The 576,716-nt window shown below is 34.1% G+C and overlaps 1 protein-coding gene and 3 non-coding genes across 4 annotated transcripts; 3 read left to right on the forward strand and 1 right to left on the reverse strand.

Annotated features, from left to right (window-relative positions):
* The first annotated feature begins 91,354 nt into the window (after positions 1 to 91,354).
* LOC126021568 (U1 spliceosomal RNA) lies at positions 91,355 to 91,517 on the forward strand. The gene has a single exon (XR_007500073.1). It is a non-coding gene; the product is annotated as a U1 spliceosomal RNA (small nuclear RNA).
* A 67,964-nt stretch (positions 91,518 to 159,481) lies between these two features.
* MMP16 (matrix metallopeptidase 16) lies at positions 159,482 to 443,162 on the forward strand. Its single transcript, XM_049782436.1, has 10 exons — positions 159,482 to 159,675; positions 290,381 to 290,529; positions 300,247 to 300,369; positions 309,111 to 309,415; positions 364,938 to 365,099; positions 367,288 to 367,499; positions 409,655 to 409,793; positions 424,257 to 424,407; positions 433,556 to 433,671; positions 440,643 to 443,162. The coding sequence occupies exons 1-10, from the start codon at positions 159,541 to 159,543 to the stop codon at positions 440,975 to 440,977; spliced, it is 1,827 nt and encodes a 608-aa protein (XP_049638393.1). The 5' UTR covers positions 159,482 to 159,540; the 3' UTR covers positions 440,978 to 443,162.
* On the reverse strand, positions 287,660 to 287,793 carry LOC126021053 (small nucleolar RNA SNORA42/SNORA80 family). Its single transcript, XR_007499669.1, has one exon. It is a non-coding gene; the product is annotated as a small nucleolar RNA SNORA42/SNORA80 family (small nucleolar RNA).
* Positions 437,712 to 437,818, forward strand: LOC126021581 (U6 spliceosomal RNA). The gene has a single exon (XR_007500085.1). It is a non-coding gene; the product is annotated as a U6 spliceosomal RNA (small nuclear RNA).
* Positions 443,163 to 576,716: the final 133,554 nt, after the last annotated feature.

The following is a 576,716-nucleotide window of genomic DNA, read 5'->3' on the forward strand; positions in this document are numbered from 1 at the left end:
GGGATCACTCCAATTGGAGTTTATGAAATTAGAGAGGTGCCAAATTTCGAACTTCAATAAGCTGTACACAAGGCCCTATTCATTAGTGTCAGCACAAGATAACCTATCTTTTGGGGGGAGAGGGGCATACCAGGCAGTATTCATGGCTATGTGCTCAGAGTGCTCATTCTATGCTCAGATTTGTTCCTAGCAGTGCTGTTGGACCAAGGGAGTAAAATTATCTTGGTTGTGGGCAAGGCAAACATCCTATCCATTGTAATATTGTTTTAGCCCCAGGATGACCTATCTTTATAGTATCAATATCCACTCTGACTGTGTATTTTCTGTAAATTTCTGTATGGTCACTTAGAATATCAAAACTAATAATAGTGACTTGAATAAACCTGAATCCCCAGTATTTGAACCAGTATTGAAATTTTTGTTGAATCTCTTTCAAGTTCAAAATTATTCTCTCTTTCATAAGAATTTTAGGTAAATCAGAGATCTATGTTTTGAGGGATGTTATGATTTTATAGAAAATAATTAATAAAACAAGTTAATAGCATTTTAGCTATAATCTAGTAAAATGAAGTTATGACAAATATCCATTTTTCAGTCACACTTTTCCCATTCCTACTTAATATATAGTTTTGCACTTCTGCGCTCTTCTTCGTGATTAGAACCATTAACCTGCATTTATTCCAAATTTAACTGATAGAATTTAATGTTTTTGCTGACTTTTCTTTATTAACTTGGATCATTTAATTTGGACACTTCTTGAATTTTTAAAAATTATAACTGCACCTACTGCAGATTTTCTATTTAGCCCAAATTCACTCTACTACTCCCTTGATTCCTACCGACTGAAGCTTTAGTGGACTCGCTTCATTTCTAGACTTGGTAGAAATATCACTGGAACTAGTACATGGGAATGAAACTACTGATATGAGTAGTGACAGGACCAAATGATGCATCCCGGAAATGACTAATTAGTTCCCTGTGGAATAAGATGTAATCAGTGCAATATGGAATACATGTGAAAAGAGATGGTCATGAAAATACAATTTTTCCCTTTTGATCTTTGAAACATCAATCAACGAGATCCAGTAAACAGTCACCTTCCTGTGGAGTCAGCTGTCTCTGTAGCACTCTGTAAAGAGAGTTGCTGGGCTTGTATGGGTTTTGTATTTTTTCCTAGGTTCTCTTTTATTTTATTTTTATGTAAAATTCTTTCAAATAAGTTTCAAATAAATAAAAATTCTGAGTTTTTTCTTAAGATTTTCTTTCTAGAAATCTGTAATAGTATCTAAAATATTTAAGAATATTACTCATTATATCTTATTAATATAGAAGTGGAACTATCCATTTGAATTCATGGTGTGTGTGTGTGTGTGTGTGTAGAAAAAAGTGAAAACCAAGATAAGTGACAAGATATCCTGTTCTCACTTTTTCTTGGAAAATGTGAAAAAAATAATCCTAAATTTTCTAAACCCTATTGCTTGCCCCCAGAGTATTATTTGAAAAAAACAACTCTTCTTTAAAAATGAAAAAAACAACTCTTCTTTAAAAACTCTTCTTTTAAAAGTGCTCTAACTTCTAAAGTGTGAGTCTCCTATGATGTAAGTTAGCAAAAGCCTTGCTTGTTCTCTCTTTCTCTGTCCCCTTTTTCTCTCTCTGTCTTTTTATCCTCACTCACCAGTTATATATCTTTATATTTTTTCAGAGGTAAAACAACTTTTATTCTGAGTACTCCCTATAGATATATATGTGAGATGTACATGTATATTTTCTTCATGGGACATATTTCATTCATATCACCCACTCTAGATTTCAGCATCTGCAATAATTTTTTGTAGGAATCTTACATTTGCACATGCATATTTAACATACAAGTAGTTTTAAACTCTAAAGGGGTAATTAAATATAGGCATAAGAATTATAAGATTTTTAGAGGATTTCAAAACTGCTCTTGATGCAATTGCACAAAAGCCTTATTGGCATCTGCATTTCATGAATAATAATTCCAACTCAATCAGCATTTATTGAGCATACACTATGTCAGATCTTTTACTAGGGAATACAAGTCACAGGGAAACAGAGATAAGATCTATACAAAATACAACTCAATATACGTTAATGGCACAATTTAAATTGATTTGCATGCTCTAAAAGATGAAAAAAGTGCTATGGGAGTACAGGGGTGCTAAGTGATTAGTATTAGCTAAAAAGATCAAGGAAATCTTTGTAGAACAGATGGCAATTGAGATGAAACAAACTATTTAAACAGTAGTAGAAGATCAAAAATACAGAGAAAGAGCACAAGCAAAGATGGAGAGGTGTGATATGCTTGGATTATCAGAAATATTCTGAGAACTGAGGGGGCTACATTTCACTTATAAAACAACTAATATAGTAGTCAAAACATTTTGGAGGCAGAATGCACTATTATAAAATTATGCAGCACTGCTCCAATGTTGCAGATTATTTTGTATGCTTAACACACGCTCTGTACATTTTGCACTTGTAAACATTGTATATTATCCAACATAAATTCGAGGGTGTCTTGATTCAGATCTAGAGATGTGTGAATGAAGTCCAGAGTCTAATTTTTGCTTCAAGCATATAAAATTTCCAGGCAAAAAAAAAAAAACCCTACATTCCAACTGTATAAATAATTCTAAGATCCAAAAATATCAAATGAAAGCAGCCAGAATGTCACAGAAATTTTAGAAAAACGTTGATCACATCTGTGTGAACAAAGTGGTGCCTAATTACTTCGTAACTTGAAGACCTTTTTGAAAAATGAAGAGCCCAAGAAATCAACCAGCTTCCATGAAAGCTGAAGAGTGAATTTATTAAGGAGGTCCTGGATTGTTCCTCCCCACTTCCAGAGCCTTTCTACTTCTTGTTATCTCTTTTTTTCACATCACCATTTCTTCAAGTAGCATTCAGCATCTATTTAGACTTAGAGTCTGTGTGTCTGTTTTATTCTGAAAGTCAGGAGAGATTTTTTTTAATTAAACCAGAACATGTGCAGCTATGCTTGTAAATGTGTCACATTAGCTTGGATTCAAGCATAAGTCAGAAAACCTGTAGTCAACCTCCTACTTACATCTGTGAATAAGCACAGTAGCAACTGCAGGGTAGATCAGGCTAAACAGATGGATGGTCCTGTCAGGAACAGATTGCAATAGAGCGAGGATGTAGGATGTAATGCCACCCCCTCTGAACTGAAAAACATATTCAGCTTCAGGAAAGACGTTCTTTTTAATGTAGATATTCTTTCGATGTTATTCCCGTTTTACTGTTTCTAAGGAAAAGTTAAATCCTTTTGTCCTCCATAAATTTGAAGCTTTGTTCATTTTGTTTTAATTTTCCTTTATTTATGCTGAATTCCTATCCTATTTTATTCACTTAACCAAATAGCGATCATTTTTCATGCTGTACTCTTGCATCAACTTACTCATTTGATTAATGATAGTTGTAAGAACATATACTTCACATAAAAATTACATGAGGTATAGGAAAAAAAAAGGGGGGGATTTAAAGACTTTTTACACATCCAGATCTAATTAGATCTCTGTCACTCCAATAGTTACTTGAACACTGCCAGGACTGAATCCTGAGCATAGAGGCAAAAGTAAATTCTGAGCACAATCAGATGTGGCCAAACCCTGCTCCACCCACAAACAAATTAAGTGAATGTAGCTTTTTTTAAACATATATAAATACTATAAAATCTGCTTTTACTTAAAATAAGTTTAGTTGGAGCTAAGCTTGTTTAACAATAAATGTGTGAGACAACATATAAGGTCGTGGGTTTGAGCTTCATTGAGCACTACAAAATTAAATTACTATTTGTTTTAAATATCTTAAATTGTATTTACAAAAGGGGTGGAGGGAGGGGCAACCTTGGTGGTGAGAATGGCCCTAATCAATTGTTACTATGTACCTCAAATATTACTGTGAAAGATTTGTTATTCATTTTTGGTCATAACTAAAAAAAATTTTTTTAAAAAAAAGAAGTAATCTTCACCTTAAAAATAATAAAATGCCAAAAGTAAGGGCATTAAATAAATTGAGCTTGGAGTCCTACAATTAACTAATCTTAAATAATCTTTGCACAATATATAGAGGAATACTTTGTTTCTCTATTCATAGAGATTAAGCATTACCTTGCTTAAAATAAGGAACATTGATAATGCCAACCCTAAAAGATAGATCATATTAATCCAAATCTTAATTTCAGGGTTTAAGGTGCTTGCCTTGTACACAGCCAACTCTGGTTTAATCTTCGGTGCTACATGGTTTTTGTTTGGTTATTTGTTTTGTTTTGTTTTGTTTTTAACCTGCAAGCAAACTGGGATTTTTATTTTATTTAATTCTACATTTTTGTTCATAATACATTTGGGTTTTTAATCATAAAATATATATATTTATGAATGTGTTCACTAATATTATATATGAATGAGCATAAGCACAAAATTTCAAAAGAATCATAGCTGTCTTGATTTGTGCACGAGACAAATGTTAAATGATTCATAAAATTTTGCAGGGAACCTAGATGTGACTCAGTAGTAAATATGTTGGTCTTGAAGCATAGTGTGTCTAATTTGAACCCAGATACTGTCCACATTCACAAAGCCTGAACCAGGCAATTCTGTTCTTTAGGATCACAATTATGACAAAAGGGTGTGTATTCTCTAGATGAACACAATCAGGTGATAGTCCCAAAGACAGCTAACTTTTGGGACTGCAACAAATATATAGAACTGCCAGAGAAGATGTGTATGAAGACCACATCTAAGAGAGTACATTCACATTAAGCAACACAATCAAATGTGTGAAAACAAAAATCATGCATGTGTTTGAGTCCTATCCAATGATATAATTAAGGTAACAGAAGGAAGCAAACAACTAAATATAATGTATATTACTGACATAAAGCCTCTATGCAGGTTTAATAATATTTCCTTTTCACTTGAGAAAAAGTAAATTTAATTAAATAGTGTGAGCATTCTATAACACCATTTTAATTTCTTTATTTATTAAATGAGCCAATATGAAAGAAAAGCAATGCTGTGACAAAATTCTGATCACTTTATTTACTCTTTGGTTAATAAGTTATCCACCTACCAAGATAACCAATTTTGTTAAATAAAATGATGTTTTGTCCATATAGTTAGCATCTCAGTTGTTCTGAGAGAGATTCATGTTTATAGTATTTGGTTTCTTAGCACACAACTTAATTAATAACAATGCTGATCAATTTCTGGGCAATTCTAAATTTTCACAGAAACATCTAATATATGTATATTGAATTTCTCAGTACTTTTTAAAGTTTATGTTAAAGATAGTGGAAACTTACTGTTTAAAAGAACCTTATTCTATATCTTATTAATACTTAATAATTTGAGAAATGAAAGGTTCTTTGGGAATTGCTATATATTAAAAAATCTTAATATATAGTGAATGATCATGTAAATCCATCCTTACATATGCCATTTTTATTGAATTTTGAATATTTGTATTATTGGCGGAAGGCTGTGATTTGGGAAGATATGCTGCCAGTGTTCAAACTGGAGTCAGCCCCATACAGGTTAAGTACCTCAACACAACTTTGTACTATGTCCTCAGATTTTGAACATTTAACAGTAGTGTTCAGAGAAATGGAGAATATGTATATTTATATATTCTACAGTTATTATGAGGGCAATATGAACTAATTATCTTGATTTAAGGTTTTATTTAAAATAAGTATCTTCAAAGAAAGTAATTTCAAGTTTTACACTCTTACTATTAGTTGATAAATACATTGAAATTAGTACATTTTAATTTCCAATTTTTAATATTTACAACTGCTTCTCAGGGTAGGAAACAATCCTTAAAATCAGTTGAAATAGTTGTTTATTGCTACAGCCAGTGGGAGAAAGGAAATGAATGAGTTTGTAATGAATTATTTGCACTCATTCAATTAACAAGCATTTATGAAGCAACATTCTATTAAAGGTTTTCTAATTAATTACATTAGGACTGGAATACAAATTTTCTATAACTCAATTGTATATTCATAAGGAACTCCCAGTAATCTTGATGGATGCCAAACCTATTCTATAGCCTATTTCTATAACCTGATGACACAGGTAACAAAACAACTTGCAAGACTTGTCCAAACTGTTTTATTTTAAATAATATCTTTATTTAAACACCATGATTACAAATATGATTGTAGTTGAATTTCAGTCATACAAAGAACAAACTTTGGAGTCCCTTAAGCAGCCTGGATTGAGTTCACAGGTCATTTATTCAATACAATTTCGCCTCCTCACTGGTTTGGTGCACTGGTTATGCAGAAAGACATTAATAATAGTAAAACACATGAAAAAATTCCCAGATATAATAAATGCATGGGGTTGGTACACTCACATAGAAGTCACTTTTAAAGTATAATATAAATTCTTAATAATGTCTTATTCTATTTGCTGACCTGAATATCTGAACTAATGTTGCTGCCATTTTATATTTGTAATCATGGTGCTTAAATAAAGATATTATTTGAGAAAAAAATTAAAAAATGAACTAAAAAAGCTTAGTTAGAAGGATGATTTCCCGGGGCCGGAGAGATAGCATGGAGGTAGGGCGTTTGCCTTTCATGCAGGAGGTCATCGGTTCGAATCCCGGCGCCCCATATGGTCCCCTGTGCCTGCCAGGAGCAATTTCTGAGCCTGGAGCCAGGAATAACCCCTGAGCACTGCCGGGTGTGACCCAAAAACCACAAAAAAAAAAAAAAAAAAAAAAAAAAAAAAAAGAAGGATGATTTCCCATATGTCTTTCTAGTGCAAGATGTAAGTCTAAATTTCAAAAATGAAGACATTGCTAAGCAAGTGAAGATGCAGCCTTGCTTTCTCTTAGTGTTAGAATAAATTGTGATTAAAGAATGAAGAATTGAGGTACTTTCAAGAAAAAAAATCTGATGAATTAATGTATTTTAATTCTAACTTTAACATAAAAACTTCTACTACTATTGAGAAGCAAGTCTTAAGAGAAAAAAAAATGGAGTGTGTCTATGAAATTTTTGTCTCAACAGAAACAACTGATAAAATAACAACACAAAATATTCTCTGAAGAGACTGAGAAAGTACATAACTCTAATATCCTTAAACCAAAGAAACTGATTCAATATCTTAAAACATTGATTGGGGCTAGTGCCTTTGCACAATGGGTAGTTTTCTGCCTTGCACCTAGCCATCTTGGATTAGATCCCCAGCATCCCCCTCCCCCGTATTCCTCCAATCCCAATCAGAAGGATTTCTGACCACTAAGCCAGAACTGAATCCTGAGCACTGTCGGATTTGATCCAAATCATGAACAAAAATTAAAAGCATGTGTCTTGCTTGCTTTTCAAGCCCATACTCTTGCTGAACATGTATCTTGCTTGTTTATATCATTTTTTACTTAATTATTTCCACTCTGAAGAAGCCCGTAGTTCTTTCAAATATGTACTTCTCCCTTTTTCCCTCTGTCTTTCAATAAAAAGTAAAAATAATAATTATTTTTAAAAATATTTAATAAAAAATAAAATAATTGTCTCTTAATCTCAGAAAAAATCTAAAAAATTCAAGAAGGAAATTATCTAAGAAAGATAGTAATTATTTTATTGGATAATGAGAACTTACAAAATTTTTAGAATTTTACAACCAATATAAAGAAAAGATGAGGCATAAGGAAAGAGAAGATTTAAAGAAAAGATGTCAGAATTCGACAATTAAGAGAATAGAAGAATGTCAGAAAAAAATTAGCTAAAATACTTATCAACTTTTATAACCAAGAAAAGACGGTTACAGTGAAGTTATGACTTTAAGTAATACAATTTATTCTTGCACCTTCATAAATGTATGATTTTACTGGAATATATTTTGAAATTGGTTGGACCATAATCACGTTTGATTTTTATTTTCTGAGAGAACTGAGGTGCCTATATATGTTAACTTATACCTATATCATTAAATGGAAATAAGTTTTTATCAGACAGTAAATAAATGTAGTTCATTTGTGCTCTAATATCCAAATAATTACAGAACCTCATCTGTACTTTAATAGGTTGTTTCCTCCGTTTTCTCCTTGAAGGTACTGACAGAACTTAACAAGAAAAAAAATCTAACTCCATCAAAAAATGGGGAGAAGAAATGAACAAACACTTCCTCAAAGAAGAAATACAAATGACTGAAAAACATGAAAGAATGCTCCACATCACTAATCATCAAAGAGATGCAAATCAAAACAACTATGAGGCACCATTTTACACCACAGAGACTGGCACACATCACAAAGAACAAGAACAATAAATGCTAGTGGGGATATGGGAAGAAAGGAACTCTTATTCACTGCTGGTGGGAATGCCATTTTGTCCAGCCTTTATGGCAAACATTATGGAGATTCCTCATAAAACTGGAAATTGAGCTTCCATATGATCCAGCTATACCACTCCTAAGGATATACCCTAGCAACACACAAACACAATACAAAAATGCCTTCCTCACACCAATATTCATTGCAGCTTTATTTACACTAGCCAGACTCTGGAAACAACCCAGATGCCTGAACAACAGATGAATGGCTAAAGAAACTATGGTACATATACACATGGAAAATTATGCAGATGTCAGGAGAGATGAAGTCATGAAATTTTCTATACATGGATGTACATGGAATTTATTATGCTGAGTAAAATAAGAGGGAGAAAGACACAGAATAGTCTCACTCATCTATGGGTTCTAAAAAAAATAAAAGACATTATTGAAATAATTCCCAAAGTTGATGGAGGACCAGAAGGACCTGCTCACAGTATGAAGCTCACCACAAAGAGTAGTGAATGCATTTAGAGAAATAACTGCACTGAGGACTATCATAAAAATGTCAATGTGTGAGGGATGTAGAAAGCCTGTCTGAAATATAAGTGAGTGGAAGAGAGAAGGGAGCATTGGTGATGAGAATGTTGTACTGGTGAAGGAGATGTTCTTTTTATAACTGAAACCCAACTACAATCATGTTTGTAAACATGGCGCCCAAATAAAGATATTAAAATATTAAAAAAGAGAAATACTCTGGAAATAAATGAGATCATGAGAATACTTCATATAAAAAAACAACAAAATAAAACAACAACAAAGAAAACCTTGACCCACCAGCCCCCTTTTATTTTCTTTTTAATTTATATTTATAGCTTCTAGATAGGGGCTCCCACCCACTTGCTTTCTTTTGTTGTTGTTTTATTTTCTATTATTGTTCTGTTCTTTTTCACTTTTTGTTTTTCAACAGAACCACAGATATGAAACACCTTGTTTCGCATCATATCTCTATGTCTTCCTACAAACCGAGAGAAAAAAAAGTGGATGGTACCAGGGGCAAAGCAGTCTCATGAGCATTGAGTGGAAAAAACTGACCAGACCTAAGTACACAACCCAAGGTTAACTACAATAGAATCAAGAGATCCAAACTACAACAAGCTATCCACAAAATGGACCTGTTTCACTAGCAGTCCAGAGGGCAAAGTATGGACATATGGAATTCATGCTGGGAATGGAGTAGAGGAAGGTCAACACTGGTGGTAGAAATGGCCCTAATTCACTCTCACTATGTACCTTAAATATAACTGTGAAAGTACTGCAATTCAAAAAAAATGAATAAATAAAGCAAATTTTAAAAATTACAAAGAATTCTCCCAAATAAAACATTAAATACCAAAAACAGTACTTGGTTAATAGTATTTAAGTTACTTCAAAAACTTCTTATTAAACTAACTTTAAAAATAAAAGTAAAATTTATAGATTTTATGAATGTTGAACATTTATAAAATGATAGCACTGTATTCAGAATGTAATCAGCATTGTACTATATATAAAAAGTACTATATAAAAGTATATGTAATAAGAAATGAGTATAATCAACATTCCACTAGACCTTTAATTTTCCATGCTATTTTCACTAATGATACACAATTAATGCAAATATCACTGTTCCGCTAAATTCCTTCTCTAATTTTGGAATATTACATTTTAATATTTATTATTTTATTATTTTTCTTTCCTAAATAAAAAGGTATAATAAATAAAGAAAACAGGTGACATCAGGAATACTTAGCATATAATATATTTTCTTTATGATAACAGTTGAAATGAATATATTGTTGTTCTTAGTAGGGAAATATTAAATTTTAGTTTAAAATATACTGATATAGGCATTGCCAATAATACTTGAACTTTAATCAGCCATTTAATGAATTTAACTATCTTTTATAAGAGTAAACTGTAACAAATCTAAAAGGTAAAATGAACAAGGTTATAGTAAATAATTATATAAAGAGATGATGTAATATTAAAAATAAAACGAATACTTCTTATTATTGTAAAGCTCTGGCAGTTAAGTAGAAAATATAAGCTAGGGAGCCTTGAGAATATTTTATATTTTCCAGAAAATCAGCAATCGCATGACAAAATAGAAGTCTTATTTTACATTTGAATCTTTTTTTTTTACTTTTAGATATTAGTCCAAAAAAATTTATAAGCTGACCTTTAAGACTACCTAATAAAATTATGAACATTTTCACAATATACTACTTCTTTATATTAGCATTATGTGGGTAAAATAGCTTTCACAGAATAGTGGAAATACCTGACTTCACCTCTAGCTATTTTCATAGCATTCTGAAAAAATAACAAGTTAGAGGTCTTTTCAGTAACCGTATTTCAAATTTATGTGCATAAAAATTAAGCAACCTTGCTTCTCAAAAATTCAAAAAATATAAAATATCCCTATAACACTTCTACTAGAAAATTTTATTTTAGACTTTTCTCTCAATTTTTTTTATCTTTGGCATTTCTCAAACTATATTAAAACTAAATAAATCAAAATGAAACTGAGCTGACTTAAATGCCACATATATTTAGGATTATAAAGAAAAAATTAGTAAAGCAAACTACATTTGAGTAGAAACAGAAATCAAATCCATATTCTCATGCTCTAAATTAGTGAAGCACGCAGAAGTGAACAGATTAGTTTATAAATGGTTAATGAAATTTGAATTGGAAATTTGAATTAGAAAGAATGTCACACCTATTAGGTTCTAAAGATCCTCCTAAAACTCAGAAACATAACATAAAACTAACATTTTTTTCAAGTTTCCAGATCAATAATATGATTTTATATTATTCTGATAGACAATGATCTCTTTGAGGTTCCTGATGTTTTCAAAGTTCTCACAGAAATGCAAGAACTTAATATAGTCTAACTAATTCAATGGTAAAATAACACTCATTTGACACTAGAGAAGGTATGGCTCTTGTCTTGCACATAGTTGATCCATATTCATTAGCTGGCACCCCATATGATCTCATGAGAACCAACAGGAAAGATTTCTGAATTCAGAGCCAAGATTGACCCTGAGCATCACCAAGTGTGTCCCCAAAACAAACAAAACAAAAAAACTACTAATTTTCTGATATATATTTTTAATTTTTATAGAGTATAGCTATTATTTAATGAGTTCTAGTAAACTGACAAACTAATCATAGTAAAATGTGAAATTTGGAAAGAAAATTTATATCCTCAGGATAAAATATCAACGTCTTGAATAAACAGTGTGCCAGATGGAGCTTTTGCTGTTGGAAAACCAAAAATCTAGTGTTATATTTTAATCAGAATAAGTGGATCTTATTATAAACAATAAAGTAGAGCAAAGATAAAAAAATTAAAAATTAGTTTACTTAGGCTGTAAAAAAGCCAAACTTTATAAAAGATGTCTTATAAATCTTTGTTGTTTTCTTTTTTTGTTAACCAGAGTTAATTTATAAGAATCTATTTCAATAGTCCAGTTTCACACAATCTTAAATGCATGTTACCTACCAGGGTTATGTTCATATTCTGTCAGTGAAATCTATTGGACACTTACTTTTTTCAACTTTTCCTCCCACTCTAGTACCCAAATTCTGTAAAAATGTATTTTCATTGGGCTTTTCCCCTGGTTTTTATGCTTCCTATTCAAAACTGAGCATCTCCAAGTATTTATGGTTGTCTTTCTAAAGAAATTATTTGAATTATTTCTGAATTATTGAATTATTTCTCCTAGCATGACATGACCCCTTTAAATTTTACTCTTATTGTCACAGATGACCAAATTTTATTTTCTCTTAACATTAAATAGATTTAAATTGTGCATGTATATATGTACACTTAAACATAAATGCACAGACATCTTCTGTATCTACTCTGCCATCACTGGACACTAAGGTTTTCCCCTATTTTAACTGTTACATATAGTACCGCAATAAATACAAGAATATATATGGACATACCAATATATATTTGGTATATTTGGGAGTACAATTGCTAAATCATATACTATTTTTTGTTTTGTTTTATTTTTAGTTTGGGGCCACATCCAGCAGCACTCAGGGGTTACTCCTGGTGCTACACACAAGGCCATATAGGATGCCAAAAATCAAACTTGGTCAGTCAAGTGAAAGGCAACCACTCACCTGCCATACCTACTACCACTAGGGCCTTAAATTCCTAGTTAGTACATTAAAAAAAAATCTATACATTGTTTTCCATAAAACAAGAGTAGGATCCATACCCATTATCAGTATATGAAGGTTTTTCTTTTTTTTTTCAGCACCTTCATCAGCACTTCCTTCTTGCACTTTTGATACAGAAGGGAGCTATTTCAATGCCGTTTTTATTTTCATTTCTGTTACAACGTTTTTGAATGTATCTGTATGTATTATTTTGTGAAGTCTAGTCCTCTTTTTTCCCCATTATATGAAGGATTTGTTTGCTTTGTAGTAGATGAGATTTACGAATTTTATTGATATTTTTATATTATCCATTTATGAGGTGAGCATTGAATATCTCTTTCATTCAATAGATACCTTTTCATTTTAATTTAAGATAATTCCAATTGTTTATATTTATTTTTTGTTTTTGTTAGGGTTGTTTTCCTGTTTTATTTGAATCTTCAAAGTCATCACTGATGACAACATAATGGAAGGATTTTTTTCATTTTACACTATATAATTTATAGTTTACTATCTATTATTACAAGTTAACTGTTCAGATGTCTGAGAATGTGAAACAGTTTTAATCTTTTTCATTGGCTGCCCAATTCCAAAGCACAATTTGTAAAATAGTATTTCTTTTCTATATTTTATAGATATTTTTTGTCTTTAGTTAGATGTCCATTTATATAATGATTTATTTTTTTGGGGGGGTCACACCCGGCGGTGCTCAGGGGTTACTCCTGGCTGTCTGCTCAGAAATAGCTCCTGGCAGGCACGGGGGACCCTATGGGAGACCGGGATTCGAACCAACCACCTTTGGTCCTGGATAAGCTGCTTGCAAGGCAAACGCCGCTGTGCTATCTCTCCGGGCCCATGATTTATTTTTGAGCTCGCACTTCTTTTCTTTTTAATCTTGTACCATTTTTATTCCTACAATTCACTGTTTAAATCGTTAAGAGCTTTTCATGTAGCATAAGTTTGAGGAGCATTGTGTTTCGATTATTTTATGAGAATTAATTTAACTATCATCATTTGTGATTTCATAAACATTTGTTGCATTTCCATGTAAATCTCACTGAATTTGTGATCGACTGTAGTGAATGAGGTCCTTATTTTAGGTAAATTGGTGACTCAACAGTATTAATTCCTCCAGTCCATGACCTGTAACCTTTCCACTTCTTAGTCTTTTTATTTCTTGTAGAAGTATCATTGTTCTTTTTTATCTGTTTTATTTTATTTTGTTTTGAAGCTGTATTCAGATGGTTGTGTTCAGAACTTTCTGCTGGCTCTATGCTCAGAAATCTCTTCTATTGGGTTTGGGGGACCATATGGTATGTTGGGGATGGAACCTAGGTCATTCAGGTACAAAATAAGTACGCAATCTGCTGTCGTTTTGCTCTGGCCCCCAGAGTCATAGTTCTTAATGCCTAAGTTTCTGAAACTCATATTTTTATTTCCTATGTTCTGAATCATTTTTAAGGTGACTGTATATGGGATTTCTGGATTTCTTTCTTTTCTAGTTCATAGTTTACCGAGAGAAAAATTTAAATAGTATATTGACTGGTATTGGTATATTCCTATTTTAACATAGCTTCCAATAGTTTTAGCTGAGTGCTTTAGGCTTATACAATGTCACTATGCTAATGATAATTGCATATAGTGACAGTTCTGCTTTTTCCAACTTAAAATCCTTTTATTTACAGTCTATTTATTTATTTATTTATTTATTTTTGTTTCTGGGTCACACAAAGTTGTGCTCAAAGGTTACTCCAGACTCTGTGTTAAAAATAACTCTGGACAGGCATGGAGGACCATATGGGATAGAACCCAGGTTGGTCTCTTGTAAGTCAAATATCCTACCCTGTGTGCTAGCTCTCTGGCCCCTTATCTGGCTAATTTTAATAGGCTTTGTAATACTTAGTTAAAAGCTGTTATGATATTAAACATGATTTTTGTACTCAATTATAAGTATATATTGATATTGCCAAATGCTTTCTTTGACTATCTTTATAAAATTGATGATTTTTATATTTTGTCCTGTGAGTGCATATGTATATTGATTTGAAAATATTATGACATTATACCTGGCATAAGTTGTACTTAGTTATGATGTATGAACACATGTATATTTAAATTTGGTTCACTAAGATTTTGTTGAGAATATCCATACAGTTTTATTACATATGTTTGCCATAATTTTTTTAAAAGTATGGGACATCTGTGTGGTTTTGATATTAATGATAATTTGACCTCTAAATTGTATTTGGAAAAATTCACCTGCTCATTATTTGGGAGGTCTATAATAAAGATAATAAGTAGTCAATTTTAAAAGTTTTGTGAAAGTTGATGTTAAACTATCTGGCCCTAGAATTTTTGTTATTTTGGAAAATATTTGTCTATTATTACTTTAGTTTTGCTGCTAGTAATTGGCTTTTTACATATTTGTTTATCCAGACTTACCTTTAGAATGTTGCATACAACATTTTTTTAATTTACAGTCTACTTGTATCACTGGAAAATAGTTATCAATGGCATTTCTCTTAATATCCATAATTTTACTGTGTTTCTAGTTTCTTTTCTATAGTTTGTCTTAATATTTTGCCCTTGTGATCTAAAAAGGTATTTGTTATAATTTCACTCTATATGAATTTATTTATGCTTCTCCTGACTCCAGTCAATTTCATAGCACTTGTGAAGAAAGTAAATTTTTCTTGATTGTAGACTGTCCTATAAATGTTTTGATATTGAACATACTAACATTCATTGTGTAAGATTATTGTTTTCTTGACAATTTTGTCAGATAATATTGGTGAGAATGGTAAAGTTTTTGTTGCATTGTGTTGCTCGTGATATATCTTATTAGAACTGTCAATAATTATTTTATACATTTTGTATTTATTTTGTTTCATGCATATATTATTTTGTGACCTTAAGATAGTGATCTTGGGCCGGGCGGTGGCGCTAAAGGTAAGGTGCCTGCCTTGCCTGCGCTAGTCTTGGACGGACCGCGGTTCGATCCCCCGGTGTCCCATATGGTCCCCCAAGCCAGGAACAACTTCTGAGCACATAGCCAGGAGTAACCCCTGAGCATACCGGGTGTGGCCCAAAAACAAAACAAAAAAAAAAGATAGTGATCTTAATTGTCATGTAATATTCATACTTGAAGTTAATTTCATCTTGCATAAAACTTAATAAAAGTCATTATTTGTAGTATTGTTTATTTAACTATAAATTTGAGAGTTATCTTCTCATTGGAATTTAGACCAGTACACAGGAGACTAGAGAACAGTGTATATTTTCTTTTTTTTTTCTTTTTTCTTTTTTTGTTTTTGGGTCACACTCGGCAGTGCTCAGGGGTTACTCCTGGCTCTGTGCTCAGAAACTGCTCCTGGCAGGCTTGCGGGACCATATGGGATGCCAGGATTTGAACCACCATCCTTCTGCATCAAGGCAAATGCCCTACCTCCATGCTATCCTCGGACCCCGTATTTTGTTTTCTAATACATCCCACTACTCTGGTATCTTGATTGGTGAGATCAGGCCATGGATGTTTAGAGAAATTACTACTATAAAGTATTGACATTTTGCTACATGAATTTGTATTTATGTATTGTATTGTAATCTGGTCTTTTATTCCCTTTAGACTTGAAAAATAACTTTGTCTAAAACTTAGGTTCATCCCACATTTTTTATTCTTACTTTCCAATTAAGCACTTGAAATATGGCATGACAATCCCACTGATACATAGTGATTCCATTGAACAAATTAATGAAACTTTGATAGTGCTTATTTTATATTGACTCTTGGCATTCTCTTGACATGTATTAGCATTTTCTTTATATACCTGTCTGTGTGACTACATTCAAAGTTTCTCAAGAAAAATTCACATGACCCAAGTGGTTTGTAGAGTAGTTGAGGAGAAGCACAATATTTCCTGGAGCTCAGGTATTGATACAGTAAATTACTACAATAGATCTAGGATGAGTGCTCCCAATAAATTCTGCCTTATCTTTTGAAACTCAAACACTAGAATTCTATGGGCTAATATAGCAAGTTAGCTAGAGGGGGAGGAAGATTCTCAGAGCTTTAAGAATCATCCTTCTGGGGCCGGGCGGTGGCGCTAAAGGTAAGGTGCCTGCCTTGCCAGCGCTAGCCTTGGACGGACCGCAGTTCGATCCCCCGGTGTCCCATATGGTCCCCCAAGCCAGGAGCAACTTCTGAGCGCATAGCCAGGAGTAACCCCTGAGCGTTACCGGGTGTGGCCCAAAAACCAAAAAAAAAAAAAAAAGAATCATCCTTCTATTATTAGAGAGGAAGGGTTATTTCCCTATGATCCTGAAGTTTCATATCATTTTAATTAATATGACTTATCAATGCCAGTACCACAAGTATAACGGAAAATTTAGAGCAAGTGTCTAAATTGAAAAGAGCATTGAAACTTTCTCAGCAATATTTACCTTTGGTGGGATACCAAACCAGGGGAGAAATTCTAATTTCCTTATAGAAATATCTCCATTTCTCCTCAAGGTCCACCCAAAATTGGGTCTTGTCTCATGACCCTTCTATATAATCTTCCAAATTATAGATTCATTCTATTGACTTAGTTGAGTTGTTAAACCACACTGTAACCATGGAATGAATCCTACTTGATGGTTGTGTATTAATATCTTGATAAATTGTTGGATTCTATTTGAAAGTACTTTGTTGAGGATCTTTGCATCTGTGCTCAAGAATATAGGCCTATAATTCTTTTTTTTGTGTGTGTGTGTGAGTGTGTGTGTGTGTGTGTGTGTGTGTGTGTAGTGTTTTTACTGCTTTTGGTGTAGGGGTGATGTTAGTTTCTTCAAAATTATTTAGCAATGTTTCTGTTTTATCAATTTCCTGGAAGAGCTTGAAGAGATTTCAGTAGATCCTTTTTAAAGGTTTGAAAATATTCACTGGTGAATCTACCTGGGCCTGATTTTTGGATGCCTTTTTATTGCCTATTCAATTTCCTCAACAGTGATAGGTCTATTCAGGTATTCCAGATTATGTTGGCTAAAACACAGAGGGCTGTAGAAGCCCCAAAATTTATCCATTTCATACAGGTTCTCTTGTTTTGTGGCACAAATATTTTAAAGTAAACTCTCATTACCCTTTGAATGTTTATATTAACTGTAGTGACAACCATATTTTATTTCTGATTCTGCTTATTCAATTTCTCTCTCCATTTATTTGTGATTCTTGCTAATACTTCATCATTCTTGTTTATTTTTTCAAATAACCAACTCTTCTATTCATTGATCTTTTGGATTATTTTTGGTTGTATATTTTAATTATTTCTGCTATAAGTTTTATTATTTCCTTCTGCCTGCCTACTTGTGGATCATTTTGTTGCTTTTTGTCCAATTCTGTAAGCTGGATCATTAAGTTATTTATATTGGTCTTTTTATTCTTTTCTGATGAAAGCTGATAAAGCTACAAATTTTCCTCTTAATATCACTTTGCTTTGCCCCACAAATTATGATAATTCATGTTTTTATTCTCATTTGTTTCCAGCAATTGTTTTATTTCCCCTTTGATTTTTGACTCTGAGTCCTTGGTTCTTTATATATGAACTGTTTAATTTCCAAGTTATAAAGTCAGGTCTCCATTTCTACTTGTAATTTACCTCTATTTTCAGTACATTGTGGTCTATTAGGATAGCAGAAAAAATTCTATCCTTCTGATTTTATGGCACAGCATTTGGTTTATCATGAAGAATGTCCCACTGGGAAAAAATGAGTATCTAGTTTCTGGGGGAGAAGAACTCTGTCTATCTATCTATCTATCTATCTATCTATCTATCTATCTATCTATCTATCTATCATCTATCTATAATAAACCACCTTTACTAGTTCTTCATTCATAGCCAATATAATTTTGCCTGATGGACCTATCAAGGGATTGAAAGGCAATGTTGAAATCTCCCACTATTACTGTGTTGTTATTGATGTCTTCAAATTTTAATCATTAGGCTGCCCCATCATTGCGTGCATATATGTTTAGAAGTGTGATTTCTTCTTGGTGATTAGTAAAATATGCCCATCTCTGCCTTATATCATCTATTTAATTCTGAAATCTGTGTGATCTAATATTAATATGGTCACCCCAGCCTTTTTTGCCTGAATGATCTCCAAAGTTTGACTTTGAGTTTAAACTCATTCATCTGTGGCATATAAAAATAACAAGAATTGGTATGATAACAATATCTAGAGACAATTGAATTAAGAGTTTGAAGATCTAGCCCAACTCATCACAGATGGTCAGTGAAGTTGGAGTACAGAAGGGTCTCCTAGGACAATAGTAGTTGGATCTGATTAATCTGGATAAAACTTCTGTGTTGAAAGGGGAGATAGTGACATGCAAGGCACACCTCCTTTGATAATAGTACAGAGCACAGTGTCAAAAGGGAAAGGGGGGATGCGAGAGAGAAGTAAATTGTCAGCCTTAGAGAAAGGTGAGTTGGGGTGGTGGTGGATGTGAGGAAAATTGGGGACATCACTGGTGGAAAGGGTGCACTGGTGAAGAATGGTATACATATATGACTGAAACCCAGCAGTAAACATTTTAATCACACTGCTTAAATAAGCAATTAGTTAATAATAATAAAAAAGTATAGATGCACTTCACATGTTTTCTAGAAATGCAATGAAGCCAGGTTATTACACATTTCCAAAACTCTGAAATTTTGCCAAACTCTTAACCCTAAAATTATGATTCTGCATATAGGTTTTTGATTGTGGGGGTTGTACCCTGGGTGTATGAATTTACTCCAATTGTACAACATGTTATGTTATATTATTTGTTTTATTTATATTTTGATTATTTTTTGGAAATGCAAAGTAACTAAACTTCCAATTCAAGTTCTATAAATTACAAGTTTCAACCTGATAAATTTCTACCTGTTGGGTTTCTTGTTATAATTCTCTTATATCTCTACTATCTCACCATAGATATCATCCACACTGTCACTTGATTTTGTAACTTTCTAAAACATCATAGTTGTACATTGCTAGAACTGTTGTAGCAAATTATCTCTAAACAGATCACTCACAAAAATTTAGGATATGAGTACATGGCATATTGATAGAGCATTTAGCTCACATACATGAAATCATGTTTTTGATCCCCTACAGAAAATAAATACAGAGGAAGGAAAAATTTGTGATTACAATGTATTGATTATGATGTCCTTTCACAAGTGCTAGAGAAGTTTTATTTCTGAACTTTTCAAGATTTACCTAGAGTTCTGTTTCCTTGTTTGGTTGCTGTGAAATTTTTATTTCTGCCTTTCTAGCAATCTGACTTAATAGACTTATTCTCAATTTCTGTATCAAGATGTGTACTAACTTTTGGGGTAAATTGGGTGAATATTTGTTGAAAATCCTCATTTTAAGTACCTATGAAATAAACATTTTTTTAAATATATTACTATTCATAAATTCCAAAAAAATTGGACTCATTTTATTTTAGTTTCTGCTGCTACTGGGCAATCCATTATCATGTACAATGTCAATTCAGAGAGAAAGCAATTGTTTTATTCACTCTCCCTGGAATACTTCACTCAATAATTTAAATAGATGAGTCTATCCATCTATGAGACTTTTGACTGTTTTTGCCATTTGAGCATGGTTTGTTATATGAAGTCATTCAGTTTCCCTAGAAGTAGTTTATATGTGACAAATCCCCTCAGCTGTTGTTTGTCTCAGAAAGTTAAAGGTTTTTGGCTAGAAGTTGTTTTCATTCAGTACTCTTAATATTTTATTCCATTTATTTCATATTGAGTTTATGTAAGAAATATGAGGTGATTTAAAGTTTTTCTCAGAGATCTTCATTCTTTCTTTAATACAGTTTTAGCATAAAAAAGATAAACAAAAATCACATCATAAAAAGACAAGAGTTCTTAGTGAGTAATTGAGAGAACTTGCATTGATAGACATGTATATGACCCAACAAACCCTAAAAAATTATACAAATACAGAATATGTGTAAATGAATAATATGAGTGTCAATAGTGTTATGAAAATAAATTTATATCAGGTACCTTTTCAGATCACAAAGTTATGAAGGCAAAATTTAAAGCTAAAAAAGAACAGAAAAGTTCTGACATTTGAAAACTGAAAAAATTCTGTTGAATTATTTGCTAAAAGATAAAATTAAAGATAAAATTAAAATTTAATTGAAATGAATAAAAGTAAAAAAAGGTCAGCATGTTGTTCTATCTAGCTTATAGTTTCTGGTCTGATATCAAGATCTTTAATCCATTTGGATTTGACCTTTGTGCATGGTGTTAGACGGAGATCTGAGTTCGCTTTCTTACATGTGGCTAACCAGTCGCCCCAACACCACTTGTTAAAGTATGCCCTTTTATCAAAGATTACTTGAATAATTGTCTGGGAAACATTCTCTGAATACTCAAGTCTATTCCATTGATCTGAGGGTCAGTATTTATTCCAATACCATGCTGTTTTAACGACTATTGCTTTGTAATACAATTTAAAGTTGGGGAAGGTAATGCCTCCCATATTCTTTTTCCTAAAGATTTCTCTAGCTGTTCGTGGGTGCTTATTGTCCAAATGAATTTCAGGAGTATTTAATCCACTTCTTTGAAGAATGTCATGGGTATTCTTCAAGTGATTGCATTATATCTGTATAAAACTTTGGGGAGAGACTGGAGAGATAGCATGGAGGTAAGGCATTTGCCTTGCATGCAGAAGGACTGTGGTTCGAATCCCAACATTCCATATGGTTCCCTGTGCCTGCCAGGGGCGATTTCTGAGCTTGGAGCCAGGAGTAACCCCTGAGTGCTGCCAGGCATGACCCCCCAAAAAAACAAAACAAAAAACAAAAAAGCCTTTGGGGAATATTGAGATTTTAATGAGCTAGTTTTCCCAATCCATGAACAGGGTATGTGTCTTAATTTCCTTATTTCTTATTTTATTTCTTATGTAGTATTTTGTAGATTTTCTTTGTATCGGTCCTACACCTCATTAGATAAGTTGACTCCAAGGTATGACATTTAGTCTAATGGTATCTTGAAGGAGGAAACATCACTCACTGACAAGTGAAAATGGACATAAAAAGATGGACTATAGTAAGCTGAGAATCTTATGCACCTCAAATAAAATAGGGACTAGGATACAAAGGCCACTCACAGAATGGGAGAAACTATCCACCCAAAACCCATCAGAAAAGGGGCTAATATCTAAGATATACAAGGTACTGACAGACCTTAACAAGATAAGACGATCTAATCTCATCAAAAAGAAGAAATAAACAGACATTTCCTCAATGAATAAATCCAAATAGCCAAAAGGCACATGAAAAAATGCTCCACATCACTAATCATTAGGGAGATGCAATTCAAAATAACAATGAGGTAACATCTCATGCAATAGAGACTGGCGCACATCAGGAAGAACAAGAAAAATCAGTGCTGGCGGGGATATGGAGAGAAATTCACTGCTGATGGGAAAGCCATCTAGTCCAACTTTTATGAAAAACCAAAGGGAGATTCCTCAAAAAACTGAAAACTAAGCTCTCATATGATCCAGCTATAATATAACTCCTAGGGATATAACATAGAAACACGTTTTTTAAAAATATTATTTTTATTTAAGTACCATGGTCACAAACATGTTTATAGTTGGATTTCAGTAATAAAAAAAATACTTCTTCACCAGAGTAACATTTTCACCACCAATGTCCTCAATTTCCCTCCACCCCCAAACCCTACCTGTATTTGAAGCAGGCATTCTACAATTGTCATAATAGTTGTTAGTGTAGTTATGTAGTTATTTCTCATGACTTCATCTCTCCTGATGGCTCCGTAAGATTCCATTGTGAATATGTACCGCAGGTTTTTTTTAGCCATTCATCTGTTGAAGGGCATCTGGGTTGTTTCCATATTCTGGCTATTGTAAATAGCACTGCAATGAATATAAGTGTGAGGAAGGCAGTTTTGTATTGTGATTTAGTGTCCCTAGGGTATCTACCCAGGAGTGGTATAGCTGGATCATATGAGAGCTCAATTTCCAGTTTTTTGAGGAATCACCATATTGTTTTTCATAAAGGCAGGGCCTGACCTCAGGCTATGGTACATTTGATGGATGCCAGGTGAGTGTAAATTAGGCAGATTCTCAGCATCTCAGGGTTTGTAGTAGTTTAGCAGACCTATATTATAATTTTCTCTAAAAATGGAACCACCTCGCTCTCAGCTACTGGTGTTGCTATTTTCACTGCTGCTGGAAGTGGCATATCAGTGGCAGCTGAGATAGTAGTCCTGTATCTAGAAATTATCTGGCTAGACTTATAAGCTGCTACATATACATCTGAGACTCAGATTCCTATAAGGCTAGAATCATCCTGTAACACACCACTGAGCTTGTTACTCCTGCAATGAGGACACCAGTCCCTAAATTATAATTCCTTCTGGCATAAGTGGTTATAATTTTGATCTTAATACATTTTAATGAATATCTTTATTTAAGCACCATGATTACTTAATAATGAGATAATGAGAATGGGTTCTTTGACACTTGGGCCTTCGAAAGGAATGAGATGGAGCATTGGTGGTGGAAATGTTGCACTGGTGAAGGGAGGTGTTCTTTCTTATTACTAAAACCCAACTACAAACATGTCTGTAATCATGGAGCTTAAATAAAGATATCATTTAAAATTTTTAAAAAAACTTTAACCTTTTAATTCATAATTAAAATTAACAAGCAGTGAGAAGTGATGGAAAGAAATAAGGAATAGATGAACTAGAATTGCTATGAAGAAATGGCGGAAGATGTTGGGAACTTCGGTGGTGGTCCAAGTGCTATAATTATGTCTACAGATAGCATGAAAGTTTGCAGTGTATAACTGATCTACACAATTGAGTTAGTGTTGGAGAGAGTCTTAAAGGGAGCTCCATTGCATCGGTTGAACACATAGCAAAAAGTTTGGAAGCAGCAATGTTGGCAGATTATAGTGAGAAAGGAATCCTAGATCAAGGTTAGTGCAAATGGCAGGTATTTCAGCCTCAATGACAAGCAATATGGAAATTTTTTTTATATTTTATTTTTTTATTTTTTTGGGCCACACTCGGTGATGCTCAGGGTTACTCCTGACTATGCACTCAGAAATTGTTCCTGGCTTGGGAAACTATATGGATTGTTGTGGATAGAACCAGTCTGTCTTAGGCTAGCATGGATAATGCACCACCACTTCAGCCCCATGGAAACTTATTTTTAAATGGGACCAGAATTATCATATTTTTTTTGGTTTTTGGGCCACACCTGGCGGTGCTCAGGGGTTACTCCTGGCTGTCTGCTCAGATATAGCTCCTGGCAGGCACGGGGGACCATATGGGACACCGGGATTCGAACCAACCACCTTTGGTCGTGGATTGGCTGCTGGCAAGGCAAACACCGCTGTGCTATCTCTCCGGGCCCCAGAACTACCATATTAACCAAAAATATCACTTCTTTTTTTTTTGCAATATAACTTCTTGGCATTTATATCCATAGCACAAAATATATTAATTTGAAGGATATATGCACACATCTGCCCATAGCCACATTCGACACCAGTTTAAAATATGGAAACAGTTCAAATCTCCAAATACAAATAAATGAATCAAGAATGTGATATATATACATATCTTGCAACATATCTGTTACATATGTATTCAATAGATGCTGTGCCAATGTAACAAAGAACAAAATAATAAACATGAATTATATTGATAGAACAAAGGGCATGTTGAATGAAATCAGTCAGAGAGAAAGGGATAAATACTGAACTATCTGTCTTATATGTGGAACTTAAAGCTACACATCAAGGTAAAATCAGTGGATACAAGGCAACACATTTCAATTGATTTGAGAGGGGAGTTGAAAGAAAGGGTAATTTTGGTTTCTTGGAGAAAGGAAGATGTATACACTAGAGATGTATCAGAAATATGTGAATGAGAAAACATCATTAGCAGTATTATAAATCACAAGTTTTAAATGAGTAAAATTTTGTTAAGCTGTTGGGGGAAATTTTTGTAAAGCTTTTAATATTGAGTAGGGAAATAAAAAGAGTTGTATGGAAATAACAGAGGGAGGAAGCAGGGGCCTTTGGAATATTGATGGGGTATAGGTAAAGTTTATGTGTCTGTATACACACACACACAAATATATATATACATACATATATAGACATTTATATAGATATAAACCACAGAGTCAAAAGCACTGAAAAATACAAGTGACCCAAACTACAATAACCAAAATGAAAAATGTGCCTCTCAAATAGGCAATATAGGAGGTGGCAGGAAACCACAGTGGTAGTGGGATTGGTAATGGAACTTTGTATGCCCTGATACTCTATTATGTACAATTTTGTATATCATAGTGACTTAAAAATAAATCAATAAAGTGAAACACATTGGACAAAACATTTACAATATTACAACAGTTTTTTTTTTTTTTTGGTTTTTTGGGCCACACCCGTTTAACGCTCAGGGGTTACTCCTGGCTATGTGCTCAGAAATCGCCCCTGGCTTGGGGGGACCATATGGGACGCCAGGGGATCGAACCGTGGTCCTTCCTTGGCTAGCGCTTGCAAGGCAGACACCTTACCTCCAGCGCCACCTACCCGGCCCCAATTACAACAGTTTTTTTAAATAAAATATAAATGTAACATATAAAAAGTAAATATATGATTAACCATATGCAAAACACCTAAATGAAGGATATGGAACACATCTAATTCATATATGATGCCACAGGTAAGATAAATTGATAATCACATGCATATCAAGTAATGCTGAACCTATATTCCTATACAAAAATGAGTAAACATATATAGTCTTCTAATAAACTTTTACTGCCGTGTATGAATAAAATTATTTGTATTCATAACTGCAAATTGCAAACAATTCAAATGCATGTCTATCAGATTAAGTTCACAAAGCAATGCAAAATAGCTAATACTATAACAACAAGCAGACTTTATTCTGAAGTAAAGAATCTAGACATAAAGAATATTGAATTAAAAGAAGACTAATGGGTATTGTTTAGAGTAGGGGTCACCAAACTATGACCCATGAACACAGGCAGCCAGATGAGGACATTTATCAGACTAACTAGTTGTTTTTGCCACTGCTTCCTGTCCTGTCCGCCCCTGGACTCGTCCTAGGCCCAACATGCAAGTGTGTAGAATGAACATCACACTCTCAGACACCCCTCCTTTTCTCTGTCTCTCCATTCCATTCAGTCTTGGACAGAAATATTCAAACTATGGCCCACCAAAATCAGGCCCACAGTTCCTATTGAAATAGTGGTAAATTTGTTGATTTAACTTTATTTGGTCTTCATTTTAAATCTTGCATTTGTTCCTTTTTATCTTTCAAAATAATATGGGCAGTGTGCATAGGAATTTGTTTATAGTTTTATTTTAAACTATAGACTGGCCCTCCAATGAGCTGAAGGTCAGTGAACTGGCATCCTGATTAAAAAGTTTGAGGACCCAGGGTTGACTTTGTTCATGTGACAAGGTGTTTCTTAAAGGGTTTAAAAGTAAGGACCAGTGCGGTGGTGCGGGCAGCAGAGTGTTTGCCTTGCATGTGACTAACCTCGGAAGGACCGCTGTTCAATTCCCCGGGGTCTCATATGGTCCCCAAGACAGGAGGAACTCTAAGAGTATAGTCAGGAGTAATCCCTGAGCATCACCAAGTGTAGTCCAAAAACAAACAAACAAAAAAGGTGGTGGGGGGGGGGGTAAAATTAGGGGGCAGCTTGTATATTCCTCAGAAAAAAATATTCCTCATATGACCATGTAATTCCACTTATTGATATCTACTCCCATAATACAAAACATTAACTTGAAAACATATGAGCATACTTTTGTTTGTTGCAGAGATTAGTGCCAATGAGGAAGTGAAGGATTAAGTCATTTAATTTTAAAAATATAAAGAACTGTGAGTTGCACAAATTCCACAAGATAGATACATGCTGAAAGGTAAAATTTGGTAATTGATACCTCATATTTTATATATTGCACAGTGTCATCATTTGCAAAAATAGATAAATAAATAAGATTACCACAAATATAAAATATTCCTAACAAAGCTCAATTTATTTCTCTATGATTAAGGTTTTTTTCTTCCTATATTTTAGCAGATTGTACATGTTTTATCAATTTCTTTAACAAGGTAATCTCTCATCTACCTTTTTATGCTTCATGTTATTATTGAATAGTCCTCAATATTATTTCTCTGAGACAGAGGTATTTCAAACAGGTACTTTGCAAAGCTTAAAATAATGTTTTATATTTGTTTTTATCACTACTCTTTTCAGTGGACTAGTTAGTAGACCTAGTTTTGTAATGTGTTGAATTGATATGAATCCCAATGCTTTTATTCCTGCTGAATCTTTTGTTTTGTTTTGTTTTGGGTCACACCCAGCAGCGCTCTGGGGTTACTCCTGGCTACACGCTCAGAAATCGTTCCTGGCAGGCTCGGGGGACCATATGGGATGCTGGAATTTGAACCACCATCCTTCTACATGCAAGGCAAACGCCTTACTTCCATGCTATCTCTCCAGCCCTGCTGCATCTTCTTAGTAAGAAAAAATGCTATATTCATGAAATTGTGCACTAGCAAAATATTTAGTAAGTGGTGAGTACTCTATATTATGGTTACTTTGATCATTGATCTGTTTGATTTATGAAATATTTATAATATGTAAGTTAAAATTTCAAGAAAAGAATCTGTCTGAATAATATTTATTTTACTCAGGAAGAATTTCTCAAAAGTTTCTAAAACCATCAGCAATAATCAACAAGCAATAATGGCAATAATGTTGGTGTTAATAATAATGTGTAAGTAAAACAACGTAACAAATTATTCAATTATTATGATTTTATATGCTAAAGTGCATTAATAAATCGATCGAATTAAAGTGTTATGTTGGGTGTGATGACATACAGATGAAGTCCTTGGCTTTAATCCTAAGGGTGGAGCTCTCAGTGGCATTCTTTAAAGAGAGCCCGTGGGCAAAGAGACTATGGTGGCTAAGGGTGCTTGCATTTGGCTGACCCAAATTCTAGTTCTGGTTTCCCTGAGCAACACCAGGAGTAAGATCACAGAACAAGTGCATGTGGCCCAGAAAAGAGAGAGAGAGAGAGAGAGAGAGAGAGAGAGAGAGAGAGAGAGAGAGAGAGAGAGAGACAGAGAGAGAGACAGAGAGAGAGAGACAGAGAGAGAAAGACAGAGAGAGATATCACCCTTTAAAAAGTATGTATTCTCAGAGAAAGAGAGCTGCTTAAGTAGAGGGCTTTCCTACAATGTAATGTAACCATTATGAAAACTTTATCTGAGACTTATCAGTTATAGGAATGTGAGAAATAAATGTTTTTTAAGTCACTTAGTTTGTGTTATTTTTCTCTCTAAGCAACATTTGTTGAGTAGATATTTTTATTATGTTTATTCTTCTGACATTAAAACTCAGGCCAAGATTTCAAGTAAATTCTATAAAGACATTTTCCTAGCAGACATTGAAACTACTACTTCTAGAGTCTAGAGCAGAAGTTAATATTAACTATATTTTAAATAAAATAGCAAGCAACTATCCAGAAAAGTAAACTATGATTGCTCTGCACAGTTTAACAATGTAAGTAAAACTTTATAGAACTATTTATCTACAAAGTATAAAGATATATGATAATCATTATGATGAAGCTATGTGAGGTCTTTTGAGTTAAAATGTTAAATATTATAATATTAACAAATATTTATTTTTACTCTCAAACAGATGTCATAATGATTAATAAACTTTGGTGACCATACCCATAATTTAGTAGAAATTCTTTCAAGTAACAAAAAAGATACAAACATGAACAAGAAAAATGATTATTTGTGGACTGAAATGGAGAACACCTGAGACAACATGCCATAAATAAAACCAGTTTGCAAGAAATTTAAATATTTGTCTAAGCAATCATCTGACTAGTGTTTTCCATTAAATATGACCATGGATATGACTCAGAAGCTACTGATAAGGATGGTGACAAATAAAGATTCATCAATGGCAGGAACTGACCAAGGCAGCTTTAAGGTTAGGACTGTGTCAGCAGTTTGCATAACGCATTAATCACAACAGTTATGTCAGGAAAGGACAAAAGATTTAGATTCCTGTGTCAAACTAAGAAAAATTACCAAGTGCTTTAATGTGCAAGGTGAAATATTTTGCAGGTTCAAGTTTAAGCTAGGTATTTATATAAATTATAAACTGTAGGAATCCTATAATGTGAGCAAACAGTAAAAGTTTAACAAATGTCTCTCAATTATTCCAAAGTTTTTGACTGATTCCTGTGGGTACCTTTTACTAATGAATGTAATACTAGAAAATCTATCATTCATGAAATAATTCTCCAAATATTTTATTTGATACTGTTAAATTTTTTTAAAATATACTTTGTTTTTGTAAGGTTAAGATATAGAAGTTTCAAAGCTTAAATCACAAAGAAACAGTAATTAAACTAGTTGTTTTGTTTGTCTTGTTATAGTCAGTGCAGTTATACATTTAATAGTATATTTAGCCACTCCTAATTTTCTGGAGAGGTGGCACAAGTCATAGAGCATTTGCCTTGCACGTGCTAACCTAGAATGGATTGCAGTTTGATCTCCCGGCATCCCATAGGGTCCCCCAAGCCAGGAGCGATTTCTGAGCGCATAGCCAGGAGTAACCCCTGAGCATCACCAGTTGTGGCCCAAAATAAAACAAAACAAAACAAAAAAGAACAAATTATTCTCTGGAATATTGATTTTTATGTGAGTCATATGTGTTTGTATATTAATAGATTCAGGTAGAGTAAGTAGAAATTCCTAATTTTAAAATTTCTCTGATTTCCTCACCAAATTATGATGCACTTAATTAGAATTCACCAGAAAGCTAACCTTAATTGAGTTTCCCTCTACTAGTTGAGTTTAGTGCCTCTTATTTGGCTAGTTTAATACATCCTTTTTGACTAGCTTACTCTGGTTAGGTTCCAACTATAGAGCAAAGGAGTCTAAAATTGTGTTTTGGGATATGCTGCTTATTTATATAAAATATTTTCACAACATGTGGAGAAGGAAACACACTCACAATGCTTGAATAACAACAGTCCTGAAACTATTGCAATGAAAGTTTTCTAGAACAGTAAGATAATAGAGCAGAGTTGAGTAATTTTATTCTATAAAATTTTAGTCAGGACCTAGTGTAAAGTAGGCACTATGCCAAACCCCAGTCATTAATTATACACAGATATAAAGAATGAACAGAGAAAAATCTACATTATGAACATGCCTCTCCTAGACTCATCCCTCTGGCTATATCAAGGACCCAAGTGATTCCTTCACTATTTTTCAAAGAAATTTAATATCTTTTTCTTCCTTTCACATGAATCAAACTTTTCTTTAATACATAGTATTTCTAAGCTAGGAAACCAAGATAATTAAGTGAGTTAATCAAATAATTGAGTACATCAAATTCCATGTCATTTCTGAAATATCACTGTCTGAGAGGTCGGTGATATATGATATCAAAAAGCAATTCAAAATTGATACAATTCAAAGCAGAGCAAGGTGGGAATCTAAAATATAAAGAAGTATTCTTTTGTTCAAAAACATGGTGACATTAAGGTGTACAATATTAAAATGATTCATAAATGAGAAGTATTTTAAACATTAAAATCATCAGTAATTAAGTATAATAAGTTAACTCAATAAATAGATGAAGAGAAGTTAGTGATATAGCTTGAGAATATGTTCAGTGGCAAAGCACTTGCATTCTTCAGATGTGATCAAAAAATAAAAAGTAATAAATAAATAAATAAATAATATAATGATGCAGACCTATAATTAGTCAATATGCTTTCCCAAAAAGGTAATGATAATATATGCTCATTGTGATAATGTAAAAATGTAAATACAGTTGTTCAATATTTTTACACTTTAATGATGAGGATGCTAATAAATTAATGTAAAATATATTTTCTAAATTAGATTTAAATTACTTTAATATAACTTTGAAAATATATTAATATATTGTTCTTAGCCCTTTTTTTTCTTTGGTTTTGGTTTACACCAGGCAGCGGTTCATGGGTACTCAGAAATCGCTCCCGGCAGGTTCAGGGGACTATATGGGGTGCCAGAATTAGCACCGCCGTCCTTCTGTATGCAAGGCAAACAAACGCCTTACCTTTATGCTATCTCTCTGGCCCCCTGTTCTTAGTCCTTTAAAGAGATAAATGCAGTTACCTTAAAATTTAAGCTATTTACAAAACATTACAAGCCTTATGAACTGAGTTTTAAATATATAATATATGCTGCTAATTATATTAGAAGTTTGTAGATTTTCAAAAATCAAGATGACTTGCAGGCAGCTTACAAATATATAAATTTGCAATGCTGAGCATTACCAGAAGTAATTTCAAGAACACCCCAAATGCCAACAACTGTGGTAGCATTTAAAATAAAAGTATTACATGCCCAGTTTAATGCTGTGGTTACTGTTGTTCAACATTCCATTTAGATTGTACTTGTTGATCTCTATTGGCATAATGGCATATTCAACTCCCCTAATACTATTATCATCCTATGAATGCACCCTTTCAGCATGTTAATTGTTGCTTTATATATTTTATGCTCCTTTGTTGCATATGTTAATCAATAATCTTGAAGAATTTATACCTTAACCTTTTTGTAATACATATCTCTATCTCTCCTACAGTTTATAACTTGAATTTTATTTTATTTAAATGTCAGTCCAAACCTAGATCGAATCTGTGTAATTATTATGACCATTTCTTTTCTTTCCAGTGACAAGCAGAAGTGTTGATTTTATATCCTCTCTCTTCCTCTCAGTTTCTGTCTTTTGACTAGTGACATCAACAATCAACATTCATTGAAAATGACCTAAGATGGACCTTAGTTCAATCCCCCAGCAATCCCATATTGTCCCCCAAACCAGGAGACATTTCTGGGCACAGAGCCAGAAGTAACCCCTGAGTGTCACTGGTTGTGACCCCAAAAAAACGAAAAATAAATAAAAAATAGCATTCACTAAAATAATTTATTGTCAAAATTTTTTTTATAAATTATCTCTTATACTTAATATGTCCATTATTCACATTGATGTTTTTCTTTCAAACTTGACATAGTGTTTAATATACTGAGGTCTTCCCATCTAGTATATCATCATCTTTTCCCTCATTACCCTATTTGTATTAAAAAATCCTCTATAAATGGTTAAAATATTTTGCCTATTTGAAATCATTGGCATAGAAAGATAAGATAGAAATATGGATAAATAGATAGATAGATAAAAGATAGAAAAATCAGTGAGATATATAGCTGTATTATTGATAATTTGTTACCAGTACTCTAAATACAGAAATGTTATTGTATATGGTATGAGAAATCCTTATAAGCTTTATATAAATTTATTTTATTTATTCCCAAGTACTCTTATTGACTAGCTCATCATTTCTTATTATGATATGAAATGATGATTTCAGATAAAGCTTTTGTATATCTTACTTCAGCTTTTAGACTCTCATTTTCAATAATATATGATAGTGCCAGGACTGCAATATCCTGAACTTCAATGTTTCATCTTTTCTTTTATATTAATTTTTATACTTGAAGAATCATGTTTACTATTTGATTACTTTCTATTATTGAATGACTTTCTATAATAATTTTCTAATTTTTCTCTAAATGACATAAAAATCACCTGCTGATTAAATTGCAATTTTATTTTTATTCCAATTGCATTTAAATTAACTAGATAAAAGGGGATTTATTCTAATTAATTTTCTGAGAAATCAAAATATAGAAGTATGTTGTTTTAATTTATTCAACAGTTCAAATTTAAATCTTTGTAGACTCTAAGCATGTTTCTTTTTTTGTTTGTTTGTTTGTTTCGTTTGCCTTTTGACTACAAAAAGTGATGCTTGGCCTTACTCCCAGCTCTGCTGCATTCAGGAATCACTCCTGGTTTACACAAGTGCCTCTCTATACATTGTACCATGTGCTATCCACTATACTATAGCTCTGACGTTAAGATTTATTAATAAAATGCTATGTGCAGTATTATTCATCACATTTTATGACTTGTTTAGATACTATTGTGGGAAAATATTAAGTTCTTATGGTGCCCACTTTTGAATACTTCTAGTAGTTTTAGTGATTCTCCACATAATTTTTTAACCTAGTGGAATTGACTTCCCCCATGTGCATACCACATTAGAATATATTTTTTCAGAAAACTAATCACCAAGCATAATTCTGCCACCAACTTTCTGGTTTTTTTCAACCTCTTATTTTAATATGTAAAAGTCCACCTGGAAGGTCAGACCTGCACTCACCTGGGATTGGCCGGTCTAAATTGACCTCACCCAAGAGGTGGATCTCTTTATACTTTTTATTTTATTTTTCAATCAATCACCATGTACAATATAAATATACTCATGATATTTTCAAATTGAGTAATATACCTATTTTTCAATAAAAATGCATATAGTAGTATCAGGAAAAAAAGTTATATCCTCAACAAAACTTATTTTATTTGTTTTGTTGTTTCTTTGGTCACACCAAACACTCTAACCCCTTGTCCATAAATTAAACTGGAAAAAATAAAAGAGAACAAAATCATAGATCATAGCAACATCATACATGAGACTATACAGAGCTGAATAATCAGAAAGGATAGTTAATGGTTAGGACTTGTTTTAGGGCCAGCATCAATTGCTCATGCAGTATAGTCTTTAACAGCATATTCATATCTGGGAAGTTCAGACTATAATAACAATTTCAATGCAGTTATTCTGAAGCAAAAGCAAGTTAGGTATTGCCTTTTGGGGGGAATTGGGTCACACCCAGTGATGTCAGTGTTTACTTCTGGCTATGTGCTTAGGAATTGCTCCTGACTTGGAGGACCATATGGGATACTGGGGGATCAAACTGTGGTCTGTCCTAGATTAGTGCATGTAAGGCAAATTTCCTACTGCTTGCACCACCGCTCCAGCTCTACCAATGGTCTTCAAACTAAGGCCCGCGGGCCACATATTGTATTTATTCCCCTTTTGTTTCTTCACTCCTAAATAAGACATATGCAGTGTGCATAGAAATTTGTTCATAATTTTTGTTTTTACTATAATCTGGCCCTCCAACAGTCTGAAGGACAGTGAACTGGGTCCCTGTTTAAAAAGTTTGAGGACCCCAAGAACTATTATTGGCATAACTCCCAAAAAACATTTGCTCAGTCTCAGGGTTTCTCGAGATATTAAATAAAAATACAATAGCCAGTCATAATATTAGAAAATATTTTAAAAAGTTAAATCAATATATTATTGAATTCTGAAAATATTAAGTAAGTTGGTTATCTGATAATAGAAGGTGTAAAACATAAATTTCATTTTTAGTTCTGAGACTATCACAAACTAGCAAGGCAAGCAAGGATTAGTCATCTAAATTCTCTTCCTACCTGGCAACCTTATCTATGGAATGAATGAGATGAAGTGCTTTAAAGGTTGAAAACTGGCAATTTACAGACAAACTCAGCCTGCAGTTACTTTTTATTTAAGCAATGCATTTTCAAAATAGAAATCAAAAAATTTCCCCCCAATTTTTTCCAGTTAAAAAAAGAGCAATTTCTGGCTTATTTTTAAAGATCAAATGGTATTAACCAGTCCATTCTGTATTTTGCTCTGGAAAACATTGTCTAACACCAATGCTCCCCAAGTATGCCTGGTTCATTTTATTAATATGTGTATAACTATGTGTGACAAGTTTTGAGTGAATCGTGTTCCATGTCCTGAATGGACCTATATTCTAAAAATTTAAGATCCTGGATTATAATTGAGAGTCATAAACAACTTTTTAAAAATCTTTGATTTTATGCATGTTTTTATAATGTGGTTTATAATACAACTTAACAGGGTTTAGGTTTCACATCACACTCTTTTCACAATACCATTTCCCACCCCAAGGTGACCCCCTACTCTGTCACCTCAGTAAACTCAGTTATCTAGATCAGTTTTCTGGTTCTGTTCTTTTTGGACATTGTTATTCCCTTACTATCTTTCTTTATTGGCATCCTTTCCATAGGAACAGAGATAACATACCGCTAAATGCATCCATTATTTTTTCAGAAGAAAAACATATTTCTAAATAGATACTTTTAAATTTCATACAAAATTAGCTCTTAGTAGTTTGCAATATCCCAAGATCTCTGGACTAATAAATGGAAATATTCTAGATTTTCAAAACAAATTAAAACAATGAGACAGATATTCAAAATAAAATATAGCACAGAAACTAAAAGTGATTCCAAACTATATATTTATTGTCTTGATATTATAGAATATTTTCTGGTGGTACAAATACAATTTAACAACATGTAAAATCTTTTTAGAGAAGCCTAAACTATAATCTTTTCCATTGTTTTATAGATGATTCAAGGACTTAAGAAACATATATATGCTGATATATTTTGTGTATTGTAAAGGATAGTGGAACTAATGGCTTGAATGTTGCTATTACATATAGAATTAAGAAACAAAATAGGAGCCAGAGCAATAGCAAAGCAGATGGGGCATTAGCCTTGGACGCTACCAACCTTGCACTGACCTGGATTTGATTCTCTGCATCCTATATAGTCCTCTGAGCCTAACAGAAGCTATTTCTGAGTGCATAGCAAGAAGTAATCCCAGAGCACTGCTAGGTATGGTCAAAACAAACAATCAAAAGAGAAGGCAAATAAATAAAACAACTATATATTTTATAATTAATGTGAGGTATATTTTGGGTGAAGTAGGCCACAATCAGCATGCTCAGGGCTTACTCATGGCTTACTTATTCTCAGGGATCACTCCTGGCAGGACATGGGATAAGCATATAAGGTGTCAGAGACTAAATCCAGTTGAGCCTTGTGCAAGGCAAGAACATGGAGGCATTGGTGGTGGGAATGTTGCACAAGTGACAAATGATTTTTTTTTTGATGACTGAAACCCAACTACAATCATGTTATCATGTTTGTAATTATGGTGCTTAAATAAAGATATTTAAAAAGGAAAAAAAAAAACATCATTTTCAGTATTATCCTGCATTTTCCTGGGAGGACACTTTCAAAAACTGATGAAGATTAATATGATCTCGGATAAGCTACCCATATTGCGTAGATTCTAATTTTCTACTAAGAACACTTAATTCTATAAAGCTTTTTGTAATACTTAATTCTATAATATTTTTGCTCTTCTTTTTTTCACTTTAGACTATATGTATACTCAGGTCTTTATATTCATTAAAATAATTCTTTTTCAACATTTCAAAGTTTATACAACACATACCCACTGTTAGTTATATAGTTAATAACAAAATATTTCAGGTATGAATTCTTTGTTTTTTTTAATAAAAATGTTCTGTGACTCTCAATATTCTAAGATGATCTGAAAATACATATTTTACTTTTTAAATTTTTGTACTTGGGCCAGACCTGGTATTTCTCAGAGATTACTTCTGGCTCTAAATTCAGGAATTAATACTAACAGATTTTGGATTGAACCAGGGTTGGCTAAATACAAGACAAATACCCAATCTGCTATTCAATTGCTCTGGCCTCTAAAATTACTTCTTAAACTTTTCAGTAATGTCAGAAGTTTTATCCAGAAGGAAGTATGATAAATTGTTTTATAACATTCAAATTTTATTTTATTGCTCATTATTGAATATTTCCTGGAATTTGTTACTGCATATGAGGTCTAGGAAAGATTTTCCATCTTGTCTTTGCATGTTATTTTTCTTACAGCAAACTATATAATGAGATAAGATAGGATTGACTTGACTTGCAAAAGCAAACTAATTAATGGCTAATTTGGAAATGTTCACAAAGCATTAAATACCTGCTAATTATCAAGATGAAAAGGGCCTAATAGTCTCAAATTATCATCCTTGATTTATCCTATACAACTCCCTTAATCATAGGCTTTCAAAAGCTTTTCTTTGCTAGTACCAAAAGCTAGAACACAGAATTATAGAGTAAGTCTAACAAGATAAAGAATGTTTTCTTCCATTCTAAGCAGATTCTATAAAAATAAAGTAATAAATATGTGTTATCCTAGTTATAACTTGAAATGAAATATTATTAGTCAGGCATTCAACTTAAAAATAATTTTCTTCTCACTCTTGAGTAGTTTTTTCAAAGTCAGATATCTCAGGTCAGATCATTATTTCATTCAAAAAATGATGACATTTGAATGAATTCATAAAAAATATTCAATAATATAAAATGGATTTAAAAGGAAATTATGTAAAAAGCGTCTCAAAGAATCAGGAGTTATATTAAAGATACAGCCATATTTTCTCTTTTACAAAGTGTTCTCAAAGAAACGAATGTTTTTAAATTGCTTTATTTAAGCACGAAAATATAAAACTGTTGTACACCAGCCTTCACCAGTGCACCCTTCTCACCACAAATGTTTCCCTTCTATCACCCCACCTGTCTCTAGAGCAGCACTTTGCCACCACCACCCCTTTGTGGTCTCAGATCTGCACTATTGTCAGTGGACGGATGCCTTGCATGACTCTTTCTCCCCTTTCAGCACTGAGTTCTTGTCCAGAGCAATCAGTGTTTTATCAGTGACTTATCATTGTCCTAGTAGACCATTCTCTACTGTCACTGCACTCAGCACTCTTTGTGGTGAGTTTCCTACACTGGGCTTGGCCTCCTGACTCTTAGTTCTATTGTCTCTGGATATTGTTACCTTACTGTCTTTTTATGGCGGCGGGGTGGATCACACCAACAGCACTCAGGGGTTTCTCCTGGCTCTACCATTCTCTACTCTCACTGCACTCAGCACTCTTTGTGGTGAGTTTCCTACACTGGGCTTGGCCTCCTGACTCTTAGTTCTATTGTCTCTGGATATTGTTACCTTACTGTCTTTTTATGGCGGCGGGGTGGATCACACCAACAGCACTCAGGGGTTTCTCCTGGCTCTACCTTCAGTAATCACTCCAAGAGGACACTGGGGACCACATGGGATGCCAGGGATCAAGCCTGGATTAACCTCATTGAAGGTCAATGCCCTACTCACTGTGCTATCACTCCTACTCACATGTCTTTTATATTTCTCATATTTTACAAATAAGTGATATTATTCTATGTCAAAGAAACTAACTTTTAAGATAAAGACTGTAGAAAAATGCCTGCCTCAGAAGCAGGTGGGGGGAGAGTATGTAGGAAGGAAGAGGGCATTAGGGACTGTGAAAGGAAACGATTGACAATTGTGACTGGAATGCGTACGCATCAGATGTACACTGTATGACTGTCACTGTAATACTATCATGAACAACTTTACCTGAAAAATAATTGTAGCATAAATAACCTTGTAACCACAGTGCTTAAATAAATGAACAATATTAAAGTTAAGACACACAACATAAAAAATTAAAAAATAACTTCCACAATTAAAATTATTAGGAAGCATATGCTTAAATGTAAACTTCATAAAGCATGGAAATTTACTTTATATAACATATTTTATTATATCTTTGACATTTATATTTTAATTGAGTCAATAGCATATGTATGCTACATACATAATTTTCAGAATTACAATAGGTGGGTAAAATATAATATAAAATAAAATATAAAATATACCAATAACCATATCATATTACAAATATCTGTTTGTATTTCTAAGGAATTCTTTCATTTAATATAAAGCCTATTTTCATTGCTTACATTTTTGGGGGGGTTTTCGGGCCACACCATTTGATGTTCAGGGGTTACTCCTGGCTAAGTGCTCAGAAATTGCCCCTGTCTTGGGGGTACCATATGGGATGCCGGGTGATCGAACCGTGATCCTTCCTTGGCTAGCGCTTGCAAGGCAGACACCTTACCTCTAGCGCCACCTCGCCGGCCCCCATTACTCACATTTTTAATTTTCCAGTCATTTGGTATTTTTCTCCATTCTCAACCCTTAATAACATTATGATTTGAAGAGAACAGTATTAATTAAATGAGATATTAATTAATAAATTCATGAAATATTTGTTCATCTATGTGAAATGTTTGTTACATTTGATATATTTTTATTACATTACTTAGCTCTTTTTTTTATTTAGTATAATTACCCTAAAATCAGGAAAATCAAAAAAGTCTTAATTTAGTATACAATAATTCATTTTCCAAAAGTCAGATTTGTACTTTGTAGTTGAGAACAAAAAATATTCTCATAAACACAGGGTCTATTTTAAAAAATTGAAAAAGATTGAGAAAATAAGAGAAGACAGGCAGATTAAAAATAATAAAATTGAGCGAGAAATTAATGAACTGGAAATCCAAAAACGAAAGACAAAAACAATGGAAGAGTTGATTTTTAAATAAACATCTATTTAAAAACTGTAGTAACTATGGTATTTAAATTTTTTAAATTTCTTAAAAATAAAAATAAACAACTATAAACTATTATCACGACTCACAAAGAAATAGAGAACCCAAATAATTCAATCAGAAATTAAATGTGTGATAAATAACACAGAAATTCAAAAGATAATCAGAGATTAATTTGAGAATGTTTATGCCATAAAACAAGAAAACCTAGAAGAAATGGATGAATCAAGTACTCCTATTTCTCTCAAGGCTGAATCATGTTGATCAGCAGTACCTGAACAGACTTGGAGGAAATTAAAATGGTAATCAAAAGCCTTCCCCAAAACTAAAGCATGACTAGATAGATTACTCGTGAATTTTTTCAGGGATTCAAAGAAGACCTACTGCCATTCTTTTTCAAGCTCATCCAGGAAATTGAAAAAACAGTAACACTCTGAAACAGTTTATAGGAAGCTAACATCTGTTGGATACCAAAATTAGACACATAATAATTAGACAGACACATCACCAAAATTAGAATTACAGATTGGTATTCTTGATTAATGCATGTGCAAAGATCCTCATACAAATACTAGCAAATAGAATTCAACAATTCATCACAAGGATTATATACCATAACCAAATAGGATTCATCCCTGGTATACAAGGTCTCTTTAACATATGCAAGTCAATCAACATAATATACTATATTAATGGTATGAAAACAAAAACCATATGATCATGTCAATAGATGTGACAAGATCCATAACACATTCATGATAATAATTGTCAACATGGTATAATTAAAAGAACTTTCCTCATTATAGTAAAATCCAATTACCACGAGAACACAGTAAGCATTATATTCAATTAAGAGAAGCTAAAAACCTTTCCACTAAAATCTGGTACAAAACAAGGCTTCCTACTGTCACCACTTCTATTCAATAGTACTGTAAGTACTTGACAAAGCAATTAGAAAATAAAAAATTATCAAGTGCACCCAGGTAGAAAGAAAGAATTCAAGCTCTCAATATTTGTGGATGACATGACACTATACTTAAAAACCATAAAAATTCCATGAAAAGACTTAAAGAAACAGAAAATAACTACAGTAAAGTGACAAAATTACAAAATAAATTACAAAATTAACATGCAACTGTCCAAGTTTTCCTATATAAAATAATGAAGGAAAAGAAAGAAGTATTTTTTAAAAAATCCCATTCACAATTTTGCTTCATAAAATTAAGCACATCATTTAAATAATAATAATAATAATAATAATAATAATATCTTTATTTAAGTACCATGATTACAAACATGTTTGTAGTTGGATTTCAGTCATTAAAAAATGCACCATCCCCTTTCACCAGTCTACATTCCCACCAACAATGCTCTTCCCTTTTCCCTCCTCCACACTTCCCTTTGCCTGTATTCAAGACGTATTCTACTTCTCCGATTCACTACCATTGCCATGATAGTTGTTAGTGTAGTTATTTCTCTAACTGCACTCACAAATCTTTATGGTAAGCTTCATAAGCTTACCAAAATCAAGCATCTCATAATCTAAGTAACTTAAGAGATAAAAGACCTATACAAAGAAAATTACAAATATATTTCAAGAAATAATAGAGGACACAAGGAAATAGAAACACATCCCATTTTAATAGATGGTAGAATTAATATCATTAAAATGACAATTCTTTCCAAGGCATTGTACAGATTTAATGCAGTTCCTATAGAGATATCCATGACATTTTCAAAGAAATTGATCCAACACTCCTGAAATTCATATGAAATAGTAAATGTCCATGAATAGCTAAAGCAATTCTAGGGAACAAAAGACGACGGGGCATCATCTTTCCCACCTTCTGTATTGCAAACAGTAGTAATTAAAAAAGCACCAGTATGTTATTAAAATAAAGATAGTTTCTCAAAAGAATAGACATATATAACCTGAGACAAATTCCTAGGTATATGATAAGTTAATTTTTTTATAAAGGATCAAAATTTGAAGGGGAGCAGGAAAGACTCTTCAATAGTTTTGTTGGGAAACCTGGTCAATAATGACTTGCAAGACACTGAGCTCTGACCTTTTCCTTAATGTCTTTATTTTGTTTTGAGCTTTATTCTGACTATGTGAATAAAGCTCAAAACAAAATAAAGACATTAATATTGGACTTGAAACCATAAAGTATATAGAAGATACATAAGGGGCCGGTGAGGTGGCGCTAGAGGTAAGGTGTCTGCCTTGCAAGCGCTAGCCAAGAAAGGACTGCGGTTCGATCCCCTGGCGTCCCATATGGTCTGCCCAAGCCAGGGGCAATTTCTGAGCGCTTAGCCAGGAGTAACCCCTGAGCATCAAACGAGTTGACCCCCCACCCAAAAAAAAAGATAAATAAGCAAAGGTCTCCAGGACATTGAAGCTAAAATCTTCTTCAAGATTGAAACATCACTGACCAAGCAAGGGGTAGCAATGATAAACAATTAGGAAGGCTACTAAAAGTCAAAAACAAACAAACAAACAAAAACAGTGATTATGATTCAAATATCACCCGCAGAATGGAAAAAACTATTTACCTAATACCTATCTGATATGAGATTCATATCTATATGGCATTGTAGAGCTTAAATAGAAAAAAACGTATTTAATACAATCACAATACAGATATGAATAGACATTTACACAAAGAATAAATTCGGAGGTCCAGACGGCAAACAAAAATGTTTCACATCATTAATTTCACATCATTAACATCACATCATTAGCTGGGAATATGCAATTCAAAATTACAATGCAATATCACTTTATACCATAGACACATACCACAAACACATACATTAAAAAGAACAAAGACTAGTGCTGGTAGTAATGGAGGAGAAAGGGAGTCATTCATTGCTTGTGTTAATGTAAACTAATCTAACCTTTTAAAAAACCAATATGGATATTTTTCAAAAAAGTAGAAATTTAATTTTCAGAGGAAAGAAATTAAAACAGAGGGGATTATCAAAAGAGGATAGGAAGAAATATAGGGCAGAAGTCAAGGACATAATTATAACAGTGGTGTAGTAAAATAGTATATCAATATAATCTTTGAAAGCATGAGATTCTGGGGCCTGAGAGATAACATGGAGGTAGAGCATTTGCCTTATGTGTAGAAGGAAGGTGGTTCGAATCCCGGCATCCCATATGGTTCCCCGAACCTGCCAGGAATGATTTCTTAGTGTGTAGCCAGGAGTAACTCCTGAGCACAGTCGAATGTGACCCCAAAACAAAAACAAAAGGCAATAAAAGAAAGCAAAAGATTCAATCTGCAACAACCAACTTAAATATGTGGTTGTCAAGGAGTCAATCTGAGGTGTAGAACAGTAGAAATCTAAATTTAAGAAATCTGTCAATGATGTTAAACGTGTTTCACAAGATAAAATACAACAGTCATTGTAAATACAATAATAAATTTAATTTCAATATTATTAATACAAAAGTATTCAAGTGGAGGTCAGTAAGATTTATTCAATGTTCAGGTAAATATATATAAATATGTTAGAAAACTCAAAAAAATATTTGAGGAATTAGTACGATTATTGAGGAATAAATCTATTAAGAATATATAAAGAAATAATGGACTATATGACAAAAAAGAGTGAAATAAACCAATGTCAAGTTATTTACATTAAGTTCATTCTGATTAGTGGTTAAAAGTGTTTGCATATGATTGGTCTATCTTCATATAGACAACAGGTAAATAAGAGTTAAAAATGTAATATATAAACATTATTCTATTATATATATTAAGACAATTACTTATTAGATAAATATGTTAATTATAAGTGGGGTATCATTAAATAAGCCCAACACTTGATGACTGTAATTAAGGGAAAATATTTATTGTAAAATCATTAAGTAAGTGGTAGGATGTATAAATAACTTGCTATTTCAAACACTGAAGAAATATTTCTTCTATAAGATACAACCAAGATTTCACATTAGCTTATTTGTAATTTTTCACAAATACAAAAATTTCATGTTATCTTTTATGTAACATAATCCAGAAAATCTTGAAAAAATTTTAGTCAGTTTTTTATTTTGCTTCTCTATATTAGCAATCTTCTACAGAAGTCAAATACAAAATAAATTCCAATTTGATGAACAAATAGTTTCTTAATCTGCTTGGCCCAGGGAAAAAAGTCATTTTGAGTTGTAATTTCTCTTGAGAAAATTGGAATTCCATTGAGAGAATATGTGCAATGACCTTTTGGCAATAAGCTGCCACATCCTGTCCAAAACTCACATTTCTGTGAAATGTAAAAAGTTTTCTCACAACAAACAGTTCCAAAGCTGAAGGATATATTAAAGTCTGTATGGCTGACAGTAAATGATATTAAAATGCAGTGTGTTTATTCAAGGATAATATATATATATATCCATTACTATAATTTTTTGCAAAATATTTATCAGGATTGATATATATTAAAAGATATATATTAAAACTATATTAATTGAAGAAAATATTTCTTAAAATTATTGTATCTAATAAGTGGCTATATATTATTACTTTTCTCAAGATTCTCTAAATGTATTGTTCTATGTTGAATAAATCATTACACATATTAATTTCATAAGTGCCAATGTATATGAAATCATTTGTTTTATAATATAAAATGGTAACTACAATAGAAGAATTTTAATGAAGATTTGAATATCTATTAACAATGTGTTCATTTTGTTTGCCTTTCTTTAAATTTCCCTTAAATAATTAGCATAATTAATTAATTGTTTAAATAATAACATTAAATAAATAATTGTTTGACTTTCTATAAATTTCCATTAAATAATTAGCATGGCAAACAAAACTGAATTGTCTCAGTAAAGGTATAATATACCATTGAGTTTGGTAAATGTTTTGTTCTATATTTGTGAAAATCTGTACTATAAATATATTCAGTTCCTATAGAAATATGTTTGATAGGGGCCGGGCGGTGGCGCTAGAGGTAAGGTGCCTTCCTTGCCTGCGCTAGCCTTGGACGGACAGCGGTTCGATCCCCCGGTGTCCCATATGGTCCCCCAAGCCAGGAGCAACTTCTGAGCACATAGCCAGGAGTAACCCCTGAGCGTTACCGGGTGTGGCCCAAAAACCAAAAAAAAAAAAAAAGAAAAAAAAGAAATATGTTTGATAAAATCAGGAAATAAACTAATAACATGTTCATTTGGTAATCAAAGTTTACTAAAAAACATATACTTTTATTTTTTTTGTTGTAATGTTGATAACCATAATAAATAACACAAGAAAGGAGGTTTAATAATATTGAAATCCCAACATAAAAGCAGGCAATAAGAAACTTACACATCTAAAGAGGAAAGGTTCAGGCAGCATATGCTTGAGCATCATGTACTCAGATCTTACATGTGGATGTATGTACCCAAGCACATGTTGCCTGCTTTTATGTTGGGATGTGTATTGAGATATGTATTTCAGCCCACACAGTCTCTTCTTGAGCACTCCTCTCTCTTGCTCTCTCTTTCTCTCACTTTTACTCTCTCTTCTTCCTCAAATTTCTGAAAAAAAAAAACTATTTTTACTTTTAAAAAGCACAGTAATTTGAAGCAAGTAGAAGGAGAAGGATATGCACATGATATCAATCACTATTTAGTAAATGGGAATTGATAGTGACTTGGGTGAAGGTGCTCTTTGGAAGCTAAATATCTGATCTAAAAATATTACCTGTTAGATTCTAAAGTAGGTGATGTGATAAATTTTTTTGGTTTTATAATTCATTTTTGCAGATTTACTATTTTTAATATTATTTTTATCTAATCACCTTGATTATAAATATGATTGTAGTTGGGTTTCAGTCATAAAATGAAAACCCCACTTCACCAGTGCAGCATTCCACCACCAATGCCCCCCCCCCGTCTCCCTCCTCCCTCACCACGTGCCTGTCTTTAAGACAGGCATTCTACTTCTCTCACTCATTAAGATTATCATGATAGTTGTCAGTGTAGTTATTTCTCTAACTGCACTCACTTCTCTTGGTGGCAAGCTTCATATCATGGGCCAGTTCATCTAACCCTCATCTTTATTGTTTCTGGGCATTATTAAAATTAAGTCTTTTATTTTTCTTAGAACCCATAGATGAGTGAAACTATTCTGCGTCTATCTCTCTCCCTCTGACTCATTTCACTCAGCATAATAGTTTCCATGTCCATCCATGTATAGGAAAATTTTGCAACTTCATTTTTCCTGGTGGCTGTCTAATATTCCATTGTGTATATGTATCACAGTTTCTTTACCCATTCGTCTTTACCCATTCGTCTATTGAAGGGTTGTTTCCAAAGTGTGTCTATTGTAAATAGCACTGAAATTAATATAAGTGTGAGGAAGGCATTTTCGTGTTCCTAGGGTGTATCCCTAGGAGTGGTATAGCTGGATCATATGGAGCTCAATTTCCAGTTTTCTGAGGAATCTCCATATTATTTCCATAAAGACTGGAACTTATACATCTTATATATTAGTTTCTTATCTCGTGGGTATTGGGTGATTAGTTTCTCTCATTCTGTGGGTGGTCTTTATACCCTAGTAACTATTTCCTTTGAGGTGCAGAAGCTTCTCAGTGTAATAATATCTTCCCATCTCTTTATCTCTGCTTCCACTTGTTTGGAAAGTGCTGTTTCCTCCTTGAAGATGCCTTTAGTCTCAATGTCATAGATTGCTTTACCTACATATTTTTTCTATATACCTTATGGTTTTGGGTCTGATATCAAAATCGTGAATCAAACTTTGACCTTTGTGCATCGTGTTAGAATAGGTCTGAGTTCGCTTTTTGCAATTGACTGACCAGTTGTGCCATCGCCACTTGATGTGATAAAATTTTTGCAAGTGTAAACTATTATTTTCACTTTGCTAATGGTATTAAGGTTTGATGAGTCTATGAAACAGCCTAATTTCACATTATTAATGAGCAAGTAGAGCTATCGATTCAGAAGGCATTGTTAATTCTTAAATAAGTACTTAAATAATATTTTTAAATTTTACTGTTTAGATTGAGTATATCTATATTATTCTATTGTAAATAATGTGAAAACAGAAATATCACCCTATGTTTAGTTCTCAGTATTGAATACATGTATTTTTTGTGTCTAATTCCATTGGGAATTTGAAGTACATAAATTTTGTTTAGAGTAAAGGATAAAAATGATATGGAGAAGACACTGTATTGGAAAGGAAAATCCTCTGGGCATGAAGCAAATTTATGACAGTAGAAGGAAAGCATATAAAGAAGCAAGAGAGAGCAGGAAGAATTTTAGATTGCAAAACAAACCTGCAAATATTTTTAGCAGTTTGACTAGGAGAGCTTCAGGCAAGAATTTCCTGGTATAAAAGTTCTGTATCAGGTATGAGTAATCAAGTAATTAGAATTTGATATTTTTCTTTTTTTAAAAAAATAACTTTTTTATTGAGGCCAATGTGAATTACAAGTCTTTCACAGTTATATTTAAGGTACAGTGTCAGTGAATTAGGGTCATTTGCACTACTAGTGTTGACCTCTCTCTGCCCCTGTCCCCAGGATGCATCCCATACATCCACCCTTAACCCACTGGACTGCTAGTGTAACAGGTCCCTTTTGTGTATAGCTTGTTGTAGTTTGGGTCTCTTGATTCTATTGAAATTGACTTTGGGATTGGTATTTAGGTCTGATCATTTTTTAATTTTCCCCTTAATACTCATGCAACTGCTTTGCCCCAGTACCATCCACTTTTTTCCCTCAGTTTGTAGGAAGACATAGAAATATGAGGCAGAACAATATGATTCATATTCTAAGATTCTTTTAAAAGAAAAGGAAAACAAAAGAAAGCAAGAGATCCCCTGTCTAGAAGCTATAAATTTAAATTTTCAAAAAAGAAAGTAAAAAGAAAAATGGGGCTGGTGTGGCAAGGTTTTTTGTTTGTTTTTGTTGTTTGTTGCATAGTCACAGTAAATATTGGCAAAATTAGAAAGAAACTTCCCTTGTCCTAAGAGATACAGGGTGTCTCCACCCTTGAAGCATACTCTCATGAAACCAACTACAGGTCTCCGATATGTTCATTGTAGAATCCCAAGGTTTTCTGTATGGTGCCAGGAAATGTTCTCCTCAGTTGTGGTTGTCAAAGAATTGGACACTTCATGTATTTTTACTTTCAGGTACTCCTAATTGTTAAAGTGCACTGTAAAAGAGATATGAAGCCCAGTGATGATGGGATATTCCATTTGCTATGTCCATAAAATCAATGACAATTACTCATGTTTTTCCAATTTTATTCTCACATAATACTCAGTCCTTGGATCAGTGGCTGATTCAACTGTGAACTGTAATTCAGTGTTAATACTGATAAGAGTATAGGATTAGCAATTTCTTATTTCAAAGTAAACCTACTTTGTTTTTGCCCTGGAAGTAAAACAGTGTGCTCATAGATTTAGCTTTAAAGCCTTCAGAGTACCCCAGAAACAAAAATGTTGGAAATAAAGTTTTATTACCTTATTTCATTAATGAAAAACATTGAGTTATATCATATTATAGTTTTTAATAAACAGTTTAGCACAAAAAATAAATGTTGAAGTTAGATGGAATGAAAGTTAGAAAAATGAATTAAAAATTAGTATGATATGTAAAAACTAATAATCTTGGAAATATCATCTACTCAATGTGATCATGCGCAAGTATTTTTGAAAGTACATATTTTCTTTTTTTTTTTTTTTTTTTTGGTTTTTGGGCCACACCCTGTGACGCTCAGGGGTTACTCCTGGCTATGCGCTCAGAAGTTGCTCCTGGCTTCTTGGGGGACCATATGGGACGCCGGGGGATCGAACCGCGGTCCGTCCTAGGCTAGCGCAGGCAAGGCAGGCACCTTACCTCCAGCGCCACCGCCCGGCCCCAAAAGTACATATTTTCTAAAACAAAAGTTTTAGTTGGAATTTTAGAACTTTGGTTTGTCTGAGAAACACAAAGAGAATCATTTTGTAATATTTGTGAAATATCTTATTATTCTAAACCAATTGTCTTCTACCTTATTGAAAATTCCTCCAGTTGAACATACTTTTAACTGATGTATATAACTCTGCACTCAATTATAAATTTTCTGAATCACCTTATTAAAAAGAAATAAAAGTGAAAAATAAAGAATTTGACATTCATTGAGGCATTTTAAGAAAGGTACAAAATCAACCCCAAAGATGATGCAATAATTGTTACACACTGCCAGCTACATCCATTTCATGGATTGAGTGTATGGTAAATTTTTTCCTAAAAAGATCTGAACAGTTTCCTTTCATGAATACCATAGCTGGTATAGATCAATCTGCTAAATTAGTATATTAATGAAAATTAGGGAAATGATAATGAGAAGTTAAGAAATGAAATTTAAGGAAAATATGAGTCGACATTTGTTTCAGAGTTGAAGAACTAGAGTTGTTAACAAATAAATGTATATTAAAGTGGTCTCACTTTAGATAAACATATAGCAAATATATGGAATTAAAATATATCGAATCAAATTTAAAACTAAAACAAAAATACCTAGACACACACACACACTATATATATATATATGTCTTATATTTTTTGCAGCTCAGCGCTTCTATAAATTTATATGTTTTATATATTTTAAAGGGCTAGAGAGATGGGTGCTTGTCTTGCATGTTCTTTGTTCTAACCCCCACATGCCATGTGGTCTCTGAGACTGCCTGAGAAGCATCTAGAGTTCAGAGCCAGGAATCAGACTAAATACAGTTAGGTGTGGTCTAAACTCTCTACACACATAAAATTAATTAAGTCATTAGATGCTTCCTGATCCTTCATATTGACATATTAGAATACTATTGTCTTTGCAAATAGAAAATTTAACAAAAGTAAAATGGCTTTTAGTTCACCTTTTGCTTCAAACAAAAATGTATAAAAAGTTAATGAATGTATCTTGCATGCACCTGTCTCTTTCTGATTCGACACCCAAAAGATCTTGTGAGCATAATAGGATGCAGCCCTGAAGGCCCCCAAAGCACATTCTTATAGAGTGCTAGGAATCTATGAACAAATACCACCAAGGGGGTGCTAATGAACCCAACTCTTCAGTTTCTGAACAGCACCACACACTTATGTACTCACACTGAATTAATAACCCTGGGGTCAAGATTCTCCAAAAGGAAATCCCTACATCTCCTGAGTATCACTCTGAAAGCCCTAAAAAATGACTCATTTAATATGTAATAGAAGTCTTGTTTTTAAATCTCTCTAGATTCACAGTAAATAGCTCTTGGGAACTCCCAACAATGATCGCAAAAAATGCTGAAGTCATTCCCACTTTATAAAACAAAAAACACAAAACAATGTTTATTTCTCTTTGTGTTATTCTAGAAAGTTTTATTAATAAATTTATATAAAGGAAGAAAGTAATTAAATGGCAGTTAGTTATAGTCAAGCCATGATTGCTAATATGTCATTTTATAATACCATAAAAACCATGCAAATGAAATAAAAATACAGAAATAATGTATATTAAGATGTGGCAATATACAGTATTGTGTTTATTAATATATATATATTTTGTCTATTAATATAAGATTTCACAAGTTGGGGAAATTATTTTATTACTAGAAGTAATCTGTAAAAAATTATAATACTCTAAGCATAACTGTAAAAGATCAGTTTTATATATAAGTAAAATCATGTCATTATTATTTGACAAATATTATTGTTAATATATCTGATGTATTTCCAGAGTATTCACTCTGTTAATGTTTGATGCTTAAGAATTAGTCTTAATAAACTAAAATAACTAAAGTTATAATAAATTAATAATAATAAAATATATAATAAAATGATATTATGATACATTATTAATAATATTATAATATATATAAAATACTTCATTAACAGAGAAATAATATATCAGATTGGATGCTTGCCTTGCATGATTGACCCTGTGTTTATCTTCAACATCCCATATGGTACCCTAGACCAGCCAAAAGTGATCCCTGAAAAGAGTCAGGAGAAAACCCTAATCACAACCAGGTGTGGCCCCCCAAATTGGAAACAATTAATAAATAATACATGGGCCGGAGAGATAGCACAATGGTAAGGCCGGAGAGATAACATGGAGGAAGGGCATTTGCCTTGCATACAAACGGACGGTGGTTCGAATTCTGGTATTCCATATGGTTCCCCCCCCCAAGCCTGCCTGGGGTGATTTCTGAGCCTAGAGCCAGGAGTAGCCCCTGAGCGCTGCAGGGTGTGACCCAAAAAAACAAAAATAAATAAATATATAAATAAATAATACCTAATCATAGTTTCAAAAAATAGATTAACATGCAATAACAAAAAGTCCAATGAAATTATGTGCATTAGTGTACTATATGATCAAGTCAATGTCAACTTGGGAGGCTAAATAAATTTTAAGGGACTGGAAAGATAGTACAGTGGGTACGACACTTGATTACATGTGATTAACAATGGATTTGTGTCCTGGCATCCCTTATGGTTGATTCCTTGTCCCTTCCAGGAGTGATCACTGGGTGCAAAAACAATAATTATTCCTGGGGCAGGAGAGGTGGTGCTAGAGGTAAGGCGTTTGCCTTTCAAGCACTAGCCTAGGAAGGACCACAGTTTGATCCCTCGGTGTACCATATGGTCCCCCCATCCGTGAGTGATTTCTGAGTGCATAGTCAGGAATAACCCCTGAGTGTCTTCAAGTGTACCCCCCCAAAAAAAATGATTCCTTATCACTCAAAGGTGTTGCCCAAGAACAAGAAAAATTTGATTTTGATTTGGGAATATAAGCTTTCTTGATACAATAATTTTCATCACTGATATAAGTACATACATGAGGTTATTTATTTCCACACAACTCGTGTACCTTTTTATATGTCCGGGAATCCATTCATTTTCCTAAGAGGCTTGTTAGCATCACAATTTAAAGACAGCTTTCACTTAGACGAATTATTCTAGAGATCAAACATAATTTCAGAAAATATATTGATGAATGGTTGGTGTCCCTATACCATTAGTAGAATGTTCTCGTGGGTCCAAATATGCAGTTCAAAACATATGCTTAGCATGACACTTGGAGACTCTAGAAATAAGAGTCATACAATAATTGAATATTAAATTTGTTAGGGTTTTAGGGCTCACTCCCAAAGATAGCTGGAGTCACATGATCCAGTGGTAGGACTGAACGTTGAGGAACTTTTCAAATCCTGTCAGTGCAGAGATCTCACCAAGATTACTTGGTTTTTCTGTCAGTCCTCCATGGTTCTAATCAGCAGTTGATGAGAGCAGGAAAGAGAACAAAGGCTCTTGTGGCATCTGGGATAGAATTTGTTTTCATTAGCATGCACCCAACTCCAATAAATATCACCAAACTAAAAGCAACTCTATGCTTCTAGTTGTCATGAAGAAATTTACTTACCTGTTGGAAACTAGGCTGATAGGTTAAAATGAATGGTACGGGGTAAAAGTACATACTTCAAATGCAACTGATGCTAGTTTAATCATTAGTACCACCCAGATAATATTCCAACCACCAATAGATGCAACCTTTGATACCAAAGAGAATTTTCTGAATGACTGGAAATTGTCTTGCACTGTATGCTCTGAATAGCAGCATATCCTTGGATATTCACATAGAATCTGTCTCTATTGGGCAAGAATTGCTAGTAAGCACAGTTTGGTAAGTGTTCTTCCATAAGAAAACAATAAATTTTGTTTCTTTTTTTCTCCACATTGATCCAGCCAGAAAGTTTCTCATCAATTATTATGTATTCTTTATAGTAAAAATAAAATGCAAATAAGTTACGGATAAATTAGAGTCTATGTCAAGTTAACTTTATAAGAAATACAAAAATGAGCATATTTAAATATCAATATATATTGATATATATGAATGAAAATGTTTAGTCCTATTGATGTTGAATTATTACTTTAGGTTTAGTCCTATTAAGACAAGGATTTTCTTTAAGAAATAATCTAAAGAGGAATTCTTATTCAATGATGTGTTATATAGAGTAGCATAACGCGGTATTTTCTGCTGCTGGAAGAACTGAAAATCTGGCAAACAAATACAACAGTGACACTAGAAGCATCAAACAGCAGAATATGTAGTTCATGATCCTTTAGATAAAAAATGAATTTATTTATTTATTTATTATAAACAAATGTGATTGCTGAAGAAAGCTTCTAAGCCCTGAAACAGGCTAAGAGTTCTAGTCTTCATTACAGATGAATTTTTTAAATTTGTGGACAAGAAAAATATTCAGGATCGAAGAGAGAACTATATAAGGACTATAGAGAATACACAGGCAAGAGAAAAATATTTTTTAACTAAAAATTGTATGATCAGTTTAACAATGCAATATCAAGCAATAAAGTCTATCATACTTAAAAACAAAAAGTGAACAGCACATAGTAATTAAGCATATGTAGAAAATATTTTTAATTTAACTTTCTAATATTTCTTCTTTCTTAAATCTAGTTTTTTTAATGTTCAAAATCTCAATAACAGCAATCGAAGGGCATTTTCTCATGCTGGTAAATGACATCAACATGGACATTTCATCCTCTAATCTGGATTGCCCAATATTAACAGAAGTAGTCCATGAGTTTCCTGGATCTGACTTAGAAAACCCAGCCTCCCAAATGGTAATTTGAGAGAAGCAGAACCATACACTTATTTGAAAAACTGTGCCAATTAGTTTTGTACTTGATTATACATATTTCTAGGAAGAAAGAAATGTAACGGTTTTGAGAGCTAAGGAAATTTATTCCCAGCTTAAAGTGATCAGATTAAATATCCATCATGAAGCCCATTAACAATATTTCGCTTCTTAGATAAAATAAAACTGGTGCTGATTGTTCTTCTTTTACCCTAAGGTTATATGACCTATAGCTCTGGACTACAATTTTCAGTGGTTGAAGTCCAAACACAATCCTTTATTTCTCTAATATAATCACACTACCTCTATTTATGTTAGGCCAATTAAGTTGCATAACAATTTATGAATTGTAGAAAACTAAACTTGCCAGTTAATTTGATTCAATGACAAATCATTTTAAACTATCACCAAAACTCAAATACAGTAAAAGTATAAATTATAGGTGTCTAAGAGATAATACAGTGTTTATCGCATTTGCTTTGCATGAAGCCAACCAGATTTGATCTCTGGCATCCCATAGGGTCCCACAAGCACCCAAAGAATAATTCCTGACTGCAGAATCAGGACTCATCCTTGACTATTTTTGAGTTTAGCCTGAAACATAAACAAAAAAGGATCAATTGCAGTAGCCAGCAAATAGTACCGTAGATAGGTTATTTACAGTATACAAAGCCTACCTGGGTTTAATTCCTTGCACCTCAGACGCTCCTGAGCCTTACAAGGATGATCTCTGAGCACACAGCCGGAAGGAAGCCCTGAGCACTACCAGTGTCATTCAACCCTACTCACCCTCCAAAAAAGGATAAAATTCTTTTAGTGAGGGGCTGGAGCAGTGGTACAAGCAGTAGGTCATCTGCCTTGCACGCACTAAGCTACGATGGACCATGGTTAGACCCATCAGCATCCCATATGGTCCCCCATTTCTGAGAACATAGCCAGGAGTGATTTCTGAGAACATAGCCAGGAGTAACACCTGTGTATCACTGGATGCGGCAAAAAAAAAAAAAAAAAAAAAAATTTTCGTATTGAATACAATACTCTTAATTTATCTACTCAGTTTGGTCATATTAAGTATGTTTTCACTTAAATAAAATGATAATATCTCTCCTTTAAAAATGACTATAAAATTTGAAAGATACATTATATAGTAAAAAAAATTATAAATACAAAACTGCATAATATCTTGAAGTAAATCATAATGTACATCCCGAAATTTTGAAATGATTGTTTCTTTTTATTGTATGTCTGAAATACAACTAAGAAGGCCTTTGTAAATCACAATAAATGGTTTTGATAAAAAAAATTAATAAAGACAATTTTCTATTATATTAAATAAAATAAGTTTTTACATAGAAAATAATACATCAAAAATTAATATATATATATATATATATATGTCTGTATATTGGAGATATATTGCAAACAAATAACAGAGCTTGAAGCATGTGTGAAAATGAAAAATAGTCAAGCTGATAGAAAAATCTCTAAAATCTCTTAGCTACAGCAACTGTAAATATTTCATCATTATTCAAAGAATTGTTTTGGAATTTCAATTCTAAATTATACATTTATCATTAGTATTTAAAAAATTAGCAGAATGATGAGACTGCATTAAGTTGATAAAGAAAAATAATCATTGCATACAGGCTGTGCACAGTTTGTACTTTGGAAAATGTATAACAATTAAATGCTTGACTGTTCAACTGCTTCCAAAAATCAATGTGAAAGGGAGTCAAAGGAGAGCATAGCAATTCCTGGGCATGGATGGACAATTATAAGCTAAAGAAAATGTTTAAATGTCCTGGTCTCCTTGGAGAGTTCTCTGCTTCAGAATTCACTCTACCTTTAAGAGAAAATCATTTTCTTTCAAGGAGAACACTTTCAAAGACTTTCAAAACTGTAAATTGGCATCAGAAGAAACCAGTTTTATTCTATGACTATATATGCTAAACTACAAGAAGGTAAAAATAGAAGTAAAAGGTAAAGAATAAGACAATACAAAAAAATGGTATAAAAGACAAAAAACAGATTTGTAAAGAAATAATTACTCATGCTTTTGGAATGTAAATTACTCTGTAAAATGTATTTTTTAATCTTTTGCTTTTTGCTATCCCACAAATAAATAATTTGTTTTGTGAATAAACCAGTCTAGAGCTTGTCATATTAATTATGAGTAATTTAAATCAACTATTGTATAAAAACCTCATGTGGTCTAGTTAGAACAATCTTTTCCCAAATAAGCTATTAATCAATTAATCTACAAATTCCCAGACATAAATTTTCTTTTTACCATTCTACTGTTAACTGTACTCATTTTAGCGATTCTCAAAATGTTTGCCAAAATTTGGAGTAAGTAGGGAGAAGGGGTGAACAAAATTTTCCCCAAAGAATATATATAAATGACCAAATTGTTGTTCTAAATCATTTATTATCAGGTAAATACATATAAAACAACAGTAAGACAATATCTCACAGCAGTGTGATTGGCACCTATCATAAAGAAAAACAATAATATTGATGATCAGTGGAAAATGAGAACTCTCATTCTCTCCAAGTGGCAATAACATTGGTCCAAGTATTTTGGAGAAAAAAGTATGGACTTGCCTCAAATAACTAAGAGTTGAACTTCCAGTTGATACAACAATCCAACATCTTGGCCTATACCCTAAAACCAAAAAAAATCTATTTCAAAAAAAAAACATTTGCATTCCCATATTCATTAAAGCACTATTCACAATAACCAAAATCTGGAAACCCAAGATTCAAAGAACAGATGAACAGATAAAGGAACTGTGATGTGTGTGTGTATATATATACATATATGTATATATGTATATATACACACACAATGCTATACTATTCAGCTTCAAGAAGAGACAAAATTATGCATTTTATGATATGCATTTTGATAAAATGAATATGGAGATTATCATGCTGCATTAAGTTAGTAAGAAAAAAGGGAAAGATACAGATGATATCAATCAGATGGTGGGAATAAAGAAACATAGTAAGGATATAACAAAAGTCCAAAGGTGATAGAAATTGAGAACTGGTCTTCAGTGAGAAATTTAGTAGAGTAGGAGGTAGAGGAAAGATAAGAGTTGGAGGGACACATGGTGGAGGAAATTGGACACCCCGGGGGAAAGTGTGATGGTGAAATGTTTTATGCATGAAATCCTGTCATTGATAATAATGTAAAGCCAGGTACCTAAAACAAAAATTAATTCAAATAAATTTTAATTAAAAATTAAGTTGGTGTAAGATTAGATTAGAAAATCAACTTAGTCAATACTAACAATTTTTTACATATAAAACAGCACTGTTCAAAATTAATTAGAAAATAACATCATGGGGCCAGAGTGGTGGCACAAGCAGTAAGGCATAGGTCTAGTACTCCATGGTTTGATCTCCCAGCATCCCTTATGGCCTTCCAAGCTAGGAGCGATTTCTGAGAGCATAGCCAGGAATAATACCTGAGCGTCATCAAGTGTGGCCCAAAATCCAAAAAAAAAAGTAAGAAAAAGAAAATAACATTATAATTTGTTAATGACCAATATTATACCTTAAGATTTTCTGTACTTTTAATGATTATAAAATTATCAGTTATATATAGTTTTATATAGTTATTTGATCACTGTATTTTAATGTTATATGCTATCTGTTAATTTTCAATGATGAAAGATAATTTGTCCTTGAGGCCATCTCAGTAAACATTATTCTACATGCATGCTATTTCACTTACATAATGAATCCAAGTTAAGTTACATGATACAATTATATCCAGCATGCTGGGGAGGAAATTATTGTTTATATCTCAAATTTTACTGTGTTTCTCTGATTTTTTATTACTTATTGAGACAAAAGTGAAAAAAAGAATTTTGTTCTATTATCTCATGACAATTAATATTACTTTTAGCAATCATTACAAACAGCTCTTCTCTTGAAGCATTTTGCTATGAGTTGTGCTTTTTTATTGTTCTTTTTGTATATTTTTTGGATGTAACATTCCTATCTTTAAGATCTCTATTCTTCTCCATAACCTACAGTGGATTATTTCAGTCTCTCTTGACACATTTCAGAGTCTGTGTATCATGTCGATTAGTCAGCAGAAAGTTTACTGAGCACATATTCACTGTACAAATTTCTTGGTTTTTAGGCACAATTCTAGAAATAAATAAAACAAAATAGCATAGCATGTAAAAGAACATTCTTATTAGACACTGCTACTTTTTTTCTAAAGCTGTATTGTACTTTACTCACAAGAAAGACAGTTTCCTCTCCTTAAACCTGACATAGGTATGAGCCGTTTCTTTTTAATATATTTTATATCATAAAATTTTATTTGTCCTATAAATCAATTCCTCAAGAATTTGAAAAGGATCTCAGTGATGAGTGTCTCATAATGATATAGGATGGTTTTATTATTTTTTTCTCAATTTATTGCTTTATGTCCTGAAAGTTCATAGTGTAGAGTAACAAACAACAACTATCTATAACAGAGGTCAAAAACGTCACTGTGAATGGTGGTAGAGATCTATATTAAGATATACCAGTAAAATATGAAAACCCCTCTTCAAATAGGAGTATTATATTCAATAGTCTAATGATTTAAAGACATTGTCAAACATTTTATTAAAAAGCACTGCCTTTTAAGTTTTTTACTATTACTGTATAAAAATCATACCATGTGTACAAAATCATTACTCTACAGCACATACAGTGAACTAATGAGGCAGGATTACTTACAAATGTATACGGACATATGTTGATAGATTCACATCTATCATGTAGTGCAAAATAAAAGAACCATTACAAAAGTTTCTTAATGTTAACTCAGATCATTAGAATGCTTGTGAGTTCCCTTTAACTATAAAATACATGAAGATCATTTCTTTTATTCTTGAAAAACAGTTTCATGTTATAGTTTTCCAAAAAACAATCTAGCAAGAACAAAGGGGGAAAAAATCACAATTCATGCATGGCAAAATGCTTTAAGAGAAGAGCTTATTTTCTCAGAGCTTGTAGGAGTAATCATAGCAAATCTCCTGCCAATAAGTATAGCCTGGAGGTTAGTTAAGAAGTTGATTAATAGAACTGAGACAGCTGACATCCCACTCTGAGCTGAGTACAGTTCATTAAAGCTGACAGTATTCCAGGATCCCAAGAGCAGTGATTTATTTTTCCTATGTATATAATAATATGTAAGGCATAAAAACCTCAGAGTTAACTGCATTTTTACAAATCACACATGGGTTTGCTTGCTTAGAATTACTGAAGAAATTTTCAGTCTGGTTAGCTTGGATAGCTTAAACAATAGGAATGCCGAATACAAAACAAACAAAAAGCGGGGGCCAGAGTGGTGGCACAGTGGTAGGGCGTTTGCCTTGCACGTGGCTGACCCAGGATGGACCGTGTTTCGATTCCCCAGCGTCCCATATGGTCTCTGATCCAGGAGTAATTTTTGAGCACCGAGCCAGGAGTAAACCCTGAGCATCAAGGAGTATGCCCCCCCCCCAAAGAAAAATAACCAGGAATGTATTATTTCACCGAATCCACCAAGTTGAAGTACAAGATCATGCATCCTCACTTTCTAAACTCAGTGAAAAGATTTCCTACAGGCCTTCCTCTTAACTTTACATAGAGTCTTAGTTTCAAACATACATCCAATATTCACCTAATATTCTTATATTTATATATGTTTATTTTCCCTTAATCAAAGTACACCATCAAAATTGGAGCCAGGGAGGTGATACAGTGAATACAGTGCTTTTCTTGCAGTGTTCACAGTTCAATCTCTGGCACTCAGTAGAGACCCCTGAGCCCTAAGGAGAGTGATCTTTGAGCCTAGACTCATTTTGAGCCTAGAGGACTATCAGTATAGTGCAGAAACACAAAAACCAAAAACTAAAAATTAGGGCTATTCATTCCCAGATGACCTTAGTTTTCCTACCAGTTTCTACAATCACCATAGTTCCAAACATAGTTATATTTTGGGAGCAGGAATGACTTTTTGGGAAGCAATAATTAACAATCATACATATATACCTCCCTCCATGAAAAAATATATTGAAGAAATTGAGTAGTTTCTCTAACACATATGGTTATTCACAAAATAATGTATTAAGGTCAATGCAGTGGGAATTAAAGTGAAGGTGCCTTGTTTGGCTCTAAAAAAGGAACATTTTAAAGGTAAACAATACTGATGTATTATAAAAGAGAATTACAACCAACTTAGTCTCAGATTTTCATGTTCTACTGTGTACTTTTATGTATTGAGCCTGTTTTTAAAATGTACGTTATTCATTTATGCTGTAGTACTTGTGTTTAGGGAAGGTTAATAGGAACAGAAAGTTCCCCCAAAATAGTTTAAAAGTATAGGAACATGAAAGTTCCAGGATAGTGCTTGGTAAAAAAGCATTAAGAAAATTTTAAATTACAGGTGCATGGTATATTTTGCAGAAATGTTATGTTTTTGAAAAGGGCTGGTATGTTAATTTTCACTATATTGCATTGTTGCTTTGGAAATATTGCCCGCCTTTGTCTAAAGGCGGGGTCAGGAATACAAAAGCTTCATTTTTATTTCAGAGAAGGGGGAGATGTGACTCCACCTGGATTTAGGTGTATCTACCTGAGACCCGCCCGTTTCTGGGAGGGGTCTTGGGAACTGGATATTACGTGTAACCTTCCCTGCAAGACCCCTCCCATTCCGGGGAGTGGTCTTGGAAGGCTATATAAGGCCTTTGACCCATGGATTAGGCCTTTTGGTCTTTTGCCAGGATGGAGGTTGGAGATAACATGGATGAAAGAAGTAAGATGCAGGGCTAGCTAAGAATGGCATGGTTAACAGCCACATCTGTTGGCCAGGGCAATAAAGATGTTATCTCTCTGGAAGCCTGCCTATGAGTGAGTTCAATACCCTATGTGACCACCTGAAGATAATGACCTGCCAGTTAATGGGGGATGGAGCCACATGGCCTGGGATGGCAGAGAAAGGTCCCTCCATCCATCCATCTCCATCCAGCACCATCATTAATTATTTAACTCTACAATGTCTTATCAAGAAAAAATTTTACCTTAAAATGTGCTGTTACTGTGAATTGATGGAATATTTGTCTACTAGAATAGTTCATTGATTTTTGTTTTGGACAGTCAATCAAATTTGACTGAAAGTTAATTATTTTAGAATAAAAATTATATAATTGACTATAATCTAATCGTTTCTAACTAAACATTGACAAAAATTTCTATGAAATAATATTCCTTAAAAATCATGTTATCTGGGGCCGGAGAGATAGCATGGAGTTAAGGCATTGGCCTTTCATGCTAAAGGTCATTGATTCAAATCCCGGCATCCCATATGGTCCCCCATGCCTGCCAGGAGCGATTTCTGAGCAAGGAGCCAGGAGTAACCCCTGAGCACTGCTGGTGTGACCCAAAAACTAAAAAAAAAATGTTATCTAGGGACTGGAGTGGTGGTACAGTAGCAGGGCATTTGTCTTGCATGCGCTAACATAGGATGGACTGTGGTCCAAACTCCCTGTGTCTCAATTGGCCCCCCAAGTCAGGAGTGATTTCTAAGCACATAGCCAGGAGTAACACGTAAGTGTCACAAGGTGTGTTCCAAACCCCCCCCAAATAATAATTTTTCTAACTAATATAGCTTGTCTTTAAACTGTACAGTTGTGAAGTATGATTCATACTCAGCACATCAAGGGTAAAATAGTTACTTATTTTTACTGTTTTGTTTTAATTATATATCCCTTCTGTATTTTAATTTTTAGTTTTAAAAGGCTTAAATATGAAGTTATCAATTCTATAGATTAAAAGGACTTAACATTTAAAAACAAACATGATCAGATTTTGAGTAAATTTAAATGCATATAACTTACTCCATTTAAACACAACAAATAATTTTGAATTGTTAAAATTATAAACTATGCTATAGCCAGCAATTTGGAAAGTGATATGAAGAACAATGAATAGTCTCCTTGAAGAATCTATATGGTAGTTAGGCAAATTGAAAGAAAATTTAAGTGCAATAAAATCTAATGACATGATGTATCACTATATAATTAATTTTATACTATAATAATTATTGTATTAGCAATTGTAATATAATACTTAACAATGATTAATTGCTTGGTATATGCCAAAAGTGAAATTAATGTAGTATATAAACATGTTGAGTTTCAACGAAGCATACCTAAAATTTATATAAAAATGCAAAATTACTTTAAATAATAAATAATGGTTTTGATTAAGGTTATTAAAATTTAATAATATGCTTTTATGCATTCAGATACAAAGAAGCTGATGCAAAGATAAGTTATATAAATTGATTTTCGCACAATTATTAAGCATTTGAGATATGGTTCATATCAGGCCAGTTCGCATCTCATTTTCATCGTTGTTTGGGGGCTACAATGGTGGTTCTCAGGTGTTATGCCTGCCTGGCTCTGCATACAGGAATTACTCCTGGTTGACTTGGGGGTGGGATGTGTGCGAGGAATATAAAGGATGCTAGATATTGAACGTGGACCAGTCATGCACAAGGCAAGCACCATACATGCATTACCATTACTCTGGATTCTCAAACCTTATTTTCTTCAATTTTTTTGTTTATACTGCTAATCTCCCCTTAAAATCTTTAAGACTCTTAAAATTCTTGGTACCTTGGCAAATGAAAGTGGAGCAAAAAAAAGCCTCTTCAACAATTGATGTTGGGTAACTGGTCATACATATACAAAAAAGTGAACTCAGCTCACTCTCTTAAACACTATGTATGAAAGTTAATTTAAAATCAATTTAATAACTTGATATCATACTTGAAATGATAAGGAACATAAAGGAAAATGTAGACAGAACACTTTATGGCATTGAGGTCAAAGGCCAACCAAGAGGAAACAAAGAAAAGTAAATAAGACTACATTGAATTGAGAAGCTTCTGCCCTTCAAAGCAAACAATGATTAGGATGAAAAGAAAAAAAGAAGCTATTTACCAATACCCATCAGATAAGGGGTTAATATCTAAGATGTACAAGACACTGGGAGAATTTAGCAGGTAAAAAACATTTAACCCTATCAAAACATGGGAAGAAGACATGAACAGATATTTCCTCAGCTGGGGAGATTGGTGGTGGGAATGCTGCACGGGTGAAGGGATTGTTATTTTTATGACTGAAACTCTACCAGAATCAGAATGTTTTAATCATGGTGCTTAAATAAAAATATTATTAAACTCTAACAAAAAAAAGAAAAGGAAAATAAGCTGCTTAGTTCCTTACCCAAATGTAAAGAAGATCTAGAAAATAAAATTTGCTTACATAATTAAAAAAAAATACTGATGGGGGCCGGTGAGGTAGCGATAGAGGTAAGGTGTCTGCCTTACAAGCACTAGCCAAGGAAGTACCCCAGTTCGATCCCCGGCATCCCATATGGTCCCCCCAAACCAGGGGCAATTTCTGAGCACTTAGCCAGAAGTAACCCCTGAGCATCAAACAGGTGTGCCCCCCCCAAAAAAATACTGATGACCAAAGGCACATTAAAAATGCTTCAAATCATTAACCATAAGGAAGTTATAAATCAATATAATATGATATTATCACACTATAGAGACTAGCACATATCACACACACAGAACTATCAGTACATGTTGAGAAAAGCATGTTTATTCACTGCTGGTGGGAATGCCAATTGATCCAGCCTTTTTGGTAAACAATATGAATACTCCTCAAAAGAGTAGAAATTGAACTTCCATCTGATCCAGCAATTCCATTCCTAAGAATATACATTAAGAACCAAATAACTCAATGTGGAAATGTCTTCTACATTTTTATATTCATCACAGCCCTAATCCTAGCAGTCAGATCTAGAAACAACCCAAAAGCCCAGTAACAGATGAGTGAATAAATAAAAAAAAACTATGGTACATCTACACAATGGAATACAATGCACTTATTAGTGAAAATGAAATCATGCAATTTGCTTATATATGATGAATATATTTGGAGAGTATTGTGCTGATGAAATGTCAGAGGAAAAGAATAGACATAGAATAATCTCTATATGAGATATAAGAATAATCTCTATATGAGATATAAGAAAAATATAAGATATTAAGGTAGTAGGGTTTAGGGCCAGAATGTCTAGTTCTTGGTAAAAAGCTTGCCACAAAGAGCAGGGAGTTCATATTGCATAGAGTAGGCTCCACTATGACAATGATTGTTGGAGTTGACCACTCTGAAGGGTGATGTACATTGTATGACTGAAATCCAATCATGAACAATTTGGTAACCGCATTGTTTTAATAAAATATATAAAATGAAAATAATATTCTCACTGAGGAAAGGCAAAATGTCTTTTTTCCAGCTCCTAACATCACTTCATAAATGAGTAATAAACAGAAACGAAGAATATGTATTTGTACATATATTCATAAAATAGACATTTACACTCAATAAATATAAACAACCAAAAATAGTGCTATTATGATCAGTTCTAAGTGCTCCTTGTGGAAAATCAGTTACTCCTTTAGTTTGTATACTAAACTATATATAAACTGTATATACTAAACTATGCATTGTATACATAGCTATATATCATATACTAAATATGTATACTAGACATATATACTATGTGTTGCACACTATACATATTATTCTAATCTATATAATATAACCATATAGTTATAGTTACAATATTACTTAATACAGTTTTACTACACCCAAATTATCACAACACTTGGGATTCAAAGCATGGATGAGATAGACACAAATGTAAATAGGTATTTGGGCAGAAGTTTTACTAACAATGTTTAAATGGTTGCCTTTGACTAATGATAATGAACAGAAGCTTTCATGAGGGTCCTTGTATATTCATCTATACCATAATTTTAACCTATCTTCAGCCTTTACTATAAACGTTCCAATTCTTCAATTATTTTGTCCTTCCTTTGCTTTCACTTTGCCCACTGGTATCTCATGTCTAAGACAAAAATTTCCTCCATATTAATACATTTAAAAAAAGAAAGAAAAAATAGAAAACGCAGAAGAAAAAGGAAACTTTATAGCTCTTAAAATGCAATGCAAGACAAGGCAAAACCAAACCAAAACAACACAAACTAAAAAGTCCTAGTTAAATAATTTAAAAGAATATATAGTGCTGAACTGCTTCTTGTAAATGACTTGAGAATTCTACTATTTTTTCTTCATTAACCTATCTTGAGACTATCTCTTTTATTTTCTCATTTATTACTATTATATTAAATATAACTGAGTCAGAGAGTACTGCAGGGAGGGTGCCTGCCATGCATGCAGCCAACCAGGGTTGGTGTAATGGCAGCTCAATATCTCAAACCTCCTTTGACCCCCTCAAAATTTCCCCCACTTGCCAACACTCCAAGATTATAAAATATATACCTGATTTAGCTTGTACTTAAATAGGCCTTTTTCCCTCCAGGGTGATCAGGGGTTAGTTCTCCCCTCATGAAATGAGAATCAAAATCCCTTTGCATTATATAAGGATGGAAATGGGTTGGGTTGAAAGCCATGCAATGCTAAGGATCAATACTAGACCTCCTGTTTGAAGAACATGTTTGCCAGTCCTTTGAGGTACCACCCTGTCCACTAATATCCTTGTCTTAAGCCCAAATCATTACTTGATGAATTACACACAATGATTAAAAAATGTATTAATATTTATCATTGAGGGGCTTGAAAAACATGCCCATATAAAAAATCTTTTTTTTTCACGTTACCCACAAATCAAATCTCTCCAAGAATCTTTTCCTGATGTGTCCTGTTAAAATTGTTGCCAACACTTACCTTATTATTCCAACTCAGATTGAAGTTTATCTGTAATTACTTCATTCTCTCATCAATCTATATTCTCCAAGGCTCTCAAGTCAACACATCTAAAATCTATCAAAGTACTTCCATACAGCTACTGCTTAAACAGCCTTAGTATAAAATCATTATCTCTTTTAGATTACTGAACTCATTCCCTTAATTAATCTTCTTCCACCTTCATTCTCCAGTTTACCTAACAGATATGCATTTTACACATGAGGAAATCAGACTGTTGCTCCCTGGCTTTGAAGCCTCTGAAATCTTCCCTACTGGACAGAGAAAGTCCTCAGTCAGGAGTAGCATACTTTTTATGTTAAGAGAAAAACAGTAAATAGCATTGACCTAATGACTTGTGTCACTATATAATGCAGAAGAAAACATAGGCACACACATGGATCTTCTAGAAAGAAAATTATGACACAAATTTAAACATTATATAAATCCTTATTTCAAAACTATTATTTTTTTGTACCATAATTGGTAACAATATTTGCTGTGCATGACAGAAATCCCATGGTTTTCTGCCTCTAAGCTCAGGGATACCTCCTTCTGAGGCTCTGGGGACCATATAATAATGGAAATGGATATTCATATGATAAAATGATAGAGATAGAACCTGGGGGGGGAGCAGAGCAGTGGCCCAAGCGGTAGGGCATTTGTCTTGCATGTGCTGACCTAGAATGAACCACTGTTCGATTCCCCGGCATTCCATATGGTCCCCCAAGCCTGGAGCGATTTCTGAGAGCATTTCAGGAGAACCCCCTGAGCATCACTGGGTGTGGCCCCAAAACAAACAAAGAAACAAACAAAAAAGAGATAGAACTTAGATTGACTGCATTCAAGGCAAGTGCACTCAGTTTTCTCTGTCTCTAGCTACCATAAGATTATTTTAAATTTAAGAATTTAGTCTTGAATCTTCGTGACAAAACTCAATCTTAGTAAGAAATGTATGGCTTTTAAACAATGACTGACTTTTTCCTCTCCAAAATCAACTCTGCACAGTAGAAACCACTCCTAGAAGGGGATAGGACAGAAGATAAGACCCAGGTACAATGAGGATCTAGTTCAGGGACACTTTCCTTGCATACACCTTAAAAAAGTTTGATTTCGAGCATCCCATATGATTTTCAGAGCCCACCAGCAGTGATTCCTAAGTGAGAGCCAGGAGTAATCCCTGAGCACTGCCAGATATGGTCCCCCAAACAAAATATTAGATCATCTATCTTCAAGGAATAATCCCCAAGCATTTCTTTCAGACAACTCCATATTAAAGCAGTTAAATTTTAGATCAATGAAATTGAATGAGTGTTCCTCTCCAACACTATTTAAAATGTAATGATTCTTGTTCCAGGTATACCAAAACCAAAATTACTGACACTAGATATTCCCTGTTCAGCTCCCAGATGGCAGAGGTTCAGTTGTAGCAGAGGATAATTTTTCAAAGGTTCAATTCCTAACACAGAAATTTCACTTCCAAAGCAGTATACTAATGTAGTTATTCATTACTTTCACATGGCTACGAATGTGAAAAGTCAAAAATAAGACTTCAGTGGCCAGAGAAATGTTGCAGTGGTAGGGCATTTGCCTTGTATGAGACTGACTCAGGATGGACTTCGGTTAGATGCCCAGTATCCCATATGGTCTCCCAAGAGTTTTCTGAGTGCCTAGTGAGGATTAACCCTTGAGCATCACTGGGTATGGTCCAAAATCCAAAAACAATTAGGACTTTAACTCATGAATACTTATTTCCCATGCCACAATTTACAAAGTTTATTTTTTACCCAAAGTTTTATATTTAGGGAGGACAATCCTTTCAATCAAAACCACTGTGCATTTCTATCACAATTATAGTTGGAACTGATCACTCTAGATAAGAAATTAGTGCTAAAAGGAAATAAAGTGATGTGTATGGTAATCCTTAGTTAATAATAGTTCAAACCACAGTGTCAAAATAAAAATAGAGAGGGACAAAGTTAAAATGCCTGCCCCAGAGGCAAAGGTGGGTGTATGGGGTGGTGTTGGTTAGAAAAATGGAGACATGGGTGGTAGGAAATGTGTACTTGTGTATTTTGTATGATTAAAACTCAATTGCGAACAATTTTGTAACCATGGTGCTTAAATAAAGTAATGAGTTAAAAAAAGATAAACTATCAGAAACTTATGTACATTCTAATAACCATATTTTTGCATGGCATGATACTTAAGTATTTAAATATTCAATAAATAATGTTAAATAAATAATATTAATTATTTAAATATTCAAATTTTTATTCTCCTTCTATGGAAAAGCTCAAGACTAACTTAATTTAGGAGGATTTTTTAGATAAATAACCTGTATCCAAGAGATACAGACTCACAGATACTGTAGGTGTTTTCAACTATAAACTTAGCTCTACTGGCTTATTTACATTTGCATTATTTCTTAGAAAAAGAAGATGATTGTCAACTTTTTGTAGCCACCCATCTTACATTGACTGCCTTTCATTTGCTAATATTAAAAGGATCTTTTTATTGCTTGATATTATTAGCCTAGCTTTTCTTCCTATAATTTTTTCTGATGTGGTATTAGACTTGTTAATTTCCTAAAACATATTGGGAAGCATCCATTATTCCTCGTTTTTAATACAATAGTTTGTGTATAGTTGGCATTATATCATCCCTAAGTGTTTTATGGAATACATCTGTGAAACCATCTGGAAATGGGCATGTCTTTGTTTGAAGATTGACTTTAACAAATTCAATTACTTGGGTAGTCATAGAATTATTTAGTTATTTTATTATGTGTATGTCCAAATATCTTAAGGCATGTGTCCATCTCATTCACTTATTGGATTTATTGCCATGATGGCTTAGCATTATGTATTGTGATTTTGTTCGGTTGGTTTTTGTTTGGGATCAGACAGCTGTGCTCAAGTATCACTCGTGGCAGTGCTCAAGGACCCATATGGAGGAGTTGGGAATGAATTCATGACAGCCATATGAAAATTCCCTACTACAAGTACCAGCAATAAGTTATTTTATTTTGATGTCTATAAGATTTATGATGATAAGTGAGCACATGCATAATGTCTAATTCTCTCTGTTTTTTCTTTCTGCTGGTCCTTTCTCCTCAATTTGGAACACCCTACTAAAAAACACAATATTTATGGTTTTGATTGGGCTTTGTTTCAAGAACATAATTACTTCTAGCATGAAACATCATCTCACACTCTAGAATCATACGTGCTTGTCCCCAGATCCTCTGTTCTGCCATCATTCTTCACTCTATTAGATTTTAATTCATGAAGTCATTAGTTTTATCTACTTTTCATTAAACTTTTGAATAATAGATAGATAGATAGCCTGAATCTCATTTGTGAGCTTTGTTTTTGATTCTGGCATTGTATAACCCCCTGAATGTCTAGGATTAGCCCCACTGAATCCTAAACACTGCTTGGCTTGAGCCAAATACACATCACCAAACATTCATACTGAAGCATTAGGCTTTCACTAATTGGCCAAATATCATCAGGAATGGCCACAGGGCTGCCAAATGCTGTGAACTCTGGGGATGCTCACTCAAATTTATATAAATATGTAATGCTCCCAAGGGGCTTTTATTTATTTGAGTTGTATTTATTGACACTGCATCGTGTAATGACTTAAGGTATTGTTAAGACACACATAAAAATGCAATAGCTACACATTTAGCCATCTGAGTAATTATATTTTCGGAGATGCATTGTGCTCCCTAAAAAAAGTTCAAGTATAAAAGACATTTATCATCCTAGTACTTTATGAAAATGGTTTTGAGATTATAGATGCACCAAATAGTTCTCAGAAATAAATAAGCAATCCCAGATGATATAGTAAGAACTACAAGTGTAATTCACAAGGGCTCTTCTAAAATAACTTTATATAGGAACCAGATTTTATTTTGTCCAAATGGAGAGCTTCGTCTGTAGTAGGCATATGCTAATTTAAATTAGTAACTATGAAAATGTTTGAGGCTCTTGGAAGCTGAATCCCCAAATAACTATATACTAATTAACTGGGACTATATATTCATCACTTATTCATATAATCGTGTATTTCTTACTATATATGTATGCTTGTAATTTAATGAGTATACAACAGAATCTCATTTTCTCTTAATGAAAAGCGCTCTGTCATTAATAGTGCTAAGTTTAATAGTTTGTGTAATGATTTGTATCAATGAGGGTACCTAATAGTTATTTTAAAACTATATATTAATTTTTCATGAAATAGCATAAATCTGTGTCCCAGGAGATAGCACATGAGTAAGACTCTTGGCTTGTATATGGCCAATCGGATTTGATCTCTGACACCACATATGGTCCCAGGCATAGTCAGGAGTGAATCATGTGCCTAGGTGGTGTGACCCAAAGTCTAAAAATAATGCATAAATTCTGTATTTTTAAATGCATTTTAATATAAAATGTGCAATATAATACTTTTTTATAGAACCTAGTTCCTGTTTATTTTAATGGTATTGCTATAAGAAAACAGCTGAAGGACATTTGCCTTGCACACAGCTGATCCATGATGACCTCGGTTCGATCCCCTGCATCCCATATGGTCCCCCAAGCCAGGAGCAATTTCTGAGCACATATCCAGGAGTAACCCTTGAGCATCACCGTGTGTGGCCCACAATCCAAAAAATAGGAATGGTTAAAATGCCAACTTTCATGGTTTTAATGAATAAAACCACTGCACTTTTAGCACCACAAAATTAACCACTATTTATCACCCCAATTCTACCTCTTCTCTCCTCTAACCCACTGCTTTATAATTGCAATATTTCAGTCAAAAGACCAAAAACTTTTATTCATTAGAAATTGTACTTTACTGCTGAGCAGCCGCCGGCTCCAGCTGGGTCTCTCTTGCTCCGGGAAGGGCCGCGCGAACTGCAGCCAGTCTGGCTGGGTTTTACTTGCCCCAGGAAAGGTAGGGAAGCCCCGCCCACACACGCTGAGCACGCAAACAGCCACTGGCTCCAGCTGGGTCTCTCTTGCTCCGGGAAGGGCCGCGCGAACTGCAGCCAGTCCGGCTGGGTTTCACTTGCCCCAGGAAAGGTAGGGAAGCCCCGCCCACACACGCCGACTGCGCGAACACCCTCCACGCCCCATCCCCCGTCGGGTTAGGCCACAGAAAGAGCACAGGAGGAGCCAAACCGCAGCAAACCCACCCAACAGTACCCCTAGATCCACCCTCAGGGAGGGGACCCATTCCCACACCACAGGGGATCAAAACAGGCTGAAATTGGAAGGAACAGTACTCCAAAGCACACCATTAAACACAAAGAAATATGGGTAAATCAAAGAGAACCCTAAGTTCTGAAGATACGGAGACAAACCCTAACAAGTTTCCAAGCCCGCCAAAACACACAGATTCATGGGAAGTTGACCTAAAAGCAGCAATGAGGAAGGAAATGCAAGAATCAATAAAAGCAATGAGAGAAACGTTAGCTACCGAGCATAAGATATCTATCGAGGAACAAATTAGCCAAATTAAAGAAGAAATGTTAAAGAGTATGAGAGAGTCCATACAAAAAGAAGTGAAGGAATTAACAGACAAAATAACAAGCCTTACTAGCAGAAACACAGAGTTGGAGAAACACATTGAAGAACTCGAAGGAAAACTGCAAACAAAAAATGACCAAGAAACCAACAAAGAAATAAAAGGCAAAGCACTGGAAGGAAAAGTCCAGTACCTAATGAACAAGGACAAAAGAAACAATCTAAGAATCGTGGGTATACCAGAAGGGGAGGAAATAGGGAAAGGGGAAGAACAAGTAGTCAGAGAGATAATAGCAGAGAACTTTCCCACCCTCTGGAATGAAATTTCAGGGCAAATCCAGGAAATCAAGAGGGTCCCTAATAAAATAGACCCCAATCAACCAACACCAAGACATATAGTAATCCAAATGGCTAAAAACAAAGAGAAAGAGGAACTTCTTAAGGCAATAAGAGAGAAAAAATACCTCAAGTACAAAGGTAGGGACATAAGAATCAAACCAGATCTGCCAGTCGAAATAATTCAAGCTAGAAGACAGTGGAATGACATATTTAAACGACTGAATGAAAGAAACTTCCAACCTAGAGTCCAATATCCAGCAAAACTATTATTCATATGGGAGAACAGACTAAAAACATTTTCAAACAAGACCGAACTAGAGCTATTTGTGCAAACAAAACCGATCCTAAACGACCTACTCAGAGATGAATTACACAATCCAAACCCCCGATTGTAACAAAAGCCACCCTACACAACACAACTGCACAACAGTCCTCTCTCTCAATAATCTCCCTAAATGTTAATGGCCTAAACTCTCCAATTAAAAGACGCATAGTAGAGAACTGGATTAGGAAAAATAAACCGGACTTCTGCTGTCTGCAAGAAACACACCTACAGCTACAGGATAAGCATAGGCTTAGAATAAAAGGATGGAAAGTAATTATTCAGGCCAATGGAAAACAAAAAAGAGCAGGGACAGCCAATCTTATATCAGACCAAATTGCATTCAACCTCAAGAAAGTGATCAGAGACAAAGAGGGTCACTACTTACTGATCAGGGGAACATTGGATCAAGAAACACTAACCCTGGTCAATATCTATGCACCTAATCTAGAGTCAGCAAAATATGTGAGGCAACTGCTCGTAAACCTGGAGAAACACATGAAGGGAAATGTGATAATAGTAGGGGACCTCAATACTCCACTTTCACCACTGGACAGATCCACCAAACAGAAAAATAGCAAAGAAATAAGAGCTCTAAATGAAAAATTAGAAGATGTGGGGCTAATAGACTTATATAGAGCCCTCTATCCCCAAAAAGCAGAATACACATTCTTCTCAAGCCCACATGGAACCTTCTCCAGAATAGACCATGTCCTAGGATACAAAGCCAACCTATATAAGATCACAAAGGTAAGGATCATTAGAAGTACCCTTTCAGATCACTATGCAACAGAGATCAAAATTGACATCAAGAAGAAGCAATGGAGAAAAACTAATACCTGGAGATTAAACAACATGCTGCTCAACAACAGCTGGATCAAAGAACAACTCAAGGAAGAAATAAAAAGATTCCTTGAGACAAATGATAATGAAGAGACAACATGTCAAAATTTGTGGGACACAGCAAAAGCAGTAATTAGGGGGAAACTCATAGCAATACAGGCCTATATCAAGAAACAGGAAAATAACAAAACCAACAGTTTAAAAGATCACCTCAAAGAATTGGAACAACAGCAACAGAGAAATCCAACCACAACCAGAAGGCAAGAAATAATAAAAACCAGAGCAGAAATAAACAACATAGAAACCAAGAAAACAATACAAAAAATCAATGAGACCAGGAGTTGGTTTTTTGAAAAAATAAACAAGATAGACAAACCCCTAGCAAAACTCACCAAAAAAAAGAGGGAAAACACCCAAATCAATAGGATCACAAATGAAAGGGGAGATATTACAACAGAACCCCAAGAAATACAACATATCATAAGATCATATTATGAACAACTATACTCAGCTAGGATAGAGAACCCAGGAGAAATCGACAGATTCTTGGAGAAAAACCCTCTTCCGAGACTGGACAAGGAAGACCTAGAAAGCCTAAACAGACCAATCACCTCAGAGGAAATTGAAGATGTAATTAAAAACTCCCTAAGAACAAAAGCCCAGGACCAGATGGATTTACAGGTGAATTCTACCAAACATTCCGAGAAGACTTACTGCCACTTTTCCATAGGCTCTTCCAAACCATAGAAAAAACAGGAATCCTTCCTAACTCCTTCTATGAGGCAAATATCACACTCATTCCCAAAGAAGGCAAAGACACCACCAAGAAATAAAAACTACAGACCAATCTCACTAATGAACATAGATGCAAAGATACTCAACAAAATCTTAGCAAACCGAATCCAGCACTTCATCAAAAAGATCATACATCATGACCAAGTGGGTTTTATACCAGGAATGCAAGGTTGGTTCAAGATACGCAAATCAATCAACATTATACATCACATCAACAATAAGAAAAACAAAAACCACATGATCATATCAATCAATGCAGAGAAGTCGTTTGACAAAATCCAACACCCTTTCATGTTAAAGACACTCAGCAAAATAGGGTTAGAAGGAACCTTCCTCAAGATAGTTACAGCTATCTATGAAAAGCCTACAGCCAACATTATACTTAATGGCGAGAAACTAGAAGCATTCCCACTAAGGTCAGGAACTAGGCAAGGCTGTCCACTCTCTCCACTCTTATTCAATATAACCTTAGAAGTCCTAGCAAGAGCAATCCGACAAGAGAAGGGAATCAAAGGAATCCAAATTGGGAAAGAGGAACACAAACTATCTCTATTTGCAGGTGATATGATGATATACATCGAAAATCCTAAAGAGTCCACAGTAAAACTCCTAGAAACAATTAACCACTACAGCAAAGTGGCTGGATGCAAAGTCAATACACAAAAGACAGTAGCATTTCTATATACAAACAACGAAGTTGAGGAGAGAGAGATTAAAAATACAATACCATTTAAAATAGTATCAAAAAATATCAGGTACCTAGGAATCAACCTTACTAGGGAAGTGAAAGACCTATACCAGGGAAACTTCAAAACGCTTCAGAAAGAAATTGAAGACGACCTAAAGAAATGGAAGAACATCCCATGCTCATGGATAGGTAGAATTAACATAGTCAAAATGACTATCCTACCCAAACTACTATATATATTTAATGCAATCCCTATCCAAATCCAGACACCATTCTTTAATGAAATAGAACAATCAATCACAAAATTTATTTGGAACCACAAAAGACCCAGGATAGCCAAACACATACTGAAAAACAAAAAGCTGGGAGGCATCTTCTTACCTAACTTGAAACTATACTATAGAGCCATAGTAATCAAAACAGCATGGTACTGGAACAGAGACAGGACATCAGACCAGTGGGTCAGAACAGAATTCCCAGACATAAACCCCAAGATATACAGCCAACTAATATTTGATAAAAGAGGCAAGAACCTGAAATGGAACAAAGGAAGTCTATTCAACAAATGGTGTTGGTACAATTGGAAAACCACATGTATGAAAATGAAGATTGACCCATACCTCACCCCTTATACAAAAGTCAACTCAAAATGGATCAAATACCTTGAAATCAGACCCGAATCTATAAAGTTTATCGAAAATAAAATAGGCAGAACACTCGAAGACCTATATATCAAAAAGGTCTTTGAGAAGGGAGCACCAATGGCAAGAACGTTAACAGCAAATATAAACAAATGGGACTACATCAAACTAAAAAGCTTCTGCATGGCGAAAGAAACCCTACTTAATGCAAGAAGACAGTTAACAGAATGGGAAAAAATCTTTTCACTCAACATATCAGATAAAGGGCTGATATCTAGAACATACAAAGCACTCAGAAAGCTGAGCCCCCCAAAACCAAATAAAGCCATAAAAAAATGGGAAGATGAAATGAATAGACATTTCTCTGAGGAAGACAGAAGGATGGCCAACAAACACATGAAAACATGCTCATCTTCACTCATCATCAGGGAGATCCAAATCAAGACAACAATGAGATACCACCTTACACCAGTGAGGATGGCTCACATAAAAAATAATGGAAACAACCTTTGTTGGCGGGGATGCGGTATGAAAGGAACTCTCATCCACTGCTGGTGGAAATGCCCCCTAGTCCAACATCTATGGAGAAAAGTCTGGAGAGTGCTCAAAGAACTCAGAATTGAGCTGCCATTTGACCCAGCAATTGCCCTCCTAGGCATATACCCCCAAGTTGGAAGGATATTCATCCCAAAATACGTATGCACCCCACTATTTATCGCAGCAATCAGTATAATAGCCAAATCTTGGAACCAACCTCGATGTCCAACAACAGATGAATGGATCATTAAGATGTGGTACATATACACAATGGAATATTACATGGCAGTCAGAAATGATACAATCAGACTTTGCAGCAACGTGGATGGACCTAAATCATGTTATGTTAAACGAAGTAAGTCAGAAGACAAAAGATAAACACAGAATGGTAGCACTATTCTGAAGCACCTAGAACATATATTTTATACACAACTAATACCTAACAATCAAATAACAGGGTTTAACAGGGTAGAAACTCTGAGCACTGTAATAGTCAACATATACTTGGGAGCAGTGTCCAAAATACATGAAAAAGGAACAACGCAAACTCTTGACTACACAGTATACCACAAAGAAAACAGCAACAACAGAGACAGCAGCATAGAGAGAACAGGTATGTAATCAGACTTCTACAACAAAGGCCCACAATAATCCCTTAGAGATCGTATACAAGAACACAAGTATAGAACACCACGGGAAATCACTGACTGCAATGGAAACATACCTTAACACTATGTTTTAATGCCTTTATCTTACTATATTTTAAATAACCTCTCAGCTTTTCTGTCCACAGGCACCCTTGGATACAAAGGGCGGACAAACTAAGGTGGCAACTCAGTATACTACACGAGATACCATACCTTGCTTGCACTACGAGATAGCCGCGAGAAAAATCTTTAACATACACTTTATCTCTAGGTTATACCTTCTTTTAGGAATTGAAGCACGTGACCAGCCAGATCACCGAGGCAGTAACTACGACTTATGGACTTAAACTACAGACTCTATTCATCGAACACAATCAACCAATCCAGCATTCCCTTGCTATTTTCTCTTCTCTTCTCACTACTTTCTTCTTTTTTTTTTCTTTTTTTTTCTCTTTTTTCTTTTCTTTTTTTTTCTTTCTTCATTTCTCTCTTTTCTATTCTTCTCTTCACTTTTTTCCCCATTCTCTTCTCCCTTTCTTTATAAGGTATTTTTTCTTTTCTCTCCCTTCATACCCCTCCCATATACCTTCCCCTTTCTCCCCTCCGGAAATCTAACTATCCCTTCACCCCTCAATCCCATCCAGATCTCCCACCATATTAAAACTCTTCACCCTCAGTCCTTAATCTATTAGGCATCAAGATCGACCTCCTACCCAACGAACCAGTACCCAGCACCCAGGCGAGGGGACACCCAGTCAAACCCACACCTAGTCTCCTGCAAGAAAAGACAGCCAACTCCCCTGCGGACTCATGCTGCGCGGCCCTCCCTACCAACTCCCCCTAACGTGGACTGTTTCTTGAAACCGGGCCTAGGTCCAAAAGTATCCCCAATACAAGAATTCTTCCAAGACCTCCCTACCACAAATTTTTACCAAACTGAAGAAGGCCAGGGGGTGGGATAGAAAGATGCCTGGGAACCCACACACCACAAGAAAAACCCAAAAGGCAATGGGAAATACTGTACTTCCAACATAGGCATAAGACCTGTAATACACCACATCTTTACCGGCTTTCCCCCAAATGTAAGGTAGTTTTTTGCACCACTTTGGTCCTTTAAAAGCTTCGCTAACTCATTTTATTTCTTTTTCTTTTCTTTATTTATTTTTTTTAATTTATTTTTTCAAATGCCTGTCCTACATATACATTTGTGAGCATATACATTGTCATTCCCTTTCTTTTTTTATTTATTTTATTTTTATTTTATTTTATTTCATTTTTTATTTTTTTTTATTTTTTATCGTTTTTGGGGATGTGACCTGTTTCTGTTATCCCCTCTGTCCACCCCCAAATACACCGACAATATAATGTAGCACCATTTCTCCCTGCAAAGGCACACTAAATAAAGGGGAAATCTTACATATAGAAAAGAGCTCTTATCTAATAGAGATAGGAACTCACAGTTGTTAATAATACAGGGATATCTCCTACCTGGAAAATATGTCATGTGGAATTAACTTAGACCTCAGGTGATTAGATACCATTCATCCAGCCTTGAACCCTGGATCCCAGACATAGAAACGGCACAGCTCTTCACACAGCTGCAGGAAACAAATCCCATCCAGGACAGCCTTAATACTGCGGGGTCAACAACAAGGGCCAGCTCTAACATGATATCCTGACAACGAGGAAAATGTGAACAACTTGACCTTAGAGCTGATTAGCCTACCTTACCAGCTAACGACAAGACAAAACCAGAAGACTTGGCACCCTTTGGTAGGTCCAAAAGCCAAGATCGCGATTTACAGATGACTGGCTGATAGAACCCGGCCAGACTGTACACATCTTGGGACCAATAAAAAAGCCCTAGTTTAGGGTTTGAACTATGACCTGCACAATAAGCATGATCCCCAGTCCCAAAGGTCCTGCAGAGACAATTGTAACGGAATGGAGCTTCTGGAAGCACAAAGAAAGACGCTAACCTAGGTGCCATCCTAGGCTCAGTGCAAAGCCCAAGACCACCAACCACAGAAGATGGATTAAAATGACACTGAGCCTCTAGAATCACGAAGACTGACTTCATCATAAATCCCATCTCAGGATCTGTGCAGATACTGAGACCTCTAAACACAGAGCTCTGATTGTATCACCCTGGACAGAGCAGAAGTCTACCAACCACAAAAACGCCACCGGGAGAGTAAATGATCCTGAGCAAAATCTAGAGTTGATCCCCATGACAGTATACTCCAAGGATATTTTTTAGTATTTTTTTAGGCCAAGTGAATTTCTTTTCAAATGACCCCAATATTTACTGTGCCAGGGCAGGAGGGAAAAAACAAAAATACAAAAAGCACAAAACCTTGGTTATTTATATATATATATATATATATATATATATATATATATATATATATTTACCTTCATTTATTATTATTACTATTTTCATTTACCTATCTATTTTGGTCGATTTCTCTCTTTGGGTGTGATTATTGAAATTGTTGTCCCCAGTTATACTTATTTTTTCTCTTCCTCTCTTTTCTTTCATTATGTGCTATGCCATGTTTCTTATTTCAAGACCATGGTGTGTTTTTTTGTTTGTGTGCTTGTTTTTGTTGTGTTTTTGTTTGTGTTGTTTTGTTTTTTTGCTTGTTTTTTGTGGTGCTTATCGATAAAGCTGGAGTCCTCAATGGATATTTAACACTTCTTTTGGTACTGGTGGAGTGTTTCACCTTCTCTTTCTTTTCACCTCCCAAATCGATGATGAGAGCCACTAGAAGGATTCTGCCCATTTTCGGGGTATTAGACTCTTACCCCAATTTATTACTTTTTCTTTTTCAGGCAAAACCACATAACTTGAAATAGCTGGTCTTGCCTCCAGTTAGAGGGGGAAATAAGGGAGGCCTCAAGACCAAACAGGTGCAAGACTACTAAGTAATAGGTTAGATACAGAGGGGACCACATATTCTAGCCACCCGGGGGGTGAGGGAAGAAGAAATGGGAGGGAAGACAAAAATGGACGGGTAGGGAGAACAATTTGGTGATGGATGGGAATCCTTCCTGATTTTATGTGAATATGTACCTAAAATATTATTGTCACCAATATGTAAGCCACTATGATCAAAATAAAATTATATTATAATAAAAAAAAAGAAATTGTACTTTACATTTATTTTCTCTATAAATCATAGATGAGTATGATCATCTGGTATTTGTTCTTCTCTCTCTGAGTTAGTTCCATTGATATAATGCTTTTCAGCTCCTTCCAACTTGCAGCAAGCTGGAAGATTTCATCTATACAACTACACACTATTCTTTTCTGTATATATACTACTTTTGTGTTTGTTTTCATTTTGCTTTTTTTGTGGTCCACACTTTTGGGAAATCATTTCTTTTACTGTAACTCTAAATGTCTGGAAAGACTCCAGGAGAAAAATAGCTTAGGTCTCAGAATATAAAGGAACAACAAAAAAGAAAAAATATTATTCCATATAAAGTGTTATGGGTGGGGTTTGAGGGAGGTCACACTCAGTGGTGTGCATGGCTGAGTCTTGGCTCTGTGCTTAAGAATCTCTTCTGGCAGGCTCAAAGGATATATGGCACACACAGGACATGGAATAGAACACACACATGCCCATGTGCAAGTAAAGTGTCCTTCCCACTATATTATCACACTGGCTTCTTAACCTAAGCAGTTTTTGTCTAGTTTTTATAATAACCTTGAATAGTAAGAGAGATTATTTTATCTCCACACTCATGGTGCACAGGAATTATTCCTCTGTGGTCAGGGACCTTCCTGGTAAAGTTCTTATGAAGACACATGCAGTACCAAAACAGAAACCTGGTTCAGTTACTTGTAAGGCAAGCACTTAACCCATATACAATGTCACTTGAAAGCAAGCACTAAAGTCCTGTACTTTTTCTATACTCATCCTATTAATCCATTTATGTGTTTTTACATTTGGTAGTGTTCCTTATATTCTTGCTATTACATTTGGCACTGGAATTATAATAAATGTGCATCCATATTCTTAAATTAATGTTTTTGTATTCTTAGATTAGATATTAGAAACTGGGATTGTAGGGTACTAAAAAACATTATTTCTAGGTTTTTTTATTTAGTCAGAAGAAAATTAGTATAGTACTTTTCTTTTAATATTGCAAATACTCTAACTCAAATTATAAAATATTGCTGTCTTGGTTTAATGTTTACAGTAGTCAGATCTTGGAATCTAATATCTTTTCTTCAGTGAAAGGAACTGCATACAGTCTTGATATAAATTTCTAAAATCCTAGGATTGAATATCTAGCATATGTAAAATAAAGCTTGAGTATCCAAAGAAATAAGAAAGTAAGGGTTTCTGAAATATTCAGTCACAGAAACACACACGCCATAAATAACACACAACACTAGTAGAGAATATCAGAGGGAAACATTAAAAACACTCAATTTTGTCAAAATTTGAACAATTTATTACAAATAATGTGTTGAATATTACTCATGATTTGATTATTATAAACAAAAATATAACTATGTGGATGAATAAATAAGTAGATGGAGGGGAATAGATAAATTGTTCATATGGAATTTTAAAAACAGTTACCAATAATTCACTCAAAATTTTTGAAACAGTTTTTCTCCACAGGAAAACTTTCACATAGTGATTAAATTTCAAAAACTATGTATCTCAAAATACAATAACTTTGGATTTGAGGTACTTAAAATTTACCCGAACAACAAAAATAAGAAAATAAATTTAAAATTAAACAAAACAGAAAGTCTAAGTAAAGCATAAGCTTGAATTTATATTAATACATCAGTATTCATGTGCTGTTTATGACAAATATACCATGCTTTTATAAGTTGCTTACATCCAAAAATTAGAGAGATAGCACAGTGGTAGAGTTGTTTGCCTGGCATGCAGCTGACCCGGGAGGGACCCGGTTTGATTCCCAGCACCTCACATGGTCCCCCAGCCTGTCAGGGGTGATTTCTAGTGCAGAAGCCAGGAATAACGCCTGAGCATCACTGGGTGTGGCCCCAAAACTAACCAATCAATAATTAATAAATAAAGTTGAAAAAATAAAAGAAATTGGAATTTGTTAAGCTTTTCACAACTATCCTAAAAGATTTCATCAAATTAACATTTTATGGACGTCCTTTATTATTGACTAATTAGAAGCATTTTTCTCTATAAAATTAAATTCTAGGCAAAATAACTTCAGCTCATTGAGGCATTAAAAATACTATTCAATGTAAAGAAAAGGTTTATTTTGTTGAAGAATTCTATGTGGAGCACTTTTACTAAGTTCACCTCGTATATAGTAATACTTTTCTCTTTAATTTAATTTTTAATTTCTATCCTTTTGAAACCTTTCTGTGGCATTAACTTACTTTAAATGATCAAAGTAATATTTGCAGTTTACTGAACAATGGGTGGAGTAAGTCTCTATTCATCCTTTTCAAAAGCAAGAAGTGAACAGTATTGGCTGAGGTCCAGTTCTTGTTTTTCATTCCCACTTGACTCGAGTTTTTTAATGAGTTTCCAGGTTTAAACATTTTTTTTTCATTTCTAAATAAATTTTGTGTTTCCTTCATTCTTAAGTTACAAAGAATACAAATATTAACTCTTCCTATACTCGAAAACAGGGTTTTATGTGGAGGAGCAAAGCTTTTTAATTAGGAACATTTTATCAGTGAACTCTGAAAAACTGCCAAAATCTGTCTAGAAAAGTTTCCACTGAAGGTCCTCTGATTAATATAATAACTGAAGTAAAAAATCATTGTTTTTATTGTAACACTGACCTATACCCTGGGGTTCCTCCTGCTCCATGTTCAGTAAGGGATCAATCCTAGTGGTGCAAAGGATAGAAGTACTAAGGCTTAAATATGAGCTAGGTGAATGCAAGGCAAGCATCCTACCCACTACTGTCTCTCTTGCCCACAAGAATAATTTTCTTCTCCCAAAACTATGAGAGTAAAAATGTGGTCGCTTAAACATTTAGAATGGTCATGTACATTGGTATTGGCTAGTGTCAATAAATGCCTTAAAATAGCATTTCTTCTGGGCATTTATGCATTATATATAATAACTAGTCTTAGTGTTAGACTTTTCAAAAATATGAAAACACTTAAAATGCCATGAGAGAATATTTATGTTTTTGGGGGGGTTTCGGGGAGTTATTATTTGACAAAAATCCTCAAATAAAGATTCTCAATCATTATAATAAATGCAGGGAAATGTTAGTTAACCAAAAGAGTAAAAAAAGAAAAGCAGGCTTATTCAAACTGAAAAAAATGCATTAATGTTTACTCATTATTTTAATTCAGTCAATTATTGTCCTATCATGTATATTATTCCAGCCACAGTGCTTGTGCTGATTATTTCAAACCCTCAAAGACTAGTTTTTATTTTGATTTATTATGTAATTTGTATCAAGATCATGAGCATTTGATATCTAGTGACAGAGTAAGTAGGTATATGCTTGCCTCAGGAATTAAATAATAATCTAATGTATATGTAAATTGAGTTAAATATAACTGCAAATATATATTAGCACTATACATTAAAGAACTATTCATTATTATTTGGAAGAATAACTAAGAAAAAACTTTAAACAAAGTCCTCAGATATTTCAATACAAAATGTTTGTGTATAGGAAATAATGCATCTAAAAGAAAGTGAATGTGAGGCAATGGAATAAAAAAGAGTTTATTTCAAAGAGAAAGTGATCAACTGTGTCTAATGTAGCTGAGAACTAAGAAAGAAAGAGTTCCCTAAAGTCCACAGGAGGATTTGTAGTGACACTGATGAGAATTCAATTGATTATATAATGGGGTAGAATCTACTATAAGCTAATGAGTGAAAGAAATAATAAAATAAAATATTTAATTATCTGGAGTCAGATATTTTTCCCTCAAGAATTTAGCTAAGAAAGGTAAGAAAGGATTGAAGGTCATGTTTGTTGCTCAGTGTTGTAGCATATGCTTTGCATGAGGGAATCTCATGTTCTAAAAATGATTTTCATGATCATTTGAGCATGAGAGTGACCCTGGCAGTGAGCTGGCAATACCCCAGGATGGGAGCAGCTTCTGAGCATGCATATTGTGTGTAATTCAAGTACCACATTAAAAAAAATTTAAGCTCAATTCTATTTTTAAATGAGACAGTCTTGATTATGTTTAATGATATCTAAAATGTAGGAGATGCGTTAATCAACGGGTTTCTGAAAATGTGGCAAAAATATCTAGAGTATAAGTGATCTTAGAGAATTTTTGTAGAATCCTGTACAAGATAAGGAAATGTTTCTTCTCATGGATATATTTTGAAATATGATTGTGAATGCCCGAGGAGATATCTTTGTAAAGTTTTCTTTTTCTTTTAAGTAAAAGCATAGTCCTAGGCTGAATCAACCAGGAGACAAAGACAATCAAAAGTAGAAGAAAGATTGAAATAATAGGGGCCGGAGCGATAGCACAGAAGTAGGGCATTTGCCTTGCACAGTTTCTTGGGATGGACCTGGGTTTGATCCCTGAAGTCTCATATGGTCACCTAAGCCAGAATCATTTCTGAGCTCATAGCCAGGAGTAACCCTGAGCATCACCAAGTATGCCCCCCCCCTGGAAAAAATTTAAAAAATAGGAGCTTTTTATGCTTGAAATTTCTAGCAAGAAAAATTATAAGGTCAATTGAAGTAATCAGGAAAATTTTGTCATAGTCTTTAGGATTACATTATTTCTCTTGTAACTTTATCTGTCTACTTTCAGACAATAAAAAATAAAATAGTACCAAATAGAAGTAGACTTCTGGCAAATAAATATTATAGAAGGTAAAGGAGATACATGAGACTAAACAACATCAAAGAATCACAAAGTTATCAATAATCTGTTTATTTCCTAGGTTATCAATAATTTGTTTTCTGAGTTTGTACCACCACTATCTTCATGCTAAGTATTGAATATATAGAGAAATATTTTACAGGATTTCTGTTTTTAGCTAAATTCAAATGTTCATACTCAAATTTAATAGAAAAATACTAAATCATTTACTTTATAATATTGAAAAGACATTTGTATCAAGTGCAGTAACAACACAAAAGATTGTCTTAACCAACGTCATGTGAAATTTTTTATAGAAATAAACTCTAGGGGCAGAAAGATAGCATGGAGGCAGGGCATTTGCCTTGCAGGCAGAATGACCGTGGTTCGAATCCCGACATCCCATATGGTCTCCCGAGCCTGCCAGGAGCGATTTCTGAGCATAGAGCCAGGAGTAGCCCCTGAAAGCTGCCGGTATAACCAAAACAAAACAAAAAACAAACAAATAAAAAAAGAAATAACTCTAGTGGACTAAACAAGCATTTTTGTCCTCTTTCCAAATTTCAAGGCAATCAATACTACTTTTTTGTTTGTTTGTTTGTTTGGATTACTCCTGGTTTTGCTCTCAGGAATCACTCCTAAACGGCTCAGGGGACCATATTGGATGCCAGGGATGAAACCTGGGTCTGTTGCATGCAAGGCAAGTGCCCTACCCACTGTGCTATTGCTCTGAGGGCCCTCAATACTACAATTTTAAATAAATGCCATATTTAGATTTGAGTACCACACATACGGTGCCCACAAAAATAGGAACTAAGAAATTGAGGCCGGCAGGCAGTTAGAAAGGGACCCCCTTGGCAATAAATTATTGGAAATATTAAAATATTAAATATAAATTAAATATTAAATATAAAATATTAAAACTAGCTATTGTAAAACTAGGTAGTAGTAGCCAAGGCCTAGTAAGATCTGTAACTGGAGTCAGAACAGATCTAAAGAAGATTGAATTCCCTCCAGGAGAATGAAGGACAGGAAAGGAATGTCAAGAAACAAAACTCTCTAGCCCCAAGAATCACCTTAACAATAGGACCATTAACTTAAATAGAAAGCCCCAAGTGGGAGATTTTGGAAGAAATCCTATATAAACCACTTTGAAACAAAGGAGAGTCATACTTGTGCTCTGTGGGCCTGTGCATATGTCACCCACATCTCTGCTCTTGAGATAGGTACTTGCTGACTTTCTGAGTATTGTAGCAGGGCTCTCTCCACCTTTGGAGAAAGAAGCCCATACTTTGTTGAACTTGTTACTTTCACTTTTTTTGTCCTCTCTCTCCTCTCTTTCTCTATACCTTCCAATAAAACCTTATTACTTCATTCTTTTCTCCAGAAATTCTTTTCTGTAAAGGAAGAAGATATACCAGAAAGACTTAGGCAAGATCTAGAACTGACTTCACTTACCATGCAAAGAATCAAGGTCCTAGATCTTGCCAACCACTTCCCTGGAGGTTAGAATTAGAGAAAGAGGAAACAGCAGATTCTCTATGGCTAGGGCTAGGACTATGGTTTCTGTCTTTTCCACTTTATGTAAGTCATCTAGGAACAATCACCCTCATCAAAATGTTTGATTTTTATTAAGTTAGATTAGTATAATTTTAAATAATTGATATGAGTATTAATACAGTTTAATAACTTTCAATATTTTGTTAAAAATTAAATTTTATATAGGTAGGATCTAATTTTCAATTTCTTCTTGTCATGAATTATGTATTTCAACTAATATACTTTTATCTAAAATTTCCATTCTATTTTTTCATACCTGAAATCTCTATTTGAAATGCCTTTCCTTTATAACAAATTTATAATATAATATTATAATACAAACCATATATAAATTAAATAGAATTTATATTTATAAGTATATAATTTGTAATTAATTATAGTTAATAAAAGTAATATGATATAATACAACATTATAATATTGTAATATTGTAATATGATATTATATTATGTTAGATTGTAATATATTTTAATATAAGTGTAATGATATATAAATATTGGACCTGGGTTCTGAACAAGGAGGGACGCCATTTTGTAAGAACCACATGGTGTAAACCACAGGGTAGGCCTTCACAAGCCTATTTCCATTTAACACCACCCCATGCTACACGGCCATACCAGGTAGCCTGGTAGGAAAGGACAAGGGCGCAGTAAGAAGGTACCCCTAGACAATAGCCAATCATTTTAAAGATCATCAAAAAGCTTGGAACATCTCTATATTCCTTTCCTATATACCTATTTTTGCACCATAAAACACACTTTCCCCCCCCCAAAAGTGCATCTCTTTCCCCCCCCAAAAGTGCCACCTGATGCTTAAACCTAAGTGCAGGTGAAGCGAGCAGCTAAAAATGATGTGCGTCTTACCGTCAGGTGCATCTTATAGATCTAAAAATAAGGCAATACTCAAGACTGTGGCAGGGTTCATTTTCTTCCGGAGATGACCCTGGCTGGCCAGTTTGAGGTCCTTTTGGCAGATAGATTAAAGTATTAAACTTTATTCCAGTTGTGTGGTCTCATTCTTCCAGTCTGGAGTCTAATATAATTCATAAATATATAAAATTATAATAACATATTTATATACAAATATTTATATAAGAATATAATATATTAATCTATCAATATATATTTACATAATATATACTCTGTTAAAATAGTAAATATCTATAAAATACATATTTATATAATATATAAAATGTATTAGATATAGTTAATATATTTAAAATATATTCAATATATTTTATATTTTTAAAATAAATAAAATATATTTATATATTATTTATTTTAATATGTTTTATATATATTCTATATCTTTGTATGTAAAATATATATTATATATAAATATATTAAATCTATATTGTGTAGTATAGTACTATATTTTATATGTATTTATATTACATATTATGTAGTATAATAATATATATTTACTTATATGATAAATATGTACATATTTATATAATTATATAGAATTTCTTGATATATATTTTACTTTGTACTTATATATTTGTAATTCTCATGTAATCCTTCTATCCATTGTGTGTGCTAGTTTTGACAAAATTTTATTCTTCAAACGTCTTGTATTTTTATAACATTGTTTTCAAGGGTATCCAGATAATCTTCTAGAAATATGCAATAGCATAATAAAGGTTGGTCCAAGTAAGTCAAATTCAAGAAAAAGGTAATCAGTGTACATGATCCTTGTTCATATATCTTTGGTCCTAGAAGTAGCTTCTTAATCTGCCAAAATTGTATGCATTCAAGGTGCTTCCTAACAACCACGTGGAATGCCTTAATAAAAGAGAAAAACCTCAGTTCCCTCTTGCCAGCTGCTGAGAACAGCTTTATCTGAGCTGTCTCCATTCCACATTTTAAACATTTCTGCAAATTCCTGAGCCCTTTTGGAAGATGGGGAGTTAGCAGTTTCCCAAGTACATGGATTCCGCCCAGAACTTGGGTTCAGGGAAAGTAGGAGATAATGGGCAATACCTAGGCAAAGGGCCAAATCAAGAGGCTAAAAGGCCCTAACCTAGCCAGATCACTCCATACAAGTCTTGAATTTTCTGTAATATTCTTGTCACTTGACAAGTAACAATACCAACACCCAGTATTAACAGCAAACAAACAAACATAAAACATGCCATATTTAATTTAGTCCTATATTAAGTTTCTTCAGGGCTGGGGAGTTTATTTCTCTTCTACTTTGCAATACGTTTTCTGTTTTTCTAACTCTGATTCTGAGAATCTACATTACTCATTATCTTTATCTTGAAATTATTAGAGACCCTGGGAACCACCAACAGACACAAACTTTTCTGCATCACCTTACATTAAGTGTAAACAATATTAATTTGCCATACCTGGTTGGTTTGGGTAAGAAGTGGGAAAAGAAAAGTCATCTGGAAGCCAGCAAATAGTCAAAGAAGTAGGGTGTGATTCTGGTTCCAACACCAGATATGGCATTTTGGTATCACCCAAAAGCCCTTGAGCACTACAGGGTGTGGCCTAACAACACACACAAAAAATTTAAAGTTCTATTTCTTTTTCATGTGCAGGGTACAGGGTCTCTGCATATCTTAATGTTGTGCCTGAGGATATCCAAGAAAGTGTTTTAAGCTGCTTCACGCTACCAATGCAATAACTGGGGAGAATTTGACTGAAATTCAAATTCATATGTACCCTTGAAGGAATTTTCCTTACTAGAAGTCACTTTTTACAAATATGTTTAAAGACCTACCATCTTAGGATTCTGCTGGAATGTTTTATCTTGCTTTTTGACTATTTTAAGGCAGAATAAAGTCAAGGTGCCAGATGAGACATATATTTAATATTTTTAAGTATTATTTTTTAATTTTAGTACTGTGAATGTTGTCTGCGGGGTTTCTTCAATAAAACATTCAACCAAAGTGTCTGCTGCCCTAAACCATTTTCCAAAGTCTTTCTCTTTCCCTCGATATCTCAGCCTCAGGCTAACTGATGAAGACAAGGTTTTAGATTCTGTTGTCTTTGGGTTTTTGATATTTTTATATGTCTCTTTATATCCCATTATAAGTCTGTTCCTCTCCTGACTAACGTCAAGCAGTAGCAAATTTCATGATTTCATCTTTTTTTATAAATGAGTATTATTCATGCCAAAGTGTTTCTATACACAAAGAAGTTATATATATACAATTGAAGCTGATGCTTCTGACTTGACTTTAGATATTGGAAACTTTTAAAAAGTTTTTATGTTTAAGTTTCTACATACTATTCAAACAGTATTAATTTCTAAGCAATACAACTTAATTAAATAAAAAGATATTTCAAAGTATAAATTGGTCAACTGAAATTTCTAGAAAATTACTAAATATTAAAACCTTTAAAAATTGTATGTGTTATTTTACTAATATTATTATTTATAACAATTTCATAACATTTATCTGTCAATAAAATTTGTATATATTTTGATGAGAACATTTTTCAGAGATTGTATGTTCTTAAATTTGGAAAAGAATTGTCATGCTTTAAAAAAACATTTTACGGGGCCTGTGAGGTGGCGCTAAAGGTAAGGTGTCTGCCTTGCAAGCGCTAGCCAAGGAAGGCCCGCAGTTGGATCCCCCGGTGTCCCATATTGTCCCCCCAAGCTAGGGGCAATTTCTGAGTGCTTAGCTGGGAGTAACCCCTGAGCATCAAATGGGTGTGGCCCGAAAAACCAAAAAAAAAAACCAAACATTTTTACATAAATATGTTTTGTAGTATTTTTTGCTTTGTTTTGTTTTGTTTTGTGGTATTTTTAAAGCTATCATCAAAGAGAAAATTCAGAAATGTGATAGCCAATTAGTCAATCACTACATAATCCAATGATCTATTTGGTAATTATATTGGTATAAAATAAAAAGAAGAATTATGAAGGTTTTAACACCAATTGACAATTCTTGTTTGAATTAATGCAAGATAAAATGGCATTGAGAAGAAAAAAATATATTTTAATACCTTGCTCTTTAGTTTTTATTCCTACAAAGTTTTACTATAAATTTATCATTTTTCCTAGAGTGTTTTGTTGTATTTTGACTATTATTTTAAGCCTTATTTCCAATTCCAATCAAAATGATAGGATTTGAATTTTTACAGAATAAAAATTTGGCAATCATAGTGGTATATTAAAAATTGGAAGAAAGGAAAGCAAGAAGATTAAATGTTTAAATTGATTAAATAGAAGTTAATAAAAATGATTAAATTGCTATCCACTTCTAAAATTGTCACACAGTTAATTTACAAAGAGCAATTCTTGATGATTATATTAATCACTGTCATATCCAAACATAGACTATTAACTGATATCATTAAAAATGAGTAATTAAAATGCAACCTCTTTATAGAGTTGAAATAAAACCTAAAATATTTGAGTCTTGTTACATAAAAGATGGTTAAGAATACAAGAAATATGTTCAGGTTAAATAGGTCCATGTTACATATATATATATAATTTTTCCATATTTTCTGACTAAAATAGGTCATCCATATCTGTCTTAATTTCTTCATATGTAAGATGAAATCAATACTACATAAATCATAAAATTTGAAGCTGGAGCAATAGCACATGGTAGGGTGTGTGCCTTGCACGCGGATGACCTGCCTCTCAGAGCCTGCCAGGAGACATGTCTGAGTGTAAAGTCAAAGTAATCCCTAAGCACAGCCTGGTGTGACCCAAAAATCAAAAAAATAAAATAAAATAAATTAAATAGATTATGAAACTTAAGGTAACAATACCCATTACATTAAATGCAAGTATACAAATATTTTTTTTCATTCTCAAAGAATTACTGAAATAAAAGTATTGTCTATTCCCAATTTCTTCAACTTGTTTTTCAGGAGTGTTTTATGTTTCCAATATGCCCATTTTTCAATTGGAAGCACAGCATATAATTTAATATATCATCTCATCAAAATAGCCTGCTTGCAGTTGCTGTGTACTTTTGGCACCATTTCACAGAGCTCTCCACTATAAATGTCACCTATGATAGATACTATTGGCTATCTGGCCACTGGCATCTCTGGCCCATGGAGTAGGTCAGCAGGCAATTTTGCGGAGTGTTTGAGCAATCTACAGGAAGAACTTACTCAGCAGCTCTACCAATTGCTTTTACTTAAAATTTAATTTGTATGATGAGTGCTTAGAGCAAGTTTTTACTCTTGCCACCACATCAATAGCTTCCAAGAAGAAACTTCAGAGGCATAAACAAATGGGAGATGAAGAAGCAAAAATGTAATAGGAAACAGTTTGAATGTGAAAGGCTAATTTTTCCTTTAACTTCTGTGAGAAAGGAAGCCTATGTATAAGTGAGACTGTTTATTGTGTTGTATATATGTCATAGATAACTTTAAATATGATTTTTGTTTTTTTGAATACATTCCTCATTAAAAGTGACAGAAAATTTTAGATGATACAGAAAGCACAAGGAGTACAGAACAGTCTAGTTTAGAGACTAATTCAACTACTAAGTCTATAAATCAGAAGGCTCCTAGTATAGTCTTCACAAAGTTTATGTGTGATTTTTAAATATATATATATATTGAAAGATGTGACTGAGCAGTGTAAAATCACTAGAGGCACAGAATGCTTTGCTAGGAAGATAAAAAAATAATAATTGATTGAAAAATGAAACAAGTTGAAGACAATGAAGTGTCTACTCTGAGGTTTAAGCCATATTTTTAAAACATGCGGCTCACAAACATCAATTCTGGGTTTTACAGTCAAGCCTGCCCCAAAGCAATTTTTTTTTTTTAGTTTCATTTGCTAGGGCAGGATTTTTCTGTATTTTAATGGGCTACAAATAATACCTCTACTAAAAGAAATTGCTGTTATAATTGGCCCATTTTTCATGTTTCTTCTCTGTAAGTGGATAGCTCTGTTTATAATTCAAATAGTGGTATTCAAACTAGATAGAATAGAAAAATTAAATTACAAAGTCTTAATTCTCTAATTCACTTTTTAAATTCAAAATTGGATATTGCTCCTTCGTGTTCAAGTTTTGAATTGCTCCTTCATGTTCAGGTTTTGGAATATAAAATAGAGAACAGTTTTACATAAAACCAGAACATGAATGATATGCATGTAGATGATATAGATATAGAATGATATAGACATAAATATAGATATAGAAATAGAATGATATAGATATGGAATGAACACATTCTACATCTATTCTAATATTTAAAAAAGAGAGTGGCATTTTAATAAATATATATTTTAACAAATATATATTTATTTGGATTATGACTTAATTACATTTATATATCATGTATTTTATGTATCAATATATTATATAATATAACTTTATTGTGTATAATATTAATAAATTATTTAAATTAATATGAATTAGTTATTGACCATAAAATTTAGTTCTATCTAAAATATAGGAAGAGAAATATAGATAGAAATGGGTTTGATTTGTTTTGTTTGGGGGTGGGGGTCACACTCAGCATTACTCAGGGATTACTCCTGGTTCTACGATGAAAAATTACTTCTGGCAGTATATGGATAACAATATGGAATGATAGGAATTGAACCTGTATTTCCCTTTGTAAAGAAAAGTCTCTAACTGCTGGACTATAGCTTTAATACCCCTATTTTTACGCTTTTTTTTTTTTTTAATTTTTGGACCACATCTAGTGGTGTTCAGTGGTTACTCCTGGCTCTATGCTAAGAAGTTACACCTCGCAAGCTCAAGGAATTATATGGGATGCCAGGGATAAACCTGGGCTGGCTGTGTGGAAAGCAAACTCCCTACCCACTGTGCTATCTCTCTGTTGTTTTTAAATTATATTGTGAGTCTAGAGTTATTCCATTTTCCTTAATAAAGAGTATTGTGTTGTGACTCTATTTAATATTCAGAAAAATTGTTTATTTCTAAATTAAATTGTAATCTTAATCTACATATTTTTATATAATCATATTAGGATTGATTTTGATTGCTGATGCTATAAAATAATATACAAAATACCATTCTTTGAATATTGATTTTAATCAATAAAATAAATCATGCCACTCAGAACATGCACTTTTAGTCATATTTATAATTTTATTAATATCTATCACTGATCCTCTACATAAGCCTCACAATGTACATTTAGATTAATGTTGATTCTATTTGCATTAAAAGGTATTATCAATGTTTTCGCCTTTTTATTTTTAATGTTATGCCTAATAATAATACTTACCTGGCAGGGGAGATACCATGATCACAAAGGTGGTTTTCCCAGAGTGAGGCTTATCCATTGCACTCCGGATGTGCTGACCCCTGCAATTTCCTCAAATGTGGAAACTCGACTGCATAATTTGTGGTAGTGGGGGACTGCGTTCGCGCTCTCCCCTGAAAAAAAAAATTTTGCCTAATAGGATTCCTGTGAACCATTAGAACCATTTCATAATTTGAAACATAATTACCACATTAATTTTATATTATAATTTCATATTACTACATTAACTTTGGTTTAATAGTTGAAGCTGAAAGTATAGAGAGTCTAAAAGATAAGCCACAAATACCCACTGATTTAATGTTACTAAAAACGGTTGATACAAATACTCTAGTAGTTTCTGGCTATGGCCAATATCTATTTGATCTGATATAATAGTATGTTACTTAATATGCTAGAGACTTGGACACATTTTCCTCCCTAAATATCATTGATCATAATACAGAATAATGTTAAAATTGTCTGTATAGGATAATTAAATTCAATGGCTATCGACAAGAATCCAATGTTAACACATTTCAAAGTTAATAGAGATAAAGTATCCTTTTTGAATTGATCCATTAACTATTCTCCAATTAAACATGGATGGTTAAACAGAAGGCAAAGAGCAAGTGATGATCATGGTAAAATTTAGCTTTGTTAACGAGGCCCTGGATTCGAATGTAGTTGACCAGGATTCAAACCCTGGTTCTACATATGAGTTATGTGGATTTGCAAAGAATGATTTATCAGTGGATAGCCTGGAGTAGACCTTGACCATAGCCAGGTGTGACTTCTGAACAGAAGTAAACAAGTATGTAAAGAAACACACAAAACATATTCTTCTGCCCTAAGGTTCCAAAGCAAAGAAAAAAGCAAAAGGAAATAATCAAAAATATAAAGCAACAGCAACAAAAACTGATTTCTTAAATGAATAAGAATTTTCCAAACAAGTTAAAAACATGATTCGCAATTAACAATAAGCTCATAATGTCTTCCTTTTTTATGGTCACTATGTGAATTGTCCAAAACATTTTACCAAAGAACATCTTTCCAAAGAATTGGGGAAAAAAAACCTCAAAGATGAGAACAAAAAAATAAATAAAAAATTTTCCTCATCCTAACACACACTTTTTATCCTGAAGAGTGGTATAAAATGTAAAAATTTGAAAAATATTTTGATGATTCCCCTTGGTTAAAAACATTGCTGGTTATGCAAAATCAAGCTCAACTCAACACATATGTTTTTGTAAAACCAATTTTTCACATGCAATGTGTGAGAGATAATGCCATAAAATAGGAGAGACTTTTTTATGATCTCCCACCAGTAATTTTATTGCTTTTATTACCAAATTGAAGCATTGAATGCAGATTCCATTAATACAAACTAAATAGAAACATGACATGGCACAATGCACTTATTTGGCCAACTTCTTCCTTTCATATTATGCATTACAAATTATACTCCCAAAATTTAACCTCTTAAAATAATGACCTTCTTTCTTCAGTTTCTCTGAGTCCCCAAAATGCTACCTCTAATAATGATATGGTCTAAGGACCTCTCACAGTCATAGAAGAAGATGGAATTATAGTAATTTCAAGGCCTAAATGGAAAAAAATAAATAGTTCTAACCTAACTGTGGGGGCTGCTAGCAGGTTTCGATTTCTCATGATTATTGGAGCTTTGGTCTCAGTTCCTCACTGTTTGCTGAAGACACTTGCATTATGACAATCTTCCAAGAGCTCAAAGTATAACACTGAACAGAGGAAAAAAAAGAGAAGTCACATAAGAACTAACCCCTCAAAGTAAATCCCATTCATTTTCTGTTTTCTCTTCATTAGCAGAAAGTCACTAACCCAGACACACATATACAAATCAGAGGGAAAGATCATGGAGAAAAGACTCATGTCTCTAGCATTTAACTATCTGAAATACTTTTTTACTTTATTGTCATTTAGTAACTTCACATCTTTTAATCATAAAAGATGATATGCTTTATCATGGGTTAGCAAAGCATTTGCTCAACTTGAATTGCGTTATTCAATAGTTATATTGACGTAATTATATCCCTGGAAGGTTTGATTATACACAGATGGCTTGACCCTGATCTACAATCTTTTGGTAGACTGGGGGTTCAGTGGGCCTGAGAATATATTTTTTTCTTACCCCATATGCATTTTCATTCATTTGCTGAATTGAAGGGGTACAAATGACATGTAATTGGTGTTACTATTATTTCTAAAAACTACCCTGATTGTATGCATTTTATTTATTTTATTTATTTATGCATTATAATTGAAGAGGATATTTTAAATTAATACATTGATTAATTTGTGTGGTTTTTGGTAACATAGCTTATAGATTCTAAGTGGCATACACTAATCCATTATTTGCATAAATCAAGATATTTGATTTTTCAAGACATAATTGTATTTTTTGAGACTGCAAGTAGTTCTTTCTACTGTATCATATATATTACAGGAGATTGATACATTCAAATATTCTTTTAATATGCTTCTCTTGAGAATCATGTGAAGGTTGAAGGCAATCATTTTATTAATAGATCTGTGAGAATAAAATGATTAATTTAAGGATTGCCAATAACTCAATAATGATTCTTAAAAAGACTATGTTGGGGGACATTCAAATAACAAAAAAAATCAGACACAGCAATTGTTTATTTTTCATTATAAGACACAAACTCACAGCTGTGATCACTTCAGGAAAAGAAGGAGCTATAAATTTTAAGGACTTTTTAATTTTCTTACCCTGTTTTGCATACAAGATGCTTAGAACCATTGTTCACTTGGATTACTTTAAAACAGACTCTAGACTTTAATTTCAGACTATGGGTAACATTTGGATGAATATCTTCTACTTCATTCTGTGTAATAAGTATTCTCCATGTATGCCTTCTTAGAGTGATCTTTAGCAATTAAATAAGTACAATGCGATTTGCTTCTGAATTTATATCGGCTCACTTTTGCTGTTTGTTTTGTGGTTTTGTTTCTGGGGTGTGTGTGTGTGTGTGTGTGTGTGTGTGTGTGTGTGAGAGAGAGAGAGAGAGAGAGAGAGAGAGAGAGAGAGAGAGAAAGAGAGAGAGAGTGAAAGAGAGAGAGAGTGAAAGAGAGAGAGAGAGAGAGAGAGAGAGAGAGAGAGAGAGAGAGAGAGAGAGAGAGAGAGACTCAATGATGTTCCAGGGTTTCTTTTGGGTACCAAATGGGATGCCGCAGATCAAACTCTAGCAGTCCAAGTACAAAGCAAGATTGCTACTAGATGTACTATTGCTCTTACCTTTTCCTTTTGTTTTCTTTATTTTGAAACTGCTACATCTGGGAGTTCTCAGGGACTGTTTTTTTCTTTTCTTTTTGTTTTTTTGTTTTGTTTTGTTTTGCTTTGCTTTAGGGCCACAGCCGGTGACATTCAGGAGTTACTCCTGGCTATGCACTCAGAAATCGCTCATGCCTTGGGGGACCATATGGGATGCAGGAGATTGAACCTTGATCCGTCCTAGGTTAGCAGCCTACCGCTTGCACCACCGCTCAGCCCTTGCTTACGTATTTTTAATGTTTTTATTAATTATTTTTATTATGACTTTCAATCTACTACATTTATGCACAGAAGGAATTTTTTTTTATCACACTTAATTTTTTAATTCTGGGCCCTTAAAGGCCCAAAGTAAGGCTGTATATGCCTTATAACGGGCTTATTTATTTATTTATTTATTTATTTAGGTTTTTGGGTCACACCCAGTGGTGCTCAGGGTTTACTCCTCCTGGCTTTCTGCTAAGAATAGCTCCTGGCAGGCACGGGGACCATATGGGACGCCAAGATTCAAACCAACCACTTTAGGTCCTGTATCGGCTGTTTGCAAGGCAAACACCGCTATGCTATCTCTCCGGCCCCTTATAATGGTCTTCTTTAGTGGGGTACATTGCTTACTGGCCAATAGAATTTGGGAGCTGTGAGGTTACTTTCTAAGATGGGAAAACCATTCGAAAATAACTTCCATCTCACCCTCTAATGCAGTCACCTTTAAGTTTCAGAATTGCAGCATAGAAACTAGGGCTGCTAAGAAGTGGAGTCAGTGCACATTCAAGAATCACACCAGACACTAAAATGTTTCTTGGCATCTCCAGGACTATGTTCAGTATCTGTGAAAGAGAATAAAAATAATAGTTCCTCTTATCTTAGCTTTCCTAGTTGTAGAAGTCTATAACTGACAGACTGCCATGAGTCTATAATCAAAAATAGAATCTTTTCTTTCTTTGAAGACAGTTGAGCAGGATAGTGGGGAGAGATGAAACATTCCTTTATACTATATTAACCAAGTATAGTAATAACAGAGCTAATTGCAATCTGTCTGGTATTAAATGACTTATTTTTCAGATGGTTATTCTACTTGAACCTTATATAAGAATGTATCCTACCTTATGTAACAAAGTACAGTGTATGAATGATTTGTGAAACATATTTGTTGATTAATTTTCATAAATATGAATATAACAATCAAATTTGAACTCGTTCCTGTTCTGACAAGGAAATAAAATTCATTTCAAAATAATCAAGCATTTAAAAAATGCATTATACATGAATATAAATACGTATTTGTCATGCAACAAATTGCAAAACTACTGGTGCATTTGTCAGTTGTATTTATTGGAGATCTTTTCAACATGGTGCCAGGGTCATTTTATATAAAGCATAAAACGGGGGGGTAAGTATGCAAATTGAAATATTTGCCATGGGTACAAAAAATGCTTAAGGGATAAAGCTTAAGAAGAGAGAGAGAGAGAGAGAGAGAGAGAGAGAGAGAGAGAGAGAGAGAGAGAGAGAGAGAGAGAAGAAAATCAAATTTGCCTGACTCTTCAGACAAATCCCAGAAAATCTATAAGGATTATGATCTTCAGAGATACAGTCTCTTGTTCACCATCAGACACTGAAGATGATTCCTTATAGTTAGTACTTATTGCAAGGGCCCAAGGCTGCCAGGGCCTCATACCCAAACAAAGTGCCAAATCGCCCACTCAGGAAAGAGAGAAGAGAGTGAAAAATCAAGTACACTTTTTATTCCTCCTGGAGTCTGAGACCTTCTGCTGCTGCCTGGAGGTCTCCGAGAGAGGGAGAGAAAGATAGATGAAAATTCACAGGTTGGAGGTGTCCCGATGAGGCCGTGGTACAAAATAAGAAGAAAATTAAACAGGTACAAAGTAGGTAGTATTTCTCTCATGATTTGTCTCAGACCCCTGCATAAACCAGCACTTATGGCAGAACCAAAAATGCTCGAGGATACCCCGACACTTTCCCAATTAAAGTGATTTTTCCCAATTCAAAAGTTTTTAATTTTATATTCAATCTAATTACAAGGTTATTTTCTTTATTTTTCTGTTTTTGTTTTTTGTGGGGGTCACACCCAGTGACGATCCTTGCTATGCTCTCAGAAATCATTCCTGGCTTGGGGGACCATATGGGACACCAGGGAATCAAACCATGATCAGTCCTAGGTTAGTGCATGCAAGGCAGAAGGCCTACCGCTGCGCCACTACTCAGACCCAAAAAATTACTTTCTAAGAAGGGGAGGAATGAGCAACACCCAGCAGTGCTCAGGGCTTACTCTTGACTCTTTGTTCAGAACTGGGTCATTTCTAGCAATTCTGGGGGGACCCCATGCAGTACTGAGGATGAAAACATGGTCCACTGCATGCAAAGCATGCATGAGGTTACATGGTTATGTAGCCAGCAGCACATTTGTTTATGGGAACAAAAAAATCATTATGTGAATAAATTAAAAGGTTTCTAATACTTGTATCTCCTTTTCTAAGCCTCTAGAAATACAAGCATTTTTGGCCTGTGTATTATAGTAAAATTATGAACAAAAATAAGAACAATGCAACAAGAGAATAATTCTATTTCTCAGGCCAAAGTTCTAATTTTAAGAAGATTAGAATTCTCAACTACCATATGTACAAGTCCAAGGGGCAAAGCAGGGAGGTTTGGGATGCATGCTGGGAACAGGAGTGGAGGGAGGACAACACTGGCGGTGGGAATGTCCCTAATTCACTGTCACTATGTACCTTAAATAGAACTGTGAAAGGCTTGGAATTCACATTGGTCACAATAAAAATTATTTAAAAGAAAAGAAAGTTAAGATTCTATTTCACTAATTGCCAGGTGAAGGTTTTTCCTTAGTCTTTTCATGGTATAAACCTGGGCTTATTTGAGCCTTCTGTTTTCAATGTTGTCTTCATTTGGGGATGTAAAGACAGGACAGGGATTAAGATTATGCCTTGCCTGAAGTTGACTCATATTCAATCTTCAATATATTGACATTGCATATAGTTCTCTGAGCATTTGAAAAAATTTGACCTCAGAACACGGACTTAGCAGTAAGCCCCGATGTATGGCCCAAATATTTTCAAAGGTTAATTAAAATTTGAATCCTTGAAAAATAGTCAATCAGATGTCTAGATATCAAAGCACTGGACTATAGAGAGGTTGCTTGGCAAACAGCCAGCACAAGTTTGATTTCAGCACAGCATAGAGTCCTGCCCATCCTGTCAGGAGTGAGTCCTGAACACATAGCCAGGAGGAATCCCAGTTTACAGCAAGGTATGGCCCCAAAATACAATCCAAATCTAAAACCAAAAAGAAGAGGAAAGTTTCAGATATAGAGGAATGGAAGTAAGTCTAAGGAGCTGCACTAAGAATTCTCTACTGGCTCAGGATAGAGTTTAAAAATTCTGGATTGCATAACCGACAAACACAGAGTTCAAGGCTCACTCCTCAGTCTCACTTGATTTCTTAATCATCACCAGGTACAACCCCGGTGGACCCCAACACCATTAGGGAGGAACCAAAATATACTTTTCTCTGTATTGTCTTTGTGGTAAAACAATGAAAACAATGGGTCATAATTCACTTGTAATAGAATCCGTGATGAGCAACACAGGAACAGATTAATAGGTTAATAGGATTCAATTTTCTGAGAAGCAAACTAAACATTGCAAGACCATAAAAATTATGGTGACACTTTCTCCACAAAGAGACTTTTACTACAGTTTCATTTATATACCTATTAGAGTACAATTTAATTGTGCTTAAGAACTCACAGTTTTTGCATTATTGCTAATGCTAATTATTTCTCACTAAAAGTTTTAGCATTTGGAAAAGATGGTTGTATTAATTTTATCCATAAGTGAACTTTTAGTCATTAGACTTTAATAATATTCCTGCTACAAGTCTCTTCTTTCCTTCTACATTTGTCTTCACTTTGCTATTAAATAAGAGTTCATATATATATATATATATATATATATTTAGAAATTCAAAAAGGCACAGTCTTTGGACTTTTTTTATTTCTTTCTACAAACTCTGAATACAGTTTTGGGATTTTTAAACTGTACTATTTTGCAAACATTTTTACCTCAATCTCTATACTAACATCTAACTCCATCTTGCATATACTTTTTATGTTCAAGTAAGTTGATAGTAATTTATTTGTTTCAGACTCAAAATTCCCATACTCCTGGAATATAACTCAAAGGGATAAATCTCTAGCTTACTACCCAGCACACGATACCCCATAACACACCTGAAATACCATAGAGCTAAAAAACTGCTTTGATAGTAGCCACGTCTGGAAGTTAAGGATGATTCTTAAGTGATATTGATTGTGATGCCAGGGATCAAATTCAGAGAATACCATTGTTCAAATGCTCCCAAGACACATTCATAAAAAAACACCCCCTTTCACCAGTGCAACATTTCCACCACCATTGGCCCCGCTCAACATCCTCCCCCACACCCGACCTGTAACTACAAACATGTTTAAAATCATGGAGTTTAAATAGATATATTATTTAAAAATAACTACATCAAATGAAAAAATTTAAACAATGAAAAAGAAATCTTTGTAAATTCGTTTTATAGTTATATATTTTTCATGTTTTATTCTGATATACAAAATATTGTTTCTGCTATTATAACTTACATTAACTACCATTGTTTTAGCAAAAAATTAATAATGTATGTGTAATAGTTTAAACAAAATGGTCCCAAGATACAGAATTCAAATAAATCTCTTGGTAATTATAGTAGACCAATGGGAAGTGATATAGTATTTATAAAAAGATCTTCAGCAAAAAATAAGAAATGTGATATCTTGTTATGACTTTACCCTAAATTTGAAAAATGTATATATAATTTTTACAGTTTCAAATATTTTAGTTATTTTTTGAATTTGTATAGGTATAAAATGAATCTTTTCTGCCTATTATCAGGTTGATATCTTATATAAATTAAGGTAAAAGAAAACAAGCCATCTTAAGCCAAGGGAATTAGTATCTTATGTTACTAGTAAAAACTAGCAAAATTTTGTTTTCTTCATCCACTACATAAACTTTTATTAAAATTAAAGTATCTAATGTTTCGGCTACTTTAGACATTTTTAAGTTATCCTCAATGTTATTGTGTTTCTTCTTTTTTTTTATATTTCAAGGTAAGATGACATGGTTAAAATACTGTCTAACCTCCACCACCACCAAAATATGTATGACTCTCCACCACTGCCCCAATGTCTTTTAGAGTCCTTACCTTTTACCTCCCTTTCTCTTTCCTTTCCCTTGATAATCAAAGTTTCTGAAACTCTAAATCTAAGGACTTGTCTTTTTTATTATATTATATTCATGAATTAGTGATATCATTATCTGTCATTCTTTGACTTGTTTTCTAGCTTTGTCAAGTTGTAGCAAAAAGCAAAATATTTTTATAGTTGGGTAGCATTTAATCATATACAATTGAGTAGTATTCTACTATATATGTTACTCTTTCTTTCTTTATGGGGGGGCACTTTGGGGGCCACGCCCAGATGTGTTCAGGACTTACTCCTGGCTCTGGAGTCAGGGATCATTGTTACAGGGTTCAAGAGACTATAGGAATGCTAGAGATTGAACCCCAATAAGCTACATGCAAAACAAGCACCCTACTGGCTGTACTACTGCTTTGACATCTAAAATGTCTATTTTTATACAACAACTTATTTTTTATTAATATGTCAGTGTACAAAGATTTTTTCCCCATACATTAGCAGCTGTAAATGGCTCTACAATAGACATGGATTGTGTGCCTTTTCTAGTTAATGTTTTTGTATTCCTGGGCTAGATGCCAAACACTAGAATCACTGTGTCATACTTAAAATCTGTTTTTAATTTTTTTGAGAAGTCTTTAATACCATTTTCTATAGCAGCTAAACCAGATTCCCATGTAGATATGTGTTTTCCTTTGACATAACTCTACTATTCTCAATGGTGTTGAGATAAAATTCACTATTATTTTATTTGCATATCCCCAGTAAAATATACACTTTCATATACCTTGTCCATCTAATTAGGAAAGATCTGTTAATTTCATTTCCCCATTTTTATGATTTTCTTAGCAAGCATGATAGTGCTTTATATGTCTTCGATGGTAAGCCTTTTATGATCTCTAATGTGTAAGTACTTTCTTTGAGTGTCTTTCTGAAAGTATCTTTTTTTGGCACTAGTTTCTCTATACAAAAAATGTAGATATAGTTCTACTTGATTATTTTTACTTTTGCAAATAGAATTTAAATATTAAAGTAACCTTTGAGATTGATATCATGGAGAATCTCACCTAACTTGCTGTTCCCTCTTATGTCTTTGTTGTTTGAGAAAGTTTGTGGATTGCCTCACCTGTAATCATTTTCTGGTAGACATTAATACCCTTTCATCAATTTCCAGGGTCACTATTGAGAGTCAAAACCAGAGAGTTTGGGCTGAGTATGGACAACATGGACATTAGCTATTTGGAGACTGCAGAATTTAGTAACTGTGGAGACAATTAGAGTGAAGTTAAAATTTCTTTAATCCTGGGTTTTAGATTAGAAATAATCTAGATGGGGCCAAAGAGGTGGTGCTAGAGGTAAGGCGTTGCCTTGCAAGTGCTAGCCTAGGATGGACCTCGGTTTGATCTCCCAGCATCCCATATGGTCCCCCCAAGCCAGGGGAGATTTCTGAGCACATAGCCAGGAGTAACCCCTGAGTGTCAACGGGTGTGGCCCAAAAAACAAACAAACAAAAAAGGAATACCCTAGATGCCAGAACCCATATATTTGATAGTTCTGAAGAGCCTTCCCTTATTACTTGGATTTAGATGCTAGTTTCTTTTAATTTTATTTAGGGATGCTGGTTTTCAGTCCTGGAGGTGAGAGGGAGTGGTTGATGACAAGCTGGTCAGATATGGAGTCCACTAATCTGGTTCTGCTTCCACAAAGGAATAGGTTTGTTTTGATGTGGTTCCTGGGGAACCTGGTGGACAGAACTATATTAAACCAGCTACTTTGGTTGTGTTTCCATGAACCCAACGAACTCAGCTAGGTTAGGCTTGCAAGTTTGACAGTATGCCAACAGTCAGTGAGCTAGATGGTGCTAATTTACCACATATGATTGTGAGCTTCCAAATCATTGAGCTGCTTGGAACTAAAGAGCTTTACATAGAGTTATCACATTCTATATGTGATATGGACAGGGTGAGATGACAGTTTTGACTGAGCACACATGCACATCAAAACTCCAGTTACAGTCATTTGGCTGTTGATCTGATGCATCTTTGTATTGCTGGAAGAGCCCTCTTTTGCTGGCACTGTCACCTTAATCTGCACTAACTCTCACCAGGGCTCTTCTTCCATATTGTATTTTGAATCAGTTCTCTGGTTCCTCCATCTCTCAGAGTTCCATTGGCAGCTATTCTTTGCAGCTTCTCTAAGTCTCCCTGTTTTGCTTCTCCACAATTTCTTCTTCCACCAAACTCTTCTTTGTGATTTAAAAAATATATGAATTCTTGATTAGATTCAGTGAAGTTCCCTGTAGAAATTAAAATTCTTTCTCCTTCCTAGTTGCTTATTGGAGTGTTCTCGCTTTGTCTCTCTGTCTCTGTCTCTGTGTCTCTGTCTCTATGTCTCTTTGTCTCTGTCTGTCTCTGTCTCTCTCTATATATCTGTCTCTCTCTGTAACTTCTAGGCTCCCCTCTCTTAATTTCTCTTCTCTCTCCACTCTGATTGCCTCCACATTTAGTAATTTCTGCAGTCTAAATAATCTTGTCATTCACGTCTTCCAATTTTCTGCTATTTCATAGTCTTGTACAATCAGTTTTTCAAATATAAATTTCAATGTGTACTTTAACTTTAAATTTTTTCTCATCTGTGACTTTTTAACATATTTAGATTGTACATTAGAATATTATACACTAGATGCATACCATTTCCTTTAAAATGCACTTTCTATTTTTGCTAAACTTTTCCTTTTTCAATCAACCAATTATTTCCCTCTACATGTTTATTGCAATTCTTTTTTGTGAAACTTACTCCATATTTTTGTTCACATAGGATCCTGCCTCCTTTTTTCTATTTTTTTCAATACTAAATTATTGGGATGGTGGAGGTTATTTTCTAAGAAGTATTCAGAGGACCCTGACAAACAGTTCCTTCTCTGGTGCTCTGCTAATTCGTGCTCAATAGGGTAAGGAAGATGATCCAATGGTGCTGGGAAATGATCCATTTTTCAGGGCAACCTTCTTATGAGTATATTTTCAATATAACCATAAACTCTTCCTTAAATGTGGCAGATTCCATTACACTGTTAAGTCGTGATCAGAGATTAAAACTTAAAAAAACAAAGGAATCAAACAAAGGAACTTTAAGGTATTGAACAATAGGAAATATGGCTTATATTATCTGAGATATTTTTCTGAAACAATGAACATAGCACATTTGGGTCTTGGCTATTATTACTGGATCACTACTAAAGATAATGCAGATGGTTTCTCCTCAGGAGTGGGAAGTTAGAGCATTGTTTTTTCTATGGTGTTTATTGTAGGCTTATCTTTAAAACAAAAACAAAATTATAAGGGAAAAACGTTTATTCTACAATAAATAAGGTATCTTTAAAAATAAAATATTAATGCATATTTATTTTACTTATATATCTTAAAGATAAAAATATATACTTATTCAAAAAATTTTAATTTAATGAGATTTAAACAAGTATCTAATCAGTGAGTGATATGATAATAACAAAAACTGAGTCCTAGAGAAATATAAAAAAATAAAACATCAATGCGCTAGGGGCCAGAGTAATAGTGTAGCAGTAGACCCTTTGCCTTGCACCTAGGAGGAACCATGGTTCGATCTCCAGGGTCCCAATAGTCCCCCAAGGCAGGAGTAATTTCTAAGTGCATAGCCTGGAGTGAAACCCTGAGAGTCAATGGGTGGGGCCAAACAAAAACAAACAAACAAATAACAACATTTTTTATTTTAAAAAATAAGAAAAAACACATAAAGGCTTATTAAAGACTATTTTCTGAAGGAAAAAGACCAATGGAGTCAATGAGAATAAAATATTAAGCTCTTGCGGTTTTTATATTTTATCCTCTGTGTCCTTCTGGTACTTATACACAAAAAATAACTTTTTTCTGTTAGACTTCTATTTCTTTATACTTAAAGGCCATTGGATTTCATCAGTTTCTCAAGGCTGAATGATTGGATCATGCATAAATCTTTTTAAAAAATATGTGCAGCATTCTGAAGGTCTTAAATTTAACCAAATTACAGAGCTATTTACTCTCCTCTATAGAAAACATGCTTTATTTACGTTAACAATCAATTTACATTACCAATCAATTGTAGTCTTTCTATTTCTAAATTTGAAAAAAAAAAAAGCACAAGAATTATCTATGGAATACAGTGTTGCATAAATGAAACAAGATCATCTCTAAAATGAGTCTAAAATGACTCACTGAAATGAGTATTCAATAATGTAGTTTTGTAAAATGTGAAAAAGAAAGTCTCCTCCATTTTAAAGAGTTTATAGTAACTTCCAATAATTTCATCTTTGGTAAATATAAAATTTTGTTTTGAGACCACACCTAGCTGTGCTTTAGACTGACTCTAAGGGGCCGGAGAGATAGCATGGAGGTAAGGCATTTACCTTTCCTGCAGAAGGTCATCGGTTGGAATCCCGGCGTCCCATATGGTCCCCTGAGCCTGCCAGGAGCAATTTCTGAGCATGGAGTCAGGAAAAACCCCTGAGCACTGCCGGGTGTGACCCAAAAAAACACAAAAAACAAACGAACAAACAAACAAAAAAAAAGACTGACTCCAAGCACTTCTCAAAAAGAGCACAGGCAAGTCTCTAGTTCTAAATTATACACCTGAGGAATAATTTTATTAAATATAACATTTATATTTAATGTTATTAAATATAACATTTTACTCTCATTGTTAATATTTCATTTATGATTTCTTTTTTTGTTTTTTTTGGGGGGGAGTTTCTTTTTTTTGGGGATTTGGGCCACACCAGTGATGCTCAGGGGTTACTCCTGGCTATGTCTCAGAAATTGATCCTGGATTGGAGAGCCATATGGGATGCTGAGAATCCTTCCTAGGTCAGCCACATGCAAGGCAAACACCCTACTGCTGCACCACCACTCTGGTCCCATATAATTTCTAACATTATTACCCACTTTACTACTCAGCAAAATGCGATATTGTAGTCACTGCATATTTATGGAGGAGAGGTATGGGTGTCTATTTGCTTTATTGACCTATGACTAGTACTTTCGTATGTTTGCAACTATTTTTTTTTGTTTTTTGTTTTTTGGGGTCACACCCAGTGGTGCAGTTTATCAGTGTGCAAAGCAATTGTACCACTCACTGTACTATCACTCTGGCCTTTGCATCTCTTTTGAGAGCATTTAGAACATAGTAATGATTTCACAGCTTTCTAAAATCACACAATTAACTTATCTCTGCCATGCACTTTCTCAATTTTAAAAAATATATTATGTTTAAAGACTATAGAATAACTATGCATGAATAAATATCCTCTCTAGTTTCATGAGATCCAGTGCTCTTTCTAACTTAAGGAAGATCTCATCAAAGAAAATGTCTGTCAATGATGATTATCATCCAGTTTTAATATGGAAAGAATATATAGCCCAGTATATCTAGGTTATCTGAACAAGAACATTTGAGAAAATTCTTAAACGTCTGATCTAAAGGAGTAATACCTAGGGCCAGAGCGATAGTACAGTGGTAGGGCATTTGTCTTGCACTCAGCTGACACAGGACAGACATGGGTTAGATCCCAGGCATTCCATATGGTCCATCAAGCTAGGAGAAATTTCTGTAAGAATAGCCAAGAGTAACACTAGAGTATCACTGGGTGTGGCCCACATAAAAAATTAATATTTATTTGTATTAAAATCCTAAATGATTAAGATAATATTTATAAATCATCAAATGAAATCAGTGCCTGAAATATCAGGATAATTTTTATCTATCATTATTACTATTATGACGAAGACAAAAGAATACTTTTGTGCTTATTATCTATTGTGCCATAGTCACACTTTTTTTTTCTTTTTTTTTTGGTTTTTGGGCCACACTTGGTGATGCTCAGGGATTACTCTTGGCACTGCGCTCAGAAATCACTCCTGGTTTGGGGGACTAGATGGGATGCCAAGAGATTAAACCATGGTCCATCCTAGGTCAGCTGTATGCAAGGCAATGCCCTACCGCTGTGCCACTGCTCTGGCCCCATTAAGTCATACTTTTTAATTCTTTTGAAACACCCAAGGATGCTCATGGACCACTCCTGACTTACTTAGAAAGCACATGGCAATGCTTAAGTAGGGGACCCCCAGGTTTGGTATTCAGGGTACCCTGTAATCCTTCTGATCAAACCTGGGCTGCAGGATGAAAAATATTCATATTACTTCTTCTTTCTATCTCTATAGACCAAACATTCCCATTTTAAATGTACATTTTAATTTAAACCTTAATTTTATACAAGTAATATTTTGTCAGAAAAAAAGGTAAAAGAAAATATGGTATATGAAAAATCTGAGGTATAAAGAAACAAGCAATTTTGACCACAACACATCATTCAAAGAAAAAAGGAAACTTATTTTCTTCAAATATAAGGCTAAGAAATAGGCCATTAAAACTTTTTGTACATAACTGAGTAAATTATCTTTAAGTGAATCATTTTTGATAGCGAGAGATATTTTATTAACTGATGACTTAGGCCTAGAATATTAAATCTGTTGTTAAAGACCAATAAATAAGCATTACTCTAACCCATAGGTCAGAGGGGAAATCTAATATTAATATTTCAATACTTTTAGGGGAGAGGCTAAGTCAAGGATCGGTCATAGAAGGCAACAAATAGCATCTATTTGGCTTTGTTTTCACAGTGAATTGTTTTCTTCTAATCAATGAAACTTAATATTTTCAGATAAAATGTTAACATTTCATAATCAAAACCATTTTTAAAAGTAATTTCTAAATCTACTGACAAATAATGTGGCAAAAAAAAGACTTTATGTCTCAGAATCATATTAAGGTACAGTTGTTTGAATACATGTATATTCCAAAACATAATAATGGAAGGCCACAGTGATTCTTTTTACACAGATCATAAATTAACACAAAACATTTTTCAGTAAAAAAAAATAAAGGTATCTAAAAAGCCTATGAAATATGCATCTAGTAGTATCTTTTGAAATACTATGTTAGAACTAGCAGCACATAGTAAATGAAAGTATCCATAATTATACAGAAAGTAAATGCATACAGATCATATAATCAACATTAGGCTGCATTATATATTATAGTTCTACTAGTTTCTTAGATAGTTTTCCTTTATTGCTTCATAGGAATAATGATATATCAATTGTTCTTAAGTGCATTTTAGTTTTTAAATAAATGTAGCTAGAAATGCAAAGTTATTTTTCATGATAAATACTTTGGCTTTTTCTTTTTGGATTCTGATTTTTGGTGCTTTATTGAAGAATAAAGAATTGGACCGATATTCATGCATACTAAATGGCCACTTTCAGCTCTTTGTTAAGAAAGGAACTTTATGCTTGTGAGTTGTTCCTTGTAGTGCCCTAGGAACGTATGATGCCACCAAGGCCTCTGCCTGGGAAGCATCTTATCAGCACTTTAAATTATACTTCTGACCCTAAATCTTGAATATTGATATAACTTGAGAAAAACTAAACTCAGTTTATTCATTGTTTTTTGGCTTTTGGTTTTTGGACCATGCCTGTGATGCTTAGGGGTTATTCCTGGCTATGCACTCAGAAATTGCTCCTGGCTTGGGGGACCATATGGGATGCTGGGGGACTGAACCTTGGTCTGTCCTAGGTTAGCGCCTGCAAGGCAAATGTCCTACCACTTACACCACCACTCTGGCCCAAAGTTTATTCTTAACTAAGACACCTGATAAAGATACCATTTTCTTTGTGACTTAAAATCTACAGCAGATAGTTTTTTTTAAAAAAAGTACCTATTAAAACTCTTGAGATTATAGCCCCACTTTCAAATTGATTCTCTTCATGATCAAGAGAATTTAAATATTTAAATAGGAAAAATGTATATTTGTTAAGTTGTTTTAAATATACATATATTAATTTAATACTACCAGTTGTTAAAGGTCATAAGAAGTGGTAAACGGTCTGCGATATGTAAGAGCAAAGAATAAATGAGATTAGCCTTTTAAGATCCTTAAGTCTATTATGCAACTTTTAAAATAGCAATAAGCATATTTTTCAAGCAATATGAATCTTACAAGGACTTTTTAGTTCATGTATTATTTTGAGATAGTTTCAAAATATGTTATTAAAGAAGAGAAAATGATATATTAATGTATCTTTATGTATTAAGATATTGTTTTCCCTATCTACAAATAAACTATATAGGCTTCATTGTCCTAGTGTTTTATGATAACATGTAATTATTAATGTAAGTTTCTGCAATATACTGAGATATAAGAATCATACACAATCTTATTATATTGCCTTTCTTTTATTTTTCTTCAACATATCTCCAAGGGCTTAAGGACATCAGAAAAAGATGTAGTTATCTTCCAGCATATAGAGAATAAAATTCCTTCTAATATTACTATTTTATTTTATACAGAGCTGTTAGAACTATGAAGATAAAAGACAACATACTCCACTGAAATCATAACCATGCAATCAAAGCTTCACTTTCTACCTGAGATGGGCAAAAATAATCCCAAGGTTGGTTTCCCTAGAAACAAATAACAGTGATAGCCAGTTAGATAGCATAACTAAGCATGCTCCTTTTTGCTAGTCTAAGCAAATAAAAGACTTTTAAATGCCTTTATAGCCACTGGGGGAAGATCAAAACATTTCACATTATTTGCCTACTTATTTTAAACAGAAAGTCCAATATACTGAAATCCCTTAGCCTAGAATGAGTAGTCATCCTTGAACTATCTGGAGAGTAGGTAGATAAATATTTAGTCTCTTAAAAGCTGTAAGATGTGATGTTGTGCTCTCCTCAAATTTAACAAATTAGTGCCTCAACACTATCCGTGTGCCCAGGGTGGGCGCAAGCAGTCAGTCATGAAGTAGAGGCTGATAGTGGTACTTCCAGAAACACAGCAAGGGGTTGATTAAAGTGAGCATTTTACCATCTGTAGTTATGTTATGCTTGGGATACTTCATATATCTGCAAAGGCAGCAGTAAATATGCCAACAGGGGCAACAGGTTTTTTCTTTTTTTTTTTTTTTTGAAGCATAAAATAAAGTGAAGTCAATCAAGCTAAAGCTATGGCTTAAATTCCATGAGTAAAAGGTTCATGGAAAAGAGCTGACTTTGGCAATCTAGGTGAATAGACTATCAAGGGCAGAAATATTATACTAGAAAGATAATTCTTACTTGGAGAATTTATAATTAAAAAATTTAACTTCTAATATTTGTCCAATTAAATCAGTTATAGACATTTTGGCTGACAGTCAATTTTTACATTAGGGAGCAGTATTTTTTAAAAGGGTTTGGCTAGAAATGTTGGCTCCAGTGTTTGATTTTATTTAAATGAGAAGCAAAATAAAAAAGGGAAAAATGGAGGACAGATTTTTGGGAAAAAAAATCAGACATTTTGCTAAGAAATGTTGCAACTCATTACATGATCTATTGATCCTTAAATGATCTATTGATTCTATAAAAAAATTTCAGGAACCCAATTATTATTATTTGTTTATAATATATTTGTTTAATAATAAATATGCATTAGTGACATAGTTTGCAAATACAGTTCATGCTGCAGCCCTGTGGAACATTACTGATTTTCTGGAGTTTACAGAATTTAGGACAGGGGTCCCTAAACTACTGCCTATGGGCTACATGTGGCCTGAAGAGGACACTTATCTGGACTGCTGGGTGTTTTTGTCACTACTGCCTGTCCTGCTTAGCACTGGACTTGTCCTGGGCCCACAGTCACATGTATGGAATGTCAGCCATACTCTCTGATTCCCCTCCTTCTTTTTGTCTCTCGGTCTTGGGAGGGGTTCTCAAACGACAACCTGCCAAAAAAATGCCCATAGTTCCCATTGAAATACTAGTATGTCTATATGTTTAGTATGTCTATTGATTTAACGTCACTTGTTCTTCATTTCAAATATTGTATTTGTTCCCATTTTATTTTTTTACTACAAAATTAGGTATGTGCAGTGTGTATAGGAATTTGTTCATAGTTTTTTTTTTTTTTTAAACTATATTCTGGCCCTATGATGGTATGAGGGAAAGTGAACTGGTCTCTGGTTTAAAATTTTTGAGGATTCCTTTTTTAAGCTATATCTATATAAATATCTCTATATGTGCAGTAAGAGATGTTGAATTTATTTAATGGAAAGATCTTATCTCGAAGAGGTATAAAACCATCTTACCATGTATAGTTCTTTTTCTTTGTAGTTATTAAGACATATCTCTTTCTATGTCCTAATCAAATCTTACTTTACGTCTGTATGTTTGCATAAGAGAGTATACTTGTTTCAAAAAATTGATTTTTGTAATTTTATTTGGTTTTAGGCCCACACCTGGTAGTGCTTGGGGAAACCTTTCAGATCTGTGCTCAAGGGACCCAGCAATGACAGAGATCAAACTGTGACCTCCTTGAATGCAAAACATGCACTTCAGTCTATAGCATTCTCTCTCCTTGTGCTTCAAATATCTACCTATGAAAAAAATAATAATAAGCATCTGCTAAGCTTTTTTTCTCTTTTACAGAAGAAAATGGGAATTTTTTTTATGACAAAGGTGAATCATTCCATATATATATGGAATTGCTATATGACTTTTCTTTGGCTAAATTCTTTTTCTCTATATTTTTAAATCTTGTCTTGTGTCTTCTTTTATCTTCTTTTCTATGATCTACTCTCCACTTTTCTCTCCCTCCCTCTCTCCTAGATGAGTTCCATATGCCAGAACTCACTGTTTCACAACATTTCACACCATAGAACACATATTAAGTTCCACAAGGGAAAATGGTGAGACTGTTAAAATCCTGAAGCTAGTGTCTCCCCCTTTCTCAAACCATCTGGAGCACGACAGGAAAGCTGTGGGTCACAACTTATGTAGGAGGTTTTACACAATAAGATGTAATGTCTTTCATTTTATAATGAAACAAATGAGCAAATAATCAAAACCCTCCTTTTTCTCCATCTGTTCCTTCTACTCCTTTCAGTTCTCCATCATGTCTAAAGTTTCTTACAATCATTTTATGCTTTTGCTTTTTCCCAACCTCTTCCTTAACACTCCTTTACTCTTCAAAATTCTCCAATCAACTTGCCTTCCATGAAACTGCCATTGTTAAAATCAACAAAACCTAATTTATTCTTCTCTGCCTTTTATTGGAAAGCTTTCTTCTTTGAACTTTGTTCTATCTTCACTCTTATGATCTCATTTTCATAACTCTTTCAGCATTCCTGGTGACTGCATAAGCCTTTTTTGGTCATATTTCTATATATTTTTCTTTGCTGCTTTCTCTACCTCTATCCACCTGAGAACTATAGTAGCCTTTTTTTGCCTCTTCTCTTATTCTTTCTCCAGAATTTATCATATCTAGTCATACGGTTTTCATTACATTATATGCATTAATAAAATATAGTTAAATCCCCAGTCTCCTCTTTCTTCTCATTTGAATTTGAATGCTTTGCTGACATCTTAATCTTAATGAGTTCCAGATTAGAATCTTAATTCCTTTGTTTCCCTAGTTTTACCCATCTAGGGAAACTTCTACGAAACAATGAATTTTGTTGTATAATTTAGTCATTTAGATTCTCTTTCTCATCACTCCCACAAGTGCACCCATGAATGTCAGTAATTCAGTATTTCACACATAAATGTAGGAAGTAAATTCTTATTTTATTTTCTCTTATCACTTTATTTTCTTTTTCTCTTATCATCTTACTTCAGAATCTCATTATCTCAGGTAAATCACTGATATATGCTCCTGAGATGTATCCTTACCTCCCGCTTTTTACCTCCAATCCTTATCCTCAGAAAAATAAAATGATAAATTTAAAGTACAGATTATATTATTCAATGCACCTAAATAAAATAGTTGAATTAAGTGGCCTATATTGTGACATGAGTTTTAACACCCCAAATAATTTGGCCTCTAGATGTATGCCTCAACATGCCTTGTTCTACTACCCACTCACTTACAGATAGATGCCGTGGCTTTCTTTCAATTTCTAATTTCTGTTATATAAAGTTCATTTCAACTTGTCATTCTTCCACATTTTTCGCTCAATTGTTTCTTTCTTATTTTAGAGGCTGAATTGAATCATGTTCTGCTTCATATTTTTATTCCTGACATTAAATCTTGAGTTGCTTATACTCCTGTCATTCCCTCACAAACCATACAATCATTTCATTTATTTATTATTACTTTAATTATACTAAAATAATTTGTTTATCACTCATAACTTTCCTTAAAAAGTAAAATATGAAAGGATAGGGATAACTTTTGCTCTTTATATAGAAAGATGGCTAAGTTAAATCATACATTTTGTGATCAATATTTGTTGAGTGTGTTTTCATTTCAATAATGTTAAGGCAAATATATCATTTTATATCTTCTCCCTCAATACCCCATTAAAATATATAAAAATAACTAAAAGAAAACCTATGAATACTCTAGTTCTGGAGATATTTTCAATAACTATCTTAAAACATAAACAAAATACATCACTATCAAAGATAGGCTAGGGTGATAAATTTACAATTTACCTTTACAAATTATAATAATTTAAATTAATTTACTATTTAAATTAATTATAAAATAATTACAATTTAATATGACTGCCTTCTGGAACAGATTAATCATAAGCAGAAAGTTAATCAAAGGAATCAAAAGCACTAATTTTAAACCTTCTATAGAACTATTGATTTACCAATCCCTTTACACTAGTTATGATGCATTTATAGAAAGACATTCAATCAGTAACATAAGCCTAATTAAAATATTGGTTTGATTTTATATAACAATTGCAAAATTCGTTTACAAAGTTAGAGCTGATATTATAAATCGTATTATTTTTGTCTTTTGGGGGGGTTACAACAAAAGTGATTGATCAAATCACAGAAAACTATGCAAGGAAAATGTATTATTTACTGTAATATCTTGCCATTTCAATTAATTTCATCATATCAGATTACACTTTCAGTTGTGGGGCATTTAGGTGCTTTCCAAAAAAGAATATAAACTTTGTCTAAAATCCTTAAAGCTACATTCCATGAATTACTTTTTACAAATACACAGAGATGATCTTACTTTCTAAAAAATATTAATTATGGTACATGACTCAAAAAGAAAAAGAAGTCAGGGAAAGTAAAGAATGTTGTAAATGTTTAAGTAGAGATATGTTAATCAGTGATTCAAGTTAAACGCCTTTTGCATTAGAGTTAAAAAAACAGATTTAGAATTTTTAGAGATTAAGAGTTCTACAAATATACAAATTTATTAAAAAGCAACAAGAAAATGAAAGTAAATTATGTAAATTGTTTAAAATATAGAACAACCATTAAAGTTATGAAATGATGGAAGGACTTGTAAGTACAGTACGATATTTTGAGGAAATAAAAGACATTTAATGATGAATATAATTTATTCTCTACTTGAACAGTTAACAAAAAAATAAAAATAAATTAGTGAAGTTAAGACAGTTTTCTTAAAGAATTCAGAGTTCTAAATATAATGAAAAAGCAACTAATATTTAGTTCTATATTAGTAAAATTTCAGAATTATACATTGAAAAAGAATATACCATCATAAAATTAGAATGTGAATCTAATTAATATATTAGCTAAATTAAATTTAAAATGTAAATAAAATTCTAAGTAATAAAATATATTAAAATTTAAGTTCTACATTAAATAAAAAATGTTATCAAATATGAAGACAAAATAGCTCATTTCAGACCTAAAGAATTATTTCCCAATAATATATAAAGAATTAACTATAAAAAGCATGCCTGAATGCTGCCGGAGCAGTGGCTCAAGTGGTAAGGTGTCTGCCTTGCCCGAGCTAGCCTAGGACGGACCTCAGTACAATACCCCAGCATCCTATATAGTCCCCCAAGACAGGAGCGATTTCTAAGTGCATAACCAGGAATACCCCTGAGCGTCACTGGATGTGGCCCAAAAACCGGAAGGAAGGAAGGAAGGAAGGAAGGAAGGAAGGAAGGAAGGAAGGAAGGAAGGAAGGAAGGGAGGGAGGGAGGGAGGGAGGGAGGGAGGGAGGGAGGGAGGGAGGGAGGGAGGGAGGATGATACGAAGGGAAGGAGGGAGGGAGCGAGGGAGGGAGGGAGGAAGGAAGGATGGGAGAGAGGGAAGGAGGGAGGGAGGAGGGAGGGAAAGAAAGAGAAAGAAAGCAAGAAAGTAAGGAATGAAAGAAAGAAGGAAAGAAAGAAAGAAAGAAAGAAAGAAAGAAAGAAAGAAAGAAAGAAAGAAAGAAAGAAAGAAAGAGAAAGAAAGAAAGAAGAAAGAAAGAAAGAAAGAAAGAAAGAAAGAAAGAAAGAAAGAAAGAAAGAGAAAGAAAGAAAGAAAGAAAGAAAGAAAGAAAGAAAGAAAGAAAGAAGAAGAAAGAAAGAAAGAAAGAAAGAAAGAAAGAAAGAAAGAAAGAAAGAAAGAAAGAAAGAAAGAAAGAAAGAAAGAAAGAAAGAAAGAAAGAAAGAAAGAAGAAAGAAAGAAAAGAAAGAAAGAAAGAAAGAAAGAAAGAAAGAAAGAAAGAAAGAAAGAAAGAAAGAAAGAAAGAAAGAAAGAAAGAAAGAAAGAAAGAAAGAAAGAAAGAAAGAAAGAAAGTAAGAGGAAAGAAAGTAAGAAAGAAAGAAAGAAAGAAAGAAAGAAAGAAAGAAAAAAAGAAAAAAGAAAGAAAGAGGAAAGAAAGAAAGAATAAAGAAAGAAAGAAAGAAAGAAAGAAAGAAAGAAAGAAAGAAAGAAAGAAAGAAAGAAAGAAAGAAAGAAAGAAAGAAAGAAAGAAAGAAAGAAAGAAAGAAAGAAAGAAAGAAAGAAAGAAAGAAAGAAAAGAAGAAAGAAAGAAAAGAAGAAAGAAAGAAGAAAAGAAAAAAGAAGGAAAGAAAATATAAATAGCCACTACATTTATAAAATGATGGAAGGGCATGTAATTACAATATTTTGAGGAAATAGAAGATATTTCATGATTAATATAGTCTATTCTATACTTGAACAGTTAACAGAAAATAAAAATAATAAAGCTAGGGGCCAGTGAGGTGGCACTAGAGGTAAGGTGTCTGCCTTGCAAGCACTAGCCAAGGAAAGACCATGGTTCGAACCCCGGCATCCCATATGGTCCCCCCAAGCCAGGGGCAATTTCTCAGCACTTAGCCAGGAGTATCCGCTGAGCATCAAACGGTGTGGCCTCAAAAACGTAACAAAAAAAATAAATAAATAAATAAAGTTAAGACAGAATTGAGCCTATCTGGACAGAAAGATGAAGTGATGAGAGAGGGTCAATGGAAGAGGCACTTGAAAAACTGGTGGAGGAAGCAGTCATTCTGTGGTATGCAATGATGTTTGCATAAATCTATCATTAAAAGTATTGTAAAAATGATGGAGGACTAAGCAATCTTATTTTAAAATATACATAGAAACAAATAGACAGTTTTTCAATTTAGACATACTAATAATGACCAACAGACATATGAAAATAGTAAAAAAAAAAGGTGGCGATCATGATTTATTAATAGAATAATGCAAATAAAATAATAAAAGGTACAAAAATGCAAAAAGCAATTAGAAAGATTATGAAAATATAGAATAATGGTGCAAATGAGAAATAAAGTTTAATCATAACAGAATTTTATAACTTTTATGTATTGATGTAGATTGAATTATTACACTAAATGCTACTGTCTAGTAATAACATAATAATTATGTTCCCACATAAATAAGTGCGGTTAACTTTTGATATTAGTCCACAAAATTATAATTTTAATTGAATACATTCATCAATTCAAAATAACTTATTAAATTGGATTATTTTCTTGATTTTAATCTTTAAACTTGTCATTATGTTGGAAATTAATCAGTCTTTTGAAGGACAGGTGAAAATTTCTCAAATTAATAGCATAATGGATTGTGAAATTAAAAATTGTCTTTAAACTTGCATCGAGGCCCAAAAATGACACTGCCAGATCTGTTGGGTGAGCTCAGAAGGCAAAATTGCCTTGGAATGGATTCTTCACTTTTTATTTTGACTTTGACAGAGAAAAGGTTTTAAATAATCTTGATTGTTTTTAATTCAAAAAACATCAATTGTTGTTGAAATGACCTTACTACGGTGTGTCAAATCTAATTAAACAATCCATTTAGATATGTTTTTATATTTATAATCAATAGTCATTGAAGCAATTACTTTCATTTACTAAATGTTCTTATCTTGTTCTGAGCTCAAAAAAAAAATCCCAGTTAAATTTTATCACTAAAAGTCAATTGTGAAATATGGAAGGTCATATTATTCAGCTTTCGTTTCTATCACAAATATACTTGATCAGAATTAGGTTCCAAAAAGCAAATAAGCATATTTACAATATAAGTCATAGAGATCAAATGTTTGCAAAAAGGTGCCATCATAAATTTTATAATGACTATTTACACTACATTTTGACAAGTGTTGTAACTGTGTTAAGGTAGAGAAGGGCCACATAGATACTACAGCGAGCAGCTAGGGCATTTGTCTTGCATATGTCTTTCTCAGGTTAGATCTTAACATCGCATGTCATTCCTCAAGTTTACTAGGAGTGATTCCTGAATGCAGAGCCAGGGTTAAAGCCTGAACACCAGTGGGTGTGGCCCACAAAACCAAAAAAGGCTGTCATGCTGCAAATATTTTGATATATATTATTTCAGAAAATTGTATCATATTCATTGAATAAGAACAACTCTTATATTCAAGTTTTATATCAAAATGGCCTATAACTTGTTCTGTCTCAGAAGCATGACATTTGAAGTATGTTGAGGACTTTTTTCCTTTTTCTGGTTCTGATGTAATGGGTATGAACTAGTAACTAATAAAATGCCACATCTGTATATGTGTCATTCACAACACTAGAAAACTATAACTTTTCACTGTAATATGTTTAAAATACTCTCCAAATAGTAATTCTCCATAGTAATTCCTATGGCCTTCTGAGCTTTCTTTTGAAATACCCAGAAAAAAAATCACAGAATAAATGAGCATTCTAAAAATAAAAAAAGTTTAGAAGTTATTAGCACACTAAGATGCTATTGGGGACATTTTATCCCTAATATAACAAAAATGAATGGAATTAAATAGAAAAACCTAATCTGCTTCTCATGAATATTCGGTATCAGAAATAAAGTAAAACTACTGGCCTGAAGACATAAAGACTCCAATTGTCACAAAGTGTGTTTTTAGGGGGAAAATTAGTTTTGCTAAACAATGAAGACATAGTAAGTATCTGAAAAGTATAAATGTATTTTATACCACTCGCATGTAATCAAAGTATTAATTAAGGTGAAATAATGCAGAACATTATCAATTACCCTCTGGATTTTTTCTAAATTATTTATTGAACAAACGTCTATTAAGCATTTATCATATGAATTGGTATTATGCATCAGAAAAAGATGTTGATTCTTTGAACAGCTTATAGCTTGGTGTTGTATTAATTAATAATTAATTTATAATATCATGAGCTATGGGAGTCATAGACTTTGAGTTTCCCTGAAGGAAACATCTAAAACTTATTGAAGTGTATGTAATACTAGACACATTATATTCTTTAGAAAGAAAAATCCGCCTCTCTTAATCTCCATCTCTGTTATGTCTCTGTCTTTTGTATTTCTGTGTGTGAGTGTGCGTATGTGTATCTATCTATCTGTCTGTCTGTCTGTCTATCTATCTACCTATCTATCTATTCCTCTCTTATTCTTTTCAGAATGACAGAGAGACCCACAAAGTTCTGAAGCAATTATAATGCCTAAAAGAAAACACTCAATTGGACAATTATGAAGATATGTCAGATGAAAACAAACATATCCAGATTTTATCTTTATGTATGTATTAATTGTTTTACTTCTGAGACTAAAATATTTGAAATATTTATTTCAAGAAGACAGGAAAGAGATTATGCTCAATGTAGAGGGTTTGTGGGAGATATTCTCATAAGGGAAAGATTGCTACTGTAAGTTCTTCAAAGTGTCAAGAGTTAGATAAAAAGAGATTTATAGGATGGAGTAAATTAGTTTAGAAATAATCAGTGATAAAATGAGTGTGGTGCCAGTGCATGGACACACACCTATTTATTTCTTGATTCTTGTAACTCCTCTAGAAAGATGTCATGGAGAGTGGTAAATATGTGAAATATTTAAGAATATAAAGTTAGGGACTGGAGCAGTGGCGCAGCAGTAGGGCATTTGCCTGGCATGCACTGACCTAGGACAGACAGCGGTTTTATCCCCCAGTGTTCCAGATGGTCTCCCAAGTCAGGAGTGATATCTAAGCACATATCTAGGAATAACCCCTGAGGGTCACAGGGTGTGTCCCAAAAAACAAGCAAACAATAAAAGAATATAAAGGTAGCATGTATTGAGCAGGAGTGAAGTGAAATATGGATGGAAGTTTCAGTTCAGACTAGTAGAACTAAATTTAAATATGTGCTTTGCTAAATTATGGGAAATGAATGAGTTGTTAATACATTCCTTATGCACAACTTCTATCCCAAGCTATACTATTTTTTATTCCATATGATTTTTATTGTGATAGATATGAACTACAAGTCTTTCACAGTTATATTTGAGGTACATAGTGACAGTGAATTAGGGCCATTCCCACCACCAGTGTTGTTCTTTGTCTACCCTTGTTACCAGCATGAATCCCATACCTCCCCCTTTTTGCCCCCTGGACTGCTGGTGTAGCAGGTACCCTTTGTATATAATCAAGATATACTAATTTTATCTAATTAATTTAGGTACTTATGTACTGTCACCGATTTATGTGCATTTTGCCAATAATTTTTATTGAAAAGGAGGAGGGGTTAACAAACAGGATTCCAGTTGCAAACCTTATTTATTGTTCCTGGTTATATTTTGAGTTTTGAAGTATCCAAATGAATATTGAATCTCTTTTACATTCATTAGATTTGGGAGACAGAACATTTCTTGGAAGGAAAGTCAAGTAATTAAATATTTCTTTAAATGAAGCTGTTGTGCTTCAATGAAGGGACAAAAGGTAAACATACTATTTTCTGTAATTTCTGCCAGAGTGTCAATGGATAAATTTTCTTACCTTTTCTTTAACTGAAAAGATTGGGATATTTTTTACAGGCATTTTGGGAATTTTAATGAGAAATCATAAAATATATATATACATACATATAAATATTAGGAGGGCTGCTTACCAACTCTTTTCTTAATCCAAAATCATAAACTAAAAAATAATTTTTGGCTTGAATCAACAAGAAAGTAATCTATTTAGGTATTCAGCAAGTATATGGTATTGTTCAAAATAAGATATAATTACAGATTAGACTAAATAATTTATTTTTCCATAATATCAGATGAATAAAGTTTTCACTAATATAATTCAATATCTAATAAAATTACAGCACATATATTATAAAACTCATTATCTAAAATTTTACAAAGAAATAATTGATAATATTAACATTTCGTTACAGTTTACCAAAATGCTAGATTTCTTCCTGACTATAGATCCCTTTTTTGCTTATACCTTGTTTTTTCCCTATTCCTAGATAAATTACTTTTGAACTATTAAAAATAATTATTCTTTAGTCCTTGAAGTATATTTTATTCCAGTCCCTAGTTCATTTTACAAAGTAGAAATATTTTTCTCAAGAACCAATAAACCATATCTTTGAAAAGTAATCATCCAGAGGAAAATGGCCTTATCTCCTAGTGTCTGTCAGAGGATAGTCTCCTAATTTCTTTAAATATCCATCAGCAAGGACAGATGGCCTAATCACATTGAAACAAACTCTTCCACAGAATCCTTTTGTGATTTTCCACTAGCTTTTTTAATGCTGAAAATCTCCCTACCTTTTATTTCAAGAAAATTGAAATCAATCTTTCTCCTATTGTAATATTCTTGAATAGTCTTCCTTGCTTTTTCTTTATTGGGGGGGGGGGTTTGGGTTACACCCAGCAGTTCTCAGGGGTTACTCCTGGCTCTACGCTCAGAAATTGCTCCTGGCAGGCTCAGGGGACCATATGGGATGCCGGGATTCGAACCACCGACCTTCTGCATACAAGACAAATGCCTTACCTCCATGATATTTCTCCGGCCACCCTTGCTTGTTTTTGTTTGTTGCAATTGTCTTTGACAAAAGTGGTGGTTTTATATTAGTCTTTGTATAGAAATTTTGAATACTCTTTAGATAAACATTTATTATTCTTACTTTGAAATTGAGAAATTACTGAAACTGTACAGTTAATGTTCCAAAATTATATGGAGTTTAAGAAACCATCTTTTTTAAGACTTAGACAATGATTTTTCTGAAAGGTCCATGACATAAAATTCATTTACTATGGTATCATTTAAATGAGTTTGGTTTGTGTATATACGTTTTCTGTTACTTCTCTGTTTTCTCATCTCTCATCTCCTTTCCTCTTTTTCTCTTATTTTCTCTCCACTACTTTTCTTCCCTCTCCTCCTTTCATAGGCAAGGTGGGGGATGAATAGAAAGCTACAAAACAGGAGAAAATATCAATAAAAAAAAGTTCCTGAACCCTCCAACTCAGCATTATAGGCCCTTGTTGAAGACATGAGAAATGATGAGTCTGCATGTACTTCTCAGTGTGGACATCATTATCCTGTTAGCCTTATCATGCCAATCACCAAGCTACATCTAAGAAACATTTCTTTTTTTTTTTTTTGTTTTTGTTTTTTTTTTTGGTTTTTGGGCCACACCCAGTGACGCTCAGGGGTTACTCCTGGCTATGCACTCAGAAGTCGCTCCTGGCTTGGGGGACCATATGGGACACCGGGGGATCGAACCGCGGTCCATCCTAGGCTAGCGCAGGCAAGGCAGGCACCTTACCTCTAGCGCCACCGCCCGGCCCCTAAGAAACATTTCTTAAGCAAGGCAAGAGCCCTGTGGATTTATTCCAGAGTTTGCTTAATCTAGAAGATTGTATGAAATATCTACATACAAAACTCAAACTGAGTAGGAAGTTATGGTTTATTATATTTAGTTTACATTGATGGCTCCAGTGTCTAGGTCTCTCTTTTTAGTCTAATATAACTTCCTGGTCCTTTTTATTGTCTCCATTGAGATTATACATTTTTGGTCCTGTCTCTTTCTTCCACTTGCATCCAATGTCTGGTCATCTCCTGTCTAGAATCAGTGTGTGGCCTCTGAGAATTAATTCTATGTTAAAACTGTGTATTCTGTGTTCCTGTGCTGAGGTGTACTGCTCTATATTCTATTACTTGGCTGTCTTTTCAAGGACAGAATATAGTATTTTTTCATCTTCTTGACTTTTTTTAGTTCTTCATAAATGACCAAGTGCTCATGATTGAGAATTTTTGCTGTCCTGTCATCTGTACAAGGACAAAACATAAGTTCACTGACTAGAGTTTCCCTCTCTTTGCTCACTATTTTCCATGTTCTCTCATTATTTCCCTAGTCATCTAATTTTCCAGTAAACACATGAGAAATAAAATGGAAGATTTCACAATAGAAATCAACAAAATTTATACCATCATTATAATAATTTCTGGTCCTGTTAGACTCACTACTAATTCATTCTTAACTTAGTTCAAATAATCCTCTGTTTAAAATTTCTTCCTTGTTCTTATATTAGCCAAGGTAATGCCAATTCATATGTTGGAGGTCATTTCTATAATGGTCAAAGGTATGGGATACCCCTTACAAAGGCTTTTAACTCAAAAAATAGATAGTAACAGTAATTACTTGACTAAATATTATTCTATGCAGATCCAGTCCCAGAAATTCTCTTCTGTGTATTCAGTGGGGGCATACAAATGTATACTTTGAATAAATATTTGCTATATGAAGGAGAATAAATGCATTGGGGAATAATCACAATGGAATAAAACAAGAATCTGAGAAAATTTTAATTGTAAAGTATCTGTTCTCAAATCCTAGGGTATAGGGTCTGTGATAGCAAGGCCTGTAAGACATCTTTGTTTTGCGTTGCATGCTGATGATCTTGGTTAAAGTCTCTAGCACTATATATGGTCCTCCAAGCTCTGCCAGGAATGATGCATGAAACAAAAACAAAACAAGCCCTGATCACTGCTGGATATAGCCTAAGACAAAACAAAACAAACAAAAACTGAATCAAAAAGCTTAGATATTAGGAGCATTGGTGAGAATATATTATTTTTATAAATAAGACTAAAAACTCTTTCTATGCTCAGGAATCACACCTGTCTGACTTGAAGACCATGTAGAATGCTGGGAATTGAAACCAAGTTGGACCCATGTAACTCAAGTGTCTTATCCTCTGTAATATTTCTCTAGGCTCCTGTGTTATTATTTTAAAAAATACATACCTATAATTATATTTTCATCAAAATAAAACTAAAAGAAAGAACTCAGAAGAATATTTGACTTTTCTTAGATAAATATGCAAAATTTAGTGTTTGATTACATTAAGTTTATTTGGTAAAGGGCATTCCAATTGGAGATTGAATTAGGTTTTAGGTCCTACACGCTTTCCTCTCTTACAACCACACATAATGTGTTTTTCTTCTTCTAAACCCTTCTTTGTCTAACTTCCACTAAGAATCATTTCCTATTTGCCATTGTTGGGAGTTTAAGTAGGATGTATTGACTCACTGAGCCACATTTTTATATATCAAGATACCAGAAACAGATATAATTTACTATAATAAAATATATATACTTCTCAGAGATTATTTAAATCAACATTGCTAAAGAGATAGATACTTTTAATTAGCACAAGTGACATAAATTAAATTAGGTAATTTCTAAAGATTTGTTATTGGAGATAATTTGTCGAAGCTTATACATCCTCATTATATTGCAATTACAACTTTCCACCAGAATTTTCTAGCTTTGCTTATTTTAATTTTTTAATAAAAACATATTCTAATATTCATTTATTCTGTGATGTGTGATATTTTTTCTTCATAGAACTTATTGAACTCAGATGTAACATGATATGATATAAGTATATCCATAACTATTAAAATTGATGTCAGAAAAGTACAAGTTTATGCATGCTCATTCCCATTCTTTGCAAAGCTTACCTATAGTCCCAAAATGTTAACTTCTATTATAGAATTAATTACAAAGCAGTATTTAAGTTACTTATCATTTTCTACATTTCAGCAAAGTTATATCTGGTTTTTATTCTAGGTACAGTATCTGCAACCCAATTATTAATATATGATCATATGATTTTATTAATAACTATAAGGACACCTTATTGATAGTAACTTTAAAGCATACATTTACTATTTAACTATTGTTCATGAGTTACTTTTATGTTTTGATACATGAATGGGAATAATTGAGCATTGCATTTGAGAAATATTTATCTAATAAATTAGATAAATATTTATTTAGATAAAATTTATTTAGATAAATAATTACTTAATTAGATAAATATTTATCTAATAATAATCTAATTGATCCGAACCCTTTCATGAAAATGTGCAGTGTTGGTTGTACTATTTTATGAAAGCTTACTTGGTGCATATTTTCACATGTATATATGCCTCTGGTGGGTGAAATGACCCACTAAGAATATTGCAATATGTGCATTAGATGGATGAGCATTTTTTACTCAGGAAGTCTAAATTTTATCTGCTTACCAAATACCAGCCAGATATAATCCTTAGCCTCCAATAACATACTTACTGTTAGTCAAAATATGCAAATAATTATCATATTTTCAACTTTACATTATGATGATAGCAATACAATCAAAGAGCATTGGCAATAGAAGAATGAGCTTAAACTATAATCAGAAGTCTTATAGAAGTTCCTGCAAATTTTGTTTATTGGTTGCAGAATATAACTTGACAGAATAACAGGATTTAAAGAGAGCACAGAATATTGTAGGAAATTGACTTAGAACTAAAAATATTGATTTCTACTACTGTCTTGAAAAGCGGAACTATTACAGCAAACCGTTCTGCTATAGCTATAAACTAAATAAATGTCAAAAAGAGCTTACAGACAATGCACAGAGGTTACTCTATTTATACGGTCTAACTGACACGCATAATTTAAGCATTTCCACATTTTTTATTTGAGATCAATGTTCTTATATAACTTTATGTGTAATAAAATTGAAGCTCTGTTAGAAGAGTCTGCATTTTTACCAAATATGATCTAAACATGTAACATTTATCCTTGGACTTAATCACCACAATATTCTGAGGTAGGCACTTCTGCATCACTTGTATGGATTAGAGATTAAATCTGAGAGAGAAAATAACTTGATTAATGTCTCAGAATATAGGAATGCTAAAATTATATTCAGATAATTTATCTTTGAAGTTACTTTCTAACCATGTAATCGGTTTACTTTACAAGATGATGATGGTATTAGATTTTACATTAATTTTATCCCCAATACTACAGATCCCAACATTGTTTCATTTTAACTTTAATTATATCTTTATAATAAAATTAATTTTCATTTTTGTAAATATAAAACCTGACTCACTTATTATCCTACAAATTAAATGTGGTAATCTGGTGCTTAATTTATAGTAAGTTAGTTGTATGCTTAATATTGGATAAGCAAAATTCATGTGATAAGATATTACAAGAAATTTACTATTTTTTATTTAAACAACTTTATTACATGCATGACTGTGTTTGGGTTTCAGTCATGTAAAGAACATCACCCATCACCAGTGCAACATTCCCATCACCAATGTCCCAAATCTCCCTCCTCCCCAGCCAACTCCCGCCTGTACTCTAGACAGGCTTTCTATTTCCCTCGTACATTCTCATTATTAGGATAGTGCAAAACGTAGTTATTTCTCTAACTAAGCCCATCCTTTTGTGGTGAGCTTCATGAGGTGAGCTGTAACTTCCAGCTATTTTCTCATTTTGTCTGAAAGTTATTATTGCAAGAATGTCTTTCAATTTTCTTAAAACCCATAGATGAGTGAGACCATTTTGCGTCTTTCTCTCTCTCTGACTTATTTCACTCTGCGAAATAGATTCCATGTACATCCATGTATAGGAAAATTTCATGACTTCATCCCTACTAACAGCTGCATAATATTCCATTGAGTATATGTACCACAGTTTCTTTAGCCATTCATCTGTTGAAGGGTATTTTGGCTGTTTCCAGAGTTCTACTATGGTAAAATGAATATAGGTGTAAGGAAGAGATTTTTGTATTGTATTTTTGTGTTTCTAGGGTATATTCTTAAGAGTGGTATAGCTGGATCGTATGGAAGCTCGATTTCCAGTTTTTGGAGGAATCTCCATATTGCTTTCCATAAAGGTTGAACTAGACGGCATTCCCACCAGCAGTGCATAAGAGATCCTTTCTCTACACATCCTCGCCAACACTGCTTGTTCTCATTCTTTGTGATGTGTGCCAATCTCTGGGGTGTGAGGTGGTACCTCATCATTGTTTTGATTTGCATCTCCCTGATGATTAGTGATGTGGAACATTTTTTTTATGTGTCTTTTGGCCATTTGTATTTCTTCTTTTTCAAAGTGTCTGTCCATTTCTTCTCTCCATTTTTTGATGAGATTAGATATTTTATTCTTGTAAATTTCAGTCAGTGCCTTATATATTTTGGAGATTAGCCCCTTATCAGATGGGTATTGGGTGAATAGTTTCTCCCACTCAGTGGGGGGCTCTTGTATCCTGGGCACTATTTCTTTTCAGGTGCAGAAGCTTCTCAGCTTAATATATTCCCATCTGTTAATCTCTGCTTTCACTTGCTTGGGGAGTGCAGTTTCCTCCTTGAAGATGCCTGTAGTCTCAATGTCCTGGAGTGTTTTAGCTACGTGTTGTTCTATATATCTTATGGTTTTCAGTCTGATATCGAGGTCTTTCATCCATTTGGATTTTTACCTTTGTACATGATGTTAGCTGGGGGTCTAAGTTCAATTATTTGCAAGTGGCTAGCCAGTTGTGCCAACACAACTTGTTGAAGGGGCTTTCTTTGCTCATTTAGGATTTCTTGCTCCTTTATCAAATATTAGGTAATTGTATGTCTGGGAAACATTCTCTGAGTATTCAAGCTTATTCCACTGATCTGAGGGCCTGTCCTTATTCCAATACCATGCTGTTTTGATAACTATTGCTTTGTAGCAAAGTTCAAAATTGGGAAAAGTAATTACTCCCATATTCTTTTTCCCAATGATTGCTTTAGCTATTCTAGGGTGTTTATTGTTCCAAACGAATTTCAAAAGTGCCTGATCCACTTCTTTGAAAAATGTCATGTGTATCTTGAGAGGGATCGCATTAAATCTGTACAATGCTTTGGAGAGTATTGCCATTTTAATGATGTTAATCCTACCAACCCATGAGCAGGGTATATGCTTCCATTTCCACATGTCCTCTCTTATTTCTTGGAACAGAGTTTTACAGTTTTCTTTGTATAGATCCTTCACATTTTTAGTCAAGTTGATTCCAAGATATTTGAGTTTGTGTGGCACTATTGTGAATGGGGTTGTTTTCTTAATGTCCATTTCTTCCTTATTACTATTGGTGTATAGAAAGGCCATTGATTTTTGTGTGTTAATTTTGTAGCCTGCCACCTTGCTATATGAGTCTATTGTTTGTAGAAACTTTTTCATAGATACTTTAGGGTTTTCTAGGTAGAGTATCATGTCATCTGCAAATAGCGAGAGCTTGACTTCTTCCTTCCCTATCTGGATTCCTTGATATCTTTTTTTTGCCTAATTGCTATAGCAAGTACTTCCAGTGCTATATTGAATAGGAGTGGTGAGAGAGGACAGCCTTGTCTTGTGCCAGAATTTAGAGGAAAGGCTTTCATTTTTTCTCCATTGAGGACAATATTTGCTTCTGCCTTGTGGTAGATGGCCTTAACTATCTTGAGAAAGGTTCCTTCCATTCCCACCTTGCTGAGAGTTTTGATCAAGAATGGGTGTTGGACCATATCAATTGCTTTCTCTGCGTCTATTGATATGATTATGTGATTTCTATTTTTCTTGTTGTTGATGTTGTGTATTATACTGATAGATTTATGGATTTTAAACCAGCCTTGCATTTCTGGGATGAAACCTACTTGATCGTAGTGGATGATCTTCTTAATGAGGCATTGAATCCTATTTGCCAGGATTTTGTTGAGGATCTTTGCATCTGCATTCATCAGCGATATTGGTCTATAATTTTCTTTTTCGTAGCATCTCTGTCTGGTTTAGGTATCAAGGTGATGTTGGCTTCATATCGTGGAAGATTATAAGATTCCAAGAATTTATCCATTTCTTCCAGGTTCTCATTTTTAGTGGCATAGAGTTTCTCAAAGTAGTTTCTGATTACCCTTTGAATCTGTGTCATATCAGTAGTGATCTCTCCTTTTTCATTCCTAATACGAGTTATAAAGTTTCTCTCTCTCTCTCTTTCTTTGTTAGTTTTGCCAGTGGTCTATCAATCTTGTTTATATTTTCAAAGAACCAATTTCAGCTTTCGTTGATCTTTTGGATTGTTTTTCGGGTTTCCACTTCATTGATTTCTGCTCTCAGCTTTCTTATTTCCTTCTGTCTCCCTATTTTTGGGTCCTTTTGTTGAGTACTTTTTAATTTTATGAGCTGCGTCATTAAGCTATTCAGGTATGCCCCTTCTTCCTTCCTGATGTGTGCCTGTAAAGCTATAAATTTTCCTCTCAGTACTGCTTTTGCTGTGTCCCATAGGTTTTGATAGTTTGTGTCTCCATGGTCATTTCTTTTTGAAGGTTTTGATTTCCATTTTGATTTCATCTCGGACTCACTGGTTATTCAGTATGAGGCTGTTTAACTTCCAGGTATTAAAGTTTTTCTTCTTTGTCCTTTGTAGTTCACATATAATTTCAGGGCCTTGTGGTCAGCGAAGGTAACCTGCAAAATTTCTATCCACTTGATATTATGGAGGTATGTTTTATGTGCCAGCATTTAGTCTATCCTGGAGAATGTCCCATGTATATTAGAGAAGAATGTGTATCCAGGCTTCTGGGGGTGAAGTGTCCTGTATATATCTACTAGGCCTCTTTCTTCCATTTCTCTTTACAGTTCTAGTATATTCTTGTTGGTTTTCAGTCCGGTTGAACTGTCAAGTGTTGACAACGCTGTGTTGAGGTCTCCAACAATTATTGTGTTGTTATTGATATTATTTTTCAGATTTGTCAACAATTTTATTAAATATTTTGCTGCCCCCTCATTTGGTGCATATATGTTTAGGAGAGTGATTTCTTCCTGCTGTACATTTCCCTTGATTAATACAAAATGTCCATCTTGTCCCTTACAACTTTCCTAAGTATAAAGTTTGCATCATCTGATATTCTATGGCCACTACAGCTTTTTTATGGGTGTTGTTTGCTTGGATGATTTTCCTACAGCCTTTTATTTTGAGTCTACGTTTGTTCTGATTATTCAGGTGTGTTTCTTGTAGGCAGTAGAAGGTTGGATTGAGTTTTTTTGATCCATTTAGTCACTCTGTGTCTCTTAACTGGTGTATTTAGTCCATTGACATTGAGAGATAGAATTGTCCTGGGAATTAGTGCCATCTTTATATCGAAGTTTGGTGTGTCTGTTGGTCAGTCTTGTCTTAAATTAGGCCGTTCAGTTTTTCTTTTAACAATGGTTTTGAGTCTGTAAAGTTTCTGAGCTGTTGTTTGTCTGTGAAACCATGTATTGTTCCTTCAAACCTTAAAGTGAGTTTTGCTGGGTGCAGTATTCTAGGCGAAGCATTTATTTCATTGAGTTTTGTCACTATGTCCCACCACTGCCTTCTGGCCTTGAGTGCTTCTGGTGACAGGTCTGCAGTAAATCTCAAGAATGTTCCCTTGAATGTAATTTCTCTTTTCAATCTTGCTGCTTTCAGAATTCTGTCTCTATCTGTGGGATTCATCATTGTGACTAGGATGTGTCTTGGGGTGTTTTTTCTGGGGTCTCTTTTAGTTGGTACTCTTCGGGCATGCAGGATTTGATTGCATGTATTCATTAGCTCTGGTAGTTTATCTTTAATGATGTTCTTGACTGTTGATTCTTCCTGGAAATTTTCTTCCTGGGTCTCTGGGACTCCAATGATTCTTAAGTTGTTTCTGTTGAGCTTATCATAGACTTCTATTTTCATCTGTTCCCATTCTTTGAGTAAGTTTTCCATTGTTTGATAATTTGCTTTAAGGCTTTTTTCCAATTTCTTCTGCTGTATGGAATTGTTATTCATCTCATCTTCCAGTGCACTAATTCTATTCTCAGCTGCTGTTAACCTGTGGGAAAGCTCAACCATGTTTTTCTTCAATTCATCTACTGAGTTTTTCAGACCTGTTATTTGACCTGAAATTTCAGTTTGGAGTTTTCTGATTTCTATCTTCATATTCTCTTTATTCTTATGAGTGTTCTCTTCTATACTTTCTTTGAGTTCTTTGAACATCTTTCATGTTGTGACTCTAAACTCCTTATCTGAGAGACTGACTAATTGGTTGGTCATGTTCAAGTCATCAGAGTTGCCATCATCATTCTCTATGTCTGGCGCTGGCCTGCATTGTTTCCCCCATTGTCACACTTGTATTGTGGGTTTTTCTACATGTTGTGGTTGTATTCATTGGCTAAATGATGTGCACAGCTGCGAAGTGAAGCGGAGCAGCCGTGCTTCTCTTTCTCCACCCTTTCTGGGCATGTAAACTCACCTCCAGGGAAGGCTCCAGGGAAGGCGAGTCATCGCAAATGAGCCACACACAGGATGAAATCAGGCTGGAAATGGAGCACAGCACAGAGGACAGGCAGATAGGGGTGCTGGCACCTGAGTTCCAGCAGAGTTTAGTGGCTTCCCCTTTCTGGGCATGTAAGCTCACCTCCAGGGGAGGCTCCAGGGAAGACGAGCCGTCTGCAGATGAGCCACACACAGGATGAAATCAGGCCAAAAATGCAGCACAGCACAGAATACAGGCAGATAGGGGTGCTGGCATCTGAGTTCCCAGAAATCCTTTAGAACTTTAATCCTAGTCTGAAATGGGTAATCCCCTCAGATGGTTGAGGCTTCCCATCCTCTTACTGACAAAGGTGAAAGAGCTTGAAGCCTCCAAAACCTTCACTGTGGTCACCCAGAAAATTGACATTCACCTCTGAAGCAGGCAGGATCACCGGCAAGATTGCTGATGAAATCCAGTCTCAGGCAGCTGAAAATAGCATGACCCAGGATGGCTTCTGCACCCTTCTGATTCCTGGCAGAAACCAGCAGGAATCAGTGTGTGTATGTCCCGACCCACCTCTGAAGCAGGCAGGAACGCAGATGAAATCCAGTCTCAGGCAGCTCTCAAGAAATTTACTATTTAGAATCCATAATTTTGCCTATATTTGGTCTTTCTTTTTACTAATTCAATCAGTTATTATATTTTCAAAATAACATGGATAATTTATTTAGCTATAATATTTTCTTAAATCCATGTATTTCATTATATCATTTGGGTAACATGGCTTATATTTTCCTTTTGTATACTTTTTTATTCTTTTTTTGATAAACCATAGGTATATAGAACAGCACCTAGGTAAACACTCCATGACATTGAGACTAAAGGCATCTTCAAGGAGGAAACAGCACACTCCAAAACAGTGCAATCAGTTAAACAGATGAGTTTATATTAAGCTGAGAAGCTTCTGCATCTCAAAGGAAAGAGTGCCTAGAGAGAAAAGACACCCACAGAATAGGAGAAACTATTCACCCAATACCCATCAGATAAGGGGTTAATATTGAATATATACAAGGTACTGATAGAACTGAACAAGGAAAAAATATCTAACCCTGTCATAAAATAGGGAGAAGATGGGCCAGATTGGTGGCGCGAGATGGCCATGATTAGATTCCTCAGTGTCCCATATGGTCCCCCAAGCCAGGAGCCGTTTCTGAGTGCCTTGCTGGGTGTAACCCCTGAGCATCACCAGATGTGGAGATGGGGCATTGGCAGTGAGAATGTTGCACTGGTGAAGGGAGGTGTTCTGTTTCTGACTGAAACCCAATCAGAATCATACTGTAATCATGGTGCTCAAATAAAGATTTTACATATTAAAAATTATTTGAGCAGAATACTTTAAGAAAAAGTAAATACATTCCATAAATATAATATATAAAGAAAAAGTACACACACACATATATATATTTTTTAATTTATTTAAACACCTTAATTACATACATGATTGTGTTTGGGTTTCAGTCATGTAAAGAACACCACCCATCACCAGTGCAACATTCCCATCACCAATGTCCCAAGTCTCCCTTCTCCCCACCCGACCCCCGCCTGTACTCTAGACAGGCTCTCCATTTTCCTCATACATTCTCGTTATTAGGACAGTTCAAAATGTAGTTATTTCCCTAACTAAACTCATCACTCTTTGTGGTGAGCTTCCTGAGGTGAGCTGGAACTTCCAGCTCTTTTCTCTTTTGTGTCTGAAAATTATTATCACAAGGGTGTCTTTCATTTTTCTTAAAACCCATAGATGAGTGAGACCATTCTGCGTTTTTCTCTCTCTCTCTGACTTATTTCACTCAGCATAATAGATTCTGTGTACATATACATATACATATATATACATATATATATTCTGTGTACATATATATACATACATATATGTATATATACATATATATTCCGTGTACATATATACATATATATGTATATATGCATATATATTCCGTGTACATATATACATACATACATGTATATATACATATATGTACATATATATACATATATATATTCCGTGTACATATATATATATAAAGAAAAATGTACATAGTCAATGGAGACTAAATAAAAACTGCAACAGCATCATGAAGAAACCGATGAAACTATTTTTAGGGGCCAGAGAGATAGCACAATAGTAGGGTATTTGCCTTGCATAGGGCCAACCTAGGAGGGACCCAATTCAATTCCCAGCATCTCCCATGGTCCCCAGCCTGCCAGGGTCAATTTATGAGTGAAGAGCTAGGAATAAGTCCTGAGCTCCCTCTGGGTGTGGCCCAAAAACAAATTAATCAATTAATAAATTAAGTTTAAAAAATAACTAATGTTAAATAAAAAGAAACTATATTTACTTATAGAGTCTTTGCACATTATCTGCCTCAGAATATATCTTCTTAATAAACCATAGCACAAAACATGAAATGTATGTTGAGATCTTCAGCCCTCTGCTCTGCATGTTGAAAGGTAGGTAACAATGTTTTAAATATGTGTTAGCCCTCCCCCAACTTCCTGTCTATTTTACCTGGATAGTGACACCCTCCCACAGTTGGGAGGGTTCTGGGGTTGGTAGTTAAGAGTGGCCTGGGGAGAGAGAAAAGAAAGATGCAGCAAGGAGAGGTGAGAGACAGCATAGACATGGATGCAGAGGCAGCAAGATGGATGGAGGGCAGTTGAAGGAGACTGCTTAAAAAGTTTAGCTTAGAAGCCATATAAGATATGCACATGGCAGTTAGGGCCTTGTAATAAAGGTGGATTTCTCCTGAAACTTCATATGACTGCTGTGAATCATTTCTTTGCTGTCACCCTGATGCCTACAGACCCGTCAGGCCATAAGAGCTGTAGGCGACAGGCTCGTCCAAGAAGGGCCACACCATCCACCCACACACCACTAGGACTTTACAATAATAATTAATGCAACAAATATACATTGAGTTTTACCTTAAATATTTTTAAACATTCATTAAAATATATACATATATTTAAAATAAGTTGATATGCTAAATGTGGAATTCTTTCATTTTAAAATAAATATTTAATGCTATTTTTACTTTTATGAGCTCACTTTCAAATAATAACTAAACAGCCATTTGACATTTCAAAACAAAGACAGCAAAACCAAATACAAGAAATACAAGAAAAAAAGAATTCCATATCCCTTGCAATTTAAATGACAAAAGCTCTGCTGAAATAATTCAACTACATAAAGTGTCATTTTCTGAAATTATGGTACTGAAATGATTGCATTTATTTTCCCTAAAAAACATCCTAAATATAATCTGAAAGTGAAGGTTCCAATTCAAAACTTATTTATTAGCAAGTATAATCACGAACCCCTTAGCTCTACTACCATAAATTTCCCAATGTCAAATGGGAGGTGGGGAACAAATAATGACATCCTCATAAAATTATTAAGTATAAAATACTGTCATGTAAATAATTGCTACTCAGAACACAGGACAATTAACCTCATGGCCAGGTAATAAGGGAGGTGTAATTTTTAAAAGGTATATGAGAGGGGCACTGGGGCGATATAGAAAATTTGCCTTGAACCTTGAATGCATTGGACCCAGGATGGACCTAGATTTGATCCCTGGTGTCCCATATGGTTCCCCAAGCCAGGAGTTATTTCTGAGCACATAGCCAGGAGTAACCGCTGAGTATTATAGGTGTGGCCAAAAATAAAACAGCAACAATAAAAAAAAGGTAGATGAGGAGAAGACTTAGAAACTGAGAATTGCAATTGCATGAAAGTTTGAGATAATAGAACAGTAGAGTGCTTGCCTCGCATGCAGCTGACCTGGGTTAGATGCCAGGAACCCACAGCAATCCCCAAGCAACATCCAACATGACCCCTGAGTGCAAAGTCAAGAATGAACTCTGAGCACTAATGAGTATGGCCAAAACATCCCCACTCAAAATATACAGATCCTTCAGTTAAGGACCCTGACATAGAGGGTATAAAAGTAAGGACATCTAGAGAGTGATGTTAAAAAAGCTCATGCCTAAGGGCTGAGACTGAAATGGACCAGAGATAGGAAGGGCTGCTGATTACTGCCCACAAGTCTGGATTATGATGCTGGAAAAACACTGGCAGTCTGCAATCTTTGAATGAAAAGATATCATCTTGGCTTCTCTGATCAGAGTTGGGGCTGGAGAGACAGAACAGGAGTTACGACATTTGGTTTTCATTGATTGAACTTCTTTTTGATCCCAAGTACAGCTGGGAAAGAACTCTGAGCACAGAGTTAGAGTATCTAAGTCCCTCTCTCAACACCAAAATTAAATAAATGTAGGAGAAAATAAAATGACAAACGAGAAAATAAAATGATACATGGCTTAAAAAATACACCAAACCATTTACTAATGTCTCCTAGCTATCATGTAACAGGTGAACAGAATTTGTTAAATGAAATAAATGTCCCAGTAATAACTGTGAAGAGTCTGTGAAATCATATATTTTTACAATAAACTTAAACAGTTTCATGAATCTTATAAATCTCTCTTGGTTTCAAGAGTAATGCATCTCTCTGGGGATTTGCAAGAGTGATTTGAAAAATAGCTAGTTAATACTCATATGGGGGAATCTACCAAAGAAAAAGATAAAGAAAAGATAAAGGAGTGACACAAACATACCATGAATTTAAGATGTCTATAAATCAGAGATAGCAGCATGTGACTATTACACATCTCTGAAATTATATATCTTCTATATGTGTGTCCCTGAGGATAATGAAACTTCTCTGTTAATGATGATTAAAATAAAACCAATATTTCACATCATTATAATTCATTTAACAAACTGTCATTCAGTTACTATTTTTCAAGGGACTGTAAAAAGATAAGAGAAAGAATGTCCTTGATATGTAGAGGAAGGTAGTGCCACCTTCAGACTTAGTCCTGGGAGGACAATTTCAAATTTAGTGGCTGTGTCTTTTGTGAAAATTGAAACGCAAGAACTCTCCCCTCATCGTTCCTAGCTGGTTTGGTCTTAGGAGAATATAAGAAAAGATAAAATGATGTAGTTTGTTGAAACCTGAATGGAACTGGAAGGTATCATGTTAAGTGAAGTGAGTCAGAAAGAAAATAAGCAAATGAAGGCACACAGATGTATGTTTATATAAGAAATCAATCAAAGGATTATTGGCCATCAATGAAATAACCCCGATGACACTGCCAAGAAAATGTGAACTGAGATTTAAAATAAAGGAAAAGGGTCTGGTGACAGTAGTTAAGGTCCTGACATGCTACTTGGAGGTGGTGAAGGAACACTGGAAACTAAACAATACTATATGGAGATTACTTTGTGTTTCTTGGTTTTGTTGGTTGGTCTTTGGTTTTTGGGCTGCACCAGGTATCACTCAGTTTAAAATAATAAATTTATATGCCCCCCATAAGCATGAAATCACCTCGCCCACCCTGTGACCTCCTGTGACTTCACTGGTGAAGTGGGGTGTTCTGTTTATGACTGAAACCCAACTACAATCATGCTTGTAATCATAGTGCTTAAATAAAGATTTTATATTTAAAAAAAAAAAAGACTAAATCTAGTATACAGAACTTGATATTTAGGACTTGGAATATAATTTTTTTGTTGGTTTTTGGGCCACACCCAGTGGTGCTCAGGGGTTACTCCTGGCTATCTGCTCAGAAATAGCCCCTGGCAGACACAGGGGACCAAATGGGACTCCTGGATTTGAACCAATGACCTTCTGCTTGAAAGGCAAATGCCTTACCTCCATGCTATCTCTCCAGCCCCGGGATCTAATTTTTATAATGTACATTTTATTCACTTCTGAGTACTACTCTAGTATTCATACACTATAGTATGAACAGTTCATACTACAAATAATTTAGTTCATAGATAACTAAGGTGTGATCTTGTTTAAAAGTATAATTCCTTCTTTTTGGTTTTCATTCGTTTCCTCTTTTATCTTTCTTCTTTCCATGCTGTTGTGTACTGGACCAAATTTCCCATTTCCAACTTCATCAAAGTATATTGGTTTCTGTATTGTTTCTGTGTTGTATCACAGCTAATGTGCCAAATGCTTTAAAATTGTGGTCTGCTCTCTGTAATTTTTATTAGATTTTGTAGAAACTGTGACCTGTATTTATGTTATCTAGTTTCTATTTCTATACCTTAAATATGCAACATACACAAAAAATGCAGTGCCTGTAGTTAGAAAGTATTTCACAAGTATTGTACCTGCTATTTAAAACATTCCACTTATCCCTTAAAAAAAACTGAAATTTAAGGAAGTTTTATTTGCTTTTTCTTACAGTGATATGGCTATAGGTGGCAAGTGAGGAGTTAATTTTTAACAATGTACAGAATTTCTGTCAAATCTGTTTTATAAGTACAATGGGACTTAATAACGCCATTTTGATAAGAAAAAATATCTAAAGACTTTTGCTTAGTTGTTTTTGTATTGGGGTCACTCCTAGCAGTCCTCAGAGCTTACTCTTGCTCTGTGCTTGGAATTACTTTCTACACTGTTTGAGTGACTCTATGGGATGCCCAGGATCAAATTCAGGTTGGCCTCTTGCAAGGCATGATACTTTACTGCTTTATTATTGCTGTAATCTTAGCATTTATTTCTTGAATTTAGAGGGATTCTCCTCAATTTAGAAATACCATTGGTAGACTATAATTGTTTTTAATATGAAGTACAATGACAATTTCATAGCTGTCTTCCAAAGGATTTATTGTTTTGCACATCAGAGAAAATGTTTCACAGCATCTATTTAATATTTTATGAAATATAAAATGTATTTATATTTACATATGTATAATAAATTAATGCTAATATGTGCAATGAAAAGTTTATATTTTCCCTATAAAAGGCAAGGAATGTGAGGGAGGAAAGATTTTAAGCAGATAATGTGATTTCCTTTGGATTTTGATCCCCAGCCCTCAATAAGGTTCCTGAAAACCAAGCATGATCCCCCAAATGCAGAGCCAGTAGTAAGCCTTGATTTTGTTTGTTGGTGTGGCCACAAAACAAAAGAAGAAAAATTCAATACCAATAATCTCATGGTATGGGAACTAATGTTAATTTCCAAAAAAAGTTTAAAAATGATAAGCATTAAAACTTTTGTCAAATAATGCATTCTGGTTGTATAGATCCAAAATACCATTGATTTTTATTGCCAAAAGATATCTTCATTAATTAGGGATTTTCTGCTGACACGTATGAGCATTTAAAATATCATTTACATGAAGACTGGCAAAATAAATCCCATTCAATCTTGTCATAATTTATTTGATTTCTCACTATGACCATCACTTTAAAGGAACCTGGATGCCTTATCTTGTGGAACCAGGCGGTCTATGTGACTCTACTCCACAGAGCCATATTGCTTATATCTATCCCTTCCTTAAAGTTCCTCACTTTGCATGAATATATGATTTTTTTTCTCTTATAAACAAGAAGACCTGCATTCTACGTTTAATGTGTTTAGTTCAAAAATAGCTGAGATAGACATAGAGGAAGAACAGGATCAGCAGAGATGGTGGGAGTAAAGGCCTACGCACTATTAACAAGAAGTAAGATGCATTTAATTCTGGATTCCAGAGGTCCTGGACTTGATCACAAGGGTTTCTATTTTTTTCCCATGAGAATTTCTTTAAAGTTAGGGATTTAGTTTCTCATTATCCAGTGATCTTAACAGTGACACTTAACATTGACAATAATTGATTGTGGGCACCAAGAGACCAGATTCTCACTGATACTTCATATGGTTTCTCTTCATATGGCTTTTTCTTCTCAAAGGATTTTTTCCCCCAGAGAATCAAAGAATTAGAAATACAATCTGATAACACTCAGGATCAATTTAAAGAAACTAAAAAGACCCTCAGACATGTTATTGTCAATCTTTAAATTGATTAAATCTTATTTATATTTTATGTTTATGTACTAATATTTATAATTATTTATTAATGTTTAATGATGAAGGTACTGAGCTATAAAAATAATGCATTATTGCCGAAGAGATAGCATGGAGGTAAAGCATTTGCCTTTCATTTATAAGGTCAGTAGTTCGAATCCCGGCATCCCATATGGTCCCCTGTGCCTGCCAAGGGCGATTTCTGAGCATAGAGCCAGGAGTAACTCCTGAGCGCTGCCAGGTGTGACCCAAACTCCCCCCAAAAAGCATTATTTTTATTTTAGTTAGCAAAAATTGTACTTAAAATTAGTTATATAATATGCAAATTATTATATATTTTGTCACTTTTAAAAGTGTATGTAGTTATGGCTCTATAACCATAATCAATTTTTAAATATTCCTACTACCTCAATAATTACTCTGATGTCCCTTTTCTTACCCCAGTTTGGCACTTAGATATTTCAGTTTATGCATAACTCCCATACATATACATACATAATATCTGTATTATACATGCAACATATACATAACATTTGTACATATACATATATAATATTTTCATCTAACATATTTCATTAATTAAACACTTTTTTTCTTTTATTTGGTTTTTGGGCCACACCTGGTGATGTCTGTCCTGGTGAGGTCAGCCGTGGGCAAGGCAAAGACTACTGCCGCACCACCACTCTGGCTCCAATCGAACACTTTTTAGATACATTAGCACAATTTGAAATTTTTATCTACTGTGCTATAGCTTTACCAACTTCTTAGTATTTTTTTTCTATTTTTCATTCATTATAAATAGCATTTTATGAACATTTTTATGTTAGTTCTTTTGTAGGTATGTGCATTTATTTTTCTTATGCCACAAACCTATAATATAAGCTGTATAATAAATGACTAATTGTCTTTATTGGAAATTGAAAAATACATTTTAAATTTCCTACATATTTTTTTTCAGAAGCGTTTCAGGTTTTTTTTTATTATTTGAATATCACCTCATTTATTTGATGAAGTTAAATTGGTAAATTATTCATGGTATTGTATCTAACATTTCATAACTTTTAGATATACATTACTGAAAATAAAGAAGACATGTGCTACATTAAATTTCCTCTTTTTAAGATGAGTGCTGTGTGCCCTTCTCTCTGAAATAAAGTATCTAGATTTCTTAAGATTTTCCATCTTTCTATCCATTTCACTTATGAAATTCTCCTTCTAAAGCTAGGTAGATGTTGATCTCTTCTCACTGGTGTTTGTAGGAAAGTAAGCCTTCTTCTGTTTTTGCATTTTATGCTCGTAAGGGAATTTTATTTGCATTTAGTTATAAAATTAAGTATAAATCAAAAGATGAAAAGTAATGGTATGCTTGGCTAGTATAGGATGGAGTGATTACATAAAGTTAAGACAAATATTCAAATACAGCCCTTATATTAAAGTTGTTTATATTAATTATATACAAATATAGTGAATCACATAATGATTTTGTCAATACCTACTAAATGAGATAATTTGCCATTCTCTAAGGTAATTTCCCTCTGCTTAAATCCAGTTTGAATAGAAATTTCAAGTTATGATTAATTATTCTTTAGAATTAAATTTCTAAGATAACAACTTCAAAAGTCCCATTTAGAGTATTTTGATTTATTTAGTACATGGATAGCATCTATGCTTGCATCTATCCACTTTATACCGTATTAAAACTATCAACATTAAGGAATATTTAAGGCTATTCTGTATTCTCTGATTCAGAAAAAAATGTTCTACTATTTTCAAATCAATCACATACAAAATAATTTCAGATAAAAATGTTCATTTAGTAACACTAGCTATTACAGTTGGTTGCTCTGTGGTTGCTCAACACACTGAGTAATATTTTTCTCGATTCATTACCAACTATAAATATAGGAGAATTAGACAATTTCTTCAAACTCAGTTTCCAGTAATCACAAGCAATCATCCCCTATTCTCTCCTCATTAGCAGATAACGAAGTTAAGAAAGAATTCATTACCCCAAACTATAGACTTCCTTTATATTATTTCAGCATGTATGGTGCTCATCCTTCCTATTACAAAAATTCTTGTCTCTGTCATCACCCCTCCTTCACTGCAAAAACATTTAATACATAATTGTGATGAAACTGAAGTTTTCACTTAATTTCTATGTGAGTAAGTGTGTCAACCATAATATTTTTAAATTCTCGGAGGGACTTGGAGATGCCTCAAAAGATTGGAACATGTGTCTTGGATGTGTAAAGTTCCATTGTAATCAACAGTATGGCATGACACTCTGATCACTACCAGCTGTAGCTCCCAGGCACCATTGTGGAGACTCCCCGCAAAGAAACACTAATAAAAAGAAATTTATTTTATGACAATACAATAGACAGAGTATCCTGTTTTTCATCTAATTAAATTTCATAGAAAAATAAAGAGGGCCAAATGACCTTTAAAAATATAGACGTTTTCTGGGGCCAGAGCCATAGTACAGTGTTTAGGGTATTTGCCTTGATGTCGCTGATCTGGGTTCCATCCCTGGCATTCTATTTGGCCCCTCCAAGCCCTCCAGGAGTGATTCCTGAGCACAAAACCAGGAAGTAACCCTTGCCTAAGCACTGCTGGGTGCGGACCAAAAGACACACGTACGTAGAGAGAGGAGGTGTTCAGCAGACTGATCTTAGTGTTTGAAGACTTGAATTGTCTTTAATAGAAAGAATGTCTCCACTAGTCTTGTTGGAATTTTTTTTATATTGAATAGAAGCCTACTTAATGCTTCCAAGTGAGACACTATATCTTCAGAGTCTGATCACAAAGAAAAGATCTTTTTAATTAACATTATTCATTTTAATGCCATGACTACAGTTGTTCATAATTGATTTTTAGTCTTACAGTAAACACCACCCTTCACTCATGAATGTTTCCAACCATCAAATATCTCCAGTTTTTCTCTCCCCTCCTCTCCTGCCTTGGGAAGGCATTTTGCTCTTTTCTCCCTCTCTCCCTCTCTTTTTTCCTTTTCACACACTGCAGTTTGCACTATTATTAATTAAGGGACAACATGTATATCACTTTACCTCCATTTAACACCCAGTTTTTGTCCCAAGTAATCAGTTTGAATGATCTTTGTTAGAGTGGTCCATTCGCTACCATAACTAAACTGATCCACATTTTGTAGAAGCTTCCTACTATGGACTGGTCATCCAAACCCTACTCACTATTGTCTCTGGATACTATTACTATACTATGTTTTATTTTTTTAATATCTCAGGAATGAGTGAAATTATACTATGTCTATCACTCTCCCTCTGACTTATTTCACTCAGCATAATATTCTCTATATACATCCATGTATAAGCAACTTTCATGACTTCATTTTTTCTAATAGCTGCATAGTATTTCATTGTGTACCAATTTATTAAAACGTTCATCTGTTCTTGGGAACTTAGGTTATTTCCAGATACTCTCTAATGTAACTAGTGATGGCTGAACATAACAGTTCAGATGGATATTTTTATATTTTGTTTTAGTGTTCCAAGTGTATATTCATAGGAGTGATATTGCTGATTCATATATGAGCTCAATTTTCAGTTTTTGGAGAAATATCCATATTGTTTTCCAAAAAGGATGGCAAGTCAGCATTCCCACTTGTAATAACATGTGGGCCTTTCTCCCAGAATCTGCACTAGCAATGGTTGGTTTTGCTCTTTGTGATATGTGCCAGTCAGCCAGTACAGTGTCTGATAATAGCCTTAATTTGTACCTCCTTGATGAGTCATTTATTTAGCACTCTATTTAGCACTCAACCTGTGGGGTTTTTGGGTTTTTTTTTTTTTTTTTTTTTTTTTTTTTAGGTTTTTGGGCCACACCCTGTGAGGCTCAGGGGTTACTCCTGGCTATACGCTCAGAAGTTGCTCCTGGCTTCTTGGGGGACCATATGGTACGCCGGGGGATCGAACCGCGGTCCGTCCTAGGTTAGCGCAGGCAAGGCAGGCACCTTACCTCCAGCGCCACCACCCGGCCCCGGGTTTTTGGGTTTTTTGGTACTAAGATTTTATATGTGCAGAGTGGGCTTTACATAAGTCACTTAAACTCTATTTTTGCTTAATTTTTACTGCTATTATGCTCATAATTTAGGCTAATTATGTATTTATAAGGTCACAATCAATAATGCTCAAGGGTTCCTCCTGGCTCTGCACTCGATTCACTCATAATAGTGCTTGAGGACCATAAGAAATGCCAGGCATCAAACCCATGTCATTAACATGTGAAGCAAGTTTCCTACCCAAGTATTATTGCTCTGGTTACTAATTATGCTTTTCAACTTTTCCCCTTTTATTCTTCAAGTATCTTTTGTTTACTTGCTTGCCAGCATTCCTCTTATTCTCATTTTTATGCACTGTGTGTGTGCCCACATAAAGTGTTATTTTTACCTGATTGGAAGCTCAATAATGTAGACCATTAAGTATAGTCCTCTTCTTTTCCTTATGTCATGTCTGCTTGCTTTCAGTTACTAGATCTTTAGATAGATAGCCTTTATAAAACCAAATATGTGCATCATTTTCTTCTTTTCCCATTTTATTTTCCCCTTCTTTTCATTGACTTTCTTTTTTCTTCCAATTATCTTCCTTAAGCATCTTTACTCAGACTGACCACCTGCGTACAATTTTGGGTATTATTATTTCTTTAGACTTTATTAATCTATAATGTTTGACTTTCAGGTATCTGAGATATAATGTTGCAAAGGACTTGTTTATGTATATATTTACATAAATATGTAATCTTAACTTATATAACTATTTAAGATATATATGGTTCAGAAATGTCTTTGACTGTACATATTCTAGAATTCTAGAAAGAATTGCCATAAAATACATTTATAAAATTTGAACTTAAATTAATAGAAAATTATTCTATCTACAAAAATTTTATGAAATGTATTTACATAAAAATAATTTGCTATTATCTGATTGAAAACTCAATAAAAAAACTTGCAATATATTATTTGCCAAATTTGACCATCTAAAGCTAAGACTTTTTTTGGACATGATAATTCAATTTGAGGGCACAATATAATATATTAAGATTGGTTACTTAGAGGTAGGTGATAATGAAATAATTTCAAGAAGTAAAGCAGTAGAAAATGTGTGAATTAATGTATCTCACATCGAGTTCATTAAGTCATTGTCAGAAGGTTTGCTAAGCGATTTATTGTCAGTTGCCTTTCTATTATTTGCTTTGTTTTCGAACTTTAGCTCATTTTGAGTTGGTATGCAGTGGACTCCTCACTTTGAATTTGAATTTGTTTGCAGTGGAATCCTCTGTGCTTGCTTAATCTATACTGTAATCAATCCATGCCTATATTGTATATAGCCCCTCATATTAGCCTTTATCATTCAGAACTCCTTCTATACTCTCACACCTCGTTCCTGATCAATTATCACTCCCTATTTAACCCTCTTTACCTTCATTTCTTAAATAATTAGGAATCGAGACTGACCCCTGCCCCAATAAGTTGCCACCCTGCTCCCAAAGTGAAAGTACAGCCTCTAAGCCCCACATCTCTAGTCTTAGAAAGAAAGTGCAACACCACTCCTGCTGACTCATTCTATGCGGCCCATTTTTTTTCACCCACCCTCTTCAATATGGACTGGTGCATGCTACTGGTATCAGCTCCAAAATTACCCCCAGCTCAAGGACACTACCTGATCCCTTACTGCTGCAAACTATGTGTCAGACTCTATAAGACCATGGTGTGGAATGAAAATGTACCCTATATCTCATCCCTTTCCCAAGACTATCACAAAAGACTTAGTAGAGATATTTATATTTTCTATGTATGTTTAATTCCTTAACAGTTATACCTCTTAGTGTGTCTATTTACAAATGTAAAGGTATCCTCCTCCATCCCTTTTATTTAAATGTTTATTTATTTATTTTTACTTGTTCTGATTCTGCTTAGTATGAAAATCTAGAAGAAAAGTCTTGTTTTGAATAAAAACTCAGGTCAAAACCAGTGCACAGAGATGATTGTATTGCCTGCCATTTTTTACCTCCTTATGCACCAACAATATAATATGTCATTGTTCTTTTTTTATAGGCTCACCAAAATGGGGAAATCTTATGCATAGAAACAAACTATTATCTCCTTGGGATAACAACCCATACATTTTATAATACAGGGGCACCTTCCACCTTGAACATTTGTCATGGGGACTCAACTTGGACCTCATAGACCTGACATAGACCATCCAACCTCAAACTCTGAATCCCAACCTTTAAACTAAAATAGTTCCCTAAAACAGCACCAGGAATCAAAATCCCCACAGGTTAATCCCATGTAGTTGATTCTATGCTTCAAGGGTGGAGAAACCCTGTATCTCTTAGTACAAGGGAATTTCCTTTCTAATACTGTGCCTTTGCAAACAAACAAACAAAAACCTTGCCACATTAGTTCCCCCTTCCATGTTTATGTTTTGTTTTATTCCTTTTCTTTTTCTTTTTTTTCATTATTTCTTTGTTCTTTTAAGTTTATATTTATAGCTTCTAGACAGGGGCTCTTGACCACATTTATTTTGTTGTTTTCAACAGAGTCATAGATCATGAATCATCTTGTTCTGCCTCATAAATTGAGAAAAAATAAAAAAGTGTATGGTACCAGGGGCAAGCAGTCTCACAAAATTATAGTGGAAATAAAAAAAGATCAGAGCTAAATACCCAACCCAAAGTCAATGACAAGCAAGAGATCCAAACTACAAGTTATACACCAAAGGGAGCTGTTACACTAGCATTTCAGGGGACTAAGGCTCAAGGTATGAGATGCATGCTGGTAACTAAGGCAAAAGGAGGTCAACACTGGTGGTGGGAATGTCCCTAATTCACTGTCACTATGTACCTTAAATATAACTGTGAAAGACTTGTAATTCACATTGGTCTCAATAAAAATTTTAAAAAGAAATTGATGGCTAGAGTAGTAGCACAGTAGTGGGGCATTTGCCTTGCATGTGTCTGATTCAAGACAGATGCAGGTTTGATCCCTGGCATCTCATATGGTCCCCCGAGTGAGGAGCAATTTCTGAGTGCAGAGCCAAGAGTAACTCCAAGCACTGCCCGGTGTGTCCCCCAAAAATCTATAAAAACAATTGAACTTAAGTTAAATAAAAATCCTTTATTTACAAAAATTTCATGAAATGCATTTATATAAAATAATTTGCTATTATCTGATAGAAAACTTAATAAAAAACTTGCAATGTTTTATTTGCTGAATTTGACCATCTAAAGCTGAGAAATCTTTTTATGGACATGATATTTCAATTTGGGAGCACAAAATAATATTAAGATTGCTTACTTAGTGGTAATGATTTTAAGAAGCAAAGCAATAAAAATGTGTGAATTAAAGTATCTTGAATTAAGTTCATTACATCATTGTCAGAAGGTTTGATAAGCAATTTATTGTCAATAGCCTTTCTAGTATTTGTTTGGTTTCCGAACTTAGCTCAATTTGAATTTAAGTTGATGTCTAAATGGGTGTGTTCAAACTGGGATGATAATCTTGAAAAACATTAGAGAATCTTGCTACTTGGTCCAAGCTCTATGACTGATATTGTAGCATTTGGGGGCATTTTGAGCTGCTGCAGCTTTTTGAATAATGTGAAGGTGGGATGGGGTTACAGACTGCCTGCAAACACTCTCAAAATGTCCCATTAATATTAGTCCAAATAGCTGCAGACCCAGAATTCTGGGCGGTTGGTGTTTCTGCAAAATTTGGTTGAGTGGTGAAGTTGAGCCATGGAGAAGTTGTAGTTGTGGAAGATACGAGCAACTATCATGACTTTGGCTGACCAGGGATATGGTATGCCCTCACCCAAAATTGCCATTTTCAGTTGTGTGGACACTGCATCTATGGTTTTTCATGGCTTGGTATACATATCTTTCAATAATAAAATGAGTCTATGAAGCTGACCAAATACAGACATAGCAACTTGATCATTCAATTTTTAATAAAATATCTTTAAGTCATTTTAAAATCTTGAAAGCTAAAACGATATTAGTCATCTTCTAGAATATTTTAACCTTTACATGTAGACAATTAGAAATTACTATTTTTAATTTGAAAAATTATTAAACTGTACATATTATTTGGACATTATAAATTATGCAGTTCACTTTATAAGTAAAAATTATATATATATATATATATTACTTTTAGAGCATCTGTAATTCATTTTATTGGAATCAAAATAGTAAAATAACATCCTCATATTATCTAAACATATTGCCTTATTATGAAACGTTTAAATTTTTTATTTATTTCTTTAATAAATTGAACATAAATAATAAGTACAAGAAGTTTGCAATGAGAAACTGCACATACTCTTCTTTCCATAAAACTTGTTCTTATGGTACTATACTAGCATACATATCAAAAGATTATTTTTATAGAAAGGTTGTTTTAGTCATATGACTCATAAAGAAAGCGATTATCATGTGTTACTGAAACTGTTTATAAAAGATTAAGGCAAGTCAGGCTTTTCTTCCATAGACATATACTCTGTGATGACCCCTAGTGGTAAAATCAAACAAAGGAGCCACATACTGCTCACATAAATACAAACATCCATACAGTAAAAAGATATCTCGTGTTTCTATTCTATTGTATCATCTCTTCTGTGGTTATGAGCTTAATTTAGGGTTATCTGAAAATATTTTCACTATTTTAGTACAGAGATAAAATTTGATAAAGTAAAATTTTAAATTATATACCGTGTCCAATATATTACATTCTTTTTTTATTTTTGATGAAAAACAAGGCAGCTTCTTATTAGTACAATTTTATACAAAATTAGACAAATTTAGACAAAAGTTTTGAAAACTTTAGTATGATTAGTGATACCTGCTTCAAATTGCCCTTTCACACACACAAAAAAAGTTCAGAGTTTATCAATGTAACTTAAATTAGGTAACTTAAATTCAACCAGCTATTTTTGACAATCCCAGAAAAAAAGAATTAGTCTTCATACTTATAACTATCTTGTTGTTGTTGTTTTCTAGTTTTTGGGCCACACCCGGTGACTCTCAGGGGTTATTCCTGCCTATGCGTTCAGAAGTCACTCCTGGCTGGTCCGTCCTAGGCTAGCGCTCGCAAGGCAGACACCTTACCTCTAGCGCCACCACGCTGGCCCCGACTTATAACTATCTTAATACGAATTCATATATATATGAAGAAAGGTATTAATGTTAGTTTTTAAGAAAATATATTTTAGGGCCCGGAGAGATAGCACAGCGGCTTTTGCCTTACAAGCAGCCAATCCTGGACCAAAGGTGGTTGGTTCGAATCCCGGTGTCCCACATGGTCCCCTGTGCCTGCCAGGAGCTATTTCTGAGCAGACAGTCAGGAGTAACCCCTGAGCACCGCCGGGTGTGGCCAAAAACCAATATATATATTATGAGAAGCAAAATATAAATTCCCATAATCTAATTAAGATTAAAGCACTGCTATATGATTATATATGTATATATATATATATGTGTATCACAGCTCAGAAAATTTTGTATTGAACATAAAAAGAGTAAAACTTTATCTCTTAGGCCAATTGAATTCCTTTTCGAATGACCCCAATGTTTACTGTGCAAGGGCAGGAGGGGAAAAAAAAAAGCAAAAAGCACAAAACATTGTTTATTTTTTATATATTATTTTTTATCTTCATTTATTATTATTATTATTATTATTTTTATTTACGTATCTATTTTTGGTCGATTTCTTTGTTTTGGTGTGGTATTGAAGCTGTTGCCCCATTTATACTTATTTTCTCTTCTTTTCTTTCTGTAGGTGCTATGCCATGTTTCTTATCTCAAGACACTGGCGTTTTTTTGTTTGTTTGTTTGTTTGTTTGTTTTTTGTGGTGCTTATCATTATTGTCAGAGTCCTTACTGGATATTTGACACTTCTTTTTGTACTGGTGGAGTGTTTCACCTTTTTCTCCTTTGTCTCTCAAACCGATGATGAGAACCTCTAGAAGAATTCCGCTTATTTTCGGCATATTAGACTTTTACCCCAGTTTATTACTTTTTTCTTCTTCAAACAAAACCACGTAACTTGAACTAGCTAGTTCTGCCTTCCATTTAGAGGAGGAAATAAGGGAGGCACCAGGACCAAACAGATGCAAGACTAAGTAATAGGCTAGGTACAGAGGGGACCACATATTCTGGCAGCCCTGGGGGTGAGGGAAGAGCATATGGGAGGTAGGACAAAAACGGAGGTGTAGGGGAGACAAATTGGTGATGGGAATCCCCCCTGATTTTATGTAAATATGTACCTAAAATATTATTGTCAACAATATGTAAGCCACTATGATCAAAATAAAAATTATATTAAAAAAAGAGTAAAACTGAGGAGGGAGATATAGGGGCTAAGACACTTGCCTTAACATAATTGAAGTTAACTGAATCCCTGACACAGCATATAATTCTCTGAGTACCACTATGCGTAAACCCTGATCAATAATAATAACCCAGAATCACCAAAACAAACAAAAACAGTGAAGTGAAACTTAAGGCACTCTAAAAGTACATATTCTATTCTCATAGATAATATTTAACATTAAATTTGAGTTTGAAGTTTTAGTAAAAGTTCATATCTCTTTAAATAATACATAAAATTTTGGGTATACATAGAAAGAATTCAATTTTTGGAAGGAAAATAAAATGATTGACCTCTAAGAGTTTATCAGAAAATTTTAAATTTGACATTTTATGAGAACTCTAGTTATGAATTGCTTTACTGAAATCAATATATAGCTTTATAACAAACTTCAATAATTTTTAGGCACTGTCTAGTTTCACAAATCATATTAGCTTAAAAATTTAAAGGGTTTACTTTAATGACTCTCCTGACTCTTCAATATATTTCTAATGATTCAAAATTTATTTTGCTTTGAGACACCATATTATTTCAGTATACACATGTTATAGAAAAGCTGATCAAATTCCGAAAACCATATGGTCTTGGAAGCTTCAGTGCTATTTATGTTTTTTATACTCAAGTGCTCATCTCTGGATGTAATCTAAAAGTAATGGTATGACTGTATAGTAGGAATATTGAAAAGCATGGGATAAGGCATTTACTTCTTTGCACTCACTCTGCACAGTGATCCTATAAAATAATTATTTGTAATTTTATTCTCCAAGTACTATGAAACTTGGTTTCAATGAAGTTTACTTAAAAAAATTTAAACTAACCATTATGTTATTAAAATTATTAAGCTAGGGGCTGGAGCAATGGCACAAGGCGTAAGGCATCTGCCTTGCACCCACTAGCATAGGACAGAATGAAGTTCGATCCTCCAGCATCCCGTATGTTTTCCCCCAATCCAGGAGCCATTTCTGAGCACATAGCCAGGAGTATCCCCTGAGCGTCACTGGGTGTGGCCCCTAAAAACAAAAACAAACAAAAATATTAAGCTAACTTCTTCCAATTTATCCCTAAGCAAATAAACATCATGGGCTGGAGCAGTGGGGCCTTGCATGTTATTGACCTGGGGTTTAAAAGAGCACCCTGAGACGCCAGGTGTGATGCCTGAATGCAGAGCCAGGAGTAAACTTTGAGTACTAGTTGGTGTGATCAAAAGCAAATTTAAAAAATAATTATGAATTTTTAAAAGTGAGCTGGAGGATAGAACAATGGGTAGTAGAGTGCTTGCCTTGTACAGGCTAAATCGGAGTTCAAAGATCCTTATCTCTGTGGTACATCCAGCTAGCTAAAAGTGATTTCTTAGTGCAGATTCAAGAGTAAACCCTGAGCACAGCGGGGTGTGACCAAAAAATTACAAAAAAATTAAAAAAATGAAAAAAAATTTGATCAGCATTGCAATATGTTTATGTTCTTTGTTCCAGAATTTAAATTATTGTTAGGTCAATTTTATCTGTGAGATACCTTTAAAACTATGAGTCTAAGTCAAAGCATTAAATATCTTTGCTAGTCCTTTGGCTAATACATTAAGGTTTTATAAGAAAATATGAGGACATCTGATGTTAAGGAAATTTTAGACTAAATAGATTAAATATTTTTCTAAATTATGCTAAAATTTGTGCCTTGATAAGTATATTTTAATTTTATGGAGAAGAGTTATATTTTATTTAAATAGTTTTGATTGCAGTGTTAGTGATATTACATACATGCTTATATTTTGATTATGTCAACAAAGACTTTCTAATTTTTACTTTGTTTGAAAAAAATGTTTTTGGGCCACATCCTGTGGTGTTCAGGTCTTACTCCTGTCTTAGTGCTCAAGGATTACTCCTGCTGATCCAAGGAACATACAATGTTTGGGGGGTTAGACCTGGATTTGTTCATGTACAAAGCAAGCACCTTACACATTGTATGATCTCCTTTGCTTCTGTTACTATTTTTTAAAGAAATTCTTATAGAACTCAAGTTTGTCATTAAATCTACAACAGATAAGTGATATTTTTCACCTAACATAAACCGATAATTATTCCAATGTAAATTGAATCAGATATCATAATGATGTTAATGAAACAATTACAAACATCAATATAGAAATGATCTCTTGGGAAGATTCTATGAATCTGTATGAATAGTAAATCCTTTGAGACTCTCAAACCATTAGAAGGTGCTACCAACAAAGGACGATACAGTTATTCAGATAGTGAAAGAGGTAGACATTTTAACTCAATATCACATTATTTATTAATAATAAAAAGCAGTTTCAGAATTATTCTGTTATACTGGTATTTAAGGAATGAAAGAAAAATGAGGATAAATCCATTATTGTTTAAATATAAATGAAAACACTCATTATACTAGACCTAAGATTATCTAACATTTCCCCCTCATTTTTTTATTAGGTTTTTGCTAATCAAATGTATACTGATATGGGTACATTCACTTTAATTTTTATTATTATATATAGAAAACTTACTTTTATGCCTTATTTATTTTTGAATTACTGATGAAAATTTTCTCATAAAAATTTTCTCCAGGGGTAAGAGCAATAGATCAGTGATAAGGCTTTTGCCTTGCATATGGCTGGCCCAGGACATCCCCCGTGTTCCATACGGTACCCCAAGCCAGTGATTTCTGAGTAGATAGCAAGAATAACATCTGAGCATCACCAATTGTGGCCCAAAAACCAAAAAAAAATGGGTTCTCTAAAATACATTTAGAATTTAATCCAAGACACTAATTCAATGCAAATGTTCACTTTTATATCATACCTCTTAACTGTAATCTTCTCAGTATTATGGATATCAATATAATTTACATATTATTTTACACTTTCTACTTTTTCTCAAGAACCAATAAAAGTTCATTAACTTTGTTACAATCATCCATATTTTCTTTTCCTTAATCAATAATTTCTTTTAGCACCAGTCTGAAGTTTTATTTTATTTCTTAACTTTATTATTATAATTGTTAAACATCCATTGCCAACCAAAGTCTAATTGAATATTTGTATCTGATTGTTATGTTCATACTGTGAAATAGCCACTAAGTGAAAAAAACCCTTGTTTAATATTTTTATTTTTTCAGAAAGTTGCCATGTATAATCTTTCATTTGATATTCACAATTACTTATAGATTTCATTTTAAGGCTAACAAAACTAATTTTTAACTAAAGCTATACAATTTATTAAAAGCTTCTTAGGGCTTGTGTTATGATTCAGTGATAGAACATCTCACTTGTTTTATTCAGAACCTGGGTTTAATTCCTGACACCATTAGAAATAAAAAAGGAAAAATATTGAAGTTTTAAGTCCTTCTTAAAATATTGTTTCTCTGGGTTGGCCAAAGTAGGCTGCATGTAGTATTAGTACTCTTCCTACTGTATTATCACTCCTGCCCCTAAATGTTTTTGCATTCTATGAGAAATAAGCAGAAAAATATGTTTTATTTAATAGATCACCACATACAAATCAAGATATGTTATATATATGTGATATCAAATTTAAATACCATCATTATTGAATGAGCTGTGTAAAGAAAAGTAAAGTTTTTTTTTGTTTGTTTATTTTTTGTTTTGGGACCACGCTCATTAACACTGAGGTTACTCCTAGCTATGCCTGTAGAAATCACTCCTGGCTTGGGGACCAGATGGGACTATGGGGAATCTAATCGCAGTCCATCCTAGGTCAGCCATGTGCAAGGCAAAGGCCCTACTGCTGTGCCACTTCTCTGGCCCCTAAAGCTATTTTTTTAAACTGTTGGTTATTCATAGTATTTTTTTGCATATTCAGTACACATAGTGGAAAAATACTCATATTCTAGAAAATGATATGTCATCCCAATAATAAAGATATTATTAATAGAAGATTCCTCTTTCAAGAAAATAAGTAAGAAATAGAAAGACAAATATTGATGGTTCACTAAAATACACTACAGAAAAAAATTCACAACGAAAGAATATGTTCTTCTTGCTAAAACTGAACAAGGGCTTGAACTGATAAGTGTTTTGCCTTGGGGGTTCTGACCAGAGTTTGACCCTTGGCATCACTAATGATCCCCTGAACACAAGGAGGAGTAACCCCTGACTTTTATGTTACTGGTAATAGTGGTAATAAAGAGTGGATATATTCAAATCCACCTCACATGGATCTAAATAAAATAGGATAAAGAGTTCTAATGTATGGTGATGGATAAAACCTGGGCTTTTATTACTGAAGTTAATATCACGAACAACTTAAAATTATATAAAGTTTTAATGCTATGGTATAATGCAAACTATTTATCTTAGGTACAGTTAAAAATGAAGATTGAGAGCTGTATTTTCTAATAAAAGCTTCAAAACATTGAGGCTGGAGATATATTGAAAGAAATTGGCGATATGATTTAAATGCAGAAGAATTGGATTAATATAAATGCTCTAAGATATCCTTAATACTACCAGAGCACCCCCCCACACACACACACAAACCTAGGAGTAGTCTCTGGGTACTTTAAATATGGCCCCCAAATCAAAAGTAAATATAATAATATAAAATTTTCTTAAAAACATATAATCAGCTCTAAATTTAAATATGTGTTACTTAGCATTGTCAATAAGTCAATGGCTTTGTTTAACCAAGATTTGCTTTAATCTCATTTTCTGAATATTTTAATGTTTTACTTCAAATTTTACACTAAAATTTTGTGTCTACAAGGAAAGTAAAACACATAACTTACTTTTGGTTTGGAGGATTAACATAATTAAAAAGGCAGTATTTCCCAAAACATTCTAAAAAATTCAATGCAATGCCTAAAAAGATGATAATTTTATTTAAAAAATAAATATATCAAACACTTCTTGAATTCATAAGGAAGAAAAATTTCAGGAATAATTAAAGCAATTCTTCATAGGAATAAGATGGGAGTCATCACCTTTCCCAAATTAAACTATACTACAAAGCAGTAATAATAAAAATAGCATCATATTGGAATAAAGACAACCCTCTGATCAATGGAATAGACTTGAATAATTTGAGATTTACCCTCAGGTAAATTAATCTTTGAAAAATTTAAGAAATATGACTTGGGGGCCGGAGAGATAGCATGGAGGTAAGGCATTTGCCTTCCATGCAGAAGGAGGGTGGTTCTAATCCCGGTATCCCGTATGGTCCCCTGAGCCTGCCAGGAGCAATTTCTGAGCATAGAGTCAGAAGTAGCCCCTGAGCACTGCCAGGTGTGACCCAAAAACCAAAACCCCCCCCAAAAAAAAGAAATATTAATTAGAGAATGGAAGGCATCTTCAATAACTGGTGCTACTAAAATTATTTAGCTACATGCAAAAAATAAAATGAACTCAAACCTCTCTTTAATGCCATGCACAAAATTCTAATGAAGAATGGTTCAAAGACCTTGATATCAGATCTAAGCTGTAAGGTATAGAGATTAAAAAGTAAGCAGAACATTCTATGGCAGTGTACCTAGAGGAGTCCTCAAGGATGAAATACCACTGGTTAAGTAAGTTGAAGTAAAAATATATAAATGGGACTACATTTAACCAAGAAGCGTCTGCACCTCAAAGAAAATGTTGCTTGAATACAAAGACTACCCACAGATTAGAAAAACTAGTCACCTAATAACCATCTGATAAGGAATTAATATCTAATACAGTATATATAAAGCACTGCTAGAGCTTAGCAAGGACAAAACCTAAACACAGAAACAATAGCACAGAAGGTAAGGTATTTGTCTTGCACACAGTGGTTCCAGTTTAATCCCCATCATTCCATATGGTCTAATGATCCTACCAGGAGTAATTTCTGAGTGCATAGTAAGGAGTAAACCCTGATAGCTGCTGGATAAGGCCCTGAAACCAAAATTAAATAAATATATAAAATAAATAAATAATAATCTAACCCCATCCAAAAATGTGAAGTAATGAACGGATATTTCCTCAAAGAAGAAATACAGATGGCCAAAAGGCACATGAAAATATGCTCCACATAGTTAATCATTAGGGAGATGCAAATTAAAACAACAAAGAGATATCATCTCACACTACAGAGACTGGCACACATCACAAAGAACAAGAACAACCAGTGCTTGCACAGATGTGGCGAGAAAGGGACTTTCATTTACAGCTGGTGAGAATTTCAATTAGTTCAGCCTTTTTGGAAAACAATAAGTTTATTTCTCAAAAAAAGAGAACTTGAATTTCCATATAACCCAACAATATGATTACTAGGAAAATATCCTCTGAGTCCCAAAACACAATGTTAAAAATCCCTATGCATTTCTATATTCATTGCAGCACTATTCACAACAGCCAGAATCAGTAAACAACCCAAATGCCCAAGAACAGATGAGTGACAAGAACTGGGTGCTGAAATTATATAAAGTGATAGGTATTATACCTCTTCTCTAACAATCTTGCAAACCATGGTGTCTAAAAAAAAAAACAAAAGGAGAGAAGGAAGAGGAGGAAGGGAGGAGGAGAAGAAGAAGTAGGAGGAGGAGGAGGAGGAGGAGGATGAGAAGAACGGAGGAGAAGAAATATAAAAAATTAACCATGAAGAATAGTCTTATTGTCTCATAGAGAAGAGCGGAGTCATATTCTTTAGTTTTATATGTATCTTTTATACATAAGTATATATGTAAAATAAATGTATAAAATATACTTATTTTATATGTATGCTTGTAAGTGCTACAGAATACCAGAAACAATTGGAAGAACATCATGACCAGTGCTGGATAAATGTAAAGTAATGAACATAATGAAGAACACAGAAGACTCTGCACTTTATTTTTTGTTTGTCTGGGGCTACACCCAATGATACTCTGGGTTACTCCTGGCTCTCAGCTAGAATCACAGCTGGTGGTGCTCTAGGAAATATGTGGGATGAGAGGAATCAAATCCAAGTCCTCAAAATGACAGGCAAGCATCCTATATATTCTACCATCTCTTCATTCCCTCTACATTTAAAGATACAATTTTCCTTCCTTTTCTCACCTCATGGCTTCTTCATTCTTTGCAGTTATCCTTGACATTTAGTGTAGGTATATGATAATGAGGAAATGAAGAGGTACTGGATTCCTACACACTATTTCTACTCCTACCCATATACCATTTCTACATTTTGATCTGCTAGTCATTATTCTTAAACTAAGACTAAGTTAAGGGGGAAAAAAATCCAACAACTACACATTCAATACTTCATTTACATTTTAGAGCCTACCAAAACTGCAGTACTATTAGCTGAATTCATTTGATGATTTTCATGTTTTTAGTCTAATTTTTGATTTCTTGGTTTTTACAACGTTGAATAAATGTTTAGAAGAGGAGTGATGAGAATCAATGTAGAGAATCAAATATCTGAGAAACTGATTAGTTATGTAGTGAAAACAGAGCATACATCAGAAAAAATCAGGAAAAATCAGATTATCTTATCAGCAGCTATTAATTTATAGCTATTAACTTCTCAATTTTATTCTACATTTGAATTAAGAGAGGTCATTATGGCAGCCTGAAACTCAACATTTCAGAAAATCTTTCACACTTTTAGGGAGCACACTTAAAACAAGTCCATAGAATGTATGATTATCCTATATACACATGGCCCTCTGAATAACAAATATATGATAGAACTCCAATTACTCAGGACAAATTCCATACATTCTGAATTTAAAAAGCACCCAACTTCACCTGATACAAGTAAGTAGAGAACATATAAATTGATATGATAAAGGAATGAACATACCATATAAGTTATATTAAGGACTCTGGCTTATTACAAAATCTGTTTTCATGAGAGTTGTTGCATATGATTTATCTATAATTTTGTTTTAGGCAGTATAATTATTCATGAATGTCAGTGTGTTCAACATCAACTTTTAAGAGCCATTCACCTCTCAAGGTTACATATATCAATGATCTTTTTGGGTCTCCTCTCAGTCATGTAATTTTTTAAAGAATGGCCATGAACTTTCACTAGTGTCTGTCATTACTTCCTAACTCTTTTATCTCTTCTAGATTCTCAGTTCTTCAATCTCATTTAATTTTTAAACGGATCATGCGTTTATTTTAAAAATTGAGGAGATAATATATCTGAAATAAAATACACAATGAGATTAAGAAAACTTTTTATTAATACTTACTTAAGAGGATGTTATTCTATAATGGTGGTTATCATAGATAGGGAAAAAAACCTATCTAGATTACTCCCAATGAGGAATACTCCCAATTAGAATACTTACAACCACTACTAGGTGTGTATAACAGATGAAAGATGGAAAAAAAAACTATACAATAGTAAAGTGGGAAAGGCAATTGTTTTGTATGTGGCACAACATAAGAGACCCCAAACTGCTAAATTACTCTGGACACAGAGGTAGGAATAAAACCTGAGCACTTGCAGGTGAGTGGCATGCCAAAACAAACAAACAAAAAGGAAAAGAAAATGATATTATTGTAATGGTCCATGTGTTAAATTATAGCATCATAGATATGTTGATGATAATAGATATTATACACATAACAAACACGGAATGTAAAATAAATATAAAAATATTTAAATTAAAAATTTAAATTTTCTACATAGTTTTTTCTTTTATATATGTTATCTATCCTATAGGATATCAAACTACTAAAAGCAGAAACTGATTTACTTTTTGGTGGGAGACTCAGGGGGACAAGTAGTGCTTCTCAGGGGTTTCCTTTTATTCCTGTGTTCAACCTTCAGTCCTGGCAGTGTTCAAGGGACTATTTGTGCTGGGGATAGAATCAGGATCTTTGTACACTATGCAAGCACCTTAATTCCTGTAGTATTTCTCTGGCCCTAGAAACAGATTTCTTTGTGAAAAGTCACTGCTGTGTAGTGGGGATTGCATTGAACTTGAGTAGGGAAAATCAGAACTAGATTGTTATCAAAAAGATTTGCTGGAAATTGTCTTATCTCTGAAATGAAAATCCAACCTTAAGGTATGTTGTGAAGAAACATTATGCAGTTGTTAATATAATATGCACTATTTGGTACTTTTTGTTTGTTTTGGAGGTATTTTGGCCTTATTTCTGTTTCTGTGCTCAGGGATGACTCTTTGCAACAGTGCTCAAGGGACGATATATGGTGCCTGGGATTGAACCTTTGTCAGGGGCATATAAGGGAAGTGCTTTATAGATTGTCTTTTACCCTGGCTTGCAACTTTTTAAATATCTTAAAATTCTTTTGCAGAGGAGACATACTGTGCAATGGTCTATTAGAAACATGTAAGAGTCGAAGTCTCAGAATTATTTCATTGGCCCAAAGTTTCTTCAGTTTTTAAAGAAATGGCTGCAAAGTTCCTTTAATAGAAGCTATGTATGAGTGTTTGCATGTGTGATTTTCCTTAGAATATACATTACTACATCAAATGAGATTTTTCAGCAGATTTTTTTCTAGACGTTTTCATCTGCTTATCAAACATGACCTCTTACAGTTTTATTGCTTGTGTTCCTACAACACTCTGGAGAATTCCTCATTTGTTCACTCTTCTCATGGAGAAGGTCCTACCTAGAGCAGTTTAATTTACACTAGCTGCTTTTCTTTGCCTCAAGCTCCTTTCCCCTCTGCTGGTTGCCAAGGGGAAGCACAGTGACTGCTATGGCCCTCAAGCAGATGCCAGCTTTCCTACCATCCCAGATCCCTTTCAGCTAAACCATCCCGGGTCCCCATTAATGGCCCCACTGGATCCAGAAGCCTTTTCTGACAGTCTCATGGGTGTAGGCAATACTGGCCATCAGATTCTAGTTCTGGCCTGCAGCTCTCCCCAGCTTGATCCTCCTGTCCTCCCTAGCAGACTCACTCTCCACCCAGGGACTTCTCCTCCCTTAACACCCCTCCAAACCCTGCCAATTTTGCGGGCTTTTCCTAGTTCCTTTACAGTATCCCAACCTACTATTTGCTCAATACCCAGCAGAATGTCTCTGAGTCCGTCCCCCCCCCCCCCCCCAGTGTGGACCTGATCCCTGATGGAATCTCTTTGCAAAGTGAATATTTCCTTCCTGCTTCTGGGTACAACTAACCTTCCTACAGCCCCAGAAAGGGAAGAAACAAAGCCCCCAAACAAACCTTCACAATCACCATCACCCATGCACAATGACCTACAAACTCACCAAACCTGGAAAGTGGGGTGGGGTGGTGGAAGAGAGAATGCAGATAGGCTAAAGATCACAGACTCTTCTAGAAGGTTCTAAAAAAGTTTGGGACACGGGGGACTTGCCATCTTCCAGCTTTCCAAAGTTGGGCAGCAGGGCCACTGGCCAGAACCCCAGAGAACCCCACTGTTACTAGGGGAACCCATCCATCCTTCTATCCTCAGAGCCCAGGTAGCAGCTTGGGGCCATGCGAGCAAGCAAGGATGCAGTGAGCCATGGAGAGAGAGAGTCTTGCTAGGGTCATTGCCAGAAGCTCCAGGTCGGAGAGCTGCAGCCTAAAGCCTTGCCTGGTTTCCTGCAAGGGTTGCTCAGATGTGTGTGTGTGTGTGTGTGTGTGTGTGTGTGTGTGTGTGTGTGTGTGTGTGTGTGTGTGTGTGTGTGTTAGAGATAAAACCAAGGGGCCCATCTTTTCTTGCCTGGTTTCTTGCAAAGGTTGCTCAGATCTGTAGTGTGTGTGTGTGTGTGTGTGTGTGTGTGTGTGTGTGTGCGTTACATGCCAAAATCAGTCTCCCCATCTTCTCCAGCAGCATCTCCCTTGGAAATCTCTTAGTGTGGCTGCATGCTCAAAAAAAAAACCCACTCTGCACCCCGCACCCCAAAACCATCTCTCTAGCCAGACTCTTAACAAGAGGCGATGCCTCACATGGCTCTGTGCCTTTTAAGCCCAAGTCTCCTTTAAGAAGCCCCGCGCATGCGCACACACACACACGCACCCCCAACCCCCCCCCCGACCACCGGCCCACGAAGCCAGCGTGCAGCTGGAGGCATGTGCATCTATGTCCGCCTGTGCCTGTGCGCGCATGCGCGGGGCTGGGGGGACGCGTGCGCTGCTGTGCGCGTGCGCGGGTGCCGGGCCGGACTCCCCCCCGAGTGGGCGTGGTTATGCAGATTACGGATGAACGTGCAGGAGGGAGGGAGGGAGGGAGGGAGGGAGGGAGGGCAGCAGCGGGGTGGGCGGCGGCGGCGGCGGCGGCGGCGGCGAAGGAAGCAAAGGACACAGGGGCTGGAGGCGGCGGCGGCGGCGGCGGCGGCGGCGGCGGCGGCTCCGGCGGCGGCTCGTACTGCGCGCTGGGAGCCGGCAGCAGGGAAAGAGGACTTCACCCGGGCCCGCCGCTGCTGCTGCTGCTGCTGCTGCTGCGCCCGGGGTTGCATCCATTGCAATCCTTCCCCGGGCTGCGCTGGATTGAGCTTGCAAAGCTTGGATTTGATTGCTTATTCATTTTTCACATTTTATCTTATTTTATTTTTTTCTGGAAGAAGAAAAAAAAATAAATATATATATATATAAAAGCCAGGGAAGGAAGGAACAGGGAGAAGAAGAAGAAGAAGAAGACCCAGGAGGGAGCTCTAGCTCTTTCCATCCTCCTCTTTGCAGCCACAGTTCACTATGCTCTTACTCGCCTTCATCAACACTGGAAGACGGTTGGATTTCGTGCCTCACCCGTGGGTCTTTTTCTTGCAAACCCTCATCTGGATTTTATGTGCTACCGTCTGCGGCACGGAGCAATATTTCAATGTGGAGGTAAGAGTGGGATTCAGAGTGACTTTCTGCCTTCTTCCTCCCTCCACCCTCCTCTGGGCTGTTCCCTGAAACATTAGATAGCTTTATTTATTTATTTCAATTATTTATTTATTTTTTGCTCCTGGAGCAGCAGCAGCAGCAACCTGGATTTCAGCACATTGTTCCCCTTAAAAGCCTCAGAGATCTTATGGTCTAGGTTGCATGGGTCTTAGGTGATGGATGGATGGATGGATGGATGGATGGATGGATGGAGGATGCTCTGGGAGGCTGAGAATCCGTTATCCCTTACAGCACACACAAAAAGAAGCCCTGGGCTGCGCGCTCAATTCTAGCTGGTTCATGCATTTATTTATTTATTTATTTTTTCCACCCACAGAAGGGGTGAAGTCTTCCCTAGAGCAAATGTGGGGTGCAATCCTTTCAGCTGGATTTGGGATGGATCAACTACTTGGGGGTGGGGGACAAAGCAGAATCTATGGCTTGGCCATCTCTGATGTCTTAGTATTTTATTGTTCTTCAAGTCTTTCTTTCTATGTTTGGTACTTAACAAAAGAAGTTCCAAATCCCAGCCTCCATAGGAGAGCGTGGGGGATGCTTCATGGGTTGGAGAATATTACAATCAAACACTTGACTAGAGAGTCTCTTGGTCCTGTCCACAGAACTTCAGACACCCTCACTAGATCTGGCTGCACAGAAGACTTGCAGTGCATGGATTTGGAGCTGTCTTCTTCCCTCCCCCCCAAAAAAAATTGAAATTAAACGTGGCCCCATGTAATAGGACTAGGGTGGTTTTTACATTTGATTTTACACATTCATGACACATGAGATGAGAGGGGGGGGGCTGTAGGCTGTCATGTACTGGACTTTGGTAGTTTGGGGAACAGATGGCACAATGCAAAAGGGAACTTAAGGATAAGTACTTGTCAGACTGTCAAAGTACTCTTCCTGTTCTCAACTCCTCACCAAAGCCAGACTGTGCAATAAATCAATGATTGTATGTACACCTTAATTCTACCACCACTTTATCATGGACAAGGGAGAAATGCAAAGACCCTTCACAATCTGATTTAGTGAAATATGCACCTTTGGATGAGTTAATCAGTCTTCTGACATCTCCAAAGAATTATGATGAAGACTGAAGGATGATATGGTTGTTTTGTTAATTTTTTATATACCGTTAATCCTTTAAAGCTCATGGTCATTTTGTTGGGAGTGCATGTTTACACAATAGCAAGACCTGTTGCACAGTATTGAATATGTTTCATATAACTGATTTATGTACAAAGTCTGCATAATAAATGCCATATGTGAGGGCATATTCTGAATATAACTCTGTTTATATAAACTGTTCTCAGGACTCCATGCAATGGAGTGATGGTGGGTGGAGAAACAGAAATATTTTGGAAAAAAAGAATAAAAGAAGTAGTATCAGAAGATTTAAAGAATTTTACATCTGCTCAAGCATGATTATATTAACTCACACACCCACCTACCCACCCACCCACTTTGAAAATCCAAAGGGCTTAACCATTCGCCAAACACAACATGACTTTTTCTGATAGAAATAGAGAGGGTAGGGCTTAAAAGTCAACTTCTCTTGATTTCAAAGGTTGAACTTTGGGAATTAGTTAGGAGAAAGATTTTGTTCTAGCTAACATTTAAATCAAGATAACATTTCATATCAAGAGAAAGACAAATGTAGTTCACAGACTGAAGCAATCCAAGGAGCAAGTTGTTACTTCTGTTATAAATGGAAGGGCCTATTGCTTCAGATTGGTGTGGTGGTTGTGGTGATGAGATGGGGTGTGGGGAGATGGTTAAAGTAAGTACTTGGTTTTTCTCTTCGTTCTGATGAAGAGAGTGAAAGACTAAATTGATAGCTAACTCCTTTGGAAACAGAAGAGATTTGCTTTCAGAAATTCTTAGTGGTAGCAGTGTTGTTTAGACTTCCTTTTGGAGACAAAATAAATATTTTGTTTGGCTTCATAGTTTGAAAGCATCAGTCCCTTCTGCTTATTTGCAAGAAGTTACCATTTTCAGAAAACTATTTTTGAATTTTCATTGTCAGTTCATTATAATACATGTAAAATAGTTCATGGGAAGAAAATTTTTGGTCATTTTAGAGTATGCAAGTTACTCCATCTGTACATATTGCACAACACAAAGGTTGAAACAGGGAAGAGGCATTTGATTCAAAGGTGAATTTTGAATGATTTTTTTTTGAATAGATTGTATTCCATGGTTTGTATTATTATCAAGGACTTTTTTTTTTCAAAGCTCTTAGCAGTTTCTTTAGCTGGGTGAAAGGGCTGCTTTATGTGTATGATCACCCCGAATATAGTGTAATAACATGGAAGGAAAGTATGTTTTTTAAAATGAATGAACCTAGTTGGATTTTTTTTTTATCAGAAGTACCTTGTCAAGAACAGTTCATTGCATCTTCTCCAGAAAAGGCACTTAGGTTGTATTCCTCATTATTGGTTTCAAGTCATACACTGGAAATGCTGTGCTTATCGATTCTCCAAGACAGTCTTGCACAGTAATGCTATCAATCATGCATGATGCTTATATGATCAGAAATTTTTTCTAGCAGGTATACCAAGTTATTATAGTTGGAGGAAAGCTTCTTCGAGGTGCTTCTTAGGCAGACGGCTGAGATTACAATGATTTATCCACAATTGCAGGGCCCCCTCTAATTATTCATCCCTTAATTTAAGGTTTAAAAATCCAACCCCCCACTTCCCACCCCAGAATGGTTGAGTGCTTAGAAGTATTCCTGTTAACTCTTTCTTGTCTGATTCTATTTTAGACTGAAAAATATCAAGAAAATGCCTGATTATTTTTCTTTTTTTTCTGGTTTTTTTTTTTTTTTTTTTTTTTTTGTATAAGTACTTGACATCTTCAGACATCAGAACAAGTGATGTACTGATTGAAACCTGTTATAGAGGAAAAAAATCTATATTTTGTTTGAGTGGATTTTGCTTTTCAGGCCACACCCAGTAGAGTTTATCTAGACTTACACTGGCTCTCTGCTCAGGGATCAATCTTTGTGGGGCTCAGGGGACCATATTTGGTACCCGGAAAATAGAACCTAGGTCAGCTGCAGTTGCATGCAAGGAAAATGCTTTACCTGCTGCACTATTTTTTTTTTTTTTGGCTGATGTTTGTTTTGTTTATAGAAGCAAAAAGAGCAGTACTTGGTACTCAGAAAGGGTCAGCCAGCAGCAGAAGCAGTACTGTGGAAACAGCATCCTATATTTTTCTTATAGAACAGGAGAATACTTTTCTGCTAAATTTTCATTGTGCATTTCATTTCTTTAAAGATTCATATTTTATATATTTATTTTTTATTTATTTGGCCACATCCAACAGTGCTGAGGAACTACCTTGTCTTTGTGCTCAGAAATTACTACTGGCAAGCTTGGTGCTCAAGGGGGATTCTGGGATCAAACCCGGGTCCACTTTGTGCAAGGAAACCACTATACCCTCTATGCTATAGTTCTGGCCTAATTTGTACGTACCTCTGTGTAGGAAATGGACCTTTGCATATGTATTCATTAGCATAATGGAAAGAAGGTATATATATTGCTGATATGAACTAAAATTCAAAGATTGATGCCATTGGATCATAGTCTGAAGCCGTGGTTTTGATTGGTCAGGAAAAGATACATTAGTAAAAGAAGCAGGTTGGAATAGCTATACTTGTGAATGTATTTCATCTTTAGTTATTTTAGTGGAGATTTTTATTATCTCGGATGATCGGTTTCTGCCCCTTCCTTTATATTTGGCTTTAGTTTTTCACATTTGGTTGTGAAATTTGAGATACCTTCTATACTTCATTCTAGTGAGAACTTTTGTCATCAGCTTTGATAGCTTGTCATATGTAAATATATTCTTTCAAACAACTCTCTAATGGGAATTCTTTCATGGCAAAAATATGTAGTATTCTGAGTAATACTTAAAAAGCAAGAGAAAATTATCATTTTATTTTGTGAAAAAAAAATCGTGGTTAAGCAGCAATTCACTTTTGCTATTTGAATTAAAGGAAGAAGAGTCTCTAGACATAAGTGGCTATTTTATGATAAATACTTTGAAACATGAGTATAACCATTTTCATTAGTCATTTGACATTTATTCCCCTTTGTTAGAACTCACCAGAATCAATCTATGGGACAAGTTTGCTTGGAGTAGCATTTCTATTTTGTTTATAAATTTGGCAATAACTGGTTGAAATGCACTTAAGAAATAAAAGACAATATTTCATAGATTTTAAAACTGCATCCTTGGGCCATTTATAATTTTTATATCATTTTTTCTGGGAACATACTTCACTTCATTTGGTCATGGACAGAGTGTGACATCATGATCTCATCAGCCTCCTGAGTAAGGAGATGTCTTCTGACTTCATCCCAGAAATCTCTCCAGGTTAGCAGTCAGCAGTATGACTACATTACTGATTAATAAAGGTTTTTATTTACTGCAATATTCGAAGCTTTGTAAGCTGACCCAAATGTCCTAAGTTCAACAATGGCCAAGAAACCAAAGTGCTGAATAGAGTTCAGCCTCTTGAAACCCTTTTATGCTATGCCTTATGCTTTTCTCTATTCCTTTTATTTGGTCAGGTTGCCTAAGTCTATGGTAATTTATGAAATTCTTAGAGCTAAGGTTTGCACATGAGATGGATGGTCTCTTGCTATCCCCATATGAAGTTCAAAGAGAATAAACTATCTCAGAAACCCTACTCAATGTTGACAGGTGTGGTTTCTTTCAGCTTCTTTTCAAGGAAGAAGGCTTGATTTTGGCTTTTATATCTCTGCAGTTGGGTTTTAATTGATATATATATACATTTTCCAATATTATTGTGCATCTTCAGGTTATTCGTCTAAAAATTTCAATGGTCTTGATCAGTGAAATAATTTATTTCTTTGTAGCTGGGTTAATCAATAGTTTGATTAGCTAATGTTAGATTTTAAATGTAATTATATAACATATTATATGATATGTTATTCGTTGACCTAATGTACAGCAAATATCCCATTTATTATCATCTATAGTGACACAGCTAATCAAAATCTAATGCTTAAGAATAATCAATAGATGCCAAGTTGGAATTATTATGGAACTGAAAACAAAGTGATTGAACATGTAAATCCATCAGTTAAGTTTATTAATTGTCAAAAGAGAAATACATATTTCTTTATATACCTTAGATTTTCTGACTCTTCAACATGTCTATTATAAGTAGAAAAATCATGTTATATTTACTTTTTATGATAATGTATTTTAAATGTCTGTGAAAGTAATGATATCCTTAATTGCCTTTTTTGCTGAGTAGTGTGTATATGTATGTATGTATGTATATATATATATATATATATGAAATGTGAGTAGTATAATGTACTCAGTTTCCAGAATATGTTCAAGCAAGGCAAAACTCCTCTCTACCCACTGTACTGTCAAGCTAGTCCCTAATCCTAGCCTAATTATAGTACCTGTCTCATAGTTGTATTGATTATTAAATTAATGTACATATGGATATTATATTAAATGTGCACTCTTCATGTGGTAAATCCATTACTTTATAATTGTACAACTGTTTATTGGCATCAGTGCCTCTAATTACATGTAACTTTATCCAGTTAAGAAATACCACCTAGTCTACAAAGATCTTGTTGGATACCATTTTTATTTAAAATAAGATGGTGTTATATTGAAAATCAACCATGCAAACATCTTTGCATATTCTTCTAGTGGGTTTTCTTAGACAGTTTAGTTCAGGAATGTGATTTTCACATTTTGTCTTGTCTTCTGTTACTATAATAGAATGTCAAGTTCAGATCACACCTTTTTTTTTACAAGACTAAATTTGCTGAAATCTGTTCATCTTTTTGAATATCATAGATAAGAAATAGGACTTTTTGATTGAAGGAGCCTGTTTATTTTAATTGGCTGAAGTCCCAGGCCCCAGTGCTTAATTTCTGTTGTAGGAGGAAGATATAGTTTTGTAATTTAACTTAGCTCTATGGTATATCTAAAATCTAAATTCAAAATATAAGTCATTTTTCAATTCATAGGGACGGATTAAAGATGGATGGAGAATTGTCCAATGTTTTTTTTAATGAAAAAAAAATTAAAGATACAACTATGTCCTTGACTATAGAAGATTGGGAATACAACCCCCCCCACTCAACCAAGCAACCCCTTTTCTCCCCCCCCCCCCCGCCAACCTTTGCCTCTCCATCCTTTTTCCTCTCTCCAGGAGCCTCTGATCTTCTCTTCCCTTTCCCTCTCCCTATGCCCACTCCTAAAATAAAAGGAAAAAAAAAAAAGATTGGGAATAGATATGTATAATGGAATAGTGAAGTAATATGTTCTAAGTTTGATTCTGGCACTAATACTGTTTTTAATGCCTCCATTTGCAAAACTAAGAGTTGAGCTAAACTATCCCAAAGATTATTTCCAAATTTTAAATTCGATTATATTTATATTTTAGTGCCTATTAATATAGCAAAATGGGGTGGAGATAGATACTTGCTAGCACATTTCTAAGGTAGAAGAATGTTCAGTCTAAAATGCATATCATGAGAAAATACCTAATGTACAGCAAATATCCCATTTGTTATCATCTATAGTGACACAGTGTTCCATTTTGGAAATTATCCTAATCTTCTGCTGAGTAGTAAAAACACTGGCAGCGAGTTGTATGTAATTTTAAAATCAATTTTTGGCCAGGATAACAGTTTAAAATTTTAATGTCAAAACATGGTTTAATGTTATTTTGAAGTATATATAGCAAATACAAGTGCCACTTTAATAATAAAAAAGGCAAGTTGGAATAAATTCAAAAAGGGATTTTGGAAGAAGGGTCTCAAAATTCAAATCTGTCACCCATCTATAAATATTAATGTATCTTGTGGTAAAATAAAGTACTTATATTGTATGTTCTTTTTTCCCCCTCACTGTATAAAACAGTTTTGGCACCTAACTTGTTAAAGATTAATTTTGTTCTGTGTATGCAACCTATTGAATTTTGAATATGGAAAAATCACATTTGCTTTATGAAATGTATAGCTTATTTGAATTCAAAAGCACTGCATCTTAGAAGGATACAATATTAAATAATACTATGCTAACACATTATTTTGCTTGCTTCTTTTTTACTTGGGAAAAATTAATTACATATTTTGAGGTATTCATTTTTTGAGGTATCCTTTATAATTGTGCTTCGTGTCATTTAACACTCCAAATGGATGTACTTTGTCTTAGTGTTTCACCAATGACTTGTTGGCATTATACACTGTTGGGTTTAGATGAGTGATTCTCTTGATGAGTCACATGGGGAAGTTAGTTTAGAGTGTAAGAAAAATCTCAGTATTGCCCTTAGATCTATAATTTATTGTGGTTTGTGGTGTCGTATATAAAAGGATGCTAGAGGGAGCTATTGAGCTGTTTAAACATACCAATGGCGTGGAAGAACTTGGTTTAAAATCAGACTCTAGTCTTAAATTAACCGGAAGTCTTAAATTAAATCATAGACAGTAATAGAGAGCTCAATGGCATCTATGGACACATGAGTCACAATGTAATATGTAGGTTCTATTTACCAAGAGCCACTTGGTACAAGTGATTACATATTTGATGAACTAAAAAAAAATTTTTTTTGGAAGAGAGGAACTATCCTGGATAGTTCAGGATATTACGATATTATGGCAAGTGCTTTTATAGTTTGTATATTCCTTGCTTTTAATGTGAGAAATAGATCAGGCACAGACATTATAGTGACTGTAAATGCTTTTGGTATTTTCATTTTAGCTGAAATACCAAATAAAATTATTGCGGTCTTACTGATTAAATTAAGATAAAAGCGATTATGTGTGACAAAAAATCAAATGAAAAACTGGTGAGGCTCGTGGTTGGAGTGATAGTACATTGTGGCTTGAGCACTTGCCTTCACATGGCCAAGCCAGGTTCTATGCCCAGCATCCATATGGTCCCCAAACGATGCCAAGAATAGTTCCTGAGTGCTGAGCCAGGAGTAAGTCCTGAACACTGATTCCTATGGCCCCTCAAACCAAACAAGCCAAAAACTGGTGAAGTTAAGATTATTTTAGTTTTACTATTCACTATTAGGCATTATAGGATAAATGTTTTTTCAATGAAATAGTTATTTAACATACAGCTTTGCTTTGCCTATTCCTTAAAAAAAAAAAACACACAAATGAGTCATACACAAAAAGTGTGAAATAGCGTTTGCATTTAACTAGGAACCCACATGTTTTCATTCGAGCAGATTAAGTGACCGGCCCATGAAAGGATGGATAAAAAGGCAGGCCAACATTTAAGGCACTTGGACAAGTCAGCATTTAATTAAGATGTCATTGCCTTCTCGCCAGCATTACTCAGATTTTCAGTTAAGCGAAATATGAATCAATGGCAGTTAACCATGACTCCACTAGACAGATGTGCACAGAAGAGATAGAGACTCCTTAGAATGCTATGTTCAAATGACCACGTACATTTAAATGAGTTACACATTGGAAAGGAACTTTGCTGGTTTTGTTTTAGTCACGCTTGAGATCAGGGGGAATAAACTGTCCCTTTTATAGGGATGCAAGATACTTGTATGAACTTTATTTCATGCCCCCAAATTGCATGCACCTGCAGTGATGTCAGTGGAATGTGGGCAAGTGCCTTCTGCAGTCAGACTCTGATGTCAGTGGAGGCATTTTTTCCCCCCATGGTAACTTGCACAGTTGAATTCATACCATGTGTTAATAGCTCCTCATTAATAGGCATTAAATGATTTGAATTTGGTTTTAGATTTTTTTATGTCTGTGCATTCATCCTCTCTTTAAACACTTGCTTGGCAACTCTTTCTTATGGTTCTGTTTGTTTATTCTGTTTTTTTTTTTCCTCCCTCTCACATCTGGTTGTGATCAGAGCTTACTCCTGGCTGTGTGCTCAGTGATCAGTCTGGTGGCTTTGGGAGACCATCTGGGATTCTGGGATCAAACCCAGGTCACTGGTGTTCAAGGCAAGCACCTTACCTGCTCTACTACCCTTCTGGCCTCTTCTAATTTAAGTTTTGAGGTTTCTCATTTTCAGTGCAATAGCAGGCCTGAAAATTGGCTAAGTTTCATAAGCCACATTTCTATCCTCTTATATTTTAAGTGCAATCTAATTGATTGTGATGGATTGTGACAATATCCAGAATCAAATATAGGCTTAGTTATTTGTAAGCTTTGGAGAACAGCTTTGTGAAAACTCACACCCAGTTTCATATCAAGCCCTTCAGAGGTCTTGTATTTTAACATCGTTATCTCTTATTATCTTATTTCTTGGCTCTGGAACACGATTTGACTGAATATTGTCCCACAGATGACTCAAGCAAATTATTTATGCAGCTTTTACATAATTTAAATAATACAGCTGATTGTGATCTTCACTTCATTTTTATAGTATTAGTTATCGCATGACAACATCAGAATAAAGCTGAGCAATCTCTGAACTATGTATAATGTGCTTTTCAGTCCCTCAATTCCCACCAAGGAATAGGAGTATAGAAACAACTATGTGCTGATATTCTATTCCAATTAAGTAAATTCCAAATACCAGTAAAATGAGAATCCCTGGAGTCTTTTACTGAACATCTAATGTTAATAATTGCCAAATTCTTGTGCTGAAATAAAATATTATGCATATGAAAATACTCAGGTAACCTTTATATAAAATAAAGTACAAGACTGTGCTGATGATTAGATAAGTAATTCATAGATGAGTTTTCAATAGAGTTTTACTTTTGAGTAGACATATGATTTTATAGCATTTGAGAATTGGTTAAGGTATGACTTATATCCTATATAATATTCACTTGTTCTTAATATTTCATTACTCTACTTGTTGTCAGGTTCAAGGTTATCATTAAATATGATTTTTGAAGGGTGTATACATATTTGGTTTTAAGATGGAAAATTATTAGCATAGAAAATTAAGAGGAAAAATTATATTAGAGTTTGTGTTTCTAGTATGCTACTGAGAAATCTTCTGCCCAGATATCAGTGTGACTGTCTCTGGATATTAAATTGTTTGCACATATTACAGTTTCTAGAGTATATTTTCATATATAAGAAGAAAATGGAAAGAAGCAATGAGAAATCTGATCAATATTATTTCTAGTTCAGAGAGATTGTGCAGTGAGTAGGGTGTGTGCCTTTCACAGAGACAACCTGGATATCCAACTAAATTTGATCCCTGGCACCACATTTACTTCTCAAGTCCTGCCATGAGGATCAGGAGTAATGCCTGAGCACAGTTGTGAGTAGCACCTAGCTCCCACCTCACTTTATTATTTCGAATATATTTACATGGGCTATGATGGTTGTCTTACAGAAATAAATTCTAAGGATGCATCAGCTGTTTCAAAATTCTATTTCATAATAGGCATGAAGTCTGGCCATTGTTCTTATTTTGAAGGCCATGGGAAGTTCAATTTGGTATTGACTAAGATGAAAATTATCTTCAATCCTTATCATTATTATTGTATGTAGATTTCAGTACTCATTTAGTTCAATCATTAGCATTTCAAGGGAAGATTATTTCTCATACACATGACAAAGGTGAGAATGGAGCTGATTTTATTCAATCTCTCAGTGATGATGTCCATTTATCTATCTCTAGAACTTTCTCTAGAAGCTATTTATTACAATAGCTCTGTAAAGGGGCTGTGGAATATATGATTGAAAAATACTTATATTCCTAAAATTCAGCCCAGATAATTAGAGTGAGGCAGTATATGGCATGTGTGAAAGAGATATAATAATTGCCTACTCTAGGGCTAGTATAATATGGAGGTGAGATAACGGGCCAGGATGAGTTTGAACAATATATTTTTGATTTAACCCCCTCCTGAAATAAAATTCAAAAATGAACATATCATAATGAAATAGTGGTTCATAAATCATCATTCAATATAAGACAATGAAGAATAATCATAACTTGGAGATGAACAAAGTGAAAACTATTGTTCATTCAGTAGACCACCTTGGGAGACCTTTTTTTTTTTAAAAAAAAATCAACCAGTTCCATAGAGAAGTTAAAAGTTAAAGTTTTGATGGAGTCCCTGGGAGCAGGGTATCTTGGGCCCCCACTGTGGATAAGGTTGTTCATCAGACAACTGGAGTGGAGGAATCTGCATTGAGGAAAAATTCCAGAGATCTGAAAATTTCCCATTTAGTAATCAACTGAAAACTTTCTGTGCAATAACTAATGGGGACTAGGAAAAGACACATCTCCCTAACTTAGCTGGGTAATGCTTAGTGTTCATACACCAAGAGGTTAAAAGGACCTTTTCCATTAACAGTATTGGAAAACATCATGTAGAAGACGTGGAGAAAGTGTCAGAAGTGTCTTATCTCAGTAGCAGGAAATAATTGTTCCTGAACTGAAAACTGCTTTTCTAATTAAAAAGACAAAAGACCTGAAAGAATATTACCTCACTTACCTTACATGAAAACTTGGAATCAATTGTAGGAAAAAAAAAATTGGCACATTTTAAAATTCACAATATATGGCATCAGTTTACAAAAAAAAAAAAAAAAAAAAAAAAAGCATTTAGAGGGGGCCAGAGTGACAGCATACCATGTAGGTCTTTTGCTTTGCACACCACTAATCTGGGTTCAAACCCCAGCATCCCATATGGTCCCTGGAGCCTGCCATGAATCATGCTGAATCATGAATCATGCCAGGAACTCCTGAGCACTGCAAGATGTGGCCCCCAAACAAAAACAAAAGCATGTGGATAAATAGTAGAAAAATAATGAATCAACTTACTCTGTTGTAAATGATACAGTAAAATAAACTACATTATAATTGCATTTTTATATATAAAAAAACGAGACTGGAAGATGATGAGAAAAAAAATCATTGAATTTTTAGAGAATGGAAATACAATATGTACTAAGATTCATAACACTATTTATTTGCTGAATATATATAGACAGCATCGAAATATCTCCTGACACCATTGAGACTGGTACTTACCTTGAAGAATGAAAATAGCCAGGCTCAAAAAACACTCAGAACGATCTTGGAACTCCTGTGTTCATAGTAGCACTATTTACAATAGCCAAAATCTGGGAACAACTTAAGTGTCCAAGAACCAGCTGACTGAATTAAGAAACTAAGGTGTGTGTGTGTGTGTGTGTATAATATATGTATATATATATTATACACACACACATACATATATATACAATTGAATCTAGTCAGCTGTTAGAAAACATTAAATCATGCAGTTTACCACTATGGGGATGGAACTGAAGCTTTCTTTGGGCATTAGATTGAGTGAAGTCAGTCAGAAAAGAACAACAGATCAAGAGTGATTTCTTTGTAGATATGTGCTGCAGTGAAAACTCATAGTAAGTGAGAATCAAATGGTTAAAAGGAACATAGTTTAAGAATTAGTGTACAGGACAGCTAACCAAAGCAGTGAAATGAGTGAGGGGTGTGGGGAAGAAACAGTGAGGCAGAACTGATGGGGCAAATGGGTAATGGAAGGACCCTGAGGTAGTTGTGGATGGAAATAGGCAATATTGTGATGGGTCTGGTGTTGGAATGCTGTACACACAAAACTATTATTGATAGTCTTCTTAAATTGTAAGTCACTGTGTCTAAAAGAAAAGAACATGTGTTTCCCCAGCAAAACTAAATAAACCTTACGTGTATATTAGACACTGATATATGAAAGATAAAAAAGTTCACTATTATGATTATTCCTAAAATTTTTATTAAGTGACTTTAATTGCTGAGACTTTGACCAGGAACACTAGAAAGCTGAAAATAATCCTTTTTTGTTTTGTTTTTGGGCCACACCCAGTGATGCTCAGGGGTTATTCCTGGCTCTATGCTCAGAAATTGCTCCTGGCAGGCTCTGGGGACCATATGAAACGCTGGGGATCAAACCCAGGTTTGTCCTGGGTCAGCCGCTTGCAAGGCAAATGCCCTTTTGCTGCGCTATTGCTCTGGCCCCAATCATCCATTTTATTGTGCCTTTTAATTTAAATAATGTGTCTAAAAATATCTTGATCCAGTGTATATTTACTGGGGTATAAATTTTAAGGGACTACAATGAATTTTCTTCTATTTTTGCCTCAACATATGGTTAAATTTAGTATATTAAAATACATTAGCTAGTGCGGAAATAATTTGTTAAAAAAGCTTTTTGTATAATAGATTCATATCTGTCTCATAGTAAGTTTTAACTTTCTCATGAGACAGAATTATGTCTTGGTCACTGCTATAGTACATGAACCTAACTTGTCATGCGATCAGGAGATAGTTCAGTAGAACTAATGAGAAGATTGAGTTTTATATATTCCCATTCAGGGATGTTAGTTTTTAGTTGAACTGATATTTTCTAAGGCATTTCAATTTTCTCATAACTGATTTCATCTCTACTATGTGAAAATATGGTATTAATGTTATAATTTAGTCTGTAAATGTATTTTAGATATTTGACTTCTAATAGCCACAGCTCATATTTACTTTAGCGATTAATGGAAAACTGGTGAGTTGATTGGATGTCTATAGTTTTTTTTAAGTTATCTTTTATGCCACTTAAATATTTCTATTATAACTAGTTTTTCATCCTTGTTAGCTCATAGGCTGTTTATTTCATAATGGTTGGGTTTGATATAACAATAGATTGTAAAATTGGCCAGCTTTTAAAAAGCCAATTTTTAATTTATCAAGATTCTGTGATTTAGAATATTGCTAGAATTGGTGTCCCATGCACATGATCTCAATATCTTACCACACACCAGTACACTCACTTCCCTACCAAACAGTCCATATTACTTATGATCTTTTTTTTTTTTTTTTTACCTGTGGTCAGTTTTTTTTTTAAAGATGTGTATCAGGACACTTAAGAGCAATATAAACAGAAAATAACTTTGTCCTGGTTTAGTGACTTCAGTTCTTGTCAGCACAACCAATAAACAATAAGTCTACCCTAGACATTTTTAGAAGGAGCAAAACCATTTTCCTTTTATTTTTGTGGTCACCTTAATCCTTTTAACTCTTCTTTTATTTATTTTTATTTATTTATTTTGGGCTACACACTGAGGAGTTACTCCTGGCTATGTGCTCAGAAATTGCTCTGGCTCAGGGGACCATATATGGGTCACTGAGGATCGAACTGCGGTCTTTCCTAGGCTAGCGTGGGCAAGGCAGATGCCTTACTGCTTGTGCCACAGCTCTGACCCCTAACTCTTCTTTTAGCAACCTGAATGAGAGAAATAGCTGGTAGAGTGTCAACGTTTTCATCCAATAGCATAGCATGCATTACCTTAATAGTCAATATATAATCACATAATAACTTGAATTTCTTTTAAAACACATGAAACTAAAATTAGGATGTTTTGTGTTAGAACACAATGTCTTGAAGATTTATGAGGAATTCACTCAAGAGATAATAAATTTTATGGATTCTTCTCTGGTTTAATACCTAAATCTTGTTGATTAACACCATATAAGCAAGAAAAACAACAGAAAGGGTTTCATCAATCTTTCCTTGATGCATCTTACTCCCTGTCTGCTTTGTAGCTTCTTTGGAGGAAAGTATACTAAGCCCTCTGGGTATAAAACAGTTCATTTTGCACTTTTACATTTAACTAGGAAAATGAGTGTTGCCATCTAGTCCAGCCTTTATGGAAAATAATATGGAGTTTCTTCAAAAAACTTGAAATTGAACTACCATATGATCCAGCTATACCTTTCCTAGGGAAATACCATAGGAACACAAAAATACAATTCAGATATCCCTTCCTCACACCTGTATTCACTGCAGCACTATTTACAATAGTTAGACTCTAGAAATAACCAGGATGCCCTTAAAGAGATGAAAGGCTAAAGAAACTGTGGTACATATACTCAGGAGAATATTATGCAGTCATCAGGAGAGATGAATTTATGAAATTTTCCTACACTTGGATGTACATGGAATCTATTATGCTGAGTTAAGTATGTCAGAAGGAGAGAGATACAGAATAGTCTCACTCATCTATGAGTTTTAAGAAAAATTAAAGGCATTATTGTAATAATGCCCAGAGACAATAGAGATGAAGGCTGGGAGGACCAGCCTACAATATGAAGCTCACCATAAAGAGTTATGTGTGCAATTAGGGAAATCGCTACACTAACAACTATCATGATAATCTTAATGAGTGGGAGAAGTAGAATGCCTGTCTTGAATATAGGCAGGGGTTGGGAAGAAGGGAGTTGGAGACATTAGTGGTGGGAATGTTGCATTGCTGAAGGGGGTATTCTGTTTAATGACTGAAACCCAACTACAGTCATGCTTAAATATGGTGCTTAAAGATTTTCTAAAAAAAAAAAAAAAATGAGTGTCCTGTCGGTCTATATTCAGAGTTGCAATACTTAACTAAATTTCTTGGTTGACAATCATCTTCTCCTAAAGTGTAGGTCTTATTCTTCTTTTTTTTTTTCTATTCAATTTTATGCATGCTTTTATAGTCCTCTGTACCTTGAGTAACTTTCAGTGTTTTTATAGACACTGGTGCTCAAGTAAGACAATTTGTATGGTACCCAGTCAACCTGGTTTCAATCTCTTGCATAACATTTAGCCCTTTGAACCCAATCAGGAGTAATATCTGAGCAGTGCTTCAAGTATACCGCTTGAGAGCAACAAGTGTGGCACCTAAACAAATTAACATTTATTCTCTTTATATATAGAAAATATATATGTGTATCTGCCTAGGCTATTAATATACATACAAATCCTTTCATCTTCCTTCCCTCTCATAGTATATATAATGTTTTTTTTTAAAATATACTTTGAGAAATTTTGTACCGGTATAAATAGAAAAATTTCATATTTTATGTCAATACAACTTAGTTTATTTCTTTATATTATTATTGCTGAGAAAAATGGGTTACTATATATTATGGCTGTTTTTATTTAAGAAAATAATTTAGAATGATTACTAAGCATAGATCAATATATCTACCAAATAAATATTTTGGAATTGAACTTGCTACATTTATCAATAAAAGTCTTTATAGTTGGTTGTTTCTGACAGATTGCTAATTTAGTATCAATTCAGTGTTTATGGACAGTTTTGAACATGCTTAATTCCATAAATACACACTATTACTTAAATGTTTTCCTACTCTAATTAGTAAGACACTAAATTAATATTTTACTTTAACTTTATTTTAATATATTTGCTTCCTTTCCCTACCATTAATTATCAATAATTTGTTAAGTTTATCAATTTATCTTCTTTTATTGAATTTTAAAAATCATTTTATGAAAAATTTTTATTATATGTAATGAAATAGAATTATTGATAAAATTTGGGTTTGGGATTTGTTAACACTTGATAGCATTGTTTTGTGTCATGAGTTCAGTTGTTTATTAAAATCTTTAGACTTTAGCCAGGCCAGAGAGATAATACAATGGTTAAAGTTTTGGGCTTACATAGTCCAACCTGGGTTTGATCTCCAGCATCCAATATGGTCCCCTGAGCACTGCCTGAGTTCAGAGCCCTGAGTAACCCCTGAGCAATACCAGGTGTGCCCCCCCCAAAAAAAAAACCCAAAACATTCCAAAGAAATTACTTTTTAGAAACCCCTTTTGACTCCCCCCCTTTTTTTCTATTTAAATATTTGAGCTATGTAAAGATTTTTTTTGGTATAACACTAAAATTAGAAATCTATTCCTATTCCGTAAGTTGGTTCAATACTATATCTTTTCCTGGTTATAATTTAGGGTTTTGTAAAGAGCTACAAATATAAAAAGCAGTGATCTGAGATTAATGTGACTTGATTTGATTGTTCAAGACACCACACCTTTGATTCAAATCACCTGGCCAGGGTGTCTTTGTTGTAGATGCCTCTTGTGATCTTAGGACCAGAGGCAAATAGGAAAGTGTTCCCTTGGTGATGGAAAATAAAAGTTATAAAAGCAGTAGTCACATGTAATGTCTCTGAAGTCTTAGTAGCATGAGGAACAAGAAGATTCTTCTGTTTGTATTCTTTTGCCCAAAGCACAGTAGTGACAGGGAAAGGTGCTAAGTCAAGGAAGCTCGATGTAAATATTCTTTTTGAGAATTGTAGATGGATACAGGAAGAAGTGAAGATTTCACACTAGTAATCAAGTAGATGACATTCTTAATGATTTACTTATACTGCTTTTATCTTAGACTTGCTACATCAATTTCAGCAGGTTCATGAAAACAGTTTTGTCTGTTAATTCATCAAAATTTCCTGGGGGACATTCTAGGTAAATTTTTCTTATGTTTACCTATTTTGCAGCTCTCTCTGGATTTGACTTAGTTTCTTTCCTATTGATGCTCTTTAATAGCTCTTACGTATATTTATTAGGGAACCTTAAAAACTATTGTTTTTATATATTAATTTTCAAATTGATAAATCATATCTTTTATTATAAAGAGTTAGAAAAGTTTATTGGAAAGTAGGGTAAGGTAAAATACTAAATCATGTCTTTTAAGGGAAATGTAGATCTATTTGTTGAGTCAATTACTGACCTAAATATGAATGCAATAATTAAAATCTTCAACACTTTATTTAGGTTCATTTTTATAGAAACTTTTTAAATGCTTTTATTTTATTTGATTATTTATTTATATTAATTAACTTATTTATTTATTTGGTTCTGGTTTTTGATCTACACCTGGTGGCATTCAGGGATTACTCCTTGCTCTGCACTCAGAAATTGCTCCTGGCAGGCTTGGAGGTGATCATATGGGATGTTGGGAATCGAACCGGGGTCCTTACTGGGTTGGTTGCATGCAAGGCAAACACCCTGCCGCTGTGTTGTAGCTCAAGCCCCTTAAATTGCTTTTAAACAGAGATTGTCGGGACATAGCATAAACTGTGTGGCAAGAAATTGACATGTGATAATTTATCAATATTTTCTTGAAATGTTTTTTCTTCTAATATTTTCTTGTAATTTCCTTCCAGTTTAATTTTATCACTGTGAAATTACAAAGTTATTCCTGATTGAGTTAGAGGCATACAGCATTTCAACGCTGATCCCTTTACCAGTGTCCACTTCACCCCACCAATCTCCCCCACCCCAATTTGCCTCCCACTTATCAATCTGCTTGTTTGAAAGCCTTTTATATATAAATATAAATATATATAATTTATAAATTTTGCACTTTTTTGGGGGGGGGCCACACCTGGTGACGCTCAGGGGTTACTCCTGGCTATGCGCTCAGTAGTCGATCCTGGCTTGGGGGACCATATGGGACGCCAGGGGATGGAACCGCGGTCCGTCCTAGGCTAGCGCAGGCAAGGCAGGCACCTTACCTCTAGTGCCACCGCCCGGCCCCAAATTTTACACTTTTTTACAGAACTGTTGCTAATAGAGTTTCCTAGAAAACATTTCACCACCTTTCAGTCCCACCTCCTCCTTGCTGAGCCATAGACATGGCTCCCTCCCTGTTCTATCCTCCAGTCCTCCTATGTAGCTTATTTCCTACCAAGTACCTATTCTCATGTTCTTTCTTTCCATGGTCTTTAGGTATTCATCATTCTACCATTATGTTTCTTTATAGCCTGCAATCAGGCTACATTGCTATCTCTCCCTTTGGCTAATTTGGGATGACATTTTCCTTTTGGTGGTGGACCCACACTATTTTTGAAAACAAAGCATGAACCTGTTCATGCATTTCATGTTACATTAGTCAAGGTTTTTATTCCAAAAAACATGGCTTCATGCAGCACAGAAACCAATTACCAAACAGTCAGCAGTTTAGGATAGTGGTTTTCAGGGTTTTTATAGGAAGGACCAACATCTACCTAGTTTTAGACTGTAGATTGATATGTCAATTAATCACTGTAACGTGTTAGTGATTTGCAGCCCTTTATAAAAATTTTATAACATAGGATAGTATGAATCCTTTTATAATCTTTCCCATTCTTTCTGTACTTCCTGTCTTTTTATTTTCTCTTTTTCTTTAGAAGAAACTTGTTTATGCCTAATAACTGTTGGGCCATATTTTAATGTAGAAATTTTGAATTTTATAATTTTGGAAGTTAAATACAGTTTAATTTACCTACAGTTTCCTCTTCTGGAAGATCTTTAAATGTTTCTGTACGCATGCTGGTGCCATAAGATACTGACCTTTCTTTCCCAGAGATACCACTGGCATGTGGTTTACATTGCAGCCACCTATTCCATGTGAATGTTTTTGGCATTGCCTAACATGGCTGACATTTACATTTATTTTACTCAGGAAGAAACGTAAGCTTAAGCATATACATATGCATTCTTGTTTGGATTCTAGTTTATATCTAGTATCTAAGGCATGCAAAAGTAGATATTAAGATAGACAAGGCATGAAACTAATGAAGACATAAGGCAATATGTTTACAGATTCTGATGTTTATAATATAACCTATAATTTATAGACTTCTTTATAGACTCTTTTATAGGTTAGAAAAAGCTCCTCTGTGAATAGAAGGCTTTTATCTGTTTTCTGAGACACAAGTTAAATATAATTAACTAAGTTTTTTTCAGATATTATCATTAAAAGATATATTGTGAACAGTGTAATAATGTTATGAAGTACCTTAGTTTGACACATTTGGTGACCTAGTGGCAGCCGGTGTGACACTGAGAGATTGACAAACGTTATATTAAAATTAATGAAAAACGTTGGTGTTTTGATGACTTTATAAATGTTATATTGATAGAAGTGGAAAACTAAAAGTGTAAAGTTAGAATTATGTATTCAATTTATGAACAGAGAAGGTCAGTCATAAAGAATGAACTAATCTGTTTGCTATATAGCCATTTGAAATTGGGAACAGATGTATATGTAGTAACAGGGCTTTTTGACCGAATAAGTATAACTTTATTTGTCTGCCCATTGTACCTTTACTCTAATTGGAGTATTTTTCTTTACCATTTCCTCCTTCATATGTGATCTAAATAGAATAATCTTTAAAAGAAAAAAAGTTAAACAGTCCTAACCAAGTTACCAGCATACTTAAAATGGTAGAAATTGACTTCGATAGATTAACCTATGAGTTTTTGTAAGAAATGTGACCAGTTTGTTTCTAATTAACTTACTTGCATATTAACTTTCAACGTAAGCATTTTCCATCTGTATATTGTACAATACAAATTTGGTCTTTGAAATAAGATATATCTTTGAAGGAGTAGAAGTAGTAATATTATATATAGGCAACCAGAGAGTTATCTCTGAGCTAATGTGAAGAGTATGGATTTTTTAATGCCTCATCTCTTGCTGTCATGTGTGTGTGTGTGTGTGTGTGTGTGGTATGTTTGCATATGTGTGTATGTGTGTGTATGCACCGGGAGTTGTATTTCTCTTACTTCGATGTGCAAATGAGTCACCTAGTGAAAGTTGGCTAACGTGATGATTTTCTAGCTCCTTCTCCAAATTTTTTTCAAGAGATCTGTGGTAGGGCTTGGATTCTACAAGTTGAATTTGCCTCCCTTCTCCCTATGTGAGTTTAACACTGCCCTATCGTTGATCAAGCTGTGGACGCACAATTATAGAATTTCCTCCAGGATTGTGATCGAGCAGTTGCACGTGTTTCTCATTTCTTTCTCTAAATTGAATTCAGGTTTATTGGCCTGTAATTGTCTGGTTCATCTATTGTTCCATGCATAAATTTGGCAATTACAAGCAGTACATTTTTACCTCCCAGTCTGTACTTTGATGCTTAGGCTAAATTTGCATCTTCTACACTGTTCTTACCATAGGTGTGTGTTTGGGGGCTGGAGGGGAGCTTAAGAAAATAGAAATATTTTAAGGCTACTATGCGTTTTAACTGAATGTTCTCTAAATGTTCCTGTCACCTTATTTTCATCATGGTGATCTTTAAGTGAATTTCTTACTTTGTCTCTTAGCTTCTAGTCACTTTGTGTAATCATAGACATTATTTTAGGAACCTTTAATAATTATTGTTTTTGCTCATCATATCTTTTCTCTACCACTGTAGTCCGGTTCTTTGCTTTGTTCACAATTAAATTCACTTATGTGTCTTAAGAGAAGATCAGTATTGAAATGCCTTTTCTAAAGTTGCCATTTTAGAGATGACTTTTTTTCCTTTGCAAAAGCTAGCATGTACTAAGTAATTTGCAAAAACATTATACACTGTGAACTTATTCCAAATGTAATACATTCTATAGGACTAATGTCAACTGGGTTAACCAATGTCTTGCAACTAATAACATGAAATCTTAGTGATCAGTTTCAGACAGTCTTAACTAGAATATACTTGGGACACTATGACATAGTACTTAGAATAGTAAGTCAGGGTGAAGTCCATTCCTGTCTCTCAAAAGCTCTTGAGATGAAACCATCACCGAGTCTTTGAAAATGTTCTTTTAGTCCTTTCTTCTTTTACACTGATCAGTCCATTAATTTTTAGAAAATCACAGGGAACTTGGGCAGGGGCCAGATTCAAAGAGGTCACCTCATGGTTAATCAAAATAACTTATGCATATTTCTTCTCTCTGTTATACTTGAGGGAGTTGTTCTCATGTTTCATACTTAAATTGGTTAATTCAGAGAAGTTGTCCAATTTGAGAGAAATAATTCTTCAATTTACAATGGATTGGTATTATGGCTTTCTTAAGGCACTCTATTCTGTCTGGCCCATTACTAGCAGCTGGTGGTGGTGACTGTGACCATATACATTATATTGCCTATACCATAATTCAAAGGTTTTATACTCTTGGGGGTCACTTTTGGAATTTTTAGAAGCACACAGATGATCAAACACAATGTGGATAACTTTGTAAGAGTCAGTTATTTGAACAAAATTATATCTAAAATAGAATTATGAAAGAATAAAATAATGAAATTCCATGGTTCAATAATATAATAGTATATTTACAGAAAACATGCTGCATTTTTTAAAATTCAGAATAATTTATTTTCCTAATCATAAAAATAACTGATTTTGAATTTTATTTTTTGTTCCTAATCATAAAAAATAATTTTGAATTTTATTTATTTATCTTTTTGAATTTTACTTTAATGATCATACTAACAATATAGGAATACGTGTGGTTGAAAGAAACACAAATTGTGATTCACTTTATTTCATGAGGATTATTGAGCATCAGGTAATTTTCTTGTTTAATATTTTGTTCTAGCATGATGTTGGGCGATTTTTAAGGGTACATGATTTTTAAGTTTTTGATACTAAAATATCTGAAAATATATATTGAACTGTGAATATGTTCTTGAGTATTTTACGCAAATTAGTGTTGACTTTCTAGGATAAGGTCCCATGTACAAAATGTATACATTTATATATTTATATTTACATGAATAAATATATATTAACATGATATATTTATAATATTAAAATATAAATATATTACATTATATATTATTTATATGTATAAATATATAATATAGCTATTTTCATAAATGTCTTAATGAAGCTAATGAACATATCTAAGGGTTTATTTTCTTTTGACCTTTTATTTTTATTTTGGTTTTCTATTTTGTTAGAAAAAAGAAGTATCCTCTAGAGCTCCAGGTATTATCTTCACATACAAATATGTCCTATAAAAATCAATTTTTATTGACATCTGTTTCACTTACAATTTCTAAAAAACTTGCTATATAATTTCCTTAGTTACTTTTTTTTTTTAACAAACTTGTGTTTGTTTATGAAAACAGATTTAGAATTGGAGAGTATTTCTGATATTTTAGAAGCGACCTTGTTTATTAGATTTGAGTGGCCATAAAAAAGGAGCATTTGAAAACATTCTTTGATAGATTTGTCTCCTCTGGAAATTGAGATTATCACAAAAAATATACATAAGTTAAATTATTCCTTTAAAGCAAAGGATGCAGTACCCATTGCTTTATTTGAAAATCTAAGTAAAGGAACGTATTGAGATCTTATTAGTCTCTAGTAACAGTTTATTTTTCTGTAGAATGGCAGTTCCATTTTTGTCTTCTTCAGTTTCTCATACTGGAGTTTGTAGTGATCAAGAGTGAGTTTTATTTGACATTTGGGTTTTTGCTCAGCTGTTAATTTTCTCCCTGAAATATTTGGAAGTCCTCTGTAGATTCCAGGCATATACAATCAAATATTTGGCTATTTAAAGAAAATTAGAAGTTGATGTGAATCATACATTCCACATAAATGAGAATAACTTTAAGCCCAGGAGAAAAAGTGGAGCAAGTACACCCTTATTAGTTAGTTTATAGGTCTGTTAATTAAAAAGAGGTTTGATCTTCCTTTTATATTGTTTTTGTTTTTGCCCTTGTGTGGGGCCACATCCTGCAAAGCTCAGGGGTTATTCCTGGCTCTGTGCTCAGAAATCACTCTTGGGGTCTGGAGAGAGAGCACAGTAGGAAATTCTGCCTTGCATGTGGCTGACCCAGGAGGGACCCGGTTCGATTTCCAACATCTCATATGGTTCCCCAAGCCTGCCAGGGAGTGCAGAGCCAGGAGTAATCCCTGAACACCGCTGGGTGTGGCCCCAAACCAATCAGTCAATCAATCAATAAACAAAGTTTAAAAAATAAATCACTTCTGGGAGGCTTGGAAGATCATAGAGGATATGAGGGATCGAACCCCAGTAAACTGCGTGCAAGGCAAAGACCCTACCCACTGTGATAGAGATTTGAGTCAGATTCTATCTTTTATGCTGTGTTCTGAGGATACACTACATTAAGTAGAAATAAGGGAATACATTAATTTTCAGAAAATAGGTAAGTAGAATTATATAACTGTTTTACTCTTATCATTCATTGCTAACTATTAAAATGGTAGGTGAAAAAGATAAATATAAACTGACAGTGCTCACTTACACCCTAGCACATAGCTGTGTATTCACACAGTTTAATCAGTGATGAAGTTTCATTGTTTTTATGAAATTCAGTCAAGATATTAGGAACTGTGACCCAAGTCAGGCGAACGTCAATAAACTTTGTGTTAATGTCTGCACATGGCCACTGTAGATATTACTGTAAGATTTGATGGAATGTTGGGATTTATAAAACTTCTTATATCTAAAAAATTAAAAACAAATATTTTCCAATATGGTGGTTAAATCCTGTATCATGCAGGCTTGAATATCAGTAGGACTGATGGTTGATATAGTTTTGAAATGTTTTGTCATGTTCCTCAATTTTCTGTACATTTTTACATTTCTTTGTTATCAAATTAGGACAAGCGATCAGTTCTTTAGAAATGTCTAATTGAGAAATTCCTAGAACATTCTAGTTGCTTATCTACTATTTGCTACTTGGGATTGGAATAACCAATAGTGGCTTATATAAAGACTAGGAGTTTGAGGAATGTGTAGGTAGTACAGAAGTTAGTGCACATGGCAATTTGCCTTTGATCCAGTTTAGTTCCTAGAACTACATCACCCCTAGAGTATCACCCTATATCCTTGAGCTCCACCATGGTGGCCCCAAGCACCATAGAACTGCATCATTGAGCCTTCATATTGTTCTTTCAGTCCTGTTATTCTAGTCTAGCCAGGAGCCACTTGGGTGCCCCACAAAAGACAGGAAATTGGGAAAGTAATTAACTAACTTGTATTAAAATTTATTGCTTTTATTAGGGGAGGGGGAGTGTTCAGGATTTAACACAGCAGTGCTCAGGATTTAGTCCTAATTGAGATTAGGGATCATTCTTGGTGGCATTGGAGAATTTAGGGGTGCCAAGATGGCCACCTGCAGAGCAAGCGCTCTACCTGCTATTATTGTTCTATATTAAAATCTTACTGATTGGGAGCCGGAGAGATAGCATGGAGGTAAGGCATTTGCCTTTCATGCAGAAGGTCAGCGGTTCGAATCCCAGCATCCCATATGGTCCCCTGAGCCTACCAGGAGCAATTTCTGAGCATAGAGCCAGGAGGAACCCCTGAGCACTGCTGGGTGTGACCCAAAAACCAAACAAAAGTAAAATAAAACAAAATCTTACTGACACTTCTATAATTCAGTCTTAGAAGGATTGCTTAAACAAATCTGAATTTTACTTTCTCTGAATTTTGCTTTATTTTTAAATAAGCTAACCATTTCATACCTACTGCATAGTTGTAGCTCACTCAAAGTTTTGAGAACGAGATGAGATTAAAAATAATGCAAAATATATATAAATATATTTTAGTATACCTTTGAGATACATATATATATATACATATATACACATATATATTTCAGCTCAAATGTTTTGAATGATGCTTGCACTTTTTTTTTCTTTTTGTGGGCCATGTCTGGCAGTCCTTAGGTGTTACACCGGACTCTGCTCAAGAGCTACTCCTAGTAGTATCTGGGACCACACAATGAGAGGAATTTAATCGACCTTCTGATTATAAACTGTGTACATGGGCAATAGTTAAATTTTTATTTGATGTATTGTTATGGGGGATAGGACTACATGTAGTAGTTATCTGTGCTCATTCCTGGTTCAGTGCTCAGGATTTACCGTGGTAGTGTTCTTGGGACCATCAACTTTATGGCAAGTAAGACTTGTACTTGGGGTTAAAACAAGGGTCAGCTGCATGCAAGGCACATAAATCCCCTTACTTACATAATATCTCTGTATCCCAATCTCACTTTAAAAATTAGTCAAAATACTTCCATTTTATTTTCATTGGCATTTACATAATGACATTATTTTCAAAAACAGAACTAGATTTTGTTACTGTCCTCTGTTTAATTGGTAATGACTGTGGTTTGAGAGGGGCAGTTTCATTTGGAGTTGTATTTAGCTTTCACAAATCATCAATGTTTAGAGATAGCTTTAGAAAATAATAGGAGATTTGGCAAGGAATAATATCTTAGATTTCCTTTAACTAAATAAAATGTAAGGGAGATAGTAAAGAAACAGAAACTAAATTTAGTAAGATACTAAAACTAGTTCTCTAAAACCAGAAATTTTTATTCAGTTATTGCTTTTATTCTCTTTATCTCTTTTATTTTTTAAAACTTTATTTATTGATTGATTGATTGATTGTCTTTTGAGTCACATCCAGTGGCACTCAGGGGTTACTCCTGGCTCTGCACTCAGAAATTGCCCCTGGCAGACTGGGGGACCTTATGGGATGTTTGGAATCTTATCTGGCTTTCTCCCAGCTCTGCAACATGCAATGCAAATGCCCTAAGGCTGTGCTATCTTTCCTGCCCCATCTTTTATTTATTTTAAATGTTATCTTTTCAGATTTTTTTTTTGTTTGTTTGTTTAGTGCTAATCCAGTGGTGCTCAAGAATCACAGCTGATGGACTTGAGGGGCTGGACATAGAGAGTCAAACTTGGTTTGGCCTCATGCAGAATACCTTACCCACTGTACTGTTTAAAATAGTTACATTTTGGAATTTATTTTATCTGTTTCAATGAGTTTATGGTCTGTTAGAAGGCTTACATTGTCAGAATTATGAGTTTTTATTTATTTGTAAGATCTTATATTATGAATTTTTATAGTTGAGTATCCATTACCTTGTGCCTATGGAATTCCAGAAAGATTTAAATCGGACATTATACTATTATGAACTCTCTGAAGTCCTTTGTTGCCTTTATTTACATTAATTTTCCAGAAGCTTCTCAGATTCTCAAAACCCACAATACTAGAAGTTAAAATGTCGCTTCTGACATTATTTGATGATCTTAATAATATACCAGAAGACTAAAATAAAAAACAGGTTTATAATTTTGTACTCTAATTTACAAATAAAATTCTAAAGTTTTTTATTTTCTTTATCAATGTGTCTGTGCACATTTTAATTATGGTGTTTATTGGATGATATTTTGGGTCTTGATACACTTTTGTGAATGCCATTAATAAGAGAACTGTTCAGTTATCCGCATGATGAATACAGCCTATTTGAGTATTACCAGAAAAAATGATGTTTTGTGACACAGATTGACTGTTGTCATTAAAATATTTCTCCTACTGTGTTTGAACTAGGATAGCAGTTGCCTGAAATGCTTGTATTCACAGAATAAATTCCTAAGTGTCAGAGTTCTCTGAATTTTTGTTTGTTTGTTTGTTTTTGGGTCACACCCAGAAGCGTTCAGGGGGTACTTTTGGCTCTAAACTCAGAAATCGCTCCTGGCAGGCTCAGGGGACCATATAGGATGCCGGGATTTGAACCACCGTCCTTCTGCATGCAAGGCAAACGCCCTCCCTCCATGCTATCTCTCTGGCCTCCCAGAGTTCTGTGAATTCTGAAGTGAACTGCAGTTGCTTGTATGTGGAACAGATTAGCAGATTTTCTTCTACAGATTATCAGGGTGTGTTATAATCCCCAATTAATTAAGAGTTCAGTTACTGATACAATCAACTACTATAAAAAATGAGTACCGTTAAACTCAAAAACGGTTCAAAGGATTTGCTAACTTCTAACTTATAAATACAATTTCTTATTAAGTGTTAATATTTCAACACAGCAGGTAATTCAGTTTGAATAATTCTTAATAACTATTGATTTTGGTTTTGAAGGAACTGTTTTCAGAAGGCAGCCTTTATTTCGCAATGGGATTAGAATGAGCTTCGTATTGCAATTCTAAATGGAAAATAATACCTCTTTAAATTGCTGTATGGAACTGAAAAGAAATAACTTAGCATTTCTAAATCCTACTGTCTATGTATGAGACAGAATAAAAAAGGGCATTCAATACAGCTATTAGGAGGAATAAAAATATTATCAAAACTCCTGTATACACCAAGTTTCACAGAAAAAGAAACTTACAGACATGAATAACTTTTAGCTATCATCTTGACTGTTTTATTTGTCTTTTTCTTTTATTCTTGTTTGTTTGAATTTGGGCCCTTTAGCAATGCCAATGCGAAAGGGCATAGAGCTTATTTCTATCATGGTGACTGCATGCCACTTCAAGATGTGTTTAGAGAATGGTTAATACTAGGTTAGTATCTGGCTCTTGAGTATAAAAGCATAAATTCTAGTATTTTTTTTACCTATCTTACTGATCTCTCTTTTCTCTCTCTCCCTCTCTCCCTCTGTCTCTCTCTTCTCTCTCTCGCTTTCTCTCTCTCTCTCTCTCTCTCTCTCTCTCTCTCTCTCTCTCACACACACACACACACACACTTTCCATCCTTCCCTCCCCTTTTTATCTCCAATTTTCTCTAGTTCTTAACTTGTAATTAAAAAAAAATCACCTCATGGTGATTATTTTTCAAAATTCTACATCTTTTCTTGTCTTGGGGTTCTTAATTCTTGTCTTCAGTTTTTTTAAAATTTGTTGGCTCTCATATATATATATATTTTTTTTTTTTACCATAATAAGGAGATATTTACTTTGCTTCTATACTAATGGAAGAAGTTAGTTCTCAGGGTCAAAGAGATAGCACAGTTGTAGTTGATTGTCTTGCATGCAGCTGACCTGGGACAGACCTGGGGTTGATTCCAGCATCCCTTGAGCCTGCCAGGAGCAATTTCTGAGAATAGAGCCTTGAGTGCCATCAGGTTTGACCCAAAACAAACAAACAAACAAACAAACAAACAAACAAACAAAAAAAGTTACTTCTCTGCCTCCTTATTCTTTATGTTTTCTGGCAAGTATACAAATTAATCAAGACCCTTAGATACAGGTTTGAAATCCAGACCAAGACATTAGAATCTTCCAACTTTACTTTTGTCATTATAGTTCCTTGTAGTTTCAAGTAACATTTTCAGACTTTGGCATAGCATACTTCTTGGGAATAAGAAAATTTTGAATTTAATCCCATTCTTAGTAAAATATTTTAAGTTCCCGTTTTTATTAAAAAATAATCGTCTTTTAAAATTAATTCAAATGTGAAACTTAGCCAATTTTTACTAATTATAATGAAATAATTCATTAAATTTTGAATGTGAAAAGGACGTTTTTCTATGGTACTTCTGCAATAATTGTACGTGATTTGAAAAGACATCAGCTTAGTTTAGAATTGCTGCTCTGTGCATTTTTCCTCCTCTCTATTCCCAGCAAGATTGTAGATAAATAAGGTGCCTAGTTAAAGTAAGAACCAGTCATGCTTCATTCATTTGGGGTTTAGTTTCCATTTGAAATCTGAATGTTTCCCTCCTTTCCTGCTTTCTGCTTGAGAGTAATGTTGATTTCTAATGTCTCTTGGGAAAATTGTTTCCAAAATGAGTTGGAATTTATTGAGTCATTGGTAGAAAGCTAAATTTAATATGTAGATGAGGACCATTAATTATTTAAAGTGGAAATATTGGGGCTGGAGCTGTGGCACAGTGGTAGGGCATTTGCCTTGCATGTGGCTGACCTAGGATAGACCTTGGTTCGGTCCCTGGTGTCCCATATGGTCCCCCAAGCCAGGAGCGATTTCTGAGCCCATAGCTGGGAGTAACCCCTGAGCATCACAGGATGCTCATTTTGGGATGCGACCCCCCCCAAAAAATAACAACAAAAAAGTGGAAATATTTTGAGATAGGAAATAACTCTAGACATTGGTAGACTGAAGGAAAAATAGACTTTGTACCAGATCTCTTTTATCCTGATTGTCTGGAAGAGGAGATCTCAATTCATATAGATGGTAGATATTCTTAGAATAGCTGGTTCTTTGATGGAAACTGATAGAACTCTATTGTACCACACAAACTGCAGGTCCATAATGGTTCTCTCACACATACATCATAAGATGACAAACCAGTTTACAATAGATTTTATTCCACTGTATCCTTGATCCTAATTATTCATAGGTTTCATTGTTGTGAATTTTTTACTTTCTTGGAATTAGTTTTGATTTTACTTACTGTTCAACTGACCCTATGAAACACAGATGTTTCTTTTGAGTTTCAGTTTTTTTATCTGTAATATAAAACTAACATTAGCACAATTGTAATTATAACTCGGAAAAACACCAAATCAATTGTAAGTTTGGGCAATGCCAAGCAAGCAATACCTATTTATAAAACGGTTTGTTGTAAGAATGTGGTTTTTTTCCCCAAGCAATATTTTAGGTTACTGCACATATTTTAACATTCCTGTGTCCATTACTTTGTTCAGGAATAAATTTTATATTTCAGGTATGCCAATATGTCAAGAGACTATTATGGTGAGTAAAAAAGAAGTTTCAAGCCAAGAATTTGATATAGAATATACATATAAGTTGAAAAAAGATGCATTTAAGAGGGAGAAGAATTTGGAGAGAAAAATTAAAGTAATAATATGGTAGATTCAATGAAGATATGCTTGTTTTGATGAAAATAAATAGTATACTTTAATTTACTTGTGTCTAACATATCAAAATAAATGATATTTATTCTGTTTCCAAAGAATAGACAGCTGGTATAGTGTAATTACAGGAGGGTGGAAGTGCTCCCTTTAGACAGAAAAATATACACAAGGGGTTGGAGGAAGGGTATTACTAATAAAGAACAGAATGGCTCATCCCCAGAGTAAAAAATGAGCCCTAAATGGCATTACTAAGTTCTTTTTCTTTCTTTCTTTTTTTAATATGGCATCCTCGAAATTGCCCTTGCCATATTGGATTTTGTTGCTAGCCTGTTGTCAAAGCTTGAGACACTTGATGGGCCCTTCATATTCTTCTGATCTTCAGATTCTCTTGCAGTTCCCCTTTTCTCTGGGTGGCTCCTCAGTTGTGACCTCTCCTTTCTTCTTCTTTCTTCTTCTTCTTTCTTCTTCTTCTTCTTCTTCTTCTTCTTCTTCTTCTTCTTCTTCTTCTTCTTCTTCTTCTTCTTCTTCTTCTTCTTCTTCTTCTTCTTCTTCTTCTTCTTCTTCTTCTTCTTCTTCTTCTTCTTCTTCTTCTTCTTCTTCTTCTTCTTCTTCTTCTTCTTCTTCTTCTTCTTCTTCTTCTTCTTCTTCTTCTAATTTTTATTGAGACCCATGTGAATTACAGGTCTTTCTCCTTTGCTTCTTAAAGGGAATATGCATGTGTTCCTCATGCCATTGAGTACTTTGGTAAGGAAATGTTTTCTTACTTTTATTATTTTTTTAAAACGTCATCCCCTGTCAATTTTCAGGCAATATAAATATAAAGAACAATTCTTTAGGCTCGGAGAAATAGAGCAAGTGGTAGTTCACATGCTACAAGTCCACAGTTGGACGCATTCCAAGGACTCCCTGACACCACTGTTTGTGACATCGGTGCCCATATGTACCAATAGTTCATGGCTTGAGTATCCACAGCAAATAAACATCAGACTTCCTGTAGTTACCCATCCTCCATACTTTCAGTGCTGCTTTGTGTGGCTAGCCGTCATCCTTCCTGAAATAACTTATTAGTGAAAAATACATGTAAATACATAAGAAATAACAATAACCAATGCAAGGCTGGAGGTTCAACAGGACAGTTGTAGGGTTTGCTAAAGGGGGCACACCATTAGAGACCTTCAAGCATCAATGACTGACCTTGAGGCAATAGCATTTACATTGCAAGCTCATTATAATAGGAATATATTAAAAGAGGCCCCAAGAAAGTGAGGAATGTTTCTATCAGAAGAAGTTTTTGTTATTGTTGTTGTTAAAGGCAAAAAAATTAACAAAAAAAGTACAAAGGGAGCTTTAGAAATAAGAGGAAGTTTGAAACAATTGAGTGAAGAAATATAGTTATCATTTAATTGAATTTAATTCTTTTAGCAAGTGCAGTACAGAAATACTGTAGACAGGGAAAATGTGTACATAGTGAGTCTAAGCCCTGAATTGCATTCTGTCTTTAGCCAATGTCTGTAGTGGAATAAAGTTGAATACAGGGGAGTCAGTTTACAGAGGTTTCTGGAATTAGCCCTAAATCTTACAAGTATACCTGGAGACACCAGGCCAATATACCCCCAATAACTCCAGTGAAAAAGGGCCAAGCTTCCATCTAACTGGAAAACCCTACCAGAAATTTTATTATTTAAATTTGCATTTCCTGCAACCTAGAATGTTTCCTGTCTCTGAGATAATGATCTCCAATTCAAAATAAGCGTTTTCTTGCTAATCCAGGATGTTGGAAATTAGAATATGTCCTTCAGAGACAAATGGTTTGACTTTAATGTAAATCTTTTTCTTCTATTAAGAATATCAGCTAGTTCTGACTCTATAAATTTGAGGTGCCTAAGCAGATAATCATAACAAACTTTCTCTGATAATTTCCTGGCAACCCTAAACTAAAATACTGAAAAATTAAGTTTTCTTTCTTCCATACAGCAGTCATATTTTAGCTAAATCATATTTTAGCTAAGTCTCTAATTCTCTGCTTAGAAGTACTAACCATTTTTCCAGGAGACCACAGTTCTGGCTTTATAGAGATAGCTGGTTGTGTTGAAGGAGTATTGACCTAAGGATTTTGTACCATTCATTACTTTTAATGCCTTCCATAACCATGAATATGTAATTTAGCTTCTCCCAAAGTTAATAGTTACTGTAAACAGGAGGAATAAATATAGTCTTCTTTAAACCTTTCTAACTGCACAGTTCCTTACTATTTTTCATATATTTATTATACATTGCATTGAAAGTAAAAGATAAGTATTGACAGAAATTATGCATGAGCTATTTATCATTGAGCATATGTCTGTGATTCATAAATAACATCACTTGTAAAACTGTGTTAAAAATTGAGGGTTAATAGTACTGGGTGGCCTTTAAAAATTCCATTTCAAGCAGCTTTCACTAAAACAGTTGAAAATATCATGAAGTTATGTTCTAACCAAATATTGTATTTCAGATATAATATTTTGCAAAACTTTATAAAGAACAGCATTAACAATCGTAACTGAGAGCTTGAAAATTTATCCAATGATCAATTAAGATACAAAGTCGAAGTACAATTTTATGCTTTGAAAGAATATTAAAAATCTATTTAATAGTGTTGAGGGGAATAGAGGAGGGAAGAGACACAGTAGTAGATACTAGGGATTGCTCCTGACTCTGTTCAGGAATTACTTCTGGCTATTTTTAGGGGACCATATATGGGGTATCAAATTGGAGTGCCCACCATACAACATAATTGCAAGTGCCTTAACTCCTGTACTATCTCATAGGCTATCTGCTTAATAGTGTTAACATTAAAGGGGGGGGAGATGATTTCATCTCTGTATTTTCTATATGAATATAAAGGAATGAAAAAGCAAAGGACAAGTCAGTGGACAAGTGATAAAAGAATAGGTTTCCTGGACTGGAGAGATAGCATGGAGGTAGGGTATTTGCCTTGCATGCAGAAGGCCATGGTTTGAATCCTGGCATCCCATATGGTCCCCTGTGCCTGCCAGGAGGGATTTCTGAGCTTAGAGCCAGGAGTAACACCTAAGCCCTGCCGGGTGTGACCCCCCAAAACAAAAACAAAACAAAAGAATAGGCCTAAAGAGAAGGGGGTACATGAGAAATAATTACAAAAAGAAAAGGATGTATACAATGATTTTTGCATGTAGGATTTTGATCATATTAATACATCTATAATATATAATATATATATATAACATAAATGCATATATAATCTATATATTATAAAATCTATACTGTAGTTCTCACAGTTAAATGAAACAGTGAAAATATACTGATCAAGGTGAAGATTTCTATTCATTAAATGGTCTACCTCATTGCATTCATAAAACATTGCCAGCTGTGTCATATATTCTCCAGGAAACTATGCAGAAGAAAATTTTAGTAAGGAATATTAATAAAAACTTCTAAATCAAATTTCATTTTGGGACTACCACATCACTTAAAGCACCATATTAAAATATTCAGTAATTCATATTTCAAGATCTTGAATAAACTTGAATAAACTTGAATTAAACTTACTGAAAGAATTATATATGGAACAAGAGGGGAAAACATAAGGGCTATTTAGTATTAAGAAACGTGTTAGGTATACATTGCATTAATAAATTGTAGAGAAAGACTAATCCTTTCAAAGAATCTATTTTGTTTAGTACTCCTGGCCTCATGGATTTGTTCAGCTTTTGATAGATTAAATTCCATAAGCTAATTTTTCAAAAGTTTCAAATACTTAATAGAAATCATTGATATTTACTACCTCCTTAACAATCTCTTTTATTGTATTAAGAATGATAATATTTAATGAAAAATTAATTCAGGATAAAATAACATAAGAAATCATAGTGCTATTGGTATTGTTTTAAAATACAGCAATATATATACACAAATATATATATATATATTGGTATATTTATACAAATATATATATTTGGGGGTCCACACCAGTTACTCCTGGCTCTGTGCTCAGAAATCACTCCTGGCAGACTCAGGGGACCATATAGGCTGCTGGGGATTGAATATGGGTCTGCTGCATGCAGGGCAATTACCCTGTCCTCTGTACTATCATGCTGGTCCCCCAAAATTTGATTTATTTCTAAGAAAGAGGAAAGAATATAAATAGTGGAAAGAATTAATTTGGTTATCATGACCATTACCAGTTCTCTATTTTGTGTGAAAATGTTTTTATCCATTCTTTTTGTATAAATGCGAGATTGACTGGACAGTGGACTGTAGGCTGAGAACTTCTTTTATTCAGTAATTTGAATGTTATTCCATTCTTTTCTTGCCTAGACCATTTCATATGAAAATCGACTGCGATTCTGATGTTCTTCCCCTTATATTTAATTTTTCCTTCTTCTTTATTTCTTTAAGAAATCCATTTGTTCCTGGTTTTTGCCATTTTGGTTACTAGATGTCTTGGTCTGTTTGAATCTATTTTGTTTAGTACTCCTGGCCTCATGGATTTGTTCAGCTGCCTCTTTTGAGAGAGGAGAAATTATCTACTATTATCTTTCTCTTTACTTGTATCCCCCTTCCCCTTTTCTCTAACCTTCGGATGTTTCTGTGTTTCTTTAAATCGGAGATTTCTATTGTCTTTATGCAAGGAGAACCTTGGATTTCTTCATTTTTTTTGTCTATTTTTTTCTCTTTGTTGTTTTACTCTGTTTTTGCTTATTTAGTTTTTTGGGTTTTTGTTTGTTTGTTTTTGGGCCACACCCGGTGATGCTCAGGGGATACTCCTGATTCTGCACTCTGGAATTGCCCTATTGCTGTGCTATCACTCCGGCCCCATTGCTTATTTAGTTTTGAGCCATGTACAGCTGTGCTCAGAGATCACTCCTAGCTCTGTGCTCAGGGATCACTCCTAGTAAGGTTCAGTGCTGGGGAATTGTACAGTACTGGGGAATTGAACGGGGGATAGTGGCATCACAGACAGGCACCTTATCCCTGTGCTATTTTCGACCATTCCCTAATACCTTCCCATTAATAACATAGATAGATGATGTTTTCAGTCTCCCATTTTCTTTTTAATTTGACTATAAGAGCAGGGATAGAGTTGTCTTTATTCAACAGAGATACTAATTCCTTTGACAGATTAAGACAGAAAAAGAAATTTAGCCTCTGTGGTTTGTTTTAGAAATACTTGTCTATTAGACAATTGAACTATAGCCAGTTAAGTTTAATTTAATAATTAAACTATCACAACTGCCTTGAAGAAATGGAAAAAAAGAATAGAAGCCTTGCTTTTTCTGAGTTTAAGTTTATGAGTTGAAGGCTGGCTGCTTTGAGTAAGAAAATAGCATTTGGAATTCTTGTTAGTTAACTGCTTCCTCCTTTCCCAGCACCCTGGGCAGGTTCTAATATATATGTAGTTCTCAACAGAAGAAAAAATTACATTAAAGGGATTAAAGTGTCTATCTTTGATGGATATATGACAGTTTTTCACCTCCTTGCTGCACAAGAGAAAGCATATTTTGAACTAGGGAGAACAGTATCTCTGAACAGAAAACCATTGTAGATATGAATTCAGAAGGCAAATTCAGAGCCAAAATCTTGGTTTCAGTGGAGTTGGTGACCCTGGGCTTCCCATTTGCTGTTAGTCTGGTGTCTTTATATATATAATCCAGGACCAGAAAGCTGTACACACCGCCAAAAAAGAAAGGTTTTGTTGTTAATTTTTTCCTCTTTGTGGAGAAATAGATAACTTCTCCACTTTAACCTTCTCATGGCCATTTTTTATCCCACAAATTCATGGACCATAAAAACAAAAAAGCATGCGAACAAACACAGGCCTATTGTAACAGTAACTCCAGGGTATTTTTTTGTTGTTGTTGTTGTTGAACTTTGTGTCCTGTTAAAAGATATTTCAGGGCAAACCATATGTGTACACATTGTGCCACTTAAAACAGATGTTGTTTGGCTTTTTGTTGGCTTCGACCATTTTTGTGTAACCACAGGCAGATTCTCCAGGATTATTCCTGGTGGGAGATGATGTTTAGGAGTGAGAGATGGCAGAGGACTGGGGAAGATAGATGGTCTTGTCACATCTGGATTCGGATGAGCACAGTTTCCATGACCTGTGTGCAGTTTCTCTCTCTCTCTCTCTCTCTCTCTCTCTCTCTCTCTCTCTCTCTCTCTCTCTCTCTCTCTCTCTCTCTCTCTCTCTCTCTCTCTCTCATCTCTCTGTCTCTCTGTTTCTCCTCTCTGTTTCTCTGTCCCTGTCTCTGTCTGTCTCTTTCTTTGTCTGTCTGTCTGTCTCCCTTTCTATCTTCTTCCACCAGTTCAGGCAAGACCTATGCTTGGAGGCCTTACAGCTCCCTAAGGTCTCCTTATGTTTTACTAAGGATTCTATTGCTTATTAGCGTCCCTTTAATAGATGGTATTATTTAATAGTAAGCAAGCATGGAAAATATTTTCTTTCCTCTTCTTCATCAACAAACGTGTGACTCAGAGCTCTTTTTTGTGAGGATGAGTGAGGGTGATTTGTATTGTTATACCCATATGTGCTCAGTGTTTTGTCCTGGGACTACGTAGGGATTTTTATTCCTGGTAATGGTGCTGGGGATGGAGCTGAGGTTGATTGAGTGCTAGGCAAACAAACAGCTTTTGCTGCTCTTTTGTTCTCTGTCTAGTGACTTTTTTTTTCCCTCTTTTAATTTATATTTTGGTTTCACTAGGCACATAGCAGGATCATTTCCTTGCTCCATATTCTGGGGTCATCTCCTAGCAGTTCTGGAGGGCTTTAGTCCATCCAGCTTATCTATCTTTGAGGTCTGCTCTAGTTTCTTCTATGGTGTAATAGAGATGAATTCTCTTTCAAACAGTAATTTGGACCCAGATAAATCCAGCTGGCATTTAGAACATTTTAAAAATCTTTGTTATTACACTCATCACTGCTATTTTATTTCCCTGTCCTTTATGGGAACATTACAGGTACTAATTCAACCTCATGAGACTTTCATAAAATGTTATTTCAAGTCCCATACCTCTCAGAACTATTTCAGATGGCTGCTATCTTTCTTTTTATTTTTTTGGTTGTTGGTTTTTGGGCCACACCTGGTGATGCTCTGGGGTTACTCCTGGCTATGCACTCAGAAATCTCTCCTGGCTTGAGGGACCATATGTGATGTTGGGGGATCCAACCGCAGTCCATCCTAGGTCAGCCGCATGCAAGGCAAATGCCCAACCTCCGTGGGGTTACTCCAGTCCCTCTTGAGCAGACTGGATCCTTAATGTTGGCCAAGTTCTGGCCCTTATAAATATAATGTAAACTACCTAGTATATTTCTTAATATGGTTTACACCTGACAGTGCTTAGGAGCTATTTTCAGCGTGGTCTTTAGAGATTGCTCTTGCTAATAGTAGTGCTCAGGGGTTCATGAGATGCCAGATACTGAACCAAGACCTTCCCAATGGAAAGCTTGCCATTGTAGCCCTGTCAGCTGTCTAGTTAGCCCCTGCATAGTTAATTGAGACACCTTAATAGCTGCATTAAATATGTAGAAATAGAATAACTTAATTGTAGTGCCTAATGGAAGATGTCCAAAATATTGCCTTTTCACACAGGATCAATAAACACTATTGATTTTGTTTATATTTTCTGTACTTGGCTTAGTTTTGATTTTTAAAATGTGAACCTCTCCATATTTCTGGTTTTGTTTTTGTTTTTTGGTCACACCCAGAGGTGCTCAGGGATTATACCTGGTTCTGCACTCATCCGTCGCTCCTGGCAGGCAGAGGGACCATATGGGATGCCAGGATTCGAACCACTATCTATTTGAATCAGCTGCATGCAAATGCCCTACTGCTGTGCTACTCTCCAGCCCCCATCCTCATCATTTTTTTTTTTTTTTTGGTTTTTGGGCCACACCCGACATTGCTCAGGGGTTACTCCTGGCTATCTGCTCAGAAATAGCTCCTGGCAGGCACGGGGGACCATATGGGACACCAGGATTCGAACCAACCACCTTTGGTCCTGGATCAGCTGCTTGCAAGGCAAACACCACTGTGCTATCTATCCTCACCATTTTTCTAATGTTCTGTGGCTACATGTATTTAAAGTTTCCTCTTAATGGGCACTACAGCCGTATGCCAATCACGAACCCGTTTTTTTTTTAAAAAAGTGTACTCAGCTATATTATCTTAGTCTATCTACCAGTTTGGATTATAGTGTCCCATCCAATATTCTGACATTCATATAAGATTAAATTTTTCACTTTTCCAAATTGCTTCCTACAAGAACTTTCTCAGGCCAAGACAAACTTTTGATTTTATAAAACATTTGTCTTGCATTCTCCCATTTAAGTTAGAAACAATGAGATTTCAAGATTATGTTTTAAGGGGCTGGAGTTGTAGAACTGTTTTAGGGCGTTTGCCTTGCATACAGCTGACCCAGGATGAACGGGGGTTCAATCCCCTGCATCACATATATAGTCACCCGAACCAGGAGTGACTTCTGAGCTCAGAGCAAGGAGTAATCCTTGAGTGCCCCAAAAAACAAACCAAAATATATGTTATAAGGTCTCTCTTCATGTTCCTACCCCCTTTTATAAGACTTGTGTCATACCTAGTGGTGCTAAGGATGGGCTTGAGAGCTTTTTGATCTGATGGGTGCATGTGAGGTTGGAAGCAACATGAAAAATTATGAAATTTCAACCTATAATGTCTTCAAGACTTAAAAATAATGTTTCCATTTCTCCTTTAAGAACAGACCCATCTGATGGCATTCTCTCTCTCTCTCTCTCTCTCTCTCTCTCTCTCTCTCTCTCTCTATCTCTCTCTCTTTCTCTTTCTCTTTCTCTTTCTCTTTCTCCTGGCTTACTGGAGCCTTCATTATTTCTTTAGCAAATTTCTTGGCCTATTATCTGCAATTATTAATACCACTTTATAGTACTTTTAGCAGTGTCTTGCCCCAACATGATGAATCTAATTTCATCATTTCATGGTAGAAATTAGTATCTGCCTGATAACTAATCAGTTACTTGTATTTTGACCACCTTCTGTGTTCTTGGGGGCTTTGTGTAAGATTAGCATGGTGACCATCCAATGCTTCACTGTTACAGTTATTCTGTTTTACAGCTCAGATAGGCACATTTCTATGAATTTCAGGAGCCTCAGAAACAGGAAATTAAGTCTGAATCAGGCATAGCAGTCCCAATAACCTTTCATCTTTACACCACTTTTCATCCTGTGATCAGTTATCATTGTTTACTTCATTACTGAGATGTCTGGCACTCTCTGAGTTTACAGAGCTGTCAATCTATGGAAATGAGATTTTGTAAAATGACCAACTAGAGGTCTTAATTATATAGCCCATCTCCTCAATTCCTCATAACAGTGTTGCAGTATATCCAAATAAGAGCCAAATAAACACCACATCATTTATTTACTAATCATTGCCCAATGGCATTTCCCAACCAGTAGATGTGTTCTCAGAATCAATTACAAATCAGTATTTGTACCCATGTTATGGGATTTTGTTTGCCTCTGTGTTGGGGTAAGAATGATTAGAAAGGTCTAGGCTTTCTGAGATGAAGAGATACCACAAAATGTAGGGTGTTTGCTTTATTTTTTGCACAGCTGACTTCCTTTTGGATCCCTGGTAATAAAATTGGTTTTCCTAGCAACACCAGGAGTGATCCCTGAGTGCCAGGCCAGGAGTAAGTCCTGCTGTTGGGTGTGTTACAAAATGCATAGCACACCAACAAAAATATATATTCAGCTTTAATTTTGATTGGTTATTGTTTAAGTGGAATAAATGTAGGTCTTTAAGATTTAAGAGTCAAATCTATAAAATTTAAGACATAAACCATGAATCATTGACCCTTCATTTTTTTCCTCAAATATTTTTGTCTTTTAATCTGATTTTTGTGTATATATTCACACCAAACACACTTGTGCATCTCTCATATGTGTAACTGGCATTGGACCTTATTCATTAAGATGCTTAAAGTCTTTGAGATTCAGTGCAAATAGTACTACTTGGAAAGATTTTACAAATACTTCAACATCAACATCACTGGCTGCCCTTGAATGAAAAAAAAGATAGGTCTGTCTTATTATGTTTATCAAAAACCAAAATCAAGCTGTCACTCTGAAGATGTAGTGGAGCCAATGGTGATGATTTTTTTTTTTTTTTTTTTTTTTTGGTTTTTGGGCCACACCCGGTGACGCTCAGGGGTTACTCCTGGCTATGCGCTCAGAAGTCGCTCCTGGCTTGGGGGACCATATGGGACGCCGGGGGATCGAACCGCGGTCCGTCTCCTAGGCTAGCGCAGGTAAGGCAGGCACCTTACCTCGAGCGCCACCGCCCAGCCCCAATGGTGATGATTTTTAAGCTACTTTTTTAGTAGAAATAATGTGTTAAAGTTACAATAAGTATCTAGACAGTCCATGCTTGATCTTTGACCAAATATTACTTCCAGGTCAGATCCCTCTGAAAAGTAGACAGCTTCATAAAATATTACCTCTTAGTAAATGAAATTGAGTAAATAATAAGGAAATTTCTTGTGATTTACTAAGGTACTTATATTTTGTATGTTTAATCATATAGCTATTTTCAAAATAATTGGTATATCTGCTTAGATTTTAGATATGGTAGATCTTCTCAATTTTTATTGTGGCAGATTGGGAGTTAAAAATTTGATTAGAATCAACCCGGAGTTAGATGAAATTTTATCCTTAAAAGCCCACCTGGGTCATGATTTAGTTCTGGATGCTTTGGGACCTTGACTGAATATCTGGAATAAAATATTCATAATTGAAGATAATTGAAGGCGTTTGAAGAAAATTACTTCTAGTTACACTAACATTGAAGTGTATATGGAAGACACTTTCCAGAAGAGAGATTAGAGGTCTGCTTATCTGCCCAGAAGACATAGGGGGAATAATAACTTATATGTAGCATGGTAGTTTTGCAGGAAACTTGTACATTTTATAGGTGACAAACATTTAAGAAACATTTATCATGTGTGTAGATAATGTTGATAAAACATCAAAAGAGGACATGCTTTTTTTGCATGGCAATGAAAAAAAGGAAGGTAAGTGACTAATGGTTTCATCCAGCCTGGGGCCTGATTCCTTATCCATCTTAAGTGTTCTTAAGACTCTCTCTTGCTCTAATCAAAAATAATAAACTATAATAAGATATCTTTTCTTTGGACAAGACACTTTCTCCTCCACCTGCTTCTGACCAGCATGTTCAAGAACTCTTACTAAATACAGAGAGTCTCTCTGAGTTTTGGGGGTAAAAGCAAAGTGTTGAAGTCACAAAAATAGTTAGCTAGATTTTAAAATACTTAGGTGGTACATGTTGTATTTATTTATTTTCGTCTTTGAGCAGATTATTGTATTTTGGTGATACGGTCATTAGCATTACTCAGAAATCTTTGGGGTCAGTCCTACTGATGATATACTGAGTATTAGTGTACTTCATATTAAACGCTAAAGTATAATTAAGGTTTTTTAGCTTAACTAGTATAACAGAAGCATTTTACTATTAAAATTTTAACAATGGAAAATTAGGTGACAATAGAGATGATTATTTGGAATGTTATTAATGGCTATCCATAACTATCCATAGGTACCTGCACCTAGATATTTAATATTTCTTTTTTAATTATGAAAACTGAAAGAATCACATTTAACCCAAAAAAATTTTAATTAATTTAACCAATATAGAGTGATAGATGAATGTTACAGGGGTTGTCACATTTATAATTTGAAGATTGGAAATATTAACTTCTCTTAAGTATCAGAGAGCTAACAATACCTCATTAGTATTGGGTCAAAACTAAAAAGCAGAATGACCTTTTTACGTTCATGTTTGAAGCTAAAATTGATTAAGCAAGCAATGTTCTGCACCTGAGAGATATCTGCATACAGGAAGTTCATTTTTGAGTTTAACATCACATGATCCCCTGAATACCACCAGGAACCATGTCTGAGCACAGAACTGGGAATAATAACTCCTAAGCACTATTGGATGTGATCCTCAAAAAATAAATAAATAAATAAATAAAAGATGAAGGGAGCTACTAATATTTTAAATCTTCTATATTGAAGGAAATTAAAATATTTTTTGGAATCATGGTAGCTAGCTTATATTCAAAGCTATTTAGAGTATTTCTTTGAAAATTTTGAGAGATTGCACTGAACATTTGTATAAAGACACAACAGTCATTTGAATGCATGAAGTAAAGAATTGCTTTCATTTATTATTTAAGCTTTTGTATCAACATTAGGATCATCCCCAGGGACAAGAGTAATGCTTGACACCAAAAATGCAGTAGTTCATTATAAACATGCACACACACAGGCTAACCAACATTTACACACACTATTTTAAGAACACGAGGCATTACATAACCTATTGGAATATAAGCTATACTCTTGGTTTGTATCAAGAGTGTGTGCCTTACTATTACTATATTGCAAGATAATTTCCATGGTTTCTGTCTCCCACTGTTATACAATATTTAAAATTTATTCGCTTAGAATTAATTGTTAAATCACTTAATTTGAAATATAAGAGACCTAAAATTTACTAGTATTACAGGTATTTTTGTGTACTGGATATCAAGAACACCATTTGAAAGTGACAGTTTGGAAATGGAACTATCTAAGACATCTTTACATTTTTTATTTATTAAGTGACTAATGCAAATATTGTTGATTTTTCCCAAGGGCTACCATTAACTCTGAAGAATCATAGTTTAGAAAAAGAACTATGGGGGCCAGTGAGGTGGTGCTAAAGGTAAGGTGTCTGCTTTGCAAGCGCTAGCCAAGGAAGGACCACGGTTCAATCCCCTGGCGTCCCATATGGTCCCCCCAAGCCAGGGGCAATTTCTGTGTGCTTAGCCAGGAGTATCCCCTGAGCATCCAATGGGTGTGGCCCGAAAAAACAAAAAAAAAAAAAGAAAGAAAAAGAACTATGAGGATAGATTCCTAACTTGCCTAAGACGAAAATAAACATGCTACATATTTTTTAAATGTTAGTAACTCCATTATTTATGAGGTGGATAAATGTTGCTCTTAGAAATAATTATTGTAATGATGTATACTAATATTAGAGCTTTGTGAAACAGTTTATTAGTGCCAAATATATTTTGATTGTAAATAACGTACATGGCGAGGACTAATTGAAATATTAAAAGAAATATGAAAAGTTCTGTATGTTGGAACTACTGTTGAAAAAAAGTTTCTAAGAGCCAGAGGAAGTCTATCTCAGTTTTAAAAGACATTAAGGAAGAATTTTCAACAACTTATTAACCTTATTCTGTAATTATATATTTATTGAATTTTATTTTTATTTAAAATTCATTTTATGTAGTTTTTCATTACTTAAAATTATTAGTTATATCCCTTTTGATTCTTATCTAGATTTACACAAAATAGAGAAGTTAACCTATAAAGTTGACTCTTGTACTCTTAAATTATTATATTTCTGTATCTATGTGATATCTAAATTTTGTACAATAGCACATCTCAGTTACTTTATATTTATGATATTTTAATTCTTGTAATTCTCTTTCTAGAAAACACAATCGGGTATAGCATATAATTGAGAAAATGAATAAATAGCATTTTAGGTTTTTATAACTAAGACACTGGCCTATTACATATATGACAAGAGAGAAAGACCCTGGCAATGATGAGAAGAACAGAAATAAAGAATGGGGCTACATACAATTTCAAAGTTATTTTTACATGGTTAAAGATCTTTGATTAAAATAAAAAGATACTTTACCAGGATAAATTATTTACACACAGCACATTGGATATGGATAGTATCCAAAGCTTATAAGAGCACTCAGAAATCTCAGGAGCACAAAGTCAATAGCCCAATCAAAATTGGGAAGAAGAGAGTAATAAATTGTTTCATGATACATAGATATGGGTGAATGGATAATAAGCACATAAAAATGATAGTATCTTCATTTTTAGCAAAAAAAAATCACTCTTTCTTTCCCCTTTACTTCTTTTTCTTTTTTTTTTTCTCCTCTTTACTCCCTTTTTTCCAATGACAGGGGTTGAATCCAAGCTCCCCTCATATGGAAGATTTAAAATCAGCCACCAAGCCACATTTTTTTGTTACTGGTCATGACTTTTCTATCTTTAAGGTTTTTTGGGCAATGTTTTCTCCCTTTACATTTCTTTCTTAGCAGCAAGCTTTACTAATGAATTCTATGTTATTACTGAGTTCTTATATAACAAGGTACAGCAACATATTAATGGGCTTTCTTTACTATTAAATTATTTAAGGAGTGAATTGGATTTGAAGATGCCCTTTAATATTTTCTAATATTTGTATGCCCTCATCAATACTTTCATAAGAATTTTTAAATTTTTATATCAGAAATAAAATCCTATAAGAAAAGTATTTTTTAAAAAGAAGATAGAGAATAAATGAAAAAAAAGAAAAGTATTATTTAAATCTGTAAAATATGAGAAGATAAAATTCATTCCAATAATGAAAGTAATTAATAAACTCATTGCCATGTAGCTACTAATTTTATTTAATTTAGTCAGTTAATTGGTAGCTAAAATGTAGAGATGCTGGGGCCGGAGAGATACCATGGAGGTAAGGCATTTGCCTTTCATGCAGAAGGTCATCAGTTCGAATCCTGGCACCCATATGGTCCCCCAAGCCTGCCAGGAGTGATTTCTGAGCATAGAGCCAGGAGTAACCCCTGAGTGCTGCTGGGTGTGACCCCCCAAAAAAAACACAAAAAAAATGTAGAGATGCTATTATGTGTCATAATTTTATGTATTTATATCTCGCAGTATGCCATTAGCTCAGTAAAATGGCATATATATCAAATAGGTTAATTCAGTAAATTCATAACCTCTCTTTTCAAAATAAGTTTTTGTGTTATTTAGATATTCAAATTTCACACACTTTATGTTTTGTAAAGATATAATAGCACTAGATTTGTACTGTAATTATATTTTCTTTTTTTCTTTTTTTGGGGGGGTGGTGTCACACCCAGCATTGCTCAGGGGTTATTCCTATGTCTATGCTAAGAAATCGCCCCTGGCAGGCACGGGGGATCATATGGGATTGCCGGGATTTGATCCACTGTCCTTCTGCATAAAAGGCAAACGCCTTATCTCCATGTTATCACTCCGGCCCCCTAGAATTATATTTTCTCTGGAGTTTTGGTTCTTTCACTCTCTTGGGCAAAATGGGTATCTGATTGTCAAAGGTTCCACTTAGTATCCCTGACATGTTCAGTTTTGGTCTTTATTCTTCCCTTTACTGAATAATTTGTGTTTTAATTGTAGATCAAGAGAAAACCACACCTGACAGTGCTAAGGTTTAGCCTGACTCGGCACTCAGGGATCACAGCTGGAGGGGCTTGGGGACCCTATGTAATTCTGTTGATTGAACCTATATTGGATGTGTGCAAGGCAAACACCCAACCCACTGTATTACTTTTTTTCCAGCCCCTTTACTGCTAGAATTTCACTAGAATCTTACTAGAATTTCGCTGATTTGTGATTTTGAAAAATTGTTTCCTATTAACCATTTCAATATTGGTTTCACAATTATATGTCTTTTGGCTTTCCTATTTCTATTTTCCAATTCTGACAACACAAAGAACCACTCTTGTTTAATAAGTACATGTACTTCCAATTCTTCCATTTACTAATATACATACACACATATAGTAGTGCATGTTAAATTATATATTATTCATAATGACAATTTTTCTTGGGCTGTAAGCTGGGCTTTTTTTGGTTTTACCTTTTTATCTTAGGGTTTCTGATCTCAATGTCTCTTGTTTTATCTTTCATTGCTTCTAGTGGTTTTCTTGATACAGAATTAGAAACAAAGTAAAATTCAAATCATTCTACTCTAGCATATCAGATTCAAATAGAAAGCTGTTTATTATCTTTGGTGTTTTTTCTTAATCAGATTTAGAGCAATTTGGCCTTGAAAGGTTTTAGAAGATGACAGTACTGATAATGCTTCTATTAGTGTGACCTGATGTTAATGATAGTGAAGAAAGTATCACCAATGTGATAGGAATCTCTGTACCACACACACACACACACACACACACACACACACACACACACAGAATTATAGTGTTGATTTTTAGAGACTCTGGAGAACAAATACGAAGTTATAGATAAGCACATGAACAGATGTTTAACTGGATAGTAATATATCTCATGCATTTTATTAAACCCATTATGTTCATTCTTTTAATTCAGTCTTCATAAAAGCTCTATGCAGTTGGTATTATTTTGATATCATCATTGAAAAATGGAAATTTTATAAACTTTCTGGGTTGAAGAAATAATATTACTATCCAGTATTCCATAGATCCAAGGCCCATTTATATAACAGACATGAATAAACAGATAAAATGTTTATTAATCCCTTTTCTAGTATATAATGAGTTTCATTGTTTCATGTCTACATCTCTTACTTCCTTACATTTAAACTGTCTCTTCTTTAAAAAAAAATTTGGTGTGGGGCCAGAGCAATAGGGCATTTGCCTTGCATGCAACTGATCCAGGACAGACCTCAGTTCGATCCCCAGCATCCTATATGGTCCCCCAAGCCAGGAACGATTTCTGAGTACATACCCAGAAGTAATCCTCAAGCATCACTGGGTGTGGCCCCATCCCCAATTTCTTTTTTGGTCTGGAAACTACCATTCTGAGACTTTTTCTGTTTTCACTTGCATCTAAGAATAATACTAAATATTTAAATTTAATCTAGAATGCTGATTGTCAGTTTTTCCTAAAACCTTAAACCATGAATGACATTACCTGAAGTACTACTTTTTTTATCTCATATATAACTATTTCTTATAAAGATTCTTTTATGGGCTTTTCACCAAAACACTTATTTTAATCAATCATACATAAAGATATCTATCTCCATTTTCTAACATGGTCTCTTTTGCATCCTTTTTATAATTCATAAATTATCAATTATTATACCTGGCTAGGAAGTATTGGAATTCTCACTCCATTTATGGAATATCATGATTTTCCTCATTTATTAGATATTAAGCTCTCTTGGGATATAGATATATTAAGTTGACAAAAAATTAACTTTTGTCAGTATCCATCTATACATACTAGTGACCTTTCTGCTTGGGGTATATTGAGGTAAACAATGTAGATGTGTTCACTTAGTCACCTTGAAAATAGTTTCAAGACTTTCAGGAACATATTTGGATTTTAGTTTAAGTAAGTTGACTTTAGCACTTGTAGTAGGATGACGGGAAATTATGTTAAAAATCAGGTTTGATGAAGGTTGAAAGAGAAAAGAGAAAACAAGCTTTAAAGGCTTAGAATAAGGAACTTGAGCTTATCTAGACACTTAAGAAAATGTTTAAAAGAAAATGACACTCACTGAAATTAATAACCTTTACCTTTGGATATGTATTTTGTCCCTAGGAGTATTTAGTAGGTCAAGAATTTATAGTTCACAAACTACTTACTCTCGTTGTCTCTAATTTACAGCAAGGAACTTATCCTTTCTCTATGCCCTTGTCTAAAAATTGTACATAATTGCTTGTTGTAAATATTTAATGTTTTATATATATACATTTTGTTTGTAAATCATGTTCTTTCAAATCAGTTTTCTCTTTCTGCTTCTAAGAATATGTAAAATGCTTTGAAATTAGAAGGGAAAATACAATGAATACATAGGTCCCATTTTTTTTTTATTTGGTCAAAAGTGGCATAGTAAATGTGATCTGATAACATTTGGAAGAATACCAGAGGTGAATTATATCATTAGGTGCCTCAAATTCATTAAGATATATTGATTGCAGGGGTTGGGTTGGATGTAGTTTAATTTAATACTTAAGATTTATGGCATTTTGATAGTGATGTATACATTTATTCAAGAGTTTTTTATTGGATTTTTCTTTGAGTCACTTTGCAGTGTGGAGGAATAAGAATATTCTTTGTTTTGAGTGACTAAATATCAAGGAAATACCATTCCATAGAGTTAGAGCTTACACTTATCAATTTAAACTTGTAATGATGATGTTAAAAGTTGTTATAGCATTTATATAAAATAAAGGACATCAGATGAGAATAGGACATTTTATACCTGAGGGTATTGATAGTTATTCAAGTATCTGAAACAAATAAACATCTTAAAAGAATTTTTGTCAAATAAACTGTACCCTGTCTATTTTTCTAATTCTGCATAAGAGCTGTCATATTGCAAATAATTTATTAGAAAAGTAGTAAATGTTTTAAGAGCTACAGTTCTGTAATGACCACTGTGGCTGTGATTCAGGAATGGCTTAATATACTAGAGGTCTCTGTGGTTTATGATTTTATTGCTTGAGTACAGCCTCTTTGAAGGGAGTGATTGACCCAGTGATTATATATGAAACTGTATTTAAGATGTTTTATATGATCATCGATAAGGTGATCTTGTTGGTACATTCTACCCAACCATTTTCTATCAGTCTTATTCTGAGTATATTTATTCACATCCCAAGTTTAAGTTCTGGTTTCCTTCCAGAGGTGGGTGTAAAGTTCTAGTGGATAATGTTGTAGTTCTTCCTTCTTGCTCTATCATCTATTCTTCCATATAGAAAATTTGTTCTTTCATTCATTACTATTATTAAAATTAGTCACAGTTGGAGAACAGTGGTTTTTATGACAAACTATTGCTTGGTTTATTTACCATGGATAAAAATTTCTTTAGAGCCTGAAGGGGAAAAAAATTAAAACAACATTCTGTAGACATATTGCAGAGTTGTACCAAATAGTGGTTAAGTCACTCTCTTCTGACAAGTGCTTGAGCAAGTTTATACTTTATTATAATACACAACTAACTTTTCTTTGGGAAAATAAGTTGAGAATGATTCAAATGGCTAAAACAATGAAATGCAATAACAAAATTCCTTTTGACTTTACGGGTGTACCCTGCTCTTCCTGCCATATGTTCTGTCAATGCTAGAAAGACTTTTGCCTTATGAACAAGTGTGGTAGTTTATGGTCGCCTGTTGTACACAGCTGTGTATTCCAGCTTTTTCACTGAAGCTTTTCACTTGGGCACTCTGAATAGATTTCAAAGCCACATGAGAATTCAGTTAGCTGTTACGATCTCCTATAGGGTATGCAGCTAAAATTCTGGCAAACATTTAATTTTTTCCAGGGTTGGATATATCTCCATGGGAACAAAGAGAATAGAATAATAGTAGTATGGGAAATCATGCAAAATAGTGGAAGAGTATAGGATTGAGAAAAACTAGAGAAATATCTATAAATATGAGATTGTATGCCAATATGATCAAATTAAAAATTAAAAAAACCCTTTCCTTGCCCCAGGATATGACATATAATTAAAATATTTTTGTTCAAGAAAAAAATATGAGATTGTATGAAAGCAGTCCATTACTTTGGGCTTTACTATGTATATAAGAAAGGAAATCTAAATATTTACTTGAACACCAATGCTTACCATATTTTCCAGCATATAAGACAACTTTTGAAATGAAAAAAAGTCAACCAAAAATTGGGGGTCGTCTTATATGCTGAGTATATCCTTAAAAATGTTTCAATATGCCGCTAAATGAAAATTGTCTGGATATTGCCATTAAACAAATTTTCAACTCGATTCTGCACCGATTACTGCAAGGCTGCTTAGACCACCTCCCTAATTCAGCCAATCCAAGCAGGCTTTAGACGCATGCAAATGAGACAATATTCTGCACCAATCAATGCTAGGACCGCCTCTCGAACTCAGCCAATTCAAGCAGGCTTTTGATGCATGCAAATTAGACAATGTTCTGGACCCAAATCTACACTGTCAAAAGCCTTCTCAGATGGTCCATAGTCAGAGAAGAAGTCTATTACAGTATAACCTTTGAACCTTTGCTTTTTGTGATTGGCTCACTGTGGTACATGGAGGTTGGGTAGTCTTATACAGCGAATATGGGCCGAAACCTATGTTTTAACTGTAAAATTAGGGGGTCGTCTTATACACTTGAATATATGGTATATATCTAGGTCATTATTTTTAGTTGACTTTTGGGGATTCCAAAAGAAAAAGGGAAGTTAATATGTTGTGATTTGAGATGCAACACTTCACTCTACTTTTATTCAATCAGAGAAATCTGTTTCATATCACATATTCAATTTTTAAAAAGAAATTTTATCAAGTTTATCTTTGAGGGAAAAAATAAATTGAGAGGACCGGAGAGATAGCATGGGGGTAAGGCATTTGCCTTTCATACAGAAGGATGGTGGTTCGAATCCTGGCATCTCATATGATCCCCCGTGCCTGCCAGGGGTGATTTTCTGAGCATGGAGCCAGGAGTAACCCCTGAGCGCTACTGGGTGTGACCCAAAAACCAAAAAATATAAAAAATAAAAAAATACATTGAGAAGTGATGGTGCATTCTAGAATTTAATGACAAATACTTGGCAATTATTTCTTGAGTTGTTGACATGACTTGTACTTGGATTATATGCAGGTGTATCTCCAAAAAAGGTGGTGTCAATGGTTGTATTAATTGTTGGCTAAGAAATGGAGTCTTTTTCTACATTAAATTGTTTGCTTTTAAATTGCTTTATCCTCAATGATGTGTCACTGAAAATGAATGTGATGTGAATTTTAAATTAGTTATACCTTTTTTTAAAGTTTATATTTGAACACTTATTTATAAACTATGGGTACTTATGCAGTTTTTTCATTACAAATTTATCATGAGCAAAACATCTCCTGGAGTTATCTTTGAGAGTTTAGAAAGAATATTTTACCATATGTGATAATGGAGCTCAAACCTTAATTTTAACATATTAAAATTCACAACTTCCCCTGGTGTTACTTTTATTCTTTTGCATTCATTGAGTACTTCCTGTATTATATTGAGTAGGAGTGGGGAGAGGGGTCAGCTTTGCCTTGTGCCAGGTCTTAGGAAGAGGCTTTCAATTTTGCAATGAGCTTCTGATAAATAGCCTTGACTATATTGAGTAAAGTTCCATCCAGTCCCATCTTGTTGAGAATTTTTATCACGAATGGATATTGAACATTATCCATTGCTTTCTATTGTGTGTATTGATGATCATATGTTTTCTAAATTTCTTTTGTGATGCTGTGTATTACCTTGATTGACTTGACTTGATTGAACTATCCTTGCGTCTCTGCAATGAATCCTACTTGGTCATGGTATGTGACTTTCTTGATGAGGCATTGGATCCTATACACTAGGATTTTAAGGACTTTTGTATCCATGCTATCAAGGATATTGGCCTGTAGTTCTCTTTTTTGATGGAATCTCTGGTTTTGGTGTTAGGGCCATGTTAGCTTCATAAAAACTATTTGGGAGTGTTTCTGTTTCCTCAATTTCCTGGAAAAGGCAGAAAAGTATAGGCAGTGGATCTTCTTGGAAGGTTTAAAAGATTTCTTATTTAATCCATTAGGGCCTGGGCTTTTGTTTTAGGGAAGACTTTTGATTACCTTTTTTGTTTGTTTGTTTCTGGTTTTTGGGTCTTGCCCAGTGGTGCTCAGGGGTTACTTCTGGTTCTGAGCTCTGAAATCGCTCCTGGAAGGCTCAGGAGACCATATTGGATGCTGGGAATCAAACACAGGTCCCTCTTGGGTCATCCTCATGCAAGGCCTACATTGTGTATGCAAGGCAAATGCCCTACATTGTGCTATCTTCTAGCCCCACAATACTGATGGGTCTGTTGAGATATAATAGATAATCGTGGTTCAAACTTGGGAGGGTATCAGAATCTTAGAATCTATCCAGGTTCTTATGTTTAGTGGCATAGTGTTTCTCAAAATAGTCTTTGAGTCTATTTGTTCGTTGTGCCAATGGAATAGACTTGAATATTCAAATAATAACCCTCAGACTTAGAATCAATTAATTTTTGATAAAGGGGCAAGAAATGCAAAAATGGAGCAAGGAAAGCCTCTTCAACAAGTGGTGCTGGGATAAGTGGTCAGCCACTTATGCATAAAAACAAACTCAGATCTCTAACACTATGCACAATGGTCAAAATAGATTAAAGGCCTTGATATCAGACCTGAAACTATAAGGTATATAGAAGAAAGCTTTGGCAAAACACTCATGATATTGAAACTAAAGGCATCTTCAAGGAGGAAACACCACTTTCCAAAAAAGTGGAAGGAGAGATAAAACCTGAAAAGCTTCTGCAATTCAAAGGAAACAGTGTTTAAGGTAAAAAGGTCACCCACTGAATGGGAAAAACTATTCACCCAACATCTATCAGATAAGGAGCTAATATCTTAAGTTATGCAAGGTACTGATAGAACTTAAGAAGAAAAAAAAACTAACTCCATCAAAATCTATAGACCAGGGATGGCGAACATGCTGCTCTTGAGCCGCATGCGGCTCCCTTTGCCTCTTCTCATTATTTTGTCTACTGTGGCTCTTTGCCAAGTTTGAATTTTCTTCTGCTGCTTCTGAGGAGGGACCTCTGAGGAGAGATCTCTGAGTGCAGAGTCCCATCTCGATCCCTGGGAAACAACTACATGGGCCAGCGAGCTGGGGGACCCGTGTGTCACATGTTGTGTCTGGCCATGAGTTCTTAGTGTGGAGGATGCAGCACACCCTCACCATCGCTGTAGGATTTTTACCCTTACTCAAAATGGCAAAATTCAATATATGTTTAATATATTATTGTTAAAATTATATGCTTTTGTGTGAGTGTTTGTCTGTTTTGGCAGGTCACTGCGTGGTGTGGCTCTCTGACTCTCACAGTTTAAAGTTTGGCTCTTTTTGTCTAACTTGTTCGCCACCCCTGCTATAGATATTTCTTCAAAGAAGAAATATAGATGACCAAAATGCACATGAAGAAAGGCTGTACATCATAATCAAAAGGATGCTGTAAATCAAAGCAACAAAGAGATATCTCACACCATAGAGACTGGCACACATAACAAAGAACAAGAACAACCACTGCTGGCGTAATGTGGGAAGAAAGGAACCCTCATTCACTGCTGGTGGGAATACTATCTTATCTAGTCTTTTTGAAAAGCAATATGGATATTCCTTAGAAAACTGAACATAGAGCTCCCAATATTATCCAGCAATACCACTCCTAGGGATATAACTTAGGACCACAAAAACACAATACAATAATGCCGTTTGCATTCCTATGTTCATAGCAGCACTATGATAGCTATATAATAATAGCCCTAATCTGCAAACAACCCAGACACACAAAAACAGATGAATGGTACATCTATACAATAGGATAATATGCAGCTGTTAGAAGAAATAAAGTGAAATTTACTTATATATGGATGATTTAGAGACTATTATGTTGAATGAATAAAAGTCAGAGGGAGAGAGATAATCACAGAATAGTCTTACTTATATGGAGGATTTAAGAAAAATAAAAGACATTATAATAATAATACCCAGAGGCAATATAGATGAGAACTGGAAGGACCAGCCTATGTTAATAAACTTACCACAAAGATTGTAAGTTCAGTTAGAGAAATAACTACACTAACAACTACTATGACAATGATGGAGAGAGAAATACAATGCTTTTGTTGAAGACAGATGGGGTGAGGGAGGTGTAAATATGGGGCCATTGGTGGTGGGAAAGTTGCACTCGTGAATGGTGGTGTGCATTTTATAGCTGATATCCAATTATAAACATATTTGTAACCATTGTGTTTAAATAAAGAAATTATTAAAAATTGTAACAATAAAAATGACATGCTTTGTAAAGTATTTTTGACTCTATAAAAATTAAAATGATTTTCCTAGGACCATAAAGAATGACATTGGTGTTTGAAAACTAACATACCTGGACCCTATAGTTGGTCTCATGACAGTATGCTTCAAAGGTAGAGTCACCTTGTATCTCTTAGACCAAGGAAATTTTCTTTCTAATTTTCCAGTGTTTACTGTGCTTATGCAAAAAAACAAAAATACAACAAAACAAAACAAAAAAGCAGAAAATCTAACTTGTCACATATGCACCCTTTCTTTTTAAATTTTAGATATATATATTTTATATGTATATATGTTATATGTATATATATATGTTCATATATAGCTTCTATATATTGGCCCTTGCCTTTTTTTACAGAACCATAGAACATGAATCATTTTGTTCTGCCTCACATTTATATATCTTTCTACAAACTGAGAAAAGAAAAGAAAAAAATGATTGGACCCAGGGGAAAAGGGTCTCAGGAGCATAGAAGGGAAATAAAAAATGGTCAGTCCTACATACCCAACCCTTGTCAACGATAGTAGGTAGAATCAAGAGACCCAAACTATAACAAACTATACACAGAATGGATTAGAGTCTAGTGGGAAAGGATGGAGGTATCTGATGCATTCTGGGACCGTGGAAGGAAGTCAACACTGGTGGTGGAAATGACCCTAATTCATTGTCACTATACAACTGAAATACAATTGTGAAAGACTTGTAACTTATATTGGTCTCAATAAAAATTAAAAAAAGAAAGGAAAATAAAAGAAATTTATATGCTCTTTCTATCATTCCTAGGCACAAGCAAAAGAAAGTTCATACTATGAATATATAAGGATCAGGTAGAGAATGTAATGTAACTAAGAAATATATCTGTATTTTACCACAAGTGCTTTATAAGACAGTATTCATCACTAAAACAGCTTTTTTTTTTGTATGCATATTCATTTTCAGTTTTCTTTCACTCAGGGGACTATTTTAGATTGGCTATTAGATTTTCGACTAATGTGACCAATTTCTGCTAGGAAACATATAGAGCAAACGGTTTCCAAAAGTCATGAAATAGCTTTTTGAAGGTAATTGCCACTGATTCAGCATGATTGAAATCCACATGATAAAATTGGTTAGGAAAAGATCGCAGTGTGTTCTTTTTTTATGCTCTAAGGCTTCCCATTAGGAAACTGAACATTTGCTCACCTTACTTGGATGCAAGTCTTCTTATGTTTCCTTAAGTATCTAAGAGGATCTCTTAGAGAGCACTGAATGGAGCTATACTGTCATGAGCAAATTTCCACAATGTTATGAAAAGCCCATTGGACCATGGTAGGGAGGAATTGGGAAAATGGGGTGCCAATGGATGGAAATATACCGTGAAAATGGCCCTGACTATGGGGGCAAGAGACTAGTTTTTGTGACCATATGACAATTTCATTATACTTTCTGAACTACACAAGATATCTTTATAGGAGGAATATTCCTTACTTGCTCATGATGCTGTGATTTTAATTTATTATTTTAATTTTTTAATTTGCTTTAGGGCCACATGTGGCTGTGTTCAGGGCTTATTTATGGCTCTGTGCTGAGGAATCATTCTTGTTGGTGCTTAGGGGACAAGATGACATGCCAGACATCTAACTTTTGTTCGTTATGTGCAAGGCAAACACCTCTTATATGCTATATTGTCTCTGTGGCCTGACTTTAGATTTCATATTGAATATTAACCTGAATCAAAGGTTTCTTCCCAGTTGAAGGCTGAAAATTAAATTAAATCATCTTCAGTAATTACTAGATAATATTAGTTTGGATATAAACACAATCACAGATGACAGAGTCTGGTTGTTAATATAAATTTTTATAGTTCCCAATCGGAGAATAGAAGAGTTATTTTGGAAATATATATACATTTACCCCTTTGGTACAGTATTGTGGACAATACCAGCATTGTGATTATGCTAAAGGTATTAAAATTTTTGTAGTTGTCATAAATGTGAATATTTGACCAGAATACCATTGGTACTCCATTGAGAAATGCAAATAGAGTTCTCTACAGATTATGGACAGTTCTAAAATATAATGGATTATAGTCCTGAACACTGAATATGTTAGTCACAGCTTCAGAGTTTCTGATTCCTCAGTTACTAATTTCCATTTTGTTCTCTATTTAATAGCACTATTGGAGTTATATTCTGATTTATTCTGATATATTCTGAGATTATTCTGATATGGAAATCACTACAAACATTTCTTAATTTACATAAGTTTATATAAAGTATAGTGCAATTGTTAGCTTTGTATCCTGGTTACTTTCTTCCAAAGCATACATTTCCCTGCAAGTATATATTCCTCAAAAATTATATTTTCAAATATAATCCCCATTAAAACAAAAATATCACAAAATAAAACCAACAGCAATTAATCAAAGATGAGGTAATAGTTTTTTATCATTGAATTTTCATTGTCTTTTTTTTTAATTATATTTCACTATTTCATGTATCTTTGAGTGTAGCTCGTATCTTAAGTGGAAAATCTACAGTAGAGCCGAATAAAAAGACTATTTGGAGACCATGTCCTAGTAGGTTATAAAATAAGCCTATTGCTGCTGTGTATCCATTTGACCTTTTCATGGGTGATTTTATCTGAGAAATTGAAAATAGTATTTTTTTACACTGAGTTTGAAAATTGATAAGACTAACTCTCAGGTTCATTGGTTATCTTCAAATGGTACTCTATTACCAATAAACTGGATGGATATTGCTTACTTATAATATGTTAGATTATATAAATAAGGAATATTTGACATTTAGTATAGCAGAACTATAATTCATTGGAGTATACATAGTTGGGGTGGCTTAGTGACAAATCAATATAAATAATTTGTTACCAACTCATTAAAAGATATGATTTTTCTAGTCTTGGTTTCTGAAACAGTAGCATGATTTTACTCATGTTTTTATAATGTTATTTATGTTTGCAAACTAATGTCTTGATTTGTAGCACTCTTTTTTAAATGTACCATATTTTTGCATTAATACCATCTTACTTTTAAAGCTTAATCATTCCTTAAGATTTGGAAACCACAACTGTGCATTGAGTCTGTTCTGTAATAGGACAATTTATTAGCAGCTTCAAAAGCCCAGAAATGTTTGAGCATAAAGCCATGTACTGAACCAAATAATTTAACTGTTCTGACAATTGAGATCTTCACCTATATGTGATGTACAAACAATCATTCTTTTTAAGGTTTACACTGTTTCTTTTACTTTTTTAAACTTTATTTATTGATTGGTTGTTGGGCCACTCCCAGTGTTGTTCAGGGGTCATTTCTGGCTCTGCACTCAGAAATCACCCCTGACAGGTTGGGTGATCTTGACAGATGCCGAAATCAAACCCAGTCTCTCCCAGGTCAGCCGCATGCAAGGCAGATGCCCTACCACTATGTTATCTCTCCGGACAATACTTTAAGTTTCTGAAATTAAAGAGTACAAAATATTTACACATCTTCAGACAAAGGTATTGTTTATGTAAATAGTGACTGTTTTCCTATGTATGAATTTCTAAGTGAATATAATTGATATATACATATATATGCATATATTAATTTTGTAGGGAAAATTTGCATGAGTTTCAGACATAAGGATTATACATTTTATAGAGAATTTATTAGCACTGTCTTTTAATTCAGGGCTGTTGTGAATTAAATTGTGTCCTTAAAAAAATGATAAGTTAAATTTCTAATTTCCAGTACCACAGAATATAACTTTTATGAGAACAAGATTCTTTACAGGAAGTAGTTATATAAAGATGAAGATGAAGAGAGAGGGCCCCAATCCAATATGTCTAATATCCTTAGGGATATACACAGACAAACACATAGTGGAAAGAAGTTAGAATAGGAGAAAACTGTTTTTAACAAGCTAAGAAACAGTCATGACATATACTCATCTTTAAACATTCTGATGTTGAACTCTTAGTTTCCAAAACTGTGATATTTTGTTGTCTTAATAGAGATCATCAATATGTTGGAGAATAAGAATAGAGCTAGAGGTCTTATGAGATAAAAAAAATACAGCTTGTTTTTAAACTATTTGCTATAAAAATGGAAAATTTGAATATATCTGTTAGAATAGTGGATAATGCACAAAACTTGTTTGAAATTTTTAATAATTTTTATGGAAATTTTGGGCAGTGGAAATGATGTATACCACACTCTTTGATTAAAAATATTTTTACTAAAATTAATTATGATAATAGATTTTAAAAATGAGAAAAGTAAAAAGTAAACAGTCAGCAACCAATATAATCTAATACAGTTAAAATAAAAACTAAGGAATCTAACATGAAGAGTTTGCCAAGTCTCTCCTCTTTCTTGATAGTACCTTAAGCTTGCATACTTTCTGTTAATGGGTGCAGAAAAAGTAAAACACACGTGGGAAATATAACCTTTGATTTTTCCTGAAGTTAAGAAATATGCTTTAGGGGCCGGGTAGGTGGCGCTGGAGGTAAGGTGTCTGCCTTGCAAGCGCCAGCCAAGGAAGGACCGCGGTTCGATCCCCCGGCGTCCCATATGGTCCCCCCAAGCCAGGGGCGATTTCTGAGCACATAGCCAGGAATAACCCCTGAGCATCAAACGGGTGTGGCCCAAAAACCAAAAAAAAAAAACAAAAAACAAGAAATATGCTTTAGTTTTATGAAGTGTAATATGGTAGACAGGCCCTATTACCATGACGACCACTTAGAAACCCTTGAAGTTGAAATAAAATCCAAAGAATTTTCTAAAAAGGAAGTATTTTAAAAAATAGTTTTCTTTGGTTTAGAATGAAGGGTAAAGTAAATATGAAGGCATTTTGAGGAAGAGAACCGGGTTTAGGCTGAAATAATTTTTTTCTTTTCTAGGAAGATCTTAGGCAGGAATTAGTATGCTTTTCCACCGACTCACTGGAAACTTATTTAATATGCTATTCATAGGTTTTAAAATTGAAGATTATTTTAGCTTTTGATTTAGAAGGTAGGCTAGAAATAAATTTTATTAAACCAGCAGTGGTATTAGAACATGGAGCCTGAACAAATCAGTAGAGAAGGCAAAGAAGTAGTGAAGGAAGTTTCGGCTAGAGAACCTTCACCAAAGTGTGTGTTTCTCATATTTAGACACTTTCTATTGTTCTCTTCCATGTGTTGAATTTTTCCTCATCATCAGCCTGTCTTTGCAGGAAAACATGTTTATTTCAGATATATGAATACTACCTTAATTGACCCTAAAGTTTTCTTTCATTTAACTATTAATGTGCTAAATAAAAGAGACATGGGTTCTTCCAACACAAATGGAGGGCCACTTTGGAAGCTTTCAGGGTCATTTTCATAGTTTCTTAACAGGCTACACACAAAGCTGTGGGGAAGGTCATTGCCTGAATTTCCTGTGACATCAACTGGAACTGCTTCCTCTCCTAGGATCCAAAAAAAAATTGGGCCATTTCTTGGGGATAAGATAAGGACACATCAAACTCAATCCCGTATGACAGCAAGAGGAAATTAAGCTTTCAAGCTTTCAATTATGAACTGAACTGAGTATCTATATTAGTGTGCGGCTGGGAGAAAAATAGGTATGAAGACCTGCAGTGTCTGCAAGCTGTGAAAGGCTTTTGAACTAAAAAGCGCCATTTTGAACTGAACTGAGTTGAGTGTAGCCAGATAAAAGTACAGTTGCTCTACTTCAGTCTGAGATTGCACTTTTGTTCTAGTTAAGGAGATCCTCCATAACACATAAAAAGCACCTCTACCATACTAAGGTCACAGTGAGAAAGCAATCGAGAACTCTATCATATTTAGTGAATGAAGATTCTACTTCTGAAGACTCAACTAACATCCTCTACCTATATAGACTCTCAGGTTAGGATTTTATAGTGGACATTTTTTTTTTAATTTTTATTTTGACCAAAGTGGATTACAAATCTTTCACAGTCATATTTTAGGTACATAATGATATTGAATCAGGGGCATTCCCACCACCAATGTTGTCGTCCCTCCACCTCTGTTCCCAGCATGCATTCCATATTGCCCCTCCTTTGCCCCCTGGGCTGCTAGTATAAGTGGTCCCTTCTGTGTCTAGCTTGTTGTAAATTAGGTATCGATTCTGTTGTAGTTGGTTTTGGATTTGGTGTTTAAGTCTGATCATTTTTTATTTCTACTCAATGTTCATATGCTGTTTGGTCTTGGATCCCTCCATTATTTCCCCGTCAATTTGTGAGGCAGAACAAAATGTGTTCAAAGAACTCAAAGAAAGCATGGAACAGAGAGTCAAGATGTAACAAGATGTCTTAAGAGTAAAAATAAGAAAACTTCAAAAGAAATATTAGGACTGAAAAGTTTGTAGGCAAAAAGAAATCTTACTTGAAAACCTCACTAACAGAGTAATAGCTGTGGAGGACAGAGTTAGTGAGCTGGAACATGGGCCACATTATATGCCCATTCCACAGAAGACGTTGGAAAAAATGCTTTGAAATAAATGTACAGAAGATGGAAAAAATCCTCAAAATAAGTGAACAAACAATAATTGTTGATTCAAAAGGAACAATGCAAACATTGCAGTGCCAGAGGACCCGGATGATAACTCTTATGAAGAATCATCAAAGATATCTTTGCTGAGAAGTTCTCAAAATTGAAAAATGCTTGCACTCACATGCTGGATATATGAAGAGTGCTAGCTAAAAGAGATCGCAATAAAACCATTCCAAGCACATCTTTGTCATAATGATGAAAACCATAGATAGAGATAAAATACCAAAAGCAACAAGATCTAAAATTGGAATAAGAAAGAAGACACAGATTAACAGATTTTGTGAGACACAGCAAAAATGGTACTAAAACAAGATTTTTTTTTACAAGCATTCATCAGGAAGGAAGAAAAAGAGCCTACAAAGCTAAATAGTAAAATGACTATTAAATGAGCTGAAAACAGTAAAGAGGAAGAAAATAATAAAACTTGGAGCAGAAATTAATGAACTGGACACACAAAAAAAATACAGAAAACCAGTGAAAGCAAGAGTTGGTTCTTTGGAAAAACAAACAAGTTTGATAATCCATTATCAAGACTCACAAAGAAAAAATAATAAACCGCATTAGATATGAAAAGAGGGATGTCACAAGAGATACTACCGAAATTCAGAGGGTAATTAGATATAACTTTCAGAATCTTAATACCACAAACAAGAGAACCTGAAAAAATAGATAAATTTCTTAGACTCCTCTAACCTCTTAAGGTTGAAGCAAGATAAAATGTAATTTCTGATCAGACCCATCTCTGTGTAGGTTATAGTCTAGGGAATAAATTATAAACAAACATCATAATCTAGACAATAAATGATAAAATTAGAATAAGCTTTACCTGTTAGAGATATGTTTAAATGGTAGATTTTTTTAGATGGTTTAATCTTACCAGTTTCAATATTTACTTGGTGTGTAATGTTGTACAGCAGCTACAAAAGTAATTCAAGTTTTTATTTAACATTCTATTTCTCTGCAGTTTTGTTTTCTCAGAAGCTGTGATATTGCACACATATAATTCTGCAAGACAAAATCCTGATTGTTAGAGAAACTTTTTTCCCTGTTCTTTTCTTTGTATGGGTTTCTGGAGAGTATTGCCCATGAATATTTACATGCTTTATGCTTGGCTGTTTTCTTGAGCCATTCTAGGCTCTTATGTTTGTTGAATGAAAGTAAGGTCTTTGAACTTCAGGATAGTAAATTATTCTATGAATAGATTTACTGGATCAAGTAAAATAAAGTGCAGTTTGACCTTCCTAAATATTCTAAGAATATTTGTAAAAGGGAACAGAATTTTACTTGCTGTAAAATTTAATCAAATTATATTATTGGATCTTCAGTAAAAGAACTCGAGAAAATTTATCCTATAGAAAATGGAATTTCTTGTTAATGCATTTGGCCTACTTGTAATGAATCTGAACCTTAATTTGCAAATTTGTATGTTTATATTCATGATTGCTTATGGAGGAAAGAAAAAGTAACACAGAGGTCAGAGTGACTGAAATGTGTAGGGTGTTAGTTTGCACACAGTTGCCTAGGATTTAATCCCTGGCAACCTATGTGGTCCCCAAGCACTTGTAGGGGTGACCCCTTAACACAGAGCCAGAGTAAGACATGACCATCACCACCTATAGTCCCAGAATTTTAAAAAAGTAACATACTGTGTACTTGTATTTACTTACTATAAGATGACTTTAGAAGATCAGCCAGCAAGTGTAGCATCCCTGAAATGTCTGAATGTTAGATTTTCTTTGGGTAATTTATAAGCCAGTTATCCCAAGATAGGAATGGATGTTGAGGTTCTTTTGATCGAAAATAGATGATGTGTATGAGAGAGGAAGAGAGGTGAAAAAGAGGGGATGGGAGAAAGGGAGGAGGAGGAGAGAGAAAGAAGGGGTGATATGAGCATAGTGGAAATGGAAAAGGTGTCCCTGGGAGTTTTTGATTATAATGTATTTTCAAACTATTTACCATTATCTAAATTTTAACCCACCTGTTACTGTTTTGCTAAAGCACAGTGCTGGGTTTTTTTGTTTTTCAATTTGGTATATGTGGTTATCTTCATAAGTAGCCTAGAAATACTAATCCTTTCAAAATCTGTCCTGTTATGATTAGCATTTATTTTCTTACAAATAGAAGAACTTTCTGATTGGTTAATTAAGAATATTTTCATAAAAAGTAATTTAAAAACCATGAGGAAGTGTTCTATCTATTAATCACTGTTAATTTTAGGAACTGTCAGGCAAATTTTTGAATATATTTTAAATTAATCTCATTAATCAACCGAGGAGCACATCTATGGTTTTGGTTCTAAAATTTTAGTTTAACTAGGAAAACATGTTATTCTTAAATATATTATAAATATTTGATATATTTGGAAAAAATTTTGTGAGCCATTTGTTTGAAAATAGAACCAAGAAAGAAGTCAGATGGAAGAAACTGTCATGTTTCTGTAACCTAGAATATCTATAATTATTCAGTGAATGGAAAGCATCTTTTGAGGGGGGCTTTTAGCCACTGCAGAATCAATTGATCCATCAGACTCTAGTGACGAGTATGCAAAATTCTTGGCATAACCTTATGGACACAGGATGTTTTGAGACTGCTGCTCACCAACTGTGAACTTTTGTGCTTCTTTGTTATTTAGGAACAACAGGAAGCAGCAGATTAGGTGCACAGGAAAATCTGAATTTATTTAGAAATATAGCATGGTGTTAAATCATTTGATGTCCTATTCTCATCTCACTTCTTTCATTCATGAAACAGCAATTTTTGAAGGGAATTCTGTCCTACTATCTCGGTCACTTTGAAGGTATCTTAACATCAGAAAGGTAGATTTTTTATATAATATGGCAATCAGATTTGCCAGACTACATAAAAGAGCTGTTTATGTATCTGATTCAAATAATACTCATAGTGGAACTAAAATAGTGAAGGTTAAATAACTCTATGCCCAAAGATTAGTTGCTTTATCATGAAGATATTTTCTATGGCTGAAATGAAAATTTATCGATTTTCTACTCTCGCAAATATTATTGCTATGGTATTTCAACAATCTAACATTGAAAGAAATAAAAATATATCTTCAGAAATCTTCCAGTTTTATACCATTATCTTAAAAATGTTATTTTGCTCTGAATTCTGTTTTTTTTTTCACATTCTTGTCAGCAATAAAGTAAATAAACATGCATCAAACCACAGTGCGTTTATGTGTTTGTGTTGTGGTGTGTGTGTGTTTGTGTGTACACTAGATTTCTGGACCTATATTGATATTTGGTTTTAGTTACTATTTTAAAATAGTTTGAAAGTTCAACAAATGCTGATTTAAGGCCTAGTTATTGACAAGACTCCATCATGTCCTGGGGTTAAAATTGATGGTTAAGTCATTCATCTTCAGGTAAAAACTGAAGGCCTAGTGATTGTTTTTTCCAAAGAGGAAAGCTTTCAAATTCCTGGGGTGAGTCACCTATATTTTGTTCAGTTCAATTTCTGAACGTGTTTAAATCAAGCTTCTGAACTTGCTCCTAGGCCACCTGTGTACTTTTTTGGTATTATTCAGTTTGCACTTGTAAAATTCCATTATAGTAATATATCTGCTAATTCAGTTTAACTGGCCCACTCCTCTTATCTAATTGGGCTCTTTCTCTCTCATCCCCCAGATGTTCTGCTTATTCTGGCTTATTTTTACCAAGAGTTCTGTCTTAGTTTTAAATTGCATCTCTCATTCACATTTTTTCTTTTATTTATTTATTTATTTATTTATTTATTTATTTATCTATTTATTTATTTTTTGTCTGTTTGGTTGTTTAATCAGTGTGTTTTTTTGGATTACAAGTCTTTCACAGTTGTATTTCAGGTACATAGTGACAGTGAATTAGGGCCATGCATCACATACCTCCACCCTTAGCTCCCTGGACTGCTAGTGTTAACAGTTCCCTTTGTGAAGAGCTTGTTTGAGTTGGGGCTGCTCAATTCTATTGATATAGACTTTGGGTTTTCCATCCACCTGATGCCCCTTATTCTACTCATTGGCACTTGTCATTTGCTTCATTGAGTGTATGGCTTAGAGTCTAGTTCTATACCAAGGACTCTTTTTCTAAAATGCTTCAGTCCTTGGTAGGGGATGGAGGTCAGTTCATATTTCCACTTCAAATATTGCCCAGCTCTGGTTTTTCTTTGTTTTGAGGCCTTGACTCTGAAGTATCAGATTCATCACTGGACCTCCAGACCAATAATCTAAGATTTAACTGTTTAACTTAGAATTTTTTGAATTACAATATGGAGATTCCACAAAAACAAAAACTGGAAATTGAGCTCCCAGATGATCCAGCTATATCACTCCTAGGGATATACCTTAGGAACACAAAAACACAATACAAAAATGCCTTCTGCACACCTATATTTATTGAAGCACTATTTACAATAGCTAGAATTTGGAAATAACCAAGATGTCCTTCAATAAATGAATGGCTAAAGAAAATGTGGTACATATACACTATGGAATATTATGCAGCCATCAGGAGAGAAAAGTCATGACATTTTATAACTGAAACCCAACTGCAAACATGTTTGTAATCATGGTGCTTAATAAAGATTAAAAATAAAAATTAAAAAATATGTTTTTGTTTTCACTGCTTCCTGGTTAGCAGGGATTCATTGCTGAGTCTGACTCCTACAACATTGCTTGAGACAAACAGCTATTGAAGCTGGTGGATATATTTTTAAGTAAAATATTCCTATTTAAAAGTTATTTAAGGAAAAAGAAGGAAGATGTAGACATGTTCAAATGAGAACACGGCATTTTCAAAGAAGAGAAAAAACAACAGGACAGATTTTTTTGATAAATAAGATACTGAGCATTCCCTAGAAGATATGTTTGAAACAAGCCATCTGGTCTAGAGTCGCGTGGTGTCCTATTTCTAAGAGACTACTCTTTGTAAGGAATGAAGCTATATTTTGTCCAGTTATTGTTATACTCTGATGCTTTATCTTAAAAAATGATTTATGTAAATGGGTTTGACATGTTGTTTAAAACCTTAAAATAATACCATTAAACTGAGGAAGAATTTCCATAACTCTGAAAAATCGGATTCATAAAATCTAGTTCTTTCCTGAAACAAAGACATAAATGAGCTATGGAGGATGATAATAACTTGCTATGTCTGATGCATTATTTTTCCAATATGTTTTCCAGGTTTAAGCAAATACTTAAACTGTCTCTATACTATAGCACTTTATAAAAAGTACTGAGAGGCGCTGGAGCAATAGCAGAGCTGGTAGGGCATTTGTCTTTCACGTGGCTGACTTGGGTTTGATACACCTAGAATCTCAAATAGTCACTAGAGCCTGCAGGCATGATTTTGAGAGCAAAACCATGAGTAATTCCCGAGCACCACCAAATGCTCTCTGGTGACCCCCCCAAAAGGTACTGAGGGGCCAGAGAGATATAGCATGTAGGGATTTTGCCTGGCATGCAATTGGCCAAGGTTTGATCCTGGTACCTCAAATGATTCCCTGATCCTACCAAAAGTTATCCCCTTGGGGCCTAAGTAAGGCATCTACCTCGCAAACACTAGCGTACGACATACCCCCCCAGCATCCCATATGGTTCTCCAGGCCAGGAGCAATTTCTGAGCACATAGCCAGGAATAACCCCTGAGTGTCACCAGATGTGGCCCAAGAACAAGCAAACAAACAGAAGTTATCCCTTAACACAGAGCCTGCAGAGAACTCTGAGCAGTGCAGGGTATGGCCCCCAAATACACAAATAAGCAAATAAAATTCAAGTTAAAAGTGTTGAAATAGTTGCTAAGAATATATCCCAAATGTGTATTTCACATGTGTTATGCTTGGTTCTTATACTGTTTTTCCTTACTTAGTTCTTCAAATACCACTTGTAAGTAACTTCTGAACCAGGTATTGAGTCTAACCACTGAATCACTGTTGGATAATGGCCAAGAAACAGTTTATTGAAAAATTTATTTTTCTTATAATCTAATACATCTAGAATTTATAAATCAATCTTGAGGGTTTTTTTTTTTTTGTTGATTTTTTTGTTTCTGGTTTTTGGTTTTTGGGCCATACCCAGTGATACTAAAGGTTTACTCCTGGCTCTGCACTCAGAAATCACTTCTAGCTTGGGAGACCATATGGGAATTTGGGGGATTGAACTGCAGTCTGTCCAAGTCTAGCATGCGCAAGGCAGATGCCTTACCACTGTGCCACCACTCTGGCCCCTATCTTGTGTTCTTATTTTATTAGTAATACCAAATTGGCAACATGGAAGTTGAAGCGCTATTTCTCTCAGTTAACAGCATGTGTATATTGTACTTAGTAATTTTTTTTTTTTTTTTTTTGGTTTTTGGGCCACACCCGGTAACGCTCAGGGGTTACTCCTGGCTATGTGCTCAGAAGTTTGCTCCTGGCTTGGGGGACCATATGGGACACCAGGGGATCGAACCGCGGTCCGTCCAAGGTTAGCGCAGGCAAGGCAGGCACCTTACCTTTAGCGCCACCGCCCGGCCCCAGTACTTAGTAATTTTTTTACATGGGTTCTATTTGAAAGAACTCAATGAATGCACTTAAGCTGTTGAAATCTATATCCAACATGAAATGCTTAAGACAAATTACAATATAAACAGATTAGCAGATTTATGTAATTGCTTACCACATATGTGAAAAATTCAGCTAACATTAATGAAGTATGCATTTCAAAGACAGATTAACTTTACTTTGCTTGTAATTGAATAAATGAATGTAAATATGAAGAACTAATGTGGTTTAATCAGAAACTATAGGTTGCATTCCTGGGTATTTTTACAAGTATTTGTGTATATTCTAGCCCTCATTAGTGTCTTTAGGGTTACTTACTTGTTTCCTACTTTTAAAATTAGCTAGATACTGAATTATTCTCTTTTCTATTAATGTCTGGCTATAATTCTTAAACTAGCATTTCCAATATTTCTTCTTTTTGACTTGAAGTCATTGACAATTTATTAGAAAGCATCATTATAATAAGTTATTCAGGGGAACCTTTCTAAGTGCATTATTTCATCAGAATGGCTCATACTGTCTCCAGAGACTTTTAAACTACTGAATAGGAAACCTACTGCACTTCCAATGCTGTCCTCACTCTATCATTCATGGATACATACTGCACAATATCTAGTCATCTGAGCTGGATTATTTCTGGACTCCAAAACAGGATTTTGGACTATTGAGTATTATAATTTTAATAGAAACATCCTTCATTAAATGTTTGCTTTCTAGTCAGCGCGAGCTAATTTTCTCTAATCTTAATATAAAGAACCATTGGTAATGATTCAAAAGCACCCAGAAGAGGAATGGATTTATATTTTTTAAGGGAGGAATAAGTTGACTCTATTCAAGTAAACTTCACTCAACCTCTTTAACCTTCTTCTAGATCATGTTGTATATTTCTTTCTAAAAACTATTTTGGCCAGAACTCACTAGGTCATTATCTCTAGAAGCCCTTGCCATTGTCATTTATGTCTAATCAATCTAAATATCGAATACAGTAAATATAATAATCTATATAACTCTATGACTATAATCATGGTCCACTCTTTGCCAAGTAATATCTGATTACCCTGTCTGTCATTAACAAGAATCGTATTAGGTTACATTAACAGAAAATTCCCTCCTCTTCGGCCCTCTCAATAATTTTCTACCGAAATTCACATCCCTCCCCAATTCTTGGCACTTTTCTATAGATACTTGTTTAGGGTCTCTGCCTCCACAATTGCAATAGAATTGAGTGAAATTTGATTTCCTTGTACTTGTATAACTCTGGGTTTTGTGTGACATTACTGAAGTATAAATATAGGTTCTGAATACTAAGCTCAAAAAAGGAACAATACGTTCTGGTTCATCGCCTCCTTAATGTACCTTGAGTTTCCCTCTCTTTCCCACCTTGCCATTATTAGTTGTTCTCAAAATAACTTGCCATCCACCTAGATTGTTGCCTATGCATGTCCAAGACTGCTCTCAAATTTCCATCCCAGTAGTTCCTGAGATTCCGTGATGCTCAACTCTTGTCCATGGACTGTTTGCTATGGTGGTGGACATGAATAGCACGTTCACAATAGCAGGGTCATTTTGTAGGTTACAATATTATCAGAGCATTATGTTGGTGCTACCCCTTACTATATGGTTGCTGGGTTAGTGTTTGTCTTTTAGAATTAGTTATACATATTTGGGTTTGGGTTAAGAAACAAGTTGATTATTTTTTTAAATGATTATTTTTGAAATCTTGAGATGTCCCTCTTTAAGTTGGGAAAAAGAACTTAATACTACATAAGTATTTGTATTTCAGAGGTAAAATAAAATGTTAAGTGACATGAAAACATTTATATATTTAACGTTGGTATCTATTATGGGGAAAATCGCTCTTCACTTTGTGATTCTGCAGAAGAAATAATCAGTTTAGCTGCAAAGTTCATATCTATTTTATATTAATATTGATATTTGTTGATATTACTATTAATTGCTAATTAATAAGCTTGTTTTCTAATGCATATTATTATAATTATTATATCCAGCATTTGATGATAAAATATAAACATTTTCCTTACGATTTAACTGTTTGAACTATTAAGATTGATTCAGATGCAAATTTGCATTTGAAAATATTCAACCATAGCAGATAAAATTGAAGTAAGAATAGTGGGTTAAAAATACTGCCTAGAAAAATCACAAGCAGGAAACAGGAGATGAGCTGTTCTAATAAGATCAGGAACACCAGGTGCACAGACATTATATAGATAAGCTCAGACAACCTTGAGCATCAACTAGAAGGAGCGATAAGAATGACCTTTGGGTAAATGAAAAAATAGATTAGGAAAAATAAAACCGTCATCTGTAGAAAAGTCTAAGATTGGATTCCACATGTTTACAAAAGGACTATCCAAGCCTTATTGGTAAGAATATTAGATGCTTACTCAGCTATCCATTAGTGTATCTGAATATATGAGACCTTTCTTATGAATACAGAACATAGTCTAAATACTAACCATTTTATCCTTAACCATCTTTTGACAAATAGACATGGAATTTAACTTAAATGGTTGTATTAATCTTTATTTAAAATTAACAACAGTCAAGAGTCTCCTTGGAGGACATCATTGTTTTTGTACAAAAAAATTTTGTATTGATTTAAATTTAGCTTTCTCACATGACCTGGACAGATCACTGGATCCCCAGAAAACCTCTCATCTATGTGTGCATTATTTCTCTTGTTTAATTTTGGTTTAGAGAATATTGAAATTGATAGAGAAGCAATGACAGTAACCCAGAAGTTCCATATTCTCCCAAACAATTTATTATTAACATCTTAGCATCAATATGGAATATCTGGCAAAATTGATGGCCTAAGATTGATGCAGCTATTAACTAAGTCCAAAGCCTTCTTCCGATTTGCTTTTTTTTTTTCATATCCTTTTTTTCCCAGAGTTTATCGAGAGCACCACATTCTATTCAAATATATATTGCTGTAATGATATTTTCTTCTAATATCCTTCCTCTTAGTGATATTGATGGTTTTGGGAACATTGATAAGATGATTTTGTAGAGCATGTATCAGTTGATATTTATCCGATATGTTTCTCTTTAAATTAGCATTTTGAGTTTTAAGAGAAGTCCAATTCCCATGAGGAAAAATACCATGTGCATTACATTATATTGAGTATTGTCAATGAAATTTATAGCCATTAATATTACCCATATTATTTGGCACTGGTCATATTTTTCAGGACAGTACACCGTAGAGTACTTCATTTATCTTTTTCCTATACTATTATCACTTTTATTGAACTTTTAGTCATATAAAAGAAAAAGTAGAACAAGATAATCTGAAGTATTGCTACAATTAATAAAAACCACTTCCCTATCTTATGATCTAACCTAACTTCTTTCTATAGTTTGATATTATTACATTCAGGTAATTTAAGTATATTGCCTCTAATTTTAATAGTGTTACACTGCCCTGTATTATTTTCTATAATAAGTGGTGAGTGGTAAATCATTATTAGTCACATATGATCCTAATTAGTCCCTAGTTTTCAGTGTCCTTTCATTGTTGCTTTTTAAAAATAAATTAAGAAACAATGAGTAAATAGTTTACTTTTGAGCCTTTCCAAGAAGTTCTCAGGCTACTTCCATCTCAGTTATCCTAACCATATTCTTTTTTTTTTATAAAATATTTTGTTCAATATAAACAACAAGTAAAATAATATTTATCCCATTTCTGTTTGTTGTAAACTAGCTTCTCCACTGTCTAATTATCTACCTTAAGACTTGTTGAGATTCAGAGCATCTACAGGCATCCAACTCTGGAGGCAAAACTAACAGTTGCTCAAGTAAAAGCCAAGGTTGCTAAAAAAAATGAGATTGTGTTGTTAAAGTGATTGTGAACTTAGAGAATGTAAGCCACACAGGACAGACAATATATATAAGACTTTTTTTGTTGTTGTTGTTGTTTTGTTTTATGGCCAAACCCAATGATGCTCAGAGATTACTCCTGGCTCTACTCTTAGGAATAACTCCTGAGAGTATTCAAGAGACCATGGGATGCCAGGATTGAACTCAGGTTGCCTATGTGCAAAGCAAGCACCCTTCCTACTGTTCCATTACTCTGGACCTGGTTTCTGTTTTAAATATTTATTTATTAAAAATTTTATTTTAGGGGCCAGAGCGGTGCCGCTAGAGGTAAGGTGTCTGCCTTGTAAGATCTAGCCTAGAATGGACCATGGTTTGATCCCAGGCGACCCATATGTTTTCTCCAAGCCAGGAGTGATTTCTGAGTGCAATATCCCTGAGCTGCAATGGGTGTGGCCAAAAATTTATTTTATTGAAACCATTGTGATCTACGAAGTCCTTTATAGTTGAATTTCAGATGTACAGTAAATCATGGCCATTCCCTCCACCAGTGTCAGCCTCCTTCCACCAGTGATCCCAGAATATATCCTATACCACCAGCCTTTGCTCCCTAACCTGCCAGTATAACAGGCCTGAAGTATTCTTTGGACCATGTGGTCATGGGGATCCATTCTGGTCCTCCTGTATACAAAACACTGTTCCACTCTTCTGTATCTATGTCTGGACCTTAATTTGGACATAGGATATTAAAAGTTGGATTTTGAGTAAGTTGCTAATCTTGATCGTTTGATCTCTGCCACTTTATTTGTTATCTCATGCACCACCAGAAGTGATCTCTGAGTATAGAGCCACAACTCCTAAGTACAGATGGATGTCACCCCCCAAATTGCTGGAACCTATGAAAAGTTAATGAAATAGAAAACCATGTAAAGATAGTGTCAGAATATGGGGCCTGGAAGGTGGCGCTAGAGGTAAGGTGTCTGCCTTACAAGTGCTAGCCAAGGAACGGACCGCGGTTCGATCCCCTGGCATCCCATATGGTCCCCCCAAGCCAGGGGCGATTTCTGAGCACATAGCCAGGAGTAACCCCTGAGTGTCAAACGGGTGTGGCCCAAAAACCAAAAAAAAAAAAAAAGATAGTGTCAGAATACAAAATATTAGAGGGGAAAGCAGGATATTTTTTTCTATATCTTCTAAAAGAGAATAATTTTAAGATGTTTTTGGAAGCCCAATACTTTATGAGAAAACATAAGAAAAACCTGGTTTGGTAGCAAGATTTGAAGATAGGTTCTCAATGCCCTTATATGTTATTATTTAATTATTTGTATCTTAATATATATAGATTCTTCTATGGTAAAATAAGTTAATATTGCATTAGCACTTTGTCAAAATAAGTATAAATAGCATTAAACAACCGTATAAAGTCATATGGTCTCTTGTGGCACTCTAGAATATATCAAAGGAGGCACAAGTTAAAATCCCATAAATTGTGGCCACCAGAAGAAGCAAAACAGGGTGGAAAGCTATAATCTGGAAATGTTGAAAAAATTGGTATAAAAATATAACAAAAAATTTAATTCTACAGTTCTCTGAAGTCAGTGTAGTATATGTAAATCAGGCAGAACTTGGGAGGATGTCAAGACTTAGTAAGTGGTAGAGATCGAGTTTTTCATTTTAGAATTTTTGACTCTAGGGCAATACACTCTAATTGAAAGTTTAACATTTTCTGGGCCTTTGAAAATCAGGACAAAGCTTAAGACATATAGAGCAACTGAAAACTTACAGTAGTATTTCAGTAATTAAAGAGATGGTTAGGAAGGTTGATGGAAAATTTTTTAATTCGTATGAATTATTCCTAAGTAAGTATTGATTCCTAACTTGTATATTCACAAGAGATTAAAGTATCGCATGAGGAAAAAAAAAAAACTTTTTTTTTTCAGAGGAATAAAGTAGAATCAAGAAACTCAGAGTAGAATATACTCAAAACCTTATTTTCCATTATATGTCCTAAGTGTATTTAAGGACCAGCAGTGTTCTGAGTATTCTGTGCAAATTCCTGTCCAACTGAATAAAGTTCTGTGCCTTACAATTTCTTTTACAACTTTTACTTTTTTGATAATGTTGATAATGGTATCTCTGTTTCAACTGTCTCTGAGTTTTATACTTTTATTCCCTTGATATAGCAGCTTTGGTCATTGGATTTCAGGTCATTTTGTGTGAAGATTAATCCAAATTTTGCGATTTATTCAACCATTATCAATCATTTAGACCACATTGCCATCAGTATCTAATACCGTATGCACAACCTACAATTAACACAGGAAGAATTATGTTCTGCTCTGAGGATTACATTTTATGATATTTTGAGAACTGAATGAGATCATTAATATGAAAAGCACAGAAAAATGAGTTTCCATAGTCATTATATTTTTAATTGCACAATTGACTATTGAATGCTGATCGTGCTTTAGAATCAGCTGTCTGAAAATAGCTGACATCTGTTTTAGAAAGGTGAAAAAGAATAAATAAAGAAAATAGAATTAAAACTGAGGAAAGCATTATCATCTTTAGTAGATGCCTTATCATAATTTTCATTTTCATGGTAGCTCAAATGCTCTGAAATAATGTACAATTTTTGTCTTAAATATACTATTCAATGGAAATAAATTTAATTTATAATATAAAAATTATTCCATGTGCCGGCGTGGTAGCGCTAGAGGTAAGGTGCCTGCCTTGCCTGTGCTAACCTAGGATGGACCTAGGTTCGATCCCCGGTGTCCCCTATGGTCCCCAAGCCAGGCGCGATTTCTGAGCTCATAGCCAGGAGTAACCCCTGAGCGTCACTGGGTATGGCCCAAAAACCAAAAAAAAAAAAAAAAAATTATTCTATGTAATCACTTGTCATATAGTCATATATAGTTTATATTTTAAAAAATTGAGTTAACATTCACTGATAATTGTACAAAATTTATAACAAACATTATCAGAAAAAGCGATGTTTTATTTCATTATTCATTTAATGGAACAGAAAATATTTCCAAAAATGTATGACAGTATTGGTAGTATTATAGGCAAACTTGAAGGAATGGCAACAAAAGAAGTTAAATCCTATTATTGGAAGTTGAATGGAACTACTAGCCATTTATAACTATTTAGGTGATATGAAAAGTTTGGATTTTGGTCTTCCATTAATTTACATGGAAATACTTGTACTAAAAAAGAATGATAATTATTACTTTTAAAATATTCTTTGGGATGAGAGTTTTATGTTAGCATCTAAGTGGGATTTATGGCTTTGGTATTTGTAATAGAGTTATGATTGACTTAGAAATTCAGTACCATTAATAGTAATGTAGAAGATGAAACAAGATAATTGGAGACAAATTTGGGGTTTTTATCTTAGCTCAATATTTTCTGTGGATCTGATATATTCCATTTATATTGTTACTTATCTGCCCCACACTTGATTTGTATATTATAGACCTTAATTTTAAGGATCAAATACACAATGTTTATAAAACACAGCAATTATTGGAAGTTCGATTGAACGTGGACCTTGGCTATTTGATAATCTGTATATCATTTTTATTTTTAAAATAAGTTTAAAAATATTTTCTCTTCCTTTTAAAAAATAAATAGTAAAATTGTAGTTTTCTCAAGCAAGACATATATAATCTACTTTTGGATATTGTTCTTATAATTAATAATTATATTGCTTAACTGTTAAGGCAAGGTATACTGAAGAAAATTTTAAGTTCATTTACTTTTTATTGTGCATTTGGAATATATGAAGAATATACTTACACATTACCCAAAATACTGTGAAAAATATTAATTATTAAAATATGTAAGTACTTTTTTTTTTTGACTCATCCAATAACACTCAAGGGTTACTCCTGGCTCTGCTCTCAGAAATTGCTCCTGGCTCTGGGTATCATATGGAGCACTGGGGATCGATTCCAGGTCCCTTCTGGGTCAGCCAAATGCATAGAAAATTGCCCTACTGCTGTGCTATTGATCCAGCCCCAACTTCTTGTTTTTTTATTAAAATGTTATTCAGTTTCAATTTATTTTGGCCACACCCAGAAGTGTTCAGAGTTTACCCATATTTCTGTGTTCAGAAATTTCTGTTGGTTTGGGGGAAAATAAGGAATGCCAGGGATCAAACTCAAATCTGTCCTGGGTCAGCCATATGCAGGGCAAATACCCTACCACTGTGCTACCATTCTGGCCCCTCAGTTTCAATTTTAACTATATCATATTATAATTTCAGCCTTACTCATTCTTCATACTTGAAAGAAGCTTGTGCATTGTTACAAATCTTAGCAAATAAGAGAGAAAATAAGTAAAGCCCCTACTATATTCAAAAGATTGCAAGTATGCAATTGAAGAACATCTTATTAATTTTAATGATTGAGAAATAGTTTTGGGAATTGTAATTGTCCATTAGGATGATGAGCATTGTAGACTAGGAATAGCATGTGGGGAGGCAGGCACTATTCATCATACGAAGAGCTGAGGCTATCAGAGGGTCATCAAGGTTGAGAAATACAGAATTATAGACACTGAGGGCTGCGTTAGTAAATTTCAGGAACCTCTTAATGATACTGTCATGCATATTTAATATGAATTTTGAGAGAAGAAAACTTTGCATTATTTACCAACTGCCCTTCTGCATATTTTATATGAAGTCAGTTAATGTTGATGATTTTCTCATTACAAAAGAATCAGATTAATAGTGGAACTTCTTTAGGATATCAAGAAAAATCAAGTTGCTCATATTTGATTAAGTGACTTGAAAATGAAATTAATAGTTGGACCACATTTCTACTTTATAAATTAAATTAATTATATGAAAAAATTAGGATGTTTTTAGCAGATTGATATTAATACTTCAATATATAGTATACTCATAGTATGAATCTGGTACATTCATTTATCTTCTATATGGTGAAGTTGTATCAGGTATTTAAAATTTATGCTTCTACCTGGTCAATCAGGAAAATAAATTTTGTACAATGTTTTCTGTCTGTCTGTTAGAGTTTTATATAAAGTTTTGCAGGGTTGATGGTTAAGGCTTTTGCAAGTATAGTTCTGAAGCTAAATTATGGCAATGCACTAGGGATTTAGAAGACAGAATTAGAAACTTTGAACATTGAAAAAAATGCTAGTTTAAAGTTAATAATTCAAGACTTAAAATTAATTTAGCAATCTATATGGATAGAGCATTTTTGATGATAGAGAAATAGAAACACCTAGTAGAAAGCTAAAATGATCATCAAATTTAAAAACATCCTGCTTATTTAACTTTGTTTATATAGCAAAATAAAATAAAATGTAGGGCTATTTTTTTGGATTTATTTTAACTGTTTACTACTTTGTAAAAAGCAGATCAAATCTTGAAATTTGTATCTGAGTTGACTTTCTCCCTTTGGATTATGAGGTTGGAAAATCTGGTCTGAGAAACTTTTCATCTGTGACAGCACTTTATTTCTTTTTTTCATAGATTTTTTTTCTACCCTCAGACCCCTGACTCAGAACTGTAAGGTTGTACAAACACAAACACATGTTCTTTTGGTGGTTTTCTTTGGTGACATTGTCTTGAGGAAGTATTGACTATAGAAATTATTTGGCTAAAGTAGAGAAAATGTTTTTTCCAGATAAATTCCCATTTGGTTTGGGGAAGAGCTTTTCATTCAGTCAGTGAAATAGAGACTTCTCTTTCTAAATCAGTCCAAGCAAATATCCTTCTTGAAGTAAGGATTATGAAAAGGGAAGAAAAGCTCAAGACTATGAAATGATAGGACATTTCTTTTAAGATTAGGAGATATATTTCTTCCTTGGTCAGAGATTTGTTTGTCGACATTGTATTTGAAGGGCCTTATTTAATTTTTCTTTACATATTACTCATTTTCAGTTCACACAGTAAGCAGATCTCTGTATAAAGTTAGAAATAACAATTCACTTTACCAGTGACAGGAGTGATAGCACAGCCGTAGGGCATTGCCTTGTATGTGACCTACCTTGGATGGACAGGGGTTCAATCTCTGGGTTCCCATATGGTTTCCTGAGCCTGCCAGGAGCAATTTCTGAGTGCAGAGTCAGGAGTAACCCTCAGAGCCACAAGATGTGTCCCCAAAAGCCCCCCACCCCCCAAAAAAAAAACAGAAATAATTCACTTTACCAGAATGCCCTTTGTGAGCAGGATTATTTTTATTCATTTTTATCTATTAGCTTTTTCCATGCATTGACCTCTTCTCCATAACTTATGAGTCTTATGTCTATAGGATATTTCAGATGACATCTTGAAACTAAACTCACCAGTGTATCTTCTGTGTGATATAATTTAATTATATAATTTGGCTTTCATTATTGTCTCTAATATAAAATGTTGCACACCCTTCAATAAGCAACTCAATATACATTTTGGTAGACAATTTAGAACTATGTTAGTGATAGAATTTTGTTTTACATGGTATCATATATTGTTTTCTCCCAAATACCAAGATGAATCAGTAGTTCAATTTGATAAACATCCTCTTTTAAGTTTTTGGATGATGGTAGTATTTCTATAAACTGTTGTGTGTGGGAAATCGACTCAAAAGTATCTTCACAACTCCAAAACCAAATTTTTTCCAACTACTCCTACCTACAGAACATCACTGTTTACCTGTTAGGCAAATTTTACTCTGCATATGCGATGAAATTTGCATGCAGGAGATATTTTTTGCTCAGAAATCCTGGAAGCACTGGAAGTTACGTGGGCTTAATTCAAGAGGTTCTGGAATATAAATTTGTCAAGTATGGAAGGAAATGAACAGCTGTGTAATCCTTATAAATTGGTGAAGATCATATATATTTTTGACAGTTTGCTTTGGTTACTGTGGCCTGAGAGAGAAAGGGAGGAGTAAAGAGTGGTTGTGTTTATTTTCTTATAGCAGGAATGGAATAATGTGCCTCAAGCATTTATTCAAGACATGATTTCAAATGCAGAACTGTGTTCCTTGCCCAGGACTTCAGATTTTGATACCTCTTACCTTCAAAGAAAGTTTGATTCTTCATCTGAACTATTCTATTTAGTCATTCATTGGTTTTGTTATGTTAACAAATGTGTCATGTTTATCCAATGTTTGGGTTTTACTTTTTATCTTTAATTTAGTTAGAAATTTATGCTCAGCTCTTCTAAATGTGTTGTATTTTATATGCTATATATATAGGCATTTAAGTATGTTTAAGTTTGGTTCTGCTTGGATCTTAGTTCTCCATATGATGTAGGTAATTCATTCATTTTCTTATATAGAGATTATCCTGGAATATTCAGAATTTATTAGAAGTGAAAATCTTGAACAGTAGTACAGGGGATAATCCAGATCTAATTCTTAGCATATCATATGGTCCTCTGAGAAGTTCCTTGGCCTATTACTGAATGCAGAACCTGGAGTAAATCCTGAGCATTGTTGGGTGTGGCCCAAACATGTAAACATATAAAACATATAAACAGAAATTATATAAGCAACCATAAAACATCTATTCAAGCATATGAACAAAAAAGGGAAGTAGCCCCAAATTCTGCCTAAATAATTTCTAATCTTTAAAAATTAGTGAGTGTATTTGGAAGAGCAATGCTACCCCAGAGAGGTAAATCTCACAATTTGATATATCTGAAAAATAAATTCATTACTGACTTTTCTCCTCATTGCCTCTATTCAGGTTTTTTAGAGTTGCCTTGGTAAAACCAATGTGTACAGTTACAGAGGTCTGATCATTCTGTTAAGAAATACAAGTGAAGAAATAAGCTCAGGGACAATTGGGAACCCCAATTTTGTATGGCACATTGGCACATGACTTTGCACTATTCTGAATGCACATGATACTGTTGTGAGTCTAATGAAGAGCAATGAAGAATAACTAATAAATTAACAATTATTCTAAGAGCCTTTGTTTGGACTGATAGTTCTGGAGTTGTAGCATCTTATCTATGTCATTCTACTTCTGGAATATTTTCTTGAAAGAAATCACCAAGCTGAGTTCTTTGTTAATAATGTCCCTGTGAACAGGCAGAAAATACATGTGAATATCTACATTATGGCAGATTTCCCTGATTCTTGCCAATTCTTTATACCCTCTGGGCATCTATACTTTTGTTTTTGAAAATGAATACAATTATACAAGTCATATTTTACAAAGAGCTATAAAATGCTTCAAAGGTTAGAATTGCTTTATAATAGAAAGTATTCTTGTGGAACATTTATAATTGAAGTTTTCCATTGCAATTTTTTGAGAAACTTTTTAAAATTATTTAATGATTTTCCAACTCTGTGAAATGCCTTTTTATGTTTATAGTTTCAACATTTTGTAAAGTCTTAAGACAATTATAATGATATTATTGATGTGAGCCATTATGCCCTTGCATATTTTTATAACTTTAACTTCAGTTCTTAGTTGTTGGTTGTTATTATTTCATATGCATTAAGATAATTATTTTCTCTGGCTCTGTGTTCATTTTATAGAATTTTTATAAACCAATAAAATAAGGAGATATTTATCATATTTAGAGTCACATAAAACATCAAATACAGGGCTCAGAGTGGTAAGGGGTTTGCCTTGCTGGTGCTAGCCTAGGACAGACCGCAGTTCAATCCCCCACTGTACCATATGGTCCCCCAAGCTAGGAGCGATTTATGAGCACATAGCCAAGAGTAACCCCTGAGTGTCACCGGGTGTGTCCAAAAATACAAATAAAAAAACATCAAATACACTTAGTAAAAATTAATCATTGAACCAACATTCAATAAACTTTTTAAACTAATTTTATTAATATATTAATTACTTACCAATTTTTAATTATTGGGAATAATATTGGATATTTCAGAATTATAGCTAGGTAAATTGACTTTGCTGAGACAGATAGTTAATTCAATTAAATAGAATCACATTTCATTGTATGCTGTTTTTATTTATTTATTTTTTAAATAATTTTTATTTTGATCACAGTGGATTTCAAATCTTTCACAGTAATATTTTAGGTACATAGTGACATTGAATCGGGGCATTCCCACCACCAAAGTTGTCCTCTTTTATCCCTAGTAGATAAGAGCTTGTTTCTCTATGTAAAATTCCCCTCTTTTTTAGTGTGCCCGTGCAAAGAGAAATAGTGCTATAGTATACTGCTGGTGCAATTTAGGGGTGAGAGTGTCAGGCTCCATCATCTCTGTGCCCTGGTTTTGACTTGAGCTTTAATCCCAGGCAACACTTTAATTGTAGGTTTTTGTACCAAGCAGAACCAAAACAGGTGAAGTTAAGGAGAAGAAAACAAAAACAAGACTATATATATTTTTATATAATATTTATATATATTTATATATACAGAAAGGAAAAAATACAAATGAGTTCATAAAAGTAATTAAGGGAACAAAGTGATGCAGGAGACCATCTTCCTTACATTTGGGGTTAAACAGGTTAAGAGGTATGTTATAAAGGTCTTAAACTTATAAAGGAAATATAGGCTTCCCCATTATCTGTGAGATATTCTTTTGTGGGGGGTGGAATCCAGGGCACATTTTCATCACAACCCCTGGTCTTGTTGAGTTTCTGAAATGATTTGTGGCAGAAAGGGCTCGGATAGAGTTCTTGCATTGGGTGTGCTTCTGGGACTGAATCTGGTACGAAGCAACAGTCCACATTTGGGGTGGTTGAGAAGGAGGGCCACAGTGTATGCTGTTTTTATTAACAGCAACCCTTAGTTTCCTTTTCTTTTTTAAATAAGTGTGTATTTTATTTTTTTAACTAAATAATTTTTATGTTGACCAAAGTAAATTACAAATCTTTCCCAGTAGTACATAATGACATTGAATCAAGGGCCTTAGTTTCCTTCTTTAACTCAGATGCTGTCATTGTTTTTTGACGGATTTATATTGTATGTCCCTAAACATAACCTATTCTGGTTCCAGCAAATTTTTTATAAGTACTATGTTACAGCTGAGGTGAAAGTGCAGTATCTGAAAAAATGGTCTTTTATATCACATGACACTGAACACTGTCAAAATGACCTTAAGTATTGACAGTGAAGCAGTATAGCATGAAGGACAGAACAATGAATAGATAAACTGGTACCTAAAATCACTGAAACATATTCCTGGAATCCCAAGCATGGCTGTCAATAGTCTAATTAAAAAATAGTGAATATTAATATACGTAAAGTCCAATAAGTCCAGATCTTATGTGCTACAGTCCAACTTACAGATGTGGCAAACAAAACATTAAGAGATGTTCCTTTGGCACTGAGGAGTTTTTGCCCAGATTTTATTCAGTACTTACAGAACATAATTTGCTAGATGTTGGGACTGGCTGCCATGGAGAATACAGATTATGATAATTGAGTAATAAAATAGATTTTCAAAATCTTTCTGGCATCGAATTTTCTTAATATATATTACAGTCATAAAATTAAAGGACTATAATAACTGAGTCATTAATACCTAACACTGAGCATCACTTCTTTAATTCAAATTCTGAGTGTGTTTTTCTTCAGTTATTTGACTTTTGACATTCTTTAGTTCTCTGTGTTTTGGTTTGCTCATAATAAAAGGTTGAGCACAGGACTATGATTAGGATTAGTAAATTTAAAAAAATACAGTGTTTCCCAAGGGTGTATGGGACATAAAACTCTCAGAAACTGGGTTTTTTGTTTGTTTTGTTTGGGGCTCAAACCTGGCAGTGCTCAGAGTTTGCTCATGGCTCTTCACTCAAGTGTCATTTCTGGTGGAGCTTGAGAGACTAAGTGGCATGCAGGGGATCAAACCTGGGCTGGCTGCATGCAAGGTAAACTCCCTACTGCTGTACTATTATTTGCTCCAGCTCTCTTGAGTGTTTGTTTTATAATAATAATTACTGTTGTGATAACTCTGATGTACATTAAAGGGAAAATGGTATACACTGTGGCAATTTGATAAGTTTTTACTATTTTCTCTAAAAGACTCTTAATTTTCAGACCCCCAGGCCTAGGGTTTGTTTGCATGGCCATTATAATTAAGCCCATAAATGCTTTCTAGGCACACTGGCAAGCCTGTCGATGATTTTTTTAATATTTACAAAATGATAATAATATGTTACATAATTATTTTCCTGTTTATAGATGTTTTGTTTTCTTTCTGACCTTTTTTAAAGAGATGGTTCAGGTATATAGTACAGAGAATAAGGTGAGACTACTTTAAAATTTGGCTTGAGACTGGTAAAATACAGTACTGACAAAACATTTATGATTAAAGTGGTAACCCTATTAATCCATAAGCAAAGAAAACAACAATTTAATTCAAAGATTATTTGGATACACCAAATGAATTTAGGGGTACACCTGGTTTAGTGCTTCAGGGACTGAAATTGCTAAGACTTAAAGTAAAGCCTCCATGTGTTATCTGGCCCCTAAGTTCCTTGATTCCAAATTTTCTCTAGGGAAGATAAAAAATTTTTTTTATTATTTTTACCTTTAATAAAATTAAATACTTTTAATAATTACTTCTCTAAACCAGTAAATTGCAACTCTCTTTTGCTTTTATACTTCTCACTTGGTTAAAATTTGGCTCAAATTATTGTCTGCAAGAGTAAATTCTCAATACATGAGTTTTATATTATCTTCGATAGACAAGTCAAGGATTATTACCTAGAAAGCAATTTAATTTTCATCTCTTTTGAATTGTTGAATTGTTGCCTAAATAACACAATGGTGTCATGAATTATATTAAAATGCAGAAAAATGATAGCTGCTTACTAAACAATTCAGAGCTCAGAAAAGTCTTGGGCTTTCATCCAAATATTAGTTTAAAATACATACATCAGCAGAAAGCAAGTATTTAAAGGGACTCTACAATAAATCTGTGTATTCTAGTCCCAAATTCAGCTTTTTGAGTTTCTCCTATCTTATTCTACCCTCTCCAACTCTTGCATTTCTTGAAAGAAATTATGCTGACTAGAAATAAAATTGAAGGACAACTCTGATAGATATTAAATATCCTTTATTCAATAAGATTTAGTTCATAGTTACTTTTCATTTGTTTTGTTTTGTTTTGCTTTGTTTTGTTTTGTGGTTACACCCAGCTGTGTCCAAGGCTTACTCCAGTCTTTATGCTCAGGTATCACTCTTGAAAGGTTTGTGGAATACCTATGGTGCCAGGCTTATGGCCAAACCCCTCTTGGCAGCATGCAAGACAAGTGCCCTGCTTGCAGTATTGTCATCTGGCTCAGGTCTTCCATAATTTCAGATAGAGCCTTGGGCAATGAAATAAGTACCAGGTGTAGTTTTTGATTTTGGCTTATGCTAAACACTTTCGTCTCTCTGTCTATTCTGTGCCTCCTGCAGTTGGCCATATGATTTAAATATATCAATTTTATCTTTTCCAAAGTCTTATGAAATAGGATTATTTCTTATACAATTTATTCCAAAGTTAAATATTAACAAAAATAAATAACATTGGGTAAAACTTTACTTTTTCCATTCTGAATTATTTATGACTACAATGATCATTTTAGACTGTCATTTTTGAAGTCTGATGTAAGGATTGGGAGGGGGATTCTAGCTTATTGAAGAATTGATGATTTACATTCTTGAAAATTTAGGGTACAGGAATATATGATTAAAAGTAAGTCTAACATTAAAAGTAAGTTCTGATTTCATAGATTGTTTCCTTTCATCTATTTTAAAGGTATTTAATTTTATAATTAATAATAATAATAATAATTAGCCAGTATAAGGCTATCAAAATAACAGTTGGTAATATATTTTAACAAATGACTATTATTATCTATTCTTTTTACTTATAAAATGAAAATCAATTTTTTCTCTGATAAAAGTAAATGAGAATAAACTTGGTTCCTTAACTCAAGACAAAAAAAAAAGCTGAAGACAACAAACTTTTCAGTTTTTGTATATAAATTATGATCATTTAAGATTTGTATGGCTGTGACACATATTGTTCATGTTTGGCTTCTCATATGTTACTACCTCAAGGTAATATTTAAGTTGTATAATCAATTAAAGCCATCAGTTTTATTGTGAGTATAGCATCCAATTTGAAGGTTGAACTTGCCTCATGCAAATTTTGTGTACAACTCAATAACAGAGCACTGCGTGATACTATTATCTTTATAGTATATGAGTGCATATATTTTTATCTTTTGGGTTGTGATATTCTTTATTCTCATAGCCATACAAGACAGGTATACTTAATGTTTATTGCAGGTAAGTAATCTTATCTTTATTTGGCTTAAAGTATATATGTATATATATACATATGTGTGTGTGTGTGTGTGTGTGTGTATTTGGTTTGCGGTCACAGCTGGTGACACTCAGAGGTTACTCCTGGACATGCACTCAGAAATCGCTCCTGGCTTGGGGGACTATATGGAACGTGGGGGGATTGAACCATGGTTCGTCCTAGGTTAGCGCATGCAAGACAAACACCCTACCGCTTCCTCCACCACTCTGGCCCCATATCTGTGCATTTTTAAATTCCATTTTCCACTGAATTATCTATCCCTGTCTTTTTTTTTTTAAAGCAAAGTGTCTTTAGAGATACGTGTTTTTAAATATTTTTTAAAAACTATTGAGTTGCATGTGTTCTTTGTTGTTTGAATATTGACTGCTTATTAGATGTATTGTTTGAAAATATGATTGTCACTTTCACACGTGTATACTTTATTTTCTCATGGTTATCTGTACTATCCATAAACATTTCAAATTGAAGTATTCCGTTTGTTCCAGTTTTCTCACATTGTCATATTAAAACAGATCACCACCAGGATTAATGTCATACCGTTTATTTTTGTTTTATTTTTCGTGAGTTGTCGAGTGTTATTGATCAAATCTTCATTTTGAAGTTTTATTTTTTTGAGTTTTAGTGACAATGCCATCATGTTTTGCTATAATGTTTCTATTTTTATAACTTTTAATATTGTTTTAGTATAGTTTTTTTTTATTAGAGTTTTAAAAAGGAATGTAGTGCCTCAAATTGGTTCTTCTTCCTTTTTTAATTGCCTTATTTGAGGTTCATGGTGACTCCATACAGATTTTATGGTTATTTAATTTTAGTGAAAATATTTCTATTCTGCTTATTTTTATTATGTCACAGTAATGTAGAGTATTTTGAATGGGAAAATTTTAATGCTTACATATTCCATCATTCTATCCTCTTTTAGAGTTTCTGCTTCCTTCTACCACCATCTTTGGTTTCACTTCTAAAACTGCCATTCTGCTCATCAGGTTAAACTCATTTTGAGGACAAGATCTCAGGTTCTGTTGCTATTACTCCTTGTTCTTCCCTTGCTTTGCGCCTTTATTTTATTTTTTTTTTTTGGGGGCCACATTCATGCCATTTTTATGATAGTTGTTAGTGTAATTATTTCTCTAACTGCACTCACAAATCTTTGTGGTAAGCTTCATACAAGGGGCCAGTCTTTCCAGCCCTAATCTCTATTGTTTCTGGGTATTATTAACATACTATCTTTTATTTTTCTCAAATTCCACAGATGCATGAGAGTATTCTGTGTCTATCTCTTTCTCTGACTTATTTCACTCAACCTAATAATTTTCATGTTCACCTATGTATGGGAAAATATAGTAAAATATCATGACTTCATTTTTCTTGACAGCTTCATAGTATTTCATTGTGCATATTTACCACACTTTCTTTAGCCACTCATCCGTTGTCAGACATCTGGGTTGTTTCCAGATTCTACCTGTTGTAAATAGTACTGCAGTCCTCTTACTAGTAAGATATATATGACTTTGGGTAATATCATCAAAATTACTGTTTCTTTTTTTATACAGGCATTGTTGAACTAAAAGTAGTAAATCAATACAACTCTAAGATTCTCTTATTTATTTTTTGAGTGGGCATGCTCACTAACCTTTGTCCAAGATTTATTCCTGGTTCTAAGTTCAGGGATAGCTGCTAAAATTCTTACTGGTATTTTATAAAAACACTAACTAAAATTCTCAGTAAAATATGAATCCCAAGATTTAGGGAAAAAACTGACTGCCAAATAGTAGCCTGTTTATAGTCTCATGAAGAATTAATTAACCTGTAGAAGACTTGAGTAGTACTTGAGAGAACATTTTCATCTAATAAAAACATGGATATTTATAGCCTGGACTGACTTGTCTTCATCACAGAACTGTGAAGAATTATATCAATGTATAAGTCTATATTTATTACTATTAATATAACCCTGCCTTAATCACTATTAAGTGTGAAAATTTTGAAGAGATAGCTGAAGGGTAAGTGTTAGAGCAGTGAAGTAAGCAATGGCCTAGATCTGAGCAATGAGTCATAGCAAGTAAGAGACATTGTGAATAATAACAGGTCCTGAAATCAACTTCATGTTCATTTAGATGGATCTTTTTTCCATCCTGATTCCTGCCATCAGTAGCTAATAGTGTCAGTCAACAGTTAAGGGATGCTTGTTCCCTGGCAGGCACACAGTATATCTGAGGAAATTTCATCAATTATTACAAAAAGTCAGTGGGACAACTTTTGAAGTTTTTATTATGAACAAGAGATGGTGAGTATACAGTCCATTTCAGCTGGTTTCTTTCCAGAATATGGGCTCCCAATTTATGTGCCTCATGGCCTATTCATTGTGTTACTCTGTTTCTTCTCCTTACACATTCTTTTATACTTTGCATTTTCTATTTTTATCTTTATGTATAAATTGCACTTTGTAGTTTATTTTTCCAATAAAATATCAAAAGTTTATAAAGTTTCCTTAATGACAGATCATTTCTGCTAGACATGTTATTGTACTTTATTTTGTAGGGGTAGATGTTGAAGATACATATTGTAGTGCTCACTGTTACCTAAGAAATCTAATTATTTGACTGATGATAGCTCTTTCGATGTCATTTTAAAAAGTAAGTAGGCTCAAATCCGTGACAATATGTGAGGATGATAGATAATCCTTCAAGTGGTTGATCAACAAGTTGATAAGGCTATGAAGTATCTATACAAAAAGAAAGAAAACTACTCAAATAGAAAAATTTTATAACACTAAGGAAATTGGAACAGGTAGACCTTTGGACTGTAGGCTAGATATCTAATCCATGGTTTATTCTTTATATACCTACAAAATTAAGTAATGTGTTAGATTACTGTCTGAAAGACATTTAAACATTGAGTGTCTGAAAGACATTTAAACACTGAATAAGTAAATGAAATATAGAGCTGTATATAGCTTTGGGTTTTGAAAGGCCACTGAGTACCTTTCTTCCATTAGTCTTTGACCTTTCATTTCTGCCCTTCTTTTCAGAAAGTCTGTTTTACTGAGTCACCATAGTTAAAAGGATCTGACTCCCACTGTGTAAGTAAAGGTTTGAACCTAGCCCCGAATTTGCTATATTTGTCCTAATTTCTCTTCAAGGAAATGGAAGATCCTTTGGAGTTGAAGAAGGGTCAAGGCAGAAAAGTTAGCTAGCTGATTAAGTCAGAAAGTATTCATTAATTTTAAAATAATTGCTAAGCTTACCCTGGGAACCTTGAGCCATTAAAGCAGAGAAAACTTGGATCCATGGCTTGAAGGCCAAAGCTATTCCAGGAAGAGGTGAATAAGGAAAGTAATTGTATTCACTTGATTTCGAGTATATCACACTTTGGCCAAAAATATTCTAACTTTCCTTGAACTCTCAAGAAAGCATGAGTTAAGATAAAGCACATTTTAGATAAACTTACTTAGCGTCAATTTGAACTTATATTTGAGATGAAATTAGGGCTACACAATGACAGTCTCATACGAATGAAAATATTTAACTTAGTAATTGGTGTTTCTAAGTTATTTATCAGGTTTTCGATAATATGAGCAAAGTTATGTTATTTTATTAAGATAGGTGATTTTTAGATTCATCTCTAAAATATGAGCATAAATATCTCAGCACTTAATATATCATCTTTAGAGATAATTAAAGTGTATAATCAAACACTAAAAGTAATCATTAACAGATCTCTAAAAATCCTTAATTTCAAGATTAAAGCTATTCAAGCTCCTATACTTAGCTCCTTGAAGTTTTACATAATAGTTTTTTATTTTGCATGCTTAACATAAGTAAATCAACACTGTGGAAATATTTATTTAATGCCTTATTTAATGACCTTTTATTAAAGTAATTATACATTATTTAGAAACAATGTTTTAATTACCTGCATATTAAATATTTGTACAAATGAAAGGGAAAAAAAAAGACTGTGTGAGAAGTTCCAATATTAAGCACAAGTTGCGTGCCTGTATTTCTTTTGTGAGTAAGTCTGTTTCTCCAGCATTGATTTAGCACTTATTTTTATTTTCCTTTGTGTAGCAGCTGCTGGCAGCTTTGCTTATTGGAAAAAGAGTTAAGTCTCAGTCCATGACACTATTGAGCTCACGTGCAGTAGTGAAAAGTGCTTGTCTGTCAATATTAAATGTGCTCTGAGAATTAAAATGTCTTTCTGTGAAGTTAGAGAACTAAGATTGTGTCTTGCAGGAGGAAGCACTTGAAGTAGCTATTAAGAAACTGATTTTTGTTATGGAAAATGCAGGAAGAGAAGGGAACTGCAGCTAATTTAATGGTGATAAGGAGAGACTGGGATGATATGGATAGTATGGAAAGAAGGGCAAAACATCTACTTTGGCTGTCATATGGATCGCAGTTGGAAGGGAGTTTGATAGAAAAATAGAAAACAATGAAGATTGTGTCATAAGTGGGCGGAGTGATAGCTGATACAGTGAGTAAGAGACTTGCCTTGCATGCAGCCAGCCCACATTCAATCCCTGGCATCCTTTAAGGTCCCCCAAAACTGCCAGCAATGATTTCAGAGATAGGAGTAACTCCTGAAAATCACCAGGTGTCCCCAAAACAAACAAACAAACAACAGAGTGAGTCATAAAATCAAAAAGGGCTTGGTTTTCTGACATAGAAAGGTTTTCAGACAGAAAATATTAAAGGCCTTTTTTGCGAGGGGATTAAAGAGTGTCATTAGAATAATATCCCACACTTGTTGAACATTTGTTACAATTTGGGAATTTGGTTAAGAATTTTAATATTTTGTGTAATCCCCATGGGATATTTAAAGTATTATCTGTATTTAATAAAAGATACATAATGTTTTACTTAGAAACAAGGAGTAGTTTATTCTGTGAAGTTTATATAAGTGGAAGAATCTAAATTTAATCTAGGTGTAATTCCTTACCTCAGAGTTTATCTTTCACTTCTATGATCTGTTCTATATGTAAGGAAGATAATTCTAAAAACACTCTCTAGCTTTGGTTATTTACATAAGAAACTAGGGATCATGAATGAAGTAATGAGGCATGAAAACAAAGTTCCTATTCTTAGGAATGCATTGGGAACAGTCCTTAGCTTCTGTGTAAAGATGAATGGAGGAAAATTAGCCCAAATGTTCTTGCTTTCAGCAGGATAATCATCTTTTTCAGGTAAAGAACATTTAGTTTATTTAGGTGATGCCCTTATTTTTCATGATACAGCATATTTCACTTGTAGTGTGCTACTGGCTTATTTTGATAACTGCTTTTGTATACATGAATGTTTATTTTTCCAGGTAAGTTCTAAATTCACCAAAAACAAGGAGTTCCTTTCATTATTGAACGTATTCAACTCTCCCTTAACTGGATGGCAAATTAGACCATTGCTCGAAAGAAATTATTGACTTAGCTTAGAAATTAATTTGCTCTTCCATCGAGTGTGCCAGGTTCTTTTTGTTGTGCAAGATATGTGCTGCAAACTAGCTTTGTCTGTTGCCAGTGAAATTCTGGTTGTACATAGTAATATATTTATTAGGTGTGCAGGGAACTTATCTACTTTTCCTTTAGTCTTAAAGGTACATTTTTTAAGATTTTTTTTTGATAAAGATCACGTAAAATGTTCTGACATAAAACAAAGGCAGTTCACAATATGCTAGCTGTTTAATATGTACAAATGTAGTTCTAGGAATTTGGAAATTATTTGACTAGTTTTACATAATCAAAATAATTTTTCAGTCTGAATCATCGGAAGGTTTTTTTATTTCAGTTTTCCATCTGTTTAATGTCAAAGTAGTATATGCTTAAGTTGTATATTTAGTTACTATAATTTATGAATTTAAACAATGTGGCTTATGGTCAAAATGACTAAATAAGTGATGCATAGTGTTTTTTTTTATAATTTTTTTCACACAAACTCACTTTGAAATCTGAGATGAAAGCTCTTTCAAAAGTTTAAATTGGCATTAATATCCATCAAGTTCTTCCCTTGTCCATATGTGAACTTTGATCCTCATAGATTAAAGGCTTGTGAAGTAAATACATGATAATCTCTTGGTTTCCTCCCATTCCACTTGCTCTGTTTATGGGTTGATATTTCTCCAGCAAAATGAACAAGAATTTTAAGAGATTTTTGCCTTGGAATATATCACTAGTTCTGATTCATGGTTGAGGTTTTAGAGTTTTATCTATGGTTTACCCAAGAATATGAATCAGAATATATATATATATATAAAATCCAATGTTATAATTTGAAATTCATATATATCAAATTAAAAATTTTTGAGTTACAAATATTTTAAAATATTTAGATGTTCATAGTCTAATAGAGAATTTTCTTTCAACCTGAGCATATTTTGCCAAGAGATATAATGAGTATAATTATTTGGGTATAGCTGAATATTTTACTTAAGAGAGAGAGAGAAATAGCCAAAAAGTATTATCACAACTGTTAGTGTGGCTTTAATATATTTGGAAATCTGTAATATTTATAAGCTTGCCACTCTGGTGATATACCTGGAAACATTTATTTGAGAATTTATATTTGTTATTTTGCTACTTCAATTTTTAGTCATTTTGTCATGTGTGTTCTATAGCATCTTTGTTAATAATAAACTTCTTGCCTAGGAATATTAGGTAAATAAATAGAAGCTGTATCACTGTAAATTCTGCTTTTAGTTGATTCTGGAGAAGTTATAAAGCATAAGTCTACATACATGCATTTCATCCTGGAAATCTCCTAATGATGAGATATGTCATGTTTTTATATATCATGGATTTAATAATGAGTGTTTTGATTTGAATAGGTATTATTTCTGTTGTTTGTTGGAGAACTTATATCAGTCTTTATAATCTTATGAATCTTGTTTTTTGTTTGTTTTTTGATCACATAATGCAGCACTCTGGACTCTGCTCATGGCTCAGCCTAGCTGAAATTGGACAACCATAAGTGGAGTTGCGATTGGTTGTAGGTTGGCCATGTGCTGCTGCTCTATCTATACTCTCTATCTATACGTTCTTTTCTCAAATACATCATGGTACCAAGATTGCTCAAAAAATAACTTTTAATTAGTATCAAAATGATAAAACAAATAGCATACAGATGTATATATTTACATAATTTATTTAATCACTGCTCTTAATATGAAAGATTTTTCTCCATTTTATTACTAGGATAGTGAAGCCATAAAGAAGTTCTATGCCCTAATATATAGCTCTAGTTGGGAACTATTTATGGAACCTTTGGAATAATTTCATTTCCGAATATAAACTTTGATAATCTATGCAACTCCATATGAATTCCGAAGTAATTATGGATAATGGATATGCAGGTGGCTAATTACTGACTAAGAAGACTGTGTAGTTTGTATATCCAGTATTTATAAGATTTCAAGGGGAATTTATAATTCATGCTCACAAATCTTGGAAGAAATTAATGTTCTAAAGATTTATGTAAAGCCTGCTCAAGTTGCCCTTTGAAATACTACCATTTCACTACAGTTAGTTGATTTTTAGTTTCTTAAATAGGTTATTTTGATTTTTTTACGATAATGAGACTGTAGAGCAGTTGTTCTTTACTTGTAGTCCCTAGAAAACAATCAACTACTCTTGACTCCTTGCTAGAGATGAAAATTACTGCTTCACACCTTAGCCTCTCAAAGCCGAAACTTACTTATGATCAATCATTATTTTAAAAATCCTTCTCTGTGACATGATTCTGTAGTTCTAAAGGCACTGACTTTTGAGAACCTTTGTCTTAAGAATATACCAAAGGCAAATATGTCTTAACAGATGTGTTTTGTGAAGGATAGTTTTCATGCAAAGCAGACAATTTGATGAATAAATTACCTTTATGAAGGATTCTTGCTTTTCTCTACTGAGAGATGATGCTTTTGCCTGGACACTTTTATATAAAAATGGAATTATATGCCTACTGCCGCAAAAGAGGAAGAAAGAAGACAGCATGTGTTAGATTTGTAGCAGATTTGAAAGGATGAGTCTAAGATACAAAACAATTATTATAATAACTCTAATAAAACAATGAACAAAAGATGCTGACGTATCCGACAATATTCAGCATCTTTCTTCATAAAATAATACAGTCAGGGGCTGAAGAGATAGCAAGCACAGCGGTAGGGCATTTGCCTTGCACGTAGCTGACCCAGAACGGACATGGATTTATTCCCAGGTATTTTATATGGTGCCGCAAGCCAGGAGCAATTTCTGGGCACAGAACCAGGGGTAAACCAGAGCTTCACCTGCTGTGGTCCAAAAACCAACACACACACACACACACACACACACACACACACACACACACACACACAATCTATTGATATTATAATGCGCCTAACTCAGCATTTTAGAATTCATATATGAAAATCCCACTGCAAGCAGCATACGAATGTCAAAAACAATGAAATGATGTTTGCTTTAAGATCTGAAATAAGACAAGAATGTGCTCTCTATTTTCAACATGGTTTTGGATAAATGCTTTTAAGTATCGTCAACATTTGTTTGGTCTAGCCATACAATTTAAAAAGAGGAAGAATCAAAAAAACCCAATTTGGAAAGAAGTAGAAGTACTTCTTTGTGTAGAGGTGTAATAAACACATACATGTCATTGATGGGCTGGATAGATAATGTATGGCCTAGCGTTCAGAGTTTTATCTCCAGAACTTTTATATCATTCCCCGAGCCTTCCAGGAATGATCCTTCCTTGAGTGTAGAGTGAGTAATAAAACATGAGAATTTCTGGGTGTGGCTTCTCCACTGAGAAGTCATAAATATTTCATCCAAAGGACTAAAAATAAGTTATGAATTCTGTCAAGTAAAAGGATACCTATATGATTTTTTCCTTCATAGTTTTGTGGTGCTGGTAATCAAATTCAGTTTCGTACATGCAAAGCCTAGTTCTAGCACTAGTATAAACCCTTAACCCTCCTATGTTAAAATATAGCCCTTTTTTACCCTTTAAAATCATTCTGAATTGGATGCAGATTTCCATAAGATACTATTATCTTTGAACATCACTGAAATTCTATCTACACAATTTCCTCAAGTTCATTCTCCCATTCAACCCCCCTCCCCAAAATGCCATTGTTTTGACACTTGTCCTGAGTGTCTCTATTACTTTTAACTGTTTTATACAGATGTATCAAACTATTGTTATCATCTAGAATTTGTTTTCTATGAAAAAAGAAAAAGGTGCTATTAGTATGTAAAGCTAAGTTTATAAACTTGTTAACTTTTCCTTTTATCTAGTTTTAAAATCTCTTGTATAGAACCCATTTTTATCTCTTCTAAAAATCTTTGAAGTTCATGTATAATTTCTTTGAAATTACTTGATTAATATTTTATGTATGTATTTTATGGTGTGCAAAATGCTGATTTAATAAATATACATATTGATAAATTATTATCACAGTCCTGCCACTTTTTGTCTTTATCACTTCACATGTTAATTTTTTGGTGTACATGTGTAGGTGTAATTACAAGATATAATTTTTCAGCAAGTTTCTAATGTACCATAAAGCATTCCTGTTTTTAGTTACCATTTGCATTAGACAATCAAAATTCAGTCTTCTTATTGAAAGCACATAGCCTTTGGTCAGTTATCTTTTTAACATATTTCTCCTTTGGTTTTTTGGTTACACCACCTGTGCTCAGAGATGCCTCTTGATGGGGTTCAGGAAGCATATGTGGTGCCATGGATTAAAACCAGGTTGGCTACATGTTAGGTTAAGTTCCTTACTCATTATTCCATTTCTCCATCCAATGATTCTGATATTTTTGACTATATTTAGTTATTTGGATCGAAATAATGCTGCCTAAAAATTTTTGTGTAAACATATCTTTCTAGTTTTCTTATTTTCTTATTATAATTTCCAAAAGTGCATCAAAGGGTCTGATCACAAATGAAAGCTTTGAAACATCTTGCCAAAATTATTCCTAGAATGGTTTGCTAATTTATTCCATTAGCAGAGTATAAGAATGCTTGATTCAGTGCTCCCTTTTTTAGCACTGAACATTATAATGTTTTAATCATTGCTAAGTTTATAGAGAAAACAGTATTTTGTTTTAATTTGCATTTCTTTGATGAGTCTTTGTTGATTCTTACCATGTTCATTAGTCATTTGTATACCAAGAATTTTTAGTACATAGTCACTGCTACTTTCTACATTATGCTTATAATGCTTTTTGGGGTTGGTCCTAAAGACTTTTTTTTTACTTTTCTTGTTAAAAATATGACAAGATTGAAGTACCCTTATATATTACAGAGCTTGTTCTTAAAATTAAGTTAAACAGTAATGATATTTCGATATGAAAGATCTTTTTCATGCAGTGATTATATGCCAGAGAATAAAGAACACAAAAAGTTTGGAAAGTACAAACAGAGAGCTTGAAAATAAATACTCCATACTGAGGCGAGTTGGCCTCTAGTAAAACTGTATTTATGACGTGGGTGATTTTATTTTGTAGTGTGCAAGTAAATACAATCAAATCCCCAACTAATCTGGATATATCTTTGCAAGGTTGTAGCTAATATGCATGATCATTTTGGGACTTATTTTCCATTCGCCTTTTCATTTTCTTTTTACTTACATTTGTAGTTTTCTCTACTTTTTAGGAATTGGAGTTCAAAATTTGACATTGTAACAACTGATCTGATTAATGTAGTGAATAGCTATCACATTTTTATGTATAGAAATTTCTCTCTCTAATGAAGCATTAACTAAGCATCCACCATTACTTAACCTACATATTATTAATCACTTTCAAATGTCAGTAAATACAATATAAATTCCAATTACATTGAATAAAAAATAGACTGGTTGAATTTTAACAATGAAAATTAATGAGCAAAATTTTGTTTATTTTTATAGTTTCATGGGAATGTTTTGCATGAATTGTGAAGTTTTAGTTTGAACTAATCAGTGTAAGTTTTTTTTGTCAGTAAATTTTTTTAATTTTAGTTTATTGAAACCATTGTGATCTATAGTCCTTCATAATTAGAATTTGAGATATACAGTGATAGGGCCATTTCAATACCAGTGTTAACCTCCCTGCATCAGCCATCCCAGAGTGCTTTCTACCACCAGCCTTTGGCCCTGGCAAGCCAATATAAGAGGCCCCTTTGAGTTTAGTTAGATTGTTTAATTTTAGGTCCCTTGATTCTATTATCATTAACTTTGTCTTGGATATTTAGTTTTCTCCTTTTTTCCCCATCCTTTTATTTCTCTTCTTAATTTTATAGAAAAATACAAAAATTTATATCTCAAGGTTTTATGAAAAATATAAGGGCCCTATTTAAAAGATAAAAAAGAAAAAAATGTGAAAAAAGAAAACAAAACAAAAACTAGGGGAATTGCAGTATTTTTTGTATAGGCACACTAAAAGGTGGGTAAAATATGAAAAAAAGGCCAAAAAAGGGAAGCCCTGCCTGACTATGAAGACCAACTGCAGGCTCGGGGCATACTAAGTTGACTAACCCCATAGTCTTTTTGCATGGTGGTTGTTGCAGTTAGGTGTCTGTCATTAGACATCTTGGATTTTGCACAGTTCCTTTAATGAATTCAGGGTGACATGGAACATTTTCTGTTTTCATCTAAGTGTTAATTGGTGATGCAGGGAAACCTGCCCTGAAAACAAGTTGTTGATGTTTCCAAGTCACCTGGGTGTCATATGAACCCACTCTGGAGCAAGTTGGTGCCAGGGCAGCATTAGAGTCATCCCCAGTAGAAGTTTGGTTCATGGTGCTGAAACAGAAAACGGTGCCAGTTCCAAAGATGGATCTAAGGTTCAGGGGTAATGGCTGATGTCCTATCGACTGAAGTTTAACTCAAGTCATTATGACAAATATTCATGGTGAAAGGCACCACTTCCATATAAAATGTATCCATTTCTATCCATATTAGATAACATTTTATATGTAAGTTTTCCCCATTTTAATGTGCCTGTGCCAAAAGTAAAACCATATATATATATATATATATTTAAGGAGAATATTTAGATTTAATTATGGAATTTATCAGGGATAGTAGAGTATGTTCTGATAGAGATAGGAAATTGGTTTCAGAGGCTGATTGATTGATATTGCTGCTGGATGATGGAATCAGGTCATTATAATGACAAAAATGTGTTTCAATGCTTTTTGTTTGTTTTGGGGCCATAATTAGTGATCGTCAGGGGTTCCTCCTGGCTCTGCACTCAGAAATCACTCCTGGCTTGGGGAACCATGTGAGACATCGGGGTTCAAACCCAGGACATCCTGGGCAGCCAAGTGCAAAGCAAATATCCTACTGCTGTTTTTTATAGCTCTATCCCCTGTGTCAGTGCTTTATACGAAGCTTTTCAAATCTGTAATAGCTTAATATCACTAATAATGTTGTTACCTTAAAGCTTTTGCCTATTGAGTGATAGAGATATTAATGTATGCTAGTGATAGTAAACTATGGTAATAAATATGTGTTTGAATATCTATGCCTATCCATAGATAAGTATATACCAGTGTACATGTATTTACTCACTTTAAATATTGAGTTGAATGATACCTCTCATGTAATTTTTCTTGTTTATTGCCTTACAGATATTAATTTCTGTAAGCAACTATAGTAACTTAAACCCTGCTCAAAAACATGTATAAAATGATCCTAGAATTTATTTTGCTACAGTGCAAAAAGAGAATGCCAAAAGGCTCAAATAATATCAAGGTAAATTATAATCTTATATAGATTATATATATATAAATTATAATCTTAATAGATTTAAACTCATTAAAATACTAATTCAAGATTCAGTACAGATTTATATACATTAGTAAATCATTTGAAGTTTCTCTCTAGGAATCTGAGAATTCTCTTGTTTTAATGCATCATATATTATTGTGGTAAGCCTGACAGATATGATCAGGGGATTAATAATAGTCAACTCCATGACCAATGGGACAAATTGAAAATATACTTACATCACTACTATCTGCAGGTTTTATATAATTATCTCATTATGTACCAATATAAAGTAAATTACTGAACAGACTTCCCCTGCTGGTTGTCAATATCCCAAAATATGAAAACTATGAAGCTTTAGGAGAAATGAGATGCCATATTCTAGATTGAGGGCACTGGTAAAACTGATAGAATTGCATATTTTTATGAAATTGCTTTGTTGTAAAAGGTAATAATGGGTAACTTCAAAAATTTAAATGGAATCTCATATGTTAAAATTATAATAATGTATTTCTGTAAATTTTCTAACAATAATACATAACCATGTAAAAAATGTCAGTTATAATAAATATATAGTGTTCTATTTAATGAAGTCCTTTTCTACTGGTTAAAAATATTAAAAGTTGTGTAGTATGCCTATAATTTTTCTACTTTTGTTTTTGACCATACCTGATTGTCCTTAGGGGCTGTTACTGTCTCAATTTTTAGAAATTTCTCTTGTGCTTTAAGGACCCTAATTGTAATGCATGGAATTGATTGCATTGCCTAGAAAGTAGCTTAGCTCCCATTCTATCTTTCTGGTTCCTATAACTATGATTATGAAAAGTATTTTTATATTTAATCCCTGTGAGGTATAGTTAGAAAGTTGTCATGTTTGCATTTCAGTAATAAAAATGCCAAAACCCATCTCTTCTCCCAGTGTACCTTTCCTTTGAAATATGTCATGTTTATCCCTATAGGAAGTACATTAATTCTATTTAATGCTTGGTGAATATTGCCATTTTAGTGATAATAAACCTACCAGTCCATGAGCAGGATGTGTTTTAATTTCTTTATTGTCCTCTTTTTTTCTTGATTTATTGTAATTTTATTTGTATAGCTCTTTAATCTCTAAATTGATTTTAAGGTACTTGATACATGATTGTCAATGAGATTTTACTTTAATAATTCTTTCTCTTTTCATTATCTATATACAGAAGGCAACATATTTTTATATCATTTTTAGTGTGCAAGTTTACTATATAACTTTATTGTTTATAGAAGTTTTTGAGGTATTTTAAGATTTTATAAAATAATATATCATCCAAAATAAAGGTGAAAACTTGACTTCCTCTTTTCCCAGTTTCCTTTCCTCTGGCATTGATATATTTATATATAAATGTATATATATTTTAACCTAATTGGTATGGCAAGGACTTCAAGTATTGTATTGAATCGGAGTGGTGAGAGTAGGTGATGCTTTCGTGTGCCAGATTTTAGAGGAAAGGCTTTAGCTCTTCCCCCTGCGTATAATATTTCCTGTGGATTTGTGACAGATAACTTTGACTGTATAGAGTTCCTTCAATACCCATCTTATTGAGACTTTTTATCATAAATGGATGCTGGACATTCTCAACTGCTTTCTCTGAGCCTATTGCTATAATCATGATTTTTTTCTTTTATTGTTATGCTGTGTTATTTTGGTTGACTTGGAACTATTTTGATAGGATTGGGATGAATCCTAATTGGTCATGTTATACTATTTTTCATTAACTGTTGAATTTTATGTGCTAGTATTTTGTTGAGGATCTTTGCATCTGTGTTCTTCAAGGATATCACATGTCCCTTATTGTTTGCTCTCTAAGATGCACCTGACTATAAGATGTACTTAGTTTTTAGATGATAAAAACAAACAAAAATATTTTAAAGAAAATGATGCAATGGTAAAACACTGTCAGGAGATGGTGGCTGTGTATCACCAGCCTGCACAACTGAAATATATTTACAGTACTCTAGTCCACAGATGGTTAAACACATTTACCTAACCTATTTTTTTTACATCAGAAAATAAAAATCATTTTTTAAAATATGTTTTAGTTAATATAAAAGAAGTCACAGCAGAGATGAAAAATTCTTACACAAATGTTCTATAGGTGTCAGTGAAAGTACATTAACCTGATTGCTCATACTATGTGGCATGCCTGTGCAATAAAAGGGGGGGCGTCACACTGCAGATGTCAAGAGATTAGTATATATATGCTCTCCCCTACACTCAGGCTTTAGCTCCAGGTGGCATTCACTCCATAAGACACACAGACATGTTTCCCTATCTTTTTTGGGGGATGGAACTTATGGTACAGAAATTCAGCAATTTTAATGCTTTTGTGGGGTCTTTGTCTACTTTTGGAATCAGGGTTTTTAGCTTCATAAAAATTGTTTGGTAGTGTTTCTGTTTAAATTTCTTTGAAGAGTCTGAACTGTATTTGTAGTAGGTCCTCCTTAAATATTTAAAAACATACATTAGGGAATCAATTTGGGCTCAGACTTTTATTTTGGGAAAGCTTCTAGTTTGGGAAGTGCATAGAAAACTTTTAAGATCTGTAGTTGGTTGAATAGATGAAATAAATTACCTTAAAAGTAATCTATAGGGGACCCGAGAGATAGCATGGAGTAAGGTATTTGCCTTTCATGCAGAAGGTTGGTGGTTTGAATCCTGGCATCCGATATGGTCCCCTGAGCCTGCCGGAAGCGATTTCTGAGCATAGAGCCAGGAATCACACCTGAGCACTGCCGGGTGTGAACCAAAAACCAAAAAAAAAATATATATATATATATATAATGATAATAATAATAATCTACAACAAGCTAGACACAGAAGGGACCACTTATACTAGCAGCCGGGGGGCAAAGGAAGGGCGATATGGGATGCATGTTGGGAACAGGGGTGGAGGGAGGACAACTCTGGTGGTAGGAATGCCCCTGATTCAATGTTACTATGTACCTGAAATACTACTATGAAAGATTTGTAATCCACTTTGGTCAAAATTAAAAGTATAAATCTAAAAAAAATTGTTAGTCTGGGCCTTGTTTTGCCTGTACTGGATTATAGAAAAGCAGTGATGATTGATGGGGGGAAACCTAGCATTGCAGGAGTTATTCCTAGCTCTTAACTCATAAATTACTCCTGTCACTCTCCGGGAAAATATGGCTGCCAGGATTTGAAACCAGGTTGCTTGCTTGCAAGGCAAATGCCCTACCCACTGTGTATCGTTCAGACCCTGATGGATTTACTTTTCTTTTTATTTCCTTCCTTCCTTCCTTCCTTCCTTCCTTCCTTCCTTCCTTCCTTCCTTCCTTCCTTCCTTCCTTCCTTCCTTCCTTCCTTCCTTCCTTCCTTCCTTCCTTCCTTCCTTCCTTCTTTCCTTCCTTCCTTCCTTCCTTTATTATTTGTGTTTGTTTCTTTGATTGATTGATTTTGGGGCCACACCCAGTGATGCTCAGGGGCTCAGAAATCGCTCCTGGCTTGGGGACCTTATAGGACACCAGGGGATCGAACCAGAGTCCATTCTACTATGTTAGCTCGTGTTAGGCAAACAACCTCCACTTGCACCTCCACTCTGGCCCTGTGGATTTACTTTTAATGTGAAATGACAATGGAGCGATTTCCATGTAGAAGTTTGTTAGACTTTTTTTACACACATTTCTGAAGTTACAAAGATGGGGCTCAGCTGGAGTTACACATTGAGGAGTCATCAGAAATTCAGATTTTGTTTGAATACAATATCGTTATTGTTACCGCCATTTCAGTCATTACTCATAATATTTAAACGCTATGCCATGACAAAAACAAAGGAGTTCAATAAATTGTTTCCTTAGGAGAGGATATATTATCTATAGACCATTTCAAGTCATTTTCAAATCATTAGATCTCTCCCTCTCATCTTTCCTCCTCCCTTCTTTCTTTTTTCTTTTTTCTTTCTTTCACTACCTTAACCCTGCAGGTCTCAAATGCTACATCTGGTTCATTCCTACCTAAGCTTTGGGGGAAGAGGCTCTTCCAAATATTGATGCCTCTAGGCCTCCTTTATGCAAACAATGTAATGCAGCCCATACTTTTTTTTTTCAGTCCAGAATACTTTTAAAAGTGGGGATAAAGCAAAGATGGAGCATCAGTAAGAGGGGACTAAACAATTTGATTTTTTTCCAAGTTGATGCATATTGTTGAAATACATATTTCACCAAGGACATATTGTTAATGTCCAGTAAAAATGCCTGCTTGATAAAATATATAACAAAAGATACTTAACTCTCTAAATGTTCTAGTTTCACTTCTAAAACAAGATTAGGAAAATGTTGAACAATTCCAAAAGATCAATTATGTGATTATCATAATTGATAGTTTTTTTTTATTTTCCTTTTTTAGGTTTTTAAAAACTCAGATAACTTTGATATGTGCAATTTAGAATTTGTTACATACATGTGGGAAATATGGAAGGGCATGTTCTGAGAGAGAAATAGAAAATATGTTACGATGAAAAGCTAAAATTTATGCATGTAAGAAAGGGATATGATGCTTTTATTACACACTGTTGACCTTTACACACTGTTGTTGTGTTTGATCCTCATCATCCCATATGCATCTCCAGAAGCTGAATAGAGTGATTTCTAAGCACTAAACCAGGAGTGACCCCTGAACATATGTGACCCCTGGGTGTTTGTGACCTCAAAAAAAAGGAAATTTGGGGCAAGCATATTAAAATATATTACCCTCTCAAGGGCCAGAGCAAAAGTACATAGTGAAAGAAATGTGCCTTGCATGTTGATGACCAGGATATGATCCCCATCGCCCCATATGGTTTACCAAGTTCTGCCAGTAGTGATTTTTAAGAACAGAGCCAAAAAAGTAAGATCTGAGTACAATTGGTCATGACCACAAAACAGAAATTCATTTTATTCATAAAAATGGTAATTCCGGATTTGAAATTGAGAAAAACTCAAGCAGTTAAAATAATATATTTTGAGCATAAAGTGAATATAACACAAAGGTCATACAGTAAAAGAATGAGATCCCAACAGGATCTTGAATTCATAATTCTACATGGTGGCAAGAAAACATTTTTGTTTGTATTGCTTTGTGGTTTTATCTTGGTATAAATATCAGATTTTTTTTGACTTTTGCTTTTTGGGTCACACCCGTTGGTGCTCAGGGTTTAATCCTGGCTCTGCACTCAGAAATCACTCCTGGCAGACTTGGGGGACCATATGGAATGCCGAGATCCGAACCACCTGCTGTTGTGGATCAACCACATGCAAGGCAAACTCCCTACCACCACACTATCTCTCCAGCGCCAATATTAGATATTTTAGAAAAAAAATTCTGTTACCTGATGGCCAGAAATAATACAGCATTTAGGATGTTTCCTTGTCCTGCAATCAAGCAGGATTCTATGTCTCGCACCCCATATGGTCACATGATCCATCCCAAGCGTTATCCTTGAGGACAGACCCCAGGAATAAATCCTGCCTATATCAGATGCACTCTTTCCCCAATCAAAATAAAAACAAACCCCAAAATTTTGCTACCTGACATTTTTGAAATCTATTTCTCATATATTGATGAGCTATTTTCTTCTGTCTTGCACCATGCTCTTCTGTTGAACACAGACACACACACAGAGACACACACACACACACAGACACACACACACACACACACACACACACACTTGCTTTCTTACCCTGCATCCAATGGTACTCAGGAGTTAATTGTGGCTCTACACTTAGGAGTTGATACTTAGTTCTCTGGGGCCATATGGGATGCTGGACCAACTGCATTCAAGGCAAGCACCCTACTCAAAGTGCTATCACTCCTGCTCCCTACTCAACATTTTTTTTAAATGCAGTCCTGATCCTAGCCTAAGAGATAGCAATTTCATTATTTCATTTCAGAGATATAAGATCAGAAATAACAAAGGCCATGCATTAGAGGTGTCTAATCCTGGCTTGATTGTTCCAGCTCAAAAGATTTGCCCATACCTATTACAGGTCATTCATTGCTCATATCTACCATACCTAACATATAAATACCCATTGAGCTGCTTTTACTTGAAATGCTATGAGTGACTAGAGAGGGAAATCAAAACACATAAAACTGTCAATGCAGAGTGGCATTTGGGCTTGCAAGAAACATCAGTACCGGGTGGGTTGGGGAGGAGGGAGATTTGGGACATTGATGATGGGAATTTTGCACTGGTGAAAAGGGGTGTTCTTTACATGACTGAAACCCAACTGCAATTATATTTGTAGTTAGGGTGTTTAAATAAAGATATTAATAAAAACAAAAAAGAAACAGCATTATATAGTCTAGGGGTAATTTAACATAGGTAAAGTTTGATAAATGTATACTTTACTATAAATACAATAGTATGGATAAATTTAAGGGATATATGTGGTTTTTAATGACAGTTACGGTTTTATCTGTATATAAATATATGAAAATGTATGTATATGTATAGAATTTTGATAGAGGGAGAGCAAGGGAGCAAATACTAGAGATAGAGGGAAAGAGAGAGAGAGAAGAGATACAGGCCTGAAAAAGGCAAGGAAGGAACGGGTGGGAGCGAAGAAGGCATCAGGAACATTGATAATGACACTTGACATTAGTGGCAGGAAATGCATACTGGTGAAGATTGTTTTATATTGTGTGACAAACTTAATCGTGAACAACTTTATGTATGATAAAACTATTATGAACAACTTTGCAAAAACAGTGCTTAAATTAAAAAAAAATTAAAAATTGTTGTTTTGGGCCAGAGAGATAACACATCAGTAGGGCGTCTGCCTTAGAAGCAGAAGGACTGTGGTTCAAATCCCAGCATCCCATATGATCCCCCGAGCCCTCCAGGAGTGATTTCTGAGCGTGGAGCCAGGAGTGACCCCTGAGCGCTGCCGGGTGTGACCTAAAAATCAAAAAAAAAAAAATTGTTCTTTTATTTCTCATTTTGAGGACCACACCTAATGGTTCTCATGGCTCATTGCTGGCTATATATTATTGGATCACTGCTCATGGTCTCAAGAAACATATAAATATATATACATATATATGTATATATTTATGTATGTATGTATATATATTTTATATATAATATATATAATAGTGGTGCTATGGATCGAATCATTCGAGATGATCACTTTGCTCTCTGTGCTCTCTCTCTCTCTGGTCCCCAAGGATAAAACATTTTAAAGCAATTCAGGAAATAAATAATAGAAATCATGCTGCCTTGATCCAGTAGGCATAAAAAGGGAAATGGCATTTTAGGGTAATTATTCTTTTAGTACTTAGAAAGGTAGATAAAAATGGAAAAGTAAAGAAAGAAAGCTCATTGGGGAACTAGGGAAATTAATTAGTAAAATGTAATATTCCAATACAGGAGAGGCTAGCCTAAAGACCTTGAGGAAGAAAACGTAAGAAAGGAGGCTTTTATTAATTATGTGGATTTGAGTGTGTTTAACTACATTTTAAACTACATTCAAGTTATAATATCATCATTACAAAATCTCTTGTGAGGATTGGCTGCCCTTTGATGCCCTATCTTATCTGTATAAGAATTTATGATTGTTTTGCTGATGATTTAACTAAGAACTTCTTGCTGGAAAATATATTTATTGCTTTCCTTCCATTAACTCATATAATATGCACCTAGCAATGATAGGATAGAACTTTTAGTAAACCTCAAAAAATAAAAAAGAACACCAATATCATACTTTCTTTACTGTTTAAAAATTGTAATCGTGTGATTAATATATAGCTTGTTTTATAATCTTTGAACCACTATGGAACAAAGAGATGGCTCAGAAGTTAAGGTACTTTCTTTACATAAAATTTATATAACATATATATATAACATATACATATAACTGACAGATGCTCAATTTCTGATTCCATCTATGGTATCTAAAACACCTTCAGGATTGATTTCTAGTCACAGAGCCAGGAGTAGTCTCTGATAACTACTGTGTTTGGCCCCCCAAAAAAGAATAGAAACCACTTTGTACTTTACCACTTCACACTCTTTCAAATTCATTATAATATTTATGTTATAATTTATAAATGTAATAATATGCATATTCACATTAGTGATAATATGAATAACTTTAACCTTTTGTTTTATACTGGTTATAATATATAATTGTGTTTGTGGGGCTGGAATGGTGGCACTAGAGATAAGAAATCTATCTGCCTTGCAAGAATTAGCCTAGGATGAATCGCAATTTGTTACCCCTGTGTCCCATATGGTCCCCCCAAGCCAGGAGCGATTTCTGAGTACATAGCCAGGAGTAGCCCCTGAGCATCAATGGGTGTGGCCCCCCAAAATTGTCATGTTTTTAAAAAATTATATCAGTGTTTTCAAAAATACATATGATTTAAAAATATTTTTAGCCAAGTGTTTACAAATAGAAGGGAGATTTATTAGAAAATCAGGCATCAAAAGATGAACCAAATATTATGTGAACATACAAAAATATTATGCAATATTAAAATGAAAAACATTTATTCTGGAGCCAGAGAGTGTAGTGCATATGGCATTTGCCTCACATGGAACCATATTGCTTAATATAGTCACCTATATGACCTATATAGTCACCTATATCACCTCATGCCCAGCATGAAGTTATATCTGAGCCCAGATTCAGGTGTAATCCCTTAACACAGTTGAATGTGCCTTTCCAGAAAAGAAAAATAATATACATTATCTACTGTAATGCAGAGAAGCATCAAAAAATATTCTAAATGAAACAAACCAATCACAGTGTAGCTATGAAGTGAATTTGTTTTATGTGAATACACAGTCCATTGAAATTCATAGACAGAAGTATAATAGTGACTGCTAAAAATTGGGAGAAAAAGAACAGAGTAAGTCTATAACTTGTGAACTTCAGTTTTGAATAACTGTTTTTGGAGAGTGGTAATTGAAGGCACAAAAAGCCAAATATAATATTTATCAATGGACTCAACACTTGATTTGAAATGGTAAATGTCAGATTAGTGTATTTTCCACAATGAAAAATAGCTTTTTATACTAAATCCTGTGAGAAGACACAGAAATATAAAAGTTCAGGGCTCAGTTGAAAGATTTTATGTTTACTGATGGAAAGAAAATAAGATGTTTAGATAAAAGAAAAGATAAACGAATTTTCATTTAAAGAAATGTTTGTAATAGGACATAATAAATTGGATGTTTTTCGAACAACAGGAGAATAAACGATGTGTAAAATTATTTTCAGCTAAAAGTGGTTAAATAGTAGAGCGTGGACATCAGGGTGAGGTCATGTTTAGTAGTTAAGATTGATGTGTTAAAAGAAAGACGCTATCCTAGGTGCCACCCTAGGATCAGTGCAAAGACCAAGATCATCAACCACAGAAGATGGATTAAAATGACACGGAGGTAACAGAACCTCTAGAACCACAAAGACTGACTTCATCATAAGTCCCACCTCAGGATCTGTGCAGATACTGAGACCTCTAAACACAGAACAGAAGTCTTCCACACACCAAAAAAAAAAAAAAAAAAAAAAAAAAACACCACCGGGAGAGTAAAGGTTCCTGAGCAAAGTCTAGTGTTGATCCCATGACAGTATGCTCCAAGGACGGAGAAACCCCATATCTCTTAGGCCAAGTGAATTCCTTTTCGAATGACCCCAATATTTACTGTGCCAGGGCAGGAGGGAAAAAATAAAAATATAAAAAGCACAAAACCTTGGTTATTATCTATATATTTTTTTACCTCCATTTATTATTGTTATTATTATTTTTATTCACCTATCTATTTTGGTCGATTTCTCTGTTTGGGAGTGATTATTGAAATTGTCCCCAATCATACTTATATTTTCTCTTCCTTTCTTTTCTTTCGTTATGTGCTATGCCATGTTTCTCATTTCAAGACCATGGCGTGTTTGTTTTTGTTTGTTTTTTGTTTGTTCTGCTTTTTGTTGTTTGTTTGTTTGCCTGTTTTTTTTTTTGTTTTTTTTTTTGTGGTGCTTATCGATATAGCTCAAGCCCTCACTGGATATTTGACACTTCTTTTGGTACTGGTGGAGTGTTTCACCTTCTTTTTCTCCATCTCTCAAATCGATGATGAGAGCCTCTAGAAGGATTCCGCCCAGTTTCGGGGTATTAGACCCTTACCCCAGTTTATTACTTTTCTCTTTTTCAAACAAAACCACGCAACTTGAACTAGCTAGTCCTGCCTCCAGTTAGAGGGGGAACTAAGGGAGGCATCAAGACCAAACAGGTGCAAGACTACTAAGTTGTGGGTTAGATACAGAGGGGACCACATATTCTAGCCGACCTGGGGTGAGGGAAGAGGAAATGGGAGGTAGGACAGAAACGGAGGTGTAGGGAGGACAATTTGGTGATGGGAATCCCCCCTGATTTTATGTAAATATGTACCTAAAATATTATTGTCAACACTATGTAAACCACTATGATCAAAATAAAAATTAAAAAAAAAAGATTGATGTGTTAGTAACACATATAATGTTAAAGAATTGATTTTAGAAGATATAACTGAAAAGTGGAAATATAGCAAAGTGACAACTTCAGTGTTACAACAAGAAAATGTTTGAAAGAATTAATGAAGTGAGGAGGATAGAGCTATATTTCTGAACTTTTTTTAAGCTGTGACATGGAAGTAGACATAATTGAAATATTTTTGTCCAAAAAAATGCTAACTTATTTTGAAAAAATTATGCTATATAGTAAGTTTTTTTTGGTAATAGGCAGAGAAGCTCTCAGAAGTAGGAGTGACTGTTATACCCACAGCATATACGATCATTGACTGGTAACCTTTCACAATGGTTAATGTCATATTTTGTTGGCATAAAAAGTGAACATTCTCAGTTCTCAATTATTGTATATATATTTTCTGACAGTTTGAGTTTTCACTTGGGAGTGTGAATAGGTCTCTTCTGATTTCCCAGTACATGGAAGAGACATCTGTCTCCTTGCTGAACTGGAAACCTTAAATCAACTCTCTCAGCTTAGAATGCATTAGTTAATGCAGATTTGAATTCCTGATTATTCTCATTATAGAGGTGTTCCTGGGAAAACCAATTAATCTTTCTCAGATTTTTACCTTCCCATTTAAAGATAGATAATATTTGATTTACTGGTATGTCATTACAATTAAAATTAGTGTCTATTTACTGGCTCATAACACCTTAGAACCTCTGCAGTTACTGCTGTTATTGAAGCCTGTTGAGGGTGTGACTGAAATTACAGTGTGATCAAGGAATGATTCTGTAGTGCTCGAAGTAGCAAAGACTCATTGTGATAAAAAAATCATGAATGCCTTAGACATCATTCTCTGGCATTTATTTCACTGGATTTCAGTCGCTTCAATACTGCATGACAGGAAGTAAAAGCTTGGGAATTGTCACAGTCAGAATATAATATATAGATATTGATAAACTGTCTGCCTGTCCCTAAGGGAGAGTAAGCATGTCACATTGAAGATAATTTACAGCACTAGCTTCTTTTTAAGACTACTTTCTATCCAGGCAGTGATTGCTCAACCTTTCAGTGCATACCACTGTCTATTGCTTTCACATTCCTTTTTGATGTAAATGGTATTCATGGACAGATGTGCTCAATATTATGTATGCTATAAAATACACTAGAAATATGATGAGTAAATGATGAAATACATTTAAAAATTTTGTTTCAATTGCTATATTTGTCTATGATGTCATTATTAATCATTACTTGAGATGATCTGTGAGTTATTGGACAGAAATGACTGAACACTTTGAAATACTGAAGTTCATGATCTATTTATTTCATATCTTTATCTGAAAAATTACCATGTCCATATTAAAGATACCCAACAGGATACATGAATGCGAGTGAAAAATATTATTCAGATCATGAACTTCATTTTATAGTTATGTATCCATCAGTTATACCAAGATTTTGGTAAAATCGGTATGGCAAATTTACGTCTTGTGTGATGTGTCACCTATTCATAAAACAATCAAATTCATAAAACATTAAACATTTATTTTCATATTATTAAAGAATCGCCTTAAGTCTATTGTAAATTTCTTTTAGGCAGGTTATTTTGCAGATGGAAAATTCTGTTGATGGAATTTAAAGGACGGGAATTCTGAGAATTTTATCAGGTGATGCAATAGCATCTTTTTTTAGTACAATATCATGTGACAATGTGTTTCAAAAAACATCTTGAAAATACTTCTTGCAGGGCATATTTTTCTTCCAAAGCAGTTTCTTTCTCCTGATTTTATAAAATGTCACTTTTATCTTGACCTGACAGATTATTTTTTTTATTTTGTACTCCTGAAATAGTTATTCAGTAGAAAGCAATTTCAACTGCTTTTATTTATTTATTTATTTATTTATTTTTTAATAGAGAAAGACAACCTTTGGCCTTTTTGTAACTGGTATGCATGGCCTATGTGTAACAAATATTTTTTAGTACTTTGTCAAAAAGTATATGGTGGCTATCTGTATGGACCAAAATATTTTCATGTTCATTCTTTGTCTATCATGAATATTATGAACTTCCTACTTATAAAATGATCTAGTCCATAAAGCCATTTCTCCATCACAGAAAGTACTGTTTTATCATGTTTTAGAATCAAAAAAAACTATTGAAGGTGATACAACAAACTCCCTTAATGGGGAATCCTACCTCCCCCCAATATTCCATGTGCAACATAAGTGACAAATATGATATCTATTCAGGTTATAACATTGAGATTAACATGTAAATTAAATAAAATTAAAATATATTTCTTATTATTTTAGACGTATGTGTTCATGAATGTGTGCTGTGTACATTAATATTCTCTGAAATCTTCATCCATGTATAGGAAAATTTCATGACTTCATCTCTCCTGACAGCTGCATAATATTCCATTGTGTATATGTACCACAGTTTCTTTAGCCATTCGTCTGTTGAAGGGCATCTTGGTTGTTTCCAGAGTCTTGCTATGGTAAATAGAGCTGCAATGAATATAGGTGTAAGGAAGGGATTTTTGTATTGTATTTTTGTGTTCCTAGGGTATATTCCTATCTCTATGTGTCAGTTAGACAACATCAATCATTTTTTTCTTTTTTTTATTTAAAAATCTTGATTACCAATATGATTCTGATTAGGTTTCAGTCATATAAAGAACACCCCCCTTCACCAGTGCAACATTTCCGCCACCAATGTCCCAAATCTCCCTCCATCCCACCCCACCCCCACCTGTACTCTAGACAGGCTTTCCAGTTCCCTCATGCATTCACATGATTATGGTAGTTCTCAGTATAGTTATTTCTATAACTACACTCACCACTCTTTGTGGTGAGCTTCATGAAATGAGCTACAAGTTCCAGCCCTTCTCTCATGGTCTCTAAGGATTGTTGCAAAAATGACTTTTATTTTTCTTAAAACCTATAGATGAGTGAGACTATTCTGCATCTCTCTCTCTCCCTCTGACTTATTTTACTCAGCATGATAGATTCCATGTACATCCATGTATAGGAACATTTCATGACTTCATCTCTCCTGACGGCTGTATAATATTCCATTGTGTATATGTACCACAGTTTCTTTAGCCATTCGTCTGTTGAAGGGCATCTTGGTTGTTTCCAGAGCCTGGCTGTTGTGAATAGTGCTGCAATAAATATAGGTGTGAGGAAGGGGTTTTGTATTGTATTCTTGTGTTCTAGGGTAAATCCCTAGGAGTGGACTAGCTGGGTCAAATGGGAGTTATATTTCCAGTTTTGGGAGGAATTTCCATATCGCTTTCCATAGAGATTGGACTAGACAGCATTCCCACCAGCAGTGAATAAGAGTTCCTTTCTCTCCACATTCCCACCAGCACTGATTATTCTCATTCTTTGTGATGTGTGCCAGTCTCTGTGGTGTGAGATGGTATCTCATCGTTGTTTTGATTTGCATCTCCCTGATGATCAGTGATGAGGAGCATTTTTTCATGTGCCTTTTGGCCATTTGTATTTCTTTTTTATCAAAGTGTATATTTCTTCTTTCCATTTTTTGATGGGATTAGTTGTTTGTTTGTTTTTTTTGTAAAGTTCTGTGAGTTCCCTGTATATTTTGGATATTAGCCCCTTATCTGATGGGTGTTGGGTGAATAGTTTCTCCCATTCAGTGGGTGGCCCTTGTATCCTGGGCACTATTTTTTTAGGGTGCAGAAGCTTCTCAGCTTAATGTATTCCCATCTGTTATCTCTGCTTCCACTTGTTTGTATAGTGCAGTTTCCTCCTTGAAGATGCCTTTAGTCTCAATGACATGGAGTGTTTTACCTACGTGTTGTTCTATATACCTTATGGTATCAGGTGTGATATCAAGGTCTTTAATCCATTTGGATTTTACCTTCGTACATGATGTTAACTGGGAGTCTATGTTTGCTTTTTTGCAAGTGGCTAACCAGTTTTGCCAGCACCACTTGTTGAAGAGGTTTTCCCTGCTCCACTTAGGATTTCTTGCTCCTTTATCAAAGATTAGGCGATTGTATGTGTGGGGAACATTGTCTGAGAACTCAAGCCTATTCCACTGATCTGAGGGTCTGTCTTAATTCCAATATCATGCTTTTTTGATAACTATTGCTTTGTAGTACAGTTTAAAGTTGGGAAAAGTTATTCCTCCCATTTTCCTTTTCCCGAGGAGTGCTTTAGCTATTCGTGGGTGTTTATTGTTCCAGATGAACTTCATAAGTGTTTGATCCACTTCTTTGAAGAATGTCATGGGTATCTTTAGAGGGATCACATTAAATCTGTACAATGCTTTGGGGAGTATTTTAATGATGTTAATCCTTCCAATTTATGAGCAGGGTATGTGTTTCCCTTTCCGTGTGTCCTCTCTTATTTCTTGGAGTAGGGCTTTATAGTGTTCTTTGTATAGGTCCTTCATGTCTTTGGTCAAGTTGACTCAAAGATATTTGAGTTTGTGTGGCACTATTGTGAATGGGATTGCCTTCTTGACATCCATCTCTTCCCTATCATTATTAGTGTACAAAAAGGCCATATATTGTTGTGTGTTAATTTTGTAGCCTACCACCATGCTATATGAGTTTATTGTTTCTAGAAGCTTTTTGGTAGAGTCTTTAGGGTTTTCTAAGTAGAGTATCATGTCATTGCAAACGAGAGCTTAACTTCTTCCTTTCCTATCTGGATTCCCTTGATATATTTTTCTTGCCTGATTGCTATAGCAAGCACTTCCAGTACTATGTTGAAGAGGAGTGATGAGAGTGGACAGCCTTGACTTGTGCCAGAATTTGGAGGAAAGGCTTTTAGTTTTTCTTCATTGAGGATAATATTTGCCATTGGCTTGTGGTAGATGGCTTTAACCAGATTGAGAAAGGTTCCTTTCATTCCCATCTTGCTGAGAGTTTTGATGAAGAATGAGTGTTGGACCTTATCAAATGCTTTCTCTGTGTCTATTGATATAATCATGTGATTTTTATTTTTATTTTTGTTGATGTTGTGTATGATGTTGATAGATTTACGGATGTTAAGCCATCCTTGCATTCCTGGAATGAAACCTACTTGGTCGTAGTGGATAATCTTCTTAATGAGACATTGAATCCTATTTGCCAGGATTTTGTTGACGATCTTTGCATCTGCATTCATCAGGGATATTGGTCTGTAATTTTCTTTTTTGGCAGCATCTCTGTCTGGCTTTGATATCAAGGCAATGTTGGCTTTATAAAAGCTGTTTGGGAGTGTTCCCATTTTTTCAATTTCATGGAAGAGCCTGGTTAGGATTGGTAGTAGCTCCTCTTGAAAGGTTTGAAAGAATTCATTAGTAAATCCATCTGAGCCTGGTCTTTTCTTTTTTGAGCAGATGTTTGATTGCAGTTTTTATTTCCTCAATAGTGATGGGGGTGCTTAGATATGCTACATCCTCCTTACTTAAGTGTGGAGGGTTATAAGTGTACAAGAATTTATACTTTTCTTCTAGGTTCTCATGTTTAGTAGCATAAAGTTTCTCAAAGTAGTCTCTGATTACCCTTTAGATCTCTGCAATATCTGTTTTGATTCCTCCTTTTTATTTCTAGTACAGGTTATCAGGTTTCTCCCTCTCTCTTTTATTTATTTATTTTTTTGGCCACACCCATTTGATGATCGGGGTTACTCCTGGCTAAGTGCTCAGAGATTGGCCCTGGCTTGGGGGGGCCAGATGGGACGCCGGGGGGATAGTACCGTGGTCCTTCCTTGACTAGAGCTTGCAAGACAGACTCCTTACCTCTAGCGCCACCTCGCTGGCCCCTCTTTATCTCTTACTTTGTGAGTTTTGCCATGGTCTATCAATCTTGGTTTTTTTTGTTTTTTTTTTTCGAAGAACCAACTTCTGCTTTCGTTGATCTTTCGGATTGCTTTTTGGGTTTCAACTTCGTTGATTTCTGCTCTCAGCTTTGTTTTTTCCTTCAGTCTCCCTATTTTTGGTTACTTTTGTTGAGCACTTTCTAATTCTATGAGCTGCGTCATTAAGCTATTCAGTTATGCCCCTTCTTCCTTCCTGATGTGTGCTTGTAAAGCTATAAATTTTCCTCTCAGGACCGCTTTTGCTGTGTCCCATAGATTTTGACAGTTTGTGTCTTCATTATCATTTGTTTCCAGAAAAGTTTTGATTTCATCTTGGACCCACTGGTTGTTCAGTACCATGCTGTTTAATTTCCAATTGTTAAAGTTTTTCTTTGGTGTGTCTTTGTAGTTCACATCTAATTTCAGAGCCTTGTGGTCAGCAAAGGTAGCCTGCAAGATTTCTATCCTCTTGATTTTATGAAGGTATGTTTTATGTGTCAGCATGTAGTCTATCCTGGAGAATGACCCATATACATTGGAGAAGAATGTGTATCCAGGTTTTTTGGGGTGGAGTATCCTATATATATCTACTACTCCTCTTTCTTCCATTACTTTTTTCATGTGTTTGTTGGGTTTCAGTATGGTTAACCTATCAAGTGTTGACAGGGCTGTGTTGAGGTCTCCCACAATTATTCTGTTATTATTGATGTCTTCTTTCAGATTTGTCGGTAATTCTATTAGATAATATGCTGATCTCTCATTGGGTACATATGTGTTTAATAGTCTGATATCTTCCTGTTTCACATATCCCTTGATTAACACATAGTGTCCATATTTGTCCCATACAAATTTTCTGAGTATAAAGTTGGTTTCATCAGATATTAATATGGCCACCCCAGCTTTTTTTTTTTAAATTATGAAAGTTTTTAATGAAAAATATTTTAAAATTAGCTTTTAAACAAAAACAAATTAAAATTAAGCATAATATAGAACAATATTGGTGGATTCTTAAACAAGATATAAAACCTCAAATTCAAGAAATTTAGCATCATAAAAAAGCAATCATAATGAAATAAAGATACTAAGATAGACAACCTTCTGGGAGAAAATACTTCAAGTTAATATGACAGAGAATTAGTATTTATAATTTATGTTAAACTTCCATAAATGCTAACAAATGTACAATAGAGAAAATAGGTCAAGCATATGAATAATGCCATTCAATGAAATTTCATGATGATCAAAAAGAGGACTTACAAGTGACACAAAATCTTAAAGTATTTGATGGTATTTAATAAAAAAAGATGGCATTCACTGTATGACACTAGAAGAAAAAAGAAAGAGCAGAGAGACCATCATAATTGTAAGAAAGAAGAACTTTTTCTTGGAATCAGGACAACTTTCTCATAATATTACCCCCATTTTACCTAACTACATTCTGGGAAGAATCCAATTTGAGATTTCATTTTTATTCAGGTAACAGGAGTTGATATTCTTTTATGATGTTTATGGAGTGCTTCAATTAATGTTTTAGTGAACCAAAATAGTTTTATTTAGAGAAATATGAGGGGAGATAAAGGGGTGGGGTGGGAGACAAATATTCAGAGAGAATATAGGCTTCTGTAGAGAGAAATAAGGTGCGAGTCCATATATCCAGTTGAGATGCATGTGCATCTCCATGATAAAAATTTTATCTATTTTATTAATTAAATTTTTGTTTTGGTTTTAGCCATACTTGGTGGTGCTCTCATGATTTACTTCTGGCTCTGTGCTCAGGGATCAATCCTGGCTCAGGAGACTAAATAGGGGTGCTGGGGATTGAACCCAGGTTGGCCACATACAAGGCAAATCCCTTATCAACTATACAGTCTATCTAGCCTAGATCTTATTGATTTTAAGGTCTTATAATAATATTTTATTTATTTATTCAAATTATATAAATATTTAACCATTTGGAAAAAGTTTAGTGTGTAGCATCTTCTATTAAGGTATGGAGAAGTCTGTAAGCAGTAAAGTTAGTTTTATAAACCACTTTTTTTTTTTTTAAAGCCAAGAGATACCTCTTCTTTATTTCACAGTACTAACAGGTCAATAGGAGCACAGCAATTTTGAGATGAAATCGGAGTAGAAGTTTACCAACATAAATGATGAAAACAACAGAAGAGAAAGTTTAGTTCCAAATAGCAACAAACAGTTTAGTAAATTCTCAAACAAGGACATTAATTAAACCATTTTGATATAATACAAGCAATATAAAACGACTTTGTTATGTGACTGCTAAGGGACCTGCTTGAAAGGTAAAGGGTACATTCTGCTACATTGGTAGCAGAAAGGTAACACTAGGATTAGGACTGAGATGGGATTGGATGCCTGAAACAACTGTATTATGAACAATTCTATACATCACTGTATAATGTATAAACATTACTGTGCTGTAATTATAAAAAATAGATGCAGATACATACATACAACACATGTTAAATCTACTCTCTCTCTCTCTCTCTCTCTTGGTTTTTTTTTTAATATAAATTTTTATTTTGATCATAGTGGCTTACATATTGTTGACAATAATATTTTAGGTACATATTTACATAAAATCAGGGGGGATTCCCATCTCCAAATTGTCATCCCTACGCCTCCGTTTCTATCCTACCTCCCTTTTCCTTTTCCCTCACCCCAGGGCGGCTAGAATATGTGGTCCCCTCTGTATCTAACCCACTACTTAGTAGTCTTGCACCTGTTTGGTCTTGATGCCTCCCTTATTTCCCCCTCTAACTGGAGTCAGGACTTGGCCACCCCAGCTTTTTTAATGGTGTTGTTTGATTGGATGATTTTCCTCCAACCTTTGATTTTGAGTCTATGTTTGTTCTGACTATTCAGATGTGTTTCTTGTAGGCAGCAGAAGGTTGGATTCATCTTTTGGACCCATTTTGCCACTCTGTGACTTTTAGTTGAATTTAGTCCATTGACATTGAGGGAGATGGTTGTCATAGATTTAATGTTATCTTTATAGATAAGTTTGCTGTGTTTGTTGGTGTCTCTTGTCTTAAAGTAGACCATTCAGTTTTTCCTTTAAAGCTGATTTTTCATCTGTGAAGTTTCTGAGCTGTTGTTTATTCATGAAACTATGTATCGTTCCTTCAAACTTGAACGTGAGTCAGGCTGGGTGCAGTATTCTTGGTGAGGCACCTATTTCATTCAGTCTTGTGACAGTATCCCACCATTGTCTTCTAGCCTTGAGAGTTTCTTGTGATATTACTGCTGTAAGTCTTAGGGATGCTCCTTTGGATGTAATTTCCCTTTTTGATCTTGCTGCTTTCAGTATTCTATCTGTATCTGTGGGATTTGTCATCATAACGAGGATGTGTCTTGGGGTGTTTTTCTTTGGGTCTCTTTTAGCTGGTACTCTTTGGGCATGCAGGATTTGATTGCATGTAGTCTTTAACTCTGGGAGTATGTCTTTGATGATGTCTTTGACAGTTGATTCTTCCTGGAGATCTCCTACCTGAGCCTCTGGGACTCCAATGATTCTTACATTGTTTCTGTTGAGTTTATCAAAGACTTCTATTTTCATCTGTTCACATTCCTTGATTACTTTTTCCATTGCCTGATCATTTGTCTTAAGGTTTTTTTTTCCAATTTCCTTTGCTGTGTTGAATTTTTCTGCATCTCATCTTTCAGCATGCCGATTCTGTCCTCAACTGCTGTTACCCTGCTGCCAAGGCCATCCACTGAGGTTTTCAGTTGAGCTACTGTGTTTTTCAGATCTGTTATTTCAGTTTGGAGTTTTCTGATTTCTGTCTTTGTGTTCTGTTCAGATCGATCTATGCTTTCTTTGAGTTCTACAAACATCTTCCATATTTCTATTTTAAGTTTCTTATTCGAGAGGTTAATCAGAAGGTTGGAATTTTTTTAGGTCATCCACTCTATTGTCTTCATTCTCTGTGCATGGTGTTTGCCTGTGAGATTTCCCCATTGTCACGCTTGTAGTGTGTTTTTCCTGCATGTCGTTGGGGTTCATTGGTTAGAAAGAGTGCTCCGCTTCACTTCGTGGTCGTGCTCATCTGGAGCCGCTGGGAGAGCTATTTTTCTGGGCTCTTTTCAGCCCACTCCCAAGAGGTTCAGGAGACAGGACAGTGGAAAAACACGCACGGGCAACACTTACAGTTTCTCACAGTCGGGAACCACTGGGCGGGCGTAGATTGACAATTTCAATCTTATTTTCAAGAGCTGGGATTACATTTTTCATCACTGAAATTAAAATTTTCCCTTAGAAAATAAAGATGGGTGAGTCAATCATATATAATCACCTAAGAATAAGTAGTTCTCTGTACTTCTGCGACTCTGCAGCAAGGATAGAATTGAATATGTTATCTGATTAGAGTTGTGAATTAATATCTATATTTATATTTTAATCATGTTAATGATTAATGTCATTAATTTGGAATTAACTATTTTTTAGAATTATTTATTTGAGAAATATACTGACAGAATCATATACTCCCTACTCTCTTCCTTTCATTTGAGTTATGTGTTTTCTGATTTTTTATTTCTTTCTTTAGTGTTTATACGTGTGAGCAATCTGTAGATTTATCTTTAAAATAAAAGATATTCTTAGGAAAAACTAATCAAGATAAATAAACCACAATTATATTTTAATAGTATGTTTATAATATTTGAGACTTAATATTCCAATTTAATTAATGTGATAATATTAATATCATAATATTAATATTGTTATATTTGTAACATAATATGTAAGTTTTCAGCATAGTCATTGATTAAAGAGGGAATGTCAGTCAGTTTGATCTACTAGTTTTGCTGCCTGTCCACATGTTTGTTCTTTAATCAGCGCAACTAATTTTAGGCTTTTGCTTCCATAGTTCCCAAGTACAAAGTACAAATTCTTTCTTATGCATAATAGGAAAGAAATTTTTTATGCTTTATACTTTTAATTTCTATAAAACTTAGAACATTTTGCAGAGGTGAAAATATTTTCATAATCATTAAAATATTACTAAGGACTCAGATTTTGCCATATCCTTATCCAAACAACCACTACAATATACAATAGAGTTATATTTGGTCCTTTCTCTTTCATTTCCACTTAAGAAGGCATTTAAATAGACAGTAAGATTCAAAAGGAATTGAATTCTATATATGCAATTTCATACACGAATTCATTCATGGTGGGGATGACTTGGTGATTTAGAGAACATTTAGATTTTTGAATGAACAGAAGGTCTAATTTCTGCATCATTAACTTATCCTATGAATTTTAAATTTGACCAATTGAATGACTACTCCCAAATCAGTTTAATTTTTTTGGATAATAAATGGTTGCAATTCATGTTTATATCCACTTTTCAGACTGAAAGTTTTAAGTGCTAAATCCTAGTATTCATTATGACCAGTGAACAGATGTGATTTTGAAGGTTTTGCTAAATTTTCTGATGATACTGCAAAATAGAAGGTGATCACATTTTATTTAATATTAGAATTTAACTAAAGTATTAAAATGGCTATAAAATAACAGAGATAAAACATTAAAATGTATTATTTCAGGTTTTATATGTCACTTATTCAATTACTATTATATATTATTTCTGTTCTTAAAAGTTACATACAAGATTGAAATTGTAACTATTATGGATTTAAATACATATATTTTCTAGGTAATATGTTCATTTAAACAAAATAAATTTTATTTTTGAGCTCATGTCTTCATACAAAAAGGAACATAATTGTTAAGTTGTGTTAAAATTCAATTTTATTAACATTTTGAAAAGGTAAATTACTATCGTTACTAAAGCGGTACTAAACATCATATTTACTCCTTTGTCTATTGACTTCCATATTGAATAACATAGTTTGCCTTTTATGATTAATAAGTCTAGGCAACTTGAATATTGCAACTCCACACATTAACTAGAAATTAGATAACTAAATCAGTAACAAATAGAATATATGGATTTGTAAAGTGAAATTTCTTGTTAATATTCCAAAGCTGTCTTTCTCTTCCTTCACTCTAGAAATTTTTAAATGTCTCCTTTTGCCTTAATGTCTTAGTATAACTTCTGTTAGTGAATTTTAATATAGTATTGCAGTAATTATGCATCTGAATAAATAACTGACAGTATCTTAATTCTAACACTAAAAGATTCATCTGCATTAACAATGAGAAGGAAATTTATATCTCTAGATTTTAATACTGAACAAAAATACAAAATGAGAATATAAAGATACTCTACTCACATTTGCTGTCATGGAAACCACTAAGGTCTTTCTGTAATTTCCTTTGATATCGTTGCTTTTGTTAAGAATCTTTCACTTTTTTGCATGTAGTTGACCAGTTTTCCCAACACTTCTTGTTATAGAACTTTCCTTGCTCTGTTCTACATCATATTTATTTTTTCTTTATCAAATGTTCATTCATTATATACCTGATGGTCAGTGTTTATTCCATAGATCTGAGGACCTGATCAATACCATGTTGTTTTAATGATTACTGTTTTATAATATAATTTGAAATCTGGGAAAGTGATGCCTTCCATCTTCTCTTCCCCAAGGATTGTTTTAATTATTTATGGAGGGTTATTTTTCCATATGAAGTTAAGAAGTGTTTTTGAAATTTGTCATATGTATGCTTATAAGACTTGCATTAAAAAAGTACAATACTTTGGGAAAAAGTGTCATTGTAATGTTTGTCAATTTTCCCAACCATTAACAGCGTTTGTGTTTCCATTTTCATGTGTTCTTTTTTATTTTTGAAAGAAGTGTTTTGTAGTTTTGTTTCTATATGTCTTTCATTTATTTAGTTAAGTTGATTCCAAGATACTTGATTTTCTGAGGCAAAGCTGCGAGTGGGATTTTTAAAAATTATTAGTAAACCATTGTAATTTATAAAGCTCTCCATAATTATATTTTAAACATATAATGTTTCAGGACCAATCCACTAAATATGTCAACTTCCTCCCACCAATATTCCCAGAATCCATCACATACAACCATCACCACCACCCCCTCTACCTGCCATCATAGCAACCACATTTTTTAGTGTAGTTGTTAAAGTTTGGATCTAAAGATTTCATTATTGTTAATTCTGGCTTGAATATTTAATTCTGTCCTTTCTTAACACCTCCAATTTGCCTGAGACCCCTGATCCCTGTCTCCCACCAATTTTATGTGACTTTATCTACTCCTACTCAATTTCTTTCATTCTCCTCACTATATTCTGGGGCCTAGAGTTTTCTCAACTTCCCCTTTTATGCCATCGCATTTTTATGTAGTTAATCTAAATACCATATATAAGTGTATTACTTATAATACCTGTTATATTATTTTGTGTTTATCCTTCTTCTTGCTTCATTTAACATAATATCTACCAGTTTCATCTATATTGCAGCAGTTTACATGATGCCATCATTCCTTGTTGCTATGTAGTATTATATATATGCATCACATTTTCATGATCCACTTGTCTATTGTTGGGCATGTAGGTTAATTCCAACTCTTAGCTCTGCAGTGAATGGTGGTATATATACATCCTTTTAGATAAGTGTTTTGTTGCTGTTGTTCTGGGGATTTCTGGGTTACAAGACAATTCAATTATGACTTTATTGAGAACACTCCATACTATTTTCAGTAGGGGATGGACCAGTCAGCAATCCCACCAGCAGTCAATGAGAGTTCCTTTTTTTTCCTCATGGGAGTTTTTGAAAGTAACACTTTCTTCTCTTTTAGTATTTATATGTAGGAACATCATGGACTTTTTGTGAATATTAATTTTGTATTCTTACATTTTACAATAGAGCTCTGTGTTTATAGAAGAGTTTTTGCAGTTTCAAAGAAAAATTGATTAAAGAACTTTATATCAGACCTGAATTCATAAGGTAGATAGAATGAAACATAGGCAGAACTCCTCATGACATTGGAACATTTTCACAGATGAAACACCACGGACCAAACTAGTGGAAGCAAAGATACACAAGTTGCACTACATTAAATTAAGAAGCTTCTGAACCTCAGTAAATAGTGACTAGGATACAGAGTGGCCATGAATGGCAGAAATTATTCACCCAGCATATAGATCATATAGGCTTAATATCTAAAATATATAAGACACTGGTAGAGCTTAACAAGAAATAAACAAAACAAGATTCTAGAAACAATAGACTTGTATAGCAAAGTGTCAGACTATAATGCCCTGCCAAATCAGTGGGATTATTATAAACAAATAATGCTAGAAGAAATAAACATTATTAAAACAATTCCACTCACGATAGTGCCACAGAATCTCAAATACCTTGGAATCAACTTAACTAAAGAGGTGAAAAAACTATACAAAGAAAACTACAAAACACTACTTCAAGAAATAAAAAGAGAGCTCAAGGAAATTGAGACACATACCCTGTTCATGGATTGGGAGGAAAAAGTCATTAAAATGGCAATATTCCTCAAAGCATTCTACAAATTTTGTGCAATTCCTCTAAGGACACCAATGACCTTCTTCAAAGAAGTTGGTCAAACACTCCTGAAATTCATATGGAACAATAACTACCCATGAATAGCAAATGGAACCCTTAGGGAAAAGAAGATGGGTGGCATCACCTCTGCTACTTTAAATTGTATTCAAAGCAAAATTCATTGAAACTGCATGGTGCTAGAACAAAGCAGACACTCAGAACATTGAAAGAGACTTGAGTATTTAGAAATGTTCCTCAGATATACAAAAAATTAATCTTTGATAAGGTGATAAGAAACAAAAACAATGATTAAGGAAAGCCTCTTTAATAAGTTGTATTGACACAGCTGGTCAGCCAGATGCAGAAAAAGCAAACTTTGACCTCCATTTAACCCAGGCACAAAGATCAAATCCAAATGGATTAGAAAATGTTAATATTAGGCCTATAACCCTAAGGTATATAGTAGACTATGTAGGTAACACTCCATGACCTTAAGACTAAAGGCTTCTTCAAGGAGGAAACACCACTGTCTAAACAAGTGGAAGCAGAGATAAACAAATGGGACTACAGTAAGCCAAGAAGCTTCTGTGCCTAAAAGAAAACAAAAACTAGCATACAAAGGCCACCCATGGAATGGGAAAAATTATTCACCCAATACCCATCAGATAAGGGGCTGATATCTAAGATATACAATGTACTGACTGACAGAACTTAAAGAAAAACAACCTAACCCCACCTAAAATGAGGAGAAGGAATGAACGTATTTCCTAAAAGAAGAAATACAGATGGCCAAAAGCCACATAAAAAAAATGGTACACATGGGCTCGGAGAGATAGGACAGCGGTATTTGCCTTGCAAGCAGCCGATCCAGGACCAAAGGTGGTTGGTTTGAATCCTGGTGTCCCATATGGTCTCCCGTGCCTGCCAGGAGCTATTTCTGAGCAGACAGCCAGGAGTAACCCCTGAGCACTGCCAGGTGTGGCCCAACCCCCCCCCCCAAATAAAAGGTACACATTACTAATCAACAGGGAGATGTTAATCATAACATATATGATGTATCATCTCAGATCATAGAAAGTAGCAGACAACACAAAAACAGGATCAATCAGTGTTGGCTTTGATGGATGTAGAAAGGATCTCTCATTCACTAATGGTTGAAATGCCATATATTACTGTCTCTCAGAAAACTGGAAATTGGCCTCCTAGATGATCCAGCAATACCTCTACTACTAGGGATATAACCTATTAACACAAAAACACAATACAAAAATGCCCTCTGCATGCCTATGTTCATTGTAGCATTATTTATAATAGCCAGACTAGGAAACTACCAGATGCTCGACAACATATGAATGGTTTAATAAACCATTAATGGGGCCGGAGCTATAGGGAAGTGGTAGGCACTTACCTTGCACGAGGGTGATCCAGGGCAACCTCGATTCAATCCCCGGCATCCCATATGGTCCCCCACGCCAGGAATGATTTCTGAGTGCATAGCCTGGAGTAACCCCTGAGCATTGCTGGGTGTGGCCCCAAAACAAACAAAAAAAGTACACAATGGAATACTTTGCAGTTGTCAGGAAAAATCAAATTATGAAATTTTTCTATCCATGGATGGACATAGAAACTATTATGCTGAGTGAAATGAATCAGAGGAAGAGAGATAGACATAGAATAGTCTCACTCATCTGTGGGATTTAAGGGGGAAATAAAACAGATGAGTACTAATACCCAGAGACAATAGAAAGGATGTCTAGAGGAATCCCACAAGCCATGAAGTTTGCCACAAAGAGTTTTGAGTACAGTCAGAGAAATAACTACAGCAGTAACTATCATGACATTTTTGTGAGTGAAAGAAGTAGAATGCGTGTCTCAAAGGCAGGCAGGGGTTGGAGTAGGAGGGAGGTGGGGGGCATTGGTGGCTGGGAGATTGCACGGGTAAGGGGGTGTACTTTAGTGATTGAAACCCAACTACAAACATGTATAAACATGGTGCTTAAATAAAGATATTTTTAAAATACAAATAACAGAGGTAAAGAAAAAGAAAAATAAAACATCAAACCCCATTAAAAATTGGAAGAGGAGATGAAAACTCCTCAGAGATATACAGATGGCGAAACAGTACATGGAAAAATCCTCTATCATTAGTTATCAGTGACATCCAAATAAAAAAACAAGGAGATATCTCACTCCAAAAAACTGGTGTACATTCAAAATAAGTAGAACATCAAGTGTTGGTGCATATGTGGAGAGGTAAGGACTCTCATTCACAGTTGTTCGGAATGTCCACTGGACCAACCTTTTTGGAAAAAAATATAAATATTCCTTAAAAATTGACCATGGATTGGGCATCCATATGACCCAGCAATACAACACCTAAGTATATAGTCAGTGCCTCTCAATACAATGTAGAAATGCTCTCTATGCTCTTTTGTTCACTGCATCACCATTCACAAAAAACAGTATCTGGAAACAACCAAGTGCCCAAAACCAGATAGTAAATAAAGAACCATTCTACAGCTACATAGTGGGATACTTCATGACTGTAAAAAATGAATTCATATTATTCACTTATATATGAATGCATATGGAGGGTAATACAAAGAGAAATGAATCAGAGAAGAGGAATATACTTAAAATGGTCACATTCACTTGTGGACATAAAATAGACATATAGTATGGTATTAATAGCCAAAAACAATATATATGAAGGCTAAAAGGACATATCCATGGTCAAACCCTGGCCACAAATGGTGGAGGAGTACAGTTTGTACAGAGAAGGGACCATTATGGCAGTGACTGTTGGAAATGATCACGTTGGATAAGATAAGTGCTGAAAGGAAAGAGTGATATGCATGATACTTCTTCAGTACAAGTATTGCAAAAGAAAGAAAGAAAGAAAGAAAGAAAGAAAGAAAAGAAAGAAGGAAAGAAAAAAGAAAGAAAGAAAGAAGAAAAAAGAAAGAAAGAAAGAAAAAAGAAGAAAGAAAGAAAGAAAGAAAGAGGGAGGGAGGGAGGGAGGGAGGAAAAGAAAAGAAAGAAAAGAAAGAAAGAAAGAAGAAAGAAAAGAAAGAAAAGAAAAGAAGAAAGAGAAGGAAGAAAGAAAGAGAGAAAGAAAGAGAATAAAAAAGAAAAGAAGAAGAGAAAGAAGGAAAGAAGGAAGAAAGGAAGAAAGAAGAAAGAAAGAAAAGAAGAAAGAAAAGAAAGAGAAAGAAAGAAGAAAGAGAAGAGGAAGAAAGAAAGAAAGGGAGGGAAAGAAAGAAAGAGAAAGAAGAAAAAAAGAAAGAAAAGAAAGAGAAGAAAAGAAAGAAAGAAAGAAAGAAAGAAAGAAAGAAAAGAAAGAAGAAAGAAAGAAAGAAAGAAAGAAAGAAAGAAGAAGAAAGAAAGAAAGAAGAGAAAGAAAAAAGAAAGAAAGAGAGAAAGAAAGAGAAAGGGAGGGAAGGAGAAAGGGAGGAAGGAAGAGAAGAGAAAGAAAGAAGAAAGAAAGAAAGAAAAAGAAAAAAAAAGAAAGAAAGAAAGAAAGAAAGAAAGAAAGAAAGAAAGAAAGAAAGAAAGAAAGAAAGAAAGAAAGAAAGAAAGAGAGAGAAAGAGTATAAAAATGTCCACCACATAGTCAGGTACCAGAAGGAAGGAAGGAAGGAAGGAAGGAAGGAAGGAAGGAAGGAAGGAAGGAAGGAAGGGAGGGAGGGAAGGATAGAGAGAGAAGAAAGAAAGAAAAAAAGAAAGAAAGAAAAAAGAAAGAAAGGAAGGAAGGAAGAAAGAAAGAAAGAAAGAAGAGAAAGAAAGAAAAGAAACAAAAATAGAAAGAAAGAAAGAAAAGAAAGAAAGAAGAAAGAAAGAAAGAAAGAAAGAAAGAAAGAAAGAGGGAGGGAGGGAGGGAGGAAGGAAGGAAGGGAGAGAGAGAGAGAGAGAAAGAAAGAAAGAAAGAAAGAGAAAGAAAGAAAGAAAGAAAGAAAGAAAGAAAGAAAGAAAGAAAGAAAGAAAGAAAGAAAGAAAGAAAGAAAGAAGAAAGAAAGAAAGAAAAAGAAAGAGAAAGAGAAAGAAAGACAGAAAGAAAGAAAGAAAGAAAGAGAAAGAAAGAAAGAAAGAAAGAAAGAAAGAAAGAAAGAAAAGAGAAAGAAAGAAAGAAAGAAAGAAATAAAGAAATAAAGAAAGAAAGAAATAAAGAAAGAAAGACAGAAATAAAGAAAGACAGAAAGAAAGAAAGAAAGAAAGAGTATAAAAATGTCCACCACATAGTCCGGTACCAGAAAGGGAATGTGGCAAGGAAGGAAGAAGAATTAAGGATATTTTTGGCAGGAAATGTGCACTGGAAAAGGGTGGTGTACACTTCATGACTGAAAATCATGTCAACTCTGTAAAACAACGGAGTATTATGATGAAGGGTTTTCAACTTGTTCATTACTTCTAGAACCACAAAACCATCTAAATGCACACAAACACACACACACATACACACAGAATCTTTCATTATAAATCTGGAGGGGTAGTTTAATGTCAAAGGCTTGCACTTGATTTACACATGACAGACCTAGGTTCAATCCCAACATTCTATATAGTTCCCTAATACTGTTCAGAATGATTTTAAAAAAAATATTCAATATAACACTCTAATACTGAGTGTCTAGTTGCATATGTTAATATTGGTCTTATAATACAGGAAAATTGCAACATAGAGTATTAGTGACTAAGATATCCTGTTGTCATGAATAAAGTGAAATTTTACCTGCTTGCTGCAGTCTATTTACACTCCAGGTAGGAAGAACAATAAATGGCTATAAGTAACTTAATATTTATGTTAAACTTGTATTACTATTCGTCAGTGAACGATACCTCTAATTGTTCGTGTAACTATCACTAAGTATTAGTACCCGTTTTTTCTACATTATAGCAAGATTTTGTAATGTGTTAGCAATTGTAAATAAGATTTAAATTTTTGCTCATTGCGATTCAGTAGTTTGTTGTTCAAGTGCTAATGACATAGGCTAAATGAAAATGCATTCTCATCAGTGATAAAACATGTCTGTTTTATTTTATCAGTTAAGTGTACATTGTATTCTAATGAGGAACACAAAACAAAAGGCAATATTTAAACCAATATTCCAAAATTTTAATATTTTTCCTTTTGCTTTTTTGGGCTTGGACTAATTTTGTATAATAATTTATGTGAGAATCATGTGATTCTCATATAAGAATTACATGTATATTATTTACAAACAATAAGTAACCCTTAATCAGTAGTGGTTATGTGGATAAATTTATAGACTTTCAGTGTAATAGCAACTCTAAAATTTTGACATCATTTCCTGTTAATATACACTTCTGGAAACTATTTCTTAAGGATTTACTTATGAAATCTTAAGACATTAAAAAAGCATGACATAAATGAAATCAATAAGCACATGGATAGAAGAAGCAATATTTTAAATGGATGTCTAAAGGGATAAATTGCTAAAATCAGTGCAAACAAACATGACTGTTCTATTTTAAGGTGTATAGAATGCCTATCATTGTAGTTTCTACTTTTATCAAATATGTGTTTGATATAGTTGAAGAAATAAGTCATTTCTATAACAATATTTTCTCAAATGCCCTTCTTCTGAATCATACAGAATGATAAAGTTCTACAAATCTCTAACATTTTGTGTACAACAAAATATTGTTATACGCCATTAGAATTAAGACACTTATACCAGAATCAACTTTACATATATGATGCTTCTCATCAATTGTTTGATCATGAACTTATTTGTCCCACATTTTCATCCATTGGAAACTGCATATTTCTCGTGTCATATAGGTTTTAGCAATACTAATTCTCCAAGATTAACACTGACTTTACAGTTCAGATGAGATAGATTCACATCATGAAGTTGACCAACTTAGTTTTTTCCAAAGGACATTAATGTTTCATAATTTAGGATAAGTTGACTTATATATTTTTCTCTAACATAACAAAAATATTAGGCTTTCACAAATTTCTGGTCTTAACAGAAGTAGTATTACATATAAACAACTAAGAAAACACTACTTTGGTGATAATTATTATTTACTTAATTTTATCTGCAATTTTTATATTGAGTCATGCATAACTGATAAAATATTAGGTATCAGTCTAGTATTTAAGGACAATAAAAATATGATTCTTCATTTTTATTGACCATGACTAAATTTTATAGCAATGCTTGCTACAAGGAAAGTTATTAAAGGGTTGCTATCATACTCTTACATCTTCAATTTACTCATGCTTGATTTTATGTTTTTTTTGTGAAAAAATATATTGTAAGTTCCAAGATATGACTGATTACTTTCTTTTTTTCTTATCACTGTGTGATCTGCTTTTGTGCACACAACCCACTAGTTAGAGCCAGGCAGTGGTTCAGGGCCACAGCTAGCTATGGCATGGGACACTCTGAGAGGCCCAAGGGGATGGACCTGCCATAAATCTAAACCAATGCAGTGATTACTAACTTTCTGAACTCTTGAAGATAGCAAAGAGATTTATTGATTTATTTATTATTCTTTTTGTTTTATTTTTTGGTTTTTGGGCCACACCCGGTGACGCTCAGGGGTTACTCCTGGCTATGCGCTCAGTAGTTGTTCCTGTCTTGGGGGACCATATGGGACACCGGGGTATCGAACCACGGTGCATCCAAGGCTAGCACAGGCAAGGCAGGCAACTTACTCTAGCGCCACCGCCCGGCCCCACAGAAAGATTTTTGAGTAGCAAGTATAATAGTGAAATTATGAACAGTTAACTCAGGGTAGCATTTAATCTTAATGATTATTTTGTCATTTCAGGAAGATATTTTATGCACTTCAGTTGGTGGATTCCACAGATTTTCTTATATTTTAGGTTATTTTGTTTTTTGTTTTTGTTTGTTTGTTTGGGGGCCACACCCGGTGATGCTCAGGGGTTACTCCTGCCTATGTACTCAGAAATCACTCCTGGCTTGGGGGACCATCTGGGACCACGATCCATCCTAGGCTTGTGCAGACAAAGCAGACACCTTACCTCTTTTGCCACTGCTCTGGCCCCACATTTTCTAATATTTTAATCTATGAAGAATTAGCATTTCACTATTTAGAAGGCCAAATTTCCATGATAAGTCATTTATTACAAAATATGTCTTGAGAAAATTTATTTTTGTTATACTAAGTCATATTTTAAAATGTTAGGGCTTATAACAAATATGTACTTTTTGAAAGCATAATGTCTTCCGAGGGTCTTTAAATTTATGTATTTTATAGTCTTTCTATCTATATGTAAATCACAGGGGTTATATTAATAGTTTTCTCCTTTTTTTGTCCTCCTAAATATGATTGCTCAGAATTTAGCTCCCATGAGTAACCTAGCAACAACATAGCTTTTGAGCAGATAAGAAATGAATGTGAAGTATTGTAAAAAATAATCTGTCCATTTAAGGATATTATTAGCGCTATACTGTTTAAAAAAATGAAATCTTCTAATTTGGTAAATGTTTATGATGGTATATTGCCAGCAGTTCCTTTCAGAAAAATGTATGTTTCAGACTTCACCACAGTTGATAAGGTAACTGAATATATATGTATGTGGTCTTGCCTGCCAGTGTGTTCATTACAAGTTTAGAAGAAAAATATGTCTTGATATGTTTTCACTACATGGTAGATGAAGTTTTGAATTTCATCAAAAAACATTCCTGACAATAATGGTATGCTAATATCCTTAGTTGTCTTTGGGATAACATTTTATTTTTTTATCAAAGTGCTATATTATATAACTATATAGTACTGCACTTCATGGGGGTGATTAAATTCTTAGAAATACCACAGATATTTTCACCTTGAATTGCACTTTTAAGACTTTGGTATGTTTAATATCAGTTTTTGTGGGTGAAATTTAGTTTCTGTCTTTTTTGTTTGTATTCACTGAGAAAACATATTCTCTATGTTTTAGTTGTAAGGTCATAATGCATATCGATAAGGTGGTGGAAAAGTCCTGCAACCTCATTGGAATAATGTTTAATGAGTAGACCCAGTGAGTAAGAGACATGCATTCTTTTGAATATCTACCATTAACCATCACTGCATATGTTATTTTCTGTGGAAGAGGAAGAATACTTGCCCCTCTTAATTTGGCAGGTAATTCACTGCATTTCAAGAAATTTTTACAGCCTCCTGAAAGATGGAAGCTAGGGGTAAAAGATAGGAAATGAATATTTATTATGTATTTAAAATAAATTCATAGAATTATAAAACTTAAAACCATCTGCTCTCTGGCAGAATTTTTTTCCCCAAAATATCCCAAATTTAAGGCTGCTTTTTAACATCTAAATTTAAATGACTTAGAATTGTTGCTATAATCGCAAATAGGATGTGAGCTTAATTCCAACCACTTTAAATATCGTTTCATTTTCCTGGGAAAGAGAAGAATGGAAATTATAAGACCCTAAAGAGAAGTCAGACATACTTAATATGATAGTCTGTGTTTGTTGATATGTGAAGAATATGGTTCAATGCCTGATTCAGGTCAAAGTGAATTATCTTATATAAATGTGTATTCATTACAAGAGACAAGTTTTCTACCCAGAAGAATATGTAGTTATCATTGAATGGATTGGTTGGGTAAAATTTATAACCCAAAATATTTCCCCGAGTTACAGAATCTATCAAGACTTTTTTAGATATGGTATTTTCATATAACTTATTCTGTTATCAATATCTGAAAAGGACTTCATTATTTTAAAAACTGTTTCATTGCTATATAATTGGTTCCTAGATGGCAGATGATTTTTACGATTTCTACCCACTGCTTACTACAGTACCTCATACTGTAGTATAATTTTGCAGTGAAAGATCGATCTTCTATATTATTTTTGTATTTTTTATTATTGTAAGATACAAAACAATATAATAATTTTATTTAAACAACCTACATGCTTAAAATATCTCAGGTAAGTAATATATTTCTTAATACAGATAATGAAGTTTAAAATATTATCAATGTAAATTAGCTATTGAAAAATTATTATCTATGATCTGAAATACCTGTATTTGGAATTGCAGGTTTGGTTACAGAAATACGGCTACCTTCCACCAACTGACCCTAGAATGTCTGTGCTGCGCTCTGCAGAAACGATGCAGTCTGCCCTAGCTGCCATGCAGCAGTTTTATGGAATTAACATGACAGGAAAAGTTGACCGAAATACAATTGAGTAAGTTATGGCAATCTCTCTCTCTTTCTCTTTCTCTTCCTCTCTCTAAATATATATGTATATATATATATTTAATAAAATAAGTCCAAACTATTTTAAAGGTACTCTGGCAAACACAGATGTAGCAATTTTGTTTGCATTCTTATTTGAATATTATCTTAAAGTTGATGTACAGTTGAAATCACTACAAGTATATGGCAAACAGTAACCTTGCAGAGCTGGCCAGAATGTAATGCCTATATTTTTTCCCTGTAGTATACAGTATCAATAACTTGAAATTGACCAACACAGAAATTATCGACACCAATTTAAATGACAACACAAATTAGAATTTATTTTTGACAGGGATGAGAATTGGTGTGGGAAAATTAGATACTAGCTCAAAGTATTAGCATTTCATTGCTGATAATTGTCTAAAAGTACAATATCAAGAAGGGATTTTTATGATAAAGTTTCTACTGTTAATTTTTAATAATAAAGAATTCACTTTTACTTTTTAATAGCTTTATTTAAGCACCATTATTACGAACATGTTTGTTGTTAGGTTTTAGTTTATGAAAAGGAACAGTCCCCTTCACTAGTGTACATTCCCACCACCCTTTCCCTCTCTCTCTTTCCTTCCCCATTCATTGATTGAATTTTACTTTTTAATGGTATTTATTCTTGATTGATATATCAAATATTTATATATTCATCAGTAACTATATATTGGGTCCTTGATCTTTGTGTTTTATTATAATTGTTAATTATTATTATTTTATATTTACTACACTTAATAATGCTCAAAGGCAATTCAGAGTGTGATATTTGGTGGTCACCTCCAAGAATTTGGGGAGGAATATATTGTGCTAGGTATCAAACTCAGATCTCTGTCATACAGAGCATATGGTCCAGTGCTTTGAGCTTTTTCCTGATTCTGGATACTTAATCTTTGAAAGAAGTAAATACAGATGTATATACATTGTTTTTTGTGAAAAGGAACTTTGAACTAACCATATAACAAGTTACCGTAATGGATAATTTTATTTTAATAGTATTTCAAGATAGAAAAAGTGATTAATTTTTAACATTGAAGAAAAAATTGATTGGATTTTTATACAAAATAGTATTACGTCATTATTCAGTTTGTCATCATGATTTAACCTACACAATAGAGATATTTTTTCTTCTACCTTTTTTTTTGGGGGGGTGGTCATACCGGCAGTGCTTGGAGATTACTCCTGGCTCTATGCTCAGAAATTGCTCCTGGCGGGCCCGGAGAGATAGCTCAGCGGTGTTTGCCTTGCAAGCAGCCAATCCAGGACCAAAGGTGTTGGTTCGAATCCCGGTATCCCATATGGTTCCCCGTGCCTGCCAGGAGCTATTTCTGAGCAGACAGCCAGGAGTAACTCCTGAACACCGCTGGGTGTGGCCCAAAAACCAAAAAAAAAAAAAAAAAGAAAGAAAAGAAAGAAAAGAAATTGCTCCTGGCAGGCTCAGGGGACCATATGCAATGCTGGGATTTAAACCACTGTCCTTCTGCATGCAAGGCAAACACCCTACCTCCATGCTATCTAACCAGCCCCCTTTCTACCTTTCTTATATAAAGAAACAATGCCAAAGCTTAAGTGCAAAGAAGATAAAGAACACATATCTTCTGATATTGATAATAGTGATATTTGATATTATTTATATTATTGATATTACTTGGGGAAATATTACTCTATATTGTGTTGCTACCTCAAAAAACAACACATTTAGTTTTGCTTTATAGCAAATACTATAATAATACTTGAATTATCTGGTTTCTGGGATATGTTATTGTTTTTATAAATTAAGCTAATAAAATATAATTGTATACATATTATACAACAGGTGATATATAATTTAGATTTCTGCCTTAAATACATTGTTAGTAATATTGATTTTGTTTCTCTAGACAGTAACGTATGTAGTATATACTGAGAGATTAAATATCAGAACAGTTTGTTAAATAAATAAGATATTTGTTCTAGAGCTTATACATGTTATGTGCATATCAAATAGATGCATATCTGGGAAATTGAACCAAATACTAATGTAATATTATTAAAACTAGAATTTTATCCTTAAACTAGAAGATACTTTCCACCACTGCCTTATCACTTATGCTCTCTATAATGTATTATTAAACTTTATTTTTTTGTTTTTTGGGCCATACCTGCAGGTTCCCAGGGGTTACTCTGCACTCAGAAATCACTCCTGGCATGTCTAGGGGACCATAGGGATGCCAGGAATAAAACCCAGGCCAACTGCATACAAGGCAAATGCCTTACTTGCTGTGCTACCACTCTGGCTCCCCAAACTTATGTTTAAGTCATAATGCATAAATTGTCTGAATAAATGTATTTATTATTATTATTACAAATGTACACTTTCACAAGGCTTGTTTTTTTATAGCTATGTAGAATTCTTTTTAAACCATGCTCGTTATATCAACATTTTATAAAGTACTATGGACAACTTTTTTGTTCCTGAATATGGTACTAGTTATTTCAGGATTAAAATTTGTGAAAATGGGGCCGGAGAGATAGCATGGAGGTAAGGTGTTTGCCTTCCATGCAGGAGGTCATCGGTTCAAATCCCGGCACCCCATATGGTCCCCTGTGCCTGCCAGGAGCAATTTCTGAGCCTAGAGCCAGGAATAACCCCTGAGCACTGCCGGGTGTGACCCAAAAAAAAAATTTTGTGAAAATATGGCATTGTTTTGTAAAGAAATAAATTGAGTATAATAACTGCATATTATATTTTCTGATACTTAAATTTAAGGTATTGAAACTAAAAAAAAATGTAGTCTATAGAACTTGGCATTTGTGCTCTTGCTGATTTTGAAAGCTCCTGGTGGTTATATGGATGGATAATTTTTATTCCCTAAAATATCTGGAAAAATTATTTTTCAAGAAATAATAAAAAAAGAAATATGTGTAGGAATTATCCGAATCTTTTATGTGGAATTTTGTCGTTTTCTGGCAAGGTGATGGAAAATGCAGCAGTATAGAGGACATGGATTTTTTTTTCTAATAAGCATTGGCTCAGATTTCAGATTATGAAAAATAATTATTGTGTACGAGTTAAAATAGCATTTCTGTGAATTATAGCGCTAGAGAAAAAAATCTACTGCATGTAGACTTTCATTTAAAACCATTGGCTTTGAGGAAAGGGAAACTTTCTTGTTTAGGTTGAATAATTTGAGAATTATGATTGTATCTTTTGCTCTCAGGTAACTTCATATATATAAAACCCTACTATGAATAACTTTGTAAGTCACAATATTTTAAATAAAAAAGGCAAATAACAAACAAAATTAGAAATTTTCCTCTCAAATATACATAGTAGTTATTTTTAACTGTACTGGTTGAAGAATTTGTTTTTGTTATTGTTAAGCGTGGTGATTTTCAGTCCACACCTAGAGTTAATAAATTCCAGCAGTGCTCAAGTACCATATGTAGTATGAGAGTCAAAACCAGCATGCAAGGCAAACAATCTGAACCCCTGTGCTATCTCCAGTTTCTAGTGAATCACGCTTTCTTTGTCTAGGTTATTTGATTTTCTCTCCAGCTAGAAACATTATGGTTTCATTTATTTCCTGTATTATTTTTTTCCATTGATGAGCCCTCAGTTTTGAGATATAGTAGTTCAAGTTTCTCATCGGTAGTCCTACTTTTGTAATAATAATCCCCAGAATTGTGCTACGAAATGTCTTTGCTTTTGTAATCTCAAGTGTTGCATAATAATAATTCAAGCTGAAATTGCACACATTTCATGCAACCAAGTTATGTCATACATTTATATATAGGAGTTACTGCATATAATATGGACTACAGTTATAGACATCAATTGGAATAATGGAAAATTATTGAAAGAATGGGAAAATATTGGAATGAAGCAAAATTTCTATTCAGACAGTATACTCTTTCATATAATTTAGGCTCTGCTGAAATTTTTTATTTTAATTCAGGTATTATATATCCTCATTTGGTAAATTGTTGATGCATCCAGTCACTAGTTTGGGGTAATTAAAGGGAATAATGGAACTTATGGCTAACTTTATATTGTTTTAATAGAATCAATCATTTGCCAGTCAACAAATTTTGGTATTAAGTTTAATATTGTATTGCTTTTTACATTAATTTCATTCATATTGGTAGATAGTGATTTTATCACCGCACAAACTTAACTCATTATTATGTTTTAGATATTCTTTTGCAAAATTTATAGGTTGCTTGATTAATTTGAACAATTTCCTTAAATTTCATAATATATAAGTTTGGTTCTTTGCTTTTGCAAAACATTCACTCATCTCCTTGAAGTATCTCCTTGAATGACAGTTGATAGGTTGATGAGGTCGATTTTAAGTGGTTTTCACTTTTTTTGCTTTTTGCCAACTATTTGTATAAGCATTCATACAGATACATATGTGATGTACTTACCTTCCACTTTAAAAACTCAAGTCATACTCAGACATTATTTTTATGAATATTAGTGCAAGAGGTTGGTAAATTGTATGCCTAGTATGTGCCCAATCTGGATTAAAGCTTCAGCATTACATTTTGGCAGGAGCACTGCTGTGTTTAGCCTTGGTCATTCTCAGCACAAATTTTTTTCCTTTAGATATTCTTTCAGTTATTAAGTGAAACCAGATTTCAATGTGACTATAAAAAGTATAATCAGCTGTCATCATAACTAGTTATCTGTCCATTAGTCAAAGGCACTAGGACATTATAGCATCAGTCATGTGCTTTTAACAACTATAGTCGTACTGTCAACTTGGACTTTAGATTTTCATGCTGAAATAGAAAGGTGAAAGTTTAAGTAGGAGTTTATCCTAATAGCATTTACTTGAACACAGGTCAGAGAGACCAATTATTTACATTCTCTATGCATAAATAAATATATGAGGTTTTTAAGTACATTATCTTTAAACTGACAATCCTGTGAAGAGCATGTATGTCTTTATACAGATCACTAATGAATTAATAGAGCTGATCTTAAAATTTTTCTCTTTAAGTGAATGTAAGTAAAACTTTAAGGCATTTCTAATTTCAATATGCCATGACATCAAAATAATGTTATCAATGTTGGTTATTATTAATGTATATGAGGGTTGAAATAAATTGTTGTTATTATCTTTATGCATTTAAATGTTTTTAAATTTTTGTCAATAATTGAGATTTACAAAGTTATTTGTAGTTAAAGTTTTGACATACAATGTTTTAGCTTCAGTTCCATCACATGTGTCAACCTTTCTTCATGAATATTCTGAGAGTCCCTCATACCATCACCCAGGCTTCTGTCTGCCATGATAAAATCATAACACCTTTATAATTTGGTTGTTCTCATGATTTTATTGATGTTGACTTTATTGCTTAGATCATTAATGCTGTCAATGCTCTTGAGTCTCCTTGATCCCTGTTGTCATTTTTTCACATCTGCCTTTCTCCTTCATTCATTTTCTCTTCTTCTCCTCACTATGGTCTGGGATCAAGTGTGATCTAAACAATTTGCATTTAAAATACTATATTCCTTCACACAGTTATTCTAGATACCACATATAATTGACATCATTTTGTATTAACCTTCTTTTGGCTTATTTCCTTTAACATAATATCTTCCATTTCATCCATGTTGCAGTGATAATAATAGTTATTAATAGACCTTTCTTTTTATGTATATCTTGACTTAAACACCTTGATTACTAACATGATTGTAGTTGGATTTCAGTCATGTAAAGAACAGCCCCCCTTCACTGGTGCAACATTCCTACCACCAGTGTCCCAAGTCTACCTCCTCCCCACGCAACCCCCACCTGTACTCTAGACAGGTTTTCCACTTCCCTCATCTCTTACCCATTGTTGTATCATAGTTTGTTTTGTAATGCCAACTTAAAAATTTTTTAAATGAGTCATTATAGAAGAACTCATGCATTCGAACTGTATTTTTAGACAGCAAAAGAAGATATCTTGAAGAATAAATTATTAACAAAGAATACACTAGCTGCAAAATATATACCTTACACATGTACCTGTTTCAAATGTAGTTTGTGTATTGTGACCTAATCGTTACACTTGTTGAGGCCGTTTACATTTTAATTAAATATATGATATTTTGCACATTTTTGTACAGATAATTTTAGCCTATATCAAAATAATTTATGCATTCCAATAGTATTTTGGTACAAAATAACTTTAGGTTGATATACTGTCAACTATAAAGAAATCCTACTGTCAGATATCAGCATAATAGCATGAACCCAATGAAAATTTACATGTAGTATCCACATTTCATTTATTTCTAAATCGTACCAAATATTAAGCATTCCTTAAATTCAGTAAAACTTTAAGAATTGTATGATAAGGAACATCACAGCTCAGCAACTAAATATTTCCACCACACGTGTTACCTGGGTATGTGGTACTGAATCCTTGTATCCTGCTACTCCCATGTTGTGGTTGGTACTTTCAGACTTTAATGTGTACTAGGGTTCTTTTACTTTTCCAGAAGCCTGTGCTCTCTCTTAAGTGTATGCCTTTCTCTCTCTCTTTCATTCTCTCTCTCTCCCTCTCCATCCTCTGAATTTCTAAATAGATTCTAATTTAATTCAAAAGCAAATATTCCGGAGAATATTTTCAATGTTTGGAGTCAGAGAAAAAGCCTAAACTCTGGTTTTATCTTAGTAAGATACTATACGCCTTGAAGAAAAGGTCTACTAAATCCAATAATGCATGGCTTTTAATAAAATTCATTTTAATAGATTCCATTTTTTCAATTACGGTCTTTATCTTTTAATTTAATGCATTATAGAGGTAATTTTAAAAATATATCCTCACTTAAGACATTTTATCTTGATAATAGCTAATTATATGTTATTAAATTTTATCCGAGTCTCCAATTATAATTACTTTTATTCCCAGGATGCTTACTCAAATGTTTCCTTAGCAAATTGTAAGTCTAGCCACATTCTACACATGGCATGTTTATTTTTAATAGTAAAATATTTTAAGCCAAGTCCCCAGCACTTTTTTGAGGTAACGAAAATTAAGTACCTGCATTATAAATATTCTAATTTTTGTTGATAATATAATCATGAACTGCTCATGTTCTTCAATTAAAATTTTGATGTATCCCTATTTTTTATTCATTGAATATATTTATGTATCAGCAGTTATGCAAATATTAGGCTATGCAGAGTCCATGCATTTGTGTGAACAAAAATCTAGGAAAATATTTTAAACTAAGAGACTTAGATATGCTCAGAGAGAGTAAAATATGTAATGACTCATTTTTTAATATCTGCAGAGTCCAATTCCATAAGATTGGGCATTCTTTGATTTTAAATTTGATTTATTTTTTGATTTATTGATTGGTAATTGGGCCACACCCATTGGTGTTCAAAAGTTATTCTTGGCTTTGCATTCAGAAATAGCCCCTGGCAGGCTGGAAGCCCATATGTGTAATCAAACCAGTTCCCTCCTGTGTCCACCAAATGCAAGGCAAACACCCTACTGTTGTGCTATCTCTCTGGCTCCAAGATTGAACATTCTATATAAAATACATTCCATTTGATTTAGGGAGTTTAGTATGATAAAAGAGTCATTTTCTGAAGTAAATATTATATTATAAACTTGGATATAATTTGTAAACTGATAGGTGCAGTGCTTATATTATGAAAAGAATAAGTTTTGGGAAGTGTTCATTTTCTTAAAAATGTAAGAATATGTAATTGTCCTATGAAACTATTTTTCTAAAAGTATGTTATCTGATATATTAATGTTACAATAATCTTTGTATTAATTTTATAAGATACTTTAATACAGCATTTCTGCATCTCATTATTAAATATTTAAATAGAATAAAGCTGGGGCTAGAGCACTAGCACAGTTCGTAAGATGATTCCTTGCATATAGTACATCCAGGTTCAATCCCTGGCACCATTTATAATCACCGAAGCCTGACAAGATGACCCTGATGACAGAGCCAGAAGTAAACCCTGAGCACCAACTGTGTGTGACCCAGGAAAAAAAAAGTCATATAAAATCATAAAATACTTGGTGAAATGGTGCAAAAAGTGATCATTTACTCATTTCTTTTTTTCTACAGTCACTTTTTAAATCAAAAGGGATAATGAAGAATAAAATCACTTGGAGTCATTAAAAACGGACATGCAAATTAATAAAAATATATCAGTCAGTGAGCATGTAATAGTGAGAAAATAATACTATTTAGAAAGCATGAGAATGATCAGATGAAATTCTTAAACTTTCAGAAAACATTATGCATGTAAGCATTAAATCTCAGAGGCTGAGCACTGGAGAGATGATATCGTGGGTAAGGTACTTGCCTAGCTAGTATATGACTGAGTATGATCCTGGTTCTGTCCCCTACACATACGGTCCTCAAGAACACCCTAGAGTTGACACCTGAGGGTTGATCCAAGAGTAAACTCTGAGTATAGCTGGGGGTTTTGGTGTGACCCAAAAACAAACAAGTCAGAGACAGGGAAGATAGCACAAAAGACTGAAGAAGTACATTTATAGCATGTGTAAAGCTCAGTGTGAGAACCCCCAGGCACCTCAACTCTGCCAGGCCCTTCATGTCACCTATGCAACTCCCAGCACCACTGAAAACCAGCAGTACTGCATTTTTGGGTTCAAGCACTGAACTATTAGGCTTGTAGAGCCCGATTGAGTATCATCTAAGGTGAATCCTGAGTCCCTTGAGAACATATTGAGAGTCAAAATTGGTATTTTCTGTTCCTACTCTAAATAGGTTAAACTTTATTTTTGTACCTACAAATGAAAGAATCCAAAAATATATATATTTATTTCAGTTTTGAATGTGGCCATAGACAAGATTCAAAGTGTATAATTTTCACTTAGAAATAGAGGTAATGATGAAATAGAAAAATGTGAATTGATTGGGAATATGCAAATGCTATTTCAACAAGTTGTTGACTTTATTTCAACACTCAAAGAGAAGAGCCTATATCTTAATATCTCTTGTAATTTTCGGTGATAGCAATTTCTTAGACAAAGTTGAATAGTAAATGTGGAAACGTATTTGTAAGTGGCTTATTCTTATGAATAGGATTAATAATAATAACTAACTGCATAATTGGGAGTAGGTAGATCACACCTGTCTGCTGTGGGGGATTCATATAATAGAGAATATTAATGGTAGTTGGGCTTGAAACAAGTTTGGCCACATTCCTGTGCCATTCCTCTGTCACCAATAATTACAATCTTCAGAGCATTTCCTAAACAACTCAAAATGACTAAGAAAAAAAATTCCCTAAAGGATATTAGTTTTAAATTAATGATTGTGTATCATACGGGGGGGGGCATCTACCTGAATTCAAAATGCAATATTCTCTGTGTTTATTTTTCTTTTTGTTAGAAGCATTTGGTTTATTTGTTCTTTTCTGTGGAGTAGTAAGTAAGTGTGAAATTTAAAGAGAGATGAGAGTTTATTTACTTTGCTGATAAGGGCTTTGGTACTTATAGTAATGTTAATGTTTATGCTATCTATAAATATATGCTATCTATCAATACAAAACTTTTCAAATTCCACAAGCACCAGAGGGCCCAGGACCTTCTGCCACTATTAACATTGTTATAAATTAATTTTTGAGTTCACTTTATTAAGTAATGATTAGAGTATTTTACAAATAACTGGAAAACACTGATGTGTTTGTTTTTTCAGCTGGATGAAGAAACCTCGATGTGGTGTACCTGACCAGACAAGAGGTAGCTCCAGATTTAATATTCGTCGAAAGCGATATGCATTGACGGGACAAAAGTGGCAGCACAAACATATCACTTACAGGTATTAGAACAAACGACAAATTATTCTTTGCTTCATTTACTTCTGTTTACTTTTCTTTTCGTCATCTTATAACTATTGACTATAAGTTAACATATTATCTTATGTTTTTATGTTGTTATTGTAACAGTATGTTAGCTTATAAAATTAAAAATTTTGCTTGAAAAACACTCATTTGTTCTCTCAGGAGTGAGAAATGTTTTCCTTCTACGTTATATTTTTTTGTTTCTAACTAGTGGGGATTTATTCATTTATTGAAAATGTATTTTTTGTTTGTTTCTGACTTACTACTCCACCTAGCAGACACAGATTAAATGGAGTTTCAAGGATCAAACCTGCTTTAGTTATATAAAAGGAAAACGGCCTTGACAATATGCCATTTCTCATGCTCCCTACTCTACAATTTTAATTGGGTGCCAACTGGAATAAAATTCAAACAGAGTCAATGAGAACACATCAGTTAAACTTGAAAACTTTCCCAATAGAATGTTCAGTCATTTAGATAAGTTATTCATACATAAATGCTGGGGCCAGAGAAATATAACTTCTGGTTTTAACATTTCCCTTTTACACTGCTGTCCTGGACTCAATACCTGATATCCCAACCCTGTCAAAATTAAATTCTGATCTCAGAGCCAGAACTAACCCCGAGCATCCCAAAATATCCATCACCATGCAAAAATTATATAAATAAAATGTCTAATATCAAAGTGAAGGAACACAGGAAATAATAAAACAGGATCATACAAAGCATTATGTGAAACAGGGCAGGTGTCCAAAAAATATGTTTAAGTAAAGAATCATGCAACAGGTAAAGCTTGAAACTAAAGACTAAAGAAGCAAGGATACATTATGTTGTGTAATATGTCCAGAATTATATCTCAGTTGAGTATACACACATAAAAATAAATTTTAAATTATTATGAGATGTATGAATAAATAGTCCATATGTAAAAATAAATTAGAAGCTTGAAATGCTAATTTGTTTTCACATATCAGTAAATGCCATAAAAACTTCATTCATTTCGGCCTTTTTTCAGTGTTATCTACTATTATTAGGCTTTTGCTTTTAGACAGCTCTTTTCCAAGTTAATCTCTTATGTTTGGAAAAAATAGAAATCTAGACAGAATATTTAGTCCAAATCCACAAAGTTGATATTCACAATCATATAAGTTAATTCACATGATTTTTTTATTCATAAACTTTCATTTTCAAAATTACTTAAGAAAATACATGGACAATAATAACTCAATATGTAATAGCGTTAGGTTTTTTAGTAACTAAAATATTGATATCTTATGTGGAATATGTATAACCTTAGGGCTTAATGGTAATAAATAGGGAATTTTGAGTCCAGAGTGGTGACGCAAGAGGAAAGGCGTCTGCCTTGCCCGCCCTAGCCTAGGACTGACCATGGTTTGAACTTTGGCATCCCATACGGTCCCCCAAGCCATGAAAGATTTTTGAGCGCATAGCCAGGAGTAACCGCTGAGCATCACCAGGTATGGTCCTAAAACCAAAAATAAATAAACAAGAATTTTTGAGATAGTGTAAGTAGAGTCCTTTAAGTATTCTTAGTTAGGAGTACATGTAAGTACATGTGACTATTCTTATCTCACTTTAATTTTCATGTATAAATTTGTTTTATTTTGCATCTTGGATAAATGGGTATTATTCATTTAATAAAATATTTTTGAAAAACATGAATTGGGAGCACTGGAACAGGCAGATAAGTTAGGCAAGCTCCCTGCTTTCAAGGAAAAAGATGTCTACTATGAATGTAGTTTGTCACTCACAGTATGTAGTAGTGTTTCACTCACAGGCATGTAAGTGATTATTTGCAAAACCGTGCATTATTGGCTCCATCAAAACATATGCGTCAATGGTCCCCAAATCTTTCTAGAGTGTCTAATGTATATTTCACCCTTAAAAAATATTTTGAAGGAATATATTTGTTGTGAAACTATAATTTTTTAAGACAAATAATCGCAGCTGTTTTGGACCCTGGGGGTGTTTCCAATTCTTGGCTGCTGAGTGGTTATAGATATACTTATGCTTTAGGTGAATGTTTATGTGTTCTTAGAGGAGATTCTCATAAATAAAATATTTTTTATTAAAGAGATATTTTTAAGTTCATTTCACAGACCAGCATATGCTCTTTTCTGTACTAATTCCACTAACTCCAATAGTGATGCTCACTGTTGTTCAATAATATATAACTATAAAATATCTATAATAATATATAACACTATAACACTGTTCAAGATTATATCATACTTAGTAGTGATTTTCTTAGTCAATGTAACCTTTTTCTATCCTTAATTTCAGATGAAAGCCTGTGACTACTGAGAACACATAAAAGTGAATAATTTTGCTCTACTTTTATATACAAGTAATTTATGAGTTGACTTAAGAGTAATCAATCCATTGCCTAAATATTTCTCATTTGATTTAAATTTAAGTTCACTAATCATGATTGATAATACTGACTTCAAAGACACTGTGTATCCATAGTATATATAATGATCTATAATATATACAACTTTTAAATAGTTGCTTAACTTTCTGATTAATATATAATATTATGTAATTAGTATATTTAAGCATTAATTATTAATTAATTAATATATTTAAATAAAACCCAAAATAATAGATACATAAAATGTGCCCTGTTTGGAAAGTTAGAAACTTGGGAAGTTCCCACTTAATTTACTTAAAATTTCCTAAAGAATCTATATTAATATCCATGTTAGGTCCACTTCTCATATTAAAAAAGAAACGATCCTCAACAATAGCAGTATAATATTAATGAAAGTTGTCTATTTACTTATCTGTTGATTGAAACAGTATATTTGGATATGAATCTATTAATAATATTTATAATTATTCAGTTTTATTTTAGCAGTTTTTACATTAAATTGCTATAAATCCTGCTTGTTATTAATTTTCCATAAATTATTAATAAACAAAATAGCTAACTTTTAAAATATAGCTAAGTTTTGTCTATGGAAATTACTATATATATTTGATTTTTCTATAAGAAATTTACATACATTTTTGTGTTTATGTGGTAAACTCAGGACTTCTCATGTACTAACTCTTAGATTGGCACCAAAGTATCATTTGTGATCTCAGCGCTGTACATTGAATCCAGTCGATCATTTTAAGGCAATTAACCTACCAACTTATTGTCTCCATATCAAATATATGGCTTTTATATCTTAACGAGATGTCAAAATATTCAGTTATTTTTATTAAAGCTAAAACAGTATTATAACTAAAATATTTTATAAGTTGATGAGAAAGAAAAATTATTCTCATGAAGAGTTGTTAATATATTAATAGTTATAGTTATGCTAATGCTGGTTGTTCATTTGTACTTAATTTGATCTTCTAGCTTTTTTTGCGGGGGGCACACCTGGCGGTGCTCAGGGGTTACTCCTGGCTGTCTGCTCAGAAATAGCTCCTGGCAGGCACGGGGGACCATATGGGACACCAGGATTCGAACCAACCACCTTTGGTCCAGGATCAGCTGTTTGCCAGGCAAATGCCGCTGTGCTATCTCTCTGGGCCCTGATCTTCTAGCTTTGATATTTCTTAAAGAAATCACAAATATTGTGAGTAAGGAGAGTTTAGAAACCAGTGCATAGCTATGAAAAACTTAGTGTTCCTTTTTTTAGATTCAAATATTACTAAATCATTAAGTACTCTTCATTATGTTTCATTTTCTCAGAAATGAGGCCTGAAGAAATAGTATATTGAATAGGCCTCTTGCCTACAATAACCCAGGTAAAATCTCTAAGACTGCATATGATACCCAAGAACCCAACCAGAATTGAGCAGCATCCAGGAGTAAACTTATGCACTTATAGGTTTGTTGGACAATAAACAAAAATTAAAAAATAGCAATGGTATATACATATGTGTACATTTATTTATCTATTTGGTAGCAATATTATTTTTTTCTTCTACATAAGATTACCTTTAAATTTACTTGAAAGCAAATTTATTTCTCTACTACACATTGAATATATATGGACATTCAAAATAGAAAACTGGTGTTATTGCATTCTTCACATCTTCTTGATGCCACTCTGGTACATGTCTTGATCTTCCCTTGCTTGAGCTTCTGAAATGTTTTATTGTTGTCAGTCTTGCCATCCCATTCATTAATTCTTAGAAAGATTGATGTTTTTAATTTAATTTTATTTGTTATTGATTTATTTTGGTTTGGGGTCCACACCCAGCAGCAGTCAGGAGTTACTCCTGGCTGTGCGCTCAGAAATCACTCCTGGATCAGGGGACCATATGGATGCCAGGGATCGAACCCACGTCCATTCTGGGTTGGCCGTGTACAAGGCAATCTCCCTATGCCTGTGCTCCCAGTCTGGTCCAAAAGATAGATGTTTTCATTAGAATTACAGTGGGACCTCTCTTTTTAATACTGTCTAGTGAGTTTCCTTAGCAGCATATAACCTTACCAGATCTCTCCCATATTATTTTACACGAGAGATTGAATTCATTTTGAAATAGTTCAGTGAGAAATCTTATTCTTAGAGCTTGAAAAGTTTCTTAATGAATTTCCACTTTCTTCTGGCTGGAAACAGTACTAGGTGTTTTGACTCCCTTTGCCATTGAAACCTTATTCTTTCCTTACCTCAATTTCCTCACTTTATATTGATATAAATGATTATATTGTTGTTCTCTTTTATTTATATTACTACCAAACTATCAAATTCTATTAGAACACTTAAGTTATCTATATATTTATAGCATATACAATAGTAATATTAGTGAAATATAGCCTCTAAAATGCTGTTTAAAAAAATCTGCCTGCAGCTGATGGTCTTCTCAGATCTAATAGAATTGAAATAAAATAAAAGAAGACTACTAGAACATTAATTTGGATAAAATCTAGTGACTATTGGAGCCGGAGCAGTGGTGCAGTGGTAGGGTGTTTGCCTTGCACAGTCTGACCTTGGATGGACCATGGTTCCATACCTTGGTGTCCCATATGGTCCCACTGTGACCGATATGGTCCCCAAACCAGGAGCACATAGCAGGAGTAACCCCTGAGCAACACCGAGTGTGGCCCCAAAGACCAAAAAAAAAAAATCTAGTGACAACTTTAATATGCTAATAATTTCAACCATCTAACAGGAATTTCAGACAACTAAGTTATAGAAATATATGTGATGCCAGAATGGATATATTAATTGTTTCTCAGAGGACAACTCAGAGCATAACACTGAATGGGATATAAAATCAAAGCAAATATGCACAGAAACTGAAAAATAATAATTGTACTGTATAGCTTATAGCAGATGGTATATAAAACATTTTACTTTATTTGCTCATGAAACATAGAATTAAGGCTTTGAATATGGCATACCTGGGTTTGATCCCTAGGATACCATATGGTCCTCTAGGAATGCCCATGAGTAAGCCCTGAATGTGGATGGATCCAGGAGTAACCTTGAGCATAAAAGCAAAAAGAAAATTTTCTTCCATGCAATTCTTTTTCTCTTACAGCCAGTGTCCAAATCATTCATATGATTTGGTAAGTGTATCCTCAAAATATAGCTAGTATATAGTCATTTATCTTCACTATTCTGGCCCAAATTCTATCATGTGCCTACATTTTTATGATTTCCCATGGTCTGCTTTCTTCAACTCCTGCTACATTTCAATATATTTTCCACGTAACGGGTCATTTATTTAAAGTGTAAGCCAAATATTATATCTCTGCTCATGCATTCCAGTTCTTGCATTGTGTCTTAGAGCAAAAGCCAAAGGCCTTGCAGAGACTTAAAAAATGTTCCTTAATGCTTTTCTGTTTTCCTCATCTCATATGGGATGTTGCCTTCTTTCTCTCTTCCCTAAATATAACTGCTGACTTGCCATTCTTGAGACTGGTGAACCATATCTCTGCTCCAGCCATTTCTCATTCGTACATCAACCTTACCTGTCTTTCCCCTTATGTTTTATATATACATACATAGATATATATACATATAAAATACTCACTAAAATATATCAACCCTACCTGTTCTCCATTTCCATTTCTTTTTCCAGTTATTTTATTTATTTATAATAAGTACTAAAACAAAGTAAAATAATTGCATATTATAACAGTGATTTCCTTCCTTCCTTCCTTCTTTCCTTTCTTTATTCTTTCTTTGCGTTATTTTAATAATAATTTCTGTATTTAAGCACCGTCATTACAAAAATATTCATAGTTGGGTTTTAGTCACCAAATGTACCCCAGTCTTCACCACTGTAACTTTTTCCCACAACCAGTGTTCCTCATTTTCCTCCTTCCCTACCCCCTGGCTGTCTACTGGACATGTATTCTGTTTCTCTCTCTCACTCTCACTGTCATGATAGTTGTTAGTGCTGTCATTTCTCTAACTGTGCTCATCACTCTTTGTGGTAAGCTATATATCAGGGCTGCTCCTTCTGGCCCTCATCTCTATTGTCTTTGGATATTCTTACCATATTGTATTTAGTTTTTCTTATATCCCCAGGAAGACTAAGACAATGTGTGTCTATCTCTCCCTCTGATTCTGACTCATATCAGTCAGCCTGATAGTCTCCATTTCCATTCATAATAGTGCTTTCATCTGCCTCTCTGGACTTGTGCCAATGCAGTGTTGCATGAAATACAACTGTTCTAGAATATTTTTAAAATACAATGATAAATTATTTTATATCTGAGTTTTAAAAAGTTTAAGACCCTCTTGTCATATAAGAACACTGTAAAATTGTCACTGAATTTTCTCCTAATGCTTCTAAATCTCAATTTATTTGTAAAATAGTTTTCATTCTCTTTTATAGTGACACACTTTCAGAAATGCCACAATTTTACCTATTACCCCATCATTTTTTGTTTTAAATACCCATTATTTTATTGGATTGAAGTAAATATTTAATCCAAATATACTTCTTTTATGTATTGAAATAGTTTTTATTGATTTATGATCTAAGGTTTAGTTTTTGTTTTGGGGGGGTTGTTTTTTTGTTTTGTTTTGTTTTGTTTTGGGGCCATACTCAATGACTTTCAGAGGTTACTCCTGGCTATACACTCAAAAATTGCTCCTGGCTTGGGGGACCATATGTGACGCTGGAGATAGAACCCAGGTCCATCCTAGGTCAGCCGTGTGCAAGGCAAAATGCCCTACCACTGAGGTATCACTCTTGCCCCAATTTATGATCTAAGTTTATTAGTTAAATGTTTTGACACTTGTCACTCCTATGAAATACATCTATTAACTCTTCATTTCTTTTTGTTTGTTTTGAGCCATATTATGTATTTATGTAGTTTTTAGGAAATATTTATTGATTCATGGCCTCAGATTATTAAAGGTATTTGACACTCACTTATTACTCCCACAGAAATTATTCATTTATTATCTACATTTTTTGAGTGCATTTTGAGCTATATCCAGAAGTACTCAAAAATTATTCCTGGATGTGATCACTCCTGGTGAGGCTCAAGGGTCCATATATCAGGGAGCAAATCCAGGTCATGCTCTTGCAATACAAGCAACTTACCCTCTGTTCTACTGTCATAACCCTTTGCATTACTTTACTAAGAGAGTATGAACTTACTACATCTACAGTATAAAGCACATAATTTTTTATCATTTCTTTTTGGCCACAGAATATAGTAAGAAGAAGGAAGGAGATTGAGTGGAGAAGGAGAAACACAAATATGAAATGTTGGGTGCCTAAGGCCAAGTGGTGTCAAGTATATTGGTAGTGCTAACAATGGACATAACTTAAAAAAATGGACATAACTAAATATCCAAGCCAGAACCAACAAAAATAAAATAATGAGATACAAACTTTAACCATCAAAACTTAAATGGGGCCTGTTATTCTGGCAGGCTGGGGGCAAGGGTGGTGGCATGGAATGGATTCTGGGAACATTGGTGGAAGGAGTTCGATGCTGGTAATAGGATTATCCCTGAAGCATCATCTGGCTCAAACTTAATATGAAAAAAAATTGTAAATCACAATTGCTTAAAATATTTTAAAAGATAAAATAAAATGTGCAAAGTAGATCAAAATAAAGTATCAGAGTAATGCTAAATAGAGAAAAGTACAGTTTTTATCTATTTCTCTTTATTAGTAAGACAGGAAATTATGTCCAAATTAATAGAAATGTATCATGTGTTAAAAAGAAACATTTGCTTACATTATTTTTATTAAAAGAAGTAAAATAAGTATATAATAAAACAGTAGCATACAAGAAATTATAAATGACCTATTCTTTAAGATACTCAAAGTACAATTTAATCTTGCTATGTTTGAATATAAAGAAGACAAGCAAAGAAGTATTTTGAAATAGTATACTATAACTATACGTACCCATAAAGTTATTATAACTAGAAAGAAATGGGAGTTTTTATTGTGGCATTAAACTCTTGTCACATGTTTGGTAATTCGAAAAATTCGCCTTTTATTTTGTTGTCCATGGGCAGTTACTAAAGAATCTGTTTATTCTGCTGTTCCTCATGCTACAGAAACTTTTTATTTCTAGGTACTATAGATATATACAACATTGATGAGAAGTAAATGGCCCATAATAATAATTTAGTACACTGCGAGTGATTTTATTTCTCACCTAACAGAGTGATTTTCCAATCTAGTTCTCAGCTATCTAGTTTAAAATGTGTGTGAGATCTGATTTTACATACCAAACAAATACTGATTTTTTCTCTTTTCTCTAAAATTTCAGTATAAAGAATGTGACTCCAAAAGTAGGGGACCCCGAGACCCGGAAAGCTATCCGCCGAGCCTTTGATGTGTGGCAGAATGTGACTCCTCTGACATTTGAAGAAGTTCCCTACAGTGAATTAGAAAATGGCAAACGTGATGTGGATATAACCATCATTTTTGCCTCTGGCTTTCATGGTGACAGTTCTCCCTTTGATGGAGAAGGAGGATTTTTGGCGCATGCCTATTTCCCCGGACCAGGGATTGGGGGAGATACTCATTTTGATTCAGATGAGCCATGGACGCTAGGAAATCCTAATCATGATGGTAAGTGCATTTTGCTTCTTGTTTCTTCATCAGTTAATTCTCTTTTTTATTTTAATGCTTGGAAGTTTTAGTGATTTAATAATTTAGAAACTTAGCTATCAAGTCTATATTATCATTTAAAATTAAGAACTATAATGTGATACTTGGGGAGATTAATTCATAGTCTTTCGATTAATTTCTCATTCTTTTCTTTCCTAAAAATTAAAATGTTATACCAAAGTTTAAAAGAATATATATTGTATAATTATTCAGTGAAGTGACACTTAGATGTCCATAACTGATGTTAATTTACTGGAGATATAAAAGTTTTTGCTGTTTTATCCTATACTTTTGTAGTATATATATATATATATATATATATATATATATATATATATATATATATATATATATATATATATACTTTTATAGTAAATGGTGTCACTGTTGTGACATTTGAAATGCTACTGACTGCTTTTCATGGCATGGCTTCTTCCATGTCACTTATGTTAATCATCTTCCTAGACTGTAAAATTTGCTGGTTCTCTTTTGTCTTTTATCTGTTTCTTTCTACACCATTCATATATAATCAGATAATATTATATCGGCATGATATCTTTATTTCTGTCAAAAATAATTTCTTATTATTCTGTTTCACATATTGGTTTTTTACTATTTAAACTGAAATGCAAAATAATAGATAAAAGGGCCGAAGAGGTAGCATGAAGCTAGGGCATTTGCCTTGCTTGCAGAAGGTCAGTCGTTCAAATCCCGGCATCCCATGTGGTCCCCTGAGCCTGCCAGGAGCAATTTCTGAGCTTAGAGCCAGGAGTAACCCCTGAGTGCTGTCAGTGTGCCCCCCCCCAAAATAAAATAAAATAATAAAGAAAGAATAAATAAAAATCTTAGTACCTAAAAAATAATTAATCACCATAATTTAATATTTCTTCCTAAATAACTATCATTATTTAGTTTTATTATAAAATTCTAAAAATATTCAGAATTGGAAATTTTAGAATTATAAAATTCCTCAAAGGCAGTCTTCCCCAAGTAATCAAGCAAATACTGAATACCTTTTTATTACTTCTCCAAGTCAGTATTTTACTTCCTCACCCTAGTATAGTACTGTTGAAAATACTGTATGCATTTTATATATATATGTATTTATACATATATATATATAAAGACACATATATAAGCATGGATTTTTAATAGCAACTTATCAGTTAATAGAACTCTTAATTTCTACTTGCTGAGTGAAACTAAACCATCAAAATAAACTTTGTTAGTTTAATATAAGATTTAGTTAGCTGTATTAATGGAAGAGCCTTGCTTATTTTGGGGGGTGGGGGTGTTGGTATTAGCACTCAGGGGTTACTTCAGGCTCTGCGCTCAAAATTACTCCTGGCAGGCTTGAGAGATCACATAGGATGCTAGGTTGATCGCATGCAAAGCAAGTGTCCTGTTTTCTGTGTTATTACTCTGGCCCCAGGGATTGCATTTTTTTATTTAAACACCTTGATTACATACATGATTGTGTTTGGGTTTCAGTCATGTAAAGAACACCACCCATCACCAGTGCAACATTACCATCACCAATGTCCCAAGTCTCCCTTCGCCCCACCGACCCTCGCCTGTACTCTAAACAGGCTCTCCATTTCCCTCATACATTCTCATTATTAGGACAGTTCAAAATGTAGTTATTTCTCTAACTAAACTCTTCACTCTTTGTGGTGAGCTTCCTGAGGTGAGCTGGAACTTCTAGCTCTTTTCTCTTTTGTGTCTGAAAATTATTATTGCAAGAATGTCTTTCATTTTTCTTAAAACCCATAGATGAGTGAGACCATTTTGCGTTTTTTTCTCTCTCTCTCTGACTTATTTCACTCAGCATAATAGATTCCGTGTACATCCATGTATAGGAAAATTTCATGACTTCATCTCTCCTGACAGCTGCATAATATTCCATTGTGTATATGTACCACAGTTTCTTTAGCCATTCGTCTGTTGAAGAGCATCTTGGTTGTTTCCAGAATCTTGCTATGGTAAATAGTGCTGCAATGAATATAGGTGTAAGGAAGGGATTTTTGTATTGTATTTTTGTGTTCCTAAGGTATATTCCTAGGAGTGATATAGCTGGATCGTATGGGAGCTCGATTTCCAGTTTTTGGAGGAATCTCCATATCACTTTCCATAAGGGTTGAACTAGACGGCATTCCCACCAGTAGTGGATAAGAGTTCCTTTCTCTCCACATCCCCGCCAACACTGTTTATTCTCATTCTTTGTGATGTGTGCCATTCTCTGTTGTGTGAGATGGTATCTCATCGTTGTTTTGATTTGCATCTCCCTGATGATTAGTGATGTGGGGCATTTTTTCATGTGACCAGGGATTGCATTTTTAGAACACACTGTCATAGATAGAAAGAATTAAGCTGGTTGTATTGGAAATAGTATTAGAAATCAACGAAAGAAAAATCTATCAAATATCCATATGTGATTTTATAAAGAAGTAAATAGTGTTAACAAAATGATAGTTGCATTTTTATTAACAGATATATAGACAATTTTATAATAATTTTATTTAAATAGCTTGTTAAGAGATTAATTGAAAAATTTGCTGCAAGATTTAATTGTAGTAGAATTAAAAAGCAACCTTTGTTTATGTTTGTTTGAAACAAAGAAAAGATGCTATTTATTCAGGTTATTGCTTTTATTGTATTCTATTAACTCATCCAAACAATGATATTATAGGAGTACAGGAAGCATTTTTTAAAGCTCTTCTTAACCTAAATTTAAGATATAGGATACTTCTGCCATTATCCCAGTCTTATCCCTTGCTTCTTCTCCCCCTTCTCAGTGCAGTTTGTTCTTTTGTTCATTGTGTTGATATAAAGGCAATAGCATAAGTATACATATTTTTGGATTATTGTTTTTAGTCTTTTGGGTGCATGTGCAGGCACAGAATAATTGGGTCATCTGTAGGTTCCATTTTAATGTTTGAGAAATCTCCAAATGGTTTTCCCAAGTGGTTGAACCATGACACAGTCTTACCAGCAGCAAATAAGAGTTTCCTTTTCACTATATCCGTCATTAGATTCTGTTTCTGTTTTATATATATGTATATGTATATATGTACGTATGTAGCTGAAATTTTATTGTACAGAAAACAAACTTCGAAATCAAACAGATGTAAATTTAATTCCTGCCTAATTTGTAATCAGTGCAAGAATGCCCCATGCTTGTTTCCAATCTGCATTGTACATGAGAAAGGAAGTGCTTTCTATATGGTCATGTTTGTTACTCTGTACTTTATTATCTAATAATTTATCAGAAATGGTTTGATATTTTTACTTAAAATATGATGTACTTATTTTATTTTTATTAAAATAGCACAGTCTAATTAAGACATTCAAATATCTGCGTAAATTGCTAATATAATTTAAATAATAGAATTGAATTTTACAATCTTAAAATATGAGATGATTAGCAGTTTTTAATGGTAGGATCTTGCTAATACTGTCTTTGGTTTCAGAGATAATAGTTTCTTCTAAAGTTCTGAACAGTAATTTTTTTTTTTACTTCAGTGGATCTAATTATTTTCTGTAGTTTTGAAGATAAGTTCATTTATATCAGTGATCTCATGACTTTAAATCTGTTTTGATATCCCTGTTTTGATACTGCCTGTCAGCCTATACTTCCTCTTAAAATATTGACCAAAAGAACTGTGAAAATTATTTCCATACATCCTCTGTATTAAGTTTGTCTGTAAGAAACCAATTGATAATTTTTAGAAATTAAGTAGTTTATGAATGGGCCAGAAAAATAGCATGAAGACTCCTGCCTTGAACATGACCATCCCCAGTTCAAATCATAATAATTATAGAATACAGCTTTTGACATTTTTTTCTTTACTATGTGGATAATTTCTCCTTTTGTGTGACATGAATGCATAGAACAGTCAAATATTCATGTATGAGATTAGGAAGGTGTTAAGTGACTATTTAATACCATAAAAATTTACTACTTAATTGAAATTCTAAACTTTTAGCTAGCTAGAATACTCTCATGCAGAAATATTTATTATTTATCAACAGAACAGCCTCTAGCTTTGCTAGTAGTACTGGTGACCAGGGCGGGAATCAATTCATTTGTGTCTTCTAATTCTAATTGTGTAGAAGATTGTCCCTTTGCAATGCAAGGCACAATTCCCACTGTTCATTGACGCTTTTCTTTTCTTTTAATCTAATGCACAAATGCCCCCTGACTTACTTACCTGAAATAATTCTCTTTGCTCCTATTCACAGCTCTTAAGCATCTAGACAACAGCAGCTTGGTAGTTTAGCAAAAATGCAAATGAAAGAGCCTCTTGATGAGAACCCAACTCATTTTCCACAGCATATTGCTCAGCTAATGAAAGCAATTTGAATTCTGTCTACCTCAAAGAGATAAACAGTGTGAAAGACTGCCATAACCCTTATTCATGGTTTCCACTTCTCCATAAATTTGATATAGCCGTGATAACTTTGAGGATCTCAAGCTCTAGCTCATTATGTAAATGGTACAAGAGTTAAATTAATAAAGGCTAAGGAGCTAGTTGTAGTGCTAGAGAACAGGTCTTTAGTTTAATGGCTTCCACCTCATGGCCTCCAAAATGTACTGCTATTTTAATCCCATGGCCTCTCAACCCACCAGCTTGAGCACTGAACTATTCCATCCTCCTATCACTGTTGCATTTGAAAGCTATAAACATTACCACTTGGTGACTAATAAATTAATACCCCTTCATAAAGCCCTAATAAAATACATGCCATTTTGTTTGTGAGGTTTCTTTATTTTTAATGGGTTGGATGAACAAACATCTGCCTAGTCTTTCTGCACAGAATGTTATTGTGATAAGATTTTTAAAGCGTGTGCACTGGGCAGGAAGAGCTAGAAGTTGGAAAATGTAACTCTAGCGAAATGTTAATATTCATTTTATGCGCCATTAGCATATTGTTTTCTTGGAAACAGTCAAAAGTTCCAATGGCTTTGTCAATGTAAACACAAACTTATCAAACATTTCTTCCAATTAGGTAAATAGCTACCCTAGTTATAGGATTTCAAGCTGACAATCTTGAAGCAAAATAGGTTACCTATGAAAAGGTAGAAAATAAAGATGTACGGAATATATCTAGATTCAAAGCGTATTATAGCTGGTATTTCAAATCTTTCACAAAAAGAAGGCATCTCATCAATTCTGCTGGTTTTCTGTATCAAAGGGAAGAAACAAATATGGAGGCCATCTGGTCAGTTATGGCAGTCTGCCTAAAAACTAATATTAGAGAAAGAATGATCAAACTTACAGGTGTCATCTTGACTTGGGAAGGTATTTATCATTCCCAGTAGGTGGTAAATATTACTTTTCCTATGTTTATGAGAATATTTCTGGAAAAGATTAGCATTGGATCTAATGTGAGCATAGCAGATCTTTCTTTGCCAAGGTGTGTAAGCAACTTTAAATCCATTTATTGAAAATTTGAATGAAGGAATGACAAAGGGTATGTGAATTAACTCTTCTTAATATAAAGTACCAATGTGTTTCCTGACATGGAATGAAAGTTCTGGCTTTTTGAAACCCTACATAAAATATAGCCCTCTACTCTTTCTGTCATTAAGAATCCTCAACTTTTGGGCCGAAGAGATAGCATGGAGGTAAGGCATTTGCTTTGCATGCAGAAGGATGGTGGTTCGAAACCTGGCATCCCATATGGTCCCCCAAGCCTTCCAGAAGCGATTTCTGAGTGTAGAACCAGGAGTAACCCTGGAGTACTGCCAGGTATGACCCAAAAAACAAAAAAACAAAATCTCTTTCATAACCTCAAGAGCCCGTTTCCTTTAACAAGGGTCTGTCTCCCTTCTCTCTCTAAATATATACATTTAAATATACACATGCATGGTTGTATGTGTATCTATGAAAATACATATATACACCTATATGCATGAATCATGCATATTTGTATTATTGATTTTATTTCTTCTTTAGATATGACCTTGTGCCAATGTACATGATTTATGCTGAATATGTAAAATTGTCTTTCTTCAAGAGAGAATGATGTCATTGGTGCCTGGTAAAAAAAAATAGATATCCACTAAGAGGTAAATATAGACATGAATTATATATGTCTAACACCTCCCAATCTTCCACTTTTTAACTCCAGCTGCTCAACCGTGTGATGTCCTTTGATTTTGGACTTGATTTTTCAGTAGAGGAAAAGAAAGATGCATAAAGTAGTTATTACTCAATAGGTCTGTAACTGAGATAATCTATGATAAATCTAGATTTATCTGCCCTGGCTTCAAAGTTAAGGGGCACATTTTATTTCATTGAGAGTGAAGGGCTTTTCCTCATCGTTAAAATCACTCTATTTATTGTGATTTATGTTTTTATTGAATCAATATGGCATCAGAACATAAAAGTTTCACGTGTGCATGATTGAAAATTGACGTTTTGAAATTATTAAATTCTAAAAAAAATCCTCTAAAACATAGTTCTGGTTTCAGATATTACCAAAATAAAGGGTTAAGCTTCTTTTCACTCAGTTCATTTCAAAATGATTTGTGATAATTCTGACTTTTTTGAAACCTCACAATTATGTGGCCTCGTGATCATTATGCAGACTCTTTTTGGTTCTTTATTTTTAGATCTTTGTGTGCTATTAGAGAAAAGCAGATGATCTGTATTCATGATACAAAATTTTCTTGCATATCTGTTTTAATAAATTCATGTGGATCGTGAACATTTAAAATGCATGTAATACGTAGTAAAAAACACATAGTAAATGACATAAACTCGTAAAATTCAAGAATAAATATAGACTACCTGGAAAGTAACCTCAAGTTAAGAATTTTTTTTTTAATGAAGAGAAGAGTAGAAAAAGTAAAGCATAATAAATAAACACAGGGGCAGAAGCTATAGCACAATGGTAGGGCATTTGCCTTGTACACAGCTTCCCAGAACAGTCTTGGGTTCAATCCCAGGCATCCTATATGTTCCAAGAGCCTGGAGCGATTTCTAAGCACAGAGCCAGGAGTAACCCCTGAGCATCACCGGTGTGGCCCAAAACAAAACAAAACAAAACAAAAAGAAAAACACATGCCAGTATATGTTTCTTTTAAAATGTTAGAAATTCAATAGATGATACTGTATTTACTGTAATATAATAAGGCCCATAAGAATATATTCAATATATAAGAAAAATATTTTTCTCAACAAGGCAGAAAAAATACATGTTCTCAAAGATCTAAAAATAAGACTGATCGGGGCCAGAGAGATAGCATGGAGGTAAGGCGTTTGCCTTTCATGCAGGAGGTCATTGGTTCAAATCCCGGAGCCCCATATGGTCATCGTGTCGTCGTCGTCCCCCCCCCCCCCCCCCGTGCCTGCCAGGAGCAATTTCTGAGCCTGTAGCCAGGAATAACCCCTGAGCACTGCCGGGTGTGACCCAAAAATCACAAAAAAAATATAAGACATCAATTTTTATAATTTTATACAAATTTTAAGACAGTGATAAACTCTATATAATATATTGTGAATGAATTGTTTAGTTTTTAGTATTATGTTTGTGCTCTTCAAATATCCTTGTAATAATAATAGTTGTTCTATCAATTATCTTTGTTAAATTTAATGATAAAACAATATACATATAGATACCAATAGTGAAATGAACATTTAGACTTCTATGAAATGGGACTTTAATTTGAATTCTGTTATCACTATTTTCAGATGCTTTTGACTTGCTATTTTTAATATTCTTCTAGAAACTTCTACATTGTGTCCAGTAATCTAAAGAAAAGATTTTGCTTAAGATAAAATTTCAACAAAAGGGACAGGGATACTGTCCCAAGTCATAATGTGAATGCTTGCAGGTACGAGATGCTGGATTCATTCCTATGTTCCACTTCCCTCCCACCGAACTCTTCCAGTATTGTCAGATGGAGCCCTGAGGATACAGCAATTACTAGGTCTGAACAATGCAAGACACATTAGCTATAATTACTGAGCACCCCTAAGGTTCACAATACATCTAGCAGAACTGAAAAAAATATTTTAAATTTTAATAAAATATTAAAGAATATGCAGGTTTCTGAAAAATTATTTTGATAGTATAAGGAATTAATATATTATAGTTATTTATAATATTGGCAATAAGAATTACATCTGAAGGTTTAAAAAAAGTTTTTTTTGTTTTTTTTTTTGGGTGGGGGCCACACCCATTTGATGCTTAGGGGTTACTCCTGGTTAAGCGCTCAGAAATTGCCCCTGGCTTGGGGGGACCATATGGGATGCGGGGGATCGAACCGCAGTCCTTCCTCGGCTAGCACTTACAAGGCAGACACCTTACCTCTAGCGCCACCTCACCTGCCTCTAAAAAATGTTTTAATCCTTACGTTGAAGGACTCTTTCAAGAAAGAGTGTCTCCAACAATTAGGAAATAAATTAATTAAAAACTAGTTTAGAGTTAAAAGCATATTAGAAGCTTAAGTGATGAGTTAGAGCAGAAACTAAGCCTGAGTTCTGATCAACATGATGCAACTGAAAGTGAAGCCCCTGACACATCTAAAATAAATAACCAAGAGGTAGTAATAAATCCCATATGTATATAGCCCCTAATCCATTCCACACTCAAGCCATATGCAGATATTCTCTTAAAGAAACTATGGTGACTTTAGATATCTATTTCTTTTCAACAGATAGTTATTCTCTAAAATAAAATTAAAATACTTATGTGTAGAAGAAAACTAAATTTCATTATTGAGTCAGCAAAAAGCTATATAAAAACAGTAATTGCTAATTTATATATACCTATTCAAGATATTATTTCTTCAAAAGGGAAAGAGGGAATCATAGAAATGAACAAGTCGTAAGGTAATTATGAAATACCAAAAAAACCTGGTAAAAATAATGAAATAAATGCAATAGTAAGGATTTTATTATTTTATTTTTATTATTTTAATAACGAATATTTTTAAAAACAATAATTGAATAACAGTCTAAAGTTAGCTGAATATTTTATCAGTAAACAAAATATTTGATCTAAATAAATCTGTGAATCTCAGGAGTAATAGTGAAACATAGAACACTTAGAAGAAACATGAAGAAATGATGATATAATTCACCATTTAACATACATACAACTTGAGCCCCAGAAGCAAAGAATTGGGAAAGAAAAATAAGCAATATTCAAAAGTAGACTAGTTGATTATAGAAACCCACAGACACACCCCCACACTGTACTAGCTTGACAACCAGTTATGAAGTCCCAAACTCAGTCATTTGAGTCAGTTGTGTTGCCTTTGAAGTTTTGCTGCTTTAAACAACCTAAGAGAGAGGTTATTCAGTATCTATCTCTTTTTTTCTAATGACTTGTTTCAGATTGATACACACCAGTTCTATCCATGTTGATGCAATTTATCTGGTTTTGTTCTTAGAACTGTATCGTGTTCCTTTAGGTGTGTGTGTACATGTGTGTATGTGTGTATACACACGTACCGTATTTATTCGAGTGTAAAGCGCAAAAAATTTCTACCAAAAGAAGAAATCAAACTTTGGGTGTGCCTTCTAAACGAAGACTAGGGTGGGGTGGCAGTGGTGGCCAATGAAGTTCAATGAGGGCGCAGGCGAATTATGAATTCACACTAGCCTATATCTCGTGGCATCCTGGTTTGGTTCAAACATCATGGGAACACATGCCAAAAGAAATGGTCATCAAGAGTTTTTGGAAGACAGGCATCAGCAATCAAATGGACGACACAGAAGACGACCTGCTGCGGAATTCAGGCTCAAAAGAAAGCCAAGAAACTGGAGAAACAGATGTTCCTGCCAACTGGGACACTGATGACAAATCAACTCGAGAAGAATGGGAGCAACTCTTTAGTTCATCTGATGATGAATTCATCTGATGATGAATCTACTTGGAAGCATTTTAAATTAATATTGTTACCGGTCATTTTATTTCGGTCTTGTGTTTATACCAGTTTATGTTGTCAATAAATTATTTTTATCATGGCCGTATGTGTTCAACAATTTTTTTGTCAATTACAATGCTTGGTGTGAAACAAAATTTTATACCAATTTTAATAGAAAATTAGGGGTGCACTTTATACATGGGTGCATGTTATACTCGAATAAATATTGTATATGTATTTTATTTATATATATACATATGTATATGTATATATATATCACTACTTCTAGATCCATTCACCTGTAGTTGAGCACTTGTGTTGTTTCTTTGACTTAGCTAACTTTTCCAATTGTCTGTTGAGAAGATGCACAGAATCAACCTCAGTAGATATCTTCTGCTCTTGAAAATAGGGTTAATTAAAATTAAATTGTAGTAATAGCTAGGAGTATGATACTATTTAATTGGAAAAAATATTTATACAATCTGGAGAATCCTGAGTTGATTTTATTTCATTGTTTGTACTAGTTGTGAATGAGTTTGATTTCTCCTATGGCTCATTGGAATACAAAGCACTATTCTGAACATGGAAATGAATTTAACATACCTGATTTAGGGAATATTATACAGGTTTCAAGATATGAACTGTAATGAAAATTTAAAAAATACAAAACAGAATTCATCAATTTTGATTTTCCCATGTGGAAATGGTTTTATGACCATATTTCACTGTGGTTTTTAATTCTCTGTACGCAACTATAAATAATAAATATAGGTAATCAAAATAAAGGTATTTTTTTAAAACTCCATAGATAATTGTGGATTTTATAAGCAGTAAATTATTATACAAAACAGCACACGTAACAAATAGTTTTCTTAAGTTTGCATTTATTCAGATGTAGAATTTCTTCTAACTCTAGCACTCCTAAGAGAAAACATCTCTATTTCTGCGGCAATCAATTTTAGTTTAAATTTATGTAATTTACTGTATACAAATATGTGTATAAATATGCATATATACATAATATGCATTGCATTTCATTATTTTATGTATAATTATAAATTAGCTCATACATAAAAATGAACAGTTGCTTATTTAAACACTGAATTTCTATTTCTTGGTTCAAAATTCATGTCAGTATAACACATTCAAAATTTTCAGACTAACTTATTTTTTATTCAGTGTATTTGTACATATATTGAATTAAACTTTAAGATTTTCCATATCAGTTTATAACATAACAATAATGTGTGTTTAATTAGTCATTGATATTTTTAATCTTAACTTCTAAATTGTATAATTTTTTCCATTTCATGTGAATGCTTTCTAAATGCATATATAATTGCATAGTTATATTTTGTTTAGATTTTTATTTCAGGTTATTTTCTTTTGGTGGACTTTCCTCAAAAGTAGTGCTCAGGGAACATAAATGCACTCCCCAGTGTATTGGGATCATATGTACCTAAGTATTTCTAAGTATTCTGGGGATTGAATTTGGGTTCCACATGCCAGGCATGTGCTTCGGCACTCTGAATTATATTCCTAACCAATTTATCAGTTGTTTTCTTAGAATAAAAAAGGTACTGTATTAGAATTTCCCTTGATTTGTTTATTATAAGTCAGCATTTTCTGGGCCAGAGAGATAACATAGCAGTCGGACATTGGCCTTGCATGCGACCAACCCAGGAGATTGTGGTTCGATTCTCCAAATCCTATATGATCCTCTGAGCTTGCCAGGTGCGATATCTCAGTGCAGAGCCAGGAGTAACTCCTGATTGCCACTGGGTGTAACCCCAGAATCAAAAAATATGTCTTATTAATTTTAGTATTAACATGACTATTGGGATAATATCCACAATATTTAGAGAGATATAGTCACTTAACTCTATTACATTTACTTATACATAGTAGCACAGAAGCAACATTATTATAATATATAAAAAATTTTTTTTATTTAAACACCTTGATTACATACATGATTGTGTTTGGGTTTCAGTCATGTAAAGAACACCACCCATCATCAGTGCAACATTCCCATCACCAATGTCCCAAGTCTCCCTCCTCCCCTCCTGACCCCCGCCTGTACTCTAAACAGGCTCTCCATTTTCCTCATACATTCTCATTATTAGGAAAGTTCAAAATGTAGTTATTTCTCTAACTAAACTCATCACTCTTTGTGGTGAGCTTCCTGAGGTGAACTGGAACTTCTAGCTCTTTTCTCTTTTGTGTCTGAAAATTGTTATTGCAAGAATGTCTTTCATTTTTCTTAAAAAACCCACAGCTGAGTGAGACCATTCTGCGTTTTTCTCTCTCTCTCTGACTTATTTCACTCAGCATAATAGATTCCATGTACATCCATCTCTCCTGACAGCTGCATAATATTCCATTGTGTATATGTACCAGTTTCTTTAGCCATTCGTCTCTTGAAGGGCATCTTCGTTGTTTCCAGAGTCTTGCTATGGTAAATAGTGCTGCAATGAATATAGGTGTAAGGAAGGGGTTTTGTATTGTACCTTTCTGTTCCTAGGGTATATTCTTAGGAGTGGTATAGCTGGATCGTATGGGAGCATAATTTCCAGTTTTTGGAGGAATCTCCATATCGCTTTCCATAAAGGTTGAACTTAGAGATTAACAGATGGGAATATATTAAGCTGAGAAGCTTCTGCACCTCAAAGGAAATAGTGCCCAGGATACAAGAGCCACCCACTGAGTGGGAGAAACTATTCACCCAATACCCATCAGATAAGGGGCTAATCTCCAAAATATACAAGGCACTGACAGAACTTTACAAGAAAAAAAATCTAATCCCATCAAAAAATGGGGAGAAGAAATGAACAGACACTTTGACAAAGAAGAAATACAAATGGCCAAAAGACACATGAAAAAATGCTCCACATCACTAATCATCAGGGAGATGCAAATCAAAACAATGATGAGATACCACCTCACACCACAGAGAATGGCACACATCACAAAGAATGAGAACAATCAGTGCTGGTGGGGATGTGGAGAGAAAGGAACTCTTATCCACTGCTGGTGGGAATGCCATCTAGTTCAACCTTTATGGAAAGTGATATGGAGATTCCTCCAAAAATATATAAAAATTTTAAGATTATATTAAGTTAGTGGCAGATAAACTCTTTAGATCATATTTTTTTCTAGTTAAAACTTCCTTTAGGAACATTTTTGAAGGGCGTATTTCTAAAAAGTTTTTTGAGATTACTGTAAAAATGATTTTTATTACTAGAAACTTCCTGAAAAATGACAATTTATGTTTTGCAGTTTATTTACCAGCAATGATAAATCAGAAAATAACTAATTCATTTTCTAATTTGAATGCTTAAGTTCATTTTTTATTTTTTATTTATTTATTTTTTTTTTTTGGTTTTTGGGTCACATCCTGGCTCTATGCTCAGAAATCGCTCCTGGCAGGCTCGTGGGGGGACCATATGGAATGCCGGTATTCGAACCACCGTCCTTCTGCATGCAAGGCAAACGTCTTGCCTCTATGCTATCTCTCCAGCCCCCTGAATGCTTAAGTTATTAAAACTTTCAGTTGAACTTGTTAGCCTCATCAGAAAAACATGCTCCTGTGTTTACTAATATTGAAACAATTTTGGTGGTTATATTAACAACTTTCCTTTACTATTATTCTATGACTTCCATCATCAGTGTTCTGTTAATCTCACTGGGAAGGGGAAGAGAGATGGCTTTATTTTATACACACTACCCTTCCAGCATCTTACTCAGTTCTCTAGTCTAACTGTGTGATATATCTTGTCCAATCACTATTTTAACTTTGGTAGAAATATTCAATACATCGTTATGTCTCAACACAATGAACTTTTGTAAAATAAGTTAAATTATTAAATTGTTAGGTAAGTTGAATTACAACCTCATTATTCATTTACAAAAATGTATGTTATTTACAAATTCACTTATTACATATTCACAAAATAAATCACACAGAATAGATACATGTGTGTTCATTCTATATGTTTTAAACAATTCAAATAATATGAGAACTTTAAAACACTTGTCACATTCCATTTTTACCTAATGAATATAATAAGGAATGTGAATGCAAAGGGATAGATGAGCAATCATTAGGAAATACTGTAATAACTTTTAACTGTATGTATTACCAGTTCATATGATTTGCTAAAACTAACCTGTAAACTAGAATAAATAACTTTAAGCCTTTAAATAAAGTGCAGAAAACCATAGCTTTACAAGTCATCAAGCTAAGTCACAAAAGTTAAAATCCTTCCAAACTGGATTCCTCCTCCTCCTTCTCATCTGTACGTCCAAAGAGAGCTTCAGCTGTATCTGATGTGAGGGTATCAGCATAGACATTGTCATCATTACTGAGTTCACAGATAACATCATCACTGCTGTCTGTTGGTCGCATACAAAGCGCAGAATATTGTGGGTTCAATAGTTCAGTGGCATCCAGTTCAGTTCAGCCAGGACTTATGGACTGAGCTGAAGCACAGGGGATCCCCTCCTGCAGACCAGATAGCAGAAGACGACTGTAGACTTCGTGCATCATACATAACCTGTATGATCTGAGTATAAGGTGAGTTTGGGGTTTTGAGCACAAATTTTGTGTCGGAAAAACTCGGCTTATACTCGAGTATATAGGTATTTATATGTTAAGATAATAATTTTGTTAGTTAAAATAGTTATCTTAGAATAATAGTTTAATACAGAATATTAAATACTTAGGGATTCTTTGAATGACTTTCGGGTTAATTCTCACAAAAAGTGTGTTATGTTAAATATTTTATTATCCGACAATCAATGATGGGAAAAATTATGTTAAAATGTTTAATGTGACCCAGGTACAAATTTTGTTTGTGAGATCTCAGGCCTTAAATCCAGGTAGGGTTAAATATTTTGATTAATTTTATGAAATCTTAATATTTTATCACAACAGATAAGATACAAAAGCCAGCATAGGGCTAGAAGTTAGCTCAAAGATCTGTAATATGCTTTGTAGGACAAAGAACCAGGTTATTTTTATTTTGTGTTTTGTGTGTGTGTCTGTGTTTGTGTTTCATTTATTTTGTTTTGGGGTCACTCCTGGAAGCTCTCAGGAGTTACTTCCAAGCACTGTGCACAGAAATCGCTCCTGGCAGGCTCGGGGACCATATAGGATAACAGGAATCAAATCAGGGTCCTTATGGGGTTGGCTGCATGCAAGGCAAATGCTCTATTACTGTGCTATCACTCCTGCCCTAGAAAGGCCCAGTTTTAATCTCTGGCATTGTCTGGTACCTGAGACCGCCAAGGCTATCTCACTCACCAGTAGGCCAAGAAAAGTCTGAGTATCACTGGCTTTGATCCAAATATTTAAACACCATTCAAGAGTCCAATGTGAATATTTGATCATAACCATCAAAATTTATATTCTTATACTTCAAACATAATATTTTTTCTTTTTAAGGGTCTTTTAGTTTTTCATATGGCAGTAAAACTGAGTATACTTCATAATTTCTTCAAACACTTTGCAGACCATTCTTATCTACTTTGTTATTTATAATTTGATGTGAAGTAATTGGTGTTCTGAGCTCTTGTAGAAAACAGTTATTTCTAATCAAAATGTTATGAAATTATCTCACTAAGGTTTTTAATACTTTTGGAAAATACAAGACACTATAAAGAACTGTTTTATATTTAGTTTTCTACAAAATTATTTTAGTAGAATTGATTCATTGGTACAGTGGATATCAGATTAATTTTTAACTTCCTGGTTTATGTAACTGTAAATTTTTATTTTATTTCTAGCGAAGTTATCTGTAGCTTTCTGCAGTATGTATAAAATGTGCCTGTAGGGTACTTATCTGAAACCCACCCATTTCTGGGAGGGGTCTTGGGAACCGGATAATAGGTGTGACTTTACCTGCAAAGCCCGGCCCATTCCTGGGAGGGGTCTTGGAATAGGTAGATAAACCCGGAAGCCAAGGGATTAAGGGCTTTTTGCCTTTTGGCCCTGCTGGGCTCTCTGAGGGAGATGGCTGAAATAAGACGCAGGGCAAGCCAGGAATGGCTAAATGCTTGAAAGGTTATGAGATAGGCCACACACCTGTGGTGGTTAGGGCCTGAATAAAAATGATTCTTCCTGAAGCCTGCCTGTGAGTGAGTGATTTCGCGTTTTACCTGGGCCTGAAACTCGCCGGTTCATGGGGTTGCTGAGCCACGTGGCCTGGGGTGGCAGAAAGAAATCCATCGCCATCCACCGCCATCCAGCTCCATCCTTAATTATTTAATACAACATGTGTCTATAAATTATTTGGCATTTGTCACATGGAAACATGGAATTTGCCTCCTTTCCTAATATGTATTCATATAATATGAATCATATGCTTCATTTAATAGATTGTTTCTAGTAAATACAATGCATATATATATATATATATGCTCTGAGATTATCATATGCCATACAAAGCTTATTTATGCAACACTTGGGATCAAACTTGGAAAGATGGGGGTATTTGTGAAGGGAATGTTACACTGATGAAGGTGTGATCTCTTTTATAACTAAAACCCAATACTAACATGTTTGTAATTGTGGTGCATAAATAAAGATATTAATTTTTAAAAGTTCAGGTTAATAAGAAAGAACCTGCTCATCTCATTGAGCTATCTCTTGGCAATTTTATAATATCCATAACCATAATTATATTCAGTGGTTGATGAATTAGTGCATTAGCAGAATAGCATTGAACATTTTGCTTTTTAAAATTAAATGACAATGAAACAAACTAATTTCTTTGCTTTCTCTTATTTTTGAATGGAAACTATTAAGTATATAATAAAGAATTAAAAAGCTGGTTAACAAAGATGCTGAGACGAGAGCAAATGATCATGCAAGGAGTCTATAGTTAATCCCATGACAGTACACTTCAGCGGGGAGAAACCCTGTGTCTCCTAGAACAAGGGAATTCCCTCTATAATATCCCCAATAGTTACTGTTCCTACGCAGGGGGAAAACGAAAAGGAAAAAATAAAGCACAAAACAATCATTTTTCCACATATTTATTTATTGATTATCAATTTTTTTGACGTCTTTATATTAGTGTTGAGATTGAAGTTGATGTCTCCAATATTGTTTTATTTTATTTTATTTTATCTTATCTTTCTCTTTTTGCACTCCGGCCTGAGTTGATCTCAGAACATTGCCTCTTTCACATCCTCTCTCAAACTGAGGTTGAAATCCTCTGGAAGGACTGTGCCTATTTTCAGCATACTTGACTTCTTTTTTTTTTTCCTCTTATTTTGTACCCCAATCTATTGCTTTTCTTTCCTTCAAACAAAGCCACATAACTCGATTTATCTAGCTTCGCTTCTTAAATAGAGGAGGAGACAGGGGAGGGTACCAGGAGCAAATAGATATACGATCACTAATAGTGAGCTGGACAAAGAGGGAACCATCTACTCTAGCAGTCCGGGGGGTGATGGTGGGGGATATGGGTTGCAGAAGGGGAACTGGGATGGGGGGAGGACATATTTGGTGATGGGTATTCCCCTGATTCAATGTTAATATGTACCTAAAATACTACTGTGAAAGATATGTAACCCGTTATGATCAAAATAAAAATAAAAAAAAAAACAAAGATGCATCTCCATCACCCATATTTTTATTGTAGCCTGGTATGATGCTGTGCAAATGTTTGAGCTACTTTAACTTTTAATAGAAGATACTATAGGAAGAGCATTATATGTGTAGAATATCTATACTTTGGGTACACATCTGATAAAAATATTTTATGATGGAATATTACTCTGAGAATAAGTCCTATTATCTCTTATTTTATAAATTATTTGAAGGAGATAATGCATTTTATATGTCCAACAGTTTATGGTCCCAAAACCACACAAGAAAAATAAAAAAAATTTTGAAGTAAATCTGTAAAGCTATTAGTAAACTCACAGAACTATCATTGGGCAACAAGATGAAAGATTGGCTTAGTATGAGAATATGTAGGTATTTATACATAAAATTAATTAGAGCCAGAGAGCTAGTACACTAAATTGGGTATTTACCTGTCATGTGATTATGGGTTTACAACAGGGTTCATATCTCCAGCACCAGCACTGCAAACCAGCTATGATCCCCAAGCAATGAAACAAACCAAAAAGAATAATTCAAATTAATATGTAAAATAACAAAATCTAATATTTGCTTATATGGGTAGGTGTTGCCATTTACTGCTAAAAAAAAAATAGCCTGGAGGTAATTTATTTTGGTTGAAGAATTGAAGGAGGAGGGAACAGGTTTTTGTTTTTGTTTTTGTTTTTTGGTCTTTAAAAAAATATCAGAATTCAACACAGTAGAAGCCCATTTAAAATTGCCTTTATTGTTACAAAGTCAAGACTGCCTCGGCATACATTAAAAATTAATACCTTGCTGATGTTGGAAATCCTCTATAAGAGTAATGTTCCCTTGAGGATAGAAAGAAAAATAAAACAAACAAAAAGACTTAAATAAAATGTGTGCATGTTAGATTAAAGATGTTAGAGAAGAACCAGGAGATCTAGAATTGAGAATCATAGTATAAACAGAAATAAAGCACAGTAGACCTACATGCTACATTTAAAATTCTAGTGGGCATTTGAGATTGAGGACTTTCAGTATTCATAGAGAATTCAAGAGAACTTTAGACATATGATGGAAATGGTCAAAAAAACAAAAAACAAATAAAAATCTGAGTTTAAAGGAAATTTGTAAAGGGCCAAGTTTTTAAATTAGTTAACGAAAAATCTGTACACCCTAATACTCTTTATTGTACTTCTCAGGCTGCAAAGAGTTGGCATAGAAATGACTTTAAGTACAGTGGTGGAAATCTTTGGCACTTCGGTGTTGATGGAAGTACAGTATTTTTGTATATAAATTGATACCAATTTTAATAGAAGAGGGTACACACTTTAAGAGGTTAATTTGAATCAAACTATATTTGTAGGATATATGTATGAATAAACAGGAAAGTAAATCATAAGATACATATATAATGTATATACATATGTGTATGTATACATATTTTATATAACTTGCATATAAGTATATAGATATATACATGATGCATATATATACATACGGAGAAATGAGTGATTAGAGTATGTATGCGATAGACTACACTGTATTGCATGCAAAATCAGACATGGAAATATATAAAATAGAAGCAGTATTATGCAATTTTAAAGAGAAAATTTTTAGAAACTGACAAAAATATATATATTAAAAGATTAAAAAGTAAAAGTAAAAATAGATGTTTTGATTCCTTTGCATAAAGAAACCTAAGCAAGTATATTGCTATAAAATAGTTGTACTTAATATGTTTATTATTTTCTACAAATCTTCCAGATGCATTATTCACCCTATCATTTGCAGTACAAAATGTTCCTATGTATTTGTTTAAATGTACCTGAAAGTTATAAACTGTAACTTTTTTATTTATCACAAGCATCACTTACATTATTGAATAAATTTAGATATCTTGGATGAATTCTATTATTTGGTTTTGAAATATCCAAAAGACTAATTTTATTAACATGCTTAATCTTATAGAGATAAACTGTATATTGTTTTCTAGATATTAATAGCAATTTATTGTCATAAATTTTGTAACATTTTAGGACTTTATCAAAGCCATAAAACTTAACATTCATCTCTTTTTTACCGATGAAGAAAATAGTAGCTCACATATATATTTTGTATGTATACAATTTATATGAAACACTGGAAACTTTTTTGAAAGAATGGTGATATTAGGCTTGTAGGAGTCCAGAAATATCTCTAATGAAAAATTGTATCTAATGAACTAGAACATTGATAAAATAAAAAAATCTAAACAAATAAATACATGGATTAATATTATTTAGGTTTTCTGTCAAAAAATACTATATGACTAAATTGTTTTTATCATGCCTATCTCCCCAGCACTATATAGCATAATCCAGTGTAACCATGGAAGACCACAAGATATAATAGGTGGAACCCTGGTGGCCCTAATGTACTACTAAGTTTATTTTGGTCAATCCAGTCATTGCATGGCCCAAGTAATATTCCTGTTGTGTATTGACTATTTCTGGCCAACAATTACCTGGAATAGATCTTTGATCCCCTGAGCAATGCTAGAATGTTCCCTAAAACTTAACATAGATTATCCCATAAATGTCACAGTGGTCAAGACTAAAGATGATAAAAATTGGTAACAGCTAAGAAAATTACAGTGGCTGGATTTTCTTGATCACGAAAAGAAAATTGAAAATAAAATATGATCTCTGAAAAGTACATCTGTGTACTATAGTGTTTTTAATAAAATCTTCTCTATGGTGAGAGTAATAAAAGTACCTCTAATTGAAAGTTGAATTAAATTTACATTGGCATTGAAGTTTTAAATATAAAAAGTTAAAAAACAAATCTATGTGTTGAACTATAAATACACTGAATTAATAGGTATGTGTCATTATAATTTACTGATCCAAGTGAGATTGGAATTATAAAAAACCATTGCCTATAGCTAGTATTTCTGTTTAAAGTGGTAACATGTTGGCGATTTATAGTTAAATAACTAAGAAATATACCTTATAAAATAAGTATGAATTTATATGTAAAATTTTCCAAAATGTTTTATACTTCTGTTCAGTGCTGTATCATTTTTGCTCTGGATATTTGAAAAGACTATGATTTATCTATGTTTCAATTACATTTTCAGCATAGCAAATAATTCTTCTTAATACTATGCATATTATTAATTACAATTTAGTTTCTTGCTTTTCACCTTTCATAGTTGACTTGAAGGTATCATTATATATGAGAATACAAATGAAAAAATGTAAATTAATATATATCAAATGAAGATTAAGAATCATGATTTAGGAAGTACACTAATTACAGAAAAATAGTGTAATCTTCATATTTTGTGGTCTCTTAAATTTAAGCCATATGTTTCCATTAATTCTGTATCATTATTTTAAGCTATAATTTTATTCACTTATGAATTGACAGACTAACTTGACCATATTTCTACATGTTAACAATATACGGTGAATCATTCAAATTATTCATTCCATCATATATCTCTTTGGTGAAGAGAGGAGAGTCTAGATCTCTCCTTATTCTCTAAATAAGTGGCACTTGAATCTATTCTGCCATAAGATTGAAAGCATTTACCTCAGAAATCAACGGATATGCTCATTTGAATGTTCATGCTTTTATTTAAACACTGTGCTTAAAAGTCATTTGTAGCTGAGTTTAAATCCCCAAATTTGAGGCGGTTTTATCCATTCTTGAAATTTTATGAAAAAAAAAATACAGCTTAGATGGGCACATTTCAGTGTCCAATGTGTTAATGCTAATCTAGAGGACCTTTTTTTTTCCTGCACAATTATTAGGATAACTCTTCTACATACACATATTTTATTTGGTGATAATTTTATGTATTTTATTGTCTCCTAAAGCCTATAATTAAAATGAAAAGTAAAGTAGTTCAACAAATTTCTACTATGCTTAAGTAGTGTAAATTCAAATGCTTAACTAATGCAAATTACTTCAATGAGAAGAAGAGTACCATAATGTACATAATGTATAAATATCATTGTAGAAGATAAAGAAAACACTGAAGGTGAATAACTATTTTCTCACTTAGCAGCAACATTCATAATTATTACTCAGAGGAAAATACAACTATTTACTCAGAAAATTGAGGATACAAGGATCTCCTGTGCTCTTTGTATATAGTAAGTGTAGCAGGCATGACAATATTGAAATCGAGAGATGTCTCCAAAGTGATAGCATTTATTGTTATTTAAATAGATGTATCCAGGTTCTTTGATGACTGCTGCTGACTCACTTTAAATTAATTATGCTCTTGTGTAATCACCTCTGCCTGTCCAAATTTATAAGCTAGACAAAACGACTTGCATGAATGAAGAGATTATAAAATAAATTATGATAAATTCATTCTAAATTAAATGACAAATGATTGCAGTTTCTTTCCATCTCTGTCTCTGTTATCAGTCACTATGGGAAAAGCCCAGATAATGTGTTATTAGAATACTTATAAACATGGAAAGCCCAAGTAATAAGATTTCTGTTCAACAACTATTAGTAGCCAGCACCTGGCCACAACTCTACAATTAAGTTTTAAAAGAGAGTCGTTCCTAGGGGCAGGAGTGATGGCGCAAATGGTAGGGCATCTGCCTTGCATGCACTACGTAGGACGGATCGCAATTTGATCCCCTGGTTTCCCATGTGGTCCCCCAAGCTAGGGGCAATGTCTGAGTACATAGCCAGGGGTAACCCCTGAGCATCATCAAAGGAGAGTCATTCCTAGTCCAGACTTTTGACAACCAAACCGATGCAAACCAGTTTTCATACAGTCATAAGATCTTAGTTAAATAATCAACTCAGTTAAATCACCTTGATTCCTTTCCCATAGGAATCAGAAATTAATAAACCAATTTGCTTTAAATGATACATGTATTAGGAAGCAACAACTAATGAAAATATTGTTACTACTAATCTTACAACAGTAAATAAAATGATGTTTTAATTAATTTCCTAGGTTTTTTTTTACATATGATGTCTATGTACATAAAATAGTTTAGTTCCCACATTCTTATTAAGGATTTTTTTAATAATTTCATAATATGCACAAAACTCTAAAAATAAAGCTAGATTTTACAAATATTATTTCTGGTTGGGATAACTGAAAAAAAAAAACTAAATAAAGTCAGATGCATTATATGAAAATAGTGAAAGTTAATTTCAAAGGAAAGTCTATCTTTGAAGATGTTATAACCCTTGGCGTAATAAGTGATATCTGAGAAAAAAATGAATAATTTGTATAATCTTCAATTCTGATTTTACATTCATTGTCCAGAGTATTTGACCATACTACATTAGATATTATAATTTAAATAGTTGCAATTTTATGCTATTAAGGAAAGAAGAAAATAACCAGATTTTAGTGGAATTAATCATTTAATTATATTGCAGATAGTAAGTGCTATACCAGATTGTGGAGGGGAGTTTTTAATCATTAGTTGAACTACCTTTGGAAAAAACCTTTTAGGAATTTGAGCAATATAGTAATATGTTGATAGTAATTTTTGTTTGTTTTTGTTTTTCTTTTTGGATCACACCCAATGATGTTCAGGGGTTATTCCTGGCTATGTGCTCAGAAATTGCTCCTGGCTGGGGGGACCATATGGGATGCCAGGGATTGAACCGAGATCCATCCTGGTTCTGCCACGTGCAAGGCAAAGGTCCTACCACTGTGCTATCTCTCCAGCCGGAGATAGTAATATTTAATTTAAAAACCTCAATATGTAAGAGGAGGGAAAGGGCTCTCTATTATAGTTACATTCTACAGAGGAGAGGTTTTTGCATTCCTATAGTTTATAACTTTTATTATTTACAATAAAGGAGATAATAAATTGTAGTAATATTATTAAAGTAATGGGAAACTCTAATTTTGTGAACAAATATTAAAGGATATTATGCTTTCCAATGTAAGTACAGTTTCTCTTTTCCATTTTTGTCTTAGGCTACAGCGTTCATTTTTTATTTAATGTAGGGTATGGAACTTACTCAAGATATATTTTTATGTATATGATAATCAGGCAACTGCACTGTTCAGAGACCATGTGTTTTGTAAGTGGAAATTAATCACAAAGAGAAAATTGGATGAAAAAACAAATCCATAAATTATACATCTTACTAATGATCAACCAATCGAGAAATAGTAAATCTAAGATGTCCAAAGTTTCATGGAAACAAACAAAAATGAAACATGAATTACCAGAATATGTGGGACACAAAAAAAGCAGTCTAAGAGGGAAGTTCATAGCTATGTTCATGAGGAAGTGGTGGGAAGAACCCCTATCAGCAACCTGACAGCAAAATTTAAGCTACTAGAAAAAAGACAATGGGACCACAAAGAAAATAAGGAAGGAAATATTTTTAAAAAAGTAGAAGTCAATAAAATACAAATAAAATTTATTCAAGAAGTGATTTGTAGATTTTTGTATATGTATATGTTTTATGCATATGACACAAATTAATTTTTGAGGCATAACTGTTAATAGAAATTTTTAATATCTTTTTCTTTTCTTTTATGATGTGCATAAAAATGCCATGGATTTTAGCATATTAAATTTATAGAAAGCCACTTTCCTGTACAGGTCTATTTATTAATTTAGGCTATTCCAGAAATTTGAACACTAATATCCCCCAAAAAAGTTTCAGAAAGGCAGATGTTATCCAGTATCAAAATCAGACAGAGATATTGATGAAAGAATAAAACTAAAGACCTATATTCCTAAATGAACAAAGATGCAAGGATACTCACCAAAATACTAGCAATTCATCAAAATGACCCCAAACCACAATCCAGTAGAATTTACCCCAGTGGTGTGAATTCCAAACAATGGGGGTTAGAATATATATTCTTTATTTAAAGTCATGTATCACAAACTCAGTGTTAATACCCTATGGAGTGATGTAAAATAGAAAGTCTTTAAACAGCTTTGAGCTCACATCAAACCTTTGTTTCACCTGTTATTATTTTGGGATTTACTCATCCAGCTTTAGATGCTACTACTTTATTTATATTAACTTCTACACTCAGTTAGCAAATAAAAAAATAGTTTTAATGAATTAGGTCTTTTGCCATTACAGCAATACAGAAAAATATGTATCAAATTTAGAATGGTATATATTTAGTCTTCTCTAGAATGAATATTTACATATATTTTATTTTTTGTCTCTGAAGCATTTTCCAAGAAGATATTTAGTTGTTTTTTTATTAGTTTGTGGCCTCTATAAAATTCTGAAGCAAAGGTTTTTTATCCATTGCATAATTTTCAGAGCACAGCAACCATATACAGGCATGAATTTATGACATTTATATTATGCTTTTCTTCCAACTTACATATCCTAGAAAGAAAATATTCTTAAGTACATTTTACAAACACTTTGCCAAGAGAATATGCTGCCAACACCTAAGTTAAAATTCTAGGCTCTCTAAATTTTTTACAAAATAAAAATAGGCCAGCAATTTTTAGTACACTATATGGAAATAATTAAAATAAGAGATTTAACTCTATAATATGATGAATAACTTAGAGTCAGAGAAGAAGCATTTTTATGACTAGAAAAAGAAATGCCCTCTTTTTACTTTTATTTCCTTCTCTGTTTTGCTTTCAATGCTATGAAGGAGGAGAGAATGAATAGTTTCTCTAGCATCTTGGGTTATTCTCAGGATTGTTGAGTAGTCCAGCTAACAGCATTCCAATTAGTAGGAAAAGAGGACAAATTTAATTACATATATTAGGGGAAGGAAACTATATAAATATGTATTCAAAAACAGTGAAACCAATGAAAGGACTTACCTAAGTTATAAGGTCAGGTTCTGGTACCTCAAAGAGAATCAAAGGATAGCTACATCGGATATTACACAAACCAAAGAGCATTTTCCCCTTAATTATTTTTGTTTTACTGTTGAATAGTTTTTCAGATAGAAAAGTTATTTTGGGGAGTTGGGGTAACAACGAATTCTCAGTAAGATCCATAATTCTTAGTATGTCAGAATAAGATAAAATTATGTTGTGTCCTTGAAGGAGGTCTGGGCAAACATTTAAAGGAGACCTATTCTTCAGGACAAACAAAGTATGTAAAGTATGAACCTAGGTTATTAGGCATTCTTCTGTAAGATCCACCAATTTTTTAAAAATTATTGTGTAAATGAGATGCCGAACTTTGCTTTCTTGTATTATTTTCTTCTTGCATGCCATGTGTACTTGAGGAGGTACTGGGGAGAGGTATAAGAATCGTGCTCAGGGCCCACAAGACACTTCCAGGAATATTCAGCCAATGTAGCTATGCGGTGCAATGCTGGAACCCTCTATCTTATGCTAACAGTTAACAAGACTATACCTCTCAGTATACTAAGAGCTATGCAGCACTAGGATTAAATGCATACAACTATGCATTTTCCTTAGTAATGCTTAAATATATGTTGTTGGATTTTGTCATCATTATTGTTCCTTGTGCTTGTTCTTTTTATTTAAACTCTATCTGAAACAGTGTAATTTACAATACTCTCAATTGTGGAGTTTTATACATACAACATTCCAACAGGACATCCTCTACAAAAGTGGCCTCTTTTCTAATCCATTGTCTCAGTGCCCTTCCCCTTCCAGTGCCCAGTGCCCTGTCCATGGTAAGTTCAGTTCGGTTCCTTAGACCATTGCTCATGTTCTGCCGCCTTTAGTGGTCCTCTATTCTCTGAGTTTATTATTATTGAACCAGTTAACCTAGTTATCTTGATGGTTGACAGTAAAGAAATTATCAAATTATATTAATATTTATGTCCCCACAAAGATAATGTATTACCCAAATAAGATGTATTCTCTTAAGACACAAACTTGAACTCTATGTTTTGTTTAGAAATTAGAATTACAGGGTCCAGAGAGATAGTATGGAGGTAGGGAGTTTGCTTTGCATGCAGAAAGACGATGGTTCGAATCCTTACATCCCATATAGTCCCCCGAGCCTGCCAGGAGCAATTGAGTGTAGAGCCAGGACTAACCCCTGAATGCTGCCGAGTGTAACCCAAAAACAAAAAAATAAAAATAAATAAATAAATAAATAAAATGAGAATTACATAAAGTCAGATAGTATCAGTATCATGAAAATATAATGTACCATACACATATCTTAATTTTTATCCACCTTTCATGTTCTTGGCTCTTTTCCCTCCCCATGTAACAAAGGTCAGATTAATTGAAGAAATTAACTCATTTAATAGCAACAGTTTGATGACTCAGTATAAAATTAGAAACTTCCAGAACTCACCCAAGCCATCACTTTTGATATCATCTTTAGTAAAGACAAAGACTTAGGGGATAAGGTTAGATTTGAGATGTCACTAGTAAAAGTATTAATAAACTAGAAATAAATGCGCTATAAATATATCCTACCTTCTCTATAAATAATTATTTCTAGAGGTTAAATTCATCCATCCTCTTCTGGCCCTGAGAGACACTTTCACCAATAATTTTTCCCTTATAAATATGTTTATTGCTAAGCAGAATGTCTGCTTTGTTTTCTGAAAATTTTTTCGGTGCCTGATGTTTCTCAAATAGAATCATCAAAAGATAACAAATATGCCAAATAGGTGTTAGCAGAAACAAAGTGTATTCAAATAAATGTGAAGTTTTAGTAGGTGTTATTCAGCCATCAGTGATTCTGGCAGCATTCCATCTCCCAAGTAGCAATGCAGTACAATGGAAGACTTTTATAATTAGAAAGGGAATGGAACAATGCTATTAGCAAAAGCAAAGAAAGATTATTAAAAAGGCAAAGTCCTTTCCATTAGCCAAAGCAGGAGGGTTTACCATGGAAAATACTTTGTTAGTATACAGATCTGGCAATGCAAGGTTGGTAGATTTTAAATTCTACTTCGGGAGAGTTTGATACTTCCTTTAGAGTCTGTATGAAGTCTTTAAGAGGCTTGGCATAGAAGACACAAGTTGAGGCTTGTTGTATCTTTTTTTTAATAGGGTATATATATAGCTTGCACATGTATAATATAAAGAAATCTGCTGTACAAATACAAGATTACCTTAAATTAAATTGTAAACTAACTGTATTTTTATAATTTGCTCATCTGTCAGATTTTACTAGTACCTTTACAAAGAAGTATTCTAACTTGCTGAGCTAAAATAGATTCTCCTGAGAAGATGCTTCAGTAAAGAATAAATATTCTTTTAGTAAAGAATAACATCAGAAGCAAGCAATGAGTATAAGTTATTTTTTCCTTATTGACTGATAGAATAAGGGAAAATTTTCCATGATTCCTATGTTAGAAATAAAAAAAATTGAACATGTTTTATAAGAATGGGGATAGGGTTGATAGCAAGTAAGGCACTTGCCATGCATATGGCTGAACCAGGTTCAATTTGCAGCACTCAGTATAGTATTATGAGTCCTCCAGATGTGATCCCTGAACTCAGAGCCAGGGGCAAGCCTGATGCACATTCCTGTGTGGCCAAAAACCAAATAATAAAATTAAATATAATATAGAGGAGGGGCAGATGGGGACAAAAAAAAAGAAAGAAAGAAAAAGAAAAATATAATTCATATATTCACTCAACATTTATATAAGAACCAGAATATTGCCTAGGGATACGAATGTTAAATAGAAATGATTTTTCTCTCAGATCACAGCAAATTTCTGTAGCCCAATGGTAACAGACAACTGTTTTAGACATATTCTAGATTCCAAGATCTAAAATGTTAATCAGTTCTCCAAATTTTTACATTTCTTTTGAAGTGAAAATGAATCCTAGGACTAAATGAGTCCATCCATTTAGATACGTAAGGATCAACATCCAATCCCAATTTCTTAAATTTCTTTCCAATCATGAAAATATTTTCGGAATGCTTTTCTGAGAACACTTACTAAAAATTGGCTTTATTAAGTATAAGGGAAAGATTGGTCAGTGTGAAAGGTCATTGGTTTTGCAAATTACTATGAATTGCATAGATGCCCCTATGAATCCTACAATATGTGAATATATGGCAACAACTGAGTATATTACTTTTCTTTCTTCCACCTATATTTTCTTTCCCTTACTTATTTCTCATTTGTACTAAGACAGACTGCTACATACAGTGCTTCTTTTGGATGTGTCTCCACTCCAGTCTTGGAACTTCACTAAGCTATGTTCAACTACAAATGAATCTTAGAATCTTGTTTGGAGATTCTAGCACGTGAGCACGGCTATTGTTACAGTGATTTTTATTTTGAAAATAATTTTGGGGGGCCTATACCCAGCAGTACTAAGGGACTACTCTCAGCTCTGTGCTCACGGTTTACTACTGGCAGACTTTGGGGAACATATGGATGCTAGGGATCAAAACTGGGTTCATTGCCTGCAAAGCAAATTCCTTACTCTTTGTGCTCACATTCTGGCCTCCTATTGCTATACCCTTAAGTAAAGTGTTCTGTTGAAAAAACATTTCTCTTTGGCAAACTTGCTTGGGGAATATCTCATTAGGAACAGTGAGAAAAAAGGGTTTCTACCAAGCAGCCAAATCATGTTCCTCAGATTTAATTTTTTTTTCTTCTTTTTGTTCTGGGGTCACACCTGGCTATGCCCAGGACTTACTCCTGAACTCTCTGGAAGTCATAGGGTGTCTGGGGAACTAACACAGGTCAGCTGCTTGTAAAGCAAGCCCCATACACTTTGTACTTCTCCACCCCACATGTGGTCTCTTAATAATTGTTTTGTTTTGTTTTTTGTTTGTTTTTTTTTTTTTTTGTTTTGGTTTGGTTTGATGTTTGGATCACACCCGGTGGCACTCAGGGACTACTTCTAGTTCTGAACTCAGAAGTGGCTCCTGGCCGGCTCAGAGGACCATATGGGATGTCAGGGGACTGAACTGCGGCCCACCCTAGGTTAACACATGCAAGACAAACGCCCTACTGCTGTGCCACTGCTCCGGACCATCTAACTTAGAATTTTATGTCTGGTTGATCTTGAAGTTACTAGGTGTGTACATGCAATACTTTGCTTATGCTCTGATTTTTCTTTAGAAGTTTCATACTATCAGATTCTTTGAAGGGTCCATCATTACCAAAGAGCTAAGAATCACTGGGTCATTTATCTTTAGAGACCATAGCACTTGTATTGTCTGGCACATAGCAAAAAAATCAATTACATGTAAGGATGAATGATTCATCAATACCAAAGCCATTTTATAAATAGTTTCTTGCACATTGTAGATGATTAGTAATTTTTACAAGAATATGTGGCGCATAATTGCTGCTGATCTAGAATGGTGATAAATAACACTGGGATTGCTATGCTTGACATATTTAGAATTATGAATGTCTGCAATAGTAAAATATTGGTCATATAGTACAAAAATTACTTTCAGGCCATTGCATACAGTGATTTGCAATTGTATCAGATATATTTTATAAGAAGTTACTAAAATTGATCTTGTGTTCTACTTAGGAGAGAAAGTAAGCCTAAGTAATCATTCTGGCCATTAACTTGAGCTCCCCAAGGAAAGAAAGTAAATATAATCTACTAAATAAAATGGCATAGACATGAAGATTGGAAAATATGTTCTGCGTTTTAGAACTATTCCCTGGAGAGCACGGGATGTTTCCTTGAATAGGCACTCCCAAATTTATAAGCCTATAGTTTTGACAGAGGTGCTGCATCAGGAAATTCTAGGTGACAGATAGTAGGGGTTTTATTTTTTTAAAAACAATATTCCAGGGAATTCTTAATGGTGCTTCTAGAGACGATTTTGGATCTCTCTATAATATCCCGCTTTTACACATCTGGTGGCACTCAGCTCAACTTCTGTATGCAAGAATTTGCTCCTGATGATCCTTAGGGAACCATATAGATTGCTGCATGCCATATTGGCTGCATGCAAGGCAAGGGCAGCTGGATAATAACTATGGCTCCTCACTAAAATTTCCTGAGGAGAAATTTCTGAAGCAAGATCCACCCAAATTGGGAAGATTGCTGGTGCAGCTCAGAGAAAATAATCAATTCCATTTGATCTTGGCCCACAGACTGATCTGCACTTGCCAGCCATCTGATGGCTAGCAAACAAGCCACATAACTAAGGAGTGAGCTCCCTGCTGACCACTACAAATAGAGCCCTTAGCTTGGGGCCCCTGATCCCTACTTGCTCCCCATCCTGCTTCCAAGCTGCCAGTAGTAAACCGTGAGCACAGAGCTGAGAGTGGTCCCTCAGTACTGCTGGGTATAGGCCCCCCAAAATTATTTTCAAAATAAAAATCACTGTAACAATAGCTGTGCTCACGTGCTAGAATCTCCAAACAAGATTCTAAGATTCATTTGTAGTTGAACATAGCTTAGGGAAGTTCCAAGACTGGAGTGGAGACACATCCAAAAGATGCACAGTATGTAGCAGTCTGTCTTAGTAAAAATGAGAAATAAGTAAGGGAAGAAAATAAAGGAGGAAGAAAGAAAATTGTCTCCAGATTCTGGCTATTGTAAATAGTTCTGTGATGAACATAGGAATGCACAGAGCATATTTGTGTTATCTATTGTTAAGGGACAATATTCATTCATGATCAAATAAAAACTCTTTTTTTTTTTTTTTTTTTTTTTTTTTATGCCCTACCTCCATGCTATTTCTTCGGTTTTTCTTCTGTATTTTTTTTTTTTTTTTTTTTTTTTTTTTCTTTTTTTTTTTTTTTCTTTTTTTTTAATTTTTTTTTATTTAAACACCTTGATTACATACATGATTGTGTTTGGGTTTCAGTCATAAAAGGAACACCACCCATCACCAGTGCAACATTCCCATCACCCAAGTCCCAAATCACCCTCCTCCCCACCCAACCCCCGCCTGTACCCTAAACAGGCTCTACATTTCCCTCATACATTCTCAATATTAGGACAGTTCAAAATGTAGTTATTTCTCTAACTAAACTCATCACTCTTTGTGGTGAGCTTCCTGAGGTGAGCTGGAACTTCCAGCTCTTTTCTCTTTTGTGTCTGAAAATTATTATTACAAGGGTGTCTTTCATTTTTCTTAAAACCCATAGATGAGTGAGACCATTCTGCGTTTTTCTCTCTCTCTCTGACTTATTTCACTCAGCATAATAGATTCCATGTACATCCATGTATAGGAAAATTTCATGACTTCATCTCTCCTGACAGCTGCATAATATTCCATTGTGTATATGTACCACAGTTTCTTTAGCCATTCATCTGTTGAAGGGCATCTTGGTTGTTTCCAGAGTCTTGCTATGGTAAATAGAGCTGCAATGAATATAGGTGTAAGGAAGGGGTTTTTGTATTGTATTTTTGTGTTCCTAGGGTATATTCCTAGGAGTGGTATAGCTGGATCGTATGGGAGCTCGATTTCCAGTTTTTGGAGGAATCTCCATATCGCTTTCCATAAAGGTTGAACTAGACAGCATTCCCACCAGCAGTGGATAAGAGTTCCTTTCTCTCCACATCCCCGCCAACACTGTTTATTCTCATTCTTTGTGATGTGTGCCATTCTCTGGGGTGTGAGGTGGTATCTCATCGTTGTTTTGATTTGCATCTCCCTGATGATTAGTGATGTGGAACATTTTTTCATGTGTCTTTTGGCCATGCGTATTTCTTCTTTGTCAAAGTGTCTGTTCATTTCTTCTCCCCATTTTTTGATGGGGTTAGATGTTTTTTTCTTGTAAAGTTCTGTCAGTGCCTTGTATATTTTGGAGATTAGCCCCTTATCTGATGGGTATTGGGTGAATAGTTTCTCCCACTCAGTGGGTGGCTCTTGTATCCTGGGCACTATTTCCTTTGAGGTGCAGAAGCTTCTCAGCTTAATATATTCCCATCTGTTAATCTCTGCTTTCACTTGCTTGGAGAGTGCAGTTTCCTCCTTGAAGATGCCTGTAATGTCCTGTAGTGTTTTGCCTATGTGCTGTTCTATATATCTTATGGTTTTGGGGCTGATATCGAGGTCTTTAATCCATTTGGATTTTACCTTTGTACATGATGTTAGCTGGGGGTCCAAGTTTAATTTTTTGCAAGTGGCTATCCAATTGTGCCAACACCACTTGTTGAAGAGGCTTTCCCTGCTCCATTTAGGATTTCCTGCTCCTTTATCAAAAATTAGATGGTTGTATCTCTGGGGAACATTTTCTGAGTATTCAAGCCTATTCCACTGATCTGAGGACCTATCCTTATTCCAATACCATGCTGTTTTGATAACTGTTGCTTTGTAGTACAGTTTAAAGTTGGGAAAAGTAATTCCTCCCATATTCTTTTTCCCAATGATTGCTTTAGCTATTCGAGGGTGTTTATTGTTCCAAATGAATTTCAAAAGTGTCTGATCCACTTCTTTGAAGAATGTCATGGGTATCTTTAGAGGGATGGCATTAAATCTGTATAATGCCTTGGGGAGTATTGACATTTTGATGATGTTAATCCTGCCAATCCATGAGCAGGGTATGTGTTTCCATTTCCGTGTGTCCTCTCTTATTTCTTGGAGCAGAGTTTTATAGTTTTCTTTGTATAGGTCCTTCACATATTTAGTCAAGTTGATTCCAAGATATTTGAGTTTGTGTGGTACTATTGTGAATGGGGTTGTTTTCTTAATGTCCATTTCTTCTTTATTACTGTTGGTGTATAGAAAGGCCATTGATTTTTGTGTGTTAATTTTGTAGCCTGCCACCTTGCTATATGAGTCTATTGTTTCTAGAAGCTTTTTGATAGAGTCTTTAGGGTTTTCTAAGTAGAGTATCATGTCATCTGCAAACAGTGAGAGCTTGACTTCTTCCTTTCCTATCTGGATTCCCTTGATATCCTTTTCTTGCCTAATCGCTATAGCAAGTACTTCCAGTGCTATGTTGAATAGGAGTGGTGAGAGAGGACATCCTTGTCTTGTGCCAGAATTTAGAGGGAAGGCTTTCAGTTTTTCTCCATTGAGGATAATATTTGCCACTGGCTTGTGGTAGATGGCCTTCACTATATTGAGAAAGGTTCCCTCCATTCCCATCTTGCTGAGAGTTTTGATCAAGAATGGGTGTTGGACCTTATCAAATGCTTTCTCTGCATCTATTGATATGATCATGTGGTTTTTATTTTTCTTGTTATTGATGTTGTGTATTATGTTGATAGATTTACGGATGTTAAACCAGCCTTGCATTCCTGGGATGAAACCTACTTGATCATAGTGGATGATCTTCTTAACGAGGCATTGAATCCTATTTGCCAGGATTTTGTTGAGGATCTTTGCATCTGCATTCATCAGTGATATTGGTCTGTAATTTTCTTTTTTGGTAGCGTCTCTGTCTGGTTTAGGTATCAAGGTGATGTTGGCTTCATAAAAGCTATTTGGAAGTGTTTCTGTTTGTTCAATTTCATGAAAGAGTCTTGCCAAGATTGGCAGTAGTTCCTCTTGGAAAGTTTGATAGAATTCATTAGTGAATCCATCTGGACCTGGGCTTTTGTTTTTCGGCAGACATTTGATTACTGTTTTAATTTCATCAATGGTGATGGGGGTGTTTAGATATGCTACATCCTCTTCCTTCAACCGTGGAAGATTATAAGAGTCCAAGAATTTATCCATTTCTTCCAGGTTCTCATTTTTAGTGGCGTAGAGTTTTTCAAAGTAGTTTCTGATTACCCTTTGAATCTCTGTCATATCAGTAGTGATCTCTCCTTTTTCATTCCTGATACGAGTTATCAAGTTTATCTCTCTCTCTTTCTTTGTTAGGTTTGCCAGTGGTCTATCAATCTTGTTTATTTTTTCAAAGAACCAACTTCTGCTTTCGTTGATCTTTCGGATTGTTTTTTGAGTTTCCACTTCGTTGATTTCTGCTCTCAGCTTTGTTATTTCCTTCTGTCTTCCTGTTCTTGGGTCCTTTTGTTGAGCATTTTCTAGTTCTATTAGCTGTGTCATTAAGCTACTCAGGTAAGCTCCTTCTTCCTTCCTGATGTGTGCTTGCAAAGCTATAAATTTTCCTCTCAGTACTGCTTTTGCTGTGTCCCATAAGTTCTGAGAGTTTGTGTCTTTATTGTCATTTGTTTCCAGGAACCTTTTTAATTCCTCCTTGATTTCATCTCGGACCCACTGGTTATTGAGCATGAGGCTGTTTAACTTCCAGGTGTTAAAGTGTTTCTTCTGAGTCCCTTTGGAGTTCACAAATAATTTCAGAGCCTTGTGGTCAGCGAAGGTAATCTGCAAAATTTCTATCCTCTTGATCTTATGGAGGTATGTTTTATGTGCCAGCATGTAGTCTATCCTGGAGAATGTCCCATGTACATTGGAGAAGAATGTGTATCCAGGTTTCTGGGGATGGAGTGTCCTATATATATCCACTAGGCCTCTTTCTTCCATTTCTCTCCTCAGGTCTAGTATATTCTTGTTGGGTTTCAGTCTGGTTGACCTGTCCAGTGTTGACAAAGCCGTGTTTAGGTCCCCCACAATTATTGTGTTGTTGTTGATATTATTTTTCAGATTTGTCAGCAGTTGTATTAAATATTTTGCTGGCCCCTCATTCGGTGCATATATGTTTAGGAGAGTGAATTCTTCCTGCTCTACGTACCCCTTGATTAATATAAAATGTCCGTCTTTGTCCCTTACAACCTTCCTGAGTATAAAGTTTGCATTATCTGATATTAGTATGGCCACTCCAGCTTTTTTATGGGTGTTGTTTGCTTGGATAACTTTTCTCCAGCCTTTTATTTTGAGTCTATGTTTGTTCTGACTATTCAGGTGCGTTTCTTGTAGGCAGCAGAAGGTTGGATTGAGTTTTTTGATCCATTTAGCCACTCTGTGTCTCTTAACTGGTGCATTTAGTCCATTGACGTTGAGAGAAAGAATTGTCCTGGGATTTAACGCCATCTTTATTTCAAAATTTGGTGTGTCTTTTGGGTAGTCTTGTCTTAGATTAGGTCTTTCAGTTTTTCTCTTAAGACTGGTTTTGTGTCTGTGAAGTTTCTGAGCTGTTTTTTGTCTGTGAAACCATGTATTCTTCCATCAAACCGGAAAGTGAGTTTTGCTGGGTATAGTATTCTGGGTGAAGCATTCATTTCATTCAGTCTTGTCACAATATCCCACCACTGCTTTCTGGCATTGAGCGTTTCTGGTGACAGGTCTGCTGTAAATCTCAGGGAAGCTTGCTTGAACATGATTTCCCCTTTTGATCTTGCTGTTTTCAGAATTCTGTCTCTATCTGTGGGATTTGTCATTGTGACTAGGATGTGTCTTGGGGTGGTTTTTCTGGGGTCTCTTTTGGTTGGTACTCTTCGGGCATGCAGGATTTGATCACATATATTCTTTAGCTCTGGAAGTTTCTCTTTAATGATGTTCTTGACCATTGATTCTTCCTGGAAATTTTCTTCCTGGGTCTCTGGGACTCCAATGATTCTTAAGTTGTTTCTGTTGATCTTATCATAGACTTCTATTTTCGTCTGTTCCCATTCTTTGACTAATTTTTCCATTGTCTGCTCATTTGCTTTAAGTTTTTTGTCCAATCTCTCCTGCTGTATGGAATTGTTATGTATCTCATCTTCCACAGCACCAAGTCTATTCTCAGCTTCTGATACCCTGTCCCAGAGCTTATCCATTTTGTCATTCACTTCGTTTACTGAGTTTTTCAGGCCTGTTAGTTGACATGTTATTTCAGTTTGGAGTTTTGTCATTTCTGCCTTCATATTTTCTTGGTTCTTATTAGTGTTCTGTTCAACTCGATCCATGGTTTCTTGGAGTCTGTTGAGCACCTTCCATATTGCTAGTCTAAAGTCCTTATCTGAGAGGTTGATTAGTTGTTCAGTCATTATCTGGTCCTCAGAATTGTCATCTTCATTCTCTATGTCTGATGCTGGCCTGCGCTGTTTCCCCATTGTCACATTTGTATTGTGGGTTTTTCTACGTGTTGTAGTGGTATTCATTGTCTATATGATGTAGGCAGCACACTCCTCTGGCTCCTCCCTTTCTGGATGGGCTGACTTGCCTCTAAGGGAGGGGAGTCCTCCGTGGATGAAGCCTCACACTGGGTCAAATCTTAGGCCCGAGCATGTAACAGAGAAGACAGTCCAGAGAGAAATGTTTGCTTCTGTGATATAGCGCCGTTCTTAGTGTGATTTTTCCTTCTTGTTGCAATGGAGTTCTTTCCTTAGAAAGAGTGCACGGCCGCGTAGCGAAGCGGAGCGGCCGTGCTCCTCTGAGCCTCTTTTTGCCCCACTCGCAAGAGTTTCACGCAAGAGGACAGTAGACAGACATAGACAGGTCACACTCACAGTCTTTCACAGCTGAGCCCCACTGGGCCGGTGTACTTTCGCGGATTTTCCCCGCCTGGTGTCACACACAGGGAGCCAAATAAAAACTCTTAATAAGATGGGTAGTCAAGGAACTTTTCTCAGTATGGTCAAGGTTATTTATAATAAGACCCTGGCCAATATTATGCACAATGGGGAAAACTTGAAAGCCTTTCCTCTAAAATCTGGCTCAATACAAGGCTGCCCCCTCTCTCCACTCCTATTAAACATAGTATTGGAAGTACTTGCCATGATAATCAGGCTATAAAATGATATCAAGGGCATCTGTATAGGAATGGAAGAAATCAAGCTCTCACTGTTTGCAAGTTACATACTATATTTATAAAATTCTAAAGATTCTACCAAAAATCTTCTAGAAACAATAGATTTGAATGGAAAAGTGTCAGACTACAAAATTAACTTCCAAAAAATCATGTCATACTTATATAGAAATAATGATAGAGAAGAACTAGACAGTAAAAACAATCCTACTCAATAGCTTCACAGAAAGTCAAGTTTCTTAAAGTCAACTAAAGAGGTAAAATGCCAGGACAAAGATAACTTTAAAAGTCTGCTTCAAGAAATTAAAGAGGACACAAAGAAATGGAGACATATACCTTGTTCATGGATTGTGAGGATTAACATCATTAAAATGACAATACTACCCAAAGTATTGTACAGGATTAATGCATTGAAGAATACCATAACATTTTTCAAAGTTGTTCAAACACTCCTGAAATTCATATGGAACAATACTCATGAATAGCTTAAGCAATTCTTAGGAAATGAAGACGGGAGGCATCACTTTCCTCAACTTTAAATTATACTTTAAAGGAATAGTCATTAAAACAGTATGGTATTAGAATAAAAAACAGACCCTTAGATCAATGGAATAGACTTCAGTATTTTGAGAACAGTCCCTAGACATACAATCAATGGATAATTATTAAAGGGGTGAGAAATAGAAAGTGGATCTAAGAAAGCTTCTTGTGTTTGATCCTATTTTCTAGCATTTTGTTGAGGATCTTTGCATCTGTGTTCTTCAAGGATATTGTTTTTAGTTTCTAGTTGTTTTTTTTTGTTTTTTTTTTTTGTTTTTTTTTTTGTTTTTTGCATTATCACTCTCTGCTTTTGGTATCAGGGTGATGTAAGCTTTGTAAAATTATTTGGGGGACCAAAGCAGTGATGCAAGTGGTAAGGCATCTGCCTTGGGTGAATTAGCCTAGGACTCACTGTGGTTCAATCTCCCAGTGTCCCATATGGTCCCCCCAAGCAAGGAGCGATTTCTGAGTGCACAGCCATGAGTAACCACTGAGCATCACTGGGTGTGGCCAAAAAACCTAAATAAATAAATAATAAAAACTATTTGGGTGTGTTTCTGTTTCTTTAGTTTCCTAGAAGAACTTGACAATGATTGGTAGTAGGTCCTTTTGAAAGGTTTTAAAATTTATTATTGAATCCATCTAGACATGGGCTTTTGCTGTTGAGAAGACTTTTGATTACCATTTTCACAATAATGGTAGTGAGTGATAGAAATAGAATGCTTATCTCGAAGTCAGGGAGAGGGTGGGCAGGAAGAGTTGAGGGGGCATTGGTGTTGGTGGAGGGTTGCACTGGTGAAGAGGGATGTACTTTTTTATGACTGAAACCCAACTACAAACATGTTAGTCATAATGGTACTTAAATAATTATATTAATAAAAAAATTTTAATTCTCCTTTCACATCCCATCTCTATTTTACTTTAAAACTACTGTGAGTGCCAGGCATTATTTTCTTTTTAGTTTTTTTGTTTGTATGTTTAATTATTGAGCCATGATGAAATTCTCAGCAATTATTGCTGGTTCTATGATTCTGGATCATTCCTAATAAAGCTACAGGTAAACTATACAAGGCAGTTTTCTTACATGTACTATCTCTTTGGCCCCCAGTTCCAGGCATTATTGGCTCTAAATTTTCAGTTATCTTCAGACCCATTCAATTAATGCCAATGACCATGACAGACTCATGTGACTATCACATGTCCCAGACACATATATCTACATGTATTCTCGAATTTGACACCATATGTTATGGCCAAACACACAGATCTGAAATGTCATTCATTGTCACAGTTCATATGCTCTTTACAGATAGGATTATATACATGGAACTTTTAAAAACTTTACTAGAAAATAATGAGATATACATAAGCTAATAGACTAACGTGGTAGGCAATAAAATCAATATGTAAAAATTGTTTTTCTGTATACATGTAATGAACTAGAAAGGTAAACATATTTTAATCCCTTTACAGACACATCTACAACAATTAAGTGCCTGAGAATGACAGCAGAAAATGTAGAAAACCATAGAAAATATATGTAGTGAAAATTATTTGTTTTTGTGAAAACTAAACAGCTGGAGACAGTTGGAATACTATTTTCTGCTTATGTATTTGAATACTAAATATAATAAAAAGGCCCTTATCTTTAAAGTATTATATATATTTCGTATAATCTTATTCAAATATTCATTGTCAGTTTTCAAAGAAATAAAGCAAACTGTACTGAAATTTGAACAGAACTACAAACTATTCTGAAAATACAAACCTTCATGAAGAAAACAATGGACCATCATACTTTTCACAATATACTACAAAGCTGTAGTAACCAAAATGGTATTTGAATCATAATAGAAACAGAAAAATAGAGAGAATTTATAGTTCTGAAAATTATATATATATATGAACAAATCATTTATGATAAAGGAGCCAAGATCACAACATGGAGAAAAGACATTCCATATCCTTGAGAAATTGGATAGCAACATGCAAATGAGTAATAGATCTTTCTACCTTTAATCTCCACAAAAGTTACCTCAGAATAAAAATTGAATTTAGAATCAAATCATGCGATACATTAAAGACTATAGTTAAAACACTCTGTGTTATTCATTTATGTAATATGTTAGGGGAGTTCATCTACTGTCGTGTGAAATGAGCAAAAGTGAATAAATAGGGTTTACATCAAACTAAAAGACTACTACAAAGCCAAGAAACTCACTAAAGTGAGAAGCTTACCAAGTGGAAGAAAATATTGACATACCACTACTCTCAGATGAGTTATTTTCATTATATTTAAGGAATTGAAAAAAATGTTCAAAGAAAATAAGCAACCAATAATATAGGGAGAAGATCCTAAAGGACACATCACCAATGACAATATTGCAGATGTACAACAGCATATAAATATTTTTTCATCATTATTACGATAAAAAAAATAAGAATTGATATACCTGAGAATGGCCCATATGAAAAATTCCTAAATCATAACTTTTGGCATGAGTGTGGAGAAAAATGAGCACTGATAAATGATGTTATCAGAAACATAAAAGTGCCCAGACTCTGGGTAATGTCATGAGGATTTGTCAGAAATTTTTAATGGTGGCCAGAGAGATAGCATGGAGGTAAGGCATTTGCCTTGCATGCAGAATGTCGGTGGTTTGAATCCCGGCATCCCATATGGTCCCCTGAGCCTGCCAAGAGTGACCCCTGAGTGCTGCCAGGTGTGACCCAAAAGCGAAAAAAAATTTTTAATTGATCTGTTGAGTTATTAAGCAATATTTTCCTGTCTATGAATTAACAACATAAACATATTAATTTTAAAATTGAACAAATGAGAACTTTTTTCATTACAGTTATCTGTACAAAAGCTAGGGTATGGGGCCGGAGTGGTAGCGCAGGGTCTAAGGCATCTGCCTTGCGCGTGCTGGCCTAGGATGGACCTTGGTTCGATCCCCCGGCGACCCATATGGTCCCCCAAGCCAGGAGTAATCTCTGAGTGTCACCTGGTGTGGCCAGGGGCGGGGGGGAGGGGCAGGAGGAAAGGCTAGGTTAGGTAAGCAACCTATGTGCCAACAACAGAAGTGTTTGATAAAGAAAATGAATTGTACATAGACAATGATAAAGTAAACACAGATATATAATGGACTAATCATATTGATACTTTACACATTTTGAAAAGGTATGAAATGATTTCTCAAGAATAATTATCGTTTAAACTATTTCCACTATACATTACAAAAATTAAAATAAATAACAATGTCATATATTGTCTCTATAATTTTGATATATTTGCATTATATTTTACATATGTGATAAGAAACTAATACATTATTGTAGGGCCACGGTGCAGTGAGTAGGGTATTTTCTTGAATGTGATCAACCCAGGTTCAATTACCAAGACCACAGATAGTCCCCTAAGCAAGCAAAATGTGATCCCTAAGTGCAGAGCTAGTAGTAACTCCCAAGCACTAGTAGGCATGATCCAAATACCAGATTTGTGATGATTTCTAATAGCCAAACCTTGCCTTATACAGTGTGGGAAGCAGGGATAGTACCTTGTGATGTACTCAAGAGTTAAAAGCTTTAGACAAAAACAGAGGAACTAAGCATATTGTAAATACTAAGGGCAGGAGTGGTTAGCAAAGAGAAATCAAGGGCATCAGTCATTAGGAGCAAATAATAGACATCTATGTACATATATGTACATATATGTGTATGTATAGTTGGCGGAACAACATATGTTAGTGTCTATCCAAAAAGAACACTACTGTGATCTATTAATACTTGTCTGAAAATGGGTGACTGCAATGAAAAGTAGAAGCAAATTATGTCTTGTATAGGCTGACTGAAAATGTTTCATACTTCTATAACATTGTTGATAAGAAAAGAAGATATAGATCATGAAGTTGCAGACAAATTGCAGTGAGAGTCATAATTCTGAAACAGGACAAATACTAGTGTACAATACATCTTATTTTCTAATATCAAAGTACCAGACATTCCTAGATCTCTAGGAGAAACCACCATTTTGCTGAATACCGGAGAAAATTCTGCTCTCTCATCAAAAAATAGTGAATAGATGCAACCAATGCATTGGTTTTAACACATCTGAAAGAATGTATATGGAAAGAAATTTATCATACTTTTATATCTGAAAATTTTCAGTCATGGGTGTTTGGTTCAGTTGTAAGGATATTACCCAACTTCTCAGTTTAGGTAGAGTAGAGATGGTAATCTAGGTAGAGAGATTTAGTTTTTGTATTTTCATAACCAAATATGGATATTCTGAGTTGAATTAAAAAATCTTATCTATATTCTGAACACTGATACAACTTCACAAATGAACCATTCAGTAATCATTTCAAAATTTTGTTTCTAAACGTGGATTCTTTAACATTTTTAATATTTAAATTTGTGAAGCTGCTCATATTTGTTCAATCTTACTATTAAGATAAAATATTGTATTAACCAGAAATTTTTAGAGTAATTATGATATGTTATGATTAAATCATGTGTGAAATAACAAGGGTACAGAGAGCCAAAAGAACTAAATTTTACTGGGCAGTTTGACAATGACTCCTTAGGAGATGATTTTTCTCTTAAACAATTAGTAACATTTTATAAGACTAACAAGAATGTATTCAAGAAGATATATTATTTAATATAAATTTTGAATATCGGGTAATAAAAAAGAAAACAATACTCTACAAATTAATCATATAAAAAATATATGTTTGTTTTCTGAGTTCTTTTGGGTGTAGCCCAAACCCTACTGCCCTAAAAAGCAAGAATATAAGCAAGATAATGAGAAATTTAAAACTCAAATATATAACTCTCTTGAAAGGAGTGGTGAAACAAAGATGAGATTAGAAAAATCTGAATCATTTTAGTAACATTGAATCACTAAATATTAATTCGATATAATCTTATTGTCATCCTATACTTTGTGGATAGGTCGATAGGATCACAAATTACTACAGTGCGTGAAGTAGCAGTTGGTTATAACACTTTGGACATATTGTCAGTCGAAGTGGCATTTGAAACTGAGGGGAAAAGAGCCTGGAATAAAATATAAAGACATAATTGTGACAAGGAAATTATAAATAATGCATTATCTTTCACAATATGCAGTTTAGTGTTCTGAAATGTTAATGGAGAACACAAAGGAAAGATTAGAGATACAACTGAAAGCGATGAATTCAAATTCAAATTCTTTCAGAAGAAGAAAGTACAATTTCTATGTTAGGAACCAAGGGGCTGACTTCCCCCATTGTTGTCTGCATGATGATAAGATCAAGCACATTACAATTGAGAATCTTGAATAATGTGAATTAATGGTAAGTTCCAGGAACCGTTATTATTTTCATCATTAGGCAAGAGGTCTGATGCATTTTAATCATCTAAAACTCATCGTGCGCCATCAACTTTTGTTCTTGAAGGAAATCAATTCACCGGGTGGTATTTTATTTAACAATTTACCCTTTTAAACGATTGTGAAGTTCCACATGAGGTTTATTATATTGTTTCCATTCATTTGAAGAATGCTTATTACCTGCATCACTTAGGAAGTATTTCTGATTGAATGCCATCGCAAAGTCAACAGGTCATGCCTATCTTCATATCCTGATCCTATGAATGTTATCCTTCAGTCTTACTTCATTCTGTGGACAAGGATTGATTCCAACCTTGGAATTGGTACTTAGAGGCAAAATTTGATCTAAAGACAACAGATAACATGATGTGAAATGACTTTGCTCTGATAACTCTCCTTTACTTTTTGTCTGTTTTGTTCTTTCCTTACTAGCCAAAAAACGGGGGGGGGGGGAGGGGGAGTAATACTTTGTGACTGAATGATTCCTTTTCTGTGAAGTGCTTTGAATAATTCAACAGGGTCCAAAAAGTTGATGAATGACTATAGTAATTTTTATCTGCCAAGAGTTAGAATGAGTTCCTACTTACTGATCATGAACAAGGTCCAGGATGCATGTTTATCTACGAGAAGAATTATAACATCCAGGAGGAAGGTTGTGGATGTTTTATATTTTTCCTTATGAAAAAAGCCAGGCATAATTCTTCCAATACCACTTTGGTGGAACTTTCCCAAAGAAAAGTTGCGTCTCTTGCCAAAATGTTGAGCATCTCGAAGGTTATGTTGCCTGAGTATTTTGTGGTTCTTCCTTTGCTTGATAGATCTTTTTAAGTCTTTAGGTTTGCTCTTGGTGGAAACTTTTCAGAACAACTCCCAATTGTACATATTTATTAATACAAGCTCTATACTCAGGAATCACCCCTGGCAGCCTCAGGGGATCTTATGATATACTGAGGATTGAATCTGGGTCAGCTGCATGCCAGGCTAACATACTACCTACTGTGCGATATCTCCAGACTACACTGGGTAAAATTTGTTTTTCACCAATAGTACCTGAGTGTGGTGTGTTCAGAAACTTAACATACATTTCAGTATAGATTTTTTGAATTCACAATCATTCTCCTCAAAATAAAATCATATCTTATAAAAGAAGGTATCTCTGATTTGAAGTAACAAATATATTCATTGTAGAGTTGGTGATAAATGGTCTACAATGGAAAATACTTTCATCTAACCTGTGAACATCCTCTAAAATGTAACTTTTAAATTATGGGTTGCAACCCTGTATGGGCTTTTATAACTGAATGCACTCATGAAAATCTGAAAAAATTAATTATTTATCAACAGCAAATAGTCATTTGTACCCCTATTTTTGTGTCTAGGGTCAAGTTAAAATACCTCTGGCTAACAGGGGTCAATAGTGGGTACATTTTAGAATTTCTCCTTATAAATCTGTTTTATCTACTTGCAAGCACTCAATTTTTGCAGCACGTCATAAATAAATGCTTAATTCATTCAGTTTTATCTCTCAGCTTGTGACCAGAACATATTCCCAAGGTAACCACTAATTTACATGTTTCTTTATGCCTACTATTTATAACAAAATTCATTTAAAGAAATAATAGTCTGGCCATAGGGATAGCACAAGGTTTAAACCATGCCTTGCATGCAGCTGATGCTACTGAATAAATTTCCACAAAACATGATTCCCCAGTCATTGCAGAATGATACTGGAGTTCCTGAGCACCACAGTGGGGACCTGGCTAATTTCTGCCACTATCTTGTTTAAGAAACATATTTTACCTTTATGTTGGTCTACTATCCTTATAGGCCAAGATTTGACAAAAAGAGTCTCAGTGTTCTGACCACTGCTTGAAAGACCATCTCTGAAACAATCCATGTTTTCCCATAACCTTTTTCTTATGATTTTCCATTATTTACCTTCTGAATTTTATCCCTTCGATTAAATTTTAATTTATCCTTCACTTTTCTTCAGTTATAATCACTCAAAAATTTAAGAAATAAAATCATATTTATTTATTATTCTACATCAATGTCTTCTGTATAATGCCCTCTTTTATTACCACAAACTCAAGTATTTGCTGTGTTAGTTATTATTTTTATTGACTGAAACCATATAATTATTTTCTCCAAAATATCAAAAGTTTTCTCATTTTTTCCCCAATTATTTGCTTGAAAACCAAGGCATGGGGGTGTGGGGACCTGAAAAGTGATTAGGAGAGATTGGTAAAAGAATGCAGGCTGTAATCTTTAAAATGAATAAAATCTGAGTTTTTTTAAGTATAATGTGTGACTGATATTGTAAATTGAAATTTTATTAGAGTTGAAATTAAATTTCCCACCAAAACATGGACACTCTGTGACATAATTGATGCATTTATAAACAAAGCAGAAATGAGTTCAAAAAGAGCATATACTCTCTAGATATTTTGGGGAAAGGGTAGGTTGAATGTGAAACATATTTAAGTGGAAGTTACTTGATTGTCTTCATTCCCCAATTTCACAGTGCTTTTCAACTCACGTATCTGTTTATTCTACTTCTTTAAAGAGGAAGAATGAAAAACAACTAGTATGAAGAAAAGGCAGTCTAGCTGTATATCTAAACCACAGAACCAACAACACTGATAAGAGGAGATCCTCACCACAAAAACCACATATAAAAATGTACCTGTAGTGACAGGAGCAATAAGGCAGGTACGGTGCTTGCCTAGCAAGCAGTTGTCTTGGGTTTGATCTCTGGCAATTCATGCCATCCCCTGTTTTCTTGTAGAAGTGATTTCTTTCAGAGCAGGAGTAAGCCTTGTGCACTACTGGATGTGACACAGACAAAATATACTTTCAAGGAGGCAGGCTGGAGGCTTTGGGATGAGAGGGAACTGGGAAACATTGATGAAGGGAAGTTGGCACTGGTCTGTAACTGGTCCTACAGCATAGATAGGCATAAAATTCAGCTATGAGCAAATCAGCATCTTAATAAAAATAGTAAAATTTTTATGAAGTGACATTTGCCAATTTATTTGAACTGGGCACAGAGATAAATAATGGACATTTTTAGTCTGTCTGTAATTTGGCTTTTAGACCATACCTGGCAATTAAGTCTTAGATGTGGCTCCAGGCTTCTGGATCACTTTTGGAGATGCTTATGGCAACGTGTGTGGGTTGCAGGAATCAATCTCAGGTCAGAATGGCAATCATCTTACCCAGTGTCTTAACTCATTGATCCCTATTTTATTTGTTTGCTTGGTTGGCTGGTTTTTGGGTTACACCCAGTGGGACTCAGAGGTTACCCCTGGCTCTGTGCTCAGAAATCGCTCCTGGCAGGCTCGGGGACCATATGGGATGCCGAGATTTGAACCACCATCCATCTGCATGCAAGGCAGATGGCCCACCACTGTGCTATCTCTTTGGCCTTATAATCCCTATTTTAATCTTTAAAAATAAAATATATTGGAAATATTTTCCAATGTTGGTGTCAGTATTACAGGATTAGGTGTCTGAGAGAGATTCCTCATTGGTCCCTATTTTAGTCTTTAAAAATAATATATGTTGGAAATATTTTGCAATGTTTGGTGACCATATTAAGTGTCTGAGAGATTCTGAAGGCATGTGGGAGCCTATAGTGAACAAATGGTACAAGTATAGAAATGAAACCTTTGGGAATAAGGCTTCATTAAAAGGGTAACATCTAAGCAGCCACATAAAATACTGACAAAGTGTATGCTTGATGCAAGCATTATAGTCAAATTATGAAAAGAAGACACTTGATATTAATAAAACCTTCTTAAGGACTGCTCAGTCATGTTATTTGAGACTGGAAAGAAAGTACAAAGAAGGGGAAGGAGAGAGAACATTAGAAAAGAACAACAGGGCTTACCTTTGAAGGGTCTTGTTTATCTTGCTGATGAATGTGGCATTATCTGGCAGACAATGAAAAAACAGAAAGCAATTAAGCAAAAATAGTTTCAGAAGAATGTCACAAATTATAATGTGTGATGTGCTTTCCCTCATTATATTCTTTTGGCAAGTTGGCATGATGTCTTTTTCTTTAGACTTGGTTTTTTAATAAATAATCTTTGGGTAATAATAAATTCAGAGATTTCACATTTTGGAATGTGAGATCTAGTTTTATTGCATTCCTTTATCTCTGTTTACCTCTTAGCACAGTCAACAAGATTCAGAATCAACATCTAACTCTCTGAATGCCAATCCCTTATGATGCTTGCATTGCTGCTGTTGCCTTCATTTCTTTAGCTTCTCTCATCTAAAACTGTTCACTCTTAAAAAATGAAGTTCCGAGTCAATCTTGTACAAAATCAACATAATGATAAATTTATTTTAAGCGTTTCACTTTAATTTTTTGTAGAAGAAAATATGTGGATTCTACACTTTTCCTTACATTTCTTTGAAGTAGTAGGTTACTTTAAAGTTCTGGATTCATTTTATAACAATAGAGGTTTGGAGACATGGACTTCATTTTTTATTCTGTCTTGCGGCCACAGTCAGCTGTGCTTCGGGATTACTTCTAGCTTCGTGCTCAAGGATCACTCCAAAAGGTACTCTGAAGATTAGATGGATTAAATGCTGTTTTAGGTCTTGAATGTGGGTTAGTTGTCACGAGCCAACTACTCACCCACTTACCCACTCTGCTACCTCCAACTCTTAATTTTAACTCTTTATTTGGGGGGAGTGGGGTCCTGGGCCAAACCTGGCAGCACTAAGGGGTTGTACTTTGTACTCCTGGCTCTGTGCTCAGAAATCACTCTTGGTAGGGCTGGGAGGTCATTATGGGATGCCAGAGATCAAACCCAAATTGGCCACATGCAAGACAAACTCCTTACCAACTGTGCTATTGCTTCAGCTCCCTCTTTTAACTCAATGATATAAACATTCACGGTGCTAGTTGTATTTGATTTTCTGGCCTTTTAATTAGTGAATGGCCTTTTTAAATATGCCTTTCAACTTTGAGGTTCACTCTATGGTTATATCTAACAAGCCTTTTTAGGGGTAAGTTGTTGGCCACACCAGTGTCTGTGAAGGGTTACTCCTAGCTCTGTGCTCAGGTACAGGCACTGGGGACGATGTGGGATGCCAGGATTCGAACCACTGTTGGTCCTGGGTCAGCCGCTTGCAAGGTAAATGCCCTACCACTATGCTATATCTCTGGCCCCATCATTAACAAGCCTTTTACAAATTTCAGTTTCACTTATATGCTATGACTGACAATTACTGAAGTGATTCTGTATATAGCAATGTTTTTTTTATTGATATCTTTGTTTAAGCACCATGCTTACAAACATGTTTGTAGTTGGGTTTCAGTCATAAAAAGTATACCTTCACCAATACAACCTTTCTACCACCAATGCCCTCACCCGCTCCTTGCCAAAACCTGCCTGTGTTCTAGAAAGACATTCTATTTATCTTACTCACTAACACTTTCATGATAGTTATTGGTGTTGCTATTTCTCAAACTGCACTCGAAATCTTTGTGTTAAGCGTCATATCATGGGCTGGTCCTTTCATACTTTATCTTTATCATCTTAGATTTTTATTTCTATACTATATTTTAATTTTCTTAAATTCCCTTGATGAGTGAGACTATTCTATGTCTCTGACTCATTTCACTCAGCATAATTATTTCAATGTCCATCCATGTATAAGCAAATCTTATGACTTCATTTTTTCTAATAGCTGAATAGTATTCCATTTTATAAATGTACCACAGTTTCTTTAGTCACACCTCTAACAAAAGGCATCTGGGTTGTTTCCATTTTTTGGCTATTGTAAATAGCGCTGCAATAAATGTATGTGTGCAAAAGGCATTTTTTTGTTGTTGTTGTTGTTGTTTTTGGTTTTTGGGTCACACCCGGAGGTACTCAAGGGTTACTCCTGGCTCTATGCTCAGAAATTGCTCCTGGCAGGCATGGGGGACCATATGGGATGCCGGGACTTGAACCATGGACCTTCTGCCTGAAAGGCAAACACCTTACTGCCATGCTATCTCTCCGGCCCCACAAAAGGCATTTTTGTATTGTGTTTTTGTTCCTAGGGTATATCTCTAGGTTATGTTTTGCAATAGTAGACTTTATAAGTCATCTAAATACACCGCTTCATTTAATCTTGTCAGTGCCTTTCTTTTTTTTCTTCTTTGATGTGAATAGAATAGTATGGTTAGTCAAGAATTACATATATTCAATGCAGTGAGTTTCTGCCTTTCATAATCAGCTGTTGTCAACTAGTTTGATAAATTCAGGGCCAGAGCAGTAGAACAGTGTTTGTCTTGCATGTAGCCAATTTGGGTTCGATCCTTGGTATCCTATCTAGTTCCCCAAGCCCACCAGTAGATTCCTGAGTACAGAGCCAGGAGTAACCACCAAATACTATTTATTAGGTCTGACCCAAAAACCAAAAAACAAATTTAATTCAGCACTGACAACTTGATGCCTAAATATACACAGTTGAACATTGATGCAAAAAAAAAAAAACAAAAAAACCCTAGAATATTGAGAAAGTGATTTAACCCATCCTTTACCTTTATTTCCAAGTCCCTCATTGTTGTTATCCTTGTAGCAATTAAAGCTTGCCACACACACGCAATACTGTGATGCAGTTTCTAGTTACGGTTTTCATTAAGGGTTGCACATGAAGTTATGTTGTTCTCACCATTGGCTACAGGGCTCCACAAAGTGTTTGCTCTTTTACATATGTGCCTCTCATGTACACTTAATAGGGATATGATTTGGTTGTGGTACACACACAATCATGTTGTATTGTTTGTGATGTTGATGCAAGTGCTGGACTAGAGCTAGACTCTTCACACAATATTTATGTGTCCGTTTTAGCTATGCAGTTCATTAGCTATAGAGAGATTGCACACATTAGATGAGAAGTAACCTGGGTGTGGTGTTAGAGGAAAATGCCTAGAGCCAATATATTATTTGGTGCCTGTCATAACACTATGGAATACTCTTATTACAATATTCTTGCAAATCATGTGCTTTAAGCCACTGAGCCCACCATACTTTCCCTCAGGATCCACGGACAGTGATTATATCTCTGATTTTCTATTCTCTTCTTTTTTCTTTTCTATTCTTAAATTATTTCATCTTACTTGTTCTTAGAAATTAGGGTTGAAGAGATAGTACAGGAGGAAAATTTGGTTGTTTCCATTACATATAGTCCTCCAGGAGTGACCCTGAGCAGAGACAGGAATGATCTCTGAGCAGGGCCAACTGTAGTACAAACCTCCTTTGTACCACCACCACCGGAAAAAAAAAAAGCATTAAAGAGATACATATTAAATTTCTTATTTTGTTGTTGTTTTGGGGCCACACATGTATGTGCTTAATCAAAGGTCACTCCTGGCTCTACACTTAGAACTTACTAATAGACGGCTGGAGTAATTGCAAAGCAAGTAAGGCTTTGTACTCAGCCAACCCAGGATCAACCTGAATTAGATTCGCAGCATCCCTTGGTATCACGAGCCTGCCAGGAGTGATTTCTGAGCTCAGAGAGTCAGGAGTAACCCCGATGTGCCTTTTTTGGGTGTGGTCCCAAAACAAAGCAAACAAACAAACAAAACTTATCCTTAACATACAAGAGAGACACTATTAGATGTCATGGTGGAGCGCAGTCGGCCAGCCATGTGCAAGGCAAAATCCCTAACATTATACTGTTGCTTTGGCCCAGAGCAGTATTTCATAGAAATGCATTATAATTTCTTTAGGATACAATCCACAGTCTTGAATGTTGCATTTCTATCTGTTACTGTGATTGACTTGGCAGTTTCTATGGCCAGTTTTTTCCTATCTGTGCTCAACTATTTAGAAGGAATAAATTGGCCTGCAATTAACTACTTGTGAGTTGTATTTGTATATATCTAACTGCACTTGAATACCCAATCAACATATAAATAGCATCTCTACATCTCAAAAAATTATGGCAGAAAATGTAAGCTCCATTTTATCTTTAACTCAGTGAATGACAACTTGTTTTCTCTAGTCTATGGGGCCAAAATACTTTGTGCTGTGTTGGCCCTTTTTTTTTTTTTTTTGGTTCACCTAGAATCTTGTTCTTTACATATCTTTGAGTCTTTTTGTAATATATCCTGAGTTTCAATGCTTCTGACTACTTCTGAGTTTTATTTTTTTCTACTGCAGCCCAACTCAACATCATTTTTGCCTGAATAATTCCACTATCTTAAAGTTCAAGCTGCTTTCCTTCTCTACTGCTTTTGATTTTTAGCAGGAATCACCAAATTGGGCCCCTGAAATTTAAGTCAAATTATTTTCCTCCTGTGTTAAAAAATTGTACAGCAATATCACAGCAATCAGACTAGAAGTCAAAAACTATTAAAATACTACTTAAAATTTTCATGCAGTTTCCCAATTTTATTTTCTCTGTGATTCGTTCTTTCTTTGATTATTTTCTATAAAATTTGTCACTATAATTACCAATATGTTTTACATTTTGTTCTATTTTCTGACCCCCTTATTAGAATATAGAAGGCAAAAGAGTAGCATATTGGGTATATATTTTTCTTATTTTTTTTATTCGATCCTACACTTGTACCTAAAACAGTTCAAGTAGGATATGAGTTGATTGATAGATTAATGTTTCTCAAAAAGAGGGTCACACCATAGTCTAAGGGGTCTAATCACATTAATTGGAGGGGATGTAGCATGAAGTAGGGGCCTATGCATAGAATAGAAGGAGCCGCAGGAATGAAACTAAATGAAAGATAGACTCCATAAGGAGGAGGCAGAAATTACTTGCTAAAGTATTGATATCAAAGATACATATACAACAGGTAGAACTTATAAGGAAAACACATCCATCAAAAAAATGGTGAGATGAACATAAGGGGGGTGTTATTTGTATGACTGCAAACCAATTACAATCATGTTTATAAAAACATTATTTTAAATAAATTAATTTAAATAAATTTGTAATTTTGTAAGGTGAAGAAATACAAATGGCTAAAAGGCACAGGGAAACATCTTCCAAATCATCATTCATTAGGGAGAAATAAATTCAAAGTACATGAGATACAATCTCACCCCACTGAGGCTATCAAACATCAACAAGAACAGCCAGTGCCAGTTTGAATGTGGAGAAAAAGGGATTCTCGTTCCTGCTGGTGGAAATATTGACTATTACAGCCTTTCTGGAAAATAATATGGACATTCCTAAAAATAATCTATTCATTGAGTCTACATATGACCCAGCAATTTCACTTCTTAAAATATGGCTCAAGGGCCCAAAACCAAATTGGAGTAAAGACATTTGCACCTCTATATTCCTTGCATTACTCTCCACAGTACTAAAAATCTGGAAACGATCCTAATGTCCAAGAATGTATAACTGGATAAAGACACTATAGTCCCATGAATATATTACTAGGCCATAAGAAAGGCACATGAAATAATTAGTTAACCATAAGTAGTGATGAAATCATGAAATTTGCTGCTACATCGAGGGAACTGAAGAATATCAGGTTAAGTAAGTCAGAGGGAGATTAAGTGGCACAAGATGGTCTCTCTCATAGGTGGGTTTAAAGAAACATAACAATGAAATAATAAATTTTATAGACAGTGGCAGTGGAGGGACCTAAGCTATAGCCTGTTTTTTGGTATGGCTTAAAAAAAAACAAATATACAAGCAAAAAAGCCAAAACACTGGAAAAAACATGCGAACTAATTTCAATAGGAAACTTGCAGGGTGGGGGTAATTTTAATGAGAGCCAATTGCTATAGTGGAGGTAAGCATTCAACAGGTAGGTAATACTGAATGTTGGTAAAGCATTATGTATGAAATCCTACCAACAACAATATTGTAAACTATAGTACAAAAACAAAACAAAACAAAATGATCCTAGAAGCACACTGGAACTTCGAGTGGATGGTGGAAAGCAAAAATGAAGTTTGAGAGGGATATTGTTGGAGGGATTTGGGCACTGGTAAAAAGATCAGTATTAAAACATTGCCTAAAACCCAATCAGGAATAACTTTGTAATTTCACAGTGTCTAAATGTGAGAAAAGGTGTTATCCAACACCAGACTGGATTAATAATTTAACGAATAAACTCATTTTCACCAACTATATTATATGTACTGTTATGCATGCTTATATTTTGTAACTATGTTTAGTGTAGAATTAAAAACTACTTGAAACAGAATGAGCCGATTCAATCTACCTTATGCGAACTTGCAAACCTTGAACTTTATAATAATGTTTGACTCCTCAAAGAATTGGTGAGAATTATCATGAGGAAATGCATGAAAATTTCTAGGAAAGAATGATAAACTTTCAATAATTATAGCTCAATATGTTATTAATATATACAGTTTTTTGTTTTGCGATTCTTACTTTTAAATAATTTTTCTAAGAAGCTGATCTTTTTGAGATTGAAAACGTGAGCCTCTATTTAATTTTAATCTCTTTAAATTTATTTTAGATCAATGTTTAATCAATTGTTCTTTGAGAGTCTATTAGATCACTGAAGTGTTTGGATGGTTTGTTTTCAATATACTAATGTAATATTGGGATGGTACTCTGATTTCACACATTATTTTATTATGTTACTATGGAGTGAAATAAAAGGATTATGCAACTAATTCTGCATTCTAAAAAGTTTTCCATGACGAACTAACACAGTACATTATAAAAATGGCTAGAAAGGTTTTTTCCTTCAAGTAATGCTCAGGAAATTCATTGAAATAATTTGCATTTGCAGGAAGCCACACTTGTAACACTTTATATCTTATGTTTAAGCACATTAGATTTTTTGTTTATAAACATACCTCTTAAGAACACAGCTAACTAATGAAATACCATGTACCTACAAAAAAAGATGTTATGAGAAAATGCTCTGCAATGTGGTTGCAATGGAAGGGTATCATATTAAGTTAAAAGGAGAACAGACATCAGAAAATATCACTCATCTGTTCAATGCAAACAGATGAAATATGGTGTTAGATAATATCAAAGTATACAAACCTCTGACAATATATAAAAAATAATTACTAAGCAAAAGTTTTGAGAGTGGAGGGAGAAATACTACAGGTGACGTTAGAACAGTGGTGACATTATGGGAAAGTTGTTTTTAGAAATATTCAACAAATTTGAACACGAATAGTGAAGATTTTAGCATTATTGTAACCATAAACTATAACATGTTTTAATGAAAGAAGCATAATAGCTTTAACTCATATTCATTAACTAATTTTTTGAATATGTATACACACACACTCAGAAAGGAGCTGGAAATATATTAAAGTGGATAAGGTGCTAGTTTGCACACAGTTAACCTGAGGTCAATAACCAGCAACTTATGATTTGCCCAAACCCTACTAAGAGTCATGAGCAAGGAGACAGAATTAAGCCCTAAATGCTGCTGAGTATGGCCCAGAAACCAAACCAAAAATACAACTAAATACACCAGTTAAATTATTTTCTTTATGAGTTTAGTTTTGATGATCAGCATTTAGGCATTAGTAGAAATTTGATTACAAAAATGGAATACTGAGTGCCAGATATTTGCATTAAGTGACTTCTCTATGCAATTTTATCACAGGTAAGAGGCTTTTTTTTTAGTAAAAATAAACACAGCTTGAAGAGAAAAGTATTTTGTTTAGATCACCTATGAATTTATTAAAAGTTTTAGATAAAACTAGAATCCTAGTCAATGTGATTGCTAGCCTATAACTTTGTTATTCACTGTTGAATTAAAATATAAAATAAAAAGAGAGAGCCACATATTGGGTGGACCATCCCTGGCACCATGCCTGTAGATCCTAATGCCTGGTTGTCTGAAGAAGTAGGGTAATGGCGGGGAAATAACTCATATTTCACAAGCAGTCAGTTAAATTTTCATTGGAGTCATCTCGCTTTCTTCTATGGCTTTTTCTCAGCCATGAGTCTTTCTACTTCCTGCTTTCTTTCCTAAGCGCTTCTCTCTTTCCTCCCCCACAGCAAGACTCTTATCTTTTTAAAAAGACCCCCATCCTAGGTATGGGCTTGTCTGGTCTTCTAGGTGGATTTTTACATACTTAGGAAAACAGGAAGTTGGGGGAAGGGATACCTTACACTTCATTACAGTCCTTATCCATGTTTAGTTAGAAATGGCATATTCCAATGGATATAAAACTGAGCTGTAGTCACATCTCTGCAAGCTCAATGATTTACTGAATTTAATTTACTCAATTAACAATACCTTAATTTACTCATTAGTGTAAATGAACAACTTGTATTTGCCCTATTTTTATAGGTTATTGTTCTATGTTCAATAAAAATATATCAAGCTATCATTTATATACTTTACCTTTGGAAGGCTGTTTCATGAGCAGTAGTATAAATATGGTTATCAATGTTCTTTCTTCAACCTTTGTTTTTTTGTTCTTTTCAGTAGCATTAAATTTTGTTGGTTGAACATCCAAGATAAAGTTAGAGTGTTAGATGAAATTCAAATATCCTATTTTTATAGGTAAATTCTGATGACAGCAAGTTCTTTTTGACTCATTACTAAATTACATTCAATGATGTATTTTCTTCTCATCTGCATAGGAAATGACTTATTTCTTGTAGCAGTTCATGAGCTGGGACATGCTTTGGGACTGGAACATTCTAACGACCCTACTGCTATCATGGCTCCGTTTTACCAGTACATGGAAACTGACAACTTCAAGCTACCTAATGATGATTTGCAGGGGATCCAGAAGATTTATGGTATGTTCCCACTGTTTCTATTTAATATAACAGTGAATTTCAGAATTTTTGCTATTTATGTTTTGATATAGATACTTTATTATTTTAAATAAAATAAATCAAGTTTTACTAGAATTAATTTCATTACTTTAATCCTTAGATAATTAAAAGCCTACAAATAGGTGATGTTTTCTTACTGTATTTAAATAACATACTTAGATAGTAATATGATCAACTATATTATTTAAAGTTTAGAGAAATTATAAAATAAACATATACCAAATAAAACTTTCATAACTATAAATCTTTTGGGGAGGTTATCTTTTGTGGAGTTGTCTTTTAGGGGGTATACTGGGCAGTATGCAGGGGTTATTCCTGGCTTTGCACTTAGAAATCATGCTGCATAAGTTCAGGAACCATATGGGTTTTCTAGGGATTGAACTTCAGGTTGGCTGCTTACAAGGCAAATGCCTTATCTGCCATGATATCACTCCAGTCCCCCAAAATACAAATCTTTTACATAAGATATTAGAATTTATAACAAACTAACAGATGAAATTTTATGTTAGTTTCAAGACATATCACGTTTAAGTTCCAGAAAATTCTTTTCTGATACATTGAAAATTGACAAAATCAGGCCAAGTGCATGATTTGATTGCAAAAGACTTAGGTTTGATCGCTGATATCGCATGATTCCTTGAGCACTTCCAAAAGAAACTCAAAAGTACAGAACTGGAAATAGCACTGAACATTCCCAGATGTGGCCCCAAATCAAAGAAACAAAACTAATAATATCCACTGCATGTATCATTACAATATAAAATGAATAACTTGAAAATAAAAGTTAACAAGTGACTTTTTCTGACAAAACTTCTGACAATTTCTAGTAGAGTAAAATTTATTTGGATTTATGGGATAAATTTAATGAATGCAAATGAGAGAAACTGTTTTATACATATTTACTATATTTCCTAGCTCACTCAGGAGAACCAGTGACCTTTTAAATGGCTTGTATTCCATCATAATTGTTAAGAACTTGAGATTTATAATTTACAGTTAGAGAATATGCTTTAGTAAATTAATGAAGTGAAGCTTTCATTTAGATAATACAAAGACAAATGTGTTATCTGTATGTTAATTACATTCAGTATTCAGAAGATGTCATTTGCATTATTAAATAGCATAGTGTAAGTTCAATCATTTGGTTTGCATTCATTATTTTTTCTATTTTAATAACTCTATGGTTAACTCTCTCTGGTTAAAATATACTTGGAATGAATTGGCCAAATTTCATGCTGCTTCTTTTTGAGGAATACTGAGAAAAGAGAAAAATATCTCTTGTTCTAAACTAAATAGTGTATGTTGAGTGAACTGTCTTATGCCTAACTGTGGTCATTAGAAATTCCTCTGAGATAGTCAGTTTAAGTAAGCTTTCTCATGACCTCATGAATTAGTAGTCTAGACTGGAGGTCTGAAAATAATATTCCTTTCATATCTAAATGTTAATTCCATGCAGTTGTGTATCTTTGAAACACAAACCACTTGAGAAATGTTGCTTTACATCTGTGCCAAGTTATTTGTGTAAACTTTGACTTAGTTTAGAGAACTCTTTTTCCAAATATTTTTTATCACAACATACACACTAGTGGTGTATTGATCAATAATTTTTTAGATTTGTTATTCAAGAAAGCATAACTATAACACTTTTTCAAAACATTTTATTAAAAAGTAAATACTGAAAATCAGGAAATGATTAGAAATAAAGTTGGAGGCACAGGGCAGAATGAACGTTGGTTTTTGTCCCCTTTTGTCATTTAGAAATTATTCACTAGAATTATTACCTGTAAAATTAGATTGAGTTTGGTGAAACCTACAGGTATGAATCTTGCAATCATTTTTATGTATATGTTTTACCACCTACCTTCAAAGAAAATTGGAAAACAGCTTTTCTAATAAGGTCTTCGTCAATACTATTAAAAATATTATTAAAATTTAACAGCAAATCTAAATTTTAGCATGAAAAGAGCAGTTTAGGATAGATCTCACAAAGGCTTGTTGAGTAAGGTGGTTTATTTTTTCCGATCATGCCTGGTCTTAAAGATCTTTATGTTCACCTTGCATATGCTCTGTGCTTATGAATAATTGTCCTAGTAGACACCTCAACACCATTCCCATTTTAAGTGAGTCAGTGCTATTCTATTGTCACCAGGTCCACCTGACAAGATCCCTCCACCTACAAGACCTCTACCTACAGTGCCCCCACACCGCTCTATTCCTCCAGTTGACCCACGGAAGAATGACAGGCCCAAACCTCCGCGGCCTCCCACTGGCAGACCTTCCTATCCTGGAGCCAAACCTAACATCTGTGATGGGAACTTTAACACTCTAGCTATTCTTCGACGTGAGATGTTTGTTTTCAAGGTAGGTGGTTGTATTTTTGGTTGGGTTCTTTTTTTTTTTTTAATGCTAGATCAAGTGTCACTTTGGAAAACAAGTCCTTCCTTATTCATTCTAACAACTGCCTTCTCAGACCTCTCTGCGGTTCAAAAAAAAAAAAACATCTGAAAAAAGAATAAATGCATAATTGGACTTAAATGTCTAACATGAGATCGTTGTAACATGCAATTTGGGGAATGCATTTATGATAGCAGAAGCTGAAATGGCTAGAAATGTGAGAGTAAGAAAATGCTGTGTGTTGTGAACAGATAAAATAAAGCACAATTTAAATCATGAATAGGAACTAATAGGGATAATTCGTTTGGCAGCTAAGGCACTTCCAGGCTCACTGAAGCTACTCTATATTTGGTTTATGCATCTTTATGAGTTCCCTATAATTACTCTTGACAATTCAAACATTGTACTTTAGGAGGAATGTTGATCATTCAGTTTGGGCTTTAGGGTCTGCTAGTAATTGTTGGTATTTAATCTCCTCTATGATATCATTTGATTTGGCCTATTTGTATTGTTTACTTTAGTCAGGCTTTCATCTTTACCTAATTTAGATTGTTTTAATAAAGATTACTGACTAAGCTAATTTTCCTTTTTTGTTGTGTGTTTTATCATGTTATTGGATTCCTAGACAGTAATACTGATAAATAGTACGTTCATGTAAGTTAGATAAATTGAAAAGATGACATAATATTGAAAACACTTTCCTCCCTTAACATTTAGAAATCAATCTTAAAGACTAATAAAAAATAAAAATTTTATGTTGACACTGAAATATTAAAATAGCCATATTTTTCAATATAATTTATTTAAAATAAGAAAATGTGCTCTCATTTATTGTGGACACAACTTATTAAGTAATGAATATTGTCCCATTTTATAGAATACTCTGTCAACTAGACAGCATATTTAAATATATTTTATATAATTTTATGTGATTATATAATCTATTCCAGTTATGAAAAATGAGATTTGGGTTTGATATAATATATAAGAAAGCATCCTACTTTCCAGGAAAAATAAATATATTTTTCAAGCACAAAAATGCTGTTTATTTCTATAGTTTTGTACAATACTGAATTACCTACCTCTTCTAACTTTAAGTAGATTAATAAATTAAGATCAAGGGAGGGGAAAATAATTACATCATTTTCACTTCAACACATACTTATAATCATCGCTTCATGTGGTGCTTCATGTTCTAAATTTCACAGCAGCTACTTGATATAAAATATAAAATACAATTATTTGCTTATTCTACAAAATTCCATATGAAAAACAGTAATACTTTGTTCTCATTTTGGCTGAATTTTAGCATCTTATTTTTTCCTCTTGGGTAATATCACCTAAGTGTCAATATTATCTGACTATGTGATGTGAAATGTGATTCTAGAAACATTCCTTTCATTTTTCCTGTCTGTCTAAAAGGTTAACATCACTGATGAGACTTTTTTTTTAACTAATGACAATTTCTACACCACTTTTAGCTCTACATTGGGGGGATACAATATAAAAGACTGACAAAAATAAGTTCTGTAATTACTTTTTCTTGGAATACGGAAATGAATAAAAATTACAGTGGCTGGAGAGATAGCACAGAGGTAGGACATTTGTCTTGCATGTGGCCGACCCAAGAGGGATTTGGTTTGATTCCTGGCATCCTATATGTCCCCCGAGCCTGCCAGGAAAGATTCCTGAGCACAAAGCCAAGAGTAATCCCTGAGCACCACAGGGTATGGCACAAATATCAATCTAACATTAAGTAAAGTTTAAATTTTAAAAAATTAAAAAATTAAAAAATAGATATATACCCTTAAGAAAAATGCTGAAAACACTATTTTAATATCAAGATGTGACTGTGAAAAGCATTAGCTTTAGCATTTATACTCATAAAGTATTAGAGAACTCTAAACTTTTATATTACTTTGGATAAGCTATATAAAAAGTAGAATTCCTAAATTCTTTATAATTTCTTTCACTAATCCCTGCTCTTTCACTGAGTATTTCCTGTTGAAGATATTACTTGATAGCTACTTCACATTCTTTATATACACATATCTAGTGGATTTTGTATTAAATAACTTCATGGTGTTTCTATTCAAATATTTCACATTATGAGTATGTATGCCAAGCTGTTTGCTTGGAACTAAATATGTATGAAAAGGAAATAGTAGCCCTTACAGAACTGATATATAATGAAACATAAAACAAAATTATTTATGACTCAAAATTGAAAGTTATAATGTGGATGTAAAGAGTAGTTGTTGTGGTCTTAGTGAATAAATTAAAAGACTTGATAGAGAAAAGCTTTTGTGAATTTTAAAGGAGAAATTTGAGAGTCACATTAAAGGAATATTTATTTTATGTACCAAAAAGTGCTTCAGGGAGTTGAAATGCATACATCTATATAGTGCAAATGAAAATACATAGTTAAACATGCAAAATTTGATCAGAGTAGGAATGTGATTGAGTGTTCATGTTCTTTTTTTGGGGGGGGGGGTCACACCCGGCAGTGCTCAGGGGTTATTCCTGGCTAGAGGCTCAGAAATTGCTCCTGGAAGGCACGGGGGACCATGTGGGGCGCCGGGATTCGAACCGATGACCTCCTGCATGAAGGCAAACGCCTTACCTCCATGCTATCTCTCTGGCCCCCGAGTGTTCATGTTCTTAGTTGATATCTAGTAACATATACCTGGATGTATTCTGTTTCTACTTACTATCATTAAAACTTGGAATGAGGAACCTGAACAATAATATAGAGGGTACAGTATTTGCCTTTCATGCAACAATCCTGGGCTTGATCCAGGCCAGGCGTGATCTTTAAGCATGGAGCCAGGAATAAGCCCTCAGCATCACTCAGTGTAGCCACCAAACCAAGTAAGTAAAAAAATAATATAAAATAAATGCTTGGTTCTCATCATTGTGACTAAGATATGCCTTGGAGTGTCTCAGGAGTACAGCACTAATCTTCATTTACCTGACCCAGGTTTGATTCCTGGCAACCTTACTTAGTTTCCCAAGAACAACCAGGAATGATGATTCTCTAGTGCAGAGCCAATAATGTTCCTTGACAATTGCTAGGTGCAGCACCAAACAAACAATCAATCAATCAATCAATAAAAATATTCTGATAAGGTTGGGGTGATAGTACAGTAGGCAGGCCATTTTCATTGCACATGACTGACCCAGGTTTGATCCACAGTATTGTATATGAACCCCCAAGCACCACCAGGAATAATTCCTGAGTGCAGAGCCAGGAGTAACCCATGAGCACCACCGGATGTGGCCCCAGAATCCAAAACAAAAAGATTCTTTTAATGAAAAGAAATGAAATTGTTAGGATTTATGATTGAATATATTTCTTGGCAGGAAACCCCATCAGTGTTTTTGAGTTTATTGTGGGATTATTAGAGCATACCCAAAAGTCCTTGTTTACTTCTGACCCATATTCAGGAATTATTCTTGTGGTATTTCAAAGACTAACTGCACTGTTGGTAATTAATTTGGTTTAGAACATGTAAGGCAAGCTTTGTTACCTCTGTATTACCCCTGCTGTTCCAATAAATGTTTTACAAACAAAAGAACATTTCTAGGAGCACAAGGTGATATGAATATACTTTGACTTACAAATTAATTCTATCTTGCTATAAGTGTTACCTGATGATATTAACAATACATAGTAAATGAGAATAGATGAACTGAATACCGAAGGGAGAATTTGCCAAGAGAGTTTAACACAGCATAAACTAAAATGTTCTTGTACTGAAAAATGATAGTCTTTCAAATATTTTAACTAAAATTGTTAGGAAATGATTGTAGTTGTTGGTGAGGTTACATTTTATTTTAAGTATTAATTTCAAAGTATATTTATTTAATCATAGCTTAGATTTTCTCTTTAAAATTAAATTCTGTACTTGATATAACCACTCTGCTTAGGCCACTGTGGCAACATATGAATATTGGGTAAAAAAAAAAAGGAGACACTTTAAATGAGTTTTTAGTTTCACTTTTGAAAATCTTTTGATTTACAATTTTATTCATAGCAGATTTTCAGATATTAAAAGTTCCATCACCAATACCCTGACCATTGTGCCCATTTTCCTCCTTCCTGTCATCATATCTTCCTCCTTTTTCCTTAAGTTTGGTTGTTATAGATTGGGTCTCATGTTTGCAGTGTGGTTGAACATGTTATTTAGATGTATAGATATCTAAACAGTTAAATATGTGAATATCTTAGCGACTGTTTACGATTCCAGTTGTATCTGTGTCACTTTTTATCCATGTATCTGTCTTTGGACATCTGGTTTAATTCCATATTTTAGCAATGGTACTAATTTGTGTAATGAATCTATGTCTTTTTGAGCAAAGGTTTTTGTTCCCTGCGTATACATATCAAGAAGTGTAATTGCTAGCTATGTGTCAATTCTATTACTTTTCTAAGAAATCTCCACAATTTTTAAATAGGGGTTGAATCAGCTTTTATTTAGAACAATGACAGATTTTATTTTCACCACATTCCTGCCAACACAGATTGTTCTCTTGTGTTTTTATTTTTATTTATTTTTTATGTGCCACTTTAGCTGATGTGAGGTATCTCATTTCCATATGGATTCAGATTTATCTAATACTATCTAATGATGAGCACTTTTTCATACCCATTCCTGGAATTGGATAAGAAAGAAGCACCTGGTATTTTTCATATCAGCTTCTTAATGACTTCTATAAGAAGTCATTGGGTTACCTTTAGTCTGTACAAAAGTATTTTTGGAACTAAAGTCAAAAAAAAATTGTGTATCACATTTTCATTCTATTCTATATATCTGTTAAAACTAACTTAATTATGTATATCAACCAAATTTACCTATTACAAATAGAATTTAATAGATAATAAAAGATATGATTAGAATTCTCCAAACCACTGAAAAAAATATGATTTTAGGGTTTAGTGAGTTAATATACTGGTATAGCTTTTGCATTTCATACGGCTGACCTAAGTTCAATCCCCAGCACTACAGATGGGCCCCTGAGCACAGCTAAGACTGATCCCTAATCACAGATGCAAGAGAAAGTCTGAACACTTACAGGTGTTTCCCACAAAAAAATAGTAAAAAAAATTATCCAATTCATGACATTTGTATGTATATACTTGAAATAATAATCCAATAGATATACATATATATTTTGCCCATGTATGTTTGGTATTTATATTATTAATATTGATCTATATTTACAAATGTACATATTACTTTTGGTGATTATGTATCTTCTTGGTATTCTACCCTGAGATGCTTCTTTAAAATGGGAAATTTATAATTATTTGATAGTTATAAATGATTATCATTATATAATGATATAATATCATGTCCTCCTCTATAAAAAGTTTACTATCTAGTATTGTAGTAAACTAACTGCACATATTTAATAGAAAAAAAGTAGCATCATAACTAGTAAGCACAAAGAAAAGAATGAATATAGTTTTTTTATTTTTTATAACAAGACCATTTATTGATGAAAATAGTCATTGAAATCTGGAGAAGAATGAGGTACAACAACAGCTTGTTGAATTTAGCACTCTTCCCTTACTTAGGGAAAGCGCTGAAAGTGCTTCAATCTGAAGATGCCTTATTTATATAGTTTAGGTCTCAAACTCCCGGCCTGTGGGCCGTTTGCGGCTCTCCATACAACATTTTGTGGCCCTGCCTAGGGGAATCTTTTTTTTGTTTTGTTTTGTTTTACTTGTTTGGGTCACACCCCCCAATGTTCAAGGCTTACTACTGACTTTGCACTCAAGAATCACCCCGACTTTGCCTCCTGTGGCCCCCAGGTAAATTGAGTTTGAGACCCCTGAATTTATTCAGTCTTCTTGCCTTGACTCTGGAGTTATGTCTTACCTTCTTCCACTTGGCAGTGTCGCCAGATTGTACATAGGTTGACTAGTCTTGTTTTTTGAACATTTTTATTTGACCAATGTGAATTACAAGTCTTTCACAGTTATATTTAGGTACATAGTGACAGTGAAATTAGGGCCGTTCTCACCACCAGTGTTGTCCTCTCTCTACCCTTGTTCCCCAAAAGCATCCCATACCTTCCCCCTTTGCACCCTAGACTGCTAGTTTAACTGGTCCCCTCTGTGTATAGCTTGTTGTAGATTGGATATCTTGATTCTATTGTCGTTTACTTTGGGTTTGATATTTAGGTCTGATCGTTGTTATTTGTTACTGGAATCATCCACTTTTTTTTCCCTCAATTTATGAGGTAGAACAAGATGATTCAAGCTCTGTGGTTCTGTTGGAAAGGAATAAAAAGAAAACAAAGAAAAAAAGAAAGTAAAAAAGGAAAGCTGGGAAGAGTCCATCTAGGAGCTATCAATTTCAATTTAAAAGAAGAAAGGGGAAAAAAGAAAGGAATAAAAAAAAAAAAACCACCCAAACAAGCAATAAGCAACAACTATACAACAAGAGGAAAAAAAAAGGAAGACGAGTTGGTGTGGCAAGGTTATGAGTTATGGTTTTGTTGTTGTTTTTGTGTTGTTTTTGTTTGTTTGTTTTGCATAGGCACAGTTCAAATTGGGGAAATTGGAAACCCTTGGCCTAAAGAGTTTCTCCATTTTTGAAGCTTACAGTCATGGGAACTGCTACAGGCTCCAGATATAGGTTTGACTTTTTAAGGTGAAAGACTTTGAGCTACTAGAGTAATGTAGGAGTTGTTACTGCACTACCAATTTCTCGTGACAGTCCCTTTCTCACTTTGCTTCTGAGACTAAAAACAGAGACTAATCATTTTGTTGAATTTTTGTGGGGGTTTTTTTGTTTATTATTTTTAACTTTGTTTTGTTTTTAAGCCAAGCATGGATTACTTGAGAATTTCCACTTGGGGACTAAACTTTTGTTAATATACCAAATAAGGCAAAGAGTAGCAGTGAATTTCCATTAATTGCACAATGAGACAAGATATATAAAATATTCCACTTGGTGTAAGCCATTCTCATAAAGTATACAATTTTAAGAAGAAGTTCTACACTAAATGATGTCATTACATCGCTTTCATAGTTTTAGATTGCTTTGTTATATTAGAGCCTACAGTTGCCTTAAAACATCTTAGAGTTTCTAGAAAATACAGTTTCTAAAATAATTATCAGCAATATGTAATCAGAAAAATATGGCAAATTGAAGACAAGGTTGTTTGATATATTTGAATTTAATATTACTCATACTTTTTATCTTCTAACTTTTTAATAATTTCATTTCTCATAAAGAATGTATTCCTACTTCATTTTAAACATTGGACATTGTAAACAATGCCATCAGTTAGATATTATGAAAATACTTATTATGGATATTAATATTCCTTTATATTAACATTCCTAATATTCATCCTTTTATTCAAGAATGAATGCAATGGTTATTATAATATTCCATAAATATAAATATAATTTTATTTTATCTGAAACCTTTATACAAATTTATACCCAGCTACTTTGGGATTCCTCTGTATATTTGCATATTAGTTTTCAAACTACTAGGGTTATCCTTTACATATATCAATCTAAAGCTAATATTAATAATATTAATATTAATATTAATACTAATTTATTTTCTAGTTATCCTTTATTTTCTTTTTTTAATATAATTTTTATTTTGATCATAGTGTCTTACATATTGTTGACAATAACATTTTAGGTACATATTTACATAAAATCGGGGGATTCCCATCCCCAAATTGTCCTCCCTACCCCTCCGTTGTTGTCCTACCTCCCATTTCCTCTTCCCTTACCCCCAGGGCGGCTAGAATATGTGGTCCCCTCTGTATCCAACCCACTACTTAGTAGTCTTGCACCTGTTTGGTCTTGATGCCTCCCTTATCTCCCCCTCTAACTGTAGGCAGGACTAGCTAGTTCAAGTTGCGTGGTTTTGCCTGAAAAGGAGAAGATAAATAAACTGGGGTAAGAGTCTAATACTCCCAAAATGGGTGGAATCCTTCTAGAGGCTCTCATCATCGATTTGGGAGATGAAGGAGAGAAAGAAGGTGAAACACTCCACCAGTACCAAAAAAAGTGTCAATTATCCAGTGAGGACTCCAGCTATATCGATAAGCACCACAAAAAAACAGCCGAAAAACAAAGCAAAACAGACAAACAAACAAACAAAAAACAAAACAAAAACAAACAAACACACCAAAAACACGCCGTGGTCTTGAAATGAGAAACATGGCTTAGCACATAACGAAGGAAAAGAAAAGAATAGAAAAAAACAAGTATAATTGGGTACGACGATTTCAATAATCACACCCAAAACAGAGAAATCGACCAAAATAGATAGGTAAATAAAAATAATAATAACAATAATAAATGAAGGTAAAAGATATATATGTATATATATATATATATATATACACACACACATATATATACATATATATAAAATACCAAGGTTTTGTGCTTTTTTGTATTTTTGTTTTTTCCCCTCCTGCCCTGGCACAGTAAATATTGGGGTCATTCGAAAAGGAGTTCACATGGCCTAAGAAATATGGTGTTTCTCCGTCCTTGGAGTATACTGTCATGGGATCAGCTCTAGACTTTGCTCAGGATCATTTATTCTCCCGGTGGTGTTTTTTGGTGTGTGGAAGACTTCTGTTCTGTCCAGGGTGATACACTCAGGGCTCTGTGTTTAGAGGTCTCAGTATCTGCACAGATCCTGAGGTAGGACTTATGGTGAGGTCAGTCTTTGTGGTTCTAGAGGTTCTGTTACCTCAGTGTCGTTTTAGTCCATCTTCTGTGGTTGGTGACCTTGGTCTTTGCATTGAACCTAGGATGGCACCTAGGTTAGCGTCTTTCTTTGTGCTTCCAGAAGGCCCAGTCTGTTGCAGTTGTCTCTGTCAGACCTTTGGGACTGGGGATCATGCTTATTGTGCAAGTCATAGTTCAAACCCTAAACTAGGGCTTTTTTATTGGTCCCAAGATGTATACTGTCTGGTCGTGGTTCTAGTAGCCAGTCATCTGTAAGTCACGATCTTGGCTTTTGGACCTACCAAAGGGTGCCGAGTCTTCTGGTTTTGTCTTGTCGTTAGCTGGTAAGGTAGGCTGATCTGCTCTAAGGTCAAGTTGTTCACATTTTCCTCTTTGTCAGGATATCATGTTAGAGCTGGCCCTTGTTGTTGACCCCGCAGTATTAAGGCTGTTCCGGATGGAGTTTGTTTCCTGTAGCTGTTGTGAAGAGCTGTGCCGATTCTATGTCTGGGATCCAGGGTTCAAGGCTGGATGGATGGCATCTATTCATCTGAGGTCTAAGTGATTCCACATGACATATTTTCAAGATATATCCTTTATTTTCTTAAAAGTACATTATTATTAAGCATTTCCAACTAAGTGTGCATTTGCTTTAAGATACATATTTTAACAATCTATAATTACATAATTGGTCTCTAATATATATATATTTGCTATGCTATAAAATAGTGATCTGTTTCAAAAAATCTGACCTTTCTCTTGAAACTGATATTAACTTAAATCCGATGTTAATATCCTGATTTTGGATGGTCATTGGCTATCTCGGGAACATCATACAGTACTGTATTGAGAAAACTTTGGGTCAGCCAATACCAGGATACTGAATTCAACTATGTAAGCAGGAAGTTAATTAATGTCTATGAAATGAAGCCCTAAAAAGTTTTTGGACTGTCAGGTTTGTTTCTTTGTTTTTTATTGTCATGCAGTGAGGCCAGCATGGAAAGGGCATCATGAGATCTATAGGAACTTCTCAAAACCTACACTATGACTCATATTGTTAATAATTCACCTTTACTTTTTAGCCATATGAAACTGTACATATAATTTAATTGTTTCCAGTGAATCTTCTAAAATATTTTGTAAATAAAACGATTTTGAACCTCTAAATTTGCATCAGGTATAAAATTGAGAGAACCCTTGTATGGACTCTTTTGTAGTTTTTTTGGATTCTACCACCTTATTGTAGAGGTTCTAGGAAGACTTAGGATATATATAGAACAGTACCCTTAACTTCGTATTTTAAGTCACTCAACTTTTCTAAATATCTTTCTTACCAGGTTGGGGGGGCAACCTATATTCTTCTGTTTAAACTGTTTTTGAAAAAAATAATTGCTTTATAATGAATCAATTTTTCTTAAACTTCTTGAAGCTGAACATAGGTTTGTAATTTATAAATAATGTATTAAATCACAGTTGCCTATAGTTTAAAATATGTTAACATTTGAGTTTCAGGCAAAACATGATCTAACACCCATGCCTTCACCAGTGTTCATTTCTACCACAATTTTCTCAGTTACTATACTGTCCCCATTGCCCCAAACTCAGGCTTCCTCTATGGCAGACACTTTTCTTCCCACCCTTTCATTTTTTTCTTTTAGGCACAGTTGTTTGCAATATTGTAATTAAGGGGCATCATATATATACACTGTACTTCCTCTCAGTTCCCAATTCTTGTCTAGAGTTATTATTTTCAACTATTATTGTCATAGTGGTTCTTTCTCTGTTTTAACTTTAGTCCACCCTCCATATCTATTGTCTTTGGGTATTGTTCTCATACTATTTTTTATATTCCTCAGATGTCTGCAATCATTCTATACCTTTTTCCTGACTCATTTCACTCAGCATGACACACTCCATTTCTATTTCTGTCTAGGCAAATGTCATGACTTTATTTTTTCATAACAAAGCTGCCAATTATTTCATAATGTTGATGTAACATGTTTTCTTCATCTACTAATATTTTCTGAGAAACTTGTATGTTTTTGTATTCTTGATATTGTAAATATTTCTGTAATGAACATAGGAGTGCAAATGTTTTTTTCTGCATTGTGTTTTATGGCCCCTTTAGTATATTCCCAGGAAGAGTGTTGGTGGGTCAAACGGAAGCTCAAGTCTAGTATTTTAGGAATAGCCAGTTTTTTTTTTTTTTTTCATGAAGGATCTACCAATGTACATTCCCATGAGAAGTGTATGAGATTTCTCCCGGCATCCGTATCATACCATGAACACTGGATGTTCATATTCTAGTAGATGTGTCCTTTATCAGTCCTGTCAGCAAGAGTCAACTTATATTCTCACAAGTGTGTTTGGGACCATAGACATTCTTCCAGATGATGATCAAGAAAGAAAGGGCTCCAAGCTGACAACCAGAAACACACTATTCCATTCCAGCAATGCTTATTTATATAGGACAATAGGAACTGGGACACATGAAGGATGGCAGGACGATGAACAAAGCAGATATATAGCCATGGAGAGGTAAAACACCAGGGAGAAGATAAGCATAAGCAATAAGGCTTAGGAATGTTTAAGGAGAAAACCTTGGGGAATAAAGTGCTGTTTCATCTTTCTTATGTTATATCCTCATGGTACTGATTAAAGAGAAAGGGTATTACTCTTTTTGAAGTCTTTTTCCATTTTTTTTTTTGGTTTTGGGGCCACATCCAGTGATGCTTATGGGTTACTCCTGGCTTTGAGCTTAGAAATTGCTCCTGGCTTGGGGACATATGGGATGCTCGGGGATAGGACCACAGTTCCTCCTATTCTACTGTGTGCAAGGCAAATGCCCTACTGCTGTGCCACTGCTCCAGTTTCTCTTTCCCCATTTCTGGAGAGGTATCTCCAAAGGTTTTGATTCATGGTGTATCCACAGAAATAATATTCTACAGGATCCTCTGGAACAATCTGCAGGAGTCCTCAAACTTTTTAAACAGGGGGCCAGTTCACTGTCCCTCAGACCACTGGAGGGTTTGACTATAGTAAAAACAAAACTTATGAAAAAATTCTTATGCACACTGCATATATCTTATTTTGCAATGAAGAAACAAAACAGATACAAATACAATATGTGGCCCATGGGCCATAGTTTGAGGATCACTGAAGGTTCCATCTGACAGATAGTTTAGGGTTAGTGTCACAGGGAGTGCAACATTGTGCCAGTTTCAGAAGTATGAGATGATATCTAATATTTTTTTATTTTCATCACTTGATTATGTGAAGCAATTTTTCATGTGCCATCGGGCTATCTCTGTTTCTTCATTGAGGACATTTTTACTCATCTATTCTCCCCATATTTTGATGGGTTTGAAGTCTTTTTCGTTGTTGAGCTTTCCTAATGCCTTATATGCTTTGGATATTAAACTCTTATCAGATGGTATTCTGGGAATAATTTCTTCCATTTTGTGGGCAGTTTTTGTACTGTGGTAGCAGACTTGCATATGGTAAGTTCATGCTCAGAATGGATCCTACTTGGTCATGGTGGAAGATTTCATTCATCGTTGGATTCTATTTGTTGGTTGGACCTTTGCAACTGTTTCATCAAACATATCTGCCTCTCTTCTCTCTCTCTCTCTTTCTCTCTCTCTCTCACACACACATTCATTCATTTGCTGTGTCTCTGCTTTTAGTACCAAGATGATGTTACTTCATAGGACATATTTGGAAGTATTTCTGTTTCTTCAATTTCCTGGAAGAGCTTGAAAAGTATTGACAATAGGTCAATACTAAAACCTCTTTAAAGGTTTTAGAGAATTCACTAGTGCATCCATCCTGGCCTGAGCTTTAGTTTTGAGGAAGAGTTTTGATTAGCATTTCCATTTCATCAAGAGTGGTAGGACTGTTTCAGTATTTCAAATCATCTTGTATCAGTGTAGGGAGGTTATATGATGCCAAGAATTTTTCTGTTGTTTTTTTTGTATAGTGTCTCATTTTATGGCATAGTGTTTCTCAAAGTAATCTCTGGTTATTGAATTTCTGCAGTGTCTGTTGTGATGACTCCCTTTTGTTTCTGATTTGATTTATCATAGTTCTCTCTCTGTTTTTTGTTAGTCTTGGTAGTGGTTTATTAGCCTTATTTATTTGTTCAAAGAATCTGCTCTTTGTTTCATTGATCCTGTATATCTTTGGAGGGACTCCAGTTTATTATATATTTTTTTCTCTAATATTTATTATTTGCATCATCCTTGCTGTTTCATGGTCCTTTTTTTTTTACAGTTTCTTTAAGTTGTGCAGTCAAGTTAGTTATGTACCCCTTTCTTCTTTTCTTATAAACTTTCCTCTAACACTTTGTTTACTGTGTCCAAATCCTGATAACCTTGCCTTTCTATTCTCATTATCAGTTGTTTCCATGTATCTTTTTTCCCCTGACTCACTAGTTGTTCAATAATGGAATTTTTAAAAATTAATATATTTACTTAAGCACTAAAATTACAAACATGTATGTAGTTGTATTTTAGTCATAAAAAAGAACACCCATCCCTTCACCAGTATATCCATCCCAACAATAATGCCCCATTTCTCCCTCCTCCCCCACTGCCTCCTGTATTCTATACAGGAATTCTATTTCACTCACTACCATTAGCATTATAGTTGTTGGTGTAGTTATTTCTCTAACTGCACTCACCACTCTTTGTAGTAAGCTTCATGTCATGGGCTGATCCTTTCAAACCTTACCTCTATTGTCTCTGGGTATTATTACCCTACTATCTTTTATTTTTCTGAAATATCACAGATGAGTAAGAATATTCTGCTTATCTTTCTTTTTCTGATTCATTTCACTCAGCATAATAGTTTCCATGTCCATCCATACATAAGAACATTTCATGACTTCTTTGAAGTATCTGTAGGTACATGGGTATCCTGAAGGAATTGCATTAAATCTGCACAATTCTTTGGGGAGTATTCCCATTTTAGTGATGTTATTCCTCATAATACATGAATAGAGTATGTGTCTCTCCATTTGTTGATATGATCATATTGTTTTAATATTTTTTTCTTGATATGGTGTCTCATGTTGATTGATTTATGTATGTTAAGCCACCCTCATGTTCCTCGAATGAAACCTACTTGGTTATGGTGTCTGACCTTCCTGATGAGGATCCTAATTGCTAGGATTTTGGTAAGGATCTTTGCATATGTGTTTCTCAGGGATATTGGTCTGTATTTTTCTTTTTATGTTTTTGAAGCCTCTCTGTCTGTTTTGGTATCAGGGTAATGTTAGCTTCTTAAAAGCTATGTGAGAGTGTTCCCGTTTCTTCAATTTTCTGGAAGAGCCTGCAAAGCATTGGTAGTAAGTCCTCTTGAAAAGTTTGAAAGAATTTGTTAGTGAAACCATTTTGCCTGGTCTTTGATTTTGGAAAATCTTTTGATTACCATTTTAATTACTTCAACAGTGATGGGTCTGTTTAGATATGCAAGATCATCCTGATTCAACTGTGGATGAGAATGAGTCCAAGAATTTATCCATTTCTTCCAAGTTCTCATGTTTTGTGGCATTGAATTTCTAAGGTAGTCTCTAATTAGCCTTTGAATCTCTGTGGTATCTGTAGTGATCTACCCCTTTTCACTTCTAATCCATTTTATTAGGATTCTCTCTCCCTTTCTTTGTGAGTTTTGCTAGTGGTTTACCAATCCTGTTGATTTTTTTTCAAAGAAACAACTTTTTCTTTCATGATCATTTGATTGTTTTTTGTATTTCCACTTCATTGATTTCTGTTCTAAGCTTTGTTCTTTCCTTCTGCCTACCTATTTTTGTTGATTGGTGTCTAATTTATAAGCTATGTTATTAATTTATTTATGTAGGCTCCTTTTTCCTTCCTGATGTGTGCTTGCAAATCTATAAATTTTCCTTTTAGTACCACTTTTGCTGAGTCCCATAAATTCTGATAATTTGTTTCTTCATTAGCATTTGTTTCCAGAAATCTTTTGATTTCCAATTTGATTTCATCTCTGACACACTGGTTGTTCAGAAGTGAGTTGTTTAATTTTCAGGTATTAAAGTTTTTCTTCTGTGTTCCTTTGTAGTTTAATTCTAATTTCAGTGCATTATGATCAGAGAAGGAAGTCTGTACAGAGAAGGTAGTCTCTTGATTTTATGGAAGTATATTTTATAGGACAGCATATAGTCTGTCCTAGAGAATGACTCATGTGCATTGGAGAAGAAAGTGTATCCAGGTTTCTTGGGGTAGACAGCCTTATATAGATATAGTCTGGGTCACTTTCTTGCATTTCTTCTTTCAGAGCTAGTATACTCTTGTTGGGTTTCAGCCTTTTGATTCAACAAGCGTTGACAGGTATGTGTTGAGGTCTCCCACTATTATTGTGTCTCTGTTGATGTCTTCTTTCATATTTGTCAATAATTGTATTAAACATTTTGTGGTCCCTTATTGGTTGCATATATGTTTAGATGTGTGTTTTTTCCTGTTTTATATATCCTTTGATTATTATGAATTTCCATCGTTTTCCCTTATAATTGTTTAAGTTTAAAGTTTGTGTCATCTGATATTAATATGGTCACTGCAGATATTTCAAAGAGTTATTTGCTTGATGATTGTTCTCCGGTTTTTGTTTGTTCTGGCTATTCAGATGTGGTTCTTGTAAGCAACAAAATGTTGGATTCCGCTTTTACATCCATTTTGCCAATTGCTGTCTCTTAATTGGTGCGTTTAGTCCACTGACATTGAGAGAGATAATTGTTATAGAATTTATTAATATCTTTATGTAGGACTTTGATGTGTCTCGTGGTGTTTCTTGTCTTAAATAGACGTTTCAGTTTGGTTGTTTTTTATTTTTTGTTTTTGTTTCTGTTTTATTTTTGGTTTTGGGGCCACACTCTTTTGATGCTCAGAAGTCACTCCTGGCTTGGGGGGACCATATGGGATGCCAGGGAATCCAACTGAACCTCGGTCCATCTTAGGCTAGTGCTTGCAAGGCAGAGACCTTACCTCTAGTGCCACCACCACTCTGGCCTCTCAGTTTTTTTGGTTTTTTTTTTTTTTTTTTTTTTTGGTTTTTTGGGTCACACCCGGCGGTGCTGAGGGGTTACTCCTGGCTGTCTGCTCAGAAATAGCTCCTGGCAGGCACGGGGGACCATATGGGACACCGGGATTCGAACCAACCACCTTTGGTCCTGGATCGGCTGCTTGCAAGGCAAATGCCGCTGTGCTATCTCTCCGGGCCCTCAGTTTGTTTTTTAAGGCTGGATTTGCATCTGTAAAGTTTCTGAGCTGTTGTTTATCTATAACGCTACGCATGCTTCCTTCAAACATGACCCTGTTCTGGCTGAATGCAGTATTCTAGGTGAAGAATTCATTTTGTTGAGTTTTGTCACTATGACCCACCACTGACCTCAGCAATACTCAAATTCAAACAAAGTTCTTGTCATTCTTTTATTTATTTTGAAACTTTTTCATCTTTTGTTGTTCTCTGGAGGTTTTCATTTCATGCATTTCATCTTAAAATTGACTGATTTGCTCCTCATTAGTCATTTCTCTGCTGGTGGGATCTTCCAGTGAATTTTTATTTTACCTACAAAGTTTCTTGGATTCTAACATTTCATTTGTATTTTTCTTACTTCTGCTCTCTTATCCTCATTTTTTTTATTATTGGCAGTATGTTCTATTGTTTCTTTGAGTTGACTAAATAAATTAAGCATTAATATTAAACAATAAGACCACCCAGAGGTCTATTTCAGACAGATTGTATAGGGAGTTATGACTGTTTGGGTCTTCAGGATTGCCGTCTTCACAAGGCAAGATAGATTTTTGCACTGGTTTACTGTGATTCTTTTTGTAGTCTCAAGGTGTTTCTTTTCTTTATCAGTGTCAGAGTTTCCCACCACCTGCTCAAGTTGAGTGGTGGATTATCTTGTGGCCATGTGAGTGGCCTCCTATCGAAGTCTTGGGAACTGTGTGAGTGGGAAGAAAGTCCAGTGCTTTACTTCAGGCAGATTAGGAAACTTCACCATCTGTCCACATACTCTTTCCTCCAGCCTCCTGTCAGGACACCTCTGGGCATGATCTCTGACCTGAGGTGGACTTGAGTCCATTCATTTGGGTGAATCAGGTAGCTCAGCCTATGCTCAGAGAACTCTTGGCTCCAGCCTCTGTCTAGTGAAGCCGAAGGAAATATGTATATTTTCTTGCAATTAAATTTCATTTTCCTAACTCAGTCTCTCTCTTTTCCTGTGATTTAATAACATGAAATTCAAGTAAGATGAGGTATATACAAGATATGTTTTTAGAAATGTGTTTATTGAAGATCAATTTACATCTTATTTAATTTACTTTCATTTTTTGAATTTCAAGTAACATAAATGTAGGTAAATTATGAAGAATTCTCCCTGATATTCTATGTCAAAATACTTATCAATAATAGTTAAAGTAGGTGATTTTCAATAGAGATCACAGTCTCTCTCTCTCTCTCTATATATATATATATATATATATACATATCTATATGATATATATAGATATAATTCAAAAGCACTGCAATGAACATGAGCCTGTTTTATTTCTAGACAGACATAGAAGTAGAGCCCATAAAGGGAATGCAGGTGTTACCTTCCTAATGTCTTATGTCTTGTATCTCATGGAAATTGTCAATTAGAATCAAATTTAGAGACTAAGAAATGACAGATCTACGAAATATATGAATGATATCAAGTTCATTGTTTCCAGTGTTAACGATTTGAAATGTTAGGATGTTCTACCATGTTTCCAACAATGAGCAAGATTGACTGAGAAATTTAAATGCATGTACACATTCACCTCCATATTTTTATGTACTTGTTTGAGGAACTGTGAATTTCAAGTGAATGTTGCACACTTTAGGAATTTTGTAAAAATCTACATTGCCTATAGAGTTGACCTCTAATCAATCTTCTTGACAGATCTGTCTCTTTCTATAATACTCAGTCAGCTGTAAATTTGTACACTTATGGCCTTAGACAAAAAAGAAAAAGAGTGAAAGAAAAAACTTAAATTACTTTTTTAAAAATTAGCTTCTTGTTGAAATAACAAAAGACTAAACTATGGCACTTGTGCCTTCAACCAAAAAAAAAAAAAAAAGAAAAAAAGAAAAATGGAATTCTCAATTTTGAGACTTACCCATAGCATTGGCCTTTGAATTTTAAAAAATGGACAGTCAAGTCAGGGTTGTATTTTAATAAAGTGTGGCCAAGAAAGAATTTAAAACAAATTTTGAAGTATTAATTTAGTTTTTAAACTGTCTTTCAATAATGATCCAATAGAAAAATAGTGAAACAACCCATAATTCAACTCTTATGTTTCTTCTTCAATGAAATTTACAAGTAGAGTAAACAGAGTTAAGAAAACAAAACTAAATATTCTCATATCAGTTTTTATCAAATAGGTTCATAAAAGTCAAGAACTGAGTTGCATATTTATAAACTGCCTTAATTTTTGGAGTTTTGTATAAATGTAATAGGCCAATAAATGAGAATTGTTTAACATGGTAAGCAATTAACATTCTAGTTTTCTTTTATCAAGATTCAAAACTACTATTATGTATATATATTTGGGGGGGGGGGGTTCACACCCGGCAGTGCTCACGGGTTACTCCTGGCTCTATGCTCAGAAATTGCTCCTGGTAGGCACAGGGGACCATATGGGATGCTGGGATTTGAACCATGAACCTTCTGCATGAAAGGCAAATGCCTTACCTCCATGCTATCTCTCCAGCCCCAATAATGTATATTTTAAAACCATGTAAGATACATGTTATTTAAAATTATTCTACTGCAAATTTTTAAAACATGATAGTTGACACTCTTATGACTCCCTTTTATTTAACTACGTATTTCTAATGCCAAGAATAGCACCTAGCTTTTATGAGGCACGGGTCATTAATAAATGCATCATTTCTAGGTAATTAGTGCTTTGGAAATTTTTTGAAGATAACTTACAAAAAAAACTCTCAATATCAAGGCAAAACTAATTGAGTATTTTTGTGCTATTCAGTAACGTGTCTTTTTTTTTTCCTGTCATACCATTAACCATTGCAAGTAGTAAAATATTAATGTACTATAAAAATCTGTGGAGCTCTGTCTTTTATTTTTGTATCCACTCAACTCTGTCTATAATTTTGAACTTATGTGGGCCCACATTGAATTATAGTTGCAAGCTATATGCATTAATAATATGGTAACTACCAAGAATGAAATAAGTCTTTGAAAGTGGTTAGTAAGGCCAAGGAAAGAAAACTGAAATCCTTTTGACAAGCAGTTTCTGAAGTTGCTGACATTCCTTTTAAAACCTTTTTCATGTTGGCACTCAAGAGAGGCAAGAGCCTTTGCATAACACACCAAGGAAAAAACCTATGAACTGCTGCTGCAGTACAAGACAGCATGTTTTTTTGAAATAAAAAGAGCAGACTTTTCTATTGCTGCCAGTTGAATTTGAAATTACATTTTTGAAATGTTGAATAAGGTAGAGATATAAAAACATGACTTCTTTTGATTATGTGTGTTGGTCAGTAGTTGTTGCAAGTCAGCCCCTGATGAGGTTGACTGATGGAGGGATGGAGGATGAGGCCTTTCTCCTCCAGCTCGGACCACGCATCTATTACCCTGTTCAGCCAGCGGTTCTGAGGAGAATGCAGCGGGAAGAAAGCCAACAGGCTTCCGAAGAAAACAGCTCTTTATTCTGTGAAGAGGCTGAAGCCAAAAGGCCTAGAATAGGCCTCAGGAAAAAAGCCCCTCATTTCCACATTCCCTTGCTTTTATGCCCAGAATCAGGTACCACCCAATGGTGGGAGCAGAATCAGGTACCACCCTAGGGTGGGAGCAGAATGCCAGGTCACACCCTCGCGTAGGGCACAATCACTGATCAGGGAAGGGTCAGTAACATAATAATCCCATAAAAATGTTTACATATACAACAATTCCCCCGTTTGTTTTTTGTAAACAGACAAAAATATACAAAAGTAAGTAATATTGTCTACAATTATTAAAGGAAAAACTAGCCAATAATAAAAGAGCGGCAGTTTTCATAAGCGCATCACAGGAAAATGTAAAGAAAAACTTCTAACCTAAACACAGGGTGTCTAAAGCCAGAAACGTGTCAAGGAATCAACTAAAGCTCCTGAGATGATAGATCTATGATGTACAAGATGAATAATTCCAAGTAATTCCTTGGAGAAGCAGATGGAGAATCTGAAATTCAATGATCAAGGACCTAGTAGGCGATGGGGAGCTCCCGGGACAATCAGAAAGTCCAATTGTAATCTGTAGACATAGATCCTTCGAAGAGACGCCAGAAAGGTTGTGTCGCAGTAGAGAAGAAGCATCTTTTCTTTATTTGTTGTTGTTGGTGGTGGTGGTGGTGGTGGTTTTTGAGTCACACCCGGCAGCGCTCAGGTATTACTCCTGGCTCTATGCTCAGAAATCGCTCCTGGCAGATACTGGGATTCGAGCCAATGACCTTCTGCATGAAAGGCAAACGCCTTATCTCCATGCTAACTCTCTGGACCCATTTTCCATTCAAGTCCAGGTAGACCAGAAAGCCCATCTTTCAGGGCATTGAATTAGGCCCTTATTTTGGAGGAAGAAGCATATACCCCCTGCACAGTGGGGGAAGGGGCACTGCAATGATGATCAGTAGGCATTTGAACTTAATCCAAGTTCTTAGTCCAGGCAAAAGTCCACATGAGGTCTGAAATTGATGTACCAAGTATGGCCGATTATTTATAGATGGAAGCTTAAGTCACAAACCAGAACAAAATGTTTAAGGCAAAGAACCTCCCTGTGTAAATAAACAACTTGAGGGCCCATCCAAAATGGATAGAACCTCCTATTAACCAGTATTTCGCCTATGATGTGCCCACGCAAAATACCCTGAGAACAGACAAAAGCATCATTTAGGAAATTATAGACAACAATATCTAACCCACTAACCTAAAGTCAAGAAAGCAAAACCTATTGTAATACAACATCAATTTCTAAGATTAAAAACTAAAATAGAAAAACATTAATTACAATAGTCAAAAGAAGTGTAGTACCAAATATAAATTCAAAGGATCACAATTATAAGAAAAATACAAAAGGTGAAATTTCTACAGAGTCCAATACCAATCTGTAAAGATGAGGGGTCTGGAACTCCGAAAAGACCAGCAAAAGACACTTGATGGGTCTGGAAAAGCGGGTTGAAGCCTGGTACGGAAGATAACATCAAGCTGAATGAAGAAGGAAGGCCAGTACCGTCATCCATGTGTTGGGGCATCCCCAAGCGTTACATCATTGCCATCATGAGCTCGTTGGGCTTCTGCATATCCTTTGGGATAGATGCAATCTTGGGGTAGCCATTGTAGAAATGGTCAGCAATAGCACTGTATGTGGATGGAAAACCAGAAATTCATATAGCACAGTTTAATTGGGATCCAGAGACTGTGAGTCTATCAGTGGATCTTTTTTCTGGGGTTACATTGTGACACAAATTTCAGGTGGCTTCATTTCCAACAAGTTTGCAGCAAACATGGTACAAAACTCCAACAATCATGGATTTCTTCCTCAGGCCGAGATCAGGAAGCTTGTAGTTGTGGGTGAAGGAGATGATTTGCACATGTGAAGGGAATCCTGAAAATTAAATGTTAAGGACTAGGAAGAGAGAAGGAAGGATAAGGAAGACTAAATTGGGGAAGATAAAGTTAGGAAAAAGGGAACTATATACAAAATATGCAAAACAGACAGACACTGAACAAGACATACACATACAGACTTCACAAAAAATATGGCCATAACACTCACTCATACCAAAAAATATTTGTTGGAAAGGATTCAAAATAGAGCAAAAGAAAAAAGAATTCAGCTGAATCAACTAAAAGCGTTTTAAAATGTAATAGCCGTCAACTGTTTATATAAATCATTTCAAATTCAAAAAAATTTCATATATTGCTATTTTAAAATAATTGTTTTATTTTTAAAGTGTTAATTTAATACATTTATTAAAATATTTTAATATTAATTAATTTATGAAAGTATTCATTTAATAAAATTGCAAAACATGAGATAACTAAAATAAGCAGTATACTTTTTCTCTTCCCATGTTTTAGCTTTCCTTTGACTTACATTACTTCAGGGTTGAAAATGTCACTTTATTTTCTGATTTATTTTTATCATTATCAAATATCATACAATACAAAGTATTTGTGACACTATAGAAAAAGCTCCAAGAAAGTGGAACGTATGTATGTGTGCATACACAACAAGTAGTGTCCTTCCACTTTCTTATTAAATGAATATGTTCATAAATTAATTAACATTAAAATATTTTATTAAAATGTATTAAATTAACACTTTTTAAAATAAAACAATGATTTAAAATAACAATATATGAAATATTATTTAAATAACAATAAACAATAAATAACAATAAATCAATGACAAGAGATTAAATTTTAATTTAAAATATATGAACTATTGTTATTATGATTGTTAAACAACAGTAAACAATAAATAACAACCAATCAATAAAATAAACCAATAACAATTTGACATTAAATTTTTAATTTAAAAAAGTTAATTTTACTACGTTTTTTCTTACTCATTTAATTATGGCCAATAATTTCAGATGATAGTATCCATATCTGTGATAATTAATATTTATATAAGTTATACATACATTAATATTAGTGTGTAAATAATATTAACAAATTATAATAATAATATTTGTCAATATGATCTTGACTACCTGACAAGGTACTTGGCTACCTACCTATTTGATACTAAAAGGAGTACTTATGGAGAGAAAACTATAATAGCTTTATATATGTATATATATATATATATATTAGTTTTGGGGCCACACCCAGGAACACTCAAGGATTAATCCTGACTATGCACTCAGAAATCACTCCTGGTTTAGGGGACCATATGAGATGCCCAGGATGAACCCGTGTTTGTCTGGGTCAGCCACAAGCAAGGCAAATGCCCTATATCTGTGCTATCCTTCCGACCCCTATAGCTTATTTTAACAGTTAACAGTACTTGGGGAAATTTATATAATTTTCCTACATTAAATACAGTATTAATGCTTATCCATGAATTTACTGTACATCATCAGTTTATATTTCTAATAAATTGTTCTTTCCGTAATTTCTCATAATGGACTCTTGTTTTCTGGAAATAGATACTTCCTTTAAAAAATTAATGTTATGTTGCTTGGTGTCAGAATGAAATTTGTATACATTAGCCAAGCTCTTTATTATATAGCATGTAAATTCTGTTCATTTTATAAATGAGCTATTTGTAAATATGACTAAAATTCCTAGAACCAGAGATGCATATTTTAAGATGGATTTGTATTTAAATATAACTCATACACTTAAAGCTAGATAAATATTTTAGCATTTGTAATTTGCCTATCCAAATTATGACTTAAGCATATTGTCATTTTTGCTGTCATAATTGCATTTTGAGTTATTACATACACAGTAATATGTGTTATTTTAAATTTACATTAAACCTATTTGTATAGAAATGCAAACAAAATTTTGAACACAGAACATTAAAGTATAGAAATAGCATTACACTGTACTTTCATATGTAAAAATGAACAGTACGGAAGAGAACCTAATGGTGATAGTGACAGTAATTCAAGGTCTAGACCTTAGGAGGGGCAGACCGAGTCCATATTTCAAGCTCTTGAGAATCCAACACACTTAGCCTACTCACAGAAGACTGATGCATGCTTCAGCTAAAATTATAACACTGAGTTACAATGAGAACAATAATTATAATAGTGAAAAATATGAATTATTTATGTTCAAGAAAATTCTGCTTTGCAAGTCAAATTATAATGAAAGCCCTGCTTCTAAAGTTGTTAGACAATATTATGGTGTCCCTGGAGCCATCAATTTTTTATATACTTCCTATTGTTACTGATATTACATAGTTGAAATTGCATATGATTATGTATTTTTCCAAGATAGAAGCTTCATTAAATATTATTGAATTTCTCCTGAATAAAATTTGCCTATTTGTGTCTCTTTCCAGACTGTATAGACTTGAAATTTCCCATTACAAATATTCCACTTACATGGGATATCTATGAAATTTTTAGAGACATGAAACTTACATAGTTTTGATAGTCTTCAATGATTCATAAGCAGTTTCCATTTTTTCCAAGAGATAACCATTGGCTTTTTGTGTGGATTGCTGCTACAATAACCAAACTCATTTATTATAAAATGACTTCTTCCTTAACTTTTATAAAAGTTTAATATGTACAGTATTATATAACACTGGAGTGACTACATTGTAGATATAAAATAATGAAACTTAATAGAAATAAATAAAAAGTATTTGTTCTTAATATAAAATATTTATTTTTTAATTTCTACTATCAATAAATCATCACAATTCCTTTATTAATGGATGGATGTATCAAATATCTAATGGAGAAAACTAAAAAGCAAATATGAAAGATGTTAGAGGCTGAGACAAAGAGGTGGAAAACTACTCAGGTTTGGTGGTCAAGAGGGATTTGCTCCATCAGTGCCATTTTTTCTAAGGTTTAAATAACAAAAGAAACAAGCAATGATAAAATGAAAAATGCTAAGAGAAACAGATAATAGATTTATAGCAAAATGACCTTGAGTACATGCGTAGGTGTTTCTTTTCCAAGTTCTGAATGCTTCAAACATGGTGCCTCCATCTCTGCTACCACAATTAACATTTCAATTGCACGTAAAAGTGGAGTTGTAGAAATAACCTAAGTTCTGATCAATAGTTTAGTGTTTCTCTTAAAGAGTGACTCTAGAAACACTATTGCTTTTAGATGATCTCAATGAACATTTTCAGGTAATCTTGGACTACCTCTCCATGTGGGAATTTATTTAAACTCTGCAATGTAGCAGTGTTAAATCATGATGAGATAACCTAATATTCATGGAGAACTCAAAGAGAACTTGTTCAATAAAACTTCTGGTGATGGAAATTTATATTCACCTCCTTTTTTAACACATATTCTATTCATTGTGGTAGCCTCAATGTAGCTGTAGCTACACCTGTAGCTAAATTTTGCACTTGAAAATGTGACGAGTACAACCAAGGAACTAATTTTTTTAATTGTTCTTAGATGAACTTTATAGTCATATGCAGCTAATAGCTGTAAGACCCACAAATCAAATAGAAATTTAGTTTTGAATAGTTTAATTGCTGCCTTAGATCCTAAGGTTTTGCTTTATAATTCTGAAGTCATGGACAAGGAAATAATTTGAATGGTATAATGCACACATGTATCCCCAAATTTAATCCGACACAAACAAAAAGGAAAGAAATGAAGCATACAAACTCTTTTCCCATTTTTTTAGAGCAATAAATTTTACTGCAGGTTATGACCCCAGAGCACATAGCAAGGAGATCTTGTATTCCTCCATCTTCAAAAACTCTCGAATCAATCATTTTATTTTAAGTTTTCCATTCCTTTTGTCCTCCCAAAAAAGTACCCTTTCTTGCTCCTTAGCACATACTACCTGAATAAACATTGATCTTTTGACACTGGGCCAGGGTGATAACATGTAAATTTGTACATGATAATATATAAGATATGTACTGGCTCATGTTCAATCCCAGGCATATGATCACACACACACACACACCCCCAGGGATCACTCTTGATCACAGAGCCAGGAATAGTCCCAATGCAATGGTCATGTGGGACAAAAATCTAAAAGAAATCAGGGGCATGTTACTCTTTTCTATAATATGATACATTTCAGTTACTAAAGATATTTATATATATATAAATATTTATATATCATATCCCTTTTATCTTTCCAAGATTCTGATATTCAAAGTTTCTTAACCATATTAACAGTTCGGGAAAGAGGAAGAAACATCTCATTTCTTTTATGCAAAAATATTCTTAGACTCTCTGTCTTTAAGCTTTAAAATCTAAGAAATGTATTTGACTCTGTCATTCGATTCCTTATAGCTTAGAATAATTCACAGAGGGACAAGGACTTCACTTCAACCATTCAGTCATATTTAGAGCCCTATTTCGTGATTGTGTTGCTAGGAAAGATTTTTTTTTGGAGCTCATTCTATTTTTTATTTTTTCTAACAGTAAACAATAGTGCTTATTAATATTTGTTTCACTTGATAGTCGGACCCATATATTGTCTCAATTGGTAAAAGAATGGGACTGGTATAAACCAGAACCACAAACCAGTTCCCTTTGCTAATGACTGTGATAATCTGGCTTCCCTTGAGGCTGCTAGAAGCTCCTAGGTATCTTATTGCCCATTGCATTGTTGTTGAGGGCTTTTTAAGTGTAGGGAAGGTCTGTTACCTTTTGAACTCCCAGTTTAAGCAAATAAACTACAACAAAACAATGGCAACTGAAGGCATGGTTTCAAGAGGGTATTAGCATAAAGCAATTAGTGAATGGTAATGAGGATGAGTCTCTCCTGTTATGGCAACAACTGCTCCTGAACTCTGAAACAAAGTCGCTTAGGAATCTTGCAGGGTTTTGTGCTTTGAAATTTCTTGGGAATTCTTCATCCATCAACACTTATCTCTTAGGAGCTGGGCACTAATTCATCATAGACCTTTAACACCTAATTTGTTGACAAGTAACTTCAAGTCCCTCTTAAAGAAAAAAATATTCTCTCTGGTATTTTTCCTTATGGGTACCCCCTTGCCTTCCTCCTTTTCTCTTAGTTTGTATTTGCTCAGAAATTTTGAATGGAATTTGATGACTCATTTCTCTGTTAAATATAATCTTACTATACTTTCTAAATTCCATAACTTTTCATCTTTGTGATGTTTTATTGGTGGTTATCATAAGGTAGGAAGGGGGAAAAAATCTAATGGAAGTTGGAACCACCACAGATACTCTTTCAATCTAGCTTTGCACCTTATTTGATTTTCTCTAGGTTATTTTATTAAACATTCTACCCTGACCACTGCAGCATGACAAATGGTAGTTCACTGTCCAGTTATAAACTACTGGATACTATGGAAATAAACAGTACGGTCATCTAAAGGACAAAAAGAATCCTTGGCACATAGCTTCAAGAGAATGTCCCCAAGAGATAGTGCAACCTAAATTAAGTCTAAATAAATAAATAAATAAAAGGATGGTAATGATGCTCCTGGGGAAAAGTACACTAGAAACAGGATGGCAAATGGGTAATTTCCATACAATGGTTTAATGCCTTGGCATCTGTAAGGTAATGCAGGTGCCCTAAAGAGAGAGACCAGAGCAATAGTACAGTAGTTAGTGCTGTACCCAGTTTATAATCCTGGCACCACACTGCATGTTCTTTATTCAGGGCCAGTGTGGCCCATTAAACAATAAAATGAAAGTTTGAGAAATACTTTTTATGAGATAATTTAAGGTAAATATTGACCTGAAGAACCCTAATATTAAGAGGAAGTAAAATATTTGCTCACCTATCTTTGGCTCCGTTTTTTTTTTTTTGTTTGTTGGATAATCGGTTTGTTTGTTTCTAAATCTCTAATCTCTTTTTAAATGTATAGTGTACAAGGCATTGCTCCAGAGTTATGTACTGGATTTGAATGAGATAGAAGTGCATGGCTTGAGGAAAGACATGCGAAAAAGACGGACAAAAGATAATTACAGAGAATAATAGCTATTTTGAAGGAAATAAAACATGATGAGTTGATAAAAAAAATAGATTGAAAAGTCAACTTAAGATTGGACGGTTTAAAAAAAATAAATTGGATGCACTGCCCTATGTACCTTCAGTAAAAATTACCTTATACTTTATTCAGCATGAATATAGTTTTTATTGTCAATGAGAAATCTTTTTACAGGTTATGTACAAAGGGATAGCAATTCTTGATAGTCATAATAATGACACAGCTGTTTCCAGACTCATTATTTTCACTAAATGGTACCTACCAATTTATAAGGCAGCAATAATAGTATTTTACATAGCTTTTGTAATTTGCTGTTTGCCTCCAAATACACACTTTTAAGGATTCTTAATTTGGAATGTTGAATTTTTCTGCTTTATTTGGGATTGCAATAATGGTTTTTCTTGTAACATATTTTGAATTGTGGGGAAATGGCAGAAATTTTTCTCCTCCACTTGTTTGATGAAGTGGGCCTAATTTACTTCAAATGCTTTCATATGTGATTGCATATCACAGATGAACAGTCCCTATCTTTGAAGTTGCTCAATGAAACTGTTGAGTAGCTCTGTTACATCTGTCAGAAGGGCGAGATGCCATTTCCATTCAGCATCATTGATCTGGTACTTCTTTGTATTTTGAAAGTATAAAAGCTGTAATCTGTGAAAGTATGTCATAGACATGTTTCAAAACTCTCCCTCGACTCAGCCAACAGACTTCTGTATGGGACAGAACATCTTCATAAGCAACGTTTAACTCTGACTGAATTCCTAAAATTGTCTGTAGTTTAGTGCATTAGATCTAATGAAGTTAACACAAGATTCTACAATTTTCATAAGAGTCCCATGTCAGTGATTTACTACACAGGGCTTGTGGATGAGAATAGTAGTTTGTCCATCTCTTGGTTAGACCCCACCATATCCTGAGTACCATCAGTTTGTCACCTGGGCTAGTTTAGCCCAGTCCTGCTCTAAATCATCCACAGTATGGCAAACCTTTTCATAGATATCATATCCTGTAGCTCTTTCTTTGATGCTTTGCAGTCAGCTCTTCAGTGACTTTGAAATAGTATTCATCCCATGAATAAAAATTAGAAATTGTGCAGAATCACAAACATTATTGCTTTCATTGGGTGCCAAGGAAAAATGAGAAAAATTTTTTTGCAGTTTTGCAAATGCTGACACAAATCGTCTGCCATTTCTTCAATTCTTCATGTAATTGTAGATCCTAAAAAAAACTTACTGTGATAAACAAATTGGCCTTATCTAGACACATCTTTGGTAACAGATAGTAGACATTCTAACAATGTGAGGAGGAGTTGAGAGACAAAAGAAGGAGGAAAGTTGGAGAGCATGGTTTGCATTCCATATATGTGCACTGCCAGCCAAGATGAGTTGGGGATAAGCAGGACAGGCAGCAGTAGCACAATCACCCAACTGGCTGCATAAAAGTCCTCATTAGGCTGCATGTGGCCTGCAGACTAGAGTTTAGAACCCTTGACATAAACTGGTTCTGGAGATTTCAATATATATTATTAAAGATTTATATATATATATATATATATTATGTAATATATATTAACTTTTATACAGTCTGAATGTTATATGGATTTGGGGCTGTAGTGATATTTTGCCAGCAGGCCTACTTGCATTGCAAGTGGACAACCTAGATTTGATCCCTGACACCCCGTATAGTCTAACTGAGCCTTCCAGGTTTGATCCCTGAAAACAGATTTAGGAGTTACCCCAGAGCACTGTTGATTATGACCTCCAAACCAAAAAAGAAAAAAAAAATGTTGTCATATATATATTTAGCCTAAGTGCTAAGTATAGTAAAATAAACTACTTTCCTTTCCTCTAAAATGCAAACGAACATTTTATTTACAGAACAATTCCCATTTCTGTAAAGTGCATCCACAATGTTATAATCATGTGACTCAAACTATAATAACAATTTTTTTTTTTTTTTGGTTTTTGGGTCACACCGGCAGCACTCAGGGGCTACTCCTGGCTCTGAACTCAGAAACCACTCCTGGTAGTCTCAGGGGACCATATGGGATGCCGGGATTCGAACCACCATCCTTCAGCATGAAAGGCAAACGCCCCACCTCCATGCCATCTTTCAGGCCCCACAATTTTTTTTACAAATGTTGAAACTGTGTTTCTGACAGGAAGGCCTTGATTATAGATGGAGAATAACTCTGGCTGTGGGTGTGGAATTAGAGCATAATATACCTTAAATTATATTATTAACAGGGTTGTAATTTAAGATACCTAAATACTTACTGAAAAAAATACATTTTAAAGCTGAATGGTATGACAGATTTGTCCTTGAACAATAGTTTTAAAATTTTCATAAAATTTCAGCATTTCAATATTTGTAGTGATTTATGCAAATGACTAGTCAATGTTACTCCATTCTCTATTAAAGTAAATATTTGTTTTTAACATCTTTCAAACCATGAAGACAATATTCAGTTTTATTTGACCTATTGAAATTACTGCTGCATCATTTCTCCTAGAATTACTTTTGCTTTATATGTGATTGATGAACCCTGATCACCATGCCTACAGAATCATTTCAAATAGTCATGACTGTCCATCTTGGGGAAAAATGTATTCTAAAAGTTACTTTGGACAGATTTCTCCTATTCAAAAGTTGAACTATCAAAAGCCAGTTGTGTCAGCTCATGTAATAATTTAATATAATCTAGCCAGTTTTCCATGCCATATATGACAATTTAGCAAGCCTAGATAGTTATTTTCCTCTCCAAATCATTATTTTGGAAAAAATAAACATGATGGTTTAAGAAAAAAATAATGTGGAATATACAGATAATTAAATGTATGTGGTATTTTTCTTTAAATATCAACTATGCCTTTTACAGTATTTTAAATAGAGAGCAAATGTGAAGATCAGTTTAGTGTGAATAAAAGTGATGAATTTATAATACATTTGTATGACATTACAATATGGGAATTTATATTTATCCACATATGTTCCTGTTGAATGGAGCATGTATTATACTTAAATGGCATGGAATATAGTTTGGTTCATTTTTATACACAGATGTTTGTTGTACCACTATTATAGTAGCAAATTTAAATGTTTAAGATGAAAGTTGTCTTAGTTTTAGCTAGAAGAGTATATATTACCTCCAATGTTTATAAAAGTAGTAATAAAGAATTGCCTCTTTTCCAGTTTTTTAAAATGTATATATAGATATCTTTTAATTATGAAATTTTAAAATGCAGGAAGTTTGAAATAAAGAATACTTGAGTGTATATTATCCTATTGGTGTTTCAAGAACAAATAATTGTAGACTTCACATATTCTAAAATGTATTTGATTGCTTTTTTTAATACCATTTAATAATTTCCTTTTAAAAACTAAAATAAGTGTATAGTTTTTGCTTTGAATATAGTTTCAGTATATTTTATTTCAGTGTTTTTATGAATAGATGATTTTGTGACTTTTTGATAACTAAATGCCTAGCCAGTTTATGTTGTATCACATCAAGACTTATTATACTTAACTTTCAGTAAGAATGACTGACATAAAGCTTTATCTTTTTTTATGGTGACAATGTCATATCTGTATTATAAAGGTGTGTGTTCTGTTTTAATTCTTTTGTAAGTACACTTAGGAAAAAGGTAGTTCTATGTGAAATTCTAGTAAATTTGATGGAATACATCAATCCCATTTTCCTTTTATTGATACACTTTTATAACAAAGAAGTTATTATTGGTAGAAACATGAGAAGAGTGTTAACCTTTTAACCATTTAAATATTTATAACAATATTTGTGAACCTTAAAATACTGGCAGATAGGATGCAACCAACCAATGAAAAGTATGTTTCTGTCCATCATACACCAGAGTCAGACTACAAGATTTTATGGGGTTTATATGAGTTGCAAGTCAGGCATCTTTCACCTTTGGTTTAAATTATAATGTGAATTTGTACAGTAATATAAAAGGAAGACATTTTAATAGCAGACAATTTAGAGATTAGTTTTGCTATGATATCTTACTAAACTGAATAATTTTAACCAAGTAATTAAATAATTATTATTTTTATTCCAATTGGTTAAGTATATTGGTATATATTAAGAGATTAAGTCTAACATGTAATATAATTAAGCAGTTTTTAAATATTGAGTTATATAAGAAATTTTGACCATTTCCTTCTATTTTGAACTTTTTAAATACAAATAAAGCAGTAAATTGGTCCACTGGTGAAACTTTATCTATTTTATTGATTTTTGTTTGTTTGCTTGTTTCACTTTTTATTTTTATGCCCAGTTCTCAAGACTTCCTTTCTATGTGCATAGGTATCATTCCTGTTAGTCTTATAGGATTGTATTGAATGTGGAAGTCCAACCTAAGTCAGACACCTGACAACTGTGATATCTCTCCAGCCCCCATACTTGTTGTCTATAAATATCAGAGTCACTGAGATCAATCTTTTCCTTTCCTGAACTCCAGCAATGACCATCATCTGTTTTTACTCTAAATTTACCATTTATTATTTTCTTCAGAAATTAGTAGCCTGAGATGGGTAAAATTTTGCTTGTCTTTTTTGAAAAGGATCAAAACTAATTGCTGTCTCCAACTCTACTGCAAAATAGCCATTGAAGTAGAACATGCCTAGGGTACATGTGATAGGGCTTAACACCTATAACTCAGTGATTAGTAAAATGCATTGTCCCTTTCCAAAAGGACACACAGTAGGTGGAATAGGGAACAACTTTAAATCACCAAAGCGATAACACAGTTTCAGAATTTATGGTGCTGAAAAGTGAAATTACACAGGAACATAAAATCATAAAAAAAAGGGTTGCTAATTTTAATCGGGAGGATAGTAAAGACCTTTTGTGGAAAGGAGGTTTAAATTGAAGAATATAACAAGTGATTCATCATTACTCAGTGAAGAATTTGAAGAGTGTAAAGGTTAATTGCTCAACAACCTGCATGAGAGTCTTAGGGAAGAAAAGAACTTGATTCTAACATGAGATGGAAAAAAGGCAGATGAAATTGGAACAAGAGAGACTACCCTCTCCCCTACAAAAGCCTGTGCAGGAGCTGGTTAAAGTGTTCAGGTCTTGAGTTTGTATTGTATTTTAATTTTTATTTTGGGAACCATTCTTAGCAGTGCTCAGGGCTTATTCATGGATCTATGCTTGTGGATCATTCATGATCGATTCAAGGCTCAGGAGACCATATGGGGTGTTGGGTTTTGTACCTGGGTTGGCTTCAAGATGTAAATACCCTACCCTCTGTACTTCCTGAGCCAAAGGAGTTATAGATATAGATATAGACTTTAATATATATAGAATATATATAAATATATATTCTAATATATTATATATTAATATATAATGTAATAATATATATTAGAATGTGAATCAGTGACTTTGTGTTGTCATTGAACCAATCTCTGTGAGATATATGTAATTTTGAGTAGAGTAGAGACAATGATGTTATACTCAGGAAGGTTGTAAGGGACAAAGATGGACATTTTATATTAATCAAGGGGTACGTAGAGCAGGAAGAATTCACTCTCCTAAACATATATGCACCGAATGAGGGGCCAGCAAAATATTTAATACAACTGTTGACAAATCTGAAAAATAATATCAACAACAACACAATAATTGTGGGGGACCTTAACACGGTTTTGTCAACACTGGATAGGTCAACCAGACTGAAACCCAACAAGAATATACTAGACCTGAGGAGAGAAATGGAAGAAAGAGGCCTAGTGGATATATATAGGACACTCCATCCCCAGAAACCTGGATACACATTCTTCTCCAATGTACATGGGACATTCTCCAGGATAGACTGGCACATAAAACATACCTCCATAAGATCAAGAGGATAGAAATTTTGCAGACTACCTTCGCTGACCACAAGGCTCTGAAATTATTTGTGAACTTCAAAGGGACTCAGAAGAAACACTTTAACACCTGGAAGTTAAACAGCCTCATGCTCAATAACCAGTGGGTCCGAGATGAAATCAAGGAGGAAATCAAAAGGTTCCTGGAAACAAATGACAATAAAGACACAAACTATCAGAACTTATGGGACACAACAAAAGCAGTACTGAGAGGAAAATTTATAGCTTTGCAAGCACACATCAGGAAGGAAGAAGGAGCTTACCTGAGTAGCTTAATAACACAGCTAATAGAACTAGAAAATGCTCAACAAAAGGACCCAAGAATAGGAAGACAGAAGGAAATAACAAAGCTGAGAGCAGAAATCAACGAAGTGGAAACTCAAAAAACAATCTGAAAGATCAACGAAAGCAGAAGTTGGTTCTTTGAAAAAATAAACAAGATTGATAGACCACTGGCAAACCTAACAAAGAAAGAGAGAGAGAGAGAAACTTGATAACTCGTATCAGGAATGAAAAAGGAGAGATCACTACTGATATGACAGAGATTCAAAGGGTAATCAGAAACTACTTTGAAAAACTCTACGCCACTAAAAATGAGAACCTGGAAGAAATGGATAAATTCTTGGACTCTCATAATCTTCCACGGTTGAAGGAAGAGGATGTAGCATATCTAAACACCCCCATCACCATTGATGAAATTAAAACAGTAATCAAATGTCTGCCGAAAAACAAAAGCCCAGGTCCAGATGGATTCACTAATGAATTCTATCAAACTTTCCAAGAGGATCTACTGCCAATCTTGGCAAGACTCTTTCATGAAATTGAACAAACAGAAACACTTCCAAATAGCTTTTATGAAGCCAACATCACCTTGATAACTAAACCAGACAGAGACGCTACCAAAAAAGAAAATTACAGACCAATATCACTGATGAATGCAGATGCAAAGATCCTCAACATAATCCTGGCAAATAGGATTCAATGCCTCCTTACAAAGATCATCCACTACGATCAAGTAGGTTTCATCCTAGGAATGCAAGGCTGGTTTAACATCCGCAAATCTATCAACATAATACACAACATCAATAACAAGAAAAATAAAAACCACATGATCATATCAATAGATGCAGAGAAAGCATTTGATAAGGTCCAACACCCATTCTTGATCAAAACTCTCAGCAAGATGGGAATGGAGGGAACCTTTCTCAATATAGTGAAGGCCATCTACCACAAGCCAGTGGCAAATATTATCCTCAATGGAGAAAAACTGAAAGCCTTCCCTCTAAATTCTGGCACAAGACAAGGCTGTCCTCTCTCACCACTCCTATTCAACATAGCACTGGAAGTACTTGCTATAGCGATTAGGCAAGAAAAGGATATCAAGGGAATCCAGATAGGAAAGGAAGAAGTCAAGCTCTCACTGTTGCAGATGACATGATACTCTACTTAGAAAATCCTAAAGACTCTATCAAAAAGCTTCTAGAAACAATATACTCATATAGCAAGGTGGCAGGCTACAAAATTAACACACAAAAATCAATGGCCTTTCTATACACCAATAGTAATAAGGATGAAATGGACATTAAGAAAACAACCTCATTCACAATAGTGCCACACAAACTCAAATATCTTGGAATCAACTTGACTAAATATGTGAAGGACCTATACAAAGAAAACTATAAAACTCTGCTCCAAGAAATAAGAGAGGACACACGGAAATGGAAACGCATACCCTGCTCATGGATTGGCAGGATTAACATCATCAAAATGGCAATACTCCCCAAGGCATTATACAGATTTAATGCCATCCCTCTAAAGATACCCATGACATTCTTCAAAGAAGTGGATCAGACACTTTTGAAATTCATTTGGAACAATAAACACCCTCGAATAGCTAAAGCAATCATTGGGAAAAAGAATATGGGAGGAATTACTTTTCCCAACTTTAAACTGTACTACAGAGCAACAGTTATCAAAACAGCATGGTATTGGAATAAGGATAGGTCCTCAGATCAGTGGAATAGGCTTGAATACTCAGAAAATGTTCCCCAGACATACAACCACCTAATTTTTGATAAAGGAGCAGGAAATCCGAAATGGAGCAGGGAAAGCCTCTTCAACAAGTGGTGTTGGCACAATTGGATAGCCACTTGCAAAAAATTGAACTTAGACCCCCAGCTAACATCATGTACGAAGGTAAAATCCAAATGGATTGAAGACCTCGATATCAGCCCCAAAACCATAAGATATATAGAACAGCACATAGGCAAAACACTCCAGGACATTACAGGCATCTTCAAGGAGGAAACTGCACTCTCCAAGCAAGTGAAAGCAGACATTAACAGATGGGAATATATTAAGCTGAGAAGCTTCTGCACCTCAAAGGAAATAGTGCCCAGGATACAAGAGCCACCCACTGAGTGAGAGAAACTATTCACCCAATACCCATCAGATAAGGGGCTAATCTCCAAAATATACAAGGCACTGACAGAACTTTACAAGAAAAAAACATCTAACCCCATCAAAAAATGGGGAGAAGAAATGAACAGACACTTTGACAAAGAAGAAATACACATGGCCAAAAGACACATGAAAAAATGTTCCACATCACTAATCATCAGGGAGATGCAAATCAAAACAATGATGAGATACCACCTCACACCCCAGAGAATGGCACACATCACAAAGAATGAGAATAAACAGTGTTGGCGGGGATGTGGAGAGAAAGGAACTCTTATCCACTGCTGGTGGGAATGCCGTCTAGTTCAACCTTTATGGAAAGCGATATGGAGATTCCTCCAAAAACTGGAAATCGAGCTCCCATACGATCCAGCTATACCACTCCTAGGAATATACCCTAGGAACACAAAAATACAATACAAAAACCCCTTCCTTACACCTATATTCATTGCAGCACTATTTACCATAGCACGACTCTGGAAACAGCCAAGATGCCCTTCAACAGACGAATGGCTAAAGAAACTGTGGTACATATACACAATGGAATATTATGCAGCTGTCAGGAGAGATGAAGTCATGAAATTTTCCTATACATGGATGTACACGGAATCTATTATGCTGAGTGAAATAAGTCAGAGAGAGAGAGAGAAAAACGCAGAATGGTCTCATCTATGGGTTTTAAGAAAAATGAAAGACACCCTTGTAATAATAATTTTCAGACACAAAAGAGAAAAGAGCTGGAAGTTCCAGCTCACCTCAGGAAGCTCACCACAAAGAGTGATGAGTTTAGTTAGGGAAATAACTACATTTTGAACTGTCCTAATAATGAGAATGTATGAGGAAAATGGAGAGCCTGTCTAGAGTACAGGCAGGGGTTGGGTGGGGCGAAGGGAGACTTGGGACATTGGTGATGGGAATGTTGCACTGGTGATGGGTGGTGTTCTTTACATGACTGAAACCCAAACACAATCATGTATGTAATTAAGGTGTTTAAATAAATTAAAAAAAAAAAGAAATAAAAGAGGACACAAAAAAAAAAGAAAGAAATCAAGAGAAATACTGTTCATTATCAGAGGTGAGGAAAGCAAGAAGATACAAGGTGAAGAGACTGGAGAAATATCAAAACAATCCATGGCTTCTAGAAATACTCATAGTACACTTGAGTTCACATCAAGTTGTTGTTTAAACATTGAATCTGTATATATACATATATGCATATGTATGTATATACACATATTATATTTATAGTGTGTATATATAATTTAAATTGAAAATAAAGTAAGTTCCAATTACTTTTAAAAGGCCACAAAATAATGGCCTTTTATCCTACAGATCAATAATATCATATATATATATATAAGTATATATATATATTCAGAGAGCTTTACAATTTATCTTTATAGTATTTAGCAAATATACTTTTTATAAAATAGCACTTTAAAGAAAATAAGACACTAAATTTCTTTAGTATATGCTGTTGCATGGTATATACCATGAGTTACTCTGTTGAGGTATCTTTGTTAAGCAAAATAGTCTCTCTGGATAACAGATTACATGGAAATAAAAATAGATGTTTAAACAAATTGTTTTTAATTTTTTATTGAGAACATTGTGAATTACAAGTCCTCATGGTTGTATTTCGTGCATATAGTGACAGTGATTTAGGGCCATTCCCACCTCCAGTAATGACCTACTTCCATCAAAATTCTGAGCATGCATCCAATACCTCCACCCTTAGACCCTGGTCTACTAGTGTTAACAGGTCCATTTTAAGTTTAGATTGTTATAGTTTGGGCCTCTTGAATCTATTGTCATTGACTTTGGCTTGGGTATTTAGTTCTGACTCTTTTTTTCTCAACCAATGCGCCTGAACCCATTTCTCAGTTTGTAGAAAAACACAGAAATATGAAGTAAAGGAAGTAAATTTCATGCCCCAAGGTTTTATGAAAAAGGTGGAAGCCCCTAGTAGAAGATAACATAAAATCTTTTAAATGGGGGAGTGGCAGGGTGTTTTTGTTGTTGTTTGTTTGCAAAGGTGCAACAAACATTGAGACACTTATAAAGGAAATACTCTGTAAAATTAAGGTGACACAGGGCCGGAGCTATAGAGCAGCAGTATGGTGTTTGTCTTGCACACAGTGGACCCAGGATGGACCTGGGTTCAACCTCAGCGTCCCACATGGTCCCCAAGCTAGGAGCGATTTCTGAGTGCATAGCCAGCAGTAACCCCTGAGTGTCACCGTGTGGCCCCAAAATAAAAATAATAAGGTGTCTCATCATGAAGCATCCTGTCATAAGACTGAACACAGGCTCTGGGCATACTAATTGTTAACCCCACCGTCTTTCTTCATGGTCTCAGGAAATATTCTACTCAGTCACAATTGTTGTAGTTAGTCTTCTGTATTAGAGATTTTGGTTTTTACACAGATCCTATTTCAAAGCCAGAGTGTCATGGAGTATATTCTGATTTTATCTCACTATTAGGTGGCACGGCAAGGAAACCTGCCCTGAAAGCAAATTGTTGCTGTTTCCTAGTCTTTCAGGATATCATCTGAATCTATCCTGGAGCAAGTCAGTGTCGGGGTGGCATTAGGGTCTGCACAAGTGGACAGATATTTCTGGTGTGGTGCAGAAAACCGTGTAGGGTCCAAGGATGGGATCCAAGATTTGGGGTTGGACAGTTGATGTCAAATCCCCTGGGGCCTAAGTCAAGTCACTACGACAAATGTTCAGTGTGAAAGGCGCCCTTCAAAATTTATGAGTTCCTATCTCTATTAGTAAATAACTTTCTACACATAAGATTTCCTCATATTAGTTGCCTATGAAAAAAAGGAATAATGCCACGTGGTACTACTGCATGTGGGGGGTAAAAATACAAGTTAAACAATCTCTATAACATGGTTCTAACTTGAACTTAGATCCCTAGAAAGTTTTATCTACTAGAATTTCCTACTAATCAGATCCAAAAGGGGATGGGGAAATCACCTCTACATACAGAAATATATACTAAGAATTGTAACTATTAAGGAAATGCATCTATTTAATTATACAAAGAAAATGGATATATCCCCTTTAAGTCTTTTAAAATAGTCTGGGGCGGGGATGGATAAAATCTAGAGTACAGTTTAAATCTGTACTGTAAACACAGATTTTCTATTAGGAAGAACTATTGGTGTTTAAGTAGGAATTTCTATTTTTAATTGTAAATATTTTTACATGTTGACACTGCATATGTATAAATGCAAATACTTTGATTATGACCTATCCAACCCCTTCCATAATAACTGTAGCCATAAAGAGAATGGGGCAAAGTAAACCTACCTATTCTGGACTCGGCAGTTTCAATTGTTTTTTGTTCTCCTTACATCTAAAGGTAAAGTAAAAACCTACATTGTGTTCAACTATTTGACCACCAGAGTTAAAAGAACTTTTTTACTATCATATTTTTCTATAAAACTGTGTTTGTATCAAATATTCACTTATTCAAGTAGAACTTTTGTAATTTTCAGGCTACCTTAAAGTCTTACTTTCTAAAAGAGTTACCTGCTTTAATTTTTTCCCTTTCTTCTTTAATTTATGTTTCATTTCAATAAATATTTTAATGGAAGGCATTTATCAGGAATTAAAGAACCACAAATGAACAAACACAACCCTCATTTAGAATTAATATTCTAATGAAAAGGATAACTAATAAATTGGTAGGGTTATAGAAAGTAAGGGGTAAAATGTGAAATAAGGCATGTAGAATGAAAAGTAGTTTGTTTCACTTATTTTAGGATCCACATTACAGTGATTTTAAAAAATATTTTTCTAAGTGTAATGGATATATGTGAGTTATGTAAGTGTATAATAAAATACAATTGATTTTTGGTAAGTAAACATAAATGTTTTCTTTTAATTATCAGAATATCAGCTACACATTAAATATTATTTAAATACCTGACTGACCAGCATGTCTAAATATATATTTTCTTGAATGTATCTTTTTCATAATAAAGCTTTTTAAAAATAAAATAAATTTATTGTGGCTGCTTTGTATAAATCCTGTATTAATTCTGGATACCTGGCCCTATGAAAATAATTAATGTTAATAATACAAGTAGATATTTATGATAAAGAAAAATATGAAGTAGGAACAAAATTCTGATGGAAAAATAAGGAAAAGATAAGGCAATGTAATGAAGGCAATACTTTAAACAGGTTTTTAAATCAGAACTGTAATTAATACTATTAGCAATTTTGTTATCGTTGTTATTGTTGGTTTTTGGCCACACTAGGTGCTCAGAGTTCTATCTCTGCACTCAGGGATCACTCGTGTATTTAGGGAACCTTCTGAGTTGCTGGGGATTTAATATGGGTCAATCTGTATAAGGCAAGCCCCTTACCTGCTATACTATGGCTCGGGCTCTCATCATCATTTTGACAATCAATCTTTGAATTCTCACTTTTCCTTTTTTTTTTTATTTTCTTGTCATGTTCACCCAGCATTTAATAGCTACTCTTTGCACTAGGGCTAGGTGCCAGAAGCAACCCTGATCAATGTTTGTATATAATGATCACATTGAATCTGTATATTGCTTTGGATACCTTCTCATTCTGGCTATATAAATCATTCTAATCCATGATAAGGGAGTATGTTTCCATTTCCTTGTGTCTCTTTTTATCTTAATAGTAATATATATATATATATATATATATATATTTCTGATATAAATTTTTACCTCTTTGGTTAAGTTGATTCCCAGTTACTTAATTTTTTTTGAGGCATGACTGTGAATAAATAAATTATTCAGCTCTCTTCTATTAAGTGTTTTGTACATAGGAATTGAACATACAAAAGACATAGATATCTGAATGTTAATTTTATAAACTTCTACTTTATTGTGCAGGCCTGTTGTTTCTAGGACATTTGGTAAAATCTTTAGGGTTTTCTAAGTTTAATATCCCATTGTCTCCAAATATATTGTCTTTTCCTATCTGGATGTCACCTTTTTTCTTATTTGTCTAATTTTTATGGCAAGGTTTTAAAATGTATTGAATAGGAGTGGAGAGAGTAGGAAACCTTATCTTCTGCCTGATATTTGAGGGATGGTTTTTAGTAATTTACCATTGAAAATGATAGCACTTGATTCATGTTAAATGGCTCTAACAATATTAATATTGCATCTTGTCAAAAGCCTTCTCTGGAGACATTGACATGATCATAGTTTTCACTTTTACAATATACGTATGCTGTGTTAAATCATTCCTTTACATTATGGGATGTCATAATTTTTCATAGTGTCAGTCGATGTCATATTGGATAGTTTGGCTATTTGTGATTCCTCAAGGATATAATTATATTTTCTTTTGTAGAGTTTCCTCTATAAGATTTTGGTATCAGTGTAATGTTTGCCTCATAGAAATTATTTAGAAAGATTTCTTTTTTATTGACTTTCTCAAAGAGCCTGAAAAGGATTAGAAGTAGGGGCCGGGCGGTGGCGCTAAAGGCAAGGTGTCTGCCTTGCCATCGCTAGCCTAGGACGGACCGCGGTTCGATCCCCCGGTGTCCCATATGGTCCCCCAAAGCCAGGAGCGACTTCTGAGCGCATAGCCAGGAGTAACCCCTGAGCGTCACTGGGTGTGGCCTAAAAACCAAAAAAAAAAAAAAAAAAAAGGATTAGAAGTAGGCCATTTTTATATAATAATCTTTATGTAAGCACCATAATTATAAGCATGATTATAGTTGGGTTTCAGTCATAAACAGAACACCCTCTTCACCAGTGCAACATTCCCACCACCAATGATCCCTCTCAAGTAGGCCATTTTAAAGACATCGAAGAACATCTGTCTTGGAGAATGTCCTGTGTTCACTAGTAAAGGATGTGTAGTCAACTTTTGGGGATGAAGGACCATAATATGTGTCTGTTTGACCTATCTATTCTAGATTTTCCTTTGAGCATAGTGTTTCCTTGTTGATATTTTGGCCTACTTGATCTATCTAGTGATGATAGAGAAATGCTTGATTCTCCTATTATGTTGTTTTGATGTCTTCTTTCAGGTATATTGGTTATTTTAAACATTCATATTTTCTGAAAACTGATTTAATAACCAAATCTGATATAATTATATTATTTCCTTTTTTCACTTTCTTATCTAGAGATTCCTGAATGTAATCTTAAAATGTTGAATTTTTCATTATATTTTTATTCACACTGTAAGATTTAATTTTAAAATTTAATATCATTGCAAACAAGTTATAGCAGCGTCTTTGACAGCTTTGATGTAAGATGGTGATGTGGACACTAACTTTGCTTAAAAGACAACTCTTAACCATTGCACAGAAATTGTTCCATGTTTATTGAGATGTTTTTGCTTTCTTCACAGGACCAGTGGTTTTGGCGAGTAAGAAACAATAGGGTGATGGATGGATACCCCATGCAAATTACTTATTTTTGGAGGGGTTTGCCTCCAAGTATAGATGCAGTTTATGAAAACAGCGATGGGAATTTTGTCTTCTTTAAAGGTAAGGAATGTTCCACATATTTTGCTTTGTTGTATTTTAGTCATTTTGTCTAGGAACCCAAAACAGCAATGTTTAAGTCACACCTAATGATTAAAGACAGGCAGATAACTCATTCAATGAAGTCAATAATTTCGGTTGAATTGGCATGTCAATAAAGTGAAATCAGAGATAATATTATTTCTCTAATTCTTGTTTGCTCATGGAGTATTTTCAAAAAAGAGATAAATTTCATTGGCATGTTGCTCTCACAAATTTAGATATGCCTTACACCAAATAAATTGAATGAATTTATGGATGAATGAATTATAGATATTTCCCCATGGACTAAGATTTATTTTGTTTTAATTTGTATTTCTTAGCAAGCTAAGAAATTCATCATAAGACAAGAAAAATTTATGAGTAAAAATAATTCACCCAATTAATTTTACATAATATAATTTTTATAATTTATGTCAAATTTAAATTATGCGCGTACTATTTGCATGATTTGCTAAATCATGAGTACTTTTAAAATGACTTACATGATGGGCCAAGGCAATAGTACAATATGTAGGTTGTTTGCCTTGCATATGTGTGACCTGGGTTCAATCCTTGGTGCCACATATAACTTGAGCCTTGTCAGGAGTGATCCTTGAGTGCAGAGCTGGGAGTAAACCTTGAGTAATGTAGGGTATAGCACAAAATAAAAAAATTAATTGTCTCTATGTGTATACATGTATATGTATTTTAGAAATATATATGATATATTTCTATAGTAGCATAGGTATTATGTTAAAAATAAATTTCATATCTAACTGCTTTATTAATATTTATCGAGATGCTTTCATTAAGCAATATTCCAACTGATAGATAAAATGGTGCTGCAAAAACTTGAACAAAAATGGATTAATTTTACAATCTGAGAGGGTCAGACAATATTATTAGCAAAATAAAGAATATTTATTTCAAGTTAAGCCACTTCTCTTATAAGATAGGGGGATTTTTATCAGCAAATCGCCAGTTTTCTGCTAACCTGGAAATTACAGTTTGATGAGTTACAAGTTCCACTTTGGGAAGAGCCTGAAATTGTAGTAAATTTTATATGAGATTTGCTTAGATCTGGTTTAAATGACTTGATTCATTGGGGCCTGTTTTGTATAAGAGCATTAGTGTTTTTCAATGATATTGCCACATTTCAACTGAACCGAGCAAGTTACTTAATTCTCTTAACTTTGTCTAGTAGAAGATGGATCACTTTGTATACTACAGTATGTAGTCTAGGTTGTTTGACACATGTAAACTCTAAATAATTACCAATTAGTGAAGCTGTAGATACCTCCAGCATATCTACTGGTAATATAGTTACTAAGTTCTCTTGCTATCTTTATGTGTATACATGGAATAGATAAATACTGTACCACAGTGGGCCAAGGAAGGATGCCATCAACATGTTGTGAATTTTAGGAGCCTGTAATTTAGGGATAAATTATCCTCCCTTAGTTCTAAATTTCCATGAACTGCAGACAGCAAAAGAGAGAGATGAGCCCTGAGTGGAATTCTAGCTTGAGGGCGATCTCTTTCCTTGCCACATCATTGGTGTTCTATGACAGATCTGCCTAAAGCTCCACAGTCCTAAATCTGATTTTTTAAGGCTTTCTTTTTACTGTCTCAAATTTGAATTCATTTGACAATTTTCCATTTTATCAGTTTCTGCTAAAATGCATCTCTTTAGGGATTTATTATCTAAGATAATTCTGGTAATTAGATTATTCCTCATTCTCAAACTCTATTTTTTTCTATAGTCCATGAACCAGTTTAATTAGCCTCTAATATGCAGTTCCCTTTTCTTGCTTTAATAGTCTACAGGCAAACTATTTGACTTGTCAATAATAAGTGAAATATATAAAAAATATTATTATTTTATTATATTTATCTATTGTATTTATTTTTATATAATAGATAATATGTATATATAATACAAATAAATATATTTATTATAAATATATTTATTATTTTATTGTATAATAACATCACTTGTCCATAATAAGTGAAATATGATAATCCCACTAGAGATTATCAATTTTATAAGAATAAGGTATTCTCTCTCTTTTTTTTCTGTGTTTTTGTTTTTGGACCACACCCAGTGACGCTCAGGTGTTACTCTCCTGGCTGTTTGCTCAGAAATCACTCCTGGCTTGGGGACCATATGGGATGCTGAGGGATCAAACCACAGTGGGTCTTAGGTCAGTGCCTACAAGGCAAAAGCCCTGTTTGCTTCTCAGCTTCGGCCCTCTCTCTTTCTTGTTTCCTTCTAGCTGAGTAATATTCAATTTTGTATATACATCCAATTATTTTTCACCAATTTAATACTGGGCATTTGGGTTGTTTCTGTATCTTTGATAGTAAAAAGCCCTGTGTTGAACATAGCAAATTTTTTTATTGGGTTATTTTTTCTAGGTATTCAAAGACACCTAGAAGTACAATTCATCTTACTATTTTTCCCTTTCTTTATATAGAAATTCTAATTCTATTTTTTATTCTATAAAATAATACTTGTTCTTAGCTCACGTTGTTCTTTATTTCTTAAATTCAACTGAAGTCTGTGTTGATATAAGTATAATTAGTTATTTCTTTCTTTTTTTTTTTGCCATTATTTCTTAAAGGTACTTAGTGTTGCTTACACTCTTTATAAGAATGTAAAGGTGTGAATTTGAATACAAATATTAATTCACACTTATGTAGTAAATATGTTCATTTATGAATATAAAATAATCATAGCATATTCAAATAGACATAAATATCCCAAGCATAAGAATTTTTACTTTGATAACATTGACCTGTGGGTTTGAATTTTGAAAAAAATTTTTATGATATGCAATAATATGTACTTATACACTAAGGGCAAATATTTTGTTCAATGAAAGAAGATAAAAAAGAAGCATGTCTTTTTTATTTATCTTTATATTTACCATATCGTTAGCATCACTTCTCAATAAATTTACCTTGTAATCCTAAATGTAATCCTGAAACTTGTTGTTGGAAGAAATGGCAGACTGATTCAAAATTCATTTGTAAATTGAAAAGAGCTAGTGTTTTTTTAAATACTGGTTTAAAGGGCTAGAGAGATCATAACAATGTGTAAGCCATTAATTTCGCATGTGCTGACCCCCTCTATTCAACACCACATTTGGCTTGCCAAGCACATTCCTGGACTGACCTTTAGGAGAAAGGAGTAGTCCCTGAATGCCACCTAGGTGTGTGATCCAAAATCAACATCCCACAAAAAATTCACTTTGAAAATCCTACTTGATTTTAAGAATTTTTTTTAAAGATATAGTAATCAAGACATCATGTCATTGGCATAAAGGGAGGGAGGAAAAAGTGAACAGTAGAACCAAGTAGAGGCCAGAAGTTAATTAAAATAGAGATGGACATGTTAATTTTGTAAAAGATACCAAGATACTAAGAGAAAAAAAAGATAATCCCACCAAATGGTACTGAATCTATAGCTGGCATTTGCAGAATAATAAATTTTCCTCAATACATGCATTATAAGAGCAAGTTAACTTTAGATACAAATTTTATAACTGGAAAATAACAATGAAGGAAATCAAAGAAAAAAGTATATGAGTTTGCTGTAAGAAAATTTTATTATATTTTAGAGCAAAACGTAAGTTAATAAACTATCAAAAGTTGGAAATTTAAAAATTCTATTATTCAAAAGTAATTCTAAGTGCTTTGAATGAAGGACTGGAGAGATAATATATGGATTGATGCACTTGTATATCTCTTATTATGGGACATTTCCGTCTCTAATACCCATATTGTCCCTTGAACATCACCAGGACTTACCCTTGAGCAAAGAACCAGTAGTAAGCCTTGAATACCACCAAAAAATAAATAGAAAGAAAGAGAATAATTTTAAATTCCATTTAATGCGGTCTACTCAGAAATCATACATATGAAGAAATATTCTTGTCAGGTAAATGTATATAAATATATATATACATATGCACATGTGTAAAATGAAGAGGTTGGATACATAAAGAGTTGAGTGCATGTTTTACACGTGGTGTATACATATGGGCTCAATTCCTGGTGCCTAATGGTCTCCAAAGCATCACCATGCACCTTGAGGGTCCCCTGAGTGCAGAATCTGAAATAGCCTCCAGGTATTACAGGATTGTGACCAAAAAATAAAAGAACCTTAAAATTAGACCAAAGGAACTAGAAAAAGAGTACAACTGGCAACGTGTGTATTGCATGCGACTGTCATGTTCAGTTCCCAGAAGCGTACATGGTCCCTTAGCACCTCCAGGAATGAGCTCTTAGCGCAATCAGTATATACATACATTTATATATATATACATACATACATATATATGTCCCCTGCAAAACCAAATTTTAGTCCAAACACTAGATAAAAGTAAGCAAGTATTAAACAAAAACTTCTCAGGGATGCCCATTGGTGACAGTTAAGAACATGAAAAGATGCTTAGTCATATGAACCACTAGGAAAATGCAAATTAAAACCATAAAATACCACTATATAAATGTTGGAATGGCTAACATTTAAGTGACTAGCCAGGTCATATGAGAACACTCATTTAAAATTAAACCTACTGATTCTATGTTGTATAATATTTATCAATATGTATGTTCTACTCTAAAAATGTATTGTTATCCACTGTACACTTTTCTTAAAATAATCGAAAAACCATATCCAAATTGAAAATATCCCAGTAGATATTTAGAGCAGAACTATTTGAAATAACTTCCAGTATAGAATAATTAGACCCTTTAATGGAATACTACTCAGCATTCAAATAAAATTCAGCCATACTACAATGGGGAGAGGCTAACTTATATTACGTAAAGTTGTTTAGATGGAAAAGAATACGTGCCATATTATTCCACATATACATTTTAGAAAATGAAAACTAACCTGTTGGGGAAAAAATAGCTCAGTAATTATTTCCCCAGAGATTTGGGTGGGAGGGATTAAAATAATATGGGGCTATTTTTTCATGGTAAGTTATATTAATTATCTTTATTATAACAGTACATTAATAGGTATTTACTTATATTTCCACTTAAAATAACTCATTTAAATATATGCCATTATTATTATGTGTCTTTTGTACCACAGTTTTCCAATAAAGAGCTTCATTATGGCTCAGAGCAATAGTATAACAGGTAGGTCATTTGCCTTCTAAACAGCAAGCCTGGGCTTAATATTTGGAATTTCCTTATCATCCCTTAAATTCTACCAGAGATAGGAATAAGCACTTCTACAACTGGATGAGGCAATAAAAAAAAAAGGCAGGGGGGAGGCTATATTAAACATGTAAGTGTATTTTGGAATTACTATGCAAACATTTCATAAATTTATATATGCAAGAGACCACTGGTTATTTAGCTTTATTTATTCATTATTATTCAGCATGCTAATATTGATAGCCAATTTAATACTCTCTTCTTTTCAGTCCTTTACAGGAAATCAGTAATAATGAAGCAAGTGTGTTCGTTACAAAAATAAGCCTCATTTCCCAAAAAAAATTTACTTAGAGTTTTAGTATTACTGAGAATAATAAAGTCAGAAACTAAGTAAATATAAAAAAAAATTCACTTACTTAGTACATATTAAAAACATTCTAATATTCTTGGGGTGGGAAGCACAACCAAATGATACTCAAAGGTTACTCCTGCTCTGCCCTTAGGAATTATTACTGGTGGTGCTCAGGGATCAAATGCTAAAAATCAACCTGGATAGACCACTTGAAAGGCTGGGTCCTTAACTACTGTTCTATCTCACTGGACCCTAATATTTTCAATTTAATTCTCCATTTGGATATTGTATATTTTCTAATATTTCATTGGAAATATACTAACACAGTTTGAATTATGTTCAAGTCAGTTTTTTCTGGTTGGAGAGTCTAAAAATAAAAAATGCTTAAGGTCTCAAAATACTAATAAATTCTTCCCCAGTAACTGAATATATGATGAACTTTCAGATAACAAGCTATCTTAATATCACTGAGGTAAATCCAGTGTAATAAAGAAACATTTTGCAAGCACAATTAAGCCAGATGTTTTCATTCTCAATTACTAGTTATTTTCAGGCTGAATGGTTATGAGATAATAATAGCAACATTATACATTAGAAATGGAGCTGGTGCAGTCTCTTTCAAGAACAGAAATTAACTTTTAAAACAAAGCTTTGTATGTAGTCAAAATCAGTAGAAGTATTGGTGGTGGGAATGTACCACTAGAGAAGGGAGGTATTCTGTTTATGACTGAAACCCAACTATAATCATGCTTGTTATCATGGTGCTTAAATAAAGATTTTATATTAAAAATAACAAGTACTTGAAAAGTTGTCTATTTTGTTGTTACTATAGTTGGATAATTTTCAATCAGTGTTTATCAACCTATTTAACTTTCTTAGGAGGCAAAACATCTTTAGAATGGGAACTAAGATATCTAACGCAAAGAAAGAGGCTAATGGCTTGAAAATCATATAGAAAAGCTGTATGAGAATGAAAAAATATGTGAACTATAAGATGACAAAGAAATCTTTGCTTATGAAATAGTTTATATGGAACTGGATTGATAGTATGGATGGTAAGGCACTTACCTTTCATATGGCCTATTCAAGTTCCATACCCAGGAGCCCCTGTGGTTTTCCAAAGCTTGCAAGGAGTGATTCCAGAGTGCAGAGCCTGGAGTAAATCCTAAGAAGTCGGTTCTGCCTCCAACACGAAATACTATTTTATGTGACTTGCATGTTACTTTATTCCAACTACTAAGAAAATGAAATATCTCTATGCTGTATACAAATGACCTCTTTTCAAAGATTTGGGGAGGGAGATCTAATGAGATTAATTTAGGGCAAAATTCATAGTACAGTGGTAGGGCATTTGCTTTGCATATGGCTGATCTAGGGCAGACCCTAGATCAATCCCCCAGAATCCCATATGGTCCCCCAAGCCAGGAGCAATATCTGAGTGCATAGCTAGGAGTAACCTCTGAGCGTCACATTGTTTTTCACATAGTACAATGGCTAATCTAGGAGTTATTTTTCTGAAAAAAATAAAAAATGAATGAAATGAACTTTTTTTGCTCGGTAGGATGTTATAGAAATGGATTTTTTGAAGAGTTATGTTAGATTAAGGAATTTATTGTTTTATTATGGGTGTTTTTATTTATAACTCACTACAGTATTTTCCCATCAATAATACCAGTGTGTCTCATTTTTCTTCATTTTCAAAAGTGCTTTTACTTACTGTGTCAGATTGATTTCCCTGGGAAGAAAAAACTGACTTAAAGTTATGAGACTGGAAGCAAACCTGAGAAAGATCAAAGAGAGGGAAACAAGGCGTTGAATTGTGCTACAGGTGAAAGCCTTAGGAGGCTTAGTGAAAAAAAAGAGAATGACTTTGGCTCCAAAATAAGTCACTTATAAGATTCCTGACTTAACTTTCATATCCAAGGACACTCAGTGAATTGCCCGAATGTTTGTTTTACTTTTAAAGAGAAAGAGTAAGGTACTCACCAACATTCTGTGCTTTACCTGAGTATCTAAAAACTGGAATTAATGCTTGTAATGGAAAATCATCTATCTCTAAAAATCAAATTACTCAAGTAACCTAACAATTGAAAGCATAGAGATTAAAACAATGTAAAGTAATTGTCATTAAATATTAGTGTTACAATTGATTTTATTTTAATAATAAATAAATTTGATTTTGTTGGGGTGTATTGTTAAACAATAAAAGGTGCCATGTATTAGACACTGGAATTCTATGTGATGTACCTATATTGTAATTTGGCTTCATGTTTCCAAAACTCTACATATGTTATGTATAAATTTGAAAGAAATTTCAGATTTAATAATTTTCCACTATCTCAGAGCTTATATCTCCTATTTCTGATTTCTTTTGTTTGTTTGTTTGTTTTTTCTGGGCCACACCCAGCAGCATTTAGAGGCTCTTCCTGGTAATGCAGTCAGAAATTACTCCTGGCAGGCTCAGGTATCCTATAGAAGCTAGGATCGAACCCGGGTCGGCCATGTGCAATGCCCTACCCACTGTGCTATCACTCGGCCCCCTTACTTCTGATTGTTGACTGCTTCATTAAAACACAGAAACCCCCTGATTTTATGTAAATATGTACCCATAATATTATTGTCAACAATATGTAAACCACTATGATCAAAATAAAAATTATATTAAAAAAAACACATTTTAATAAAACATAGATTTTTCAGTTTTCCTCTTTAAATTCCTCAGGTATTAAAAAAACATAATTTTAAAATAAAAAGTAGTGTTAATACAATAAATGTTAAGTAATATATAAATTTTCTTTATATAATAAAAACCTAGTCTTTAAGAAATTTAAATCCTAGTGTTTTCTGTAAAAGATTACAAAGTTTATTAAAGTATTTTACTTTGTTAGTCAGTTTAACTATTAAACATTAGAAGGTAAAGGATGTAAAATACCAATGAATAGATATAGTTATGTTTGCCAAAATAGATTTATCAACAAAAAAATATCTGGTGGTACTTGTGTACTATTTTTGTGATAGTAGATATAAGATATAAATGTTTAAGTAGGGGCTAGAGCAGTAGTACAGCGGTAGGGTATTTGCCTTGCACATGGCTGATCTAGGGCAGAACCTGGTTTGTCCCCCAGCAGCCCATCCATACCAGAAGCAATATCTAAGTGCATAGCCAGGAGTACCCCTGAGCATCACAGGATGTGGCCAAAAGAGCCAAAATAAATAAATAAAATAAAATAAATAAATGTTTTAGAGTTTAGTAAAATGCAGAAAGATAAAAGTTGTTTATTTGAGGGCAGGAAAGATAGCATGGAGATAAGGCATTTGCCTTGCATGAGAAGGAAGGTGATTTGAATCCCAGCATTCCATATGGTCCCCTGAGTCTGCCAGGAGCAATTTCTGAGCATAGAGCCAGGAGTAACCCCTGAGTGCTGCTGGATGTGACCCAAAAATCCAAAAAATAAATAAATAAAGTAGTTTATTTTTATTATAAAGAGTATAATGACAATATACACATGAACAAAACAAATAGAATAAACTGAACTAATAAAATTACTATTAATCAGTGCTTAATGATTAGCTAAGAAAAGAGAAACAAAACAAGGTGGTATAAATGTGTTTGCTGTGTCAATTATAATAAACAAGAGCACTGAATAAAAAGACCTTGACTGGAAAACAAATTCTTCAGGTACATTTTTTGATCTCTAAAATAAATATAATATACATGTTCCTCAGCCTTCTTCTGATCAAGTACATTGATGTTATTACACTGTATTAGCATCATTGGCTGAGTTATAGGAAAGCAGATGTGATTGGCCATAGTCTGCTATATATTGAATGGATTTATAAATGCATCTCCTTTTAGAATCGCTGATGTTTGTGATTGTAATTTCCTCTCCAATCTAGGCAGTTTTGAAAGTTGTTTTTTGTTTTCATGGTTTTTTTTTTTCAAATGTAAAAAGCCTCTCTGTATTTATTTGAAATTTATTGATTTTATCATGCATTCTGCCAAGTTATAAAAAGCTAGATTTTTTTCCACTTGTTCCAGAATATGTCAACCTCATATGAAATCGAATACATGCCTTTATTCTGCAATATTTTCTTTGAAAGCCAGAATTACAATACAAAGCCATTAAAAATTCACCCCTTCTATGCAAAATAAAGAGTTGACTATGAATTTCATATACATAAAATTGAAAAAAGTACCAAATAACTTGATCTTTGTCTTGTAAAAAAATCATCATTAAAACTATACAATATAAATTCTGTAATTATATTCCCTCAGTAAGCCCTTAGAGAATTAAATTCATGACTTATAATGAATAGTTATTGAATTACTCTTTTGAATTCTATATACTCGGCCAAGTGTCATTTTTCATGAAAGCTTTCTCCATGAACCCTTACAGTAAATGTTTGTTGATGAATATTCTGTTTTGTTGTGCATGCCTATGTCTTTGAAGTGAATAAAAGTGGAATTTTTTAAATCATACATTGTTTATTCCTACCAGAATAAATCTAACTTAAATATTCTCCACAAAAGCTTTAGTTCTTAAAATGAAAAGCCAATTATTTCTTCTTTTTATTGGCACAAAATACTTGTCTGATGGTATGGAGATGCATTTCCAAACATAATATTTTAAGTGGTTTTTATAGAAGTATAATAAATAGAATTTCCTGAAAGTTAAAATAATTTTTTCTTTTGCAAACACATTATCTACACACAAGACATCCTGCATAGCATATGCTGAGTTTCTGTAAGCGTATTTTTTCATGTTTCTTTCTCTATGGTATTCTTTGGTATTCATAAATCTAAGAAATGTTACTACAGTATCTGAAAAACAAGTGAAAACATATTCATGGAAAAAATAATAAGTTATCAACTGAAAAAATATAAAGTACTCTGACATTTATTTAAGCACTCCTGCTTGAGAAAAATGACAGCTGGTTTAAGTTAGTAAAAAGGTTTACTCAAAAAAAAAAAATCGTAGAATCGACATTTTACCTAGGTATCCTTTCATAGTTAAAGCTGAGATGAAAGGAAAATGTACAACAAAGTCACTGAGAGACAGCTAAAGAACAAACCAGCAATTTCTGCCCCCTCCACCATGTCTTAAACACTATTTGAAATGCTCCAAAGATATATCTATATACTAAATAAACACAGAACATCCTGTAAAAACAACTCTTTGTATTTTCTATCTCACTATCTCTCTTAAAATAAGTAGTCTGAGATTTCTTTATGACTCAGGATCTATTTATACTTTTTGTTTGTTTTTATTTTGGGGTCACACCTGATAGGTTAGGGTTACTCCTAGCTAGGCATTCAGAAATCGTTCCTGGTTTGGAGGACCACACGGGACCCTGAGGGATCAAACCATGGTCCATCCTAGGTCAGCCTTGTGCTAGGCAAATGCCCTACTTGTGAACACCACTCCAGAGTCAATATATTTCACTTTTTATGATAGTATAGCCTCACAAAAAAATTGATATTAATTGGTACTTGAGTCAAATGGACAGTCATACCTTGATTTTTTTTCTCTTAATTGTTAGTGCGAGATTTTTCTCATAACAAAATTCAAGATAAAAGAACAATTAATTACATAGTTCATTGTCCCTCTTGTCATGTTTATTACTATATTTTAATATATTTATTAGCAATATAATGTAAAGCTTTATTTTTATTTGTTTCACTATATTCTTATCTTATTTTTGATTATTCATGTAGTAGTATATTTGGATTACAGACATTTTTTATCTATATGCTCTTTCAGGTGTTATATATGATATTATTGGAATAAGTAATATCAGGTATAGTGTTAATGCTCCAATTGTTCAAAGCCTAAAATATTTTGGAGTCATGTGACTTATAGTATAGTATATTAAGAAAAATAATAAATCTAAAAACTAGGTATGCTGACAGTAAATATACTGACAATAAAGCCTGCTTTATTCAGAAAATGCTTTTCAGAAAAATGACATCAACTAAATTTGGAGTCAGTCATCTAATTTTTCTGAAAAGGAAATAAAAGTGATGTTGGTAAAGACATCCATATTGAAAGTAACATCAAACTGATATACTTTGCAGTAAGGGATTATGTTGAGAAATCATTGAACAAGACCAGACCATGTTAAATCACTTCTGCCTCTCCACTCTTACTAGTATTTTCTGCAGAAATATTATATACTCTTCCTCTTCTTCCTCCTTCTTCTTCTGAGCCACTAGAATATGGAATGAGAGGTGAAGCAATTAGCTATGTGTGATTCTCTCTGTTATTTTGATCCCTCATAGCATTGAACTCAGTAGATATATAGTACAGTATCAGGGACTGTGGAAATAGTGCAATTACTGGTTTACCCACCTTGCTTATATAGGTCTATAGGTCACAAAAAAATAGAGAAATGATTTTGATTGAAATAAAATAGGAAGATGGATTTGTAGGGAGAGAATTCTCAGTCCTTGATTATGTCTGTATGTATATTTCTTTAAAATTATTTCAAAAGCTCTTACTATATTATTAACCCTTCCTCTCATCTTCCCCTCCTCTTCCTCTTCTTTCTCCTCCATTTCCTCTTTTTTTCTTCTCTTGTTTCTCCTCGTCTTTGTCTTTTTCCTCCTCTTCTTCCTCTTGTACTTCCTCTTCCTCCTCCTCCTCTTGCTCTTCTTCATTACATTATTTCACATAATATTTTCCAGTTCCATCCATGTTGCAGCACACTGCATGACTACATCAAGCTTACAGCTATATAGTACTCCATTGTATATGTGAATCACATTTTCATGATCCATTCATATGTTGTTGGGAATCTAGGTTGATTCCAAGTCTTAGCTATTTTACTGAATGCTGCAACGAATAGCAGTGTGCATATATCCTTTTGTTTAAATTTTAGGATAGCAGGGCTAGAGCGGTGGCAAAATTGGTAGGGCATCTGCCTTGCTCATGCTAGCCCTGGATGGACTGCGGTTCCCTCCCCCGGCATCCCATTTGGTCCCACAAGCCAGGAGTGATTTCTGAGAGCATAGCCAGGAGGAACCCCTGAGCATCACTGAGTGTGGCCTAAAAACCAAATATATAAATAAATAAATAAATAAATAAATAAATAAATAAATAAATAAATAAATAAAAAGCTTCAGCTTCAGGGAGACTCTTCTGAATGTATTTCATTAAAACTTCTTTTTGTAACCAACCCTATATTTTTAAGTTATCTAATTTTTCAGTTGCTACAATTACATGTTATCTATTTGGTTTTAGTAACCTGATCCACTCGAATATTGAATGAGAAATGTAGCGATTAGCTATGTCTGATTCTCTTTGTTACTGTGATCCCTAATAGCCTTGAACTCAGAAGGCATATAGTATAGTATCAGGGACTACAGAGTTAGTGCAATCAATGGTTTACCCACCTTGCTTGTATATGATGTTGGTTCAGTCAGCACAGTTGCCTGGTGACCTAAACTTGGAAGTCTCTGAGCACTCAAATGCCTCAACCTTGGTTCGAAGGATTCAAGTGACAGGTGCAGCTAGTCTAGAATTACTGCAAATGGCCTATGAACTCCCTGAGCATCATTTATGAAAATGTATAAACTTTTAGAGTAAATGCACTTTTACTGCTAAAGACCACCGAATTAAACATAACCTAAATCATAGTTTGGGTTGTTTCTATTTATTTGATATTAAGGCATGCATTGGTTTGATTTTTTTTTATTGTTATGGTGACATAAAGCAATGTTCCATTGGCCATCTGGTACTTGTGTCTCACTTAGGCAAGGCAAGTTCTTTACTACATAAGTCACACCTTTGGTTTTTATTCAATTTCTAAATTTTCTTTTTGTGTAATTTAAATGCAATACTTTATCATAGTCCTCTTCTAGCAGTTAGTATTAACACATTTGAACAACACCTTGTTTCATTTAGAAAGGACTTAGGATACTTTGTCAGATATAATATGGGAGGCAGGAAGGAGGGGCGCTCAAGCCACACCTAGTGGTGCTCAGAATATGATTCTGGCTCTGCTCAGGTACCATTCCTAGCCATAATAAGGGACTCTAACAGGGTGCCTGGGACCAAAATGGGCTCTACTGTGTTCAAGGTAAGCACCCAAACTGTACAATCATTGCACCCCACTATGTCTTTCCTTTGACCTGGCCCAGGGAAATATTGGTTTGTGACACCTGCTGACTAATTTATAACTATAAGAGAAAGAAAAGATGAGAGTACTGAAAAATATCACAGGCAAGACTGAATAATAAAGGAGCACAGAAAGAGCACTAAAGGAAGAGAACCGAAAAGCAAAATACATTCTAGAAGTTCAGGAGTACCTTTTATGATGAGGAAGTTTGCTGTCAGGATATAATTACAACAGAAATACAACTTACTGAAGTTTGTCTTATTTTTAGAATGATTAGCAAGTCTAAACAATTGAAGGCTTAAAATTATACTCCAATTAGTTTCCACTATGAAAGAGAAAGTGTAACATTAAGGTCAGAGTATTGGGTTAAAGGGAGAGAAATGACTATAACACTAAAGATGTTTGTGAATTAACACAAATTAACTCAAATTTACACAAATAGAGAGGAAGTGATGAAACTGATTGGAGCTTGCAATCCACAAAGCAATTTGATAGTATATAGATCTCACAAATAGAGAAATGTTTTAGACTTAAAATAAAGTAAGAAGTTGGATTTGTAGGGAAGGAATTCTGGATTCTTGATTATGTCAGGATGTATATTTATTTAAAATTATTTCAAAAATTCTTACTATGTTATTAAGAATAACATTGATGTTTCAGGAATAACAGTATCCCACATTTGACTACTGTTAAAATAATTTTATAAGCATTTTAAATGCTCTGTTAATCTCATTGGTATTTATTAAAAGTTTCTTCTATTAAATGATGTATTATTCATTTGCTCTTATTTTATCCAGGTAACAAATATTGGGTGTTCAAAGATACTACTCTTCAACCTGGTTATCCCCATGACTTGATTTCTCTTGGCAGTGGAATTCCCCCACATGGCATTGATTCAGCCATTTGGTGGGAGGACGTTGGAAAAACCTATTTCTTCAAGGGGGACAGGTCAGTACACAATATTCACATAAGGAGATGGTTACATATAATGTTTAAAGAAATCAACTTGATTAGTCTGTTATAGGCATTAAGAATCGAAGTGACTGAAATTTTAGAACGAATAGAATAAAAATGGTTTAAAATATACTTTTAAATAATATTTAAAGTAAAGCTTATTCTAATATACCCAAATAATGTGACATTCTTCTAATTTATATAGTATATAGTCTTTCTCTTTTCCTACTCTGTTTTGTTATGTTTTTGCTTCTAGGCCATCCCTGGTAGTGCCCAGGTGTTATTCCTGGCTCTGCACTGAGAAATAACTCTCAGTGTATGCTCGGGATGATATAGAATGTCAGGGATCAAACCTGGATCAGCCACATTGCAAGGCAAAAACCCTACCGGCTATCCTATTATCTGGCTCAGTCTTTTCCCTATTTTGTATTCCTATAACTATGAATTTTTTTTATATTTCTTTTCCAAAAAGTTTATTTTTAGCAAAAGTGTTTTATGATTTCCCATTAAAAGCGAAAAGATTTCATTTTATATATATAAGATTTATATGCTTTTTAAATAGCAAAGTATTTCATTTTTAGAGGATTATAAATCAGTGATATTTTTTCTTTTTTTATTTAAACACCTTGATTACATACATGATTGTGTTTGGGTTTCAGTCATGTAAAGAACACCACCCATCACCAGTGCAACATTCCCATCACCAATGTCCCAAGTCTCCCTCCTCCCCACCTGACCCCCGTCTGTACTCTAAACAGGCTCTCCATTTCCCTCATACATTCTCATTATTAGGACAGTTAAAATGTAGTTATTTCTCTAACTAAACTCATCACTCTTTGTGGTGAGCTTCCTGAGGTGAGCTGGAACTTCCAGCTCTTTTCTCTTTTGTGTCTGAAAATTATTATTGCAAGAATGTCTTTCATTTTTCTTAAAACCCATAATCAGTGATTTTTTTAACTTTTTCTTTGTTCAAAACAGAAGACTCATTAGATTTAAAAATGCTTATAAAATATAAGATGCAGGAGCTGGAGTTATATATAGTATAGAAGTGTGGCATTTGCCTTGCACACAGCCTACCTGAGTTTGAACCTGGCATCCTAATGGTCCCTGAAGCACTGCCTAGAATAACCCGTAAGCACCACCATGTATGCCCCAAAACCAAAAATAAAAAAGATAAGATGCTACCTAAAGCTATGACAAAGTATTGCTATGATTAAGTCATTTAATCTAGTAAACTGTAAAAGAAAGGCACTTTCTATAATGCAAATAAATCTTTATACCTATAACATATTCTTTAATATGACAACCCCCATGATTTTAAAATTTCAATTCATGTCATGGCCGGTTTGGTTCAGACACTAAGGGAATTCTCAGGGTCTCTCAGGAAAGTGGATTCAAGAGTTGGCGAATTGAGAAAACAGACCACACTCAGAAGTGGGGGTGATTCTGAATTCTGATTTATTGAAGATTACCAGGGCTATTTAAGCAAGATTTTTGCAAGTCATAATTCTTGTGGAGTTCAAAAAATACTCATTTGTTTTTCTGCAGAGTTAAACATATACTTTCTTATTAAGAAAAGTTTATCAGTCTATATTGTTTGATTTATGCATTTCTTCAAAATATCCATATGCCTATAAAGTGGGTTACAAACCTTCTAAAAGTAATCTCCAATCACAATACAAAGAGGTGTCTCTGAAGGAGCCAGAACTTCCTTGAGATCCAAAGGGGCAAATTTTAACATCTCCAAGTTTTTCATTCAAGGACAGACCCTGGTTGTCAATTTTATTATAAATTAAGAGATTAGCAAATTGTTAGGTGTTCTTTTCAACTGAGGGAGTAGGCTTTTTATTTTCATGACTTCAACAAATAATCATACTTCCTAAATCTCCTTAAAATCTGACTAAGAGACAGGTTTTAATAAAAGGGACAAAGTCTGAATAAGAAGAGAAGCATAACAAAAGGGTGCAAATCTTTACCTGAGAAAAGCTTTCTTAACAATCCATTGTTATTTCTAGGCCAATCCTTGAATGTTATTTCTGGAGTAGAAGATTAGCAAATCACTAGGAGTTTCTTATGCCTCAGATATGTCTCAAAACAAACATTCCTTTCATCTGAAAGGACAGGTGGCAGAAGAATAAGGCACTGGATATTTTATCAATAACTAACTGTTATTGGGGCCAGAGTTATAGTGCAGTGGTAGGGCATTTGCCTTCCCATGCGACTGACCAAGGACGGACCTGGGTTCGATCTCCAGCGTCCCATATGGTCCCTTGAGCCCGGAACGATTTCTGAGTGCATAGCCAGGAGTAACCCCTGAAAGTGGGCCCAAAAACAAACAAAAATAATAAATAAAAAACTATTATTAACTCACTTTTAGTTATTTCAGCTTCAATATGTTTCTCTTGATGATGAGTTTTCCAGGAAAAAAGGTAAATGCTTAAATATATAGATACTTACCAAAACATAAGGGAGATTCATATTTAGCCCAAATAAATTTTTGCATGTATCAATTAGCTAAGCTTGAGATATACCATAGACACTTGTCAGGGAAATGATGACTTTTTGGTGTCTGGTATCAGCCATGCCAGGCCTACTGGTTTCCATCTTTCCCTAAATAATGGCGGTGATAATTTCTCAATAGATTTTAATTGGTTGAATGTACTTTTTCAAACGTAGTTCAATAAAGGATTATTTTTTTGCCCACAAAGAATTAGTATCAAAGCCTGGTGAGCCATTCTTCTGTAGAACAGAACATAAAAGCTTAGCTTCAAATGTCAGTTATCTAATTGGGATTTTATAGATGGGAATCAATACTACCCTTTCATTATTGTTTTCCACTTGAATATATTCTTTAAAAGATCTCTAGGCTCAAAAATTAGTACCAGTAAAACATTTTATATTAGAAATCAAGTGTGAACTAGATGATTTTGGTGAAATCAATGAAGTTTAGATGCCAAACTTACAATAAAGACCACAGTAAATACAAAAAGAATTTTAATTGATCCTTCCTACTTGAGAAACTATAGGCAAAATATACCAAAATGTATTTAAATGACTTTAAATGTCTGCTAAAATAATCATTATTGGTCTAAAAAAATAGGAAAGTGTTTGATTTCTTAAGTGTGAACTCATGTAAGAATAAGTGAATCTAGACTTTATTAGGAGATTTGTTAATGTTTATAATTACATAATTAACTGGTTACATTTATCAATATATTTATCCTAAATAAAAAGTGACTTCCCAAAGAAAAAGTGAATAAATTAAAAAACAACCAATGGAATCAAATAAAAATATTTTTTGTCAAGGCAATGTTTAAAGAGGGATAGTTTTTCTTAAAAGAAAACTTACCGTATTTGCTGGCATATAAGATGACCCTTCAACCCATGAAAAAGTTCCTAAAAGTCTTAAGTTACTTCTTAAAAGTAAGAAGGGTGCGAATCACTCGTCCCTGAAGCTGGAACAAATTTCAGCATGCCGTATACCAGCATACTCCCAACTTTTAGGAAGTTTCTCATGGGTTGAAGGATCATCTTATATGTCGGCAAATATGGTATGTAGTGTGCATATTTTTAAAGGGTAACAGTAATATTCAAAGAACAGTTTTCCAGTGCTCCAACTTGAAATTAATTCAGCTTGACTCAGGAATTGGGAGGGAGCCCCTAGCATGGCTTTAAATTAGGGAAGAACATTGAGGTTATTAGAACTTAAAAAGTCTTCCCTGTTTGCCTAAAGATAAAAGGCCCAATGAGTGAAATGAGATGATGTCTTTTATAAACTTAAACAAAAAAAACAGTAACAGCCACTTGACAAAGCAGGATAATTCTCCACTTATGCTTCCATCTTGGAAAAGACATGAAAATAACAACCATAAATTATATCTTCTAGGGGCTGGTGAGGAGGTGCTAGAGGTTAGGTGTCTGCCTTGCAAGCGCTATCCAAGGAAGGACCATGGTTCAATTCTTCGGCGTCCCATATGGTCCTCCCAAGCCAGAGACAATTTCTGAGCACTTAGCCAGTAGTAACCCTTGAGTATCAAACGGGTGTGTCCCAAAAAACCAAAAATAAATAAATAAATAAATTATATCTTCTAGGAGTTGGGGACATAGCTGAGTGGTAGAGCATGTACTTTGCATATATGCAACTTTGGATTCCATCCCCAATTTAAAAAAGACTTCCCATTGTGTTATTCAAATGTATTTTCAGAACCAAAAATTGAATAAAATATTTTTAAATTATATTTCTGTTAAAAATATTATATCCTAGAGATGGAGATTTAATACAGCATGTAAGGCACTTGCCTGGCATGTAGCTGACCCAAGTGTTCAATCCTCAGCATTCCATATGGCCACTGAGCACCACCAAAATGATTCCTAAATACAAAGGCAGGAGCGAACCCTGAGCATTGTTGGGTGTGCCCCCAAAATTGATATGAATTATCTATAAGGAACTACATCACCACAACTAAAAATACACTCAATTAAAACTAGATTCCAAAAAAAACATAAAAATTAAATATACATGGAATATACATTAAAGTATTTATACAAATAAGACAACAATTTGTGGTTTTATATTAAATGAACGAGTATTATAGAGAGATTTTATATATTTGTAATGATCATGTTTAACATTTCATAAATGTTTCATTTACTTAAAGGAATAAGTTGAAAGTATTTTTCCTTTAACTTATTGTACCCTTTTATCCCACTGTCCTATTTCTACTAAAAAATATATATATTAACTGTTTCTATTTCTCTATGTCTAAGAGGAGAGATATTGTATATACAGCGCAGGTATGAAAAATTCAGTTTTTTTAAGTAATCATCAAATAAAATCTATTGTATGTTGTATACAGCAGTAGTACATAAGGGACTGGTTGGCCACTTTTGTGAGTGGAAATGTAACCACTCTAGAAAATTAAATATCAATATCATTTGCAAACTTTGCTAGACATGAAAAACATACCTTCAACTTAGTTTTTCTTCACATATTGCCAGATTCTCTGCTCTGCATCTTGTGCATTCCCTTCTCAAGTCAGTTTCCAGTCACAGGTATTCACTATTCTTAACAGCCCATTGAATTCTCCATGGTTCTTGTACTTATTTAAAGTAGCTGTACCGAACCCAGTTCTTTATTCAAAAGTTAGCATTAGCTACATACTAACATGGCATAGTCTACGTTAAAAAAATTAGTGGGGGGCCGGAGAGATAGCATGGAGGTAGGGTGTTTGCCTTGCATGCAGAATGAAGGTTCGAATCATGGAATCCCATATGGTCCCCTGAGCCTGCCAAGAGTGATTTCTGAGTGTAGAGCCATGACTAACCCCTGAGTGCTGCCAGGTGTAGCCCAAAAAAAAAAAAAAAAGAATTAGTGGTAGTAGTAGAAAGGCCCCTAGGCTTCTACTTCAATGATATATGGCAAATACCAGTATATAGTGATAGTTGAATTAACATTATAAATGCTACAAATAAATAAGATGCATTTGTGTAATTGTAAATAGAAGTATACAGATATTTATGTGTATATAAATATGTATGTGTGCATTCATCCGACTAGAAAGTTAGTGTGGGAGTCAGGAAAACTTCACTTGTGAAGGAGACCATAAACTGAGATTTTTGCGATAAAAATTCTAACTACATGATGCAATTCAGAACAATGTGTTTGTTACAGGTAAATGGCATTGAAGTATTGAAGCAATAATGTAGGAATGTGCCAAACAGAAAGCAACCACTGTACATAGTGACTAATGCATATATGATTAGTTAGTCGTCAAGGAAGTCAGATTTATAAGCAGAGACCAAGTAATACAATGTTCTTTTGACCATAGCAAAACGTTAAATTTTATTCAAAGTACAAAAAACAAAGACACTGAAGTGTTTTAAACAAGAAAGTGAACTAAAATACAGTGTATTTATAAAAAAAAATACTTATCTGTGTATAGAAGGGCCTGCAGGAGTAAGAACAATAAAAATATGGGAAGATTGCTAAAATATTTTCCAGAAATACAATAGTAGCAGCAGAGATGGAACAAAGGAGATGGATGTGCTGCATTTCTAATGTACTCATGAGTGTCTTCCTTATGCCTGTTTTTAAGGTGATGGAAATACTCAAACTGATAAACTTCCACATTTTCATCTAAATTGTTGAATATGTGGTGCTATTTTTGGAGACAGAGTATAAAAAGTGAAGGAATACATAAGGATCATTCTGTGAAAATGGCCTAAGGTCATTCTTGTGAAGGGATGGAAACCTGCTGTTCTGAAATTTGCTTTTAGCCATTTTATTGTATTGATTTATACTCATATAACTGTTTCCTAAGTGTCAATTCAGCTTCGATATCAAACATGTGAATCTAACATTTTTAATTTACTTGATTTTAAAAAGATGCATTGCATAATTTACATAGTTGATCATAATAGATTTGATTCCAGATATGTGGGAGCAATTATTTTAAAAAAGAATATAAAGTAAAAAACACATGGAAAAGAAAATAAAGTAGATTAAATAGCAAATTTGTGCAAACTGAACATTAAGTGACTTCATCTATATAGTCATCCAAATTGTTATGTTATTATGGGGATGACAGTATTAAACAAAAATGAAGTTGTTGCATGGCTATATTTGCAGTCATTTGGTCCAAATATTCAAATCAGCATTGCTATGTGGCCTCTGTGGGATGCTTATCTGGCTACCAGGGCTTCCAGGAATACAAGAAAGCTGGGTAAAGATGCCTACACTCACTCCAAAAGAGCCCTGGTGAGAAAAACCCAAATTCATACAAACCTGGAGATTTGTTCAGATTTGGTCAGACTCTGCAAAGTCATAAATGAGTGGTAAATCAGGGCCATGCACAAAGCAACAATTATGGGTGATGAATGCAGCAAGCTTTAACAAGGTGGGGACATGGCCTGTCCTCCCACCTGAGATTCCCAATTTTAATTGTGTGTCTTCATACCGTAATTTTTCACAAGATGGTGTATATCCCTTTTGAGAACAGAAAGATTCCATGGAGCTGGCTAGGTACAGACATGACAATTATATTTGTGGTCCTGAATCTAAATTTTTGTAAATCAACCTTATCTCAAAATACCTATTATTCCTTACACCTATCTGTGACATTTTTCTTTCAGATATTCAAGCCCCAAATGTTTCTCAACTTAATTTTCTCATATCTTACATTGAATCCCTTTGTAAACCCTTTGGAATGTTCTTCAAAATATATTTCATTCGTTTTATTATCAGCTCTCGAGTTTATACTTCAGTCCACAAATTACTGCAAGAATATCCTTATTGTAATTCTGCTTCTAACATTTCCACCTTCAATGAGCTTAACCTCAACAGCCAACATGTTCCTTTTATTTATTTTTTATTTATTTATTTTATTTATTTATTTATTTATTTTGGTTTTTGGGCCACACCCGGCGGTGCTCAGGGGCTACTCCTGGCTGTCTGCTCAGAAATAGCTCCTGGCAGGCACGGGGGACCATATGGGACACCGGGATTCGAACCAACCACCTTTGGTCCTGGATCGGCTGCTTGCAAGGCAAACGCCGCTGTGCTATCTCTCCGGGCCCAACATGTTCCTTTTATAAACACACTTCCAGATCCTTTGCTCACGATTTATATTGCCTTCACATATCTCTTGGTGGACAAATAAAAGGCTTTTCTAGAGTGTAAAGATCCTTTTAATCTTAGTTTCTTGTACCTACAAGTTGTCTTGTATTTATGAGTTCAGTTTTAGTCCCCATGGCCTCCTTGGAGACTCACTCTCAAGCACTCTAAGCTAGAATCTGATATATAGCTTTTTAATAGCTAAGTCTTGTACCTGGAATGTTCTTTTCCCAAAGGCTTCATGTGTTGCTCCTCAGTCCCTTTTTTCTGTTATTTATTCAAATGTTGGTTCATCAGAGAGGACCTCTCTGTCCATACATTTAAAATTACCTAGAAACAGTTAACTTCACCTTCTTTTATTTCTTGAAAGATAGTGCCATTATGTGAATGTACAAATATATATACATATATAATATAAAATTGATTTATTGCCTGTATATCAACTTATTCAAAACCCTAAAATTGATGACAATACAACATAATTTTTGTTAAGGGGCCCCAACTTGGAGTGCTCAAAAGCTACTCCTTGAGGGGCAGAGGAAACCATATGGGTTTCAATATGTCGACTGAACCTGGGTTGACCCCATGCAAGGCAATCTCCCTACCTGCTTACAATCATTCTGGCCCAAAGCCCTAAATAATTAGTGTGCTTAAAGCTCTATCTTTGACACCTAAAAAATTACAAAAATATAATCAGTATTTTATAAATATTTGTTAAATTAATTAATTAATAGTGATTATTAAAATATTATATATAACTGGTTTTTATCTAAAATAGTTTTGTTTTTTTTAAATCAGGTAAGCACACAGTATAAAGTGCTTGCCAGGCATGCAGATGAACTAGGTTTGATCTGTTGCACTCCATATTGTCCTGAATACTCTAAGAGTGATCTCTGAGCAGGAAACGAGGGAAAAGCCTTGAACACTACTGTAACGGACTCAACCGAACTATTAAATATATTATCATTCTATCAATTTAAATAATCAATGTAAATTAATTTTAATTCAAAGGTACGTTAATTTGACTTAAGAAAATAAAAATGAATTTATATGAACTTCTGATTTATATCAAGACTGATGAAACTCTTGAATGAAAATGACTTCTGGTATGCACACTATAGTTGTATAGAATAGGACAGCATTCCTCCTGGCTGTCGTCCGGGATTTGTGCTATCTTTGTATGAGGTATTGTTCATGGTGGGGACCAGGGGATCATATGGCTCAGCTGTGTATACCCAAGAATCTTACCCATTGAAATATCTCTAGCCCTATCATTGTTGTTATTTTAAAATTAGTTTTAACAGACCATATATATAATATAAATTTAAAAAATATTTTGAGATAAAAATGATGAATATTCTGTGCCAATTCTCTTTAGTGTTTCAAATAAATCTTTTTGGGTAAATCATGAACAGATTATTAGTTTTATGCCAATAAACTTATAATGAGGATTGAATGCTAGTGATTACTGTTTGAATGCATAATTTTCTTCCCTAAGGATCTTGTTATTATTATTGTCATACTTTTTAGGTATTGGAGGTATAGTGAAGAAATGAAAACTATGGATCCAGGCTATCCCAAACCCATCACAGTCTGGAAAGGTATCCCTGAATCTCCCCAGGGAGCCTTTATACACAAAGAAAATGGTATGTAATGTGTGCAGTATATATTTATGGAATGATTCTGTATGTCTATGGTATGATCTAATTTAACTATTAAACTAAATCATTAGAAAAGAGCATATTTATTATAACATTTCAATGTTATAGCCTTTTCTACCTAGGTTTACATTAGATATTTAATTTACATTTTAATTTTAAAAATTTACATTTTTAACACAATTTAGTATATAGGAAAAAACTCTAACTTAAAGTGAAGAATGTTGACACCTTTAAAATAACAATATAATCTTTCAGCTAAAATTTATGTAAAGTTAATAACAAATCTTCATGGAACAGGATTTGGTCACATTGGAAGATTAATCTTAAGTGTGAACTGAAGTACAAGGACATCAAATAATACTGCATTGAGAATTATGGTACTTTCTGTGTGCTCTTTGGTTAAGATATCAGCAAGTAGGAAAGGTCTCGGTAGAGTCAGTGTGGAGTGACTACGTGATTTCTCAGTAATAGGAAAAATGTCTGAGTTACTCGGGTTTTTTGTTCTCTTCCCACTTCTCTCTTTCCACTTGCTTTCATGCTGTTGAAATTTGAAAAAGAATGCAGATAGCTAATACTTCCCTATTAGTATATACAAAGTCTAAAATCTGAATTTAGGAGATTTTAAATGAGATTAAGTCACAATAGAATTCAAAGTTGTATTTGTCCTCAATATTTCAGAACAAAGTTATTTATTTTGAAACAGATGAAATCATGTCTCATCAAATGACTTTAGGAATCAAAACATAATAATGTTACTGAGTTTTCAATAACATGAAAAGTCTACTTGATATATACATAGTAAGAAAAAAAGAAACATCACTTGCAATAATAAAATTAAATGTATTCAGGGGAAGGAAAAATGATTCAGTGATAAAGGGGAAAAAAATGAATAATATCACCACTAAAATCTATGACATGTTACAGAGTTGAAAAGTTTACAATGAGTATAAACTTGAAAGAACTAGAAACCCAGAATCATAGCACACAATATTTTTTATGGTGTCAGTTAAAATGAATATAATATAAGTAAAATACTAATAGCCAAAATAATAGCCAAAGAAAGCTTGAATTATAAAGTGCTAAGATTCAAAGCACTTTCTAAAAATCAGATATTTCCATAAATTATACTTGTATTATAATTTAATTTATGCAATAACAAATCTTATAAGAATTTTAATTCTATTGTAAGATAGGTTTAAAGGACCATGGCTGGAAATAATAGTAAATAATAATAGAACACAATATCAGAAGAGAGATCCTGATGAAATATGTCTTGGAGAATGAGCCATAGTACAATAAAGTGCTTGACTTGCAAACAGCCAATCTAGGTTAAATCCCCATCACCAAATAACATCTCCCAAGCCCACCATGAGTGATAAAACATAATTAAGCGCTGTGGTCCAAAATAAAATGAGTAAAACCAAATAAAATATCTATCTAGTGTTAAAAATAGATCAACAAGAAAACAAAGAAAATAGAAAAATGGTCACATTGGAAGCAATAAAATCACATATAATAGGAATAAAAAATCAAGAAACTGGGTAGAGATAGCTTAGTGTAAGATTCATGCCTTGGATGCAGTCAGCCTGGTTCACACACTGAAAATGTTCCTTGAGCTCTGCCAGGATTAATCCTTGATCAAAGAGTCAAGAGTAAGCCTTGACACTTCTGGATGTGCCCAACACCTGCTCCTCCTAACCCCCAAAAAACTCAAGCTATGAAGAGACAGAGTAAATGACAGGAAAAAAAAATTATGTGGAAGTGATTATATGGAAAGTATAAAACAGAGGTCATGCTGAGAATTTAGCTTTTATCAAAAAAGAAATGAAGCAGGTTATAGGGTATGAGTTTCTTGAGCTTCTATTAAAAGATAGTCTTGGGGGTGGAGTGATGGCGCCGCAGTAGGGCGTTTGCCTTGCATGCAACTGACCCAGGAAGGACTGCGGTTCAATCTCTGGTGTCCCATATGGTCCCCAAGCCAGGAGTGATTTCTGAGCACATAGCCAGGAGTAACCCCTGAGCGTCACAGTGTGTGACCCAAAATTAAAAAAAAAAAAAAAAAAAGATTCTTATAGTCTAGATAGAACCATCGCTAGAAAATTTTACAGAAGTCTTATCTCTGCTCTACACTGCTGGTAAATATATTAAAGGCATGATAGTGTATCAATGACAAATACAAAGAGAATGACTCTAGTATATACCTTTGCTGCGGGCTAGTTTTTGGGTGCAGTTGCATGCATTAAAGAACTTATTTAAGTTCCCTTAAGGAGAGTGGATGACAAAAATGTAGAAATATGAAGAAAATGAGAAACAACACAAATATATGTGGGAGATCAACGTTCTAAATTTTTTTAAATGTGGGGGACAAGTATATATTAGGTAAATTGCCAGTCACAGGTATGAGAAGAATGTTCAGATTGACAAAGCATAAATACATTTCTAATACACAGAAACATTAGCAGTGGCCTTGTTTGATATACATAACAATTTATCTAGGGGGATATGCAGCTCTGGTAAAAGGAACTATATTAGAGTCCTGAATTAGAAGGGAGAATGTTGATTTTAACATCTCGAAGCAGATCCTCCCTGGCTAGCTTCAGATGTAAATTTTGGGGTGTTAGCAAGGAGCTAGGTTTCCCTGTCAGGTTTCATATTTCTGTGGAATACTTTTTTGTGTGTGTAAGGAGCAAGTGAATGAGACAGGCTATAGGTAAAGAAATTCAGATTTTATACCTGGTAAAAGTTTTAACAGCCCAATGCTACATCCTAGCCAAACCTATTTGATGTAAATTCTGAGGTAAAAGTTAGTCAAACAAGTACTTAAGTCCCTTTTAGAGATGTCCCAAAAGAACAGGAACTGAAAGAAGATTTTAAAGACAGAGAGAATAAAATTGTTTTTAAAGGTCTTTAATTTGGTGGTGGGATTTTCCAGGTAAAGAGAAATGTAATCAATACAATATTTACCTGTAATACACACAGGGAGAATCATCTATAGGCCAAGTAGATGTTAGTTGTGAAGGAAAGGTAATGTCAATACCATAACATGAATCTCAAATATTTCTCAGGAATTTGTCCAGCCATCCACACTGGGGCAAAGCTTCCCAGTGGGTCTTCTGGTGAAATATTCCTTGGGAGTTTTCAAAAAAGCAATCTGCACTGAGGTGATGACATCTTAGTGGGCCTTTTGGCAGTCCTCCTCTAGAAATATAGAAATTCCTAGTTATGGTGCAACATTTCACTCCTTTTTATTTATTTTTAAGTATAGTTGCAATCTCAGTTTTTAAGCTCCCTGGCTGTCGAGAAAATTAATCTAATAAGAAATGGAAAATAAACAGCATGAACTAACATACTATTTCCAAAGAGGCAAAGATAATATCTTTTACTAGCTTGTTCACTAAAATAATTTACAATCTATAAAGCCTATCTATCTAATTTTTTTATTTTGTTTATGAAACGTCAGACTTTTCTCTGATTGTTGCTCTCCAGAGCCACCATCCTTTTAGTTTTCCTGTAATCTTAAATTAACTGTATCTTATTTTCTTTTTTGTTTTACTTTTAACATCTGCAAATTACAGAAATCCTAATGGAATCTAGCAAATGCAGAATATAGTGGGGTTATTTCTTCATTGCACATATTTATTCATCATTTTCTTTATGTAGTACTTGATATTTTTGTGACTTTTACTGGGCCGGGGTTTCAAATCCTTCTCGGGATGTCTGGGAACCATTGCCAGTGATCCTGAGGCAATAGGGCAAACCTGAGAATGTCATGCTGCTCTGGCCTCTACTCTGGTGCCCAAGATTAGCCAAACCATCCACATGCAAGGTATATGACCTAACTCCTATACTACCTTTCTAGTCCAACAACTTGAGGTATTAGTTATCATACCTTAGTTTTTCTTTTTCTCCCCTTAGAAAATAAAATTTTAAGGTTAATTTTAGATTATTATTTTTAGTATCTTCATTGAAACACCATGACTACAAACATGAGTGTAGTTGGGTTTCAGTCATAAAAGGAATACCTCGTGCTCGCTTCAGCAGCACATATACTAAAATTGAAATGATACATAGAAGATTAGCATGGCCTGTGCACAAGGATGACATTCAAATTCATGAAGCATTCCATATTTTTAAAAAATAATAAAAATTAAATAAAAATTATAAAAAAAACACAAACACCTCCCTTCACCAGTGCAACATTCCCACCACCAATGTCCCCCAAGTCCCACAGCTACATTTTTTGTTGCTTATTACAGTGCCAATTACAGTCCATTGTAAGAGTTGAATCTGTTGGGTGTTTTTATTAATTTTTTATTAATTCTCTAAACCTACTCTCAATTTTTTTTAAAATCTGCAAGTATGAATCAAACATATATTTCCACAAGGTTCAGTTCACTGACTCACATTTACTAAACACTGATTAAATTACACTCATATCAACATGTAGAGTTGGAAAATTAAAACAGAGCAGCTCTGGCCTGCAAAATCTCTAGTAATATCCATCACAATACCAAAAGAAAACAATCACCAAACAGCTTCACTGATTTATCTCTCTGGTTGTCAAAATGATAATTTTGATAAGAATTTATCTGAAGTTTCTTCTCTTAATGAACTTATTCTCCCACAATATTGTTATATCAAAGCTGCTCTAACAAAGGAAAGATGCAGTTGTATAAATGCTTCTCCAATTAAAATTCGTGTTTTAAAAAAAGGCTAATTCTTGAATTATATAAATATGAAGGATTCACAGATTTATATTTCCAAGACTTACACCACTTACATTCACTATTTATCTAATCAAATTCCTGCTAACTGGACTTCTGATTTCTAACAAGTATGTTCAAGTAAACAAGTCTGTTTCTTTAAATGAAGTGTATTACTATGAAATGTGTTCAACAGTTCTGACACATAAAAAATGGAACTTCAGATTATTTTAGAATACTAAATTGGTTCATAGGCTTGACTAATTATCAAAGATGAGGACACTTCTTGTTGTTGGTTCTAGTTTATAAACATAAGAAGGACATTCACCTCTTTTTGAAGGTCTGATTAATTCTAGATCAGTGTCATAATTCAACAGTGATCATCTAATATACTGTTATTTGGCAGCCCTCAGCATTTCTTTATCCAAGCTTATTGAGTAATTACATTGGATTTCATTAGTATGATCAAATACCAGTTCCCTGTAGAAACATTTGAATATACATACACCTGTTTTCACTTGGCAAGTTGCTTTGATTGCAAAACTGTCCTTCCAAACTAAAAGCAACAGCAGATTTTTTATGGCATGCAGCAGAATGTTTTACAAAATGAAGTGACCCAAACAAAGTAAAGATCTTTTCTACCTGATTTTTTTTTCAGAGTTTACAGATGCTTCAGGTTTTTTGTTTATATCAGGAGTTATAGACATCACAGTCTGTGGTGTGTACTTATGGAATGTTTGTTAAAATTCAGAAGTTCTCTAAAGGATTCAATATTGGAAAAAATCAATGCCCTAGACCTAGAAAAAAGTTTTAAATATTTATTTCATGAGGACTGAGAAAATTGCTTTATCTCTGTTTCTTTTTCTGTGCCTGAAAAAATATAGATAGTTAATATCATCTGATCCTGTGATAATACAGATTGAAAGATATCTAAAGGATTTGCACATTGTTTTGTTTTTTTTTTTTCAAAAAAAAATTTTTTGACTAACTATTTAAAGTAGGCATATTTTTTTAAAAAAAGTCTCTTAAAAGAAAATATGGGTTTTATGGGCAATAAAAACAACGAAAGTTTATAGAATAATCCTTTGGCACATATTTCAGTATTTATCATCAAATTTATAATTTGAGTCTATATTGGTTGGGTATGTAATAAAAAGTTCTAGTTATTCAAGCCTTCCACATACTACATTCTACCAGTGAAATATGGTAGCTGGAAATATTATATCTAAAATTGTCTATTTGTCTATGTTTTATATATTTTACCCTAATATGATGAATGATGACTTCAAATTCTATTATAATGTAGCTCTATAACATAAGCATAAAATTAAAAAGGGAAAAGTAAGGAAAGAAGACAAGAGATTGCCATGACTTAGATCCAGAAATGAGGTTTATGCATAAATAATATAAATATTTATTTTTCTTACTCTATTATCTACCCTTTAGGTAACACCACCAGTTTCTTTAAGAAAAAACAGTGTGTGTGTGTGTGTGTGTGAATGTGTGTGATTTCTTACCCACATACAAAAGCATAGCTGTCATTTAACAAAAGCGCAAATATTTCTGATAGTCAGAGAATGAGAAATTTTCTTTAAGGTATTCCAGAAAGATACCTCCTTATAGCATATTGCAACTCCATAACAGTCCAATACCAAATAGAACTGTCTTTCAGTACATATCAATCTCATCATACTAATGTGATTCTCTACCAGAACCCCTTAATTAAGTGAAAGGATACACCTATATTTTCTAGTACAAACTGTGTGTAAACAGCTAGATTTGTAAACAGTCATCGCAGATCTTTCTCTGCATTCAATGTTCTATAGTCCTTAGAGGATAATGCTTTCTGGAATACTGCCACCACATTCATTTCAGCAGATAGATGAACTAATGATAGAGTTTTTCTTTCAATGAAAATGGATGTTTTAATATACTAATTTAATGAACATTTTTAATAATTTTTATTATGACCAATAATGGATTACAAGTTTTTCAGAGTTATGTTTAAGATACATAGTGACAGTGAATCAGGGCCATTCCCACCACCAGTGTTGTCCTCCCTCTGCCCCTGTTCCCAGTATGCATCCCATACCTCTCCTCTTTGTCCCCTGAACTGTTGGGGTAACAGTTCCCCTCTGTGCATATTTTATTGTAGACTGGGTATCTTGAATTTAAGGACCATTTTGATACATAGAAGTCTTTCAGTTTTATCAACAAGTGGTTCTCCCGCCTGTCTGTGTGTTTCCTCCCCAGGTTTTACATATTTCTACAAAGGAAAAGAATATTGGAAATTCAACAACCAGATACTCAAGGTAGAACCCGGATATCCCAGATCCATCCTCAAGGACTTTATGGGCTGTGACGGACCAACAGACAGAGATAAAGAAGGGCACAGACCTCCAGATGATGTAGACATTGTGATCAAACTGGACAACACAGCCAGCACTGTGAAAGCCATAGCTATTGTCATTCCCTGCATCTTGGCCTTATGCCTCCTTGTATTGGTTTACACTGTGTTCCAGTTCAAGAGGAAAGGAACACCCCGACACATACTGTACTGTAAACGCTCTATGCAAGAGTGGGTGTGATGTAGGGTCCTTTTTTAGTTCCTTTCTTTTCCAGGAGTTTGTGGTAACTTGAGATTCAAGACAAGAGCTGTTATGCTGTTTCCTAGCTAGGAGCAGGCTGGTGGCAGCCTGGATCAGGGCTGACCTTTCAATCCCAGAGAGTTGATGGTCCTGCACATGAGTGGAGAGTCACTCGTGGAGAAGCTTCCATGATGCACAGTATCTGCTGTCCTTCAGTCCTTTGTCTTTCTTTGTCATTCAGTTCTAGGCCTTTCCTCTGCACGTTCAATGCCCAGTAACTTTCCAGGATTAATTTAAGAAGAGGAAAAAAAAATGAAGAAAAGATTCTTCTTAAAGCTTTCTATGATTTTTTTTTATTTCTGGTTCTCAGCCCATTTGGGGGAAGAAAAACACAAAATGGAAACCCCACTTTTTTTTTTTTTTTTTGCTTTAAAGCCAAGAAAAAAAATAAAGGAAAAGGTTCACCAATAACAAGCCTACGATTTAACTTTCAGAAAAGTGTGAAGACCTAAAACAGCTTTGTCTCCAAAGAAGATAGCTCTCTGACTGCTACGGAGAGTTTCCTGCACTTCAGTTTTGTCAGGTGGGAGATACAGAATACATATGCAGGACTTCAGACTGTTGGTACAGCCATTTTTCCAACAATCAAGGGGCCAAAATATCTGCAATATAGTAACAGCCTTAATAATACATCCATTTTTCATTTTCTACAGCTGTTCTCAGCTATGTCCTCAACGTCGCATCGCATTTATAGTCATAGTTCTCTTCAACCAGGACCTTTACATTGTTTTGAAGTGTTTCTCAACCCCTTCCTGCCACCTTCCCACCACATCATTGTGATAATCTGCCCAAGTTGTATTAGGCCATTGCCCCAGGCCTGCCATGGGTCTGTCAGGAATATTCATTGTAAGCGGAGCAAGAAGGAGTATGTCGAAAATGTGGTTTAAGTGGCAGTTATTTTCCAAGAATATGTGATACTGGTAATACATTGGTGTAACCCTTTGAGAACTATCAGATGAGCTTTCAGAGTCTTAGGATGGCTGTCTGGTAAAGGATAAAACTGGTTGATGGTAAAATTAGGGTTTGAGAAGTTCAGATTTTTAAAACAGATATAACCCCATGTAATTTTTAAGCAGTTTATGGTACTACATAAATGATTTTTTAATAAAAAAAAAAAAAAGAAATGATGTTACTTGCCAAAAAAACTTTTCTGGCAAATAAAAGAAGTATTTTATTAAGTCTCTTGTAAGAGTGAAATTTTATTCGAACAACGGATGATCATAGCCTGTCTATTTTTTTTCCTTCTGCATTTTAATTTTCAGTTTTAAAGTCCACTGCATGAATGTCCATTTTTCTTGGTACATGCAGTTAGTGTTGCCATTTTATAAGAATGACTCTGAGATTGCATGTATCTTTCAGTGTGGTGACTATTGCATGTTGACCATAGTTCTCAAAGGGTTAATATGGCTTCTGGCATTTAGCCATCCTTTTGATCACTGACAGAGCCAAGAGACCACCAAAGCATTTCTTCCTTGAGTGTGATTTATCATCTTAGCAGTATTGTGATTTTTTTTCACGTGACCTGCAGAGCAGGTTTGTTATCAATGATTTTTTTCCTAGAGAAAAGTCAGCAACTGACAGACCTCTTTATTGATTTCCAGGAACTGCTTCTTGCAGTGAAAGGCTTTACAGCCACTCGGCTGTGAACTTATTAGAGATATTCATAAGGAAGGCATCCCAGGAGTCAACCATTGGCTTTGTGGGGAGGACAGCTTTGGAGGGGATTAGCTTTTGAAACAATTGAACAGCTTGCCTTGAACTTGGTTATTGATCTGTTGACTGTCATTAACAACTTAAACATTGTCTTATGTGAAAATTTTTTCTTGAAGAGTACTCTTCTATGTGGTTGCCCTTTGACCTTTAACTTGCAAACTGGCACAAACTGAAAGAAATCTGGTGTTTCTCCATTGGATTGCTAATTGTTCTTTCAAAACCCTCGTAAGCATGAGTTGTTTCTTTAGAGTGGAAAAAGAGTGTCACTGGGGAATCGAGAGGTGAACACTTTGCTTTTTACATGCACACTCTAAAAATGCCCGTTAGGTAGAAGTCACTTTTCATTTCATTTTACTTTTTAGTATCATTTTCAAGTCTATCTGCATCATTTTATTACAAATAGAAAACTATAGGAGAAAAAAACATTTCAAAATACTTGAATGGCCAGTGTGGCTTTTATATAAAGCAGGAATTTTATACTATTGAAAATTTCTTACTCATTTGCTAATAATACACATTTCCAGATGATTTTTAATGAGTGTAGATCTACATTCTTATTTGGAAATGGATAGTTAGGCTGCCTTGAATTTATATTTATACTCAACATAGCATGAGAATCCGAATGCCTTTTGTTTGATCTACATGTTTATGAATTGTTTTTGGGAAAATACTTTGGAAACCATTTGGGGGGCATGCTGAAAAGCCTTGCAGAATGTTACTTTTCACAACCTGTACTTACATAATGTTCAGCTAAGGGGGATAAGTAACACTTTTAAAAGGGATGACTTTATGGCAAAACATTATACATTGCAGACTGTACTTGGACAAGATGTTGGAAATTATGAATATAAGCAAAGAGCAAGGTTCAGGATCAGTCCTGTTGCTTTACTCCAGTGCTTCCATTTACATGATACTAATATTATATAGAGTCATGTCTACTGTGCATGGAAGACTGTATACATAAGCTTGTTTACATAGCATTTTCTTGTGGAAGGATCTGATCTATTTAGGACCTTGCTAGTAAGGGGGAAATGACTGGAAATTATATTTTGTGAAGCATACAGATAAGGCACTTTGCTATTTGGGGACATGTGTAAATAATTGAGGAGTCCTATCAACCTGCATTGAAAATTCGGAATTTTTTTCTGTAAATTGAGAAACTGAGGAAGCACTCTTTTGCCTCTTAACTCATTTGCCACAATACCCTGACTCATTATAACACTACATATATAAGGGCTAGAAAATAATCATAGCATTAGAAAGAAAAGACTAACATGATGCAGGGGTTTAAGAAAGATCATGGATTATATCTTGGGTCATTGTTACTTAAAGATGAGATGTAATAGACATAAGAAAAGGCACATGATTTCTTTATGGAAATATTTTAATTTTTCAGTCTATGAGAAACTATAATGATAGAAGACATGAAATGTTGGCCTCTTCACAAACATTGTAATTCTCTTTATTTTATGCTTTGCACTTTGAGTATGATTGCTGACTCACCTAGTAGGAGTTTGAAAAACAAATCTAAATCTTAATAGTTTAAGGAGAGTTACTATTGGTATAAGACATATTATTAATAATTCAGACTGGTACAAAGTAAGATATCAATTAAATATCAATAAGGATTTGCAAGAGAAAATTTTTCATTAAAAGATGACTAATACCATGGAAATTTCAGACATTATTTTCTGAGTTAAAATGAAACATACCACTATAAAATAATCCTCCTTCTGTTTTATTGTTTCCTGCTACTTGAAACACAAATGTAACCAAGGTAATGTTCATTACATGAGTCAAATGTATATATAATTTATAATTTATTCAAATATTATTGTTCTATACTATTAACTGAATTGAATGAAATATTAAAACAGGCATTGAGTACACACATTCTGTAAAGCATTAAATCTATATTCACTTAGAATTTACCCATTACCCTTTTTCAAAACAAAATGTCTACTGACCTGGCAATCAGAAGAGGTTAATACATTGTTTACAATGAAAATTAGCATAGATTAATGAGAAAAATTGCACATGATATTAGCAAAGACAATTCTTATAAATCAGAGTGCAAAGCTTTTCTGAATTAGTGAAACCAATTACTGAGTAATACTTTACAAAAAATTACTAAGTAATGAAGAATAGAGACAGACTAAAATAAGCAAATCTTACTTTTGCTAGTCGTATTGCTTATAATTTTCTTTTGGCACAAATTCTTTCATATATATATATATATATATCTACTTTTAGATGTTATTCCCTTTCTATTGACAAAGCCTAACTTCACTGATGATTCCAATATATGGATAATGGTTAGATACTGATGAGAGTACTATCATAATGTCATGATAAATCTACATATCCACATTTTCTGAGACTATATTAGTACATTTATACCGATTAAGCTCAATTTGCTATCTTCAGTGGAATTAATGTTTTATTATATAGACTAGATTCACACAAGAGTCATGAAAACAATCCCTAAGAAGTTTTGGAATTCTTTCTAGAAACTAATAAGTGTGTTGATTTATTGATTGTATTGAGTCTTTAAGATTGTAAAATTAGTCTGCAGCAAGTATTTGGATGGTGATGAAACCTTTTTCAGCAAATGAAAGAGCTCACTTTATTTTTTCATGTTCTCAAGAGCACATTGCAAAGTATCACAGATGTTACACAGAATACGATGTCTAAATCAAAAAATATTACATTCAGATGATTACAAAAAACTACGCACATCTCAGTGATGCTATTAGACAAGTTTTCAATGTATTGCTATTGGAAAAAATGATCATCCCTTTGCAATTCATAACCTTCATGATACTAATTAAGTTTGACCACTGGAAATAATCATCTGAATATATTCATCTTATTGTAGGTTCCAAGTTGCCTAGTGTCATCAAAATGTGTTATTTTTAAATATTAAACACTATAATTAATAAAGCACCAACCAAGTTTATATCTCATACCATTAACTGAAAACTACATGTTATGTTTACTAGATATAAAATTGAAGAATAATTAGTCCTTATAATATATGTAAAAATAGAAATCCTAACTGTAACTCAAAATTTTCTTTGCAAGTATATACATAGTAGAGAAACAAATGAAATATCATGCTTTCATACTAGTAATAAGTACGTGATACATAACTAGCGAGTGGTCATTAGATATTTTCACGCATAAGCACACCTGCTACTCATATATTTTCTTAAACTAAATGTGTTGGGTGTTCAGTAACCCCAATTGGAAAATTATATATCAACTTCTGAGAAAAGCTATTTCATTAAGAAAGCAATTTAACTAAATAATCATAAAATACAAAACATTTGGCACAGTGCAGAGATATTGCCTAGAATTTAGTCCCTTTAATCATAATCATTTGGGGCTTTATGCTGCTCAAATCCTTTTCCTTTCTTTCACTAGTATAATTTGGAATGATTTTTAATATATTTAGATCATATTAAGAACATCAAATTCCAAAATATTTTGTTTTAGACATATCTTCAAAATCTCAACCAGTATTAAATAAGCCTACAAATGAACACTGACATAGTCCCAGAAATTTAATTAAAGACCAGATGTTATGTTGTGATTTCTTAAGTATTAGCATTTAATTTTTAAACTCATGTAAAATTATGAATAGAAATCACCTATATAATTTTAGAACAATGCTAATTTTATTGTTAACCAAGGATATAAGATTATGAATGTTGCAACATAGCATTTCATGGGATGCATCCATAAAAATCCTTTAAGGAACATGAAGAAATTGCAGTAATTCATGATCAATGCACAATAGGCATAAAACTTAATAGAAGAGATGTTTATATATGAAGATTTCTGAAGGTTCTGTGCCGTTTCAATGTAAATAGCAGTGTTCTTAGAATTTCTCTTGTAATTAACATTGAGCTGGGTATAATATTCAAAGTTGCTCATGATGTGCCATTAAGTTCAAGGGCACAATGGAGGTAGAGGGCTGATATATCAAAAATGAGAATGTTGTGCTTCTAACTTTGCCATGTGCTCTGCTATAGAGCTGGGTATATATGCCCTTAAGAAGGGAGAATAAAATTAAGATAAACATGAAAATATGATCATTGTGTGATGTTAGATCATTTAGTTAAAGAGCACAATGTCAAGATGCTCTTTGTCTCTCAAAAAATAATGCAGGAAAAAATGATTCAAATGAACAGAAGGATTACATTTTTACTTAACAAAGATAATCCTTATTTTATCTACTTTTTTTCTCTCTGTGAAACTTAAATCACTCGTGATACAGACATTTCTTAGCACTTCATCTGTAACTAGATTGGATTCATGGTATAATATAAAAGCTTTTATACACACCTCAAACAAAATGCTTTGGTGAGATGTGACTATGTGGATGGATTCTTTTCCCTAGGATAAAATATGGTGCTGTTTGTCCATGCCACCATTATCTGAATGTATGTTTCTGTGTTGGCCAGTCTTGCCAAGACATGGATGAATAAAGCCTGGTGTGAGCTGTCATTGAAAATTCAACTCAAATGCATGTTGGTTTGTTCTAATACAATGCCAGTTTCCACTATTCCCTCTCTATATAACAGCAACCAATTTGTGAAAGTAGGACATGTTTTTCTTAAATTATTAAATACTAACTTTCGCTACCCATGAAATAACACAACTGAAACAACATTAGCAGGCTTCTCCCAACTCTTTAGAACATATAATTGCCTGGGTTAAAAGGTAGGTTTTTGTCTTTTTTTTTTTTTTTCATTTCCTTTGAATCTGACATGGAAACCACTATCCCTTTATATATTTACTAATGCAAAAGCCCATAATTATCTACGTTTTTATTTCCAAACAAATGTTTTCCATAAAAGATTGGTTGTGTGCCTGAGTTTCGTTTCTCTAATTCTAAAATTATTTGATTGCTCTCTGTTTGCCACCCCAAAATGCAGATGGCTGAGAGAGATAGAGTGTTTGGGATTGTATTTTGCAATCTGTGCCTATATTTGCATTCGTTTCAATTTATGTCTTGTCATACCTGACCCCCTTTTTTTTTCATATTTGATTTTCTCTTCCTATGGGAAAAAAAAGTAAAGGACAGAAAGGAAAAAAAAAAAGAGCAGCATTGTGCAATAGACGTAGTGCCCAGAAAGTTTATCTTTGTTCCTCAAAATTTTCCGTCACAGATTTCAAGCAAAACTTGCTTAGTCCTTATAAGCTTTACATACCTCCCAATCTCTTGAAATCGATTTTGACTTCTTAAAGGCTGTTCCTCCTGTGAAAATTGAAATGCTGAAAATGAAAGCTGTTGTTTGTTGATAAGCCAGCTTAGGCCTTTGCTTTCAAAGGATGTATCTTTAATAATTAGATGAGAAAGCAAATACCATAATGCAGTGTTCAGTTTAAGAAACATAATGAGCACACAAATACTTAGAGCCAAACTCTTTAGTCAAGTCTCCTTTGTGTGTAAAGTACGTATATATTAAAAAAAAAAAAAACATGAGAAAAATAAAAGGATAATGGATACTATAGTGGCAATATTTTGCTGCATCTGTTTGCATCAGCATTTCTATTGTGGACCCCTATTTTCAGGGGTTTTAGAGTCTCATCCATAAAATTTTGCTTCAGGTTTGAAAGTCTTGGAAGATTCTTTTTTAGCTATATAATTTTAGAAAATAGATCTTGTTTTTATATTAAAAGATGGAAACAAATGGATTTTACTAGTTCAATTTTGCGCTAAGATAACTTTTAATAGACTTAATTTTTTAACAAAATTCTAGTTAGTCCATAGTCTTAATGTTTTTTTAAGGTATCAATTATTGACTTTCAGAAAAATTGCCTGCTCTATTGGTGTAATAATTTAACTTTGAGATGCTTTAAAAACTTGCATACCTTTATTAACATTAATTTGATTCCAATAGTGGATCAGGATAATAATGAATGAAATTTATGCCATAAATATGAGCTATCTGGTAATATAGATTTGGAACTATATAGTATATATTGCATATATATGTGTATATGTTTATATATAGTCACTGGATAGATCAGAGAGGGAAAGCTTATCAAGTAAATTCTACATCTATTTTTAAAATTTACTTAACATTCAGAATAAGAAGCAAGCATTGCGAGAGAAAATTGTCTTCTGCAAACAATATAAATTTCTAGATTATTGAAATCATTTTTCTTTCCATATTGTTATAGAAGAATATTTAAAGAACTTAATGCATGAACTCCATGGAAGACTTTATTTCAGTACAATCAGAGAAAAACACTAGCAAATCATATATTATGGACTTTTATTTCTTTCGGTTGTCTAACAATTTTAATCCCCCCATAATATTTTTCAGTTATGCAGGTAAAAAGAAGCTTATGGATGTTCACACTGCACTCTACACGATTTCATTTTTCTTAGAATATATAGTCTTCTGTGTGAAAGAAAAGAAATAATACATTTATTTGTAGTACGACTATTAAAGTTTGACAATTATTGCTTTTTAGCCCACACAGGATTCTATATACATTTATACCATATACCATTAATTCAACATACGTATATATATGTTACATATATATATCTTTTCAGATAGCTTCTACTGACAAACACAATGTTTGTGTGCAAATATAAGGCGAAATAAATGGTGCTAAAGTGTATTATGACTGTCAGATATAATCAGGCAAATTTTGTGGTGCTTAAATTAATTTTTTCATTGATTTTCTTGATTGATACATACAACAGTGTTTATTATTCACCTGTTTTTTATTAGTAAATCAAAGCCTCATAACACATTGTTAAGTAAAATGATTAGTCTGTGTAAGAGCTCACCCAGCTTCTCTCTCTTTAACTTCTTAAAATGTTGCATCATTAAAGGTCAAGGGGTCATGTCTTTCATTACTATATCATTAACATGACTGAACTTTTCACCAAGTACTTATGTTTACAATGCTATAACCCTTTGACTGCTAAGACAAACTTTAACCATACAAATGTCACAAGCTGGAATCATCAGCATGGTTCTTGCCATGGCAATCAAAGAGTTAAGGGCTGTGCGGTGATTTGTATGTATTTATTAATTTATATTTATTTTGTTTCCATTTAAGGAGGGTATTTTGGGGTGGGGCAGTTTTTGTCTGCTGTAAGTGTCTTAACCTAGTGAAAGGTTAAATGGCTTTTTATACTATTGGCTCTTCTGTATTTACCATCAATTCATTGTGTTGTAATTTTAAAAAATCTGTCAATAAATAAGAGAACAGAACAAGTGGTTCATAGATATTGTGGTTTTACTCAATGAATCATTTGCATTTATGTAAGATGAAGTTTTAGACTGTGATCTATAGCAATAGCCTTTAATATTTATGTTTTCCTAATCTACATGAAACAAAAAGAAAATTTAGGTAATTAATGACAAAATTGCTTATGTGTTATTTAAATTCACAAACATATTAAACTGGCCACAACTGGAGAATTGCTCAATATCTCAGAAGATACATGCAACCACCATCAAGATTAGGGGCAGGAAATATTATTACATCAAAAATATATGTGTATTTTACACAAGTAGCTATGAACAGAGACCATTGTTAGGATTTCATCAACACTTGACCAAGAATAAAGAATTTTCTGAATAGGTGAGTATAATTTATGATTTTTAAATAACATGACTAGGCACATTTAATCAGAGAATTTTATGTTTATATCAGAATTTTGGGGGTTTCTGGGCTACACCCAGTGTTACTCAGAGGTTACTCCTGGCTCTGCTCAGAAATTGCTCCTGGTAGGCGCAAGGACCATATGGGATGCAGGAGCTCAAACCCGAGTTGGCTACATACAGGGTAAATGACCTACCCACTGTACTCTGGCCCAAATATCAGAGATTTTCAATTAAGCTAGTCAAGAACCACACCCTCCCTTTATTTTAATGGTGGATTGTACTAAATGGTGACCATAATGGAGAAATGACTCAGAGAGATAACAAAATAAAGATAAACATTTCTATCTCTGTTTTAGTGTGACTTTGAACACAGCCAATCATGAAGTATCTTTCATAGAATATAAAATAGGTGCATAGAAAACTGAGTAATGATCCAAGAGTTTCCTGAAAATGAATTCTAGTATGTGTCAGTCGTCCAAAAAAACATAAATTTTAGCAAGAATAAGAAATGCCAATTGGGAATAAAATTGTGCTTTCTCGTTCTGAAAGCAAGTTATATCATTGATCAAAAAAAATGAATATCATGGTATTTAACCATCATTCCAGAATGAACTCTGAAGCAGGGTGGCAAATTGTTTTATAGGGATTTATTTATATGAAATATAAATAATAATATTTATATTTATTTTAAATTATTATAAATAAATATTAGACTAGGTGGTCAGAACACTGCCTTTCATTAAATTGAAATATTTAATTATGGTAAGTCCTTGATAAGTTAGAAATTTAGATCAAAACTCTTGGGTAAGAATTGCACTTTTAAAACATGCTGGCATCTAAAAATTACATATTTAGCCAAGAAAAAAAATTCAATTTATTTTTATTGTGGAAGACTTCATTACACATACCATTAAAATTAAAGCCATTAAAATATAAACATCTTTATATTACTCAACCAGAAGTATCAGGTTGAATCCAAGAATAAATCTTCTTTTAGTACAAAATGTCAAAAAACTTAAAATGATAAGCCAACCCAGTAGAGTATTTATTTTTATTATTTATGTAGCCTTTTTTAAAGATCTGTTTCATATGAGAATGTTTTTATATGATGTCATGCTATTTCTACAATCAAGGAGAACATTAAAATAATGTTCACTATGGATTTATGAAGAAAAATCAGAAGTATCACTAATGAAATTCTGAATATATTATACAAGTTATTTGAGGAGCATAGGTTTAAAATAAAACTCACTTTCTGGTTATCCTGTTTTGTCACTGGTGTCTCTATTCCCTCAACCATTCCTTCTCATCTTTTTTTCCCCAACTCTATCCCATACTATATTCTTTGAAGAACAATGAAATATTCTCATTTTTAATCATAACTTTTTGTTGTGATCCACAAAATACTTGACGTTTTTTAAAACATAATGTACATGCACTTAGTAAATTATATTAATTACCAAATATATCTAGTTCCTTTGTTATACTTGACTTAACTATATTTTAATAATACTTTATACTAATAGTTAGCCTGCTATTAACACTTTTCTTCACAATTTCTTGAATTAACCCTTTAATCCTACAAGCCCAGAACCAGCCAGCCATAAAAGGGGTCCACCTCTTAAGTAAGACCCGATTTATGATTGGCTGGCTGAGTCTATAATTCCCCCAACCTTCTGGTGAAAAGTGTGGTGGAGTGGTGTGGTGTTGGCAGTTAGAAGAGACAGTTGAAGCAGCAAGTAGACTAAAATATTTCCATTTCTGACTATGCTTTTCTTGCTGATTTTGACAGACCTTCAGCTATCCTTTTGGACAATGTATATATTGTATACTTGCATGTTTTACCTGGTCCTCAATCTGACCTTACCCTGGTCCCAAACCCATCTCACTCTCCCTCTTTCTCTCTCTCCTGGCCTAGTCCCCTGGGCCTCTCTACTAAAAAGGATTGAATGTTTTGTCAGTGTTTTGACGCTAAGGCCCCATGGACACAGGGCAGTCAGGGCTCATATCAGGAAGTTCTGCTCTAATATATACTATTCATTTTGTCATTTATAGTTGTAGCACGATAAAATGTTGGTTGATACATGAAAATGTATACACTTTTTTTTGTTTTGTTTTTTTGGGTCACACCTGGCAGTGCTCAGGGCTTACTCCTGGATCTATGCTCAGAAATCGCTCCTGGCAGGCTCAGGGGACCATATGGAATGCTAGGATTCGAACCACCGACCTTCTGCATGCAAGGCAAACGCCTTACCTCCATGCTATCTCTCTGGCCCCATACTTATTTTTCTATGATTTCCAACGTTTTAACATTCTCATGAATTTATGTAGGTCACCTTAATGCCCATAACCTCTTTCTTCCTTAATCTGTGCTTAATTTGCAATATTTCCTGGGGCTTTTTTTATATGTATAGCTTTTTTTTCTTCTTCATTTGGTTTTTGGGTCACATCCAGCAACACTCAGGGGTTACTCATGGATCTATGCTCAGAAATCACTACTGGAAGGCTCAGGGGACCATATGGGATGCCAGTATTCGAACTACTGTCCTTCTGCATGCAAGGCAAACATCTACCTTCATGCTATCTCTCCGGTCTTAATCTTGATATTTCTTAACTTTGATGTATTTAATATGTTAGTATAAAATTCCTCAAAATAAGCATGATTCCTTCTGCAATGCCTAAAATATTAAGGTACTAAATTATCTGGGTTACATTCATTAAATGATTTATTCTCTTGACCTTCCTCTTTTTCCTTTGGAGAGAGTTGCAAGTCCGTCCAAACATAGTTTTCAAGTCTCTGAATTTCATTTCTTAATTATAATCAGAAACTTCAGTTTTCTTTGACATTCTTTAGGGTTTATGACTTCTTCTTTCCTCAGTTTTCTTGCCTAAATTAATCTTTCCCTTTTCTCCAAGCTAATATACAGTCTTGGCAAATTGATTTTACATTTATATTTAACGTCATATTGTTCCCAACATTTTTTGAAAGGTGTATGTACTCACTGTAAATTCCATTCTTTAACTTGCCTTCCAACATTTTTTACAGTATCTATTTTAGTACTTGTAATGACATTTTAATTAAAATGCATTTTAAAGAAAATGTCCAGGAAATTGTATCCATCCTCTATAGTTTGACACATGTTGTCTTTCTCGGTTTGAGTTTCACCATTCTCTTCATCTATCATAATTATATTGAATAATTAAGACCTCCAAAACTTAAAATATTTATTTGTCTTTGCATTTCATTTTACTTACGTCTATTCCATTAGAAATAATACTGCCTACTTTCTTCTCTCTATAATCTTTCCAGTTTTAATAACTACTTATATATATTCATTCTTAGGCCAATTCAATTTATTTCCATTATTCTTTGATAATATCCAAGCTGCTGAAGGACTAATGCTTTACCTTTCTTCTTTCTACAGCTTCCAATCTAAGGCACTTCCCTGAATAAACACATTTCACAGTTATTTTTTTTAACTTTATATATGTTAAATTATAAATTTTATTATACATCTGGCAGCAGATGCTTTATTTCACTTTGAAACACATTCTCTAGCTTGTGTTCCAGATGTCTTATGAATAAATATATTTGAATCCAAGATAAAATATTTTAAGCAGTTGACCTTGATTCTTTCCAAGACCTTACTTTTTCCCAAAGCACTTTATTTCTCATTAAATCACAAAAAATAAAATAGGTCAATATTTTTATATTCATTTTTTCATCATAATTACCTTTAAACCAGAGGAAATTCCCCAGCAACAGTAGCTCGATGAAGAGAAGGACGTTCTATTGAAACCAACACCAAATAAAGAGAAACTATCAAGATTTAAAATATTCAAAAACTTAGTCATGGGACCAGAAAGTGACTAGAGGCTAAGCATATTGCTTTGTATGCAGTCAACCCATAATCAATTTTTGGCACCACATATAATTGCCTAAGCACTGTTAAAAGGGATTCCTGGAGTTATCAGACACAAAACCCAAAACCCTGGCATACCTGGAGTGTTTGGCAGCTAACAGTCTCTGCAGAGATAAGTCAAGAAATGGTGTGACCTTTAGCTTGGAGGTATGTCAAGCCCCAGGGCTTCAACTGGATGGGACTTTGGCATAAGGAAATTTGCCCCAACCCTTCCAAAGGGCTCAATAGTGACCAGCTGCAAGGTGGGTATGCCCCTAGGAACCACGCACACCAACCAAAGCCTTCAGGCATGTCTGCATATGGGACCAAAGCCATACACTCATTTAACTCTCAAAATAGGCCCAATTAGCAGGAAAAACTCAAGGACATATTGATCTCACACATAATTACACTGGAGTTCTTCAGAGGGTCCCTGTGAATCACTGGTATTACCATATGAACTCCTCACCTTAACACTACAGACCCCCAAAATTGTAAACCATGTGGACATGCAAGCATCAGGGAAAAACCCCATAATTTTCATTATGATTTCCCTGTAGTAATACACAAAATATTAAGTATATTATTCCTATTATCAATGGGCTGGCTTTAGAGAGGGTTGGGAAACTGATGACCAATTTAAAGGGAATTTTATATATGTAGTGGAATATTGGAAGTCAAATATAACTATTATGAACAACTTTTTAAACAACTGTGTCTAAAATAAATAAATAGAATTAACCACATCCCTGCCCACAGAAATAATTTCTAATATTTTTGATATGTGACCTCTTCACTGGGATTTCTGATTGTTTTCTTAATTTAGACTTCCCTAATGATATATCAGTGATGATGAGCATTTTTTCATGCGCCTATTAGTCTTCCACAGAAGTGTTTGTTGATTTTACATTTTTTGTTTTGTTTTATTTTTAGGTTCTGTGGGGTTAGCCGGTGGGCATACTTTGCATATCCTAGATATCAAGTCTTTATTGGGTGTTTGAGTGCAAATATTTTTCTCCACTCAGCTGTCATCCACTGCTTGTGGAAATTTTGCCAGGTTTAACCCTTATGGAAAGTAGTATGGTGAATTATCAGTAAAATTGGTAGCAGTCTGCCATATGAAACAGCAATCCTATTTTTGGGTATCTATCCCCATAACAGAAAAACACTAATTCAAAATGATGTATTCACATCACTATTCATTGTAGCACTCTGCACAATAGATAAGACTTGGAATCAACCTAGATGTCCAACAACAGATGAGAGAATCATGAAGATGTGGTACATATATATATATATACAATGGAATACTACAGAGCTGTAAAAAATGATGCTATCATGCAATTTGCTGCAACATGTATGGAACTGGAAGGTATTATATGAAATGAAGTAAGCCAGAAGAAGAAGGATAAATACAGAATATCACCTATGTGGTATATAGAATAACTGCATGAAGAAAATCAATGGTTTAAAAAGGAAATGTTTAGAACATTTTAGTAAGGAGAAAGAAAGAAATTAAGTGGTGGAAGACAAATATGAAAGGATGGGGCGTGGGGCCAAGAGGGAGGTCTTAGGTACACTGGTGGTGTTAAAAAAGAGCAAAACTAAATATCCAAGTTAAAGCCAACACAATAAAATCTTGAGACACAGGAGCCCAGGGTAGGGCCTTGCAATCGGCTGACCCAGGACCAACGGTGGTTTGAATCCATGCATCCCATGTGGTCCCTTGAACCTGGCAGGAGTGATTTCTGAGCATAGAGCCAGGAGTAAACCCTTAGCGCTGCTGGGTGTGACCCAAATCCCCCCCACCAAAAAATGCATTTTGAAAATCCTAAAATAAAAGTAAGTTGATTCCAATTGTGAGCTTAAAGAATAGGGTGCAATGGAATGTTTGATCTTTGAAAAGAGACTAATGGTGAAGATTCCAACCACAGAGAGAAGGACAAAGTACATAGTTCATAAGGAGAGGGAAAATGAGTTTCTAAAATAATTATTTGTTTTTTTTAAGTGTTTTTCACTTCCAATACCTTTCACCCTCCCCCCAAAAATGTTGCAGGCAAGTGCTGCAAAAAAAAAAAAAAACCTACAAATTGATATACAGATGATTTAAAATTAATTTTGATCATTGAATATTCAATATTTTTCTATTTTCAAATATTTATAACCCCCATATTCAGGTTTTTTTTTTTGTTTTTATTGTTACCATATTGGCTTACATATCTTTCACAGTAGTATTTTAGGTACATATTAACATTGAATCAGGGGAATACCCATCACCAAATTGTTCCTCCCCGCCATCCACGTTCCCTTCCTGCAACCATATCCCCTACCATCACCTCCCGGGCTGCTAGAGTAGGTGGTCCCCTCTTTGTCTAGCTTACTATTAGTGATCATATATCTGTTTGGTTCTGGTGCCCTCCCTTGTTTCCCCCTCTATTTGAGAGGTGGAGCTCAATAATTCGAGTTATGTGGTTTTGTTTGAAGGAAAGAAAAGCAATAGAATGGAGTAAAAATAAGAAAAAATAAATAATAAAAAAAAAAAACCAAAGGTGGTTGGTAAAAATCCCAGTGTCCCATATGGTCCCCCGTGCCTGCCAGGAGCTATTTCTGAGCAGACAGCCAGGAGTAACCCCTGAGCACCACCGGGTGTGGCCCAAAAGCAAAAAATAAATAAATAAATAATAATAATAATAATAATAATAATACAATAAAATAAATCAAATAAGCTGAAAATGGTGTAGTCCTTTTTTCTAATCTAGAGGCTTTCAACCTCAGTTTGAGCAAGGACATGAAAACAGTAATTGAAACACCACATCAATACAGAAAGAAATATCAAATTAAATATCCAGTGAGCACTACAGCAATAAAGACAAGCACCATGCAATAGTCTCGGTTCTGAAATCAAACCATGCTGGAGTACAAAAAGAAAGAGAAAGATAAAATAAAATAAAATAAAATAAAATTGGAGACATCAACTTCAATATCTATACCAAAATAAAGACGTCAATAAAAACGATAAATCAATAAATTTATATGTGGAAAAATGATTATTTTGTGCTTTATTTTTTTTCTTTTCCTCCCTGAATAGGCACAATAACTATTGGGGATATTGTAGAGGGAATTCCCTTGGCCTAGGAGATGCAGGGTTTCTCCACCCCTGAAGTATACTGTCATGGGATTAACCTTGCACGATCATTTACATATTCAGTTTTTACTTTTCCTGTACTCTTAAGCAGCAAGACTTTAGATAGATACTATTGTACTATTAAAATTTTTCACCTGCAAATTCTTCCATAGGTTTTACTGATGTTTTGCATATATAAAGACCCACAATGTGGTTTGTAGGTCAAGTAATGGAACAGGTACTAGCATGTAACTCTATCTCTGAAGTGCTACTAAAGCTATAAAAGGATTAATTTTTTTTATCTTTATTTAAACACCGTGATTACAAACATGATTATAGTTGTATGATTACAGTCATGTAAAAAACACCCCCCTTCACCGGTGCAACATTCCCACCACCAATTTCCCAGATCTCCCTCCTCCCCACCACCCTACACCTGTACTCGAGACAGGCTTTCTACTTCCCTCATTCATTCACATTGTTATGATAGTTTTCAGTGTAGTCATCTCTGCAACTGCACTCATCACATAGTGTGATGAGCTTCATGTCCTGAGCTGCACCTACCAGCCCTCATCTCTCTTGTCTCTGAGATATTGTTAAAAATGTCCTTCATTTTTCTTAAAGCCCATAGAGGATTAAATTTTAATTTAATTTTTTAAAGATAAGAAAAAAGCACAAGAGAGAGATAACTGCAACATCTGAGAAACTGTAAGCAAGTGGGCACCTGATATTAGAATATGAAAGCCAAATAAGGGGCCAGAGCAATGGCATAGCAGTAGGGCATTTGCCTTGCACCCAGCTGACCCAGGACGACACTCGGTTCAATCCCCAGCATCCCATATGGTTCCCCCAAGCCAGAAGTGATTTCTGAACACAGAACCAGGAGTAACCAGAGTGTCACCGGGTGTGGCCCTCAAAAAACAAACAAATGAAAAGAAAGCCAAATAATAGAGATGCAAGGGCAGCAACTGGACAACTAATCCAAAACATACTGCCTAATGCAAAAAATGACTCAGGAATCTAAGTACCAAATACCTATGAACATAAACTCACTGCAAATAAGTATATTAATAAATGAAAATTTTGTCGGAAACACATACTGTTAGACTGTCTGTATTTAGACAACTGTATTCCTCTACAGTCAAAAACAACCTAAAATAGGTTCTCTGAAATAGGGACTGTAGTTCTATGTGAAAATCAGGACTAATTTGCATTCCCAATGTTAGTGCAGATATGCTCTACCCCACCCTCCACATGCCCCAATATTTTCTTCCTAACCTTTATTAGCAATATCTTAGCAACTAATTTCATAGAAGAATTTTGTTTGATCTTTGTTTTGTTTTATTTCCCTCTAAGCAAGAAAATAAGTGATTCTTCTCTAGTGAACCTGGCCAAATAAGGAGAAAAGACAATAAAATCTTTAACCAGGGTTTCTTCAACAAATTGCATTAAGTTACCTTAATTTAAAGCTTACAAGAGTTTACAAGCCCTTACAATACATTGAGAAGTCTGACTCAAACACCTCCACTTCAAAAACAAAACAAAACAAAATAACCGGAGGGGAAACTGAATAAAAATGCTCAGGGGCATAAGTTTTAGATAACTTGAGAACCTGGGGTTATTTGTTCCTCAGTGCTAGTGACACCTCAGGCAACAAAACTGCCCTGACTACCTAAGAACCTTGGGAAATGAAAGAAATACCTTTTGAAGGAGAACAGATGAGATTTTGAAAAAAAATAAATAAATAAGAAAATCATGATTTCAAGAATAAATGACAAAGTTAAAAAGTTAAATATCTTCAAGACAGCAATAACAGAAATATGAGAAAAATCACAAGCAAAAATATTGGAAAATTAGTGAATGTATCAAAAGTCCAGGAAGTGCAATTTTTATGTTACCATAATTCCAGACAGTAGAGAAAATTTAACACTATTCAATAAAATTATTGAGAATGAGTTAACAGATGAAAAGGGCCTTTGTCTCTCCAGGGTAAAGAATGAAAATAGTCATATGCTAAACTGAATCGGTAAACTGATCAAAGATAGCATGAAAATATAGGTGAATAATAAAACTCTACAAACTCAGATATAAAGTGAAAAATATATTTGCAAAAGAAACAGAATGCGTTCATTTTTAAAAAGTCACAGGTGAGGGGCTGGAGCGGTGACACAGAGCGTAAGGCATCTGCCTTGCACGCTAACCTAGAAAGGAGTTCGATCCCCTGGTGTCCCATATGGTTCCTCCAAGCCAGGAGTGATTTCTGAGCACAGAGCCAGGAGTAACCCCTGAGCATCACTGGGTGAGTCAAAAATAAAAACAACAACAAAAGTCACAGGAGAAACTTGAAGATCATAGAATTGTGTATCTTCAAAATTTAGAAAAATTTCAATATAAAAGTATAGGCAATAAGATTTCAATAAATATAGGCAAATATTAATTTAATTTGGCATAGTATAAAGATAATGTTTCCAACATTATTTTCTTCCCATATTATATTTCTCATTGCTGCTTGTCATGTGCTCCATTAAGTGGTACAAAATCCAAGACATAAAAACTGAATTTAAAAATAAAATAGGAATTCCAAAAAAGGGAAGAATCAAAGACTGTTCAAAGAGATCATAGAGGTAATTTTTAGGATCCTAGAAGTGTACCAGCACTAAAGATAGCAGAAGATAATTCCTCACGCTCCAATCCTGAGAGTTTTGGGGACGTGGGTCTGGAAAAAAGTCTGCTGTAGGAAATAATTCAAACCAAGCTGGAGAGATTAAAAAGGTCTGATTATCTTTCCACCATACAGAAAACATGAGATCTACTAAAGCCGGCACAGTCTTTATTGGGAAGAATAAGACCACCAGGGCCATTTACCAAAGGAGATGAACTCTACCCAAGGTTGTAATGAAGATTATAAGGACGCCCCAGCTTTCTGATGATCCTTAAAATGATTGACTCTTGTCTAGGGGTACCATCCTACTGCTCCCTTGTCCTTCCCTGATAGGCTTGCTGGTATGATCTGGTAGCTTGGGGGCAGGGCCTATGGAAATAGGCTTGTGAAGACCTAATATATGGCTTACACCATGTGGTCTTTACCAAATGGCATCTCTCCCTGCTCAGAACCCAAGAAGAATCCTGTCATGTGGCCTTTACAAAATGGTGTCCCTCCTTGTTCAGAATTCAAGTCCCAACAAGACCTGTTAATCCAACAAACTCAATTTCTGACATAAACCAGAACAAATCATGTTCTAATGTTCTCTGCAAAAAGTGGGAACCCCTATCTAGAGACTAAAACAGTGGCTGTATTTTGCATAAGCACCGTAAAAGCTGTGATTAGAGTGGAGACCGGTTAACCCAAGAGACCACCACCAAATTCACATTGAAGGAGGAGCAAAATCAAGAGATTAGCATATGAAAGAAGATCTTCTATTTTCATGAATGTTGTTGCTGTGCTATATAGATAGTTGGCCAATGAAGTTGCTGCAAGTTATGATCTGTCAAAACAAAAATCCTCAGAATATGTTAATACATGTGATTTGAAGAATAGCTAACCTATTTCTTGAGAAAGTTCAACATTTTTCTAAAAAAAAAGGCAAAGGTAAATCTCAGAATGTCCTAGGGAACAGCTAATTAAAATACATGGAATACAGTTGATCTTAGTATAGATATTAGTGTATATGTGGTAAGTCCTTGCTCATGTCATTCAAAATTTAAAAACAACTAATAAAATTCATTGTTTTCATAGAAAACTTAGAGACTTTTGAAAGGCATGTGGAGTATTATTAATATATAAAAATGAAGCCAATCAAAAATGAAAGCAATTATAGTTAAACAGCCTTTGATCTAGTCTTCATTTTCTTCTTTACTGATTTAATTATGATTGGATTTCTGAGCCACAGAACCTTAATAAAATAACAGTAAATGAGAAAATAAAGCACTGCTTCTTACAAAGGTTGTCACAGTTGAGTTTCATGTATGTATTATCCCAACACTAATTTCATCCTAATTTCCTAAGATGTGATCGATACATAAAAGTGTTCCAGGCATATTCGAGAATATGTCTTCAACCTATAAAGGTGGAGGACCTGTGTATTTTAATTATCCCAATTTTACTTATTCCTCTTTAGAGTTCTTGTATTTTTATTTATAGTCTATCTAGTTGATAATCTTATGGAATGCACAAGTGACCTCATATTTTTGTGTAAGTGTGTTTTTTAGGATTGTGGTCTGAATTTTCTTACTATTCATTTGATACATATTATGTTGATAAGCATTAATACTTCTTGACCTATTGTTTCCTTTACAAACAATTAAATCAGTGCTTATCTTTAATTGCTTTATTTGCATTGTATGATATTTGGTGTGATAGAAGAATGTCAGTCCCTGAGTTTTGACTTCCATTGGCTTTTATGATTGTTTTATCTTCTTTCATTTTGAGTCTTCACGTGTCCTGTGAATACAAGTGAATTTCTTTTAAGCAGCTTTGTTTCCCTATTTATCCAGTCACTATGTGCCTTTTACTTGGACAGTTTATTTTATTAAAATATATAATATAAGGGACTGCGGTGTCATATTTTTGTGTGAATTCTGTCTTTCTAACAAATGGCCATTTGTTTTTTAATAAGTGACCTTTCAGTGATGTTTGCAGAATGGTCTTATTTACAATGAATGTTTGTCCAGTCATTGTTTGAAAATGATTTTTTTCCCACCCTCAAATCTAAATGACACCTTTGCAGGATAATGGTCCAGCATTTTTTTTTTCATTTAGTACTTTGAAATTGCCTATCCTCTTAGTCCTTGCTTTAGAGCTAAATCATGGAGATCTGTTGTAATCCTATGTTATTTACTTAGAACTAGGGTTTTTCTTCTTATTTGATGCTTAGTCTATCTCCTTGGTTTTGTCATTTTGATTATAACATGTCTTGTGTTCTGGTTTGATCTATTTTGTTGGCACTCTTTGAGCTTCTTGAATCTATGCAGAAGCCTCTCTTCAGAAACAGGCATTCTGATCTAGTCTCTTTCGTAAGTATTCCCTCCCCTTTTTGCTTTTTACTCTCATTTTCCTTTTCCTATAACTCAGAGATTATTTCTTGTGCAATATCTTACATTCACATCCACTCTTTTTCTTTTCTTTTATCTACCTATTTCATTATTGTAGATGACTTTCTTGAATATTGTCTTCAGGTAATCTGATATGGGCCTCTGACATTTAAAAATATGTTGATGTGATTTGCTATTGTATTCTTTATGTGGGGGGGGGGGGTTGGGTCACACCCGGCAGCACTCAGGGGTTTCTCCTGGCTCCACCCTCAGAAATCATTCCTGGCAGGCTTAGGGGACCATATGGGATGCCGGGACGCGAACCAATGACCTTCTGCATGCAAGGCAAATGCTTTACCTCCATGCTATCTCTCCGGCCCCCAACTATTGTATTTTTAAGCTTCTTTATTTCTATTTACATAGATCTTTGCATACTTTTAATGCATTTTCTTTGAACTGGTTGAATTTCTCTTTCCAATGTTTGGTTAATTTGCATTTTCATCACATTAACATTGCAATAGACCATCGTAATGGAATTTTGTGCCACGATTTTGTAAAAGTTTGGCATTTTTGTGGGGTTTGTCTTGCCTTAAGGTCTCCCCTTTCGTTCTTCATTTAAAACTGGTTTTGAAGCTATAAAGTTCCTGAGCTGATTTTTGTTTGTTTGTTTTGTTGTTATATTTTGTAACGCTGCATATCTTTCCTTCAGATCTAAATGAGAGTCTGTCTGGGTGAAGTATTTTGGATGGGGCATTAATTTTATTGATTTTTTTTTTCACTATATCCCATTACTGCCTTTAGGCCTGGGGTGTTGCTAGTGGTAAATCAGTTTTAAATCTTAAGGATTTCTCTTTGCATGTAATTTTCTTTCTTGATCTTGTTGCTTTTATTATTTTTAGCTCTATGTATGGTTTTCATTTTGACTAGGGTGTGCCTTGGGGTTTTTTGCTTTGGGTTTCTTTTAGCTGGTAATCTTCAGGTATCCAAATGTGGATGTATGCACTCCTTAGCTCAGGGAAGTTTTTACAGTGATGTCTTTGCCTGTTTCTTCTTTATTAGGAATTTTTTTTTCTTCCTAGATCTCTGGACTTCCAGTGATTCTATGTTGTTTCTGTTGAATTTATTCCCCAAACCTATTATTGTTTGTTTGCTTTGAGGACATTTATCTATCTTCTTATTTGTTTTATTCCCTCCCCCTGCCTCCTCTTCTTTTCATTTGTTTTGAAGAGCTCTTTTATATCTTCTATTGAATGGAGATTTTCTGCATTTCATCTTTGAGCTCACCTATCCTTTCCTTAGCAGCTGTAACTCTGCTAGAGTTACTCTAGCAGAAAAAGAGGCCTTACAATGAATTTTTCATTTCACTTACCAGGATTTTAACATGTGATATTTATACTCATTTTGTATTTTTCTCATTTATGCTCTCAAGTTATTTTGAGTTTTATTGCAGTGGGCTCCATTGTTTCTTTGAATTTATTGAATATACTAAGCCTTTCCACTCTGAACTCCATTTCAGAGAAGTTATATAAAGATCACCACTGATTGGGTGTGTAGAATTGCAGTGTTTCATCCACCAGTCATGGTAGGGTTTTATACTGTTTTTTCACGGTTCCTTTAGTAATCTCAAGGTTTTTTTTTTCTCAAGTCACTGTCTGCCTTCCCCACTGCCACTGAAAGTATCAGAGGAGTTTATGTAGGTGAGAAATTAACTTGTGGCCACATAATAACAGTCACAGACTTAGGACATCATGCCCCTGGGGATTTTACCTTGGCTTGTATGACAGGCAAGATTTCAGTTTATTGGTTCACTGGTGCAGGCATAAGCCACCTCCATGCAGTTCACCTGCCTCAGTCCAGTATCTCAGGGTATGAATTAATTTTTTGTGACTTTTAAAGATAGTAGGGGTGTATTTTTGTCTTGCTTGTAGTCAATCCCTAGTTTTATTCCTGGCTCCAAGGTCTCCAACAATTCAATAAAATTGAAGCTAGAACCAGTTTTGTTTCTGGGCCACACTTTGAGTTTGCCCATAAACAAATAAACATTTCAATTCTCTTTTTCTAATATGTATAAAAACAATAATTAAAAATTGAGTATTGATTTTATCAAAATATATACTGCAAAGATGGAGGGAGAAAAAAGAACAAAGCAAAGACAATTTATTTTCCATAAATATACAAAATCAGTAGATAATGGCTAATCTTGATTTACTTTAAAATACAACTAAACATTACTAGAGTGATATTGCAGCAAGGAGGGAGCCTGGCTTGCACAAAACCAGCCTAAATTTGATTCCAGCATCCCATATTGTCCTAGAGTCATGCCAGGGATAATCTATGAACAAAGTCAAGAGTAAGCCCATACATCCTGGAATATGATTTCAATATACTCAATAATGATATATATAGACTATATTTAATAGTAATTAAGATTATTAAGAGGGTCTACAATAAGGGAACACAACAGTGGAAATGTGAAAAGATTCTTTTCTAGAACTTTAAGAATAGAGCAGAGCTGTATTTTATTATAGTATTCTTTTAGTAATAAAAAGTTTAAGTGATATAAGTGTATGGTAATAGAAAGCTAAAAATGAAGAAAATTGTCATTTATTTGAGAATTTGGATGTATTTTGTTAATATACCCAAAAATTTTAGAGACATGATAAGGAAGTGCTGATTTGGGTTTTACTGCTTTGCCTCAATCCCTGGGTATTTCTCACACTCATTTCTTTCTGTTTTTTTTTTTTGTTTGTTTGTTTGTTTTGTTTTTTGGGCCACACCCACTGAGGCTGGGGGATACTTTTGGCTATGTACTCAGAAATCACTCCTGGCTTTGGGGACTATATGGGACACTGGGGGATCTAATCAAGATCTGTCCTGCGTCAGCGGCATGCAAGGCAAACGCCCTACCACTGTGCTATCACTCTGGCCCCTCATTTCATTTTATTTCCACCTAATTCTCAACATACTTTTTCAATGTGTTCAAGTGCACTTACGTTTTACACACTGCTTTGAGAAACTTCCTGAACTCTCTCTCACTTGACAGAGAAATAGAGGAACCCTACAAATCCTGGTAACTATTGTTCAGGGACACTTGATTCTTGCCTTGGGGAAATATTTAGTCAAACATTTTTGGATTATAGTAGTTCTAGAAAACAATATGTTTCAGTTTCATTGAGTGTGAAAGAAATTGTTCAGTTGGAGGGCCATTGAGGAAAGCAAATGTCAGAAGAGTTAAGCTGTAACATGATATCAGCCATCTGTATTCTACCAAAAAAGAGCACAAGCATCCTAAACACAGAGGTTGGATTTATTCTCTCTTGGGAAAATTGTGTGGGCTTTATGGAATTATTTATAATACGTTAGTTGTCAATTTAATTGAGTTTGAGTGAAATTATAAATTCTTTCTAAAATCATTGGTTTTCTTTTCATTTAATAATTGAAATCTTTGCTAAAATTTAGATTTTAGATAGTGACATAAAAATTACAACTTCAAAGAAGTGTATCAAATTTACCTCGTTATTAAGATTTTTTGTAAGCACAATATATTATATAACAAAATGGAATATGTAACAAAGAAATGATACATTATGATTATTTAGATCTGACTAGACTATAAGGAAATCTAGATAATAATTTTACTACTAATAATAAGTATTAAAAAGGTACATTTTAAAGTAAAGCAATGAATGTTTTACAAAAGTAGAAGGCAAACAAGAGAATGGGAAGAAACTAAGTTTTTGGTGAAAAGTGAAATTTATAGAAAGGCTTACAATTATGAGAGATTATAGTGCTTTAGGAAAATACATTGATATCCAACTGGAGCTCAATGTTCATCAAAAAGAGCTATGAAAGATCACTTGAAAGGAAAAGTTGTAAAGAGATATTACAGCAAGTAAGATTCTTGTCTTACATGTGACTGACCCTGGTTTGATCCTAACACCACATTGGTTCCCTAAACAAAGAGATAGAAATAAGCTCTCTGAGTAGAGCCATGTGTGCCCCCCCCCAAGACAAAATTGTAAAGGAAGTGACAAGACAAATCATGGAGATATTTGATGCCACTAGGAATGCTTCATCCCACTTTATTATTGATTCTCTATGAATCAATTTGTTTAGAAAGAAAAGCAAGAAGTTACTTTACGTTATTAGTTTACACAACTAATAACCTTCATTTAAGTCATTTATTATAAAAAAGCTGGAGTTGGGACCAGAGCAGTTGTGCAAGCAGTAGGGCAGTTGCCTTACATATGCTAATCTAGGACAAACTATGGTTCAATCCCCCAGCATCCCATATGGTCCCCCAAGCCAAGAGCGATTTCGCCAAGAGCGATTTCGGAGCACATACCCCTGAGCGTCATTGAGTATGGCCCAAAAAACAAAACAAACAAGCAAACAAACAAAAAGTTGGAGTTGTAAGAGGACCTGTAATTATACATCTATACTGGTTATACAATACAAAAGAAACATCTGTTTATTTTATTTTACTTTATCTTATTCTCATTATTTTTTCAGTCTCCTAAGCAATACTTAATGAGTTTAGGGTCTTCTCATGGCAATACTATGCTCTATGGGTCTAATAGAGACACAGTACCAGACAAAGATGTGGTGCTTTAAAAAAGTTACTTGGTGCTACTATATAGCTAAATAAAAATATCCTAAGAAAACAAAAACTATGTGATAGAGGAATAATTTTTTACATGAATAGTAAAGTATATATTCTTTACTTGTGTATTTACTGAGAATAAAAATTATGCTAAATTCTTAATTTTCTCAGACACTTTGATTTGTATAATAATAAATAGATACAAATAAATAAATATTTATTGATCTAGTGATTTGTCAACTAGCAGTGTTCAATAATTCATAGTTTTGTTTAGAATACGATTTGGGAAAATTTCACATTTCTTATAAAAAATAAGTAAATTTTTAAAAAATAAAATAGAAGATAAAATTATTGTTTAATTTCTAATACTTTTGTCTCTGGCCCTAAAAGTTAGAATTATAATCTAACATGCCTGGAGAAGATACTAGGTAGAATCTCAAACATTGAATAAAACAACTCAAAATAACATTATTTTTTATTTTTTCTATTTCTTTTTTTAAATAATTTTTTTTAATTATGAGAACAAAGATGCAAAGAAAGAGGACAAGGTAAAGTTATATTGGAAGGACAATCACCCATAAACAGAATTCTCAGTAGTCCCATTGCTGATATCTTAACTTTGAACTTTCAGCCAAAGAACATTAAGAAAAATAAAACAGAACCCATGTACAATTCCTTTGTCCCTCAAGTCCCCAGACTGTAGTACATAATATTTCTTAGCAGCACACAAAGCAATCTAAAGACATAAAACTTGTGTAACTTCTTAACCATTGAAGGCAAAGTACTTTTTCACATTTCTATGCACATGCATATTAGTTTAAGTTAACCTCAAAAGTTTAAGTGGGTTGTTTTTCTTAAGGATTAGAGTCAAAGGAGCACAGTAAATATGGTGTTAGAGTGGCAATTATTGTTTGCATAGGCCCACCAAAATATGAGGGACATGGAAAGGAAAAGTCTTGGCTTAAATACAAGGAGAACCTACCCCTGAAGTTTCCTGGCATAAGACCAACTCTAGGCTCCAGGAAAACTAGTTTGTCCAATCCAGGTCATTTTCTGTAGTGCCAATACACTTTTATTTTTCACACAGTCTCTGTTGTTGGTATCATGTTTCTGTATTAAAGATCCTGGAATCTGCATATCCTATATTGCAGTCAGGATGGTGCAGAGTGTCCTCTCGTTTCACCTCACAATTAAAGGGCAATGCAGAGAACCCTGCCCTGCAAGCAGGTCGTTGTTGTTGTCAAATCTTCTTAATGTTAAGGGAAGTCTCTTTTGAGCAGGTCTATGTCAGAGCTGTGGTAGTGTCTTCCCTGGTAGAGGATTGCTTCCAGGTGTTGTTATAAAAAACCTTGGATGTTTCGTAGATAGCTTCCCTGGTTCAGGGGTGATGGAGGATGCCCATTCTTCTGAGGCCTGTGCCAGGTCATTATATCAATGTTCAGGGTGTAAGGCCCCATTGCACTATGAGATTTGTGTGTTCCAATCTCTATTAGAGAAGAACTTATTTGTATGTATAGTATTTTCCATTTTAATGTGCCTATGCAAACAAGGAACAATGCCATGTGGCGTTATCGGCATATATGGAGGTCATAAAAACAAGTCCAACAATCCCCATGACATGGTTCAATCATAAGCATTAAACTGAGGAACTCTTCCACCAAAATTCCTTATTGAATAGCTCACAAAGAGAAGACACAATAAACAGTGGGTAGAATCGTCACGGTAAAAGAATATTTAGAGTTATAGCTGTTAAAGAAAATACACAAAAAATATCCAAAAGACATATGTGTTTATTTTATGTCTTTTGAAATAGTTGTGGGTTGTTAAATCTAATGCACGACTTTGGTCTGTGATTAGAACTGTGTAGTACTGAAGTTAAAAAGGGTAAATGTGGGGTACTGATGGTTGGGGGTGAGAGAGTTAAGGAGTAATAATGAGCTTTGTAGGTGTGTGTGAAAGGGCAGAATCGATTGGGGCAGGAGGTCGGTCTTGGTGCCTAACAAATTAAAGAACTGAGGGTAAAGAGGGTTAATTAAGGGGAAGATAATGAATCCAGATTGAAAGATGAGGGAGTAGAGGGGCTCTGGTGTGAAGGAAGGGAAATATATCAGAGGGGTTATATACATTGTATAGATGAATTGTTTATGGATTAGACTTGGCAGTCAGAGAAAACCACTATATAGGAAGTCACGTCTACATATACACTTATATTAGAGACCTATTTGAATATTATCCTCCAAATCTAGGAAATTTCATTTTTTTCCCTAAAAACAGTCAAGAATTAAGTATATTTTTGAGTGTTGTTAAAAAGTATATATGTTGTGTGGGCGCATTTGCACCCGTGCGCTTTTGAAAATGAATAATAGTAAGAAGAGAACTCCTGAATGGGGTCCAGTCTGGGATGGGGGGGATCTCAGTCCCCTGGACTAAGTGGTCAGCCCAGGAGGCCTATGGCTAGCTGTCCTGCCCAGAGCCCCCAACATACCAGCTGAAGAGAAATAGAAGAACTGGCATGTGGAGCCTTCTGGGTGCAGCCCTGCCTCTGTAGTTTGTGGATGCATAGGAAAGAATTTTTCTCCCCCCATTCTCCCCACAAAATAACATTATTTAACTAATATTTGTCAACTGGATTCTGTGGAATGTGCATAGAAATTCAGATGTTGTTAGAAAAAATTAGAAAATGCTTTTTATTTTTATTCAGTTTAATTTTTCTTTTGGGTTTTGTGCTACACCTGAAAATTCTCAGGAGTGACTACAGGCTCTATTCACAGAAATCATTCCTGGCAATGCTCTGGGGATCAGATGGGATGTCAGGGATCAAAAGCAAATCAGTGGGTGTAAAGAAGATGCCCTTATCATTGTCTGATCACACTGGCCCATTAAAATTTTTTTATAAATTATATTTTAGGAATATTTTTCTTTACTTCTTTACTTTATATATATATATATTTAATTACTTTATTTAAACATTGTGGCTTATTTCACAAGGTTGTTCATAATATTGTTGGGTTTTTTCTCATCTACAAAATTGTTCATGATCTTTAGTCATACTAGAAAATACATATTAATTAGCTGCTATTTATCAATTTTACTATTAAATATTCTGCAACAAATTAGTTAAGGCAATTATTAAAGCTATTAAATAACTGGAGAGCCAATGCTGATTCTCATATTTGAAAATAAGGTGCTAAAATTTTTCTTTACAAATAAGGCAAATAACACTCCAAAATGTTATTGTGATGAAATATTGAATGGACATACATAAGTAACCCAATAATACCAATTACTTCTCCAATATAAGCCAAGAAGGCAATCTCTCTATTGAGAGAAGAGAATCATTCACTTCTAAAGAATCCTTGGGTAGTTGTTCAAAGAACAATAAATGCTAATCAGAGAAATTAAAATGACTTACTACTTCAGTGAGGATTATATAATTATTTCAGTAAATGATTTCAAAGTTCTTGTCATGATAAGTAACCATTAATGGCAAGAAATTTGTGTTTCTATTATAATTAAAGGATCCTGGTGGTAACAATTTAATCATGGAAGTTCTTAGGCTGAGATAGGAGATGAACCTATAGAAGTTATCAGAATTACAAAAGAAATAAACACAACAATCTGGTAAACAGAAGCATAACTCAAGCCACCATCTTTGATAGCTACTACAGTTGATTTATATTAATTATCATACTTAACCCAATTCATACACTGATCATCTCTTGAGATAGAAAAGAAGCATCTAATTTTCATAAGACAGAGCCTTACAATATCATCCAAATGTGATGTTGACTTTTCCTTCTTTTATTTTTCCTAAAATAGTCTGTGATCCTTCTATTTGTTTAGAAAAAATATATTTTAGCACAAAATCATATATACAAATCTTATCTCTCAAAGAAGTGTTTAATACAAAAGAAATTATTATAAAAGGTCTCCCCAGCATGATCACACCATATATTTCCTATACTACCACTGGACCATTGAGTAACCTGAAAAGAATTTTTCAAGAGTCAGGAAGTTAGCAAAGGGATCTCACGTCTGTCTATTTCTGATACCACATGATCTCAGTGCATCTCTGGTTATTGCACTGAATGACACCAAGCACTGCTAGGATGATACAAGTAATCTACAAGGACCTATCCATATGCTATCATAGTTGATTACTATGAGATTGCTCATCTTTGGGAATGAGGTTCCTTTGGAAACCCTGATCCAAGATTTAAATTGCCAAAGGGATTTTAAATGTGATTTATCTACTGAAATAAGAGACATAAAAATACAAGTCTAGTCAACTGACTTGAAGTCCTAACCTAAAAACAAATGAATAAAAACCAAAACTCTTTCATTCAAAATATACTATGCCATTTAGTACAGAATTTTAAATTCAATAGTTGTTTGACTTGACCAGGACAGTAGAACATGTTTGCTATATTGTCATCATATTATGCCAAATCTGTTTTACATCTTAAGTTTAAGGAACATTAATTATTCCTACCTTTCTATAAGATTCTCACTTGCTAATTGCTTTTATGACAGTATACTGATTTAACCTGGGTATGATCTGCTAGCAGGGGTCTCAAACTCAATTTACCTGGGGGCAGCAGGAGGCAAAGTCGGGGTGATCCTTGAGTGCAAAGTCAGTAGTAAGCCTTGAACATTGGGGGTGTGTGACCCAAATAACTAAAACAAAACAAAAAAAGATTCCTCTAGGGCAGGGCCACAAAACGTTGTATGAAGGGCTGCAAACGGCCCATGGGCCACGAGTTTGAGACCCCTGTTAGAAGATACAAATGAATTCATATCAATATAAGGTCAAGGAATATCAAAGTGCCATTAACCATTGCTGAAGACACTTCCATGTGTCTAAGTATTACAAATATCAGAATAGTATATATAAATTAACAATTAAGATTATTAATAAATGACTATGGTTTTAGATCCTAGCATCATAAAAATGGCACATATCCTATTTTTAATATGGCTTTTAAAATCATTTACCTTACACTTGAGAGCTCAGGTTTGAATGCCCATCAGAGAAAGAGGCATGTGTCTCTAGTATACCAAGCTGCTTTCTGATTGACATTTCCCAGTATGTCTACTCATTTTCAAGTTGTTCTGGCAGGTAAAAGGGGAATTAAATAGAGTGAGGGAGAAAAAATATGTCTGCTCTAGAAACAGGCTAGGGATTAGGGAATGCGAGAAACAGAAAAAATTAGTGATGGGAAATGGACACTGTTGAAGGGATTGTTGCTTGAACATTGTATGACTGAAACTCAACTATCAACCAATTTGTAACTCTGTTTTATATTGATTTAATAAGAAAATTAATGAACAAACAGCAACAGGAAAAAATTGGTTTTGGCCATATGAGGATATAGGAATACATGATAGGAGAAACCTTCAAAGACAATACTCAACATAGTATCCTGATTAATTAAGTCAAATTTAAGTAACAAATATGTAAACAAAAATAATGTGATTAACAGAACTTACATAAATATCTGTTCATTTCATATAAAGTAGTTGTTGACTTCTACTGTACCTTATCAAATACTAAACTAGGACAGAGAGATAGTACAGTAGGTAAGGTACTTTCATTGCATGTCTGAAAAGGAATCCCATATGATCCTATAAAGCAACCACCAGGGTGATCACTGATTGCACAGTTAGGAGAATGTCTTTAGCATCAGAGTATGCTCCCCCACTGAAAAAGAAACAGAGAGAAAAAGGAAGGAAGGAAGAAGGAAGGAAGGAAGGAAGGAAGGAAGGAAGGAAGGAAGGAAGGAAGGAAGGAAGGAAGGAAGATAGGAAGGAAGGAAGAAAGGAAGAAGAAAGGAAGGAAGGAAGAAGAAAGGAAGGAAGAAAGGAGGAAGAAAAAAAGAAGAAAGAAAGAAAAAAGAAGAAAGAACAAAGAAACAAAGAAAGAAGAAAGAAAGTAAGGAAGAGAAAGAAAGAAAGAAGGAGAAAAGGAAGGAAGGAAGGATGAAAGGAAGAAAGGAAGAAAGAAAAAGAAAGAAAAGAAAGAAAAAACCAAAGAAAGAAAAAAGAAAGAAAGAAACAAAGAAAGAAGAAAGAGAAAAAAGAAAGGAATGAAGGAAGAGAAAGAAAAAAGGAAAAGGAAGGAAGGAAGGATGAAAGGAAGAAAGAAAGAAAAAGAAAGAAAGAATGAGAAAGAAAGAAAAAGAAAGGATGGAATGAAGAGAAAGAAAGAAGGAAGAAAAGGAAGGAAGGAAGGATGAAAGGAAGATAGAAAGAAAAGAAAGAAAGAAGGAAAAAGAAAGAAAAAGAAAACAAAGAGAAGAAAGAAAGAAAGAAAGAAAGAAAGAAGAAAGAAAGAAAGAAAGAAAGAAAGAAAGAAAGAAAGAAAGAAAGAAAGAAAGAAAGAAAGAAAGAAAGAAAGAAAGAAAGAAAGAAAGAAAGAGAAAGAAAAAAGAAAGGACGGAAGGAAGAGGAAGGAAGAAAAGGAAGGAAGGATGAAAGGAAGAAAGAAAGAAAGAAAGAAAGAAATACTAAACACAGTATGTTGGAACTTCGTATGAACTAATGACTTATCTGTTCCTCAACGACAAACACATGTAGCCATGCCAACAGAATATATTATTATGTGTAAGTGTTATATTCTAATAACCTTACAATTTACATGGGAGATGAGGACACATTTTTGCTGTACCTACCAAAAAGTTAACCGTCTTAGAAATCATAAGCAGTGATCTAATGATGGACATTTTCCGACTTGTTTTATGGGTTACTTGAAATGCTGACACCAGCAGAAGGACCTTGCAGTGGCAATAGTTGAAAGTTCTTCTAAAAGAGAGTGGGGGATAGAAATTAGTTAAGTGATAAATTTATATTTTGCAGAGAAGGAGAAGTGGTATGGAGTATGTCTACATTGATGCAGAGATCATTGCTAACAGTTTCAATGACTGATCTAGGAGACGACAGGGCAAGATAGAATTGCAGCAATTGGCTAGTGTACATTCTTCATCATCTGACTTTAGAAACAGAGACTCATTTGATACGACAATGTTTTCTCATAAATAAAATCAATATCTACTCAACTGAGAGTATTGCTCATGGTTTGGATTTTCTAGTCATAAGATATAATGATAATTTTTAAAGAAACATTTTCCAAGAATAATATGCTATGACATTGTGAACTCTCTTTTTTTATATTTGCAGCAAATGTGTACTTGAATTTATACTTGTAGCAAAGCTATGAGAATAGTGTCAACTGGCTGAAATTTCAGTCATGTGATGAGATCTAGATAAGAATACAATAGATCACTTAATTTGGGGGAACTGATTAAAAAAACTCTATGAAGCTCTTTATCTTCATAAAAATGATACTTTTATGAGAAATTTCTCTTTCAGGTTTCTACAGATGCTTAAGGTGAGAGGATTTTGAAGATGGCAAGCTTTCATAGAAAACATGTGAATGATTTTAGAAATAGGTGTTAAGATGAGTGTTTATTGTCAGGATATGTCTTGAATTGTGCAATTTTTAGATTTTGTTTTATATTATACTTTTACAAAAACATTACAGCAATGGTTTTAAACAATAGCTTTCTGGGGTGTTTTTTGTTGTTGTTTGTTTGTTTGTTTTTATGGTTTTTGGGCCACACCCGGTGACACTCAGGAGTTACTCCTGGCTATGTGCTCAGAAATTACTCCTGGCTTGGGGGAATATATGGGACTGGGAAGCCTGGGAATTGAACTGCAGTCAGTCCTGGATCAGCCGCGTGCAAAGCAAATGCTCTACCACTGTGCCATAGCTCTGGCCCCAAAATTATTTTTTTATTTTTTTCTTTTCTTTTAAACTTTATTTATTTATCTATTGATACTGCTATTATTAATTTGTAACTTTATTGATTGATTGGTTTTTGGCCCACACCTGGTAGCACTCAGGGGTTACTCCTGGCTCTGTGCTCAAAAATCGCTCCTGCAGTTTGGGGGACCATTTGGGATGCCAAGGATCAAACCAGGTCCCTCCCAGATTGGCCACATGCAAAGCAAATACCACTGTGCTATCTCTCTGGACCCTAGTTTTTCTTTCTTTTAATTTTTCTTTTTTTTTCTTTTAATAATTTTTATTGTGACCAAAGTGAATTACGAATCTTTCACAGTAATATTTAAGGTACAGAGTGACAATGAATCGGGGGCATTCCAACAACAACTGTTTTCCTCCCTCTACCCCTTTTCCCAGTATGAGTCCCATATCTCCCTCCTTTGCCCCCTGAACTGCTAGTGTAAATGCTCTCCTCGTGGATAGCTTGTTGTAAATTGGGTTTTGATTCTGGTGTTGACTTTGGGTTTGGTGTTTAAGTCTGATCCTTTTTTTATTTCTACTCAATGATCAAACGACTGTTTGGTCCTGGCACCATTCATTTTCCCCCCTCAGTTTATGAGGCAGAACAAGATGATTCAAGTTATGTGGTTCTGTTTGAAAAAAATAATAAATAAATAAATAAAATGGGAGGAGTCTATCTAGAGTTTATAAATATCAATATAAAAGTAGAATGGGAAAAAGGAAAAAATGTAAAAAACAAAACAAGCAAACTAAAACCAATAAGAAATAAGAACAAAGCAAAAAATCAAAACCAACAACTACCAAAAAAAAAAGCACCACAGCAACAAACAACAAAACAAACATCCAAACAACAACCAAACAGAAACCACCATAAGAAGGAAAAAAGAAAAAAAAAATGGAAGGAGGGCTAGTGTGGTCAGCTTTTGTGCTTCTTCTTCCTCTTCTTTCTTTTTTTTCTAAATATTTGTCAAAGGTTTGAAAATGCAGTAATTTTCCACCATGGCTAATATCTCCCTGAGCAAGTTCTTAATCTCTTAACTTTTTGGATGCAGGTACCAAATGACACTGTCCTATATATGCCACCAATCAAAAGTTAGTTTCATAATAGACAGTGTATCAGCCCTTAAATATTTGAAGGGTGCTTTGAATCTAATGAACAAGGATGACAAATTAAAAGGTAACCTGCAAAGCATTTTCCTCTAAATTAAAAAAGAATCTTTACAGATTTTGACAGCTGAAAATGTTCCAATTTGAATGTGTTTTTGTGGCTGTGAATTATTCAGTGCACTGACAGTGATGTTTTATTTGAAACTCATTCATTCCTTCACTAGTCACAGGTAAAATAACTTCTAAAGAGCAAATTTAATTGTCCAGATGTTTGTGTAAAATTACTGCCATTAATCACAGTATTGATTGGGCTTCTTTTATTTATTTTTTGGCAATTTTTTAAACAATCCCTGAAATAGTATACAGAGACATCCTTGTTGATCATGACTTTCTAGCTTGTTTTATAATTGCTAGATGAAAAGTTCATTGTTTGCCATTAAAATTGACACTTGTATTGAAAGACAATTATTTTTGTAACTTCTTGTTTGCCTGAGACCTGTTCTGTGCACAGTTTCAACAACTGAATCACTTTTCCTACAGTCAACTTTTTGTGAATAAGGCTGGCCATAGGGGGACCGAAATGATAGCATAGTGGTAGAACATTTGCTTTGCATGCAACCAACCTGGGACAGATCTAAGTTTGATTCCCAGCATCTCATATGGTCCCCTGAGACTGCCACGAGTGATTTCTAAGTGCAGAGCCAGAAGTAACCCTTGAGTGCCTATGAGTGTGGCCCATACAACAAAACTAAACAAAGCAAAGCAAAGCAAAACAAACAACCAATAAGGACTGGCCATAGGAAACATTGTCTACTAAGACATTTGGGCGCGCTCTCTCTCTTTCTCTCTCTCTCTCTCTCTCTCTCTCTCTCTCTCTCTCACTTATTCACTCTCTCTCTTTCTTCTCTCTCTCCTTTCTCTCCTTTTTCTCTCTCCTTTCTCTCTCTCTTCTCTCCTTTCTCTCTCCTTTCTCTCTCTCACTCTCAAAACTCATGACAACACAGTCCCCTCACTGCTCCCTGTTTTTCAAATGAAAACTTTCTAGGCTGTGCTTTGTTTCCAATATCTCAGTTATCAACTAGTTTGATTTAAAATGCATAAATATGTAGTATCCTAGCAATATCCACATTTTTTGTTTGTTTTGGGGCCACACCAGGTGATGCTCAGGGATTATTCCTGGCTCTGCATTCAGAAATTGCTCCTGGCTTGGGGGACCATATGGGACTCCAGGGGATCGAACCACAGTCCATCCTGAATCAGTTGAGTGCAAGGCAAACCCCAGTATGCATTTTTTGATAAGTACCTTGAAGAACAATGTAGATTTAACTTCAAAACAAGACACATTATGTAGTAAAATATATTTACTTATATCACTTACAGAAAGTCCAACACTTATTAAGAGCTTCTCTTTTAGGTTAATTTGATTACAGTTTCTATCTTAGAAGTTGATCAGTTAATGTTCTCAGCCTTATTCCCTAGCCAATAATATGAAATTGTTGGCTAAGATTAGTTAAGTTTACTCCCACTTCAAAGCCAGTGCCGGAGGAAACAAATTGCATCCTTGTGGAAAATATAAACATGATCATCTAAAATTAGAATATATTCTAATTTATTTTAATACAATTTATTAAGATTGTATAAATGGGTTGATCATCTGTACAAAATCAATATAACACCTTATATCATCTTTATTGCAATTATATATATCATCCATCTCTGTCTCTTTCTCTAATCCATATAGCAATGATTGTGTTTCTACATTGTCTAGTGATCCATGGTTTTGCTTTTCCACTTAACATAATAGATAATTACAAAATAACAAAATATTCCTTGTCCTCTAAATTAAATTCTCCCCTCTTTTTCACTTTGAGAATTTCATAGTTCAATTTTAAATATCTAATATACTTATGCATTTATTTTTCTGTTTATTTGTTATAGTTATTTGTTGATACACAAAACTATAGCATCTAAAATGAAATGTCAACTGCAAAGTATAATAAGAGAACAATATTTCTATCCCTTTCTCATTTATGGTAGAACGTTTTTGTATATAAATGCTCCAGTTTTAATTTAGATGCAGACATTTCATGTGCAGAATCAATTGTTTCATACAGCAAGTTTTACAATTATATGCTTTGCTCCCACTTCTATTTTTCTTTCCAAAGATTTTTTTAATTTAAATATCTCCAAACTATGTTTATGCATTACAATAAAAATTAACAACAACCATTTCTCTACTATTGAATTAATAATTTTCAGTGCTCTAATCTTGATCTACTCTAGTTATATCATTTTCCTGGGTCCTTCTAAATGTCTTCTTTTTAAGAAAAAGAACAAATTTCTATAGAAAAACAAAATATCATTTACTTAAAGAACTAAAACTTATCTTTATACTAACCATCACTCAGAAGCAATCTCTATTTTATAGTTTATTTTTAAGAAAAGTACCAATGTATTTAAGCATAAGGTACTTAAAATATCAGAGGAGAAAAATAAAACATGTTAGTATTTTAGATGAGTGACCTATTTTCTGGACTTTAATTACAATGAAAGTAGTTAAATAGAAAGAATTGGGGCTTATATTTTCATGATGTCTTTATTTCCACCGCATTGCAATGTAATTAAATGATAATGGTAATTGTATGAGTCCATAAGGAATTAAGAACTGGACTCAGAATTAAAGCCTCAAACTCCTCTGAGATGGGGCTACTGAGAATATAAAGATGTTTCCTTTCTTTTGCCTTTCTCCCAAAATTATATAAGAAAGATAACAGGTAGTCTGACCCTTAATCAGAAATGCATGAGAGGAAAAGTCCATAAAGGAATGTTTTGATCATCCAGCATCCATCATTTCATAGCCTTACCTTGCTAAAAATATACTTCCAGATCTTTTCCTTTGTAATCTGCACAGGTATGTATGAAGGAAAAAAATGGTCCTATCTATGATATAATTCAACCATGTGGATAGATACTCATAAAGCTCTATTTATTTTTATTTTATTTTATTTGGGTTCATACAGGGCAGTTCTAAGACTTACTCCTGGCTCTCTACTCAGCAATCACTTACTTCCGTCAGGCTTACATGAACATATGCAATGCCAGGAATAAACCTTGGTTGGCTGCATGCAAAGCAAACACCCTTCTAGCTAATATTCAAGGTTATTCGTTTTATAGGCTTTCCTAACATTAAGTGGTGCCTCTATGAGTGGCATTTTTGATATTTGATATGAGGGTTATCAAACTATTTTTCTCTTTATCATTGGACCTTTTGAGTATTTGCTTCTAATAATCTAACGTTCGGTCTGAAAGAAAACTAAAATATCAGATATTTGTCTTTGCTCATTTTAATCATAGTTTCATGTGTGCCATAATCTTTACTCTCCACAGTTTTCCTAGAAAGTGGTGCTTCTGTTGGATTTAAAAACACACTTACTGGGGCCGGAGAGATAGCATGGAGGAAAGGCGTTTAGGTCGTTGGTTTGAATCCCGGCATCCATATAGTCCCCCAAGCCTGCCAGGAGCGATTTCCGAGCATAGAGCCAGGAGTAACCCCTGAGCGCTGCCGGGTGTGACCCCCCTAAAAAACAAACAAACAAACAAACAAACAAAAACACACATAATGGGGCCAGAGCAATGGTGCAGTGGTAAGAGTGTTTGCCTTGCAAGCTGCTGAGCCAGGACGGACCTTGGTTTGATTCCAGGGGTCCCATATAGTCCCCCAAACCAGGAGTGATTTCTGAGCACCTAGACAGGAATAATCCCTGAGCTTCACCGGGTGTTGCCCAAAAACCAAAAAAACTCACTTACACTAAGCAAATCTGATTACTAGTGAAAAAGGCTTTTGGAATCTGGCAGTAATTATTGAGTATGCTGGTAATTAGCACTCTTAGGAAAATATTGAGAGAAAATTTTAAGGTAATTTAGAGAAAAATGGAAATCTTAAAAAATATCTTTTTTTGTATTGGAGGAAAATCTGTTGAATGCTCTTTTGCTCCTGTTTTGCAGTATTTTTAGAATCAGAAAAGAAACACTAAATACAATGCATCAATTAAACGGATATGAAAAAATTCTAATGTGATGAATCTGAAGTAAAAACAGGAGAATATATATAATGTGCATTTAATCTAGAGATGTAGTTCACATTTAGAAGACAACACATTTGTTATTGACATATATCAATATTGGTTTAAAGAAAGAGATAGTAGTCAAGTTAGTATATGCTTTGTAATATCAAATTAGAGTTCTAGATATGGACTAAAGAGCAAACTCAGTTATGAATATAGTGACTGTGGCCTCATAGCAAGACCAAGAAATTAATTTTAAAACTTAATTCAAAATTAATTAACATTAAATAGAAGAAATCAATTAGGGTCTGGAGAGATAGCATGGAGGTAGGGTGTTAGCCTTGCATGCAGAAGGATGGTGCTTCGAATCCCGGCATCCGATATGGTTCCCTGAGCCTGCCAGGAGCGATTTCTGAATGCATAGCCAGGAGTAAAGATCCGTGTGCAGCCGGTTGTGACACAAAACACCCCCAAATAAAAAATCAATTAAAATTAATTAATTCAAAAGGTATGCAAACCACTTTTTCAGGTCTATACAGTAACATGAATTAAAATCCATTGTTAGAAATGAGTACATCAAAGTAAATTTTCCTTTATAGCTCTTCCCTTTTTTATGAAAAAAGGGACCATGCCCAGAAGTGCTTAAGGTTACTGCAAACTCTGTATTCTAGGTCATCTCCAGAGGCACTTGCAATACAAAGTGGTGCCAGAAATCAAACCCAACCCTCACATATATAACCCTTAAGTTATCTCACTGCCCCTTCAATATTTATTTACCTGGAAAAGAACAAAGAAAAGGCAGATTTGAGAGTTAAATGGTTAAAATACATCTATATATACCACCATGTAGCACTTGCTAGTTCATACAAACAACTCCCACTGATGACCCACAAAACTGCCAGTTTTGTGACCCTCTGTATAACTTATTAGTTGAAACAGCGTTATTTTAAGAAGAAAATTGTCTTTTTACTGTTGAGAAAATTAAGTGATGATTCTTCAAACATGAAAAGGATATAATGGAACAAAACCCCCAATGGCCTTTGAAAGTCTAAATTGGAAACTACATTCTCAATGAAATTTTAATTAAAGCAATTGAATTTAAGCAGTTGAGATAAACAAGGAATTGGGAGCCCTAAACCTTAATTCATCACTTTGATAGGACAGATTATGGAAATTGTATTTTAAATATAGGTCTCTGTTGGTTTGAGCTACAAGAACTTCGTCTGATACTCTGCTGCAAGGCAAATGCCTGGTCTTTTATTTAATTATCTACTTGCCTAGTTGATTAAATAAGATTAATGTTTATTATCTTAACAGCATTTTATAAGCTTTAACAAACGAAGCTAAACAACCTCTCCATCAGGTTGGGCAAATCCATTGCAACACTCACATTTACAGACAAATAGAAGATGTAAGGTCTCAAATATCGTAAGAACAGAGCTAAGGAGATCAGATGTCTGAACTTCAATCTAAGTCAATGAATGGCCAATGAACCATTTCTAGTACCTGTCACCTACACTTTACAGAAATGTCAGGTCATTTTGCAGTTGTGATTATAAAATACTTGGGAATTAATGAACTCTAGCTGGTTTCCAAACTTTGTTTTCAATAGCACATGGGGTAAAGAAAGGGGAGTTATATTGAAATAGCTATTTCCCTTAGTTTTCTGCGGCTACTGAGACAAATTTCAACAAGTTCTGGCTTAAATCAACAGAAATATATTCTCAGAATTTTAGAGGTCAGATTTTTTTTTTATTGTGACTGAAGTTCATTACACAGAATTATTTACAGTACATAGTGACAATGAATGAAGGGCTTTCCCACCACCAATGTTGTCCTCCCTCCACTCCTGTTCCCAGCTTGTCTCCCACATATCCCTTCTTTACCCCCCAGAATCCTAGTGTAACTGGTCTCCACCTTACAGCTTGTTATAGGTTGGGTATCTATTCTGTTTGGTGTTCCAGTCTGGTCATTTTTTATTTACTCTATGTGTTCATATGACTGGTCCTGGTATCATTCTTTCCCCCCCTCAATTTATGAGGCTGAATGATTCAAGTTATGCTATTCTGTTGGAGATAAAAAGATTAAGAAAAAGAGAAGAAAAAACTTGGTATCAACTACTAAAATAGAAAGAAAAAAATCACCAAATAATATCCACAAAAGTGAAAAAGAAAGGAAAAAGTGGAAGAAAAAAGAGAAGTGAGATAATATCAAAAAACAAACAAAAAATAAAGCAAAACAAAACCAGAAAAAGTGGTGCAGTGGCAGGGCTTGGTGTTACCCCACCATTTTTTTTTTTTTGTATAGGCACAGTAAGTATTGGGGAAGGAAGGAAATTCCAGTGGCCTAAGAGATTCAGGGTTTCTCCACTCTTGAAGCATATTGTCATGGGAACAACCACTGGCTCCATACCTTCTCATTGCCATATCCCAGGGTTTTTTAATTTCATATATATATATATATATATATATATATATATATATATACATATTTTCTCTTCCCTCACCAGTTTTGGTGCTGCTTTGTACAAAATCTAAGAAAATGTCTTGCCTGGGACAAAAGCTCAGACCACACCACAGATACTGTGTGTGTAGCCTATCATCCTTACCCGGAATAGCACCAGCAATACAAAAGGACACCATACGTTTTTGTATAGGCACAGTAAATAAGGGGAAATCATGGACTCAGACACAAGATCTTATCTTCTAAGGATAAGAACTCACACTCTTTACACAAGGGTGCCTCCCATCCTGGACATATGTCATGTGGATACAACTCAGTCTCCACGAGATTGGACAGTGTTAGTTCATTCTCAAATCCCAGATCCCAGGCGTAGAACTGAAACAACTCCCTGCAACAACACCAGGAACTAAGCTGCGTTGGGAGATATACTTGTGCCAGTGTTAATATGACAACGAGGACAGCGAAGAAAGGACAACTTGACTTAAGACCAGAAGGTCCTATCACATCACCTAACACTAAGTGGAAATCAAAAGATGTATTGTCCTTTGAACTATGAAAAATCAAAGCACTAACTACAGAAAACTGAGGTCAGATGTTTTTAACTAAAGATGTCGGCAGGGTTGACATTAGGGTCATCTCCATTAATACATGGTTCCTTCATCCATTTTTTTTTATTTATTTATTTATTTATTTATTTATTTATTTATTTATTTATTTATTTATTTATTTATTGGGAGACCACACCCAGTGACTCTCAGGAGTTACTCCTGGCTATGCGTTCAGAATCACTTGGGGCAACATATGGGATATTGGGGTTTGAACCGTGGTTCATCCTAGGCTAGTGCCACCTTACCGCTTGTGCCACTGCTCCAGCCCTCCTTCCTCCATCTTTAAAGCAAACAAACTAAGAATCAAATATTTCATGCTCTGAGTCCAACCCTAGTGGCTATGGCTAACTTATATGTGAGCTTTTGTGGTCTGCAGAGATAATTCAGTACAACACTTCCCAGCTAAAGATGCTTAATTTTATCAAACTGCAAATGCCCTTTTTTATTTAAGAAGACATGTTTACAGCTCCAGGGATTAGAATGTGGGTGACTATTATTCAGCAGAGCAAACACCTCTAAGTTTATGTAATAAGAAGGATAAATAAAATAAACTCTTTTGTCCAGTTATAGTCCTCAAATAATTTCTGAAATCATAGATTGTTACCAAGTGCAAAGGTAAATCTCAAAGACACAACTGAAGGGTGATGATCAGGGAAAGTATAAGAAAGTCAATCAGATAAGGAGATTTTTAATAAGTTGAGATAGATTTGTATCCGCTATATTGTTATATATTATTATTACTATATAATATATAATATCCAATATATTACTGGATGCAAATACAAATATGTAACACAAACATGGAAAGGAGTCCACTTATCCTGTAATGTATGAACAGGCACTTTAATACAAAACATCAAAAAGCCTCCATCCATCCTCACTTTTCCATCTCTGTTTCTACTGCATCTGATTGTTCTAGATTCCATGCTACTACCTAAAACATTTTAACTTCTTGTTTAAAAGCTATTTTAAATATACTAAATATTTACCATGCTCAATTATGCTTTGAGAAATAAAATCTACCTTCTGGTTTTCTTCACCTTCACCTCCCAGTCCAGATTTCTAATATTGGTCAAAATTGAAATTTATGATTAGAGAGATCTTAGGGAAACCATGTAATACCCAGAATCTCAATTTTGCTATTTTTGAAATGGTTTTAGTAATCCATGCTTCAGTAAAGTTTACATGAGATGATGCATGAAAACCATTGACACATAATCATTGGTCTATAAAAATAAAATTAAATGTAGGAATTTTTAAGCATTCTTTTAAGAATCACTCCTTACATGCCATTTTCATCAGACACTTATAGGCTAACCATCTTTAGGAAATTAAGACAATAGAAATAATATAGGTAAGGTTGAAAATATATTATTTAGTAAATCAATCTTTACTGAAATCTTATTTTGTTGAGATTTCAACGTGAGGCACATTTCTCCATATATTTTGGAAAACAGTGATTGAAACTAATATGATATGTGCTGTGATAAAAAGAGGACTATATTGTCTTTCATAAATCTTTACCACCTTCTCTATGATGTTTGAATAATAAGTCAGTGAAAGTGAATTGACACCAGCACAAATTATATAAAATTTCAGATGAGTAAATATACTTGAAAAAAATTTTTAATGCCTACCTTTTTCTAAGGTTCTGGGCAGATATTAAGGTGTTGCTTTTTAGGCAAAATGAGAGGTTGTAGATACAATAGCAGGTCAACAAAATTAGCACAAAATCACTTATTAGGTTGAGTGTGTCCTGGCTAATTTCTCAAGAGAAAAAAACAATAGTATTTTGTTAAATTAATTGCATTGTTTCCTGACAAAGAATAGTCTGAGCTTTATCTGGTTTCCTCTCTAAATAATAGTCCCTCCTCTAACTAAGTTGCTTCATTCAGTAGTCTGATATATAGTGAGAAAAGCAAAGGAAACAGAGCCTTGCCCAGTTAAAGCCTTTGTTCTCATTTTCTATGTTATCACATACCTCCTGTCTCCACCTAGTTCCTCTCCTCCTCAAAATCCTACCAACCTGAACTCTAAGACATCCCCCCAAATCACAAAATAACATTTAAGAAAGCAAAAACTTGAAGGGAAAAGGCAGAGTAGATTGGGTGTGTGTTGGATTTCCTCTTAATATATTTGAAGTAGAGTCCATGTGCTGTTTTCATATTTTATTAGTACAGAATAGAATGTGATTTATATACTCATATTACTTTTAGCAAAATTCAGCTGAAACAGAATAACACAAGTGTCCTCCAGAGTTGTTTATAATAGGATTTTATCTTTATTAGAATGAAAGCAGCACAGTTCCAGCTGCTCTTGCGATGGATAAAAATTCACTTTTCATCAGTAGAATATATAGAGTTTAGTTTGACAGCTGGCCTCATATCATTAAATGCTATTTCATATATTAGTTTAGAATTTCTCTTATAATGCTAGCAACAAATAAGACTAGACTTAGGTGCTGAGTGGCATATTTTACTTCTAATAAATGGACTTTGTCAACAGTTTGAGAAGTGAGCAGAAATAAAGTGAACCGCTAAGAAACTTCTTTGAATGAAAACGAAAGATTGTAGGCTGGTATTTTCATACCAAACACTTGACAAACACTTAGATGAAAAATAATGAAAATAGTTTTATCAGCAAAACTACATTTTATACAAGAGAACATGTCTCTGACAGATAACTTACAACAAAAATTAAGATGCAATATTTGTATTTTTTACTTTTGTGTTCTTTACTATGAATGTCTGGCAAAATGAAAACCAAAGAAACAGAACACCTATAGTTAAACAGCATTTTTATTTGGGGGTACAGTTTGAGGGTGGGAGTTGACTCATAATGCTTACTAGCTACTCCGGATCTCTGCTTGAGACCACAGAGTACTGCAGACCAAATTGACCCTTGAACCATAGATATATTGAAGTAAGGCATTTGCATTACATATGAGAGTCCTTATTGTAGCCCCAGAACCAGGGTACAAGATGTAAAGATGTAGTCTCCTGATCACAGAACCAGGAATAAGCCCCTGACACCTCTGTGTATGACTACACACACACACACACACACACACACACACACACACACACACACACACACACACACGAATCCAATATTTTTTTTAATTTTTGAGTCACACACAGTGACACTCAAGGGTTACTCCTGGCCATGCACTCAGAAATTCCTCCTGGCTTGGGGGACAATATGGGATGCTGAGGATAGAACCCAAGTCTTTCCTGGGTCAGCCACCTGAAAGGCAAACGCCCTACCACTGCACTATTGCTCAGGCCCCATGAATCCACATTTTTAAAAAGCTTGTTTTATAGCGCAAACCATAAGCTTAGAAATTTGAACACCAGCATTCTTGACTTTAGGAGATAAAAACGATAGGTTTTGTAAAGGGTCTTTCAATTCTGAAGGGGAAATTACCAGATTTCTGTAAATTTATCAAATTTGTATTTTATGAATAAAAGAAAAAAACAAGTTGCTGGCTTGTCATCATCATAGCAAGTTGAATCTGCCTTCACAATAGTTATATTCACTCCCCTTCACCAAGGGGGGTGTTCTTTTTATGACTGAAATCCAACTACAACCATCTATGTAATCATGGTGCTTAAATAAAAAAAATTTAAAGAAAAAAAAATAAATGTACCATGGAGAAATGATAAACATAAACAAACATATTCAATTCTGTAATGCATTGTCATTGTCTTTCAATTCATTGCTATTATTTTGTTAATACATTGTCTCTAAAGAAGGATAGTTTTTGTTTTGTTTTGTTTTGGGGCCATACCCGGTGACACTCAGGGGTGTTACTCCTGGTTATGTGCTCAGAAATCGCTCCTGGCTTGGGGGACCATATGGGATGCCAGGGATCGAACCTACGTCTGTCCCCTGGAACCAGTGGGTTGGCATACATGTTCCCAGCATCACAGGACCCAAAAAACACCCATATACTTGGGCCTTCATATTGAGCCTCCAGTATAGTTTGCTAAGAATCCCGAGGAGGGACCTGTAGTCACCATGAACAGTTTTTTGGAATAGCTCCCCCCCCCCCAATTAAGAGAGGGCAATGAGTGTATAATTAAAGTAATAAAATTGAAAAAAAAAAAAGAAAGAAAGCATAGACCAAAGGCTTCTAGTTATTTGCTGGGCAAAGACATTAATTATTGAGTAGGCAGTCCACAGGCAAACAGTCCTCAAAGTGGGCACAACCTTCACTTGATCCTTTAGCTTGAAATACATTTATCAATCTAAATTTACGTCTTAACGTTTTCATTATTTTTTCTGGCATGCTTAATTTCAAACCTCATCTATTTTCTCACCCTTTCATGCAGCATGCTACAAGTTGCCAACATATCTGTCCCTAATATAGACATCCTGGAATAGCACGGAGACCAGACACTGCATCATGGTTGGAAGCTCTCAGCTAATGTATGAAAGCAGCCTTTTACTTTAATAATTGCCCATTTAATTTAGTCTAAATAGTGGTTTGTACATGGTGTGTGGAGGCAGTGTTTTTGAGGGGAGCAGTGTTGTACTATGACCATAAGCACTGACTTATATTGGATAATTGAGGAGATAATTCAGAAAAACCCTAAATCACTATTAGGAAACTAAATACTAAATAAAATTGTTATAATAATAATTATCTCATAGTTTTTTTCTCTACACAAAACTCATTGAAAAGCAATTAAAAAAACCTATAGTAAATTAGATTCTGATCACAAAACTATTAGGAACCCAGCAAAGTGAGGATTTGGTCATAGGAGTATAAATAATAAAGGGAAAATGATGGCCAATAAGTTGAATAGATGATATTTGATACAGTTAACTGTGTGCTATATATTATTTTATAAACTTTACATTTATTTTCTCATTGCTTCTTAACATTTAAGAGATAGATGTTATGATTGTCCTAATTTTATAAATGAAGAAATGTAAATTCAGAATGAAAGGGTTTGCTCCACATCACTTAACTGAAAGTGATTTACTAATTAATTCACTTTTCATTCACTCATCTCATCACTGGTTCATTCACTTATCTAATCAGTATCCCTTTCTTATGTATTTTATACAGTATTATAGGTACTAGTGAGAACATCAAAAGTAGACAAAATTATCATAGTCCTTTCCTTGAAAAAATATAAATTTCACTATGAAATGATCAGGAAATAAAATACAAATTAACAAATAACATGATAGGAGATGAACCATTAGCATGATAAAATTTGAAGCATGGTGGAGTGGTTTATAGAGCAGTTTTGATGGTGGAAGAATATTTTTTAACATGGTATCAGGTCTGAACTGTGTGAAGAAGCAACATTTACTCTCTTTTTCAGTTAGCTTAAAAAAAAAAACCTCCAGTGACTGAAGAAATACTATAGAGGTTAATACAATTTTCTTACTTACAGCCAATACTCATGGCTTTGACCATTGGTACCACATGTACCATAGATGGTTCTTCAAGATCTGACAGAAATGATCTTTGAGCACAGAGCCAATAGGTAGCTTGAGCATTGCAGAGTATGCCATTAACTCTCCCCAAATTAAATAATTTGATAAAGTATTTCTTATAAAATAATTCATTAGTGCAGATTATTTTTAAATATTTTATTAAAAACATTGTGTTACAAAATTCTTCATAGTTGGATTTTAGATATACATTGAATCACGGCCAGTCCCACCACCAGTGTCGACTTCCCACCACCACTATTCCCCAAGTGCATCCAATACAAACTCCCTTTCTCCCAGCCTGCTAATCTAATAGGCCCATTTTAAGTTTAAATAATTAAAGATTGGGTTTCCTGATTCCATTGTTATTAACTTTGGCTTGGATATTTAGTTCTGTCCTTTTGTTCAACACAATCTATGCATCTGAGACTGCTTAACCCTGGCCCCCATCATTTATTTCATTTATTTTTATTTGTGTTTCTCCTCTTCCACTCGCTTTTTTCTTCTCTTTGCTCTAGTTTAGTGCCAAGGGTGTTCAAGACAACTACCATTTAGACCACTGCATTTCTTCATGCAGTTATCTTAAATATTACATATAAGTCATAACATTATTTATTTATCCTTCTTCTGGCTTACTTCATTGCATCTAATAACCTCCGGTTTCACTAGGATACTGTAAATTGCGTGCTTGCCTCATTCTTTATGTAGTATTCCATTGTACATATGTACATATGTACAACATCATCATGGTACACACATTTTCTCTTGGACATCTAGGTTGATTCAAGTCTTAGCTATTGTACTGAGTGCTGCAATAAATAGTGGCGTGCATATGTCCTTTTATATGAAAATTTTTCATCTAAAAATGATAGATATCCAACAGAGGGATTGCTGGGTCATATGGAAGTTATATTTTGTTATATATTTACTGATTTTTCCATAGAGATTGGGCCAGGCAGCATTCCCACCAGCAGTATATGAGAGTTTCTTTCTCATCACATCCTCACCAACAGAGATTGTTTACAGCATTTTTAACATGTGCTATCCTCACTGGTGTAAGATGATGTCATTGTTGTCTTGATTTGGATTTTACAAATGAGAAGAGATGATAAACAGTTTTTTCATGTGTCTGTTGGCCTTCTCTTTGTCTTCCTCAGAGAAGTGTCTGTTCATTTTCTATCCCCATTTATTCATGGGGTTTTTAGTTTTGGAGTTAACCTTTGTAGAGTTAACCTTTGTGAGCACTTTTTATAGCCTAGATATTAAAACTTTATCTGATGTGTTGAGTGAAAAAATTTTATTCCATTCAGTTAGCTGTCTTCTAATTTTAGCCTGTGTTTCTTTTTTTTTTTAATAAAATTTTTATTTTGATCATAGTGGCTTACATATTGTTGACAATAATGTTTTAGGTACATATTTACATAAAATCAGGGGGAATTCCCATCACCAAATTGTCCTCCCTACACCTCCGTTTTTGTCCTACCTCCCATATCCTCTTCCCTCACCCCCAGTATTGCTAGAATATGTGGTCTCCTCTGTATCTAGCCTATTGGTTAGTAGTCTTTTGCTATACAGAAACTTTTTAGTTTGATATAGTTCTATTTATTCATGTTTGTTGCTATCATCATTGCCATTGGCATCCTATCATAGAATTTTCTGTGGTCTAAGAATTGGAGTGTTCTGCCTAGGTTTCTTCGATGAATTTTATGGACTCAGCTCTAATATCAAGGTCATTAATTCACTTTGAATTGACTTTTGTGTAAGGTTTGAAATATTTTCTTTCTTTTTCTTTCTTTTCTCTTTCTTTCTTTCTTTCTTTCTTTCTCTTGGTTCCTTCCTTCTTTTCTTTCTTTTCTTTCTTCTTTCTTTATTTCTTTCTTTCCTTCTTTCTTTCTTTCTTTCTTTCTTTCTTTCTTCTTTCTTTTCTTTCTTTCTTTCTTTCTTTCTTTCTTTCTTTCTTTCTTCTTTCTTTCTTTCTTTCTTTCTTTCTTTCTTTCTTTCTTTCTTTCTTTTCTTTCTTTCTTTTTCTTTCTTTCTTTCTTTCTTTCATTCTTTCTTTCTTTCTTTCTTTCTTCCTTTTTCTTTCTTTATTTATTTCTTATTCTTTCTTTCTCTATTTCTTCTTTCTTTATTACTTTCTTCTTTCTTTCTTTCTTTCTTTCTTTCTTTCTTTCTTTCTTTCTTTCTTTCTTTCTTTCTTTCTCTTTCTTTCTTTCTTTGTTTCTTTCCTTCTTTCTCTCTTTCTTTCTTTCTTTCTGTTTCTTTCTTCTGTATTTCTTTCCTTCTTTCTTTCTTTCTTTTTTCTTTCTTTCTTTCTCCTGTCTTTCTTTCTTTTTTCTTTCCTTCTTTCTTTCTTTCTTTCTCTTTCTTTCTTTCTTTCTTTCTTTCTTCTTTCTTCTTTTTGTCACATCCAGCAGTGCTCAGGGGTTACTCCTTGCTCTACTTTCAGAAATCACTCCTGGCAGGCTCGGGGGACCATATGGGATGCCAGGATTTGAACCACAGTCCTCCTACATGCAAGGCAAATGCCTTACCTTCATGCTATCTCTCTGGCCCTATTTGTAGTTTCTTACATGTGTTTATCCAATTGTTTCAAAGACATTTGTTGAATACCTTTATTTCATTTCAAATTCTTGGCTTTTTCAAAGATTAGTTGCCCAATATACTAGGGTCTGTCACTGAATATTCTATTCTGACACATTGGTTTTAATGTCTGTCTTTATTCCAATGCCATGATGTTTTGATCACTATTGCTTTGTAGAAGAGCTTCAAATTAGGTAATAAGATGCCTCTCAGTTTTTTCTTTATTTTAAGTATGGATTTGATTATCTTAGGTCTCTTATATTTCCATTCAAACTATATAATTGTGTGCTCTAAATCCTTCAAGAACGTTGTCTGAATTTAAATAGGAATTGCATTGACTCTTTCTAGTAGTTTAGTTAAGATGGTAATGTTGATGATATTGATTCTTTCAATCCATGAGCATGGAATGTTCTTCCATTTCCTTAGTTCTTCGATTTCTTTATGAAGGGTTTTGAAGATCCTGTGGTGTAGGTCTCTCACCTCTTTTGTTAGGTTGATTCCTAAGTACTTGATATATTGGGTATTTTAAATGGAATAGAATCTTTGAACTCTTTCTCCTCTGAGTCATTATTTATATAAAGGAATGAAACTGTTTTTTTTTTTTTGTGTGTGTGTATTGATTTTATAGCCAGCCAATGTTTGTCAGGGTTTCTCTCCATATCTCCAGTTGCAGTTGCTTTCCTTAGTTTCTCTACTATTCTTTACATTTGGAATGCTGGAGTTTCAGGTTGTCTAAGAAAGTGATCTACTGAATTATTATATAATAGGTGGTTAGGGCATATCTGCTTTAGAAGTTATTTTATATATATAAATATCTATTTATTATATGTTTATATATCTCATATATAGATAAACACCTTAGGTTCTCTGAGTATGATAAAAATATTGCCAACTGGTTAACGGAGTTGTTCAACTGAGTTTTAATTTGTATTTAGTTGTATTATTTCCTTTATTTATTTATTTATTTATATTTTTTGTTTTTTTGGGGTCACACCTGGCAACACTCAAGGGTTACTCCTGGCTCCGTGCTCTGAAATCATTCCTAGCAGGCTCAGGGGACCATATGGGATGTCGGGATTTGAACCACCATGTTTCTGCATGCAAGGCAAATGGCCTACCTCCATGCTATCTCTCTGGCCCTGAGTTGTATATTTTCTAAGAGAAAGAAGTTCTAGGTCCAATCATCCTGGAAATATCTGATATAAATTGAAATATCTTTGGTGGACACACTAGTATTTTGTGCAGTTTTGGAAGAGGAGGGTTGATAGGAGGGAAATAAAAGTCCCTCTCTCTGCAGAAAAATCCTAGATGGGGCAAGAGATAGCAGGGAGGTCAGGACTTGTGATGGAATACAGAAGCAGCTTTGGGAAACCAGATTGTTTTTAAATATAAAAAACATAAAATGAGAAAATTAGGTGAGTCATTAAATAAAATCAAATGTTGAAATAGTCATTATTATGTTGTACTATAATGTAACCATTACATTTTTTTGTCTTAACATGATAGGGTGAGAACATTGATAATATGTTCATAAATCAATTTTGTATGTTACTTTTTCTCCTAAGTGAATACTGGATACTTTTTTAGCGTTCTTAAGTGTTCTTATAAGATATGATTTTCATAATATGTATTGTTCATGAATGAGTTAGTTTAGCATTTCTGGTCTATTTATCATGTTTGTGGAATGAATTTGTGCATATAAATATGAATGTATGAATATGTAGATACTATATTATCTCAAAGTTTTTGTTACTATAAACATCTGAATGAACACTTTCATTCATAACTATTCTCACTTGCTTACGTTGAATTTTTTAGGTGATAAACTTGGGGAATTTGCTTTACAGACTTGCTCTCCAGAAAGCTATATTCAACTAATTCATCCGACAGCCTTGCTCACATGCCAATGTATGCTTGGATTTCTAATTGACATCACTAATTCATGTTAGTAGTAGATATATTTATTAAAATTTTTATTTGAGATATGAACTCTCAAATTTCTGTTCCACTGTGGAATCCAGGGATAATCAGATTATACAGTGATGGGTGGAAAGAAAGAAGTTTACTAGCATTAAATCTCCCAGTTAAAAACAGTGGGCTCATCTTTTCAAAGAAGTCATTCACTTCTACTGAAACAAGAAAGGGTTTTATAAAGAGAGAGAAGAGGGAAATACATTTTTAGGTTGGTGGGCACAAGGATATCAAAATATTTTACTCAGGGATTAGTCACCTACAATTCACTTCCAGTGTTGCAGGAAATAAAGATTTTTAATTAAGATTTTCACTCTCTTATCCTTTAGGAAAAGATAATAGGAACATTCTTGACATTCTCAACTCTTCAGTCAGAACTTCTAATCTCTAATATTGAGTTCAACTCTTCATTTCTAGGGCACACAGTGGTAATTGCTGTGGAAAATGTTAGGCCTGTAACATTTTGACTCCGTGATAACATATTTTGATTATAGCTATCAAATGCTGTGCAGAATGGTAACCTGAAGCACAACAGGTAAGTGTTCAGTTAATAATTATGAAAAAAATTTTAAGATGCTGTGAAATATAAAACATCTATTGGGGGAGAAGGGCGTTTGCTAGTTCGTATAGAGTGGTTGGAGAGAAACTCAATGAAAACAAATAAACATACATGTCTTTGCTGTCGCATTGGCTCAAAAGGTCAGGGTTGGCCTGTGAGAGCAGAAAGAACAGCAGGAGCAGAAACTGTGAAGGAAAATGTGAGGCATAGAGCCACACAAAGTCTCTGACACTTGTCTGAGTGAGATGGAAATAAATGACAGATTTCAAACAATTAGGCGATTGCTTTACATTGATGTGAAAACATTCATATGTTTTCACAAAATTGTGAAGAAATAAGCAACGTTTAATGTTAATGACAAATTTCATTTTCTTGTTTCTTTCTTTTGACAACTGCCAGGAAATGAACCCAGGGCCATATATTTGAGACGTGCTATATATCCACTTCATCATCAAATTTAAAAATATTTAAATATTTGTGGGACCACTCTTAGCAGTGCTATGTTCAAGCAGTGTTCTGAGATCATTAGTGTGCCATGCTAAACAATGGATGGAAACAGAGATCAGGTGTTGTTAGGGAACAAACTGGTATTTTCACATATAAGGTATATACTTGAGAGTAATCCCCAACCTCCTAAAAGTGTTTTAAACAAATCAGCAAAATGAGTCTATTTTATATTATACTTATATAAGGTGTTGTTTCACTAAAGTTCAGTCAAAAGCAGTACTGTCTTTGGAGAGCCCAAATTTAGCATCATTTACAGGGGTGGCAATAATCATTTTGGTATAATATACAGCAACTTTGGGGTCTAAGTGGTTCTGAAAATATTATTTGAATCGTGTGTGAGTGTGTATCTATGCCATTTTCACTTTCTGTCAGTGTTTTGGTGTTACAAAAAACAAGGGAGAAGGAAGAGAAAGAAGAGGAGGAAAAGATGAGGAGGAGAAGGACAAAGGGGAGGAGAAGAAAAAAGAAAAAAATAGCAAACAAAGAGCAAAATAACATGAAAACACAACAACATTCACCCCAAATATATGTTGTGGAAAGAGGTCTTTTGGAGGCCTGGGGGGGGGAGAGGACGCATACAAAATTTCAAAGAAAGTGACACAAGACAATACCAATACTTTATCTGAAAGCTAACAGAGAAAACTGTGAAGTCTCCAATCTCAGAGTCTGTTGATGTCAGTTCAATTGAGCAGCTCACTTGTCTGTTGTCAAGAGATGCTGCAATTTGGCTTCTGGAACAGCGGAAGTCCCTGATGTTCTATAATGGCTTAATTAGGGTTTGCTCTCTTTCCAAAAACCTTTGCCTAAGCATTGCTCAACCTAGTGGAATCAACAACTGACCCCACTAACAGGTCAGAACAGGTCATAACAACCGCCCTGGGAAGGTATTGTAGACAGATGATACCTTAATATCATGTAAATTCCAAAGCCAGACCTTCTCCTTGGTCTTATTGTAGAGGAAGTTGTAGTCTGACACTTGCTTACCATACATAATTGAGTATAAGCCTAAAATTTTGTGCACAAATTTTGTGCCCAAAAACCCGGTCTCGGCTTATACAGTCATCAAATGCACGTAGTCTCCAGTCGTCTTCTGCCATATGCTGGAGGGGGCCCCAGTGCTTCAGCTGGGAACACAAGTTGCAACTGAGCTGAAGAGGTAGGTGGCTGAACTGAACTTAACTAAATGCCACTGAACTATTTAACTCACAATATTCAATGGTCCATTTAATTAAATGAAAAACCCATTTAAGGCAGTAAAGTCATGTAAATAAATGTTTATAAATCCTGCATCCTTATAATCAAAGGTTTTGGAATATAAGGATTCAGGATTTTTAGCCATTTATTTACAATGCTTTACTGTTTTAAATGGTTTATTCACTTTATTAAAGTGGCCACTGAATACTGTGGGTTAATGTGGTATGTTAATGGTATACAGTATATCAAACAATCCTGTATTGTAAATGTAATCATGTATTTATTTATTTACTTACTGATTCCTCAATTATTGTAATTGTGTTGGGTATATATTTTTAGTTTTGAAATTCACCATTGGCTGCTGCATTTTTCACCTCGGCTTAAACTCAAGTCACTAAGTTTTCCCAGTTGTTAGGGTAAAATTAGGGGGGTTATGCTTATACTTGGATTGGCTTATACTCAAGAATATATGGTATGTTGTTCTGAGGATTTGGCGGGGGAGTGCAAGGGACTGTGAAAGTAACTCAAATATCGTGTGTGCCTCACATGTGTAAGATACTGGCTTAGTTCCAGGATACAAGAGTGTCCTGACAATTGTCAGCCCTCAATTGCCAGTGGCATAATACAGCTATGCTACTACAAGATTTCAAGACCTTTACTTCTGTTCAGAAATTACTTAGTAACATCTATCTTTAAAACATGTGTGTTAGAGGGTAAAGGATGGGGAAGCATTTTTTTTGGATGGGCAATGACTGGCCCTAAGGTGGCACTGGAAATAATGGTTCTGGATTGGGAACAACCTCAGATATCAATCTATCTCAACAGCATGTAGTAAGAAAGTTCTTTATAAGTAAAACATTCTATTGTGATATACTATTATTACTATTAATCTGCCTTATCTTTGTTTCAACAATTGGTAAGTATTTAAAATATTACAGTTTCATGGTTTGCAAGCATTTTAAAGTTATGCAGAGATAAGTTTAAGTCATATAAATTAGTGGTCTCTTGAATAAACTGTACAACTATCTTTGGGCCCTCCAAAAATTTCACTTCACATTCCATTGATAAATTTGATCCTTAACAAATAATTTTATGGCCAATTAGAAAACATTTACTTCAATGCTTTCTTATAATTATAAAGATATGGGAATGATTTTCCAGATAAAAATTCTTACAACTGAGCAAATGAAAGCAACTGTTACAATATTTTAGAGTTTTCTCTAGGTTTCATGAATCAATAGTCCTTTTAAGCTAAAGGGATAGAGCAAAAGACAAAATTAATATTCAAAACTACTACAGGTAATATTTTGTGAAAACTTGGGGCCTGTGAGGTGGCGCTAGAGGTAAGGTGTCTGCCTTGCAAGCGCTAGCCAAGGAAGGACCACGGTTCGATCCCCCAGCATCCCATATGGTTCTCCCAAGCCAGGGGCAATTTCTGAGCGCTTAGCCAGGAGTAACCCCTGAGCATCAAGCAGGTGTGGCTGAGAAAAACAAAAAATATATTTTGTGAAAACTTAAAAGTGGCATATAATGCAGTGGTGAATATATGTAGCTCTTGTCCTACTAAAGTATAGTAATAACTATATTGCTTACTGATAATTCACCTTCACTTTGCTCTGGATTTGTCTGTAGTAATTTGTTAAAATATAAGTCACTTCAAACCTGATCATTTTTATTTTGAGAACATTTACTCAAAATCAATTGCCATCGAATTTCATGGTTTAAACTAAAAGCTTTTTCCCCAGAGTTTTTTTTATTGCATAGAATCTCTCAGAGACCTGAAGTCAGGAAATCTCCCTCATGCACCATAAATTTCTTAGTGACATTTTTAACCCAGCTTCCTCTGCAGGCCTCGTGGATTAGCAAATAGCTTCTCCAACTTCCTAGAACACACACCTTTATTGAGTTATAAAATGACCGTTTTCATGTCTATTGGAACAGAAAACAAAGCTCTCTTTTCCACTGGCTCAGTGAAGGCCACTGAGTCCTCCATCAACACCAAGAACTGCCAGAAAAATGTTCTTTTTTTTTCCCCTCTCCATCTTGGCCATTGGTAGTATGAGAGTGAGAGAGGTCCTAATGAATACATTGTCAGCAAATATGAATTTCCTGGATTGCTCTTGCTAAATTACACATAAGTTCCTCTTTTAGTCTTTGGATGTGTAAGTGTCTGTGTCTTTCCTTTTCTTAAAGTTCACCTGATTAGGAAGCAATTTTTTCTAGCCTGCTTTTCAGAGCCCTATTATGAAATTGATATTAGTATTACAATGTCAGTAATGGATTTGAAAAAGGAATTAAAAATCAATAGTTTTAATATGAGTTATGAGTGCATTGCATAGAAGAATTGCCAAAGAAATGCTACACATAGACATACACTAAATAGTAGGTCCTAAATACGGATTTATACTAATATTATACTCTTATTGCTTTGCGATACTTAAATTTAAATCAGATGAACGCTTCAACCTTGTTGCCTCACTCTTTCCAAAAAGGTAAACAGGCCTCAATGGACTTTGCTCACAAGAACTATGTAGAGCCATTAAAGGTTTAACTTTTAAAGCTGAAAATGAAAAGAAAGTTTAAATTTTAGTAATTTGCTTGAGTTTAGTAATAAAGTGTTGGAAACTTTAATAGCATACTTATAAATAGGCTCAAAGCTCTCTCATGAAACCTGTGTTTTAATATATGAAGGCAACCCAAATAAACTTTAAACATAAGATAGCACTCCTTTTCATTTCATTTAGTTCTTTGATATTTATCAATAAACTGCCTAACTAACTCAGAAAATGTATTTTAAAACCATATTTCATGGGATGGAAGCTATTCTTTCATATTAAATATCAGATCAAATATACTATCTAAACATGGAACAAATATTCTGAGATAAACGTTGGACAATAGAAAATAAGACGCAACATTAAATTAATTGTGAAGCATTATCTATTTGCTTTTGCTGGATTCTGTGAAATGGAACATGAGGCCAAGGTGGAGATAAGGTTAATCATTTCAGAGTTAATAGACACATCACCTAAGCACTGAGTGCTTTTTGTTTTTATTTTTGTCTGGGAAGGCTATACTCAGAGTGGTCAAGAGTTACTCCTAAATCTGCACTCAGACTCAGGGCATCAGTTGGGATTTTAGGAATCAAATCTAGGTTTGCTGCTTACAAGGCAAGCACCCTACCTGCTGTACAATCGCTCTAGCTTTCAGCAATTTTAATTTTCTTTGAAATATTTTATTGTACATGCAAAGGAAATCTATTTATACCATGAAATATTTAGGTACTCTGCAAATGCTTGCTGAATGCATAAAAATGAAAATGCAAAATTCATTATTCTATAATTATCCAGTCATAAGTCACTGTATGTTTAAAAAGTGCCTCCAAGTCTCCCCCTTTTCATTTAGAGAAGACATAAATTGAATTAGCATTAGCTGCAATGACTCTCATCTCAACAGTACTCTACCACCTTCTCATAGAGTATTTCATTGTGATATTTTTTAATGTGTATATAGGTGGGTTCAGGGGAATAATGAAGTATACTGGAATTAATAAAGAAACAAGTATAGACACAGACACATTGGTGGATAGTGGCTAAGGGAGGTAAAATATAGACAAAAATCATAATAGTCAAAAAATAATGGGAATGGTGAGGGACAAAGAACCAATATCAGACCAGAGTGACAGAAAAACAGCAGTGGAGTATTATGAACACTTTGGTGATAGTTGTATACAGCAACTTTTTATACCAGTATCATGAATTCAAAAAAAGTGTCTCTATTAACTAAAAACTATAATAAAAATAATTTAATGCAAAAATATCACTCCAAATCATGCACAAATTTGCACAATTTCTCTACATATCTGAGTCATAAGCTCATCCATAGATCACTTATTTTGCTTCTTCATAAATCTCTCATCTACCATACTCTTAAAACTTTTTTTCTAAGAAATACAGTTTTATTATTTCAAAATTTAAAAACATATTTGTGGATAAGGCCTGATTTGTGGTAACAGATACCCTCATATGCCTAAAATATACTCCAATTGTCAGCTTTCTTCAATTAGATAACTTATGAAATTTTCCCAAATTAAATTTCAAAACATAAAATAAGGTGGAAATTTAGTACAGATTATATTAAGCCCCAGACTATCTTTTGTTTAAGAAACTAATTTTCTTGAAATCTAACTTATTCGATTCACAGAAACAAGCTGTTTCCTTGCTTCCTAATACTCTACAAATAAAAAGAACTAAACAAATTAGGGTTTTGATATTGAGAAAAAGTTTTTGAGTTCAAAGTTTGAGTTTGCTATTTCTATATACTTTCACATTTTTATTTACTAGTTTATAATGTTCTGGTTTGTGATATTATAGATGGAAACACTGATGTTTAGAGCACATAAAAATAACAGGTGGAGTGGGAAAGAAATACTAAAATTAAAAGACACTCTACAAATGGGAGAATATTTGTGCACACCGTACATTAGACAAATGGCTAATATCCAAGGTAAATTTGTTGATGCAACACGCAAAAGATACAAGGACATCAAAGGCATAAACAAGTTTAGTTGAGTCTAAAGGAGGTGCAAATAAAAATCTGGAAGCTCTTAATGTAAATTATCAGAACCCTGCGGCACACAGGAATACACTGCAGGTGGGAGGGAGTCTTGTATTCATTCTTTTATCTGTCACCTCTCCTGATGGAAGTCAGTCTTCAGAGATTTTACCTGAGCTTCCTCTTTCCTCACACATTCTCTAATAAAATGTAAGGCCCGCCCCCTAAGGTTTAGTTAGCATGAGATAGAAATCTGTTTGTTTCTTCCTATGACTGATTATTCCTGAACAACAAATGTCCTACATGGGGTATAGTGAGGACTTTCTGTCCACAATACTGGGAGTCCCACTGAACCCATGCTTTTCTCTATTGTGTTTGTCTTGTTTTCTTTTTTTTTTTTAATATCTTTATTTAAACACCTTGATTACAAGCATGATTGTAGTTGGGTTTCAGTCATATAATGAACACCCACCTTCACCAGTGCAGCATTCCCCTTACAGCACCTCCTGCTTCAGGCCCAGACATCAGGGTGTCTGGATTCTGGCAATTGGCTCCAGGGACCTGAAGCAGTAGGAAATGTCTAACATTAACTAAAATTGGTGATGCCCCAAATCCACAAGGACTTTGAATCCAAAGAGGGGATCCCCAAATATTGAGCAAAGCTTAAAAGCTGAGAGTTTTGGAAGTTTGTTAATTAGGATAACAATGGGACAGAGTACTTCTGAAAAATAAGAGAACATTCAATTCCTAGGATCGCTGATGCTCAATTCAAGAGCAAAAGTTTAAAAGGAACCTTTAAGCAGATATTCCAGGCTATTAGGCAAGATTGTAATTTGCTGCCCTTGTGAGGAACTAAAAATTTGAAGCAATGGAAAAAAAATGTTATTTTAGAATTTAAAAAGGCCCTCATATGAAGGGCATCTATATGGATTACCATGTGGCCCCTTGCGAACTTAATTTACTTAGTTTTACATTTATCATAATCAATAGATGGGTGAAATCTCAAAGAAGGAGGAGGAGGAGAAAGTTGAGGAGGAGGAGTGTGTCCATATCATTAAAATAATACTTGCTTCACACTTGGTCAACTCAAACTATCTCATTAATTTTATCTGGCCTAAAGGCAGTACGCAAGATGAGACTGAGCCTGCAAATTCTTAAAAATGAAAAGCTAGAGTTAAAAATTGGCACCTTACAACTCTATATAGCTGCAAAATCTTGGCCATGTCCTTAAACATCCCTTGCACCTCTCTGTCAAAGCCTATTTAAGAAAATGTATAAACCTCTTAAGTCAAAATTCTAATCTCTAAAATCTTTAACTGGGGCCAATTTTGCTATTCCTCTTAAACCTATGGAAAACCTACTAGATATGAAAATCCACTCAGGTAACCAGGATGGGACAAGGGTCCCTGAATATCAAACCATTGGGTAATTTAAAAAAACTGATAGAAGAATTTTTTAGATAAGAAATTTTCCCACAGTCTTTGGAATCCTTTTGTTTTAGTGATGTTTAAGAAGATAGGGATATGGGAAAAATTGGATGATTTGAGAATAATGTATTGAAGCAATGTAACTTATGAAACTTTCCAGCCAAGTTTCACTGGCAGTAATTTCTAGAAACTGAACATCACAATAGCTGATTTAATGTTTCCTTGCTATCCCTTTAGCAGGGCAGTCTCTCCCTGTGTCTCAGAGAATATTAATTCCCTCCCTCAGAGCAGGAGAACTGATAATAGTAATACGCACTGTCTTAAATTGACATACTAGACCACGCTTTATGCCAATGAATTCCTTTGGCCCATTTCTGTGTTAAAAAAAAAAGGTTTGGAGCAGTTTCTCATAAGTGGAACAAACAGCATAAATCAGTAGAGATTAATGCCATGTAAACTAGCAATTTAAAAATTTGGGCACTCTACCTATTTACTTATTTATTGTGATCTTGTTTTACCAAAAATAAGCTGCAAGTTTTTTAAATTTACAGATAAGGAACTCTTATCTAAATTTCCTATTGGGGCAAGTGAAGTGTATTGATACTTAAAATTATTATTATTATTATTATTATTATTATTATTAGTTTTGGGGTGACAGCTAGTGATGCTCAGGTATTACTTCTGAGTCTGTGCTCAGAAATCACTCGTGGCAGGCTCAGCAGACCATATGGGATGGTGAGGATGAAGCATGGGTTGGCTGCGTGCAAGGCAAATGCCCTACCTGTTGTGTTATCACTCTGGCTATTATACCTGAAATTCTTAAGCATTAAAAATCTATGCTAAAAAAAAAATCTATGCTATTTAGAAAGAGTGCAGAACTGAGTCAAGATAAAGTGAGGTTAGCTATAGGATTTTTATCTTTAGGCCTAAAGCAATTTAAGTTATAAATTAGACTGTTTTACAAATAGAGTTATAACTTCAGCAATACTGGGACCTCTGTACAAAATCATTAACATTAAATCAAAGGGTTGTTGAGGTTGTATGAAGTCTGACAGCTTAAATGTTTTTTTCCACTGCTAAGTTTTAGTAAGAACTGAAAACTTCTGTGTTTAAATGTAGGAATTTCTTTGCTTATGAATCAAATTAATAGAATATTTGACTCCAAAATACATAGAAACTAGTATTATTATAATAAACTAAGATGTTAAATATCTACAGATATTTGGTCTCTAAAGTTTTCAACAATTGAGACTTTCAATGATTCTAATTGACTGGATTAACCTTTTATTTATTTATTTTTTTCATTTTAGTGAAAGATTAAAAAAAGCCAACTGCTACCTGGAAGTACTTGTCTTATGTTAATGAATCTTTCACACATAGATTGGGGAAAAAATTGGGTGGGGGGGAGGAAATAGGTCAGTTTCATATGCAAACTGCTAGGAACCTCCACCTAATTTGAATTTCCTTTTATTTCCAAAATAAAGAATTGGATATAAAAAATATATTATTAGGACATGTTTTCAAAATTTCTTGGGAAAGTCATGTTTATGCTAAATTTAATAGGGATAAAGGATTTAATCTAAGAAATGTGATTTATATAAAAAACTTCAGGAATTTTAAAGTATTTTAAGTACTTCAAGTAAGACAGATAATGAATTAAGATGTTTAAGAATTGTCTTAAAGCGAAAAGATTTATTTAAAAAAATGATATATTACAAAATGAATGTAAAGGGTATATATAGGAAGATTTGGAGCATCATGTTTTAAGGAAAGATAACTACTCAAACTGAATTCTTCTAGAGGGAATCTTTAAATTGTATGCTATCTGCAGAACTAGTTTTATATTCATGTTTTGAGAAAATTTTGTGAGAAATTCTAAGTATAGAATTGTTAGAGGAAACTAAGAGCTAATGTCATCTATCAAAAAGTTTAGAAACAACCAGTTGTAGAAACAGCACAATCGTGAGGAAAGGGAATTCTCATACATCGTTGAAAGGGGATGTCAATGGGTTAAACTAATATGGGATATTTTTTAATAAGACTGGATATCTCTTATGGACCTACCAATTCTACTACTTGGCCATCATTTCTCAAAACACATAGTCTTCACACAAAAGGACATATGCACATCCATGTTCATTGCAGTGTTTAGTGTTTAGAAAAGATGAAAACAACCCAAATGCCCAATTACTGGTGAATGAATCAACAAATTGTAGTACATATTATAGAAATGAATCCAATGAAATTGTGTGAAAGGACACAATTATGCAATTTCCTCCCACATAGGTCTACACAGGAGAAATGAGACAGGAGTCAGACTAAGCATATGTTGGGTTGTTAAGATACACATAAGTCGACTTTTAACAAAATAAGAGAACTGTAAATGATACAGATAACAGAACTGAAGAGTTAGTCCACAGAACGAAGTTTAGAGGTATAGGGGAGGTTTTGGTTTGTTTTGTTTTGTTTTGGGAGGTCACCCAGCTGTACTCATGGTTTTAATTCTGGCTCATCACTCAGTGTGGTTTTAGGTGACCATATGGGGTGACAGATATCAAAACAAGATGGGGGTGCTTGAAGAGAAGCACCATACCAGTTGTACTGTCCTCTCCAGTCCCCGTTTCCATATTTTGACATTGTGAAGCGTTCTGCCAAAACACAGGAAATAAATGTCATTTATGAAACTTTTTGGGGCTATGGGTAGATGCCAAGAAGAAAAAACTGGTGCATTATTTGAAAACTCAAAATTTTTGAGAGGTTTTTGTTCACAGTGTTTCCAAAAAGATAAGCCAGTTAATATTTTCACTATAATGAGAGCTCCTTTTCCTCCATATCCATCATCAATACTGTTGTTTTCATTATTTTAACATATGCCAATCTCACTGCTACGTTATAACTAACTGTTTTTGTTTTGAATTTCCTGGATGATAAGAGATACAGAGGCACATCTTTGTTGAGCCACATCTGGCCGTGTTTCAGACTAACTTCTAGCATTGAACTCAGGGATCACACGCTGGTTGTGCTCAGGGGAACATATTGGGGTGCTGAGTATTGAACCAGAACAACCACATGTAAGGCAATGCTCTTATGTGCTGTACTCCAGACCCAAGCAGATATTTGGCATACCTCCCTGTTTTTCCTTTCCTAGAAACACAAAATGTGATTTTTTTCTTGAACTACTACCAAAATAAAGATGAAAAAATTTATTTTATCTCCTTAAAACCCTTTTTTATTTTTAAATACTTTCCCTAGAATAGCTTGGCATTAAGTTAGTGGTTGGAGTCTTAGTTTACTTGTTGCTAACATGGCACCCTAATTTGCATTGCATACATACATTGCATGCATACATTGATTGTCTTGATTGTGTTAGGTCAAAGCATACCATATGTTTAGAGTATAGATGAACAACTATGATTTATAAAAATAAATTGAGAGCACTTTCCATTGCTAAATTAATATATTAGAAAGTGAGTACCTCATGGGCCCGGAGAGATAGCACAGCAGCATTTGCCTTGCAAGCAGACGATCCAGGACCTAAGGTGGTTGGTTCGAATCCCGGTGTCCCATATGGTCCCCCGTGCCTGCCAGGAGCTATTTCTGAGCAGACAGCCAGGAGTAACCCCTGAGCACCGCCGGGTGTGGCCCGAAAACCAAAAAAAAAAAAAAAAAAAAAAAAAGAGAGTACCTCAAATTAATTAGTGTGACATTTCTCATCTTTCAACCAAGTGTCAGATACTTAGGTATGCTTTGGAGGAAGTCAAACCAGAGTTTAAATCTAAATATGAAATTGCTGGAGTCCAGTCCCAGGTGAATGTTTCTGAAGCAGGAGCACTGCAAATATTAAGAAAACAAGATAGATATAATAGAAAAACACATGGGGTTAGTGGGACATCCAGCTTGGTGAACTGTGAGTCCTCACTAGGATTCACAAAGGACATTTATTAAGAATAACTAATTATAGGGGCCGGGCGGTGGCGCTAAAGGTAAGGTGCCTGCCTTGCCTGTGCTAGCCTTGGACGGACCGAGGTTCGATCCCCCGGTGTCCCATATGGTCCCCCAAGCCAGGAGCAACTTCTGAGCGCATAGCCAGGAGTAACCCCTGGAGCGTTACCGGGGTGTGGCCCAAAAACCAAAAACCAAAAAAAAAAATAAATAAAGAATAATTATAGAAAGAAGGGGAAGATAACAAATTCTATTTTATGGCAGCTAAGACTAAGGGAGGAGTTGTCATTCATTAGAGAATGTATGAGGAAAGAAAAAAGCTAAGGTTAAAAACTCTGAAGATTGACTTCCATCCAGAGGGTAAAAGAATGAATACAAGACTTTCACCTGCAGTGTTCCCAGTGTATACCAGCGTTCTGATAATTTACATTAAGACCCCCCCAGATCTTTATCTGCACCTCCCCTGAGACTTACCTCTCTAGCTAAACTTGTTTACTTCTTGCATGTCTTCATATCCACATATAATTTCTGATTATATTTTCCTTCCTCATTGGAAAAATTAGTTGATAATATTCATTATAGATGCATACTATTCTGAAAATAAAATGAGGAAAACTTGACGAAGATGAATGCTTGCTACAAAAAAAGGATGAATAAATCTAACACCTTGGTGCTCTTTTCTAGAGTAAAAGAAAAATCATCCAGCCTAGTTCATATTATGTTAATTTTTTTGAGATTATCAAGTGCTTAGATGTCCCTCTTTTGTTATTTTGCTTTATACCTGAATCAGAATTACTACTAACTCTTTACTCAGGTGAGATTCAATGGACCATATGTAGTGTCAGAGGTCAGACTCGAGTTGATATAAGCATATTACCCTCTGCATTATCTCTGGTACCAGTTTTGTTTAGATGCTTACTAAGCATGTACAAATGGTAAAAAAAATGGTATTTTCTAATTTACTTTTTTATCAGAGATGAGATAAGGTATTTACTTCAATAGGTATACATTTTATCATTCCACCTGTTTATATTTGGTACCAACCAGACTTGTTTATATATATTTTGGGGGGAGTTGCTTTTTTTTTTAGCTACGCCTGGTGACGCTCAGGGATTACTCCTGGCTATGAGTTCAGATTGCTCATAGCTCATAGCAATTGCTATGAGTGATTGCTTGGGGGACCATATGGATCGCTGGCAGATCAAACCAAGGTTCGTCCTAGGTTAGTATGTGCAAGGCAAATGCCCTACTGCTTGTGCCACTGCTCCAGGCCCTATATGTGTTTTTTGTTTGTTTGTTTGTTTGTTAGTTCTGATTTTTGGGCCCACCTGGTGGCACTCAGGGGTTACTCCTGGCTTTGCACTCAGAAATCATTCTTGGCTCGGGGGACCATATGAAATACCGGAGATTAAACTCGAGTTGTCCTAGGTCAGATGCATACAAGAAAAATGCCTTACCACTGTGCTATCACTCTGGCCCCATAGACTTGTTTATATTTATATTACAAGAGTATTATAGAAGTATATCTAAGCCTTTCTAAAGATTATTGTATATTTAGTATAAAATGGCTAACATTATTTTCCTGGTCAAATTCAAGAATTTGACTATATACACACATATGAATATATGTATATATATGTATATATATTCAATATATAGTCCTATGTTTGCCAAAAGAAGATAGACATTTTTTGGTTAAAAGAGTTGTTCCTCAGTCTGGAGAGTGCTCAAAGAACTCAGAATTGAGCTGCCATTTGACCCAGCAATTGCTCTCCTAGGTATATACCCCCAAGTTGGAAGGACATTCATTCCAAAATACGTGTGCACACCACTATTTATTGCAGCACTCAGTATAATAGCCAAGTCTTGGAACCAACCTCGATTTCCAACAACAGATGAATGGATCATTAAGATGTGGTATCTATACACCATGGAATATTACATGGCAGTCAGAAATGATACAATCACAGACTTTGCAGCAACGTGGATGGACCTAGAACATGTTATGTTAAACGAGGTAAGTCAGAAGACAAAAGATAAACACAAAATGATAGCACTATTCTGAAGCACCTAGAACATACATCTTATACACAACTAACACTCAACAATCAAATAATAGGGTTTAACAGGGTAGAAACTCTAAACACTGTAATAGTCAACATATACTCGAGCGCAGTGCCCAACATACATGAAAAAGGAACAACGCAAACTCTTGACAGCATTATACCATAAAGAAAACAGCAACACCAGAAACAGCAGCATAGAGAGAACAGGTATGTAATCAGCCTTCTACGACAAAGGCCCACATTAATCCCTGGGAGATCGTAATCAGGATCACAGGTAAAGAATACCACGGGAAATCACTGACTCCAATGGAAACATCCGATAACATGATGTTTTAATGCCTTATCTTACTATATTTAAAATAACCTCTCAGCTTTTCTGTCCACAGGCATTCTTGGATACAAAGGGTGGACAAACCAAGATGGCAGCTCGGGATTCCACACGAGATACCATACCTAGCTGGCACTACGAGATGGTCCCAAGAAAAATCTTTAACATACACTTTATTTCAAGGTTATACCTTCTTTTAGGAATCGAAGCACGTGGCCAGTCAGACCACCGAAGCAGTAACCGTGACATACAGACTTAAACTACAGACTCTACTCATGGAACACATTCAAGCAAACTAACATTCCCTTACTATTCTCTCCTCTCTTCTCTCTACTTTCTTTTTTATCATTTCTTTTCTACTCTTCTCTCTACTTTTTTCCTTTTCTCTTTTCCCTTTCTTTCTAATTATTTTCTCTTTTCTACCTTCCTAACCCTACCATATACCTCCCCTTTCCCCCACCTTGGAAATCCAACTACCCCCTCACCCCTCATTCCCATCCAGACTTCCCACTGTATTGAAACTCTTCACCCTTAGTCCTTAATCTATTAGGCATCAAGATTGACCTCCTACCCCAATGAACCAGTACCCAGTACCCAAACGAAAAGACACCCAGTCAAACCCACACTTTGTCACCTGCAAGACAGCTAACTCCCCTGCGAACCCATGCTGCGCGGTCCTCCCTACCATCTTCCCCTAATGTGGACTGTTACTTGAAACCAGACTTAGTTCCAAAAGTAGTCCCAATACAAGAACTCTTCCAAGACCTCCCTGCTGCAAATCTTTTGCCAATCTAAAGAAGGTCAGGGGGTGAGATGGAAAGGTGTCTGGGAACCCACACACTACAGAAAAACCCAAAAGACAATGGGAAAACATGTACTCCCAACATAAACATAAGACCTGTATTACACCTCCTCTTTACCTGCCTTTCCCCAAATGTAAGGTAGTCTTCTGCATCACTTTGGTCCTTTAAATACTTCGTTAATTCATATTTTTTTTAATTGTCTGTTCTACATATACATATGTGAGCACATACATTTTTAATCCTATTTTTTTTTTATCTTTTTTGGGTATGTGACCTCTTTCTGTTTTCCTCTCTGTCCACCCCCAAATGCACCAACAATATAACGTAGCAGCATTTCTCTCTGCAAAGGCACACTAAAAAAAGGGGAAATCTTACACATAAAAAAGAGCTCTTATCTACTAGAGATAGGAACTCATAGTTGTTTACAATACAGGGATAACTCCTACCTTGAAAATATGTCATGTGGAATCAACTTAGACCTCAGGAGATTAGATCCCATCCGTCCAGTCTTGAACCCTGGATCCCAGTCACAGAAACGGCACAGTTCTTCACAACAGCTGCAGGAAACAAACCCCATCCGGACAACCTTAATACTACTGGAACACCAACGAGTGCCAGCTCTAATACGATATCCTGACAACGAGGAAAATGGGAACAACATGACCTAAGAACAGGTTATTCTACCTTAGCAGCCATCGATAAGTCAAAATCAGAAGACTTGTCACCCGTTGGTAGGTCCAAAAACCAAGATCGCGATTTACAGATGACTGGCTGCTAGAACCATGACCAGACTGTATATATCTTGGGACAAATAAAAAAGCCCTAGTCTAGGGTTTGAACTACGACCTGCACAACAACCATGATCCCCAGTCCCAAAGGTCTGGCAGAGACAACTGTAACGGAATGGGGCTTCTGGAAACACAAGGAAAGGCGTTATCCTAGGTGCCATCCCAGGTTTAGTGCCAAGACCAAGACCACCAACCACAGAGGATGGATTAAAATGACACTGAGGGAACGAAACTTCTAGAACCACAAAGACTGACTTCATCATAAGCCCCATCCCTGGAACTGTGCAGATACTGAGATCGATAGATACAGAGGTCTGATTTTATCACCTAGGACGGAACAGAAGTCTTCCAAACAACACAAAAACACCACCGGGAGAGTAAAGGATCCTGAACAGAGGCTATAGTCGATACCGTGACATTATACTCCAAGGGCGGAGAAACCCCATATCTCTTAGGCCAAGTGAATTCCTTTTGGAATGACCCCAATATTTACTGTGCCAGGGCAGGAGGGAAAGAAACAAAACACAAAATATTATTTATCTTTATATATATTATTTTTAATCTTCATTTATTATTACTATTATATTTACCTATCTATTTTTGGTTGATTTCTTTGTTTTGGTGTGGTTATTGAAGCTGTTACCCCCATTTACACTTTTTTTCTTTTCTTTTCTTTTCTTTTCTTTTCTTTTCTTTTCTTTTCTTTTCTTTTCTTTTCTTTTCTTATTATATGCTCTGCCATGTTTCTTATTTCAAGACTGGTGGTTTTGTTTTGTTTTTTTTTTTTGTTTTTTTTTGTTGTGGTGGTGGTGGTGGTGCTTAGCGTTATTGTTGGAGTCCTCACTGGATATTTGACACTTCTTTTTGTACTGGTGGAGTGTTTCACCTTTTTCTCCTTCGTCTCTCTAACTGAGGATGAGACCCTCTAGAAGAATTCCGCTTATTTTCTGTGTATTAGACCTTTACCCCAGTTTACTACTATTCCCTTCTGCAAACAAAACCACGTAAATTGAACTAGCTAGTCCTGCCCCCCAGTTAGAGGGGGAAATAAGGGAGGCACCAGGACCAAACAGGTGCAAGACTACTAAGTATTAGGCTAGATACAGAGGGAACAACATATTCTGGCAGTCCTAGGGGTGAGGGAAGAGCATATGGGAGGTAGGACAAAAACGGAGGTGTAGGGAGGACAAATTGGTGATGGAAATCCCCCCTGATTTTATGTAAATATGTACCTAAATATTATTGTCAGCAATATGTAAGCCACTATGATCAAAATAAAAATTAAAAAAAAAAGAGTTGTTCCTATACTAGAGAGGTCAAAATGGTCGAGCACTTGAATATGAAAATGCACTGATAGGCTTCTACAGTTTATTAAGAAATCTTATCCTTTGCTGGTGAGAAGAATATGCTCAACTTTTGACACCCTAGACAGAATGTCAGACCTCTGAAGAAAGAGTAAACTAGTGCTGGCAAATAATATGAAAATGGCAAATAAGTGAAAACCGTCATATTTAGTCATAACTGATATTTCTTATCCTCGAGTTTCATTAGAAACTCATTTCTCTCTGATAAAACACTGGAACCCCTTCACTTGAAGGTTTGAAGTAAATACTAAGCTTCAAATTGTTATGGGATAAAGAGTGGTGAGTGAGGGACTGGAGAGATAGCATGGAGGTAAGGCATTTGCCTTTCATGCAGAAGGATGGTGGTTCGAATCCTGGCATCCCATATGGTCCCGCGTGCCTGTCAGGGGCGATTTCTGAGCATAGAGCCAGGAGTAACCCCTGAGTGTGGCTTGGTGTGACCCAAAAACCAAAAAAAAAAAAAAAAAAAAAAAAAAAAAAAAAAAAAAAAAGGAGTGGTGAGTGCAGTTAGAGAAATAGTTATGCTGAGAATTATCATACAACATCACTGAGTGAGGGATGTAGAAAGCCTGTCTCGAATACAGGCTGGTGGTGGGAGAGGGAAGAGAAGGGGCATTGATGGTGGGAACATTGCACTGGTGAAACCCAACTACTATTATGTTTGTGATTACTGTGTTTAAATAATTTTTTTTTCTTTTTCTTACCTTCAAACAGAACCACATAACTTGAAGCATCTTGTTCTGCCTCACAAATTGAGGGAGAAATGATGGAGGACGCCAAGATCAAACAGTCGTAAGAACATTGAGTAGAAATTAAAAAATGGTCAGTCTTAAACACCAAATCCAAAGCCAACGACAACAGAATCGATACCCAACCTACAAGCTAAACACAGAAGGGACCACTAATAGTAGCAGCCCGGGGGGCAGAGGGAGGAGATGGGGTGTATGCTGGGAACAGGGGTGGAGGGAGGACAACATTGGTAGGTGGGAATGCACCTCATTCAATGTCACTATGTACCTAAAATACTACTGTGAATGATTTGTCATTCACTTTGGTCAAAATAAAAATTGTTAATAAAAATAAAAGATATTATAAAGAGAAAAATAAATAAATAAAAAATCCAATAAACAAGCAAAAAAGAATTGAAAAGAAAAAAACAAATTGTTTTAGGATATCAGGAGACCATTTATTGTTCGTTTTGTATGAAAATCATTAGAAAATTATGATAGTTTTTATTAAATCAACAATAGGCTATGTATTATATACACACATAGAAGCTGCACAGTTGCATTTTGCTGAGAGTTACAAAGAAAACTATCAAAAACTCTAACTGTCCCCTGCTGTATAACTACTGAGATGCCTTCTTGCTTTTCTCATGTCTCTCTATTGCTTTTGCATTTCTTGCTTTATTATGTTATTAAGGATGTTTTAAGAAGAAAATGCCCATAAACTTCAAGTTACATTTCGTCAAAGATTAGAAAAGGGAAACCACCAAACAAACAGCTGCAGCCTAATATTCATGCACAGCAAGAGTCAGCACCAGGAACCCACAGATTTGACAGGAAGCTTTGTTTAGCTGCTCAAATTTTTCCTTTAGTGTCAGGGTAAAGCCAGCAGGTAGAATCTTTAGTTGACATTTTATTCAGATCACATGCCCTGAAGCACACACACACACCTGATTTTCATTCAGATAACTAAGGACATTCATCAAATATCTTAGTTCACAATTGGAAGACTACATAGAGGCAACACTCAGATATAATAAAAAAGTGTAACTCATTTAATATATATCCAAATGAAATATTTAAATTTTGAATAGCCTATGTACTAAAATATTAATATACTATTGATATATCAATATTATAGAGTATATAATATTGATATATTAATGTCAATAATAAGATTTTAATGTGTGCATACAAATATGTATTTATTTTATTGTGTATGTATCCAGGTATATTTAAACTTTGGATTGCTAGTCATCACAAATGGACAAGAATAAGTGCGGGATGTTTAATTTTACTTCAGTCTAAACAGAAACCTTTGGATTCTCTGATAATACCTTCTGAGTTTATCTCTATAGATGAGTCTGAAAGAGGATACAGATTTTATCTGTGAGGCTCTTTTGTTTGATATCCTTTGATGATTAGTGTCTCTAAAATAGAATGAAAATAGGGCCCGGAGAGATAGCACAGCGGTGTTTGCCTTGCAAGCAGCCGATACAGGACCAAAGGTGGTTGGTTCAAATCCCGGTGTCCCATATGGTCCCCCGTGCCTGCCAGGAGCTATTTCTGAGCAGACAGCCAGGAGTAATCCCTGAGCAACGCCGGGTGTGGCCCAAAAACCAAAAAAAAAAAAAAAAAAAAAAAAAAAAAAAAAAAAAAAAATTAGAATGAAAATAGCTGAAGTATATAGAACAATGAAAAGGTTGGTAAAATTTACACATCAGTTCTAAATGAAGCAGTGTTGTATTCCATCATAAGAAAAAGTACATTTCTTAAAAGTAATAAAAATATCGAAATGAAATCATATCCCTTATAGTGAAAAGTTTCCAGAAGGTGTAGAAATTAGCCCTGGTTTTGTAAGCCTAATCAGTTTACCATTCCTGCCATCACTAAAGATAAAAGAGTCCTAGCACAGTTGCTAAAGGCAACATGTGATGAGAACTTTATCACGCCGAACAACATGCTCCAGCTGAAGCTAAGAGTCTTTGGAGGTCACTATTTGCTCCTTGTATATTGCTAGAAATCTTGAAACATACAGCAATCATGATCCTCCATCCTTTATAAGTTCTTTCCTTTTTTGGGACTGTAACTTACTCTCCAATGACATACACTGAGGCTGCATTATTGCAGAACACTGAGATGTTTTAAAGTGCCTTTTGTTTGCAAAAAAAATTATTAATTTATTGTGTCATGTTAATGAAGTGTCCCAAAGCAGTTTTTAAAATAAGGGAAATATGCTTCCAGAGACCAGATGATACACGGAACAGAATCTATTTAAATTTCACTCAATAGAAGAATTTCAAAACATTAATCAGCCACACGATGATCTGGGTTTTTATATTTTAAGCCATAGAGCATCTGGGACGTAGACAGTGTTTAATCATTTCTCAAGAGGTATTATGTTCTATGGAAAATGTGAGGACAAGGGAAAGAAAACAGATTTTAAGTTGTACCCAATACCAATTGATTCGTAATGGCTTCTTGAAGTGTTGGCTAGAAAAAAGATTTTGGGATGACACTGAGATGAAGAGCAAAGGAATGTTGGAACTGATTATAGATGTCTGTCATGCATGCAGGAGATGGACATGTGGTTTATATGTTACAGATGCACAATCTCTGTTGAACTGTGGAGATAAAATGTCAAGAAGCTAATCAAAGTGATCTTACTTAGAGTTCTAGATTTTTCATAATTTAAGTTCTCAGTTCTTAGTAAAAAAAATCAGTAAAAATGATCTGTTTTATTCTGAAAAAGATAGGTGATACCTATTGTGTAAATAATCCAAACCTATTTTTAAGTTTTTAAGTTAATGTTCCCATTATTTTAGTTGTAAATTAAATTGAATTGCTTTAGATTTATGAGGCATGCAAAAGTTTTAAGAAAATTTGATTAAATTCATTTTATTACTAATGTTTTATTTATGTTTTGAATAATATACCGCACACATATATAATTATTATATTAAAAATATAAAATACAATTTGAAACATTTTCAGATATTCAAGCTATTTCAACACGCAGGTAATAATCTGATTATTCTCATTTTAAATAATATTTCTACAGGATGTAGGCACACTGTAGTTCAAAATTAAAAAGTAATTTATATTTCTATTAATACTTTTTCTTATCTTCTTCTCTTGGACTCATAGCCTATAGTGTTTGGGGATATTCTTGACTATTCTTTGCTTAGCAATAATACCTGGATATGCCTGGAATTGGGGATTAAAGAGAGACCTCTTTCTGTAAGCATGCATTCACCTGCTAAATTATGCTTTAGGTTCTGGCTTTCCATATTTCAAAAGGAAAATTTGTTTTAGCTAATAAAACCTTAATTAATATTGTGTATGTTTCCGTGTTATAAGGTCAACTAAGGAGGTCAAGAGACAGTACAAGATTTTAAGACACGTGCTTTCATGAGGTCAATTTAGTTTTAAGCCCCATCACCTAATGGTGACTTGATCTTTAGGCATCTCTGGATGTGTTCAGAGGACCCCAAGAACAACGTGAACAAGTAGCACTCCTTCTTCAGCCGTTACTTTGCACTTGCATCCCTTTTACTGAGAATTGCCAGAAAGGGAGCCTCACTTCTGTCAATGTCACATAAATACAGAAAATAAAGCAAAACCCAAAATATATAACTTAATAGATCTGTGCCACTCTGTCTGTAATAGCATCTCAATAACTAAAATCTGCACTCAACCGCAATGTCCATTCAAATATGACTAAGTTAAAGACTTTTTGTATACACATTTATTGTCATATTAATATCATCCAAGACAGGAAGGTTGCCTTTTGTGACAAAATGGTTACAATATGAATATGTTAAGAGAAATATATAAGAATGCAAAAGACAATTATCAGATGCTTCCTTCTGTATGTGGATAGCAAATAATGCAACTAAAATTATATATAAAAACAAAACTATCTTTTTGACAAAAGTAATTGTAGGAGGGAAACAAGTAAAGGCAGGGCAATAATGGGTGGAGGGATGGGTTTTATTGTAGTGGTATGGAATTGAGGTACTATGATGGGTGTGGTGATGTGCTTAAATGTGAAGTGGAAGAAAGCCTATGCCTAACATTCTACAATTTTGGAAACAAATGATAAAACAATATTTTAATAGACCAATTGAGGCATATTAAAATTTACAGAAGAGTACTTAAGCAAAGGTGCCTTCTAATCAAACAGCAAGGGAATAAAATTGATTAGGAGTACTCCATAAAGAAGTGACAGGAGAACACTATTTATAGAGAAGATACGGAGCAAAGGGAATTATTTGGTTGACTGTCACATGAATGGTTATCTTATTTAAGAAAACTTGGTTAACTCATTGTCATTGGTTATTCTTGTCTTTGAATGTTTTTCAGATTTAAGTGCATTAATACATTGACTCAAGTTATGTTTTGTGACGATTATGTAGAACACCCCATTCTAATGACTTCCTATTGCTGTCCTTTAACACACCTGATTCTGCTCTAATTTTTTAACCAGATACTTGTATTAGGCAAGAGAATGTCTTTGCGTAGTTTATTGCCACTTCACTCTGAGGAACTCTTCCTAAAAATCTCTCAGGTATTTTACAGTTGATTTGTTTATTCATTGTGGTAGCTGCAGCTGGTAGATTTGAAGAGAGAACAGTAATTAATAGTGGCAGAGAAAAAAATTAAACTGAAAACGACCAGATACTTTTATTTGTAGTAGACACATGTGCTTTTCAAAGAAAAGATTGTAGCTCTAAATAGATTGTTTAAGAAACCCAGGAGATATCAACTGTCTCTGCAAGGTATGCAAGAAAAACCCTTGCCAATCAGCTAATCGGGTGTTTTGTCTAAATAATAGAAAAAATGAAAGTAAGATTAAGATGCTTCTTTACATTGGCCAATATGTACATATTTTAAACTTTATGTTATCTACATAATCTTTAATCTGGTGTACAAAATTAGGAAGATTTTATAGTACATTTGTGGGATTACCTTTATGAGGGACAGTCTCATAAAACATCTTAAATTCAGGAAAATTTTTATAATAAAATAACTAATGTTTCCTTTAAAACTATGTTCTTCTCTTGAGTTTGTAAATTTTAATAATAAACTCTTGTTTTTGTTTATACATGTTAGAAATAAAAAATACTGAAGACAATTTAGAAGTTGTAAGCTAAAATCAAAGATAAAACAGAATTTGAGATAAAAGTATTTTATTGTAAAGGGTTCGTAAAAGCAAAGGAATTGTAAAAGAACCTGATATTTTTCATCAAAATTGGATTTTCTTATATCAGAGTCGGGATTATTGGGTGACCACGATGTGACAGCCAAGCTAGAAACTGTATTTCTACAATGTCTTCTATATGGTTCTTATTTTGTTACCAAATTCTGGCCAGTGACTGTTGTAGAATGGAGTGTGGACCATTTCTCAGTCATGATTAAGCTTGATATCCTTTCCTTTTCTTCCATTCTCAATACTATTTTCTGGGATGCAGATACAGTGTTGAGTGCAATTGTGTGGGTCAAGCTAACCCACTAAATAAGCATCATTTTAAAAATATCCATTCAAATGGGTATAGTAGCCCTAGAAAGTCCACATCTAAATTGTCTAAGAAACTAAACCTTCTCTCACTTTTTTTTATAAACTTTTTTTTCTCTCTCTCTTCTTTCTTTCTTTCTTTCTTTCTTTCTTTCTTTCTTTCTTTCTTTCTTTCTTTCTTTCTTTCTTTCTTTCTTTCTTTCTTTCTTTCTTTCTTTCTTTCTTTCTTTCTTTCTTTCTTTCTTTCTTTCTTTCTTTCTTTCTTTCTTTCTTTCTTTCTTTCTTTCTTTCTTTCTTTCTTTCTTTTTTTTAATTTTATTTAAACACCTTGATTACGCACATGATTGTGTTTGGATTTCAGTCATGAAAAGAACACCACCCATCACCAGTGCAACATTCCCATCACCAATGTCCCAAATCTCCCTCCTCCCCACCCGACCCCCGGGGGCCTGTACTCTAAACAGGCTCTCCATTTCCCTCATACATTCTCATAATTAGGACAGTTCAAAATGTAGTTATTTCTCTAACTAAACTCATCACTCTTTGTGGTGAGCTTCCTGAGGTGAGCTGTAACCTCTTATTTTAAGTTTGCCATGGTACCTAAAATAGCCTTATCAAAGAATGTGGTGCCCCAATATGTTATCTTGAAATATATCATAACCATTGGCTAAGACATCAGAGAAAGACAATCATAAGATAAATCGCCTGGGTAAGTGTTTGTGATACTGTCACCAAGTTTTGGGTAAAATTGTTCCATATGCTATCCTGGAAATTAGAGCATCTGAAACCATATGCTGACCTGTGCTTTAAACAGGAAAACATTTAGAGCAAAAACACACAAAATCAATATATACATGAGTGTACAGTTAAGATTTTAACACATTCAACAAAATTATAACTCACCTTATAGGAAGAAATTTAAGTACTCGAGAATGTTAACTATATTCTCTTTGCCTGCAACTAGCAATTTCAGCTTCATTGGTGATTTGGTAACTAAGAGCTTTGAAATTAAACCCAAACACAAAATCTTCCATTGTACCCTAAACTAAAATATGTAAGGTCTTGGTAAACTATAAGAAATATGCCCCTCCAAATTTTATGAAACATTTAAATTGTTAGAAGGTGTTTAGGTCAAAGTTAAAAGTTATCTGTGTGGCAAAAATTATATTAAAGGTATCCTCTTTTTCAGCCAACCAATTATAGATATAATTTTTATCTTAAGTACAGAATAAATGTTCAGCAAAAAGTTCAGCTCAAGTGAATAATATAAATTAAGGCTTTAAGTTTAAAATATAAATAACAGATTTTTGATAATAATCCCATTCACATGGAATATTAGACATTAGAAATGTGCTAAGTTTTCAGAAAATTGTATTAAAAATGTAACTTTGGGACTGGAGCAATAGTGTAGCAGTATGGCTTTTGCCTTGCACATGGCTGACCCAGGACAGACCTGGGTTCGATCCCTGACATCCCATATGGTCCCCCGAGCAATTTCTGAGTGCAGAGCCAGGAGTAATCCCTGAGCATCACTGGGTGTGGCCCACCCCCCAAAAGAAATAGAAAAAGGAATTTTAAGCCTGAATGCCAAAAAATATTCGACTTCAGTAACAGCTGTGCTATCTAATGTACACTTGCAGGAATAGGGTTTTAGCTACCAGGATAAAACACAATACCATTATTCATGAATGGTATGGTATTTGTATACAATGGATATGAGGAATCTTTTGGAAGTACATGGAGAACAATATGTAAAACTGTTTCTCTAGGACATAAAGAGAATTTGCTAAATAAAGCAATAGGACTTGATCTTTATGACAGAAGTTCTATATATTTTTAATCATGCCTTTTCTGAATGATAATTTAATGTAATTATATTTGTCTTAATCCATGCTTATTTATTTAAATTAAATTTTAGTTTTATTTGAAATTATAGTGATATACAAAGTCCTTCAGAGTTGGCTTTTGGACATACAAAGAATCAGGACCAATCACACCACTAGTGTTGACCACCTTCCATCAGAGTTCCCCAAGTACGGCCCTTACCACCACCTCTACCCACCAGCTACCAGTAGTATAGGCCAATTTTAAGTTTAGATTGTAAAAATTACGGTGTCTTGATTCCATTATTGTTGCCTTTGGCTTGGATATTTAGTTTTATCCTGTTTTTAATACCACTAATGCACCTGAGAGCATTTGACCCTCTGGTCCCCATCCTTTTATATTTGTTTTTCTCCTCCTCCAGATGTGGTCCCAAAACTAAAAAGTAAACAGAAGAGAGAGGGGATGAGAAAGGAAGAAAAAATAATTGCATGCATTTTTGTCTTTTTGTTCCTTCTAAAAGCGGGATGCTTTGAAAGGAGCAGGGAACTTATCTTGCGTGAAGCAGACCCTAATTCAATTCATAGCACCAGAGGTGGTTCACTTAGCCTTATGAGAAGTGATCCCTGAGCTTAGAGATAGGAGAAAACCCAAAGAACAAGCCTAATATAACCCCAAAATATCACATAAAATTTTAAATGGAAAAAAAAAGTAATAGAATGACTTCTTTCTCTCATTATTCATCTAGTGCTCCAAAATACAAATTTAATTATGAGAAATATTGGGTGCTATAGATAAGAGTCCTACTTGGGGGGAAACCGAAACTATATGCTAATCTGTCATAATTACAGACATCCACAAAATTCTGACCTACTATCTTGTGTCTTTAGGGAAATAAACTATTATCTTGTTTCATTTATTTTAATTTGGTAGTTAATGATAAATCTTAAATGCTCTACAAGTGAGATTTAAGTGTAAAATGTTGATCTTCTATCCCTAGGAATAGTATAGTATATGATGGTGTTAATATAGTGATCATATTCTCATAGTATTTTTGTATATTTATTTTATATATACAATATGTATTTTATATATCTTATATATTGATTGTATATTTATTTTAAATATAGTGTATATATATCTCATATATACACTCTTTTATGGTATAAGATAGATAGTATAGCATAAAAAGTATATAAAATGGTGTAGGATAGATAGTATAGCAGAAACACTATAATTCCATAAGTCTGTATATAATATGTGGTCCTCTGAACATTTCCAGAAGTAAGACCTGGGACTGGAGTGGTAGCACAGTGGTAGGGTGTTTGTCTTGCACATGGATGACCCAGAATGAATGAAGATTTGATCCCTGGCATTCCCATATGCTCCCCCCCCCAAGATAGGAGCAATTTCTGAGTGCAGAGCTAGAAATAACCCCCAAGGGTCACTGAGTGTTCCCCTATCTTCCCCCAAAACACAAAAAAGAAGTAGGACAGAATTAGTTGTAAACCTTGAAATAACAGCTACACATATAATGAGCATGATAACATATTTTTATAGCATGGAGAAGCAAAACATTGGTTTCTATTAAGGACTGTTTGAATGGTTGTTCTCTAGTTACTTGAGATTTCCACATTAAATTCAATGGAATGTCTAAATTATTTAGCCTGGGTCAGTATGAGAATTATGCCTACTGATGGAAAGAAATATTTTATTCCCTATCTGTTACTCTGTAGCCTATCCTCTCTCCACTGGTGAATGTGGTTTGGAAAACTAAGAATGACTAAAGAAGTCAATTAATGAATGAGAATCATTTTTTTAAATTAGAAATTTTGGGTCATGGGGCAGGAGAGTGGCACAAGCGGAAAGGCGTCTGCCTTGCATGCAGCTAACCTAGGATAGAGCGGGTTTGATCTCCCCCGGTATTCCATACGGTTCCTCAAGCCAGGAGTGATTTCTAAGCGCTTAGCAAGGAGTAACCCCTGAGAGTCACTGGGTGTGGCCCCAAAAGATAAATAAATAAATAAATAAATTTGGGGTCTTTAGAAATTTGATGATACTTTTGTGAGCAGAGATATGCAGTAGAAATTTATTATTTACATTAATTAGCTGATGACAATGGCTATAAATAGTATTGTTACACATTATTTCAGTTGAAGTACAGCATACCAAGAAAATAGTCATTTTTAAAAGAGAATTTGTTGTTTGTTATGGCATTAAAGATTAGGAAATATTTTTCATTACAGTAAAATTTTACCTCCTTATGTCATAGCTGTTCAGGTATACTTAATCCTTGAAAACATAATGTTAAGAAATACAACAATAAAGTCACTAGGCTATAGAACAATGGCAAGCAAAATTTCTTTTTTTGTAGTAATCCAATATGACATTTTTTTTCTAACTTTTTAGTCTGAGGTGCTCTAAATGCAAGTAAATACTTTAGTCTCTATTCATCTGGTGTTGTCTCCTGTTCTTTCTGGTTACTAAAAAATGTATCTAAATAGAAAACAAGTAGGCATCAGAATGCTCTATGGTACACCAGAAAATTACATCAAGCAAGGAGGTACATCAAAGAGAGTACCACTATAAAAGCTTCATGAACTTTTCTTAGTCAAAGAAATAAAATTTCCATATAAAATAATTCCAGCAAATTCCAAGTTGAAAATTTTGTTTCTTCTTATTCATGAACCTGATCAAATGTGATGGTATATAGCCCAAGGTCCCTATTATTCTTTAGAACAATTCTTGAATGGTTTAACGTAAAAAATAAGCCTGGAGGGTGAAATATAACATGCCACTAACATTAACTAGAATTTTAAAGGAGAAATCATATTGAAAAAAATTATTTAATATAAACTGGTGGATCAAGAATTTAAGAAACCTCTTGTTTCCTTTTGAATTCATGAAAGATCAGAGATTTTTTGGAACTAGACATAAACAAAGCTGATTCAATGACTTTATTCGAAATACTAAAAGATTCACAGATGTTACAGAATATACTAAAAATGGATTGGAAAACAGTATGATGGAGCCTTAGAACCTGCACTTAAAGCCAACTCTATCTCAAATTGATACTTTTCTACTACCCCTCACTTTCTGGGTTAAAGTGGTTTCAGTGACGAACGGTTTTCTTTGGTGGTTGCAACCATATTATTAAAAGATGACTCCCCCAAATTTCCAACAGATCATTTTAAGTCACAGGAAAAATTTGAGGCCCTATCATGTCACCTCAACTTTTTACTTCTGAAAATCCAAGCATATATATTAAAAAAATAAATTCTTTATTTGAATCACTGTATGATACACTTTTACAAAGTTGTTCCTGTCATACAATGTCCAAAACCGTTCACCAAAGGCACATTTCCTGTCAATAATTTCCCCAGTTTTCCATCCTGCACTCCCCCATGCCCCCCCATCTCCCCCACTCCTGCCTACCTTCTATGGCAGCCATTTTCTTCTCTATCTCTCTTTTTCTTTTTTTCTCTTAGGCACTGTGTTTTGCAATATTGTTACTGAAGGAGTTTCAGGCATAAGTTATTATTATTTTTAAATCTTATTCTTTGTTCATTTTAATTTTTTCAGATTTCAGATAAAGTAAGACATGAATAGTTTTCTCTTTTTTTTTCACTTGCTATATACTGTAAAAAAGTTGTTTTTGTTGTCACTAAAAGATAAATCCCTTTCATTGTTTATAAATTATATTCCATTTTGTGTACACGCCAAAATTTCAATATCCATTCATGAAGGGAAACTTTTGTGAATTCCATAAAAATTTATTATTGTAAAATAATGCCATGATACTGAATCATTTTGAATTAATGTTTTAATATATTTTGTAGAAATAACCAAAACAGGCATTGGCATATTATCGTTCATCTTTATCTTTCACATTTAGACTGAGTTTAATCTACCTGCAAGTAGTGTGGTGAACGTTGTTTCATCATCATATTTAAGGTTTATTTTCTTTTGTACACTGTTAATCAATATGTTTGCTCATGCTGAATAAAATTCATAAATAGGTTTCCCAATCTTCAACTCAAACTGTCACAAAATGAATGAGAGAGGAGACAGAGGGCCCAGATACTGAAGACCTCTGATTGGTCATTTTACAAATTCTTTTTGAATAAGGGAATATGTGATAATTCCACAAGACATTATTTTAATAATGCATTACCAGATAGCAGAAATGGATAAAGGGTAGGAATATGGAATATTAATAAGTTCAGGATTTTGTACCTTGAGTTGACTCTTTGGAGGGATTTTTCTCTTTTGAGCATGGACTTTGCTACTGAACTGTAAATAGAAAACTATGCTAACTGTAAATAGAACTGTAATAGAAAAGTACAATACTGAAGATCTCTGGTTTCTGGCTTGCTTAACATATTCACTGTCCATGAGAACTTGAAAGAATGTCAGATTTGCCACAACAAAGCTGTCAGCAAGCCCTATAAATCTTGCTTCCAGAAATACACTTCTTGTTTGCTTTTTCATTTATATTGCCAGTACCAACATTCAATTTCTCTCACTGAATAACAAGTCTCCAACAACTTAATTTGTTTCAATTTCTACTTTCTATCCATTTTCCACAAAGTTAACTGAATGATCTTTAGAAAATATAGATTATACGAAATCACTTGCTTACATAAAATTATTTCTTCATTCTTATAATAAAATCCAAAGTTTTTAATAGAAAAGAAAATTGCCACAATTTCTTGACTGCCTACCACTGAATCTTCTTCATTCCATGCCACAATTAGTTCACTTACTTGGGGTTAATTTTCACTATCTACTTTATAGGTTTTTTTTTTTCTTTTTGGGGGAGGTGGGGGACTACACCGGGTTGTGCTCAGCAGTTACTCCTGGCTCTGCACTCAGAAATCGCTCTTGCAGGCTTGGGGGACCATACAGGATGCTGGGGATTGAACCCGGGTCTGTCCTAGGTTGTCTGCATGCAAGGCAAACACCCTACTGCTGTGTTATCCACACTACTTTACAGTTATTTTTGTAAACTAAGCTCTATTTCATTTCAAGATCTAGAACAACCTTCTACTCACAATCCCTCCAATTCTCAAAATCATTTCCTCAACTGATCATTTATTGCAAAGAATATTTGTTTCCCCCAGTAATCTCCGCTATGGCTAGTTGCATAATAGTTCCATATTTTAAAAGTATGTTATTTTATAAGTGATGTTACTCTGTCCATGAAAGCATTAATATTTGCATGAAAATGGGCAATATCTGCTTGATTTTAACACATACATTTATGGGAAATTTTAATTTAAATAAAGGATATTTTTTTGTTCATTGAGAAAAGACCTGTGGATAGACAGGAGAAGGAAAAAAATTGGTGATTAGATTTGTAATAATTTGAAAATGTTCAAGTTTCATTGGGCTAGAGTGATAATTGTGGGGTTAAGATACTTGCTTTACATGCAACCAAGCCTAGTTCCTGGCATTATATATAAAACCTAGGACAGCTCCAGGAATGATTCCTTAGAATAGAGCCAAGAGTAAGCCTGGACTACCATGGAGTGTGGACATCAAATAAAAATCACCATTGTTTATATCCTTTCAGATGAAATAAAGCAAATTAGGGGAAAACAACCCTGCTATTTTAATATGAAATTATGTATGTTCCTAATTTTCATAACCAAAACAAAGTGTACCTGATGTATTATCATAGAGAACAAAATTTATTTAGCATTTGTAAAAGTGAAAAAATATAAACATAATATAACTTTGCCATTCTACAGAAAAATGGAGCATCAGTGTCTTTAAATTGCTTTTGTACATTTTTGTTAATGGCTTATTAATTATATTATATAGTTAATTTTGAGCTTTCAGAAAACAAGGTCGTAGTATCTACAGCACCCCCCAAAATTAATTTTAATGAGCATATGAAGATATATGGATTAAGATTTTCTATTGGAAACAAAAGAAGATATAAATGCAGAAAAATACTGTTTATAAATTCACTATATATTTGAAATGATTTATTTCAGAAATTAACTGTTTTCTCTTAGAAATGACTTTTACTAACTGATGCATATAAAATAGCATGATAAAGGAAATGTGATTTAAATTCTGAGCAGAGAGAATTAAACAGCCAATGTCCTAAATAGCAATTCTGCTAGAAATACTTCAATGAAAACCTTGTATTTTGGGAAGGATAATGTAATCAAGGCTTTTTACCAAAAGGAAGATTACAGGATTGTGAAGGCAATTTCCTGGACAGTACAACTTGCTTCCATTCCTGTTTTTGACTTATACGTTGAAAGAAAAATCTCAAGACATCTAAAAATATCAGTTCTCTAATTCCTATGACCTAAATTTTTGGCTGACTTAAATCTTCACAGAGGATGCTGCCATAATTGCACAGTAAATTTAAAAAGGATACTATGTTTTTAAGAGTTTCTAGAACAAAAAATGATTTCCCTGAGTACTTCCTTTATACATTTATTCACAGAATACACATAAACACATACCAATACTTGAATATAAAAGTATTTGCTAATCAGTATCAATCAACAATGGACCAATATATTCAGTGCTTTTTATACTACATATTCTCATCTTTCAGGGCAATTACAAATAATTTGTACTGGGTGTTGGAGAGATAACTCAGCTGTAGGGCATTTGCTTTGCATGCAGCTGACCCAGGAAGAATCTGGGTTTGATCCCCGGTATCCCATATGGTCACCCAAAGCCAGGAGCAATTTCTGAGCTCATAATCAGGAATTACCCCTGAGTGTTCCCAGGTGAGGTCCCAAAATGAAAACCAAAGCAAAACAAAGAATCTGTCTCAAAATCTCTCCCAAAGAAAACACATTATGGATAAATCTTAATATCTATGAAAGGTGGCAAGTTATGGATTTTGTTTGAAGGTTCTCATAACCTACTCCAGGTTTTATGAATTATCTAGAGAACTCTGCTGCTCAGTCTATTGGACTATCTTTGTCACTCCCTACAATATATATACCTCTAAATATACATTTATATGTATATATACACCTATGACTAGATACATTTTTATGATCTATGAATAGTAGGCATTGCTGAATAAGTTACCATTATTTTTAATAACTATCTTTTTATTTATTCACTGTTCCCAAAATGAATCAGTGTCTGACATTTCTACACTTGAAGGAATATTGACCTAAGAGATTTTTGTTTTACTCATTCTTTTTATTTAGTTATGCAACAGGTCTCTGCTTCTTTTATTTGCTTTATATAAAATAAAAACTTTAGCATTTTCAATAATAATATATTTAAAATTTTTCTGATTAAACTTTGTCTTCTGGTAGAAAAGCTTGTATTAAGTCACTGGTGAACTAGATAAATAAAGTCTATAGACAACTGTACAATTTTTGAGTCAAATTCCTCAAATAATTTGTATTGTACATCAAATTTTAATAATTTCCTCTACCAGCTAAAAATTGCCCAATATATAATGTATTTATCTTATTAAAATACTACACTGCCAAGTTAAGAATCTATAATTTCACAGAGGGCAAAAAGTAAAATTTACTCTTGGACCAGGAAAAATAGATTTGAGCTTTAGAATATTTACTTGCAACTTGTTATATCACTTTTTGAGTCCATCTTGGCATGACTTATTATACTGTATAGCATAAAAATAATGAAACTTTCCTTCATTGTGTGACTTTCAGCTAAAGTGCTTATTGTATCAAGAAAGAAATGAGATCCCTCTCTTTGTTTTGTTGTGATATTAGATATTATAGGAAGTGAGTAGAGTGTTTTAGAGAAAAGACAAAGACAAAGGCTGCCAGGAAATCATGTCAGTTCACAATATTAATCTTGTCATAAACGATATTGATCATGTGCCAGCATTACTGGAACAAAGCAACTTATGTGGAAAGCCAAGTAGAGGGAAGAACAGGTGGTGGGGAAGAAGAATCCAAGCATTCACAAACCTTCCCCTCTTTGGTGGCTTAGCCTTGAAAAGCAACCCTGCTTAGAACAGAGTGAATGAATCCCAAAGAGAAGGATAATGCACTTAACCATCAAATGATGTCTCTGAGTTGTCCATAAGATGCACAAGGATTCAGGACAATTTTTAACAAATGGTTATTTTCCCACCTTTGAGTGCCAGCTCAAAATTCCAGTCTGCTAAAAAGTCTTTTGTGTCTTTTTCTCTTTACTAGATTAAGATTAGATGATTGAAAATGCACATGGGGCCAAGCAGTTGAGCAAAGACTTAACAAGTCACTGGTTTAAGTTGTTCTTCAGAACAAAGAAATTATTAAAGCATCTGTGAAGAGAATGATCAATTTTGCCCATATCCCTTTCCATTTGAAATCCCTTTCTAAACTCAATTTACTAGTCAAGTTGAATGTGGGTCACTAAAAATGTCAATTATATTTATATGGGGTTTTTCTTTTTTATTTCGTACCTTTATAAAATTCAGGAATCTTAGTAAACCTCTACTTAGTAATCTTTGTAAACAAAAATGTTAGCTTAGTTTTTGCTAACAAGAACTCTTCAAGTGTACCTTGTAGGTGGGATGGAGAACGTTTTATATGTTCTCAAGAAATCAGAAGTGCATTTCTGATGCATCAGAATGCAAGCATTCTTTCTTTTAATAAAATTGCAAATATCTTTTATTTGTGGATGTTTATGGTTGTTTTGCTTATTCAGCATAAATCATTTAATATGCTATTACTAGGTACTGAACATAACATTTGGATAGAATAAATTCTTGGTCTATTTGAATTAACCCTAAAATTGTTATTTCCTTTGCCTCCATCTAATATTTCTCCCTGATGTCACATATTTTCCCCTTTATTATATCACAATTTCCTTTGCCAATTTTTAGGGATACTTTTTCTTTTTTTAAAAACTATGGCCACAGCTGAAGGGAAAGAGTTATGAATTATTCAACCAATTACAAGTAATATATTTTAAAACTATCTCATTGGAACTATAATACCTTATTTTAAACCAACTCAGAAATAAAATTTTAGAAATAACTCTAAAAGGGCTTCTATTAGTGTGAGAGATTTTTGAAGAAGAAAAGGTTGAATTTTGGGAATCACTTATTTGGAAAACTTGAGTTGGGAAACTTCTTGTAGTAGTAGATATTTATTTAGTTTTAATTTACAAATCACTTTTAATTAAAGTGCCATAGTTCATGATAGCTTTGAAATTATTGTTTTTATCTTTTTGAGTTTTGCATATGTAATTTAAAAATATTTATTGAGATCATTGTGAGTTACAAATCTTTCACAGTTGTATTTCAGGCATTTAGTGACAGTGAATTAGGGCCATTCCCATCACCAGTGTTGACCTCCCTCCGCCATAGTTCTCTGCATGCCTCCTATACCTCCACTCCTAGCACCCAGGACTACCAATGTAACAGGTCCATTTTGTGTTTAGCTTGTTATAGTTTGTGACTCTTAATTATGTTGTTATTGACTTTGCCTTGGGTATTTAGATCTGACCTATTTTATTCCTGCTCAGCCACCCCTCCCCCCCCACTCAATGTTTCTGAGACTGCTTGGTCCCTGGGCCCCATCCACTTTTTTTTCCTTTTCTCAATTTGTAGGAAGACATAGAAATATGAGTCATAACAAAATGGTGAAACCATTGTTTTAAAAGACTACTATATCAGGTCCTCCTCCAGAGGATCAAGATACTCCTATTTTTGATGTTTAATGTTTGTCTTTGTGATCTCCATATTTCTAGAATTTTTGTGTGAAGTTTGATTTCATTTTTTCCTACTTTAAATTATACTGTTTTAAATTTGTTGATTTAAATTTTATTTAGTGAATATGATTTACATAGTTGGTTATAATAACATTTCCTAAATACACATTTTCCCCACTTTCAATCCTACCACTCAGTAACCCCATTTCTTTATCCCTGTTCCCTTGACTGATACAGTTTTAAATTTAATTACTGTAATTTGATTTCTATGCCTTCAGTAGCATTGGATCTAGTGATGTAAATGTATATAGATATTTTGTTCTTTTTAAATTGGGGTAAGTTAAAAATAAATTTAAAATGGTATATAAAACATTATAAGGAACAATGTTTAAGACATTACATGTTTAGAGAGGATTGCATTAAACTTTATTACCAGAAATAAAGATAATTTTTTCTTTCTTACTTTTTAATGTCATCATTTATCTTTCCTGTAGGGAAAACATTATTTCTAATAATAAAACCGTTTATTAGGACAAGTTCAGAAAAAAATTTAACATACAGATGTACAATAATTGTGGCTAAATTAATATGAGGGTTATAGTGACAGAACAGAATTTTAGGGCTTGGGTGATTATAAAGAAGATATGGCCCTTGGTTTACATGGGGGCAGACTCAGGTTTGATCACAGGCACAGCATAAAGGTCACTTGAAAACTATTGGCAATTATCTCTGAGCACAGATCCAGGAGTACACCTTGAGCACTCTCTGGCGCAACCCAAACCCTACTGCCTAAGAAAAGATTAGAATTATTGTAGCCACAGTGCATGAAAGGAGTATGCTTCTAATCATTTATTAGGACAATATTCAGGAATGAATACTAAGCCATATACATCAGACTCTGTGCTTCAGCATTTAACTTTGATTTGCCAAGCTTCCATATTTAACTTTCAAAATCATACTCAATTATGCACATATTCCATTTTTGTACAAGTATGAAAGAACTTAACCAGGGGGAGACGATATTGGAAGAAGAATTGAACATAATTTTGATGATGCTGCACAATATAATATTTGTGGGAATATGTAACCTTAAAAAGAGCATTTAGAAATACAATTTTGAACAGCATGCATAAAATAAAAGGTTTAAACAAAAGGAAAGAGAACTTTGAATCTACTTATGTTTAAACCAACAATGTCTATTCAGTTGCATTTTTGACTTGGGTTAAAAGGCATTTGTAACTAAGTGATATGAATTTTGAAAAGTCCACTTAGAATCCTTCAGTTTAATCATGGTACAAAGGCTCCTGGTTGAGGGATGCTTAGAGTAGAGAACTGGCCTGTAATCAGTCTTGCTTTAAGAGCTTACCATTTTCTAGTGCCATTTTCCATCTCCTTCTAGAACATGCATTTTTTCTATGATTTGTTTAGTCTCTTAGAAATATTTTTTCTCTTTCCAAAAGGCTTACAATGATTTTTCTCATAATGCAGAATTTTTCTTTTAATGCTCTGACTTCACGTTACTGTCATAGAGGACTTTGTTGGAAAAAATCAGAGTGTCAAACAAATGTCATTAACAAAATCATTCCAAAAGTTGAATCATGATACTATTAAATCAGCACCACCCCCCCAAAACAGAAATTAGTATGCAATTCCCAAAGCCTTACATTGAATTGCGAATAAACAGCAGCAAATCACTAAGGAGTGGATATTGATATACTTTTTTTTGTATACATCTAATAATATTTCTTTTTTTAAAAGTTATTTTTTTATTTAAACACCTTGATTACATACATGATTGTGTTTGGGTTTCAGTCATGTAAAGAACACCACCGCATCACCAGTGCAGCATTCCATCACCAATGTCCCAAGTCTCCCTCCTCCCCACCCGACCCCCCGCCTGTACTCTAAACAGGCTCTCCATTTCCCTCATAACATTCTCATTATTAGGAAAGTTCAAAATGTAGTTATTTCTCTAACTAAACTCATCACTCTTTGTGGTGAGCTTCCTGAGGTGAGCTTGGAACTTCCAGCTCTTTTCTCCTTTTGTGTCTGAAAATTATTATTGCAAGAATGTCTTTCATTTTTCTTAAAACCTATTAGATGAGTGAGACCATCTGCGTTTTTCTCTCTCTCTGACTTATTTCACTCAGCATAATAGATTCCGTGTGTACATCCGATGTATAGGAAAATTTCATGACATTCATCTCTCCTGACAGCTGCATAATATTCCATTGTGTATATAGTACCACAGGTTTCTTTAGCCATTCGTCTGTTGAAGGGCATCTTGGTAGTTGTTTCCAGAGGTCTTGCTATGGTAAATAGTGCTGCAATGAATAGTAGGTGTAAGGAAGGGGTTTTTGCTATTGTATTTTTGTGTTCCTAGGGTATATTCCTATGGAGTCGGTGTTTAGCTGGATCGTATGGGGAGCTCGATTTCAGTTTTTGGGAGGAAATCTCGCACTATCGCTTTCCATAAGGTTGAACTAGACGGCATTCCCACCAAAAGAGTTCCTTTTCTCCTCCACATCCCCCGCCAATCACTGTTTTATTCTCATTCTTTGTGATGTGTGCCATTCTCTGGGGTGTGAGGTGGTATCTCATTGTTGTTTTGATTTGCATCTCTCTGATGATTAGTGATGTGGAGCACTTTTTCATGTGTCTTTTGGCCATCTGTATTTCTTCTTTGTCAAAGTGTCTGTTCATTTCTTCTCCCCATTTTTTGATGGGATTAGATGTTTTTTTTTTCTTGTAAAGTTCTGTCAGTGCCTTGTATATTTTGGATATACTTAAAGGTATAAATCAACTCTATCATAAATGAACTAATGTTCTTAGTAAAAAATTATCTTATGTGCATCAGAGAGATGAAAACAAGAATTCTGAAAAGATGACTTGAATAAACCAATATATCTAGAAAAATAACTAGGTAGAAATTCTTCAGGATTTTATTTTCCTTGCTAACAGACACGTGACAATTTTGAAATTTTTACCCTAGAAGGAATGAATTGCCATTATATAATTTAATATTTAATTCAAATTTATACTGATGTCAATTAAGCTGACTGCACTTTTATCTAGATAATTCCCCTGAGTCTGCCCAGGAGCCGGATTTCTGAGCATAGAGCCAGGAGTAACCCTGAGCGCTCCCAGGTGTGACCCAAAAAACCAAAAAAAATAAAAAAGCACATGACTTTAATATTAAAATGGCACATGGCTATTTGAACAGTTTATTTGAGTTCTAAGACAGTTATTATTTTACATATACTTATATATGAAACATTTTGAATCTTAACTAAAAATAATCTACTTACGTAATGAACATGCAACAAATAGAATACATTATCAACTGAGTAAAAGTAGTTGAACAACAGAAAGTGAATATGTAAATCCTCAAAATATAGCCTTTACTTAAGTAAATAGAATTCTATGTTGTTTTAGTGACCAGTAAGAAACATCAAAGCTAATAAACAAACAGCCTTCTTGAATACTCTCAAGTGAAACAAATTGACAACCTGAGGACTCAACATCATCCTACTTAAAATCTAATTGAAAACTAGATAAATAAATAAAACATTGTAAGAAATCAGACAATACATAAGTATTTAAGGAACTAATTGCGACTATTTTGTAAAGTATTTTATAGAATATAGTTTTAGAGTAATATAAATTATGAATTAAAAGCAGAAAAATGAATTATTCAATATACTTTACAGTGAATTTTCGGAGTGGTGTGAGATGCAGTTTAAAGATAAAAGTTAAGATTCTATAAATACATCAATTCAAGAGAAATGCAATAGAATATTTCATATGCACATATATATTTAATATGTGCTTATATGTCTGTATATGTAGATATAAATGCATTGGTTTTACTTTTGCTTTTTTTCCCCAGACACTTGTGAACCTTGCATCATCGATTGCTGTGAGAATATTCAGTGTTAAGATTTTTAATTCAAAACTGTAGCAAGGCACTTATTTTTTTTAAACTTCATTATCTGTTTTCTCTAATGAGTTCAAGTTAGCAGGCTGTAATAATGTCCATGTGAAACCATGCCCATAAAATCTCCAGTCGTCTGTCGTGGTTTAGTGTCATTTAACACCATTCAATTTGATATGCATGAAAAACCTGTATAAAATAGCGAATCCTATGCAAGGTATTATACATATCATAATATTCACAATAATTCTTTATAGAAAATGCAATGAATGTCTAAAACATGGAAAATGGGGACTGATGGAAATTAAGATATAGCTAAAATCAATTCATCTGGAAGTGGTGATAGTGAACTGATTTGATTCCAAACCTGTACTAACCACTATATTATAAAATTTCACATAGGATTAGTCAAATAAAAGTTATTTCCTTTGTTTTTGATTTTTGTTTTTGTAGTTTTGTTTGTTTTTATTTTTGTTTTTTTGGGGTCACACGCGGGCAGCTATTAGGGGGTTACTTCTGGCCCTTTGCTCAGAAATACTCTTCTGGCAGGCTCGGGGGGACCATATGAGAGCTGGGATTCGACCACGACCTTCTGCATGCAAGGCATAACGCTTTACCTCCATGCCTATCTCTGGCCCCAAAAAGTTATTTCTTATGGAGAAGCATTCACTATATTAAAAAAATATCCTACTTGGAATTTGCAATTGTACATTTGGCATTTTTTAGTAAATTAATTTAAATTTTTTCTTACTTTCTCATACACTAAATATTAACCTAATTATAAATCTATTACTTATAATATAAATCCTTTATCTATAAATCCTTTATTAAAATGTAATTACTGACCCTCAATTGGTTAATCAGGTAAATAATTAAGTTAATTGGGTAATTGGGGGATATTGCCTCTGCACTGATAAACTTTTTATTTTTAATTGTTATTTAAGCCACCGTGATTACAAACATTATACATTTGTTTTTTTAAAACACCAATGGTTAGGGAGACTGTTAGTATATTGGGAAGGAAACCTTGCCAAGTATAGTAAACTCATTCAGATTCAGGTCCTTGGTTACTGCATATGGTCCTCCTATCCTGACTGAAGTTATCCCTGGAGCAAAGAGGGTAGGAGTAAGCCAGTGAGCGAAACTGAGAGTGGCTTGCAAGCCAAAGACAACAACAGGCATACAGGGAAACCTATTGTAGGATAATTTTGATTGAAAAGTGGAACTAGCCATTAAAATGGAGCTGAGTAAAAAATTGTTTTATCAGTTTTATCTACCCTGGGCCTGGTACTGGAGTAAATTAGGATTAGAATTTCTTTGTAACATTGCTGTAAGGTTCAAGGGTTGCATTAAAGAATTATTTGCAAATTTTAAATGGCAGGGGAAATACAATCAAATTGAGTTGGAAGATAATGTTTAAATATAAACTCCAATAGGATATCATTGAAACTCTAAGCCATTTTCAAACAAAGCTGCCAAATGGTGTTAATTGCCCCAAGCCAAAAGTGGACATTGAGGCCTTTGATCTTTCTCCATATTATATTCTGTCTGTCATGCTATATTAGTTGTATTTGGTAAAGCAAATTATTCAGCCTCCCTATGTTTCAGTGATTTCTCATCTTTATATTGGAGGTAATGACAATCTCAGAATTTTATTCTGAGAATTAAACAACATTAGATACGGGATAGAAAAATATCTGATGTAAAGTAACTATGCCTGAGAAATAGTAAGCATTTGTTAAATGATTACTGCACTTATTTTAGTGTTATTTTATCTATCATGTTCTTGTTTATTTTTGTATTTTTTGGGGACCATCCTCTGTGATATTCAGATGCCTCTGAGTCTGTGCTCAGAGGATACTCCTGGTAGTGCTTTGGTGAAACTATGATACTGAGAATAGACCCTATTTCTTATTATCTATAAGTTCTAAGACAGCAGTCTCATTGTATCTTTCTCATGTTTATTTCAACCCTAAACCTATTACAACCATCATTTTGTTTATTAGCCCTCCACTGAACATACATAAAAGTTTATTAATAAATTCTGATTACAAATATTCAGTAAAAAATTAAAAAAATATTTTTGGTCCTCTAAACAATCTTTGTAATGTTGATCTGCATATTTTGTTTAAAATTGCCCCCTTGAAAAAATATAGATTATAAATTAGAATTTCATGATACATGTTAAGTCTTTATCAATATTTCTGCACCTAGATGTTTTGTTTGCTAGTGCCAATGCTATAGTTATTAAGCAATTTCCTTTTCTTTTTTATTTATATTTTTCTTAATACTTCTTGAGGCCATAAAGATAGCACAGTGGTAGGGCAATTGGCTTTGCACATGGCAGAACCAGGACCAATAGTGGTTTGATTCTCAGCATCTCATATGGTCCCCCCAAGCCTGTCAGGGGTGATTTCTGAGAGTGGAATCAGGGGAGTAACCCCTGAGCGCAACCAGTGTGATACCAGGAAACCCAAATAAAAACTTTTTTTGAACTACTAAAATATTTTACATTGGTGTCACCTGTATATAGCATGCAGCAGATAGCAAAAGTATTCTACCAACTATAATAGCATTGCCGAAAAAATAGGAACTTATTATATGTTACTACTTATATGTGTGAGTATTTCACAAGATGAACACATGACAAAGATCTGCGCGTGAATGTAAAGAAGTTAAATAGGGTCAGATATGGTCTCAAAGGAGATACCATAATATGTATAAGACTTTGTGCTTGAGGGCAATATGGGATGAATGCTGGGAACAGGGGTGGAGGGAGGACAACATTGGTGGTGGGAATACCCCTAATTCAATGTCACTATGTACCTGAAATACTACTGTGAATGATTTGTAATCCACTTTGGTCAAAATAAAAATTGTTAATATATTAAAAAATTAAGTAGAGAATTCTAAAAAAATAAAATGATCACAATTTGTTTATACCTTTATAAAAAAGACTTTGTGTTTGAATCTCTACTAGTGCACCTTCTGTGAGTACCATCAGACGTACACCTGTCTCCCCAAAGTTTTATCTATAATATACATTTCAAATCAGTTAAGACATTCTTATGTAGAGGAATGAGTAAATGCATTTTTGAATCTTGTCTGTGGGATATAATGCAGGACTATTAAGTTCTATTAAATCATAGACAAGGAGGAACCTTAAAGACAATTTGCCAAATGAGAAAAAGCAATGTGCATTGTTGTATTCTTCATATGGTTATAATTATATGACATTCTAGAAAAGGAAAAGCTATGAAACAATAAGAAAATCAGAGATTGTTAGGAAGGCAAGAATAGATGGAACACAATGAAGTTTTAGGGCTTTCCTGTGCTCTATAATAATGAGTACATTTACTATTTGTCACTTGATTTTGTCAAATGTGGCAGAATTTAAAAAAGCAAAGTGAACCATAAAGTAAACTATGAACTTCGATGATGATAGTCAGGTATCATGGTAGACTTACTGACTTGAACAAATGCATCACTCTGACTGAGGATGTTGAAGTGAAAAAGAGGGAAACTGAGGGAGGCAGGGGGTTTCTGTGAGTTCACTGTACTTTCACTCAATTTTATCATAAAAGTAAATTTTATCTAAAAATAATATTCATGAAATAAAACTAAATAAATGCAATCAAGTGTTGAGGGGAAGATTGGGTCAGTGAATTGTTACCAAAGCAAATGACATCAAAACTAAAGTTCGTAAGTGAATCTTTGGGGAACGAAAGAGAAGAAAATGTAGGTGAAAGGGAGAGCCTGCATACATGTGTTCTTGAAAAGAAATTTTGAGTTTATTAGTAAAATTATCGGCAGATAACAAAACTAAACTATGCTTGATATAAACAATTGGTAAGTCTTTCACTGAGTCTTCTTAAATCAGTCTGCATGTTTGATTATTTTTATTTGAATATTGTCACAAATTATAAACATCAGATAAAATATTTTGACAGACTGACCTACTGACTGATTAACCTAAATGCTTCCTGCCTCAGTTGAAAAAAAAAAAAAGAGTTTACTGGGTCTGTTCATGAGAAAACAAAGACTCTCTGATTCATATAGCTCCCTTTGTGTATCTGAAGACTGTGGTTAAATAGTGTATAATTCACTGAAAGGGACACTGTGGTTTACTAAAATGACATCCTGTAGTCTCAAAAGGAGATTTTGATTCATTTCCTACAAGACATAAAGTGTTTTCACAAGCTTTACAAGAAAGCACTGTTCAACTTATAACACTAAAGTTTCTTTCATCCCTTGCAGGATAGAACTTTCCAGCAAAAGAGCAAGCAGTTCACCCATCTCCCTCCACAATCGCTAGAAGGCAGAGCACTGAGAGAGCATAGTTAAGTTGCTTGTTTTTATGTGGATCTAGTCAGATACTGTCCAAAGTAGGAGTCCTGAATGAAGCACTGCATAATGAATCTTTTTTTTTTCTACAGACTATTTTTTTGGTTGTTCAGTTTTCTGAATGCATCCATTGATACTAGCTTTTAGTTAGAGAAGCATTTCAAGACATGAAATACTATGAAAAAATATATAATACAGAGTATGTGTTTGTGTGTGTGTGTCAGAGGGGCGTGTGTTTTTAATAGTTAAAAATAAAACCTTGAAGAGCTTTTCATTCATTAGTTATTCATTGCCTCTTCCTTTCACACAATGAAAGATTCTTTCCTGCAAACAATCGTTAAAGGAGTGGTAAGTAGACAGGCTTGACAACGATAGGCACGGAATCTCTCCAAAATTTAACATGAGAAGTTTAAGAGGGATGTTTTAGTTATTGGGTAGTTGGGTTCATGCATGCTGTGCATATTCTTCACTACATACATGTCACACTTTACACACACATAATGACTATGTATCTATTATATGTGATAATATAAAGGGTTTACAAATTCAAATTTGCAGAACTGGGTCCAGATGATCTAATTGATTCAAGTGATGAAATGCTAAGGAGTTTGCAGAGACACACTTGTCGGTTTTTAGAGGACCACACTGATCCAGAAATAGATCAAATTCAGGCCTCTCATATACTACCTATGTGTTTTTTCCACTTGAGTTTTTTTTTCTACCCCTACAATAACAACAATTTAATATTCTATGGAAAATAATGTATCTATACTTTTTCCCACATTTTTTAATTTTAATTAAAGTGAATTACAAATCTTTTACAGTAATATTTTAGGCACATATTGATATTGAATCAGGGGTGTTCCTAACACCAACGTTGACTCCTTCCAACCCTGTTACCAGCATGCATCCCTTATCCCCTTTTTTTTACCTCCCAGTCTGCTATTATAAGTGGTCCTCTCTGTGTCTAGTATGTTGTAAATCGGGTATCTATTCTGTTGTCATTGACTTTGGATTTGGTGTTTAAGTTTGATCATTTTTTAATTTCTACTTAATGTTCATATGACTGTTTGGTCTTGTATACTTCTTTTTAAATAATTCTTAGAATATATAAAATGATTTAAGAATTTCTAGAATTTTTTACTGGGAATATAACTATCAATTAATATAAAATACAATAAGATTTTATATTTTCCTCACAGAAACCTTTAATCAGCCCTTTTTAACGTTTTATGGTGATTCGGATTGCACTGACATTTGTTTAGATCTCTGAACATATGTTGTATTGAACATTACCATATATTACTTTTGATCAAAACTTGTTTCTTGACTATTTTTTTTGCCACAGGTAAACTTACAAAAATCATACATAAGAGCAGAAGGACTTATTGTCTTTCTTTCTGATAAAAACCCAAGGAATTAATTAAGATATCGAAAATAATTTACAAAAGGAATCAAAATGATCAGTGATATTTGTTATAAGGTCATAAGAAAATAAATTCAATATTAAGTTTCTATATTTCTAATAAAATTGTTTGAATTTAATTCTCAAGGGTAATAAGATATATGGTAAAAAATAACTTTCTAGAAATAAAAATGATACAGTTAAAATAAGTCTTGATATGTATTAGTGCTTGCCAATTTTTTCCCTTCTTTTTGATTTTGAGCCATTGATGTTCAGGAGTTACTCTTGACTCTGTGCTCAGGAATGACTACTACACGGCTATTAAAATAAGAGAATATTTTTATATCATGATAATGATTAGTATTGTTTTGGAGTTGGCTCATACTGACTCAAAATTGCTGATTGTTAAAAATGAGAAATTTTGTGAGAAAGTGGTGAACCATTGCTAACCCCACATGAGCCACTTTGGGAGTATTTATGCAATAGAAATTGATAATATCCAGAGAAATAGTACAGTGGGAGGAGTGCTTCCTTGTATGCAGATAGCTTGAGTTTGATCTCTGGGATCCCACTTTCTCACAAAATTTCTCATTTTTAACCATCAGCAATTTTGAGTCAGTCTGAGCCAACTCCAAAACAATACTAATCATTATCTTGATATATAATATGCTCTTATTGTAATAGCTAATAGCTACCAAAGCCAATTTTTCTTCATATCTTAAGTGAGATATAATTTATCTTCTATCACTGGAAACCATTTTTAGTTGCAGTAGAATCTTCAGGCAATACATATGTTTGGAATAACTCAGCTTCCTTACACTTCATATTATTTAATGGAGCTTGGCTGCTTTGTGTTGGATTCAATGGCAATTGAATTTTTGGCGAGAGTTTGATTATGAAGATTAAAAACATGCAGGTTAGATAGAGCCCTTAAAAGTTTATAATGAGCACATGTTGGCTTGCGTCTTTCCAAACACATTTTAAAATATGGCATTAATTACATGATATATCTATCCACATTGAAAACAGAAAGCTATTGTTATTCTGTAATTTAAATCCATCACTTTGTTGATTATATTCGGGTCACAGCATTACAGAAGTTTTAAATAAAATATATCATAGAACAAGATGACATTGTAATTTGTGAACTTTCAGTTGTAATTTACAAGAACTTCACTTGTTCTACTTCATTTTCATTTTTTGAGTAGCCAGATCTTGGTGAATCAATGACACATTTGATTTATTATTCTTTGTTTTATTCCCCATTAACTCTTTTTAAAAGTAGGGGTCTGGAAAGACAATACAATTGGTAGGGTCCTTGTTTTGTAAATCTGGGATTTGATACCAAGCACCACATATGATTTCCCTAACACCATACAGGTGTGATCCCTGAATTCAGAGCCAATAGTAAGCCCTGTTCAAAGTTTGGTATGGCCCCAAATCATAACAAAACAAAGAAAAAGAATTAACTATTTTCCAGGTTAACTTCCCCCTTCCTTCCCTGTTCTCCTCCTTCATTTCCTCTTTCCTCCCTCCCTTTTTCAACCTTTTTTTTCCTCCCTCCCCTTTTCTATCCTTTCTTCTTTCTTCTCTCACATTTTCATTCCTCCTTCATTCCATTCTCCCTCCCTCCCTCCCTCCCTCCCTTCCTTCTTTCCTTCCTTCCTTCCTTCCTTCCTTCCTTCCTTCCTTCCTTCCTTCCTTCCTTCCTTCCTTCCTTCCTTCCTTCCTTCCTTCCTTCCTTCCTTCCTCACTCCTTTCCTTCATTCCATCTTTTCTTCCTTCCTTCTGTCCTTTCTTCCTTCCTCCATCGTTCCTCCCTCCCTCCCTCCCTCCCTCCCTCCCTTCCTTCGTCCCTCCCTCCCTCCCTCCCACCCTCCCTCCCTCCCTCCTTCCCTCCCTCCTTCCTTCCTTCCTTCCTTCCTTCCTTCCTTCCTTCCTTCCTTCCTTCCTTCCTTCCCCTTTCTTTCAACACCTCCCCTGTCATCCCCTGCAATACCCCAAACATACTGGCTAGTTTATTTATATAATATATTAATATATAATATTATACATTAATATTATATATATTTATCATATAACTTTATTATGTTCTATTATGTTTTTTGTCAATAGATTTGTTTCTTCTTTATTTGCTATTGTCATATATTTACTCTTACTATATATATTTTATATTTATGAAGTTATGTGATATTTTCCTTCTGTCTCTGATTTATTTCACCTACCATGATCATCTCTAGTTCCAAAGAGTAGTTAATGGTAATATTTTCTTTTAACTGAGGAGTAATATATTTTGAGTATTCATATCACAATTTCATTAAGCACACCTGGGATTGGACATTTAGATTGTTTCCAGATCTTTGGAAATTATAGAGTCCACAATTAATATAGGTGAACATATATAATGATTTTTCCAGTTAATGTTTTTTAGTTTGTGACTAGATACTTAAGTGGTAAAGTAAGAGCTCTAATTTAAATTTTTTTTAGATGTCTCCATAAAGGCTGAACCAGATGGTATTTTTGCCAACAGTGAATTATTTTCCCTACATACCAAAGCTGATTGTTTGCTATTTACTATATAAGTCATTCTTAGAGTATCTCATTTTTTGTTTGCTTTTCTCTTTTATTTCTATTCTTTATTCTCCTCTTAATTATTATGTTCAGATATCATGTACTAGTTATATATCATTGCACATATATGACATTAAATATTGGCAGTTCATAATAGTCATAGCCATTGATTAGCGCGCCCTTCCAATAAGGCACATCTTCTGCATTTGCTTAGCAGAGTGGTCCTCCCTCCCTCATGAAGGTGCAGCTTAATATGCTCACCAAGACTATAATAATTGAAGATATGAATGGGATAGCAAAATAAGCTTTCCAATATAAGTTGGCAGAAATCACACTTCCTCCTAACATGGACCTCCTCAAATGGCTGCCCCATTGTTCTCATTATACTGTCAGTCTCTTTTGAGTAAGCATTACTGAAGAGAGTAAAGCAAAGTAGTGTTTGTTTCTTTCTCTTAACCCTGTGCTTCAGAATGAATACACTGCAATTTCCTCAACAGCCTAATGGTTACAAACGTCACTTCTATGAAAGAAGTTGTCAGTAGACTATAAAGATGAGAAGGTGAAAATCATTGGGGTCACCTGAAAGGCTAGCTACTCTGAGAGTGCTTTCTGGCTCGTTTCCTTTGTTGGGTCTTTGGCAGACTGAATATGAGATTATTGCACAGACTATTAGATAACTTTGAAGTCATTATTTTATTTAACAGCTGAATCAGGTGTGAAGCCTTTGCTGTGGCTACAGTTCATAATAAGGTACCTTGCTTTCCATGAACAGTAATTAAGCTTGAAGGCTACTGCTCAACTCGCTGAGGTGCCATAGTTTTTCCATCATGTCATCCCCTGCTCTTTGCCCTTTTGGCTTCTTTGCCTCTAGTTTTATACAGTGGGGACTGCTGTGTCCTTCTGTCAACCTTTTGTATGCCTGGGGAGGACTCAAATAGGAAGTCCTCTTTTCTATGTCCCCTCACCCTGACCCTAAATCCAATTCTACCATAGGGGTCAGAGCAATAGCACAGCAGTAGGACATTTGCCTTGCACGCGGCTGACCCAGGACAGACCCAGTTCGATCCCCAGCATCCCATAGGGTCTCCTGAGCCTTTCAGGAGCAATTTCTGAGCACAGAGTCAGGAATAACCCATAGCACAGCTGGATGTGCCCATCTGCCCCTAAAAAAAATCTCAAGTCTACCACAATACAACTATATATATATATAGGTGTTGCTTTCTTTATGTAGCATGGCTTGTTTTTCTTATTTGGTGGTGCTCAGAACTTACTCATGGCTCTTTGATCAGGGTCACTACTAAGGTGGGGCTAGTAAGGATTAGCAAACCATATGTGGTGCCAGGGACTGAATTCAGTCCAGTAAGGCAAACACCTTACCTGTTGAACTGTATCTCAGGTTTCTAAGTTGCTAGATATATATGTGTCTATATATAACATATATGTTTATATATTATATATTAATCATGTATATAATAAATATTATAGTATATTAAATGGAATTACAAATTAAATATTACAATATGCTACATTATGCATACTATATAATTATATATCATATATAAATATATATGTTAATGTACAAAGTAACTGCACATGATCACCACTATGGGCCTCCTAAGAAAGGTCTCCTGTAATCTATATATTCAGCTGGGACCAGAGATTGAGGCTGAACTATACCAATGAATCCATTGTGGTCCTCTTTGTACTCTATGAAATAAATATAAACCAGTACTTTACATTTTGACTTAGTACTCATTCTTTTTTTTTTTTTTTTTTTTTTGGTTTTTGGGCCACACCCAGCATTGCTCAGGGGTTACTCCTGGCTGTGTGCTCAGAAATAGCTCCTGGCAGGCACGGGGGACCATATGGGACACCGGGATTCAAACCAACCACCTTTGGTCCTGGATTGGCTGCTTGCAAGGCAAACGCCGCTGTGCTATCTCTCCAGGCCCTTAGTACTCATTCTTTAATAAACCCATGAAGAAGAGGTAAAGATTGATTCAGAAAATGAGCCCTTTTCACTTTTAACTTCCATAACAGATGTTCCATAACAAACTCAGAGCACCAATCTGTATTCAAACTGTAGTCAAAACTTAGTTCTTCCACTCATGGCTTGGGTGACCTTTGTCATTAAATAGCTCTCTGTCTCTGTGGGTGTCCTTACCTGGAAGACTCGTGATAATAATAAAATCCATTTTACAAGATGAGATTAAGGACTGAACTATTCAATACATTAACAGTGTTTAGAGGAGTCACAAATAATAAGGACTCCAAAATTTTATTTTTTCTCATTCATTTGCTAGGAAGGCATCCTTGAAGTCACTTTATTAATTTTAATATTGGTATTAATATGTTAATTTTCCATGTTAATTCCTCACAGAAAATTTTCATTAAAAGTTATAAGTATTTATTTTCACATATGGAAAATCTGAAATAATCCTAGGCTAGTTTATGATAAAACAGTAAGTAGAAAGATTGAATTCCAGATACATTTTGTCATCACATGCAAGAGGTTTTCCTGGGATTTAACACTTACCATAGAAAAAGTTTTATCAAGACTTATTTACATTAGACTATTAAATTCAACTTAGAAGTTCAACTTAACTAGGAAATCATTTGGGATATACTAAGTTTGGCTTCATTATTTTGCTTTTCACTTTCTGGCTAAAATCTTGCTGTTCTGGTACAAATGAGTCTCTGGCAGTTCTAATAATAAAATACCCATTTTAATGATATTTCTGTTGTCCTTAAATTTGCATATTGTGATATTAATGTGATTTCAGCAGACCAAAAAAATCATAACAACATTGATAGTAAGAAAAATGTGTTATTTTTAATATATAAATAATCACTTCCAATTATTGGTTAGGATTTAAAATATAATATTAAGTGAAATTATTGTGTGCTTCATATGGTGGAATTCTAGTATTTGTTACATATATATTTTTCAAGATTATGAAAATATTTATTTGACACAGTGGTGAGAAACTCCAAGACAGTGAAAACACATTTAATCTAAAGTAGACCTCTTAGCTTAAACATTTTACAAAGAGGGACCAGAGCGGTGGCTCAGTAGTAAGGCACAGTTCGATCCCCCGGGCATCCCAGATGGTCCTCAGAGCCAGGAGCTATTTCTGAGCACATAGCCAAGAGTAACTCCTGAGCGTTTTTTGGGTGTGCCCCCCCCACAAAAAAAAGAAAAATATTTTTATGAAGAAGTTTTTAACCAATAAATTTTTAGAAATGTTCATTTAAAGCTGAATAATAGAGAAAACATTAAAATATAGCTTTACTTCTTATGGATGTGTTCATAAATAGTATGCCTATTAAAGGATATTTAATAACAATCATACTAATAATTCAAATGTAAGTGCTGTTCTTGATTTATTGCCTAGCCTTTACAAACAAAAGTTTATTTCAGAATTTTTACCTTCTGAAGAATTAAAAGGGAACACATGCCTGACATATGTTGGACTCTGAATTAATTTCAGGCTCTGACTGTCACCCTGAGTACCACCAGGTATGACTTCAAGCACTATGCAAGAAGTAGCCCCTGGGTGTTACGAGATGAGGTTCTAATAAAATTAAAAAACACAATAGTTAACCTACAAATCACACCAAGAATGTATATCATTTGTTACTATGTTCTTAATGAATCATCTTTAACTAAAACAGAATGTTGTAAACCAAGGAAGAAAGGAAAATATATACTAGAGAAATTTAAAATATAAAAAGCAATCCCTTAACATATATTGAAGCAATAATCTTTTTCAAATTAATTTAAAAAAAAACTTTAAGAGAACATGAAGCTTTTAGAGATTTGAAATTCTGAATGTTAGAAATCCAAGAAAAAAATTTGATAACATTTTCAGTAATGACTCTTCAATGTGAAGGATGATGAAATTTGCCAGTTAAGTTTTGTCAATGAATTCTGTCACAGCATTATTTGACATTGTAGCTGTTTATAAGGTGGCAGAATGTATGTATGTATATATATACACATATATGTATGTATATTCATGTATATATATATATACAAAATTCAATAATATTAATAATTCATACTGAACATTTCGTATGAGTTCTGCCTCATGTCTGTGTCATGGCTTGCTCTGGGGAAGCCAAAAGCATGCTGGAATTATCCTGACTCTTGTTGAGAAACCAACTGTTTATCTTCTCTAAGGTCAGACATCAGAGTTCAAATATAAAATCACCAGGCATGGAGGTAGACTCTATACAAGCATTTCATTTTTAGCCAGTATCTCCTTGGCTGGTATGTCTCCGAAAATGTGTAACTCAAACGAGAGGGATTTCAATATTTCCCTGAGAAGATCCTTTTGTGTGCCAGTACATACATTTTTTTCCACATATTCAAGAATAAATCCTCTTAAAAAAATTTTTTTTATCCAAGCAATAATAAGCACTATTCACGATTTAATGAGCCTGGTTTTCTCCCCTGTGGGATGGAAAAGCTCGCCTGAATAAACACTCTCAGGAGCTGCCAGGATTTATGCGGGGAGGCAGTGCAGAGAGGAAGAAACACAGCTTCTCGCCTGTGTTCGAGCTCCACAGGACTCTGCTTGGCCCCAGGAAGAAACTGTGCTTTATCCCTGAAGGGACAGTGGGAGTTGAGGGAAGAGAGGAAAAAAAAAAAAAAAAAGCAAGAGGGAAAAGAAACTCTCACTATTTTCTTCAGAGCAATGATCGTTATTCAAAAAAAAAAAAAAATCTGAGAATAATGCTGATAGTCTAATTAAACAGAAAAGAATTGAAATGTCAAATAAAAATGCCCTCAAGCAGACAATAATATTGTAAATACCAGTTCTAATTTTTCATTTTGCTGCTTCATCATTAACTAATCTTGAATAAATTGCAGAATTTCTAATAACTTTTTCATTCCAGTATTGGAGATTGTCACTCAGCCAAGTGCTGGCTAAACTTGAAGATTTGTTGTTGTTGTTGTTGTTGTTGTTGTTGTTTTTGGAGCAGACCCAGGATGCATGGTTCAAAACCAGGCAGTTATGGGAATTGAAGCTAGGGCCTCCCACAAGAGAATTATGTGCATTTATCACTGTGTCACATCTCTAGCCCTATGCCCTAACATTTTTTAATCTCTGAAAATTAATTAGGTCTTCTAGAAAATGATTTTGAAGGTGAGTAAAACAATAAAAAATAATAATTTCCCTAAGCTGTGATGATAGCTTAAGTAGTTGATCACATCCTTGTATTTTAAGGCCCTTTTCTGAGCCCATGGCATTCATGAGCATAGATTTGGCCCTAACAACAACATAATATGGCACTAATCAATGAATGCTTTTTCCTCTTCAGTTTTTCTCTTCACTCGTTTTTTAAATCAGTTACAAACATTTTAATTTCACTAATCTGCCCCATCAAATCACCCCACTGAATTTGCTTATCAAATTATAAAAAATTGGAAAAACATGACATTGACATGTTTAGGACATAGCTTTATCTTACATTGTCTTATCTTACATCTTATTTATTCAGTTTAAAATTTATTTAATGTATTTAGTAAGGTTTTAATGCAAAAATTACTCATGGCTTTTGTTTAGATGTTGAACAAACAAGTATAAATTTAGTACTTCCTACTGTGGATGTAGAGATGGTTCTAAAAGAATACAAAAAGGAAAAAAAAAAAAACCCTCAGTACCAGGTCCAGACACCCACATGAACATTTAGTGGAAATAAAAAATGATCAGACCTGAACATCAAACTCAACGTCAACGACAACAGAATCTGTACCTAATCCACAGCAAGCTGTACAAGTGGGAACCAGTTACACTAGTATTCTGGGGGGTAAAGGAGGGAGATATGGGGTGCATACTGGGAACAGGGGTGGAGGAGGACATCACTGGTGGTGGGAATCCCCGTGATTTATTGTCACTATAAACCTTGAATATTACTGTGAAATATTTGTAATTCACATTGGCCACAATAAAAATTAATTTAAAAGGCTCAATAAAAGAGAGGTTATTATAACTGGTAGGGATGTAAGTCTACAAGCAAAGCAACGACACACCTTAAATTAAGTAAATACTTCTTGAAAGATCTTTCTCCATTGTATTGATGGAAAAATCTGTCTCAAGTGCTATTAAGTGACCAGGTCTTTCATTAGACTGTACTGAGAATTTTGTTGCTCATAAAAGATAAAAATAACTATAATCCTTTATTATTCAAGCCCACATATTACTTTATTTAATTATCAGTTTTTTTGTGGTAGACTGAATAAAGGTTGGATACCTATATCCAAATCCTTGGGATCTTTGAAATATTTAGACATTAATCTATACATCTTGTTATAGAGATTATCTTCCATTCTATGCAGGAGAGTCCAAATAAAGCCACAAGGGCTTTATAATATAATTAAAGAACTAGATACATATTAGAGAAGTCAAAGAACTTTTCTTTCACATTACTGACCCCAGTTTGATCCTCAGCAGCCCATGTAGGTCCTTTAAGCACTACCCAGAAATGACTTCTGAGTAAGTCCTGAGTGCTGCCAGTTGGGTCTCAAAAATAAAAAAGAAAAGAAAAGAAAACCTCAAAATCAAAGTGAAGGGATTAAAGGGGTGAGAACATTTGCTGTGACTATGAAAGCAAGAATTTAAAGTAACTTTAGAACAAATGAATGCAATAAGGACTGTATTCTGATACTGAGCTAAAGGAAAAAACAAACACAGAGAGTGATTCATTTCTAGAGACTTTGGGGAAAAACACACACATTCCTATTGACCCTTTAGTGTTTTAAAATTAGAGTAGTACTGTTAATGAAAAATATCAAGCATATAATTTTTTAACATATACCCAGCACTTGAGTGCCCAGTTCCTTCCACCTTTATTCTCCCACCCATTCACCCTCAGGTAATCTTACATCTGTAGAGGACTCTCAAGCTTGTAAGGTTTTTATTATTATTATTATTGGCTTTTCTATGTTTCTTTATATCACTCATATGAGACCATTCTTTATCTGACCCTTTCCTTCTGACTGACTCCATTCAACATGTTACACTATTTTGATCCTAATCTGACAAATAGCAGGATTTTGTATTTCCAAATTGCTGCATAGCATTTCATTCTGTATAGCTATAATAGTTTCTTTATTCAAACATCTGTTCCTGAGCACGTGGGGTGCTTCCATATCATAGTTTTCTAAACAGTGCTTGAATAAACATAGGGGCACAAATATCATCTTTTCTAAATAGTGTTTTTGGGACTCTTAGAAGAGATGCTTGAGAATGGATTGGCTGGGTTAGATGGAAGCTCAATTCTTCGTTGCCTTTTTTTTTTTTTTTGGGCAAAATTTCCATTATGTTTTTCAAATAGATAGAACCCAGTTAATATTGTAACCAATTGTTCATGAGGGTTCATTTCGCCCAACTCCCAATATCAGTACTAATCGATTCTGTTTTTTGTGATATGCTAAGCTCAAACATGTGAAGTGATAATTCATTAGTTTTATTTGTATCTCCCTGATGATGCATGATGGAAATAATTTTTTTATATTTATTGATCACTGTATGCCTTTGAAGTGTCCATATTTTCTCTTGATAGGTTTGTTTGATATTTTTGGCTAAGTTTCACAGGTATTATATAAATATATAAGTATGTATATATATATATTTTTTTGCTTTGTTTATAGCATCTTCCCAGGGGTATTCTTTATTTTTCATACATTTTTTCAATGTAAAATTTCAAGAATAATTAGTAGTTTGCTTATATATTTGTACGTTAATATAAAATTTGTCATATTTCACAACATATGATGTGCAGAAAATAAGTAGAATTCCTTTTAGGGTCATGGAAAGATGATGAAAAATCAGCTAGTAAACCATGTTTTGATAGAATGAGGCAGTTGTTAAGTACATACTTCCAAGTGAGTGCATGCAGGAAATGGGAAGGATAGCTTTGCTCAACTTTTTTTTTTTTATTTTGATCATAGTGGCTTACATATTGTTGACAATAATATCTTAGGTACATATTTACATAAAATCAGGGGGGATTCCCATCACCAAATTGTCCTCCCTACACCTCCGTTTCTGTCCTACCTCCCATTTTTTAAATAATATTTTTAAAATAATATCTTTATTTAAGCACCATGTTTACAAATATGTTTGTAGTTGGGGTTCTGTTATAAAAAGAACATCCCTTTGCTAGTGCAACCTTCTCACCACCAATACCTCCTATCTCCTCCTCCCTTAACACTTGCTTGTATTCAAGACAGGCATTCTACTTCTCTCACTCATTAACATGTTAGCCATTTGACACACCATTTGGCACACCACACCAAGTGGTGGGCAACTATTTTCCCCCATTACGTGGTTTGACACATTATTTTAAAGCTCATAAAACTGAGTTGAGGTTTCCAGATTCCAGAATAGTAAAGTATGCATTTGTGTTGTCTTAGTCCACTATTTTTTTCTTGTAGAATTAGATTCTTATGTTTCATACCAACTGGGTTACAGTCATTTTACCAATGTAAAATGTTTGCATCACTTAAGTACCTTGCTCCATGGAATAGAGACCTCTATGTCTCTGTATATTTAAATAAATTCTTCACTATGTGTCTGCTACTCATCCTGTGAATTCTTTCCAATATAATAATTCTCTATTGGGTCTTAAAAAAAAATTCTTGGACAGTGATTACCCTACAAGCTTGGTTTTGATTAGTATAAATCTTACATTTTTATTTAGAATTCTGGAGATTTCCACTAAAATTCTTATTTCTCCTTTCTTTATAACAATATTAAAAGTGTAACAATTATGACATAGTAGAAACTATATTTTCTTTAGTTAGGGAGTTTGCTTGCCAATTGGAAATTTATAAGTTTTCTCAATCATTAGGTTATGGTTAATTGAGACATTTTAATTTGTGGTCTTATTTAAGGCATAAAAGTTCAATAAATTAATCTTTCATGGGATGTTGTAATCCATTTTTTTCTTATTCTTTTTCTTATGGGGGCTGTTTGGGCCATACCTGGTGGCCCTCAGGGGTTACTCCTGACTCTGCACTCAGAAATCTTACTCATGGCAGGTCAGGGAGCCATCTGAGATGCCAGGGATCAAACTCAGGTTGGTAGCATGCAAGGCAAATGGCTTATCTATTGTTCTATTGTTCTGGCCCCTAAATCATTTTTCTTTGTGGAAAGGGTTTGGAGGAAATTAAGATAATATTTAAATTAATATGATTTGAATCATTAACCATAAAAATAAATAATAGCCTTACTTGAATAAAAGCTTTAAAGAAATAGTGACAATTAAACCTAGTCTTGAAGAATTAGTAAGTAAAAATTAATGACTAAATGATGAATCATTATGTATTATGACTCACAAAACAGACCCAAAGTCTGAGATGTCTTTGAAATGCAATAATTATCTGGAAGAATAAAGTAAAGCTAGACTAGTTTTCAAGCAAGGGACCAGCATAGATTATTATCTAGAGGACAGAAACCACAGTTAAGATATTGAAGGTTATAGAGTCCATGATCACAGGATGAACTAGGTGATGACTATAATTTGGGGTTGTGAGTTTTGTTCTTTCTAATGCATTCTCTGTATTATTGGCTATAATTTCTTGTTCAATTTGTTCTGTGACACAGAATCTGTCAAGAAAGATTAAGTTGGAAATAATTTAGTTTTCAGTTAATGAGGGCCTATATATTTCATTTGTAGCCATTTCTCTCGATATGTCTAGTCCTTATCGAAAGACAATAATAAAGACAACAAGAAATTAAGAATTATTTCTAGACTGGCAATGTTCTTTAGAATACCTTGTTCCAGTGATAAATGTTTATTATCTCAGCTCCCTTGGTAAGTACAAAAAGACTCCATGGTTTAAGAAATTTTATATGGTTCTTTAGTTAATCTTTTAATGAAAATACTCTACACAACTATAATAAGAGATATATAAAATGCTTTTTATTTACATCTTGATCTTGGGGTCATACCCAGCAGTGCTCAGAGATTACTCTTAGCTCTGCATTCAAAGATCATTCCTGGTGGAACTCTGGTACCATATGAAGTGCCGAAGATCAAACCCAGGTCAGCTGCAAGCAAGTTAAGTGCCCTGACCTCACCTTCTATGACCCTAAAATGTTCTAGAAGATTCCATATCTGTTATATAACTTAATTATTCAGAACCAGATTAATTACCACTGAAAGGTAACTGTATAGCTAGGTCTTGAATAATAAATGCAATTTCAAAGCTTATTAATGAAATATTTACTATGAAGTAAATAAATATTGGATTCTAAGTGAAGCTTTTCTATTGTATGAATGCATCCTATATATTCAATTACTATGCCAGAATGAGAGTGTAGGTATTAAGTTACATGATATGTTTGTTTTGTGGCCGACCCTATTGGAATCCAGGCACCTCATTTTCTTCTAAATTGCGCTTGCAATCCTGGAGGCCCCATATTTGACTGAATGTGACCCAGTTGCTCCTGGGATGTACTGAGTAATCTCCAATCCCTCGTTGCTGGAGTAGCACCTCACTCTTGGCTTTTCTTAAAAGCGCCAGGCGAAAAAAAAAGAAATACAAAACTTTGCCACACCAGCCCCTCCTTCCTTTTTTTACCCCTCTTTCTTGTTGTTTGTTTTGGTTTGTTTTTCTCTTTTTCTTTCTTCTTTTAAATTTATATTTATAGCTTCGAGATGAGTTCCTCCCAACAAAACCACAGAACTTGAATCACCTTTTCTGCCTCATAAATTGAGTGGGGGAGGAGTGGATGGTACCAGGAGCAAACAGTCACATGAACATTGAGTGAAAATAAAAAATGATCAGACCTAAACACAAAACCCAAAGTCAACGACAACAAAATTAAGAGACCCAATTTACAACAAGCTATACACAAAGGGGACAGGTTACACTAGCTGTCCAGGGTGGCATAGGGAGTAGTTACGGGATGCATGCTGGGAACAGGGGTGGAGGGAGGTCAACACTGGTGGTGGAATGGCCCTAATTCACTGTCACTATGTACCTTAAATATAACTGTGAAAGACTTGGAATTCACATTGGTCACAATAAAAATTATTTTAAAAATATACAAAAAAAGCGCAGCAGCTGAGTGGTTAAGAATCACTCTCTGACTGTGTGAAAAATAAAAGTGTAATGGCACTACAATGACCTGGATTGGACAAACTAGCTTGCCTGGAGCCTAGAGTTGGTCTTATGCCAGGAAACTTCAGGGGTAGGGTCTCCTTGTATTTAGGCCAAGACTTTTCCTTTCCATGTCCCTCATATTTTGGTGTGCCTATGCAGACAATGATTGCCACTCTAACACCGATTTTACTGTGCTCCTTTGACTCTAATCCTTAAGAAAAACAACCCACTTAAACTTTTGAGGTTAACTTAAACTAATATGCATGTGCATGGAAATGTAAAAAAGTACTTTGCCCTCAATGGTTAAGGAGTTACAAAAGTTTTATGTCTTTAAATTGCTTTGTGTGCTGCTAAGAAATATTTTGTACTACAATCTGGGGACTTGAGGGACAAAGGAATTGTACATGGGTTCTGTTTTATTTTTCTTAATGTTCTTTGGCCGAAAGTTCAAAGTTAAGATATCAGCAATGGGACTACTGAGAATTCTGTTTATGGGTGATTGTCCTTCTAGTGTAACTTTACCTTGTCCTCTTTCTTTGCATCTTTGTTCTTATAATTAAAAATAAAAATTAATAATAAAAAAAAAGAATCACTCTCTGGATCTTTTAGCTTCCTGAGTATGGCTTTGTGGGGAGGGTGTCCAAGCAACAACAACAAAACACTAAAACATAAAAATTCCATCATAATTTCTTCTAATTATTTATTTTCTTACAGAAGATTCTCTTAAAGCTCTTCCTCAAGTAACTGTAATGACATCAAATCCATTAACCCTCATCTATTTGAGTATTGGTCCAAAGGCAATTTAGGGGAAAAATATGCAAAGACACTGAAAGCAAGGAGTTGGCAAAGAGATTATAAAAGTGAAGGTATATTTTTCAAAAGATTTTTAAATTTCCATAATGTCTCATTCTTGTTCTCTTTATCCAATTCTAGCTTCTAGGTTCTCTAGTTTAAAGACTTGGGCTGTAGAGATAGCATAGCAATAGGGCATTTGCCCTGCACCCAGCCAACACAAGACAGACCCCAGTTCTATTCCTGGCATCCCATATGGTCCCTGAGTCTGCCAGGAGTGATTTCTGAGCTCAGAGCAAAGAACCCCTGAGCAACACCGGATGTAACCCAAAAAACAAAAAAATAAACCCATATACTTTCAGTATATATATGTTTTCAACAAATATTTATTTATATTTTTCAGAGTGGAAAACAACTTCTTTGTTTGAATTCAGAAGAATAAAATCAGATGCAGTCTTAAAACTTAAAGAAAACTTTGTTTAACATCATCACTAGCTGAAGCAGTATATCCTTTTAATCCTTACCCTGCTCTGGACTTCAGAGGGACATTTTTGTTAGTCATTTATTTAACATAGGAGATTTTTTTTGGTCTCATTTTAAATACCTTCTCACTTTTTTTTTTCAGTTCTTTATTGACTATCATACCTAAATACAAAATTTAGGATTTAAGCATAAAAAAACAAAAGACTAAATAAACACCCAAGCAAATTTCACCTTAAAGATTTGGGGGAAACACATTTGATACCCCATTCTGACTTTTATTACTTTAGTAATCTGCACCGTTGGTGCAATGTTTCTTTAAAAATAATCAACAGAGGTTAGAGCAATAGCTCATTGGGTTGGTGTTTGCCTTGAATGTGGCTGGCCTGGGTTTGATGCCTGGCATCTCAAATGGTCCTGGAGCCTGCCAGGAGTAATTTCTGAGCACAGAACTGGGAGTAACACTGAGCACCTCAGTGTAACCCCCAAAAGCAAAACAAAAAAGAATCATCAAGAGCATGGTGGGAAGGTAATCATTTTAAACAAAATAATGGGGGCCGGAGAGATACCATGGCGGTAGGGCATTTGCCTTGCATGCAGGTCAGTGATTCGAATCCCAGCATCCCATATGGTCCCCCGAGCCTGTCAGGATCAATTTCTGAGCATAGTGCCAGGAGGAACCCCTAAGCACTGCTGGGTGTGACCCAAAAACCAAAATAAATAAATAAATAAATAAAAAATAAAAAATAATGAAATTTATGACATAGACATATTATCTTAAGTATATATAAATATTTTGAATTAAAGTCATGTACACACAGTTCTCAAGAAGCCACCAGCACTCCCAGATAGGTTTGTGGTATGGATAAATATGGATTTGCAATAATTTATATCACACCCTTAAAAAAGCAGAATTCAAATGTTGAGACTGGTGGTCAAGGTGGAGAAGCGAAATTTAAAAATTCTCCCGTCACTGCCCTTGTCAGCCAAGAGTAGTTGACAAGCAATTGGGAGCCACTGAAGGCTTTTTGAGGCTGTCAGGAAGATAGCTGTCCTTTACAGAGGCACTCAGAAAAATAATACTGTGCAAGATCAGGTAACACATAACTATTTCCCTTTTATAGTCCAGGAAACAGGTTTAGAAGGTTAAGTGATTTGTACCAGTTCACAATGATAGCAACTAATTTTTGATTTCTATTTTCCTAGTCCGTACTCTTTCAACAGTCACAAATTTTTTATTTTAAATAATTTTTATTATAACCAATGTGAATTATAAGTCTTTCACAGTTATATTTAAGGTACTTAGTGACAATGAATTAGGGCCATTCACACCACCAGTGTTGTACTCCCTTTGCCCCTGTTCCCAGAATGCATCCCATATCTTCCTATTTGTCCACTAGTAAATCACAAAAATTTTAAGAGACACAATTTGTAGATTCTTCTATAAAGGAGTTAAATTGGTAGATAATAAAACTATAAACTGTAAGCAAAAATCTGTGGTCTTGATTATTTTTGTATCCATATTTACCTACATCAGATTAAGAATGCTTTCTTTTTTATTTGTTTCTCTTTTTGGGGTCACACCCGTTTGATGCTCAGGTGTTACTCCTGGATAAGAGCTCAGAGATTGCCCCTGGCTTAGGGGGACCATATGGGATGCCAGGGAATCGAACCGCTGTCCTTCCTTGGCTAGCGCTTGCAAGGCAGACACCTTACCTCTAGCGCCACCTCACCAGCCCAAAGAATGCTTTCTAATCATTTTGCTTAATACTTTAAAAATCATTAGAAGACTAGTCATAATCGTGAGTGATTTGTTTGTTTTTTATTTTGGGGGCCATGTCCTGATGCAGGTATATTGATTGACTTGTGGCTAGGTCTTCCGGGATCATTTCTGGGGGTGCTCTGGGGCTTCAGATTAAACAGATGTGCCCATCCTAGGTTACATTTTCTGACTGTGGCATGCACACATCCATAAAGTTGCGATGTTCAACCAGGTTCACACTCCTTCAGTGGTATGTATGATGTAGTGTGTGTGTGTGTTTACATATATACTTATATATCAGATGGTGGTATATATATATGCATATATATATGTGTATATATGGATGTGTCTCAATTGATTTATTTTTTAGAATTTTATAAGATATTTTTTAAAACTTACTTTGATGTATTGTAAATATCTTTATATATTTTTTACAATTTTTAAAAAATATTTACTTATCTTTGTTATTGTTGTTTTAATTTTGGGCCACACCTAGTGACATTCTCTTACAACACAATGACTTTCTTTACAACACAACCCAGTTGACCCTGAGCTCTACCAGGATTAACAGCCTGAGTACTACCAGGTGTGGTTTTAAAGAAACAAAAACAAAAGAAAAAGAAAAAAAAAAAAAAAAAAAAAAAAAAAAAAAAAAAAAAAAAAAAAAAAAAAGAAAAAAAAAAAGACTAAATAGATTGATGTATATATGTAAAATCTTAAGAATGGTATCTGAAATTAGAGAAAGAAAATAACTTTCTTCTTAATATCATCACCAACACACAGACAGACAGACAGACACACACACTCACACACACACACACACACACACACACACACACACACACACACACACACACACACACACACCCAGGCATAACCCATTTACATAGCTGAGATCACTGAGTTAACTCTTTTAAGAGCAAATTGAAGCTCATCACATGAATTATAATGACTTAATGGTATGTAAAAAATCAAAAAGAGGAGAATATCTCAGTTTGAAAGGGGATGTGAGGATTGATTTGATTATTTGTTTTGTGGTGAACTGTTCCCTCTTTATCCCCTTGTCATGTTTAGATCCCACCCCACAGCTGGGTGTAATTAGCCAGTCCCATGCCCTCTCTTCTCAGTGCTCTTGTCTTTACCACTCTTGGTCCTGTAGTAGGAGAATATAGATAACAGAGAATAGAATAAATTGATTCACTCTGTCTTTCACATTTTATTTTTAGCTTTCCTGCCATCTGCTTTGCTCTCTTCTTACTTTAGAGATAATTAAGCATTTTGAGTGTTTTCTCTTTATGTTTTAGTTTTTAATTTGAGGTGTAATGATTTACAATGTTGTTAATGAAGGGCTTCTGCATAATTTATTTCAGCAACACCTCCTTCACAAGAGTATCCTTCCTTCCACCATTTTCCAGAGTGTCTTCTCTCATTACATAATATTTTCTTCTCTATCCCCATCTGTGCTAAACTTTTTACTGAATGCTGGTTCTCAATTGCAGTTGTCTTTGGGATTTGTTTATTCAATTCAATTCTTGGTGTCATAAGGACAAGTAATCTTTAAATACAATAGAAATTTTCATTATATCTACGATGTTTTTTGCAAAACATCAACCTAAAGTTATCACCTAGATTCCTGAGGTCTCATCATACATACATACATGCATAATATATACATACATATGCATATATTTATTTATTTCAGTTTGGGAGCCACATACAGCAGAGCTTAGGAATTAGTTGTGGCTCTGCTCTCAATGATCACTCTTGGTGTTGCTTAGGGAAACTTATGGAAAGATGGAATTAGAGCCTGGGTTGACCACGTACCAGGTAAATGTCCTACCCACTGCTGTACTACCATTCTAGCACATATTATATTTATTATATTTAAATATGACATAATTTAAATGTAATGTAATTTGTTAAAAAGTACAATAAGAAGAATCAGAGAAATAACAGTGGTTAAGGTACATGCCTTGCATACAACTGACTTGACCTGTAGGGTTCCAGAGTAGAATGACAAGACCACACAACTGGAATAAAGTTTTTAACACTTTAATCCGTCTGCCAACAAGATTCCCCAGCCTGGTCAGCCAGGGGACATCTGAAGGAGATGATCCCCGACCAAGGTCATGATGAGGATTATTTAGGGAAGGGATATAGGGAGGTTCCAGCTTTCTGATGATCCTTAAAAAGATTGGCTCTTGTCTAGGGGTATCTTCCTACTATTCCCTTGTCCTTCCCTTATAGGCTACCTGGTATAGCCAGGTAGATTGAGGTGGGGTCTATGGAAATAGGCTTCTGAAGTCCCAGCATGTAGCTCACACTATGTGGTCCTTACAAAATGGTGTTTCTCCCGCTCAGAACCTAAGAAGCCAGTCATGTGGCTTTTACAAAATGGCGTCCCTCATTCAGAATTCAGGTCCCAACAGACCAATGCCTAATACCACATGATCTTCATTAGAAGTCACTCTAGGAAGGACCCTCAAGGACAGCTTGGTCTGGTCCATATTGTGAGCACAACACAGCATTAACTGCTGCCTGATTCTTTGAGATGATCTTGGGTGGCAATTGGGCTCTTAGAGTACTGAGCTACTACTTAAGAGAGAAAATACTTTAAGACCAAATTTTTGTAGATAAATTTCAAAGAAATGATTTTGATGGATATTGCATAACAAAGTGAAACAGAGCATTCTGCCAAGAAATTCAGAGTTTGTTGCCATGTTTAAAGTGGGCAAACTAACAAATTCTCATTGAAGTGACTTTATTTTGCTGAGAGCATCTCAGACTTATGTGATGTTATAGTAATTAATGGATAGGTAATAATAGTTCATTTACTTTTTTTCTTTGCATATAATTATTTTAAAATAAATATCATGCTGATTATCATCTTTCGTTATTGTTTTACACTTCAGTATCAGTTTCCAAAACAAATAAAGGAGTTAAAATTATTCTTTGGAAGGTGTTCCATTTCATGTGAAGTTTATTTTAAGATATCTGTCTACATGGACAATATTCTGAGTCTGTCTGGTGCTCCAAACCAAACTGGGGAAGTATTTTTTTAAGTACAAAAACAAACTAAGTTCCTTCTGTTTGCAGTCTAGGTGATATTACTATCTGGAGAATTCAGTAATTTTCTAGCCATGCTTAGGGACAGTTGAGTAGAATGTGGAAATAATTTTCAACATCCTTTCTACATCACTTCCCTGTTTTAATATAGAACAGATTTTTTGTTTTATATGTAATTTGAACAGTAGATATGGTTATTAGTGTATTCAAGCACAGGCAAAGGCAAAAATCTGTCTGAAGCATTAAGAAGCAAAGAAAAACTGGAAAATGCTGAAAATATATACTTTAATTTTTCCCTTTTTTTGTCTCCTCAAAAGTAACAACTATATGGAAATTGCAGCACTAAATTAAGGTTGTTTTTGTTTGTTTCATTGTGTACTGATCTTATAGATGTATACAAGGTTAAGACATTCCTTCTGAGAAAAATACCTATAATGGGCAGTAAGTTTATGATCTTCAAAAATTTCACCTACTGGCACACATATATGAATATTATTATACAATTTGTAGAGTGAGTCCACCATGATAGTTGAATGTAACAATGACAAAGATGTTTGATGAACAAAATGGTGTGGTCACAATAATGGACGAACAATGTGAAGAAATACTTTTCATTGCCAACAACTCAAACCAGCAGGATGCAAAGAACTAATAAAATCTAACAGAGAATTGGTAAGGAAAAGTTTACATTTCTTTGATCCAATGCTAAAAGTAATATGACTATTTTGTCCAGATTCTCTAATGTGAGGCCATTTTATAAACATTCACTGTGATCTCTCCATTTATTAATAGGACTAGGCTTTTCTAATCAATATTTATCAGACATAATAGGAAATCTACAGGATAACTTTTCCTTGCATTAAGAGTTATAAACAACCTAGATGTCCAACAATAGACAAGTGGATTGGGAAGATGTGGGACATATGTACAATGGAATACTACATAGCTGTAAGGAAAGATTCAAGCATGCAGTTTGCTAAAGCATGAATACTACTGCACGCTATTATGGGAAATGAAGTAAGCCAAAAGAAGAAGGATAACTACAGAATTAAATCACTTATATGTGCTATTAAGATTAACTGCATGAAGAAATTCAATGGTTTAAATGGAGGTTGTCATGAACACCCTAGACCCCAGAGTATAGTGAGTGAGACGAAGGAAAGAAATTGATCATGCCTCAACACAGAAAACACCCAAATCATTGTCAGAGCATGAAATTGTGAGGATTAAGGCAATTGTAAAATAATGTTGTATTTTTTCAATAGCTTTATCCTTTCCAAGTCATAACTTTTATTTTTGATTAGCCTCTTTTATCTTGGCTTGAAACGTTCATTAGCTCTTTCTTTCAGCTCTCAAGTCTTCACAGTTAATCTTTGGCATAAATTAATATGAGTAATTCAGGATTCAGAGATGAAGTCTTGAACAGAGGGTTGGTTTTTTTTTTCCCTTTTTGGTCCACACCTGGAGATGCTCAGGGGTTACTCCTGGCTATGCACTCAGAAATCACTCCTGGCTTTGGGGACCACATGGGACACCAACCACAGTGGTCCTAGGTTAGCACATGCAAAGAAGACACCCTATCACTTGTGCCACCACTCCGGAACAGAGTTTTGAAGACAATCAAGTTAAAGCAAAATTAAGTCTTTTACTAGCTAGAGAGCAACAATTCATAAACGTGCATTGGGATGAATAAATATATATTATTTGATATGTCATCAAACCAATATAATTGCTAAATCTGTGATGGAGATCAACATTTGCATGAAACTGCTGATGTTTTAGTTTAGGAAAACGTAATTATAATTACAGAAAGGAGGACAAGGAGGAAAACTAAGATCCCAACCTCCAGGACTTATCAAATGTGAGAATCTGCAGAGATCATCTTTCTTTGCAAATATTCTCAGAGCATCTGCTGCAGAAGCTAAACTTTGACCTACACTGTTAAATGGGCTTAGCAGCTCCAGAGACTGTGACTGGGAGGGTCTGATTCCTGTATTTTGCCAGGGAGGATCCCCAAACTATTTCCTCCTGTGACCAAAGGGATTTCTGGCTTTCTTGATTGAGAATTGAAAAGATTTTAAATTGTGCAGACTTCTGGCAGGGCAGAACAATTTTCCTGTCATTGAACTACCTTCTGTTTTATTAAATTATCTTTGCTTTAGAGTTTATAAAGAAAAAGCCCATTGCCAAAGAAAACAAGCTCTATATGTGTTGTGCTCTTAATGATCAACTGGGAAATGTCTTTATCTCTCTTAATGCCTGGCAGTTCTTTTCCTTTTTACCATATGGAAATATGATTCAGCTGGATTATCCATTATGAGTTATGAATTTCAAGTGAAAGAAAATTTCAAACTATATGTTATACTATACTTTACTGACAAAGCAATATGTTTTGTTCTTCAATTCAGAACTGGTGGAAAAAAAGAAATAAAGTAGGATGAAAGTGATAGAAAGGTGGGGCATCGTTAGATGTAACAATTTTTCTCAGAAAAATAATGACCTAAGTGATTTTCCTCCATAAATGTGACAAGAAATGGTTGAACAGTTGTTAGGAAAAATTCTTTAATAAATGCACGTTGGAACATTCTGTTAAAACTTTGTTTCATTTACCACTTTCTCACCCTCTTCTTGGCCAATATCAGACTCTCTTTTGCCTCAGTTTAAATCCTTTTTTTCTGTGTTCTTTCTTTCTTTCTTTCTTTCTTTCTTTCTTTCTTTCTTTCTTTCTTTCTTTCTTTCTTTCTTTCTTCTTTCTTTCTTTCTTTCTTTCTTTCTTTCTTTTTTCTTTCTTTCTTTCGCTCTCTTTCTTTCTTCCTTTCTTTCTCTCTTTCTTTCTTTCTTTCTTTCTCTTTCTTTCTTTCTTTTTTCTTTCTTTCTTTCTTTCTTTCTTTCTTCTTTCTTTCTTTCTTTCTCTTTCTTTCTTTCTTTTTTCTTTCTTTCTTTCTTTCTTTCTTTTTTCTTTCTTTCTTTCTTTCTTTCTTTCTTTCTTTCTTTCTTTCTTTCTTTCTTTCTTTCTTTCTTTCTTTCTTTCTTTCTTTCTTTCTTTCTTTCTTTCTTTCTTTCTTTCTTTCTTTCTTTCTTTCTTTCTTTCTTTCTTTCTTTCTTTCTTTCTTTCTTTCTTTCTTTCTTTCTTTCTTTCTTTCTTTCTTTCTTTCTTTCTTTCTTTCTTTCTTTCTTTCTTTCTTTCTCTGGGTTGGTGATACTAAATCCTCTAACTTTAATCCACCCTTGAATTCATGCACTGAGGAGAACTAAGTCTGGGCAAGTTACTCCTTTTTTCTTTTTAGTTTTGAGTTTTGTGTTTTTTTTGGTATGTAGTCTTGGAACTGCTCCAGTAATGTTTGGGGGCATTCTCCTGCTTATGTGCTCAAGGATCTCTCCTGGCAGGGTTCAGAGGACCATATGTGGTGCCTGAGATGGAACTTGGCTCATATGCATGCAAGGCAGAATACTTACATGCTCTACTCTCAGACCCAGACTTTTGAGTTTGGGGTTGCATAAAATCTTACCTGATTCAATAAATGAAAGATCTATGGCTTCAAATTCTGTCATTTTTTGTCTTACACAGTTTGATAATCAGCACAGATTTTTCTTCAAAAATAATTTGAGAAACATCTATTAAATGAAGGAGAGTAGTCCCAAGCATGAGGCAGAAGATAAATAGCCTCTACTTGTGCTGAGTTTATATTTCAGTGCCCTTTAATCTTTTAATTCTGTGTTTGATCACTTGAGTATGTATCTTTGATTATGGCGACTCCTTTGACTTTTCATCATCATTTGGTCAACATTTCGAAGATGCATCTTAAACAATATGTCTTTCTAGAAGTCTGTGGAGGCAGTTCTGTATCCTGATACTGTCTGAATTAAATGATTATTTCTAAATTAATCTTACCTTGTATTATTGCAAGCTAGAATTTAACACAAGTAAGATTTGGTTTTTATTTGGGGGCTAAATTTAGCAGCATTCAAAAGTTACTCTTGGTTCTGCACTCAGAAATCACCCCTGTCAGTGCTCAGGTCAAATATATGGGATGCTGGGGAATGAACTTGGGTCAGCTGCATGTACAGCAAATGCTTACCCACACTTGAGTCTTGTGTGTGTGATATCTTAAAAGGACAGTATATATATATACTGTCCTGTAGAAATTTCACACTTGCTTTTGATTTGCTAATTCTTTTGTTGGTTCGGCCTGAATCTAGACACAGAATTTTACCTTCTCTGATAATTTCTCAGTTTTCCTAAATCTGGGCTTGTGCTTTTCTTGGCAAAAAGAGTCAATTCATGCAGCATATTTCCTGTATTTTTGAGGTTAGAAAAAATTTCTCATTCTCCTCCATTGGTCCATTAGTGTACACGAATTTAATTTTACCCTGTCTGTTGCAGTCTGTCATTGTTCCCTGCACCTTAAGCCTTTCTTTCTCCCTTAAATCTTTACCTACCTAATCTGTAGTCATTTCAAATTGAGACTAAATTGAGGCAAAAATTTGTGTATAGACTTTTCCATCAAAATTGTTTAGTTTCATTTCGTACCAGATTTCTCATTTGCAGTCACTCACAGTGATTTTACTGTTCTGATAGAAATTAGACAGTTAACAGAAGTTGTCACCCAAAACGAAATGCCACTGTACCAAAAGTTTTCTGGCATTAGCTTTTAGACTAGGGAATGGAAAACTCAGAATTTATGGAGGAAGTGATTAGCCAAATTCTAATAGGTGGCCTGGAGATTGAAAATGAAGGTTATAAGGAAGTAGACATGTCAATTAGAATTAGAATAAAAAAAGAAGTTTGTGTTTGGTTTTGCTTATTATCTGAGAACGTATACTACCCTGGTGGGTTATCCTATTTTCACTCTAAAGTGATGTAGATTGATGTGATGTAGATTTTCATTCTAAAAGATGTAACTTCAGAAACTCAGAATGGGTTATGGGTGGTTTTGGTGAGTTACTATTATGTCCACTGCTGGGTTAAGTATGTGCAGTGGAGTAAGATTTAGAAGATTTTCTCTTGGTTTTGACTTTTGTTCAAGGGGCTTTGTAATCAGATTGGCTTACCCTAGAGTGGGGGAGGCCATTTGGTAGATGGGAAAGGAGGTTAGGGCTAATTTCTGGGTTATACTGAGGAGTCAGGGTCTACCAGACTAAAATGCTGGGATCCTGTTTTTATTCCCAACCAGTTTTGACCTTCTCCATATTTTGGCTCTGTTTGATCTATTTCCCATGAAGGTTGAAGTTCAGCCATACTCTGTGAACTGTTTCAGTTTCAGTAGTATCTTGTATATCTGGTTCATTGTAAGAACTTGTTCTCAAAAAAAAAAAAAATAAAATAAAATAATTAATCAAGATCTGGTGGTGGGGTGGGGAAAAAAACCTCAACCTGTTTTGCCCCCATAGAGCTGGTTCTATCTTCCCAATAGAAACTGAGATCCCAGCGGGCTTCTCTCTCTCTCTTCACATGGTGGAAATGTCCCTGGACTCATGTTTTATCTCTTTCCAGCCTGGCTTGAATTATTTCCTGCAATGGCCCTGTTCCAGATCCACTTCCCCACTTTTTTTGTGTGTGGAATCAGGATGTGAGGATTTATCCACACTTCCACAATACCCAGCTCTGCCCAGGTCATATTCCTGGCATCTGCACTGAGGAATGACTGGCCATTCTGGGGACCTTATGTGGTGCCAGGAATTTGAACCAGAGTCAGTCAGTGGGTTCAAGGAAAGAGCCTCAACACTTTACTATCTTTTTAAACCAGAAAGAACGTAGCCACTTATTAGGCAGGAAATAGAGTGAAACTGTTCATTCTTATAACGTGGGACATAGAAAATATACTTAAGGAACTATTGAAACTGATTAGGAAAATTTACTCACAGAATATTTAAATAGTCAAGTAGCTGCTTTGAGATAATTATTATACCTTACAGAGAGGATTAGCCTAGGAAAGAAATACATAGGGAAGAAATCCTTTGTTGGCTTTTTTTTTTTAAAGTGGATTTTAGAAAAAAATATTTCAGACTCTAAGATTGCTGAGTTTGTTAATAAAACTATTTCAGATTGTCCCTCTTCCAAGCAAAATATTCTTCAATAAAAAAGGGCCTTGGGACAAAAATCAAATCCAAGTTGAGGTTAGGAAAACATAGCCTCTGGGTAGGTCCCTGAGGTCAAGGGTGTGACTGTAAGTCTGCTTTACCACTTCAGAAGGATTTAAATTGGTTTTTCATAGGCCCTCAAAGTAGAAAAAAAGACCAAAGGCCTTCTAAGTGTTTTAAGAATAGGCATCACATGTGCTTTCCACTAACTAAAAGGCTTCTAAACATCTCAAGGGCATTGCCCTACTGCGGCCTCATGAGACTATAAAGCAGAAAAAGGTTACTTCATAAATGTTTGTAGGTATGACTTTTGCCTGATAGTATAGAAAGTAATAATGCAGGAAAATTTGGACAAAAATATAGAGGAAGTAGAAAAATAATTTATGCAACCTCAAATGTCTTTTATTTGGGGGTGGGGGATGATGAAGATTCAACTCAGAACCTCACACATGCAAAACAAATGCTTTACCACCAAGCCACATCCTGGCCCCATAACCCCAAATGACTGCATACGGAGTTTAACTGAGAAAAATACTCATAGACTAATCAATCAGACCTTGTAAACTCCTTGAACACGGGATAAATTATGGAAGAGAAGGCATAATTAAAAAATATAAATAGATTATGACATTATGTATATAAAATATAGGTGCTCTAGTCCAGTGGTTTCCAAATACCTAGCAAATATAGTTGATCTATTCAGTGATTTTCAAACTTTATACAACTATAAATAAACCTTTGATTTAAAACTCTTGCTCTAGTAAATAGACAATAACCTAACTCAACTTTTAGGTTTATTCTGGCATCAGTGGAAAATGAAAATATTTAGAGATGACTCTAATCTCTAGACTTTCTAAAGTATGCATAAAACATCATAGGAACAAATCAAATCCCTCCCAGGTTCAATGTCAAAATCCCTGACCTATAATCTATCAGCATACTTTAATGATAATTATTAAATTTTTATAGAATTTAATTGAATTGTTACATAGAAATTAAAGCCAGAATATCCTTTTTTATTTACTCAGATTCAAAAGCAAATGTGATCTAAATATATATGTATAGATTTGATTGACTTTTTTTTTTTTTTTTTTTGGTTTTTGGGCCACACCCGTTTGACACTCAGGGGTTACTCCTGGCTATGCACTCAGAAATCGCCCCTGGCTTGGGGGGACCATATGGGACGCCGGGGGATCGAACCGCGGTCCTTCCTTGGCTAGCGCTTGCAAGGCAGACACCTTACCTCCAGCGCCACCTACCCGGCCCGATTGACTTGATCAAATGTTTAAAGTGGCTTCATATCTAGCAAATAGAATCATGGTGCTAGAATTCAGCAAAATGAAGTATTTGTGTAATCTTAAACAGGCACAAAAGGAAGCAAAGATAATTTCAGAGAATACTGCCTTTGCTTAGTTGTTATCATTCTGGTTCTAAAACAGCTTCTTAACCACCAGGCTACTCGTGCTAAATAATTTTCTTTAGTAGAGATTCTGGGGGCTCTCAGTAGCCTGGTGGTTAAGAAGCTGTTTTAGAACCAGAATGATCTTGGTCCCAATTTACCATCTGCTTCTTTCGACAAAGTATCAGAAGAAACATTCTGAACCTTATTTCCTCCTTGCTAATTAAAGATAATAATAATATCTACCTCAAAGAGCTTTGGTTATAAATCAAATAAGGCAGTGCACATAAAGTGTCAAAATATTGGACACTGATAAAATATTTAATAAATATTGTCATCTTTCAAAAACCATAATTACATATTTAACATAACATCTCTGCTATAGCCTTTCTAATCTTGATTCTAGAAATTAAGTAATTTCTTCCCAAGCCAATAAGCACCTCTTTTTCTGTTTTAGATTTTTTCAAATATGACCAATTCTGCATTTCTACTTTGTTTGGAGTTACCTTTTCTCATTTATGATTCTGTTTTTCAACACCCAACAACTACTCTGAGTCACACTGTGACCTGGACTTGCACTTATCATTTCTCTCAACAATGCCTTACATTCATGCTCTGGATAACATACATAAAAATGGCCCGGTTGCTGGGTTCTGTATTTCACTTTTGGCATTTGATTAGGAGTACTTGAGTTCCAAGTATTTTAGCTGCAACTTTCTCCTTTTTTTCTTCTTTTCTACCCATTCTACCTTTCACTACCTAATCTGCTGTTGGAAAGTACTATTTTAAATTTCATCTGAATTGTCAGATTGTATCTTCTGGATTGACATAATGGGCCTCAATGTCATAGGATACATGCAATATGAAATAGGATTATGTATCCTAAAAAGATATAATTTAAAATTCTTGAAATAGAAATTCTATGTACATAAGTTTATGTACATATATCTTTATATACTCTCTATTTACATTTACCCCTGTTACAAAGTAGGAATAATTATAAAAACTGAAGAATACTAGGAGGTATGAAGGAGACAAATTATTCAAGCTATTGGATGGAAAGGTAAACATAGAAGCTTTGTCAGGATATAGTAGTTTAGTTAAGATTGTGGCAGCAGGATATGTAAAGGAAGGAAAATATTTATGAAGCTAAATATTATGACAAAAGCATGGAAAGGAAAATGAGACCAAAATCTATGCCAGTGATTGCTGTATAAATGGTTGATTCCTGGATAGAAAAATAATAATTAAATGAAAAGCAACTACAACATTAACACAGAAGAAAAATAATTAAAGTATCATTCATTATGGTACATAAAATTTGCCACCATTGAAGAATAATTGGATGATGCCTTAGTAAAATGCTGGAAATATGCTATTAAAACCTGTATGATGTATTTATGTCAGATTTAAATGTTGGCATTCAAAAGTACATCATCAGGGTAGATGCTGTGTGGATAAATGAAGAAAAAGATGGAATGCATTGTTGGCAGGCTAAGACTATATTCAACACACGTTGGATCTAAGCAATTCCAGGTTATCCATGAGGCAGGGTTATCCATATCTTAACATTTGATGAGAAAGCAAGTCGGAGCTAGAGGTACAGAGAGAGTCACAGAAAACAAAGGAGATATCACACAACCCTGGGGCACAAGAGCAACAGAAGGGGCAAAGCTAACCAGGCAGTCAGTCAGGTAAGCAGGGAGGAAGGCTTGAAATCTGGACTTGATTGGCTTCAACATCTGGTTGGCAGATAGGTAGCTAGGTAGGTAGGTAGTAGATAGGACAGTGGCAGGCTGGCAGGGTTATTGGGCACCCAGACCAGCAGCCTTTTCCTCGGCCAACAGGCAGCTCTGACTCTGTATATTCCACTGGCAGCTATTAAAAAGGACATTTCATAAGTGACACCATCACCCTTAAAGTGACAGGAAAAGGTTTATGACAGGTAAAATTTTAAGACTGTTTTCCTATAATGCATGATGGCTGCTGATGGACAATACAAGCCAGAAAGGACCAAAAAGTGAAGCAACATTAAACAACAGCAACAACATCATCAACAACAAGATCAGCCACAACTTTTAAACATTCTCTCAGGATTCAAAAAGAAGAAAGACACTGCTTTTAGGTATGTCTAAAGAAATAGGTTTCAAGAATGGATAATCAGTAGTAATAAATGCAGCATAAAGGTCAAGGAGAATAAAGCCGAGAAATAACTACATTTTAAGCAAGATCATTGGTCTCAGTCAGAACAGCAGTTACAGTATACCCCAATGGATAAAAGTTAGATTTTATTTGATTAAGAGTGGCAAAACATTAAGGAGTAAAATTGTATTCCTAGCATCCTGAAGCATTCATCTTAATGTTCTATAGTACTGACTAGAAACTGTGGAACTCTCATTCAATATTTCAGTGTAAAAGCAAACCTAAGGAATTGGCTATAAAACTTCTGTCTTTTAACTTATAGGAACTTTTAAAGAACAAATTATCTTAGGAAATAATGTATTAACTTCTTAAAATATGCTTTGTAATAACTTTATGACATATTAACTTGAGTAGATATATTGATTTTTGGGGGTGTTATTTTATACAAGTTTTATTCTTGATTATCTATCAAACCATGGTTTATTATGTTGAGATTCCCAATTTTGTTGTCCTTTATAATCCATAACTGATTTAAAAAAGGTTATTTAAAAATAAATGTTCAAAATAATACGGACTATGAGGCTTCTAGTCATTTTTCCCTTCTATAAGAAGGAAGTTAGCAGGAACTTTTATCTACTTTACTAATATAAAATTCACAAAACATAATGTAAAAAATACTGTAAGCATTAGAGAACAACAAATACTATTTCTATAAATATTCAATAGAGTAAGTAAAAAAATCTATAACTTTTGATTACACATTTTAAAAATCTATTTTGTGATTGATATATGGGTTTTTCTTCTTTCAGGCTTCTGGACAACATATTTGATGTTTTTGTACAAATATTAAAGGTGAATTGCATTGCAATACTTAAAATGAAGACTCTTGTAAGACTTAGACCTGTGACATGCTATGCTTATAGGTTATTTATTGTATTAATGCCATCTAGCTAGAGATTAATAGAATACATGGCAAAAGTGCTATTTTCATGCTAAAAAATGAACTTTTAAACCTGATTTAATTTAAGACTTGAGTTGACTTGGTAGAGAACCTGACATTTTCAGAATTCACATTTTTTTACTCAGATTCACTGGAGAAAGAAGAAATAATCTACTTAAATATTTAATAACTTGATCATATTCTTGAGAGAAAATTTATATACAAAATATGTATATATTAGTAAATTGGGCCATATCCATTCATCAAAACACGTGGATAAATGTATATGATTATACACGTTTTTGAACTGTGAAAAGAATTAAGCAAAAAATAAAGAAAGTTAAAAGCTCTGGTTCAGCAATATCATTTCTCCTAAAAGTCTTTCTAATCTGGTTTTCTTTCTATAATGACACTACAATTCTTAGAATATGATTGGCCTCATAATTTAGAGTGTTTAAAACTTAAAGCAGACGTTGATCCTGCCATGTGAAACACTGTGTGCTGAATATGACTCAATAAACACCACAAATGCTCAAAGAGCCTTTTAAGTGGAAGACAGAAATATTGGAGAGAATGAAAGATTCCTTTAATCAACGTTATTCTTAGAGATAGCAAATCAGAACCAATAAAATTACAAAACAGGATGAATAGTCTAAAATGAGATACATGTACCTAATCTTTATTATGCACTCCTAGACACACATCCATCAGTACTGATGTTCCTTTTCAAGTGCAATATACCTTCCCAAATTTTAATCCACCTTTCTTTGAGTATTCACCATGTGAACTTGACTACAAAACACTGAATACAGTTATAAATGATGTAAAGAATCTATGGCATCTTTTATATGACTTCTGAGTCCAATTTCCAGTAGAACTTTTATAATGAAAATAATCTACCCTTTAAGTATGCTAACCATTTTGTACTATAAGACATCTTTGGGGGTTTCAAGTGAGATTATCAGTCCATTTATCATATATTTTGCATTATTTGAATCTGATTTCTTATCTGTATACCTGTATGACAATCTGTGTTGAAATAATTTATCTTTATATTTCCAATAATGACTGGTGAAGGGGGTGTTCTTTTTATGACTTAAAACCAACTACAATCATTTATGTAATCATGGTGCTTAAAAAATGACAGGAGCAAGGAGGTTGATGGCATATAAGGTATTTTATTTTAATTAATTTATTTTGGTTTGGGGGCCACATCTGGTGATGCTCAGGGGTTACTCCTGGCTATGCTCCTGGTATATGAGACTCCAGGGATGGAACTGAGGTCTTTCCTGGATCAGTCACGTGCAAGGCAAATGCCCTACTGCTGTGTTATCTCTCTGGCCCCTATATAAGATATTTTAAAAGCACTTGAATCCAGAACTATATGAAAGCTTGGAAATAGATGATAAGGATAGTTAAGGCTGATAAATTTCAAAATGTCATCAAGAACAATTTGGGGGTGGGGTTAACCAGCAGTGGTCAGAAATTACTCCTAGCTCTGAGCTCTGAGATCACTTCCGGCTAGGGTGAGAGGATATTATGATGTGTTGGAGATAAAATCTTATTCAACTGCATACAAGGCAAGTACCCTACTTGCTGTACTATCACGCAGGTGCCTGTCAAGGGTTAATTAGAGAAGGCAACATCAAATCTGTCAGTTTAAATTTTTATGCTTCAACTCTCATATTTAACAGATGGAAACATTTTCCTTAATTTTTACCATTTTCTCTTATCATCATTATTCACAGGTGTGTGAGAAAATATCCAAAACACTCTGAATATAGTTATGAAGACTGGAGAAATATACTCTGGGAAATGTTTCCATAATCATTCACAAATAATGTTTTTAAAAGTCAAAATTATATTGCACGTCCTATAAAATTATAATTGTCCATATGCACAGTAATATTTTAAACTATTATTTGGCTCATCTAATACTAATCTACTCTATAAGTTTATTTATCTGGTACATATAAGTATTCACAAAATTTGTGTTGATAATATTTACAAAAGGGAAGTAAAAAATGTTGGTGATAGAGAGAAACTGGAACACTTGCACATTGCCATGGCAATGTAAAATTTTTTAGCTATTAAGGAGAACAAGTTGTATTTTGTTAAATGATTAAACACGGGATTATCACATGGCCCTAGCTGACTACTCCTTGATATATACCCTAAAGTACTGAACATGAGTGACAAATAAACGCTTTTAAATTGTTATTCCTATTTATAATACAATGGTACTAGAAATACTGTTTACAAAACCAAACAGAAACCCTGTTGCCATAAATAAAGAAAAAATAAATTTTAATGTATATATGTACAATGGACTAGTGTTTGTCTTCAAAAGGAATAAGCACTCTTAAATAGTACAGCATAAGTGAACTTTGAAAATATGCTGTATTTAAACTAAATCTGTTCCAGTAGAAAGCAGATGGATGGCTACAATGAGGTGTATGCAGAATAATATGTGGTTATATGTTTGTTGTGTCTGTAATGCATTGCTAATGTTTGTCTGCCACAGACTTATTTACTTTTGGAGGAGAGGAATGTCTCTCTCAAAATTCTCAAAAGACTACATGGAGGATGCTCAGGGGCTTTGTTTTCAAGAGCTTCTCCTGGAATAGTGCTCAGGGAATCATATGCAATGCTGTTTCTAACTAGGGTTAATTGTATTGCCAGGAAAGCTACTTAGCTAGTGTATTATATTAAGAGCACCAAATTATTACTTTTCAATTGCTGATATCATTAAATTTAATTTTTAGAGGAGCTCAGTACTTATTACTAGTTGTATATGAAGGATTGCTCCTTGAAAACTCAGGGAACTATATGAAATTTGGATGATTGAATTTAAGTTGGCCACATGCAAGACAAGGATGCTATTCACTATCAGGGGTCTCAAACTCAATTTACCTGGGGGCCACAGGAGGCAAAATCGGGGTGATCTTTGAGTGCAAAGTCAGTAGTAAGCCTTGAACATTGGGGGGTGTGACCCAAACAACTATAACAAAACAAAACAAAACAGAAAAAAAGATTCCTCTAGGGCAGGGCCACAAAATGTTGTATGGAGGGCCACAAACAGCCTGTGGGCTGCGAGTTTGAGACCCCTACTAGTATCTCTAAGATGACAACCATAAATGATTAACTTTTTATCAAGTGAATTTTATTTCAGTAAAATAATTATGTCTCTATGAAGAAATTTAAATGAGAGTTAGGTAATTTTTCCTGGCATACTATATTGTTTATTATTTTATTTATATCTCATAAACTTAATAAAATTTTTGTTTTGCAAAATATATTGGAAATAGAAACCGATGATCAACTTCTTTAAAAATTGTTACCAAGGGTAACCTGGTTGAATCAATATCCAATAAAAAAAGAGGTTAAACAACAAATCATTGGGAATTACCCATTTTATAAAATTACTGATTATATAAAATGATTTATAAAGTTCTAGTTGCTCTGAAATTTCAAATATCAGATTGCTTTATCATTAATAAGTAGACTTAAAAACATTTTTTACAAACTTTACAAGACCATCTCTTTGCCAAAATAATTTCAAGACAAATTTCCAAAATTTTTATAGCTTCTTTATCATCCAACTGAAGTAGTTTACTAGACTATCTTGCATCTATCAAGGACTGAGAAATTTACACAGGGCACCCACCTCCACCAGCGATTTATTCAGTAAGTGAAATATTATGATAATAAGCACATCATGCTCCTATGTCCCACTCTCTTGTTCATTTATTGACAAAAAAATTTGGACTTACACCCTGCCCCTGTGTATGTTCTTATGGCTGGTTCCTATTAAATTTAATATATTGCTTTTCCTCCTTTAGATATTCTTCCTGAGGCCTAAATCTTTGGTAATGGGATTGAACTGGAACAAAGGGCTACAAGAAATTGTTTATCTTGAATACTCTACTTCTCATACAAGCATATGATTGAATTCTTGTTTCATTTTAATCCTTCCATTTGATAGGCCTTGTATTAAATTAGAATAATTGCAATTGATATCGTCATTTAATGGAATTGAATTGGTCAAGGCATATTTTTTTTTTATTTTACTCAAGAATTTAACCACTGAGGTCATAGAAATCCTTATTTAAATATTTCAAAATACCTTAAAAGAGTGACAGGATGGAGGTCAGATTCCAGAGAGGCTCTAATTTGCATGTGGTTACCCTGCTTTATTTCTGACACCAGAAGGTTTCACAAGCATTGCTGGGAGTAGCCTGAGGATCCAGAAGTATGGTGAGTATTCTGGTAATCACACTTTAGAGCCCGGCCAGAACCATCCTCAGATTCTCAGTTCAATTGCAAACCTGATTGACTGAAAATCACAAGGAAGGATATTTGGGCCCTTTGAGCATTGCTTTGGATACACTTGCAAAAGATAAATAAATTAGAGCTGCAGAATCAAATGGTGGGTCTGGAGAGATTGTATGCATCTTGCACATTTCATTTCAAGGCCCTGTTTCATTTCAAGGCACCACATGGTCCCAGGAACATTAGATATTTCATTCCTGAAGCCTACTCAAGTCTGAAGGGATGTTCCCTTCAGCTGTACTTGAGTACCCTTGAGCTGTACTGCAGTACTGCAGTAACCTGGGCAATCCCTGATACTACAGAGCTAGACTTGCACCATATCCTTGGACCATGGCACTGAACCTACAGACTGATGGGTAGAGAATGTTGGGCTGGAATCTAGTCTTCCTGGATAGTTCCAGGAATTTGAGAATTCCTCTCAAATAAAAGCGATTGAAAGTATGGTCATGTATATACTGTTATTTTTCTTGCTATTTTATGTTGACTTTATTTTATGCCAACTGACATAGAGCGCAGACTTAACCCTATTAGATTATACTACTCAATATTGTATATGTATATAATATTTCACTTATAATATAAGGTTATGTTTTCTTAATAAGAATCAAAAAGCTATGTATTTCTGCTCAGAAATAATTACTTGAATTGTGCAAATATGCACACTGGACTCAAAAAATTTTTTCCATGTCTTCAGTTTCTGCATGTGCTATTTTAATAAGGTAATATATTGATATGTTTAAATTCATAACTACTACAATTTTAAAACAACAACATAAAGTTATATATATATACATAAAGAGAAAATGCAATTACATATAAGTAGGAAGTAAATGTATAAAAAATATAAGCTCAGGGCCCGGAGAGATAGCACAGTGGTGTTTGCCTTGCAAGCAGCCAATCCAGGACCAAAGGTGGCTGGTTCGAATCCCGGTGTCCCATATGGTCCCCCGTGCCTGCCAGGAGCTATTTCTGAGCAGACAGCCAGGAGTAACCCCTGTGCACTGCCGGGTGTGGCCCCAAAACAAACAAACAAAAAATATATATATATAAGCTCAAAACTTGAATCATTAAATTTTATCAAAGATTCAAAGAACAAACTAGAGAAATGTTTAAACAACTCCAAAATTTTAGTTACTTACATGTGTAGAAAGCCAAGAATCATGTGGACTGAAATTTACAGAGTCAAGGATAACAATAAACTAAAATGAACATAGCACAATCATATTTATACGTAAATATGATTAAAGTAGAAATATGGTTTGGCAGCCATTATTCATGATAGAGTAGTAATCTCATTATTCTTCTATGTAACAGATCAGGACTTTAGTAGAAAATGGAGTTTCTTTATGCCTCCATATCCTACACATATTTCAGATTTTGATGGAGAAGTCAGAAGATATGGGATATGTATTTTAAATTAATCAACTGGTAAAAAATGAAAAATACGTTACCTTGGAGAAGCAAAGTGTGGAAAAAAATTATTTCCAATATTATGTTTTTATTTTTGTGTCATATCTAACTATGTACATGGCTTACTCCTCATTCTCCAGAGGGATTACTACTGGTGGTACTTGGCAAAACATAGGTGGTATGGAAGGTAATACTAGGATCTGCTGGTACATTCAAGTCAAGAGCCCTTACCTCCTGTAATATCTTTCTGGGCCCTGTAAAGTTTCTTATTTTTCTTTATTAAATAATTTTAAAATTACAAACATGTTCGCAGTGGGCCTTAGACATAAAAAAAAGTCCCCTTCACGTGTGCAAATGTAATGTTATACAAGAAATGTGATGCCATTAATGAATGCTGAAAAATTAATTATATTAATCAATATTATTATACTAATCAATATTATTATATTAATCACATTGTACATTAATAATATTATAATGCTATGTTAATTATATTAATTAATAATAAACACATTAATTAATTTATTCAGATTAATGCTGAAAACAAGAATGTGCTTTACACTGGGAGGTAGAACTATAGACTTTGAGATTATTGTCATCTCCAACATCCTTGTATGTGTGTGCGTGCGCAAGTGCGTGTGTGTAGGGGGGAATGACTCAGGTGTAAAAAATAACATTAATACAAGATGAAATTCTACTTTGCAATTTGTAGGAACAAATTACATCTGGTTGAAGCAAACCTTTCTGGAAGGGTAACATTTGCATTTGGTAAGTGACATTTAAAGAGAAGTGGGTGTGGAAGGCAGAACTTGTATCTCTTATTCATTGCTGTAACCCAAATGATAACATCTCATCTTTGCCACAAAGAAGGAGTCAAAAAGCAATTGTTTAATAAAAGAACAGTGGACAAAATTGGAGAGGGGGAGTCGTCCTCTCTGGCAATAAAATGAAATACATAAGAAGGACTGTAAAGAATAGAGATTTTAGGAAATATGACTCATGTAGATTTCCTTGGATTTTATGAATACTTATTAAAATGAAAAATAAAATTGACTACTGTATAAGATTGTTTTATTTCTTAAAAAAAGGGTGAAGGGTTGAAGACACATATTGTAGTTAAGCCAGTGTTTTTCCTGAACAGCCTATGGTCAGTGGAGGAAGCTTTTCTTGCAGTGATCCCTAGAGGTCAGAGCCAGGACTAAACCCTGGGCATTGCTGGTTGGAAGCTCAAGATAAAGTGTGGTTCTCTTAACTTTAATTAAACAGTTATGTTAATTGATTAATTTTTTGGGTTCTGGGCTCATTCCTAGTGATGCCTAAGGGCTTCTGTTTGTTTGCTGCCCAGAGATTGCTCTCTGGCTGTGTTCCCAGACAATTTGGTGCTGAAGATGGATCCCTGGCCTCCTGCATGCAAATCTTGCATTCCAGCCCATTGCAAAATCTCTCTCTCGGGGTGGGGGATGGCTAGAGCGATAGTAAAGCGGGGGAAGGGTTTTCTGGGCATCCTATGTGGTCCCCTGAGCCTGTCAGGAATAAAAACTGAGCTCAGAGCCAGAAGTAACCCCTGATAGTTACAGACTGTGGCCCCAAAAAGAAAAAAAAATTAAAGCAAAGGAAAAAAATAACTTCCTCATCCCCTTGGTCTTATAAAATTAAACTTTTTATTTTGAAATTCAGCAGCTTCGTTGTAATGCTGTTTATCTCTCAAGCTGCTTTATTTATTTATTTTTGTTTCTCTTTCTGACCCCTCTGTATTGTTTCACAATTATTTACAGAAACAATTTTTTTCTGTAAGAAACAATGCAGATATAGACCCTTTACAGCATAGGCAAGATATAATAGAACTCTAGAATTTTATTATAAACAAGATACGACATTAAATTCTAATATTCTTATAGTCACCCTTACTTTATACCCACTTATCAGACTCCTTCATTCCTGATAATCACTAATTTGTTTTTCATCTTAAAATGTGTTCTCTATATGCATTCTTCGTACCTAAAATGTGTGGAGATATATGATAAACACTGAGGCATTTGCTTTCAGGCAGCGGACCAGAGTTTGATCCCTGCTTCTTCCCCCACTTTGCCCCTGTTCCATCAATTATGGTACCTAAGCATTGCCAGGAATAATCATTGTGTACAGAGCCAGAAGTAAACTCTGAGTATAACTGGCTGTTCCCTCAAAATAAAAAATAATACAAATATAAAAATATAACAAAAAATAAAAATACATTATATAAATAAAAACATAATTTGGGACTGGACTTTGTCACTCAGCATTTCTTGGCATTGTATCCAATGTGTTAAGTTGGATATAGACCATTTTAATGATTTTTATTGCTAAACATTATTACATTATTACAGTTTTGCTTTTATCTATTCACCTGTTGCAGGATTGATGGTATCTGGGTTGTTTCCAGATTGAGCCTTTTACAAGAAAGCTATAATGATCATCTAGGCAAAGGTTTTTATGATCATAAATTATCATTTATCATAGATAAATGTCCAGGAGTCCCACTGCCAAGTAGCATAATAATTACACATTTTGTTTTTTAAGGTAACTGCCAA

The sequence above is a fragment of the Suncus etruscus genome, chromosome 10, assembly GCF_024139225.1.
Source record: "Suncus etruscus isolate mSunEtr1 chromosome 10, mSunEtr1.pri.cur, whole genome shotgun sequence".
Taxonomy (NCBI): domain Eukaryota; kingdom Metazoa; phylum Chordata; class Mammalia; order Eulipotyphla; family Soricidae; genus Suncus; species Suncus etruscus.

Coding starts and splice junctions, on each gene's coding strand:
- MMP16 (XM_049782436.1), top strand. CDS start 159,541: ATGCTCTTACTCGCCTTCATCAACACTGGAAGACGGTTGGATTTCGTG. Junction 290,530..300,246: donor GTTGACCGAAATACAATTGA/GTAAGTTATGGC, acceptor TTGTTTTTTCAG/CTGGATGAAGAAACCTCGAT. Junction 365,100..367,287: donor GGGGATCCAGAAGATTTATG/GTATGTTCCCAC, acceptor TATTGTCACCAG/GTCCACCTGACAAGATCCCT.